The 572,930-nt window shown below is 42.5% G+C and overlaps 3 protein-coding genes across 4 annotated transcripts; 2 read left to right on the forward strand and 1 right to left on the reverse strand.

The window, feature by feature from the left end:
* Window positions 1–37,972: 37,972 nt before the first annotated feature.
* Window positions 37,973–300,194, reverse strand: WDPCP (WD repeat containing planar cell polarity effector). Its single transcript, XM_063441857.1, has 15 exons — window positions 300,134–300,194; window positions 289,437–289,481; window positions 288,164–288,214; window positions 286,405–286,475; window positions 286,084–286,143; window positions 255,542–255,656; window positions 254,379–254,512; window positions 224,259–224,450; window positions 208,331–208,940; window positions 199,193–199,381; window positions 183,811–183,934; window positions 154,501–154,564; window positions 141,313–141,415; window positions 65,090–65,228; window positions 37,973–38,090 (listed from the first exon to the last, which is right to left on the reverse strand). Exons 1-15 carry the CDS (start codon window positions 300,192–300,194, stop codon window positions 37,973–37,975), a joined length of 2,076 nt encoding a protein of 691 aa, XP_063297927.1.
* Window positions 300,195–387,426: 87,232 nt separating this feature from the next.
* Window positions 387,427–406,414, forward strand: MDH1 (malate dehydrogenase 1). Its single transcript, XM_063443763.1, has 9 exons — window positions 387,427–387,564; window positions 391,120–391,218; window positions 393,247–393,343; window positions 395,473–395,648; window positions 396,489–396,611; window positions 399,374–399,550; window positions 400,639–400,752; window positions 402,134–402,223; window positions 406,100–406,414. Exons 1-9 carry the CDS (start codon window positions 387,562–387,564, stop codon window positions 406,223–406,225), a joined length of 1,005 nt encoding a protein of 334 aa, XP_063299833.1. The 5' UTR covers window positions 387,427–387,561; the 3' UTR covers window positions 406,226–406,414.
* A 68,997-nt stretch (window positions 406,415–475,411) lies between these two features.
* Window positions 475,412–530,334, forward strand: UGP2 (UDP-glucose pyrophosphorylase 2). 2 transcript variants are annotated; one of them, XM_063443765.1, is made up of 10 exons: window positions 475,412–475,518; window positions 501,907–502,034; window positions 503,451–503,558; window positions 521,203–521,388; window positions 521,890–522,023; window positions 525,539–525,836; window positions 527,696–527,893; window positions 528,094–528,336; window positions 528,994–529,098; window positions 529,945–530,334. In XM_063443765.1, the coding sequence occupies exons 2-10, from the start codon at window positions 501,921–501,923 to the stop codon at window positions 530,050–530,052; spliced, it is 1,494 nt and encodes a 497-aa protein (XP_063299835.1). In that variant the 5' UTR covers window positions 475,412–475,518; window positions 501,907–501,920; the 3' UTR covers window positions 530,053–530,334. The 2 variants fall into 2 exon arrangements, with proteins under 2 accessions (XP_063299835.1, XP_063299834.1); XM_063443764.1 differs by lacking the exon at window positions 475,412–475,518 and adding an exon at window positions 476,964–477,460.
* The last annotated feature ends 42,596 nt before the right edge of the window (window positions 530,335–572,930 follow it).

The following is a 572,930-nucleotide window of genomic DNA, read 5'->3' on the forward strand; positions in this document are numbered from 1 at the left end:
AGCATGACAGGGCTAAGCAGCGTGATCTTCTGACAGAGGAGAGCTGTTTCTGCAGCACCACGCGTAAGGGAACATGAAGAAACATGAAAAGGTCACTACAGAAAATGAACTTTACAAGAAGAACTTCATATGTAAGCACAGTAATTAAAAAACAAACAAAACAGACAGAAAAGTCAATGCCCCAGTTTAGCCCCCATTGATTGCCCCCTCTTTCTCTTAATCTTTTTTTTTCCTCCTTCCTTTCTTTCTTTCACCATTCCACCTTGTCAAACGCCAATCCTGCAACTATGCTACCATTTGCTTCTTCTTAAAGGGACTCTCTCTTTACTCACCTGGTGCCAGCGCCAGGAGCCTCGTGAAGCCGCGCGCCCCCTATTTCGTCAAAATGACGAAATAGGCGGGCGCGAGCAGGGAGCGATCAGACGCTTCTCTGAAAATACAGTGTTTACATTAGATTGCCTGCAGGGAGCTATAGATCATACCTGAACAACTACATTAAGCTGTAGTTGTTCAGGTGACTATAGTGTCCCTTTAATGACTCTTGGCATTACCATCCTCGCCATACAAAAATGCAACTATTGCCTAGGTCCATTTCTCTAAACAACTCACGCAAAATTCTCGCAAATAAAGCTGCTAAGATATGTGGTCGACAATAGACTGTAGATAAAAGAACAGTGATTTGCTGTGGGGACGGAGTCAAGTCAGAAGCTCAGCTCTCACTGATCTCCCATTTGCTGAGCTAAACTGCTTATCTTCCAATAAGAAAGAATGTCTGTGAAAACAGCGATGCTATTATGCTGCAGAAAGGAGAAAAAATAGTTTTGAGAAAAATTAAAGAGGTTTGAAAAAGGAGAAAATACAGCATGAATGTGTAGCATAAATACATTGACGTCAGTGTATTTTACCGCACTTAATTCTAGTTTGCTATGTCTTTGATTAAATTATCTATGGCTTGATTTACTGGCTCTGACACTTCTCATTCTAAGAGACAACAGACTCCAACTGCAAATTCCAAACCTACAATGAGCCGTAGATATTTTATTAGTTCACTTGCGCAAGACCTAACAATGTAACAACACACACCCAGCCAAGAAACTGCCAATTGTCCAATTACTTTTGGTTCACTAAATACAGAGACTTATATAAATAGGAACATAACTCATAAATAGTTTATGGTTTATGAACCTGACACTACCCACTATGTTTCATTTTAAATCCAACTCGCTGGAGAATAGAACTGTGTTAACAAAGTGTGTCATCTGAATGCTGAGTCAGTCAGGTCAGTCAGGTCAGGTCAGTCAGGTCAGTCAGGTCAGTCAGGTCAGTCAGGTAGGTCAGTCAGGTCAGTCAGGTAGGTCAGTCAGTCAGTCAGGTAGGTCAGTCAGTCAGTCAGGTAGGTCAGTCAGTCAGTCAGGTAGGTCAGTCAGTCAGTCAGGTAGGTCAGTCAGTCAGGTAGGTCAGTCAGTCAGTCAGTCAGTCAGTCAGTCAGTCAGTCAGTCAGTCAGTCAGTCAGTCAGTCAGTCAGTCAGTCAGTCAGTCAGTCAGTCAGTCAGTCAGTCAGTCAGTCAGTCAGTCAGTCAGTCAGTCAGTCAGTCAGTCAGTCAGTCAGTCTGTCTGTCTGTCTGTCTGTCTGTCTGTCTGTCTGTCTGTCTGTCTGTCTGTCTGTCTGTCTGTCTGTCTGTCTGTCTGCCTGCCTGCCTGCCTGTCTGCCTGTCTGCCTGCCTGCCTGCCTGCCTGCCTGCAAATGCCCCCGGGGCGCCACAAGGAGGCGTTGATAATATCTGACTCTGATGGTCACCTACCCCCCCCGAACTGGATCAAAAGATCTCCCTGCCGGCTCTTTAGAAATTGACTCCCTGGTGATCTGTGGTGCAGAGACACTCCCTCACGGTTCTGGCTGTCTGTGAGGGAGTTAGAGCACAAGCGAACAGTTTCCCAGCTTGCACTCTGACACCATCATACAGCGCCGGACCAGGAGGATTGCGACTTCACCAGAAGCCCACTGGGGATGAATAAGTGCCCCCTTCTATCTACCTATCACCCAGTGCCCAATAAATATGATACTGTATAGTCCTGATGTTTATAAGGCAAGAAAACCCCTACATAGTCTTAACAATTTGTATATGGTAGTAGTGCAGTGGTTCTATTTAAATTTTCAATGGCTACCATAAACTTAATACTGTCTTTCAGGCAGACACTAGCAAGTAATTTTGTAAAATACATTATTTATATGTTAAGATTTCCTACTGATGCTTATTGTGGAGAAACAGGCTGATAGACTACACCTACCTTGATCACATTGTTATGGTACTTTTTAGCAGTAAACCAAAATGTTTAAATGTCTATCTGTTCCTGTCCAAATTGAGAAAATTAAATTGCGCATATACGCTGAAGTAATTCAGTCTGACACACAGAGTTCAGGTTAAAATAACTTCGAGGAAATTTATTGGCAAGTGAAGCAAGAGCGGGCTCGCAGGCCCTTTTAAGAGGCATTTTACGTCATCATTGAATATCAGATAATAACAAATAAACATCATTAATTGGATTAATTGTTAAGTGTCTGGATTAGTGTCCACCTATAAATGTAATTAATTGGCTCAAAAACTAAGTGGTTAGCTAGGTGTCCACCCACCAATAGGTGGTATTGTTCTGGACACGGGTGGGGACAAGGGGCTCAAGCGCCATCTTTCCTAGCATAAGGCTTACTCGGTGGAAAGGGGGGCTTGAGCATCATTTTACACGGTCAGTGATGTCAGATCAGGTGCAAGGTCTCTTATGAATAGAACATTTCATTACTACCGTGTTCTCATGGCCTTCAATTTATACTATGTTGCAAGTTAGAGGAAATTCAGCAGTTTCTGAGTTAGTCATGTCTTTATAGAAAATACAGTCTTTGTCCATTGTGTTAGATGTGCTGGGAAATTCTGTCATGTAATGTAGTTTTAAAATGAAGAAGTCAGGTTATGAGGACAAAATGGAGGATTTGTCACACAGTATGCAGTTAAAATGGAGTTAGTGCAATAATTCAATACAAGTTCAATAAAGATTTTTAATAATCCTACATCAGTCCCCCCTATGAAATGTTAGATTCTAAGAGATAAAACTTTATTTGTTAGTACCAGAAGACGTGTTAACCCAAAGGCACAGAAACCCCGTGGCCGCTAGCTAGGTGTTAATGCAAAGTGCAAGTCTGTCCCTAGAGCTGACCCTAATAGGCTAACTCATCGTCAGTATGGCTCTCGAACACTTCACACCCATGGGTGGCCCATGGTGGCTTGCCCACCACTTCTCCACACGGGGTCTTTACCATTCACTGACAGATGCTGTCCCTAAGCTGATCCCTTCCTAGAATTCTCGCACTTTATCAACAAAAGGGATAGTTTGCAGCGGTAAACAGGGTGAGTTGAGATCTTGGAAATCTTGGTCATCAACTTCGAGATGTGTGAAAGTGGGTGCCGCTTGGTCAACAGTCTTCATGAGGGATTTTCTCAGGCAAGGGAGGACACAACAAAAGAGAAGAGCAAAGATAAAAAGAAAAATTAGTATTGCCATACCAATATGCATTAAAGCCTTTTGCCATCCTGTCATCCAACCAAACCATCTTTCCCAGGGATCTTTTATCCCAGAATTCCTTTTTAATTCTTCAGAAAGTTCATTTAATTTTTCTATGGCTAATGTAACTTTACCATTAGGGCCTGTGTTTTCTGGGATGTAGGTACAGCATGTCATGGTGTCGGGCAAAATTTTACATACTCCTCCTTTTTCAGCTAAAATCATATCTAAGGCCATTCTATTCTGGAAGGCCATTTGGGATGTGGCCTGCAACTGTTCGGCCAACCCCTGGAGGGCATCTCTGGTATAATTAACAAAACGCTGTTGGTTATAATATATATAATTTATCCAATTTAAATTCTTGTTTGTGGTAACTATGGCAAAAAGTGATTCAAATCCTGCAGCAACTTCATCTCTTGCTTTAAACTCATTGGGCACCCCCCTAGGCACCCCAATGGCATCAATATAAACATGAGGATCAAAACTTCCCTTCACTGGGGCTTCGCGCTTAACCTTAGTGTGACTGGACTCATGGGTGTTGAGGTGTGTGTCAGAGATGATGTGTATGGGCATGATGGCTTTAGCCAAAGTACACTCCCCCCACCATTCCTTGTCCATTCTGGATCTTAGCTGTAAATCCCCACACAACCAGTAAATATCCCCTAATGATCTAGTATGAAACTGCAACAAGCTCATGGAGACATTTCTGTAGGTAGCGCAATACCCTTTAGAGAAGTTACCCAAGAATTTACCAATTCCATCATAGTTAGCATAACAAGTGTAATTACCTTTATATACTGTAATACCATCTGGGGGTTTGACATCCTTGGTTAGGAGAGGATACTCTTTTGTCCATGCTCTACATATGGACCTGTTAAAATCATAGTGATAGGCAAAGAGGCTCAAAACACATTCTTCTATATCTACTGGCAGGGTTAAAGGCACAGTGCCCAGATGAGGCCGGGCACCGCCACACACATAGCATGCGGTTTTATTATGCTTATTAGCATTATATTTCATCCATTCTAACCATAGATTAACATCATTAAAACCTGTTTCGGCGGCCATGGTATCTTCAAAGGTGGGGTTAGCAATGGCCATCATGTCTTGAAAGGTCTGGATGTGAGGTTTTAATGGATTGGGGACCATATGGGTGGCCCCTTGCCACTCAGATGAGTTGCACATATCTTTGAGGTAGAAATGCCCTAACTTTTTATAGGAACCCTTTTTCCAATACATTCCCATTACATATTGGTCTGCATCTGTTGGACTTGGATGCTCAATATTGAGGATTAATTTCATTGGTGTACCCCCCCCCAGGCTTTCTCAAAGTCATTCTTTGGAGGAGGGATCTACCATGGTCATCTACTTTAGATAAGGCACTTTTTGGTTTGTAACCCCAGGCAGGCCCGGCATTCCATCCCGCCGCCCCCCCAATGGTCACAATTGTGCCCCCATTGTTTGTCCACTACACAAACATATGGGTCTTTTGAATGAGGGATATCTCTATAGATATTCTGAATTTGTTATGTAGGGAACGGGCATTCTACAATATCACAATAATCAAAGGTATAGGTAGCCCCATGAGTACATGATGAATTATACCAGAAGGTGTACCCACTAACATCCTTAGTAATGGCTACCTGTTGGGCCTTAATTAAACTAATTAAGGAGATTATGTACCAGAGGTACATGCTTGTGCGGTATCTGCTTCCTCTGGGGCAGGAGACTTCTTGCAGTGGGAAGCGTGGATCCAATTTGGCCTGCCGGCCACTTTGACGGAGGTTGCGGTGATCAGGAGAACTTGGAATGGACCGTCAAATCTTGGTTCCAGGGTATTTTTCCGCACAAATTTCTTAACCAGAACCCAATCTCCGGGAAGCAGGCTATGGGTACCTGTATCCAAATCGGGATCTGGAATTGAAGAGAAAACTTGGGCATGTATTTTGTTTAAGGCACTTGCAAGTTCAGTTACATAGTCTACTAAAACATCTGATTGGAGCTGTAACTGCTGCGGATAATAACAACCTAGTCTGGGTGCTGTTCCAAATAGAATCTCATATGGGGATAGTGAGTGCTTCCCTCTAGGTGTGTGCCTAACGCTAAATAAAGCTATTGACAGGCTTTCTGGCCAGGGCATCTTTGTTTCCTGTGACATTTTCAACATTCTGGCTTTTAGAGTGCCGTTCATGCGCTCTACTTTACCACTACTTTGTGGGTGGTAAGGGGTGTGAAAGGCTAGGGTCACCCCTAGAGCAGTCCAAATTTCTTTAGTCACTGTTGCTGTAAAAGCTGGGCCCTGATCACTTTCAATGACTTCTGGAAGTCCAAATCTACATACAATGTCTGTAAGTAGACGTTTCGCTGTTGTTTTTGCAGTGATATTGGCCACTGGGTAGGCTTCTGGCCAGCCTGAGAACATGTCCACTATCACTAGTGCATATTCATGAGGCCCACTCTTGGGCATTTGTATATGGTCAATTTGAATTCTCTGGAAAGGGTACATGGGTTTTGCTAGGTGCTTTGCAGGCACCTTGATTGGTTTTCCTGGATTGCATTTTGCACAAATGACACAGGCCCTACAAAAGCTGTTGATCAATGTTGTGATTCCAGGTGCTTCATAATACTTTTGTATGAGGGCGGCCATTAGGTCTTTTGACAAATGTGCAGGTCCATGTGCCCATTGGACAACTGCTGGATATAATTTTTTTGGAAGGCAGAATTTGAAGTTGTTGTAGTATATCCCATCTTTTAGGATAGCTCCTTTATTCTTCCATTTCTGGATTTCTTCAGGGGTAATTGCAGCTTGCTGTTCTCGCAGAATTCTCAAATCAGTAGGAAGAGTTTGCAGAGCAAAAATAGGAACTTCTTCTTCTTGTCCGGACACTTCTTCATCCACTTCCTGCAAATCTCTGGCTGCTTGCTTAGCAGCCTGATCAGCCAAATGGTTGCCCTTTGCTTCATCTGTATCCAACTTCCCATGTGCCTTCACTTTCAGAACGGCCACCTCTTCAGGGAGTAGGAGGGCATCCATTAGTTCCTTGATTGCAGAGCTGTGTTTGATTGGTGTACCGGCAGTGGTAAGAAATCCTCTTGTTTTCCAAATGAGGCCGAAGTCATGTGCCACACCCAGGGCATATCTTGAGTCTGTATAAATGTTGGCACGTTTTCCTTCGGCAATTTTGCATGCTGAAGTCAGGGCTTGTAATTCAGCTTCTTGCGCAGACATAGCTGGTGGTAAAGGTGATGATTTAATAACTTCATCTGTTGTGGTTACGGCATACCCTGTATGGTATCTTCCTTCTTCATCGGCATACCTTGATCCGTCCACAAACAGGGTAAAATCTGGATCTGGCAATGGATTCTCATGCACAGTTGGTAAGTGCACTGTCTCCATCTTCATCTGTTCAAAACAGTCATGAGGTGTTTCTGGGTCATAATCATTCACTATGACCAGGTCTTGAAACTCCTCTTCCAGGAAATGGCGTGGCCATGCTTCAAGAAGATCAGTTGTTGGGTATTTGACAATACCATTTTCCTGTAGCTGTGATTCATCCATGGTGGCCCATAATTTTGCCATGGGCCCAAGATCATTCCATGATCTTGTTTTCAGCTTGGTAACGGGGACATGTGGGATAGCAGTATCCCACTGACGGTACAGATAATTGAGTTCTGGAGGTAGTTGGATCAGGACCATGCTATTGCCTTCAGAGTCACAATAGAAGTCTTGGGCAGTGAGCTTCACTTTTGTCCAGTGATAAAGCTCATCTTCATAGCAAGGTTCAGGAGTAATGTTTGGCTTGTACCACATGGTACAGAAGGCGTAATCCGGGCCTTCGCAAAGAGGTGTATCTTCTTCATGAAATGTTAAATCTGGATGCATTTTCTTAATGCACCCGCAGAGAAGGTAGATGTAGGTTTCATCCATGATAAATCCATAGTAGACACCCCCCTCAGGGAGTGGAAGAAGAGTGGATGGATTAAGAACTTGACATCTTTGTATGGAAATGTTATCAGGCAGAAGAAGATGGCATTGTAGGCGCAGGTGTCTAGCAGGAGACACGTGCTTGAGCTGGACTTGGTTGATAATGGCAGAGATGTCATGAGGGGCCAAAACAACCAGAGGGTGGCCAAGGACTAGGTCTGCAGTTCTTTCAATGAGCTCCCTTGCAGCAAAAACAGCCCTAAGGCAGGAAGGGGTCCCCCTGGCCACAATGTCCAGTTGACATGAGAAATATCCAATAGGCCTCTGGCGGCCTCTTAAATCATTAGTTTGGGTAAGCACTCCTGTAGCATGGCCTTGTCTTTCAGAGACAAATAATTTGAAAGGTTTGGAATAGTCTGGTAGGCCCAGTGCAGGAGCAGATGCAATAGCACGTTTTAGGGTGCGGAAATTGTCCAGAGCTTCATTGGTCAGGCCAAATGGATCTGACTTGAGTGCATCATAGAGGGGTTGCATAAGCAGAGAGGCCTCTGGAATCCATGCTCTGCAATAGGAGATGAGGCCTAAGAAGGCATGAAGAGATTTTGCAGTCCTTGGAGGTGGAATATCCAGTACTGCTCTCACCCGGTCCCGAGTGAGATGTCTGGTACCTTGAGATAGGCAATGACCAAGGAAAATTACTGAAGGTTGACAGAACTGCAGCTTGAGGAGTGAAGCTTTGCATCCTTGTTCTGCCAAATAGCAAAGGAGACTAAGTGAACACTTTTCAGTAGTGGGAATATCATCTCCACAGAGCAGTAAATCATCCACATACTGGAGTAAAACAACTTCTGGGTGTTCAGCTTGCCATGGGTCAAGGATGGTACACATGGCTTTTGCAAATTGGCTTGGAGAATTTTGGGCCCCTTGGGGCATGACAGTCCAGGTATACTGTTGCATTTCATGGGTGAAAGCAAACAGGTATTGACAGGATGGGTCCAGTGGAACACTGAAAAAAGCATTAGCCAAATCAATGACTGTGAAATACTTTGCAGATGGTGGGACTCCAGAGAGCCGAGTATGCGGGTTTGGTACAAGAGGGGTGTCCAGGACAGTTGCTTCATTGACTGCACGGAGATCCTGGACCATCCTGTACTTCTCTGGCTCACCTTTTGGAGTTTTCTTCTTTACAGGAAATAATGGAGTATTACACTCTGATTTACATTTCACTAAAGCACCCTTCTCCAAGAGTGCTTTGATGTGGATGGAAATGGCTTCAGCCTGTGCTGGTTTTAAAGGATATTGTGGTTTTCTTGGTAATTTAGCTCCTGGAATAAGCCTTACCACCACAGGTGGGACATTTAGGTGACCTATGTCCTCTGGGCCTGAGGACCATAAGTGAGCAGGCACCTGGGTTATTAATATTTCTGGGAAATTGGACCTCTGTTCTGCTGCTTGCCCATGGGGTTCTGCTAACTGCAGCATCAGAGGTATGGAGCATAAGGCTGAGGTATCTGAATCAGATAGAGGTGTAGACATTTCTACTTGTCCATCCGGAGTGAAGGTGATAGATGCCTGCAGGCGTGAGAGAACATCAGCGCCTAACAGGTTAATTGGGCAAGTGGAGGATACCACAAAACGAGCAAGCAGGTTAGTGCCAACTCGTAGTGGAGTTGTTAAAGGGCTGTGTCTTGGCTGGCCATCCACTCCAACACAAGAGACATCAATATTTGACAGAAAAGATGGGTCTGGCAGGTCTTGTTCTCGCAGAACACTTCGGGCTGCACCTGTGTCAACAAGAAATGTGGTTGGTTGGCCCTCAATGGGTAAAGTCACTGTAGCAAGTGCCCCCCCCCTGTCCCCTGTAGTCACTGCCATGACAGGTTAATGACACAGGCTTGCCAATTTCCTAATCATCAGGTTCCTCAACCAGGGGAACTGTGGTCTCGGCCTTAGGGGCCGGTGCTGGCCTGGACGGCTTTCTTGGCTCTCTTTTAGGTTCTGGGCAATCACTTTTAAAATGTCCTTTTGCTCTGCAATTGAAACAATAACCATCTTCTGGTTTGGTGCCTTTGGGAATAGGGGTGGTGCAGGACACCATGAGCGGAGCAGAACTGGGTCTTCTGGGGGTTTGGGCAGATTCTAAACCTCTAGCAACCAAGAGTAAAGTATCCAGAGGAACAACCTTATATTCAGGGCGTGCAGCAATGATTCCTTTGCGTATGAAATCTTTAACACCTTGGACAAAGGCACCGGTTTACTGCTAAAAAGTACCATAACAACTTGGCCCCACGTTGGGCGCCAAGTTGTTATGGTACTTTTTAGCAGTAAACCAAAATGTTTAAATGTCTATCTGTTCCTGTCCAAATTAAGAAAATTAAATTGCGTATATACGCTGAAGTAATTCAGTCTGACACGCAGAGTTCAGGTTAAAATAACTTCGAGGAAATTTATTGGCAAGTGAAGCAAGAGCGGGCTCGCAGGCCCTTTTAAGAGTCATTTTACGTCATCATTGAATATCAGATAATAACAAATAAACATCATTAATTGGATTAATTGTTACGTGTCTGGATTAGTGTCCACCTATAAATGTAATTAATTGGCTCAAAAACTAAGTGGTTAGCTAGGTGTCCACCCACCAATAGGTGGTATTGTTCTGGACACGGGTGGGGACAAGGGGCTCAAGCGCCATCTTTCCTAGCATAAGGCTTACTCGGTGGAAAGGGGGGCTTGAGCGTCATTTTACACGGTCAGTGATGTCAGATCAGGTGCAAGGTCTCTTATGAATAGAACATTTCATTACTACCGTGTTCTCATGGCCTTCAATTTATACTATGTTGCAAGTTAGGGGAAATTCAGCAGTTTCTGAGTTAGTCATGTCTTTATAGAAAATACAGTCTTTGTCCATTGTGTTAGATGTGCTGGGAAATTCTGTCATGTAATGTAGTTTTAAAATGAAGAAGTCAGGTTATGAGGACAAAATGGAGGATTTGTCACACAGTATGCAGTTAAAATGGAGTTAGTGCAATAATTCAATACAAGTTCAATAAAGATTTTTAATAATCCTACATCAACATTGCTGGTGTACTTATTGTCGGGGAATAAATAATTGAATACATTCATGAAAGACAGAGCCAGTCTATGGTTCCATTAAATGAGCAAGTACACGCAGCATCTGAATTCTTTCCAATGGTACGTGGCAAACAAATACTTATACTAATTTACAGCAATGCAATCCACTCCAAACCCTCCACTGTCAAAATGGACAACCAAGCACCGCAACACCCCCTAGATGTAGCAAATACCTTTATAATTATTTTGTTGGATGTGCTACCACCCTGGTTGCTAAGATAACAAATGACACTCATTTTCAGACCGCAAATAAAGATCAGGCCTCTTCAAAATCCTCATTTAGAGAAATTCAATTTTAGACCTGTGCCTGTTAGTGTCGTTAATAAACATCTTAATAATTTAAAAATGAAAAATCAGTGTGGACCAGATCTAATCCCAGCAATGTTGCTGAAGCTTGGTGCACCAGCAATTGCTAAACCTGTCACTAACCTTATCAATTAATCCCATTGTGTCAGGATACATGCCCAAACTTTGGAAGACTGCAAAAGTTGTACCTATCCATAAAAGTGGTGACAATACTTTCGTATATAACTATCGCCGATATCATTGCTCCCTGTATTGTCAAAAATCTTGGAAAAATGCGTCCACACGCAACTATGTGAATATTATCAACGATTAAATTATCTGACCCCTGATCACTCAGGCTTTCGACCAAATCACTCAACTTCGACTCCCCTCTTAAAAGTTTGCAATGACATCCAAAATGGCATGGAACAAGGAGACTTAACTGGAGCTATTTTCCTTGATTTTGCCAAGGCATTTGACACAGTAGATCATGGCATTCTTTTGCAAAAATGTAAAATCTCAGGCATTGGTGATCGTCCACTAACCTGGTTTTGATTGTATGTTTCAAACCGATTGCAATATGTGGCCATTTCTGATAGCGCTTCCCTCCCTCTTCCAGTCACGTGTGGTGTTCCCCAAGGCTCCATACTCTCCCTCTGCTATTCACATTATTTATAAATGATCTGCCTAACATCTACAAATCCTGAACTGTACACATGTATGCAGACGACACTGTAATCTATGGTAGTAAACCTAAGCTACCGCAGCTTGAGGCTGTGCTCCAAAACCAATTCACAGAGGTAGAAAAGTGGACAGCGGATAACAAACTCTTCCTAAACACTAACAAAACCGTTACAATGATCTTTGGAACTGTACCTAAATTACGTAAACTACAAAATCAACAATTGTGTATCAGAACAAAATCAAATAGCACACTGACAGCAGTCTGCTCTTTTAAATATCTAGGTATGTTGCTAGACCTCTGGCCTTCACATTGAAAAAATCTCTTCAAAACTTTACCCAAAACTAGGTGCCCTGTACAGAAGAAAAAATCCAGCCTAAGCCCTACAGTAAGGAAACCGATAGTGCAACAAATGCTAATGTCGGTCATTGATTATGGAGATGTAGTGTATGCACCCACACCGCAAACCCACCGTAATAAACTTAATATGTTATATAATTCATTCTGCTGCTTTGTACTAGAATGTAATTACTTTACCCACCACTGTGACATTTTAAAGAGCTAAACTGGCTGCCGCTGGAATCCCAACGCACTCTTTATCTTTCCAGCCTTGTGCATAAGAGCATTTCTGGAAAACTCCCATCTTACCTGAGGAGAATGCTCTCCCCGGCTATTCCCACCTCCTATAACCTCCGATCCAGTACTAGCACGATATTTAGCATACCACAATGCAAAAATAAAGTGGCTCGACCCCCCTTTTCCTACAGAGCACCGCAATTATAGAATAACCTCAGGGACACAGTCAAATCTTCATTCAATCTAAAATCTTTTAAGAGATCTATGGCAATATACCTCAGCAAAGAATGCACCTGTCATTACACATTAAATTTATATATGTGTGTGTGTGTATATATATATAGTTTGTATATTGTATTTTTGTAATATTGGATCCTATTGTAACAATGGAATGTTTTGTGGACAAAGACCCAGGACCTACTTGAAAACAAGAGATCAATGCCTTGTCTGTCACCAATTTCCTGTCTGTACAACTATATTTTGAATGTGAAAACTCAATAAAAACAGAATGATAAAAACAAAATGACCTTTTGGTCCAAACGTTGCTGCTGGACACTGTAGTTCCAATAGATTTGCCCATCTAAGCCTTGGAGTGCATGGACTACAGATAAACTAGAAGCCAGGACATACTTGAAAACTAGAGAAATCTCAATGTATCCATACTGGTAAAATATTTTATAAATAAATAAATAAATTTGCTGTCTTGGACAAAGGAAGTCTTGGAGAGATGAAAAGCCGGAAAAATAGACAAATCCCTTTTGTTTTATCATTTTTTATTAACAGAATTTTAACAAGGTAAAAAAAACAAAAGGAATATGCAATATGTAAATAAAAAGAACTTATGGGAAGAAGGTGGTACTGTGTAAAAATGTTCAAAGTATATGTGAACTCATCGCAGCCCATGCCCCTAAAAAAACAAAACATTGACTAAATGATTATAATAATTTAGACTATTTATTCTTTCAGTCCGTGGTCTTACTCTCTTCCTAGAAAACTGAAAAGCAATGTGTTAATAGAGATGGATTAAACGGCTTCATGAGGATGTGGGGGAGCTTTTTTGCATATCCCTACAAGAGAGGGGGAAGAGATCGGAGAAGACAATAGCAGGAGGGGACAATATATGCATTCCAGGCTATACAATTAAGTCTTATAATAAATAAGACATTAAGCACTAAGGAAATGAAGGGATCACATTATAATATAAAAAGGTATATTGGCAACCAACACAATTTATGAATTCTTCACAGAATTTTATAATGGGGAACGAGGTTAACACTAATATGCAATTTCCAATAGTAAGATCACATGGAATGGTGGATAAAAGCACTTTATAGGTTTTGTAAAGGAAAAATAATGGTTATTTTAGCAAGATTATATTTAAGATTATAAAAAAAATGAACGCTTTCTTGGAAAAATGATTGTGCCTGCGAAAGCGCGTTCTTTCATGGAGGTAATGTAAAGGGAGATAGTATCTTCTACGCTCTCAATAGAATGCTTTGCACCCACTTAAGTGGAAATGAAATCTGCATTGCCAGGGCGCATTGTTAGAACAGAGATATCATTTGAAGGAAATGCTAAATATCTTATCTGCTGCTGGGGTCTTTATTTCAATAGATACACATTAATGGCATCAGTGTTTCCACTTCACACAGAGCTGGTTTCTTCCAGAAAAAAAAAGACAATCATGGCAATACATTACAGTGACTATAAAATAGTGCATGAATCTTCAACAGTATCTATCAGAATAATATGTGAATTGAATCATAGGCCACCAGACATAACATTTGGCATACTTTGAACTATAGAAAAATACAAATATTTTTGAGAACAAATGTAAATTGTTAAATTATGGTTAAGAAGTTTCATTATTTTTAACCATTTAATAGCAGCTATTACCAATAATTAGAAGAAAAAAAAGTCGGCTACATTTTTAATCTTCTCAGTATGGGATGGCTGTAGGGTTTCCAGATCCACCATCAGGGTTGTCGGCAGGGGAAGGTCAGACCCGGGCTAGAGCTCTCAGTGTACTTCGGAAAAAACATGGGTGTAAATGTTGCCATTTATTATTAATAGCCCAAAGTCCCCTTTTCTGTGCTTGCCAACTTTAAAAAATAGCAAAATGCCACCCTGCTCTTTTCCCCTCCCCTCTACTATGTAGCGTGGTTAAGAAACAGTACCCATCAGGCTAATGCCAAGTAGGTTGCACTGGCCATGGGCTGATGATGACTGGAAGGATCAAAGGATCTTCCTAGTTAGCTCATGAAGAGTACTGCTGACCCAAAGAGGGAGCTTTGTCCATCCCTTTCTCAACTGGTGGGAAAGAGGAGCACTGTTCCTTCATGGACCAACATGGAGATCAAGGATCTCCTTCATCGGCCCAGCGCACCAGGAGCAAACCATCAGCCAATTGCAGACCATCACAGATACACTTGTGTGTATATGTGAGTATATGCAACAATTTGTGTGTATATGTGTAATAGCGTGTCTATGTGTAATAGTGTAAGTGTAACTCAGAGAACGTGTGACAGTGTGTGTACCTTTTGTTTGTATGTATGTAACAGTTTGTATGAGTGTGTATGTGTGTAACTGGGTGAGTTTTTATTTGTAACATAATTTGTGTAACTGTGTGTGCACTAGCTGGCATTTTAATATAAAATAGTTTGTGGTGGACCTTGGGGTAGCATATTGGGTGGGGTTTGGACGGGGCCATTTTCACTCGATATTATTTCATGCAACACATAAAATGTTATGTCCTGCTTTAGCGAGTGCTCATATTTTATTTAAACGGACACTCCAGACACCAACACATCTTTAATGCATTTGGTCGTATTAAAATGCTGTATTTTCTGTATTCTGTATTTTTTTTTGCAGAATGCTGCATCATGAGCCTGCCTCTTCAGCCATGCCCCTTACTTCAGACATAGACATAGCAGTAATATGTAAAACAAAACGCAAATATAGTGCTCTTTGTAGACGAAAACCATGTAGTAAATAAAAAAATGCTATATATGATCACTGTAACAGGATAAAAAAATGCTTTATTTTTAACTGTTTAGAAAACATATATAAAATATATAGTAAAAAAACACTAACACGTTTTACCTTCTTAAAAAGTATATACACTTTAAAAAAGCCTTTTGCAGAAGGTAAAAAGCGTTAGAGTTTTTTACTATAATTTTACTATATTTTGTTTTCTAGACAGTTAAACATTTTTTATCCTGCTCTTGGATCTCCTCTTATCTGTGACTACTCTACATTGATTATATCCTTAATGGGCTCAGATAAATTTAAGTAGAATTCTTTTACTTACCATACAGTTGCCATCTACAGAGCACTACAGTGACTTTAATTCCACCCGCTTTGTTTTACACCGCTGACCACAACTGGCTGAATGTTGTCCAAGAGTGGGGATTGTACCTCTTCAGACTACCGTATTGGAGCCACTTTTGACTCTGAATCAGGTGAGTGCATATGATATACACATTTTAGAATATCTAAGTGTGTATGATGGTACTAAACTGTATATTGCTCATTTGTTCTGCTTTCCATTACATGTTTTACCGAGGATAAAAATGTATCAAAAGAAGATATTTATATATTTTAGGTGTGGATTGTTCTGCCCATACACAATACCGTAGAGCTGGTCTGGAGCTCTAGTGAATGTAAGTGTCTTTTTACAACCATTCCAGTCCAGACATCTAGATATACTCCACCATTGGACTTTTTTGGGTTTTGCATATCTACTCACCTAAAGCACAACAACCAGCCTATTACAAACAGCTATTATCATTACAGCCAAGAAGAAAGAACCTTGGCAGGCCTGTTTCTGCTATTTATTAACAGATCTGTTTCAGCTCTTAATTCCTTTTCAGTTATATAGACTTATCAAGTGTATGCATACAGCTCAGCCGTTGACAGTATAGAATAATTTGAACTACAAAGTAACCTCCATTAGAAGGAGGGGACACCCAGAGAGATATATAGTAAATATATCACTACCTGTTTATAGCTTCTCTGACTGTCTGCAGCCAGGGTGTGAATTAAAAGCAGCTCACTCAGTGCTGTTGGGGTGCTGTGTACATACATTTGATAAGAAAGACTTTCTGGCATGAGGGGGCGTAGCTAAGTAGGCAGGTGTATGGTGCTGCATTCTGCAAAACATTATGTTGTGTGCAAATAAAGATTTGAGCATGCAAAAAAAATACAGCATACTATATAATGCATCCAAGTTGCATTGGTACTTGGAATGTCCCTTTTAACAGATTTTAAATCTGCAAAGTTGGGAATTTACATGCTGTAGGGTGGCACTCTTTATGTGCTGCCCATCAATATGTGTGATTGATATATAACCAGTGGATCTGGCAACCCTTGCCCAGAGAGCTGAGCGCTGCGTACAGAGAGAGGAATACCAATTACTGTGAAATACATTACATGTAGTGACACAATGGTAACTAGGGACAACTCCAGCAAAATGTCCCCAAAATATGTGACACTCGCAAGCAGGATCTGTGTATGCTTCACACTAAGCCAAAGTGCACCACTTTCAGTGAACTGCTACCACCTGCACCCTGAAAAATAAATGATTATTCCATCAGAATATATATCTAACAATAACAAAAAAACTCAATTACAAATAAAATGCACACAGTGACCTTAATCCCACCCTCTCCTCCCTTAATAGGGCCATCTCTCTTCTTCTAAACCCCATTAGCAAATTCTAGTACTCTTCTTCATAACTCAAAGAATAACCAATTACACTTCTACCTTGCTTGCTTTATTATGTACATGTTTTGTTACTACATAAACCCACTACTAATGCAACATTGATGGTGTTTCCACAATGGCATTTTATTATTCCAGTATGCCACAGGTGGGCATTCTTGAGTGCATGAAGAATATTTTAGCCTAGCGCCAGTTCAGCTGTATAGACCTACCATCTTTGCAAGTTATAAAGCAAGTTGTCGATGCTCAGGTTATCGTGGTACTTTATTGATACAGCAGAACCAAATGTGATGAAATAACTGTAGTTTTGTTCAGAGGTTGCTATGCAGAAACTAATATATATTTTATGGCATTCTGTGATTATGTGAATCATTCTGGGTGCCATCGTGGTCATCTTCGCACGAAAAAAATTACGAAAATTCCAGAACAATTTTTTCCATAACACCTGCAGGAATCTGGGAGAATCTACAATCTCACCTATGAGCACTAACTCAAGCAATAAAGACTTTCTACAACGTTAAGAAGGTGATGCATTGAACTTCCCAGGAATCCTCATATTTGGCCTGGTATTAACTTGGTATAAAGATTTGGTAAAAAGGTTTTTTTTCCACCTCACATAAACTAGTTTTACATCATCTTTGGAAGCTAAGCAACAAATTGGCTGAAAGATAAGGCAGGTAGAACTAAAAATACAAATATATATGAAATGCTGCAAATAATCTTTTTTTCTGTACATAAATAAATTATATACATTTGCAGAGAAATTGTATACTAAAGTTCTCTCAGGTCTCCAGGAATACAAAATATATTACATTATATAAAGAGATAATTACCTCTCTATTGAAATCATCTTCCGAATGTTCTAGAAGAAAAAATAAATACATGTTTGAATAAAAGTTTACATCCTTTCATTTTTTTTTTTTTTGTAAAGATGGTTTTTATTAGTAATATCAGTGGATATCAACAACATTGGGACTCGCAGGTCCCCTTTAGCATTACTTATACTATGGTATGTGCACAACAGGTACAGGAATAAGGTTTAGCAATGGTGAGTAAGCTGTTGGGCTCATCGGCCCTTATACTTGTCAAGAATTTAGGATTCTTTTTGCCTTTAAGAGTACTCTACGTATATGTAGGTAGCGTGTTCCCTATTGTAAGTAATCAACCTTGAGACTCATTAGTCTCTTGAACCATAATATCCTACATATCACTTATACCACCTGTGCGGTATTAAATTTCAACAAGTGTGAGCAATTATTTGGGCTCGCAGGCCCGCATAGTTGTCGGACTCGCAGGTCCCTCGTGATATTTATTAACTGTTATGTGAGTATATTTCTCTGATGTCGTGTGTGTGTCAGTATCCGTCTGTAGTGTGAGCGGTCCGACCCATCTCAGGTATTCTTCGGGGCGTCAGAGAGCTTGTGTATTGTGTCCCCGATTAGTCTTGTGGCGACCTTATAGTCTGCTTAATAGTCTTTTCTTGTTCCGTATTACTATCGTTAATCAGAGCGAATTTTGTCAGTGCCTCGTACTATCTGTGGGTTGTTAAGCGAGGTTGTTGTCCGCGTCTATGTTTTACCTTAGGGCTGGTCTTTCGTATGTGTCCGTGGGGGGGGGGGGGGGGGGGGGAACCTATCTCGTCCGATGTGTAGTGTGCAAGTTGAGAGTGTGTGGTGTCGGTTAGCATGTTCGGTTTTCTGTCGTCTTGTCGCTTGTGGGTCGTTGTGATGTGTCACGTGTCTAGCTTGTCCCTTGTCTCCTTTCTTGTGTGTCGTGTGGTTCTAGGTGTGTTGTCTGTGCGTTCGTTCTGTGTCGAGTCATGTGTATTTGTGGGTGGGCGTGTGTTGTCGTCCGACAGGCGAGGTGGGTCTCTTTTGAGGGTTTAGTCAGTTCTGCCTTTCTCAACCATCGTTTCATGGTTTGCATATCTTTGCATGCGTGCGTCTTGCCCCTTCCGTGAGAGTGTTGTTCGTGTCTGTGGGCATCTATCCGAAATCTCACCTACTCTACATCCCCCCTTGGTAGTGTCTTGGTATGTAGGCTTCCGTGTTTGTTCATCTAACTGTGCTTCTGCAGTGTTTGGGTGTTGTGTTCATGTCTCAGTTACTTGACACTATTCACTGATCACGGATCCTCCCGATTTCAACCATCACGGACACTTGTTGTAGTACTAGGTGTGGAGACCCCCGAGGATGTTACCATATTAGAGAGGGTATTAGAGGGTGGGGGGAGGGGATGTCGGGATTGTTCATTTTTTTTTTTAAATTTTTTGAAAAGTGAATACAGAATTAGCTGAACACCAAAATGTAGTGAATTGAAAAGCAATTGGCAAAATTTGTGCTAAAATATTTTTTCCAATTACATTTAAATCTATTACAATTTGCTGCTAAGGGAAAGAGCTTTAAATATATATTTTATTTTAGAAAATATAAAATGACTGGTCATTTCAATAACCAATATTTCACGGGATACCACCATAATGTATAACAAAGCTCAATGGAAATTTAGAAGTTGATAACGTAAACAACTACAAAAAAAGTGTTCAAGTTAGTAATTATAAAGCATAGGTTTCATTTGAATGTAATACATACCATTACACTAAGATATTAATAATTTTCAATAAGCTATCTCATCTTCAAATCACAGATATTAATATACAATAAATCTTCATGCATAGCTGCTACTCAACTTTGTATTAGTGACATCATAAAGTGCAGACATCACAATACAGCACATCCAATCACAGACAGGAATACAGTAGAAAAAGCTTCTGCAATGCTGACTTCACAATGCACTAACAAGATTCCAGTGGCTACAGGGGTGTATGCTTGTGCTTGCGTACAGGACAGATTAGTTACATCTTCAAGGGTCACTCTGGCAGAACTATAACATCTACAACTGTAAGAGAACCCAAGCAGAGGAAGATTGTCTGCCAAGGTCTGCTTTTGATTTTTTCAAGAGGGCTGTGTTTGAAGACATTATTTACATATTTATATGCCACAGGTTAACGCATGTTTTGGGTGTTTCCCAGGCCTGAATATTAGGCATATGAGCGCCTTTTAGGGTAGTATAAAAGGACACTATAGGCACCCAGACCACTTCATCTCAAAATTGCCATGTCCCTGTCTACAGACTGCTTTACCCTCTAGTGGCTGTCACTCTACAGGCGCGTATGGCAAGACAGCCAAGTACAACACGGCTATTGTATTGGTCTAGCACGGCATTTTGCAGTACATATGCACTAGCCATCCAATGCTTTACTATCGGAAAGCATTGTATTGGCTGAAAACATTAATCTTGATGATATTAGCCAAGAAGGTGGGTCGGCAGTACAGAGACTGGTGCTGTAAGGGAGAAAAAATAAGAACGGGGAGGGGGGTGGTAACCTCACTAGTTAGAAGGGCACTATAGTGTTAGATTTACACATTTATATTCCTAATCCTACAGTGTTCCTTTAAGAAGTGAGCTAGCAGCTATTGTGTTTATCTACAATAATAAAATTCAATTAAAGGGTCACTATAGTCAGCAGGTATTTGTTCTGGTGAGTATAATATTCCCATGTTTGTATTTCTGACCCTATAGTGTTCCTTTAAGATTCACAGATATTGAAGTGATTCTGCGTTGCTGTGGACTTAACACAGTGTGGCCAGATGGTGTAACCAAATCCCCTATGAAATGCATGAGTTCTGATATTTGATAAAGCTTTGAACATTTTGAAAACCGTTTATTATTTGTGTTTGTGCTGATAATCATGTATTTTATATAAGATAAGGTGTGTGTGTCTGCCTGTGTGTGACTGTAACTGTGTGTCTATGTCTGCCTGTGTGTGTGACTTTCTGCCTGTGGGTGACTGTAATTGTGTATGTGACTGTAATTGTGTGTGTGACTGTTTGCTTGTGTATGTGACTGTCTACCTGTGTGTGTGACTGTCTGCCTGTATGTGTGTGACTGTCTGCCTGTATGTGCGTGACTGTTTACCTGTGTGTTACTGTAACTGTGTGTGTGTGACTGACTGTCTCCTGTGTGTGTGTGACTGTCTGCCTGCTTGTATGTGTGTGCGACTGTCTGCCTGTGTGTGTGACTGTAACTGTGTGTGTGTATGAGACTCTGCCTGTATGTGTGACTTTAACTTTATGTATGTGTGTTTGGCTGTTTGCTTGTGTACGTGACTGTAACTGTGTCTGTGTGACTGTCTGTGTGTGTGTTACTGTCTGCCTGTGTGTGTGTAACTGTCTACTTGTGTACGTGACTGTCTACCTGTGTTTTTGCCTGTAACTGTGTGTGTGTGTGTGAGACTCTGCCTGTATGTGTGACTTTAACTGTGTGTGTGTCTGACTGTCTGCCTGTGTGTGACTGTTTGCTTGTGTACGTGACTGTATCTGACTGTCTGTGTGTGTGACTGTAACTGTGTGTGTGACTGTCTACCAGTGTGTGTGTGTGACTGTCTGCCTGTGTGTCACTGTAACTGTGTGTGACTGACTGTAACTGTGTGTTACTGCAACAGTGTGTGTGACTGTAAATGTGTGTGTGTTACTAACTGTGGGTATGACTGTCCCCTATACAAACACTACACCTGTATATACACACACGCATGCACTATACATGGATTAAGGGGGGGGAGGGGGCGCTGTCAAGTTTGTTCACACAGGGCGTCTTAAGGCCTAAGGCAGGCCCTGCTTCTTTAATAGTACATACATCACTATATCAAACTCACCACTTAATGACTGGAACCAGCAACCATGTAATTCAATCAATACGTATCTACCGGCTAACTATAATTTGTTAAACCCTTTCTTAAAGTATCTAGCTCTGCAGAATTTATTGGTGTATATAAAATATATCATAACAATAATGATAATAAGCAGCCTAAATTATCTTTAAATTTGCCACGGGGATCTCTCTCATTAGTATATTAAGAAAACTTACCATATGGAGCATTGAAGGATGTGTTGAATTTCTCAGAAAGGAAGAAGGATACAGGGAAGTAATTTAACCTCTGTATTGTGGTGAAGCACTTGTATTTTTATTGAGTTATAGGAGTGGCTCTTCTTTAATGTAAATACATTTAATACAATACAGAAAAAGAGCACCTGTACTAATACTCACGCAAATTCTTAACAAAAAACAAAAAATGTCCATCTAACAATTTTAACTCTGTCATTACCTCTTTTACATCTAAAGGAACATAAATGGAACGGAAAAGAAGGAACATACATTCTCCCCTTAGGACAACCTTCCAACATTCAGGATGGCCAGCAAAGAATGTTAATCTATATAACTGCAGATATATAATATGAGAGACAATTTTGACTCGTATGTGGAGCAGAACATTATCTGTTTATTTTTCCATTTTAGAAATCGTTCCATTACATAGGCTCCCAGGTAACAGTTACCAAATATATAAACAGTAGATAATCTTGTTAGTCTTAAAATTGAAGATTGAAAAATTTAACTTGCCTATGTAATGTGCTTTAATTTGTTTTTGTTTCTTTTTTTTTAAATATCCTATAACAATTTAATATTTTAAATTTTGGGGGAAGCAGGCAGTACTGTAATACTTGCTTAATTCAAGTCTCTTTATCTATGCAAGATTCACAATAATTGACCTTGGAGTGAATTTTCTGGTACAGTCATTAAAGAGACACATCTTTAGGTTTACACCTGTTTTGGCAAGACTTGCTACAGGAAAATATGCAAAGAAGTAGTTTCAATGTTTCTGGAAAATTGTTCAGGAGCTCCAGACTTCTTGACCCTCTCTCCCCTCTAAGCTTGTTTGGGTTATTATGACTCAGTCTAACACCACCTTAAAGGAACACTTAGAGGACCACTATAGTTCCCCCCCCCATCCTCAGGGTCCCACGCCCGCTGGGCTCAAGGGGGCTGAAGGGGTTAAACACTTTGGCGCTGGGGAACTCTCCTCCTCCCAACGTCAGCGCTTTCCTATGGATGTCCAGCGTCTTCTCACTGTGATTTTCACAGTGAGAAGAGCGGAAGCGCCTCTAGCGGCTGTCAGTGAGACAGCCACTAGAGGCTGGATTAACCCTCAGTGTAACATAGAAGTTTCTCTGAAACTGCTATGTTTACAGCTGCAGGGTTAAAACCTGGGGGACCTGACACCCAGACCACTTTATTGAGCTGAAGTGGTCTGGGTGCCTATAGTGGTCCTTTAATATAATAAAATCTTACCTTTAATCCAGTCTGCTGGTGCTGGTCACTATATACAAAAAAAAAAATTAAAAGCCATGAAATGCATGTTAAATCCAGAGTTAGGCCTCTGAGGAAGTTTATCCTTGATGACTTTTGTCCAATCCAATGTTTCACATAGAGAAGCATTGGAAACCAGCAGCACATACTCAGGAATTATACATACTCTGCCAATTGGATGCGTCTGTACAATACAAAGGTACATATACAATACACAGAGCTGGGTAGACTGCAGAGATACCCATACAACAGGCAAAGCTGAGTAAAATACAAAGAAATAACACAGAGAGCTGGGCACAATAAGAATACTCATAACAATCCCACAAAGTCAGGATCACTGTGATGGATTACGCACAGCTGCAATACAGAGATCCCCACGCAGTACATGTCTCTGTGTAATGCTCCATCTCTCTCTCTATCTTACTAGCCCTCTCTTAGCTCTCCTTTACATGACCTCATCTTCAGTAGTGTTCCTGCTATGATAACATTAGCTTTCTATTAAATATTGCTGCTGTTATGAACCATGTCAGATACTCCATTAGCTCTAAGGATCTGGTTCAATGAACAATATAGTTTTGGATATACAAAACTACATTCCTAACACTATAGTATCCCGCTGCCCAGCCCCCTCACTCCTGCCCGCAGCAGTTAAAGTGTAAAAAAAAACCTTTAAACACTCACCTTATTCCAGTGCCGAGGTCCCTCAGTGCTGGCTTCCTCTCCAACTCCTCAGATATCAACGCAGAGGGGGACCCTATCGCCACACGCGGATTAGTCCTTCCCCATGGGAAAACATTGAATAAATGCTTTCCTATAGAGGATTTGAAGACACTGGATGTCCTCACACACAGCGTGTGTACATCCAGCATCGTTTAACGGAGTTAAACTCTGTGAAACAGTAGGAAACACCTCTAATGGCTGTCTGGTAGACAGCCACTAAAGGCAGTCTTAACCCTGCAATATAAATATTGATTTTTCTTTGAAACTGCAATGTTTTAGAATGCAGGGCTAAGGGGACAGGGACGCTGTACCAAGATCACTTTAATGAGATGTAGTTGTCAAGGTGCCTATCTTGTCCCTTTAAAGTATAAAGATACCGAAAGACTCATTTCAGCACCTCTTCACTCACTATTAGCTCTTAGTACACAGTGTACATAGGGTTAAAGCAGCAGGATACCGATAGACTCTTTATTAACTTTGTAGCTGGCAATATAATTAATCTGCATTGATAATATGGAGCCAAGAAGTACGTGACATGGTTAACAGAATCAACAATCATACCAATTAAAACAGATTGAAATCAGAATCAGATCAGTCCTCAGAGTCACAGCCCCAGTCCTGCAGTTTAAAGCTTCACAACCTTTCAACTAGCCACAGAATGAGTGTCTCAGGTCTCAGCTGTAGAGTGACTGAGCACCTCAAAGAAGATGGTGGGTATGTGCAGTAGGAGTTATTAAAACAATTAGTGACAGGAAGCACAGTGCTCTGTGTCAGAAACGTTCTCCTCTCCTTGTCACCTCTGTGCTTTCCTGGCTTTATATAGATTATTTATACATTTGAGTAACATTCCTTGCTTAATCAGCCTTAAGGGCAATGTGGGGGAGAAAGAAAAAAAAATATGTTATACATACATTTGGCAAGAGTCAGGAGCTGCTATGGGCACTCTCTTCAAGATGGATTCTTGCTTATTCTCCTGTGGGCACTGTAACTCCACCCCCATGTGCTTTCAGCCAATGATGGCCACTGATTAGAAAGGCAAATAACCTGCCTAGATTCATGGGCAACTGGCTCAGCTGCTTGAATGACAACTCAATGGAAATTCAATAAATATACTAGGCATGTGCAAAACATGCTGATACAGGGCAGATTTCCAATCAGCCCCATTTCTGCAATTTTTCCCCCTAAATGCTCTCAAGTAAGCTTCTCCAAACATTTACCAACAAGGGGTAGAGGCGCAGCAGAATTGAAACTTATTACAGAATTAAAGAGACACTATTTTTATCCCATATTTTTTCTGTCTTACCAACCTTACTTCCAGAAAAATAATCTTGATGTTTCTAAATTACTGCAAATATTTTTTTCCCCAGAGAAAAACTAGTTGGGCAGTGCTCCATGTGAACATATGGATAAACATCTACTGCCACCCATAAAAACAAATAAACCACAGTTATACATGTTGCCTATGTTTTTAGGGAATTTGCAAGGGACTCAGAAAGTATCCATATTTTAGAATATCTTACTACCTCCATAAATAAAAAGAAACACGCAATCACTAAATAGAAAAATCAAAAAGTATATAAAAATATATCTAAAAATTAATAAATGCACATATGTAGTCAAGGGTTTGTGCCCCTAGCAAACAGGTGCCTGTGAGCTGCTGCCTACTAACCCTACTGGCAAATCCAGCCCTGATTACCGAATGTAATCTATGAAAATGTTTTCCTGCTTGGGTTTATTGCAAATTATTTATTGTAGACAAAAACATAAAAATACATACTCCTTGTAATGGAGCTCCCTGTACCACTGGGTGGGTAACTCCACCAAGGACCGCTTCCTAGCTGGAACAGGGGACAAACAGTAGCACTTCTGCCCACAGTCGCCGTGGCTTGACTGGGGTCCTGGAACCGCTCCCTCCTGGAGCCGAATGGGGAACTTGCTTTATCCACCCCCAGGCACTGGACGACACTTAGTCCTGGGAGCTCTAATCCTTACAAGGACTTTCCCCATTGAATCCTCCACACTGAAACAGTGATTCGTGATTAGCACTTTTCCCTCCCAGTAACCAGACGACACATAGTTCTGGGAGTACAAGCTGGAATACCTTTATTGGAAGCCACAACTGGCCTTATATGCAGATCCCCATGCAAGGAGCACTCCCTGGACCTGAGAGTAGATTACAGTAAAAACATAGGTCCAGGACACTCCCATACAAAAGATAATCCCTCCCCTGTGCCTGGGAGATAATTGAGTCAGGAACTGAACTAAATTCAATTATCTCCAGGCACAAAAACCACACATTTCACAAGCTCCCCAAAAGTACCTTAAAAATACATAAAACCCCACCTAAAAGTTACATCCACTGATAGCCCCGATCTGGGTGACCAACATATCTAAAAATCACTCAGATTGGTTCAGGGGTTCAGGAATTTCCTGGAAGTGATAATTTGACCGACCGCACGCATGGTTCCATGTCCAAAACAGTTCCAGAGAATCCGGGCTTGCGGTCGGTCTAGTTCGGTACTTTAAAAACTGAACAAACTACTGAACATAGTCAATGTTCTTACCCTGGAGCTTGTTCACCTTGTTCGTGGGAACGTTTCCACCGAACAGTGTCTTTCTAAGTGTTGTAGAATCGAACCCAGGCGATCATGGAAGTCCAGCGGTGTTCGGGAGTTTCAGTGTCTGAAAATAGTTCCATGAACTCAACGACCAAACTCCGCTGCCTGTGTTCATGCGAACAAGATGGCTGCCACCTCGTGGTCGTCAATAGGAAATGCGGCCACCCAGACGAAAACTTAGAACACTGCAGTGGAAATTGCTACAAAGTACCAATAACAGTATCAAAGTAACTGTAACAAGCTCCAGGATGGTCTCCGGTTCGTGCGGCTGTTCGGTTCCCTAACCATATAGTCCAAATACACGAACAGAGACTTTTACATTATATTTTACAGGGTCCATAGTCTGTGGGCAGGAGCCTGGCAAACAGGCTTCTCCAGGAACTCGTGGCAAACTCACTTGGAAAGGGGAGTTTGTCACACTCCTCTTTGAAGTTCCAGTGTTTGCAGCAAATTTCCATGGTTTGTAATTTCCTGCAGTGAGCTCTGTCCAGACTCGGGAGTAACTTATACTTGTCAGCTATTCCTTGCTATCCCATTGTTTTGAATTAAAGTTGTTATTACTGTATAACCTATCCACGCCTGCTAAAAATAGACCATATAGCTCACTATCTGGAAGCAATTCCACCCTTCAGAAAACATGAATGAAACCAATGAGCAACGCTGATAGCATTTATGGTGTGACCAATACTGCAATTCATAGTTTCCATAATGACAGTATATAATGGAAAATGTATTCCAAAAACAACTAGAGGGCAAATGTTGGCCACCACTTTCATACACCACAGTTATCATTAAACACAGATGTGGCCATTCCAGGGACATTCCAGACCCCTAAATTTTTTTTAGCTTCCTGAAAAGCTTTGTGTGAAGAGTGTGTTCTCTTTTTTTCATTTTGCAAATAGTACAGATTTCAATAAAAAAATTATACTTTTATAAAATAACCTGGTTACACCCCTTGGCTTTCAAGTAGACAATGGGTAATGTTACTTCCTGGTTTTATTTGATCAATGCAGCTGACCTCAAGAGGCAGCAATTGCCCAGAGCAACAGACTTACTAAGTCTTATCATTGAGCTGTATTGGGAAGTCTGTGATTGGACAGCCACAGAAAGCCTGGGAGAGGTTAGAAGGGGAGAGCTTGGAAATGGCAGCAGACAAGAGAACTGCAGGTTTTGCAATCTGATTTTAGATATATCCCCAATGAAAACATACATAATAAAATGCATGCAAGTTTTCATTTGGGGTATATCTACTAAACAGTGATTTTGATTTATTTTGTATTTGGGCAGTGGAGTGTCCCTTTAATTACAAACCTAATGTATATTTGTTTCCAGTCCCTTGTGCCCAATCTTAGTTCCTGCCACTGTCTCAGTTTAAGGCTGAAAAAGATTTGCTAAATTGCTGACAAGGTTAGTCACTCTCAAAAGCAAAAATGTAAATGTTAATTGAGAAACTGCCAAGTGCAAAGTGCTTTTGTTGAAAGGGTTGTCTTAAAAAACAAAAGGTTATAAAGGCACAGACCAGGATGTAGAAACTCCACAGGGTAACTGTGAACAACACTCCCTTCTAATCGCTGGCTTAAATTCAGAGCACGTCAGTACAGTGTGTTTGCCCCACACAAGCAGAACAACTTAGGAGTATGCACTTATGGAACCGCTTGTTCTTACTGAAGATAACTCATATTCTGCAGTCTTTAAAAGTTTATGCAAGGTTGGTAGACATAACAAGATAGTAAGAGAAAACGTGGTGTACTCAATTAAACCAGAAAACTAACACAAGGATAGTTCATTATAATTAACTGTTTAAAGACTGCGTGAGGCAGTTTTGGGAAAAATGAACTTCTAATGTCTGTCTAATAGTCGTGTATGGAGGCGGGGCTGGAGTTTTTCAATTATACAGCATTTTAAAGAGGCAAATAGAAACATAGAATGTGACGGCAGATAAGAACCATACGGCCCATCTAGTCTGCCCAAATTTCTAAATACTTTCATTAGTCCCTGGCCTTATCTTATAGTTAAGATAGCCTTATGCCTATCCCACGCATGCTTAAACTCCTTTACTGTGTTAACCTCTACCACTTCAGCTGGAAGGCTATTCCATGCATCCACTACCCTTTCAGTAAAGTAATACTTCCTGATATTATTTTTAAACCTTTGTCCCTCTAATTTAAGACTATGTCCTCTTGTTGTGGTAGTTTTCCTTCTTTTAAATATAGTCTCCTCCTTTACTGTGTTGATTCCCTTTATGTATTTAAATGTTTCTATCATATCCCCCATGTCTCGTCTTTCCTCCAAGCTATACATGTTAAGATCCTTTAACCTTTCCTGGTAAGTTTTATCCTGCAATCCATGAACCAGTTTAGTAGCCCTTCTTTGAACTCTCTCTAAGGTATCAATATCCTTCTGAAGATACGGTCTCCAGTACTGCGTACAATACTCCAAGTGGGGTCTCACCAGTGTTCTGTACAATGGCATGAGCACTTCCCTCTTTCTACTGCTAATACCTCTCCCTATACAACCAAGCATTCTGCTAGCATTTCCTGCTGCTCTATTACATTGTCTGCCTACTTTTAAGTCCTCAGAAATAATCACCCCTAAATCCCTTTCCTCAGATGTTGAGGTTAGGACTCTATCAAATATTCTGTACTCTGCCCTTGGGTTTTTACGTCCAAGATGCATTATCTTGCACTTATCCACATTAAATGTCAGTTGCCACAACTCTGACCATTTTTCTAGTTTACCTAAATCATTAGTCATTTGGCTTATCCCTCCTGGAGCATCAACCCTGTTACATATCTTAGTATCATCAGCAAAAATACACACCTTACCATCAAGACCTTCTGTAATATCCCTAATACAAATATTAAAGAGAATGGGTCCAAGTACAGATCCCTGAGGTACCCCACTGGGGACAAGCCCAAGCTTCGAATATACACTAATGACTACAACCCTCTGTTGCCTGTCACTCAGCCACTGCCTCACCCATTCAACAATATTGGAATCCAAACTTAAAGATTGCAGTTTATTGATAAGCCTTCTATGTGCAACAGTGTCAAAAGCCTTACTGAAATCTAGGTAAGCAATGTCTACTGCACCACCCTGATCTATAATTTTAGTTACCCAATAAAAAAAATCAATAAGATTAGTTTGACATGATCTCCCTGAAGTAAACCCATGTTGTCTCTGATCTTGAAATCCATGTGTTTTTAGATGTTCAACAATCCTATCCTTTAACATGGTTTCCATCACTTTCCCCACTACTGAAGTAAGGCTTACTGGCCTATAGTTGCCCGACTCCTCCCTTTTACCTTTCTTGTGAATGGGCACAACATTCGCCAACTTCCAATCTTCTGGGACTACTCCTGTTATCAATGATCGGTTAAATAAATCTGTTAATGGTTTTGCTAGTACACCACTAAGCTCTTTTAATAGCTTTGGGTGTATTCCATCAGGTCCCATTGACTTATTTGTCTTTACTTTTGACAGTTGAAATAGAACCTCTTCCTCTGTAAACTCACGTGTAATAAATGACTCATTTATCATTTTTCTTAACTGAGGTCCCTCTCCTTCATTTTCATCGGTAAATACCGAACAAAAATATTCATTGAGGCAGTCAGCTAGACCTTTATCCTCTTCTACATACCTCCCTTCTTTTGGTTTTAATCTAACTAATCCTTGTTTTACTTTTCTTTTCTCATTTATGTATCCAAAAAAAGTTTTGTCCCCTTTTTTTTTACTGACTGTGCTATTTTCTCTTCTGTGTGTGATTTGGAAGCTCTTATAACTTGCTTAGCCTCTTTCTGCCTAATCTTATAGATCATTCTGTCTTCCTCACTCTGGTTTTTCTTATAATTACTAAATGCAAACTTTTTGTTTTTTACTATTTTGGCCACATCTGCGGAGTACCACAGTTGTTTCTTGAATTTTTTGCTTTTACTGACAAGCCTAATGCAATTTTCTGTTGCCTTCAGTAGTGCAACTTTTAAATAATCCCATTTCTCTTGGACTCCATTTAAATTGCTCCAGTCTGATAATGACTCATTTACACATATTCCAATTTTAGAAAAGTCTGTTTTTCTAAAGTCTAAAACTTTTGTTTTTGTGTGGTGTGACTCAGTCACTGTTCTTATATTAAACCACACTGACTGATGATCACTGGATCCTAAACTTTCACCTACAGTAATATCGGATACCAAATCTCCATTTGTTAACACTAAATCTAGTATGGCCTCTTTACGAGTTGGCTCCTCAACGACTTGTTTTAGAGACAATCCCAGTAGGGAGTTTAGAATATGTGTGCTCCTGGCACAAGCAGCTATTTTTGTTTTCCAATTCACATCAGGAAGATTAAAGTCACCCATGATGATAACTTCCCTCTTCATTGTCATTTTAGCTTTTTCCTCAACTAGTAGATTATCTTACTCTTCAATTTGTCCTGGGGGCCTATAAATCACACCTACACGAATTACTGTGTGATTGCCAAATTCTAACGTAACCAAAACGGACTCTATGTTCACCTCACTAACTTTTATTAGGCTAGATTTTATGCTATCCTTCACATACAGGGCCACCCCTCCCCCTTTCCTGCCTTCCCTGTCTTTTCTATATAAAGAGTACCCTGGTATTGCTATGTCCCAGTCATTTTCCTCATTATACCATGTCTCAGTAACAGCGACTAAATCTACACTATCAGTTGCCATTATTGCCACAAGTTCATGGATTTTATTCCCTAAACTGCGAGCATTTGTAGACATGACTCTAAGCTTATAATTTTTTTTTAACACACTTGCTACAGGCACCTTCTGTCCTTGTTTTGGGGGACATTTGGATTGATGTTTTATCACCCTTTTGCCCCCCCCTCCTTGTTTAAATACATCCTAGCAAAACCTCTAAACTGCTCACTAAGAACATTTGTTCCCTTTTGAGAAATATGCAAACCATCTTTTTGTACAGTTTATTTCCATTCCAAACAGAGCTAACATGAGAAATAAAGCCAAATCCTAGCTCCCGACACCATTCACCAAGCCACAAGTTAAAGTCCCTAATACGCATCCGCCTGTCGTTCTGAGTGTTATGCACAGGCAGAACTTCAGAGAATGACAGTGTGGAAGTAACCTGCCGTATATCATTGGCAAAAACACTAAAAACGTCCTTAACCTCTGAAACCTCATTGCAAGCCAAGTCATTTGTCCCTAGATGGACACGTACATCCAATTCCCCTTCCTGCTTTGCTCGCTTAACAATATTACAGATACGTCTCCTGTCTCTGTGAGCAGTAGCTCCGGGAAGACACCTCACAAGACCACCATTGTCCATCTCCACACCTCTTATGATGGAATCCCCCAACAACAACTGCTTTCTATTAGGCCTCACCATAGTCTCCAAGCCTCAGTTCCTCTCTCCACAACACCACTAGCCTCAGTGCCTCTCTCCACAACACCACTTAGCCTCAGTTCCTCTCTCCACAACACCACTAGCCTCAGTTCCTCTCTCCACAACACCACTAGCCTCAGTGCCTCTCTCCACAACACCACTAGCCTCAGTGCCTGTCTCCATAACACCATTACACTCTGAAAGTGCAGAAAATTAATTATGTAGAGCAACAGACTTGCAATATGCCTTTTATCCACAACTCTAAGTCTACCAGATCCTACAGTGATCCATCTGCCATTCCTATTATGTCTCTGCGGCAGTGGCTTTGCAGCAGTTCCAGCCTGAGTTTGTTTACCAGATAATGTACAAATCTCAGAAAAATACAATCTCCTGCCGCAAGATAGAGAACTGTCTACAGATTAGACAACAACCAAACCTCCAAAAAATGGAACGTGAAACAAATGCATAGCAACTATTACACTGAACTAAGTCTGCCATTCCAATGAGGTGATTAATTTAAATCAAACGAATCTTAACTTTTTATTTATCCTCCTGAATACCTCAGATTACCTCCAGTTTATCTCCAGAATATCTCCAACCACACACACTTAGAAGCAACACTCTCCAGAATATCTCCAACCACACACACTTAGAAGCAACACTCTTCAGAATATCTCCAACCACACACACTTAGAAGCAACACTTAGATGAAGCAACCGCTCTGACTTCTATAAACTGCAGTGCATGGTGTAAAGCTGTGCTGGTGTCGAGGCTGAGCTTGTAAATTGCCTCCCGACCCCTGGGAGGGAGATCCTCGGTCCCCAAGGCTGAGACCTACTCACGCGGTGAGTAGGGAAGACGGCCGCCGCCCTGCTATCCTGCCCAATTACTGCAGGTCAGATCCTTGGTGCCGTGTGCTACTGGCGTCCCCCCCCTTTGGACCAGGGGGAGGTGATCCCGGTCTTCACCTTTGGGGCCTTTAGTGCTACCGATAACCCTCGACTCCTGGGTGCTGGAGAAATCCCCACCTAAAATGGTGGATGCTGCACACCTGGCCGACAGAGAAGAGCAAGCTGATTTTATTTCAAAACTCAACAAGAACTTTGCGGACTTCTGGGAAAACCTGACTCGCCACCTGAAATCTGCCCCCTGAGCAGAAGCGAGAAAGCTGCCTACCCCGGGACTTATCTTCCGGAATCCACTTTGTGCCATTGGCTCCAGTTCTCCGGACGAAATTGAAGCGTCAGAGGCATATCGGGGTTGGCTACCACAGCGTCAGACCCATGTCAGAGTCGACATACTACATATGCCCGAGAGGCTGAAACACGACAAGAATCATTGCAGTTCTCATCAGACCTCTCTTGCCACGTCATCTGGAGGTCACACCAGCCATTACTGGGACTGCAACATCCGCAAGTTGGCAGACCAAAGCGGGACTATACTATACCACTGGAGGGCATAGGCTGATTAATGCTGGCACGATGTAGTTCACCTCTAACATGGAGCAATGCTTCTGTTTATTTCTGTTTCTCTCTCTCTTTTTGTCTCACTTTATGTATCTTAGGTTCATGCTAGGCTATCATGTTAGCCTCCTGTTTGCCCACAATTGATCCCAATATGGGCACTTAATAATGCCTCAGCACAGGAGCTCCCTGGGTGAAACATGTCTCTGACCACTCTTCTCTCAGTTCCCAGCTTTTTGCTTCTCTCTGGAGCCTATACATAGAGGAGTTGGCATATGTCCTAACTTTACTTATACACTGCTCAAAAAAATTAAGGGAACACAAATATAACACATCCTAGATCTGAATGAATTAAATATTCTTCTGAAATACTTTGTTCTTTACATAGTTGAATGTGCTGACAACAAAATCACACAAAAGTAAAAAAAATGGAAATCACATTTTTCAACCCATGGAGGTCTGGATTTGGAGTCACACTCAAAATTAAAGCTGAAAAACACTACAGGCTGATCCAACTTTGATGTAATGTCCTTAAAACAAGTCAAAATGAGGCTCAGTAGTATGTGTGGCCTCCCCGTGCCTGTATGACCTCCCTACAACGCCTGTGCATGCTCCTGATGAGGTGGCGGATGGTCTCCAGAGGGATCTCCTCCCAGACCTGGACTAAAGCATCTGCCAACTCCTGGACAGTCTGTGGTGCAACGTGACGTTGGTGGATGGAGCGAGATATGATGTCCCAGATGTGCTCAATTGGATTCAGGTTTGGGAAACGGGTAGACCAGTCCATAGCATCAATGCCTTCGTCTTGCAGGAACTGCTGACACACTCCCAGCCACATGAGGTCTAGCATTGTCTTGCATTAGAAGGAACCCAGGGCCAACCGCACCAGCATATGGTCTAACAAGGGGTCTGAGGATCTCATCTCGGTACCTAATGGCAGTCAGGCTACCTGTGGCGAGCACATGGAGGGCTGTGCGGCCCCCCAAAGAAATGCCACCCCACACCATTACTGACCCACTGCCTCCAGGCTCTGGACACTACGCTGACAGATACAGCAAACCTTCTTGCCACAGCACGCATTGATGTGCCATCCTGGATGAGCTGCACTACCTGAGCCACTTGTGTGGATTGTAGACTCCGTCTCATGCTACCACTAGAGTGAAAGCACTGCCAGCATTCAAAAGTGACCAAAAAATCAGCCAGGAAGCATAGGAAGTGATAAGTGGTCGGTGGTTACCACTTGCAGAACCACTCCTTTATTGATTTCACAGAAGTGTGATTGACTTGGAGTTACATTGTGTTGTTTAAGTGTTCCCTTTATTTTTTTGAGCAGTGTATATATCTACCTAACTCCTCCGTTAGCATCAACTAAGCGCTATAGGCTTCATGGTCTTTACCTCATGGTAATAGGAATGCTACCATTGATTTAACTTACAAAATGAGACAATGCTAAGCACTATACACTAATTATCACTATATATATTGCTTATGACCTACTGTTTTGATGTATTTTATTCTTTCACAAGCCTCTACCACAAGCCATATCTAGATATGTATTCTTAGCATGTTTATTAGCCTGTCATTATAATTCTAAAAACTGTACATGTTCTCTCTAAATGCCTTATCACAAGTAAACTATGTATTATGTATTTTATTAAACTGTTAAAACTGTAAACTGTTTTGATGTATTTTATTCTTTCACAAGCCTCTACCACAAGCCATATCTAGATATGTATTCTTAGCATGTTTATTAGCCTGTCATTATAATTCTAAAAACTGTACATGTTCTCTCTAAATGCCTTATCACAAGTAAACTATGTATTATGACATTTTTGTCATCTGCTGTTGTGGCATGACATGTCTGTTTGTAAACCTCTGCACAGCAAAACTTTAAAAATAAAATAAAAAAATTCGTATATGAACATATTTGTATTAGTATTGTGTAAAATATATGATATTTCCACAAATGTTTAATTTTTGCTTTTATTAATAATGTGCTCTGCTACTTTATTGAAGCATCCAACAAAAAAAAAAAAAATGCCGCTTTCTGGTTTATCTTCCATGTTCCCATAAGACAAGATATCACATCCTCCCACCTCTCAGAGTTAGGATATTGCATGGGAATGCTGAATTCTGAAGCTGTCTCTGCTGTCATATATGCAGAGACAGCCTGCTTTCCCAGTACATATGAAAAGGGAATTAAAAAAGGAGATTAACTGACTCTCTCGGCCAATGAATGGTGATGGCCAAGGCTTCCGTGGCTCTGCAGAAGCTGGAAGTGCATCACTGGGCCACCAGGGAGAATCTGTGACTGTCAGGGACCCGAGGTAGAGGGGCTTATCCTATTACCAGGGAACTGGGCCGGGGTACTCCTGGCATCATAACCACTGGTTATAACGTTTGAGTTAAAAAAAACTCTCCCTGTATTTGTATTGCTGTTAATATATGAAGACATCTTAAAAGTTCTCATTTGTTATCTATTCTACAGAGGTCTGTGAGCCCTAAACTCAAAACCATCTTGCTTTGGCTCAGATATTAGGTAAAATCACTACCCTTAAACCTGGATACATTGATATGTACATAGTGACAGTGAAAGACACTAGATGCTAGACAAAGGATTAATGGAATCTGACAAAATTGTACAAACAGAAAGCAGAAGGGACAAGCTAGGGAATGATAAATAAAGTGACATTAAGACAGCCTACATGGGTATATTATGGGACGAAGACCAATGAATAGATCATGTAAAGACAAAGGAAAGGATTCTAACATACATCTGGGAGAAGAAGTGAAAAGGATGTAGCTGACAGAAACAGGCAGACAATAAAGCGGACATCTTTCCTGAATTAGATTACCATCAGACAACCTTTCTCAAACATCTTGTATTGTGTTACACCAGAGATACGAAGCTTAGTCCTTAAGGGCCAAAATACATCCACAGTTTTAGGATCTCAATCAAACACTTAACACCTTACATCACTTGAGCTAAGTGTTATCATCGGAACATGGTGTCCACATGTCTCTTGAGGACAAGAGCTGGACAGCATTGACTAAAGTATTTATTTTTTTAAGTTTATTCTTTAGATCTACATGTTATTTGTTATATGGCTAAAGAAGACTGCATTCCTAAATAAACACCAACAATAGCAAATAATAACACATTCTAACTTTAACAGTCATTTATATGACATTAAATATATATTTGAAGCCTTCATCTGCAAATGACATAACCATAATAAACAGCTTGGACTTTAATAACATACAGATATTTGCTTTTGTATTGCAATCATTTGTAGAACAGAGTTTCTTGGCATAATGAAAGAGTTAAAATAGGTATAGAAATTTAGGTAAAAATACCATGATAGATCTGATGATAGATGTTGAATTGTCACTTAGCTACTTTGACAAGTATTTAAAATCTCACTAAATATATGATTTAATTAACTGTTCTAAGCACAAGAAATGTCCCAAATATATAAAAAAAACGATACAGTCACAAAGTAATGCAAAACATAAGATATTAACAATATCATGAGAATTCCAACGGTGAGTACAGCTGAGCTGGAGAATGTTTGTAAAGCTGCTAATGCAGCCTAAATTTAGCAAATATGTTTTCAATTCCCTACAATTGACTGCTTAGTGAATAATTCCTAATATTTCGCTAATCTTGCCGCTAAGCAGTCCTGCATTTGGCAGGATGGTGCCAATTTTTGGGTCCTGTCCCGCTGCCTCAAATTAGTTCGCTAGTGTCTTGCATATCAGACAGCGCAGCACAGCATGACTGCATCATTAGATACACTGGCACTGTCCAGCGGCCACTAGGACCATGCAGAGAATGCTTCAGTATCGCTCTCTACATGGTTCTGTAACTAGAGGGTTGGCCGGGAGGCCCTCTTGTGTGCTTGATGCCTTCTTCAGTGAGTGTATCCACCCACCTCTGGATGAACCCACCCATTGTGGGTATCACTGGTGGCACTCTTAGAAGGTCCACTTGCCAGTCCTGATTACATACCTTGCAATGTTACGAGATATGTATTATTATAGGATTAAGAATATTTTCCCTTATTAGTAATGACAGGTTTTGTTTTTATATTATTTTTTTAAATAGAACTGATTTTAACTGATTTTCTTAGATTTGTTAAGACCTGATGGAGGCTTATTTTGGTGCCCAGTTCTACAATTTCCTGTGGACATATAAATAAAGACTTCTGCTTTTTCCGTGTTTTTTTAGGTTAAAGGACAACTGTTCACCTCAAAATGATTCTTTAATAAAATAATCCTTTCATCAAGTTTCAAAAGAAAATAGTTTTGTTAAATGAAGAACATAAATTAGGAATATGTATGTATATAAACATATTAAGATTCTAGATTATGGTTAATCTCCCATTCATAACCTTTTCATGAGGTAGAGGGAAATACAATAAAATACTATTTGCTAAATAATTCAAGATCAAAATGAGAAATCTATAGTGTTTTCCACTGGCATAGCATGCTATCAGATTTCATTGTAGAGATCATCTCATGCGCAAATGACAGTAAGTTTAATTTATACACACTGTGCTCTGCACTCAGTTAAAGACATGCCTCTGTCATACAGAGATATCTCTTTTTTCAAACATGGTTCGTGACAGATAATGCTCACATTGTGTGTTGTTTACATAAGATACATCCATCACATTCATTGCTCTCTGCATGTTTCCCCATCTCCCCTTGGTAATAAATTACATCACTCAAAGCATTTAACGTCCACTTTTCGATTCATACCCTGATTCCAAGGTAGTGTTTTATCTAGCGATTCAGCAAAGTCTTCAATTCCAATCTCATTCTCTATGTGAACTAATTGTCTGTGGAAATAAAAAGAAAGAGAGAAGAAAAAAAAAAAGGTAAAGGGGGCGATCATTGGAAACAAGTAATTTTATTTGTTTACTGCATGAAGTGATGTACTTTCTTTTGTCAAGCCTCTGTTTGGCTGTATTCAGTGTGTTGACTCAAGTGTGGCCATCTTGGCTCCCAATAACCTAATGTCTGCTCCTGTCAGACAGACATTTTTTTACACTGGCCATTTATACCTTTGTGTCAGACCCTGGGGCAGCACAATTTGAAAATCAGCCAGAGCCTCTGTTCTAAATTACTCATACACCACCAAAGCGGTCTTTTTTTTTACAAGAGGAAGTGTGTACTAAGCAAACAAAACAGAACTTGTCTTAACCAAATATTTTTTGCCATGCGTACTCAGTCTTTGAGTATATGCTGATACTACATGAGAGGAGGAGAAATAAAAAAACGTATAAATATATTTCTTTGTATTATCATTTCTAAGATAGCCATTTAAATTATCTTTAATAACAGGAATATAAATCTATAGTGTACGCTCCACCATGATTATCACTTGGCATACATGTAAAATTAGTACATAACAGGCGTCCTATTGTATACATTTGTGAAAGCAGAAACAGAAAAAAATGATGTGCAAAATAAAATATACACTTAATTACAGCATCTTCAGAAAAAAAAGCCCCATATATTAAAATCCTTTTTTACTAATGTGTTTTTTTATTTCTTATCCTTTTGATTTCTCTGTTGCCCTTTCTGTTGTTATGCTGTCATTATATTTTTCACTATACCATTTCGTTGAGCAAGATCTCACTATGTAACCATGTCAGAGGCCTCCTGTGTGGATTACTCAGTTGGGGACACGATTGTATGCACGATTTTCTTTATATTACAAAAATCCTTACGCTGCAAATTTCTAAGTATATACAGTATATGTTCTGTGTTTATAATGTGTCTAAAGCTGTACCAATTTGTGCACTCTGTGCTTCTTTCTTTTTGAGATGTGAAACAATAATAAAAGAAATCTATATTTTTAAAAATTAATTTAACCTTACCTAGCATACATTCACATAAACTGATTAGATTATTAGATCAATGATCAGTTCGTAGGCAAGAACAAGAGAAAACAAATCAAGATTTTTTTTTTTAAAAAAGTACAAAATCTAATATAGTGCAGTATTTCCAATCAAAAAAATTATTGACTGGAAAATAAAATAAAAATCACAAATGGCACATTCACAATTTTTTTTTTAAAGTTTATCCATCAGGTTCCCTTGTGTATGAGTTGGTGCTCTCATAGGCAACACGTTCCTGCTCTCACATTTTTTTGTGTTTGTATTGTCTTTTATATTAACTGTTTTAATTTTACAGTACTTACAGATGCTACAAATACACTGTATGCAGCATTAGTCACAATTATGACAACTTTAGGAGCCAGGAAAATTCACCAGAGAAATTAACAATATATTTAAAGGGACACTATAGTCACCAGAACAACTACAGCTTATTGAATTTGTTCTGGTGAGTAGAATCATTCCCTTCAGGCTTTTTGCTGTAAACACGGTCTTTTCAGAGAAAATGCAGTGTTTACATTACAGCCTAATGATAACTTCACTGGCCACTCCTCAGATAGCTGTTAGAGATCCTTCCTGGGTCATGGCTGCCTAAAACGCATCAAAACATTCAGTGTCTCCACCCTCTGCATGCAGACACTGAACGTTCCTCATAGAGATGCATTGATTCAATTCATCTCTATGAGGAGATGCTGATTGGCTGGCTCTGACCCTGATCTGCCTCTTTGTCAGTCTCAGCCAATCATATGGGGAAGCATTGTGATTGGATCAGGCTACCACTTTTGCTGATGTCAGCAGGCAGTGGGCAGGTCTAAAGGAAACAAGGACAAAGTAAGCAGCTGCAGACTTGAATTCAAGTAAGAGTTTACTATATTTAGGGAGGCATGAAGGGACCAGGGTGGCAAGATGGTGGTTTTAACCCTATATGGTCAGGAATACATGTTTTTGTTCCTGACCCTATAGTCAGGGCCGGATTAACATAGGGGCTGATGGAGCTGCAGCTCCAGGCCCAGGAAATAGGCCCATTGTAAACAAAAAATAAATAAATGTTTTTTACAGACTACTCTTAGGTTTGCCACCTGACTGGTATTTTAAGGCACAGCTGGTATTGGAGGCTGTCTGGCCGTGACGGTATTGCAGTAATACCGGCAATACAAATGCAAATATTTGTCTCCGTATAAATGGAGCCAGCACCGGTCAGTAGGGGGTCACTGTGTATGGAGAGAGGCAGGGATAGCAAGTTACAGCATCTCCCTGCCTCTCTCTACTCACTGATCCGCGGGGGAGCAGCTACACAGCACAGAGAGTCCAGACAGCAGCTCCCAGCCTGCAGAGACAGACTACAGCTCAGGTATGTGATGGATGGGGGGAAAGGCAGCAGGGAGACATGGGGACACTGAGACACTAAGCGACACTGGGAGACGTGGGGACACTGGGAGATGTGCGGACACTGAAACACATGGGGACACAGACACATGGGGACGCTGTGAGACATACGGAGACACATTGGGATATGGAGACACTAGGGACACAGTGTCTCCATGTCTCCCAGCCAGTGTCCCTAGTGTCTCAGTGTCCCCATGGCTCCGGGTGTCCCCTGGTCTCCAAGTATCTGTGACACCAAATCTCTGTGTCCCCATGTCTCTCAGTATCCCCATGTCTCACAGCCAGTGTCTCAGTGTCCCCATGTCTCCCAGTGTCCCTATGTCTCCAAGCCAGTGTCCCTAGTGTCTCAGTGTCCCCATGTCTCCCAGTGTCTGTGTCCTTAGTGTCCCCATGTCTCCCAGTGTCCCCAAGTGTGTGTGTCCCCATGCCTCCCAGCCAGTGTCATTAGTGTCTGTGTCTCTATATCTCTCAGTTTCCCTAGTGTCTTAGTTTCCCCAAATGTCTGTGTCCCCATGGCTCCCAGTGTCCCCTAGTCTCCCAGTATCTGTGTCCCCATGTCTCTCAATGTCCCCATGGCTCCAAGTGTCCCCATGACTCCAAGCTAGTGTCTCAGTGTCCCCATGTCTCCCAGTGTCCCTATGTCTCCCAGCAAGTGTCCTTAGTGTCTGTGTCCCCATGTCTCTGTGTCCTTAGTGTCCCCATGTCTCCCAGTGTCCCCAAATGTCTCAGTGTCCCCATATCTCCCAGTGTCCCCTAGTCTATGTCCACAAGTGCCCCATGTCTCCCAGTGTCCCCAAGTGTCTGTGTCCCCATGCCTCCCAGCCAGTGTCCCAAGTGTCTGTGTCCCCATGTTTCCCAGTGTCCCCATGTCTGTATTCACATGGGGTTTCCAGTGCCCCTATGCCTCCCAGTGTCTCTCAGTGGCCTCTAGTATCCTAGTGACACGGGACACACTGAGACATGGGGACACTGGGAGAAATGGGGACACAGACACTGGGAGACTAGGGGACTGGGTGACATGGGGACATTGACACTGTGGTACATAGGGACACTGATGTCAGGCTGGCCTTCCAATTCTTTGGACAGACATGCTCCCTTTTTGGCAGTTCTGGTCATATGATTCGCATCAGTGGCGCACCCTTTTACCCTACCCATGGACACTGCTGTTATGGGGTATGGATTTACTTGAAAGATGAAAGCATTAATTAGATAAAGAGATTAGCATAGAGTATGTGTTTTCTTATAGCTGCATCCATTGAGTTTCCCTCCAACACCAACTCCATCAGATACATGACTCTTGAGAGGTATGACTGTTTTAGTGTTTTGGTCGATAAGATTCTGTAGTTAGGCCCCATCATAATTGTCAGCACCAGGCCCACTGGGCTCTTAATCTGGCCCTGCCTATAGTGCTCCTTTAAATGAGGGTTAGGAGGAAGAACAAATTATGTTTTTTTAGGAGCCATATATACCTGCCTAGCAGGATATTAGCAGCAGTGTAGAAATTCATGTGCATGTCTGTAATACTTACACAGAGCATAGTGTTATGATATAAATAGATTTAGTAAATTACTTTTAACATCATTTAAAGTCAGCTCCTTCATCAGAGTGCTGGGTCTGATGAGTTGTGTGTAATAATAGGCACTGCTACTTTTCACATGACAATCTGAGTCACAAGCATCACCACTAAGAAAGTGCTGAAAGACTTTACCACTTAAATAGTGGAAAATATATGGCACTTCAGTAAATGACATCTGTCATCAGGAAAGAGAGTTGTACCTTCTTGCCTATAGCAATATTTCTCAATTCTCATTCTTAGAGTTCACTAACAGATGTATTTGAATTATTTCCTTATTTAGCCAAAAGCCTATATGAAATGTTTATGTAACACAAATTTACTGAGCCACAGAGCTTATTCACTATATGGTAAATAGTGGTGTGTGTTAAGAAAGTTACAAAATTGCATTCAGTCCTTCCCTGACACTGGTTTTGTGTTTGCTTAAAGGGACTGGACATTCCAGACCCCTAAAGCACTTTAGTTTAATGAAGTGCTTTATGTGTGAAGAGTGTGTACTCTTTTATTTTTTTTCCCTTTTAAAAAAAGTGCAGATTTCAATAGAAATTGGCATGTTTATAAATTTACCTTGTTACACCCTTTGGATGTCACTCAGACAACAGGTCCTGCTACATCCTGCTTGCTTAGTTCAGTGGAGCTAAACTCAAGAGGCAGCAATTGCCCAGGGTACCTGCCTTGTAAAGACTTCTCATTGAGTTGTACTGGGAAATCTTATTGGACAGCCCCAGAGAGTCTGGAAGGGGCAAGAAGGAAAACGCTTCAGACGAGAGATCTGCGGCTTTTGCCAGCTGCTTTTAGATGATGAAAAATTCATAATTAAATGCATGCCTGTTTTCATTGGAGGTTATCTTCTAAACAGTGATTTATTTTTTTACATTGCTGCCTAGTCTCTAGTGGCAATCACTCAGACGGCCACTAGAGGTGCTTCCTAGTTCAGTGCTGCACAGTGTGCAGCACAGGCATTCAATGTCTCCACACTGAGTTTGAGGATCTCAGCTGTAGCGGAGAGCTGGTATCCCACAGACTAACTCCGCTATAGATCCGAGTAGGGCTCAGGAACAAGTAAATAATCCCAGGTAAAACATCCACAGTAACAGAGTAATCCAGCAGCGTAGCAAGCACAATCAGTAATATAATCCAGCAATATCCCATCACCGTTCCCAATAACTGGACGACACACAGTATCAGGAGCAGAACTGATCTTTAATCACACAACCCCTGCTTTTATGCAATCCTCCCATGCAAGGGAGACACCCACAATAATTAGTACAATAACCAATTAGGTATAAGGTACAACCCACACATCTCCTCCCCTCAGATTATCAGTTAACATAATTCAAAAGGTACACAATTTTCCCCACGTTCTGGATGTACCTCAAATACCTAGGGTACACTCCTAAAAATCTGGGTGAGTAACATACTCAAAAATCACTCAGATCGGACCAAGGGTTCGGGAGTTATGGAGGTATAAAGTTTTGACTGACCGCACAGGCAACAGTAGCCGAAAACAGTTCCAGAAGTTTTGGCCTTGCGGTCGGTCGCTGTTCGTGTTTTAAAAGTCCCAAACTAAATGCCATCCAGAGCTGGGCGGGCATTCGGATGAATCCCCTTGTTCGTGGGATTCATCCTACCGAACGGTGGGCCATTCGGGAGTTTCTATCAGTCTTTTCTGTAGCTCTGGAGGTCTCAGCGGTGTTTGCTTAGTCGAGTGTCCGATTTGGGTTCCAGACACTCGACGATCAAACACCGCTGTTCGTGAGTTTAAGATGGCCGCCGCCACGTGTTCGGCTCCAGAAGAGGCGGCCACCCAGGGACTGTAACAAAGCATTTGTGAGTTTTAAGTGAGATGAAATAGAACGAACAGGGAGGTAGATTGAAGCCACACTTCGCATCAGGGTGGTCCGGGGATTTGGTAGTTTAAGATCGTATGCCGAATGGAGTGGTTCAATACAGTCTATGGGGAATAATTAGACGAATGCTTTAAATCCACACGAACGTCTTTATAAGTGATTTACACGAAAGTCTTTGGGGATCAAGTAGCCAGTAAACTGGGAATATGCTGGACAGCCAGGTGGACTCTGCTACACTAGCAATGGAGGCAGGGGCACCCATGGTGAGACCGGCTTGATGCGGGAAAAAATGGTAAACACCTTTTCACTGCACAGGGAAGGAAGGACAGACACCTAAATAGTTAGTTAAGCACCATAGTGTATAGAATACATGTTTGTATTCCTGACACTATAGTGTTCCTTTACAAAGCACTAAACAATATTATGAATACACAAATCTTAGCCATAAAATGTTGTAATGAGAAGTGCCTAAGAGGAAAAAAATAACCACGGGAATGTCAGTTGGGTGAAGAACTCGTTAAACAGCTCCATGACACCCAAATAATTAGTTTAGTGTCCCTCTGATAATGAATGAAACAGGAGTCATCGATGATATAGCTATGTGGAAATATAAGTCACTGCATTTAGTTGAGGTAAGACATACCCAGGTATGTTTTGGTTCACAAACTATATTGTGCACAGTGATAATGATTCAGATAATTCTATGTTCAGCTATCAATCTGAAGACGTGTACTTTGTGCAACGTTTGTGTTTATTTTATATACAAACCCACACATAGAACTATTCATGCGAGAATTCAAGATGAATTTCAAAGGTGAGGCCAAAATAGCCAAACTGAATTACACAAACATACACATATAAACATAATAGATTGGATTATTTTTTTTCTAAATAGGCTATTTTGGATTCCTGGCAATTCTTACTTTAGTGAATAACCCTGTTAAATTGCAGCACTAACAGAAGCAACAACGTTTATTTTGTTTAAAAACAAGTCCCTAGTGTAGAGCATGTTCTTTCAAGGCCAGCACCAGATTATTTTGCACCCAAGGCAAGAATGTCTGTGTGCCTCTTTGTCCTCCCCAAGCCCCCCTGTGTGTCTTTGTCCCCCAGACCCTCTGTGTGTTTCTTCCCCCTCAGTCACTCGGTTTCTTTGTTCCCTCCAGCCCCTCTGTGTGTATCTTTGTCCCCCCAAGCTTCTTCTGTGTCTTTGTCCCCCAGCCCCTCTATGTTTCTCATTGTCCCCCTAACCCCTCTGTGTGTATCTTTGTTCCCCCCTGAGCTCCTTCTGTGTCTTTGTCCCCTTCCAGCCCCTCAAGTGTATTTTTGTCCCCACCAGCCCCTCAGTGTGTTTCTTTGTCATACAACCCTTCTGTGTGTTTCTTTATCCCCCCAGCCCTCTGTGTGTCCTTTTGTCATCATCCCCCAGCCCTCTGTATGTCTCTTTGTACCTTCATGTAGAGTGATCGAGTGGACTGCGGTGGAGGACCTTCAGTGAAATTCCAACACAGTCTATATGAGTAAGATTTTATCTTTATGAAATACTCATTTTGAAGGAAGGGGTGGTGGTTAACCATGTCGGTTCAAATTAACCCCTAACATTAAATGTTATATATAAAATATTTGCCAGGTCCAGTATTTTTATCTGTTCTTTTCATGACACAATACAAGGCATCAAATAATGTAACCGTGATAAATTCTACAATGCTTACATCTTCTTTATATTCATAATATATTATACAAAATGATTTAAGTATACATTTTAGAATAATTATTTAAAATATGGTACTGTAATAACGTGGGCAAAACCAGTGATAAAAAAATAAATAGAAAAAATTCAATTTTGTTTATTCATCATATAAACTACTAATATTATAAAGAACATAGAAACACGTTGGCATCAATAACAAACATGTCCATTTTAGATATAAATAAATCACGAAAGATGCGATAGGAATACAACAAATGACTTGCACGACAGTATTTTCGGCCTTACACAATTACTATGTAATATTTATTGTCCCAATAATGTGCTCTCACAATATAATACACAAGGACTGACTGGTCACACTTCGTATTAGACTAATCTCCCACTATAATTTTACTCTAATCTCTAGTATAATTTCAGACTAATCTTTTAGTATAATAGATTTTGTTCCATGGGTGATTGAACAGGGTATTTCTTTTAATCTTTTTTTTTTTTCCCTTCAAAGAGTAAAGTCTTTTCACATTAAATAAATAAATACAATATATAGTATGAAAAGGCTGATTACCCTGTTCATTTTGTGTATTTAGTTGAATGAGTTCAAAATGCCCACCAGGGGATGCCCTAGCGGGAAGACACAACATTTGCTAAATTCCTCAGCTAAACCATCTTTACAATGTACTGTTGAGCAGAGAATCTAAAGGAATTGCTGAAAAAGATCAGATCTTTCCCATGTCTTTGTCTGCATTGTGCCTATACAGTTAGGGACAGAGAGGCAGCTGTGAACCCATAAAGCAACCTACAGCAACTGTGGTTTTCATCAGTTCCCTTAGAGGCACTAAACCAGCAGTAATAACACTGCTCCTTCAATCTAAGCTTTATTGGTTCACCAAAAGAAACGAATGAATGACGCTTCACTGGAGGCTAGATTAAGCTGGTTACAAAATGGTGAAGCATTGCTTCTCAGACACAATTATTTTTCCATGATGGAAATAAGCTGTCTTTTTTTTTTCTTCTTATTGTGATGAAAACTTTGAGCTGTTTTTTGGCTGCCGGATAGAACGCAAATAGATTTACCCTAAAAAACGGAAACAGATGCGTTTTCTAACCCTTACCTCACATACCTGTCTCTTGCCCTCTCCAAAAGGGCAGCCCACCTTATTTGATTGTAAATTCCTGTCCTAATGTGTTTTACACCCCACCTCCTATAGAATGTAAGCTCGTTTGAGCAGGGTCCTCTTCAACCTATTGTTCCTGTAAGTTTATTTGTAACTGTCCTATTTATAGTTAAATCCCCCTCTCATAATATTGTAAAGCGCTACGGAATCTGTTGGCGCTATATAAATGGCAATAATAAATAAATAAAATAAAATAATTTATGTCTACACTGCCGGAATTGGAATGTGGTGCAAAATACTGAAGTGGAATTTTTTACCCTCCTCTTAAATATTATTAATATTAATATTATTATTTATTTATTTATTTTTGTTTAAACTTTTGTTTACCTGCAACTGGCAGTACAATAGAAAATACCATAAAGTAATGTAATCGCTAAGATAAATGTATAATATTATAAAGTAACTTCAGCGTTAAAATAAATATAAAAAAAAAAATCAAATATTTCTAAAATAAAGCCAGTGCTAAAAAAAATATCAAATTAAATCTAATACTTTTAAAAAGCAATTATAATCAATAAAATAATCATTAAGCACTGTGTAGAGTTTTTCTTACGAGTCCTTTGTACTAAAATGAAACTTTGTGTCCAACAAAGTAGCAGAAAGGATCAGTTAAAAAATAACTTTGTATCCATGTGAGTGTCATTCAGTGTCCAGTATCAATAGCTGATAAGACAGGAAGAAAGGTTACTTTTTTGGTTAAAATCAAAAAAAGAATAATAACCGTCTGCAGCCATCTTAGAAGATGTTAAACAATTATGTTTCCAGGTGCCAGCATTCCTTTCAAGATTATGGTATATTGATAATAACATAAGCTGCAATAGCAGCCCCCCAACATTCACTGCAGGGGGTTGGGGATCTCCAAGCATGCATAGGATGAAGAGACTGATTGATGGGTGGATGGATGTATAGAGAGCAAGTTATAAATACCCACACATGCTTTGTATACCAAAATATATTTAGAAAGCAAAACAAGGACTCATGGGATTAACAAAATCAGGCTTGTAAAGCTTTAATATTTAGAAGATAAATCAAAACTAGTAAAACCTAATTATTTGATATTCGACATATGAGTTCATGTATTGATTTCTCAATCTATGTTATACAAATGTTTGCCAGCTTATACATGTCTATTTATAAATAAGTATATAAAGCAACTGGCCGTTTTTTTTGGCAGTTCCCCCATGACATTGTGTATAACTCTATAATAGGTTCCGGAATAAAATACTGTAAGCTAAAAACACTTGTTTTAACCCCTTAGTGACCAGACCGCTTTTCAATTGTCTTACCATTTGTGACCAGGTGCTGTTTTTACATTTCTGCGGTGTTTGTGTTTTGCTGTAATTTTCCTCTTACTCATTTACTGTACCCACACATATTATATATTGTTTTTCTCGCCATTAAATGGTCTTTCTAAAGATACCATTATTTTCATCATATCACTAATTTACTATAAAAACAATTATAAAACATGATGAAAAAAAACAAATAAACCACACTTTTTCTAACTTTGACCCCAAAAATCTGTTACGCATCGACAACCACCAAAAAAACCCCCATGATAAATAGTTTATAAATTTTGTCCTGAGTTAAGAAATACCCAATGTTTACATGTTCTTAGCTTTTTTTTTGCAAGTTATAGGGTAATAAGTACAAGTAGTACTGATATCTGTCAGTAATCCCTGATTCCTGGCTAATCCATGGCAGCATCACGATAGGGTTAGCTCCTCCCCCTTGGCTGTTTAGGACAGGTAAACTTTACAAACTTTGACCCCAAAAATCTGTTACGCATCGACAACCACCAAAAAAACCCCCATGATAAATAGTTTATAAATTTTGTCCTGAGTTAAGAAATACCCAATGTTTACATGTTCTTAGCTTTTTTTTTGCAAGTTATAGGGTAATAAGTACAAGTAGTACTGATATCTGTCAGTAATCCCTGATTCCTGGCTAATCCATGGCAGCATCACGATAGGGTTAGCTCCTCCCCCTTGGCTGTTTAGGACAGGTAAACTTTACAAATAGACCCTACTTACCTGGTATCATCAGTCTTTTTTCCTGTCCTCTTGGCTATTGACATTATTCAGGTAAATTGCATTATCTTTACTAGATTTTGTTTCTGTATTGCAATCTTTATCCGAGATTAAATGGGCGACTGAATTTTTCTTGTTTGCCTCTCTGGACATAGTTAGAACTCTAGCCAGGAACATGGCCTTATCTGTATCAGCACGCAGAGCACTCTGGTTGAATTCCTGGAATGCAGATTTATTCTCAAAAAAGAATTTATGAAGTATCCCATTCCAAGGGCAATTATTGTTTGGCAAACAATTGGAGGAGGCCATTAAACGTGCAGATGAAGGTAAGAAGGTGTTTCTTCCTCAATTTTGTAGAGGTAAAAGGTTTTTCCAAAATTGGCAGATCCTTTCGTGATAGACCTTGCTTTCGGGAATCAAGGTCATCTAAACCTGGAAGAGAATTTGCCAGAGGATCAACTTATAGAGGAGGCCAGTCTGGAAGAGGTACCAGAGGTAGATCTTCAGCTGGTGAAAGAACTGAAAATAGATCCTTCTGAAGGTTGGGACCCCAGGTCTCAGGGGTAGGAGCACACCTCTACCTCTTTTGGGGAACCTGGGCTCAAGCAAGTCTGGATCCCTGGGTTGTTTCAGTTCTCAAAGAAGGGTACAGACTGGAATTCCGAGATTTTCCCTGTCACAATGTGTTCATGACTTCGAAAACTCCAGGTGTTCCAGAAAAAAGGAAGGCTCTCATCAGACATTTCTAATCTTCTTCAAGGAGGTGTGATCTCAAGAGTTCCTCGTCAAGAGAGATTTTAAGGTATCTATTCAAATCTTTTCCTGGTCCCAAAACCTTCTGGAGATTGGCGTCCGATCCTAGATCTCCACAATCTGAATCTATCACTCAATGTCCAAAGGTTCAGAATGGAGACTTTGTCATCTATAATCTCGGTGATTCACCCAGGAGACTGGATGACCTCGATAGATTTAAAAGACACCTATTTTCACATTCCAATAGCAAATCACCATCATAAGTTTCTGAGGTTCTGAATTCTAGCAGAACATTTTCAATTCAGGAAGGTTCCCTTCGGCCTATGTACAGCACCAAGGACCTTCTCAAAGGTCCTTCTGGCTCTGATAGCGATAATGAGACTGCAGGGCCTCAATATTTATCATTACCTGGACTACATTCTGCTAGTAAAAGAAACAAGAACAAAACTTATAGTTCAAAGTCCATAAGGATTTTGGAAGCCTTTGGATGGATGATCAACTACCAGAAGAGCCAGCTGTCCCCTTCCCAGAGTATATGCTTTCTAGGAGCATAGTTAGACACAAAACTAGCAATGGTGTTTTTTTTCAAAAGAAAGAAGAGATCGCGTTATGTCAAAGGCACAGAAGGTGATCGAATGGGTCACTGCCGAAGTATTCATGAGCATGCTGGGCAATTTTTCATCAAACATTGGCCTGGTAAAGTGGGCTCAGTGGCACATGCGCTACCCCCAGATGTATTTTTTAAGAAGGTTCAAACAAGACAAGGACAAGTGGTCCAAAAATTATCATTACAGAATTTCTTTGGAAGACCTTGAACTGGTGGCGAGAACCTGCAAACCTCCGCATAGGTTTTCCTCTAGGGGAGATAGTTTGGATATCTTTGACTACGGACTCCAATGGTCTAGGTTGGGGTGCTCATCTTCTTCAGTGGAATGTCCAAGGCAAATGGGTAAACAGGGCCTCTCACATTCCAGCCAACCTCCTGGAACTCTTTGCGGTTTTCTTAGGTCTGATTCACTTTCAAGATGTTTTAATGGGAAAATGGGTGGAGATTTGCACGGACAATCGAACGGCGGTTTCCTTTTAATGTTGTGTGCTCAGAATAATGTATTGAGTCTGTCTGAAATTTATATTCCAGGACCAGAAAACTCGAGAGCCGACTTCCTCAGCAGGAATTATCTGGATCCCAAGGAATGGCAGTTGAACCCCAAGATATTCCGTCAACTAGTTTTGCATTGAGGATTGCAGGAAGTGGATCTAATGGCTTCAGCCAAAAACACCCAACTACCAACGTTTTTATCAAGGACGTTTCGGCCCAGGGCTCTGAACACGGACGTCCTGTCCAGCACTTGGCCTTTTTAAGATGGCATATGTATTTCCCCCATTTCCTCTCATATGGAAAACATTGAAAAGGATCAAGAAGGAACGACTACTGGTGTTGGCAATCATCCCGTTTTGGCCTCGCAGGCCATGGTTCCCTCTCCTCAGGTCTCTAGCGATTGCCAACCCTTGGAAATTGCCGGACATTCCAGATCTCCTGATTCAGGGACCAATGGTTCACCCGTCTCCAAAGACACTCCATTTGATGGCATGGAAACTGAGAGGAGGTTTTTAGCTAACAAAGGCTTTTCTCAAGCAGTGATCAAACTCTTTTTCAGTCTAGAAGAAGATGAACGTCTTCTACTTATTACCGCATTTGGACGGTGCTTGCGGACTGGGCCAAAGATAATAATGTTTCATGTTTTTCTCCAACAGTCTCCAACATCTTGGAATTTCTGCAGACTGGTCTGGATAGAGGGCAAAGCCTTAGTTCCCTACGTGTACAGGTTTCAGCTTTGTCTGCTCTTACAGGTTGCAGGTGGGCTCTGGACGGCATGGTGGCCCATTTTCTGACTGCAGTTAAGAAAGCAAAACCGTCTGTTAGATCCCTGTCACCTCCCTGGGACCTTCCTTTAGTTCTAAAGGCTTTGTCTCTTCCTCACTTTGAACCTCTTTCGGACTCCACGGACCGGCTACTTACCTTCAAAGTCCTCTGTCTTGTTGATATTACGTCAGGCAGGAGGGTGTCTGAAATTCAGGCCTCATCTACTGAAGAGTCCTGTATGATGTTCTATCCTGATCGAGTTGTTCTGTGGACTAACCCGGATTTCCGGCCTAAGTTGATGTCGGAATTTCATTTTAATGAAGAAATAGGCTTGGCTGCATCAAAATCTACTTTAAGCCACTGGATTGTTACTGCCATTTCTTCTGCATATCAGGCTCAAGAAACTCAAGTCCCTTCGGGATTAAAGGCTAATTTTTTTTTTTTTTTTCAATATATAGATTTTTATTGAAATTTAGGTGAGTATCAAACATATAAATCATACAGCGTACATACATATTACATCACATAGAAAACTTTCCTGTTACATTCATGTCAAGTGTTGAGCGTTACGTTACAACCTTCTTGTACAATGCCGTGCAACCGTGCACATAAAGTAGTAAGATATTGGAGAAGATTATGATTGGCGCAGTCTTACAATATATATTCCGGTGAGGACTTTAATTCTGTTGCATAGATGTAGAACCCACAGAAATTACAGTAACCTGACATTTGCTGACTTGTACAAGGCACCGGGCGGTGATCGCATGATGTACTATCGTGTTTAGTGGTGAATAGGGTGTAAAGCGGCATGCCCAGCGGACGGTCATTACTGCTACTGCCACTGTTGTCTTTATATGTGCATGATGGTGCATCTATTTTTTACTACAGCATTGACGCTCAACCATGTGTTTGGGGCGTTATGCTATTCGAGGTAGGTTTAGCGGTAGATCTAGTGGGGAGTTCATGATATAGTACTCCTGAATTTCCATTTACCGTTTTGTATATCCATGTCTGCTATGACCTTTGTTTTCGCTCATTGTCAGGATTGTATGGAGAGTGTAGAGATGTTAAGGAGCAGCTTTTGTGTGCCCACAATTTGGATGCTGATTCATGCCATTCCCCACCTTCCCAGTGCCTTGTAGTGTGTGGTTTTACATTGACCACAAAGTCACCGTAAAGAGAAAGATACGTAACAAAATGTAAACATGCATACATATGTACCAAGCAATTAGATTTATAACACAATATAACATAAAAGGGGAAGGGGGGGAAAGGTGGGTTGGGGACTTGATGATCATCTGAACAAGTAGGAAGACTACTTTTGACATAGGAACTCAGGTTAGTTCAGATCTACTGAGCTAGATACTCTCCGGGTGTGATGGTGTTATACAATGCCACTTTATGGCTTGCGGGATTTGTAGGATGTATGCGTTAAATTATGAACATTGGGTAAAGAATAGTGAACAGTGAATAATTCCTACCCCGTTGCAGAGTAGGATTCCATGAGTGAAGTCCAGTTCTGCCACCGGGTCAGGAAAACCTTTGTGCTTCCACCCTTCGCCCATTCGAATTCATGGTGGTATGTCAAGTCCACTCTGCGCAAAACCTCTATTAATGAGGGGATTGTAGTGCTTTTCCAATGAGAAGCTATACTTAATTTTGCTGCTACCAGGATATTTAGTAATGCATCTCTGGATGGTAACTCACGTAGATTTGGGATGATGTGGAGAAGATAGATTTCCGGGCGTATCGGTAATGTAGTCTTACAAAGCTCCTGGATACATTTCTGGATATGTTGCCAAAAATTTGTTAGGTTAGGACAGTACCAGAATATATGCTCCAAGGAGCCCACTTCTGCCTTACATCTCCAACACATAGGGGGGGAAGCTGGGTATATTTTGTGAATTCTACTAGGTACTAAATACCATCTTGCTATCATCTTAAAGTAAGCTTCCCATAGTGTGACACATTTTGAAGACTTTTTAGTATACCTGAGGGAAACTTCCCAATCCTCCAGAGACGGGGTTATCCCTAACGAATTTTCCCATTTCAACATATACGGTAACTTGGAGGGTTCCTGATAGTCCATCAGTTTCGAATAACAGAAGGATAGAGATTTACATGAGGGACTAAGTAGCTTCGCAGAATACCATTGCGTGCCTAGATAACTAAAAGATAACGGGTCCATGTACTTAACTTCCTGAGTGAGTAGAATGTGTTTGATGCGTAGGTACAAGAACACATCCCTAGGGGGCAAATCGTATTCTTTCTGCAATATAGGAAACGGAAGTATGCCATCCCTATTAAATAGTTTGTGGACATGAGTTACTCCCATGGACACCCAATGGGATGTTTGGAGATTAGGAGATATGGTGGAGAGGGCTGATACAGGAGCGAGATATAACGCTTCCGGCCTAGACCATAAAACCTTGCTCCAGGACGCCCATGATTTCGTTAGGAACCGGGAAGTTGGGAGAGTGGAAGGCAAGGTTAAGGTGAGGGACGCCCAAAGGGTTCCTGACAGAGATTGCGTACCTCCACAGGCTGATTCTAGGTCAACCCAGACCGGTTTGTGTGGTCCTGCCAGGAGATTCAAGCTCTGCGACAGTAGGGTGGCTCTATAATATAAGAGAATATTGGGAACACTGAGACCCCCTCTTTTGAATGGTTGCCATAAGGTGCAAAAGGAAACTCTTGGAGGTTTCTTTTTCCATATATGGGCGTTAATGATTCTCTGAAAACGGTTGAGGAGAGATATCGGTAATTCAATAGGTAGTGTTCTGAACAGATAGAGTATGTGCGGCAAAATCATCATCTTAATTGTGCTGATACGGCCAAACCAAGATGTAAAGAGTTTGTCCCATGTCTCCATCTGCCGAGAAAGTTTGGATAAGACTGCTATATGATTGGCTTTAATGGTTTGGGGTTTTGAAAGCGTCAGTTTGATCCCTAGATAAGAGATTGCTTTCATTTGCCATGCAAATGAGTATGTCTTCTCCAAGTCCTGTATTAGTTTCTTATTGAGCCGTATGGGGAGGATCTGGGTTTTACTTATATTATTCCTGTAATAGGAGACCTCTCCATACGTGGTTAATGTGTGTATGAGATGAGGAATGGATCTGGAAGGATTAAAGGCTAATTTAATACTTCATGGGCAGCTGCTACTAACACTCCTATTGAAAGCATTTGCAGAGCAGCTACATGGGCATCTGCCAACACCTTTATTTTTTTTTAATTCTTTATTTTTCTTGTGCATAGTTTGATAGTAAGCATGTAGGGCCACAACAGCAGATGCAGGCCTTTTCTTAGTATTTCAGAGTGTGGCAGGTTATACAGCACATTTTTTTTTTAAATAACATGAAGATAACAGGTTAAAAGACATCATTATTTTATAACAAACAATATTCTGCACGATACGCGTGCATGGTATTGCTAATTGCGCTTAAGATTAGGGTAAGGTGTATAACATTGCATTTTTGCTGTTTTGTAAGAGAGAAGGTAGACTGCTATGTTTAAGTCAGCAATAACGCGTTTGTAGCTGTGCAATAAATACTAATAGTATTTCCGCCAGATTTAAGATTGCCACCCTAATTTGTCCTGGCTAGTGACATTCTCACTTTGGGGATGCAAAAGCGAAAACTCATAGAAAATAGAAAAAACATAGAAAATAAAATGTCAGCTGGTTAAGGAGTATTGCTGTAAAGGCATTAGTGTGTTTTATCTACCATGCAAGGCTAACTATGAGTATGGCTTGGCTAGATGCTTTTAAGGTGTATAGCGTTGCCTTTCTTCGAGGGGGAACTGTTATGCTTATGACAATGATGGCACTTTTTAGGTGGGATAGTGAACCAGCATTTGTTCTCCAGATATAAACAGGCTTGAGTTGGTATTCTAATTTTTTTTATTTTTTTTTGCAGTGCAGGTAGTTACAGGCTGGTTTGTGGTGCCACAACAGCATCAACATACATGCATGGTCAAACTTTGCAATACATAGATATGGCATGGATATACTTTGCACATTTTTTTTTTTAAAAAGATAGAGTAAGGCAATGCCTAGTGATGTTAATTAAGCGTGGTGAGATAAATGCATATTCAGGAGAAGAGACACTTTAGGTCTAGATAGGTATATTGTAGATAATTGGTTCTAGCTAATAATAATAACAGGTGTGGTGTACCTGAATCATGCATATAAGTGCAGGTGGACAAATACAAATACAAAGACATGGTGATTCAATGTGCTTAACATGTTAAACTTCCTGCCCGGTTGATGGATTATTTGTTAGCTGGAAAACAGCAAAAGGAAAAAGCGTCAGACAGGTGAGAGTATAGCTGATAGATTTTCCACCCCAGGTGATCCCCGTGCCAATAAGATGGCTGTGAGTGACCATGTGTCAGGAGACCAGCCTAGATAATGAAACAGAGGGGGACATGAGCCTGAAAATGCTGTAGGAGATGTAATCTAGGTAAGTGACAGAGTGGTAGTCCCAGAGCCTGACTTGCGTTTAGCCGACTGCCCGCCGCGGTCAGGGTACAGACCCCAATGGTCTTCAGATGCAGCATCACAATTGCAGGCAGTTCAGAAACGGCAGGTAAAGCCAGGGCGTTGGAGCAGTGTCCCATTCTGTGGGCTGTATTCTTGGGGCGGCTTGATGACGATCGATTTGCCGCTCTCTGCTGGTTGCTTTGGTGCAGCTTGCGGTGGCTTGGTGTGCCTCCGGTTTCACCGCCATAACCTGGCTTGTCCCCGTATCCGAACCTGACGTCTAAGTGGGGTCTGAGCAGGCATCTGCTGGTATCAATCCAGCCCGCACTGGCGGTACATCCGTGTGGCTCGACACGCGGTCTCCTCCATTTTGCATGCATGTCTCCGAGCAGCGGCGTTGTCGACTCAGGGCTCAAAGTGCTGGTGTCTCCGCACATATAGGGGCCACAGGGTGGGGACCGGGATCACCCCCACCGGTCCAGAGGGGGGGAACAGGGCCAGTTCCACCTAGTCTTGTGCTTCTGGCATGACGCTGGTAGGCAGGATAGCAGGGCAGCGGCCTCCACCCCACTCACCGCCTGAGCGGTCCCCATCTTAGACGACGGAGAGTGCCCCTCCAAGGGACTAGAACTAAAGAGCAAGCCTCTCCTTAGAACCAGGATGTCTGCTTGCACTGGGTCACAGCTGTCAGTTGTCAGGTAGGTACCAATTCGATGTTTATGTGGTAAAAGTAGAGAAAATTGCAGGAGCTGCTCTGTTCTGCGACCGTCCAGCATGGCGGTCCGGCCCCGCCCCCCCGCCAACACCTTTATTAGCCATTATGCCTTGGATGTGAGGTCCAGGATGGCCATTGAATTTGGAAGGAATGTTCTTTCCTCAGTTTCATGGTTCTGAATAAATAAGGAATTTTCTCTGATTCATTGTTACGTTTGTCTTCGTTTTTATGTCCCTCCCCTGAGTTGAGCTGGGGTATTAACCTATCGTGATGCTGCCATGGATTAGCCAGGAATTCAGAAAATTTCCTCATACTTACCTTAATTTTCTTTTCCTGGATATATCCATCGCAGCATCTATAATTTTCCCTTCCCATAATTTTAGATCCTTCAAGCGTGTTACATGACTGATGATACCAGGTAAGGAGGGTCTATTTGTAAAGTCCTAAACAGCCAAGGGGGAGGAGCTAACCCTATCGTGATGCTGCCATGGATATATGCAGGAAAAGAAAATTATGGTAAGTATGAGGAAATTTTCTGAAATAACCCTTCACATGTATATATTTTTTAAAAGAAGACAATCTGAGGTATTAAACTTGGGACATTTTGACTCTTTTCATGCAACTATTGTACCACCAATCTATGCCAAGTTTAAAACAAATACAATTATTGGTGATATTTTTGACACCATAGCAATTTAAGAATACATGTACTGAGAACTTTAAGGGTTACTGCCAAAGAACACCCCAATATGTGTTCAGCAACATCTCCCGAGTACAGTGATACCACCCATGTATAGGTGTGTTAAGTTCTCTGGGGGGCTAAAAGATCTTATTTGGAGGGTGCGCTTTCCAGTTTTCCAACTTGGAATTTTCACAGCTGGTCATCATGCACCCATGTCCTATTTGGGACATTTTTGAAGCCGGCCAATATAATTTACCCCCATCAAACCATATATTTTTGAAAAGTAGACACCCTAGTGTATTTCAGATGGTGGTATTTTAACACTTTCCATGCACTAATTCTACCACCAGTCTTTGTCAAACTTTTGTTTAGTCATTTTTTTGTGCTATTTTTCTCTCACATTGTACTTTAGGCATGGATTCTCAGTTCCTGTTATGTGTTACTGACAAAGAACACCCCAATATGTGTTCAGCGACATCTCCTGAGTACAACAGTGCCCCCAATGGACAGTTTTATGTTTTTTGTAAACTTACAGGGGTGAAATGTAGGGCTTTCCCTTTTTCTATGTTTGCACATTTAAATTTGCCAGATTGGTTTGTTGGGCCTATGTTGCCTTTGAGACCGTATAGCAGCCCAGGAATACAAATTAACCCCATCATGGCATACCATTATGTAGACAACCCACGGTATTCATAATGAGGTAATGACCAGTCTTTTTTAGTAGCCACTTAGTCACAAACCCTGGTCAAAATTTGCATTTATATTTGTTTTGTGTTTTGGCATTTTTCACACAAACTGCCATTTCACTGATTATATTATCAGTATAATACATTCATATTTGTGTAGAGTAATGTCTCACGAGTACAACAGTGCCCCTCAAGTATATGGTTTATGGTGATTTGGAAAGTTACAGGGTCAAACATAAGATTTGCCAATTTCTGTTTTTATAAATTGCTATTTGCCAGATTGGCTATGTTGCCTTTGAAACGGTATGGCAGCCCATAAATGAAAATTAACCCAACCATGACATACCATTTGAAAAAGTAACCAACCCAGGCTATTGAAAATGGGGTATGTCCAGTCTTTTGTAGTAGCCACTTAGCCACAAACGCTTGCCAAAGTTAGTGTTCATGTTTGTTTTTTGCATTTTTTTACACAAAAACTGCACTTTTACTGGTGATTTTATCCTTGTGATAAGTTTTGCTGTTTCAAAACACTCAGATTTGTGTTGAGTGAAGTCTCCCGAGTATAACAATACCCTCCATGTACATGTTTTATGGTGTTTTGGAAAGTTACAGGGTCAATATAGGGCTTGCCCAAATCAGTTTGCCAGATTAGTTTTCTGGGTCTGTGTTGCCTTTTGAGACCATATGGTAGCCGAGGAATGGTATACCATTTTCAAATTAAGACAACCCAGAGTATTCAAAATGGGGTATTGCTAGTCTTTTGTAGTAGCCACTTAGTCACAAACGCTGGCCAAAGTTACCAAAGTACTTAGTACGTCCGTGGTCCTTAACAACCGTTTTTTGTCAGACGTACTAGTATGTCCGCGGTCATTAAGGGGATATGTATTTATAACGTCATTCTAAATGCATTTTGATTTAAATATATATTTAACCCCTTAATGACACAACTTTTGGAATAAAAGGGAATCATGACGGAATATATCCGTCATCTGTCCTTAAGGGGGTGTATTAATATCAAAATACGGTTAGAACAAATTTAAACCGGTATATAATTTTTTTTTCAATTTAATTTTATTCATTTTTTTTTTTTCAATTTATTTATTGATTATTTTTATTTTATATATATATATATACACACATATATATATATATATATATATATATATATATATAAATAACTTTATTCTAAATGTATTTTAATATTAATATATATATAATAAAATAGATTAATATTAAAATACACTTTTAACAATGATTTATGAATGTGTATGTGTATATAAAAGTACTTAGATTATATATATATATATATATATATAAATATATGATCTAAGAACTTTTATTTACTTTTAAAAAATGTTTTTTTTTTTAATTCTTTATTGTATTTGACAAAGTAATATAGGACAAGGCAGGATGTTCCGGTTTAAGCATAAACCGTGGCAAGCATAACATATCATATTACAGCATAGGCATACTGGTGATAAGCTTGGTAAACATTGGAAAATACAATAAGTGCCTAGTGCACGAGACTCTTCGTACGGGGCATGGACATCACGTATGTGCTGTCAATTTTTATTTATATTGCGTATTGACTCGGTTACAGGTGACCAGGGTGGGCAGGTGGGTTTCTGTGGGCATCTGGTGGTGCCTATCGTATGTCTATTGAAGGGTTTTAGAGTTTAGTTGGGTTATAAGTTATCTTTCAGTGTTGCGGTGGAGTCGCAAGCTATGTTAGATATAGGTGGTGGCCCTGCTAACTTGCTTCGACTGCAAGGTGTCGTCTGTGATGTGGAACCCGTGGTTAAGTCCTGCTGTTTTACCCGATGCTTTTTAAAACTTTTTAATAACTTTTAAAACATTTAAAAGTTTTTTGCAGGCATTAGGGGGACTGCCTGAGAGGTCAGGCAGGCCCCCGGCAGGCAATGCACAAGCCGGCTATTCGGGCCATGTGATCGCAAGGACCCCGCAATCACATAGCACAGGAGGGCTGGATCGGGCAGAGGGGGTCTGCCTGAGCTCCCAGGCAGACCCCAGGATCGTGATCACCGGCGGGGGATCGTCAGCGATCAGGAGGAGGAAGAGCTCGGCCACGCTACAGGGAAGGGGAGATGATGAGAGAGGCAGTGCTGCAGCCGCCTGAGGCTCTCTATAGAGCGCTCAGGCGGCTGCAGCCTTATAGGAGCCCAGGCCAGCTCGGGGCCTCAAGCAGTTGCTTGGTTTGCTTGCCTGGTCGCGACGGGCCTGTGCACACAGTACATTCCTTGTAAGAAAAGACATACTACATTCTCTAAACACACACTCGCTAGAAACCCCTACATACACTACATCACCTATACACACACACATACAACAGCCCCTAGCCACACATATTACACCACAAACACAAATTAAATTGACCTATTTACACAATGCCCCACCACAATCAGCTCACTCTACACACACACAATCCCACAAGCAGGCTCCAAAAACATGCACGATACGCTTTCCTGGCCCCTTTGTCCTCTGGTATCCCACTTATGGAGACACCAGAGACAAGTTAAAAGCAAAGAAAGCGCAAGCATGTTTTAAATTTGCTTGCACTGCTCAGAACAAATACAGGGCCTTTTTCTCATGCTAGAGCTCTACGCCATCAAAAGGTACTTTTTTAACTTGTAAAATTTACAAAATAAAAAATAGAGCAAAAAGATACAATTATAACTTTTGTATAGTGATAACTAGTGTATACAATTTTCGAGCTCTATACCTACAACACATAGGGAACGAACGTAAGCTGACACAGGACAACTGGGGACAGGAATGAAAAATGTGGCATTGTATTAGGATAGGACTCTAAAAAAAATTTACGTGAAATAAAAAGAAATTGGGGTTTCTTGAGAGGTGGAATTTTTACTTTGCATAGTCAAAACTTACAAGACAGCAGCTCTGGCAGTATGAAAAGATCTGTACGGAGATTTACTTCCATCTTTTCAGACAGAGCATTGGTTAAATATTTGTGTCTCATGCTATAGTCAGAGCAAGCCTCCAAGCACTCAGCATTATTGGCTCTATAGTAAATGTTAAACGAATCTCTGTTTTAGATACCAAAGTCTTTCACATTAATGCCACATGTTCTTTTTTGGTGCCAAGTTAATATATACTAAAAGACATTGAGATGAGTAAACAAGGTCAGTCTGGGTTAGGCCAAGTAAGATTAACGTAAAATAATTGCCAAGCTTTCCTGTCAGCAAAGACAGTTTGTTTTGGCTCAACACGCACTAAGCTATAGATCAGACGCTTGGTACATACTATAAGCCCGATGTCTTGTTGTTTGTCCTCTTTGTCTCAAATAAAAGTAGATTGATGCCCGTTTCCATAAAAACAAACAGATATTTTTAACTATCAATTTTCATTTGTAAACGACGCACAGATTTATATTATCTACTAAAAAGAAGAATGTCTTGGCAGCTGCCCTGAAACAGGAGTATGTAAAAATTGCAATGCATGGATTGACATGTACGATACATATATTAGTACAATGAGCTCATTTCATGACCATTTCAAGAGGAATAGTCATATTTTGGAATGTTTAAGTGTGTATTCATTCCAGTAACAGAATCTCTATCCTACAAACAATGGAGAATTTATTTGCCTGAAACAAAACAAATTGGTGACCCATGGTTAATTTACTAGAAAGGGGGAAGGAGTCTAAAAACTAACATGAAGTGAGTCTCAGTTTAGTTGTACGTAGCCAACACATGTCCCATCTGACTTAACACTTACATAAGGTTTTAATTGTTATATATGCAGTTATTACAACCCCATAACAAGGCCTACGTTTTTCATGTCATGCCAAAAGAACGGGTTTAATTAAACTAGAACATTTTATTTTAGCCATGAAACAAGGAACCATGACTGTATATACAGCACATAGCACCAGGACCTTCAAATAGATAAGGTGGCTTCCGGGAGTTGTCTCTATGTCATCACCAAGCTATTACCAACGAGAAAATTGTGTGAAACCATGGACACCTCTTAGCACTCCTATTACATAGTTGCACATTTTTTCAGCACACATGTTTCCAATTAAGAGTTGAAGACTACCATTTTGTAACAGTGTTACAAAAACCATGACTCCCGTGGCACGGTAGCCTGGCCTCTGTGCAGCTAGCCTGATAAAGCAGAAGGACAGCTGCAGAGGGGGACTATGAATGCTGCGGAGCATCATTGTTTTGGTCAATCTGCTCTAAAACAGTTTGACAAAAAAACCTGGGGTCAGGACCCTAAACATTACAACAAGCTGCAGTTGTTATAGTGCTTTGACAACCTCTTTAATATTATTTGATTGAAAGCAGATGTAACACGAGGGATGTCATTTTTTTAAAGATTGCAATTGTAATACTGTACTTAGTTGGAAATAATATATCAGTAGCATATAGCTCAGAACATGCCCAAAACAAGCTTGGGAACATCAATACTACGTAAGTATATCATGGAAAACTAGCAGGAATACGGAATGTAGCAAACACAATGAACAGCTTGATATAATAATGTTTTACAAAGCATGTTTTGACTTGCCCAAGCCATTAATTTCTGTCCCCTCTCCCCCCCCTCCCCGCCTTTTAATTTGAAATTTTGACATTTATTCAATTATCCCATGTACAGCGTTAGCCTTTAATGTCAGTGGTACCCACCTTTTTATTTCAACTGCTACCATTAATTCAATTATCCTAGGTATGGCATTATTTGACAAGACTATATGCTTGGTCATAGCAATCATGTTTTAACCAAGATAGGGAGCTGTCGTTACTGTGTCATAGCTGTGCAGTTTGAGGTTTGCTGCATTTTTAAACGTTACACCTCAGTCAGCAGCAGCTCTTGTTAAAGTTAATTGCACCATTCATTTAAAACATGGATGGCAGCTATTATCTCTATCAGAAGTTACAGAAAGCCATTCAGCAAAACACTACTCACTGTTCCAATTCACAGAATCCGCATTCACTTACATTTTCTAAAGGATATTAAGCCTTTTCACAACATATATCCTACTAAAATTAAAAGGAATACACGTTTAATAAAGGTCACAAAATCTATCACAAAAGCGTTTTTTTTTTCCTGCGAGCTCTGCATTTATAATAATGTAAATTAGTCCAATTTTATAGCAGCTAAAAGAGGCAGATTATTTTTTTTTTTTTTTACATTTTATTGTTCTCTATTAGAACTGTATTTTTATATCTCTGGTTGGGGGCTTAGGTCTTGACTAATGATATATCATGGGACATTTGCTGACACTAAAAGATTTGTAAATTATTATAAATGCATGTTAATAAATGTGGTGTAGTCCATTTGATAGACAAAATAAATTACATTTAACTAAAATCTACTTATTTATTTATAAACCAACACATGCTGCCAGATACATGACAGCTTCTTGACATTTAAGAAACATGAAATTCAAATAAATAACATTTTACGTCAAAGTATATGCACTGGGAAAATTTTCCAATTTGATTATACCCCAAAACTAAATGCTTTGTCTAATAATATGCACATTTTATTTTCATTTTATTTCAAATCACTACTGAGAAAGCCCCCAAAGCAGCATTACACTACGGCTGCAAACTGATCTATGTGATATGTAGTGGCTATTATGAGCAACAGACTAGTTAACACAGAAAGCAAGTACAATATATGTGTATCATGTATTACTATATTTTATTCTGTAATAATTCTCCTTAATTAAATCCCAGTAGGATGGAAATATTCAGTGTTATATCAGAGCCTTCTATGTTCTTGAAGTATAGGGATAATTTAATCAAAATGGAATCACATCAGCGTGAAGAATTAAAATTATAGATAGATCGATAGATAGATAAAGCTCATACTGTTATTGTTCAGGCTCTTTAAATATTACGTAAAACTGTTGAGATCCAGTCTACTAAACTGTCAACAGTGAGCTACAGAAGTACTGGACACTCATCAGTGAATTTTATGCTGTTTGTTAAAGTGCCACTGTCAGTAAAGTTCTAATTTCTAAAATAACATTTTATTTGACTGCTCTATTGATTTATGTTGATATATTGACCAAATGAAATACAAAGGCCAGCTAGAAGTCATATATTCATTCAAACATGAGTAACATAAGGCATATGCAGTTTTCATAAGATGGATGGATTGATTATTGGAGAATTCCCTCCATGAACAGTAAATTATGATGGTATTCACAAATGGCAATGGAAGGTATTCCTTAACACACGATGATTCACAATCGCTACAACCTACTGTCCCGCAGGTACAAATTAAAAAGTGAAATGGCGGTGTAGGTGCAGCAGATGAAGTGGTGAAGTATAGATGCATATTCCGAAAAAAGTTATTTGGTTCAATCTTGAGTGCGAGAACAGAATTGTAATTGATTTAATCTTAACAATATATTAATAATAATTTGTAACATTTTTGCTTGTTCACGGAGTCAGTGCAGTAAAGAAAAGTAATCCATTATGGATATACTACAATCTCTGTTTTATATTTGCAGTACAGTAGGGCAGCAGCTTATTTTGCTGGAACAACAGGTATTTTGGTTTTTTTTTGAATAATAACACACACTGCATAAAATTAGAATTCTTTGGTACGTGACATCATTTAATTAAAGGTCCCTAAAGAACATCTCTCTTTCTAAACAGGGATACAAGTAAGTTATGTCGGCTTAACTCTAATTCTGAGTTTAGACACAGCCACAGTAAAGTCACACCTGCCTATGCAACTAAGATTCAGAGAGACATTTATTGATGTCATCTTCCTAAATGCGGTATTTAGAATGATGTCAAACCAAGCACAGATTCAGGAAAAACACAAGAAAGAGAAAATCCCAGAAAAGTATTTACCATACTGCCAGGTTTACAGGAAGAAATGAACGAGTGGGCTTCATATTATAGTTTCTTTTTTATTAATTCCTTAATAGACCATCAGTTTCCTATTTATAAGATGTGCACTAGTGAGCCCCTGACAGTTGGTGTTCAGTGTACCCATATATGACTGCATTTTTAATTTGGCAATAATCCTCACCTGCTTGTTGCCCTCTTTAGTTGGGAGCGTTCAGTGTCTGAGTCTATGGCAGGAAAGCCCTCAGAAAATCTCTGTTCTTGTGGCATCAAAGAAAGGTCAGCAAAACCTTCATTAACATCATCCAGTCTGTCCAACATATCTGCATAAAATGACAAAAAAAACAAAACACTGCAAATTGTAGGAGTGCAAAAACTCTGCAAAGTGTAAGAGTGCAAGACTGCAACCAAGTAAGAGCAATAACATGGCAGATCGTTTTAAAACATAGTCACTAAAAAGGTGTTATTTAAATTGCAGCCGAACCACCTTTCCATCACTACACTGTAGTCGCCATATTGGTTTAAGTGACATTTCTTTTTTAATATTCAAAAAGCCTTTCTACCACAACATGTGATCCCCGTGTATAACTTTCTCGATGAAGTTATGTTATTGCATTGCATAGCTTCTGTAAAATCTGTGCCAGTCACACGCAATGCATCATCTTCATGGTGTGGGCAGGGGTCCTTCTAGGAAAATCTATTGTCACTTTTTATTTCATTACAACTACAGCTTAATGTAGTTGTTCTGGTATCTATACCATGTCCCTGCAGGCATTTTGTTGTAAACACTGCCTTTTCAAAGAAAAGGCAGTGTTTACATTGCTGCCTAGGGAAATCTCAAGTGGCCACTAGAGATATTCTAGTTCTGATGATGTCAGCCAAGGAGGCAGATCAAAGCTGGAGCCAATGCCATAAATAAGATAAAATTGTATAATATTTAGGGTGGCAAGGGTGGACCAGGGGGATTAAATGGTGATTTTAACACTATAGGGTCAGGAATACACAATTCTGTTCCTGACCCTATAGTGTTCCTTTAATAATTAAGAATAAGAAGAGGACCTTATGACAGAAGATGACTTTCAACTGATTCTTCAAAATTTTACAATGAAATAGGTGATATTATTGAAAATTGACAGGGAGGGGCCTTGACATTTTTCTTTGAGAAGGTGTAAACAATTGAAAATATGTGGACTTTATTACATTCCAATGAAATTATGCAGTTCCTAGCAATAAACATGATTCCCTTGGAGAAGAAATAGAAATTGGTTTCTTTGGTGGGGGTTCTGAAGAAGCAGCGTTCCTTTGAAGTGACATGGATTATGTATATTGACAATTTCTAAGCTCTGTCTAGCATCAAAGTGAATCAACAGCAATGACATGTTTAAGGCACTAAATCTTCGTAATTGATGTCAATTAATTTGACAACTTGAAGCGTTTTTGAATCATAGTTCAATGCATATTGAATATTAGATGCTTGGTGAGAAATTTCAAAAGTACTCTATAGATATTTTTACATCGCTCGTATGCTAAAGACAACTTACTCAAGTGTTCACTTTCCTTTATTCATTTTAAGAAATTAATTTACATCTCAAATCAGAGGCCAACAATGTTATTTTCCCTTTTATATGACCAAAGGAACTCTTGTGCTCTCTGCGAAGTATTTAAACAGCTGTGGTTCAAGATGGAACACTGTCAGCAAAGACTTCTTCCACTCTAGACGTTAATATACGACTTCCATGATTGTTAGCAGAATACATTATTATTATTATCGCCATTTATATAGCATCAACAGATTCCGTAGCGCTTTAAAATATTATGAGAGGGGGGATTCAACTACAAATAGGACAATTACAAGAAAACTTACAGGAAGGATAGGTTGAAGAGGACCCTGCTCAAACGAGCTTACAGTCTATAGGTGGTGGGGTATAAAACACATTAGGACAGGAAATAGCAATCAAATAAGGTGGGAATGAAGCAGAGCTGGTGGAGAGAGTAAAGTGCTGCCCTTTAGGAGAGAGCAAGAGATAGATATGTAAGGTAGAGGTCACTCTGGGAGGCCATAAGCTTTACTAAAGAGATGGGTTTTAAGGCACTTCTTAAACGATTGAAGACTAGGGGAGAGTCTAATGGCAGTAGGCAGGCTATTCCATAGGAAGGGAGCCGCCCGCGAGAAGTCCTGCAAACGCGAGTTGGCCGTATGTGTGCGAGCAGTGGACAGAAGATGGTCACGGGCAGAGCGGAGAGACTGAGAAGGGGCATACCTATGTATCTGTGAAGAGATATAAGAGGGGCTAGTTGTGGTCAGTGCTTTACAGGTATGAGTTAGCACTTTGTATTGACGCCTGTATGATACAGGAAGCCAATGTAAGGACTGACAGAGGGGTGAGGTGTGAGAGGACTGACTAGATAGAAAAATCAGTCTGGCGGCAGCATTCATTACACACTGTAGCGGGGCAATACGACTTTTGGGAAGCCCAATTAGGAGAAAGTTGCAATAATCCATGTAGGAAATTACTAGAGCATGGACAAGCTCCTTGGTAGCATCTTGCGTAAGAAAGGGGCGGATGCGGGCTATGTTTTTAAGATGGAATCTACAGGATTTGGGGACATACTGGTAGTGAGGCTCAAAGGTGAGGCCAGAAGCAAGTATGATGCCAAGACAGGGCGCTTGCAAGGGTGGACTTATGTGGATACCACTAACTTTAAGGGAGATTGAAAGAGGAGGATCAGTATTAAGAGAAGGAAAGACAAGGAGCTCAGTTTTAGAGGGATTGAGTTTCAGAAAGCAGGAGGACATCCAGTCAGACATGGAAGAAAGGCAAGCAGTGACCTGTTGCAGGACGGCAGGGAAGAGGTCCGGGGAGGAGAGATATAGCTGGGTGTCATCAGCGTACAGGTGGTAGTGGAATCCAAATGAGTTAATACATTTGCCAAGAAAGACAGTATAAAGAGAAAATAGAAGGGGACCAAGAACAGAGCCTTGGGAGACTCCAACCGAGAGAGGACGAGAGAGTATCATTAGAAAAAGAGACACTGAAGGAGTATTGGGAGAGATAAGAGGAAAACCATGAGAGGACAGAGTCAAGGAGACAGAGTGATTGAAGAGTTTAAAGAAAGAGAGCATGATCAACAGTGTCAAAGGCAGCAAAGAAGTCAAAAAGAATTAGTAGGGAGTAGTGGCCTTTGGTTTTAGCTGCAATTAGGTTGTTAGTAACTTTGCAGTCTCAGTAGAGTGGAGAGGGCGGACGCCAGATTGCAGAGGGTCAAGGAGAGAGTTGGAATTGAGGAAGTGAGACATATAGGTAAAGACAATTCTTTCCAGAAGCTTTGAGGAAAAAAGGAGCATGGATATGAGACGATAGTTAGAGGGGGGAGCACGGGTCAAAATATGTTTTTGTTCAGGATAGGTACTATAGTGGCATGTCTAAGGTCAGCAGGGAAAACACCAGAAGAGAGAGAGCAATTGAAGATGTGTGTTAAGGAAGGCACAAGACAAGGGGAAAGAGATCTGATAAGGTGGGATGGGACAGGATCGAGTGGGCAAGTGGTGGGGCGAGAGGAAAGGAGAAGTGCAGCCACCTCTTGTTCAGTAGCCAGGGAAAAAGTCTGGAGGGTAGGAAAAGCATGATCTACGTGTGGTTGAGAAAGACACCTGGGATTGCGGGAGCATGAACTATTGAGATAGGAAAAGTATGGCTGTTTGGCGAGGACAAGTGCTGCGCTGTATGAACACAATATGAATCTGTAATGGAGATAGTCTACCTGGGTGCAAGACTTCCTCCAGGAGCATCTTTGCAGGTAGGGTGTTGATTTAGTATGGCACGGTTGAGGGCGTGTCCTCCTCGAGGTGCATGTTTGGAGCGGGACTGCAGCGTTTAAGGCAGAGGTGAGGGTAGTGTTATATGTGGAGATCGTCAGTGAGGGACAGGAGAGGGAAGGGATGGATAGCAGTTGTGATTTAATATCGTCCGACAGCGGCTGGAGGTCAATAGAATTAAGGTTCCTCCTGAGTTGAGGGGGTGAGGGGGTACTTGAAAGCAAACGATAAGATAGTGTGACGAAAGTAACTTTGCCACTGGTTTTTGGAGGGGCCTGTTTGCCAGCCTCCTCCCCTGTGACTATGGCCCCTGCAATAGACTTTGCTAAAATACTTTAAAACAGGCTCTGTTCGTGCAATTGGGACTATATGGTTCGTTTACCGAACAGCCGCACGAACCAGAGGCCACCCTGGAGCTTGTTAAGCTTAATAGATACATTGTTACAATTTCCACCTCTGTGGTCTAAGTGTTCATCTGTGTTGCCGCAATGCCTATGGACGACCATGAGGTGGCGGCCATCTTGTTCGCATGGACAAAAACTGTGAATAGATTTCAGGGGGACTTAGCCACGAATGCCCTAAAACTATTTTCGGCATGAAAACTTTGCGGTTCCCGGTCGGTCCACCAGCGGCAATTAGCATCGATTATATGGAACTATTTTCGTCTATGGGACCAGGCCTGTGGTCGGTAAAAACTATGACTTCCATAACATTTCTGAACCCCTGAACTGATCTGGGTGATGTTTGGATATGTTGGTCACCCAGATCAGGGATATCAGGGGATGTAACATTTGTGGGATTTTATGTATTTTTAGGGTACTTTTAGGGTGTTTTTAAAAAGTAAGTTTTTTCTGTACTTGGAGATAATTGGATTAGAATTAGTAAAGTTACTGATCCAATTATCTCTCAAGCAGGGAGGAGGGATTGTATGTTTCTTATGGGAGTGTTGGGCATTTAATCACTGTTCTTATTGGTCTGTGCCTTTGTGTTGGAGTCTCCAACAAGGTCCATGTGGGCATACCCCTTGTATGGGGATAGTCATAAAAGGCCAAGTGTGGCTCCCATTAACCCCTTAAGGACACAACTTCTGGAATAAAAGGGAATCATGACGGAATATATCCGTCATCTGTCCTTAAAGGGACACTCCAGGCACCCAGACCACTTCAGCTCATTGGAGTGGTCTGGGTGCCAACTCCCACTACCCTTAACCCTGCAAGTGTAATTATTGCAGTTTTTTTAAAACTGCAATATTTACCTTGCAGGGTTAAGTCCTCCCCTAGTGGCTGCTATTAGACAGCCACTAGAGGACACTTCCTGCTTCATAGCACAGGTTTTCTGTGCTAGAGCGTCGCTGGACGTCCTCACGCTGTGTGAGGACCTCCAGCGTCGCTCTATTCCCCATAGGGAAGCATTGAAATTCATTTTCAATGCTTTCCTATGGGGTGCGCTAATGCGCATGCGCGGCATTGCCGCGCATGCGCATTAGGTCTCCTCGGCCGGCGGGCGAGATCAGTCTCGCCCACCGGCCGACGTAACCAGAAGGAGGAGCGGCGGGGGAGGAGGAAGCAGCGACGTGGGACCTGTCGCTGCCCCTGGTAAGTCGACTAAAGGGGTTTTCACCCCTTCAGTAACCGGGGATTGGTGGGTGGGAGGGAGAGGGACCCTCCAGTGCCAGAAAAACGGATCGTTTTTCTGGCACTGGAGTTTCCCTTTAAGGGGCTAAGTTGAGATTTGTTTACCACTCCGTGAAGTCTTGGCTCATGTTTGGTGGATTGGAGAACTACATTCACTCTGGGGATTGCTATATCACAATACTCCCCTGAGTATAATCACTAGCTCTTATAAGAGCTGTTCCTGCTATGCTATCTGGACTAGGAGAGGTCTACCCACTGGAAGCTTGATCCTGGTCTTGGGTCCAGGGTGGTTGGAGAATGGTGAGACCCCAACCAAGCTGCGACGGCTTGTGGGGTTTACGGTAGTTATGGTGTTCCAGTGCAGTGCTTATGGTACTTGCAAGTACTAGGAAGCAGCGATTGACGGAGGTACCCGGTCGGGGTGCCAGGTGGTCCGTCACACATAGCACATGTTAGAAACAACTAACGCAAGAAAAGGTAGTCCACAACTATTAATTGTAGAAGATGGAAAACAAGTTTAAACACAGATAAAAAGTTGAACAAAATTAGTTGGAAACCCAGAAACCCAAAAGCAAAGTCAGGACTGGCTAAAAAAAAAAAACTAAAGGGGTACAGCACAAGAAAATCAGGAACAAGAGAAACAATTTGCAAAAAAAATCCTAAAAAGGCTATGCATTGTCTTCTGTCAAAAAGGTGTGAAATCAGATGGTGTGCTTTTCTCACAGCAGCATTTTATAGTTATGTTACTTTACAACCAGACACCTGTCCTCTGTAATAGTGCACCCAGAAAAACGTGCACCCAGCACTGAGTGAGCCATGATTGCGGCACGTCATAGCCATGCCATTAACAAACAATCAAATTGTAAAATATGGGAATTGCTGCCAAAGGGTATTTATGGAGTGAAACATGCCGAGTGTTTTTATAATGCTGTGAGTTTTAGTTTTCAGTAAGGTGGATATGTTAATTAAGGACATTGATCATAGTAGTGGCCATTCGTCCCGTACATTGCTTGAAAGTCAGAATAAGGCTGAAAGTGTTACAGTGATCTGGAATGTCTTCTACATGGGGATGATCGACTAAATATTGCATATGGATTGGAAACAAAGTGTACTAAGCAGGCTGACCGCATACTTAAAATACATTTTAGTTACTTTAATTTTTTACTATGGGACATTTATTTTCCTGTCAATCAGACAGGCTCGATTTTGTCCAACATGTGAATTTGGATGCGTAATTTGGACTGAGCATTCTCTCCTCCCATGAGAGATTGCCAAACATTCGTCCACATATATGTGAACTGCAGTTCTGTCGACTTGGTACGTAATCCGGTTGAATAAATTGTGAACAAATCTGTGCGAAAACTGAAAGCAACTGAGAGTTTAGAGTTCCACCTGTCCTATAAATTGGGATCTTAAGGGGATAAACCTTTTCTCACACTAAACTGCTGGACATACGTTTACGAGATAAGAGTTCACCCACAGACCAGAATATGAAGATTCATATGAATTCATATGAATCATTTCTCGATGAGGGAGGTGTCTGCGTGTAGCTGCAGATATACCCACTAAACAGTCCATTTGAAGGATAGGTTAAAGTTATCCTTTTCATTTTAATCCTTGAATATATTTTTGTATGTATTATTTATCTAAAGCATTCAAAATGTGCCATTTTTACCCCACTATCCATTTGAGTTAAGGCATGAGCAACTGTGGTATCTTTGACTTTTGGGAACCAAAGGAAAGAAAAATATCTCTGCACAACCTTGCCAGTTAGAAAGCCACATTTACTCTCCCTATTCACCATCACTTGTGCAGTCCAATTTTACCGCAGCTAAAGTAAGTGCGCAGACCACCAAAAGAATTAAGGGATGAATTCAAAACACAAGTTCTATTGACTGAAAACAAAGAAACTCATGACTGTAAAAAAAAGTCCAACAAACATCTCTGCACAACTGTTTTCTTTGAATTAGATAATTACAAGAGGTTTGCACAAATGTGTAATCAAAATGAAACAGGAACGACAAAAGACAATTAAAAATGGGCGCAATGAGTGGGTTCTGTATTTTAAACAAAGGGATGCAAATCTAACTCCAGCAGGCTAAGACAATAATCAATGCATCTCGGAATGTAATGATTTTGATAATTGCATAATGTAACACATGAACAAGTCTGAATGCATTTGGTAAAATAGATAAAGAAATAATTATTACTAGGTCTACTGCCCATTTACATGATTTTAATCTCATTCATTTACTGAAAAAAAAAACTAGCAATTTGTGTTTTGCAAAGCGGCAATTCAAAGCGCATCATTTCTATTCTTTGGAAAAAATCAGGATAAACTAAGAAGGAACCAGACAAATGCTTTGAATTCATAAAACAAGGCTTCGTAATCATATGGAACAAATATGCTTTAATTGAAAAATAACACAAACAAAACAATTTTTGATTTCAGCAATTTGCAGGCAGCGAGATGAGTTGTCAATCAAAATTAACCATTTTAAGTAAAAGGCTTTTTTTTTTTGTATTACCTTTTCAGTGTACTCAGCACACTACTTTTATTCCGATTATTAAAATGGTTTATTTTGAATGTTACCATTAAAAATAACGTGTTAAAAAAGGCCATCCTTTAGCCCCATGAAAAAATCATGCAGCGAGATTTGGTTTGTTAAAAAAACAGCTATTTATTTGTTCGTCCAACAACCGTATTTTTTAATTGTCTGCATTAGCACACATTGCTATAGGACCTATAGACGTTGGTGTTTGATATTTCCTCTTACATGAGACCTGAAGCACAACAGTGATCCTATACAGACAAAATAAAAGGAAAAGAGCCACACACCATAGCCTGAGCCAACTGTAGCCTCCTCTCTTCCTGCACCCTAGGAGAAGGCCTGTATGATTTGCTAAGAGCTTTAAGGTGATCAACGAGGACTAATCCCAGCCAATCATAGGGGATTGCTTATCCAGAGATGTAGTAGTTGTAAAGGCTTCTGAGTTTCCATAAACTAGGCTTAAGGAAAATAAATGTACAGGTTGGTTTTAATGAAGCAGTTCAATCCTCTGCCATTTAGGAGTTAAATCCCTTTGTTTATGAACCCTAGTCACACCTCCCTGCATGTGACTTTCACAGCCTTCCATAAACACTTCCTGTAAAGAGAGCCCTATTTCGGCTTTCTTTATTGCAAGTTCTGTTTAATTAAGATTTTCTTATCCCCTGCTATGTTAATAGCTTCCTAGACCCTGCAAGAGCCTCCGGTATGTGATTAAAGTTCAATTTAGAGATTGAGATACAATTATTTAAGGTAAATTACATCTGTTTGAAAGTGAAACCCATTTTTTTTTCATGCAGGCTCTGTCTATCATAGCCAGGGGAGGTGTGGCTAGGGCTGCAGAAACAGAAACAAAGTGATTTAACTCCTAAATGACAGTGAATTGAGCAGTGAAATTGCAGGGGAATGATCTATACACTAAAACTGCTTTATTTAGCTAAAGTAATTTAGGTGACTATAGTGTTCCTTTAATGAAGGCAGAACATTCTGATTCTGTGGTTAGTTTCACTGTCTGGTCCTCCATTTAGCAAGGCTCTTGACAAACGTCAAGAATGCAAGGTCTACCTTAGGTGACCGTCTACTTCTGGTCTACCTCCAGTTGCCTTGGAACAAAAACAAGATTTAAAAAATCTTATCTATTTTTTAAAGATATGTAATATTAAAGGTACATGGCAGTGATACACATGTTAGAGGGAAATATTGCCGTATTGGAGAGTTCTGCAGACACAGTCTTTATTTAGCCTTATTATTTAGTATATCTCCTGAGCACTAAAATGGTAATATTCTGGCATAATGTTCTGCATGTCCGTCAAAACCAGAGAATTCCAGTCAACCAAAATCACTCTACTCTGCTTCCTGGTACAAAAAGAAGTTAAAATTCCTGTCATAATGACATTGGATCCCTAATTTTTGTTAGGTCATATGGAGACCACCTTTTTGTATAGATCTTTCGCTGCAGTCTTCCTGGAATCAAGCAGTATATTAGCATGTGCTGTTGTTTCCATCTGTGCCACTCTCAATAAAAGCAATGACTTGTTGTGGAATTCAGTAATTGGCCTGATAGTGACATACTTGAAATCCAATGATAGAATGCCTAAGGTCTATTTCCTAATGAAGAGTAACAAGTGAACAGATGGAGATTAAAACAAAATAAAAAATCCTGTTTCTCTTTTCAGCCATTTATTAACTTAAAATAAGACTGCTAAAAATATCATTAGTGGGGGGGCGGAGCCGACAGCCGAGCAGACAGGTCGCATTCACTAAGAGCTCCGGGAATTTCAGCACAAATTACCGAAAAAAGCGACAAAACTTTCCCCCATCTTGCGAAACAAAGCTGAACTCACCTGGCAAGCTCGTCAACCATGGGCAGAAAAAACAAAAAACAAAAAACAAAACCAGATCAGCCCCGACCTGGCACAAGCATTGGGGATCTGTGGCGGCGAGCACATGGCGCCCTTGAGCCCAACATGGCCGCCTATATCGATGACAACGAGGACTCCGATGAACAACTCTCGGACCCCGAAGAAACATACCTACCCACAACGTTGGTACCACCGCAGCCGGACTCAGCCCCGGTCACGAAGGCGGTCATGCAGGAACTGCTAGCGGACCTCCGCCGGCACATCCAGACTGATGTGGCAGACATACGAAAAGATATCCAGGGCCTGACAGGCCGCATGGGAAGCTTGGAGCAAGACTCCCGCAACCACACACGGCAAATAACCGTGATACAACAGGAGCTAAAATCGATGCAACAACAGCGCCTAACTATGGAGCACAGGATGGCGGCAATGGAGGACTTGTACCGCGCCCAAAACATCAAGATAAGAGGCATAACAGATTCGGTCCTAGACACTGAGCTACCACACTTTCTGAGACGCCTGATGAGCAACATACTCCCACCGAAGCAGGCTAAGGGAGTGTTCCTCGATGGTATGTTCAGAATCCCCAAACCAACAACGGCCCCAGCGGCAGCACCGCGGGACCTAATTGTAAGATTTCAGAAACGACAGGATAAAGAAGCAGTCATGACCGCCACCAGGGGAAACGCACCATACGCTTTTGAGGGCATGGCCCTAACATTTTATACGGACTTATCCAGGGGAACTATGGCCTGGCGCACAGCCCTCAGGCCCTTTACCTCCCTGCTCCGAACGCACAGTATCAAGTACCAATGGCGCTCGTCCCACAAGCTCCAAGTATTCCAAGGAGACACTACTTACTTAATAGCAGACCTGCAGGAAGCGAGGACGCACCTATCAACCTTGGGCCTACCACAGGACTCTATGCAGCAACCCCGCTCAACCTTTAAGCCCCATGAGTGGAACCCAGCTACCTCCGAGACATTTGTCCCAAGAGGGCCCAACCATGCTGCGCAGAAGACGGCCCCTACCTGAACAACCCTGGAGATCATGTGGGGTCCCGCCAACCACTCTAACCGCAGCCTCGGTGCTGTCAGAGGACTGAAAAGAAAATGTTTCACGGTTGAAAATGTTTTACAGTTGAAAATGTCTTATGGTTGAATTTTCCGTTTACACCTACCCCACAGAGGTACTCACAAAACATATGGGACACCCTTGCCGCTATACAGCAATTAGCCACACACAGGCCCCCCTGCATTCACAAACTCCCATGATACCAGGGCAGCAGTCTCGCCCACACCGCCCTCACCTACTGACACTGACTCCCGCTGCCATAACCCGGTATACATTAGCCGGTACCGACACTTGTTAAATGCCACTGCTCGTCAGTGATATGCCTAATTACTTACCACTTAATGTTTAGCCCTCACGGTAGAACGAACCCAAAAGAATGTGTCAAAATGTAATTCCTACTGGAGTTAACTTAAAGAGCTTGAACTGAGCTTGCTAGTCTTTATCTACAAAAACAAAAGCACAATGTTATAGACGCCATAGTTGTATTACTAGGTGGATTTAGTCTCCTCACACCAGCTGCTACGGCGGCACAGATTTGCATGTCCACTACAAGCACGAAACATAAAGAATTTTATCAAAAGTTAAGCAGACATAGCTAGGAGATAATATCTTGTATCCTACTACTTACTCCGATATCTAGATGACCAGCAATATATTGACGGTTGCCCAGTAATGTTATCTTAAAAAACTAAAAATGTGCTGTATACTCTTATGCCACGTTATGTTTCAACTAATTGTTACATCACTGCTTGTTACTGCTATTGTGGCTGAACAAGCCTATTGTTATGCCATGCACAACAAAAATAAAGAATAAAAAAAAAAATATAATATCATTAGTGCTTTCACCTCCGAATGAGCTATGCAAATGCATTTATTTGGTTTGCAATGTGATTCACAGCTTGAATTGAACTGGAGGACCACCAAAAGGTTCTTGTTTTGCTTAGTTTTCATAAAAAATTTCATTTTCAATAGCAACAAATACAAACAAATTAACTTGTAATAGAGAGATTGTGAGTTAATTTATTATTCCACTTTATACGTGGATTCCTTTTCAATCTATTTTTTCCCCCACCATAATTCTTTTGGTTTGTGCATGTACCGTATTTTTCGCTCCATAAGACGCACCTCACCATAAGACGCACCTAGTTTTTAGAGGAAGAAACCCAGAAAAAAAATATTCTGAATAAACTGACCCATAGTGTTTCTTACTATGGGACAGTTTGTACAGAACATTTTTTTTCTCCCCTGTCCCATAGTGTCCCCCCTCCCATAGTCTTCACCCACCCCCTCCCCATAGACTTCATCTCCCCCCCCTCCCCACAGACTTCATCTCCCCCCCCTCCCCACAGACTTCATCTCCCCCCCCTCCCCACAGACTTCATCTCCCCCCCCTCCCCACAGACTTCATCTCCCCCCCTCCCCACAGACTTCATCTCCCCCCCTCCCCACAGACTTCATCTCCCCCCCTCCCCACAGACTTCATCTTCCCCCCTCCCCACAGACTTCATCTTCCCCCCCTCCCCACAGACTTCATCTTCCCCCCCTCCCCACAGACTCATCTTCCCCCCCTCCCCACAGACTTCATCTTCCCCCCCTCCCCACAGACTTCATCTTCCCCCCCTCCCCACAGACTTCATCTTCCCCCCCTCCCCACAGACTTCATCTTCCCCCCCTCCCCACAGACTTCATCTTCCCCCCCTCCCCACAGACTTCATCTTCCCCCCCTCCCCACAGACTTCATCTTCCCCCCCTCCCCACAGACTTCATCTTCCCCCCTCCCCACAGACTTCATCTCCCCCCCCACAGACTTCATCTCCCCCCTCCCCACAGACTTCATCTCCCCCCCTCCCCACAGACTTCATCTCCCCCCCTCCCCACAGACTTCATCTCCCCCCCTCCCCACAGACTTCATCTCCCCCCCTCCCCACAGACTTCATCTCCCCCCCTCCCCACAGACTTCATCTCCCCCCCTCCCCACAGACTTCATCTCCCCCCCTCCCCACAGACTTCATCTCCCCCCCCTCCCCACAGACTTCATCTCCCCCCCCTCCCAACAGACTTCATCTCCCCCCCCTGCCCACAGACTTCATCTCCCCCCCCTGCCCACAGACTTCATCTCCCCCCCTCCCCATAGACTTCATCTCCCCCCCTCCCCATAGACTTCATCTCCCCCCCTCCCCATAGACTTCATCTCCCCCCCTCCCCATAGACTTCATCTCCCCCCTCCCCATAGACTTCATCCCCCCCCTCCCCACAGACTTCATCTCCCCCCCCTCCCAACAGACTTCATCTCCCCCCCCTCCCAACAGACTTCATCTCCCCCCCCTGCCCACAGACTTCATCTCCCCCCCTCCCCATAGACTTCATCTCCCCCCCTCCCCATAGACTTCATCTCCCCCCCTCCCCATAGACTTCATCTCCCCCCCTCCCCATAGACTTCATCCCCCCCCTCCCCATAGACTTCATCTCCCCCCCTCCCCATAGACTTCATCTCCCCCCCTCCCCATAGACTTCATCTCCCCCCCTCCCCATAGACTTCAACCCCCTCCCCATAGACTTCAACCCCCCCCTCCCCATAGACTTCAACCCCCTCCCCATATTCTTCTCTCCCATACTGTCCCCCTCCCCTTTTCCCATAATTACTTACCTGTCTTGTAGCGTTGGCCGGCAGCACAGGGCGCACCGCGGTAGTGGAACTTGAATTTCATGTTCCGGTTTCCGGCGGGACTGAAAGGAAGTGCGCACTCAGCTTGTGCACACTTCCTTTCAGTCCCGCCGGAAACCGGAACATGAAATTCAAGTTCCACTACCGCGGTGCGCCCTGTGCTGCCGGCCAACGTTACAAGACAGGTAAGTAAAGCTTCATATTCGCTCCATAAGACGCACAGACATTTCCCCTCACTTTTGAGGGGAAAAAAAGTGCGTCTTATGGAGCGAAAAATATGGTATATATGTGTCATGTATATATATTAAAGGGATACTCCAGGCACCCAGACCACTTCTGCCCATTGGAGTGGTCTGGGTGCCAACTCCCACTATTCTTAAAGGACCACTATAGTGCCAGGAAGGTCCTTGGGTCCCCCCCACCCTCAGGGCCTCCTCCCGCCGGTGAGGAAGGGGTGAGGAAGGGGTTAAATCTTACCTGCTTTCCCCCGCCGGGCTCCCTCGGCGCGGGGAACTTTCCTCCTCCTTTTTGCTGTCATCGGCTGCAGGGCCGTCTATAATATGATTAGGACCCTGGGCAATGCATTTTCTTGGGCCCCCTGGGCCCTGCCCCTCCTATCCCTCCCCCCCAATTACGCCCAATGCGCAATCACACTGACAGACGTACTGGCACATACAGACACAGACAGACATTAAAACATTCACAGATACACACTGACACACAAATATATACTGGCAGACATACTGACACACACACATACATACATACACACACTGGCAGACATACTGACAGATATACTGACACACACAGACACATACACACAGGCATACTGACACACACACAGGCATACTGACATACACATAGACAGACGTACTGGCACATACACACAGACAGACATTAAAACATTCACAGATACATACTGACACACAAATATATACTGGCAGACATACTGACACACACACAGACATACATACACACACAGGCACATACACTGACAGATAAACTGACACACAGACACATACACTGACAGACGTATTGACACACACATACATACACACACAGACTCATACACTGACAGATATACTGACACACACAGACACATACACTGACACACACAGACACATACACTGACAGAAGTATTGACACGCACACAGGCATACTGATATACACATAGACAGACATACTGACACACACAGGCCTACTGACATACACACACACATACATACACAGACAGACAGACATACTGACACACACAGACATACTTACACACAAGCATACATTTAGCCACCCTCCAGGTTCTTACCTTTTCCTGGAGGGTGGTTTCCCTGGGGTACAGTGGCAGGCTGATGCAGATGGGAGTTCTCCTCTGGAACTCCCCTCCCTGCCATTCTCCTCCCGCGCGGCTGTGCTCTCCGTCCAGGAAGGGGCCCGGTCGCGCTGTTTAAGCGTCACAGCGCCAGACCGGGCCCCTGCTCACACATGCTCCCCGGGTGGCCCTTAGTGCATGAGCCACCCGGGGAGCCTCCTCAGCGTGCGGGCCGGTGCGGCTCTGTGCAGCCGCACCGCCGGGTCCAAGGGGGGCTGCGCAAATCGCGGGGCCCACGGGGCAGCTGCTCTGGGCCCCCCAGGAGCATCTGGGCCCGGGGCAGCTGCCCCGTGTTAAAGACGGCCCTGATCGGCTGAATGCGCATGCGTGGCAAGAGCTGCGCGCGCATTCAGCCAGTCCATAAGAAAGCATTCTCAATGCTTTCCTATGGACGCTGGCGCCTTCTCACTGTGAAAATCACAGTGAGAAGCGCGGAAGCGCCTCTAGCGGCTGTCAATGAGACAGCCACTAGAGGCTGGATTAACCCATTTGTAAACATAGCAGTTTCTCTGAAACTGCTATGTTTACAGAAGAAAGGGTTAATCCTAGATGGACCTGGCACCCAGACCACATCATTAAGCTGAAGTGGTCTGGGTGCTTATAGTGGTCCTTTAACCCTGCAAGTTTAATTATTGCAGTTTTTATAAACCGCAATATTTACCTTGCAGGGTTAACTCCTTCTCTAGTGGCTGTCTACTAGACAGCCACTAGAGGGACTTCTGTGTTCATAGAACACAAAAAGTGTTTTAAGCGACGCTGGACGTCCTCACACTATGTGAGGACCTCCAGCATCGCCACAATCCCCATAGGAAAGCACTGAATAATGCTTTCCTTTGAGGATGTCTAATGTGCGTGCGAGGCCATTGGAGGAGAGTAGGCCATTGGAGGAGAGTAGGAGGAGGCGGGGGGAGGGAGTTCAGAGCCTTACCTAGCGCTGAGGGACATCGGCGGTGGACTCTGGTAAGTCACTGAAGGGGTTTTAACCCCTTCAGCAACTTGGGGTTGGGTGTGGGAGGGAGATGGGTACGCCAGGGTCCTGCAGTGCCAGGAAAATGAATATATATAATATATAACTAGTGTGAAAAAGTATGATAAGACAACTAGGGCATATCAGTGAAAACAAAACAAATATGATGTACTATGTGTGCTAGTCACGGCATGATATGTGGTGGATATACATGGTAAATGATGAAGTGAGAACGTATATAGCCTGACAACTGTGTAAGGTAGTTTACATGACTAGCTAAACAACATAACTGAGTACACAATATTTAATCTGGAACTAGTTAATAAGCCACTGGTATCAGCTTCTGCATTTTAAAACTACTGCAAGTTGTAAGGTTATGGTGGCTGCAGGAGTGTAACATCCAATACGTTAGTTCAGTTAGAGAGCTTCACAACCCTCTGGCCCTCAGTGAAATCAAGAATGGTGGCTTCTGTGGGTGACATGGAGGTCTGAGTACTGAGTCCCGGCCCCTGCAGCGGAGAGAAAGTTCACAATTAGCCCACTCCTGATATTGGGAAGCATAGGCGGTCTGTGTGGCGGTCATGATCCGCAAGAGGGCGACATGCAAGTGAGGTCCCCCAGCCCCAGGCCTTTGTAAAAGCCAACGTCTGCAGTCCATGGGCTTGCTACCTTTGTGTGGCCAAGTCCATGCCCTCCAAGGGGCAGGTGGAAGGTCGAGGTGGTGTCTGCCGCCAGCGGCATGCGACTTTCCTTCTGTGTGGTTGACGTCTCAAAGTCATGCCTTTGGTGGCTTTTGGCTTAGGCAGGCGGTGGGTTACCTAATGAGCCGTTTGGGTGGGTGCGCTGCCTGGGGGAGGCTCTCCCGCCACCCTATGTGAGCATTTTTCCGTCCCCTGTGCCGACCGGTTGGCACTGGAACGCGCTTGCAGCTTGTCCCAGAAGGCCTGGAATACTGCATCCAGCCTGGAGTCAAAGGAGGCTAAGTAAGTCCTATTTGTCTGGCTGAGGGTTTGTGAGGCTTGTGAAGGGGCCTCCGCCACCTTGTGTGGTCTGGGCGCTACCACGTGTCTGCTTTGAACGGTGTGCAATTGCAGTAGGGGGGGGCGCTGGGTATCCAGTGGGGACCGGAATAACCCCCAGTAGTCCAAAGGGGCGGGGGATAGGAGACCCTCAGTGTTGTTTGATGGGTCCAGCGCCGGGGAGAGCGGCCGCCTTCCCACAGATCCATCTCCAGTAGGCTGCACGTTGTGTCTCGGTTACCCGGCTCCAAAGGTCTTCTATGAGGCATCAAACGATTCAGCGGTGCACTACCAGTGTGGGTTGTGCACCCCGGTAAGGCTGTGGGCTTTGTAGCCGCCGAATTTACCCCAAATTCCGCCCGCTCGGCAAGAGCCTGTGCCACTCATGTCTGCACAGCTCCGAGGTCAGGCTCTGCCCCCAGTTCGGTTTTTAATAAATAAAATCCATATACTGATGCAGGATTTTCCACTGGATTGAAATTCACTAGAACACCAAGGAGAAAGAAAATCATAAATTATATCTGAAATTCTGGCAGAGAATCTTAGGAAAGCAAAACATGTAATAAACAGTGTGACCTAAAAACAAGTACAATCATGTACTGCTGCATCATTAGACGTGCCTGATATATCTCTACAAAAAGAAAAAAAGAAAAAATAGAATATAACAACAACAAAAAAGAATACACATTAACCCCCACCCCCCCAAAAAAGAGGTCAAAATATGGATAGGGCAAGTATCAGAATGATAGAAATTGATTCTGCTGCTTGTGTTCCTGGATGTTTGTAAATTAGATTAGATTATGCTCTATTCAGGTATGTTAACTATCCAGCTTGTCATAATAGCAGAATGTTTGCTTATCAGTTGTCGGATGAATCATCTGATTCCACTTATTTTTAACACATTTTTCAATCCTATTTTTTTCCAGTTTGACTGTGTACAATACGAAGCAGTTTGCCAGAAAAGACAATACGAGATGTCATGATTTGTTATTTGTGATAAACGTAAAAACTCCTAAATTTTAGTGACGCATTCCATCTTAGTTTGTTCTAATGTAGATGGAATGCCCAGGAGGTGGTCGATGCATTGAATGTAGCGTATTGTATACATTTATTAACCGATTCATCTTAAACACATCAAAATAAAAGTATATATAATTTTTTGGTTCCTGTATTCAAGTATATAACGACTATCACTTTCAAAAACCAAAGTGCTATGCTGCAGCAATATCATTCCTGACCGGTCATCCTTATGTGAAATCTATTTCAGTTGGGCAAATGTTCCCTTCTGGCGTCACGGTTCTCAAGAGGGCTAAGGCTCCCGGGCACCACAGGGCATCTTAAAGGTAAATATTGCTTGTGACAGAAAAGCAGGAGCTAAGCAAGTGCTGCTTTTCTGCAACGTGAAAGAATTTTAAATCCCTAAACATTAGGAAGACCACTGACCGTGTCAAACATCACGACAAGTCGACAACCCATGTTGATGAGTGATATATTGGTTTAAATAGTTAATATTGTTGTAGTTATATAACTGATGATAAATTCCTAGGACCACTGAATAGTGTATCCTGAATGGAAATGTGATTGAAACCTGAAGTATTAGCTATACCTGTTAAAAGAACATTCATAAAATGTCAAGTAGAGTTCAGTAATGCTGATGTCATAATCACTATGCCGAATGGAAATTTATGCATAACTTTCATGAAACATACATTCAACATTTTAGGCAATGTATTAGTCACACGATCTGGGTTTCAGCCATATCACGGTGTGTCCTTCCTGATTCTGGATTTCTTTGTGTCTTATGGTAGCACTGAAGGAACACCAGGAAAACTATGTTACCTGCTAACCCACTGTCGAACAGTGCAAACACAAACAACAACAAAAAGCATCCTAAATAGAGCTTTACCATTATTTACCATTATATTTTAAACAAGCAGCCACAAGCAAAATAATCAAAGTATGGTAATGCTGGGTCCCAGGATCCCATTGTATTAAGATTCTCTACTGTGTGCACAATAGACCAAAGTAAAAGCATTGAACCCTAGCGGCCAGTATAAAAATAAAAATACTACACTGCTGCTAGGTTGTAAAAGAAGGTTGTAACAGAAGACATGCTTCTACTTGAGACAAGAAAATTATCACATAACTAGAAATAGTCTCTCTTTGTGGATTTGTCTGCGGAAAACGTGCCCTCCAATCCCAGCACTATGTGTAAGTTGCCACTTTATAAATAATAATATAGTTTCACACACTTTACTGCAAATGTTTGTCAGACATTTTGATCTTTCCTAATAGTCCAGTTGATTAGAAGTTTGGTGTAAAGTGAGGAGTGTGGTACGGCACCATCTTAAAACTTCACCAGTTACAACTGAATCGGAGTCTGACATGCAAGCTATTATTAAATAATAAGCACATCCTACTATAACTCTGAATCCCAATAACTGAGCTTCTATTGTGACATTTCTAGGGGCACTTTGTGATGGAGACAAACAATCCTTACCGGCAATGCCACCACCAGGAACAGCCTTGTTCAGATTCTGTAGATCCAGAAGGATATCTGAACACACACAATGAGGACTTGTTAATATCATTCATCCCTTCAAGACTTCTCGAGGGCTGCACCGTTCCTGTGGAACTCCCTTCTCTCCTCCGTTAGATGCTATACCCCATTCCCTCTAGCATGTAAGCTCATTGAGCAGGGCCCTCAAAGACTCTGTTCCTGGTTACAACAACATGTTTGTTCGTCCACCCATTGTAAAGCGCTGCGGAATTTGTTGGCGCTATATAAATATTAACATAATAATAATAATCCCCCATCCCCCCTTCATCATGTCATTGGGTCTCCCAATTTTTTATTTTTTTTTACTAAAAGTGTTAAAAGCTTTAGCTATCTCCTTTCTGGACACAGCAACAGATTCTCGTTCCCCATTATGCACCTAAGGGTTATTTAAGTTTGCATTCGTAACTGTCAAAAACTCTGGGGAGCAGGAGATGCATGGGGCTGTTTTTGTTAAGATTTGATTATGTGCAAGCATAGTAAAATAATTCAGCTGTTTTATTGTTTTCTATTAATTTATTATTATTTTACTGGGCAACAAATATTTTCCCCTCCCATGGCACTTGTCATGTGCCATTAAATCTAGCACCAAGTAAGTAAAAACAAGACATTTTGTTCTTGTACTAAAATATTGACTTAACGATCATATTCCTTTCTTTTCACTGAATGCATTGAGAAATATATTTCTAAATAGGTCACAACAGGTTTCTGAAATCGGAGATGCGTCCAAAGATACCACGCAACCTGAAGTGTGTATGTTTTTGTGCCAACCTCTTAAGTGCAAATAATGAAAAACCCAATATTAAGATTTGGCTAATATAAAGTGACACAGACTGAAAAACCTTCCCACAGCTAGTATAAAAAATAAATGTAAAAAAACCACTGAGGCACGTCTGCTGTTATTCGTAAGGACACATTCCTTTACGACACAGTAAAATTGATATGCCAAATACAAACATTTCATCGTTGAGTAGTATTAATATAGTATGCCATTAGACAGGATGAGACAGCTATAACAGCTATAATCACTGCAGGTTTCAAATGCTGAAAGAGAGGTACCCTTTATGGAGACTCAAGCAGAGAGCTGAGATCCGTCATAGGCACCAGTTTGAGTTGGTCTCTTAAATGGAAGTTCATACTTCCATTTTATCACACCAACTCACACAAGCCAACAGCTCACGCAATAAAAAAAGTAATTAAAATATGAGTCATCTTAACTGCCATATCACAAGTGACAATTATGTCTCTGGAGGCCCTATAGGGGTGGTAGCAGCCTTACGAATTCAGAATGCTAACACTAAATGACGAGATTCAGCTCCAATGCCTGTACCATTCTTTGGACATAGGACAGCAAGGCTTTAGGGTTTATAGTTTCTGGGACTTCACAGAGCAGGACGGCTCTCTGTCTATGTTGTGCTTCAAGAGAGGTCACTGTTCAGGACAATCATTGGATCTAGTATCTCCACCTGGTTCCAAGTGTCTTTGAATTGGTTGTCTCTTATCTATGTATCACATGACCATTAGTAGTTTGGCCATTTTCATTTGGTAGAGCCTGTTTTATGTAATCCAAGCTAGGAAGCTAGGAAATTCTACAAGTGTGCAGTACTAGTTTCAAGGAACGTTTCTCCTTAATTTCTGGCAAGACATTGCAGCTTTTAATTTCGGAAAAGACAACAATAATACTGACAGTTTGGTATATAATGAACCCATCCCTGTAAATGATATATTTTTCAAGTCCAGTAAGGAAAAAAAAAATCAATTGGATAAAAAAATATCTCTATTACAAAATGTACTAATACGAGTCGAATATCATGACTGCTATAAAATGGAGCAAATACAAACAAATGTTTTTGAGTTAATTGTAGGGCGGCACTTTCAGGGGGGGCGCCAAAAAATGCCAACCCAAGCTCCCAGACAAATGCCTTGTTTGCCTCGTATTCTGTGCCTGTCCACCTTACTGTGAGTGTAGCTGTCAGTGTGTGTCTGTGAGTGAGAATGGGTGTGCCTGTGAGTGTGTGTCAGTGTGTGTATGTCATTTTATGTGTATCTGAGAGTGTGTACCTGTCAGTGAGTGGGTGTGTCAGTGTGTGTCTGTCAGTGAAAGTGTGTGTTGGTTAAACAGTGTGTTCCAATGACTGTATGTGCGTGCCAATGACTGTGTATCTGTCAGTGAGTGTATATCAATGCATGTATCAAGGAGGGCATGTGTCTGTCAGTCAAAAAAATGGCCTTGACACGAATTGGGGGGGCAAATTTAGATTTTTGGGGTGCCCGAAATTAGTAGTGCCTAGGGCAGCACAAATCCAAAATACACCACTGATTAGGGGAATTAGTAAGGTCTATAACAAATTAATTTCCCAAGTTTTCCGTGCTATCAATTGCTGTACAGTAATACATTTCTCCTCCTACTCCAGAATCATACATACAAATCGATTTAATTTAATTTCGGAGATGGGGATTACTGAATATATATACCGTATATACTCGAGTATAAGTCAAAATTTTCAGCACATTTTTTGTGCTGAAAAACCCCAACTCGACTTATACTCGAGTCAATGTCTGTATTATGGCAATTTACATTGCCATAATACAGACAGGGGGCTGTTGGGGGCTGGCAGTAAACGTTTACTTACCTCTCCTGCAGCTCCTGTCAGCTCCCTCCTCCTCCGCGCCGGTCCGGTCAGCTCCCAGTGTATGTCTCGCGAGAGCCGCGGGGTCATAGTGCGGCTCTCGCGAGACTTACAATGGGACTTGCAGAGGGAGCTGACCGGACTGGCGCGGATGAGGAGGGAGCGGACAGGAGCTGCAGGAGAGGTAAGTAAACGCTCTCTAATAGCCCCCCTCCACTGAACTGCCAATGCCACTGGACCACCAGGGAGTGAGAGCCCCCCTCCCTGCCATGTATCAAGCAGGGAGGGGGGACGAAAAAAAATAATATATACATGATAAAATATTAATAATTAAAAAAAATAATAATAAAATAAAAAATAATATGACAAAAAATAATAATAATTAAAAAAATAATAATAAAAATGCCCACCCCCCACCAAGGCTCTGCAACACATACACAAACACACACTGCATTCATACACACACACTGCATTCATACATACACACACTGCACTCATACACACACACTGCATTCATACACACACACACACACTGCACTCATACACACACACTGCACTCATACACACACACTGCACTCATACATACACATACATACACACACTGCACTCATACACACACACTGCACTGCATTCATACACACACACTGCACTCATACACACACTGCACTCATACACACACACTGCACTCATACACACACTGCATTCATACACACACACTGCAAATAAATATTCAATTAATGTAATTTTTTTAGGATCTAATTATACTCTTATACTCGAGTCAATACGTTTTCCCAGTTTTTTGGGGTAAAATTAGGGGCCTCGGCTTATATTCGGGTCGGCTTATACTCGAGTATATACGGTATATTTTTTAATAAAAAAACAAACAAAACAACAACAACAACCACCCAAAACTACATCTGCTGGGATACACAAAATGAACACATTGAATGAACACAGACAATTACGTTATTTGTTGATCTAGATCGAGGGGTTGGGGAATAGCTTGGGGACAGGCTTTAAGATTGACCTTCCGTTACCTAAGAAGAAATGAGTCACGATTAGCATACATGTCAGTTCTGCTGCCTCACATACTCTGATATGCTGTTATCTGGTTACTTGATATTTGAGTCTGTGTTCATATTCTTCATTTCTAATTACATAGTTATTTGTCCTCCTTTTTCAGTTACAAAACTTCAAGGTACCAATTTAGATGGCCAAATAGTTGTTGACTTTACTAGTATATGTAATGGTAATGTTTTATATTTCAGTCATATTCCTTGGGCCGGCTTATAAAACAGGGTTTCCCAACCTTGGCCATCCAACTGATGTACTACATGGTCTACAATTCTGAAAATTCTGTTAACAACTGTTGAAAAATGCTGAAGGGCAAAGGCTGCAAACCATTGATCTCCAAGTATGTTTCTCTGTTAGAGCATTCTCATGACATAAGTCAGCATGCTCTTTTTTTTTTACATTTATGTATCTTAAAAAAACTAGATATATGAATAAACATTATAAAAAGACAAAAGGCAATTACAGATCTATCCCCCTACCCATCTTAGCAAGCCTAATAAAATAACTGGATCAATTACAAATGAACATACACAAAGTGAACCATTTCAGAAAACTGCAGAGCTCCATGTTGGTATAGTATGTAGTCAGAGGTGTAACTAGAAACCACAGGGTCCCGGTGCAAAAATTGCCCTGGGGCCCCCACTGTACGTCCATCCCTCCCCCATACGTCTACCGTCCCCCTCCCCCACACATGCAAACAGACACATAGACACATATACACATACACTCAATACTACAAGCAACTCACATGGACACACTTAACATCAGATAGAGCCTACGTACCTTAAATAGCCCACACACACAACATCACATAAAGCACCAACCCATGCACAAATAATATAAGCAACCCACATACACAGAGCACACACAAAATGCCACATAGATCATATACCTAGATAACACAACAGGCATGCCACAAACAGACAATACCAGAGAGAGCCCGCACCACACACAAAAAATATTACCCACATACACACACATAACATCACAGACAGCACACATACAAAATACCTCAGACAGTCCACACAATGTACCACAAACAGTCCCCATATACAACCAATATCATAGACAGTCCCCCTACACATCAATACTGCAAGAAACTCACACACAAACTTTTCAGAGAAAGCACACACACACAACATACACTTCACAAATCAGGGAACCCACACACAAACATACATACATACACTGACAGACACACTCACTGAAAGACACACTGACATAATGCCGATGACAGACACACAACCTCACTGATTTGACACATTGACAGACACATACTGACAGACACACACACACGCACACTGACAGACACACTCTTAATGACAGACGCACAATCTCACTTATTTGAAACACTCACTGACAAACACACAAACACATACTCCCTCACTGCCAGACACACTGACACACTCAATCTCATCGATTTGAAATACACTGACAAACACACACACATTTAGACACACTAATACACATTCTCGCACACACACTCACAAATTAATTTTATTTCTTGTGGTTTTATATATTTTGGCCCATTCAGACTCCCTATTCAGACTCCCTATCTTTGTGATAGCAGGTGTGGGTTCTGTCCCTGGGGTCCAGTGGGATATTTCTCCCTGAGGTCCAGTGAGAATCCGTTCACTGGGGTTCAATTGCTCCTATAATCTTCCAGTTTCTCACTGCTTCCTGGCACGCTGTTTAGTGATGCTGGAGTCGGAGTGATTTTGTATTCTCTACCCAGACTTAGTGAATAAGTGCCCACTTTGGGAATGCTCTAGGTGACCAGTCGGCAACACCTCCTGGAACCCCAGTGACAGGCCATTGGTCCACTCCTTTCAGAGCCCATCACCTTCTGCCGTCTGGGCGTGGTGCACGCCATGCACCCGCCCAGGATCGGCCATGCCTATGCCTGTCCTAGACCAAATGTTAATAGGAATTAACAATTCACCTTAGTGGTTTAATTGCTCACTTAAATAATAACAACAACAACAACAACTTGTACCTGTGTATAAAACTCATTGGTATGCACAAATTTGAAGTTGTTTCTATACAGAACAAATGTTTAATATACGATCAGTAGTCTAATTTATCTATACTTTGGGAAAGAAGAAAAAAAACAAAAAAAACAAACAAACATAAACTAGCAATTATAAATTTCTTCAGATCATTGCGGTCACAGTTCACATGTAAGTCAGACATTCAAAGGTGTTTCCCTCAAAGGGAAGGTTACTTTCGGGTGATTGAACACAGGTGAGTAAGAATGTGCCCAATGTTGTACAGTATCCACAGGTTTAGACAACATGATTAACTAACCTGCTAAGTGTCAGTTAGAAAGAAAAGTTCATTTGATTCCGCCAGGCCTGAAGCCTTTCCAGTTCACATCAAAATGCAGTGTGAGGAAAAGGTTGCAGTGCAAAAGAAAGACAATTTATTTAAATTAAAGAACAGTGCTAAAAGAATGACATGCACAAAAAGCTTCCGGTACTTTGGCATGAAGTTTGTCTGTATCACTCACTCAAATACATTGGGTTCCCAGAAAGTCATACTAACACTCTGTAGCAGACTTGTTCCCCTCTCCGTTCGGTAGTCCTTACCCTCCTTGTTCGCTTCCCGAAAAAGAAAAGTAATTAGCTCGAATGCTTTCCCTGGGTGGCCGCCATTCGTATCACCGAACACACATGCTCTAGTGAATGGCGGCCATTTTGTCTCCTGAACGCAGGCAGCGGTACATGGTCGTTGAATGTCTGGAACGCCTTTCGTCAATGCGATCGCGCGAACGCTGAGGAAAACTGTACCACTGCCTGCTATACGTACAGATGAGTAAGGAGAGCGCTATTCGGGAGGAATATACTACTAACTGGGTGTTCACACAGGAACTCCAGAAAATTGACCGGCCACTGCCTCTTTTTCCCTGGAACTGTTTTGGGCTGCCACCTTGTGGCCGGCCGGTCAGAACTTTACCTGAATCGCAATTCCGATCCGAATGGCTCTGAGTGCTATTTGGACAACTTGGGCGCTCCGATCCGGGCTATTCGCGGATATAAAAAGGGGTTCCTGTGTAGTTTGAATGTATTTTTGTGGTGTTTTGTATATTTTATGTATGGTTCCCTGTAACTGAAAGATAATTGAGTTACCAGTCCTTGACTCAATAATCTCCCAGACACAGGGACGCCTGGGAGGGGTTTGTGTTGTTTTGTATGGAGACCCCATGTTGGGGGTCTGTGCATAAAAAGCCGAGTGTGACACAATAAACCTCAGTTGTACTCCCAGAACTGTGTGTCCTCCAGTTACTTGGGAGCGATAGAGCTATTCACTTCACAGCCCCTTGTTCCAAAGTTCCAGTTACCATGGATCCTTGTCAGGACTAAAGCCTTGCTACACACTTTTCAACAGCAACTCCAGCATAAGGTCTACAGCACTCACCTGATATTTTTTTTTTAATGTGGAAGCAATTATAAGGAGCAGGCGTGTATGAAATAACAGAAACCTGATCTATTCTAACCGATTATTACCCTTTAATTTTTATCTTCTAGTTGTGCATTGAGGACTAAACATTACCTTGCTGCTAGGAAATCTAACCAACCATGATATAGATATGAAGCTATTACAGCTGAATGCACACTTACACTTATGGCAATGAGGGAGCTGTGATATGTGTTTGAGTGAGAGGTTGGTTTATAACTACAGTAATGTTTGCGACAGTCATAGGTCACAGACAGAAAAAAGACAGGGTGTCTTTGCACCATAACATCTGCAAGGAGTGTAGTTTGGTGGTGCTTGGAGAGTTGTTTCAAAAGATTTAAAAAAAAGGAGTATCTCAAAGTGTTCCGCCAAAGTTTTTTTTCACTTTAATTTATTAGAACTTATCTAAATATTGTCTTGTCATGTGGTCTCATTCTCTTTTTTTTTTAGGCCAAAAAATGGCTAAACATGAACCTTGAATCCAGTGCCGGCCCAGGTTCTCACACATCCTTTCAATGCCTTGTCTGTTGTCATGTCACGTCACTCTATGCCCCAATTGCACAGGACTCAAATTAGGCAATGCCAACAGAGCTCTGGGCTGCTTGAGTCATGTATGCAGGAAGTGTAACTATACCACAGCACAAAATCACAGATTTCTCTGCACATGCAATGCATGCAACCTAAAACGCTCCACGTACAGATTGCTTGTACCATGACCACTTCTTAAAGCAGAAATGGTAATGGTGGTTGGATGAACCCTTTAATATATTCTTTATGTTATAAGATACCATCTATTAATCTTTTTGATTATATGTTTATTTGCATTGTGCTTGTACATTTGCAAAACAGTCTGACCGAAGGTGCATAAAGATAGCTGTCGGAAAGGAAGAGTGAAAGAGGTAGGCAAGTGATTTCTTTAAAAAAATCAAAAACACATGACTTGAAAAATAATTAAGAGATGGTATATTATGATATAACGATTATAAGAAGACATTAAAAAACAAGTAATTGCAGTTTTTATGTAATGTCTGTGGTGTAGATGTGTATTTTCCCATGCTATAGTATAGGAACAATCAAGCTATATTAGCAGTCTATTGACAGCTAACTCTTGTTGCCTGCCAATGTCATATTCCCACAGCATGCCCCAGGATGAATCAGATAAGAAATCAATACAGCCCAGATCACAGTTTTCCCTATTCCTACACTAGGCCACCAGGGAGAATAGGGTCAGGGAGGTGCAGATTTCCTGGGCACCATTGGGACTCAGTGTCCCAATCTTCACTACACCCTCCATGACCCCTTTTGTTATGACAGGGCGTAAAATTAATGCAGGAGAATGCGTACTAAAACACTGAAAAACAACAACAATGCTTCATATTTAAATGGCAGTAAAACTGCTCAAACATATATTAAAGTGAACATAGCATGATTAACCCTTTATGTAACTATAGGATGCACGCCATTAGCAGAAATATTCTGTTTCATTTTATATTTACGAGGGTACTGACTTCTACGTTCTCCACCTCCCACATTATTTCCAGCACAAGAAACACCCACTGCCGCAGTGGAGATTAAGCCACCTGTGCCCCCAAAGGCTTTCTTACTGCATTTCGTAGTCTCTTCAGACACAAAAGTCAGCCCTGTAGTTACCAGGCAATTAGACTGAATGCACTGTAATTCTAAAAACAAGGAAGGTTGCAAATCTAATTTGATAACCAACGCTCAAAGGACTGAGACCTTTAACACCTAACTTTGCAGAAAATTTCATTAGCCATTCTTATCTTCTTCTGCTATCAAGATGGAATACTATATTCTCAAAATGAAAGGATAAAAAAAAAAATAATCTTACATATACCATTTGCTTTTAGTTTGCTTAGTGTTATCACAAAAGTACAGTGAATATGCAAATATCATAGAAATGGAATAAAAGGATGAGAGAGATATAAACACAACTTGCAATCTAGTAAGGAGGTGGTACAATTTAACATTTGATTTACTGTGATTGATTCTTTGTACTATCACTATGTTAAGCTAAAAATATGGATACTGCAGTGTTTTAACGATTTATACTTCATTTCTTTAACATTATTTTATTGAAAATGTAATTGATTGAGGGTGTGGACACTAGGGGATAGTCAATAGTAAAATAGAAATGTAACATATTTGGAGTAAAATACTACATACAAGTTAATAATTAGGAACAAATTAACATAGACTTTAAATGCAAGGAGAATAAATAAATAAATACATTAAAAAATAAATAATAAATCACATGCAAAATAAAGTTCGAGATTACATCATATGCCTGTTACTAAATATCTAAATTTATATACATAGGTTTAGGACGTGAGGAAATGAATCAGGGCAGGACTACCATTATTCCAAAAACGGCAAGCCCACAGAAATTTAGGAAAAGTCTCCTCAAACATGGTTTCCTAAGCAGAGCAAACCAAACAAGTAGGGCGTCCATAAACACACCGCAACCAGTCTTCTTTAGCAGAAATAAAATACTCGCACTGCAATTTTTGGAGAACTATTCTATGGTGTCCACAGACGTTCGATACCAGAGGGCAAATCCAAGATGGCAGGACAGTTGTCCTACCTGGGACGGTCTAACTGGATCTGGTACAGCTGGGAGATATGCCTCTTGGCATAAATGAATATGTGTTAAAACTGTGAAGGAATGCAATTATAGGGTTCTTGTTAAACTACCATGATTATTCATACATTATTTAACTATAAACTTTGTGAAATTAAATAAAGCTCTAGTGTGTAACAAAATCCTGCACCTCTAGAATTCTTCACATACACTTAATAATTTCAATGAAATATCTGGCATGGAGCTCGGGAAACTTTTCTGTACTTTCACTAAATTCAAGTCATCCTTTAAACTGTTAAAAGGGTCAACTGTGCAACAGAGGTGAAAAGCAACAAATATCCTGCAGAATCAGTAAAACAATATGTTTCATTTTTTTTTTCACCTCACCTAAAACAACACCGGGCTGCCAACTGTCTCCCAAAACAAACTGCCCGCGGTGGTATTTCAAAGCTAAGCAAAGGCAGGAGTGAAACACTTTATCTCGAGATATCAGTCTTCTCCCCCCTAACTATGTAAGGACAACTTTATGAACACAGAACTTGTCAGAAACTTGTAGACTTCAGCTCATGCTAAATGAACCAAATTTTCTGGAGACACATCACGGATGCATTTTGTCAATTGCGCCCAAGGCCAACGAAACATAAAAGGACTGGGTTATTATTGGCAGGCTTGTTTTTCAGAAGGCTCTGCTACCTTGACTGACAGCGTGCAATTTACACGAGGGGAGTGGCTAATGGAGTCATTGAACCAGAAAGAAGCACAAGTCGATGATAACTACTTGTGTCTTGTCACTCACTCTCTTGAGTGCATCTTAGCTCAAGCATACCAACAAGTACATCACGTAGGGTGCTTATACCTGCAGGCACTGTGTAAAGGCTGCATGTGAGCATTTGATCATCTATGATAATAATAAAGTTCGGGATAACATTTTGTATGATTATTTTGAAAAAATATATTCACAAAAGAAAAAAAAAGGCATTCAGCATGTTTTTCAGAAAATGAATGTGCACTCAAAAAACAAATATTTTTTCAAAATATCGAGAAATTTATATTTTGTTCGCTTGAACAGAGACTCCTAAATATCTAAAAATAGAATGCCTGGCTTTAACATGAGTGATTTTTTTTTCATATTTTTTTTTTTTTTTTGCACACAAAACACGTTTGATCATCCGATCACAGCCTGAATTCTGAATGCACGTCAATCAATTGCTTCTACCACTCTTGATCCATTTGGCTCCACCAAAGATGGCAATTACAAAATGATACCTAATTATACACACCTCTGTCCTTTACAGCAGATGACATTGAGGAGTGAAGAAGGGGGGCATTGACAAAACACAATAAACCACATTCCATACTTTTATTCTTACAAACAATATGCTTTCTGGAGGCGTAAATGTCCCTATACTGAGAAGGAAAAGATTCTGTAACTCTGATTTTCTCAACAATATCCCTTACTGTTGTTTTAAAGGAACAGTCCAAACACCTATAGCGCTTTAGCTTGCTATAAGTGCTTTATGTGTGAAGAGTGTGCTCTCTTATTCCATTACGCAAAAAAGTGCAGATTTTAATAGAATTTGACACTTTTACAAATGAACTTTGTTAACCCTTTGCTGTCATTCATACAATAGGTCCTGTTACTGTCTGGTTTGGTTAGCACAGTGCAGCTAAACTCAAGAGGCAACAATTGCTCCAAGCTAAGGTTGTTTATATACTTAGATTGCTCATTTAATCAATAAACATGTCTCTAATACATTTTTTTTAAGGTTTGTTTTTTGTACAAATCCTACAGAAAACTAGGGACTAGTGCACTTTCTTTTTTTTGCTCAGTCAGATAATTAATTAAAGGAGCACTATAGGGTCAGGAACACAAACATGTATTTCTGACCCTATAGGGTTAAAACCACCATCTGGACCCAATGCCTCCCTAAAAATAGCAAAATCATACTTGTATTCAAGTCTGGAGCTGCTAGCTCTGGCTCTGTTTCCTTTAGACCTGCCCACTGCCTGCTGACATCAGCAGAAGTGGTAGCCTGATCCAATCACAATGCTTCCTCATAGGATTGGCTGAGACTGACAAGGAGGCAGATCAGGGGCAGAGCCAGCATGATTCAAGCACAAACACAGCCCATTGGATCAATTAATCTCTATGAGGAAAGCTCAGTGTCTGCATGCAGAGGGAGGCGATACTGAATGTTTGGATGCATTTTAGGCAGCCATGACCCAGGAAGGATCTCTAACAGCCATCTAAGGAGTGGCCAGTGAAGTTATCACTAGGCTATAATGTAAACACTGCCTTTTCTCTGAAAAGTCGGTGTTTACAGCAAAATGCCTGAAGGTAATGATTCTACTAACCAGAACAAATTCAATAAGCTGTAGTTGTTCTGGTCACTATAGTGTCCCTTTAAGTTTCTGTCCTTAAAGAGTTACTCCAACCACCTGCTGCTTTTAGAAGTGGTCACTGAAATAGGAGTTTGTATATGCAGCGTTTCAGGTTAAAATGCTGAATATTCAGAGAAATATTAACTTTTGTAGTGGGGGCTAGTTGAGGCCATGTGAAGTAGGCAGCCTGGAACTCTGTTCAAGACTCCATAATGTGATTTCTGTACAAAATATAAATCTGTCATCAGCGTGCATAGCATGCTGGCGACAGAAGTGATGAGCTTCCCCCTTGTAGGCAGCCTTTCTCTTCCCCTCCTTTCTGATTATCCAGTTTAAAAAAATAAATCTCATCCTTACCTGGCTCAAAGTTCACACGTGCGTTACAAATCAGCTAAATGGCTGAAGGTAGAGTGGGGCGCAGCCAGACATTGTACCCGGTGTGGAAACCCTAGCCCAGTGCTGGATTTCTGGTATGTTATACTTCATAGCTATTTGTACAGTCATTAGAAGGGGGATTTGTTAACTAGTGCCTAGTAGGGCACTAAGAAAGTTAAACAAAGATAGGAAAAGGGTAAGTGTAATCCTTTAATTCATCCTTTTCACATAAATTATACATAGGTTGACCTCAATAAACTGACCCCATCAATTAATTTATGTTGCATGGGAGGAATTTAACGTTCTGACACTGATTTTCCATGGCTATAATTTTAGTCCCTATTCTATGAACTATAACCACTACATGACCATGTAATGTGGTGCCATATTTGCCATCTCATCTTTCTGTCATTTTTGTGGATCAGTTTGACACAAATTGGAACTTTCCTTGGCTTCCTCTGCAATCAGTTGGTTAATGAGGAAATTACACTCGCAAATGATCAAAAATGTATTCTTTCAACCATGGAAAGCAATGACAGGATGAGAGTGGTTTAGCCTAGATAAACAATGCAGAGCTATATTTTGATAAAGGAAAAATAATCTATATAAATCTGCAACATATATATATTTATATATTTAATATATAAGCAATAAAAAGACATTGTTAATATATAAGCAATAAAAAAGGACATACGGTAGTTAAATGGCATTTAAAGCATGATGATTTCAAGAAGAACAGTTTATGCTAAGGGGTCCAAGATACGTAACATCATGTGGCATCAGAGTTTGAGGTGAATTTCCTGTGAGTTGAGCCACCTGTCATGAAGTGTCCATGTATTCTGCATATTCTTGGCACTGTCCCAAGCATTGTAAGACCCTGTAGAGCTTAGCCCTGAGGATATTTTTATGACAAGACAAATTCTCATAATTCTCATGTGAAATTCTACGAATGATCACAATTCAGATGCACTCTGTCCATCTCCAAGATTTAAAAATAAATACTTTTTAGAAAGAAATGTACGTAGGGATTGTATGATGGTTGCTTAATGGGGAATCTGACTGGCAAAATATTATAGTCCCAAATAAAGTTGCCCAATTTCTAACACACCAAACATGCAACATCATATATACGAGAAAGCAATATCTAGTCAAAATGTAAAAACCAGTGTTCATTTTAACAGAAAATCTTGATTTAGTTTTTGTCATAGTCTTGACTAAAACACCATTTAGTTTTAGTCAAATTTTAGTTAACTGAATTATCTTAGTTTTTAGTATTTCAGTCGGTTAAATATCACAAGATTTTAGTCTACTAAATCTACACTAGATTGAGTCAACTAATATCTGATGGGTTTAGTTAATGTGTAATGCATTATTTAAGCATTTCCCTAGAACTGTTGCATTTTCTACTTTCAACTTCAGGTAATATGTGCAATGGAGTTTTACAGACAATTCAAAAAATTGCACTTTTGCTTGAAAGAATTCGTGTTAATTTGGGCAGTGACGGCTGGTGAATATTTAAGAAGGTGGGACGCCAGACTCCTCTCACAGCATTTGACTCTAACTTTTTAAGCCACGATCTTCTGACCTTAGGCATCTGTTTGCTTAACCTATTGTACACAATGGTAGCTTGCATTCAAAATAGAGTTGCCCAGGGGCGGGCTGGGCCGGGGGGCAGGGAGGCAATTGCCCCCCAGACCGCCCGAAATTCTTTTAGGACCGGCCCTTTAAATGCTGCAGCCGCCGAGCGCTCTGTAAAGAGCGCTCAGACGGCTGCAGCAGCTTTTCCCTCCCCTCCCCTGTAGCGTGGCCGAGCTGCTTTCCGGTCCGCAGTGCCCGGCCGGAGTGATAGGAAGGTGCACACTGAGTGTGCACTTCCTGTCAGTCCGTCCGGTTACAGGAAACAGAAACTCCTGTTCCTATCACTCCGGCCGGGCACCGCGGACCGGAAAGCAGCTCGGCCACGCTACAGGGGAGGGGGTAAGAAGAAGGGAGGGGGGGGGAGGGTAAGAAGAAGGGGGGGGTAAGAAGAAGGGAGGTGGGGGGGTAAGAAGAGGGGAAATAAGAAGAGGGGGGAGTAAGAAGAGGGGAGGGGGGAGTAAGAAGCTGGGAGGGGGGAGTAAGAGGGGAGGAGGGGGAGTAAGAGGGGAGGTGGGGGAATAAGAAGAGGGGAGGGGGGAATAAGAAGAGAGGGGAGTAAGAAGTAAGAGGAGAGGAGGGGGGAGAGTAAGAAGAGGGGAGGGGGGAGAGTAAGAAGAGGGGGAGAGGGAGGGGGGAGTAAGGAGAGGGAGGGGGGAGTAAGAAGAGGGGAGGGGGGAATAAGAAGAGGGGGTGGGGAGTAAGAAGAGGGGAGGGGGAGAGTAAGAGGGGAGGGGGGAGTTAGAGGGGAGGTGGAGAGGGAGGGGGGAGTAAGAGGAGGTGGGGAGTAAGAAGAGGGGAGGGGGAGTAAGAAGAGGGGAGGGGGGAGAGTAAGAAGAGGGTAGGGGGGAGAGTAAGAAGAGGGGGAGAGGGAGGGGGGAGTAAGGAGAGGGAGGGGGGAGTAAGAAGAGGGAGGGGGAGTAAGAAGAGGGGAGGGGGGGAATAAGAAGAGGGGGTGGGGAGTAAGAAGAGGGGAGGGGGAGAGTAAGAGGGGAGGGGGGAGTTAGAGGGGAGGTGGAGAGGGAGGGGGGAATAAGAGGAGGTGGGGAGTAAGAAGAGGGGAGGGGAAGTAAGAAGAGGGGAGGGGGAGTAAGAAGAGGGGAGGGGGGAGTAAGAGGGGAGGTGGGGGAGTAAGAAGAGGGGAGGGGGAATAAGAAGAGGGGAGGGGGGAGAGTAAGAAGAGGGGGAAAGGGAGGGGGAGTAAGGAGAGGGAGGGGGGAGTAAGAAGAGGGGAGGGGGAATAAGAAGAGTGGGTGGGGAGTAAGAAGAGGGGAGGGGGAGAGTAAGAGGGCAGGGGGGAGTTAGAGGGGAGGTGGAGAGGGAGGGGGGAGTAAGAGGAGGGGGGAGTAAGAAGAGGGGAGGGGAAGTAAGAAGAGGGGAGGGGGAGTAAGAAGAGGGGAGGGGGAGTAAGAGGGGAGGTGGGGGAGTAAGAAGAGGGGAGGGGGGAATAAGAAGAGGGGGGAGTAAGAAGAGGGGAGGGGGAAAAGTAAGAAGAGGGGGAGAGTGAGGGGGAGTAAGAGGGGAGGGGGGAGTAAGAGGAGGGGGAGTAAGAAGAGGGGAGGGGGGAAAGTAAGAAGAGGGGAGGGGGAGAGTAAGAGGGGAGGGGGGAGTTAGAGGGGAGGTGGAGAGTGAGGTGGGGAGGGGGGAGTAGGAGGAGGGGGGAGTAAGAAGAGGGGAGGGGGAGTAAGAAGAAGGGGGGAGTAAGAAGAGGGGAGGGGGTAAGAGGGGGTGGGGAATAAGAAGAGGGGAGGGGGAGTAAGAAGAGGGGAGGGGGGAGAGTAAGAAGAGGGGGAGAGTGAAGGGGAGTAAGAGGGGAGGGTGGAGTAAGAGGAGGGGGAGTAAGAAGAGGGGAGGTGGGTAAGAGGGGGTGGGGAATAAGAAGAGGGGAGGGGGAGTAAGAAGAGGGGAGGGGGAGGGGGTAGTAAGAAGAGGGGAGGGGAGTAAGAGGAGGTGGGGAGTAAGAAGAGGGGAGGGGAAGTAAGAAGAAGGGGGGAGTAAGAAGAGGGGAGGGGGGAGTAAGAAGAGGGGAGGGGGAGTAAGAAGAGGGGAGGGGGGAGTAAGAAGAGGGGAGGGGGAGTAAGAAGAGGGGAGGGGAGAGTAAGAGGGGAGGGGGAGTAAGAAGAGGGGAGGGGGGAGTAAGAGGGGAGGGGGGAGTAAGAAGAAGAGAGGGAGGGGATGTAAGAAGAGGGAGAGGGGGAATAAGAAGAGGGGAGGGGGAGTAAGAAGGAGGGGAGATAAGAAAAAGGGGGAAGAAGTGGGGGAGGTGGAGTAAGAAGAAGGAGAAGGGGAATAAGAAGAGGGGGAGGGGGGAGTAAGAAGGATGGGAGATAAGAAAAAGAAGGGGGGGAGTAAGAAGGAGGGGAGATAAGAAAAAGAGGGGGTTAAGAAGAAGAAGGGGAAGTAATAAGAAGAGGGGGAGGGGGAGTAAGAAGAAGAGGGGGAAGGGGAGTAAGAAGAGGGGGGAGTAAGAAGGAGGGGAGATAAGAAAAAGAGGGGGGAAGGGGAAGGGGAGTAAGAAGAGGGAGAGGGGGAATAAGAAGGAGGGGATATAAGAAAAAGAAGGGGTAAGAAGAAGAAGGGGGGAGTAAGAAAAATAGGGGGGAGTAAGAAGGAGGGGAGATAAGAAAAAGAGGGGGGGTAAGAAGAAGGGGGAGTAAGAAAAAGAGTGGGGAGTAAGAAGAAGAAGGGGGAGTAAGAAGAAGATGGGGGAGTAAGAAGAAGTAGGAGGGTTAAGAAGCTCTAAGGGACAGAAGGGACAGCTCTATAGGACAGGGGGCTAGACAGGGAGCTCTTTCACACTATGCGCACACACACACACAATGCATCCCTATACATACACAGAAACACACAATGCATCCCTATACATACACAGAAACACAACATGCTTCCCTTACACACAGAGAAACACACAATGCATCCATTACACACACTCACACAATGCAACCCTTACACACAAAGACAATGCATCCTTTGCACACATACACAGAAACAGACAATGCAAACACACACACACTGCTTTTCTTACATACACACAGAAACACAATGCATCTCTTACACACACCTTGCATCCCTTATGCATACAAACACAGATTCACACAATGCATCCCTTACACACAACCAGAAACACATAATACATCCATTATACACAAATACACACTGCTTCCACTACACACAAACACACTGCATCACCTGCACAAACTGGTATCCCTATACACTACATACCATAAGCACACATATTAGATCCTCTACAATAACCCATAACACATCCCCTACACACTCCACTCCCTGTGAGCGAACTCATGGGTGGGTGGAACATATAAGTGGACTTATGAGTGGGCCTTATGGGCATACCCACCGTCAGGCCCTGGGGCCCAGACCTTGAGCTGTGTAAGAGGCCCACCAAAAATGGAGCTGCTTCTAATTCTCCCAGAACATTGAATTTTGTGACCACAGTTGCAAACAGCCTACAGAGATCCTGTTCTACACCAGACCAGTGGAGCCAAACTGCAGCCCAACATCATCCTCATCTAATTGTAAGTAGGCAATCTAGTATATTATTAGTGACACTAATCTATAATTTACCTCACATTAAAGGGACACTATAGCTTAATGAAGTGGTTGTGGTGTCTATAGCTGGTCCCGGCAGGCTTTTTAATGTAAACACACACTGTGTGCAGCACTGGCGTTAGTACATATGGCAGATCATATGGGTGGGGCATTGTGATGTCACATGGGGGGGCGGCAAATTTATATTTTGTCTAGGGCGGCAAAAATCCTTGCACCGGCTCTGATCCTGGGCAGGTGCACCAGTCTACTGGTGACCCACAGGAGGGGAGTTCACTGATTGCACTGCACTCTCCTCCTGCCCAGACCCGTCTTGACCGCAGTGCAAGTGCCCTCTGCCCTCTGCCCCTAATTTACAGTGGCTCACACTCACAACAAGCAGTGCCTGGAGCCCTTTGCAGAGACAGAAACAAAGAGGTTCTGCGGCAGCTGGCCGTCCTGCAAGCATTACATTAAACAGCTGTTCCCCATGCAGCCACAGGTGGCGTTGTGCTGGGAGACTGTGATTACTCTTCACTTCCTCCCAGCCTACAGAGCAGCGCATGGGGGAGAGAGAGGAGGAGGCATGATTTAATCTTACAATAAATCCTCTAAGCAAACCTTTATAAATTTGGGGGGATTGGCTCTGTTTCCACAGTTTATTGGTGCTTACTCTGATGTCTGTATTAATATTGAGGGATGTCTAAGTAGTTACATCAGTGTGTGTCGGCAGGGCCAGCCGTTGGGGTGGGCAAGCTGTGCGGTCACGCAGGGTGCCATGACAACAGAGGCACCCGGCGGCCAACACAGCTCACAAGTTGGGTACACCAGCATATTTCATTTAAACGATTCGCTGGTGGTCCACTGGTGCGCACCAGCAGTGGGTGCAGTCAGATCATATCCTCTCCCTCGTGGTTCCGGCGCTCAGTTAGTGAGTCAGAGCACAGGCTCAGAGATTCTCAGCCTGTGCTCTGACAACATTGAAAGTCAGAGCCGTGAAGGAGTGGGTATGGCAAAGAGCTACGGATTAGCATAACATCAATATCCGTTATAAAACCAGGAAAAGGTGGGCATGGATGGTGAACTGATTTGGTGGCGCAATGGGCCACTTGACTGGTTTTGCCCCCCAGGCCTAAGGCTGCCAGCCCTCCCCTGGAGTTGCCCATACATTACGCAGAGCAAGGTACAATATAGAGATACCATACAATACAAATACCCCAGTACAATACGGAGATACCAATTCAATACATAGAGATGAACATAACACAGAGATACTCATACAATACCCACGACAGAGTACAACACAAAGATCCCCATTACAAAAAATACACAAATCTGGGTAGACTAAAGAGATATACATAAAACAGGCAGGACTGAGTAAAACACATAGACACATTGAGTTGGCACAATGAGCAGATATCCACGACTGTCCCACACAGCCAGAGGCACTGTGATGGATTACACCAAGGATACCAAAAAGGTAGATCCACAGATGTTTTAAGACTACAGCTTTTATAATGCTTTGCCATTCTAAAGGCATGCAAAGCATCATGAGAGTTGTCATTCTACAACATATGGAGATCTACCTTTGGGCACCCTTGGATTACACAGAGCTGCAATACAGCAATACCCACACAGTACATTTTTTTTGTATAATACTCCAGCTGTCTCTTTCTAACTTTAGCCCTTTCTGAGTCTCTAGCTCTCTCTTTTCTGATTTTATTTTGAGTAGTGCTCCTGAATGACAATTGATAGCTCAACATTCATGTTGTACTGTATCCCGTGAGTGGCGAGCTATCAATTAGGAGCAAGAAAAGAACCTAAAAAATACAAATTGGTATGTGAGCGCTCCAAAAATAAAATATAATAAAATAGTGACCACTAAAGCACTGTACCTTAATTAATACATCAATTAGAATAAAATAGGACCTAGTAGTAAAGCAGGGTTAATATAAATGAATAAGTAAGTGGCATTAATAATCTTGCCATGTGTCAAAAGTATAAAACATATTTATTAGACATAGACACAATGTGAAAGCAACACATTCATACCACAAAAATCCATATATACCGGCAACATCAAAGTCCAGAGCAAATGTCAAGAAAACAAAAGTTAAGCACAGTGTGGGGCCCCCTAAACACTGGCAAATAGGCTACTGGTGAAAAAAATGTGCACATATAAAAGAATATATGAAATATGGGAAAAAGAATTTGGAAAAAGGTTAAATAGTCCCCCAACTCCTGCACTATCCCTGTCGGGGGGAGCTCATAAACCAACCAGGCTATCGGGTCTGGGCTAAGGGGGCAGCAATGGTGAAAACCCAGAGTACAAAGAATATATAGATACTCTGGGGATCAGCCAGAGCAACTTACCCTGTTCGCCCGACCTCCGAGCGAGGTAAGGGGAGCACGGCAACCCCTCAACACGAGATGTAAACGGGTAAGTGATCCGATCACGACAGCTACCACAAGTCACAGCCGGACCGCAAATGAAGGTCCGGAACGAAGGTACAGCACAGAAAGATAGATGAAAAGACTGTCTACGCGTTTCGTCCTTGCTAGAGGACTTTCTCAAGACAACGTCCAACTATCACCAAAATGGGTATATATACCCTCTCTTAAAGTGGTCACAATTAATCAATTACCTGGGAAAAAATTAAGTAAAACCATTTAATTAAAGCAACAAAAATCCAAATGCTGGGGGGCGGAGCTAAGCGGCCATGCTGAGCGGTCGCACTGAAGACGAGCTCCGTGCAAAACCGCTCTCCAATAGCCAAATACTGGGCAAAATCCTGCCAAATCTCACTATATCGACGGATGGGCGACCCGGTGAGGGGAGCCCACACACTGCAGACCCGAGGGCCAAGCATTCCGACTGAAATCGGAGGTCCCCACCCGGGGATAGGCCTGAGGCCTACCAGAGGCTTACCCAGCCAAAGGGAGAGACTGAAGCCACTGACCTGGGGAGCTGCCCGGCATACTTCCTCCCCCCCCCTGCCGGAGAGGGTTATCCCGGCATCTAAAGCCTGAAGACACAAAGACAAGGACACAGAGGGGATTGCCCTTTTAAGCCAGCACGGAGACAGCAGGTAGCGGGTCACTGGGAAATGGCTAAGATGGCCGCCCAGCGGAAGCCCCAACAGCAAGGCACGCAGGCCAAGCCGGCCATGAACCCCTTGGAGGAATTCGACCGCCTCTGTGCGGGCTTTTGGGCACTGCTGAGCGACCGAGGAATGGCTCGCCATCTGGCAATTAAATTAGTGGCCACATGGGTCCGTCCGGTAACCAGGAGGCGCCATTACAGGCATCTGCTACAAACACCCAGAAGAGAATCAAGACCCCGCAAACGCCATCGAGCCCCAGGGCGGGAGGCGGCGACATATGGTATGGGCGAACATAAAGACCCCCACACACGAAAGAACACGACTGCTAAACAGGCCTCCCACACAAGCTACTCACCAACCCCAAGAACCAACGTCCAGCGCAGCGCACATCCATCACTCCTCAGCACTGCCGCAAACCGGAGAGTTGACTCTTCGCCCAGCGCACACCAACGAGATACAGAGGCGCAGGACATCCGCACACCGGGGAAATCGCTCCAAAAATTGAACTCCCATCCATACCTGGGAAGTATCCAGCACCCTAAGGGCATAGGCTGATCCTTCAAGGACACCCCACAGGCTTAACAGCCAAACTTTTCCTGGCGACATGTTCTTGGCACCTGGACCTCCCCTATATCGTATCGCAGTACGCAAGTAAACACCAACTGGCATCACTCTGTGCCCACTTATGTTTGCTTTACAATTTTGATTTGACATTATAATTTTGCTACAACTATATGCATGCCACGAATGTCTAGCTGTACAACCAACAGTTCACGCACTCGCACTATTTATGCCGCTGGCAGGAACTAGATGATCCTGGGACTGCACCTATATTCCGAACCCCTCTCAGAGAGAGGCGGCAGTGGCACACTCAAAGGACTCTGTATTGCTTTCTATGCACTTAGCTTCCAGCTACCGGGTTTTAAATTATGGTTATTGTGCCCTTAGAAGTAATACCCCTGAGTTCAACCAAGTCGTATCAGCAAGTTCTTATTTGTTTATTTTTCTTGTACTTAAGTTTAGTTTAATCGTAGGTAACCATGCATGCCCTATTAACGCTCCACGCTCACTCATACAGTAACTACAACACATAGGACGGGCATGGAAAGCATGTAAATCAGCAACTTATACACATGCAGAGTCACAAATCTGTTATCACACAGGCCTCATCTAAACTTCCACAACTTCTATCTTAGCTAAGCCTCGGATCTCTCATCCCACAAAAATGGCAGTTTGTGACTCCATATTAGTGCCTCATATGCTATAACGTTTACCTGGCACATAAGATTAACTCTAGATAAAAGTTAACATGTTTATAGATTCACGTTAACTTACCTGTGTAATCCTTCTTAGATAAGCTGTTGATACTGGTGAAACTATTGTTACTCTTAATAATGATACCCAAGCATAATCAACATAATCTAACTAACTCTGCTCACTTATCAATAACTTTATCAAATGCATGTTTAGCATAGAATATGTAAAACGACTACTAATACTACACAGCCTGTAAGCGTACACTTAATCGAAAAGCTTGTTAGAAACCTTAACACTCGACATGTACTAGCCTAAAACCTAAACGTTGTCCATTTGCTATGCCTTTCAAACTCTCTAAGCAAAGTTCATTTTTACGGTTTATCTCCATACTTTTCAAAAATTTGTGTGCAAGATCTCATGTTTACCCCTATGTTCGAATTGTACCTAACAAGCTAGAGGATTGCCTTCGGGGTACCTCATAAGCAATTGTTATCACTATGCGCACTTCAAAAATAAAGAATTAAAAAAAAAAAAAAAAAAATCCAAATGCTGATATACATTCAAATGTTAAAAAACATGGTATACAGAAATGATAAAACATAATAAAACATATATATATAAAAATATATAAGAATTATAAGAATACACAAATGCTCACATTTATGCAAATAGGGACTACCTTCACCCCCTTTTTTTTAAAACAGGTATAACCCCTGAGATGAGAAAATATGATTGCTACAGGGATAATTTAATAAATCTATCGATATGTATCTCCAAAGTATGAATATAGAGGTAACCAAAGGGATTCTAAATATTCTGAATATTAAAGATTCAAGTGTAAATAACCTTAGATTATCTTATAAGACATACATATTCAATGTGGTAAGAGGTAGAACGATATTCCCTAGTATTAAATAAAAAACAAAATCAATATATATAGAACCAGACCTCTGGGATTGAGGACCTTAAAAATATCTATATCTATCTATGAAACAATTTCGAGAGAGAATCCCCCTCCATACTTAGTACAGGGGTCATATAGATGGACAATGATGTATAGGCAACATAAACGTCATAATATATAAATTTTAAATATAACAAATTGGAATTTTGGCAAATTTTAAAACGTACATTCTAAGTCTTCATACAACAAATTTGGATTTTTAGCAAATTTTAAACCCTTACATTCTAATTCTTCATTTAACCCATAAGGGTTGAGAGTATTAAGCCGAAAGATCCACTTAGTTTCAGCAATAGTCAGGGCTGAATTCCTGTTACTAATCTTCTCTGGGATGTGTTCAATACCCATCACTACTACTTGAGCTGAATTATTCTCATGTGCCATTTGGAAGTGCCTAGCCACCGGAGATTTCCTATCTTGATTGTGGATAGCTAGCCTGTGCTCCCTAAGCCTCGTTTTCAAAGATCTAGTAGTTTGACCAACATATAGTAGGCCACAGGTATATAATGCATTATAGCAATGATCTGGTTATAGGCCCTATTAAAAGTAGTGGTAAAAATGGGACCATTATTCTGGGTAACATCCCTAGTGCTAATATGGAAATTTCCTCGTGGTGTAAATCTTCTTTTTGGTGGGTGATTCTCCAATAATGACAAAATCTCGAAATGTTTCACTGATGAAGTCAATAATGGATCTGATATCTCATCCTTAGAACGGAGGTCAATTAGAGAGCTTCTGTTGAGGTCCCTAGCCTTACAATAGGCTCGACAGATGACATTTGGATCGTAATCCTTATCTAGGAAGCGCTGGCATAGGTCTAAAGACTCCTCTCCAACAAAGAGCAATTCCGGCGCAATCTCGTAAATTGGCCATATGGGATATTATTTATCCAAGTTGGGTGATGGCCACTCATTGAATGTAGAAAACCATTTACGTCCACCTCTTTCTTGTATGTTTTGGTGAGAACAAGACCTGGTCTACCACATAAAATCAAATCAAGAAATTAAATTGAGGTTTTATTCATGTTGCTCGTGAAGGATAGCCCCCATTCATTATTGTTGAGGTATTGTACAAATTCTTTTGCTCCCAAATGATCAGGATATCATCTATAAAGCGCTTATAAAATTTGAGATGACCTCTCCAGTTGGAATTATTAAAAATATGAGTGGATTCCCACAGACCCATAAAGATATTTGCATAAGCTGGGGCAAAACTAGCCCCCATTGCCATCCCTTGAACCTGTAGGTAGAACTGCTCATTAAAACAAAAATAGTTACACAATAATCTTGGAATTTTAAAGAAACTAAACGGGTATAAAGGAAGCCCAATGGGCAATAGGGATGAAATGGCTATGGGAACAAGCCTTGGTATTTGTCAAATGTATGTATTTTTTTTTTTTTTAAATTCTTTATTTTTGTTGTGCAGGAGAATACAATGCGCAATTATACGCCACAACAGCGTACATACAAATTAAAACATAGATAGATTAAACAGTGGCTTGGAAGATTTTGCACAATTTTTTTTTTTTTTAAAGTATAACTAGCTTGAGGCGTCATGTAAAATCAACAGGTTTTTAACGTACGATAAAAAACAGTGAGATAGAATTCGCTTGCCGTGTGTTTACACCACATATACATAGTAGATTAAACAAGCTATTTACGACATTTCACAGGTTGGTTTGGTATAACCTACGTGTATAGTCATGAGGCATGCATCTCTGAACAACTACGCTTGTTCTAAGTGGTGTGCGTTTCCTTATACGTAGATTTAAAACATAGAAAAATCAATCGTGTGTCAAATCGCTTATCATTAAATAATAGCATTCTTGTAGGTGTGTGACATGGCAGATCTAATAAATTTCTAGTAGTATTCGTGGAAACAAGATTAAGTACATTGCAAGGAGCATAGTTGCTAACCAGCCCTTCTAGGAGTCGGCACAGTTAAATTAAACCGAATAAACATAGTTTCTAACTTGCTTAAATGCAAGCTGGTCAGGGCACAGGCATTCTGAGCATGTCTACGGCTGACTATGATCCCCTGCGCTAGCACACAAGAAAAACTGAGCATAGGGTGTCAAACATTTAGCTAAGTGTAAGCTATCGCTGGCGACTGTAAGGTCGTAGGGTCACAGGCTTAGTTAGGATAGTTATACAAGTAGGTTTAGCGAGCAAATTATAAGCGAAACGTTAGACCTTAAAAATAATAAAAGTTAATCATATACAATAACAGAAGTCACTGAGTTTAACGCTTATATGCAGCAGTGTTTACTGAGGTTGGTCCGAGGACCTCCCTTGTATGGCAAAATATACTTTTAGTGACAACTTGCACTAAGAGGTAAAACATTAAAGAGGGTAAGGTGAAGTAACCAGGTTGGACAGCATTCCAACGTGTGTAAAGGAAGTAATGCTTGCTATAATATTGGACATATACAGTTGGTGCCTAGATTCCTGGTAACCTGTCTCATTTCCAAGTATAGTAAACATGCCGGTTTAGCTGAGAGCTCCTGACTATGCTATATAATGATTTGTCTCAGCATGGGTGATCGAGAGACCTTGCAATACCGGGAGGGTGATAAACAAGGGGAGAAGGAAAAACTGTGAGGTACTGCAAAGCTTGCATTGGAGGCTTATCCCTGCTAACCAATGCCTAGTGATGGCAGATTATCTTCCCTGGGGAACCTGAGTCCGAATGCTGGCCTCCCACCCTGAGTCCCAAGGCAGTCTGTGGTACGTGCATCCCTGGTTTTGTTGCTGTTCGCAGGCTTCTGCAGGGCAAGTCCAATAGGTGCCTGGTGATAGCGCTGGCTCTCAGTTGTTGTCAGCCGGGTTTTATCCCTCCGTCGTGTGTCGTGGGAAGCTTGGGTGATCTTCTGTGGCCAGCGGCAGGCAGGTCCCTGGTAGTGTGGTCGGTGCTTAGGGTACTGTCTCCGTGTGATCCTCCGCCTGGGTCGTCGTTGTGAACGGCTTGTGGTAGCAGCCTCTGTGGGGCAAGAGAGGCTCTGGGTGGTCTTTCGAGTCAGATGGGCTCCGCGCCTCTGCTGCAGTGGGTGAAGCTTGGAGCCTAGAGGTGAGTCTCTAAGCCTTGCTGGAATCTTGTTAGCTTGTGGCGGTGAGACATTTCTTGTGCAGGGTCTCGGTACCGCATTCATTTTCGTCTCTCTGTTTTGGCGCTTATTGCAGAGCTGCGATGTTGGTATTCTGTTTGACACAGGCCTTGTGTGTAATTGCAGATCAGGCCTTTCTTGCGTGGCGTTTCGGCGACCGGTTGGGTCTGTGTTAGGTGGAGCATCTTTGCTTTAAGTTTACGCCAGAAGTCTCGGAAAATTCTCTCCAGCCTAGCCGTACTTCCCGGCCTGTCCTCCGAGTCGTCGGGGGGCCACGTGGCGTTCGCCATCTTAGGTAGGTCATTACTGAGTGTAGCTGCTTTACTCCGCTCTGTTGATCGTTCAGGATAGCCGCTCGAGATCGCTTCGGGGTAACCCCCTCGCTGTGGAGTGTGGACCGGGATATCCCCCCCGGCCCAGGGGGGGGGGAACGGGACTCTGTGTGGTCCTGCTGGCGGAGGAGGCAAGGGACGAGAGATCGGCCGTTTCTCCAGCCCCAGGCCGCCACCTTGCCGCAACCGCTCTGCAATGATTTGGACGGTCGGCATCCCGGTTTTTCGTACCGGAGCACACCGGCAGCCTTCTGTGGTAGTTAGGTCTCTGTTTGGGTCTGGTTGAGAGCGGCAGGAGATTCGGTAAGTCGCTTGGGATAGTGGTTTGAGAGAGAGCTCCTGCATGTTGCGACCGGCCGCCATGCTGGTCACCAAATGTATGTATTAACCAACTAAAGGTTTATATATTTTAAACTCGTAATTTCACACTATAAAGCCTGATATCCCTAAATTCCTAAGCTAGGGAAATAAATGAAGAAAAATACCTAACAATAAGTTATACAAACATAGAACACTGATAGAAGCAGTAAATAAACACAGTCCCCCTTTGCTCCCAATAAAATATAGGCTAATAGACAGGGATCCTAGACAATTGAAAACTGATAAATAGCAGAGAAAATAATAACTCCTAGCAACTTCCTTCCCCCAACCCCTGGCTAGACACAGAGCAAATAACTAACTCAAGAGAGAGGCAGTGCAGTCTATGCTATCTTTCCTTACTTTTCTCTCCTCTTCTCTGCGGGCTGAGTTGTCTCCCCCCACAGGGTACTGAAGGATAGTACCCAGACCTTGGATCACGCACGATTATCCAAGAGATGGATGAATGAGTATGGGGTAATGAATGGAATAAATGTTTTTGTGTATTCAGTATATGTCTTAAAAAATGGGGTAAAACTCTCAGGTTGTTCCAAAACTCTAAAGGATTTATGGTTAGACTAATCTCAATAAATGCTCAAGGTCTAAACTCCCACGTTAAAAGAGGTTTTCTATATGACACATTGATTAGAGAGAAAGTTAATGTGGGATTTATTCAGGAGACGCACTGGTTAGCAAAGAATAAAGTAAACAACTGAGTGGAAATCAAAAAATTAATCAAAACTTAGTAAAACAGGCCAAAGAAATGAACAAAACAGTAAATAAATATGATTTAATTGATTGCTGGAGATTGATGCATCCCAACGATAAAAACTATACTCATAGGTCTGCCCCCCATGGATCAGCTGCAAGGATTGATTTAATACTTGGAAACCTAAATTTTTCTAAATTATTGACCTCAGTTAAGATACTAGGTAACACTTGGTCAGATCATGATTTAATAATAGCCGAAGTGGCGGAAGACACAAAAAGAAATCCCCCACTATGGAGATTAGACGATTGTCTCTTGGAAGAAAAAAAAAATATAGATTATATGAGTAATATGATGGAATTTTTCTTTAAAGAAAACACAATGGTAGAGACCACCAAAGAATGTCTTTGGTGTACCTTTAAAGCGGTAATAAGAGGGTACTGGATTAAGTTGGCAAGTCAACAAAAAACTAAAAGAGAGGCAAACATATCAGATATGTACATTGAATATTACAACTTAGTAACTTTGAATAAAAATAATTTTTCAATAGAAAGACAAAAAATGATTAAGACCTGCGAATTAAATATAAACAAGTTAATCGAGGCCAGAATTCAACGAAATCTTAAAAAACTAAAAATAAAATTTTATTACAAAAATAATAAAGTAGATTCCATACTAACAAATAGACTAAAAAAACAAAACATAGAAAGAAAAACTTATAAGTTAATAGTAGGAGATGAGAATATTATAAAACCGGAGGACATAGCCGAGGCTTTTAAGAAATTCTATGGCAAATTATATAATCTGCATTTAAATCCTCCAATAAAAGATATGGAAAGATACCTAGCAAAGATAAAAATGCCAAAAATTACTTTAGACCAAAAAAGTAAGTTAAATAAACTATTTACCACAGAAGAATTAGAATGGGCAATAAAGAACTTAGCAAAAAATAAGGCCCCGGGCCCGGACGGATACACAAATCAATTTTATAAGAAATTTAAATCTCAAATCATTCCAGTGCTAACAGACACATTTAATGAAATATCAAACAAAGGCCAAGCTTCTATTGATTTCTTGAGAGCACATATTACTCCAATACTAAAACCGGGTAAATCCCCGACAGAAATATCAAATTACCGCCCAATATCTTTAATAAACGCAGACGTAAAACTCTACTCAGCAATTTTGGCGAAGAGACTTCAACTAGTAATGCCAGAAATTATACACAAAGACCAGATAGGCTTTGTGGTCGGAAGACAATCTAATAATAACACCAGAAGAATGATAGAGATACTGGACTGGGCTCAGAAAAGTGGGATGCCCCAGCTGACCCTGTCTATTGACGCCGAAAAAGCGTTCGACAGGGTCAGCTGGGATTTCCTAAAACAAACTATGCACAAAATGGGTTTTGAAGGCTGGTTTACGGGGGCAGTGGAGGCCCTGTACTCAGTGCCGTCTGCTAGAATTGTAGGTAGAGACTTAAGATCAGAATGGTTCACAATTCTCAACGGCACAAGACAGGGCTGTCCACTCTCTCCGCTGTTATATGTTATTTCGGTGGAACCCCTGGCATGCAGTATTAGACAAAATACAGGCATAATAGGAATTAAAATTCCCGATGAACAACTTAAAATCTGTCTCTACGCAGATGACGTAATATTGACCATTACAGACCCAGAAAACTCGTTACCACAGTTGTTATATGAGATAACGCAATATGGAGAGGTCTCTAATTTTAAAATGAATATCAATAAAACCTCAGCTCTAACCACAAACAGAAATAAAACACAGTTACAAAGATTAAGACAAAACTATCAGTGTAACTGGTCAATTACAAAGTTACCATATTTAGGTATTCTGTTAACACCAGACGTAGACAGCTTAATGGAAATTAATTTTATGAATCAATTAAAAGAAATGAATAGACTCTTGAGGGAATGGAGGCGCTACGAAATCTCATGGTGGGGCCGGATAAACACGATTAGAGCCTATATAGTCCCAAAATGGATTTACCTGTTCCGTATGATACCTCTCAAGATCTCAATTCATTGGCTAAATATAATACAAACAAGTTTCACAGACTTCATATGGAGGGGTAAGAAACCCAGAATTAATTCACTAACATTAGCGAACAAAACTTATCGGGGGGGCCTGGGGTACCCATTAATAATTAACACCTATTATGCAATTATGACAACACATGCCCTAAACTTACAAACTAAAGATTGCAAAGAACAAGCATGGTACAAAATAGAATTATACAGAGAGGAGGTTACAAATTTAGAAACATTACTTTGGGCCAACACAAACAAAAGGGTATGCTTACCAGAAACCAAAAGCAAAATTATTTCACAAACAATAAATGAATGGCATATAATAAAAAAAAAATTGGGAATAGCGGATCAAATCCCAGACACGATATCTATAAAAATGGTAGAAAACATTATGGAGGATATAAATTTGGAAAACTGGTATAAAAATTTCGACACATGTATTAATGATTTATATAGAAATGATCAGATAGAAGATTACCCGACCATAAAAACAAGATTAGACCTACCATCAAGGGAAATTTTTAGCTATTTACGCATCAAAAGCTTCCTAAAGAAGCACCTGATAAAATACAATGGGGATACAGGAAAGTTAACTAGAAAGATCTTAACTAAAGACACCACGAATAAAAAATACTCCACAATAATAGAGCTACTTAATCTCATAAATCAACCAAATATCCCCGCGATCTTTAAAAAATGGGAAAGAGAATTGGATAGCAAAATCGACTTTATTTCATGGTGCCAAGCTTTCCAAAAAATTAAAAAAAACTGCCATTCCCTAAACATATTGGAAAACTTTATAAAAGTCAGCTATAGATGGTACATGGTTCCAAAGAGACTAAACAAAATCTGCCATACTAACCCTCCAAATTGTTGGAGATGCTTTAGTTTAGACGGCTCTATGCTACATATATGGTGGAGCTGCCCAAGAATCCAACCAATATGGGAGCTTTTTTATAATATAATAACACAGATAAGTAATATACAGTTAAACTTTACACCAGAAACTGCCTTACTACATATTTATAATAACGAATTAAACAAAAAAAATGAAATATTAGTCATTCATTGTTTTATGGCTCTAAAGCTGTTGATAGCAAGATCATGGAAAAATACTGATATCCCTGACCTACAACATATAAAAGAACAAATTCTGAACCAACTAGAGATGGAAAAAGGAACAACCTGGTATAACGATAACAAAAAACAAAACATATTAAGAGAAATATATAACTCTCTTATAACAGACATAAAACGAATAGAATAGACGTGGTCTAAGGGCATAATGAGAAAGAGATTACCCATTTGACACGGGAGATATTAATATAGTTAAATATATGCTGATCGGTATGAATGTAGATAAACTAACCATAGTTAAGAGACAACAAAAGTAATTAATAATAACTTATTTTTTCCTATATTTTCTCTTATATTCTTTTTTTTTTTATGTGTATATAGATGGAAAAATTCTATGGCTAGGATATAACTGTATGGTAATGTATTGCATGTTGGATTCATAACAGAATCATGTTTTATCGATTAAGTAAAATTGTGAATACTTAATGTTTTGTAAAAATAAGAAAAACTTAATAAAAAGGAATTAAAATAAAACAAAAATAGTTATGGGTCAAAATGAATAATATACTCTCCATAATAGCTTCAACTTGGGACAGGGGGAAAAGAGGGTCCTCCAAAAGGAAATGTTTGACCGCTCTTAGACCCAAATTGTGGTCAATATTAGAGTAGAGGGCCGTCACATCGATGGTTAGCCAACAAAAATTATCTTGCCACATGATGTCTTCCATTAGGGATAATACATGCCCCGTATCTTTGATATATGAGGGTAAATGAATCATGATTTTTTGAAGATGAGTGTCCACCCATTTTGACAAGGGTGCAGTCAGGGAACCAATTGATGAAATAATCGGTCTCCCCGGTGGATTAGTGAGGGACTTGTGAATTTTCGGGAGGAAATAAAAAATGGGGATATTGCCCCCACTAGAGAGAAGAAAACCTCTTTCCTGTTTGTCAATCACCTTCATTTCCCACATTTTATTAATCAAAATACGTAAATCTTTAGTGTATTGGGCTGTGGGATTGAAGGTGAGAACTTTATAATATTTCGGATCTCCAAGGATCCGGTTAGCTTCCCCAAGGTAGTCCTCTCTATTCATTAGGACAATCCCCCCTCCCTTGTCCGCTCCTTTAATAATGATATTTTGATCCTTTCTGAGATTCTTCAAGGCTACCATTTCATCATTAGTGAGGTTGTGTTCAAGTCTTCGATTTTTCTGTTGCCTCTTTAGGTTCGCGATCAAAGCTCGAAAGTCCTTCAACACCAATTCATAAAAAATAGGTATAAACCCTCCTCTGTCAGCAACTGGATGATAGGTGGAACGAGCTTTCAAACCAGTAGATATGCTGGCCTCCATGACCTCTAGTGCATCGATCTCCACAGGGGACTCCAATTGTTCACTCAGGAGGCTCATTAAGTTCCTTAAAATGATTTTATCCTGTGGGGTATTTAAAAAGCTAGGGCATTCATCAACATTATTAGCCTCCTTGATATTGAATGACCTCATGAGGGTAAGTTTCCTAGTAAACTGGTTGAGATCTCTGAAGAGATCTAAAATCTCAGGGTTCCTAGAGGGGGCAAAGGTAGTTAGAGTGTGGGTCGACAAATTGAAAATTCCAACTAAGGGAGGCACCTCATTTTGTTGGGGTTTGCATCCCTTTCCTCTAGTTCCTCTATGGGTGCTTCCCTCTTCCTGCCCCCCACATGGGAGAACAGTGGAAAAATCTTGAGTGGACCTATGGGCGCTCCTCTAAAAAATGAGCTTCAGCTGAATCTTCTAAATAAAGAGGTCTAGGGAGCTTGGGACATGCTCCCAGTTCTCTCCGTCCAGTATCCAAACTGGACCCCTCCGCTGGGTTCATCAAAGGTGGACTCGAGATTGGGCCTGTGGCATTATTAGATTTTTTATTGTTTTTTTGGTTATACAGATGATCCCTAGTCCCTGATAGGGGGATGTGATTGGGATTGGGATTTTCCTGTCTCCTCCATGAATCACGATATGGCATCTTTGGGCTGTGACGGAAGCCTCTTTTCTCCGAATTATAGGTGTTTTTAGCGTGATACTTCTGATTGGTGTAGTCACGTGATACAATTTTGGCTGCTTCTCCATTTAGGGACTTCACAGGATCACCACTCCTTTTCTCATTGAACTGCTGGGTAGTATAAGTATTCCGTCTTTCGGGATTTTTCCCAGAAGTGGGGACAGATGTATCCCTTTTCCCTCTAACGGCTTTCCTCTGCCAATTTCTGATAAGGCCACTTTCATAATCCTTTTTGTCTCTCAGAAATTTAGTATTCTTTTTTATTAACAACCTCTTTAAAAAAAAAAAAAAAAAAAAAGGGGGTGAAGGTAGTCCCTATTTGCATAAATGTGAGCATTTGTGTATTCTTATAATTCCTTTATATTTTTATATATATGTTTTATCATTTCTGTATATCATGTTTTTTAACATTTGATTGTATATCAGCATTTGGATTTTTGTTGCTTTAATTAAATGGTTTTACTTAATTTTTTCCCAGGTAATTGATTAATTGTGACCATTTTAAGAGAGGGTATATATACCCATTTTGGTGATAGTTGGACGTTGTCTTGAGAAAGTCCTCTAGCAAGGACGAAACGCGTAGACAGTCTTTTCATCTATCTTTCTGTGCTGTACCTTCGTTCCGGACCTTCATTTGCGGTCCGGCTGTGACTTGTGGTAGCTGTCGTGATCGGATCACTTACCCGTTTACATCTCGTGTTGAGGGGTTGCCGTGCTCCCCTTACCTCGCTCGGAGGTCGGGCGAACAGGGTAAGTTGCTCTGGCTGATCCCCAGAGTATCTATATATTCTTTGTACTCTGGGTTTTCACCATTGCTGCCCCCTTAGCCCAGACCCGATAGCCTGGTTGGTTTATGAGCTCCCCCCGACAGGGATAGTGCAGGAGTTGGGGGACTATTTAACCTTTTTCCAAATTCTTTTTCCCATATTTCATATATTCTTTTATATGTGCACATTTTTTTCACCAGTAGCCTATTTGCCAGTGTTTAGGGGGCCCCACACTGTGCTTAACCTTTGTTTTCTTGACATTTGCTCTGGACTTTGATGTTGCCGGTATATATGGATTTTTGTGGTATGAATGTGTTGCTTTCACATTGTGTCTATGTCTAATAAATATGTTTTATACTTTTGACACATGGCAAGATTATTAATGCCACTTACTTATTCATTTATATTAACCCTGCTTTACTACTAGGTCCTATTTTATTCTCATTGATATATTAATTGAGGTACAGTGCTTTAGTGGTCACTATTTTATTATATTTTATTTTTGGAGCGCTCACATACCAATTTGTATTTTTTAAGTATTATTAAGTCGCTCCCCTGTATGTGATGCAGCCCGGCATTTGATTAGTATAAAAGATTTCTTTGTCTGTTACCTTATATTAGTTGTGGTATTGGTTAGCAAGTAAAGAACCTGCCTTGTTACTATTACAGTAATAATTCATTTCAGCCTAATTTCAGTCTTTATTAGATTGATTAACTGGGATCATGGACAGCACTTGTTTTGGGACACTAAATTGGACAAGTTGATTTCCAATTCAGAAATGTTTTTTTAAATGCTCAAGCTGAAGGGTTTTAGCATATTTTATAAATTCACTCACACAATATGCTTTATGAGCTTATGAACCATAAGGAATTTGGAGAGGATTGTGGTCTTGTTATGGGCAAAATGTTCAATAAGAAAAGCGGAGAAGAAACCTGGGTTGACTTGTCAGATAATAAAGTCCTTGAAAGGCAGAGGATTCATTAACTGTAAGAACTGCAGATTCATGATCCGACCAAGGGACAGGGGAAATAGTAGAAGAGTCAACCTTCCTACTTGTCGACCAGGAAATAATCCAGTAACTATTGTGTCTTCCTGAGTAAACGGTGCGATCTTTAGCTAAAGAATTAATATTTCTCCACATGTCTAACTAGATCTGGGGATATATTAAACTTTCTGTACACTAAAACCTACCCACAGTTACCACTGCAAACTTTGGTTAAAAGCATTTTGAGAAAGTGAATCTGCAGCATGAACGGAGCTGGATTGTGCTCTTTGGGTGAAAACCGTTTGGGAATGGTTTTACCCCTAAAGGTAAGGAAGTGCTAGGTACCTCTTGGCGCCATAACAACTTAACATTGTAATCATAACCTAGATGGTGTAGTGAAGGCAGAGAGTGCCATCCTGCGGAGGCAAGTTAAGAAATCAAACCATTCTAAAACAGTATGACTATTTATAATGGAAATGCACACCTAGCACCATAACCACTACAGTCCGCTATAGTGGTTGTAACGGAGCTCCAGTACTCCGACCGAGTACCTTCGCCAAGTCTGCTTCCTTGTAGCTATCAGGGACCCTGAAACACTTCAGACCCAGACGCCGAGGCTTGACTGGGATCCTTTTCCACCCTGGACCAAATACCAGACGACACATGATGAAGGTTGAACAGCAACTCTTTTATGAAATCAGCACACATGCAGCAAAACAACTCCTCCTCAGAGGAAAACAAAATGACAGTTAAAAAACAGGGAGTGTTTGAAAATATGCCAGTTATTGGAAGTTGCAGAACTGTGCCAGTACCATTTACAGGGCCAGAACAGTCTTTTAAAACACCAATAAGTCCAAATGGTATTTCTAACTGGCAAAATCTCCCAGTGACCATAGTCATATGGCAAGAGGCTGGTAATTAGTCCTCTCCAGGCACAAGTGGCGAAGGGCACTTCGTCACACATCTTCCCATTGGGGGGGAGACTAACCAGGTACCTGACCTTCTGCCGGTCAGTACTTGAGTTAGTCGAGTAGCCCACCCACAACAAACAGTTAACAGAGTAGCCCAGCCACAATATACCATTACTGCCCCTCTCCATGTGTTCCTCCCTTAATTCTATTATATTACATTTACTGCCCCTCTCCATGTCTTCCTCTATTAATTCCATTATATTACATTTACTGCCCCTCTCCATGTCTATGCATTACACACTGTATCTCTGCATTACACACTGTATCTCTGTATCACACACTGTATCCCTGTACCACACTCAGCATCTCTGTATTATATTGGAAACAAAGGCGGATGTGAGCTCCCCCAAGTCGTTGCCCAAGATCACATCAGCTGGCAAATCCTGCATAATCCCCACCTCCACATTCCCATACCCCACTCCCCAATCCAAATGTACCTTGGCAGTGGGGACTTTGTAAATTGCTCCCCCTGCCACTCGTACGGCCACACAGTCCCCAGTGAGATTTTTCTTTGGAACCAGAGTCACGTAATCCTTGTGTACCACCTGGCGGTGCCCCTGTCGGTTGTCTGAGGCGGCTTGTATGGGGTTCACTTCGTGCAGGGTTCCCAGGGGTTCTTCTTGGTAACAGTGTACCGCAGCTCGGTTATGGGGTAGTGGCCCCTGGTTATGCCAGGTTGGTCGGTTAATGTTCCGTCGGCAATCTCTTTTAATATGTCCTTGCTGGTTGCAGGTATAGCAGCGGGTTGGCGGTCGTGTATTGTACCTGGGAGGGTACGAGTTGTTGCTTACCCCTGGTCGTGGATGGGCCGAAGTGGTCACTGCTGGAAGAGGGGCGGTAGATCCATAAGCGAACCGGTGTTGCCTGTTGTCTGTGACTTGTACCGACATCACATTGTGTAGTATCCCCAGGGGCTCTTCGGTCTGATTAAAAAGTATCTCCTGGGTTGCTGGCTCCGCTTGGTAGTGGTGGGCGGCTGCTCTTGGTGCTGGATTCTGCCGTACCTGGCTCCATGCTTGGCGGCTCCGGTTCTGGGTACACTCTCTCGCCATGTGGCCCCATTGTTTGCATGTGTGACAGCGGATAGAAGAACGGTTGTTGTACCTGGGTGGCGGTTGGTAGTTTCCCCCTCCTGGACGAGGTGATGATATGGTGGCGGTAGCTGGAAGCGGTGCGGTGGTCCCGGGAATGGGACGTGACTGTGTCCGTTGTGCCCTCCTGGCATCTTGGTACTCGTCTGCCAGTTGTGCTGCTTCGGTTAAGGTACGTGGTTTCCGGTCCCTTAACCAATTCTGCAGGTCTGGGTTTAGTCCTTGAAAGAACTGTTCTAATAACAGCAGTTGCAGCATGTCTTCCACGGTAGTGGCTCGAGCTGCTTGTATCCATCCCTTGGCAGCCCTGGTCAGACGGTGTGCCCACTCAGTGTGTGAATCTCGGACCTGTTTGCGCAATTCCCGAAACTGTTGACGGTACGCCTCTGGGGTGATGGCATACCTAGTCAGGATGGCCTGCTTTACTTTCTGGTAGTCTCTGCTATCCTCGTCTGGCATGATGCGGTAGGCTTCTGCTGCCCGGCCCGCTAGCTTACCCACCAACAGGGGTACCTGGTCGGCGGCATTGATCTCATGTAATTGGCATAACCTCTCAAAGTCATGCAAGTAGCCATCGATGTCTTCGGTCTCCACATCGTTTTTAAAAGCATGGTACGGGATTTTAGGCTTCCCCGGTACTATGCGTGGTGTGGTTAGGGACCCCTCTCTGGACCTCCGGTCTGCCCGCTGCTTTTCCATTATGTATTCGTGGACATCTGCCATAATCCTTTCCAAGGTTTCTATAGGAGGCGTACCTGGGAAAAAGGCCAGTCTGCTTTGGAGTTCTCTTCCAAACTCATTCTGTGTGCTGTCCGTAAGAGGTGCTGCAGCAGCTGCCCGGTCCCCCTCCATGAGTTCCATACGAAATAGCAAATTTCCCAAATGGCTGTACCTGCCGAACAACGGTCTGCTGTGAGGTTTGAATCCCGTCGCTTGCCACCAATTGTAACGGAGCTCCAGTACTCCGACCGAGTACCTCCGCCAAGTCTGCTTCCTTGTAGCTATCAGGGACCCTGAAACACTTCAGACCCAGACGCCGAGGCTTGACTGGGATCACTTAGGGCCTTTTCCACCCTGGACCAAATACCAGACGACACATGATGAAGGTTGAACAGCAACTCTTTTATGAAATCAGCACACATGCAGCAAAACAACTCCTCCTCAGAGGAAAACAAAATGACAGTTAAAAACAGACAGTGTTTGAAAATATGACAGTTATTGGAAGTTGCAGAACTGTCCCAGTACCATTTAAAGGGCCAGAACAGTCTTTTAAAACACCAATAAGTCCAAATGGTATTTCTAACTGGCAAAATCTACCAGTGACCATAGTCATATGGCAAGAGGCTGGTAATTAGCCCTCTCCAGGAACAAGTGGCGAAGGGCACTTCGTCACAGTGGTTATGTTGCTTGGTTTGTTCCTTAAGGCAATACAAAGGGCGCAGAGGGCCATCATACAGATAAATACCTGGCATAGTATCAAAATCCCACTTCAATAATATAATAAATATGCTAAGTCATACAGTATGAATCAATCATGATGTACAAATTAAACAGAGTAGAAAGTTATATTAAGTAGTCTGTGCAAATTAAGCAGACATGAAATTTATATAAATTAACCTAAATTATAACTTAAATTAACACATTACACCTTTAAACAAACATATTTTCCTGCTTCATTTTAAATCGACAGACCATCTATCACACGGAGGCCAATGATTTAAAAAAAAAAAAAAAACAGAGGGACAAAGTAACATTATAAAAAATATATATTTATTATTAAAGTTAGAGTGTTTTTTTAAGAAACACGGGGAAAAATTACTCTTCCAATGGTTAAGAAAAAAGGATGGGAAGAGTGTGGTGGGGATAGTGTAGGATAGCGGAGATAGGAATATGGATTAGGATGGGGGATGATATTTGAATAAAATAAAACAAATAATAAAATATATGTATCAACAAATATATATATCTATCAGTGTGAAGTGAGAGAAAACAACCTGTAGTTAATTAGCGGCCACAAATATCTACCTGTTGCCAGGCTGGGACTCAGCCTGGGGATATCCTCCACAGGAAGTGGGATCATCCTCAGCCCTCTTCACTCCTCCACAGCGGTTCCAACGCCGGCCGCTGTGACCCCGCCTTTTTGTATAACATGGTGTGTGAGCGATGACGTCATGACGTAAATTATATCAGGGTCCGCCAAAACGTTAAAGTTCGAACGTTTTGGGGGCATGGCTATCAAATCAAAGCGCAAAATTATAGAAAGGGCTCATAAGGCTTGTATCATTGCCCTGTTGTGGTTCAACCTTCCTTTGTTCCCTATAGTGCGTATCCTGGATTGTTATATTTGGTATTTTGAGTTCAGCTCTGGTTTGACTATTCTGTATTCTCCTTCCCTGTGACTCGGCTTGTACTTGATCGCTTTTTCTGTTTTCTGGCTTCTTTGACCTCCGGTGTACGTTTTCTTATATTGCACACTGCGTATTCGATCTCTGTGTCGTTCCTGACAGCCTATCAGTTGTTGTTAATAACAGCTTTAAGGAACATTATAGTGTTAAGAGTACAAACAAGTATTCCTAATGCAATAGTGTTCTACTCACTTGTTAGGTGCAGCCCCCCCATAAATTAAGTTAAAACCTAGTAAAAAAAAAAAAGGTTTTAACTTACATTACTTCCAGTGTCAAGACTTACTCGGTGCTGCCTCCTGCTCTTCCTCCCGCAACGTCATCCTGGAGGCCTTGCTTCCCAGCTTCTTGTCCAATCAAATGTTCCTCACTGAGGAGGATTAGGTATGGGATTCACGTACACAGCGAGCGCTTCCAAACAAAAACCTCTCATAGATAATCGTTGAATCCAAGACTTACCTATGAGTTGCATTTAATGACATAAGGCATCCTCATGGAAATCAAATGTCACGAGGCTTGGCTAACTCGGCTGTTGCAGAGGAAGTGCCTCTAGTGGCCGTCAGGAAGACAGTTACTATAGATGTTTTTAACCCTTCAATCAAAACATTGTCTTAACGTCTAAACAACATTTTATTAGTGATCTAGTGTTCACTCATTTTGTACACTTTCCTTGAAGTAAACTCTAATTCAATACATTTTTGCCTGGGTTTTTCCCCTCCATGAAATGGACACTATAGTCACCAACACAACTTTTTTTAATAAGGCTGTTTTGGTGTATAGATCATGCCCCTGCGGTCTCACTGCTCAATTCTCTGCCATGACTTACACAGCCTTCCTAAACACTTCCTGTAAAGTGAGATCTAATGTTTACACTTCCTTTATTGCAAATTCTGTTTAATTTAGAATGTGTTATCTTCTGCTATGTTAATGACTTGCCACACCTTGCAGGAGCCTCCTGTATGTAATTAAAGAGGTGGACATTCAGGGGGAAATTTTAAAATGCGAAAATTATTTCATATTTCTAAATGATATTTAGAATAATTTTACTTATGATTCTAAAATATATTAGAGTTTTTAATGTTTTGCAAAAAAAGTTCAATTTTACATGAAAAACAAAAACAAGAGTGTTATTCACATTTGCAAAAACAATAGCAATAACTGGGAATTCTCACTATTTGCTCAACGTGAAGTGTCAGGATTCCCGGCAGCGTCAAGGGGCATTTAATCCTATTTTAGAATGTAGTAGTGGCAACAGGCTCAGCTACTGGTAAAATGTAGTAGGCAGGGAATAGATGGGACTGCTATTGGAACGGTATGTCAGGATTACTAATTGATCCAGCGCGCAGAAATAGTATCACACCTAGGATTAAGGATAACGTCTAACCGGACCTTAGAACGGCCGGGCTTAATGTACCCAAGAATAGTCAAAATACTTGCCGAGGTCAGGGATACAGAATGAGACACAACGATGAGGGAAAGCCAAAAGTCAAGGATACCAGAAATCAGGGAAGTCAAAAGGAAGCCAAAGTCAAAAAACAGAAATAATACGATCAGGAACACACTCTCGGATAACCAGAAAAGGGAAACCTTGACATGGCAATGAGTGAAAGGAAAAATTTGTTTAAATAACCCTCCTGCAAATCTGATTGGCCGTACATGATCTTTGACCCCAAAATGTGCGTGTGCGTCTTTTGCGGGATGTCACATCGACGTTGTCATTAACGTGGGGCTATAATATGGAGTGGATCTGCATCGGCCGGCATCCACGACATGTTACAAAAGTCAGGTATTATGGCGCAATACCGCTGGGTGGCACTTCTACCACTCTCAGGAAGGTAACCTCTATAATCTCTACAAGGAGAGGATAGATACGTGACAGGTATGAACCAATTTTTAAAAATGGTAATTGACCTATCAATTAAATCATTATTTAAGAGCGTAGCAGATACTTTTTCTATCATTTTCTTTGCAACTAGTTTTATAACTAGTAAATAACACAGGGAATTGCACATAAAAGAAATGTGGATTCAAGTGTCCATAATATGAGAATCATGGCATCAGGTTTGTAGTTTAAAAAAAGAAAAAAACGTTTTTAACAGATATTTATTATTTAATCTACTGTAAACCTTTGTTTCGGTAATCTATATGCTTTAAGTTGAGAAAAAATATAAACAAAACAGCTTAATATATATGATAGGTGCAGCCAATAAAGTGGCTTTGTCTTTGTATATTTTGCAAAGACCAAAGGAGATATCACCTCATGCGGTGTGGTGGCCTGGTGTTCCGCAAAGGTGTTCCTACCTGATGATGTCCCACGTGGGCGCCAGTATCTTTTGATTTTCAGCTCCTAACACTTTATCCACCAGAAGCCCACATCAATGTTGTACTCTCTCACATCATCACTAATGTTTATAGAGGATCTTGCATGACCGTAGGAACCTCCATAGATATTGTCTTGATGAGCAAGACAATATCTTATTCGCATAGCAGTTGCTACTAACAACTGGAGAAAGTGACAAAACTTGAAGGCGGTAGCTCTGCCATTTGTCAAGTTATGGATTTACCATAAGACAAAGTAGTCCATACTTTGTCTTATGATATATTTTGGCTGTATTGTAATTTCAATGATAATTGGTCAATTGGTATTTCCTAAAGATTTGCAGCAGTCACTTGAGTAGATCACATGACTTGCTACTAGCTCGACTACCAATCATTTCATAATTATTCCTGACAACAGGTACGCTTGTATTTACACCTACTAGTTGTCATTACACAATTCATTTATTGTTTGGTTATAATAAATGGCTCCAAGATTAGGAGATAGCATCAGATGAGTCGAGAAATTGCTTAAGGACAAGTTACATCATTAGACAATTGATGCTAAACACAAACTTACATGAATTAAGCTGCAGGATAAAAAAAACAAACAGAAAAACAAAAACAAAACAATATTGCTTCATTATTTCATCACAAATAATAAGAGCCAATTCATTATGCTGAGAGCTTCCATTTAACCCAATTTTTCATATTGTCAGAATGAACAGCTTAACTGTGGGAGTATGTTTTCAGACAGTGCGTTGAAAAAAAGTGTTGATTCGCAAAACCCAATTTTGGATGACTGCACCAGACACATGCATGGTAGGAGTGCGATCACACCGCAAGTAACACGGTATCAGGCTGTACAGCGTATTTCCCTGTTGGCTCATTGAAAATGCAATTTTGTTCATTTTTTTTCAAGACACACACAGCTCAACTCAATCTATTAGGGATGATTTCAGAAGCAATGCTGCAACCACATCACCTGTTAATATAATCATACACATCGATAAGAGGCTTTTGGGGGCTACAAGCTAAGCTTTTAAAGGATCTATAACAAAATTTTATTTTAAAAAATATATATTTTTTTTATGTATTTTGAGAGCAAGAAATATGATAAAAGGAATTGAAGGTGAATTATCAGTAGACACTTTTAGGCAACTATATAACTTGATATCCCCAACAATAAATGGTTATATGTATATAAATAGTATAATACATTCTGAATTTGTAACAATATAGAAATTGCCACCATATGTGTAGCGGAGCACCCTGTACCCCGGCTGGGTACCTCCGCCAAAGGACCGCTTCCTAGCTGGAACAGGGGACAAACTGCAGCACTTCTGCCCACAGTTGCTGTAGCTGGACTGGGGCCCTAGAACCGCTCCTCCCGTGAGCCGAATGGGGAATTAGCTCTAGTCCTTACAAGGACTTTCCCCGTTGAATCCCCTGCAATTATTCTTCCCTCCAATAACTGGACGACACAGTTTTGGAGTGTAAACAGGAACAGACAGAGCTGGGGCTTTATTGTTTATTATATACACATTTTTACACAATGTTGCCACCCACATGGTTTTTTAGCACAGCCAATCAAATACACTATAATACAGTTAAACACTCCCAGTCAGGACAAACAAGCCCTCCCTCTGCCTGTGATATAATTACTGTACACAATTGGTTAATGTAATTATCACAGGCAGGAAAATACAGTTTTTACACAATTCTTATAACTTCTAAAATATACATCCAATCTCCATATTATTAATTAGCACACTTCAAATATAAACATATCCAAAATTCAGACAATTGCCTTCAGTGGTTAAAAAGTTAGTTGGAACTGGTCTGGCAGGGTCCCTGGGACAACGTGAAAAAGTGTCCCAAAATCCAATAAGCCCAAACAATGTTTATAAAGGGCAAACTCTTCCAGGGGCCAAAGTCAGAAGGTTGGAGGCGGGCAAACAGGCCCCTCCAAAAACCAGTGGCAAGGCCACTTTCGCCACAATATGTTCATAGGATTACTCAATAAATTGTGAATTGGCAGGAATTCAAATTTTAAGCCGAAATAGGCAAAGTGGATAAAATCTTCAAATCGGCTGTGTATTTAGTACTGTTATTTTGGCTTATATTTTGCAATTCATGATAATGCACATACTGGCTAATAACCCTGACAGAGTCTTAAAGCATAGATATCCGATGCTGAATATAATTCTGTAATGATGAAATGTTCTCTATATTTCAGATTAAAGCTGAAATATAATTAAAGAAGCATTTTCAGTGAAGTGGTTATGGTGCATGGAGTCCCCTGGTACTATCTTACATTACACTGTCTGCAGCCTTTGCAAGCCCTTCCCTTATCCCCATAAATACTCCATTCAGAGGATTTTCATTGTAGTACAGCCTATCGAGAAGGGTGGAAGACAGGTGCACACCAGCCAGGGAGGTGTTTCTGCCTAAAATGATAAAAGTGCCAATCTCTATTGAAAACTGAACTTTTATAAACTGTTACGAAAATGACAGACTCCAGACATAAACCACTTCACGAAGTTGAAGGGTTTTGTGTGTGTGTGGTTTGTTCCTTTAATCGAAAACCAGATTGATTTAGAAAAATTCTAAAAATGCTACTTTTACCTACATTTTGCAATTGATTCTCACTGTACACAATATTAGTGAAAGTGATACAGTGTGAAATACAGCAAACATTTTTCATATTAAATGACCACTATAAGCACACACACCACTTCATCTCATTGAAGTGGTCTGTGTGCAGCATCATTGTTCTCTTAACTCTGCAATGTAACATTAAAGAATTAAGACTGCCTACCAGACAGCCACTAGAGGCGCTTCTTGGAGTTTCACAAAGTTTGATTCTGTGAAACAACTGTGGACGTTCTGATGAGGACATCCAATTTGTTCTAAATCCCAATAGGAAAGCATTGAGGCAATCCTATCCTATGGGAAAGGCCTAATGCGCCTACGTATCTACATATATGTTTCCAATTGTTTTACATGTTTTTTCCCCTTTGATGTGTTTATAATTATATGGGGGTTTAAAAAGATAACTGAGCAGTAGGTAAGGTTACAGGTACATGACAGTCACCAGAACAACTACAGGATATTTTTAATTTCCTTACTCTAAGGAATCCCAGGTGGGGATCATACCACCGATGCTGTTGTCATAGAGCAGTTAGCCTGCTCAACCTTTGTGAGTATATTTTTATTACACCTTATTGATTAACATTTTATTGAGAGCACTATTGTTGCCTTTTACTTGTTTTTAGGGTTCCTGACACTATATTTAAGAACACTCACTGTATATCTTATAAGTGGGGATTATACCGCTGTACGCTAATCACACCAGAGCTGGCTTAAGCTCTATCCAATGTGAGTGTAACCTTATTATCTTACTATCATATCCACACCTTGGGGAACGTACTGCACCATTATCTTTTCCATCTTTGATCGCCCCTTTCTATTTATACGGATACCTGAAAAGTGCAAGGATCACTATCCCCTGGCTTCAGAGATCTACACTGGACTCCAGTTCTATATATTTAGAGTTTGTTCTAAATATGATCTTGTATATGATCTTGTTCTAAATATGATCTTGTCTCTCGCTATATTAATACGTTAAGTCTGGCCATTCTAAGGCTTGGTAATACATCTTTCGGATTCACCTTTTGTGGGTTTCATCTTTCCTGCGTGTTGGGGTACAGCTCCTTTGACAGATTTGAGGCAGGAGTAGACTGTTTCTTTATGTCTAGATCTATCATTATGGCTTGCCTTTCAATATTAACATCCACACCTGTTGTTGTGCATGTCAGGCTAGGAATGACTAAAAAGATGGCATCCACAGACTAGGCTGGATAAAGAATTTCTGATTGTTTATATAGTAACTCCCAGTTAACTACAGTTTTTATTCTCAGAGCTGACCACTTAATGATGTTATTCATGTTATTCAATTAATAGGTGTTTTGGATCAGTTTGTTTGCAACCATATAACATTTAATATATTGATGCATTATGAAGAATTGAAAGTAATATCCAGTGGTTTTTAAACAGAAATAGTAAATTAATACTTAAAGGGACACTATAGTTAGGACAACTTTAGCTAAATGAAGCGGTTTTGGTGCATAGATCATGCCCCTGCAGTCTCACTGCTCAATTCTCTGCCATTTAGGAGTTTAATCACTTTGTTTATGCAGCACTAGCCACAACTCTCTCCATGTGACTTACACAGTCTTCCTAAATACTTCCTGAGCATGAACCAAGAAAGTTACGGTGGAGAAAAAAGGGATTAAAAACCCCTTCCACCTGGAGTCAGTGAACAGTCAATACATTGTTAAACACAGATCTGCACGCCAGTCAAGCCATAAGACTTGCTTTTCCACAGAAAACTCAAATTTGCAGTGATTTGCATTTGCAAATAAGTTCAACAAAGGATCACATTTTTGCCTCATTATTCCATTTTAAACATGGATTCCTTGGAGTTTAAGTTTGCTGTATACAACAGTTTTGAAACCCAACTCAGGAAGACATGCAAAGCCAGTGAACGACTCATGGACAGCCGTTTCATTCTTAATGCAACTCATCAGCATGAGGTTGACTAAGCACTTCCTGTAAAGAGTCATCTAATGTTTACACTTCCTTTATTGCAAATTCTTAATTTAGAATTTATTTTCTCCTGCTCTGTTAATAGCTTGTTAGACCTTGCAGGAGCCTCCTGTATGTAATTAAAGTTCAATTTACAGAGCAGGAGATAAAAACTTTTAAAGTAAGTAACATCAGATTGAAAATAAAAATCTATTTTGTTTTCATGCAGGCTTTGTCAGTCACAGCTGCGGGAGGTGTGGCCAGGGCTGCATAAACAGAAATACAAATGATTTAACTCCTAAATGGCAGATAAATGAGCAGTAGTAACTTCCGAATAATGATCTATACATCAATACTGCTTCAATAAGCTAAATTTGTTTTAGTGACTATAGTGTCCCTTTAACCCCTTAAGGACACATGACATGTGTGACATGTCATGATTCCCTTTTATTCCAGAAGTTTGGTCCTTAAGGGGTTAAGATAACTACTCCATTGTATTTGCTGTCGGTTAGTCTAGGTACATTACATGCAGTTTAGCATTTACTGTTTCCTAAACAAATAAATTAGGAAATAAAATGTTCTCTAGCCTTTCTGTGTATAACCTGTTACCATGTACTGAATCAGATTCTGAAACAGTGATATTTAAAATGGTTTCATTTATAATGTCTCAATATTGCATTCGATATTGTAATTTGTTTATATAACGCAATCCACGGTAGCTGCTCTTACAACGCTAGATTTTGTATTCACTGGATAAGCTGTGGTGTCCTTAGTACAACGCAGGTATTTATATATTTTTTTTTCACAAGCTATACATACATAATGCAGAACAAATGTTAGGATTCTATAAAGACATACAAAAAGCAGAATGCAAGTGAGCTGAAAGTAATGAAACAAACAGAATGATCAGGAGAAAGCTCTGTAAAATTACTTCTAGTATAAAAAATGCTAAGATGTGGATGTTCAAAGATCATGAATGAATGCATCGGTACCTTCATCTTAAAGGAACACTATAGGCACCACTTCATCTCACTGGCCCAATTTTGGTGCCGTGTCTCAGTGCCCTTAACCGAAGAGAAACGGCAATGTTTATATTGCAGGGTTAGGACTGCCTCAAGTGGCTGTTTACCTGACAGCTACTAAAGGCGCTTCCTGCTGTTTCATGGAGTTTCACTCTGTGCATGAGGACAACCAGCATCTTAAAAATCCCCATAGGAAAACATTAAGTCAATACATGCCCATTAAGTGGGGACGTCGGCAGAGGCTGAGATGGAACCAGCGCTGATGAAGTTGGGCGCTGGAATCAGGTACACGTTTAAAGGTTATTTTTGAGAGGTCACTATAGTGTTGGGGATACAACACTACAGTGTTCCTTTAACACATAAACTGTTCTTTGAACTTTAAGTGTTGACTGGTTTTCCTTTAAAGGGAAAGACTGTATATCTATACTTGTGGTTCATACTTAATTTGCACTGGAAGCAAGGAGTAGAACTTCTAAATGCACAGGAACTGCTATGTCTTCCACACACGAGGACACAAAACCATCATAGGCTTTAATGTTATCACTCCATAGGTAAAAAGAAATAGGTTTAAACTGCCATCATCATGTGCTAAAACTGATGATCATATTGAAAGAATGTCTTACTTCAATAGTCTTGTAATGCTATAAAATAACAATAATACAGTAATTATAGATCCCTGTAGCAGTGAAATATATTAAGCTCAGATTTATATACTGTGCATTTTTTGCTTCATTTTGCAAGTTTTATTGTGAGGTATAGTATTAGAGAAATGGTACAATGTAAGCAGAGCCCGTTGGGCATCTTTGTGCACCTTCACAGAAATGACAGTCTTTCTGATGGAAGTGTAGGTCCAGGTGAATTAAACATGTGATAAACAGCATCAGGATGGGACGGATTGCTGCAGTAAGAAGCTTAAAAACCTCAGATTTTAAACCACTCTTTACATTATTCATCACATGGTCATGACGTTGCATGAAAACAGTATTCTATGTAAACCAGGAGTGCTAGTGACTATCCAGCTTTTGCCATCAAGTAAAATGCTGTAAGCAAGTGTTAAAATTTTACAAGTTCCATTTCAGGCCATATGAGGTGAATTTCATGTCCAAAAATATTCAGAACCTTTGGCTTTACAATGTGAGCCTTAGGCACTGACAAGGCTGGCATCTGGCCCAGGGGGTGCCTGAGCGTGTTCTCCAGAGACACTGGAGGAGAAGGGAAAGTCACAAATTTCCAAGGCTGAGCTGCTTAAAACCTACCTTTGTCATATTTAGTATACCTATCTACAAACTGTATTTATGTTGAAAGCATACAAATCCTGCTTACATATAATTACCAGCCGCTCTCATAAAAACCCAAGGAACACAGACTCGATTTCACATGGAACGTGCATGCCCCAAAGAATGTGTGCAAGAGACGGTAAGCAAAATCAAACTGAGAACAAAGGGCTTTCTTTAAGCTCCTGTTATATGAAATCTTTGAAGACAAATTTTGGCCAGTTTCCTGAGGCAGGTTATAGGGATAAATAAAGGAAGTCTAAGAACCCAATCCTGGAGCATTCTCCCTAAGCGATGAATTAAAAGATATTTTAATGAAGTTTGGCAACATGTATTAGGGACGCGGTGGAGGACCACACTTCTTACAGATATGAAGAAGCAGTGCAAACTACAAATTATTGTATAGCTCTTTTAACCCCTTAAGGACCAAACTTCTGGAATAAAAGGGAATCATGACATGTCTCACATGTCATGTGTCCTTAAGGGGTTAAAGAAAACTAGAGGAATTATAAGGGATGTCCACACACTCAATCAGATATGTTGGGAACAAGGAATGTTAGTTCAAAACACTTATTAAAAATAAAATGATATTGAACTATACTTCCTAAACGTTATTAACATTTTAATACTAGCTAAAAATGAAAGGGCTTAAAACGTTAACCTGTCATGCACACTTACCTTCAGGTAGGTATAAATTTAACTGAGTAACTTTAAACATTTGAGCCATTTCAGCTTTCTTTAGTGGTTATAATGCAAGGTGTATAGGGTAGTATGGTACATTGCCTGTATTTGGGTGGTGTGGTACATTGCCTGTATTTGGGCGGTGTGGTATATTGCCTGTATTTGGGGGGGTCTGGTACATTGCCTGTATTTGGACGGTGTGGTATATTGCTTGTATGTGGGCGGTGTGGTACATTGCCTATATTTGGGAGGTGTGGTATATTGCCTGTATTTGGGTGGTGTGGTACATTGCCTGTATTTGGGCAGTGTGGTACATTGCCTGTATTTGGGTGGTGTGGTACATTGCCTGTAATTGGGCGGTGTGGTACATTGCCTGTATTTGGGAGGTGTGGTACATTGCCTGTATTTGGGCGGTGTGGTACATTGCCTGTATTTGGGCGGTGTGGTACATTGCCTGTATTTAGGCGGTGTGGTACATTGCCTGTATTTTGGGTGGTGTGGTATAATTCTTGTATTTGGGTGGTGTGGTATATTGCTTGTATTTGGGCGGTGTGGTATATTGCCTGTATTTGGGCGGTGTGGTATATTGCCTGTATTTGGGTGGTGTTGTACATTGCCTGTAGTTGGATGGTGTGGTACATTGCCTGTATTTGGGCGGCGTGGTACATTGCCTATATTTGGGCAGTGTGGTATACTGCCTGTATTTGGGCGGTGTGGTATACTGCCTGTATTTGGGCGGTGTGTTACATTGCCTGTATCTGGGCGGTATGGTATATTGCTTGTATTTGGGTAGTGTGGTACATTGCCTATATTTGGGCAGTGTGGTACATTGCCTGTATTTGGGCGGTGTGGTACACTGCCTGTATTTGGGTGGTGTGGTAGATTGTCTGTATTTGGGCAGTGTGTTACATTGCCTGTATGTGGGCGGTGTGGTACATTGCCTGTATTTGGGCGGTGTGGTACATTGCCTGTATTTGGGTGGTGTGGTACATTGCCTGTATTTGGGTGGTGTGGTACATTGCCTGTATGTGGGTGGTGTGGTACATTGCCTGTATGTGGGCGGTGTGGCACATTGCCTGTATTTGGGTGGTGTAGTACATTGCCTGTATTTGGGTGGTGTGGTATAATGCTTGAATTTGGGCGATGTGGTACATTGCCTGTATTTGGGCGGTGTGGTACATTGCCTGTATTTGGGTGGTGTGGTACATTGCCTGTATTTGGACGGTGTGGTATATTGCTTGTATGTGGGCGGTGTGGTACATTGCCTATATTTGGGAGGTGTGGTACATTGCCTGTATTTGGGTAGTGTGGTACATTGCCTGTATTTGGGAGGTGTGGTACATTGCCTGTATTTGGACGGTGTGGTATATTGGCTGTATTTGGGCAGTGTGGTACATTGCCTGTATTTGGGTGGTGTGGTACATTGCCTGTATTTGAGCAGTGTGGTATATTGCCTGTATTTGGGTGGTGTGGTACATTGCCTGTATTTGGGCAGTGTGGTATATTGCTTGTATTTGGGCAGTGTGGTACATTGCCTGTATTTGGACGGTGTGGTATATTGGCTGTATTTGGGAGGTGTGGTACATTGCCTGTATTTGGACGGTGTGGTACATTGCCTGTATTTGGACGGTGTGGTATATTGGCTGTATTTGGGCAGTGTGGTACATTGCCTGTATTTGGGTGGTGTGGTACATTGCCTGTATTTGAGCAGTGTGGTATATTGCCTGTATTTGGGTGGTGTGGTACATTGCCTGTATTTGGGCAGTGTGGTATATTGCTTGTATTTGGGCAGTGTGGTACATTGCCTGTATTTGGACGGTGTGGTATATTGGCTGTATTTGGGAGGTGTGGTACATTGGCTGTATTTGGACGGTGTGGTATATTGGCTGTATTTGGGTGGTGTGGTACATTGCCTGTATTTGGGCAGTGTGGTATATTGCCTGTATTTGGGTGGTGTGGTACATTGCCTGTATTTGGGCAGTGTGGTATATTGCCTGTATTTGGGTGGTGTGGTACATTGCCTGTATTTGGACGGTGTGGTTTATTGCTTGTATTTGGGCGGTGTGGTACATTGCCTGTATTTAGGCGGTTTGGTATTTTGCAAGCTGGTTCTACATATTCTTGACATTCTGAGTAATGTAACATTTCTGAGTAACGTATCAGAGCTTGCCCTGTTAAATAAGAAGGAGTGTGACCTTTATTTGGCCCAGAGTATCTACATTGTGTGCTTGGCGACATCATGAAGCATGTATGGGCTACTAAATATCCAGGAGTGTCTACTACTCTCGAACCAGAGTACAGGAAGCTGGGCGAGTTGGGCGAGTTGTTCTGCAGGTGTTTGTGAACCATCAAGCACTAAATATAAGTGTTAACTGCACTTCCCATACATTGCTGGCTAATCTGCTAGCATTAGGCATAGCGAACGTGTCTGAGCTACAATATGTATTGTGGGGCGAGGTCTATCTCTGTTGCATATATGGTGAAGCTTTGTGTTTGCAGCCTACCATCTAATTTCAGTGTTAAGTTTCAGGAAGGGAGTTAAGATCCCTGATCGTCCTGTTGGGGTATTTGTAATTTACCCACAGCTTATTTTTTACAGGGTTATTCATTAAACTCAGAATTGTACTGAATTAAAATTCGAATCCCGTGCCAACCACTTCCTCTTGGTGAACATTGTGAACCACCTAGCAACTCACCCAGTTAATACCCACACTTCCCAGTTACTAATCACATGATCTACACAGACCCGCACTTACCCACCAACCTAGTGACATCCATTCTAACGTAGACACACCCACAGGAGACACCAAGGTATCACAGGTTCTTAGCTCAGTCTTTGCAGTGCTGCTGAGAAGTGTTCCAAGGAATTTACTTTGCATAACCTGTTAAATACTACAATTAATAATGTTTCTACAGTTAGAAAATACCCCACTACCACCAAGAAACAAGTGGAGAGCACTGATATGGAACCACGGTCGATAGCATCTGTAATGTAATGAACTACGGTTAAAAACCTCAAAATATACAATGCATGAATGTTTAAAGGGAAGAAAAATAACCTTATTTTATTCTAATTATTATATATCAAAAACCTATTTCAAATTAGACGGAAGAGTGAAAAATGAAAACAGTTTTAATATTAAGGTTTCTTAGGGTAGAAATCCCCATCCACTGCTTTCCTTAAATTGCTAATATTAACTGTGGTTCTACCTCATTACAAGAGCCGACATTTGTAATGTAATTTCACACTAACCAGAATGATAGCGTTTCACAGCATGCCTTTGAACTAGGTAGAATTTATATGCTTTTCTTGTTACAACAAGAATCCCTTTTGGGTGAAAACTATTGATTTGAAGGTTAAATACATTCATCTCACTGGGTCCATGTGTAATTTGATGGAAGTTAGCCTTGGGAATCTTTCTGACATTTTATATATGCGCTCCTCGCTTCGTTTTTATTTATTTTTTATCAAGAAATAAAGTATGAACTCTTGGGATTTTTTTTTAACTGTGTGATCATTATTAATTATAGGATTTCTTAATAGGTTATGCCATGTCAATTCCTTGTGGCACGTTTAAGTGACGTTTAAATTAGCAATCTGTACTCAATTGAATGAAACAGATTTGCAGTACAGCAGTCGGGGTTAGAATCGGTGATCTGTGCTTTTCACCGCTGGCTGGGAGCGAGCAAATTCTAAGAAAGCTGGAAGGCTAAACATTAACCTCTAAGAAAATGCACACATTTAACTCAATGGGTAGTCCTAAGAGTGAATTTTAAATGTAAATGCATGATTGGAATCCTGCATAAATATTTGCATATTCCCTTTCCAAATCATGCAAAAACTTGGATTCTTACAACTATGTCCTAAAATATATAAAATACATAAATGAACCATATAAATTTACATTTTTGCTAGATTATAACTAGCAAATATTATAACCACAAATTTAAAGTACAAATACACTGAAATATACGTGTGCTTTAAAAGTGACATTTTAAGCACCATAACAACCTATGCTCATTGTGTCACTGTTACTACGGTATATTGTAAGACAGTTTGACATAACGAGGCACTGTCTTTGCCTACAGCACGGCACCTCTGTTGTCACTCAAATAATACGGAAGTTAATTTCCATATTAACCGTCCAACCATGGACTAACCCACACCCACTGCTTCCATCTATCATTGTTGGATGTCTTTCGACAGATAATCTGAAAGTAGATTTACAGACTAGCTGAGTTGCAGCATAGGGACCAGGATTCGGGTGACAGGAGAGGCTCATTTGTAGCCACACTTCTCGAAAATAGTTTACACTAATGAGATGATGCAATTATGGTGCCTAGCGTACCGCATAATGTATTTTCTCATCTTTCCAACTTGTTTTAAAAACTTCATTTATGAATCCTCTCTATTTCAAATTGTAGTCTGTCAGAGCTGGATGTACATGGAAACAAATTCGTATTTACTGTTTACATCTAACTGCAACCAAACTATATTGATTCACGACATCAACTTGGAAAAATTCACTGATCCAAGGATTCACTGAAGGAGCTATTCTAAATCCAAAGAATAACTGACCTTTCAGGATAAATAATGTAAAAGTATCAAGTGGAGACCCCAGGAGCCAGTCTAACTTCCTATCTGGAACAACTTGGTAAATGTGTAAGCAGTTACTCAATTAGCAGTGATGGGCTGGGATGATCAGCTGACACTCTCAAACTATCACTTATAATGACGCAAATGCTTCAGCATTTACCAAGCACTTCCAGAAAGAAGGCATATTGGCCACTGGGGAAATTCCCTGCAGTGATATACCGTTTCAAAACAGTAAACGACGCCACTGAAGAAAACATTAAAAATCACGTGATTTTCCATTTTCTTTTAAATGCATATTAAACATTTTTTAAATTATTATTACTACTGTGTTATTATTTATATAGCGCCAACAAATTGCGCAGCGCTTTACAGTGGGTGTACGAACAAACATGTAGTTGTAACCAGACAAGTTGGATACACAGGAACACCGCAATTTAGTCAATTCACAGCGTAGCTATCACACATTTCATTGGAGGATGTTATATAGACTGAAAAGAGACTCAAGTCCTTCAATTTTAGCCCTTGAATTATCTGCATTACTGCTGTTGATCCAAAAGAAGGCAAAAATCCCCATTATGGGAAAACAATTCCTCATTGTCTCTAATCTGGGATTTAAATTTCTCCTAGGATCAACAAGCTGTTACTCCATATATTAACTATTATTTCCTTGAATATTAAAAAAAAAAACCATCCAGACTTTGTTTAAAAACCTGCAGAGAATCTGATAACACACCTTATTTAGTCAGACAATTCCATATCTTTATTGTTCTTACTTTAAAGAACCCTTTCCATTGCCGAGGAGGAGCTCTATTGTCTTCAAACCTAAGCAAATTACTTTTTATTTTTGGACGGCCCAATTAATGAACTGATTACCAGAGAGCTGTTTGTAGTAGTCCTGTATATATTTGTATAATATTATCATATCTCTTCTGAGTAGCTTTTTTTTCTTTCTAAAATAAGGCCTTACTTCACAACTAAAATCATCCATATGCCTAATTAATTTTATAGCCCATCTGTGCTATCTCCATAACACCCTTCTTTAAATCAGGTTCCATATTGCACAGTGTATTCCAAGTGTGGTTTTACCATTGATTTAAAAGGAGACAAGATTATATTTTGTTTGGTAAATTAATACCCTTTTTTAAGTATGACATATAACTAAATTAAATCTCATTTGCTACTTTATTGCCCAGTTCCCTAATATGTCCAAAGTAATATTCTACTTTTCTGTATTACCTTTATTTTGTGCCATCTGCAAACACTGACTTTCAATACCCATTGCAAGATCATTAATAAACAGGTTGAAGAAGTGGACACAGAACAGACCCTTGAGGGACTCCATTTACCACCTTTGTCCAACATGAACATTTTCCATTCTCAACTACTCTCAGGTGAAACAAGAATATTGTTTCTACTCCTTTATACTGCTTAGCCCCATCATTGATTATATTGTTACAATGGCACCTATCAAGTGGTGGAATATATTAGGCAGTAAGTGAACAATTAATTCTTGAATTTCATGTGTTGGAAGCAGGAAAAAATGGTCAAGCAAAAAGATCTGAGTGACTTGACAAGGGCCAAATAGTGATTGCTAGATGGTTAGGTCCTACTAGAAGTGGTGCAAGGAAGGACACCAGTGAACCAGCATCAGGGTCATGGTGCCACAGGTTCATTGACGCCTGTAGGCAGCGAAGTTTAGCCCGTCTAGTCAGATCCCACTGAAGAGCTACTGTAGCTTAAATTGCTGAAAAAAAAACTAATGATGACCATGATAGAAAGGTGTCAGAAAACAAAGTAATTTGTAGTTTGCTGCATATAGGGCTGCAGACTGGTTAGAATGCCCATGATGACCCTTGTCCACCACCGAAAGAGCCTTCAATGGGGACGTGAGCCTCAGAATTGGATCATTGCCAGGTCTGATAAATCACTTTTTCTTTAAGATTAGGTTCATGGCCAGGTGCATTTGCATTGTTTACCTGGGGAAGATATTGCAGCAGGGTGCACTATGGAGGGAGGAAGACAGACCGGTGGTGGCAATGTTCTGCTCAGGGCTATGTTCCTCTGGCATTCATGTGGATGTTACTTTAACATATACCACCTGCCTAGAGATTGTTGCACCACTTCATGGCAATGGTGTTCCCTGATGGCAGTGGCCTCTTTCAGCAGGATAATACACCCTGCCATACTGCAAAAATTGTTCAGGAATAGTTTGAGGAAAATGACAAAGAGTTCAAGGTGTTGCCTTGGCCTCCAAATTCCCCAGATCTCAAACCTATTGAGCATTTGTGGGATTGTAACGAAAATATACCCCAACTTGCAGGCTTCAACTCAACAAAAGACAACACAGAGGAGAGATACGTCTACCGGACCTTAGAATGGCCGGACTTGAAGTATATGAGAGGAGACAGAGTCAGGAACGATCCGAGGTCAAGGGCACAAAGAGACAGCGTAAACTAGGACTAGTCGGGGTCTGGTACACAGTAAACAGCAAGCCGGCAAACAGAACAGATAAGGATAAAGAGATAACGTAGTCAGAAAGAAAGCCAAGGTCAATACGAAGGAACACAACTGAACACAACAAGCGCTAAAGGGAACTGCAACAGAAACCACGATAGGGCAAGGACTAAGGGAAAAAGGTGAGTATAAGTGCCTTCTAAATTAATGTGATTGGCTCCTGTCATATCCACACCCCCAAAAGGTAAGTGTATGGGGAGTGTGGCATGACAGGGGCCAATGGGAGCCTTTTGCCAATTTAGGCTCCCACTGTTTCTTTAAGAGCGCGCCCGAGACCCGCGGCGTGCTCTTAGATTCAGGCGGGACACGTGACCGCTTCTCGCGGTCACTGCCCGCCTTCCTGTTGCAGCCGTCGGATGAGCCGCGCGCGGCTCGTGCAGCAGCAGGACCGCGCGCGGCTCGAAGAGAGGACCGCGGCCGGCCCCTGGATAAGGTAAGTAACGCTACAGGGATGTGCTGGAACAAAAAATCTGATATATGCATCAGAGCTGTTTTGGTAGCACAAGGGGGGCCTACATAATATTAGGCAGGTAATTTACTGGAGGTGGCCAGTTCCAAGATAGAGTGGTGTTGATTTCTACTTTAACCTTATTTTTCATTCTCCACAAACCGATATTTGTTAAGTATATGGAATAAATATATATGGAATAAGTAAACCGAACATTAAAAATTCTGGGAAGTGACAGTTCCACTTTAACAAGACGGGACAAAAGAAGTACGGTTACAATTCTAAAAGAGTAACATTCCACATACAATGCTGCAAAATGAGAGCATAAGTATAACAGTTCTTTTTTAAAACTTATTTTATTCAAAGTGGAATTGCTACAAATTAAGTCAAAGATCCCTTGGTGGTGTTTGAAGCTTATCTCTGTTAATTCTTTATTTCTAGACACTGATTTAAACTAACAAATAACCCCCCACATTTACAACATTGCAGCAGCACAGAAAAATATTGATTTAAGAAAAAGAAAAGGTTTTAAAACCGCATTAATTCTTACCAACTCCAGCGCTTATTGATTCTGCATCTATTTCCTCTGCCTTTTTCTTTGCCACTTTAGCGAGTGCCAATTCACCCTTATCTAGTGCAAGGTAATGGATGTCCTTTGGAAATAAAGCAAAATAAAAGATTAATCTAAAATGAATCTTCGAGGTACAACAAAGACATTTTTCAAAGAAAGGGAATCTTTTATTGCCCAGATCACAGAACATAGACAGGACTGATGAACCCACTGTTACGTTTTAATTTTCTGAATTTTCATTCTTTCCCCATGCAAATGTATCATCTTACGTGTACCTTATCTCAAGCAAAGCAATCAAACACATTTCCTAAAGTAAAAAGCATCTATTTTACTTGCCAGCTGATTCTGCAATTTCATCCTAACCTATGCCTTTGAAAAATCAGCTACTGGAAACTTTCATTTTTGAAAAAGAAACATAACAGGATGTTTCGAAATACATATATAATCCAAAAGGTCGTGTTTCAGACTTCTGTGACTCTGTATTTAAATGGCAGCATCGGAGAACAGACACTTGGGATTGTAAGGTACAAAGACGAGTAAGTAAGTCCTTTAGGATATAATGCACAGTGTTTACCCACTCATGCTTCTGTTTCTAAAATAAAGAGGATACATCAGTCCATTTTGTATCCCAAAATGGAATTAGAATAGTAGAATAGATTTTAAAAATATAGAAATAAAAAAGGGGAAACAAATAGTGAAATATGTTTTTCTTATCAAAATAATATAAACTAAAAACACAGATGGGTAATAGTCTGTGTACGGTGCATCGTTGTGGTGGATGAGCACATTCTCTGGCTCTAAAAGGCCAAGATATCGGCTAGATGGAAGTGCCAATGCCATTTAAAAAGCAATTGTCACTTCTTCACTTTTACCACAACCAAATAGCCCATGAAACATGAAAGTGCAGTGGAGGTAATTATTGGGTTTTTTAAACTTATTTTCAGTGGCTTATTCACACTTATTCAGTAAACTCTCCACTGAGGTGAAGGAACAAGGAACGATCACTGCTTTGGGAGTACAGTTCCTCTAGAATGATGAATACACACACTAAATATACACATATATTCCGTTTATTTTGTGTAACTGTGTAAGTTGCCTTCTAGAGTAAATGTCATAGAGAACATCCATAGCTCACTTTAAAACTAAGAGCTGGATTCTTTTATCAGGGTATAAGGGCTTACTCTACTTACTGAATTCCTTAAGTAAAAAATTGCTATTCAGAAAACGAATCTGCTAAGAAAACCCACCTAAGTTTTTTTTTATTGCTTTTCATGAGCCAAGCCATGAAAACAGGTTACTTAGAAAAATCCATGTGTAGGGCAACAGTTTGCCATAATAGGAGGGATGCCATCCTTAGCATTGTTAGTGGAATTGCAACAGTATTTACATAATTAAAAATTGATATTTACAGTTGCAGCATGTACCAATCACATTTTTTAAATGTGTTTACTATAGCTTTAAGACACATTTCTGTGCATTATATTGCTATGATGGTATGTTACACACTCAGACAACAAATATTTGTGTAAAGCAACATAACATTTTAGTTATATTGTTCACTGCAGAATGGCAAGTTTTGTGCTGGAAAATCTACTAAACATGACTAAGCGTACATAGAACCTAAGTCTGGACTATATATAGGTGACAGTGAAATGGAAACAATGTGATCAGAACAGAATACGTTCACATTTAAATGGAATTTTTCAGCAGCATTTTGTATTATAAAAGGCTTAAAGGGACAGAAAAGACTATTTTGATCAGTGAAGCAAATCATGATCACTAGCATTCTAAGATCTGAGAAGTGGTCCTCATAGAAAATAATCCCGAGCACTTAATCCGTGGCTTCTTCTGATATTATGGGCTCTGTGACTGAATCTGAGAGGAAAACTGACTCACTATGATGACAATCCTTATAAGAGCAGACTTCAAAGGGAACTGCCACTTGTCTGGAATTAACAACAAATAAAACTTTGAAAATCAAATGTAACTTGTGTTGACCTTTTTCATGAGATGCTCCATTTTATTTTAAAAGAACATTTCAGACCCCATAACAACCTTATCTCAATGAAGTTGTTCTGGTGCCATTATATGTTAGGGGATTAAACCATTCAAACCCTTAACATATGATGGAGCTTAACCTCAGATTTGTACAAATGTCACCCAGCTTGGCTACTCTTTCCCAGCTTCAGTCCCCAGCGTCAAGGAAGAAGCCTCAGACTGGTCGCTGGATAAATGAGAATGGTACCTACCTTATTTTGTGCATTTTTCTCAATGGGAAAATCACACATACAATTTACCAAGAAACACAAAATAATATTTGATTACATTCTTAGTCTCAAGTCCTTCATATCCCCATTTCCTTTGGACTGGTAACTAAATGGTCCCATCTAACTTTTTATAATAGTACATCTAAACTTGCTATTAATTGTATATTGTGCCAAGCAACTAAAGAGAGCTGTGACATATAGGTTGTTTGTAAAAACTAATCAACCATTTTACAAAGCAAATTGCTCCATATTTTAACACATTTCAGTTAATACAAACAACATCAATTGTACATCCCTGCTTAATTGTTCAATCTTGATCTACCCTAGGAGGATGAAAGATTTGGCAGAAATTGAATTTGCAATCCCAAGGTTTGAAAAGACTCCACTGGTAGTGCATTAAGTAGTAATCTCACTGGCAATAATCATATAATGCATATTAAGACATATAGCTTTGGATCACCACTCATTGGAAAAATGTAATAAACATTTTAGAAACCCTGCAGTGATGCTCACATAAACTGAGAAATAGACAAATCACTTATGCTTATAACTATTATCTTCAAATTGATACGTGAATGATTGATTGAATGTAACACAATCTCTGTGAACACAGACACGTCACAATCAATTAATGTGTTTCGAATCAATCAGGAAATATTTATTCCAACTTTCTTGAGGAGAGGATGGCAGAATAGACCATGGTAGAATAGAAGGTTGGTTTATTTACAAGGAAGAACAAAACAGTTAGTACACAGATTTCTCATTAAACTAATAAGTTAGTATATAGCATCGCAATGAGGAAGAAGGAATATGAGTCACTCCAAAGCTTATTTCTTTTGCTTATGGGATCATGTGTTTATGCAAAATACTCTAAGTAAATAAAAAAAGTTATTGTGACCTTCCATTATTCGAACACCGTCATCACCAAAAAGCCAGTTCACAACATCTGCAGTAACAAAGGTTATGTGACTTTGAGTAAAATTATAGCACTAAAGGCTAAGATTTGAGCATGCAACTGATTGTTCATGTACACGTTTTTGTTCACAAACCTTATTTCACAGTGGTCTCGGACTTTGAAATATTACTTATACGTTCCACAGACAACTGTGTGCTGGATTGACACGTTTCAGCAATTCTGACACTGCCCCGAGCTTCGTTTCATTCAAGGCCTACAACATTTTGTTCTGTGCATCCCATTGTGTTAGAATTGTATCTTCTCAAGGCACTTATATGATACTAGCTGATGACATCAGCTTTTTCCTTTAACCTTAATGGAGATGCCTTTATGTAATTCTTGCTACCTGACGCATTCTACTTCTCATTCTATTACTAATATATCAGAACAACAAGAAATCAGGCTAGATTATTTTAGGCAAGCAAGTGCAGATGGAAAACATGGTCTATTTCAAAAGATATTTAGAGATCATTTGTTGGGAATGGAAGTTGGATACCTCATACTCTGTGATGTGATGTTTAGTGATAGTTACACCTTTTGTAATATAATGTTCAATTTTCAGTTGTTGGTAATAAAATGGCCGCTGGACACAAGACCCCCTGCCACATGATCTTTAGTGATTAACTGCTGTGAACGGTAGTCAGATACAGCAACGTCTGTGACGTAATATTTACTGATCAGCTGCGGATAATGGCATTTAGACTTCATAGCTTTTGTTATATGATGTTAAATAGCCTGCAGTCGTGAAAAGTAGTAGCTAAATTTAGGAGTCTTTACTGCATTGTCACGTATCCTTCGTATCCATGTGGCAAAAACTGAGATAATTACCTTCCGAAGATCGAGGGGAGTGCCGCTCGGCGGTCTAATGCCATGATGATGCCTGGCTTGTGCAGCATGTAGGTGCACACGCACGTTTTGGGGTCAAGGGCTAGGTACAGCCAATCGGATCTACAAGAGGGTTATTTAAACTCACTTATTCCTTAGCTCATTGCCCTGTCGTGGTTTCCCTTAGATGGTTATCTGAGAGTGTGTTCCTAATCGTGTTTTTCTGGTTTTTGACTTTGGCTTCGTTTTGACTTCCCGGATTTCTGGTACCCTTGACTTTTGGCTTTTCCTTATCGCTGTGTCTCATTCTGTATCCCTGACCTCTGCTAGTTTTCTGACTATTCTCGGGTACGTTAAGTCTGGCCATTCTAAGGTCCGGTAAGACTAGGGTGTGATACTATTATAGATAAACACAAAAATAATTCAGCGCTAGTAATCACAAAATTAGTCAAGGTAGGCAGCAACCCAAATGAAGGAAAACCCCTCGGGTCCTTCGGTGGATAGATACAAAAAGATATGGAAGGGCTGCGCCAAATAAGGGTAGATAGTCCAGTAAAGTATTGATAGGGTGCCAATAGATGGTCTAGGATACTTGATAGAGTTCCTCTGTGGATGCGTCTAGTGTAGACCGTTCCGTATATGAAAATACAAGAGAGGTAGAGGCGACTAATGGTATAGTATGAAAGTTCAGGGTGTGATAGGTAACAAAATGTAGAGAACTCACATTCAAGAGCTATGGCCAGCTCTGGTGTGGATTGCGTACAGCAGTATAATCCCCACTTATACGATATGTAGGGAGGGGGTCTCCGTCAACACCGTCTGGTAGTCCAGAACTCGGAAAGGAAAGACAGAAAGCGACAATAGTGCTCTCAATTTTGATGTGGTTCAGTGTGCAGATAAGAAGAGGTAAAAAACTCACATTTGAGGGAGCTATGGCCAGCTCTGGTGTGGATAGCGTACAGCGGTATAATCCCCGCTTATAGGATTTGTAGCGGCGATACGTCCGTCAGCACCGTCTGGTGATCCAAGGCTCCAATATAGAAAAATAAAAAGCAGTAATAGTGCTCTCAATTGTGATAGGTTAAGAGAGTAGTAGAGGAAATAAAATAATACTCACAAAGATAGAGCAGAGGTACTGCTCTATGGATAGGCGCTGGTGGTATGATTTATCCCATTCTGAAGAAGCCACTTATGGTGAAACGCGTTTATGGTTATTAATTCTGTATTTTATTGTGTATTTTAGATCAATAAAAGTTTTTTGGCTACTTTATTGTACCAATCCTCTTTTTATTGCACTCTCTATGCACTTTAAACTTTTTTTACCTATTCCTGGCATTTTAACCTTTCCTGGTTACTTTTACTTCCACTGGCAATTTTAAAGTTCCAGTACTCCAAGAAATCCTAGGTGGGGATCATACCACAAGCGCCTATCCATAGAGCAGTACCTCTGCTCTATCTTTGTGAGTATTATTTTATTTCCTCTACTACTCTCTTAACCTATCACAATTGAGAGCACTATTGCTGCTTTTTATTTTTCTATATTGGAGCCTTGGATCACCAGACGGTGCTGACGGACGTATCGCCGCTACAAATCCTATAAGCGGGGATTATACCACTGTACGCTATCCACACCAGAGCTGGCCATAGCTCCCTCAAATGTAAGTTTTTTACCTCTTCTTATCTGCACACTGAACCACATCAAAATTGAGAGCACTATTGTCGCTTTCTGTCTTTCCTTTCCGAGTTCTGGACTACCAGACGGTGTTGACGGAGACCCCCTCGCTAGATATCCTATAAGCGGGGATTATACCGCTGTACGCAATCCACACCAGAGCTGGCCATAGCTCTCTTGAATGTGAGTTCTCTACATTTTGTTACCTATCACACCCTGAACTTTCATACTATACCATTAGTCGCCTCTACCTCTCTTGTATTTTCATATACGGAACGGTCTACACTAGACGCATCCACAGAGGAACTCTATCAAGTATCCTAGACCATCTATTGGCACCCTATCAATACTTTACTGGACTATCTACCCTTATTTGGCGCAGCCCTTCCATATCTTTTTGTGATACTATTATGCATGCTGGATCAATATAATCCTGACATGCATGACATTTAGAGAGATATTTCACGTTAAACATCACTTTGGAAAGGCTGTTGCATTTTTTTTTTTACAATTTGCTTAAACATGCAATATATACTCGGTACAATAAGTATGAAACAAAGGAAAATGAAGTTGAGAAAATCAGAAGGAGAGCCAAGACAAATAATGCAGTTTCTGATGTAGATGACAGGACAAAAGGACAGACGCCAAAGAGTAGATAAACAGGAATAGTAGTAATCAGGGTAGGGCAGAGTAACACATACCTAGAATGTTACAGTGATGAACCACTATCGTAGGACATCCACAATCAGGAGATGAAAGCCAGGAATAAAGTATCTCCAATGTTACAATAAAAGGACTTAACTGACCACCAACGTTCTTCATCTGTATATTTAAAGTAATCTTAATATGTTTGGAGGCGGGGGGGAAATAAATTAAAAAATCTCTCTTTCTTTCAATCCCAGTTAACACAGATGAAAGAAATGTCCCTAATGAGGGCACATTTACCTGACCATTGACCTGTAACATTGCTGCTGCCACATTTTTAGGACAAAAAACTCACAGTTGAATGATCAATCAATGGTGAACCTCTGCTCCTGGACGTATATAATAAATGCCGATACATTGATTGTGACTTGTTGCTTTATCATCAATTATGTAATAAGCAGCAGTTTTATTCTAGTGCCCTTAAAACAATAAACTGTAGAAATACACATTAGGACAAAAATAGGTAGAGACACAGCATATTTATCAGTTCTGACTCAGATACCAAATGAACTATAATAGTAACACGTACCCTGGTTGTCTATCCTAACTTTTATGGCTTTGCGATCTTAATAAATAAATAATAATATATATATCAAGTTCTCATAAAGCTTGCTTAGTCAGAGAGCTTTATACATTTAGTGTGATTAATCATAAGTAGGGTTTTAGACAGATAGATATATAATAGGGCATACTAGTACAAAGGGAGACCCCTACAAAGGGTTTTTAATCTGACATTTGTAGTACTTTTATACAAAGTGCTATGCAAGTTGGCCTGTGAGCTTACAATCTAAAGGGATAATGTGCAATGACACAAAAAGGTGGCAGAGGAAAGAATACATTTCAAAGGACAATTGAAATACATCCCAGAATCATTTGGTACTTATTCTTCAGTACTTTACAATGGGTATACAAACATATCAAGTAGATCTTAGAAAACAATCATGTTGAATTGATAAAACAAGATAGTGAGCTTGTGGTTAAAGCTGATGTGGGGATTAGGTATCTTTCAGAGGAGGTGAAGGGAATTGTAATGAGAACAGAAAACATAAAGTCAGTTGTGGGCTCTACATCCAACAGCCTGGGTTGTGTACTATAGGACAGAGCATTTAGGTGGTTAGCAAAAAGAGTGTTTCTAAAAAATCATAGGATAAAAAGAGAAAATCAAATAAATTCATCTTGGAAAAAGAAGATTCACAAAACAGGGTCAATAAGATGGCTCCCTAAAGCTTGCAGGCGTTGTTTGCTGTTAAAAGTAAATTATTTTTTTCTAATTTGGTGGAGGTTGAATAGATTGTAGTGGAGAATAAGCTCGAAGTTGAAATTTTATTGAGTCTCTGCATGATGACTCCTAGATTATGCTATCAATATAATGTTTTATATTTACAATTAAAGCTATAAAGTTAGGGTTAAAACTGGTGTATGTCAATAAGGATGGTGTGGACAGGGCCTCCTCGGTGAGGGTAAAGTCACTACTTGGTTTACGGGCTTGGCCGAGTACTGGGGCATGGATGAGCTCCTGCAACAATGTAAAGCTCAGATTGGGAGGTATAAATATACGAATACTAACTGGACCGTATTGCAGAACTCTTGCACAGTGGGACTCTTGGGACTAGTACTGGGAAGTACTGTCAGCTGCTTCTTCACTCCTGAATGGCAAAGGCGGGAGGATGTAACATCAGATCTCTTTTAAACAAGCACCCATGAAGAACAGCGAAGAAGGGAAGCAATGACTAGAACTTGCAGCCCTGGAAGAAACATTCTGCATACAGGATTTTAATATTTGTGTGTGTGTCTGCCAGTGCAGTGACTGCGTGCGTGTCCCAGTGTAGGACTTTGTGTGTGTTTGCGTTTGTGATTGTGTCTGGAAAAATCTTTATGTGTGTACCTGGCAGTGTGTTTATGTATGTGTGGACAGTGAGAACCTGTGTGTCTGACAGTATATATCAATATTTGTGTCTGACAGGGAGTATCATTGGGTGTACCTGTCTGACAGTATGTTTCTAGGTGTGTATATCTGGTTCTATGTATCTAAGTATAAGTCTGTGAGTGCATAGCTGTGTGTTTGTCTGGAATGCAGATCTGTGAATGTTTATCTCTGTGTCTCATGTGTGTGAATGTGTGTGGGCCTGGCCAGTGGGCCTGTAAGGAGTCGCAAGGATTTGGATGGCAGCCCTGAGTGTACATGTTGCATAGCAAAAACATCAAAGCTTCATTAATGCAGTAAAATTCTTTTTTTGAGAGGAATAACTAAAGCCTTAGGTATTTATGTATCCCAAGTATCCTAGCTAGGATATAAAGAAAAGTAGATGCTGGAAAGCTCCATAATTGTAATGACATCAGCATGGGCCTGCAGCTGACTCATTCTAATTATCACTGAAGACTAACTGCAGACAAATACTAGTGGCTGATTAGCTTGACATTCATACAGTTGACACTCCAGAAGTTCAATTAGTTTAGAGAAACTGCAGCGGATCAGCAGTGCAGTGACTGTGTCGCATTTTACTCACTGATGTCACTATGGCATGTTTTGTTGATTCTTGCTTCTCCAAAATTGAAAAATACAATTTATGATTGTGTATTAAGTGTAACGTCTCTGGAAAATTATATTTTGAATTATCAAGTAAATGTTGACAAGTGATAACATTTTTTAATTATTCCCAAAAAATATATCTAACCAAGCTACGGTGAATTTAGTTGGAATTGCAAAATGAAATTTTCCATTGTTACATGCCATATTGCAATGGAGTCAAAACACGTTGATGCCTTTTAAAAAACAGAGTATTGTGGTAAATTGGCAACCAACCTGGAAAATTTAAGCCAAAATATATGTGCCATATGTTCATATCCGGAACCCAGGATCCCTAGATGGAGTACGCAACATCCTTTGAGATGCCTGAGGTATGCATTTCTGCTTATCAATATTCTACTAATTTAATACAATATACAAATAAAAGCTAATAACACATTTGTAACATAAGTGGTCTATTGAGTTGTACTGTCAGTATATTGATGGCCAATAGTTATGTCGCGAACGGTTTGCTGGCGAATAGATCCTGGTGAACATAGCTTGTTCGCGTTCGCCACGGACGGCAAACATATGCGATGTCCGGTCCGCCCCCTATTCGTCAATATTGAGTAAACTTTGACCCTGTACCTCACAGTCAGCAGACACATTCCAGCCAATCAGCAGCAGACCCTCCCTCCCAGACCCTCCCACCTCCTGGACAGCATCCATTTTAGATTCATTCGGAAGCTGCATTCTTTTATTTTTTTATTCTTTTTTTATTTATTTTTAGACAGTGTTATAGTTGAGCATGCTAGGCTGAACGTGCGTATATCATGGCTAGTTGCACTGAGGGTATGAGTATATAGCAGTACATTGTTGTGAAAGATGGCTGTCATGTTTAGGGTGTAGCTTGCACGTTATCAACTGTGTATTTATATCAACAGCTCCACCACTAGTTATAAATCAAGTGTGAGTCGCCCCATGAGATGAGACTAGTGAATAACATAATACATGAACGGTTAAGGTAAAGGCATGTAAGGAACTACGACAATAAACTCTTTAGGAGGTGAAATAATGACATGTTTAAACGCTTGCTACTTTACGATTAGTTAATGTGCAGAGAGCAGTTCATGTGATCAAAGGCATGGTGTGGAGGATCGGCTATAGTGGGACATGCTTGGCAGGCTGCTGTTTACTGCTTGTGCTCATCCGATCCCTTCTGAGCGCCAGGTGCAGACCCTGGGAGTCCCTGATACCTGGAACAACAAAGGCAAGTCTCTGGCTGAGTGCCGGGTTCGTGGCTTGAGGTGGTGGAAGCTTGTTTTGTCGGGTGGTCGGATCTGTCCCGGTGGTGCTTCACGTCCGGTGTGGAATTGTGGTGGCTTAAGGTGGAGGCGAGTGCTTGACGTGGGGCAGTCTCTGCATTTCTGTTTGTGCCTCCGGTCCCGTCTTCGACGCCTTTTGCGTTTGTGGATTTTAATGGGGACTGCTTCGCTTAGCTGTGGTGGAGCTTGTTGGGGCTGTGGTGGAGCTTGTTGGGGCTTCCTGCTTGTTATTTGCGTCCAAAATTGATTAAAGAGTCTATCCAGCTTAGACTCAATATCCTGCCATGCTTTGCTGGTACCAGGAGGACACGCGGCTGCCGCCATATTGGGAGAGTCGCAGATGAGTATGTCAGCCTGGGCGGCTGTGCTCTGTGCATCCATTAGCTCCAGACAGCCTCTCAGGGGTGGACCGGGATAACTCCCACCGGTCCGAGGGGGGGGGGGGGGGGGTAATGGAGCTCCTGCCGGGAAGTAGCTGCTCCTGGGCATCCCAGGATCGGGAGATCGGCCACCTCTCCCGCCCGGTGAGCACCAGATCACACTTGCCACGCGGAGGTAAGTAAGACTCTGTCGAGTTGCTGACCGCTATTAAGCATGTCGGGTCGGTCAGGTAGGAGCAACATTGCTGGGTCATCCCGTTCTGGGGTGAAATTCGCTTGTTGATAGCTGCTTAAAGTGAGATATTGAGGGAGCTCACACAAAGTGTGTCTTTCCTCCATGACAGCTAGGCCCCGCCCCCCGCAAGCTGCATTCTTAGTGAGAGGAGGGACAGTATAGCTGCTGCTGATTTAATAGGGAAATCGATAGCTAGGCTAGCGTATTCAGTGTCCACTACAGTCCTGAAGGACTCATCTGATCTCTGCTGTAAGGACAGCACCCCATAAAGCCCTTTTTTTTTTTCCTGTGTAATCTAATTGCAGTTGCCTGCCTGCCAGCGTGTGTGTCAGGCTCACAGCGTATACTGTGCCCACTTGCCCAGTGCCACCACTCATATCTGGTGTCACAATAGCTTGCATTTAAAAAAACCCAAAACTTTTTTGACTGTAATATAATAGCAGTCAGTTTCCTTCACACGTGTGCGTTTCAGGGCCTGCCAGGGCACAGTGTCACACCAGTGCAACTCATATCTGGTGTAACAGTAGTGTACATTTAAAAAAAAAAAATACAGGGGGCTTGTTGTCACCTTTCGGGGACCCTTGGTGTTGTACGTGGCTGGGTGGAGGAAGAGACCTTCAATGACATCAGTGAGGACAAGGAACGGGACATGGCTAGCTTGGTATTCAACCTTGTGCAAATGGGGAGTTTGCTGTTGTGCAAATGGACTGTTTGCGGTTGTTTGCGGTGCGTTAAACGGGGAGTTTGGTCTGTCACTGTGAAGCGGGCGGAACCCTTACACTACCTGATCGATACAACATCATACCTGATGTTTTAAAGCACGTTATTCCAAACAATTTAGGAATGTTAGGTGATTTATGCCCTTTATGGATTAAAACCAGACTCTGCATCAACTATGTAATTTTCCATGGAAGTTTTGCCATGGATCCCCCTCCGGCATGCCACAGTTCAGGTGTTAGTCACCTTGAAACAACTTTCCCATCACTATTGTGGCCAGAAAGAGTCCCTGTGGGTTTTAAAATTCGCCTGCCTATTGAAGTCTATGGCGGTTCGCCCGTTCGCGAACATTTGCGGAAGTTCGTGAACGGAAAATGTTATGTTCGCGACATCACTAATGGCCAACCATGACACCTAAAGTCTAACTGAGCATTATGGGAAGTGACAAACACAGACATTTGGGATCCTAAGGTTAACCATGACAGATTTAAGACATTCATTTATTCACCTTTCAATATTTTGACATAATGAAAAGGGAAAAAAAGAATCTAATTTGCATGAAATCACACCAAAATTAATAAAGTTCATTCTTAAAATAGACCTAGATAATTACATCTTCTGAGACAGATGCATTTTACCGGTGTTCTCGATGTTCTGCTAATTAAGTGACAGAATGTACATTTAACGGTAATTAAAGCTGTATAAAAAGAGCCATCAAAAAGGTTCACAAAACGTTTGTTTTATATAATTAGGTAGCAATTTGCAAACTCAGGAGAGTGAGGGTGTTTCATGATGCAATTCCACTTATAATTTAAACTGGGAGATAAAACCTGCAGGTTAAGTGACTTTTAAGGATAAACATTATTAGCATTTACTGTCTAAGACTTCGTTTTAAGACACCAGAATGTCTTCATTATGCAAAAGAGGCTAGCAAACGAATCAATGAAAAAGGCATTATAACAGTTTTATTTCCATTGTTCTGCAGAAAACAAAAAAATCTGCTGTGTAATGATTACATGCTGGGAGAGAAGGAAAGTAGGTTACTTTGGTCAACTGACCTTACTGGGACATGTGTTGCAAGGTCTTCTAAAACAACAGACTCATGGGGAGCTGTCCGCAGAGGAAGTTTAAAGAACTGGTTAATATTACTTTTGTAGCTAATTAAAGGGGAGGGCAAAAGAAAGAATTAAATGTTAAACTCCTTGAGCCTATGTCACAGCTTTGTTGTTTTAGAAAGTACTTTCAGGAGCGTTCATAATTTGTCACTGTTCATGGGGACTAAAGAGGCACAGTAGGAGGGTTTAAGAGTAATGGTGCAAAGACTGCCTTTATAGCCTTGATGCACCAGAGATCTTTTAAAGGCATGGATTAGTTGCACTCAGGCTGATTAAAGTGAAAGCTACCATGTTTTAGCAATTACAATGCAAAGATAAACACAAATTAATGGTTAAGAACAACTGTATAGTGAAGAACAAATCGAAGCGCTAACTAAGACGGTTTACCATTTTGTAAATTATCAAAGGGACATAAAAATATAAAAAAATAAGACAAAGCCGCTTTAAATACAAACATTGACTTACCATGAATAGGTCACGTGTACCAATATCTATAGCAAGCAAGAACGCCTTTTCAAATCTTTGATATCTGTATGAAGAAATGAAAGGAATTAAACAAAAGGCATATTCGGCCGTTATCTTTCATACAGAAACTAGCCAATTTGGGTGTATGTCCTGACAATACATATACGTTTTACAGTATATCACCCAAAAAATTCTTAGCTCTATGATAAAATACTTGGATTTTATTAAAATACATTATGGTACATTTCATAAGCAATAAATAAATTCAATGAAGAGCACTGTACCTTTATTGTCACACCATCCCTAGGCTATGTATCAGACTATGTATGTGTCTGTTTATGTGGTTTCCCCAGTGACAATGTGCAATGACATCACTGGGGACTCTTGACCGATTGTGATGTCATTGATGGTCATTTCAAGCTTAGGTCTATGCTGAGCTCATGTAAATTATAAGCAGCTATCCCAGGGCTTATAAAGCATTAATATTTACTTGTAAACCATTATTATTTTATACTAATCATTGCATGCCAAAGAAAATATTAATATTTAGGAAATCGTAATGACAAATGGGGTAGAGAAAACCTTAAACCATCAAACTTAAGTCAAAGTTGATCATTGTTCTATTCCCTGAACAGAGTTAGGTTGATTTTTTTTTCTTATACTAAAGTCTTAGCAATTCATTTAAAAAAAAAAAAAAAAAAAAAAAAAAACTTTATTCCAGCTGTCCTCCTGGCTGTGGACATGAAACTAGGTAAATTACTTTACCTAAAGTAATTTTTATGTTGGCTTACCTTGTCTAGTTTTCATTTAGCATGTCCCAAGATAGCTCAGCCTCTCTCTTGGAAGCCCCCAGTATGTGACCCCATTAGGATTAGCCTCTGAGGAATAAGGGTTATCCTTAGTTACAGGAACCCAATAAAATCCGCTGGGTAGTGGTGTTGGAAAATTACCTTCTATTATTTAAGAACAGGTATAGGGGGAGGGGGGGGAATTGTAGTCCAAGTGTCTGAGTTGACACGGTAGTGGGCGTCGTGGGTCCCTGAGCGTGTAGTCGGGTCTGTTGTGGACTGTCATCAGCATTGGGAGGACAGATATGCCCCCAGTTATGGGAAAGTTGGCAGTTCAAGGTCTAGTTTAGGTAATATAGTCCAACTAGGGGTACCAAGTCAAGGCGCATTTGTCAGAGCGGCCTCTCATGTCCGCAGTCAGGGTCTCCATGTTATGTATCTCTATAGGACAGGGGGCAGGACAGGGAGCTCTTTCACACTACGCGCACAAACACACACACACACACACACACACACAGAGAGAATGCATCCCTATACGTACACAGAAACACACAATGCATCCCTACACACATATAAACACAACATGCTTCACTTACACACAAAGAAACACACAATGCATCCATTACACACACACACAATGCAACCCTTACACATAAAGACAATGCATCCTTTGCACACATACACAGAAACAAACACACTGTTTCTCTTACATACACACAGAAACACAATGCATCTCTTACACACACTCAATGCACCCCTTACAGACACACACACTGCATCCCTTACATACACAGAAACATACCTTGCATCCCTTATGCATATAAACACAGATTCACACAATGCATCCCTTACACACAACCAGAAACACACAATACATCCCTTATACACAAACACACACTGCTTTCACTACACACAAACTGGTATCCCTATACTCTACATTCCACAAGCACACACATTAGATCCTCTACAATAACACATAACACATACCCTACATACTCCACTCCCTGTGAGTGAACTCATGGGTGGAACATGTAGGTGGACTTATGGGTGGGCCTCACCTGCAGGCTTTTTAATGTAAACACACACTGTGTGCAGCACTGGCGTTAGTTCATATGGCAGATCATATGCGTGGGGCATTGTGATGTCACATGGGGGTGGGACGGCAAATTTTTATTTTGCCTAGGGCGGCAAAAATCCTTGCACCAGCCCTGGGTTGTAGTGGCAGGTCTGTGCACGTAATCTCACAGATTTTAGAATTCACCATAGTCCAGAATAGGGTGATCACTGGGTAGGACCACCATATTCCCCTCCGCAGCACCAACAGACTGCCAGACTCTCTGTATTCATGTGGTGTAAGACGTCTGGCGTCCGATACCAGATTGTTAAAAGCTCGTAGCTTAGTTCCTAGTATTTTGAGCTAGTGGACAATTTGTGTGTCAGGGTGAAAATGTTGTCCCATTCACAGTCTGTAAGCGTCTCCCCAACAACTCTCTCCCATCTAGAGTAGAACCCGATTGGCTGAAATGATACCATAATCCCGATCCTGATATCCGCAAGTCCTTTTCATTTGTTTTTCCTATTCGTTTATGTTGGTCTACATATCATACATCTATTAGCTATATCTGTCCCCACTTTCTGGTTTTCTCCACTGCATCAGCATCTTAATGAAGTTATTAATTTATTCTTCTGCTAATAATTGTTTTTTACAGTATAATTTGCTAAATGAAAGCTAGTAAGCCAAAGTCTCATTTGAAGAGGCAGTTCCATAGGTTGAACAAATACAATCAAGTCAATAGCCTATAAAGTACAAGACAATTATTTTACACATAACTATGCATTAACATTTTCCATATCTTCTATTTTTAGTAAATCTATACAAAAGTGGATAGAAAATTACATAATAAAAGCTGTAAACAATATTACTTGAAAATAATGGTAATTTTAACCAACACAAAACAGAATGTCAACAGCCAGGAAACAAAAACAAATTTAAAGCGGCACTGTCATGCCGAATCCCGTTTTTTTTTTAACCCCCCTCCCGCCTCCACTACATCCAATTGACCCCCTAGTCACCCCCCAAATGCCCCTAAGCCCCCCAGATTACCTATTTTTAAATCTGTATCTTCTGCCCCGATCTTTATTCAGGGCGCCGCCATCTTTGTGTGGGTAGGTGAAGTCCCTGTGGGACACGTCATCTACCCACACTACACAGACTGTGAGATTCCCGCACATGCCCAGTGAAACACCTGGACATGCGAACGGGAATTTCATCTATTCATTCATTCATCAGACAGACGAATGAATGAATAGAAAAAATCAGACGAACAAACTAACACTGTGTATCAGTGTTCGTTTGTTCGATCAGTTTATTACAAGGAGGGAGCTACCGGCGTGCAGCTCCCTCCTTGTAATATGTAAAGACAGAAGCGGTGGGGAGCTGTGCTCCCCACCACTTCATAAGCCCCCCAGATCCCCCCCTCACTCTATGGGGGTCAATATGACCCCCATAATAGCACAAGGGAGATTAAAATCTCCCCAATGCCCCTACTCGCTAGGCCCCCACCCACAGCGCAGGAGTGGGGGCCAGGGGGGGAGGACAGTAGGTCCCCCCCTTATTATTTTATTAGGGCCCCCACCCACAGCGCAGGGGTTGGGGCCAGGGGGGGAGGACAGTAGGTCCCCCCCCTTATTATTTTATTAGGGCCCCCACCCACCGCGCAGGGGTGGGGGCCAGGGGGGAGGACAGTAGGTCCCCCCCATCTTTAACCCCCGCGCAGGGGGGGGGGGGTTATTAGGTGTTTTTTTTTTTTTTTTACAGTGAGCAGCCACAGGCTGCTCACTGCTTACTAGACATGCCCCTACTCGCGGTATAGCGAGTAGGGGCATATTATTTACTAATACTAAGTAATCTTTACTTAGTATTAGTACATTTGGCTTCAAGACCAATTCAGGTCTTTCAGCCTTTTAGTAGATAGCTCCCTGATACCGTGGGAATTAGGGAGTTATCTACTAAGCGGCTGCAAGATGCAGCCACAGCAATGAATAGGATCGGAGTTTCATTCATTAGAATGAAATTCCGATACGAACAAAGTACCGAATTGCATCCTAACACCAATGGAGAAACTCTTCTCATTCTGTTAGGATGCAATTCGGCAGTTTTGCCGGCGTTCTGTCTAAGTGACAGGACTTTCAGCAATACTGACAGGAAGCATTGTGGGAACTGGGAGGAAAGCTAGGGATCATGGGAAAATTGCTCTGACCAGCGGAAATGAAGCACACTTTGCTCCTCCGCTGGTCAGAGCTGGTCAAGCGGAGGAATCCTACATAAGACAGAGTCCCTACTTTGTCTTATGATTTTAAAGAAAACTAAAGAAGACAGGAAGAAAAGAATAACAGATCCCGAGAGAGGGGGAGAAGAGGAAGAGATTGAGGAAAGGTAAGTTCGGCATGACAGTGCCGCTTTAATAAAAGAATTGCAACAAATACGAGAAAAATATGAGAAGTTTAGAAATGCAAGCCGAATTTTAATTCGAAGCACAAACGGTTTATAATGATAATTTAAAAACAGATCAATCTGCTTTGTGACAAGAAAAGTAAGCAAGATGAATATTGTTACCACTGGATTTCAGGCCTCCCCACCACCCTGATTTCAGCGGGCCAGTCATTAGACATGCTCGCCCTTTGCTAAGGGCACTAGGACCCTGCAGAGAGCACTAAAACGGATAATTGACAGGCCAGGAAAACCTGCCGGTTCTTCAGGCGGACCCGCACTCATTCAGGGCAGCTCTGTCTTAAATAGAGATTAGGCACTCTAAACACAATTTCTGCTACAGCTTACTATTGTGGTTATTGTGCTACAGATTTGAGGATCTCATCAGCCGTAGTTAGACAAAAACTGAAGCTCTCCCTAGGAATATAAAGGTGCCCACTTATGGTTGTACTGATGAGGTGTAAACTACTATCGAGTATGAATCTGCCCAACCTGGATGGCAATGTCAGGCTAATTGCGCAGGGCTAACTTGCTTCAAGCATTCTCAGTCAATCATTCTTGGACGGTATTGAAGTTAATGATGTGTAAATGTAGTTTCCACATTATCAGCAAAGAACAGTTGGTCTCTGAGTGCTTTGAGAGCGAAACGGATTGACAAAAATAAAATGTAGATAGCACCTTTGGACTTATAGTAGCATAACCACTACAATGAGCTGTAGTGGTTACGATGCTCACAGTGTCATTTTAAAAGACTGCTCCTTCTCTTTTGACATCAAAACGGACAACTGCGTTGTCAGTTATTGGGCCACAGTGTTTTGGCATATTATTAAAAAAAAACAAAAAACATTTCCTACTTAAAAAAATAGTAATTACAACTGTTATTAAAAGTATGCAATTCATTCTAAACAAAGAAGGTATTTTACCCCTGTATACAGTAGGCATGGACGACTATGCTTCAATGTGAGTGACTGAGTGGGCAGGGAGCTGCTCTGTGGAGTCCATGATTATTCTGTAAACATTTTGTATCTATGACTACTATGCACACACACACACACAGCTAGCCAGACAAACTGCATTGTTTCAGAATCTCCACATGGAAGCTTAATAGGAACAACACTAAAGGGGGAATACAAATCTTCTTTAAATATACACAAATAGCTTAATGTTCTTAATGTGACATGAAAAATATTTAAAGAGTTACTCCAAGCACCTTGATTTGAGGTGGCCATGGTGCCTGGAGTCTGTATGTACAGTGTTATGTATGTTATGCTATGAAATGCTACATATCCAGAGATCAAACCCTAGCAGCCAGACTCCACTTCCGGCAGCATCATTATCCAGTCCAGAATAACATTATGGGCCTCCAAACGTCAGTTCTCTACAGAATTGATGCCAGACAGCCAATGGCAGTACTGCCCCCTCCACTCTGTCCCTATCCTCCCCTGTTCATTCTCTTTGACCTCCTTTCCCCTCCGGCAAAGGCGAGTGACACAAGCGAAGGAGGATCAGACTGAGAGGAGAACTTTGACTCAGCTTTGGAACAGAGGTAAGTTAAAGAGTTTCTTATACATACCACCTTAAAAAAGGGTTACACTAATGAAAACCAATGTTTTATGAAAACATTGGTTTTTGGTTGGAGTAACCCTTTAATTCACTCTCACAAAACCGACACTTATATAGTGTTAATATATAATATTTTTGCAATATTGCAATATTGACATAGGAGCTTGCCAAAAAACAAACTCAGATCAGTATTCAAAGCAAACCTACACAACAAGACCATGGTTTACTGCTACAGTACTATAGTTATTATAGGGTTATCTACTTTTGGACTGTTAGAGATGAATACAAATGTATATGGAAACACTAGCTTACTTCCATGATTTCTTTGTAAAACAGGTGATACACTGAGGTTAGGTTTCAAAAGCAAGGGGGGAATGTAGCATCCAAAACGAGCTTTTCATTAGTTTCCATGGTGACTGTGGACATTGTCATGTTTATAATTTTTATCCACAAGTGCTTTTTATAAATAACATCAATGGCATTTAAGTGGATCAGGTCAGCTTTAGATAAGGAAATATATTTAATTTGAACATGGACTGAGTAAAACCCGCAAATATATAGATCAAATGATATATTAAAATAGCTCTCCTTACTCATGATAGATACACACTGTCAAAACAAAAATACATATGAAATCAAACAAATCTAGTAAAATGACCAATTAAGATAGCAAAATTATCGCGTTGTCTACAGTAATCCTATCTCATTTTTGCAGAACTAATACATAATAGTACACATTTAAATTTTTCCTTTATAACCGGTTATTGAGAATAATATGTGAAATTACACTATATATATATATATATATATATATATATATATATATATATATCCAACACAATGATATATAAACAAGAAACCATGTAGCAAAGAGTCATAATATACATGCAATTAAAGCAGTAATTGCACAACACATATAAATATAATTACCGGTACCTACTGAACACTGGAGGCAAAACTTAAATGCAAGCCCAACCATCTATCACCAGCAAGGCATTAGAGAAAGGCAATGGCGATACAGAAGGAAAAGGCAGATTAGAATTCCCTTCCAAAGAGGCGTTCCCTTCCAAGGAGGCGTTCAGCACTTTGCTATTGCTGAGGGGTCTCCGTCAATCAGTTCTATAATTATTATTATTATTATGTTATTTATATAGCGACATCAAATTCCGCACCGCTTTACAATTGGTGGACGAACAGACATGTATCTATCTAAACACAGACAGAATTGATACTTCTACAGACATCCCAACTTGCAAAAATGCATTTCAAGGAGGTGGCTTCACCAGCTCTGGCGCCTCCCTACCCTCCTCTCCTGCAAACATGTATGAACACCTTGGCACACAGATACACACAATGACACATACACTTAGATACACACTGACACACAGATACACACACATACTCTGACACATACACTCAGATACATACACTGACACACACAATTTAAAAGTGGAATTGGCTTTGTACTGCCAATATTTGTCAGTGATTTCATGTACTGCATTTCAGGCACCTATGAGGAATTTGTGAGGCTCAAACAACTGAACTCAATAATTAGTATGGGTGTTCAAATACTTTTGGCCATGTAACTTACCGACATGATGGACAGAGTGTATGTATACAACATATTTCAATATTTAACCCCTTAAGGACTGCGGATGTACTAGGTACGTCCAACAAAAAACGGTCCTTAAGGGCCGCGGACGTACTAGAACATCCGCGGCAAATATGAGCACTGGAAGCGATTGTGATCGCGTCCAGACGCTCTAAGGGTTTTGCAGCAATGCCACGATGTCGAGGGATCCTGCAATACCTCTCCTGAATGCAGGGCCGCTAAGTGATTGCTCCCCAGGTGCGATCACTTCCGGGTTGCCCCACGATGCTCTGCCTGTGTGCTGAGTGCCTCGAGGGGTCGAGGCACTCAATGAAGAACTAAGCTGTTATGCTGTAGTAAGTATTGATTTTTTTTGCATTTTATATCCTTCTGTAATTTTGGATAAAATCTACTTACTGCTGGTTAAAAATCAACAGTTTACTTAAAATATAGGTTCAAAGGAGTTTGATGAATATAGCTAGATTTGGCATTATTGTCTGGTTTCATTTCTAATCAAATCATGAATCTGTAATGTATTAAAGCACCCAATCTAAAGATCTCAAATGTGACAAAAGTCCAGCAGTTCAAGTATCATAGCTTAGCTTAAACATCCAGTCACTCACACTGGTCTTCAGCCTCCATCCATTACGTGTATACCAAGATCCATGGGTAACTACTTATAGGCTCTCAGGGAATTTTAACTTTCGTTAACCCCTTAAGGACCGCAGACATACTAGGTATGCCCGACAAAAAACGGTCCTTAAGGTACTCCTAGGTACATCCGCGGCAAATATGATCGTGATCGCTTCCAGACACTCTGAGAGTATTGCAGCGATGCCTCGATGTCGAGGCATATTGCAATACCTCTCCTGACTGCTCGGCCGCCACGTGTAGCGGAGAGGTAGTATAATCCACAATATCTCCACTGGTAAACAGGAACAGCATATAAAAATCCAGGTAGGCAGGTACAATATCCAATAATCCCGGTAGCGTTATAAGAATCCTTCCTTCCCAAGAACTAGACGACACATAGGCTGGGAGTCAACTGAGGTTTTATTCACAGGTCACAGTATTTATGTGGTTCCCCATGCAAGGGGTTTCTTGAGTGACTTTACAGGGGTTGTACAGTAGGGGACTACATGGGGAACTGAACATACAGGACCATTTCCCCACCATGCACTGCTGTACGAGAGGGATACTCCCATAAGAATATCCTGTTAAGTGGATTATCCCTCTGTACAGCAGACTCTGTCTTTTTACTCAAAAATACATAACTTGCACATTATTTGTGCTATTCAACCGAATTACATCTATATACAGTTGCAAGAAAAAGTATGTGAACCCTTTGGAATGATATGGATTTCTGCACAAATTGGTCATAAAATGTGATCTGATCATCATCTAAGTCACATCAATAGACAATCACAGTCTGCTTAAACTAATAACACACAAAGAATGAAATGTTGCCATGTTTTTATTGAACACACCATGTAAACATTCACAGTGCAGGTGGAAAAAGTATGTGAACCCCTAGACTAATGACATCTCCAAGAGCTAATTGGAGTGAGATGTCAGCCAACTGGAGTCCAATCAATGAGATGAGATTGGAGGTGTTGGTTACAGCTGCCCTGCCCTATAAAAAACACACACCAGTTCTGGGTTTGCTTTTCACAAGAAGCATTGCCTGATGTGAATGATGCCTCGCACAAAAGAGCTCTCAGAAGACCTACGATTAAGAATTGTTGACTTGCATAAAGCTGGAAAGGGTTATAAAAGTATCTCCAAAAGCCTTGCTGTTCATCAGTCCACGGTAAGACAAATTGTCTACAAATGGAGAAAGTTCAGCACTGCTGCTATTCTTCCTAGGAGTGGCCATCCTGTAAAGATGACTGCGAGAGCACAGCGCAGACTACTCAATGAGGTGAAGAAACATAGAAACATAGAATGTGATGGCAAATAAGAACCATTCGGCCCATCTAGTCTGCCCAATTTTCTAAATACTTTCATTAGTCTCTGGCCTTATCTTATAGTTAGAAGAATCCTAGAGTGTCAGCTAAAAACTTACAAAAGTCACTGGCAAATGCTAACATCCCTGTTAGCAAATCTACAATACGTAAAACACTAAACAAGAATGGATTTCATGGGAGGATACCAGAGAGGAAGCCACTGCTGTCCAAACAAAACATTGCTGCACATTTACAGTTTGCACAAGAGCATCTGGATGTTCCACAGCAATACTGGCAAAATATTCTGTGGACAGATGAAACCAAAGTTGAGTTGTTTGGAAGAAAAATGTGTGGCGAAAAAGAGGCACAGCACACCAACATCAAAACCTCATCCCAACTGTGAAGTATGGTGGTGGGGGCATCATGGTTTGGGGCTGCTTTGCTGCGTCAGGGGGTGGACGGATTGCTATCATCGAAGGAAAAATGAATTCCCAATTATCAAGACATTTTGCAGGAGAACTTAAGGCCATCTGTCTACCAGCTGAAGCTCAACAGAAGATGGGTGTTGCAACAGGACAATGACCCAAAGCATAGAAGTAAATCAACAACAGAATGGCTTAAACAGAATAAAATACGCCTTCTGAAGTGGCCCAGTCAGAGTCCTGACCGCAACCCGATTGAGATGCTGTAGCATGACCTCAAGAAAGCCATTCACACCAGACATCCCAAGAATATTGCTGAACTGAAACAGTTCTGTAAAGAGGAATGGTCAAGAATTACTCCTGACCGTTGTGCACGTCTTATCTGCAACTACAGGAAACATTTGGTTGAAGTTATTGCTGCCAAAGGAGGTTCAACCAGTTATTAAATCCAAGGGTTCACATACTTTTCCCACCTGCACTGTGAATGTTTACATGGTGTGTTCAATAAAAACATGGCAACATTTCATTCTTTGTGTGTTAATAGTTTAAGCAGACTGTGATTGTCTATTGTTGTGACTTAGATTATGACCAGATCACATTTTATGACCAATTTGTGCAGAAATCCATATCATTCCAAAGGGTTCACATACTTTTTCTTGCAACTGTAGATAGCTGGGATCTGAGGGCATACTTTGGGAAACTACCGCTCAGGTCCCAGCACAATTAGCCGAACGCCGCACAAAACATACTTTAATAGGAACTCATAAGAAAACACACAAATGAACAGTTTGAATGAAAGTACCGAAAGACCAGTGGTCCCGAACGGTCTGGAAGTCCAGCGGTGTTCGTGTCGTCGAGTAGCCGATTTTAGTTCCAGGCACTCGACGACCAAACACCACTGGGCTAGAAGTGAATCCAAGATGGCCGCTGCCGCGTGGTTGGTATCTGAACGTCGGCCACCCTGCAAATCAATTAACCGAGGGTAGATACATTGTTGCAATCTGTTAATGGGAGCCACACAACCTCCTGTGTGTGTTCTCCCATTCGGTACTTTGTTCGTTTCACGAACAGTGTTGGAAGTCACTGTTCGTGAAACTGCCATAGGAATGCTAGCGGCTTTCGTGCCACTAGCATACGAATGCCCTCTATCACATCTTTAAGCGAACACGTAAAATAAACTACATATGACACAGTCTCTCCAGGACAACCATTATATATAAGAGAATAGTCTTAAGTGGCTAGGTTTGCCACACCACGTGGCGCCCGACAGTTTAGTAGAGCACCGGAAGCCATCGGGCAGCCTACCGGTGCTCTGCCTGTGTGCACTTGGTGAAGACTTAAATAAAATCAATAAAATATGAAATAAAAATAAATAAATATAGGTGGGGCCGGACCGCCATGCTGGCTGGTCATTTTAGCAGCTTGGAAATAAGCTGCTAAAAAGCCAATAATCGACTCTCCCTGTGCCTACAAGCAGTTATCAGAGACCAGAGCGGCTACTGATACCGCTGGCAGAGCTTTAGACTGGATGTTGAGAAGCCTTGCGGGGAGTTGGTGCATCCAGAGCTTGCGGCCTACTTAAGCGACGAGTGAGGTGGAGCGCCGTCTTACCTATCTGCAGAACGCCACAGGACAGCTCCATGAGACATCGTCTCCTCTGTCCAGTTTCCCCCCTCTCTGGAACGGTGGGGGTCATCCCAGTTCACACTGGTTCAACGCACATACCTCTGACGATCCCTGCAACAACATGCAGACTGAGCCTGGCAAACGGTAACAAGCTTCCCTCATTGGAGCGCACATCCACGCAGCCTCACGGAAATCAACATGCAACGATGGAGAAAACACTCCAACGACTCGACGATACCTTCCAATGGTTTTGGGCAAAGCTGGAGGCACGACTGTACCAGCCACCACAAACCACAATGAAAGAGGTGAGGAATGGAGGGGCCTCTCTCGGGCGAAGCTCACATGCCAGCATCAATTCTCCACACTAAAGCCTACCTGGGCCAAGGGCCCTGAAGAGAATGCCTCGGCAGCATAGACCACACCGCAAAAAGACCGCCCGCCGCTGGTGGCGGCAAAAACCTGGGTCTCCCGATGCGCCCGTCAAGGGAAAGACTCTGCCTCCTGGAGCCGGCGAGTCTGTGACCTACAGATGCCACCCGCAGCCCCTGCGCAGTCCCGCAGCCCCTGTTACTCCTCAGCTGAGAATGGGCATTGGCTGAAAACGTGAAAGCTGGTGTGCGAACTCTCTCTGCTCCCAACGAGCAGGTTATACATGACTCTGCCACTGTTAGTCCCTAGGGCCGCCGCACCAGGGACACTCTGTGTTTACACAGGCTTAGGAGATATGCTTGCGATAGGGTGCAGAGTCTCAATAGATTGCCACGTTCCGGTGATATACTCAAGGATCTATAGCGTGTCATGAAGAATAATTAATTATAACAATATTCATGCCTAACTAGTCTAGTTTAAAAGAAAATACAGCGCAATCCCTTATCTACTAAACAGCTACTTTTAAAAAAAATAGCAAAATGTGTCAGCACTAAAGTAGCTGTTTAGTAGATAAGGGAGTGCACTGGATTTTCATTTTTACTGTACTTATTGGCCCCCAGCAGCACCCCATTTAAGCATGTTCGGTGAGTGCAGCCAGCCCCTTGTTTTCCCATAACTAGTCCAGTTTAACTCAAAGCTTCTGTTTTGTTGTCACTTGCGACATGTTCATAGCCTATATAACTTGTATTTCTTTAAGGACCCTGATACCAGAGCATACTATGATTTTCACTACTTCACATAGCAGTTACTCTGTCGAGCAACATAACTATCAGAATTGTTTAGCTTAATGTCCATAACGTTATCCGTGTCTACGCAGTTCAGTTTTAGCTTGTTTATCTTTTTTTTTTTCCAATTTGACATTTTTTTATTGAGTCAGCGAAAAGGCAGTTAGGTACAGAAAAGAAAAAGGGAGGGGCGGACACATAACCAAGAGGGTACATTACATTACCATTGTATACACACATGACAATTCTTGTTCGGTAATACATACATTTTTTCAATTCTATGCTACTCATAAGGTTAATGGGGTGCATAACGTCTAGGGCCTAGTGGCCTGGTACGGGGTGGCCTGTCTGTACAAGTGGTGCCATGTAGGCTTTGGTCTCAGACCTTCTGCCTCTTATCGTGTCTACGTTGTGCCTTACCTTGCTGCTCCGCCCACTTCAGGTGTCTGCGCAGGCCCTTACTATTGGCAGGTCAGGCGGGCTTCTGGTTATGGTAGCCTAACTAAGACAGTCTTTTTTTTCTGTTTTTTTTTTTATTCTCTCGTTAAGGCTACTGGACAGTTCGGCAGTGCTCTGTGGTGGGATGTTTTTGTTTTATTATTAAACTGCGTGTGCTTGCATAGTGGTAGTTATGCCTTTGTGCCTCCCTTCTAAAGGTGATATTCAGATGTATCCGTCTCCCCCCTACTCCTCCCTCAAGTCCGCCTGACAGCTTGGCTCTTTTTCCTTTTTAAAACTGGAGTGGGGGGAGGATTTTAAAGAAAGAGGTATGGGGGCGGGGGGGGGAGTAACTATTTACAATGGAGGCTTGCTTCTTCAGTCTCTTGTCAGGGTGGTCCCATTATTTAGGGTGGAGCCTCCGTGTTCGGAAGCCACAGAGTGCCCAGTGTCTTTGTTGATTGCCATTTCCGAGTGTGCTGAGTTGCCTATTGTGAACCTTGGGCCGAGAGCCCCGAGTCCAGCCCAGATTTCCGTCCCCTCCTCTCATCTATCGCCCCGTCCCGCCTTCCTCGTTTGCTCCCGGTGGTGAACCTCCGTACCAGAGGTTTTGCGTCATATTTAATTTGTCATGTAATAAGAGCCCTACAGGTAGCGTCCCGTGTTGTTACGTCCTCCCCCACGTCTCCCCCTTGGTCACGTGCGCATGGGGTGTGGGTATGTTCCGTGTGTGTTTGAGTTTTAATATAGGTGTCCCACACGATTAGCTTGCTTATCTTTTAAAAAACAAAAAGTGAAGCATTACTATCTAGGAGATGTTATACTATGCAGTGATATCACTGTCTTGTATAGAAATCGTGCAGTTCCCTTTCTTCATTCTGTAACCCCCGAATCATATGCCTTAAAATAAAAATAAATAAATACACACACAAAAAAAAAAGATAAAATAAAATCAATAAAAATAAAAGATGCAGAGTCTGTTTCAAGAGGGGGCAGAGAAAGAACATTTTTACATTTGCCGTTCAGTTTTTTTTTGTTTACGTTTACTGTTCCTGAGTTTTTTGTTTTTTTACTTTTACTGCGTCAAACTATTTTTATGGTCAAGTTCAACCTATGCATGGGGGCATGAGTGTACTCAGGAGACCTTGCAGAAAACACCCTGAAGTGTTTTCTTGCAATAACCAACAATAGGCTCCCCTAAATCACACACAAATGTGTGTGTAAAAATAAAAATTTAAAAATTACCACCACACATTTTCTCAATTTTTGTTGACTAAAACGGTTGCTCTCCATATACAATACTTTGGGGTGTCAATATATGCAGGGCCGGATTAACATAGGGGCTGATGGAGCTGCAGCTCCAGGCCCATGGTATAGGCCCATTTAAAAAAAAAAGTTTTAAAAAGTTAAAAATAATTAAAATTATAATATATAAAAAAATATAAAATATATATAAAATTAAGGTATACGGCACAAGCACAGTATTAGGGGCCAATATTCCTTTAATAATAAAATACAACAGCTGTTTTTTTATACTGTGCTTGTGCCATATACCTTTATTTTATATTTCTTATATTTTTTTATATATTAGAATTGTAATTATTTTTTTACATTTTATTTAACTCTTACCTGGCCATTGCAAACTTTGAATTATTCACTCACTCAAGAATCCTAGGTGGGGATTATACCACCTACGCCAATATAGTGAGCAGTATATTCCTGCTCACTGATATGTGAGTATTATACCTTTTATATACCTATCAGTTATTGCCATATACAGAGAGCACTATTTGTTTTTATTTCTCTCTCTATACCGAGGACCTGTACCTACTAACACCTATATCCGACCAGTGGGGGATCAACGCCACTGAATGCTACACACTCCTGAGCTGGCCAAAGCTCTGAAATAGGTGAGTAAGAAGGACTGATATTATCACCACTGATATCTTCCCATTACAGTTTCACACTAGGCCCACTGGACTCTTAATCTGGCCCTGAATATATGCACGTTCATGGCAAGAAAATAAATTGGGATATGTAAAAAAGCCAAAAAGAAGATAGGCAAAGAAGATATGTCAAATTTGAAAAACACATGTCAGAAGTTTGGCATTGCACCCCCCAAACAACCCAACAAACCTATGCATAGGTGGTATCACTACTCAGCTGATGTTGCTGAACACATATTGTCAGTAACACATAACAGGAACTGAGAATCCATGCCTAAAGTACAATGTGGGAGAAAAAACACAGAAAAAATGACTAACCATATAAAACTCCATCACGCCTACATAGGATATTCCCCAGTGTCCCGGACACATGCTGGAGGTGCGGAAGAGAGGAGGGCACCCTGAGACACATCTGGTGGGACTGCCCAAACATACAGCCATTCTGGAACCAGATCAGTGAAAAAAATCACAGAGATCCTCCGGGAAACGTTCCCCCTAAATATAGTGCAATACTTACTACATTCGACGCCAGGGCCAATCTCACAATATAAAAAATCCATATTGAGACACCTGCTGGACGCGGCCAAGGCACTCATACCGACAATGTAGAAACAGACACAGTTCCCAATGCTAACCCAATGGTACAACAGAGTGGAGGAGATTTGCTCCGCGAGAACGCGAGGGCGTCCCTCGCGGGACAGAGCGAAAAATATGTTGAGCGGTGGTGGCCGTGGTTGGGGTACGTCGCCGGGAGACGGGGGGGGGACGATGACACGACCCCACGCGCCGACCCGGTGGACACGGGAGGAGCAATAGGGGAAACACATGCCCGCTAGATGCCAAGACCACAGGGAAACCTGCCACTCGACCGACAGGGGAAATGACCAAGAGACGCTACTTGACCCACGGTCACGCACTGGGGGAATGGGGGGGGCACACAAGAAGACACTGGCGACTCGACCCCAGAAACCCCGACACACATACAAGACCACCTCGCAGCAACCGCCTACGCCATGACCTGAATCTACACTACCCGACAGACAAAACACGCAAAACAAAGAGACGACGGTGCCCTCTACAGCTAAGCTGAAACGGTCTCGACCGTTAACATTAGGTATTTCTAAACTCTGTGTTTTTTGGCAGTTGTAGATGCGTAACAGATTTTGGGGGTCAAAGTAAGAAAAAGTTTGTTTTTAAAAAGAATTTCATCATATTTTATCCTTTTTTTTTATAGTAAATGATATGATATAAATAATGGTATCTTTAGAAAGACCATTTAATGGCAAGAAAAATGGTATATAATATATGTGGGTACAGTAAACGAGTAAGAGGAAAATTACAGCTAAACACAAACACCGCAGAAATGTAAAAACAGCCCTGGTCCTTAACGGTAAGAAAATTTAAAAACGGTCTTGTCACTAAGGGGTTAACTTGAGGACCTTTCAAAAGACACCATGAATTATCATCAAATGACAGTGTCACTTGGATTCATATCAAATAATCACATCACATGGATCTGCATGTCAGTACGAAAGAAAAAACAAAACAAAAAAATGATTATATTAGCAACAGAAATTGTTAATAAAGAAGTGAATTCCAGTGGAGTTCAGTCTTATGATTAAATCTATTAATCAAAATCTGTTTAAAGGTGACTCCTCAAAGCGATTTCAACATGTCAAAATTTATTACATTTCGACATGCTGCTGGCTAATAGGTTTTTTTCATCTCTTTCCTTTTTTTTTTTTTAAAGTAATCAGTAATATCCATTTGTGAGCATGTTTTAAACATGGTTTTATAAAAAAAAAAGAAATTTAGCAGGTTAGTTACAAAGAGCAATTCTGGCAAATAACCATGGAATCCACAGAATGTTCCTCCATACTGTTGCGATTTTAGACCCTTCTACACCATTGAATCTCCCTGCTTTGGGGAAAACTGTACAATACTGATAGTAAGTAAATAGCCTCAATCAGAAACCAACATTAACTATGTACATTCCAGACACAATATTCATTAGTATGCAATTTGAGATGATCATTATTTTTGATTATGGTCAAACGAGAGGATTGCTGGGCATTTCTCCAAGTGCAAGAAAGCTTTTCACCTGGCTGAGTTTTTACCGGCGCAACTGTTCTTTGAGACTGTGTGACCGTTGCCAGTATTGGAAAAACACTGACAATGCAAATGTCGGTATTTTTAACTTGGATTGCCTATGGAAAATGAAGACAAAGATAAACTGCAGCAAGCAAAGACAAAAAAAAAAGGGGTGGGGGGGGGGGGGTGGGGGGTGGGAGACATGGACTTTATATTTTCTAGCAGCTTGCATTAAATGAACACTATAGTCACCTAAATTACTTTAGCTAAATAAAGCAGTTTTAGTGTATAGATCATTCCCCTGCAATTTCACTGCTCAATTCACTGTCATTTAGGAATTAAATCACTTTGTTTCTGTTTATGCAGCCCTAGCCACACCTCCCCTGGCTATGATTGACAGATCCTGCATGAAAAAAAAAACTGGTTTCAAAAGTTGAAATATAAATACTAACACTATACACTACAAACAGTATACACACACAGAACAGCTGTCCGCTTTAAACATGTGGCTTCATCATACAGACAACAGAAGCAGCTGCTTTTAATGTATTGTTGCCTTGAGTAATGCACTTTACATACGTAACCCCTGTTTGAAGGGAATATCTGGTAATACTTCTGGTTTAACAGGACAGGTATTCTATATGAAAAAATAACACAATGCCGATAGGCTGAAACCTAGTTTGAGTAGGATCCTGTTTGCCTAACTTGTTCTACCACAATTACTTGTATGTTTTACCACACTGGACAGTGCTGATGATATAGATATATATGTATTAAGGCCGTTTGGCCTGTATTTGTGGGAGGGGCTTAAATTAATTTACTCCCCTATATAAGGGACCCCCCTTACCTGACTCATATCGCTTGAGGTCAGCATCAGAATGATTTCCACTTCCGGGTCATCCAGACGCCATTTTACCTGATTACTCCATGAGGTTTTCTAAGCAGAGCTGTGTCAGGAATCCAGCCACAGGCTTTTCCGGCCTACCACCTTCTTTCTTCAATCCATCGCCGTGGATGGTGTCCAAGTGACTTACAAACCGTAAGTCGACCTACCCGTTACGCCAGGCATCAGTCCCACGGCACCATGCACGGGTCAGGTCCTCACTTTACAGCTGCATTTTGTCTAAGTCTGCTCTAAAACCATTGCATGTTCATGCATTTCATTCGTTTAAACCCCCTACCGGTCTTTGGGTGTACTACAGGCTTCTTAGACATTATCGCATTTCATGTACAAACCAACGAACCACTGCATTTTCGCCTACACACTGACCCCTATCGGTCATTCGGTGTACTACAGGCTTCTTAGACGTTTTTGCTTTTCATGTACAAAACAATAAACCACTGCATTTTCACCTACACACTGTCCCCTACTGGTCATTCGGTGTATTACAGGCTTCTCAGACATTATTGCATTTCATGTATAAACCAACGAACCACTGCATTTGTGCCTGCACACTGACCCCTACCGGTCATACGGTGTACTACAGGCTTCTCAGACATAATTACATTTCATGTACAATCCAACGAACCATGGTATTTTCACCTACATGCTGACCCCTACTGGTCAATCGGAATACTACAGGCTTCTAAGACTTTATTTCACTTCATAAGCAAACAAACTAACTACAGCATTTTTCGCTTTTATACTGACTCCTATCTGTCAAACGGTAGGATTAACCCCTTAAGGACACATGACATGTGTGACATGTCATGATTCCCTTTTATTCCAGAAGTTTGGTCCTTAAAGGGTTAAAGGGTATTTTTTACCATACAATTAGCATTTCTGACCCCTACTGGTCAACAGCAAAACTGTCTTCACATGTCATATACAATTTACCAGCCAATATAAATTACACATAAGATTGTTTTAAACATAACCATAAACCATAAATTAAACTCCAGCACGGGCTCAACTTCAGGTTTAATTCACAATAATTTACAGTTCACATCAAGACCAACAGTGGTTCTATCAACACTGCCACCTACAGGTCTGTCAAGTACATTGACAATTATTATGGAGTTTTACAAACACCAAAACACTGACACCTATAGGTCAATAGACAAACAACATTTCACATACCAATCAGTATCCAACTACACTGCCACCTATAGGGCACTCGGCAGATCTCCAGTGCACTTGCATTTTGCAACACCATGTTCACTGACCCCTACCATTCAATAAGACATACAACAATTCACATAGCAAGTACTATATCAAACATCTGGTATAAATACATATATTATTACACAGTAGCAGACGCATCTGTATATACGTAACTGGTAATATAGTTCACATACATTTTTCACAGCACGCTGCTCACACAACAGACTTTCCCCTAGCAAGGGGACATACAACATACAAGGTGGGGACAGACCACTTTTTCACTTGTACATACGGCACTTAATGGGTTAAGATTGATACATATTTAACCAGTATGGCTACGATGTTTAATATTTACACATCACGACACTTTACTTTTCACATATACTGTACGTATTAAGATAAGCTTGGTCTATGCCATATTTCCTTATGCCATACGTTTTTATCCATTCAGGTTACAGTTACTACTAAAAAACCTATACGGATTGTCAGGTTCAATACCATACTACCAGGAACATACACCTGCTCACGTAGTTATCCATCTCTTACCTTCCCTGGAATAGTAATAGTGTACTGGCAATTAGAGTTCTAGGGCCCAATAGGTATTACCCCCTTTTTTCTCTGCATTATGCTTCGGTAAGTGGTCCCGCGAGGCCAACACCCCGCCTCACACTCGGAGGCATTCACCCCTCAAGCCACTCGTGAGCTAGCCGCCTCGCATTGTATCATAGAGAGGTGCTCACCTGTCACTCCCCTTCCTATTTTTTAGTTACTGTCACCGAGAGGCCAACATTCTGCCACAACGTTCGGTGGCCACACAAAATCCCCTCGCGCCAAGCATAGATAGAGCCTCTCAAGCCACTTGGCAACCAGCATGGCCTCACCAGTCACCAAAAAAACACCAAGCCTAATCGTTTCGCCTTACGGCTTAGCTAGCAAGCCAGTACAAAACCCCTGGGTACAAATAATTGCAATCTTATTGTTATTTAAGTATTTCTCAAAAAGATGGTGAAGAATCACCTCTTCCTAGCACCCCGGCTAGAATTGATACACCTTCAAGCAGAGGAGATGTTGCTAGTCCTGCAGCAATCAGATCCTGGACGATCCCACACATTACCACCGACCTAAGGAGGTGACAAATCCCCTACCCTGCCACAGCAAGGAAAGCAGAGTTAAAAAGGGGGGGAGGGGGGGATATATAAGTGGATTTCTCCTACTTGGGGGTTAACCCTTAGTGAAATAAATTCACCAAAAATACAAAATAATAGAAGGAACGTAGAGAGAAAGGACAGGAAAAATAGGTAGAAATAATCCTGATAGAGTGGGTTTCCCTCAATCTGGAGGGAAACTAAAGTGGGAAAAAGTGGGTAGTTAATTCCCAACAATAAAACTTAGCTTTTAATTATAACTAAAAATAAAAGTAGCGGTTGGTATAGTGACCCACCAAAACACAAATATAAATATATATATATAAAAAAATGTGGCAACACCAGGAGACAGTGGAACAAAACAGTGAGCCACTGTGACTTGCAAAGTCGAAGGGGTTATACTGTTAATGATACAAAGCCACCAAAGTGTATACAGCGGTGTAAGCTGCTAACTAAATTCCTGCTACTGAGTATATATAGCAGAGCGTCTGTTCAAGCGGTATGATCATTAAATAGATGAGCTTGCCGTTTTCAAAACACTATTTAGAGACATTATAGCGGTAAAGTAGCTGTATGGGTATAATTGACAGTTTTACCAAAACACTTATGTCAGATATTTTGTAGAGCGTGGTGCAAGCGGTCTGTAATGAAATAAGCTTGCCGTTTATAATGCACTTATATACAGACGTTTAGGTAGTAAGTAGCTGAGTCGGTATATTAGCCAAATTGACCAAACAACTTTTGGCAGATTCTCAGACTGCTAAACCAAGGTTCTGAGAGAGACCGGTAAATTTGCAGTATTTAAATCGCTAATACTGGTAAAGCGTGAAAGGATGACTGAGCTCCTGAAAAGCTCAAATACAAAACTGATACTCAAAAGGGGAGGGGGAGAGAAAACTGCAGATAATATGGTGTATAGTAAAGGAGACTATCTGCCTGTCACTAGTGACCCTAGCAACTCGTGCCTTCGAGGGCACCCCTTAGCAAAAAGCCTGATTTCTCCTGATCGCTAGTGCAGTGATATAAAGTCCCAACCTCCCAGCAGAAAGCCAAAACAGGCTAGAGAGAAATTTAGCTGAACTTGCTTCTAGATAGAGCAGATGAGTCAGTGTTGCCGTGTGTCTAACCCTGTTAGAAAATCTTGGCAGGGATATAATGTGACACTGATGATGCAGTGTGCTGGATAACGCCAGGTGAGAGCCCCTGACGTACGTTTCGCCACTCTGGCTCTTCAGAGGGGGGCCAACCTAAGGAGGTGACAAATCCCCTACCCTGCCACAGCAAGGAAAGCAGAGTTATTCAAACTCCTCCATACATCAACGGACAACACAGAGGCAGGGGAAGGCCCAGCTACACCAACTCAGGTGACACCCAGGCCATGCTAGCCTCACTCATAAACTCATGAGCCAAAAAATGTTATGACAGACTGGCAATCTCGTGTCGGTCACCACAGCCCTCACAAGGCTGGGCCTCACGTTACTGTACAACCAGCACCAACCGAAACTCGGTTACCTGGTACAATCAATTCTTATGACACACAAGACGTTAACCCTGCACGTATGATCCCAGCACATTGGGGAAGCAAGGCATATATATGTATGATGATGTATCTGTGATGGTCAGATCCAGGGATTCCAGGTAAATCGTGAACTGACCATCCCTTGGTTTGGTTGGCATTTGGAATATGTAGAGATGTTTATTTGTGCAGGTACCCATACAGAAGGGATTTTGTCCCAAACAAATGGACGAGCACTCTCAGGCTCCAGGTACCAGCACCTCTGAACTACCAGAGACAATTGATATGAGTAGTTGCACTGCATATAGACCGTTGCATATATGTTCAAATGGTTCAGGGCACATGACAAACCATGTGTCCCAATACAACTTACAAATAACGTACTCACCATCTGTACACACCAATGAATTTTCAACACTCCTGACTCATCACCCTTCCAGACTTGTAGTAGAGTTACTAAAGCTCTGGAGCTTCAAAGGGCTCCCATACAGGTATCATAAATACAACTTCAAGGAATATTGCATGCCCTCACTTACAGTCAGCACAACAGAACCATTGGCTGTAAACACACTCAGCCAAGATTTGCAGAGGGGTCTTCCAATCTCCACCATTTACAACATGGCACCAAACACAAACACATTGGTATTGTCACAAGGAAATCTTCCCTTAAACAAAGACTAACCATAGACTTATTGGCACCACACACCTCCGCTACCCAAGTCTCAACTCCCTCATACTCTCCGAGGAGTTTCCTTACTATACAACACCATTTATCTACCTTTACAGCTATCACTCAAGCATGGGTTGAAGCTTGGTTAAGTAAGACCAATATCATCAACGCAGTAAACGGCTACCATCTACCCTACACACTGGCACTTACATGGCATAAAATGGGCAATCCTTTCCGCTCAACTTTCGGGCTACAGATTAGCCTACTATCGATATTCGCAGATACTCTGTGCTGGTTATGATAACATATCCAGAGGCCTTACAGTCATACACTATCTAGAAGACTTCTTGTTGATCAAAGATAACATATTTTTCACTAGAAGCCTCACGGCAGCTTAGTCTGGTTGACCACTTGGGCGTCCCAGTACCCCATAAGAAACAGAAGGCCCAGATACTATCATCACATTACTGGGCATACAACTTGAGTCGGCATCCATACACGCAAGTTACCACAAGACAAATAGGGAACATTCTCAACTACATAAATCACTACCTCCTGCTTAGTACTTACAACTGCAAGGAACTACAATCCCTACCAGGTTCCTTAATTTTGCCATGCCCGAAGACCACGCTTTCACATCCAGAGTACTTTCCCCTTTTTTCCCACACTTCCAACATGACGACCATGACACCCCAGCAACAGCAGACCTGCACATGGGGGGGGATTTCTTAACCACTTGGCATGGTAAAAGCATGTTCCTTCCAGGATTGTCTGACACTTTTCCAACCAGATGGTCAGACTCGGCGTCTACCACGGGTTTGGCAGCGATCTACCGGGAACGATTGCTTTGGAGCTGTTGGCCATGGCATCCAGGTTTGGAAATTTTTACACCACCTCAGCCCCTTTGGGGGATCTACCCCATTGTACCAGCTGCTGTGGCATGGGGTAAATGATGGTCAGGGTCATCAATCCGTTGTTACTCAGACAACTAAGCACATGTCATATCTTCAACAAACGCCACTACTCATCCATAAGGTCATGATAATTCTGGGGAACTCCCTTGGTTGGCAACTTATCACATTTCTTTTACTTTCATGTACCAGGCGGGGGTATACATCCCTGCCGACAATTGTCTCATTTATATTCGAGGCATGTTCATCATACGCTTCCTACAGCCACCGATACAGTCACGGCCACTCTTTCGTTCCAGAGACAAAATCATGGACTAGACATACTCATGCAGCATAGCATGCACTATCCCACCTAGCACTTTTGTCCCATGCTTGTAGAATGCATAACACAGCTTTTCACCTGGCTTAAAGAATCTCATTGGCATAGCTCAACCTGTGATAACATTTCTCCTAGGTTTTGCTTCTTTTTGCCACCTTAAACTATCTCACACACCATTAATTATATATTTTACAGGCATTCAACAAAAAAGGATAACCTATGGCCAAAACTACCATAACTTCATGCTATCATACCAGACAAGAATATACTCAGAGGTTTTCAGGAATCCATTCCCCCACGTTCCTCTCAGAGATTACCAATAGCCATCCAACTTTTCATCCTTATCGGACCTATTAGATCTACAACCATTCAATTATACTACCAAGTCGGCCATTACCAGCCATGCACATTGACTTTTATGCCTTTCTCAGGCCAGATAATCCACTACCATCACCACCACTCAGACAGATCATTGTCTTCAACGATCCGACGTACGTAAACACATATATCATTACCTATTGGCTCTACCACATTCTGAAACGAGTCAACACGCACCAACAGTAGAGATAACATACTATCCTACCCACGACAAATGGTGTCCACTTTCAGTCCTAGATTCTTAGCTTCAAAATCCTTCCAGGATTTAAATACTGTAATGCATTTAAGGAAATGTCTGGTTAATTTGTATATATTTGTTGACTGTATTAAATCTTTGATTATTCATTTTTGCCCTCTTTATTTACAGGCCTACAGTATCGTTGGTCTCGGCACACCACAAACGACTTGCTCCCTTTATAATATCCTACGCTTATGCTGGATCCTTACTCCATATACGGCTATTTGCCCCTTACACAAGTATTAAGGCCGTTTAGCCTGTATTTGTGGGAGGGGCTTAAATTAATTCACTCCCCTATATAAGGGACACCCCTTACCTGACTCATATCGCTTGAGGTCAGCATCAGAATGACCCTCCCACCCACTCCTCATTTCAACACTTTTTCTTTTCTTTCCATGGGGATTCCGGCGACGCTGGATGTCCTCATGCATAGCGTGAGGATGTCCAGCGTTGTTTAGACGACCAAAAGTTGTCTAAGAAGCTGGAAGTCCCTCTAGTGAGCCGCTAGAGAAGGACTTAACCCTGCAAGGTAAATATTGCAGTATATAAAAACTGCAATAATTACACTTGCAGGTTTAAGGGTGATGGGAGTTGGCACCCAGATCATTTCAATGAGCTGAAGTGGTCTGGGTGCCTACAGTGTCCTTTTAAGTGGGAATTTTGCATTTATGCCACATTACCTATGCATACAATAAAACTGCCCAAATATTTTTGCAAATTCAAAAATTATCCTAGGACCTTGGGATAAGTCCACCTTGGGCACAACAAAGCCAAAAAATCATATTCCACAATTCTCACAGAAAGACGGTGCTCGATTGCTAAATATGCCGGCAGAAATACATGATACAGTCTGTAATATGAATGCCTATCTGTGCTCATTTGCATCCCAAGCTGGGAATTCTGTGAAAATTAGGTGATTTTCATGATATTCATGCCTTCCAATCAACAGGTGTATTTAAGAGAAGATATACACTGTCTTCCCTGAAGTTCCTGTGGGATTAAAACAGCAGGAGGAGGAGAACAAGTGGGTTATGTAAGTAGCCTCCAGAGATCCTTGTTAAGCAAATACCAAAAATTACTTTCATCTGCCTTATATGTAGAATCTAGAACCTATCCTGTGAAGGAGACTGCCAGTTCCCATTTTAGACCAGGAGCCAGAAGTGGCCACTAATGCTCTCTTAGCACATTTATCATGTGAGTTCCTATGTTTTTATTTCTATGGTATGGTTGTTTTTATATTGACTTTTAAGACTATGATATTTTTATTTGTCTCTTATAAAGGGGAAACGCCAATTTCCAGGATTTTTTAGATTATGTTTGCTTAACCATCCAGTTACCAAATATGTATTATTGACATGTGAAAAACTAAAATGAAATGTAAATCCACACCTCTCTCCTGAAACTAGCTGTCTCCATCTTAGCTCCCTGTCAATCATTCTTAGAGGTTGGTCCTTCGCATCTGACAGTCGGCATATAGAAAGCAGGCAGCAAAGAAGAAAAATCAAACAATGCTGCGATTTTCTCCTATTCATTTATAATAATTCGCCCTGGCTTTGCCTGTTTTTAAGTGGATTATGATATTGTTTGCCATATTTTTAATGTCAATTTAAAAGAAAACAAAGCATCTCACAAAAAAATGGTTAATACAACTAATAGGTAACTTTCAATATTTTACTCAATGGTGTAAATTCCAGAAACATGATAATTCACCTTTAATCAAACATATTTAATAGGTGAATCACCCCTATTCTATATATTTTATGATATCTCTCAGCATAATATATTCAGGGGATGTGTTGTAAAATTCACCAGGAAGTGTAATTTTAACAAGAGCTATATGATATGAGTGAAGCATTTTTCAACTTCTATGAATACATAGTTTTGATTCGTTAAACACCACTAAAGTAGGTGTGTTACAGTAAGTGGTCTTTAAGAGATTAGTGTATACTATGCACAGAAAAGCCTCTCCCACGACAAGCATTTACTAACATTCCACAAACATAAAACAAAACAAAGTAAAACTAACAAAAAGGCTTTGCCTACTTACATCACTGAGAGCATCATATTGTGAACACAGGTGACATTTGTGATGCACATTTTTTTAAAATGTATTTTAAAAAGTGTGGTTCGGTCGTCATACAGTAAATTGTGTTGTTTAGACAAAGGAACTTCATAATGTATGGAGATGTTAGAAAATTCTCCAATACAGTGGCCTACATTTTGGAATTCACAAATCATTTTATTAATATTTATTATTATTAATTTATTAACATTTTATTAATATATTAATATTAAGGAAAAACAAACAGTCTCAGTCATATTAAATAAATATACATGGATATTTTATGTAATATAAACAAAGAAGAAATGGAAATACCGATAAATCAATTATGTGGAAATATACACGGCTGTCTTTGCTCGGGTGATTTTACTTTATACGTGTAACGCCTGATATACATGAATTTATGTCTAGCTGTGAAAAAGCTAAACTTGCTCAGTGAAATATTAAGCTTTCTACAGGTTTAATTACCAAGTATGAGCATCTTCAAAAGAGAGCAACCCATTTGCTACACTCGATAGTTAAAAATAAAAAAAATGTGCTCAGTCTGGAAATCATCACATGACTTAACATGCTTCTCAGAATAATTCCTTTTATCAAATAGAGTGACTGAAGCTTGACCAAAAATGTTGGCTGGGCACCAGGTTGCAAATTTTATAATGAAATACATTATTAGTAGCTCACAAGAAACAAAGCTAGTGTTAAAGGTTGGGGGATAAGGAGAACGTTGGTCCCATGAAAACAATAAAAAAATACAAAATTAGGCATTTTCAAAGTAGAACATTCTTTTTATTTTATTTTTTTCTTCAATATGGTGCAAGGTGGAAGTAAAACATTATTGCAAGACTAAGAGATAAAATCTCCTTTAACCCCTTAAGGACACATGACGTGTGTGACACGTCATGATTCCCTTTTATTCCAGAAGTTTGGTCCTTAAGGGGTTAAGGGACACTTATGTCACCATAAAAACTCCATCTCATTTAAGTGTTATGGTGCCTTGGGTCCCCTGGCACCTTCCTATTGTTCAGCTAAAAGTGCTGCCTTACATCCAATAGGCACCAAAGACAGACCTTTCCCGCAGGCAAATGTAGGTAGGCAATTGAGAGTGGTCTGATAATAAAGTTTATAAAAATGAGCAAGAAAATAGTGAGGGAGATTGGACGATAGTGGACTAGAGTCAAAGGGAGAGAGTATGGACAGGTGACATGGGAAGACATTGGGCTAGTAAGAGTGAAGGAGGGACATGGGAGGTAAAACGAGGTGCAAAAACACTCTTGTGGATACACCTGCAAACAAATAAAAAACATCTTCTTTAAGTAAAGGGTTACTCCAGGCACCACGGCCACTTCAGTTATATGAAGTGATTATAGTGCCTAAAATTTGTATGAACAGCGCTTAGGCATGAAAGTGTAACTTCACGTCTGGCAGCCTCAGCCTGCATGGAACTAAAATTCTGGACTGGTCAATGTTAATTTTGTGGAAATTTTGATGCACAGAAAAAAATTAATTAGCTGTGATTAATTAGCTGACGTTCTCAGACAATGAATGAGTGGCAAGATCGGCATCTGGCTTCTGCAGAAGATAGGTGTAGTAAATCCTCCTTTAGTGGAGACCCAGCTCCCTGGAGGACATCGGGGTAGATCAAGGGTACTTGTACCATAGTAACCTCTACAGCGGGCTGTGGTGGTTACGATGGTTGAAGTACCCTTTTAAAGGGACACTGTAGGCACCCAGATCACTTCAGCTAATTTAAGTAGTCTGGGTGCAGTGACCCTTTTTACATTGCAGCTCTAAGTCTGCCCCCAGTGGCTGTCTGCCAGACAGCCACTAGAGTGCTTCCGGAATCCAAACCGACCTTAGGTCGGTTATCGGACGCTGGACGTCCTCACGGATCTCCTGCGTCAGATTTTCCACATAGGAAAGCATTGAATAATGCTTTCCTATGGGGAGGTCTAATGCGCAAGGGGGCCATTGCCACGCATGCAAATTAGGTCTCCCCCGCCAGGCTGATGTCGGCGGGGAGGAGCGTGGGTCGAGCCTCACCCAGCGCAGAGGGACATCGGCGCTGGATTCAGGTAACTGGCTGAAGTTGTTTTAACCACTTTAGCCTTGTGGGATGAGGGCCTGAAGGGAGGGGGGAACCTAATAACCCTATAGGGCCAAGAAAACAGGTTTGTTTTCCTAGTACTATAGGATCCCTTTAAGGAGTAAGTTCACTCGGTACATCAAAAAAACAAACATACCAGTAGTAAACAAATCCACAAAAAGTAGAAATAAAGTTTGACCGAATAAATTACTGGGTTTAAAGTTTGACTGCCTTGAAATGATCAAGTACAAAGGTAAATAAATAAATTAGACTTATGGAGAAGATGGAAACAATAGGAGGAAATGGCCTAAGGGACCACATGATGGAGCTACTTATTTGTGATGACCATAGTTTCATGACCAGAGCTGGAGTGTGGTTACATAACTATCAACAATAACATTTTAGACACCACCTGAGTGAGGAGGGTACAATTCTAAAACACAATGTGTTGACAATAACAATCAACTCGACTAGAACTTCCAGCAGTTATGGTATAACAAAACAAGCTGCTTCTCAGCTGAGCAGTCACTTAGCTTAAAAACTGAGCACAATAAACATGGACATGTCAGGGGGCATCCATTAGATTAGGAAATGCGAGTAAACTACACATAGTTAAATATTAGACGTACATTATGCTAATTTTCCTTCAAACCATTTCTATAGCACACTGTGATTTTCTAGAAACAGTCTCTGAAAGCAAAAAGATCCTCAGAAACCATTAGGTTAGTGAAACTATGTTTACTACAAAACGATAATATGTAAACTAAAGAATAAAGGCAGTTTGTGAAAGAGAACAGTAGTTAGAACAGAAAATAATAATGTAATTTACCTGAGAAGATGGTGGAAAAATCTCCGTGCATAACGACTTATTGGGTCCCTATATTCCACAATAGTGGTGTCCAAGAGAGGTTTTTCTGGGGAATAGAACGTTCCAAGGCATGCCTCTAGCTGGGCTGTGGAGTTAGACATGGAAACACAATGAGACAGGAACACAGCATTGCGTATAATACAGAGAACATGATGTATCTCCATGTCATGGGAGTCAATCCAAAACATACAGTACAGCTACAAATAATTACATTCAAGTGATGTTGACCACATATGTTCAATAAGACGGACAACGTTAAAAGAAGTGGTGATGGTAAGACAGATATATGGGTTGTTGAAATGGCTCAGGAGTCACTAAATCTGATACGGTGGTCTTTACATTGCTCTCAAGTATCCTAGATGTAGAACTATGAGTAAGCATTTGAGAGCATCACATAATCCCATATCGGAAGTGTGCTTAATAATCAAGTTCAGAATATCACAGACATGGAAGCATTCAGTATCCATTTGATGAGCCTCAATAAATGTAAGAGAAACCATCACTTATCAGAAACAAAATCTTTGAATAAAACACAAAAAAGCAAAAATAACTTGTGTTTAATCTTTTTGTCCATGTGATTCTGTTCCTTGAACTTAAATGACATCACAATGAATTAAGTTCAGTCAGGGCAGAGACTACATTGGAGGAGATGAGACTGACACATTCTTTCTCCTCTTCCCTCTACGCTCACAGATGTAACAGGGCATAATAAATAGAATCACAAACATTATGGGAAGTGATGTTCTCCTTTAAACATGGTTATACATACATACACATATCAAGACAATCAAATTAAGAAAACAAGCACATTTTTGCAATGTAGAGAATTTTCGGAAGATAACACCCATAACTATGGAGAGCAGGTAAACATGAGTATAGAGAAGAGAACCCACACCAAGCACTGGGAATTGTTTTGACGCAATATCAATACATAGAACAGTTGATATGAAGATAGCAACACAGTTGTCTCTAGTGGATACATATATATATATATATATATATATATATATATATATCATAACCTCAGTTTGTGTATATATGGAGAGAAATGGCGGCTCCAGCAGCTGGGTCTCATACTGTAATTGAAGCAGGCATTACTAAAATGAAATTAGAGGTTAAAGAATGAAGTAGAAGAGGACTCTACTTTTTAGGAACGTTTTGAAGACTGTATGCTTCTTTTAATAAGTTTGCTTTATTGAAACGCAGGGACTAGAAGAATTGGACCTTTAAAAATTATGAATACTATCAATATAATAAGTGATAATCCGCTAAACACAATATTTGGCAAATACACTCTAGTTAGCAGTTTTATACACATAATTGACACCTTCATTAATCAAGTTGAGAAGTCAAAGCATTGACAAATTAGCCTTTTCACAATCTTACATGTAGATGGCAAGATAAGCTGAACGCCAGCGTATTTTCTTTTTTTTTTTCTCGGAGCAGCAGTCAATTTAGATTAAAATTGAATGGTGTGCGGCTTTTTGTCTTTCACAAAACAAGGCTTGCTCCCTTGCCATTGCTGTTTTCATGACAGCATGTTTTGTGTAGCTGAAATGTTCCGACCTACATGGAATAAGAGTCAGTACTTCCATAGTTACACATTCATTAGAAAGCGCAGCTTGAAGCTGTCGGAGGGGAAAAAAGATCTCAAAGATAGCAGTCACATCCCTCTAAATAAAAAGGACTCACTAGGTTCTGCTAATATAAAGAAAACAAATTACCATGCATTTCAAAATTGTTAGATTCAGACATAATAAGTCCAAGAGCAAAACAAATGTGTTTGGATTTCAAGCTCCCATCGGCATTGTGTTAAGGGGGGAAAAAAGCTATCATCTTTATAATAATCACTCTGCAAGAAGAGTGTTTTAAAGAACACAGTGGGTATTAGCATCGACAGGCTAACGTTCTGTTAAAATATGTTTTAATGGCATTCTTTTTACCATGCAAAATGCAATCAATTTCAAAAGGGTATTTATGTTCAAATCGAATATTTAGAGAAAGAAAAAATAACAAAAGTTGTCATGAGCATAGTAATTTATATTTCTCTATCTTGGTGAGTGTATGAGTCAGAGTATTATAGACAGCATGCAGAACTATACATTATGAACATTATTCTGTTGTACTGTTGGTCTGCAAGTGTATACAACAAACATGAACATGAGATAAGGTGGTTGAGGTGAAATGCAGTTTTGTTTTTTTATTTGGAGCTTTTACATCAATTTCTATAGTAGAGTAACAACAAATAACCATTTATTTCTATTTTCAATAGTGCCTCATTGATGCAATCCTTAAACGTGGTGATGGTTATTTTCTGAATTCCAGATGGTTAAAGGGACATTGAGCAATATAATTAATACAATAATAGTTGTTATGGTTCTAGGAAGCTATCTCTACAAACTTACCTTATAGATCACCTGACACTCAGGTCCCACTCCCTTACTCACAAATGTAATATGGGAAGCTTAGCTTCATCAATGAGTAGACCATTTAATTGGATGTTATGAACACACTCGCATTGTAGAAGCTAGTCTCCTAGTCTCCTTTCACATACAGGAGCTGTGCTGTGGATGCAAACATACACACATAGTGCTGTGAACTGAGCAGGACAGGGAACTATGTTGTGTGTCAGAGCACAGCTCATTCAATTCAAGGAGACTAACTAGAATGGGATGAGCAAGGTGTGGTGGTCACGCTGTACAAATACCGGACTACCCAGTGGAACGCTAGATTTGCCAAGCAGATGTCAGAGGGCAGGGGGGGCAGCCCAGGGAAAGAAGACAGATATTACAAGCATGAAAACTGTAAGGATTCACCAGGAGAATTTATTGGACAGCTAACTGGTACATTACACACTACAATAAGTTATAGTGTTCAGTTAATTGACTGTACGAGGATGATGGAAGAAAAGGTCTGGCTCACAGACTGTGTCCGTTTTATCCTAAAGGTGTTCAGTGGGGTTGAGGTCATGACACTCGAGTTCCTATACATCAGACCTTTCCAAAACGTTTGCCACAAAGGCTTTGATTAATTTCTATTGGATAAGCTTTTTGGATGTTCACTATCATTAGAAAAACTTTGCATTAAAGTCTTGGGAATGTTTGTAGATAAACATGTGAATGTTTTTCTAACAGATTGTGATCACCTGAAAAGATCATCCAAAAGAATATCAGGCCAAAGTTGGAAGCATTCCATTTTTTACAATGTCTTTCTAGCCTGAAGCATTACGACAACACTTCACAGGTACCAAGGGGCCTAGGTCCAAAAACTGAAAAAGTAGCCTGGATAATTATCCCTCTTCTACCAAACTGTAAAGTAGACACTCACTAAGCATTCCAGTAGGTAGCGTTTTCCTAGCATTCGCCACACTCAAATTCTTCCATTAGTCTGCCAGATAGTAAAGTCTAAAGTTACCACTCCAGAGAATGTTTTCACTGCTTCAGAGTCTATTGGTGGTGTACTTTACACCACTCAAGCCAACATTCTAGCAATTTTGTAAGAATTAAAGGGAATACTCCAAGTATCACAACCACTACAGCGCACTTAAAAATTAATTTAAAAAAAACTTAAAAATATGTAGTCAGTAGTGCCCCAACGCCCCCATTGTAAGTAGTCAAACAGTTTTAGAATAGTTTGACTTTTTACCTGGGTCGCCAGGCACTCCTCCCGAATTAAGTTCTGCAGTGCAGGGCTAGCTCACTGGATGAAGTTGTCAGCTGATCGCTCTCAGCCAATGAACTAAGTGTTGAATGTTTTTTTTAAACCACGTAATGCTCTGCATTGGCCAAACTTGGAAATGAAGAGTCAGCTGCATCCTTCACTTACTATGACATCAAACAATATTTCTGAATGCAACTTGGGAGAGTTTAAATCTGTACAAATAAGGACCTGTTATGGTACTTTTTCAGTAAACCAAAATGTTTAAGTGTCTATCTGTTCCTGTCCAAATTAACGAGAATTGAATTGCGTATATACGCTGAAGTAATTCAGTCTGACACACGGAGTTCAGGTTAAAATAACTTCGAGGAAATTTATTGGCAAGTGCCGAATCAGAGGGCGCGCAGGCCCTTTTAAGAGACATTTTCGTCATCATTGATTATCAAGATATCAGTGAATAAACATCATTAATTGGATTAATTGTTAAGTGTCTGGGTTAGTGCCCACCTATCAATATAATTAATTGGATCAAAAGCTAAGTGGTTAGTTCCGTGTCCACCCACCAAGAGGTGGTACTTTTTCGGACACGGGTGGGGGACAAGGGGTCTTGAGCGTCATTTTACTCGGTCGGTGATGTCAAATCTCGTGGTTAGGTGCAAGGTCTCTTATGAATAGAACATTTCATTACTACTGTGTTCTCATGGCCTTTAAATTATACTATGTTGCGAGTTAGGGGAAATTCAACAGTTCCTGGGTTAGTCATATCCTTATGGAGAATACAGTCTTTGTCTATTGTATTAGATGTGCTGAGAAATACTGTCATGTAATGTAGTTTTCATATGAAGAAGTCAGGTTATGAGGACAAAATGGAGGATTTGTCACAGTATCAGGTTAATACAGAGTTAGAGCAGCAATTCAATATAAATACAATAAGATTTTTTTTTAATAATTCTACATCAGTCCCCCCTATGAAATGTTAGATTCTAAGAGATAAAAACTTTATTTGTTAATACCAGAAGACGTGTTAGCCCAAAGGCACAGAAAACCCCGTGGCCGCTAGCTAGGTGTTAATGCAAAGTGCAAGTCTGTCCCTATTTTCTGACCCTACTAGGCTAGCTCATCTGTCAGTATGGCTCTCGAACACTTCACACCCATGGGTATCCCACGGCAGCTAACCCACCGCTTCTCCACACGGGGCCTTTACCATTCACTGACAGATGCTGTCCCTAAGGTGGTCCCTTCCTAGAACTCTCGCACTTTATCATCAAAAGGGATGGATTGCAGCGGCAAACAGGGTGAGTTGAGATCCTGGAAATCTTGGTCATCAACATCAAGTAGTGTGAAAGTGGGTGCCGCTTGGTCAATAGTCTTCGTGAGAGCTTTCCTCAGGCAGGGGAAGACACAACAAAAGAGAAGAGCAAAGATAAAAAAAGAAATTAGTATTGCCATACCAATATGCATTAAAGCCTTTTTCCAACCCGTCATCCAACCAAACCATCTGTCCCAGGGATCTTTTATCCCGGAATTCCTTTTTAATTCTTCTGAGAGGTCATTTAATTTTGCTATGGCTAATGTAACTTTACCATTAGGACCTGTGTTTTCTGGGATGTAGGTACAACATGTCATGGTGTCGGGCAAAATTTTACATACCCCTCCTTTTTCGGCTAGGATCATATCCAGGGCTATTCTATTTTGGAAGGCCATTTGGGATGTTGCCTGCAATTGTTCGGCTAATCCCTGGAGGGCATCTCTGGTGTAATTAACGAAACGCTGTTGATTGTAATAAATGTAGTTTATCCAATTTAAGTTCTTGTTTGCAGTAACTATGGTAAAAATTGATTCAAATCCTGCAGCAACTTCATCTCTTGCTTTAAATTCATTGGGTACCCCCCTAGGCACCCCAATGGCATCAATGTAAATGTGAGGGTCAAAACTTCCTTTTACTGGGGCTTCACGCTTGGCCTTAGTGTGGCTGGACTCATGGGTGTTGGTGTGTGTGTCAGAAATAATGTGTATAGGCATAATGGCCTTGGCCAATGTACACTCCCCCCACCACTCTGTGTCCATTCTGGATCTTAACTGTAAATCCCCACACAACCAGTAAATATCTCCCAGTGACCTAGTGTGCTGCTGCAGCAAACGTACAGGAACAGTTCTATATGTAGTACAATAACCTGCGGGAAAGTTACCCACAAATTTACCAATCCCATCATGTTTGACATAGCAAGTGTAATTACCTTTATATACGGTAACACCATGAGGAGGTCTTACATTTTTGGCTATAAGAGGATACTCCGCTGTCCATGCTTGACATTGAGACCTGTTGAAATTATATTGGTAGGCAAAAAGACTTAAAATGCAATTTTCTTCATCTACTGGCAGGGTTAAAGGTACAGTGCCCAGATGAGGCCGGGCACCACCACACACATAGCATGCGGTTCGGTTATGTTTGTTGGCATTATATTTCATCCATTCTAACCATAGGTTAACATCATTAAAACCTGTTTCAGCGGCCATAGTATCTTCAAAGGTGGGGTTAGCAATGGCCATCATGTCCTTAAAGGACTGGATGTGTGGTTTTAATGGGTTTGTGACCATATGAGTAGCTCCTTGCCACTCAGGGGAATTACACATATCTTTAAGGTAGAAATGCCCTAATTTAGTATAGGAACCCTTTTTCCAGTACATTCCCAATACATACTGGTCTGCATCTGTTGGGCTTGGATGCTCAACATTAAGAATTAATTTCATTGGTGTGCCTCCTCCAGGCTTTCTCAGAGTCATTCTTTGAAGGAGGGACCTACCATGATCATCTACTTTAGATAAGGCACTTTTTGGCTTGTAGCCCCAGGAAGGTCCGGCATTCCATCCCGCCGCCCCCCAATGGCCACAATTATGCCCCCATTGTTTGTCAACTACACAAACATATGGATCTTTTACATGAGGGATATCTCTATAGATATTCTGGATTTGTGTTGTAGTGAATGGGCATTCTACGATGTCACAATAATCAAAGGTATAGGTAGCCACACGGGTACATGATGAATTATACCAGAAGGTGTACCCACTAGCATCTTTAGTGATGGCTACTTGCTGGGCCTTAATTAAACTAATTAAGGAGACAATGTACCAGAGGTACATGGTTGTGCGGTATCTGCTTCCTCTGGGGCAGGAGACTTCTTGCAGTGGGAAGCGTGGATCCAATGTGGCCTGCCGGCCAATTTGACGGAAGTTGCGGTGATCAGGAGAACTTGGAATGGCCCGTCAAATCTTGGTTCCAGGGTGCTTTTCCGCACGAACTTCTTAACCAGAACCCAATCTCCGGGAAGCAGGTTATGGGTACCTGTGTTCAGATCAGGATCTGGAATTGAAGAGAAAACTTGGGCATGTATTTTGTTCAAGGCACTTGCAAGTTCAGTTACATAGTCTACTAAAACATCTGATTGAAGCTGTAACTGCTGTGGATAATAACAACCTAGCCTGGGTGCTGTCCCAAATAGAATTTCATATGGGGATAACGAGTGTTTCCCTCTAGGTGTGTGCCTAACGCTGAACAAAGCTATTGACAGACTTTCTGGCCAGGGCATTTTTGTTTCTTGTGACATTTTTAACATTCTGGCTTTTAGAGTGCCATTCATGCGCTCTACTTTACCACTACTTTGTGGGTGGTAAGGGGTGTGGAAGGCTAGGGTCACTCCCAGAGCAGTCCAAATTTCTTTAGTCACTGTTGCTGTAAAGGCTGGGCCTTGATCACTTTCAATTACTTCTGGAAGTCCAAATCTACATACAATGTCTGTAAGTAGGCGTCTTGCGGTTGTTTTTGCAGTGATATTGGCTACAGGGTAGGCTTCTGGCCAGCCTGAGAACATATCCACCATTACTAGTGCATATTCATGAGACCCACTCTTGGGCATTTGGATATGATCAATTTGAATTCTCTGGAATGGGTACATGGGTTTTGCTAGGTGCTTTGCAGGCACCTTGATTGGTCTTCCTGGATTACATTTTGCACAAATGACACAGGCCCTGCAGAAGCTGTTGATCAGGGTTGTGATTCCAGGTGCTTCATAATATTTTTGAATGAGGGCGGCCATTAGGTCTTTTGACAGATGTGCAGGCCCATGGGCCCATTGGACAACTGCTGGGTATAAGTTTCTTGGAAGGCAAAATTTAGAATTGTTGTAGTAAATTCCGTCCTTTAGGACAGCTCCTTTCTTCTTCCATTTCTGGATTTCTTCAGGGGTAATTATAGCTTGTTGTTCTCGTAGAATTCTTAGGTCAGTAGGAAGAGTTTGTAAGGTAAAGATAGGAACTTCTTCTTCTTGACCGGACACTTCTTCATCCACTTCCTGCAAATCTCTGGCTGCTTGCTTAGCAGCCTGATCGGCCAAATGGTTGCCCTTTGCTTCATCTGAATCCAATTTCCCATGTGCCTTTACTTTCAAAACGGCCACTTCTTCAGGGAGTAGGAGGGCATCCATTAGTTCCTTGATTGCAGAGCTGTGTTTGACTGGTGTACCGGCAGTGGTAAGAAATCCTCTTGTCTTCCAAATGAGGCCGAAGTCATGTGCCACACCCAGAGCATATCTTGAATCTGTATAGATGTTGGCACGCTTTCCCTTGGAAATCTTGCATGCTGAAGTCAGGGCTTGCAATTCAGCTTCTTGCGCAGACATTGCTGGCGGTAGAGGTGATGACTTGAGAACTTCCCCTGTTGTGGTTACGGCATATCCTGTATGGTATTTTCCTTCTTCATCAGCATACCTTGAACCGTCCACAAACAGAGTAAAATCCGGATTCGGTAATGGATTCTCATGCACAGTTGGTAAGTGTACTGTTTCCATTTTCATCTGTTCGAAACAGTCATGAGGAGTTTCTGGGTCATAGTCATTTGTTATAACTAGGTCTTTAAATTCTTTTTCCAGGAAATGTCGTGGCCATGCTTCAAGAAGGTCAGTTGCTGGGTATTTGGCAATGCCATTTTCCTGTAGTTGTGATTCATCCATGGTGGCCCATAATTTTGCCATGGGCCCAAGGTCATTCCATGATCTTGTCTTTAACTTGGTAACAGGAATATGTGGAATAGCAGTATCCCAATGATGGTATAGGTAATTGAGTTCTGGGGGCAGTTGGATCAGGACCATGCTGTTGCCTTCCGAGTCACAATAGAAATCTTGGGCAGTGAGCTTTACTTCAAACCAGTGGTAGAGCTCATCTTCATAGCAAGGTTCAGGAGTAATGTCTGGCTTGTACCACATGGTACAGAAGGCGTAATCTGGACCTTCACAGAGAGGTGTCTTGTCCTCGTGAAAAGTTAAATGTGGATGCATTTTCTTGATACATCCACAGAGAAGGTAAATGTAGGTTTCATCTGTGACAAACCCATAGTAGATACCCCCCTCAGGGAGTGGAAGAAGAGTGGATGGGTTAAGAACTTGACACCTTTGTATAGAAATGTTGTCAGGCAGAAGAAGATGACATTGCAGACGTAGGTGTCTAGCGGGAGACACGTGCTTGAGCTGGACTTGGTTGATAATGGCAGAGATGTCATGAGGGGCCAAAACAACCAACGGGTGGCCAAGGACCAGGTCTGAAGTTCTTTCAATAAGTTCTCTTGCAGCAAAAACAGCCCTAAGGCAGGAAGGGGTCCCTCTAGCCACAATGTCCAGTTGGCATGAAAAGTATCCAATAGGCCTCTGGCGGCCTTTTAAGTCATTAGTTTGGGTAAGAACTCCTGTAGCATGACCTAGTCTTTCAGAGACAAATAATTTGAAAGGCTTGGTATAGTCTGGTAGGCCCAAGGCAGGAGCAGAGACAATGGCACGTTTAAGAGATTTGAAATTGTCCAGAGCTTCGTTGGTCAGGCCGAATGGATCTGACTTGAGTGCATCGTAGAGAGGTTGCATAAGCAGAGAGGCCTCTGGGATCCATGCTCTGCAGTAGGAAATGAGGCCTAAGAAGGCATGAAGAGATTTTGAAGTCCTTGGGGGTTGAATGTCCAGAATTGTTCTGACTCGGTCCCGAGTGAGATGTCTGGTACCTTGAGATAGGCAATGTCCAAGGAAAATCACAGAGGGTTGACAGAATTGCAGCTTGAGAAGCGAAGCTTTACATCCTTGTTCTGCCAAATAGCAAAGCAGACTAATTGAACATTTTTCAGTAGTGGGTATATCATCTCCACAGAGCAACAAATCATCCACATACTGGAGTAAAACAACTTCTGGGTGTTCAGCTTGCCATGGGTCAAGAATAGTACACATGGCTTTGGCAAATTGACTTGGAGAATTTTGTGCCCCTTGGGGCATGACAGTCCATGTATATTGTTGCATTTCATGGGTGAAAGCGAACAGGTATTGACAGGATGGATCTAGTGGAACACTGAAAAAGGCATTAGCTAGATCAATGACTGTGAAATACTTTGCAGAAGGTGGGACGCCAGAGAGCAGGGTATGAGGGTTTGGTACAAGAGGGGTGTCCAGGACAGTGGCTTCATTGACCGCACGGAGATCCTGAACCATCCTGTACTTTACTGGCTCACCTTTTAGAGTCTTCTTCTTCACAGGAAATAATGGAGTATTACATTCTGATTTACACTCCACTAAAGCACCCTTTTCCAGGAGCGCTTTGATGTGAATAGAAATGGCTGCAGCCTGTGCTGGTTTTAGAGGATATTGTGGTTTCCTTGGTAACTTAGCTCCTGGGATAAGCTTAACCACCACAGGTGGGACATTTAGATGACCTATATCCTCTGGGCCTGAGGACCATAACTTAGCAGGCACCTGAGTTTTTAACTCATCTGGGAAATTGGACCTAGGTTCTGCTGCTTGCTCATTGGGTATATCTAATTGCAGCATCAAAGGTAAGGAGCACAGGGCTGAAGTGTCAGAAACAGATAGAGGTGTAGACATTTCTACCTGTCCATCTGGAGTGAAGGTTATAGACGCCTGCAGGCGTGAAAGGACATCAGCGCCTAACAGGTTAATTGGGCATGTGGAGGAAACTACAAAACGAGCAAGTAAGCTTGTGCCAACCCGCAGAGGGGTTGTTAGAGGACTGTGTCTCGGTTGGCCATCCACTCCAACACAGGAGACATCAATACTTGACAAGAAAGATGGGTCTGGCAGGTCTTGTTCTCTGAGAACACTTCGGGCTGCGCCTGTGTCGATAAGAAATGTGGTAGGTTGGCCTTCAATGGGTAAAGTCACTGTGGCAAGTGGCCCCCCCCCCTTATCCCCTGTAAACACTGCCATGACAGGGGTTAATGACACAGGTTTGCCAATTTCCTAATCATCATCTGGTTCCTCAACAATTGGAACCGTTTTCATGGTCTTAGGGGCCGGGGCAGGCTTGGGAAACTTTTTGGGCTCCCCTGTAGGAAACTTTTTGGGCTCCCCCGGTTCCCTTTTGGGTTCTGGACAGTCACTTCTGTAGTGTCCCTTAGCCCCACAATTAAAACATGTTACGTCCTCTAACTTGACACCCTTGGTGCCAGGGGTGATGGGGGTGGCACGGGCCACCATGAGAGGAGCTGAATTGGGTCTTCTGGGGGTTTGGGCAGATTCCAAACCTCTAGCAACTAGGAGTAACGTATCTAGGGGAACAACCTTGTATTCAGGGCGTGCAGCAATGATTCCCTTGCGTATGGAATCTTTAACACCTTGGACAAACGCACCTGATAGCATTTGTGAATGAATTTTGTCAGTGAGATCAAATCCCAAATCTGTAAACATTTGATATAATCTTGCATGAAACCTTTCCACTGATTCTCCTTTGTCTTGCACAACATCAGTAAGGCCAGCAGCTTGATCTGCAAGTTTATCCTTAGCCCAATCTCTCAATTGATTGCAAAAGGTTACTCCGGAGGGATAATCAACATCACTTGTAAGCAGATCTGTACTGAGGTGGCGGGCCATGCTGGGCCAATATGCATCCCCTGCTTTAATAGCACAAATGCTCAGTAGGTCACGCCAGGCGGCGGAATAAGTCTTTTGTATCTGAACTATCCCTCGGTAAAAAGGCATAGGCTGTTTCTCTGGGTCAGGGAGAGATTTCATTAAAGCACTAGCTTGTGTGGGGTTAAAAGCGACATATTTAGGAGGGGCCTGTTCTCCCCGACCCTGATGGCCGAAGGGATCTTCAATAGAACGGTGGGCTCTCGCAGCCTCCATTGAACCCTGGGACAGCCTGTCATCCTCTTCCTCATCTAGCTCTATTATCTGGGACCTTCTGCGTGAGGGGAACACCTGAGGAGACAGGGCCGGGGGATAGGAGGGAGCTCCGGAGGCGGGAGTTGCCATTGGGTCATAACCTTGGGACCGGTAATCACCGGGAAGCACCGGCATCAGGGGTGCTGAATGGCTGGGGGCCGCCATATTGGAGGCGGGGAAGGAAGTTGCATTGGGGTTAAGGGAAGACGTGGCGGCCATGTTGGATGTGGGCACATCCGGGGCAGACTGAACCGGACTGGGCATGACCGGAACCTGGGGAGTGACTTGGGGAAAGGGGTATGGCCAGTGAGGATAGGGGTATGGGAAGGGGTATGGCCAGGCCATTTGGGTGGGAGTTGGGGCGGAACCTGGAGTGGGCAGTGAGGTTGGGGAGGGATTAGCAGAGGGGGTGGGAAACTGGGCTGTGGTCGGGGCGGGCGAGGGAGAGGGTGGGGAAGAGTCAGTAAAGGTGCCTGAAGGAGGAGGAGCCGGAGTGGGATCAGCAAGATTGACAGTGACAGGAGAGGAGGGGTTAGTGCACTGGGCAGATGCAGATGGGAGGGTAGGATTATCTACGGAGACAAAGTGTGAGGAAGGAATGGCAGATGAGATGTTAGCATTAGACTCAGAAGGTGGCTTGGGGATGGATGAGGATGATGGGAATGTTAGGGAGGGAGAAGGGGAAAAGTAGGATCCATCAGAATTTAGGACCGGGCAAACGGGAGAGGTGACGGGATGGGGATTGGGAGGATTAATCAGCTGGCAATCTCCCATTACTGACTGGATCTTTGGGATAGACATCCCCCGGGCGCCATTTTGGGGCGCTGGCTGAGGAAGAGCCCCAGCAACACAATTATTATGATACACAAACATTTTCACACCCTTGTGAATTATTTCTTCTTCAACCCAACCTTCTTGCTGAATAGCCTTTGCTACTCTGTACCATGCTTCAGCTGTTTTTAATAAATCATAATTTGCAAGCTTGCCTTTCTTTTCCATCAACAATCTACGCCAACTTTCTGGTTGTAATCTACCACATGTCGGCACAGCTATTTTACAAACTTTTGCAATCTTTTCAACACCTTTAACCATCTCCTCACCCTCTCTGTCATCAACTAAATCACATGCTAACCAGCCCTTACTGGGCTTACTTAAATCCTGCCCCATGATCCCTTCTCCCCTACACCAGCGTCCCAGATATAGGGAAAGATAAGGAAAATTGAACCGGAACGTCTACAATGCTCGACTGCCACCTGAGAATCGTGGGTCTTTCTCAAGTGCGTCTTCCCAAAACGTAGACTAGTCACTGAATCCGCCTACCCGGGGTGGTAGACACGGATTGGAGCGAGGTGAGAAGTGTGTGACCAATCACTTCTCTATTAAGAGGAATGGGAGTGGATAGTATAATAGTACAGGAAGTGTAGAAAAGGTAAAGAGTAAGGGAAGAAAAATCCTTAGAGACAGATACAGGAGTTTAAATGACTCCACATTAAACAAACAAGACAACAGTACAGTTGAAATACAGTGCATGCATCACAGTTCAAATGAAATCAACAGTAATCCCTTTCCTTCTACATGTGCTTACTCCAAAGTCACCTTTCTCAACCTCGTAGTGTCCCCGCTCGGAGAATGACTTCCTCAAGTCTCACTACCAGCGGCCAAGGATAACAGCTAACACCGGTCCGAAATCCTTTCTAGCCTCCCTCGTTACAGCAGTCCACTTAAAGTGGCCACGCCACCCTCACTCCCGTAGTGCCCTTATAAAACCCACTCTATAAGTCTCACTACCACGTGATGCGGAAAACAAGCAATGCCTGCCTGAATCCCCCCAGGAAACTGAGTCCCCTGCCACAAGGCTAAGTCTCCTACCACAGTTAAAATAATCAGTGGACCTTCAACTCAACTAGAGCCGAAGGGTCCGGGTCAGGACGTCCCCAACTCAACTAGAGCTGGATGGTCCGGGTCAGGACGTCCCCAACTCAACTAGAGCTGGATGGTCCGAAAGCGCACAGTGAAGCTAGCTAGGCTATCAAAGTGACACAAAATTGGATCACAGGAAACTATGATTCTACACAGATCCCACAATTCCACAAACTTCTTTTTCCTTACAGCCACAGCCACGAGGCTCCTAAAAGAAGTAAACAGGCAAAGAAGACCCCCAGGAACACATCCACAGGTCAACCCCCCTTTTTCCCTACAGCCACAAACACGTGGCTCCTAAAAGGAGTAAAACAGGCAACAGGACTCCAGGCAAATCCCCCGGGTCCACCCCCCCCTTTATCCCAAAAAGGGGAAAACAGACAAACACAGGACCCTCAAGCAAACTACCACTGGTCCACCCCCCCCTTTATCCCAAAAAGGGGAAACAAATAAACATTCAGCCCGGGCAACCAAACTAGACACACCCAGGCAACAGATAGACTAAATGCAGGTAACAAATGGGTAATAAGACTCCGGGCAAGATATTACCTGTCTTTGATGTCCTCCCGGGAAGCAGTCACAGACACGTGGACGGGTCAATCAAAGGGGCCGGAACATACCGGTGGCTCTGCAGAAGTCTCTACCGTGTACCTGGAGGTGATCAGTCTCCCTTCCTTCCCCCTGGATTCCTCCGTCCACCCTTGTCTTCCTTAGGACGGCTCACCGGCCAGACATAGCCCGGAGTCCCTGTTCGGGCGCCAAAGTTGTTATGGTACTTTTTCAGTAAACCAAAATGTTTAAGTGTCTATCTGTTCCTGTCCAAATTAACGAGAATTGAATTGCGTATATACGCTGAAGTAATTCAGTCTGACACACGGAGTTCAGGTTAAAATAACTTCGAGGAAATTTATTGGCAAGTGCCGAATCAGAGGGCGCGCAGGCCCTTTTAAGAGACATTTTCGTCATCATTGATTATCAAGATATCAGTGAATAAACATCATTAATTGGATTAATTGTTAAGTGTCTGGGTTAGTGCCCACCTATCAATATAATTAATTGGATCAAAAGCTAAGTGGTTAGTTCCGTGTCCACCCACCAAGAGGTGGTACTTTTTCGGACACGGGTGGGGGACAAGGGGTCTTGAGCGTCATTTTACTCGGTCGGTGATGTCAAATCTCGTGGTTAGGTGCAAGGTCTCTTATGAATAGAACATTTCATTACTACTGTGTTCTCATGGCCTTTAAATTATACTATGTTGCGAGTTAGGGGAAATTCAACAGTTCCTGGGTTAGTCATATCCTTATGGAGAATACAGTCTTTGTCTATTGTATTAGATGTGCTGAGAAATACTGTCATGTAATGTAGTTTTCATATGAAGAAGTCAGGTTATGAGGACAAAATGGAGGATTTGTCACAGTATCAGGTTAATACAGAGTTAGAGCAGCAATTCAATATAAATACAATAAGATTTTTTTTTAATAATTCTACATCAGACCCATGAGACTGCCGGGCAGCAAAGAAGATTGAATAGAAAACTATTAATAATACAAAAGTCCAACCTTCTCTCTCAGGAGTAAGCTTCTGCCTCAGGAGATGGTTTGCAATGGCACTCATGCATGTGTAGCACTGATGAGCCTTCGTATCCCAGTTCATACAGCTGAGTACTCCGATAGCCTCGTCAAGCTCATCAAAGCGGAGGTACTGCGAGATGATCTCAAGTGGGCCCAGTTGTCCTCTTGAAATGGCACCTGTTATAGACAGACGTTTAAAAATGTGTTAACATAGCTATTACATATAAAGAAAACAAAGCCAGACTTTTTTTTCTTGATCCACTGAAGGAGAAAAATTGCTAACTTGCCATCTTGTTTTTGTAATAATGCCTACATGCAATTTCTTTTAGCAAAAATGTTTTTTGTTTTTTTTTAAAGTAAGAAAATAAATAAAAGACTGTAAGCAGGGAAGTCATAACGCATATACGGCTACCCAAGTAAGTGCCTGGCACAAGTCATCACACACTATCATACATTGAAACCAGCAGCCAGCAGGATAAGTGGTGTGCTTTGAGGAACCTGAGCAATGAGAGGAACACAGGATTAAAGGACATACTAAAATAAGAACACGAAAAGTTTGACCCATTTTGGCACTTCTTTATCCTAACATGTCCAGGTACTGGTAAGGGCAGGGACCACTAGCCCAGGTGTGAAATCAATGAAAATCAGTCTACCAGAGATTGCATGTTGCATGTCAACTGAAAAAAGGAGGTTAGAAGATCAACAATATGTCTTCCAGTAGTTGATCAGACAGCCAAGATATGTATCTGACTTAACATTTATTTATTTTTTGCATGCTTGTGTATCTCAGGGTCTGGACAGACAGATTGTTTTCCTTTATCTAATGACACTTGCAGGTATGTGCATAGTTACATCACAAGTACAGTGGAACCTTGGAACTCAAAATAAATCCATTCCTGAAGGCTGTTCGAGATCTGATTTATTCGAGAACAAATCAAAATTTCCCATAAGAGTTAATGTAAATTTGATTAATCTGTTCCTAGACTTTTATTCCTTATGACAAAATTATTTAGCAGAATCTGGTTTTATTTATTTATTTTTTCCTTCAAAATGGGCCTAGCTTTAATAATGCAAAACAACCCACCGGGTATATTTTGATGTGGTTTTTCTTTCCACTCAAATAACATGATTTTGTGTTAAGTTAGAGGTACTTGCACGTGTGTTGAGCTGCATATTGTAATTATGTCTGAAAATATCTCTTTATGCACCCTATATTGACACAGTACACCTGTTCTAGTGTTACTAGCTTTAATAATGTTTGCAAAAGTGGAGTAGGGACACTTTTACGTATTGCCCCTCTTTCTGAAATCTAAGGTGCAGTCTCAAAGTTAAAGGATTATTCCAAACACCATGACCACTTCTGGTTTTAGAGAGATATTTGCACATGTGCTGGCGGCTAGTCCACCCCGGCACACGTTACTTAGGCATGAAAACTCTGTAAATTCTAAAGCGCTGGCCTACAAGGTGCAGTGTGAATCACCCATCTTTCTCTTATTTCATTTCAGCCCTCCCCCTCGTCATCCTCATACCTTTAATATTGCTTTCTTCTTTCTTTTCCCCTTTCTCCTTCTGTCCACAAACGGCAGCACAGACACAAAGACTAAAGGACTCCATAGACGCGTACCTCCGGACACATGACCTCCCCTCCCTGACGACGGAAACGAAAGACCGGCTGGAAGAGCCAATCACACCGGAGGAGCTGGCACATGCCATTAAACACACTAAACCAGGCAGGTGTCCAGGCCCGGACGGCCTGCCTATCAAGTATTACAAGAGCTTTGCGGACACCCTATATCCACCACTGCTTAAAATGTTTACCGACATCAGAGAAGGCCGAGAGCTCCATAAACAAGCGCTCATGGTACACATAACCTTACTACCGAAAGAAGGAAAGGACCGGGAACTGTGTAGGAACTATTGACCCATATCCCTCATAAATACTGACCTTAAACTCTTGGCCAAAGTTCTGGCGACCCGCCTCCAGTTGCATATCCCGACCTTGGTACACGTGTACCAGGTGGGGTTTGTGATGGGACGCGAGGCCAGAGCCAATACCATTCGGGCCCTCACGCTCATGCACGGATGGACTGGGGACGACAGAGGCTTTCTCCTACTCTCTACGGACGCGGAGAAGACCTTTGACAGGGTCTGCTGGGAGTATATGTTTCAGACTCTAGCACACTTGGGAATGGGACCATTCCTACAGGGCTGGATCAAGGCCTTATATGCCCAACCAACCGCGCAGGTGGTGGTTAATGGGGCGCTCACAGAAGCGTTCCCCATCTACAACGGAACGCGTCAGGGATGTCCCCTGTCGCCGTTACTTTTCATCCTAGCATTAGAACCCTTCCTGACACACATACGAAGTCACCCTCACATCACAGGAGTCCAAACGTTAGACACGCACCATAAAATACCCGCCTACGCGGATGATCTCCTGTTTTTCATAACACACCCGGAGGTATCCCTCCCCAACCTTCTACTGGCTTTACGGACCTTCGGGAACATATCAGGTCTTAAGATCAACTTCGCCAAATCTTACATTCTGAACCTAGACATTCCCACACAGAGGGCCAGATCTACCCATTCCAATGGGCCCAGGGTAAAATACGGTACCTGGGTACCTGGCTGACGGTCAAAGAATTAGACCTCTACACGACTAATTTCACCCCAATGCTGTCCAAATTCCGAACAGAAATGAGAGAATGGGCTCTTCCACACATATCCTGGCTGGGCAGGATACAAGTCGTGAAGATGAATTTCTTGCCCAGACTACTCTTCCTCTTTCAAGCCCTACCCATCATCCTGCCCCATTCCTTCTTCACTACACTCCGACGGGCACTAGGGGAATTCATATGGGATGCGAGGAGACCCAGACTGAAGTATACCCTACTCACACAACCAAAAGATCGGGGTGGCTTAGCCCTACCGGACTTCACGCTTTATTATAAGGCGTGCCACCTACAATGTATTCTGGAGTGGTCCAAATCAGGGATCACTAAACTCTGGAAAATCGCGGAGGAAGCAAGGGCGGGCATTCCGGACGCACTCCTCCCGTGGCTCCCCAGACGCAAAGGGGGAATGGAGAAACATTACTCAACATACACCAGGGTGACACTGCAGGTGTGGCGCAGCAACACAGGACGACACGCATTATCCACATACCCATCGCCACTCCTCCTCCTCACCCATAATACAGATTTCCCACCGGGCCTGGACCCTGGGGCGCTGAAGACACTGGTCAGGGACCCATTGCCACGGTTAAGACACGTATGCACCAACCAGGGATTAAGGGACTGGGCTGACATAGGTAAAGACACAGATCAATCTTTCATAACCCAATTTAAATATGCACAAGTGCGTAGCTTTGTAAAGACCCTCCCACGGGGAGCAAGACTAGGTAGGGATCTCACAATCTTCGAAAACCTATGCGCAGACCCCAATCCACTGCCGCACGGGGTCTCACTCTTATACTCCACACTGCAGCTACACACAACAACAGCACTCCCAAAATTTATGGAAAAAAGGGAGGAAGTTCTTCACCGGACCTTTAGTGAGGCGGAATGGGAAAAGATCTGCCACATCACCCATCACTGCTCCGTCTTTAGTAAAAGTCAGGAGACCGCGTATAAATTACTATCTCATTGGTACCGCACACCAGACACGATACACCACATATCCACACACGGATCCCATCTCTGCTGGAGATGTGATAAAGCGATTGGTACACTCCTGCATATATGGTGGGAGTGTGAACACATACAGCCCTACTGGCAAACCATACACAAAATACTCGCCAGATTCTCTGACAGCCCACCACCACTTGAACCAGCAGCCATGCTATTACACCACACAAACACCCCATCTCCAAGTACAAAAAAACACTTACAATCCGGATCCTCAATGTAGCAAAGCAGACTGTCCCCCAATATTGGAAGAAAAAGGAGACTCCATCCTTACAACGGTGGTTCGACCAAATAGAAGAATTGAGGGCCATTGAGGAACTCACTATGCTGACGGCAGGACCGCAGCAACAGACGTACCTGGACATATGGACACACTGGATACTGACGACAACCCAACCTGACTTCCTGACACTCCTGCACGGACACACGACCTAAGACACCCGACAAACGGACGAACCGACAGCCCACGCGCTCCCTAACTGCCTTCCCTTTGTACCTGACCCTAATCCCCCCCCCCACTTACCCTACACGAGGCACCCGAGGAGGTGGGAACACCCGAGAGGGGGGATAATGGTTTGATCTACTAAACAGGAGCCGACACAAACAGACATGATGAACCCATCTAGGCCTGGCTTACGCGGAGTGGGGGGCCTGTGGACTTCTCGCCAGGGGTGACCCCATCACACAAAGTGGAGGGTAACAGATTGGGCTGAAGCTGAATAGGGCCTCAAGGCATGGTCGCACAGAATATAGAATATTGGGCCCGAGAGCCCGACACTGTATCCCTATAAAGGTCAAAGAGCGGCCTGCGTGCCGCTGATGCATATTCATATGTCGACTGTTTCCCCCTCTCTCCCATTCCCCCTCCCCTGCCCTCTCCTTACCTCTCCCCCTCCCCACAGGTAGACAGGGACCTGCGAGTCCCCAAAGCAGCTAGCTGAGTATGACAATGCAGACATAACATTTCTACAATAACTGGTGACCTGCGAGTCACGGATAAATGTTCTCCAGTTTATTACCCGTTTCTTCTTATGTTACGTGGGACCTGCAAGTCCGCAACACGGTTTTACATGCTTGTGGAAGATACGCATTTGATAATGAAAAATTTTCAATAAAGAAAATGTTTACAAAAAATAAATAAATACAATTTAAAAAGGGTAGAGAAGGGGAAAAAAGTGTTACTGTAACCCTTTTAGTACCTTTGGTTTGCCCCTTCATTTTAGCAGTACTCACTATATGCAACTTAAATTATGAGTGTTGGTTACCTCTGCTTGACCTTAGTGTTAAGGGTTTAAGAAAGGCCAAACATCACCTTTTTTTCTTTGGCACCTTAACAAAAGATCTGTGGACTTAAAGGTTTGAGCTGGATATTCTTATTCTTTCTATACTATTGTTGACTGCGGGCAAAGCCAGGGTCTGTGCAATCTAAAGTGACCTAAATCTTCATTGTTTATTTTACTGTCGGACCTTGGAAAACCAATTCAATAGACATTCTGTTATTAATCAGATATTAAAAAAAAGAGTAAACATAAGATGATCCCTACGTTTACACAAAAAAACATAGAAAATGACATATAGTACACTTGGATTTTAGTATGCTATATACAAAAATATGAAAGATCCATCATATTGTATTCCTACAAAGCTGTACAATAGATAGGTACAACTTACAATGAAGTTGCCTAGTCCTAACCTCAACACCTGAGGAAAGAGATTTAGGGGTGATTATTTCAGATGACTTAAAGGTAGGCAGACAATGTAATAGAGCAGCAGGAAATGCTATCAGAATGCGTGGTTGTATAGGGAGAGGTATTAGCAGTAGAAAGAGAGAAGTGCTCATGCCATTGTACAGAACACTGGTGAGACCTCACTTGGAGTACTGTACGCAGTACTGGAGACCGTATCTTCAGAAGGATATTGATACCTTAGAGAGAGTTCAGAGAAGCGCTACGAAACTGGTTCATGGATTGCAGGATAAAACTTACCAGGAAAGGTTAAAGGATCTTAACATGTATAGCTTGGAGGAAAGACGAGACAGGGGGGATATGATAGAAACATTTAAATACATAAAGGGAATCAACACAGTAAAGGAGGAGACTATATTTAAAAGAAGAAAAACTACCACAACAAGAGGACATAGTCTTAAATTAGAAGGACAAAGGTTTAAAAATAATATCAGGAAGTATTACTTTACTGAGAGGGTAGTGGATGCATGGAATAGCCTTCCAGCTGAAGTTGGAGAGGTTTACACAGTGAAGGAGTTGAACCATGCGTGGGATAGGCATAAGGCTATCCTAACTTTAAGATAAGGCCAGGGACTAATGAAAGTATTTAGAAAACTGGGCAGACTAGATGGGCCGAATGGTTCTTATCTGCCGTCACATTCTATGTTTCTATGTTTTTGGAGGGAAGAAAAGAAAAAATGACGGAAACTTGGAAAGGTTAGTGAGAATAGTAAAGATCTACACATCTATACAAGATCAGACTTCATCATATCATATAAAGACATAGCATACGGCATGTAAATGTAATTTCACCATTCATAAAATTAAATAGTAAAATGCATCCAATCATACCCCATTCTAATAAGATATACATGGGTTTTAGCCAGTGCTGTCCTTTCTACTCAATGTAACAAAAAAACAAAAAAAACAAAAACCAAGGAAAATAAAAGATAAATAATGAATTATTTTCAGAAGGTCTGTAAGTGCATTTAAATATTACAATGATACTTGCTACCACACGACCACCAAGAAAACAATTTGTTCCATATTAAGTGGTTTTAAAAATGAAACAACATTTGTGTAATATCCACAAAGCAGAGCCTGTTTTATTTTAGTTTAGTTGTTCATGGTACTTGACCTCATTGGCAAAGACCAGAACCACAAACCCTGCAAAATAATAAGGAAAGGATTTATTATTTATCAGTTGATGCGTCCCCAGAAGTCAATTGATCTCATTAACAAGAAGAGTCCAGTCACAGCACTGCTTAACCTTGTTAGCGTGACACAGAGGAGACGTTTACCAAAAAAATAAAATGAAAAAAAATCAGTAACTATGCCATAAAGTATATTCTGACTGACATAATGAATTGAAGGGGAAATAAGTGTGGTGTTTCACTGGGAGAAATACGTTATCTTAATACAAACAATGAATTTTAAAATGTGACAAATCTCAAAGGTTGAGGTGACGCATCTTTCCCTTTAGATGCTTGACCTCTCTTGGATGGTGTACTTTCAAGCGACCCGCTTGGAAATAAAAAAGGTGACAGCCAACTCGTAGCTTAATTGATTTAAGCAAAGTGCCTAGGGAGGCAGTCCAATTAAAATTACAAGATGGCAATTAGCTGCAAGGCCTCTAATTCCCTGCACTGTGCGTACACTGGCCTGGGAGACACCACAAATGTGCTGAAGATAGCAAAGATTTTTTTTTCTTAACCAGGAAAGCTGTTGTGAATATTGTCACAAGGGAGAGGGAGAGATGAAAAACTGAGGCCTATATTACCAAAGTATCTCATTAACAGGCAGGCGTCATGTAGAGATGGAGTGGTCAAAAAGTACGATCCCCAGCTTTGTAGCATCGCAACTCCCATGAAGCTTTGGCAGCCTTAAAGCATCATGTAAGCGGACGTTCTAGAGCTGGGTATCTGGATTTCAGAACCCCCTTAATTTAGAGCATTTTAAAGACATAAAGGGAGGAAAATAAATGATATGGGATTTGTGGTGATAATACAAAAAAAGAAACATTTGTCTTGTTCTGTCACAAATGGAGATATTCCCAGACTCAAAATTGCCCTGGGAAATACAGGATATCCCACAGCTCATCTACTTAACATTTACTGTGATCTCTGTAAAACAGACAGAGTATGCTTGGCTGTGTAAAGTCTACATAAATGTGCAGTGTAAATGGTCTCAAATAGTAATGCAGACCCACTATAATCCGATTTCAGAAGCAGCATGACTAAACTTGGTGAAACCTGTGATTTGGTTTGCTAAATAGAAAATCTGGTTAGTACTGAAGCTAGATTATATTTTGTAAATACGGAAATCGTTTAAGATTAGATTTTATCTTGCAAATGCAGTCATACATGGTATAAATGCTTCTCTGGAACCATCAAACCAAGAATTCTACTCTTTCAAGGTACTGCTAGAAACAACTACGACAAATCAAATTAAACTTTCAAGCTACGAGTTAGATTATACACAAGGGCAAATGGGATGTTAAAGTCAATATGTAATCATGCATTTCATAGAATATAAAGACAGTTTTTAAAATTGTCTTGGACATTCTGAGTGTATAGTACAACAATTGCTGCAAATCAAACCACTCACCCTGTCTTCATGTTTATGTCCCATGTCCCCGTCTCCATGTTACTTATAGCTGCAAAAATATCTACATGCTCTCTCTATTTAAAAAAATGTGCTGCATATTTTAAAGTACCGTAGTTTTATGAACATGTTTTCATGATTAAATGTACGGGTGAGTTGAAAAATTGTATATTCAGAAACACTGTGCTTAGATTATGTATACAAATATGTTTGTATAACTATTATTAGGCCAAGAAATGTATCATTTAACTTTGCCATCCAGAAACAAAATACACATTGACAGGAAACATTACTTTATCACTCTATCACACGACCATGTGTATATACAAATGCATAATATTTGACTACTATGCTAGATTTTTTCACTCATTGCAACCAAGAGGACTAGTGGAAAGTACAACTACTACGGTAATTGTCTAGACAGCGGTCTATCTAAAAATGTCTGATCACACTATGTAATATGAAAAAAAATAATAATAACAATAAAAAATAAAAAAATCAGTAAGTCAGTTGATCACAATTCGTGATTTGACTGCAAAAATCGCAGATCAACAACCAGTTAGTAAAACAACAAATAGGGTACTATTAAAAACATGGATCTACAAGTATATACAATTGTAGTAAGTCAGCTATCTATAACGGCTGATTTGCCTTCCTCACATAACTAAGCCAGCCAGGTTGGATATATTGGACTATGATGCTAGTTAAATATATATCACACTCAATAAATAAACAAGATGAACAAGGGTACTTGAAATATATATAAGCATCTAAAGATTTTACAATTGGGGGATAGGGCACCATCTGACACACACAGTTTAAGGATAAGGATGACATGATTAATTATTAAAAGGGTTTTCCAATTATGATTATATAAAAAAAGATGTTTTATGCTCTACAAATTGTTTTATTTAAGCTTCCACTGATTAAAATATAAGAAAGCTGCTAAAACTAATTTTCTATAATATATAGGAATAGGCATTCATTTTTTTATATATTCAAAATCAATATGTAATCAAAGATCTAAGAAAGAAAAAAAACACACACACACAAGTTTCCTTGACACCTGAGCAAAACTGAATAAATTTGTTGACCACCATCTGAATACTTACCTAGTTTAAACTGAAGTACTCCTAAAGGTCCACCATAAAATCGCAAATATAAAAGTTTATGGATATCTACAGTGTCCACGCACTGTAGAGAACTGAAAGGAACTGTCCACTGCATCTCCACAAGACTGGTGGACACATTAAACTGTTTATAGCACTGTAAAGTGGATTTCGGAGCAGTGTCCTCTGAAACAAGCTGAATTTTAAGTGGTGAAAGTGCCATGTCAAAGATCTGGAGTTCTCCTTGATTGCTGCTAACCACGAATATAGATCCACTAGGGTGCCACCTTATAAGCACAGGTAGTATTTCCGCCTGGGCTAGAAGAGTCACTCTTCGATGGGCATCATATAGAATTAATGATGAATCCTCACAACCAAGCACCAGTTGGTCTTCAGAAATGTTTCTAGAGCAGCTTATAACCTTCGACCTTAGAGGAATTCTGGTTACTGAGAGACACTGAATCTTATGCCGAACACATTCATAGATGCAGCTGTCAGCCATAGGCTCTTTGTCTGAATTAATGGCGTGCTCCAACGTATGCACATGATAAGGTTGATGAATGCTAAAGGAAGCATCAAGCAGATCTCGTTCTGTACGGATGTAACTCAGAATCTGAAAGAGAAACATAAAATGATGTAATATATTGCAGGGCTTAAACTTTTAAGTCCTATAATAGTATCCAGGCCTTAAGAGTTACTTGCCACTGGAAGCTGGGGGTGAATTGCTACTGGGCAGAGCTAAAATTTTTAATATGTAAATATTGTACCTCAAATAATGTTATGCATATGATGAAAATAACATGATACAATATACATCTATCAACCTACATAGCAGCAGCTAGGATGCGTGAAATGTTGCTGGACCTGCTCAACAATATGTACTGTCACTTTAAGGTTTAAAAAAAAAAAAATTATAACAGAGAATCTTTATGGAAAAACACAACCAGACAGCACTGCAAATTTCACTGAAATTTCCAAACACAAACATTTCAAAAGACAGAGGACCAAGTAGGGACTACCTTTTCTTATGTACAAATGTTTATGAGAAAAAAGCAGACGTTCGTACAGCTTTTACTTGTTATAACTTGACATTTATCATCAACGGTTACTCATGACGGCTGATGAGAACTGGCATCTTCCTGTATGAATCTATTGGTTCTTGTAAGAACTCAATGAGCATGTACAAGTTTACATACAGTGAGGGAAAAAAGTATTTGATCCCCTGCTGATTTTGAACGTTTGCCCACTGACAAAGAAATGATCAGTCAATAATTTTAATGGTAGGTGTATTTTAACAGTGAGAGACAGAATAACAAAAAAAAATCCAGAAAAACTTTATAGATTTATTTGCATGTCAATGAGTGAAATAAGTATTTGATCCCCTATCAATCAGCAAGATTTCTGGCTCCCAGGTGTCTTTTATACAGGTAACGAGCTGAGATTAGGAGCACTCTCTTAAAGGGGGTGCTCCTAATTTCAGCTTGTTACCTGTATAAAAGACACCTGTCCACAGAAGCAATCAATCAATCAGATTCCAAACTCTCCACCATGGCCAAGACCAAAGAGCTGTCCAAGGATGTCAGGGACAAGATTGATCTCCCTCGATCTGGTGCTCCATGCAATATCTCACCTCGTAGAGTTTCAATGATCATGAGAACGGTGAGGAATCAGCCCAGAACTACACGGGAGGATCTTGTTAATGATCTCAAGAAAGCTGGGACCATAGTCACCAAGAAATCAATTGCTAACACACTACGCCGTGAAGGACTGCGCCCGCAAGGTCCCCCTGCTCAAAAAGGAACATGTACAGGCACATCTGAAGTTTGCCAATTAACATCTGAATGATTCAGAGGAGAACTGGGTGAAAGTGATGTGCTCAGATGTGACCAAAATCAAGCTCTTTGGCATCAACTCAACTCACCGTGTTTGGAGGAGGAAGAATGCTGCCTATGACCCTAAGAACACCATCCCCACTGTCAAACATGTAGGGGGGAAACATTATGCTTTAGGGACAATGAACCATGTACCGTCAAATCTTGGGTGAGAATCTCCTTCCCTCAGCCAGGGCATTGAAATGGGTCGTGGATGGGTATTCCAGCATGACAATGACCCAAAACACACAGCCAAGGCAACAAAGGAGTGGCCTAGCCAGTCTCCAGACCTAAATCCCATAGAAAATCTGTGGAGGGAGCTGAAGGTTCGAGTTGCCAAACATCAGCCTCGAAACATTAATGACTTGTAGAGGATCTGCAAAGAGTAGTGGGAAAAAGTCCCTCCTGAGATGTGTGCAAACTACAAGAAATGTCTGTCCTCTGTAATTGCCAACAAGGGTTTTGCCGAAAGGGGTCTAATATGTATTTCTCTCATTGACATGCAAATCATTTTATAACTTTTTTGACATGCATTTTTTTCTGGACATTTTTTTTATTTTTATTCTGTCTCTGTCTGTTAAAATACACCTACAATTAAAATGATAGACTGCTATGGGTATGAGGTGGGGCAACACTATACTAGTAAGGTCTATGACGAATAGATGGGGCGCGGGTGGGCGGGGCTTTAGAGATCCTCAGTATCCTCCTAGCGTTGACCGCGAAGGGGACCAGGGCTCTCGCTACCCAATATGTTCTGGCAAGTGGTAAGACCAGAATTTTCACCGCTTCGGATTGTATCCGGATGCCCTTTTTCTCGTTATTTCCTTCCTTCTATCTTTTTCTTTTCTTTTCCCATCCTGACCCTTCCCATCCTCTATCGCTCCAGGGGGGGGGGCGAACGAGTGGACCAATCCGACACTGATCCCTGCCGCTCGAGGAGTTCTCCCTGATATTAACAGTAGCCGCAGAGTGATAGCAGTGGGTACCATATTACACGATGGCGATTAAGATCACCACTTTAAACGTCAAGCGTCTCAACGCCCCTAAAAAGAGACGTCTAATGTTTAGGGCCCTGAAAAGGTTGAACTCGGACGTAGTTTACCTACAGGAAACTCACCTGCCTAAACAGGCTACATTCCGTTTACGGGACCATGTCTACACGGGCTCCTTCGAGGCCAGGTCGCATCGTAAACGGAACGGAGTCGCTATAGTAATCAAACGCTCTTGCCCCTTCCAGCTTTCGGCCCAGGATGCGGACCCGGGGGGACGATACATTATAGTTACCGGAACCCTCCATTCTCATGTCGTGCACCTGATCAACATTTACGCCCCGATCAGCCGGATGCGGGGTTTTGGTCCACACTGCGAGATAAGGACGCTGCGCTCCCGCATGGCATGGTCCTCATGGGAGGAGATTTCAATGCCACACCATGTCCGGCGATAGATAGGAGCTCCAGGGCTGGAGGTCCGAGATCGCAGGGACGCGGGGGACAGGACCGCCAACTTAAGAATTTCATAGCGGAAACGGGACTGGTGGATGCCTGGAGGGCACAACATCCCGTGGACAGGGATTACACCTTCTACTCTGCTCCCCATGGGACCTATTCTAGAATAGACCTATTTCTAATGAATGCAGCAAGCCTTCCCAGACTCTCGAGCTCAGAGGTTGGGAATATATCCTGGTCAGACCATGCTGACGTTTCTATAGTCTTAGGGAATCTTTGCACGGCGAGCCCATGGTCTTGGAGACTGAACTCGTCACTGCTGAGAGATGAGTCGGTTCTGGACAGCATTCGGAAGGCTATTGTGGATTACTTTCAGGTCAACACCACACCGGACGTAAGCATTGACATGATCTGGGCTGCACACAAGGCGGTCATAAGAGGGGAATTGATTAAACTGGCCACAAGAAAGAAACGACTGAAACACTCACACCTGGACACCCTGCTTAAACGGCTGAGGAACCTAGAGCAGCGACACCAAGCTACCCCGGACGCTGAGGTTCTCGGTAGACTGGAAGCAGTCAGACGGGACATACGCACACTTCTGCTGGATGACACGGCCAGAGCCATGACATGGTCCAAATGGACCTATTTTGACAAAGCTAATAAAATGGATACACTATTAGCCAGGACGCTTCGGCCCAGGCAACAACGGACTCATATTACGGCCATCAGACACCCGGACGGTACGACAAAAACGAAACCGACGGACATTGCGAAGGTATTCGAAGAATACTATAAACAATTGTATAATCACTCACCGCACATAGACTTGATGGGAGGCCAGGGGGACCAAAGCATATCACGCTATCTCGACGGACTGGGCTTGTCTAAATTGTCAATGGATGCTGCCAGGAACCTGGCTGCGGCAATCAGTACTGAGGAGGTGGATAAGGCCATTTCGAGCCTGAAGGGGAACAAGGCACCTGGCCCTGATGGATATGATGGCTCATACTACAAGGCCTTTCGGGAAGAGCTAGCGCCTCACCTGGCGACGCTGTTTAACTCCTTAAGACAGGGAGGACGTTTGGGCCCTGACATGTCGTTCGCTACGATCGTATTACTACCCAAACCAGATAAGGATGCACGTCTACCTGAAAACTACAGGCCCATATCGTTGATCAATCACGATGTGAAGATCCTGGCCAACATACAGGCGGACAGACTGAACCCACTTTTGACTACTCTTATCCATGCCGATCAAGTGGGGTTCATGCAAGGCCGACAATTGTTCGAAAACACCAGGCGAACGGTTGATTTGATCTGGAAACAAGTAGCGACGAGTACACCCTCCCTGATAATATCCATAGATGCCGAGAAGGCTTTCGACAGGGTGAAATGGGATTTTCTATTTGCGGTGCTGGCACACCTGGGATTCCCGGATGAGTTCCTGCAAGCCACGAGGGCAATGTACCATAACGTTAGGGCTCAGATACAGATCTCGGGGGCCCCACTTAATCCGTTCCGTCTACACAACGGAACCAGACAGGGGTGTCCTCTCTCCCCCCTCCTCTTAGTGCTGGCCTTAGAGCCTCTCTTACAGGCGATCCGCAGGCATCCGAATATTCATGGAGTAGAAGTCGGCGGGGAGGAATTTACCGTGTCCGCCTACGCAGACGATGTCCTCCTCACAGTTACGAACCCAATCGAGTCGATGACCGCTTTACAGAATGTTATAAGAGAATACGGGGACTTATCCGGATATAAAGCAAACATTCGAAAATCCAGTGCGATGCCGGTAGGTATGACAGCAGAAGATGTAGCTCTGATACAGAACACTCACCACTTAAGAATGGAACCACACTCCCTCAAATACCTAGGAGTTTACTTGACGGCAGATCCGAACCGACTGTACTCTAGCAATTACGAACCCATGCTAAGGACTTTGATGAGTGACATGGACAAATGGACCGACAAACCTATCTCTTGGCTGGGCCGTATTCACTCCGCCAAGATGAACATCCTCCCGCGTATACTTTTCTTGTTTCAAGCCCTTCCCATCCGCATCACAAAATCCCAACTACAGCCGCTACAAAGGGCGATCTGTAACTTTGTGTGGCACAATAAGCAGCATAGAATAGCCAGACAAATCTTGTATAGGGGATTGGGGCTTCCAAATTTGTATTATTACTACTTGGCGGCCCAATTGGCCCAGGTGATTATGTGGCACTCCCCTGTGGGAGAAAGGAGATGGGTGGAAATAGAATCTTTGATGGTCGGTCTCGATGTCCCCCAATTCACGATGTGGGTCCCGAGAGATCATAGGCCCATGGTCGGAGCAACCTGCCCGGCCATCCTTAATTCTCTACGATTATGGGATGTGAACTGCACCAAGTTCAGACTCACCTCATCTCCTTCCCCTATGACCCCGATACTTCGGAATCGAGCATTCCCACCTGGTATGGCCCCAAGGGATTTTCGCAATATAGAAAAAAACGGGATTCAACGGTATTACCAGCTTTACCGGGAGGGGGTCGTGATCCCCTTTCAGGACCTCCAACGAAACATCCACCTGACTCCAGCAGATTTTTTTAGATACCTCCAGATAAGGGATTTTGCTAGGAGACCAGATATTACAGCGGCGGCCAAGGGCCAGTTTACCTTCTTCGAGAAATTATGTAGAGATGCGTCTGCCCCCAAGGGGTTGATCACCCTCCTATACGCTCATCTTAGTACAGAAACTAAAGAATGGGGTGGACTGAAGTACATTGACAGATGGGAACAGGACTTAGGGGAGGAACTAGAAGGTATAGAATGGCAGGAAATCTGGGAAGCAACCAAGAGCGCTTCTATATGTGTCACACAACAAGAACAGGCATGGAAAACCATGCTCAGATGGTATACTACCCCGACCATCCTGCACAAAATGATTCTGCTGATTGTTGGAGGAGCTGTGGTTTCCGGGGTACATACCTTCATATGTGGTGGGAGTGCCCGACGCTCCAAAGATTTTGGAAGGCTGTCGAAAATCTACTAAGGCAGACATTTGGCAGGCCCCTCCCTTTAGACCTTTGGATTTATCTGTTAAATAGAACTATAGAGGGGTGGTCGAGGAGGGAACAGAGGTTGGTGCGGACGATCACCTTGAGTGCGCGTAGAACTATAGCAGCGGCATGGTTAACACCTGGTGGACCGGAGTTCGGGGGGGTGATCTCTAGGATTAAGGAAAGCAGGATTATGGAAGATCTCACTGCTAGGATGAGAGGGACCATGGCGGCCTTCCGACAGGTTTGGGAACCATGGGACAACAGTGCCCTAGGCAAAGGAGATACTTGAGGGGATGGGATCACGATCGCGGCTTGATGGGTCCATAACTCGTTCGCCCTCCCTTCCCCCCCCTCTATATTCCTTAGTCTTTCTTTCTTCTCTCTCTCCTTTCTTCCTCTTTTTTTTAAATTATTATCGATATACGAGGGTGTTCTCTAGTATTCTGTCTCATTTACTTGATTTGTCTCAGCTCCTATGGAGGTGGTTCCTTCCTAGAACAAACATGCATATTAATGGAGAGATGGGGATCCCTGAGGCTCATCCTACTTCGGGTAGTCTATGGGTTATACCTAGGGATACAGAACCTGTCTAGTGGGACAACTAAAATGTACTAAGGCGGGTAGCCTGGGATTCCGGAGGTGTATAATCTTTAGGACCAAGATATCATTTAAGCTCTGGAGGAGGTTATCTTGAATTGTATGCTAATACACGGGTTTTATCATAAGGCCTCTCCAACTTAAGAACAAGGAACTTAACTAATGTCACTATAAAATTAAAAAACCCTCGATGGGGGGCAAGTGATACAGAAGGCATAAAGCGGGTTATCGTATGTGTTCGAAATAATTATTTTGGTATCTAAATGTATGTTCTTGTATATATTGGCTTCTGCGCAAGCCCAAAAGTTGTGATCTTCTTGCCTTTCCTATCGAGTGCAAAAATAAAGAATAAAAAAAAATGATAGACTGCTCATTTCTTTGTCAGTGGGCAAACGTTTAAAATCAGCAGGGGATAAAATACTTTTCCCCTCACTTTGAGTACAAAGATGGTACAGCTCCTTTTGGCTTCATCTGACAGGAGCTGAAGACGAATAAAAGTACTAATAAAATGCTTGGTAAACTTATTGCAGTTTATTTTTTCCCATATATTTTTACATTTGGAATTCAAATTCCAGTCCCTTAAGCTGTAACTACTGTAACCACTCCTGAATTTGAGGGTGAAAAAGGCAGTCAAAGTAATTATAAAACACACCTACTTTTAGGCCCATGCAATCTCATCACCCCATGATATTTCCTGCATGCTCCTGTATCTGCTGAGAAATGCAGTAACACACGGTAAAGCGCTGCGGGATTTGTTGGCGCTATATAAATATAAATAATAACATAACAATAATATTCCTCCAAAAGGCAGAATGTGTGCTTTCGTCACAATGTTGCCTGCACACACAATGCTATTAATATGCTTTGCAGAATGCTTCAAGTGTGATATCCTGGCACACGGTGTAACAGCAAAAAGGCTCACAGTTTTAAAACAAAACAAAACAAGAAAACCCTGCCACCCCAAAAAAAAACAAAAAAAAAACCCTCATATGTGACAGCAACTCTTTAACAATGATAGTACGTACAATGAATAAAAAGATGCTCACTTTTGATGGGCGTAGCGCTCTCATTATATATATATATATATATATATATACACACACACACACACACACACACACACACAAACAAACGGTTACACTTTCAGTTCGGCTACTCTAGCCTTAAATAAAAAATTCACTTGGAATTCTCACTTTAGTAAATAACCCTTTACATAAATGATTTTCCATTTGGGACCAATACACTAAGCTTTACTTACATAAGGGGTAAAAACATGTTACTGCTATTTTTAAATGTAATTAGGGAGAAACAAATGTGCAAAATCCCTCAGAGAACAGAGGTAGAATAATATTAGATCTTCGCATTGCTGGTTAGTAGAGATGTCTGAAATCACAAAGGACTCCATTTGGAAAAAGTGATTTAATCATTTATTTTAATTACCTCTTCCTTGGGATTCTGCCACAGGATAGGGCTAGTGTTCCAAAGAACTACACTGTGCTTTTCAACAGCACAATGGCAAGACACACATTAGTCTTTTTTTGATGTAGTAAAACATTAGGGAGTGTTCTTCCTACTAAAATTGTAAGGAGAATAAATCATACAAAATCATACAGGAGCCTGAAGCATCTGGGGCTTTGAATAAAGTGGCAGTAAGCCAATGTTGTAAGAGGGAGACTCATTCTAGCCCATACCTTTCTTACAGACTTAATTGCACCTTTCATAATAAAGGCAATCGAATCTAAATAATAATAATAAAAAAGTATGAAATTGAACAAATATGTCATAACTTCCTGCAGACCTTGCCTTTGGCGCTTAAGGAATGCAAAATGAAAAACATTGCCAAAATAAATGTAGTTTTGGAACCAAACAATAGTTGTAATAAACATGATCTCAGAGGAGGAAACAGTCATGCCAAGCTTTGCACGGTCTGCAAATGATGAAATCCTACCAGTGAGACACTGCCACAGTTATTGGCACTTGAGGTTATTAATTTGAAGTTGAAATAATGGAGTCCTAGATTTTAGCCCATGACTGTGCTGACGGGTAACAAACAGTAACTCACTGAGATCTTCCACATTAGTAAAGGTAGTCTATATCAGAAGAGGAGATCGAGCCGTGTGGAGGCGGGAGTGCTTGCGCCAGGTGGAGGCAGGAGTGCTTGAGCTGTGCTCGGCTCAAGCTGATGACCCCGGCCGGCCCCTGGATAAGCTAAGTACTGCCACAATCGGGCCCCTGGTTATATTATTGATGATCTAATCTTGTATTACTAAACCATATAAAAAGCAGGGAAACAATTGTTCAATATATGTTTCAATCTTGCATTTTTATAATTTAATACTTCGTATGCAAATATTTAAATCCTGTATTGTGCATAAAAGAATTGTGCAAAAATAATAATAAAAAGTGTACCGTATCTGCCAAATTAGTGCCATTTTTCACAGCAATATCCATTTCAGAAAAGACTTCCAGATTAGGAGTGATGAAAAAAACTGTCAGCAATAGGTATAGAATTGTCTTTTTTCATCTTTTATTGCTATTCTAATATTTTGCAGTCTATATTTTTAGTTTAGCAATGTATTATTTGTTACCCCCTATAGTATGATTTCAAATTATGCAAAAGAAAAAAAAAAAACATATTTAATAAAGTGGATGTTGGAAGTAAATGTAAGATGTGAATAAACAAACATATTCAAATAATTGTGCACCTCTGAGGAATCCTGTTCCACGGGTGAAACACGTTATGTGATATGATCAGCCAACAGCAATAACCATAATGATAGCGAGCCTGAATATGGTATCACAACATATGGCATATTTTCCCCATCATTGGAATATACTTGCTGTGTCCATTATCAACGTGTTGCAGCCCATGTAAGAGTCCCCTCATGGCCCCTTTCTGCTCAGTAGCTGATATCTTAGTTTCTTGATCTCTAGGGTACCCAGTGCCACAGACCCGCCTATCATTTTCAGATTTCAAAGGCCCGTTTACTTGGACGTCGTCTCCTGTGTGGAGAGCGGGGCCCAGGGATACGTCCCAGTTCGAATGGACGTCCAGAACAGCAGCGACCAGCTGCAGGATCGAACTATTGGCGTGTATATGCCCTTACGAGCCGCATCCTCCGTTTCAGCTCTGTAGGCACAACACCAAGCTTTTTCGTGACCAGGTGTGAGTTTGCACAGCTTCCTAAAGGGTCAAACCAAGCTCCAAGCGTTGCTGTAGGCCTCTATGCCCATCAGCTAATTGTGTTCCATAGTTGTGCCCATAGGTGGTCAAAGGCTTGGGCAATCCGTCTCTCACTTAAAGGACCACTCTAGGCACCCAGACCACTTCAGCTTAATGAAGTGGTCTGGGTGCCAGGTACAGCTAGGGTTAACTAATTGTTTTATAAACATAGCAGTTTCAGAGAAACTGCTATGTTTATCAATTAGTTAAGCCTTCCCCCTAATTCTCTAGTGGCTGTCTCACTGACAGCCGCTAGAGGCGCTTGCGTGATTCTCACTGTGAAAATCACAGTGAGAGCACGCAAGCGTCCATAGGAAAGCATTATGAATGCTTTCCTATGTGACCGGCTGAATGCGCGCGCAGCTCTTGCCGCGCGTGCGCATTCAGCCGACGGGGAGGAACGGAGGCGGAGAGGAGGAGGAGAGCTCCCCGCCCAGCGCTGGAAAAAGGTAAGTTTTTACCCCTTTCCAGAGCCGGGCGGGAAGGGGTCCCTGAGGGTGGGGGCACCCTCAGGGCACTCTAGTGCCAGGAAAACGAGTATGCTTTCCTGGCACTAGAGTGGTCCTTTAAGGTCCATGCTGTGGAGGACCCCTGAGCTGCAGGACTCCCTCAGGCAGTAATCTTATATCACAGGTGGTGGGAGGTCAACTCTGCGGGCCCTGCAGGGTCTGCTGGCTGTTATCAGGCAGTGCTTAAGTGGGGACTGGAATATCCCCCACCGGTCAAGAGGCCGTTGACGAGGTGTGCTCACAGGACTGGGAGATCGGCCGCTTCTCCAGTCGCCGGTCACACCAGGCCACAGAGCCAGAACAAAGTAAAAGTCTGTCAGACCAACACAATTCAGACAGTAAACAGTGCAGGTAGAGTTGGTATCGATCTGCAGCTTGAACCGGACGGTTTCGCTTTTAAGCAATTTTGCCTTAATACAAGGTTTAAAAGGCCGGAGCTATGATAAAACACGTTCGCCCATCATGAGTGTCAGGCCCTGCCCCCCACTTACAGACCTTTTTAAAGGTTTTTATCGTTCCAGGTTGTTGTTTTTTTTTTTGCTTGTATTTTTATTTTTCTATTATATAGAGTATAACACATAAACATGGGGCTCACTTCCAGAATGGTGAATTTCTTCAATATTTTAAACCAGCTACATCATTTGTGTGTCTCTTTCTCCCCCCAAAAAGGTCCCCCTTCCCGAGACCCCACCCGCGCTAGGTGGTGGGGGCCAGGGGGGAGGACATTAGGACCCCCATATGTATTTAGGGCCCCCACCTGTCGCTCAGGGGTGGGGGCCAGGGGGGAGGACAATAGGGCCCCCCCCTATTGGTATTTAGGGCCCCCACCCGCCGCTCAGGGGTGGGGCCAGGGGGGAGGACATTAGGTCCCCCCCCTTATTAGTATTTAGGGCCCCCCACCCGCCGCTCAGGGGTGGGGGCCAGTGGGGAGGACCTTAGGTCCCCCCCTTTTTAGTATTTAGGGCCCCCACCCGCCGCTCAGGGGTGGGGGCCAGTGGGGAGGACCTTAGGTCCCCCCCCCCTTTTAGTATTTAGGGCCCCCACCCGCCGCTCAGGGGTAGGGGCCAGGAGGGAGGACATTAGGTCCCCCCCTTATTAGTATTTAGGGCCCCCACCCACCGCTCAGGGGTGGGGGCCAGGGGGAAGGACATTAGGTCCCCCTCTTATTCTTGTTTAGGGCCCCCACCCACTGCTCAGGGGTGGGGGCCAGGGGGGAGGACATTAGGTCCCCCCATTTGTATTTAGGGCCTCCACCCGTCGCTCAGTGGTGGGGGCCAGGGTGGAGGACATTAGGTTTCCCCCCCCCCCTTATTCTTGTTAACGGCCCCCACCCACCGCTCAGGGTTTTTATTTAGGGCCCCCACCGCCGCTCAGGGGTGGGGGCCAGGGGGGAGGACATTAGGTTTCCCCCCCCCCCCTTATTCTTGTTAACGGCCCCCACCCACCGCTCAGGGTTTTTATTTAGGGCCCCCACCACCGCTCAGGGGTGGGAGCCAGGGGGGAGGACATTAGGTCCTCCCCCAATTTTTATTTAGGGCCCCCGCCGCCGCTCAGGGGTGGGGGCCGGTGGGGAGGACAATAGGTCCTCCCCCCTTTTTTTACTTTAGGGCCCCCACCCTAATTTAATTTTTTTTTTTTAAAATTTTTAACAGTGAGCAGCCTTTTTTTTTTACCAGCGGTTTTGCGAGTAGGGGCACAATTTACTAATACTAAGTAATTTTTACTTAGTATTAGTAAATTTGTCTGAAAGACCAATTTAGGTCTTTCAGCCTTTGGGTAGATAACTCCCTAATACCGAGGGAATTAGGGAGTTATCTACCAAGCGGCTGCAACAAAAGTCCCGAAAGGTCCAGAAAAGCGGGAGGGATAATGTATAATAAACACAGGTTACTGGCTATGGGAGGATAATGCATAATAAACACAGGTTACTGGCTATGGGGGGATAATGTATAATAAGCACAGGTTACTGGCTATGGGAGGATAATGTATAATAAACACAGGTTACTGGCTATGGGAGGGATAATGTATAATAAACACAGGTTACTGGCTATGGGAGGGATAATGTATAATAAACACAGGTTACTGGCTATGGGGGGATAATGTATAATAAACACAGGTTACTGGCTATGGGGGGGGATAATGTATAATAAACACAGGTTACTGGTTGTGGGGGGATATTGTATAATAAACACAGGTTACTGGCTATGGGAGGATAATGTATAATAAACACAGGTTACTGGCTATGGGAGGATAATGTATAATAAACACAGGTTACTGGCTATTGGGGATAATGTATAATAAACACAGGTTACTGGCTGTGGGGGGTAATGTATAATAAACACAGGTTACTGGTTATGGGGGGATAATGTATAATAAACACAGGTTACTGGCTATGGGGGATAATGTATAATAAACACAGGTTTCTGGCTATGGAGGATAATGTATAATAAACACAAAAAAATAATACATAAATAAATAAATAATAATTAAAAAAAAATGAATGCAGCTTCAGAATTAATCTAAATTGTATGCTGACTAGGAGGTGGGAGGGTCTGGGAGGGAGGGTCTGCTGCTGATTGGCTGGAATGTGTCTGCTGGCTGTGAGGTACAGGGTCAAAGTTTACTCAATGATGACGAATAGGGGGCGGACCGAACATCGCATATGTTTGCCGTCTGTGGCGAACGCGAACACGCTATGTTCGCCAGGAACTATTCGCCAACGAACCGTTCGGGACATCACTAGTGGTATAACAGTTTAAACAGTACGAGTACATGCACTTTTAACATAAACAAGCTTAACGTAACTTATGAGTTTTCGTAATAAAGTGTAGTACACATATAAAGTAAGAGTAAAGTACAAAACAGCTATGTAGATTAGGTCTAGCTGGATATAAAATAAAAGTTTTAAAGTGGTCTCAACATTGGCTAAATCAGCATGTCACTTGTTGCTAGTATTACCAGCTTAATTAACTAAGGCATATCCCCTTTGTGCGAGTTGAAAATAAAATAAGAATCACTAGGCATAACATTGCGAATATACATCAAGAACATGCTAGGTCTGCTCTGCTTTTTGGGTAGTAAAATGAACATATGTCGAGCTGTCAAGATATGACTGGCTGTTACTGCACAATACTAAATTGTTGAAACATGCTTATGCAGGGTATGTTTGCGGATGGGTAATTATTCTTAGTATTAAGGCTCGGTACATATCCTGCCATTTTTGTTACGAGAGACCTATGAGCTTGCTAGATTCAGTGATGACTGAAAGCCTATGGAATCAAAGCATAAAAAAGTAAAAAGAGAAAAAGTTAAGTAAAAAGTAAAGTACATAAATCCACCATGTGAGAAATAAGCCAAGAGGAACAGGAGTCTTTGGGTCAGCTACTGGGAGCCCCCCGCCTTCTCCATCAGGATATTTTTAATGTGAGCAATAAATGCTAAGTTTTATTGGATTAAGAAGATCTTGAAGTGCTGTTTTACACTGTATGTTTGTATTTTTTTCTGATAAGCACCAGGATATATATATATATATATTTATACACACACACATACATACATACATCTATTGCTTGTTACTCACCCTTTCTTTTAGTATAAAGGTATGATATTGCCCTGGTGCAATCCCACGTTGTAGATATATAAAATGACAAAGAAAAAGATGCACTCTGCAGTATTCCAATGATAAATGGGTGTTTAATCCATGTAAGGTCTTGAGATCAGATATATATGTAACACCTTATATGGATTAAAAACCCATTAACACCACAGGACCATGCGGTACCACACAGAACACCAGACCCCCCCCCCCCCCACTGTCCTAACCTCCACAAGACACAAGTGACAACATCACGCCCAAGTAGAGAGGAGGAGGGAGGACACCCAAGAACTCACCCCGGCTCAATCACTCGCCACCTCAACACCCCTAACACGTACACGGTCCGATGAGTCGAGACACGAACCTGCCCTGAACCAACACTGAACCCCGACCGTAGACTTGGGAAGGTTGAGACTGAGATCCAGGGCGAATGAGACCAGACTCAAGGACCAGGGCACCACACTAGATAATGGGAGGCTAACACTACCCATAGAAGCCCGCCAAACGAGCCCCCCATCCATCGGGACTATAAGCCATTAACCCCCAAAATACTAAACTAACACCACCAGCGGCACACCCACAAGCACACATCCCCCATACCCACAACCACACAAAAACACGCAGTTAGCCCGACTGACCCCAACCAGGAGACAGCCTCGAACAGAGAGAAACAACACAAGGGCCCCACGACACGGGTTCTGAACACGGACACTCCTACAAGGCAACCAATAGAGACGTACCGCTTTACACCTCTACGAAACATGACCTAGATACATTATATAGCACTCTAACATCGGCTAACCGATTCCCTATAGAATGCACGCAACCACTATGCAATATACAGTAAAACAATATCATCATAGTAACTACGCCCCATGAGACCACACACACCCAATGTACTTAAGAAAGGTACAATACAAAATGAAACAAAATGCCGAACTCAAAAATCACAGGGATCTTACGTTATAAGCCTCTGTGTAGGCTAATGTTGCAAAGCTACTGATGTAACAACCCTGCATCTCAAACCATCTATCAAATCTACAACACTACCCCTATGTGGGTAAACTGTTCTCTATCAAATGTTATGAATTGCCCACCTTTACCTAGGTCGGAACCACTACGAAATATGTAATAAGCCTTCCTTTTGTTTGTTTGATGTAATATGCCTCTGCGTAGGCAACAATGCACCCTCTTTTCAAACCTGTTACATGTCTTCTAACATTTTGCATACGAAATAAAAAAAAATAAACATTTATCATTGGGAGACTGCAGAGTGCATCTCTATTTATTTGTTATTTTATATATACATACATACATACATACATACATATATATATATATATATCATAATTTTAAAAATTATCTTTTTCAGCTTTTACTTTTTCGCGCACTGTGGTCAACTCACTGCGTGAAGTCAGCTGTGGATTTAATTGGTTAAAAAAATACAGAAAAACATAATTGATACGCAATGTAACTGAATACATCAATTATTTTTAGTTGGCAAGCAGAAAAGGCAAAACCTGAACAATGGATTTATTTTGTGCTAAATCAACTATTACAAATTCTATTTAAAATTTCTACACAGGAGGAAGTGATTTATTTCAAACCATCATTATAAATGTACACATAGTTTTAGTAACATTTCACCTCAAGTCTGTTGGCTGTACATCCTAAAAGGACTAGGTTGGCCCGGTCTTTGTCACTTGACACTGGAGACCAGGGCCAAATGTCATCGACGGGTACCGGCCACCAGCAAATGGCAAGGTCCTGCATACAGTTGAGAGCAAGATGACGATTCAGGTGTCTACCTAATGGTCCAGGTAGGTCAATATATGAAATCTAAAGGGGAAACACAAACAAAAACATGTAAATATTACATCCAATAATTTCAACTTCATAAAATGTAGTTTATTTCTAGCAGGAAAAGTTATGGCAATTAATTAAAATGTACCTGGCTAAACAAACGTAAAGAGACATAAACTAAGTGCAGTCTCTAGGCAAAATTCCAAGTCATAGTACAGCATTTCAATTTGTTTATTGTATATGTTGCGATGTATGTCATTAGCACGGGTGGCAGAGATCTGATAAATGTATCCATCCTATTATCCTCTATCCCTAGCAATGGTTTTGTTTTTAATTTTTATATTCTTTATTTTTGTTGTACAAAAAAGGTTTACAAACAGGCCATCAGTGCCATGATAGCTGTAACAGGCATATCAAGGAATTCAGCATCATGACATAGGATTGAATTGCACAATTTTTAAATAAGTAAATGATAATGCAAGTCATGCCAGAAGCGGAGTAGGTTCGAGTAGTAATAAAAGGTTATGTAAACTGTAATTTTTGGTATTTAAAATAGGATAATAATAATAATATAATCAGAGAATAACAGTATGCTTCACAGTTATTAGCAGCTTCTGATTGATTTATATGTTAGCATAAGATTGTAGATTAACAACATTCAGGCAATTTGCACATATATCGCTTTTCAAGAGGGAAGCGCGTTAGGTAAGTATGATTATTAATGTTAGGTCACAACATGTGTAGCTGCTGGTCAAGGTTACACCTTGTATAGATACATAGGGCAAAAAAAACAACAACATGCTATTATGCCACTGTGTAGGAACTAAACCACGTAAAACATAGAAAACAAATACCACTGGGTATGACAATGCGCAAGAAAGTAGAGATAGCCTGTGTCACAGCAACTGCTAAATTGCATCATTTAAACATCTAGTTCAGCTTATATAATACCACTGGGGGCCAACTATAAGTAAAGCTGCTATACAGGTTAAAACAGAAACATCTGCACACTGAAAAATATATGGCTAATAACAGTGAGGCAAATAAGCTCCTCCGGCAAGATTTGTGGGACAGCCAATTCCCAATGAGGGTGAGTACCAGCCTCTGTTGTCCTCTGACCTCCCAAGTGAGTCACTCCACTGCAAGCAAGCACACCGGGAGCCCACGAGTATCTTCCACAGGGTGACATCTCGGCTCTCCGACAGATCTCTTGTCCGCCGACCGCAGCACTTAGGTAGGCAATAGCTGGGGATTTGGGCCTTCGGAACCCGTCGAGTGTAGTAGGGGTGTGCGTGTACGCTTGCCTGGCGTCTGGATGGGTTGTAGCAAGAGTGAGGACCCAAGCCCAGAAGTGTGGTTCGCCGTGACAGCCTCTTGCGTCTTCTTCTCTACCACTTAGTCAAGGCCCTCTTTGCTTTTTTTCTCCTCCCCGCATCCTTCTCTGCAGTAGTGTGGACCATGACTGTCAGGGGTCCGCGGGCGGCTAGTAGGGGAGGCTGCTCGCAGCTCGCAGCACTCACCCTCAGTCCATCGCCGCCCGTGGTCTCCCCTCCTCCTACCTGTCAGCGAGCGGCGTCTCCTCTCCGCCGCTCGCCGCTCGCATCCGTCACGCCTCCCAGCGGCAGCATGTATAACGCTGCACGCTGGAAGGTCGTTGATTTATGCAAACGCCGGGGTCACGTGAGTGACCCGGCGTTAAAGCAACAGTACCACAATCACAGTGGGAGGCTTAGATATCTCCCACGTGTGATTGTTAATTCTGATTGGAAGTTATCCAATCAGAATTTAACCTAGGGTATTTATACTCACCTTTCCTGTTCCTCCCTGCCCTGTTGTGGTCTTTGCTGTATAGTATTGATTCTGAACTTGTGATTTCTGGTTACGTACTCTCTGGCTTGTTAATCTGACTCTGTGACTTTCTCCTACCCTTTGACCTCGGCTTGTTTATCGTTATCCTGTTTTCTGGTTCCCCTGACTCGGCTTGTCTCCTGACTATTCTGTGGGTGCTTAGCCCGGCCACTCTAAGGTCCGGTACGGCATCTTTTCTGTTTGTGTGTGTGTCTGTTAGCGTGTTGGGTTCCCGGAATCGTGACATTACAACAGGGCCATTATGGAACCTGCTGACATTCCACAACTCCTAGTTAATCAGGAGGCTAGAATGGATGGTTTAGACCATCGTATGGATCAGTTTGCCCAGGCTTTACAAACCATACTGGCTCGTACTGCCCACTTGCAACCTGCCGTTCAAGAAGTTGTTGCTGCTGGGCCAGAACCCAGTCCTGATCCGGTAACCGCTCCTGCTCACGTGGTTCACATGACGCCACCTCAGCGCTATAGCGGTGATCCAGCATCGTGCCGTGGTTTCCTCAACCAAATTGATATTCATTTGGTGATGAATCCGCGCTCATACCCCACTGACAGAGCCAAGATTGCTTTTTTGATCAACCATTTGTCAGGAAAAGCTCTAGCATGGGCCAACCCCATGTGGGAGAACACGTCCCCAATGTCCTTTGCAGACTTTCTAACAGCTTTCAAACGTACGTTTGATCAGCCCGGCCGGGTTGCTTCTGCTGGCAAAGCTCTGCTCAGGATCCGACAGGGCAGTAGATCAGTAGCGGATTATACCATTGAATTCCGCACTCTGGCAGCTGAAGTGGTTTGGAATAACGACTCCCTCGTAACAGCTTTTCAGGAGGGTTTGGCCGCTTACATATTAGACGAAATAGCATCCAGGGAATTGCCTATTCTTCTGGATGATCTAATAGATTATATCATTCTAATTGACAACCGTATAAGAGAGAGGCGTAGTCAAAGAAGAATGAATACACAGGGGTTACCTGCTTTACCCAGTACTGCACTACTAGCGTTACCTCCCCCTACTCAACCACCTCCCGAACCCATGCAATTAGGTGCTGTAGGCTTATCTGAAGCTGAAAGGACATACCGCAGAAGGGAGGGTTTGTGCCTTTATTGTGGTAAGAGGGGGCATCTCCGAAGTAACTGTCCTAGTTTGCAGGGAAACTACAGCACCTAAGGCCTAGAGAGGGGTCGGCCTCGGGTGTTATGGTTTTTTCCCCTCATGTGTCCATCTCCAGACCATTCATTACGGTTACTCTTTTGGTCAATCAAACCACGATTACAACTAAAGCCTTGATCGATTCAGGTGCTGCAGATAACTTTATCGATGAGAACTTTGCTAAAACCGCAGCCTTGAATCTGATCCAAAAGGCCACACCCTTGGCCGTTGAGGCCATAGATGGTAGACCACTTGAGAAACCCCTGGTGACCCATGAGACCCAAGAAATGGTAATGGCCGTGGGTGCCTTACACAAAGAAAGGATAACCTTCCAAATAATTGACTCCCCTACAGCTTCCATCATACTGGGCTTCCCCTGGTTAGTTAAGCATAACCCGGTACTTGATTGGGGTTGTTTGGATATACTCTCCTGGGGGGAATCCTGTCAACGAGACTGTATGGTCCGTTTACGTCCCGTTTGTTTACTCAATGTCCCTACAGCTAAACCCCTTTCTGTTTCTGTCCCCCCTGTCTATGCAGACCTCGCATTGGTCTTTGAAAAAAGGGAAGCTGATAGACTACCCCCACATCGGGATTATGATTGTGCCATAAACTTGTTACCTGGAAAGATGCCTCCTAGGGGCAAGGTCTACCCGCTTTCTGAGAAAGAAAACCAGGTCATGGAGGAGTACATACAGGAATCCTTACGTAAAGGTTTTATCAGAAGGTCCTCCTCTCCGGCTGGTGCTGGTTTCTTTTTTGTTGCCAAGAAAGAGGGCGATTTAAGGCCATGTATAGACTATAGAGGCCTGAATAATATAACAGTTAAAAATGCTTATCCTATCCCTCTCATTACTGAGTTGTTTGACCGTGTCAAAGGTTCTAGATTTTTTACCAAACTAGACCTCAGGGGGGCTTATAACTTGGTTCGCATAAAAGAAAACGATGAATGGAAGACAGCGTTCAATACACGCAGTGGGCATTACGAGTATCTAGTCATGCCTTTCGGACTGTGTAATGCTCCTGCTGTCTTTCAGGACCTCATCAATGATGTCCTTAGAGATTTACTACATGTCTGTGCCGTGGTCTATCTCGATGATATACTTGTGTTTTCTCCTGATCTGGAGTCTCATCATGCCCATGTGAGGAAGGTACTTAAGAGATTGCTACAAAATGGTCTTTATTGTAAATTGGAGAAATGTTTATTCGACCAAACATCAGTACAATTCCTAGGGTACATCATTTCTGAACAGGGGTTCAGCATGGATCCTTCAAAATTAGAAGCCATGTTGTCTTGGCCTCTTCCTCAAGGCCTTAAAGCAATACAGCGGTTTATAGGCTTTGCCAATTATTACCGCAGATTTATTAAAAACTTTTCATCAGTCATTGCTCCTATCACTAAACTGACTAAAAAGGGTTTGCACCCCAGGGTTTGGACTCCTGAAGCCATTAAAGCCTTTGAGACTCTCAAAAAGGCATTTGCCACTGCCCCTGTATTACACCATCCCGATCCTTCCCTTCCCTTTGTAATGGAAGTAGACGCTTCAGAATCAGGTGTGGGAGCTGTATTGTCACAAAGACTATCCTATAACGAACCCCTCCATCCATGTTGCTACTTTTCTAAAAAACTATCTGATTCGGAGAAAAATTATGATGTCGGGAACAGGGAACTATTAGCTATTGTGATGGCTTTTAAAGAGTGGAGATACTTATTGGAAGGAGCCAGACACGAAATCCTGGTTATCACTGATCATAAGAATCTCTCCTATATAGCTGATGCTAAAAGATTGTCCTCTCGTCAAGCCAGATGGTCCTTATTTCTTTCACGCTTTCAGTTCATTATCACATATAGGCCTGGGTACCGTAATGTCAAGGCTGATGCTATCTCCCGACAATACGAACCTTTGGAGTCTATTGCCCCCGCTCCTGAACCCATTGTACCCACGTCTAAGATAATAGCCGCTACCCGTTTGGTTATTTCGTCCCTTTTCCTGGATGGTATCAAGGCATACCAAACCCAAGCACCCTCTGAGACACCTGTTGATAGATTATACGTGAAAGAAAGAGATAGAAAGAAATTGTTGGTTTTATTTCACACCGCCAAAACGGCTGGTCACCCAGGGGTTACCAAAACATACAAAGGTCTCCTTCAACAATTCTGGTGGCCTTCACTTAAGAAAGACGTAGTGGATTATGTGCAGGCTTGTCGTGTTTGTGCACAGTGTAAGTCCCCTACTGTTAAACCCCAAGGTCTCCTGATGCCTTTGTCCGTACCCAAGAAACCATGGACCCACCTATCCATGGACTTTATTGTTGATCTTCCTTCATCCGATGGAATGACAGTAATTTTGACTGTGACTGATAGGTTCTCTAAGATGGCACACTTTATTCCACTCAGAAAACCCTTCTGCGGTTCAGTTGGCTCGGGTGTTTGCCAATGAGGTTTTCCGCTTGCATGGTATACCACAGGATATCGTATCCGACAGGGGTCCTCAGTTTGTCTCTCGGTTTTGGAGGGGCTTTTGTGCTGAGATGGGGATTTCCTTGTCATTTACCTCCTCCTATCATCCACAATCCAATGGAGCTGCCGAACGGGCGAATCAATCTGTGGAGCTGTATTTACGCTGCTTCACGAATGCACACCAGGACAACTGGTCTCACCTCCTTCCCTGGGCTGAGTTTGCCAGAAACACTGTGACTCATTCGTCCACTGGCTTAAGTCCTTTTTTGGTTGCTTATGGGTTCCAACCCTCTGTCCTTCCCGGCGTATTCTCCGACAAGGGAATACCCGCATTGGACGAGCACCTAACCTCCTTACGGAAGATGTGGGATCAGGTCCATGCTACTCTTTCTCGAGTGGCTGTTGCTCAGAAGAGATTTGCTGATCGCCGTAGAGGTGCTGCTCCTTCTTATGTTCCGGGTGATAGGGTTTGGTTGTCCTCTAAGAATCTCCGCCTCAGGGTCCCCTCTATGAAATTCGCACCCAGGTTCCTTGGCCCCTTCAAGGTATTGCGTAGGGTCAATCCTGTGTCCTACTCCCTGGACTTGCCTCCTTCCATGCGTATTCCTAACACCTTTCACACCTCCCTTTTGAAGCCCCTGCTCTGTAATCGATTCTCTGGTCCTCTCAGGTGTCCAGTTTCCATCCGCGCAGCCTCTAGTGACGTGTACGACGTGGCTGCCCTGCTTGATTCTCGTTTTTCTCGGGGTCGCTTGCAGTATCTGATTGACTGGAAGGGATACGGTCCTGAGGAGCGGTCATGGGTTTCTGCCTCTGACGTGAACGCGCCCTCTTTGGTCCGCTCCTTTCATGCGCGGTTTCCTTTGAAGCCTTCGGCTTCCCGCCCGTTGGGCGGTCCTCGAGGGGGGGGTTATGTCAGGGGTCCGCGGGCGGCTAGTAGGGGAGGCTGCTCGCAGCTCGCAGCACTCACCCTCAGTCCATCGCCGCCCGTGGTCTCCCCTCCTCCTACCTGTCAGCGAGCGGCGTCTCCTCTCCGCCGCTCGCCGCTCGCATCCGTCACGCCTCCCAGCGGCAGCATGTATAACGCTGCACGCTGGAAGGTCGTTGATTTATGCAAACGCCGGGGTCACGTGAGTGACCCGGCGTTAAAGCAACAGTACCACAATCACAGTGGGAGGCTTAGATATCTCCCACGTGTGATTGTTAATTCTGATTGGAAGTTATCCAATCAGAATTTAACCTAGGGTATTTATACTCACCTTTCCTGTTCCTCCCTGCCCTGTTGTGGTCTTTGCTGTATAGTATTGATTCTGAACTTGTGATTTCTGGTTACGTACTCTCTGGCTTGTTAATCTGACTCTGTGACTTTCTCCTACCCTTTGACCTCGGCTTGTTTATCGTTATCCTGTTTTCTGGTTCCCCTGACTCGGCTTGTCTCCTGACTATTCTGTGGGTGCTTAGCCCGGCCACTCTAAGGTCCGGTACGGCATCTTTTCTGTTTGTGTGTGTGTCTGTTAGCGTGTTGGGTTCCCGGAATCGTGACAATGACAGGCCCCCACATAGGAGCTGTCCCAGCAAGCGCTTGCCGAGGGCTGTCCTTCGCTGCCTCCCTCTCTGCTCTCAAGTGCACTTTGGCCCAGAATCGCTCACAAAATTGCTCAAAAGCCCTCCCGATCTGCTCCTTGTAGGGGGCCCGGGTTGCAATTGCCGCCATGCGGCCATCTTGTGATGCAGGCCTCAGGTGCGCAGTCTCCCAGGGTTTACAGCTACTGTTCACCACTGCTCGTAGCTATGGACATGTGAGCCCTTCAGTGGGGATCGGGATATCCCCCACCGGTCCAAAGGGGGGAGGGGGAACAGGGCACAGGAACAAGTTGATCCATTATAGTCGAAAGAGTGGCAGTCCCCTCCGGCTCAGTTGTAGTAGCAGGCCGCCAAGGCTTACAGTAGCAGCTGCAAGGAGCTAGGTAATCCAGACTTAGCCGGTCTGTAGAAATACCTTATGGAAACTTAAAAAGCAGATTTTCTGCCGGTAAATCGGGTAAGATACACCTGAAATTGCTCAGAAGTGAAATCTATCGAGGAGCCCCAGTTGCATGCGGCTGCCTCGGTCGGCTGCCAGGTCCCTCCCCCCTCCCTAGCAATGTTTATACAGCTGATAAGTATATTTGAAAAGCACCCTGTCCCGAAAATACAAGGCAATTGTTATATAACCACTATTTTTTGTTTTATATAACCACTAATTTTTGTTTTATATAAGAAAAGGCTAAACAAAAGGCAGTATTAGAATGGATGGATTCCTATACTTTCTACATACTTTTCTGTATACGGGGGTGTAGATGTTATCTTGTATAAATCCTATTTAAATTTAAAGGTCTCAGACACTCCAGGGTGGGGAACAGTATTCTACTCGATTTCCAGCTTGCTTTCAGTTTTACTATTGATAATGAACACCATTTCTGACTATGTTAATAGCGTTTACAATGCCATACCGGTCCCCTTTTTTAGATGACTGAATGAACCCTATTCACACTATCAATGGCACTTACGTGTTAAAGGAACACTATAGTCACCTAAATTACTTTAGCTAAATAAAGCAGTTTTAGTGTATAGATCATTCCCCTGCAATTTCACTGCTCAATTCACTGTCATTTAGGAGTTAAATCACTTTGTTTCTGTTTATGCAGCCCTAGCCACACCTCCCCTGGCTATGATTGACAGAGCCTGCATGGAAAACAAACTGGTTTCACTTTCAAACAGATGTAATTTACCTTAAATAATTGTATCTCAATCTCTAAATTGAACTTTAATCACATACAGGAGGCTCTTGCAGGGTCTAGCAAGCCATTAACATAGCAGGGGATAACAAAATCCTAATTAAACAGAACTTGCAATAAAGAAAGCCTAAATAGGGCTCTCTTTACAGGAAGTGTTTATGGAAGGCTGTGCAAGTCACATGCAGGGAGGTGTGACTAGGGTTCATAAACAAAGGGATTTAACTCCTAAATGGCAGAGGATTGAGCAGTGAGGCTGCAGGGGCATGTTATATACACCAAAACTGCTTCATTAAGCTAAAGTTGTTCAGGTGACTATAGTGTCTCTTTAAGCAGATCTAGCTAGTAGTGAATTTACTGTGTAACTGAGTAAGGTTCAATACTCAGGAAGGTCAACTAAGCCTTTTTATTCTTCTGAGGTTGATAAAATGTGCACCATGAAGATGGGTATTAACTTTTGGACCCGAGGCCATATGTAGAAACGAGCAATAAGCTGAATGTAATTGTGTCCTAAGGGTCTAACAAATTGGAGTTTTCCATAGGGATATAAAACTATTAGACATATGCTCAGAATATCTACAAACATTTTTTTATTATTATTTTGAGCACCATAACCACAACAGTCTCTTGCAGTGAGTATGGCAACAGGATTAGTGTGGCACCCTTTTACGGTAACAAGTCAAACCATTTAACTATGATTTAACAATTTACTTGGTTGTGTCCCCTGGGCGTTTGTGCCACATCTGGTTTTCTCCTGCAGGAGAAGCCGAATGTCTCTATAGAATAAAGCACAGTTGATACAGGACAACACTCATTGGCTGAGAATGCTCAGTGGTCTCAGGTATGGAGCAAGACCCATGTAAGATTTCAAACCATGCTAAAATGGTTTGACTACTTACTATTCAATGGTGCTATGGCCCTCCTGGCAACAGCAAGCTGTAGTGGTTATGGTGCCCAGTGTGTTTATGTAAACATATTCTCTGCACCCTAGATTTCAATATTATTTTTTTGCTATTTCCCATTAAATTCAGAAGTTTCAGACTTTATAAACATACTTCAGGCCCATTTGAGTTAAACAAATGTGTTTAAATCTGTTATATTAAAAGGGGTATTTATGACATTTCTGAGAGCTAAAATATGTAATCAAACAATTTCATAGCTTTTTAAATCTAACATTCAAGCATAACAGACTTCCATGCTGATTTTTTTATTAATAGGGTGCTGCATTAATTCATTGCTGAATGCAGATCTCAATTTATAACATGTTGTATTCTTTAAAATATAGACAATTATGTAACTATGTAAATATACAAACAATAAATTTCAGTCAAGAATTTTCAACGTGTTGAATATTTATATATAAAAACAAGTGGTTATCTTTTTCTAAAAGTAAACAGAAAATACACACACACAACCGTCACAAAAAAAATGTGAAAAATGCCGGCGAGTGCTTTTTTTTTTGTTTGGTAAAAAAAAAAATCTTCATCAGAGAGAAAGCAATATCAATTTTTTCCTGGTCTCTGTTGAACATCTGCATAGATGCACACACACAAGCGCTCTCCTGTCTCAGGGAGGGATAAGGATTAAGTTAAAAAGGAATTTACTTCAACGACTCCAATCAATACCAAAATGTAGAGTCATGGTTGCCTGACGGCAGCGACCTACCAGAAGGATTTGAATCTGCTTGTTTTAAATGTCAAGCACAAAGATGAGACTGGAGCAAAACTAGTGTTTCAGACAGATCACACGACACATTAGGAAAAAATGGTTAGGCTACTTAAAAACAAAGCCTTTCCCCTCTTTTCCCCATTCCTCGTGAAATTAAAGACTACAGACACAAACATCCACTTTGTAGGAGAATGTATTCTTCCTGCATAATGTGGATGAGCTACAGCTTCATGCGTAAAAGTTTATGCAGCTCCTGAGAATTGTGCTTCTATTTCACAGAAAGGGATTTGCTGAATTTATTATTCAAACTATGTTATTTTTGAGCACGGTTATTTGAAAACATGAGCAGTGCACCATCTGGGTGACACATGCCAAGGCAATATAGATTGCACTGCATTACTGCTTAAGGAATTAAAAGAAGGTTGATAGCTTGAAAAAAAATTAAAAAATTATATATATATATATTTTGCCATTGCTGGTCAGCAATAATCGAACCACTTTCTGGGGATTAAGCGCATGGATAAGCCTACTGGACCAGACACTAGCAAAGGGCAGGGGGTCTTCTTATCAGAGAAATGCTTCTGGAGCCAGCCTCACTACAGGATAGATTGCTTTCATATTTCTGTCTGCAAGGCAACAAAGGATGGAAGTAATGCGATAATGCCAGAGTGCAATGGGTGTTAAAAACCCGTTGCATTTATGTATTGTATTTAGTAAATAATCAGACTCATCCAAATTGTGATTTCGCCACTCAACCAATGCCATTAAAATCAAGGTTAATGCTTAGATAATCTCCCCCCCCCCCCCCCCCCCATGTCCTGATTGGGATGATAGAAGTTCTCATTTGCATGGCCACAACAATGCTGGCCTTATTTGCTAAATACGCCGAAATAGATAAATCATATAAAATGCAAGGATCTGACTATTATGAGAAGAGTCTTCCATTAACCTATAGACTCTTCATAAGCTGAAAGAAGTAAGACAGCATCGATGCAATCAAACCCCCTTCTATGCAACTGAAACCCCTCGCTGAAGGAGTTTCAAGCTCAGTGCCAGCGGGTCCATGCTGAGAATCTGACTAAGACAAAATTTAGATCACATCCCACATTAACATCTTGGTGATACAGAATAGCAAATCAAATAACAAAGCAAAACAAATAGCAGAGCAAAAAACACACAAAACATAAAAGGGATGTATTCACTAACCTTAGTGAATAGAAAAACACATTGGAGAAAATTTAGGCAGAAATAATAAAACTGTGAATACAGAAGCCTTGGAGAAGTTTTCAATCTCACTGAATTTCGTCTTAATTTAGTAAATTTGCTTCTTAAGTCACCATAAATCACTCCTTAAAATGTCTTACATAAACACCCAATTGCTCTCTGTGTCATAAACAACTAGTGTTAGGAAAATAACAAAATAAAATGCACTTTATTGATGAAAATCATATAGTTATTAAAGAGGGGCAGTCACTGTTCTGCTGGTAATAATCCCTTTCCTCGTCCCATTTGCCTAAACATATAAAACACACTTACCTTTGCTGCACTTTTGTGCGACTGGCAACTCAAAGGTGATCTAAGGGCAAATGTGTACCAGGCATTGTCTTTCCATGTTTCCCTACATGTGTACTGGTCACATTAGAGATTAAACTACATTTCGAATTTGCATCCTATGCCAGCACAATATTGCTTTCAATACAGTCTAAATAATACTAATAATAAATATATATATTTTTAAATAGTTAGATATTCGTATGTTCCACTGAGCTCAAACTTACAGTTACTATTTAAAAAAAAAATCACATACAGCATTAACTAAGCTAAACAATTGTATTTAGGCAAGTGTACAAAACCAAGAAGAAAATAAAAAAATACAATAAAAGGGTTTATTTACTAAACATCCCATTGTAGGAAACGAAAAACTGTATTACAAAAAAAATAACCAAGCTATGACTACAGCCAAGTAAGCCTACATTTTGCAATTTGTTTTTTAATTAATTAATATTCAGCATTTAATGAACACATGCTCTGATCTGCACAACCTAAGCAGTACTTGCTGAAGAAGAAATGGTCCCACCATCACTCAAAATTACATTTTGAACATGAAGTGCAAGATGACAGCACATGTACAGAAGAATAACTTGAGAGTTGCTTCTAAAGGAATGTTGAATCGTACTAGAGTCAGCATTTAAGTGTTTCTTCATTTGATATACTTTGCTGTGTGTGTTGCCTGGATCTCTATTCCCATTTATGTTTTGTTTCTCTGCATTCTGTATTTTACACCCAGTAGTAATGGTTATAAAGTAGACAATTCAGGTTTATGGTTTAGTCAATTTAGATTGTGCACATAGCATGATCCTTAAAGGACCACTATAGGCACCCAGACCACTTCAGCTTAATGAAGTGGTCTGCGTGCCTGGTCCAGCTAGGGTTAACCCTTTTTTTCTACCAGAGAGGTTGCATTAATAGAGATGTTGCACTACTAGAGATGTTAAGTTGTAAGAGTTGTTGCATTTCCGGAGCTGTCGCATTACTAGAGTTGTTGTATTAATTGTGCTGTTGCATACTCAGGAATACTACGCTGCCAGAGATGCTGCATAACCATAAGGGCGGCATTACTATATATCTTACACCGCTACGTATACTGCATAACTATATTATTAAGTTTCTATATACATATACAGAGAGAGGGTGCACTACCAAATATAGGGTATAACTATAATCCTACATTGCAAAAGAGACTACACTACTGATTATATGACCTAACTATGTAAAGGCATACTCGTGTGTATATATAGCATAAAGGTACACGCTGACTACACTTGGCATTTCTAACACAGGCCCTCACTGTGGATACTGCATAAGTACATAATAGGCACTAATATGCATATGTGGTGTCGCTAACCATGTTGCACTCTCAAACATATCGCATTGTCAAGAATGTATTATAGAGGTGTTAAATATGTTAAACATCCACATAGACGGCAGCACTACACAAATCACTGTGCTATAGCGCTAGTTAGATGGTACTACAAAGTTGTTGCATAGCCATGTTACGAATTTATTGTAATACTGAATATGCTGCATAACTGTGTTGATATCATAACCGCATATACTGTATAAATGTACATGTTGATATTTTCAAAATAATAAAAAAAAAAAGAAAGAAAAAAAAAATGTACCGTATATACTCGAGTATAAGCCGACCCGAATATAAGCCGAGGCCCCTAATTTTACCCCAAAAAACTGGGAAAACGTATTGACTCGAGTATAAGACTAAGGTGGGAAATGCAGCAGCTACTGGTAAATTTTAAATAAAATTAGATCCTAAAAAAATTAAAAAATAAAATGTCGGCCTCCATCCGACTATATTGATACAACTTGCACTTGGTGTAAACCTGCGCTGAGAGGAGAAACAAAGCACAGCTCAGACATACTAAAGCACTAACCCAATGGGGGCCAGAGCTCCCCAGCCAGCCAGATAAGCCCCTTAGGCCATATATGTGACAGCACTGGTCTAATTGAATTTTTTAGGTACTAAACTAAAAGGAAGGCAGTAAAAGTCTGCCTTAAGAAATCTGAGGCCTGCATCCTTCTAAAGACATGTTTGCAGGGCATAGCACCCAAATCATATTTATTAGTGAATATTATTATTAGCATTTTAATAGTGCCAATATATTCACAGTGCATTAAAAGTATCGAAAGGTGATATTTGAATGTGAAGAAGGCCCTGCTCAATTGAAATTTAGTTATAGTTCTGCCAAAAGTATTGGTGCTAAATGTGGTGTAAAAACTATGGGTTCCTAAATGTCTAAAGCTAAACAGGAAGAAGTTTAAGACACAAATAGGGTTACTCAATGAAGTGAATATTGTCACTAATTCAAAGTGAAATTAACATTTAACACCAATGTAGCCGAACTGGAAGAAGAGGTGACATAAAGAATGTCACCAGTTCACCTGTTTTGTCCTTAAATTTGAAATTCACTTTGAATTTACTTTCATTGACTGACAATTCTCACTTATGTGATTAATGGTATAAAGAGATGAAACAACTGTATAAGTTGCAATGCCACTGATTAGCAGCAATTTTTACATCACTTATAATTAATTCACTATTAAGGGAGATGGAAAAGAAATAGGGAAAACAAAAACAAAATGTAAGACAGCCCATCAGCCCATCATAGGGTTACAAATGAATCAAGTGTCTTAAATAATTAAAGATATGCCTTCATCAGCCCACAATACACAGTATGAGTCACTGCACACCCATAGCTATCTCCTAAGTCCCTTCACTACGTCCGTAGTAAATGGAACGTCTTCTGATGAATCTCCCAGCAGCAATACCTAACCTCACATGATTACATACAAATTGTACTCAATGCATCTATATCTATCTACAGAGAAAAATATTATTTACAATATAAATATTGTTTATACTACTGCACCTCCTACCCACAATGCCTTGCATGTTCCATGAAACTTCGGGGGAACAAACTTGACATTGTGGGAGCAGGTACAAAACATTAAGCAAACGCAGGGACATAATAATATCCAATTAATCCATTTGTAGTTCATGTCACTGGCATTCTATGTTTAACAAACTGCCCAAATCGGGCAAGTAGAATTTGTTAAATACTTCACGATGTGCTTTAGATTAAATTAGTGCAAATTTTTCTGTAAATGTACATTTTCCAACTTCATTTTCATTTTATTTTTAAAGTCAATTATAAAGCCATGATGATGAGATGAGATTAAAATCCAATATAAATTAGAAAGGCACCTTTAAAAGGAATCGCAGATTGGAAACTTCCATTTTAATATCATTTTGGAAGAAAGGTCATTATGGTGCTGTTTCTTGCATGCTGTGAGTGCCCCTTTAAGGTTTAGATTTAGTTGCATATAATTCCACTACATATGGTATCGAACATTTAAATATACAACATATATATAGAATACAGTTTCTACTATGGAACAATATATATGATTAACTCCATTACCACGATTTTTCTATATTAATAACATTAATATAAGAAGAAACTCATTAAGAGCAGGTTAATCGGTGAGGTGTGTTTTGTGATTTGATTTAGATGTTCATATCCAAACAGTGACTTCATGCAGAGTAGCCTACCGAGCACCATCTGCAAAGATCATTATGCCACTGTCGCAGTTTGTTCCCTGCTCAGAACTCATATGGCTCCTATTGTCACAAACTCATTTTAAGAAAAGGCTACTTCAATCTAAACATTCCCAAGCCCTGCCCACAAAAAGGACGACATCTGTCATGTTCTAGTCATATATATTAAGGATTGTTACCAAGATGTGCACAGTTCCTTGTTATATTGGCTTGATACGAAGGACCATTTTAGATCCTAACATTTTGTTTAGTTGCATGGTAATAAAGATAAGGCCCCTGTTATACTAGTTAAATATTGAAACATTTACATTGTGAAGTTCCTGTAGAACAATACAGATATATCAGATTCAACATAGACTATATTTATCTCACAGCACTGGCCTCTATTTTTCAATATTTGGATCGGTATAATATGCATCATAAAATATTTATTTAAAAAATGCAAAAGTGCACCACATCAGAATTCATATAAAAAAAAAACAAAGATAGGGGGCGCCATTCAAGCACACATAACAAGTGAATAAATGAGATAAATAATACGTATTTACTCTTGATCCTTTGGTACCCATATTCATAGCAATTAAAGGTTTAAAGCACCATAGCATTGCAGCTCACTGTTCTGGTTATAGTACTAGGATACAATGAGTACTTGTATATCCCAGTGCTTGCATTCTTTAATTGCAGAGTTTGGACTAGGACAGAAATTGGGTCCCAGAGAGGCCCAGCTCAATCCCCCAGTCCCCAACCCCTGCCCACCCTCTCGGTCCTGGACTACTGGCCTAAATTTTACATGTGTCTACAGATCTCCTACTGGTACATTAGTTTTGTATCCGGTACCTCTAAAGCTGTCAGTATGGCAATGTTAACCTTAGCGGAGGAAAGGGGGAGAAGCTATGTGCCAAAACCACTACATTAAGACTTAGTGGTTTTAGTGCGTATGCTTAGAATGTACCTTTAATAAATCAGCTGCTAATCTAATCCACTGGATGAGAAAAATCAAAAACAGCAATCAACAACAATAAGGGATACCGCAAATTACATTTTCCCCAACAAAACTGCAACAACCAGTGTTGTTCATCAGCAGCAGATATATGTAACCACTTACAGCCCAGTAACAGTCTCTATGCTAGATGTAGGCAATGTTCGACACTCCAAATGTTGTGGACTACAACCCCCATAATAAACGTTCAGCCACATTGCTGGCAAAGCATCAGGGGAGATGAAAGTTGCATACCCCTGATCTATGCCTTTTTATCACACTGTTCTGTAAATATCCTATGCCAAAATGCCTCCCGTAATTACGCAGTAATATAATTAAATACACAGATCAACAGAGCTTCAGAAACTAAATCAGTGATATATTGAGAGAGTCACAATACCAGTTTCTCAACAGAGGCGGCTCTAGACTTTATGAGGCCTTAGGCGAAACTCAAACATGAGGCCCCACTAACAAAAAAGTGTCACATATACACATTGATGCACAGTTTACCTCTGTATGTGCCTTAAAGTGTGTGTGACGGAGTATCCTTGTGTGTGAATGTATGTCTCTGTGAGCATGTTTGCATTTTTGTCTGAGACCCTATGTGTATGGGGTAGCTGCTTGAAGTGTGTTGTGTGTATAGGAGGGTGATGGTGAGAAGGAGAGGCGGGTGATGGTGAGAGGGGGTGATGGTGACAGGAAGGTGATGGTGTGGGGGGTGATTGTAATGTGAGAGGGGTGATGGTGATGTGAGAAGGAGGGGGGGGTGATGTGAGAAGGAGGGGGGGTGATGTGAGAAGGAGGGGGGGGTGATGTGAGAAGGAGGGGGGGTGATGTGAGAAGGAGGGGGGTGATGTCAGAAGGAGGGGGGGTGATGTCAGAAGGAGGGGGGGTGATGTCAGAAGGAGGGGGGGTGATGTCAGAAGGAGGGGGGGTGATGTCAGAAGGAGGGGGGGTGATGTCAGAAGGAGGGGGGGGTGATGTCAGAAGGAGGGGGGGATGATGTCAGAAGGAGGGGGGGGTGATGTGAGAAGGGGGGGTGATGTGAGAAGGAGGGGGGGTGATGTGAGAGGGAGGGGGTGATGTGAGAGGGAGGGGGTGATGTGAGAGGGAGGGGGTGATGTGAGAGGGAGGGGGTGATGTGAGAGGGAGGGGGGTGATGTGAGAGGGAGGGGGGTGATGTGAGAGGGAGGGGGGTGATGTGAGAGGGAGGGGGGTGATGTGAGAAGGAGGGGGGGTGATGTGAGAAGGAGGGGGGGGTGATGTGAGAAGGAGGGGGGGGTGATGTGAGAAGGAGGGGGGGGTGATGTGAGAGGGAGGGGGTGATGTGAGAGGGAGGGGGGTGATGTGAGAGGGAGGGGGGTGATGTGAGAGGGAGGGGGGTGATGTGAGAGGGAGGGGGGTGATGTGAGAGGGAGGGGGGTGATGTGAGAGGGAGGGGGGTGATGTGAGAGGGAGGGGGGTGATGTGAGAGGGAGGGGGGTGATGTGAGAGGGAGGGGGGTGATGTGAGAGGGAGGGGGGTGATGTGAGAGGGAGGGGGGTGATGTGAGAGGGAGGGGGGGTGATGTGAGAGGGAGGGGGGTGATGTGAGAGGGAGGGGGTGATGTGAGAGGGAGGGGGTGATGTGAGAGGGAGGGGGTGATGTGAGAGGGAGGGGGGTGATGTGAGAGGGAGGGGGGTGATGTGAGAGGGAGGGGGGTGATGTGAGAGGGAGGGGGGTGATGTGAGAGGGAGGGGGGTGATGTGAGAGGGAGGGGGGTGATGTGAGAGGGAGGGGGGTGATGTGAGAGGGAGGGGGGTGATGTGAGAGGGAGGGGGGTGATGTGAGAGGGAGGGGGGTGATGTGAGAGGGAGGGGGGTGATGTGAGAGGGAGGGGGGTGATGTGAGAGGGAGGGGGTGATGTGAGAGGGAGGGGGGTGATGTGAGAGGGAGGGGGTGATGTGAGAGGGAGGGGGTGATGTGAGAGGGAGAGGGGTGATGTGAGGGTTGATGGTGAGGGGGGTTGATGCTGAGGGTGGTGAGGGGTGATGCTGAGGGTGGTGGGGGATGGTGAGGCTGAGGGTGGTGGGGGATGGTGGTGCCTGATGCTGAGGGTGGTGTGGGGGGCAGTGAGGCTGAGGGTGGTGAGGGGGGTAGTAAGGCTGAGGGTGGTGTGGGGGGTAGTGAGGCTGAGGGTGGTAGTGAGGCTGAGGGTGGTGTTGGGGGTAGTGAGGCTGAGGGTGGTGTGGGGGGTAGTGAGGCTGAGGGTGGTGTGGGGGGTAGTGAGGCTGAGGGTGGTAGTGAGGCTGAGGGTGGTGGGGGTAGTGAGGCTGAGGGTGGTGTGGGCGATAGTGAGGCTGAGGTTGGTGTGGGGGGTAGTGAGGCTGAGGGTGGTGTGGGGGGTAGTGAGGCTGAGGGTGGTGTGGGGGGTAGTGAGGCTGAGGGTGGTGTGGGGGGTAGTGAGGCTGAGGGTGGTTGGGGTGGTGATGCTGAGGGTGGTGTGGGGGGTAGTGAGGCTGAGGGGGGGTGGTTGGGGGTGGTGATGCTGTGGGTGGTGTGGGGGTAGTGAGGCTAAGGGTGGTGGGGGGTGAGGCTGAGGGTGGTGGGGGGTGAGGCTGAGGGTGGTTTGGGGGGTAGTGAGGCTGAGGGTGGTGTGGGGGGTAGTGAGGCTGAGGGTGGTGGGGGTAGTGAGGCTGAGGGTGGGGGATGGTGAGGCTGAGGGTGGGGGTAGTGAGGCTGAGGCTGGTGGGGTTGGTAAGGCTGAGGGTGGTGGGGGTAGTGAGGCTGAGGGTGGTGGGGGTAGTGAGACTGAGGGTGGTGGGGGTAGTGAGACTGAGGGTGGTGGGAGGGTGAGGCTGAGGGTGGTGGGGGTAGTGAGGCTGAGGGGTAGTGAGGCTGAGGGTGGTGTGGGGGGTAAGGCTGAGGGGGGTGAGAGCCTACCTTTCCTGGTGGTCACCCTTCCCTGGTGGTACAGTGTGGGCTCCCTGGTGGTCTGGTGGCCATTGCTGCCTTCCGGTCTGCAGCTCCACAGAGCATGTAATCTCGCGAGATGTCAGAGCGTTGCCGTGGTAACCCGCGGCAACGCTCTGATTGGCCGGTTTTCGCGAGACACATGGTCTGCAGCTCTGCTGACTGCGGAGCTGCAGACCGGTGTCTGCGGTGGCCGGGCAGCCAGGAGGGGCCTCGCACCCGGCGGCATACCGGGCAACCCGCCGGGCCCCCTCCTGGTGTCAGGTCCTCGGTCACTGACCGAGGACCTGACACACTCTGCCAACAGGCGGTTTAGGCGGCCGCGAGGCCCCAGCCAGCGCGAGGCCTTAGGCGGCCGCCTAAACCGCCTAATTAGAGGGCCGCCTCTGTTTCTCAATATATGATTTACTTCTTATGGAGAATGAGCAAAACAAGATACACAATTAGTATTTGACCTGCCATAAAAATTAGTGTCTAGAATTTTATAATGTTTCCAAGTATATCTTGCTTAAATGTTCAATAAACCCTTGACCACCAGATTTCTTAAATATCAAACCAAGATACAACTCAGATCTACTAAGAACACCAAAACTCCACATGGCTTTAAATCTACTTTTAAACCTTTTTCCTTTACTTGTTGAAAAAAAAAAAAACGTATTCTACGCATAAATTTTTTTTTTTACTTAAATATTGCTAGAACCAAATTCGATTTCCTTCAGATGCATAAATGAATAATATGTTGTTTATAAAAGAAATGGCTGGAGAATAATTCTTTTAATAATACATTTTAAAATCTCGTTCTGTGCCTAAAAACATGCTGCTAGTCAAAGTGCATGGGGTGTTTTCTCTCGTTTACTTTTTATTTAGTTTCCAATGTCTTTGTCCAGGTCCCTGGTTTATCAGAACTAAAGACCTCCTGATGAGAGAGCCTAATGAGGAAGCTTTTGATGACCTTGTCAACAGAAGAAAGGCATTTACGCTTCATTGCCAGTTCTGTTACAGGATTGCTTTAATTGTTGCAAAGGAAAACATGAAAAACTATTTAAAAAATAAAAATATAAAATAAGAATACCAAGAAATAATGATAGCCAATTAACAATTTATAGGAACAGGACAGACATGCCTGCAGAGATGAGTTAAACAAACGATACATAGAACACACCGCACTGTGGTTATTGGGTATTGACAAAACTCTGTTAATTGTCACTATTTCCAGAAAGTACACCATTAACTTGTGTTAACCTTCTTTTTGCATGAAGTTCTATTTTCTTTTAAAGGTATATTACAGATTTCCATCACTGTTCAGTTCACTTCAGGCACAGGCAGGCAATCACTGTAAATAGGCGCCCACATACTATGTTCTATGAGAGAAGATGGCTGCTTATAGCAATGACTGACTGGGAGCCAAGACAGAGGCACTCAGTTCCAAGGTCTAGGTAAATACAAATGTACTTTCCAAACTTCACACTATAACTATAGTATAAACATACCATAGTATAAACATACTGTAGTGGCAGTAGGCCAAAAACATATCTACAAGCGTGGAGTTAACTCACATCCACTTCTCTCTCATTATTCTTGAAAAAACTCCAATCCATACTGAAAATGGATTGGCTTCTCACCTAACTAAAAAAGAACATTTGGTTAAAACGTTTCATCAAACTTGAAAATAAATACATGATAAAGGGTCTCCAAGCATCATAACCACAACAGACCACGGTAGCAAGGGTTTGCCCCCTTGCCTCGGTCCCCGATGGGCTCCGATGTTCACTAGTGGTCCAGTGAGATGCTTCCAGCTTCTGCAGAGCTGCAGAAGCCAGAGACCGTAGCGGTCAACATTCATTGGTTGAGAATGTCAGCTGACCACTGTGAGCCAATGGCTGTCGTTCTGTGCAACTTGTGTTGCACAGCATTGATATTAGGAAGTCTGGAATTCTAGTTACGGGCTGGCTGATGACATTCCTATGAAGCTGCTGTAGTTGGAGCAGATGGGTTCATCTCTGTATGTCCAGTGTTTCAATACAAAACATTGCACATACAGACTCCAGGCACCATGACCACTTCAGATCACTGTGTTTGTAGTAACCCTTTAACTTTAGATTCTGCTTTTCAACACCCAGTACAACGCACTTCAGATTATACCGCCTGGTATTCCTCCGAGGTGGTGGCGGGCCATACGTCGTTAAAATGTCAAATATAAACCATAAATAAACTTTTTTTTGTACTACCCATAGCAATTTACTCTTCATTGTACACAACGAGTAGATAGGCATGTTTTGTGTTCATTGTTAACTGACATTCTCCATAACCACTCTATTCTCCCTTTGGTAGTGGAGGAGAGATTACTATTTTCTTTCTCTTCTCTCCTCCTCTTCATTTTGTTTTGTCTGCTATTAAATATTATTTTGCAATAATCTCAATAAAATGTTTGAGGGAAAAAAAGGGATTGTTCCTATTTAAATCTAAATGTATTCTGTACGCTGTTACAGCTCACCTTTATGGTTGTAAGTGAGAATTCAATATCATAACGCTTGAAATGTTATTTTAGCCATGTGCAATGCATTCAGCGTTAGCCACATGATAGTCACTTTTCATTTTGTGATAGGAATCTGCAGATTACAGAACCCACCTATCATCTTTCATTTGTTTCATGACCACTGCTGGATTTTGAAAGAAATCCCCAAAAAAGCACATTGGAAATGGATTTTTATTATGAAATGTTTTAGCATTCCACAGTAAAAATGTTTTAGTTTTAAACAATACCTTTGTAAATTATACAATAGAAAATTCTGTGTTACAAAGTTCTCACAACATTGGAGTAAGTCGATGGAGGGAATGGAAAGACAGGGAAAACAGACTTGTTCCGAGTTCCATATAGTTATAAAGGTATGTGGAGTGATGTGTCCATGCGCTATTACAGTTTAAGCTTGTGTTACTAATCTTTAATGTACTAAAGCGAGAACCAGCAGATTTGTTTCATTTAGACATAAACCACTTCACTAACAGTAAACGAAAACATGATCCAACGATTTCCCAATAACAAACCTTCTAGCCCTGACAGGGAATGACCTCAATAAATATCTCAAATTGTTAGCTTTTTGTAGAACCAAATCCTTCTACATAATCAAGTCACTAAACATTTCAATCCTCGCTATAGTGGGTAGAAATTACTATAAAGTTGAACCCTGCAGACTGATTTTAGTGTTCAAACACATTATACCACATTTACGATTCCATTAACAATTTCTGCTTTGGTAAAAGGAGGTGAAACTGTTAAAAGCCAAAATAGCTGCCAAATAGACCTCCTAAATTCTATGACATATTATGTCAGAATATCATCACCAGGGTATTCACGACCTTGTCATTAATGTCACCATAAAAATGCCCTCAATATGTTGTGATCATTTGGCAGGCCTTTTGGTTTCACAGGGGTCTATTCACAAAACACAGAATTTCCACTTGCATTTTTAGCTGATTGTATTTGGCTCAATTCTCCTGAATTTGGTTGTTAACACGTCTCTGAGGTCCACTGTATTCACTAACAATTGAATGATAGGGACTACTTTGTCTTCCATTATTCCTATGTTTGACCGTCTTTCACCAAAGGAGGAGCTTATGTAAACTCAATTTCCTGTGTTTAAAGAAATTTTCCCACAATACTCAACCTCCTCTATGTTCTCTCGCTGATTTATTTGCCGTTCAAACGTCCTGCCATTTAGACTAGGGCGCCTGTGAATTCACCAAATTTCATCTTAACAGAACGAGTACAGTTTGTCCATTCGTGGTAAGGAATTCTCACAAGTATTAGGGAGCTGTTTACTAAAAAGCTCAAATAACAAAATCGGTCTTTCAGTCAATTTTACGAATTCAATAAAGTCCCCCATGGCGAGGCACCTATTAAAATAATTAATGGGAGGCACATAGAGAACCCCCATCTGTGACCTGCAAGTGGGGGCTATTAAACTAAATGGGGAACCAAGTGTCCCCTTTTGATCCCCACCCATTAGCAGAAGGTGGGGGCCCTAAGTGACGGGGGAGGGGGCCTACTTCCAACCATCAGAGCATTGTGAGTCAAATTGCAAGTTGTGGGAAGACTTTATAAGCCTTTCATCACCCTGGGGAGCTCAGTCTGTGCGGAGTCCTCGCCGGGTGAAGATGTATTCTTTTTTATTTTCGGCATTTTTTATTTTTTTTTGCACTTGGGTCTTTTTTTTATTTTAGCCCCTGACACGTCGCCAATGGGGGGGGACAATAGGTCCACACTGGCTGCTCACTGTTTACTAGACATGGTCCTATTCACAGTATAGTGAGTAGGAACATTAGGGAGATTTTAATCTCCCTTGTGCTGATATAGAGGTCATATAGACCCTCATAGAATGACAGGGGCATTGGGGGGAGGGGGAGAGGGTTAGGAAGTGGCAGGGAGCACAGCTCACTATTCTATTTTTACACATTACAAGGAAGTAGCCGCTAACCGGTAGCTCCATCCTTGTAATAAACTAAACGAATGAAGACCTAAATTCATTCTAATCTTTGTTCATTCTAAATTTCGATTAACTCAGTCGTGTTTCTGACTAATACACGAATAGCCGGAATTTCCGAATTTCAGACAATAGCAAATGCCCAAATATTCACCTGGGAATGCGCTGGAATTTCACAGTGCTATCTAGTGTGGACAGATGACATGTCCCACAGTGCCTTCATCTGCCCACAAAAAGATGGAGGTGCCTAGGACCTAGGTCCGGGAATGAAATAAAGAGTTAAAAAAAGGTCAAGTTGGGGGACTATGGTCACTTGGAAGTGACTAGGGGGACAAGAAAATGTAGTAGAGTTGGGAGGGGATAGTTCCCTTACAGTTTTAGGTACGATTCCCCTAGTCCATATCAAAGGAACTGGAACCACTGAATGATGCCAATTCGGTTGTAGCTTGGCTCTTTGTGAGTAGCTTAATCAGACCATGTTATATAGAGATCTGACTGGTCTCAACAGAGGAACTGAAACCAAATGAAAGTACAAATTTGGTCAAATAGCTTACAGCTGAAAGGGCTTCAGACACTATAACCACTCAAATGAGTTGGAGTGGTTATGAAACCAAGTGTCCCTTTAGGAAATACATTCTACTCTGGCTCATAATATTCCTAGTTGGCCATGCCATCTCTTGGCAAAATGATGCCATTTCCCATCAGCACATGATAAAGTACAAACTACCTAAACATTCTACAGACTAGTGCAGTCCATGCTCTCACCTTTCAACCTAACATTTACAGTGCAATTCACTTAAGTGAGACTCGTTAATAATTTAAAGGGAATTTAAAATCTACGGCCAAAGTAGCCAAACTGGAAGCATAGCTGACTTGGAAATTGTTTCCCAGGTCGGCTATTTAGGCCTTAAAGTACGATTCTCACTTTAGTAATTAACCCTGTAATACTCTTTATAAATACAACAGGCTCAAATGTATACGGAGAGCTGCTTGCTGAACATCTAATTCAGAAATCATGGGTGGGTTTTAATATGGAGTTGGCCCACCTTTTTCTGCTGCAACTGCACTTCTGGAAAGGCTGTCCACAAAGTGATGGAACATTTCTGTTGGAAATTGCTTTCACTTATAGAATTAGGGAGGTCAGGCACTGACGCTGGGCAAGTTACTCTTTCACAATCGTTGCTCCAATTTGCTATAAAGCTGGATCAAGGCTCTGTGTAAGTCAGTGAAATTCATCCACATGGATCTCAGGTAACCATTTATGACTGCACACACTGCTGGTGCCCATCACACACTGCTGTCACCTCTTTCTTGCTCTCCTTGTCTCCCTGTATTCTCCCTCCTATTCTTTACTGCTTGTCCTTTTCTACATTACAGAATTAAAGTGATACAGCTCCCCACCACATCCACTTATATCATTGCTTTTTGTCAAGGTGGTTAAACCTATAGATCGCTGTGGATAATGACGTGAGTCTTGTTTTCTATACTGCACAACATGCAATGATACTGAAAACCATCGACAAATCTCACGTTAAAAGGCATATTGGGGGCTATTCACCTCCAATCTAGAAAACAAGTAGTAATATCAACAAAAAGTAATTTTCCCTTTGACATAACAGGACTAAAACTGCATTATCTGATTCCGCTAGAACTTAAAAATGAAAGCTCTAATTAATTTAATTTAAAAAAAGAGAAACTTTAAAAGAGAAAAAACAGCTTAATAAATCTTAGACACCGGTTCACCCACTAGATTTGGGCAAGAGGTATTGTGATTGACCTACCAACATTACCACTTACAATTACAAAATGCTGACATTGTGTAATCATCAACAGCTAGCTTGATGGACTCAAACACTGGAGACAGAGACAATTAGATCAAATACGCCTAAATACCATATTTCGTAATCACTAGGTGGCTTGCAAGTGTTTCAGGTTTGTGGGTTGCTTGAGGCAAGAAGAAAGGGGGGCCTCTGCCAAAATTGTGCATCTTTGAATGTCACCAAGTGTGTCTTCATGGTATCACTCTACCACAGATAAACACTCTTCAAGTAAAACATGTTAAAACCCCAAACTCAAACAATATTTGACCATTTCCAACTGAAAACTAAATAATTCAAATGTAAGCTTAAATTGACGTTTAAAGCAGCACCATCACCTTATAGGTTTTGGTTTGAGATGGTTTTTCTAAATTCACCTTAGTTTTTATACATAAGAAACATTAAGGACTACTTGCTCCTATGGGAAGCGTGTTCTTTGTCAATTGTTGGCAATGGGCGGTGCTAAAGCAAGGTTCCATGTCAGTAGCTAAGCTAATTTATCTACAATCCATCAGTTAAAAGAATCCCAGAGACACCGTGAACAGAAGGACAACAAAATGGAGACTCCAGGTACAGAGTTCCAGCACGAGGAAGAAAAGATAAATAGAAATAAAGGTGATGTGTGTGCTTACAACAGACGCCAGGCATGTACTGAACTGAAATTATCCATCCTAGACCTCTTGTATTCCGCTGAATATAAATACTCTGTGCAATAAGGGAAGTTTAGACCACGGCATGACAAACGTCAGATCCCCAGATGTTGTTGAACATAAAATGCTAAATTGATTAATCTGCTTTTTACAATGGCAAAGCAATGTGGAAGTTGCAGTTTTACAGCATCTGGAGACCTGGCATTTGCCAAGCTCTAATTTAGATGCTTTTTTCAGGAAGTGTAACAAGGTTGTGTGAGTCACAGCCATGGGAGGTGTGACAAGGGCTGCATAAACAAAGTGATTTAACTCCTAAATGGTAGAGAATTGGCAAATTCAGTCAGACTGAAGAGGATTGATCTAAACACTAAAACCACTTAATTAAGCTAAAGTTGTTTTGGTGCTTAGATTATCCCTTTGAATACATAGCTTTGAAAGTGCCATCACTATAGTCACAGGTAAAGACACGTAATTCACCCATAACACATACCTCCCATGACCTATACACATCACATAAATTCTTTGTCTACAAACTCACATTTTGCCAACAGACCTGCTAAGAAGATGTAACTGGTCTGTCCTATATATACATACAAACATGTAACCAATACCTTCTGTAAAGTCAGCACAGCATGTCACTATTGAAATATTTCCAGGATGCAACAATGGCTTTTATCCTTATACTGTGAGTGGATTGTGAGGTCATAACATAAAGTCACAATTAGTATACTTTTTCCTGGGTATAATCATAGGCTTAAATTTCATTAATGCTGTGAGTAGATTGGGAGGTCAGCACACAATAGCAGTGTTATTTATATAGAGAGATAGAATACAGCACAAGCATAGTAAAGTGAAAACAATCAGAAGGATGTACATAGAGACATGTCTTTTCTGAGTACTCTAGCAAGGAGTGGACATTTAGCAAACCTAATTAATGAGATTGCGCTTAACATAAACCTGTCATGGCAGTTCAAGTAAACAGATCCGATCTACTAAAGCAATTAATATAGAATTGATCAAAAAGATAAATTACTTTAGGAGCAGTTATGTTAATAACCACCTCCTCTCCATTGCAGCATTACCATCATAACAAACACCTTCAACAATGCCTTCCTCCCTACTGCTGCGACACGGCTGGCCCTGTTTAGGACGACTTCGCCAATCGCCAGTCAGTCCAAACCTACCCAATATAATACGGACATGCTGGCTTCACTTCCAGAGCACTGAAGTCAGAAGTGAGTGACATGTTTCCTTCCAGTCCCATAATCCTCTAGTTAGTGCAAGATGTACTTCCTTGCTAGGCGAAGATTTAGAGAAAATACACGGCTCTTCTACCAACACTGGTATAGATCTCCACGCCATTAACTGATTGAGTGATGGGGGGGGATAATATTTCAAAATATATTTTTAATTAAAATCTAGAAATTTGCATGCATTTCTGCTAGCAGAACATGTCAATTATTTTTGAGATATTTATATTTAAACTAATGTTTTGCAAATCATGACAGGTACATTTTTTTAAACCCTAAATGTAATCTATACATCATGATTTCCATAATTTACAACAGGGACAGCTCTAAAATACCACTTTTAGAGTGTCAGAGGTCCCAACAAGCTTTGACTCTCATGCTCCTCTTAGGTTAAAGAAAGTATAGTTAAATAGCCTTAACGCAAGTTTCAGGAAGGACTGTTTAAGACCATTTTACCCTGCTGGCTTCTAAACGTGTTCACAAATATGCATTTCCAGTACAATTTTAAGGCTTTCTTACATTATACGTTAGATTCAGAGATAACCTGTAATACCCACTTTCAATTCTTTTACGGTTTTAGGAGAGAAATCTTAAAAATGTCATAAAATGATCTTTGCGCACAATATTCTGTATGCTCCCTAGAGAGTAAACATTAAACCAAGCGCTCTGAACCTGTGGGTGACAGAAAAGATAAAATGATAATTTCTCAGACACTTTAACTTGAAAGAGCATGTCAATGTCAAGCCTCGCTTCTCTGGGCTGGAAACGGGAGTTTATCTTCCAGTGCTATGGCTTGTGTTCGTGTGGTTCTGTGCATATTTTCTCTATTTCTTCTAACTTCGGAGTGGACAGCTTTCCTGAACGTACAAGTCAATACGGAATGGGGGTCTTGAACTGAAACAGCCTCAAAAATGTATGAGATCCTCTCATCTCATCCTTGCAGATGGTTTTTCCTTCCAGGCAAAATCAAATGTAATACAGAGAAACCTAAATTAAACACAACCTCCAAAACAGCTCTGCAGATGCAAACTCCCTGATAAAAAGAAATAAATTACCTGGAAACTAGCACAGGAGAAGGAACTTTTTTTTACATGGTCAGTCCTGCCAATCACAGGTATATTTATGTACTCACTTTTAAACCAATAGCTAGAAATTTTAATCAATATAAAATTGTAAATATGTTGTGCAACCATCACACTTTTCCTTTGTGTTGGTTATTAATTGGTGTTTATTTTTTCCCAGCTTTGATATTTTGTACCAACATATTTAACACCTTACATTCAGAAGAAAATATATACTACCCCCAGGCTCTAGGTTGCTTGGGAATAATTGGTCTTGAAAGTTGCCTGGGATAAATGGAATTCTGGGGCTAATGGGTGTTTGTACCACCTGGGGGTGGTTGGATGTGGATGGTTGGCTACGACCAATGGGTGTGGATGGATAAATGGGGTAATGGGTGTGAATGGGGATGGTCAAGGGAAACAGGTGTTGAATAATTGCCCTCATGCACGTATATCCTCTTTATCGCCTCCTACTCCTTTGCTAAATTAATTTTTGAATAATAGCATCAATCAGTGACAACATTAGCGACCAAAATGTGTGCTGGTGCTGACATTTTTTTTTACTTTAGAGTCCCTGCACAGCTCCGATCTGTAGGAAATTGCTTGGGTTGGGAAATTTAATCAAAATTTTCAAGTAACAAAAGTTGGTGACAGCATACTTGATTTTTGAAAGCAAAACTAAAATTGTGCTGATTACATACTCTAAAAATGTTGGCAAGAAATTGGAATTGTTTTTAAATTAAACACTAAAATACCTACAGGATGTAAATAACCTTTTTTGAGCAAAAATCCCTTATACGATTTTTACTCAAACTGTGGTTTTTGCTACACAATGGTAAGAGTGTTGATTGATTTCCTACGTGTGACTAGAGGTGTACTGGTTTGGAATAAAATATATTTTTCCGATATATATTACCAAGTTACAATAATTGTAAAACTTTGATTTTCAAAGCAAATATGGCTGTGCGAACTTATGCACTCTAATCTTTAAAGGAAATATATTGTGAAACAATTCTGTACAGTTGGAAAAACAAATGTATATTACAATAAAATGATGAATTATTGACTAATTTTCCACACAGTTACTGTCCTTTTAAGTAGGACCCGTGTCCTCCTGTGTACAGGAAAGTAATCACTAAAAACATAGCTAAGGGGCACAGGAAATGATAGCAACAATGACCCAGTGGAATAGCAAGCCACAAAATAAACTGAAGTGAATTGATGCATCCCTAACATTATGTAGTTGCCCTCTTACTTACAATATCACTAAGCAACTACCTGGTAGCAAAGCCAATTTCTCAGATGACCTTGGTGTGCTTTGTAGGTTACACCAAGGGATAGTGCTAATCACTGTCCCCATCCTGGACTTCAAAATAAGTAGATTGTTCATCTGAACACTTTGCACGGCACACGCATATTACGAGTTATCCGAGTTTGAGCAGTCCCGACTATTAGGTATTAAGTATACAGACTATCAAAGCTATGATTCCACAGAGGACACCAGATATTATATCAACATAAAGCATAGAGGCCTCTAGGAAGCAAATTAACCAATCACGTTAAAGGGTGACATCAACACTGGAGCATTTAATCTGGTGTTCCCATATATACTGGAATGTTTAGTAAAATTACAGGAAAAGCAGATCTTATAATTAACTGGTCATAGAGGTTTTCTGCAAAAATAAGGCCAGTTCTACAAATCTATTTTCCGAAATGTATACCTTCAAGTCCTGGGATGAAAGTTTTTCCAAATGCTTGTTAATATCAGGAGAACCTGTTTTCTTTGTGAACTGGATGAGACAAAGTTTGCTTTCCTTAACAAATGACAAGATGATGAAACCGTCTGTAAATACAGCTGAAAAACAAACGAGATAAAAATGTGTTACACATGTAATGCCTTTTCCTCGTACCAGAACAAATTACTGAAGCTCTACCGAGACACAAGTCACTGCTTTAAATATTACTTTGAGGTTTTAATAATCTGCTATAATACATCAACATGTCGTCCGCCAAGGACTCCATGGAAATGAGAAAAATAACACTCGTGGAGGATTCAGAGGACATAAAAAATTCCATTATGCAAAGCTACAGTATGTAGCAAATCACATGTGCTTGCTTCATCCTGCTTTAAGAAGATTGTTTTCCACCTTCTTTTTTTCATCTGGCTAGTTTAATTTCAACAGCCATAATAAACAAACAGACAAGTTATGTAGGTTTTTATTTTGCCATTTGATCATCCCCACCAACTCAAAAAGCTTGGAATGTCACACGTGAAGCAAGAGACTCTATGAAACATGCGAAGATGAAATAAATGCAACAGGCATGCATATATTATTACAATTATGAACCCAGATTGTCAGAGAGATTGTGGACATCATGTAATGGGAGTTATTAGATGAGTAATTACATGAGATTTACAATTCACAGTATAATAAGTCTATAGACTCTATGTAAACAGAAAATGTGACCTCTCCTAAGACATTGTTTCTAAAGTGCTACAGACTTCTATTTATGTACTGAGTGTTCGGATAAGCAGATACTGGAGTATCGTTTCTAAATGTAGTACAATAAAGTTGGGGAAAAGTGCATGAAATAAATGTGAATCAGTTATAGAAAGTGTATTTCAAGCAACTAAAATTCTATACATATATTATTTACATAGAGTTAGGAGTGACTTCTTTAAACTTAACAAAAACCATAGCTTTAATGTGAATTAACAGGTGAAATCTGTGCTAGGTATTGAGAGTTGGAACTGAAGCTTTACATGCAATTACCTGTTGTGTTTGTAAGTCCCCAGTGGCAGTAATTACTCTACCTGTTGACACACTATTTCTCTGGTGCATCTGTTAATGTAGGCAATTGATTTGCACATAGGTGTAATTACCATCACTGATGGGGTTTGAGATGAGCTTCCCCACCAGGGTCCTGTCAATCACTACCTTCTCCAGCTGTGGCCCTGAAAGGCTTAAGGACACGAGCACACCTGAACCAAACAGGAGCTGAAACAAGGAATTATTTTTTTTTTAAAACTCAGTTGACAATACTGTTTTCAGTAATCAAATCACAATTATAGAGCTCATAAAACGCTACAATAGCAGCTACACATAGCTTGCGGAAATTTAAGAAACATATGCCGTTTACAAAGGCTAAAAAGCATGATGCTACTAATAATAATTGTGTAAAATGGACAAAGAAACAAAATGTATTTGAAGCAATATAGCAAATAATCCAGCTTTAACCCTTGGGGTAACTGGACACAAAACCTAAAATCCTGAAGTTACGGTAGGTTAAAAGTCACCAAAATCTGTTTTGTTGAAGCATAGGACCAGAATCATCTTTTGATGTGATTACCTTAAGCAGCACCCCTATTTTATTACAGGTAGTGGTGGTCCTCTTTGGCACTGATTTGAGATCTCCATGCAAGACACATTATCCCATCATCATATTTGATGCTACATGCTCCTGATCACCCTCTATATATGCCATATGCAGTTTGCATCATACTAGTAGCAACAGCACTAGCATATAATACATGCACATGTGCACTAAAGTACTATGGCACAGGAATGATGCAATTCATTATGACACTATAGTGTGCATAGTAGTTATGGTGCCAAGAGTCCTCCAATTAAGGTAGTCAAAATATTTGCCTCTCATGCAGCTAGCAGAGAGGAGAGGATTGGAATATAGCACACCTTAGGTCACAAGTGAAAATTTTATCAAATGGTTTGACTCCTGACACTATAACCAGTACATCCCACTGTAATTGTTTGGTTTTAGGAGAGATTCTTTGAGTGTGTTACTTGATCTAAATATTTCTTCAACCTTAGACTTGACTAGAAAGACCATGTTGTTTTTGGTATTCAAGGTTTGACCTACGCTGTGCAAAACTGATAGCTGGTTGTATTTGAAGGATTAAAATGTATAAAATTTGGATCATATTATCATAACCCCATCACTACCTTCCACTATGTACTCACAGTATCTGCAGGTAAGGTGTTTAGGGTTAGTGGAACACTGAGAGCACCATGTGACATGGGAATGACTTATGACTAGTGACCAAGTGAATGTTAAATGAGGGATGTGAAATGGCACGTCAAGATGATCTATGGCATGGGAATTCCTTATGTCAACTTAGGAATGAATGGTGGCAACCTGGGGATGAGATCCAGCAAGCGGGGTTGGATAAAGACAGCCAAATGCTCAGTGCAATGACAGACAGCTATACAGTACTTACCAGAAAAGAACAGCAAATAAAAGGCTTACAAACATGCATAGAACAATGCTAAAACAGGAAACTCTGGATGAGCCTGCTTCTTCAGCTCCCTAATTAATGAGTATAACTGCAATTTACAACTAAAACTTTTTACCTTACTCTTTTCTTACGATTTATTCTATCCTGCAGTCAGCTTATCTAAACAAATAAAAACAAAAAAAAACAGTGCCTCTGTAACGATGCAACAGCGTATGTGATTTAGTTTGGAAGCTCTACGATATGCTCTTTTATAGGTAGCCACATGATCCTAGGTATGCCAATGTAAACCTGTTAAACAGTCAACATAAAAGAGACAGACAATATAAAGCACAAAACTGCTCTGAGATTACTACAGCCTAGTCTATAATTTAATATTTAGTAGTGTGTGTGTGTGTGGAACTGCACTCACTCCCATAAATCTGAGCCAAGGTGCTTGCTGAACCGGAATCAAACACCAGATTTCCAAAAATTAATAAGGTAATAGAGGTCCAGGCACTCCTTGGTTCAAGACAGGTACTTTATTAGGAACCACAACAGCAACGTTTCAACCCCAAAACGTTTTGGGGTCGAAATGTTGCTGTTGTGGTTCCTAATAAAGTACCTGTCTTGAACCAAGGAGTGCCTGGACCTCTATAACTTTTATAATCTAATATTGACCTCCAATAATCTACTAAATTGTATATTTATTACAACCATGCATAAGCAAAATCACATTCAAGTGCCAGTAGATGATATAATCTGGTTGAGGCAAATAAATGCATATGTAGTAATATATACACTTTTTTTGTTTTTAATTTTTAAAAGTTTCTTTACTCCAGCACCATTTTGGGAAAGCAATACTTTTACACTTATATATAAAACCGGACTCTTATGATAAATAATTGAAGAAGCAAAGCCACCTAGGAAATGGAATGTTAACCGGCGGCATGTTTATGTATTAGTTTAACAGAACTCTCCAAGGAACGAGGTGAGAAATAAACATTGCACTTCCTTGACAAGTGTTAAAGAGACTACAGATATACTCCATATAGTGAAGTAAACAGTAAAGGGTACAGATATGAGCTACAGAGTGCCAATATCATTATTTATTAAGAAGTCATCACTTCTCAGTCCTCCTGGGATGTCGTTGCTTCAGAATTGCTGGGTAGTACTTAGAATATTTATTTAAGATACTGCATTTTAATTAACAGTCAAAGACATTGTAGCATAAATGACATCTGATTATTGTGTTACATATCCCTGATTAACCATAAAATATATTATTTGGATTTAATAACTCCCTGTATCTGTGTTTGCTTTTCAGTTACAGTTTTCAATTAGGTGACAAGTTATTAGAAGCCAATTAAAATTTTGGCCACACATTTCTTATTTTGGTATACCAACTACAAAAGGAAGCTGAACTTTGACAAGTTATTTGGTTTTCTAACAAGCAGAGACTTAGATCTTAAACTTCAGGGCCACTAAATGCCCTGCTTGTTCATTAGGATAATACCTTATAAAGTTAAGAAAGTGATGACATAGACATAATACATATGTGTTTAAAACTCTGAAACTATAAAATGCTTTTCTATTTGAGAATAAATTGCAACTGACAGAAACATATTCTAGCATGATAAAAAAAAAAAAAAGGGTGAAGGTATTAAACCTCTAATGAGCTGGTTAACCCCAAAGTCGTTCAGGCCAGCACCCAGTCACTCCACCCCTGTACTTGAGCTTATCAACAGAGCATTGAATCTTGAAACCTCAGACCAGGTACCAATGACAATCTGAGAGCGTCAGATCTGATTTGATCCTTGGACATTGAGTGGAAGTACAGGGGCAGAGTGATCAGGCATGAGCTTGAAGACTTTGGTGTTTAACCCCCTTTAGGTAAGCCGGGAATTCCTCACACCATAACAATTGCATTGTGATGAGTTGTTATAGTGTCCAGAGTGTCCCTTTAAGGATCCTATTACAAAATGAAACGCTAGACTCATTATAATGACCAGTGTTAAACAAGCCAGAAATCTTTAGGGAACAAGCTGTGGATTACATTAACATGCAACAGTAGATCCTTAATATATTTTAGTATATTAACATATTTCATTGCTTACCACCACCCCTGGGCAAGAGCAATGGTGTCTGAATTGAGTATGAATGGAGTGACCTCTGTTACTTTAGCAGGGCACGCCCCCTAGAGACAATCATAGCAACTACACCACATAACACCATACACCACAACATTGATTTTTTGCCCTGGATTTCCTAAGCATGTTGTGTACTAGTGAAATAAACGCAAAGACCTTGTGCATAGATTTGTCCATTGTTTTATGTAATCATAGTGCCAAAACACATGATCTTCCCATTTCAGCTTGCAAACTGGTATTGCAATTTATTTTGGGATAGACGGGCAACTTACCAATAAAAAAAAAAAATCCCCATCATAAACCATCCACTACGTCTTTACAATTTACCCGCCTCTTTTTTTATTATAACCATTAAACAGCGCTACGAAATCTGATGGTGCTATATAAATAATAAATTAATAATAATTATACAGCAGTAATGCCTAGCACCCTCATTCATCATCAAGTAGTGGAGGGATCAAGCAGCAGGCACAGGCTGTTATACTGCTGTGTATATAGAATATGTTGCCAATCACAAAAGCCACTTGGTTCTAGTGAGTGGATGTGCATTGCAGGTCCGCACATGGTGTCCGTGTTAGAGAACTAGGAGTTTTATTGCTTTTGTGCTCTGTGATACACCCTTACAGGTCACAAAATTTGCACCTGCCGAATAGACACACAAATAACGCTTTCATTGGCATGTGTACATGATATGGAGGCCACGTGGCTGTTTATGTAGTAAGGCTGATATTTAGAATGAAGTAAATACAAACCCACTACGAGGGGTACTTGATGTCCAGTGCGAAGTGGGTGTCGAATGGAGTTAGTATATTTGAAGGATTTTTTTTTAGATGTGTTGTGGCTGCTTAGTGTGATTGTGTAAGGGATGGGTGCTGTGTATGATGAGTGCACAGCGGAGGTCAGATTAGTCCATTTAGTCGTTCCTGTTTTTTTTTTTTTAAGTGGGTTTTAAAATTATATGTTGAATTTGAATGTTTTTGATTTAACACACACTTTTTCCTTGAATAAAATTAGCAAGTATAAATGATCTCATATTTATTTCAAATCAAAGAAAGGGAGTTAGAGGAAGCTGTCGATCTAAAACCAAAAGAGAAATAAATCCGGTGACAACGGTTAATTAAAACCTCTCTAAATAAGGGTGGCTGCTAATGCCAAATTAAATCAGTGCATAACAATAAACGTATTGAATAATTTACATCAGTATGTAAAAGATAACAATCAGCACCCAAGGGGAATATGTTGTGCTGTAGAAACAGGTAATGAAGAACATTCAATAAAATGTTTCTAATGTTGAAATCTTGAAAACCAATTCTGGAGACAGGGACAATTTTTTTTTATTTTTTTAAAACTATAAACGAAAGTTTTCATGTTTATTCAACACTATGTGGTGTAACGGCACCCCCAGGCATAAAAGGGTTAAACCGCCGTTTAGTAGATCTTCCCTTCCAGAAAAACAGGCACAGCTACTGTAGACACCAATACAGCGAACCGGAGAAGCATATGAATGCCGTAAACAGCTGAAACTGAACCATACGAATACTGTAATCAGCCGAATAGGAAAAACCATATGAATAGGTTTACACTCCTAGAAGTCAAACTGGACAGCATACAATAAATGCCCCCAAGAACGAGACAAGGCTCCGTTTTGAGGTTCAAGCAGGAACAGACAGAGCTGTGGGTTTATTGTTCTTATATACACATTAGTACCACCCACAGGGTTTTGGAAAACAACCAATAAACACGTACAATACACTCAGACACTCCCACACAAAAATCCTCCCCTCTGGCCTGTGATACAATTACCTTACACAATGGGTAATGTAATTATCACAGGCAGAGAAATACAGTTTTTCCACATTATTCATAACTTTAAAAGTATGCATCACATTCACATTTTCAGAATCAGCATACTCCAAATACAAACATACGTCAAAATCATACAAATTGGTCCAGTGGTTCAAAAGATAGATCGTAGTCCTTTGTGACCAAATGAAGCATGGCTTTTCTGCCCAAAACCAGCTCCATAGAGTCTTCTATCCTGGAGATAATTGGGAAGTAATCTAATTATCTCCAAGGACAGAGGCAAAACTCCATTGAACACATGGCAGCAAAAGACTATAAAATACATAAAAATATATAACTGTGCAGCCATTGCATAAACAGGTACATTCAACATATCCCCAGATAGCTCAGATCTGAGTGCACAGTATTACTGAATGGTGCTCAGATCACACACATACAGTTCAACTGCCATGGAGCCAAAGTCTTTCCCATAGTCTTTCATTATACGAATGGGCTCCATGGCATAGCTATCTGGGGTATCACCGCTCAAACAGGGCACGCACCGAATGACCCGGCTTTCGTGTCTTTGCAGGGGAAAATCAAGCGTTTCAACATGGGGCCATAGTCTAAAGGCAGCAGGCGGGCAACCAGGCTCCTCCAATGCACAGTGGCGAGATTGGTCTCGTCACATGTGGCAATACATTTAAACAAATAGATTTGTTAGATATGGAAAGGTTAAATATTAGGTAGGTTTCCAAACTCCATGCCCTTAATGCTTTTGAATATGAAAGTACTTGCTCATACACAGTTTATCTCCCAACTCGATTATCACTCTAGGTTTATACCATTTCCAGGGTTATCTTTCTCACCTTCCACCCTCACACATTGCCTCTGACGGCTAGAGGCCCTGGGTACAATTGCCTAACTTAGGACCTTGTTTTCTGAAAGATAAGTGTTCTTATTAGCTGCCTGATAGTCATGTTTTAGATCTGCAGGGTGGCTCAGTGTTTTGGCCCATGTGTTTCTCTATCCAACTCTGTGTGGACAGGTCTTCCCGTGTGCTGCTCTCTGTTTCTAGAACTTAATACCTTAGGAGAGTTATACTGCCATCTGTCTCTCCATGTTCAGAATTCGATGATTTGCTTATATAATATCCTTGCTTTTCCTGATGTTTTGATTCCTTTTATCTTTTTGTTGTTTTTAAGGTAATTGTTATTATTATGATTATTTTTCTGCAACACTGTACAATAGGTAGACTAACAAAACAAGCAGTTGTAAGTCCAAGGCAGGAATGTCCAACCCGCAGTCCAGAACCACTTGTAATGCAACCCAGTTGTCGTCCGGGCTGCCTGAAAACTAGGGAGGCCATTACTTACTTTACATTTCTGCGCCCTTCAGTGATCCGGCAGCTGGGATATGCTGTCATCCTGGCATCGGCATCACTACTGGGCACGCTAGGGACCTGTGCAGGAACAGCACAGTGATCCCATTGCAGCAGCAACCACTGGCCACCAGGGAAGGATCCACTCCAGTCCTACCAGAACAAGGTAGGGTGGACATATTAATTACTAAATGTGCGTATACTAATGTGATTTTTGTGTGTGTATGCCAATAATCATGTGTTTGCCTCTATATAAATCACTGGTAAGACCACATATTGAATATGCTGTGAAATTTTGGGCACCTGTTCTAAAGAAGGATATCATGGCACTAGAAAAAGTGCAGAGGCGGGCTACAAAATTAATAAAAGGAATGGAACATATCAGCTATGAAGAAAGGTTAACAAATTTAAACCTCTTTAGTTTAGAAAAACGTCGCCTGAGAGGGGATATGATAACATTATACAAATATATTTGGGCCAAATACAAACCTTTGTGTGAAAATCTATTCACAAACCAGACTTTACATAGGACACGAGGTCATGCGTTTAGACTGGAAGAAAGAAGATTTCGTCTAAAGCAAAGGAAAGGTTTTTTTTTCTGTAAGAACAATCAGGATGTGGAATTCTCTGCCTGAAGAAGTGGTTTTATCAGAGTCCATACAGATGTTTAAACAGCTGCTAGATGCATTCTAGCATTCTTGCAAAAACAGAATATTCAAGGATATAATTTTTCAATGTAGGGTAATAAATGCTTGATCAAAAGATAAATCTGACTGCCATTCTGGGGGCAAGAAGGAATTGTTTTCCTAGCTTGTTGCAAAATTGGAAGTGCTTCAAACTGGGGGGGAGGGGGGGAGGGTTTGCCTTCTTTTCGATCAACAGCAAAGAACAAATGTGGGGAAGGCTTAACTTGATGGACGCAAGTCTCTTTTCAGCTAAGTAACCATGTGTATGACATTGTATGTGTGTGGTTCTGTGATTGTGTATGTCTGTGATTATGTGTCTGTGTGTATGTAATTGTATGTGTACGTGTGGGTCTGTGATTATGTGTGTTATTGTGTGTATAGGTCTGTGATTGTATGTGTATATCTGTGTGTGTAGATTTGTGATAATGTGTGTGTGTGTGTGATTGTGTGTGCCTGTGATTATATGTATGCATGTCTGGGATTGTAATTGTTTATGCCTGATTGCATGTATAGGTCTGTGATTATATGTGTGTAAATCTGTGATTGTGTGTATCTGTGTTTATGTGTATATGTATATACATGTGTAGTAGATAGCTTCCTAATTTGGTATCTTTAAATATGGCACTCCCACATGAGGATAACAAATAAGGGAGTTCTCTACTAAACAAATGAAATATCAAAATTAAGAAAAGGGCTTTTTAAGTTGTATTATATAAATAAATAACATTATGTGCGGCCCAAGACTATTCCTTTTAGCTCAATGTGGCCCAGGGAAGCCAAACGGTTGGACACCCATGGACTAAGGGTTATAATGAAAAACTCATTGGTGGGAGAACACATTTCTCATCAAGGACCAAGTGTCAAGAACATTAAACCTACTGTTTTAATGGGATTGATGTGCACTCAAACAGCGTAGAAAAGAGAACTAGTGAGAGAAATAAGTTAAATTAATGAATCAGTTTAATATTAGGTTGAGGATATGGAAACATGAAAGAATTTTGACACCCACAGAGATTGTCTACATAAAGTGAATGTTTTACACTTCGCTGTGTCACCGGTCAAAGATTAAAGGACCTGTTCCTTTTTGGTTTTGATCTATTCTTCCATCTGTCCATCTAAACAATGTGTAAGCGTATTGTGCATTTAGAGATATCTCACACTTGTTTATCATGTCTGAAAAAGAGACCTTAGGGATCTAGGAAGTTTGCACTCTAGTTAAAACTGTCACCTTTATTTTACCTTTTCCAATTAAAAATCAAAACGGAAAAAAGACAAGCTTTACTAAGTAAGTCTATACATTTTGGCTTATGTCCATGTATGGATTTTCTTTTCTGTACATTCTGTACATGCCATTAAAAACATCTTATGTGTTCCGCATGAATGTGCCAATGGAATGCAGGGTGCATGTGCATTTAATGCGCTCCCCTTTTTGTTTTCTTTCAATATACTGCATACAAATGACGCACACTCGGCATTGAGTACACACTGAGGTGCATATGTGGTTTGCCATTATAATGATGTCTTTGCTTACCTGGTGTACAAACCTTAATAAATAATAAAAGTAAAAGCCTCTGCAACAACCTTCAACACAGAAGAAGGCTAACAGCACATTGTAATTATGGAGCACTGTAAACAACATTTGCAAAGCTAACCAATAGATTGAAGGCATCTGGAATGTGACATCACTTTTAAGCAGCAGGGAACTGGAATGATCCTCTGTACCACTAATGAGTTAGGAATTGCTGCATTAACAATACCCCTAGGGGCTTCCTTCAGGGGTCCTTTTTAAAAGGAAACAAAAGTTGGGAGAGAGGATTTAATACTCCTAAACAGTGATCCAGTAGCTAAGTGTTACAATATTACCTTAGGGGCATTTTCGTACTTTTAAAAACATTAGAAAAGCAATTTTCAGGTTTCTTTAGCAGTCAAAAGTTTCATGTGGACAAACAAAAACTACACGATCTGAAATGTGTCTTTTTGACTTTCCCCCCTGAATTGAGTTAGATAATATTAATATCAGGGGTAAGAAGATCTATTATTACCATACCATGTCTCTACTTTTGACTCAGCACAATAAAGTCCTATATAAACTTTATAGGATTGCACTTAAAGGGACATGGATCACGTGACGATTATTTTTTTTAAACCAACCAACACTTTAAACAAACAACAATAAAGCAAGAAAAACCTTTTAAAAAGTATGTGATAAATGTTTATAAAATTACTATAAACTCGGTCAGATTGATTTATTGGACACGCCTCCACCTATATCCCTTTTACCCACAAAGCTCAGTTTCAGACCAATGAACTGATGACAGAATCAGGGCATAATTGTGCAGCAGCAGGACACAGCTTGCTCTGCATGAATCATACTGATCAGACTCCCTTTCTTCTCACCCTGTCAGATGTTGCAAGGTGAAGAAATATTTCATGCGTAAATCTGTAAAGCATGCTTAATGCACTTTTCCAGCACTCCTAGAAATAGGTTGCTGATTGGTTAGACCAATGTCCAACCTGGAGAGGGTGTGCAAAGCATAAGAAAGAAGAAGTAGGGAAATATTTTTTTTTAAATCATACAGGCTTTTCTCAGCATGTAGAGTGAGGCAACAATCTCCTTCAAAGTTAATGCTTTTGAATTAGGCAGTTTTCTCAAAGTGATGCGAGTCCCTTTAACACCACAGTGGTTTGCATTCTCGTTCAAACTGCCGTTTAAGTAGCACAGGGCATTTCATCTCAATGAAGTGGTATGGGTAAAGTGGTCCACAGGCTGCAGTTTTGTAGAAACGGTTACATTTCAGGGTTAAATACACCTCTAGTGATATCTACATGAGGTGCTTTCTCCTCGAAAACCAAGTGAAATTTGGTTCCTGAATCAATAGCTGCTGATTACAGCATTTAGAAACATAGAATGTGAGGGCAGATAAGAACCATTCAGCCCATCTAGTCTGCCCAATTTTCTAAATACATTCATTAGTCCCTGGCCTTATGCCTATCTCACACATGCTTAAACTCCCTCATTGTGTTAACCTCTACCACTTCAGCTGGAAGGCTATTCCATGCACCCACTAACCTCGCAGTAAAGTAATACTTCCTGATATTATTACTAAACCTTTGCCCACTCTAATTTAAGACTATGTCCCCTTGTTGTGGTAGTTTTTCTTCTTTTAAATATAGTCTCCTCCTTTACTGTGTTGATTCCCTTTATGTATTTAAATGTTTCTATCATATCCCCCTGTCTCGTCTTTTTTTCCTTGCTATACATGTTAAGATCCTTTAACCTTTGATTTGAGGAGCACAGCATTTCCAATCCATTGCTGCACTATGAGACGTAATGGATTGGCAGAGACCGTGGGTGCTGACATCACTGGAGGAGGAGCTGGTGGCTGCAGCCGAGGAGTCTGGTTGCCGGTAACAAGTTAAACTTTATATTATGTAATTTTACACAGCATAGGTGGGTGGACAGTGATCAAATCACTGCAGGAAACCTACAGATCCAAAGTAAACTAGATATTCCCTTTAATACACTTCCCAAGTCAATTGTCAGTTGCAGTTAGTAAAATGAAGAGTTACTTATTTATTTAATTGCATGTTGGTGTACGTTTGTATTTCGTCATTTGCAAATGCTAGTTAACAATATGATCAATGTCTCTATCAACAAATGTTTGAAAGCCTGACAAGTAGTATGGTTTGGTTTTTTCAAGCCAATTCTAAGGGATTTCTTTAATTCTACAGTTCTAGTGAATTACTGCAGAATAATAGGCAATTCCAAAAAGCATATTAAATGTGCTAAGTGTACTTCATAAAGATTAACGCACACAGTGTAATATTCTTAATTACTTGCTGAAGAAAATTCACTAACAGTGTGTAAGAACATTTCCTTTCAAATGTTAGAGCCATGAGAGAATTAATGGTCTGGTGTAAAATGAACATTCTCAGTAAAAAAAAGTCTCACTTTATTTAAATGTGATCAAATTTAATGTTGATAATATCAGTTCTCTCTAAAATCATACCAACATGTAGCAGAGACTTGGAGGCTCGCTCTCTACAGTTTCTTTGGGACTTTTCTCTACTGAATAGGATGCTGCCGCTGAGATGAGCTTGCTTAAAGGGACACTCCAGGCACCCAGACCACTTCTGCCCATTGGAGTGGTCTGGGTGCCAACTCCCACTACTCCTAACCCTGCATCTGTAATTATTGCAGTTTTTTATAAACTGCAATAATTACATTGCAGGGTTAACTCCACCTCTAGTGGCTGTCTACTAGTGTCTACTAGACAGCCACTAGAGGTCACTTCCTGATTTCTAGCAAAGATTTTGCTTGCTTGCTAGAGCGTCGCTGGACATCCTCACGCTGCGTGAGGACCTCAAGCGTCGCTCATTTCCCCATAGGAAAGCATTGAAATTTGTTTTCAATGCTTTCCTATGGGGAGACTGAATGCGCATGCGCGGCATTGCCGTGCAAGCGCTTTAGGTCTCCTCGGCCGGTGGGCGGGATCAGTCTCGCCCAGCGGCCGACGGAGACAGAAGGAGGAGCGGCGCGGAGGAGGAGACAGCGACGAGAGACATCGTCGCTGCCTCAGGTAAGTGACTGAAGGGGTTTTCACCGCTTCAGTAACCGGGGATTGGGGTGGGGGGTGGGAGGGAGAGGGTACATCCAGTGTCAGGAAAACGGATTGTTTTTCTGGCACTGGAGTTTCCCTTTAAGCGTTTTGAACCAATGAACAATCAAAACTAAAACAGACAGAGGAAGCTGTTTGTGCCAGGAATACAGCTTTGTATTCCTGGCACTATAATATCCCTTTAAAGGTAAAACACAACATAGCTAGCGAGCCAATATTCTTACAGCGAATGCAAGGGGAAGCCACTATCACCCCTCCATCCCTATTTGTGTGATCCGAGCAGGCCTCCCTGCTACCTTACATTTCATCTTCATCATCCATTTTGTTTTATTTCTAATTCACTCCCTTGTTCTGCCCATCAGCCCGTCCCGGCTCAGAGAAATCGCACTGAGCCAGTGAGAAGCATATGATCGGACCACGGAGAGAAAGTGAGTGACGCAGTGTCATGTCAAGACTGGGCATGGAATATTCAAGGTAAGTTTAGACTTTACTTTTCAGGGTTTTCTAAAGTAAAAAGTGGGGGAACTTTTAACTAGTGCTCAATAGGTCAAGATAAAAGGGGGAATAATAAGAAGATAAGGGTTTTTTAAATAAATCCTCACAAGAATCTAAGCAATTAAATTATCCTGATCTCTCATTAAATCCATGGAAGCACTGGAGAGGAACTGGCGACTGCCCACTCCACCGCTATATTGTGAACGTTAGCAGCTTCAGTCACAACCTGGAAGAATATTCTATCAATCTGACTTTGGGAACTTTGGAATTATCTATAAAGTACTACAAGTGGAGTAATCAACACAAACATTTTACCATAATACATTTCTATGAAACGATAACAATAGCATGAAAATACTCCACTTTTACAACTCTGCCCTATATCTGATCTTTATTAAAAAAATGTTTTTGCTTTTTCCCAACCCATGACTCTGCTACCACTTTTGCCAAACATAATAACATAATTCTTCTTTTTATAGAAAATTGCTTCTGATGAATAATAATTTTCTTCTAATGGGTAGGTTTCCACCTTGCTGCTCTGTCTTTAATACCATGTTTACCCAGTTTCTTCTGATTACGTTATGGCCACAAAAAGCTTAGTGAAGCCAGAGAAGCCTGCAGATCCTGGGTTCCTGTGTTCTTTATGAATTCCTGGACAATTTAAAGTTCTGCCCATGGAAATCTTTTGATAAGATGATTTCCTTGGAGAAGATTCAGTTCTATTCAAATCTTTTGTCAATATAAACAGTATTGCTTTGACTTTGGTGTGATAGAACCCAGAGCTTTGTAACTCTTTACAGATTAAAAACACACCAAAAACCATTTTTCAGAGGTGTCTCTTGATTGTGGCCTGATGTGGCTTGGAACCTGTGTGCTCAAATTTTCACTTACGGTACCGTATATAAGAATCACAGTTATTTGCATTTTATTGGTCAAGGCTTGCCCAAATCAGATGTGTTTACCAATTTATTGAAACACATAAACCTAATGATTAATTTAAAATTATTTTCTAAAACTCCCAATCAATAACTTTTACTTGCTCGTGAGATTACCTAAGACACCTAACTAAAACAACTAAAATGTTTGGTGTAATTTCTTCCACAAAAAAATAAATAAAAGCTAAATGAATGAAAGCAGCACAACAGAACCGTAATCACTGATTGAATCTTGTCTGCGTTCTGATTACACTGTAATTTATCACTATAAATACTGGCACCAGGGGCCAATATTCTGCTTTAAAAAATCAAATGCCTGCCCTTGCTAGTACACATTATAATTTCATTAAAGTATTATTTCTTATGTTTCAAAAACATTTAATAATTTATTTCATTTGCAATTCTCATGCCACTTTGTTATCATGTCTTCTCAGCTTTCTAAATATGATTTTTTTTTTTTTTATCTAATTTTTGTAGTTCTCTTAAACTAAGTCTGCGCCTTTTTGAAAAGCATATACTTTTATCTCAAACAGCAGAAGGTCATAAATTATGTTTTGGTGCAAAAGGTGTAAAGTGGAAGGGAATTGGGAAAAAAAAGTATCAAAAAGTATGCGGCTAAAGAACCTTTCCCGGAGAAGGGTTAGGTATGTACCTCCAAGCAATGACTTTGATGTTTAGATAAACAAACAGAGACACTGCTAATTAACAATTAGGATGATGCAGGGCCTATAATGTACTGCAGAATTTTAGAGAAAAATAGTGACAGTGCTGTGTTAGGTAAAAGAAAATACATGAAATTAAAACAAAAAAAACCCTTTTGTTTTAAAAACACTAATGTCATTATGAACTTAAAGCTGTATTGGATGCTGTTGCCATAAAGTCTCCCCATAGTCGCAATAAGAAGAGAAAGCTGTTATTTAAATTGGCACATTAATAATGCACACCACCAGATGCTCAGATTCGTCCTGAGAACCATTTTTATGCCTCCAAGCCTTTTTTACTCTTTACTCCTAACACACTAATCCTTAAGAATATACCTAACTGCTTTCAGCAAATTCAATATTTCCAGGATAATTTCCGGTGGCCAGATAAGAAACATCATTATACATATCGCAGACGTTTCCATTGTGACTGAAGTGTTGTGGATGTGTTTTTTGGTTGTATAACAAGCTTGCTTGTTTGCTATAATTAAGTGATAATGAATGGGAGTTCCTAGTTATGGATGAATGATCTAACTTGGATGACGACAATTACGGATGGGTTCAGCCTCAGGTGATTGCGGTGGCCATACATATTAGGTTACCTGGGCCTAATTATAACTCCCACGCAGTATCCAAATTGCTAATTAGTAATTTAAAGCATAGTGCCTGGTCGTCTTCTTTCTGTTTCTCACCTGAAGCTTTCTAGTTCATTTTTTTTTTTTTTTTAGCAAGATGTTTTCTGAATGTTAGGAATCAACATTCTTTAACCCCTTAAGGACCAAACTTCTGGAATAAAAGGGAATCATGACATGTCACACATGTCATGTGTCCTTAAGGGGTTAAAGGGACACTCCATCCTGGAGTTGACATCTATATTAATGCACTTTAAAATGAATACAATAAAAATAAAAAGATACCCACAGTTGAAATCCCTGCATTTGCTTTAAATCTCCAGGATTTGCAGCATCTGAACACAATTGTCATCAAACCAAGAAGTGTTTTACATCTGTATATCTGGGGGTTGATTGGTTTTGCTGTTGAGTAATCAGCAGTACTTTGGAGAAAACATATTTAATGGCTGCTTTTCTTTATTAGATATCTGCCTGCACTTTAACTTTATGGCATGTATTCCCAGATTATACTAGATTATTAGTATTGGAATAATGGATTTTAATAGTTGTTACCATGCCCATATAAAGTCAGCTAAGACATTTAGCACAACACATTTATTTGAACCTGAACAAATTCACTGAAAGTCACATTTAGAAAATAAACCTCCTGTGATCCCCAGACATAAGAACATTGATGCAACAATAAGGCCTTCATGGGGTCGCACTAGTGAATGGATCCCCATGTCTCAGGAATACATAAAGCTACAGGGATCCCAGAAACGTCCATTGCCAACCAGCACAAGCATATTCAGGCTGTGTCCCCAAGACATTAAAGGGACACTATAGTCACCAGAACAACTACAGCTTAATGTAGTTGTTCTGGTGTCCATAGCCTGTCCCTGCAGGCTTTATAATGTAAATACTGCCTTTTTAGTGAAAAGGCAGTGTTTACATTACTGCCTAGTAATACCTCTAGTGGCAGTCACTCAGATGACTACTTGAGGTGCTCCCTGCGTCATCACAGAACATTCCACATAGAAATGCATTGATTCGCAGTGTTTTGCTGCGCATGCTCAGTGGCCTCACAATGCTTTCCCATTGGATGATGATCTCAGCCAAGGAGGCAGGGCCAGCTGTGGCAAGACTGCACGGATTGGGAGAAAGGGTGAGTATGATCACTTTTTCAGAGGGAGGCAAGGGGCCCAAACTTGATTTCCAACTCAACCAATCACAGGGCTCTCACACAGCATTTAAATCATAGGAATGCTTTATAAAAGTCTTTGAATGCCCTCTTTGAATGCTCAGTCTGTGTAGCAGCCTTGATGGATTCATATGGCTTATTGTTTCGTGTCTCTGTTTTGACCTTTTTTTTTAAACATTATTTTCTGGTTATAACAATTGCTCTATCCTGACACCTAGACAATGACAGTTCCCTCTTAAAGGAGGTGTGGCTAGAGATGTGGTGCTACTCCTGGAACCATTTAGGTGAGAACGTGATATTATCAGGTTGTTATTATTATTATGTTATTATTTATATAGAACAAAGTATTAACATAAGCTAATTATGCAACACATACACAAAATTTCATAACATTTCATTACTTAATTGCTCACTACATATATTTTTAAACTTTATAACGCTGCAGTCATATTGCCTAGAATGCCCTTTCTAAGTGCTGTGGAACTCCTTGATGCACTCATATTCCCCAAAAAATCTGAATTCCTATCAGAGGCTTAATAAAAGGGGGAGGAGAATATGATTGGGCACCAGAAAGTCTTCAGATTTTATGTCACCACTGTAGCCTCCCTTACATCTCCCCATCCAGCAGCCCTGCCCTCTCCATTCAACAGGCAGTGAAGCAGTTTATTTTTAATCAAACGCAGGTTTCACATGGCTGCTTCAGTCTGGGGCCAATGGCTGCCAGTGAAACCTTTAGTTAAAAAATTGCTCTACTTCTGGAGAGGTCAGAACTGTGGGATGGGGAGATGTAAGGGAGGGAATGCCAAACTGACCCACTGGGAAATTTACCTTGGGGGTCACTATAGGCTGGAGTGATATTTTCTTTTATACATTAACTTCCCCCACCCTACAATAATCGTGAGGAGGTGCAATATTCTAGAAGCTAATGGCTACAAGGATACTTAATGATGTCATAGCCTGTGGCCGCATCTCTAGGCAGTGGAGGACAGGCTGGGGACAGGCATCACGAGATTTGTCCCGGTGCAATGAGGCATCCAGGCAGATTCTGGTAAAGGACAATCTAACTGAGAGTGTAGTTTGTGTCAGTATGTTTGTATGGGTCACTCTATGTGTGTATCAATGTGTTTGCATTCAGCCCTTGGAATCGAAGTAGAAAATCTAAGAAGAGAAATCAGGGAGTGGGTTAGCAGCCTGTCATTGTTGCTAAGCCCCAGCAGAGGGCTTGAGCTCTGGGTGCCTGAAGCTGTTCAAAAATACTTTTTTTCACATGCCAAAAGAAACAGTACCCAATGACCCAAAAGCATAACCATTGAGCTGTAATTGAATTGTACTTAAGAGTACCACTTTAAAACCAACTGGATAATAAACTGGACGTTGTCCACAAAGGTAGAAAAGTATTGTTTAACAGTTAAACTAAGTATAATTTCTTAGGCTGCCGTAGAATCTCCATTAATATAGTAGCTACATATAAAGAGCCACAAAGTTGCCATGCTGCTGCTGCTGTACAATAACAGTTGAGAACCGATTGACATGCAATGAACGTTCTGTTAAAGGAAGTAAGTCCTTGCATGAGACAGCCAATGCACTAATCTTGTAAAAGCATTATATGCTGTAAGAATATATCAGTAAGACAATAGTAATAGGGTATGGCAGTATTAACCTAACTTGAGAATTGGAGCCGGAATGTGAATGTACGGACTATAAGGTGCTCCAATTAATTTATTTACATAACAGATGACATTCACTGAGAAACAAATAAGGAGAACAGCAGAATTTCAGTTTGATTCCTACAGGCTTAAACAAAGAGTGTGCCCAAATATGTAAACACTGACACAATCCCTGTGTAAATAGGAGGTCAATTCCACTACCATTTTTCTCAATAATTTTTAAGAATAAATAAACAAGTGGATGTGTATGCTGGGTGGTAGAAAAAAGGGCAATAGCTTTAGAACATGAACTAATACGATCATCAACAATCAGCAAGCCACAGTGGATTTTGAGATTTCTGTTACTATGCTTTTGTTAGTAGTGAGTTTGTCCATGTGCTGCTTTAGTGTGTCCTGATTCATGCAAGGTATGGACCGTTTCGTTAATGAAGCTCCACTGAGGCACGAAATGCATTAGGGGTGTCCAGCCTTAGTCTCCTATAGCCCCCCTGCAGTTTGCCTGACAGTCTAAGGAAAATAATAAAATAATCCTTTAGTTTCAGCTCTTTGAAATGGAGGGATTTTATGGTGACACTGGAATGCAGTGCAACACCTTTGAATTTTTTCCAGTGACTAACACAATCACAGCAGTAGCGCCAGCATGCTGACAGGCTAGCGAGAAAGGCCCACCTCGTGAAGACGTTCCCTTTGCTCCTCTTAAGTGTTTTCTACATTGACTCACTTTGTTGTTGCAAAGAATTTGTAAAACAAGCTGAAACGAGGACAGACACAGCTTAACAGGCTGTCCTGTGGGATAATGCCCACTAGTGAGTGTCTCTCACGGTTTTCTGCTCACTTTTGCCATTACAAATGAAACATTTCCAAGAGCACATCAAGCTCATCCTGCCTCTAGAGGTATCTTAGATCTGATCTGTCAGGCAAGTTCCCTCTGCATGAGTAATCCAGCAACAACATTAGGGCATATTGCTTATCAGTACAGCTTGGTATCTCTCTAACCTATCTTAGCTAGAATGAAAAACTAAACCCTATGATGTTTTGTTGGTCTTTAGACTAGCAAAGCACCATGGGAATTGTAGCTGAGCAATACCTGGAAGCTAGAGCATAAGTGAGGAGATCAAACTTAAAAAAAATAAATAAAATTAAATTCCATTAAATTTTCCTAGATCCAACGTCATCATTGTCACAGTTTACAGCAAATCACAATACGATGTTATATGCAATCAATCTGAATCCTATCACAATGGCTTTTGTATACATATCAGTATTATATATACTACCAATACTACCAAATTACTTTTAAAAAATGTGAACACAAAAGGAAAATCACCACCTTTTACCTTGCGCTGCATGAAAAAAACTAATCTGCTGTAACACACCACAATGCTGGATGGAACTGGGTTTATTAGCTTTCCCTACTATTTGGCAGACTGAAATGTGAATGTCTGTGAGGGTATTTCAAGCATTCCTAAAACATCATGTACCCTCTGTCACTGTCCGTACAGCTGGTGACAGGTGACACAAATGGTAGGGCAGCAGTTTTGAATCCTCCCCAATCACATGATCTAGCTATTGCTGGACTCCTCACAAGTGAGGCAGCCTGAAAATAGCACCCAACAGGCTACCTGAAGCATTTGATCAATGTGACACGATGCCAAATTCATCATAATATCGTAGAAAGTCTCCCTGGGCATTGGAACGTGAGATGTGCTGAACTGTGTCTCTAAGCCCGGTACACGACAATCTCACAATGAAGCAGTCCAACAATACAGCTTGATTTGTCTCCACCAGGATGAGAGATTATCCTCAGAGACCATCATAGTCATTACATGTCTTAGCTGTCAGCAAAGGCATGCCATTACTGAGAATTGTTCCCAGTGTGATCACTCAGCCTGGGGGCCAATCCACTAAGCAGTGCAAGGTTAAGTGATAAGGTTAGTGTGGTGCTAACTGGGGTTAGACTTAGAATTCATAAGGGTTAGAGTTAGTTAGGGCAAGCTAGAGTTAGCTCTGGCTATGTTACATTTAACCCCTTAAGGACACGTGACAAGTGTGACATGTCATGATTCCCTTTTATTCCAGAAGTTTGGTCCTTAAGGGGTTAAATAGGGTTAGTTAGACAGAGTTAGGGTTAGACAAGGTCAGTGACAGCATCAAAGTTTTATGTTGGTCAGTGTATTGACATAGTGTCACTTTAACAAATAGCTTCTCTGGGAAGCAAGCTAATTAGGGTATGCTTTAAATTTGACCCTAAAATTGCCCATAAATATGTCATAGGTATACATGCAGGGCAACGCTGTACTTAGGTGATGAACCAGAATACAAATCTGAAGAAGAACATACAGGTCCTGTGAAAATGACCATTAAAACCCAATGTGTATGTGGAACAAAATGTATTTTAGATTTTGTTATGCAGTCCCAGCCGCAAACACACTTTCTGAAAAAGAACCTACATTTTTTTTTTTACCTTCCATTACTGCACACTGTTTAATTTAAAATGTATAGCAACAGCTTTCTGGGTATGATTAAAGTTAAATTAACAGAGCAGGTGTCATGATCTGTGCTGCTCTGTTCTATGTCTGGACTTGGCTTCTGGTATCCAGTACTCCTGTTACTATTCTTGTTTAGTATTTCTTGGTTTTTGGTTTTCTATTCTGTGTCTGGTTTTCCTTATTGCTGGGTTTCTGGGTTCATTCTTATATTCCGTCCCTGGATTTCCCAGTCTCTTGGTTTCATTTAAATGTTTGTTTTTTGCCACACCTGTTGTTTTCCATTTTCCCTTTGGTTCCAGAGTTCCTGATGGCAGCTGCTCAAGACTTCTGCTCTTTCTTGCAGGTAAGTACTATTGGTCTAGTATGGTTCTTTTAGTGAACATTAGGCAGTGTAGGACCTGCCGAATATGGGGTACATTGGCGTTGTGGCAGGCTTATGCAATGTATGATCATATAGTGTAACTAAATCCCCATACTTTTCTCATTAGTGCTTAGTTATGCCTCCTCTTGTTTTGCCTAATATATCTTGTTTTGTTTTAGTTTGTATACCCAGTCCATGTACAGTCCTGTCCAGTCTTGCCCATGTTATGTTCTTGTTTTCCTCATGTCTTGTGTATATGTTCTGGGTTTAGCTTACTATCCTTCTCTGGTTCTGGGTTCTACTAGTTTTGTCTTGTTTTCTTGTTTGGTGTCTATCCTAGCTTTATCTTGTTTTTAGTACTGGATACATCTCAGCATATGTCTGCTCTGGCTTCCACTAAGCTGCTACAGGGTCTTGGTTTGTGGCCGCACAAACGCTGGTGCTCATCACCAGGGGGCGTGCGGTGACCCTGCTAATCCACCTCCACGTTGTGACTCCTACTCGGATCATCAGGCATATTGGGTCCCGGTCCTGCACCGCCGCCCGGACAGTGTCTGGGTCCCGGGCATCGGACCGCCACCTTGACAGCAGGAGTTAAAAACTTCTAAAGTAAACCCACTGAGCTGTAAGATCTAATGGGAAATGAAACCATTGTTTTTTTTTTCATGAAGGCTGGGTAAGTCATAACCAGGAAAGGTGTGGCTAGGATTGCATAAACAGACACAAAGGTGATTTAACTCCTAAATAGCAAAGAATTGAGTAGTGAGACTGCACGGGCATGATCTATACACCAAAACTGCTTAATTAAGCTAAAATAGTTTTAACTTTAGAGTATCCCTTTAAGATCTGCTTTTTTGTCTCCCAAAGGGGACACAGGCTCAGTAAATTAATTGGTAAAAATTGGAAATCTTAAAACTGAAATAGGCATGTTTATAAGTTGGCCTTAACTGTGGAGTAGTGGTGGGCTTAACAAGTTATGGCCATATGGTGGAACAGAATCCCCATATTTGTTTGAGAGAGGTGCTTTTAAGTAGTCTTGTAAAATGTAAATCTTTTTTTTTTTAACTGTGCGCTGTTCCTTAATATGTATTTTGTATAATTTGGGCTTGGATCACTAAAAGTCTGGCAGCGGTCTAAATGTCGGGTATTGTTGTAGTTGGGGTAGTTGCAGAATACAAATGCTGGCAGCAGTGGGACACAAGAGGTCTATTAAACGCCCAATAAATTAAAACACGTGTGTTAAAAAATACAGAAAGTAAATATAAGTAGCATAAATGAATAAAGTAAAATATTCTTAGTTGAATACCCTGGTGAATCTACTTTCTACAAATATATACTCTTGTCTGACAATTTTGGATTCTATGACGGGCAGGGCCGGTGCAAGGATTTTTGCCGCCCTAGGCAAAAAAAATGTGCCGCCCCCCCATATGTCCTGCCCACCATGTGACATCACAATGCCCTGCCCATATGCTCTGCCATATGGGCCAACGCCAGTCTTCACAAAGTGTCTTTTATCTGAAAAGACAGTGTGTTTACATTAAAAAGCCTACAGGCACAGGCTATAGACACCAGAACCACTACATTATGCTGGTAAATTAGAGATTAGTGCCACTAATATATTGGATTGCCTACTTACCACCAGATGAGGACAAGAGGCTGATGATGGGCTAAGTCTGGCTCCACAGGTCTGGTGTAGAAGAGGCTCTCTGGAGACTGTTTTTAACAGTGCTCACAACAATTAACGAACAGGAAGCAGCTCCATTTTTTAGGGCCCCTTACACAGCTCAAGGTCTGGGCCCCCAGGGGGCATACGCCTACAATGCCCACCCATAAATCCACCTACATGGCCCATCCATGAGTTGGGGATGTTTTATGTGTGCAATTTGTGTAAGGGATGTAGTGTGTTTATAGGGGATGTAGTGTGTGTGTTTGCGTGTAAGGAATGCATTGTATGTTTCTGTGTGTGTGTGTGTGTGTAAGGGGTGCAAGGTTTGTTTCTGTGTTGTTTCTGTGTATGTAATTGAATGCAGTGTGTGTCTGTAAGGGGTGCATTAATTATGTAAGAGAACGTAAGGGATGCATTGTGTGTTTCGGGTGTGTCTGTGTGTGAGTAGGAATGCATTGTATGTTTCTGTGTGTGTGGGGGGAGGGGGAGATGCATTGTGTATGTGTGTAGTGTAAAAGAGAGGGTTTGTGGGGTAGGATAGGGACTGAGAGGGGAACAGCTCTTTATTTATTTATTTTAAATTCATAGTGCTCTCCCCTCCGGGCAATTATTGATTTCCCCTTCCCTTCTGTCCCTCCGTGTTCTCCCCTTCTGTCACTTAGTGCTCTCCCTTGGCCCCCTGTCCCTCTGCAGTCCCCCCTTTGTGGTCTTCTCACTCCCCCCCTTAGTTGTCCTCCCTCTCCCAAACCCCTTAGTAGACCTTCCCCTACTCCCCCCACCCCCTTAGTGGTAATCTCCCCCCCTTAGTGGTCCTTACCCTCCTCCCCTCTCCTTAGTAGTCCTCCCTCCTTACCCCCCTTTGGTGGTCCTTCCCCCTTAGTGGTCCTCCCTCTCCCAAAACCCTAGTGGACCTCCCCTCCTCCTCCCTCAGTGGTCCTTACCTCCCCACCCCCGTTCCCCCTGTGTTCCTTCACCCCCCTCCCCCAGTGGTCCTGACTCACCCCTCCCCCAGTGGTCCTGACTCTCCCCTCCCCTAGTGGTCCTTACCCTCCCCTAGTGGTCCTTACTTCCCCCTCCCCTCCCCTAGTGGTCCTTACCCTCCCCTCCCCTAGTGGTCCTTACCCTCCCCTCCCCTCCCCTAGTGGTCCTTACCCTCCCCTCCCCTCCCCTAGTGGTCCTTACCCTCCCCTCCCCTCCCCTAGTGGTCCTTACCCTCCCCTCCCCTAGTGGTCCTTACCCTCCCCTCCCCTAGTGGTCCTTACCTTCCCCTCCCCTAGTGGTCCTTACTCCCCCATCCCCTCCCCTAGTGGTCCATACCCTCCCCTCCCCTAGTGGTCCTTACCTCCCCAGTGGTCCTTACCCCCCTTCCCCTCCTAGTGGTCCTTATACCCCCCTTCCCCTCCTAGTGGTCCTTATCCCCCCTCCCTCCCCTAGTGGTCCTTATCCCCCCCCTCTCCCTCCCTCCCCTAGTGGTCCTTATCCCCCCTCCCTCCCCTAGTGGTCCTTATCCCCCCTCCCTCCCCTAGTGGTCCTTATCCCCCCTCCCTCCCCTAGTGGTCCTTATCCCCCCTCCCTCCCCTAGTGGTCCTTATCCCCCCCCTCCCCTCCCCTAGTGGTCCTTATCCCCCCTCCCCTCCCCTAGTGGTCCTTATCCCCCCCCTCCCCTCCCCTAGTGGTCCTTACCCTCCCCTCCCCTCGTGGTCCTTACCCCCCCCCCCCCCCCAGTGGTCCTTACAACCCTGGTCCTTACCCACCCCCAGTGGTCCTTATCCCCCCCTAGTGGTCCTTATACCCCCCTTTCCCTCCTAGTGGTCCTTATCCCCCCCCTCCCCTAGTGGTCCTTATCCCCCCCTCTCCCCCCCTCCCCTAGTGGTCCTTATCCCCCCCTCTCCCTCCCTCCCCTAGTGGTCCTTATCCCCCCCTCTCCCTCCCTCCCCTAGTGGTCCTTATCCCCCCCTCCCTCCCTCCCCTAGGGGTCCTTACCCCTCCCCCGTGGTCCTTACCCCTCCCCCGTGGTCCTTACCCCTCCCCCGTGATCCTTACCCCTCCCCCGTGATCCTTACCCCTCCCCCGTGATCCTTACCCCTCCCCCGTGATCCTTACCCCCCCCCGTGGTCCTTACCCCCCCCCATGGTCCTTACCCCCCCCCATGGTCCTTACCCCCCCCCATGGTCCTTACCCCCCCCCCATGGTCCTTACCCCCCCCCCATGGTCCTTACCCCCCCCCATGGTCCTTACCCCCCCCCCATGGTCCTTACCCCCCCCCCATGGTCCTTACCCCCCCCCCCCATGGTCCTTACCCCCCCCCCCCCATGGTCCTTACCCCCCCCCCCATGGTCCTTACCCCCCCCCCCCCGTGGTCCTTATCCCCCCCTCTCCCTCCTAGTGGTCCTTATCCCCCCCTCTCCCTCCTAGTGGTCCTTATCCCCCCTCTCCCTCCCTCCCCTAGTGGTCCTTATTCCCCCCCCACCCCTCCCTCCCCTAGTGGTCCTTATTCCCCCCCCACCCCACCCTCCCCTAGTGGTCCTTATTCCCCCCCCACCCCACCCTCCCCTAGTGGTCCTTATCCCCCACCCCTCCCTCCCCTAGTGGTCCTTACCCCCCTGGTCCTTATCCCCCCTGGTGGTCCTTATACCCCCCTTTCCCTCCTAGTGGTCCTTATCCCCCCCTCCCCCTCCCTCCCCTAGTGGTCCTTATCCCCCCCTCCCCCTCCCTCCCCTAGTGGTCCTTATCCCCCCCTCTCCCTCCCTCCCATAGTGGTCCTTATCCCCCCCTCTCCCTCCCTCCCCTAGTGGTCCTAATCCCCCCCTCCCCCTCCCTCCCCTAGTGGTCCTAATCCCCCCCTCTCCCTCCCTCCCCTAGTGGTCCTTATCCCCCCCCCCCTCCCTCCTTCCCCTAGTGGTCCTTACCCTCCCCTCCTGCCCATGTAGCGTGGCCGGGCGGCACGGAACGCGGGACAGGAACCTCTGTTTCCTGTACCCGGCCAACGGCGGACTGAAGGGAAGTGCACGCTGAGTGAGCACTTGCTGTCATTCCGCCGGCGGCCGGGTACAGGAAACAGAGGTTCCTGTCCCGCGTTCCGCGCCGCCCGGCCACGCTACATGGAGAGACCGGCAGGAGGGAGCGCTCTGCGCTTCCCTCCTGCCGGTCACTCAAACTCGGCCGCCCTCCATGCAGCAGTGCTGCGCCGCCTGAGGCTTGTAAAAGGGCTCAGGTGGCGCAGCATGAGTAGCCACACAGGGCACAGGGATCCGGCGCCCCCTGCTAAGTTGCGCCCTAGGCGGCTGCCTAGGTCGCCTTACAGGTAGCGCCGGCCCTGATGACGGGTATTAAAGTAATACTCTCAGCAGACAGAATTGAACAGGGCGCCTCCATCTTTGCTCACTGTCAACCACTGCTAAAAGTAATTGTTAATATTTGTAAACATTTATACATAAAGTTTATACCCAACACCCCAGTAAAATGCAAATAGCATTTACTGCTATGATGGAAGTCTCCAACATTTAATAGCCAAATAAACACAAAGAAACAAACATTTAGGATTTAGAAGACATTGTCTTAATTTAATGCTAATGTCATCATCGGTCTAGCTTTCACACAGATTCTTCTGAAACTATGAGTTATTAGCACTGGGCTGCAAACACGTGGAGGTATATCCACTATCATTCAAAGAACCATGAAACAACTATTTTACATATGAAAATAGAGAAAAGATCCAGACTCTAGGCTTTAAAAAGATACTATAGTAGAAAAGCTGCCACTCATAATAGGCACACCCCAGAAAAGCCTATAAACAAATAGGAAGTAGAGAAGGGGAGAGTGTCAGTCTCCCCTAATGAGGGCGCTAATCACTAAAGTAAAAGCAAAATTGAAAGTGTAAAAAATACAAATTTATTATACAATAAATGTAAAAAATCATAAAAATCGAGCAGTGCAATTCCAAGACCAATTTGTTAAACACCAACTGCTAGCACACAAGAAAAAGGATGATGGAACGTTTCCAAATAGCCCTAGGTCGCGACTCTGAGGGCTAGGTATACTTGCGGCTTTCTAGTGGTAGAATGAACGGTCTCTGGACTGCTTTGAAGTAAAAAGGTACAGGCTCAACGCGTTTCGTCCCGCGCCTTTCGGGACTTCCTCAGGAGCTGCGGATGCTGTTATTTCTTTCTCCGGTCTCTCTTTTAAGTCCTCAGGAATCTTCTGCCTTCGCGCCAAAAAACGCCGTCGCGCATGCGCATAACGACACAAGGTTCCGTTCAGCTACGGGTACCCTCAAGGACCAGTAGCTTTCAGGAAGTCTGTCGGTGCGCATGCGTGGCTGATTTTGAGCGCACAAAAACTTTATTGGCACTGAGTACTGGACACTATGTAACAAACTTGGAGTTACTAGAGATCCAGAACTCATCACATATGTGCCTTAATTTTAACATTTCAGGGAAACCTAGAGATTACCGCAAATTTAGCAAAGAAAGAGGATACTAAAAATAAATAGAGATAAAAACTGGATAATAAATGTTACCTAAAAAGGTTATTTTAATCTAAAATGTTGAATGTGTATTGCATTTATGGTAATCTTCACAACCTAAACATGATGACCTATACATGTCAACCAGATCTAAGGGATGAATCAAATGAATAGGGTAAAGAGAGTTCATTCTAATAGCCCCTTATTAAATATACAAATAATAAACGTACAATTAATTCAATTTTTAACCTGATGTACTGATATTACTGAAAAACGTTTCTATCATGGTGTAAATACAGAAAAGATTTATGGATTAGATGGTCAGAACGATAACATTTGTCAAATTTTTAAACAAATTTTAAACAAATTTTAAACAAATTTTGAACAAATTTTGAGCAAATCAGCAAGAATCATAAATAAGTAAAGATGAAGATGGGGATACAGATAAAAATAAAAATAAAAATAAATATAAAAATGTAAAAATAAAAATAAAAATGTAGAAAAAAATGTATAAATAAAAATGTATATATATATGGATTTAGATATAAATATAAAAATAAATGTAAATATAAATGGAAATACTAATAAAAAATAAAAAATATATTATAATAAATAAAAATAAATATATAGATAAATAAAAATAAAAATAAAAATAAAGATAAATAAAAATAAAAATAAAAATAAAAATAAAAATAAAAATAAAAATAAAAATAAAAATAAAAATAAAAATAAAAATAAAAATAAAAATAAAAATAAAAATAAAAATAAAAATAAAAATAAAAATAAATATAAAAATAAATATAAAAATAAAAATAAGAATAAAGATAAAGATAAAGATAAATATAAATATAGAGATGAAAATAAAAATAAATATAAATATAAATATAAATATAAATAAATAAAAATAAAAATAGAAATAAGTGTGATCACATAAATGCAAGAATATCTAGGTCCGTATTTAGACCTAGAGGGGTAGAAGACTTCATTTTGTAAATCCACTCTGTTTCTTTTCTGACCAAGGTTTTGGTGGTATCTCCGCCTCTCCAGTGTGGAACAACCAGATCAATACCTATACATATGAAATTGTTCAAAGAGAAAACAGAACAGGCATTACAATGTCGAGGTACACTGTGTTTTTCACTTTTCTTTCTTATGCCATTTAAGTGCTCTAGGAGTCTTTCATGTAATTTGCGGATGGTTCGACCTATATATTGCATTCCGCATACACATTCTAAAAGATAGACAACGTTTCTGCTACTACAGGTTATAAAATGTTTTATTGCAAAATTCTCGTTCGTAACTGTGCTTTTAAAAGTTAATGTAGTTCTTTTCTGAAATTTACATGTGCTACAATTTCCGCACCTGTGAAACCCAATGGGTCTTTTTTTAAAAAAGGTCTCTTTTTCATTTTTCAATGTAACTTTAGGTAACAGACTAGGGGCTAGAATCGTTTTTAAGCTATCGGTTTTTTTGTATACGATCTTTGGCTTCTTGGGTAGTAGTTTGTGGAGATAAGTATCCTGCAAAAGAATCGGCCAATGCTTTCTAAAAACTTTATCTATTCTATTTGCTTTATTATTATATTTAGTAATAAATGCCATATCAAAGAAGTTTTTTTCTTTTTGAGTGCTAGTCTTTGATTTCACCTTCAAAAACTCTTCTCTTTTTTTGTACTTAACTTCCTTTTGACTTTTCTCAAGTAGTTCTGTGGGATAATTTCTATCCCGAAATCTTTTATTCAAAACTAGAACTTGGCTGTCAAAATCTTGCTGGTTTGTGCAATTTTTATAAAGCCTAGTTTGTTGACTCTTTGGAATATTGCGGAGCCATATTGGATTGTGACAGCTAGAGAATTCAATCAGACTATTACAATCTGTGGGTTTGAAAAAAGTTTTACTACAAATTTTTCCATTCTCTATAAAGAAAGTTAGATCCAAAAAGTTGATCTGTGCCTCTCCCATTTCTTGGGTAAAGTTCAGCCCATAGTTATTTGCGTTTACATAAACCATAAAATTGTTAAACTCATTAATACCCCCCTTCCAAATGATAAAGACATCGTCTATGTACCTCCTCCAGAGCACCAGGTTTGCCCCAAACGGATTGTTGTTCCAAATACATTGTTCCTCCCAATTTGCTACGAAGATGTTCGCGTAGCTTGGGGCAAACCTGGTGCCCATGGCAGTGCCACAGATCTGCAAATAGTGAGTCCCCTCAAACCAAAACGAGTTCCTATATAAAATGAAATTGATACACTGCAGGATGAATTCACTTTGTTTTTTCGACATTTTATCATCATTGTCTAGCACCTCTTTTACAGCGGCTAAACCTTTGGTATGATCGATAACTGTGTATAATGAGGTGACGTCAATGGTCACCCATAAGTAGTCGTCTTTCCATTCCATCCCTTCTAGTTCTCTAATCATTTGGGTTGAGTCTTTAACATAGGAAGCTGCCAAAATTACATATTTCTGTAAAAAGATATCCACATATTCAGAGATGTTACTTGTGAGGGAATCTATACCGCTAATGATGGGCCTTCCAGGGGGATCCTTTAAGGATTTGTGGATCTTTGGCAATTGGTAGAAAATTGCCAGTTTGGGGAACTCAATATAGAGATAATCAAATTCTATCTTCGTAATCACTTCATGTTTTAGTGCCTTAGATAATATGGTATACAATTCTGATTTGAAGATATTACTTGGGTTTTCTTTTAAGATCTTGTAAATCATTTGATTCATCCCTTAGATCTGGTTGACATGTATAGGTCATCATGTTTAGGTTGTGAAGATTACCATAAATGCAATACACATTCAACATTTTAGATTAAAATAACCTTTTTAGGTAACATTTATTATCCAGTTTTTATCTCTATTTATTTTTAGTATCCTCTTTCTTTGCTAAATTTGCGGTAATCTCTAGGTTTCCCTGAAATGTTAAAATTAAGGCACATATGTGATGAGTTCTGGATCTCTAGTAACTCCAAGTTTGTTACATAGTGTCCAGTACTCAGTGCCAATAAAGTTTTTGTGCGCTCAAAATCAGCCACGCATGCGCACCGACAGACTTCCTGAAAGCTACTGGTCCTTGAGGGTACCCGTAGCTGAACGGAACCTTGTGTCGTTATGCGCATGCGCGACGGCGTTTTTTGGCGCGAAGGCAGAAGATTCCTGAGGACTTAAAAGAGAGACCGGAGAAAGAAATAACAGCATCCGCAGCTCCTGAGGAAGTCCCGAAAGGCGCGGGACGAAACGCGTTGAGCCTGTACCTTTTTACTTCAAAGCAGTCCAGAGACCGTTCATTCTACCACTAGAAAGCCGCAAGTATACCTAGCCCTCAGAGTCGCGACCTAGGGCTATTTGGAAACGTTCCATCATCCTTTTTCTTGTGTGCTAGCAGTTGGTGTTTAACAAATTGGTCTTGGAATTGCACTGCTCGATTTTTATGATTTTTTACATTTATTGTATAATAAATTTGTATTTTTTACACTTTCAATTTTGCTTTTACTTTAGTGATTAGCGCCCTCATTAGGGGAGACTGACACTCTCCCCTTCTCTACTAACTATTTTACATAAGCTGCTGTTGGATGGACCATAATGACCAGGATCTTTTATTTTACTCTTGTGTGAAAAATCCAAAGGCTTTCACATAATACTTATAATGGCTGGGAGTTTTCAGTTGAAGGCTTTTTAAGTATAGATCAGTGTATAGTTTTATCAATGTATGATTCCTAAATTGATTAAAATGCAATATAGCAAGAGCTGCTTTGTAAGCAGCCTGTAAGCTTTCTGCCAATACACTTTTTTTACATTACAGGTACAATATGATTATGAAAACACAGAGCCACTTATCAACAACAAGGAAAGAAAAATTGCAACAAAATATTTTTTTTCTAAGCCCGTTTACATAATTAAACAGCAGCATCAATCAGTAAATAATTGTTCGGCTCCATTGACTCAGCAGAGGAAGGGCATGTCAAAACATTTTACCTGACAGACATATTTGTTCTTCCATTTGCTCAGCACACACTCAGTGCTCTGCATCAGTTCCTGGAGGACGAGAGAAAACAGAAAGGGAGAGAGAGTCGGCTGCGTGCATTGTTACTGGTGGTTAAAGTGCTTCTGGTTTTCAAGCAGGGAGAGATTAGCATGCCACATAAACAAAGATGCAACTGTTTTAGAACAGTTCCCTAGACAAAAGCGCAGTTATCATCACTATGATGCCTGATCCTTTATGAAAATTAAAGCTGTTGAAAGGAGATTGAAAGAAGGATTGTTTGTTACCATTCTTGTAACTTTCTCAAAACCTACCTCAAGCTCCGTGAGATTGTCTCGAAGCTTCTCGGGACGCTTGTTCTTCAGAATCCAGGGGAAGCCGCGTGCTGTAAGAAACAGACATAAGGTTTAGAATGTGGCAAGGAGATTTACGGCATATTTAAAGTCCGGAAATGTGACTGCGTGCAGAATATGTTAAACAAAACAATAGTGACAAAACCTCTGTCACGACAAGGAGATAGGGATATGTTTTGCTATACATAGCTAGATGAGAGTGCCTTCAGACAGGAAGTACCTGATGTCAGATCCGTCGGCCCTACAAAACTCCTAGAACCACTAATCCACTGAGCGGCCTGCATGGAATTCAAAGTCAACCCAAAATGAATTTCAAATTTAAAGAAAATAGCCAAACAGAAAACAGATTTGACATGGATCATTTTTGTAGTTTAACAATTTGGCTTCAAATTTAAAATCCCTGTTGAATCCCTGTTAATTCTAATTTTATTGAATAACCCTGTAAATGTGACAGTAACAATTTCTTTGCTCATCCTTCAACGAAGCAATGTTTTTTTTCTAACATTCTAAGGCTTCTAACATATTTCCAGAGCTTTTTAATAGTGTAAAGAAAATGCTGATGATGGTTAACCATCAAGCTTATATGCATAAATTATATTCTATATATGTTTAATAAACATACACACAAGCATGCAATTACGGTTTTGGATCAAAACCAATAACAGGTTCAAAGTAAAACAGGTTTAAACGAATACTTTCCTAAGCTACTAAAATGAATCAGGCCCTATAAATAATCATTAAGGTTATTTAATGGACATTACAATGCAACAGCTTCAAATCTCTTTCTTTTATTTGGAATGAAATCCTCACAGGACTGTAGGAACATCCAAGTACAAAAAAAAAAATTACATTTATAAACGATAATAAGCGAACAGGACTTATAAAAATGAATAATTTTGTGTTATATCTATATTAAAGAACTATCCTCCTCCCTCTTCTCAGCATCAAAGCAATTTTACATGTACTTTACCTGTGAATTTCAGTTAGCAAGCATGTTTACTCTGTTTAAAGAAAACCATCTTTTGCAGAAATAAAAAAAATAGCCCTTGAGATAAAAGGTGGAATGCAATGTAACTGTTCCATATCATCTGCCAAACATGTTTAATACATTGCGTTACAGCATAGTGGACTAGGACACTTAGCTTGCCCGGACTACAAAGTTAAATTATGTACTTGATATACAGTTTATTGGGTGCCTAATATCCAATTAAGCGTTATTACACTGCCTGCTTGTTTGTACTGCTGTATTTTTTTTTTTTATATATACCTTTTTGATTTTATATGCCTATTTTTGACTGACATAAGATGTAGCTCTGTAATGTTCAGTATTGACTTAAACATATAACATGTTACAGAGGTTTGTGGCTAGTTGTAATAAATTACAGTTACACTGTAGACTACCAATGTCAATGTATGTTTATTAGGTATCAGTTTGTTTTGTATGTGTTGCCATTATTGTATAACCTGTGTGTCATGCCACAGTAAGGAGATCTTTAAGCCTGTCCAGCATATGGGGTGTAATGGTCTGAGTCCCCTAGACTGCTAAACTCTCCTGGACATATGAACATGTGCTAAATGCCCATAGGTAGGTAAATTAGTAACTGGCAAATGCAGGAGCTACATACTACCCTTGAATGGAGAATTGTCTATTTCCATATATTTAATGTTTTGAAAATATTTAAAAATATAGGCTAATTCCATTAGATGGCGATACCCTTACATTCGACAAACTGCTGCTTCTCTTCCGCATATCCATAATCTGGGAATTGGGCTAGAAAGAAAAGAAGAATGGTGAAAATTCTGTAAAAAAAATAGCTAAGGATTTAAGAGTAAATCGTCATTCCAGACATATTGTGCATCACATGACAAGTGATCAATGATACAAAAGATCATCTCAGGCCTATGAATTTACTTAGAAAGTAATCTGCAAGTCTCTGAGCAGAGAAGTCTGTTTTACAAGTTTCAAATCTCATCCCGTAATGAAATAATCTGCAACTTAATCCAGAGTCAGTCTGTCATCAGGACCTTAGTGCTTGCAAACACAGGACAAGGGATTCCCACACAAACTCTCTGCTCAGATTTGGCTTGGAACAAGGGGCAACTCTAGCCGTAGGGACCTTATGGCCCTATGTGAAACTTCTAGGATTAACCCAATTAATCAGATAAAGAAAATTGATCATTTACTCTGAAATGCCTATTTCAGATATCAGGTACAGAACAGAACCATGAGGCCAAAAATGGAGCACTCTCATGAGTTTATAATGCCCTCTAGTGGGGAAAGCAGATATTAAAATCAATCCAGTAAAGGTAAACTTGCTGGTTAATTAATGTCTGTTTATAGTGTGGCACAGAAGAAACATTGCGCAACGTATTCACTTACAAACCAAGCAAAGTAAAAGCTGGTTTAATTGTTGGACGAAGCAGTGTGCAGCCTTATGGTTCCTAGCAGATTATCAATCTAAGCTAACTGCATCATTCAAGTTATAAAGACAAATGCCAACCTCAGGATTCAGTATACGTAAGACGGAGACAGTCTTTGTTATATCTACACTCTTTGGGTGACAGTTTTGTACTCACTACCAAATAGGTATGGCACTAGCACACAGGCACACTGGAAACTGATCACATTTATACTCTATTTTCCACACAGAGAACCTTAATAAAACCGTAATAAAAGCACAAAAAGTCTTGGAGACTGAAATTGCTAATGGAACACTATAATCACCAGACCACTTCATCCCTATGAAGTGGTCTTGGTGCAGTGGTCCATTAGTTTTAACCCCGCAATGTAAAAAACTGCAGTTTGTTTTTTTAGAAATTGTAGCGTTTACATTTTAAATGTTGCTCGGTGTTAAATGATAAATCTAGTGTGTTTCACAGGATGACTTCCTGACATTGCTGAACCCTTTAGCAACCAGCTGTATACATAATGCAAGACATGTTTCAGAGTAGTTTTGTAGACGATAAAATGTAGCTTTTACTATAGTTATTACCTGATTCTTTCTTTTCATGATACTGGTATACACCAAGATCTTCTTCTAGGTTATCAAAAAAGAAGAAAGAAAAAAAAAATGAATATCTTTTACTGACGACATTGAGCTTTTTCAGTTATTTTTGGTAAAAGTGCTAGGTATCTGAAAGACATGCAATACACTGCTCTGTGCTGCATATCAGCCACACTCAATTGGTTTAACACAGCGTTCTACCAAATGCTATTAATTCTTTTTCCACATCAATACATTTCCTGAACTCATAACAATTGCTCCTGGTATCGTCAAAGTCTGTTTTTAATTTAGCAATAAATTAGCATTTGATCTACTGCTGCTGTTAAAACTAAAGCAGATTGTAGTATATGTATGTTATGTTAACATGGACGCAGAGATGCATAACTAGGCAATCAAACTGTCCTCGAATAAAACTGAACATTTTGTGGTTGCAGTTTTAATATTATGTGTGCCCATATGACATAAATCAGAAGCGAATATTATAGATTTTAAAAGTCATCTAACGCTAGGCAACGTTTCTACAAAAATTAAAGCTGTCCACTCAGCTAGGATATAAGTCTTCTGGGTCATGACTTGAGCCAATGGGCTAGAGTGACAGTCGAAGCCTTTTGAGCCAAATGCGGCTCAAGAAAAATGCACAAACCAGGATGAACATTTACTGAAAGGGCCTAGAGGCCTCAACAAAATACACAAGGGTACAAGCAACATTCAAATCATGCAACAATCTCATCTATGAGCCTCTGCGGACATCTTATTCCAGCACATTCAATTGTAGTGGTTGGGAGATCCTCTAAATAGTCATCCCAGTGGAGGAAGAGGAACCCATGACGGGTCATAAGTCGTCCATTGCTATTTTAACTACATCCAAAAATACCAAGACTAGGCTCATAATCTCCATGCATTCCACTGCTAAAAGTTTAAGCACAGCCTAAATCATCAAGCGGCGTAAAGCGTCTCCATTATAACCTCCAGAAGGAACAGCTTCATTAGGGAGTTCAGAATCAACTCCAGTAATTGAACTTATGTATATGGTATCAGCAAACACTTGGGGAGGCGGAAACTCTCCTTCTAGGTAAATTGGTATCTCAAACTGTGATGGCACACTTGAGCAGTATAATTCTTTCTTAATTCATGACAATACATTTCTTCCTCTTTAAAGACGCTCCATGGAATATGTAACCGGCAAAAAAAAAGGAAAAAGAGTACAATATGGTGTAGTATTTTAAATACCAATTAATGGTGAGTATTTTATACATAGTAGCTCCTAGTGTACAGCTTACGGATATCTGTATTTGTGATGTCCTCACCATAGATTTGTAAAAACATAAAATATACGATATATTGCACACTGTTATACAATTACAGAAATCTATGTAAACTGGGTTGCTCAATCTATAGCATTTAGGTGGCATGTTCCCACAAAGGAAATCCAGGATATGATGGATGGTACAATGGAGGTCCAGAAAAAAAGTACAGCATTAACAGATCCCAACAAGGGCTGAAGATGAAAGCCTAACTTTTAACTAGAAGAAACCAAACACAAGGCCCATGGTTTCGAGAAGGTGTTCCTAGATGTCTGCTCCCCTGCAACTTAGGACATAGGGAGAATAAATACTTTCATGCAAACTTTTTAAGGGTGGCAACTTTCTTGGTTTGTTTTGCTTTCTTTCAAGAGGAAGAACCTTGCCTTTTCTTTGGAGAGAAAACAACAGTGTTAAAAGAAGACCGAGACCCTCAGGAGCACTTAACGGAACAAAAGCGACCCCAACAGCACCACTTAGAAAAGGCATTTTAGCACCTCACATCCCTACTTTGCAATAGGTAGATCTCCACCCACTTTACAAATATGCAGAACCCGAAGAGGAAAAAGTGAACATGCTCTCGCCTTCAAGGCTCATGACTTCCTCTAGTGAACCTTTGCTAGATACCAGAAACCAGACTGAGACGTAAAATGCAAAACACCTTTATTAGTAAAAAAAAAAATAATAAAAAAATAGCAAAATATAAAATAGTCCAAAAGCTAAGTTCGGGAGACGCGCTCAGGAGTCAGGAACCAAAGCAGGTAGTCAAACGGGCCGGAATTAGGAGAACAGACAGAGAGCAGCAGAGTCAGGAACCAGGAAAACACAGGAAAAAATGGAAATGCTCTGGGAAACTGGAAGTAAGGCATGGGCAAAGAGGTACTGGGACTTGCTGCTTAAACAGCCTGCACTTATTAGCAAAAGGGGCTGGCTTACAGCACCAGGTGAGTAACCATGGCAATAGTAATGAAAAGAGACAATTGTTAAAAACAGCTGAATAGCTCAGACACACAGTAAGAAAGTGTTGCTTTTTAAAACAGCAGAGAAATCCTGACAACCTTGAGGAGCACAACCTTGACGGTCTTTGAAACCAGAGACCAAATGAGAAAAGTGGTAATGCTAAAAGCTAAGCAGGGGAAGGCACCAACTTCCTTGACAAAACAGGCCAGGATAGCCAGGTACATCGATAGCAAGCTTATTAGCAGGATTTAGCAACAAGAGTTTTGGTGCAGATGGCATAGCACTAACCACATCAGCGATGACAGCTTTAAGATAGACCTGGACCTAGAGGTAATGGTGAAGGGAAGCCATGGGGTCAGTACACAATGTGGAGTTGGTATCAACCCTCCTCAATTGTCCACAGAACAAAAGTGACTAGAGCCAGATAGTTTAATTTGGGATTCCAAAGGTATAGGTCCCTTATAGATAGAAGTAAACCCTGGTCAGTAGTCATTTGCACAGAGGATGGAGAGCAGGTGGAAATCAGGAGAAATCTCTTCCCAGCTAGCTGACAGTGAAACCTAGGAGTATGAGTCTAGCCAAGACAATGGGTTCTAAGTAAAAACTGCTTCACTTATTTTCCAAAAGTGATGCAGGTTTGGATCACTACTTATAATGTTAATCAGGGGATCCCTGTATAACCATTATTTTAAAGGGACACTATAGTCACCAGAACAACTACAGCTTATTGTATTTGTTTTGGTGAGTATAATCAGTCCCTTAAGGCTTTTTGCAGTGAACGCGGTCTTTTCAGAGAAAATGCAGTGTTTACATTACTGCCTAGGGATACCTCCACTGGCCACTCCTCATATGGCTGCAAGAGGTACTTCCTGGGTCAGTGCTGCACAGTATGCAGCACTGACATTCATTGTCCCACCATCTGCGAAGACAATGAATTTCCTAATTTTTCTAGAATCACTAGAAAGAGTTATGCAAATACTTTAATAAACCAATAATTGGTACAATAAGCATAAAGCGAAATTACAAAGTGACAATATGAAGGCATAACAAAACAAACAGTAATAATTACCACAATTCTCACAAGCCTATTATGGCAGAAACACGAGCCCCCAATAACCCCAACATTTCGGCACCTACTGGCTGCCTTTTTCAAACACCCTAATAAGCTTGTGAGAATTGTGGTAATTATTACTGTTTGTTATGCCTTTATATTGTCACTTTGTAATTTTGCTTTATGCTTATTGTACCAAGTATTGGTTTATTAAAGTATTTGCATAACTCTTTCTAGTGTGCATTCTCTATTTGATATATAAAACTACTATGTAAACATCTAGGACCAGGGGGCATGTGTGGAATGCTGGGAATGCCTACCAGTAGTTTATATAGAGCTATGGAATCTGTTGGTGCTATATAAATGGCAATAATCATAATAATAATAAATGTAAGAGATAAGTGTTAACCTAACAATTGGATAATAATCATTGTAATATGGGTGTGATTTTGTATTTTCTCTATACGTATGGAATACGTCATTTATGGTATATATTCTTTGTTCTCTTGTTGCTTGGCTGCCCAGTGTATCGTGTATTTCAGAACTCATTGGGACTTTGCAGATGCAAATAAATAAACAGCTTTGTTCTTCCAGCGACCTGTGTTTGGAGTGTGTTCCTGTATTATCGGAAACCTGAGAAAGTCCACAACAATTCCAGTAAACATTCACAGTGCTGTGCAAAAAAGTAAGTGGACACTTGTATTTAATAGTTAATTGATCTTTCTTTGGCAGCAATAACTTCAATCCAGCGTTTATGGTAGCTGCAGGTTAGACCTTTTTATTATTATTGGGATTTATTTAGCACCAGCTTATTACGCAGTGCTTTACAATTAAAGGGGTATTTACCAAATGAGACAATTACAAAATGTAACAGGAACAATAGGTAGTTGACGACCTTGCTCAAACAAGCTTACAGTCTAGACGAGGTCGGGTATAAAAACACAATAGGAAGGGTATTGAGAGAGACGGCAAATAGACATGGTGGGAAAGTAGCAGAACTTGAGGTGAGAGTGGAGTGTGGCCCTATAGGAGAGCATGAGAGGTAGAAGTTACTCTTGGAGGCCATAAGCATTCCTGAAAAGATGGGTTTTGAGGACTTCTTAAAGGATTGAAGACTAGAGGAGAGTCTGACAGGAGTAAGCAGGCTGTTCCAAAGGAAAGGAGCCACTCGTGAGTCTTGCAGGCGTGAAGTACTGGGAGTACATCCAGACAGAGATAGAAGAAAGGCAATTGTTGACACTTTGTAGGACAGCAGGGGAGAGGTCAGGGGAGGAGAAATATATCTGGGTGTTGTCAGTGTACAGGTGGTCGTGGAATCCAAATGAATTAATGAGTTTGCCAAGAGAGGCAGTATAGAGAGAACAAAAGGGGACCAAGAACTGAACCTTGAGGGACTCCGACTGAGACAGGATGAGGAGAGGAGGTGCAGTTGGAAAAAGACACGCTAAAGGAACTTTGGGAGAGATAGGAGGAGAACCACGAGAGTGCAATGTCACAGAGACCAAGAGATTGAAGAGTTAGGAGAAGGAGGCAAGAACACTGGCCAAGGTTAGCGTTCATATTTGTTTGTGTGTGAAAAATGCAAAAAACTAAATTGAACACTAATTCTGTCCAGTGTTTGTGACTAAGTGGTTACTAAAAAAGACTGGCCATACCCCATTTGTAATACCTTGGGTTGTCTACTTTCAAATGGTATGCCACCATGGGGGTAATTCTCATTCCTGGGCTACCATACGGTCTCAAAGGCAACATAACCAATCAGGCAAATTTCATGTGACCAAAAAAAGAAATTCAAGCCTTATATTTGACACAGTAACTTTTGAAAACACCATAAAACCTGTACATGGAGGGGGGGGGGGGGGGTACTGTTATACTCTGGAGTCTTCGACAAACACAAATATTAGTGTTTCGAAATACTAAAACGTATCACAGCAATTATATCGTCAGTTAAAGTACTGTTTGTGTGTGAAAAATTCAAAAAACTGCATTTTTACTGATGATATCCTGGAAAGTTACTGTGTTAAATATAGGGCTTGCGAGCCAAATTCTCTGGACTTTCTGCCTGGGTTGTTGGGCAAGTCACTCAGATTGTAATTAACAAAATGACTTGATTATGTAAAAATATTATATAAATAGATTTGTAGAATTTAAATATATATATAAATATATATATATAATTTTTACAATTTATATATATATATATATATATATATATATATATATATATATATATATATATATATATATATATATATATATATATATATATATATATATATGAGATAGATAGAAAGATATTTTCAGAAATATTACCTGTGCCGCGCGCTACAGCAGAAAGGCAGCGGGAGATTAGAGAGGTCAATGCGTGGCTGAAGTCTTGGTGCAGGAAAGAGGGTTTGGGGTTTTTAGAGCACTGGGCCGATTTTGCGCTTGGGTGCAACCTGTATAGTCGTGATGGATTGCACCTAAACGGAAGGGAGTCTTCTGTGCTGGGGGATAGGATGGCTAGAAGGTTGGAGGAGATTTTAAACTAGTAATAGGGTGGAGGGTCAAAGCAATCTAGAAAATGGAGACAGGATAGAAATGAGATGGACTTTAGCTCAGAACAAAGGGGGTGGAGATGGGGGGAGGGGGAAGCACAGAACAGAGGAGGTATGTAATATTGATAATTCACAAAAAGTACAAATGACTCATGGTAATATTAAATGTATGCTTACTAATGCAAGGAGCGTATATAACAAAATGGGGGAACTAGAGGCAATAGCATACACTAAACAATACGATATCATAGGCATAACAGAAACATGGTGGGATGAGACACATGACTGGGCAGTTAATTTAAATGAGTACACGTTATTTAGGAAGGATAGGAAAAACAAGAAGGGTGGTGGGTATGTTTGTATGTCAGCCATGAGTTAAAGTCAAATCTTAGGCATGTGGAGTGTGACGAGGAAAATGTGGAAGCTTTATGGGTAGATATCTGCTTGGGGCAAACAAAGGGAAATATGTTATTGGTTGGGATATGTTATAAACCACCTAATGTAAACATTAATGAGGAAGAACTGTTGTTAGAGCAAATTGGTAAAGCTGCAAATCGGGGTAACACGTTAATTATTGGAGATTTTAATTACCCGGACATAAATTGGGATAGAGGGACTAGTACTTCAGCTAGGGGAATCCGGTTTTTGAATGTGTTAAATTACACCTTTTATGTCACAACTGGTACAAGCACCAACTAGAAAGGATGCTTGTCTGGATCTCGTTATAACAAACAATGTTAATCTTTTAACCAACATTCAAGTAGGGGAGCATTTGGGAAATAGTGATCACAATATGGTAACTTTTGAAATAAACTCAAAAAAGCAAAAGCACGTGGGGTATATTAAAACGTATAATTTTTAAAAAGCCAATTTTAATAAGATTAGGGCAGCTCTACAACATATCGACTGGCATAAACTCCTTAGTGATAAAAACACTGAGGAAAAATGGAAACTATTCAAACAAATATTAGAAAGGTACATTTCACAGCATGTACCATTGGGTAATAAATACAAAATAAACAAATTAAAACCAATGTGGCTTTGTAGAGAAGTAAAACAAGAGATTAAAAATAAGAAAAGGGCTTTTAACCCCTTAAGGACCAAACTTCTGGAATAAAAGGGAATCATGACGTGTCAGGCACGTCATGTGTCCTTAAGGGGTTAAAGCATTTAAATCGGACAAATCAGAGGCATCCTATATATAAGATATAAGGAAGCCAATAATACTTGCAAAAAGGCAATTAAAGTGGCTAAACTAGAAAATTAGAAATTGATAGCCAAAGAATGCAAAACCAACACCCAAAATTAATTCTAAAAAAACAAAAAATGAAAGTGTAGGTACACTGAAAACAGAGATGGGTCTGTTAGTCAATGAAGACCAGGAAAAGGCAGAAATTTTAAATAACTATTTTTCTTCAGTATATATTAATGAGGATCCTATGGCAAGAGATATGCAAATGATTGCTACAACAAACTTGCAGATAACTTGTGATTGGATAACTCGAGACAAGGTGCTACAGCTATTAAAGAAAATTAATGTAAATAAAGCTCTGGGGCCTGACGGTATCCCCCCACGAGTACTTAAGGAGCTAAGTGGGGAAATAAGTGAACCTCTGTATTTAATTTTTCAAGATTCTTTTGTTTCAGGTATTGTACCGGAGGATTGGAGGAAGGCAGATGTTGTTCCTATATTATATATGGCAATAATCAGCATGGTTTTATGAAACATAGGTCATGTCAAACTAACCTAATTACATTCTATGAAGAAGTAAGTAGAAATATAGATCAGGGTGTTGCAGTGGATGTGATCTACCTGGATTTTGCCAAGGCATTTGATACGGTTCCTCACAATAGGTTAGTCTTCAAACTAAAAGAAATTGGTCTAGATGAATATTCTTGTTCTTGGCTTAAAGATAGAGTACAACGAGTTGTCATAAATGGTAAATTTTCAAGCTGGACAAAAGTGGTAAGTGGTGTCCCTCAGGGTTCTGTTTTGGGACCGCTTCTATTTAACATATTTATAAATGATCTTGAAATGGGCATTGAAAGCCATGTATCAGTGTTTGCAGATGACACAAAACTTTGTAAAGTAATAAAATGTGAGCAGGATATTGCCTTGCTGCAGAAGGATTTGGATATATTGGGGGACTGGGCACTAAAATGGCAGATGAAATTTTTTTTACTTAGATCATATATATGTACTTTTATATACACATGATCTAAGTACTTTTTATTTAATATAAACACTGTTTAATAACTTTTAGTTACTTTTTTACTGGCAGGCACCGCATAAGCCGGCTATTCCAACAATGTAATCCCGAGGACCCCGTGATCACATGGCCGGATCGGGCAGATGGGGTCTGCCTGAGCTCCCTGACAGACCCCAGGATTGCGACCACCGTCGCCACCGTCGGGAGAATGGCAGGGACGTTCTATGCCACCTGCCGGCGTTTAGGACCGCCTAAAAAAAGGACAGCATAGAACGCCCGCCATCCTTAAGGGTTAAAACATTACATCCATTTTTATTGTTATGATTGGGTTCTTTTGATATGTTTTAGCTTTATTGTGCCCTTATACTTTGTTTAGATAGATAGATGGATCTCTAATTACAAAAGCAAAAAAAATAAAATATAAGGGCTTAATACAGATAAAAATTTTTTTAAAGCCAGGTAAATATGTATCTATATATTAACACACACACAGACACATATAGCACCAAAACAACCTAAATACATCATACAATTTACAAGAAAAAATATATAAAAAACTAAAACCAGGGGGGGGCGGGGCCTGACCGCAGAGCCGAACGGTCGACATCCTTGTGGGCTCCTGCATGACTCCGCAATTTAACCGGTTTTCCCCGACCCAAACGCGACTTAAGCGGGCCGATAGAGCCAGCAATCGATGGGGAATGCCGAGAGGAACAGAATGATGCCCCTCAAGCGGCGAAACGAGAGTTTTATGCCCGACGGCCGTCGGAGGCCTAGTCAACGGGCGGGAGCAGGAGAGACGGCCGCTCTCCCCCCGCCAGGACTGGGGGCTTCGCTGTGGACAGATCCCTGTCCCCCCCCCCTGGACCGGTGGGGGTCATCCCGGTCCTCCAGCATAGGACACATTCCCCTGGGACACAGACCCGTGCCACGCAGCCATGACAGCACCACGAGGCCTGGCCTGGCCAAGATGGCAGTCGACAAAGCGGCTCCTCTGCAACAGCGGAGCGATGAGGACTGGGCGGCGGCATTCCAGGCTAAATTCGACGCAATCTGCCAGCGCTTCTGGGACCGCATCGAGGATGGGAGCCCACGACCTGTACAGGTACCTGCCTCAACGGCACGAAGCCGGTGCGCCCCCCTTAACGCACAGACGGGCCATCCGACCCCAGCACAAGCACCGCGAAAGCGGTTTAAAGATACGGAGACCCGGAAGATAACACACAGACCGGGTGCATCCAGCACAAACCCGCCCCACAAAAGCCGGGCACAGGCGTCACAGAAGCGGGTGAGAGGATACTGCAGTCCGCCCATCACAAAGGGGGGCCCCAACAGACCGCTAACTCTAGGGCGCCCCTGCCAGACAAAACCCCTGCCGACACCACCCGCCAGCCGAACAGGCCTGAGGGGCAGAGACACCAGGCCACCGGGTACACATCTGACGAAACACAACTCCTCACCACAAACAGGACTGGAAAAGCCACGGCAGACTAGCACCCGCAAGTACAGCACTCACCCCTGGTGGCTGATGCCTCTGACTACGCTGAAGAACTTTAATTCTTTCCCAGACCGTACAGAGTCCCTGCTCTGTACCCTCATGCTGGACAGGTCGGTATGCCGGGTGGGCATAGGATGAAGGGGCTAACTTAAAGGAACACTATCACCGCTGGCAGCAACTCACAGCCCGGACACCCACCTCGCAATATGTGTTCCTATTTGAACTGTCAACGACAAATCTTATTTAGCATTACCCGGACATGCATGTTATTAGTTTCATGCAGTATGTTTAGCATATGATTAGATTATCTGACCCACCAGCACTAGCCTGCTCACATAACTAGCGCACTGCATTCACTTTTGTAGTTTACCAGCGTGATACGTTGATTACGTTCAGTTTCATTATTATCATTTACTCTAATCTCTTTTAATTTTTTGTCATTAATGCGCTACGAAGACAAACACCTAAACAACCAGCCTGCTCCATATCTTAAGCGCAATCAGCACTGTTCTATGCATGCCTAGCTTAGCCTGCTATATCATGAAAACAAAGTTTAATAGCTTGATACCCTAGATAACAATATTTAAGCGAGAGATAACAGTATCAAAGCTAGAGATAGAGATAACAGTATTGAAGCGAGAGATGACAGTATTAAAGCGAGAGACAACAGTATTAAAGCGAGAGATAACAAATATTAAAGCGAGAGATAACAGTATTAATGCGAGAGATTACAGTATTAAAGCGAGCGATAACAGTATTTAGCCATAGCATGTTACTATACATAAAATGAGGTTGATAATCTTAGGAGACGTTGATAATATGTTATGACGACCCTATCCTGTACAACTTTTGAAAGTCTCCCTCTCTTTTTCTGTACCCCTATAATCACATGCCTCAACAAAAATAAAGAATTAAAAAAAAAAAAAAAAAAAAAACTAAAACCAGAGTGAGTCTAGATGTATTGTAAGGATTCAATGAATGCAGATAGTTCAAATAACCAACAGTTTAATACTATTGAGAAGACCGATAACTGTAAAGGTTTTCAGCTAACATATTAAAGATACTTAGGAGAGCTATATGGTTCCATAGTACTTCTAAAATTAGACTTCAATAAAACCGATTTACCTCCAACATGCAAGGAATTCTTTAAAGACCACAGGTACAGCTCAGTGAGGCAGAAAGACATCTGTAAAAAGGAAAATATGACCAGTCAAAGAAAAGAACAACATGTGCAAATGAAGGCCTCTATTACCTGCAATCACCACAATCTTTGCAAGTCAAGAGAATCGTCTCATCCATACCTACGTCTCACACACAATGCAGTAAAATGATTTTATGTGATAGAAAATCTGATAGGCAAATCTGTCTGTGGATTAAACCAAACATAATAAAAATAGAATCTATGCTTACCAATACATTGCTTTGCCGCTGTGTATAGACGTTGCAGAAGACATTTACATTAGAAACCTTCTGAAGCCTAAGTCTACATACAGAGGTTATTATATGGTCAGGGCTAAAAATGTCCACTTGCAACTAGCCATCGGAGAGTGAAAATTTATACCTGGCAAGTAGAAATTCACATCTGGTGACTTGCGGTGGCAAATAACTTTTAAGGCCTGTATAGTAGAAAAGGACTTCAAATTTTATCTAGCAGGTAGTGTATAAGCTCTGCTCTACAATATAAAGAATTCATATGTAGCAGGACGTCAGTCAAGGAGGGAACCTAAAGTATTTACCCATAATGGATTCAACAAACTGCTGGTCACCACATTTTCTGAACCAATGGTTTATCATCCACTGTGTCTCTCTGGACACAATGCATGAAAAGTTCTGCCCTGCAATATGTAGGATTCATATGCTCCAGGAGTGAAACACATTAACTTTGCAAGCAGCGACTGGGCAGTTGTTCCTGTAGTTATAAGATTTACATTCTGCAACGTATAAATGCTGAATAAAATTTTATCTTTTACATCGTTCTCATTTCCACCCCATCAGTAAAACTGTTCTTTATCTGGTTCAGCTCCTACCAACCAAGTATCCCTTTTTAAAGGAACACTGTAGTGTCAGGAATACAAACATGGCCACAGCCCACTCCCTTCTACTGGCCAGACATCTCCCCTCTACTTCCAGGAGCTCGCTATGTTCAGGCTCCCTGAGAATGAATACAACAATTCCAGAATCCTGGAGCATTAGGCAGGTGCCTACTCTGCCTAATGAGAAATCCACCCCCGGGGGGTTATATCCCTGAATAAAATTACCTCTAGTCTAGAGGCACTTGATTAGAAAAGGGCTAACAAATAATACTAAATTAGAGTACTGAAAAATTTGTAGTGATAATTAATGAATTTACATAACTAGGATTAATTCCCAGATTTTATGATTAACATGACGTAAAGTCATGATTTTATTAAAGACACGGAGGCGAGTATTATGCATATCTCTTTCTTTATTACTCTCAGCAGCAAAGAAATAGAGATAAATAAATAACTGAAATGAACAAAAAAATACAGTGCTCAAGCAACCAATCACATAACACAGGAAGTGACTATAATATGCTTGAAGCAACCACAATCCCCCTCTTTCTTGCGGATAACGAAGACCAAAACGTAGAAAAATTCAACTTCAGCTAACGTAGCCAAAAGCATGTCCAACATGGAAATCACGAGAAATTCAGGCTAAAGGAGACATAGAAAAAATATGGTAATATCTGGGCTCCAAACTGTATGTGTATACCGACAATCAATTAAATCACTAAGTCAAGTCCAACTCCTCACACCCAAAATATGTTAATATATCAAGCGGTAACATAAACCTATTTCACCAATACATATAATGTCAAATACTGAAACATTAGAACCAAAACTTCCAATAGAGAACTTACCGAACTTACCATACTTACCCACCATACCAGCCAATTTCCAACCACAACCGGGTGGGTGGGTGGGAATAATACTCGCCTCCGTGTCTTTAATAAAATCATGACTTTACGTAGTAAAATCTGGGAATTTTATTAAAGACACGGAGGCTCCTATTATGCAAGTTCAAAGCTTAGAAACCACTTGAGATGCAAAATGATCAATCGGCTTGAAGTAGAAATCACGAAAAGTCGATTCCCGTGACCAATCCGCTGCACGTAGAATATCTTCCAAGCGGCAGCCCATAGCCGAAGCCTTGGAGGCCATAGCACCACGGACTGAATGAGGGGTGAATCTGGACGTATCGATCCCGGCCAGAGTCAACAACTCCCGTACCCATCTTGCCAACGTAGGGGTAGACACCGGAAGGTGTGGGGCTCGAAACTAAATGAACAAGGGGCATAAATCCGGGGATCGTAACGGTCGAGTAACCTCCAGATAGGCCTGAAGGCATTCAACTGGACAGAGAGCAGGATTATCCTGGAATCTAGGGTAGACAAACACTTTTGAAGCCGACTTCGTCCTTCTAGTTATGTTAAAGGAGATGCCTTCCGGGGTAAACGCAATGGCATTCCAGTCAAGTGCTCGAACATCCGACACCCTCTTACAAGAAATCAAACATAACAGCATGACCACCTTAGCCGACAGCTGTTTCAGTGTCAGATCTTGATTTGGATACCAAGATGACAAAAATCGTAGAACCACATTCACGTCCCAAAAGGCAGTGAATCTTGCACAGGGTGGACTAGCGAGACAAATCCCTTTGAGTAGCCGGCATACGAAGGGGTGACGCCCTACAGGCGAACCATCCAAACCTTGATGCCCAGCCGATATAGCGGATCGGCATAAATTAATGGTGCAATAAGCCTTCCCAGATTCAAACATCCCAGTAAGGAATTCCATGATCATATGCAAAGGGTCAGATACGGGATCCACTGACCGTCCCACGCACCAACTAGACCAGATTCGCCAGGCGGATCGGTATGCCACTCGAGTACCTGGTGCCCATGCATTGTCGAGGAGGTCGAGAGTTGATTGCGGAACTCCCACGACAGTCCAGGGTCCCCTGAAAGGGGCCATGCCATCAGACGTAGAAGGCCGCGGTCCACTAACTCGTGTGAGTTGCCATCCGGATCCCTCAGGAGATTCGGGAAAATTGGTATTAGTCGTGGGTAATCTGTGGTCAACTCCAGTAACAGAGGGAACCAAGGTCGAGACCGCCACAGTGGCGCGATCAACACCAACGAGCATCCGTGTCGAGCCAGTTTCAACAGCGTGCGAGCTATCAGATTGAATGGGGGAAAGGCGTAAAGTCGAGCATTCGGACATTCCTGAAGGAACGCATCCGTCGCCACTGCTGCCGGATCCGGTCTCCAACTGAAAAACTTGGACACTTGCGTGTTGAGACGGGACGCGAAAAGGTCCATTTCGAATGGGTCCCAAATTAGATCCAATCCCTGGAAGGCCGCAGCGTGTAAGTGCCAATCTCCAGAGTCTTTCAAGTAGCGTGAGTTCCAATCGGCCGTTGAGTTGTCTAGTCCCGGTATATGTTCCGCCTGCACGGAAATGTTGTTGTGAAGGCAGAACCGCCAGAAATCTTTCGCCATGAGAGCTAACATGCGCGATTACGTGCCCCCCAGGTGGTTGATGTAACGCACCGCTGACACGTTGTCCATCCTGAGCATCACCCAACAATTTGCACGTTCTGGTGTAAGGCTGCACACCTCCTCCTTTCTTCGGGACCAAAAAGAGGATGCTCGTAAACCCCGGTTGAGTAAGCGGGACCTCTTGTTTTGCACCCTTGGTGCGAAGTTCCGTGATCTCCGAGGAGATCAATTCTTCTTGATCTCGAGCGAGTGACAGTTCCCTGGGGACAGAAAGCTGAACAGGCATGGACACAAAGTCTATATGGTAACCCCGCACTGTTTGGAGAACCCAAGCATCTGTTGTCAAGGCAGCCCACACCTCGTAAAACTGGGCCAACCTGCACGCCACCCGCTCTTGCGTATGAGGGAAAAAAGGGGTACTCACCATAAGGGCGTCTGCCCGACGAGGCACCTCTCGGATAGCAGGAGTTCCAGGGTCTCCCTCTGGAGGGGAAGAACGGAGCCGGTCTGGGCTCCTGGAAAGTCCTTGAAGGGAAGAAGGAGCCTCTCTGAGCTCTAAACGAACCCCGGAATCCCCGGCCGGGTGGACGGCTCCTGCTGCGCCCGGCCCCTCCAAAAACTCGAGGGAAAAACACCCTCTTCATGTTAGCTTGGGCCGTATCAATGGCAGTGAAAGTTTTTACATAAGACCCCAAGTCTTTGACAAAATTGTCGCCAAACAACATCCCCTCAGCCGAGGGACCTGGTTCTGCTATGTCCATGCTAGCCTGTTTCGGGTCAATTTTTAGCAGGATTGCTTTCCTGCGCTCAGCGGATACAGCCATGTTGGCATTGCCTAGCAGGCAAATGGCACGCTGTACCCAGCCAATCACCACATCCAGATCAAGTTCCGACTCACCCGCTTTGGCGGCTTCCAACACCTCATAGGCCTTAGACAGTGGACCAAGAGTGTCCATTATCTTGTCCTGGCAGTTTCTCAGGGAAAAATCTAGGCCCTTCTTCTGTTTCCAGCCCGACTTATTAAGAAATTGTGCAATCTGAGGGTCGACCTCGGGCGTCTTACACGCCGATCCTGGGACTGCGACCCTCCTTAGAGAGTGGCGTGCACATCCTGTGCGCAATGTAGCCGCAAAATGCTCGGGTGGTTCCCACTCAGCTGAGCGAGGATGACGCAGGTCGTCCGGATCAAACAGGGGGTTACCCTGCAGATCCAGAAGCACCGCGCCGCCGCTTGCCCCCTGGGCAGCAACACCCTTAGCAGGAATAGCGCCCCCAGTACGGGATGCTACGGCAGGGGGAGCTCCCTCCTCCGAGCCGGCCTCATCATAAGAGGCATAATCCATTTCCTCATAGTCATCCTCCTCACTCCGGTCGCTCTCCGACCTTTCTTCACAGGATCTAGCCCGTTTCCATGATCTGGCTGTTTTTGCCCGACCAGGGGCTCTTTTGCGCGGTGGTAGCGCGCCATCTGTGACTGCCTCAGGCGAGTCTGTCAGGGCAGGTATAACCTGCGTCATGGAGTGGGAGGAGAAGTGTTTGGCCTTCACCTTGGCCTTACGGGCAACAGGTGAGGCAGGGGTAGGGGCAGGACCCGCTCCCAGTAGGGTAGGGGTAGACACAAGAGAGACTGCGCTAGAGTCTGGGAAAAGGAGGAGGACATAGCCCCCATAGCGGAGGCGAGCGCTCTCTGGAGAGAAGACGCCATGGTGGAGTCCAGCAGGGCTTGGAACTCCTCAGACACGGTTTGTTCCTCAGGGACCCCCTGATGGAACTCATCAATGTGGCCCTCAGGGCCATCACCCTTATCTTGCATGATTGCAGGTGAGGAATAAAACTTATTGGTAAAAATGACAGGCAATCTGAAATAAAATAGAGACAGAAATATAAGTATTCTGGAGAAACAAAGGAAAAGTGGTCAGGGTTTATTAACCCAAAAAGGGGACAGTACAGAAGGAAGGAACAGGAATGAAAAGTGAATGCAAATGAATACACAGTAAAGTTTATATAACACAGGAGTAAATTACACAATTCAAAATCATAAACTTACCCCACAGTGGTGTGTCCAGAGAGAGGAGAGCGGGCACTGGGTGCCTGCAGGAGTGACCCGCCAGCGGAGCGAGATCGGGAAGAGGAAGATGGCCGCCGCACGAGTCAGGGAGGTGAGACAGCTCGAGAGAGTGGGGGAAGGGGCGCGCGTGCGGTAGCAGCGCGGCCCGACCTTCACACACTCGGGAGCCGCCGCCGAGCTAAGCGGAGGCTCACCGGCGTGTGCCCGAAGAGGGTCGGGTGCAGGGGGTTCCCCACGGCCACCCGCGGCATGAGGCAGAGTGAAAGGGCGGGCGGCGGTACTGCCGTGCGCGGCAATAACAGCCCCCAGGGGAGCACACCACAGGGGACCAAAGTAAAACAAAACGGACAGTAGGAGAACAAATTCAAATTAAAAGCAGTAGGCTCCCAATAAGCCCAAGGGCTAAAATCAGGAGCAAACAAAGAATAAACACAAGAAATCAGTATAACACAAATCAATACTATGCACAGAGCAGAAAATGTGTACTTAACTGGTCTGAGAGCAGCAAAGAAAGAGGGGGATTGTGGGTGCTTCAAGCATATTATAGTCACTTCCTGTGTTATGTGATTGGTTGCTTGAGCACTGTATTTTTTTGTTCATTTCAGTTATTTATTTATCTCTATTTCTGAGAGTAATAAAGATAGATATATGCATAATAGGAGCCTCCATGTCTTTAATAAAATTCATTCTAAATGTTCAAGGATATTTTTGTGTATCATTTACCAATGCTGTGATTTGTAATTTCAGGTACTGTACTGTTACTCTGAGCATTATGTATTTATAAATTGTTTGTCAGCATAACATGACAAAAGAAACTTCATACATTTTCAATGCAGTTACAGATACCGTCTGTGCAGAGACTTCTATTGAGTCGACAAAACGACAATGAATGCAGGAACACTAAAACAGGAAGGCTCTTCAGTGATACTATTCATGGTGAATATGTGATGTATAACGATCACTCACACCTCTGACAACATTAATAAAGATCGTTTGTGATGTGTGGACAGTCTTTACATAACATTGCATAGGAAAGATGAAATGTGGCATCACTGGATGTGAAATGTTACGGGGTCACAAAGGACAAATTATATTAAAAGAACATGACGACACAAAAGGTGAAGAGTTAGACTTCGTCATTGTACAACACTGCAGAATATGTTAGAGCTTTATAAATTATATAACACCACAGCAAGACAACTTTGTTTTTCTTAAGCATTACTACCACCCAAAATCCAACCCCATCTGCTTAAGAATTTACATTTGCCTTCTTTTGGATCAACAAAATAAAAAGAAAAAGATTTGTTTGAAAGTTGAACTTGATGGACTTGAGTCTTTTTTCAACTGAGATTACCAAGTAACTATGTAACATAAACCTTCTGCATTAAATGCATTTTAATATTTGGAGTTATGGGATTAGGAAGGGAGTGAGCGGCCCTTGGTTACCACCAGGTCCATCCAGAAAGGAGGTAGATCCTTGCCCAAGCCTGCCAAGCTTACTAAAAGCATTTCTGACCAGCCCCAACGCAGAGGAACATGCATGGTTCTGTGGTGGAATCTCGGTAAAAATAAATTTAGTAGGCCGAGATTACCACGTGGCATGTGTACGTGCATATGCTGACGTATCGATCAGTTGGTTGCACGTGGCAAGATACGATCAGTAGTGTACGGAGCATGTGCAAGAATACAGGATATAGTATTCCCCCTCCTCCATTGTGCTGGACAAGCCATGCGGTCAAACAGGAAGTTAATTCTTATTTGTATTGATTGGTCAAGGGAATGTGCGGGTGGAGCTCAATATGGGAGGAGTTATATGCCTATATAAGGAGCCTGCACTATTGTCCGGGGCTCAGAACTTGCTGTATTTTGGTGACGCTAGTCCCTCTGAGTCCCGATCGGTGATCCAATAAAGAATCTCTTCCTTCCTGAAGAAACCTGTGTCCATCTCTCTGTGCTTGGCTTCCGTCAGTTTCTCCGGTATCATTTGGTGCATTGGCCGGGAAGCTCATCGTTCAACGGTAGCTGAGAGGCAGAGGCGTGAGACGGTCTATCTTTGCCCACGTTCTCTACGGCTGCACCCCTGAACTTCTGCGTGGACCTCCCTTCGTCTCGGCGCCACTGGTTTGTTGTCCAGGAGATCATCGGCCTCTACGTGAGAAGTGCTGGGGTGTCCCCGTCGATGAGTGTGAACTCAGGTTCAGGAACGAGGAGGTAAGACAACTGCTGTTTTAGACGGCAGGACCCGCTAGGGGTATACCGATTGTGCGGTAGGCCCAAAGGGGTTTTTGAATCTGTATCTGCCCCCTCTGTCGGAGGGAAGGAGCGAAGGCGCACCGCTCGATCGAACGCTCTTTAGTCAGACCGTTTGATTTGGTTAGTCAGGCGGGGCGCTCTGGTGTAAAATAGCCCTAGCCGGACACCGGTGTCTTGTCTAGACTAGCGTTCTAGGGTGTATATTTTGTTCGCTAGGTCGGAGGGACCGGGAGACTAAGCGGCGTCTGTGTAAATCCGGTTCGCTAGTTCTCATCCTATCTGGGCTAAGTGGGAAGGCGTGTAAATTTGGAACCCACTAGACTTTTGATAGTACGACTAAGAGGCGTCTGTGTAAATTCGGTCCTCTAGCTCGTTGTATAGTGCGACTAAGAGGCGTCTGTGTAAATTCGGTTCTCTAGCTCGCTATATATGTGGTGATTGGGCAGTGTGGCTAACCAAAACGTATGTAGATTGTTTTTAGGTAGTCCATTCAAGGTACTGGCCAATAGTTTAGTTGGGAATTGTAAATGTGTTAGCGATTGTTTAGTAAAGTGTAGCGCGAGCTCAGCCGTCTAGCGAGAGTGTTAATAGTGTGTTGCTGTATTATAGTGCACGGTACCATAACCCTGTATATTTACTGACATTGTATAATAAGTACTAATCATTGTCGTCCATTGCATGTTTAACACCATAACCACTAATAATTGTATTGTGACCTTAACTTGTGCTTTGACCTATGCTAACCGTACTGTAACGGCTATTTGTAAAAGACGATGTTACTGGGGTGTGTTATAGACGGGTAATTCGTATATAGAGAATTATAGCGTGGGTGACTGTATAGTTACGCCAAAGGGCATAATATTGATTATATAGTGACTGGTGTAACAGCTGTGTGTGTACGGGAATTCCCTGAGTGTTTATTGTTATTGTGTACGTTTCACTTGGTAACCGTACCACGTGGTGCTGTTGCCAGAGGAAACGGGTGTGACTGTTGAATAGTACGCGTGTATAGTAATCGTTGTCGACTACGTTCCATTGTTAAGTATGGGTGCGTCGCAGTCAACGATTCCGGATCCCTTAGGATGTATGGTTAAGAATTTTAAAAAGGGATTCAAAGTTTGTGATTTTGGGGTTAAGATGTCTCCTGTACGTTTGGTCACTTTGTGCACTAGGGAGTGGCCTACTTTGGTTGCGGCATGGCCGCCACGTGGCAGTTTGGATCCAACTCTGGTACAGCGCTTACACGTGGCTGTATCGGGTAGGCCTGAACTTTACGGCCAGTTTCCTTATATTGACTGTTGGAGACAGGCCGTAAATGACTCGCCAAAATGGCTCCAGACATGCCACGAGGAGCAGTGTCGCCTCATGGTAGCTAGGACTTGTTCGTCCACTAGGACTGGTGTTAGGCCCATTTTGGACACGCCCCCTGAGTCCGAGATCCCTTTGCCGCCCCCTTACTTTCCATTAAGAAGAAGTGACGCAAACGCAGGAAGTCCTGCACCCCTCCCCTCATTACCCTCATCCACTTCCGCTTCCTCCTCCAGTACAGGATCCACCCCCCCTCGTACTAAATCTCCCCTTCCGGAACCAGAACCCACCCCCATTAGAAACGAATATCCTGATTTGGCGCCACTTCAGACTTCCGGTCAAGCTTCATCTAGCTCGGCCCGAAGTGTTCTATTTACCACCTTTTCCCAAAACCAACCTCCCACATCCCCATACCCTATCTCTCCCCGACCGGAACCCATGACTGACGCCTCTCTACGTAGCCCCATCCAAACCCGACAGTTGACTGGTGCCCAACAATTAAAGCACTATCAGATGCCTCTTCGCCTAAATCCCGGGTCAGCTTATATCGATGCCGCAGGTCAAATGGCACACGCTGACCCTGTCTTCGTATATGTCCCATTTACCACTACCGACCTTTTAAACTGGAAGACCCATAATTCCTCGTATACTGAGAAACCACAAGCCATGACTGATCTGTTCACCTCAATAGTACAGACGCACAATCCGACATGGGCTGATTGCCAGCAGTTACTAATGACTTTATTTAACAATGAGGAAAGGACAAGAATAAATCAAGCAGCCATTAAAGCATTAGAAGATAGAGCCCGTGCTTTGAATCAAGCTAATCCAGCAGCATGGGCCGCAACACACTATCCCAACACTGATCCCGATTGGAACGTAAATGGTGCTGATATGGTTCAACTCAGAGCCTATAGAGACGCTATAATTGCTGGCATGAAAGCCGGAGGAAAGAAAGCCATTAACATGTCGAAGACAGTTGAGGTGATTCAGAAAAGCGATGAAGCGCCTAGTGTCTTTTATGACCGATTATTGGAGGCGTACCGCTTGTACACCCCCTTTAATCCGGAAGACGCAGACAATTCCCGAATGGTTAACTCCGCCTTTGTCAGCCAAGCATACGGAGATATTAAGCGCAAGCTACAAAAGTTAGAAGGGTTTGCAGGTATGTCCATCACCCAACTAATGGAGGTAGCAAATAAGGTTTACATGAACAGGGATACAGAAAGTAAGAAAGAGGAAGAGCGCAAGATGCGTAAAAAGGCTGATATGCTAGCGGTAGCGATCGCAGGCGTAGATAGACGGGGCCCAGATAGAGGCGATAGTAGATGGAATGAGGAACCTCTAGGTAAAAATCAGTGCGCTTACTGTAGGGAAGAAGGGCATTGGAGAAATGAGTGTCCGCGAAGAGAACAGTCTGAGAGAGACAGACCTAGGTCAGGTTACGGAAACTTTAGAGGCAGAGCGAGAGGTAGAGGAGGCCCCGGAGGGAGTAATGGTTATAGAGGGAGTAATGGGAACAGAGGAAGTGTTAGGGAAGATAGGTATATTCCAGCAGCGCAAAGGTCCCGCGATAGAGAAGGTAGGGACTTCGTAGGATTGGCTGACACGGTCATGGAGGACTATTGATACCGACCGGGCTCCATCCCCCTTGGTCGAGCGGAGCCTATGGTCGATGTATCAATAGGGGGGAAAAGGAGTGCGTTCATGATCGACACTGGTGCTGAACATTCAGTGGTGACTAATCTAGTTGCTCCTCCATCTGGAAGGACTATTACTGTGATAGGAGCAACTGGAAGAAGTGCTGAAAGACCGGTTCTTAAAAGTCGACTCTGTACATTGGGAGGCCACGTAGTAAAACACCAATTCCTTTATATGCCTGAATGTCCAGTCCAATTGCTGGGACGTGATATGCTATCAAAATTGCAAGCGCAGATTACGTTCCTACCAAATGGAACAACATCCTTAAAGTTTAATGGACCTTCAGGTATTATGACTTTATCCGTACCAAAGGAAGAAGAGTGGCGACTTTATACAGTGTTGACTAGCCAAAACCCTAGGAGTGATGAGACATTGTTTAACATACCAGGAGTTTGGGCAGAGAACAACCCACCAGGACTGGCCCGCAATATTCCACCAATAAAAATTGAACTGAAACATGGGGTTTATCCAGTGAGCCTAAGACAATATCACATTCCGCAGAAGGCTAAGAAGAACATCCAATCCTATCTGGATAAGTTCATACGGTATGGTATCCTAAAATTCTGTACTTCCCCCTGGAACACCCCATTGCTGCCTGTTCAAAAGCCCGGTACAGATGAGTATCGACCTGTGCAGGACTTAAGAGCAGTCAATGATGCGGTTGTTAGTATACATCTAGTTGTACCCAATCCATATAACCTGCTTGCTTTAATTCCGGGCGGGGCTACTTACTTTACAGTCTTAGACCTCAAAGATGCCTTCTTTTGCCTCCGAATTGCCGCAGAAAGTCAATGTATTTTCGCTTTCCAATGGGAGAACGCTGTAACGGGCTCAAAACGCCAAATGACTTGGACAAGACTGCCCCAAGGGTTTAAAAATTCACCTACCCTATTTGGCTCAGCCCTAAGTCAAGATTTACTGGATTTCGAGTCCATCCCAGGAGAGTGTGTATTGTTACAGTATGTAGATGACTTGTTGATAGCAGCAGTTACAAAAGAAATCTGTCAGCAAGCAACGCACGATCTACTACATATTCTCTGGAAGGCAGGATACAAGGTGTCTAGAAAGAAGGCTCAGTTGTGTTTGCCAACTGTCAAGTATCTGGGATTCCATATCTCTGAAGGTCAAAGAATTATGGGGCCAGAGAGAAAAGAAGCTGTCTGCCAAATACCAATACCCAAGAATAGAAGACAAGTGCGAGAATTCTTGGGGGCAGCAGGCTTCTGTAGGATATGGATTCCCAGCTATGCGATACTAGCAAAACCTCTGTACGCAGCCATCAAAGGTACAGAGCACGACCCCTTCTTATGGACCCAAGAACAGCAAACGGCATTTGAAGATGTGAAGAAGGCTTTGATGAGTGCCCCAGCATTAGGTCTACCTGATCACACACGACCATTCTACTTATATGTACACGAGCAAAGAAGAATGGCTGTGGGAGTATTGACACAGTACTTGGGATCATGGCAAAGACCTGTTGCCTACATGTCTAAGCAACTGGATGCAGTGGCCAGCGGACTTCCACCTTGTCTAAGAGCCGTAGCTGCAGCCGCCCTGCTAGTAGCTGAAGCCGATAAACTCACTCTGGGTCAAGAACTTTATGTACGAGTCCCACATGCAGTACAGACGTTGTTGGATTACAAAGGAAATCATTGGTTTAGTAACAGCCGTATGACCAAGTATCAAGCAATGTTGTGTGAAAACCCAAGAGTGCATTTAGAGACTGTAAACACCTTAAATCCAGCTACCCTTTTGCCACAACCTACTGAAAGTCAACATGATTGTTTGGAAGTAATGGATGAAGTATTCTCAAGTAGACCAGATCTTCGTGATTTTCCCATCCAGAACCCCGATGTTCAATATTATACCGACGGCAGTAGTTATGTGAAAGAAGGGATCCGCTATGCAGGATATGCAGTAACAACAATAGACAAGGTGATAGAAGCTCGGCCACTGGCGAAAGGAACATCAGCACAAAAGGCAGAATTAATAGCTCTAACACGAGCGTTACAATTGGCTGAAGGTTTAAGAGTGAATATCTATACGGACTCTAAGTATGCGTTTTTAACCACTCATGCCCACGGAGCTTTGTATAAAGAAAGAGGACTACTGAATTCAGAAGGCAAAGAAATCAAATACGCAGCTGAAATCCTACAACTATTAGAAGCAGTGTGGGAGCCGAAAGAAGTCGGTATCATACATTGTCGAGCGCATCTGAGAGGAGATGGTGATGTAACCAAGGGAAATCGGATGGCAGATAGTGCAGCTAAGCGTGCCGCTGAATCAGGAAGACAGGAGTATGTGGGGCATATAGCTGCTCTAATACCAACTCCACTGTCCCAATGGACTCCAGTTTATACAGCTCAAGAAGAGGAGTGGTTAAAGACTGAACCGGGAAAGTATCTGGAGAACAAGTGGTATCAGCTAGAAGATGGAAGAATAGTCATACCAGCATCACCAGCAGTAGAAATTGTCCAAAATTATCATAACGGGACACATTCTGGGAGAGACAGTACTGAAGAATCTCTCAGGAAACATTTCTACATACCAAGATTGTCCAACTTGACTCAGGCCATTGTACGTAGATGTGTAACGTGTGCTAAGAATAATGCAAGACAAGGACCAGTAAAGCCACCAGGAGTCCAGTTTATGGGGGGACTCCCCATGTCCGATCTACAAATAGACTTTACAGTGATGCCTAAATCGGGTGGACATCGTTACCTGCTGGTAATTGTGTGCACCTATTCAGGCTGGGTAGAAGCATGTCCTACTCGTACAGAGAAAGCAGGAGAAGTTGTAAGATTCCTGCTACGAGAAATAATACCCCGATATGGACTACCCTGTTCTATAGGATCGGACAATGGTCCAGCTTTTGTTCACCAGTGCCTACAACAACTGACTCATATGCTTGGTATAAAGTGGAGGCTTCATACTGCATATAGACCCCAGAGTTCTGGTAAGGTAGAGAGAATGAATAGAACTATAAAGAACCAGTTGGCTAAAATGTGTCAGGAAACCCAACTTAAGTGGAACGTTCTCTTACCTATAGCTCTATTGCGAATCCGCAGTACCCCTACCAGAAGGATGGGCCTCTCTCCTTTTGAAATTATGTATGGGCGACCACCTCCCGTACTTGGTAACTTAAGGGGGGATTTGAGTCAGTTGGGAGAAGGAATTACCCGGCAGCAGGTTGTAGAGTTGGGTAAGACTATGGAGGAGGTACAGAAATGGGTACAAGATAGATTACCTGTGTATGTGGGAAGTTTAACCTAAGCAATTGCTGTCTTCAAATAGACGACGAAGGGCAAGCAATAGCTGAGCTTACTAGCCATATGGTTAAACTAGCGCATGTGCCTACTCAGGTATGGAAAGGGTACAATCCAAGTAGTTGGTTTGGTAGCTGGTATGAGTGGTTCGGAGGGCTTAAGGCAGTGGTAGGTGGAGTCCTACTGATTTTACTGTTGTGTTTACTCCTACCGTGTCTTATACCCTTAGTAGTTAGGTCTGTGCAAAGCCTGATAGGAAGTATAGCAGAGAGGAAGGCTGCTGCACAGATAATGGCGATATATAAGTATAAGGCTTTAGATCAGGGAGAACCAATGCAGGAAGATGAGTGTTAAAAGATTCACATCATAAGATAAGTCTGGTCTGGTTCAAGGTAACTTGCGGTGTAAGCAAACCAAGGTTAAGTGATGCCTCAAGTAATTGTAAAATATCAAGAGGCATCAAAGGGGGGAATGTGGTGGAATCTCGGTAAAAATAAATTTAGTAGGCCGAGATTACCACGTGGCATGTGTACGTGCATATGCTGACGTATCGATCAGTTGGTTGCACGTGGCAAGATACGATCAGTAGTGTACGGAGCATGTGCAAGAATACAGGATATAGTATTCCCCCTCCTCCATTGTGCTGGACAAGCCATGCGGTCAAACAGGAAGTTAATTCTTATTTGTGTTGATTGGTCAAGGGAATGTGCGGGTGGAGCTCAATATGGGAGGAGTTATATGCCTATATAAGGAGCCTGCACTATTGTCCGGGGCTCAGAACTTGCTGTATTTTGGTGACGCTAGTCCCTCTGAGTCCCGATCGGTGATCCAATAAAGAATCTCTTCCTTCCTGAAGAAACCTGTGTCCATCTCTCTGTGCTTGGCTTCCGTCAGTTTCTCCGGTATCAGTTCTAGTGCCCACAGCACAGAACGAGCGAGACTAAAGGCACGCTCAGTCTGTGATTTCCAGGGACAGTTCCGTGTTGCCCTCTGATATGGAACACTAGTGAACAAAATCAAGACATGGACATGACCCTAATATATGAACTGTCCTTTCAAAAACAGAACAGTTGGTAAAGCCTGAGATATTGTATGAAGATATTTCTCCTTCCTCATTATCCATCCAAAATATTTCTAAGGGTAAGTTGGTTTCTTTGATGACCTATCACTGTAAATTCTCCAGGACAGCTGAATTACAAGAGGTACCATAGATATTAATGCTACCTATTTTTTGGCTTGTGCATCCCTGAGATTAGCTGTATTTTTAATAACTATTATTCTGCAAAAATTTAGATATAAATATAGAATGTGCTACTTGCCTGATTAAAAAAACTAATGAATGTTAAAAAATGTTGGCCAAAGCTATTTATACTACGCAGGAGGGTTAGCATATGTCTTATATAAAATGCCATGTGTCTATCACAATTACTATAATCACTATCATCAAATATTCACTTCTTTAAAAATGTCTTATATATAATAAAAAACAATTATATATATATTTTTTTATTATTATTTATTTTTAGAAAGGTTCACTTTATCAGGCTGAGCCACATTCTATTGTTATCTGGCCAACTGCTGCTCAACCTAATTTGCCTGCTGCCGCGATTGCTCTGCGTGAAACTGCTGCAGTTAGGTTGCTGGATGTTGGAGGATGTAGGAAATGAATATGTGAGTACCTTTGTAATTAGGGTCCCTGTCAAAAATGGTTAAAAACGACTGATATACAAAACCCATTAACAAAGAATGGGCCAACTCAGGTTTGCTGTGTTCACAGGAGTGTGACATTAAAGGAACACTGCAGTGTCAGGAATACAAGCATGTATTCCTAACACTATAGTGTTACGCTATTTAGGACCACGGCCCCCCTAAGATCACATAGGAAAAGTTTTCTTGCTGCAACTGGCCAATCCAATGTTTCCCATAAGCTGTAGTGGTTCTGGTGACTATAGTGTCCCTTTAAGCCACTGTTCTGGAACCTCCACCTCTCAATACCTAAATCAGATAAAGCAATTATCGAGAAATCATAAGCCCAATCTGCTTACTATGTAAGAATCACTCAAAGTACTCATATTTGGTATGTGATGAATAAGGAGGTAAGGGGGCGGGGCCTGACCGCCGATCTGAGCGGACGTCTGGAGACACAGCTCCTGCTTTGGCCGGCTAAATATAGCGAAAAATCAACAAACTACAGAAAGCACAAAGTCTCACAAAGGCTATCAAGCTCCTAACAAAACTCTGGTGTCCCAACAGATACCAAACATACCACATTTGAAGCGAGACTCACTCGAGAGCTGTATGCGGCCTACAGGCAAGGCCGGCGCGGATGAGACGTCCGCTCCTCAAGCGCCACTCATGGCTGGATTCTCTACTCTGGGCCCTTGTCCCCCCCCCCCTCTGGACCGGTGGGGGTCATCCCGGTCCCAGGAGATAACTCCTGCAACTCGTGGATAACAAGCTGTCGCATCAAGTCTGTCGCATCAAACATGGCGGAGAGCGCAGACAGACCCACTCAACTCACAAGCGCCTGCTCGCTACTCACAAGACTGGATGCTGTTTTCGCAGCCTTCTGGATACGCATTGAACAGAGACAGCGGAGCTCCCCACCGACCCTACAACCTGCCTCACCGGCTCTGCCGATCTGGCACAAGCTAGAGGGCAGAGCTCACCCACCTGCCACACAACTGAAAAGCAGCCAACGGAGAAAGTCCCTGAAGGCCCGCACTGCAACCCGAGCCTCAAAATGGCGGCGGACCAGGCGGCGCAATCTACCCCAACGTGGAAACCCAAACACCCGCCTGGGACACTACCTAAGACATAAAGCACAACAGAAGAGCATGATTAAGCGACCCCACCTGGCAACTCCGGGGTCCAGAGGACCGCAACACCTCGCTCCAATCCAGCTTTGGATACTGTACAGATCTGCAGACCACCTAGACCGGGGTCAGGAGAAACATCAGCCACAAGACACCATGCAGGACTCTATCCTCCCCATGCAGGGAATAGGCTGACCACATCATGAAAGCACCTAGCCCAAGGTCCTGGAGATGCATTGTCTCTACCACACAAGGGACCTAAGTATATAAGTATATGCCTCCTTGCACATGCTGATTAACAGTCCGTGTTTTATTTTTGTTGGTTATATTCTTTTATTCACATTATATACACTGAGACAACAGATGCAAGTATAGTGTTTGCAGCCTTGGGGGACTTGATGGCTTTAATAACATACTATCTGACAAGCATTATAGGCTGATATAACTCGCTGTTGTATCTATCTGACTACTCTGACACTAAAGCTTTATGTGATACACCATCAACACCATAATCATTATCTTACAATCCTGATTATCAGCGGCTGGTATACACAACTATTACCACCCACTGATACAAACAGGATCAATAGTGGTTCTGTGTCAGGTCTTAAAGGGGTAATGGAGGGGAGTATCTGCTAACTCCATTAGTATTAGCTGTCTAATCCGTTTGATTTAGATATTAGCGAGTGACAACCGAACCGGTACATATATAAACGCTTGATGTTACTGCTATTCAATATGTGCTTTACACTCCTGACTTTCACACGCTTATGCCCATATGGCATGACTTACAGCGACAAGCCCTCAGACCAACCTGCTGAGCATTAACCATAATTTAACGACAATAACAGCACACATAATGGGAATTGCGGTACAACGGGCCCCACAGTGACATAGCACGACTGCGAGGTACTAGTCCCATTGAACATATCACACCCGACTTACTGCAATTCACTTCAGCTTGGTTATAATACGTTACCATTAATCGACACATAAAAAATTAAAAATAAAGGCATTAACTCTCTGGAAATTTAATCAATTAACTGTTTTGCTGTATTAACCCGACGATGTAACTCATACATGCATTTCCATATTTTTCATTCTGTATCCATCACGTATGCCTTGATAAAATAAAGAATTAAAAAAAAAAAAAAAATAAGGAGGTAAATTAAAGGGACACTTAAGTCACCAAAAAACTTAAATCACTTTGTTTAAACTGCCCCACTCACACCCTCCCTGCATGTGACTTACACAGCCTTCCTAAACACTTCCTGTAAAGTGTTATCGAATGTTTACTCTTACTTTATTGCAAATTATGTTTAATTTATAATTTCTTAAATTCTTGTCTAAACATTTTCCTATAGGATATCACACAGCTTATAAATCCAACAAAAGGAGGTGTATCAACCCTGATTAGTAAAGATGTCTCGTTTCAATTGATCAAAAAACTGGGCGACAGGGAAGGGTTATGATACCTTATACTCCAATACATTATAAACAATGAACAATACACGCTGGTAAACATATACGGTCCTCATTACGACCAGCATATAAAATGGGGACAATATAATTGGTGGTGGCACGACTTTCTTTTAGACTCAGAATTAGACTTTAGATAATTTGTTAGTTCCTAATGCATTAATGAACAACATTCAGACAACTCACATACGTATCATTTTATGATCTGAATATGTACCCATCACACGGACAACGACAGAAAAATACCCAGGAACTGGCAGAGGCTCATGGCCCCTCAATGAGTCGTTGCTATACAACCTTACGTTAGTAGCACAAATGAAACAAGAAATAGACACTTATTCTGCCCTCAATAAAACCACGGATGTAGGCATTGAAACGTTATGGCAAGCAAATAAGTCAGTAGTTAGAGACCTATTTATAAAACATGCTGGGTATGCAAAAAATACAAAGATAATTAAGCAACTCACGGAGCTAACACACACTGATAAACAAAAGCCTTCTCAAGATACCACACAACTAATTCTCCAATTGCAAACACACCTACGAGAGATAGACTTGGCCAAAACTCCTTTTTTCTTTTCTAAAGCGCAATGCAAATTTTTCACAGAGGGCAACAAGACTGGAAAAATCTTAGCTTCATAGCTTAAAGCACGTACAACAGCGTCTAAAATAGCTTTCTTATATTCCAAAGACAACAAAAAAATCCTAAACCCTCAAAAAATTGTGGATGAATTTGCAATATACTAGAGATCGACCGATATTGATTTTTTAGAGCCGATACCAATAATCTGTGAACTTTCAGGCCGATAGCTTACCGATGTTCTGTACATTTCCCATTTTAAAAAAATAAACTATTTCTAAACAAATCTACTGTAAACTGAACATGTTTATTATTTCTTTTTTTGCAAATCTTTTTTTTATTAAGGCAAATGCACAAAATATACATGCCAGTCAGAATTTGTTTTCAAGAATATATGTGTGTGTAATGGATGCAGTGAGAGTATTTGATTAGTGAATGCAGTGTTTGTGTAGTGTGTGTGTAGTGGATGCAGTGTGTGTTTGTGTAGTGTGTATATAATGAATGCAGAGTGTGTGTTTGTGTAATGAGTGTATAGTGAATGCAGTTAGTGCATTGTGTGTATATAATGAATGCCGGGTGTGTGTGTGTTTGTGTAGTGTGTGTATAGTGAATGCAGTGTGTGTGTGTGTAGTGTGCGTAAAGTAAATGCAGTGTGTGTAGTGTGTGTATTGTGAATGCAGTGTGTTTGTGTAGTGCATTTATAATGAATGCAGAGTGTGTGTGTGTGTGTGTATATAATGAATGCAGAGTACGTGTGTTCGTTTGTGTAGTGTGTATATAATAAATGCAGAGTGTGTGTTTGTGTAGTGTGTGTATATAATGAATGCAGTGTGTGTGTGTGTGTTTGTGTAGTGTGTGTATATAATGCACAGTGTGTGTGCTTGTGTAGTGTGTCTATATAATGCAGAGTGTGTGTATATAATGCAGAGTGTGTGTGTGTTTGTGTAGTGTGTGTATATAATGCAGAGTGTGTGTGTGTATATAATGCAGAGTGTGTTTGTGTTTGTGTAGTGTGTGTATATAATGCAGAGTGTGTGTGTTTGTGTAGTGTGTGTATATAATGCAGTGTATGTGTGTATATAATGCAGAGTGTGTGTGTGTATATAATGCAGTGTGTTTGTGTTTGTGTAGTGTGTGTATATAATGCAGAGTGTGTGTGTGTTTGTGTAGTGTGTGTATATAATGCAGTGTGTGTTTGTATATAATGCAGTGTGTGTGTGTTTGTGTAGTGTGTGTATATAATGCAGAGTGTGTGTGTGTATATAATGCAGAGTGTGTGTGTGTTTGTGTAGTGTGTGTATATAATGCAGAGTGTGTGTGTGTGTGTGTGTGTGTGTGTATATAATGCAGAGTGTGTGTGTATGTTTGTTTAGGTATGTAGTGTGTGTAAATAAATACTTGATACTCTTATCCTATTCTCTCCTTCTACCATGACGCGTTTCGCCTGCTTTTGTGGCTTCCTCAGTCGGTATGTCCGTTACTGTGTTGGTGTCCGGTTTTGGTGTCCACTTCTTTTTATGTGCGCCCATTAATCTGTCATCTTTCACCTTGCTTCCTTGAGCTTCTGGCAAAGATCTTTATCAAGTATTTATTTGTTATTTCACTTATATATATTTATTATTTTTTGTATTAATAAATCAGTTTTATATCACTCATATCCATCTCCACCTTATATTGGGAATCCGGTTGGGGGATGTGTCACCCCTTATTCTGACACATATGCCAACTATACTTCGAGCCAGTCACCAAAAGGCTCCTTGAAAGGTGAGTAAGTACCCTTTATGCATACTGAGCACCACTTTGCCTAAGGATAATCTGCACCAAGAGGTTTCTTTTCTTTTCTTTTTTGTTCTTTTTTTTTTGTGTGTCTTTGGAGATATATCCACCCATAGAGGAAAAGAAGGAACAAGCTCCTATCCTCAGGTGTTGCTGCCTACCTTAAAGGCACAGAGGTGAATGTGTTTAGAGCCTATATCCTCATAAAAGGCTCTCTAAAATGTGAGTTTTTCCTTTTACTCACTAATTTGAAAGTACCATCTATTACTGTACAATACTACTCTATATATTTCTCTTTTTTTGTTTATTTTACATGTATAACCCGGGTATATTGTAAGGGGTAAGTGTATCTATTTTGGACTGTACTAGATCACCACTACACCTAGCGCTGCACTTGTTACCAAGTAGTGAGGACGTTTTTTATACTAACTCGCTACAAGGTATTTTTGTTTTTTCTTATAAATATTAAACTGTTTTGTCCTTAATAAACTAACTATTTTTTTTTCTTTTTTTTTTTTTTATTCTTTATTTTTGCGTGCTGCAAACCCACAATAGGTTTACCATATGCATAATAGCAGGTATTAACAGATTTCAACAAAGATTATACAATGCATGTGTCAGAGCTTAGCACAATTTTTTCTTTTAGTTATAACAAGCAGATAATCCTAGGTGGTGAGTAAGGTCTAGAGTATGTGTAGCTAACGTATGAGATTGTGGTTTTGTTACCTAGGTCATGGGTCGGTTGCGGAGGTCTGGCCCAGTGTGAGTGTTATCAGCAGGCTGGTCGTGGTTCTGGTTCCTTGCTTGGGTCAGTATGGGTTTGGTAGAGGTTGCAATGCTGGTTGTTGAGTCCTGTGAATAAGTCTTCAGTATGCGCTACCTCTCGGTAGAGGTGTAGTTGGCTTGAGCTCAATAGAGACTACTGATGAGGGGTGGTAGCCCTAACCTAGGGGCTGTCGGGGGGGTGTTCCGTCTTGCACCGTGATACGTGTTCTGTGGACGCGGTATTGTGTATCAGCACCTTCTCTAGCAGGCTCTTATAATAAGCATAAACTAGTGTCGTAACTTGTGTAACATTAACAAGTATGCGCGTGCAGTAAATGGTATATAGGCATTTTATAACATGAACATTTTGTATCGCCTTTGAACAGGCAGGGGTAGGAGACTTCTCCCCCCCTACCTGTCAGGTGGCCTGTGTGTCCAGTCTCTGCCTTCTTGGAATGAATATTTCCACGGTTGCTGGGTTCCAGGCTTGGGCGGTGTTTTGGTCGGGTTTGTTCGGTAGGCCCAGCTTCGTTAGAAGTGCGGGTGCTTCAGTCCCCGAGGAGAGTTTGGGTGTGGTCCCTTTGTGGGTGACTAGTAAGGAGCGTGGGTTACCCCAGTGGTATGGTATCCCCGCTGAACGCAGCTGACTGGTGAGTTCACTGAGTGATTTTCTCCATTGGAGAGTGGTTTTGGTTAAGTCCTGATAGAAGGTTAGTTGGGACTCTTCGAAATCCAGTGGAGTCTTGCCTTTGATCGCATTCATGATGTGCCCCTTGTCTTGGGGTAGGACACAGCGGACAATGACATCTCCAGCAAGCGTGGTGGCAGCTCTGGGAGGTGTTGGTAAGCGGTATATCCCCGCGAATGAGAGCTTCCTTGCCGTTGCGGGTGGTAGTAGTGATTGCATGAGTCTCCTAATATAGTGCGGTAGGTCCTCTTTGTTTACTGAGGCGGGTATGCCTCTGATTTTAATGTGATTGCGTCGGTTTTTATCCTCTTGTGCTGCCACTTGTACTGTCAGGAGTTGGTGGCTGTGTTGCAGCTGGAGGAAGGACTCCTTCAGCATGGAGATTTCTCCCTGGATCATTCTAACTTCACTCTCTGTATTGACAACTTTCTCTGTGATCTGTTGCATGCTCGTTTTGAGCGCAGGTAAGTCTGCTGCCAGCAAGCGTTGTATGTCCTGCAGCATGGTTTGCAGTTGATGCAGGTTCTGCTTGGTAGCCAGATCTGTGGTTCCCTGCTGGGGTGTGGGTTTGGGCAGCGTGGTTTGTTTAGGTTGCATGGCCCCTTGTTCGGCCCCCATTTTGGCGGGTGCCTGTCGTTGGAATAGGGTGCCTATGTCAGGCTGTGCTGTGGCTGTACCTTGTTGGGATATTTGTGATCTGCGTCCCATCTCCGTGCTTTCGTACTGTTGCAGCTCTCCCCTGGCGTTCCAGGCGTCCTCTCCGTCCAGCAGGTACTCCAATCCACGGCTGCTCTGTGTGTAGTAGGCCCGAACTTTGCTTTTCAGCTTGGCCTGCCTTGGGGTATACCGGAAGGGCATCGGGTGATGCGGGATGGTCTCCCCTGTTCAGTGCTGTGGGTTTTGTGCCTGGATGGCATTTAGTTTTTGCGATATCGAGCGGATTGTGTTTGTATTTTCAGGAGCTGCCAGATATGGCATCTGGCCTGTTTCACTGCTAGGCTCCGCCCCCAATAAACAAACTTTTATTATTTAATCTGCTTAATTGGCGTCATATCCTGCATCCTTGAACCTTAGGAAATAAAAGTAAAACGACTACACTGAAATATATTACAAGCAGTTCACCACCAGTACCATCTTTCAGAATACTTTTAGAAATTTTGGAAAATGTATTTATTTTGAAGGCTGTCAATGTCCTGGTAGCAGGCATAGTCACACCATAGGACTCAGCCAGGTAAGGTGAAGCAGTACAACTAAAAGCATTTGAAGAAAATGGGCAATCAGGAACAGCAAGAGCAATGTCATGTTTTTATTTTTTTAAATGAGGTGTGTGAACAAGGTGAACCTGTTCCAAACTGGCATTATTGTGGCTTAAAGTTTCTGTCATATCCCTAAATGGAATAAGCGCTGTCACTAGCTGCCCTATTATTGTTCACGCCTCAGTGAGATGTCAATGCCAATGGAGTAGTGGGAAGATAGATTATAGATTGCACGCTATAGTTCCAAAGTTCTTTCTGGTATATCTGAAGTGGAGTTCCACCGTGTGCTGACATCATAGTGTTGGCTAGCCTTTACACAACAGTGGAAATGAAAAGCAATCCTCCTGTAACAATCAAGTATCGTTGCCTGTAAGGTTGGACCTCATCCACTACCCCTACCATACTGAGATGTCACCAAGGAAAGACAGTCTATAAAGCTGGGCAATCAGGCGAGTGATTTTGTTTGTCTGCTGTTTTGACATGGCCTTTAAGTGAAATCCAACAAAATGTTCTAGAATGGTTTGGTGGACACTCACCCGGCATGATGAGCAGTCCACATGTCCCTGTTCAACCAGCACCTTCTGACTATTGGCACTGTCTTTAATATCTCCCCTGTTCTTCCGAACGGTGGCAGTAGTGGAGCATGTAGTGCATTTTTGCTGATGTTGTCCCCCCCTTTTTTTAAATCTATCTCCCACTCAAACGTTGTTTAAAGAGTGCTATTAGCAGGTGATAGCTAGGTAGTCTCACACTAGAATCAATGAGCCAAGCTACCTCACAGTCACACACAGACAAAGCAAGGGCAAAACACACACTATCAATGTTGGTATGTCTCCCTCAATAGATGTAGTCACAGTGTATGGAAGAATCCTACTTGGAAGTATAGATCATTTTATTGCTTTTGCTACCCCTCCCCATATTGGCCAGTTGTCACCTGATGAATGAATAAAATGAACATTTACGGTCTGTCACGTAACCATTAAATCATCTTTTCTATTCCACAGGAGATATACCCCCCCCCCCACCACCAGCACACACACACAAAAACAGCCTCTTCTTCATTCATTCCCACTTTTTCTGGCTCCAGGAACTGCACTCCGAATCATGAATCAAAATGAACAGGTCCATGCATTTGTTACAAGTCATTTGTTTTGCGACTGTAGCACATGGAGGTTTGGGAACTGAATTTTCAGCCATTCACGTGATTGGTCCAAATTCAGATAAATTAAAGTTTGGAACAAACTTAGTCTCCAAGTGTAATTGAATAATTGAAGCCATAATTCAAAGGCCATAGGGAGTTTTGAGAAATACATGTAATGATCCTAAAAACCTTGGTATTCCAAAGACTTAAAAGTAGAACTAATATATTTGTAATAAGAATAACCATTTAAAAATAAACACTCTGTTACTTCTACATAGAGCAAACAAATGCTATGTACTACACATTAGACTAGATTTTATTCAATTTGTGGAATTCTGATGTGACAAAGAGTACTGTATAAAATGAACGGTAATTCTCTAGTACGCAGTGCATTTTAACATACCTACATGACTTCCAAGCAAGGCATTTCCTTTCCCAAAGTGCATTAGCAAAGGGCCCAGGGCAATCTTAACTTTTCAACCAGTAATTAGTATTACACAGATTACTACTTTAATTATGCAGTTCTGATTTTAAGGCACAGATAAGTTAGAAAAACCAATCAGTGTTATGTTGTAAGTAAGTAATAATGCTGCCTCAATTAGATATGTTTTACTCAACTAAAATCACGTATCATCGAACGTCGTTTGTCATAATTATTCTGATCACTTTTAAACAAGGACAAAATTTGAAATGGAATTTCATTGATTCTCTCATGTCATTGTCTCAGAAATAAAGTAAATGTTCTTCTTGTTTCCTCAAATCCCAAGCATTGAGTGCAGAAGGAAATAGAACACGACAGAATAATGGTGGCATCCACTAACAGCAGCAGCTGTGCAGTAATGTAAACTATCGTGCTATCGTGGAAGACATCAGCAAGCGAGCCGACATCTTCGTAGGTGGAGCAGGCGGCTTTAGAGGAGAAGTTGTGGCTCTTCAAGGGAGGTAAGTAATATTTATTTAACTTGGTTGCTTAAAAGAAAAGGGGGTGTAGATAGAAGGAAACCTATAGTCCCCAAAAAAACAATTGTTATTCTTTGGACAATAGGTTCCCTTTAATGTGGGCTGTAACGGAACTCCCCGTACTCCGACCGAGTACCTTCCGTTGATGGACGCTTCCTAGCTTACGCCGAGGACCACAAGCACCGCACCGGACACCACAACCACTGCAGACTCCACAACCGCCGTAGCTTAACTGGAGTCTCGCCGTCTTCTGTCCACCCTGGATCGGCTTCTGTCCTCCAGGACCGTGTGGGGGAAGACCTCTCCTCCAGGAGAGTGTATCAGGAACAGCTCTTAAAAGAGCTAAGTGATTAAAGCTCAAGGGAGTATGCATAGCATAGCAATCCCCAGTGTGATTATAGCAGCTCCCTCCAATAACGAGACAAGGCTAAGTTTTGAAGGGTAAAGAAGAACTGTCTGTACTGGCACATACAGCCTCTTTTATTCACATTCTACAAACATAGTACTGCCCACAGGGTTTTGAAGAACAACCAATCAAAACATTACAACACAGCTAACACTCTTATTCATTACATCAGAAATCCTCCCCTCTGCCTGTGATACAATTATCTCAACACAATAGACTAACTTAATTATCACAGGCAGGAAACTACAGTATTATAAAACATATCACAGGGACCCCAAAACATGCAATAACCCCATATATATCTTCGGAACCAGGGGATCTGGGTGAACCACATATCCAAAATTCACCCAGATCCGTTCAGTAGTTTGGAAGATACGGTTTAATGCATATTCCGCAGAACATATACAGGCTATATGAAAAATAATTACTGTTAAATGTGTCCCCTGTTCTATAGTTTAAAATTACTGAACGATGTATTTGTGCATCAAATACCGGCGAGATGGCACTGTGTAGAAAAGTCAAAACAGTGTCTTGAGTTAAAATGGCCGCCATCCATTGTTCCATGTGCTTAATCCATTGTTCTCACCATGTGCCTCTGATACATGAAATGGCGGCCACCCAGTAACTCCACAGTTTGTCTGGTATTCTATCCAGCCGAACCAACAGATGAAACACATGGGGAACAGTGCAACAAACGAAGGGTATCATAAAAAATATGGACAATAGTCATATTTGTGCACAATCTCCAGTTTTGTCACAGGGCACAAATAGGGTTTTCAAATGCCATATATCCCAGGACCATAGTCAGTTTGTAGGAGGCGGGCAAGCAGCCCCCTCCAAGAACACGTGGCGATGTCTGTTCCGCCACATGGGCATAATAGGAACAGAAGGCATAGTCTAACTGCACCCATACTTCAAAAGGAGTAATCCAAAACAGATTGACAGAAGAAATCTAAGTAGGTCAATGAGAGGAGAGGAATAGCATGAAAGTTACATTATAAATATTTATCGGATACCTATGACATACTAATAGCTCATGGCCACAACCTGTTGTAACACATTCTAAACTCCCATTCTTACTCATATAAAACATTTTAATCCAATAACAAAAGGAAAAGAAAGCGTATCTTCTCTCACACTGTAAAAAATACAAATTAAAAAACAAAACCAATATTTACATGGCTATAAAAGATAGTCACAATTTCAAGATTAAACGACTAAGATAGTATGAATTTGCTTTGAAACAATAGTATCTGAAACCAAGGAAGCAATTTCAAGCATTTAGAAGCTATTGCGAGAGAAGATAAGGATCTCAGTGAGTAAGACTTTAATGATCAATGCTAAATAGCTTTCGCACTTCTCCAAAGGATCTCTAAGATATGTACCAAAACCAGGTAACTAAATTCCAAGGGCTAAATGACAAAGAGGAATAAGTCTAAAGGAAGGTGAGTGCATATGAAGTATACTCTCCTCCCTTCCCCCATAATTAGGAGGTATATGTCAAAGAGAAGGCCAATTTACTGATAACATTATTCAGTCTAAAAACACCCAGGGGCAGATCTATCAAATCAAAACAGGCGCTAATCTGGTGCAAGTTTATAAAATACTGGTTATGGTTGTAGTAACCCCTCCCTAAAAATACAAAAAAAAGAAAGAAAGAAAAACCCTGAAAACTACAAATTTACCTCTTTTCCTTTGCTGAGGCGAAGACAGGGGAGGCCTGGAAGTGGGGGCCATGCTGCTCCTTGGCTTTCTGGCACCAGCATGCTCTGCGTGCTGGTGTCAGACATCAATATTACACAAAATTGACAATAGCACACACTAAGGATCTACCAATTATCGGTTTTGCCGATATTATGGGGCGATATTCCGATTTCTTGTATCGGTATCGGCCGATAATCACCAGCAATACCGATAATGAACAGTTTGGCTGGCGCATCCATAAGGTGGCATAAGCTAGATCGGAGTGACCGGCAAGAGGTGGGCGCACAGCGGTAGCTCGGACACGCTACCAGGAGACACACCTTGGAGCGGGGACCAAGGAGGGGAGATCCACACCGGGAACCAAGGAGAGAAGAGAGAGCGGGGCACTAAGGGACTGGGGGAAGACGGTATGGGACGGGGAGGGGGCTAACGATCACTATGGGACGGGATGGTAGAACACAGTGGGACAAGGGGTGGGGGTGGGAAGAAACACTATGGGGGAGGAGGGGTGGTAAGGCACACTATGTGGGAGGGACGGTGGAAAGGAACACTATGAAAGGGGGGTGGTAAGGAACACTATGGGACAGGGGAGGGGGAAAAAGAACACTATGGGACAGAGAAAGGGGTGTGAAGAACACTATGGGAAAGGGAAGGAGAGGTGAGGAACACTATGGGACAGGGAAGGGGGGGGTGAAGAACACTATAGGACTGGGGGAGAAGAACACTAGCGAGGAGAGTGGAACATTAAGGGAGGACACTAAGGTACAGGGGAGGGAAGGGAAAAGGAACACTGGGGTAGGGGGGGGACCACTAAAAGAGAGGGGAGAGGAAGATTTGGGGTAATGGGGGGCACTAAAAGACAGGTAATGGGGGGCACTAAGAGACAGGTAAGAGGTGGGGTGGGGAGGAGTTCCTACCGCACATATTTACACACAAACACACTGCATCCACTACACAAACACACACACTGAATCCACTACCCACACTGCATCCACAGCACAAACACACACATACACTGCACCCACTACCCACACTGCATCCACTACACAAACAAGCACACTGCATACACTACCCACACTGCATCCACTACACAAACAAGCACACTGCATCCAATACCCACATTGCATCCACTACACACACACACACACACACATTTACCAATCAAATACTCTCACTGCATCCACTACACATACATATAAATATTCTTGAAAACATAAAAAAAATCTGACTGGTATGTATAGTTTGTGCATTTACCACTTAGTAAAAAAAAGATTTGCAAAAAAAAATACGGTAAATGTACAGAATATCAGTAAGCTATCGGCTATCGTCCTGAAAGTTCGCAGATTATCGATATCGGTATCGGCTCTAAAAAATCAATATCGGTCGATCCCTTGCACACACCTAGAGCTTTGTTACTGGCAGACTAATTATGCTTTCCAAGGTGAAGTTACACCTCCGGCATTTCAAACAGAAGCCCTGCAAATAAATCCAGGTACCATAACAACTTGTTTTGCAATCAGGCTATATTTATTTGTGCTAAGTCTAAGGATGGTGGGTATTTATTTGGCCTTTTTGGGGGCTGAAGATAAGAGGAGTTTGGAAAAAACAAAACTTCAGATCGCTAAGTATAATTTTAACTTTACAAGTATTAGGTTAATTGCCCTACCCACTATTAGGGAGAGGGACATTTATTTGTTTGATAAGGGCTTCGTTTAAGGGGGGGGGAAGTGGATAATAGCTTATCCACTGTGCTATTAGAGCCCCAATCTGCTATTAGAACCCCCACCAACCACCATGGGTGACCGTTTGGAATATTAATATTATGGCCTAATGGATGGGGGTTAAACAGAAGGGCTCTAGATCCTCCACCCTGAATATGGGATGGGTCCTATTCTAGCAAATGGGCAGCAATGACTTATAGTAAACCTTTCTTATAGTTATATGAAGGTCTTATGGACCCCATAAACTATTTATTTATTAATTATTACTAATGTGGAGGCTGGTTAGCAAGTGCTGGCCAGCCATGACATAATTAACCTTCGCATTGCAGAATGTTATTTAACGATTTGGAATAGTATTTAAAATTATCATTCACTTGCTTCAAAGCAAGTGAAAAAAATGTCAACGTGTATTCTACTGGATGGGTTCAGTCCCTATTCAGTTTAAAATATTAGTGGCTTTTAATCCGGATTGCTGCAGATTCACCGACAAAATTCCAACTGTGGCTTTAGTATATATAACAAATGCCACATTGTGTTGGAATTCGGTAATTTTAACCAGATTTGTCCATCCAGACCAAATCTGGTGTTTATTGAATAACCACGACAGCAACCCGAGATATTCCCTTTGGACCTTGTCAAAAAGGTATAGCTGACACCATCACACACCAAACTAAATATGAATCACCCATCAGACTTAGAGAGACCCTAAGAAAATACAATTTACTAAAGAAATATATAAACTCCAGGGCCAAGGATATGAGCGATATACTGAGCATGTCAGCTGTTCAACATGACAGAGTTATCATTATTTACATAGTACCATCATATTGCACAGTCTATTGTCGTTTTACAATGGGGACATACACTGCCTGGCCAAAAGAAAAGTCGCCACCTGGATTTAACTAAGCAAATAGGTAAGAGCCTACTATTGAAAAGTTACTGCATGGGCGATCATCTTTCAGCTGGCAACAAGTTATTTAACCCCAACTGCTGCAATAAGTAGCTTCTCATTTCTTAAACAACCATGTCGAAAGACACATCCCGTGGTCGTGGAAAAGATGTTAGTCTGTTTGAGAAGGGTCAAATCATTGTCATGCATCAAGCAGAGAAAACTTCTAAAGAGATTGCAGAAACTACTTGGGTTAAGAACTGTCCAACACATTATTAAAATCTGGAAGTATAGTGGGGAACCATCGTCTTCGAGGAAAAAATGTGGTTGGAAAAATATCCTGGTTGATCGTGATCGTCGATCACTTAAACGTTTGGTGAAATCAAATCGTGGAAAAACAACAGTAGAACACAGGGCTATGTTTAATAGTGAATGTAAGAGCATTTCCACACACACAATACGAAGGGAACTCAAGGGATTGGGACTGAACAGCTGTGTAACCTAAACAAAAACACAAATCAATGAGGCTAATCGAATAAAAAAAGGCTTCAATTTGCTAGGGAGCATAAAGATTGGACTCTGGAGCAATGGAAGAAGGTCATGTGGTCTGATGAGTCCAGATTTACCCTGTTCCAGAGTGATGGGCGCATCAGGGTAAGAAGAGAGGCAGATGAAGTGATGCACCCATCATGCCTAGTGCCTACAAGTCTGTGGGGGCAGTGCTATGATCTGGGGTTGCTGCAGCTGGTCAGCTCTAGGTTCAGCAACATTATGACTGCCTAACTGAATGACCAGGTTATTCCATCAATGCATTATTTCCATTTTATTTTGCGTATATAAATCTTAGCTTTACAGCACACAGTATACCTTAATTTAAACACCTCATTACAGAAGACGTTCTACAACTGTCAGAATATGGTTGAATTTGCCTACCCATGTGTTCTGTAGGGGTTAATAAGAAAAAAAAGTTTTTAAAAAAAAAGTAGCATAGGACTTCCTTTACAAACTGCTACATGTGAATTATAAGAAACTTAGAACAATAGCACCATCGTGTGTTCAGGAATATAACAATCACATATATTCTACAAAATGTTTTCAACAAAGTTGGAATGTGTGATATATTTAAAATGGGGGCTATACTTTGACCAATGGCAAGCATCTCTTCCTATAATATAAACATGATCAATTTAACAGATGTACCTTATTCAACTATTCTCTCTACTGTCAGTTTTATTTCTTAAATAAGGCCATTTCTTTTCCACCCCATGTAATGTCCATAAACAAATTCCAAAATAACCTTCTCTCCTTCTTATCAGCCAATTGTGGGTCCTCAATAACCCCTCTCCGCTTTGACCAATTACATGCACATAGAACCCACTCTCCCCTTTCCAGTCAATATAATATCTCCAATACCAGCCTTCCCGCCCAAGCCAATATTTCATCCCCACTGCTTTCTCAGCCAATGTCACTTTCCCTTACTATTCGCCCTCCTCGCTAATGCCATGTGCCCACTCTGCTCATCCTCTTCACCCAGTTACACGTGACATTTTATGGTCCTTTGCAAATTATCCAAAATTTACAATCTAGAGAATAACCATGTCGATGTGTCCATATATTCACTATCTGAGAAAGAGAGAAACTATATGAATAAGCATATCGTATGTATGTCAATATTGCTCTGAACTTGCCCTGAACCAATACAGCCGGAGAGTCCTGAAGGAGTTTTCATTATTTCATAATACATATAAAGGGAAACTCTAGGCATGCTAACAGCTTCCGCTTATTGAAGTGGTTATAGTGTCTTGAATCGCTTGGCGCCATCCTTTCATTCAGGGCAAATAACACTTCATATTAAAAAAAAAAAATAGTAGATATACCCCCCAATAATATGCAAGCAATTTGTTGTGTATACTTTCTTTGGGGGCATATTAAATATTGGACTGCAGCAAGCTCTCCCCTACTTCCATTGCAAAGGCTTTCTTGTCTGTTCTGTGACTGATCAAGCAAGGAGAGGCTTAGCAAGCGCTCTGGGCAAGAGCCAGCCAGCTCCACTGAGCTAAACCAGACGGAAACACCTCCCGGCCTACTAACTCACAGCCAGGGGGTGTAAAAGTGTGGATTCTATTGAATTTGGCACTTTTATCAAATATAACAAGACGACACACTTGACACATAAGTGTTTCGAGCATTATTTTAACACTAAAAGAGAGTCTCCAGCAGCTAGTCCCCTCTGTGCTGCTCCATATAATAAAGAGGCATTAACCTGATCAAAAATGGGTGTTGGGAATTAGCTTATTCGGCATATCACAGCCACCAATTGCCAGTATGAATTGGTATGACTAAGGAAGGAGTGCAATCTTAATACCTCCAGTGCGGGTCAGGTAGCAGATAGCCAGAGATCCTTGTTAAGTGTTAAGGATCGAAAATGGTTTAACAATGAATGAAGGGACAGAGCCAGGTGACTCTGGCTACTGTAACTACTTCAATTAGATTTAATGTTTATATTGCCGAATTGTACTTTGCTAACATGGTTTACGTACTATAAACTAACATTTGTGTTAAAGTGGATAGGTATTTAAAAAAACAAACTTACTTTAAAATCAATCAATATAGATTAAGGACATGGCTAACTAATGATGACCACCATTGATCGTTTCACATCCTGGAATCCCTTCATAATATTCTAAATGCATTCTTTCTACTTACCAATGTTACTCCCTTTCCCCAATTTTACAGTCCAAACCAACAGTGACCAGGGCCGACATGTTTCTTCCCTCATCTTTCCCTTATCTCTTTATCTTAAAATGTCTCCATCTTTGTTGTTGGAGGGTTCCCCGCTGTCCTTCTACAGAGACCTCTCCAGACACACTATTCTGTGGAGGCACGTGTTCCACACCATAACTCAATTGCCAAGAGCTAATTTGATTTATTTTATTTATTATTGCAATTTATATAGCGCCAACAGATTCCGTAGTGCTTTACATTATTATGAGAGGGGATTTAACTATAAATAGGATAATTACAAATAATCTTACAGGAACAATAGGTTGAAGAGGACCCTGCTCGATCGAGCTTACATTCTATAGGAGGTGGGGTGTAAAACACATCAGGACAGGAATTTGCAATCAAATAAGGTGGACTGCCCTTTAGGAGAGGGCAAGAGACAGGTATGTGAGGTATTGGTTAGTCTTGGAGGCCATAAGCTTTCCTAAAGAGATGGGTTTTAAGGCACTTCTTAAAAGATGCAAGACTAGGGGAGAGTCTGATAGCGGTAGGCAGGCTATTCCATAGGAAGGGAGCTGCCCGCGAGAAGTCCTGCAAGCGCGAGTTGGCTGTACGAGTGCGGACAACGGACAGGAGGTGGTCACGGGCAGAGCGGAGAGACCGAGAAGGGACATACCTATGGATCTGTGAGGAGATGTAAGAGGGGCTAGAGTTGTTCAGTGCTTTATAGGTGTGAGTTAGTACCTTGAATTGATTTCTATAGCATACAGGAAGCCAATGTAAGGACTGGCAGAGGGGTGAGGTGTGAGAGAAACGACTAGAGAGCTAATGATATCACTTGTAAGTGGGGCCTTCAGTGCTACTGACAGAAAGAAACAACATGATTATACACCATCACCCATGGTGGCCCTTTCTTTCCTTCAGCCTCGGACTGCATGAGGACATTCTACTGACTTGCGAAGACAAAGTTCCTGGACAGTTGATTATATCACTCAATTTGTAGCAGGGGCTGCTCCTTTGAAGCCAATGGAGCCTCTAGCCTCAGTTAGCCCTGGCTCCGTAGGCTATAGTCTTGTCATTTCTCTGGTTATAACCCTCCTCACCTTTCCTACCGATGCCTCTTTAGTTAAAATGTTTATGCTACCATTCCTTACTGGTCTATAACATGGTACTACTGCGGATTGTATTCTCTATTGTTAAATTTGTTTATTTTACCTTATCAGAAAAACCATGATTTACAAATATGCGTGATTTCTGGTACTTTGCTTTATATGTCAACTGAGCAAAAATAAAGAAATTTAAAAATGACTTTCCATTGTTTTATATGTAGGTACCCATAAGGGATATATTTGCTAATCAACAATTTTGTTTTAGAAAATTCAGTCACTTCCACTCTTCTCAAAGAAAATTCAGTCACTTTCACTAATCTCAGTTCTATTGGTAAAATTATTGTACTCCTTAGGTACTGATCATATGGAAACCACGTTGTTTAAAAGGGGTTTTTGATATTTTAAAAAGGATCTTATAGCAGCATTGGAATTTGAAAATATCTCCAGAATAAATTGGAACCTTATGGCAGCCAAATTATCATACTATAAGCAAACAAATATGCCACTAAGGTAAGAGTAAGGGTTGTGACATTGTAAGAGAATAAGGGGGTGGGTGCAACATTAGAGTAATTTAGGACTAGCAGAACCAGGGAAATTGATTGAAAAACTGAATATTTTATTGACATACTGTTCAATTCAGCCCTTTGTGTGAATAGTCAAATACAGTCAGAACTGTAGAACTAATATGGAGATAACCTTCTATGAATATCCAAATAGGTTTTATCCAAAAGTGGAGACAAAGGTACCTTTCTTGATAATATAAGTATATTTTAATTTACACAGCCAATTAAATAATTGTGCAGTTCTCTTTTCCTTTAAGAAATAAAAGATGCATTAAACAGACCATGCAAACAATAATCACCAACCCTATTAAACTGAGGTTTTGTAACGAGAAAATACCCCAACACGCAGGATTTAGCTAAACAGAAGACAACACAGAGGGGAGATACGTCTACCGGACCTTAGAGTGGCCGGACTCGACGTAAAGGAGAGAGATACAGAGTCAGGAGCGATCCGAGGTCAAGGGCACAAAGAGACAGCGTAAACTAGGACTAGCCGGGGTCTGGTACACAGTAAACAGCAAGCCGGCAAACAGAACAGATAAGGATAAAGAGATAACGTAGTCAGAAACAAAGCCAAGGTCAAGTATGAAGGAACACAACTGAACACAACAAACGCCAAAGGGAACTGAAACAGAAACCACGATAGGGCAAGGAACCAAGGAAAAAGGTGAGTATAAATAACTAAACATCTATTTTGATTGGTCCCTGTCATCTCCACGCCCCCAAAAGGTAAGTGTATGGGGAGTGTGGCATGACAGGGACCAAAGGGAGGCCTTTTCCAATTTAAGCTCCCACTGTCCCTTTAAGAGCGCGCCCGAGATCCACGGCGCTCTCTTAGAGTCAGGCGGGACACGTGACCGCTTCTCGCGGTCACTGCCCGCCTTCCTGTTCCTGCCTTCGGATGAGCCGCGAGCGGCTCATGCAGCAGCAGGACCGTGCGCGGCTCGAACAGAGGACCCCGGCCGGCCCCTGGAAAGGGTAAGTACCGCTACAGTACCCCCCACTGAGGACACGCCCTACGGGCGGGGAGGGCAAGGCCTGGCAGGAAAACGAGAATGGAAAAAACGCACAAGGCGAGGAGCGTGAACAGCGTCAGAGGAAATCCAACTGTGTTCCTCAGGCCCATAGCCCTTCCAATGCACCAGGTACTGAAGTCGACCCCTAAGGAAACGAGAGTCAAGAACAGCAGAAACTTCAAACTCCTCATGACCCTCCACAGAGACAGGAGGGGGAGGAGGAGTATGCCGGGTATAGTGGTTGCGTACGTAAGGCTTCAACAACAAGGTGTGAAAGACATTAGGAATACGCAGATTCTTAGGAAGACCTAAGGCATACGAAACAGGATTAACCTTATGCAAAATACGATAAGGACCAATAAAGCGGGGAGCCAATTTCATAGAAGGCACCCGGAGGCGAATATTCCGCGTAGAAAGCAAAACCCTGTCCCCCACGACATAAGAAGGAGCCGCCCTGCGATGCTTGTCAGCCTGCACTTTCTGGCGAGCAGCGGAATCCACCAAAGAACGCTGAACCTGCTCCCAAGTATGACGTAAACCAGCCAAATGCTCATCCAGAACTGGCATGCCCTGTGAGAAGAAAGCAGCCGGAAGAACAACGGGATGCTGGCCATAGACAACGTAAAAAGGACTTTTGCCGGAAGAATCATGAGTAGCGTTATTCCGAGCAAACTCAGCCCAAGGAAGAAGGTCAGTCCAATTGTTCTGATGGTGGGATACGAAACAACGAAGGTACTGATCCAGAGATTGATTGGCACGTTCAGCAGCTCCATTAGACTGGGGTGGTATGCGGAAGAAAATGAGAGAGTAATACCCATTTCCGAACAAAAGGCTTTCCAGAACCTGGAAATAAATTGGCTACCCCTATCGGACACAATAGATACGGGAATGCCATGCAACCTAAACACCTCTCTAGCAAATATAAGTGCCAGTTCCCTAGACGTGGGCAGCTTGCGAAGAGACACAAAATGGGCCATCTTGGAAAACCAATCTACTATCATTAGGATAACTGTTACCATTCGAAGGGGGTAGTTCAACAATAAAATTCATGGACAGGTTAGATCAAGGTCTTTCGGGAGCGGGTAACGGATGCAACAGCCCACAAGGAACTCTGCGAGAAGATTTCATACAGGCACAAGTAGTACAAGCACCTATATAGTCAGTGGCATCCCTGCGTAAGGAATCCCACCAGAAATACCGAGAAACAGCTGACACCATTTTGGAAATACCAGGATGTCCAGCAGTCTTAGTGTCATGATACAACAACAGAATATCCCGTCTCTCGGGAACATCAACGAATAGTTTATCAGTAGGCCTCTCGCTAGGAGCCATGCTTTGTTTCGCTTGTATAGCCTGCAAGAGGGATGAGGAAATAGACAAAATAGTAGTAGCTATTATCCTGTCTGGGGGAATGACAGGAGTAACATCAATCTCCTGTTTGTCAGCAGTTTCGAACTGTCTGGACAGAGCGTCTGCTTTAGTATTGCGATCACCTGGCCTATAGATGATAATATAATTGAAATGAGACAAAAACAGTGACCACCTAGCCTGCCTAGAAGACAATCTTTTAGCCTCACTAAGGTAGGATAGGTTCTTGTGATCCGTAAATATGAGGATAGGATCCTTAGTTCCTTCTGACAAATGTCACCATTCTTTAAGTGCTAAAATAATAGCAAGGAGTTCGCGATTACCCACATCATAATTCAAACTGGGTTCGCACCATTCTCCTGATGGGTTGGCATGAGTGAGCCTGATTGGTCACTGCAGGGCGCAGGCAACCAATCAGAGAAGGAGCGCCCCATTAAAACGGGGTTTCGCGCCCTGTCTCCTGATTGGGTGGCGAAACCTCTCTCCTCCCTGAACGCTGATCGGTGCGATTTGGTTTGCGCCCCTTTTCTGGATCGGCTGTTGCTTGGTTGAGGCACGAAATTTGAATTCACCGGATTAAACCAAGCAACGCTGTGGAACTAATTGCGGGGATGTACAGAGCCTCAAGCCCCAGACTTTATACGATGATTTCTCGGGCTCTGTACATCCGATAGTCCTGCTATCTGCAGGGATCCTAGTTGGGACCAGCGATGTATGTTTTACCTGTGTGACACGTTCCCAGGGCGCAGAGCCACTAAGTGTTTCACCATGCATATGATGTGTTTTACTGTTGGTATCTCCCAGGGCGGGAGATAATAATCTGTGAACCATCCCCCTCCAGCCTGGGATTGTGTTGAACTGAATGTGCTTAAAAATTGTGTGTACCAAAAAAGCATTGTCAGTGATGTCACCTCCAGAACTGTGTGGTGTCCAGTTATTGGGGGGGTGTGGAGGATTAATCCCTGTGCTAGCTTGTCGCAGCTGGTCGAAAATACAGCGGGGAAAGTCCTTGTAAGGACTGTAACTCCCAGGACTGAGTGCCGTCCGGTCCCTGGGAGTGAACAGAGCTAAGTTCCCTTATTTGTTCCCCTATTTCAGCTAGGAAGCAGATCCTTGGCGGAGGTACCCAGCCAGGGCAACATGGAGCATCGTCACAGGATGGGCCAGTGACGCATTTATTAGATATTCATATCCATTCATTTTTTTTTACTAATTTATTTTGCAGCTTTATGCTACAATTGTTTACATTCTTTTTAAAACATCAATTTACACTTAACATTCCATAATGACAAAACAAAAAAAACAATTTTTGAAAACTTAGTACATTTATTAAAAAGATATAAAAAATCAAATATCAAATTGACATAAGTAGTCAGACCCTTTGCTATGACACTTGAAATTTATCTCAGATGCATCCCATTTCTCTGGACCATCTTTGAGATGTCTCTAAATTTGGATTGGAGTCTACCTGTGGCAAATTCAATTGATTGGATGTGATTTGCCTACATTAGGTCTTACAGCAGTGAATGCTTATCAGAGCAAAATCCAAAGGTTGGTGAAACTGTGTACAGGGCTCAGAGACAGGACTGTGTTGATGCACAGTTCTGGGGAAGGGAACAAAACATTTTTTGGCAGCACTGAAGATTCCACAGAGTGATCTCATAATTCTCAAATGGTAAATGTTTGAAACAACCAGGACTCTTCCTACAGCTGGCTACCTGGCCAAACTACAGAGCAACTAGGGGAGAAAAACCACGGTAACAAAGGGAACCAAGAACTCGATAGTCACTCTGGATGAACTCCAGAGATTATGTGTAGAAATAGCAGAAACTTGCAGAAGGACAACAGTCATTGTAACCAGGCCCGGACTGGCCTGGCTACGCCGGGCTCCTCTCGCGAGGTCGGAGCATTGCCACTCTTACCATGGCAACACTCCGATCTCGCGAGGGTGCACTCTAGCCCCGGAGGCTAGAGTTCACTCACCATTAGGACCACCAGGGATAGTAGCAAAGCCCCCTCCCAGGCAAGGTAAGAAGGGAGGGGGGATACTTCCCAGTGGGCTGCTGTGATTAAAAAATGCCTGGGTCGAATTTTTTTCCCAGTCCGGCACTGATTGCAACCCTCCTTTAATCTGGCCTTTATGGCACGCTGGCCAGACAGAAGCCTCTTCTCACTGCAAGACACATGGCCACTTGGAATTTGCAAAATAAGCACCTAAAGGACTTGAGTAACAAGATTCTCTGATCTGATAAAATGATGATTGAACAGTTTGGTCTCAATTCAAAGCGTTGCGTCTCTAGGAAATCGGGTACCGCTTATCACCTGTACAATACTATCCCAAAGGTGAAGCATGGTTGGTGGTTGCATCATGCTTTGAGGGTGTTTTTCATCTGCAGGGATTGGGACTGCTGAGACTTGGAGAGTGCTCAGTGTTGAAGGAAAGCTGAACGCAGCAAAACACAGGGATATCCTTAAAGAAAAACTGGTCTGGAGTGTTCAGAAGAATGTCGTGTAAATTGATATGGAAATTTCAATGTGGAAAATAAATGTGAAAAAAATGGTCTGAATACTTTCTCAATGTAGTGTATATTAGGTTTATAATATATATATATTGTGGCAGAAGAAGCCACAAGAGACTTTTGCATTGATTATTGCCTGTATTTGAACTGTATGTTATTTGAGCATAGTGGATTTTATTAGACTGGTTCTGGCCCTTTAAATGCTCTGACAAAGGATCTGCAGTTTTGCTATACACTTCGGATGCAGAGTGTGAAGAAAAACCCTGTTTTATGGACTTAGTTTGACTGTTTTATTCCCCTCCCTCCTAGAACACCAGTTTAAAACCCTTAATAACTGTCATATTTTCAAACACTGTCTGTCTTTAACTGTCATTTTGTTTTCCTTTGAGGAGGAGTTGTTTTGCTGCATGTGTGCTGATTGATAAAAGAGTTGCTGTTTAACCTTCATCATGTGTCGTCTGGTCTTTGGTCCAGGGTGGAAAAGGCCCTAAGTGATCCCAGTCAAGCCTCGGCGTCTGGGTCTGAAGTGTTTCAGGGTCCCTGATAGCTACAAGGAAGCAGACTTGGCGGAGGTACTCGGTCGGAGTATATATTAGGTTTATAATATATATATATATATACATATACATATACACACATACATACATACATACACACACACCACCCCCCCCTCTCCCACACACTCCCACACACACACACACACACACACACACACACACAGCACTCATATTCCCTGGTCTTGTAGTTGCCTCGGTGTCAGCTCCAGTCAAAGCATAAATATCCAAAAGGGTCTTATCAATATGTAACAAAGTGATGCTTTATTTAGCACATATTGCAATAATCAAGTCCATGTTTCAGTCCAGGAGGATAGAATTTTTTTTGGAGATAGATAGATAGATAATACATAGTTGTGCTTCCGTGGTAGAAACAGGAATAAAGAAACACCATGAAACAAGTAAACATCATTAGCACACACACGATTTTAGATCACGATCGCTAATTCATCAGTCCCAATATATCCTTTGCTAAACTAGACTGAAAAACAGACAGTATATAGTAAATAATTTCATTATTGCTGGCATGTACACTAATAGAAACCAAACAGGTTACTGTGGAGCTACATAGCTCCCATTCACACAAGTCACGTATGGAATGAAAGAAAACATACTACAAATATAAACTAGTACCGGAAATGCAATATTATTTGTGACAAAACAGTCAGTGATCAGGTCCATAACTGCCTTAAGTTAGGAGCAAAGTTCTGACGGTGACAACTAAACGTTAGAAAATACTATTTTCACATTACACAAAGTCCCAATTAAACAAATTAGAATAGAACCTAAAGCAGCCTGTGTAAGTACCATGCTCCCACATTCATTGTTCTTTGCAAGGAGATAATAAAAAAAATAAAATTACATACCAGCAAATTAGTATTTCCCCTATTTCAAAACATGCACTTCTGCTGTCACCCTCTTCCCAGCAAGGAGAGGAGATATAATTACACAGGCTGGCTATGCTCTGCGCATCCTAGCTTTCAATGCATTCATTACAATGCAACATTATCTCATGTGCTTTTGTACTACCGATGTAATGAGCCTGTAATTACTTTATACAAAATTTATGACTATCACTTTGGCCAACCTAAAAATTAAAAGCATAGGGCATATTAAATAGTCCTTTGGATCAATAGCACATTTAACCCTTTTGTAAAAAAAAATGGCTTAAATAAATTCCTTTATATCAAGATAGTTTTAACAAGTCAGAACAGTTCCGGACTTAATTTTATTTTATTTTTTTTAAATTAAGTAACTATAATTATTGTGTTAACATAGTTCCACGGGAATGCTTTCCAACTAATTATGCTAATGACACATGTGACTTTACGCCCTGCACCATTTAAAAAAATAAGTTCCAACGATTCCTAATTAACAAAATAAACAGTTAATCAGGAAGAAGTGATTACATGTATGATCTGGGTAAAGTGCTAAATGTATGAAAATGCAAAGTGTTCTAAATATTTTTATATATATATATATATATATATATACAGTTGCAAGAAAAAGTATGTGAACCCTTTGGAATGATATGGATTTCTGCACAAATTGGTCAGAAAATGTGATCTGATCATCATCTAAGTTACAACAATAGACAATCACAGTCTGCTTAAACTAATAACACACAAAGAATGAAATGTTGCCATGTTTTTATTGAACACACCATGTAAACATTCACAGTGCAGGTGGAAAAAGTATGTGAACCCCTAGACTAATGACATCTCCAAGAGCTAATTGGAGTGAGATATCAGCCAACTGGAGTCCAATCAATGAGATGTGATTGGAGGTGTTGGTTACAGCTGCCCTGCCCTATAAAAAACACACACCAGTTCTGGGTTTGCTTTTCACAAGAAGCATTGCCTGATGTGAATGATGCCTCGCACAAAAGAGCTCTCAGAAGATCTACGATTAAGAATTGTTGACTGGCATAAAGCTGGAAAGGGTTATAAAAGTATCTCCAAAAGCCTTGCTGTTCATCAGTCCATGGTAAGACAAATTGTCTATAAATGGAGAAAGTTCAGCACTGCTGCTACTCTCCCTAGGAGTGGCCGTCCTGTAAAGATGACTGCAAGAGCACAGCGCAGACTGCTCAATGAGGTGAAGAAGAATCCTAGAGGGTCAGCTAAAGACTTACAAAAGTCACTGGCAAATGCTAACATCCCTGTTAGCGAATCTACAATACGTAAAACACGAAACAAGAATGGATTTCATGGGAGAATACCACAGAGGAAGCCACTGCTGTCCAAACAAAACATTGCTGCACGTTTACAGTTTGCACAAGAGCACCTGGATGTTACACAGCAGTACTGGCAAAATATTCTGTGGACAGATGAAACCAAAGTTGAGTTGTTTGGAAGAAACATAAAACACTATGTGTGTCGAAAAAGAGGCACAGCACACCAACATCAAAACCTCATCCTAACTGTGAAGTATGGTGGTGGGGACATCATGGTTTGGGGCTGCTTTGCTGCGTCAGGGCCTGGACAGATTGCTATCATCAAAGGAAAAATGAATTCCCAAGTTTATCAAGACATTTTGCAGGAGAACTTAAGGCCATCTGTCTACCAGCTGAAGCTCAACAGAAGATGGGTGTTGCAACAGGACAATGACCCAAAGCATAGAAGTAAATCAACAACAGAATGGCTTAAACAGAAGAAAATACGCCTTCTGAAGTGGCCCAGTCAGAGTCCTGACCTCAACCCGATTGAGATGCTGTGGCATGACCTCAAGAAAGCGATTCACACCACACATCCCAAGAATATTGCTGAACTGAAACAGTTCTGTAAAGAGGAATGGTCAAGAATTACTCCTGACCGTTGTGCACGTCTGATCTGCAACTACAGGAAACGTTTGGTTGAAGTTATTGCTGCCAAAGGAGGTTAAACCAGTTATTAAATCCAAGGGTTCACATACTTTTTCCACCTGCACTGTGAATGTTTACATGGTGTGTTCAATAAAAACATGGCAACATTTCATTCTTTGTGTGTTATTAGTTTAAGCAGACTGTGATTGTCTATTGTTGTGACTTAGATGATGATCAGATCACATTTTATGACCAATTTGTGCAGAAATCCATATCATTCCAAAGGGTTCACATACTTTTTCTTGCAACTGTATATATATATATATATACACACATACATACATACATGCATACATACATACATACATATCTACACACACACACACACACACACACACACACACACAGTATCTCACAAAAGTGAGTAAACCTCTCACATTTTTGTAAATATTTAATTATATCTTTTCATGTGACAACACTGAAGAAATGACACTCTGCTACAATGTAAAGCCTGTATAGCAGTGTAAATTTGCTGTCCCCTCAAAATAACAACACACAGCCATTAATGTCTAAACCGTTGGCAACAAAAGTTAGTACACCTAAGTGGAAATGTCCAAATTGTGGCCAGAATTATTTTCCAGCACTGCCTTAACCCTCATGGGCATGGAGTTCACCAGAGCTTCACAGGTTGCCACTGGAGTCCTCTTCCACTCCTCCATGACGACATCACAGAGCTGGTGGATGTTAAAGACCTTGTGCTCCCCCACCTTCCGTTTGAGGATGCCCCACAGATGCTCAATAGGGTTTAGGTCTGACATGCTTGGCCAGTCCATCAAGTTTACCTTCAGCTTCTTTAGCAAGACAGTGGTCATCTTGGAGGTGTGTTTGGGGTCGTTATCATGTTGGAATAATGCCCTGCGGCCCAGTCTCCAAAGGGAGGGAGATCATGCTCTGTATCAGTATGTCACAGTACATGTTGGCATTCATAGTTCCCTCAATGAACTGTAGCTCCCCAGGGCCGGCTGCACTCATGCAGACCCAGACCACGACACTCCCACCACCATGCTTGACTGTAGGCCAGCCACACTTGCCTTTGTACTCCTCACGTGGTTGCCGCCACGCACGCTTGACACCATCTGAACCAAATAAGTCTATCTTGGTCTCATCGGACCACAGGACATGGTTCCAGTAATCCATGTTCTTAGTCTGCTTGTCCTCAGCAAATTGTTTGCGGGCTTTCTTGTACATCATCTTTAGAAGAGACTTTCTTCTGGGATGACAGCCATGCAGACCAATTTGATGTATTGTGCGGCGTATGGTCTAAGCACTGACAGGCTGACACCCCACCCCTTCAACCTCTGCAGCAATCATACGTCTATTTCCCAAAGACAACCTCTGGATATAACGCTGAGCACGTGCACTCAACTTCTTTGGTCGATCATGGCGAGGCTTGTTCTGAGTGGAACCTGCCCTGTGAAACCGCTGTCTGGTCTTGCCCACCGTGCTGCAGCTCAGTTTCAGGGTCTTGGCAATCTTCTTATAGCCTATGCCATCAATATGTAGAGCAACAATTCTTTTTTTCAGATCCTCAGAGAGTTCTTTGCCATGAGGTGTCATGTTGAACTTCCAGTGACCAGTATCAGAGAGTGTGAGAGTGATAACACCAAATCTAACACATCTGCTACCCCTTTCACACCTGAGATCTTGTAACACTAACGAGTCACATGGCTAATTGGGCCCAATTTGGACATTTCCACTTAGGATTGTACTCAATTTTGTTGCCAACGATTTAGACATTAATGGCTGTGTGTGGAGTTATTTTGAGGGGACAGCAAATTTGCACTGTTATACAGGATGTACACTTTCTACTTTAAATTGTAGCAGAGTGTAATTTTTTCAGTGTTGTCACATGAAAAGAGAAAATAGTTACAAAAATGTGAGGGGTGTACTCACTTTTGTGCAGGGTGGATAAAAATCAATGATTTTTTAAAAAAAAAATTAAAAATCTGATTTTTTTTTTATTAAATCTGTTTTTTTTTATTTAAATCTGATTTTTTTTTTTAAAATAAAATGCTTTTTGAGGAAAATATATTACCATCCAAAGGTTATTCCATCATGAAATAAAGATTAGTTTTTTTAATTATGTAGAATAAGGCTGTATATGTTTACTTTATTTGGTAAATAAATTCCATTAATCCATTCACAATGTCATGCTCTTCCAGAGGTTTTTGTAAGATTATTGGGCAGTTTCTCTGCCTACAAAATATTATCACAGATGCTTGGTTTACTTTTGCAGTTCTCAAAACGGAATTTGACTCAGCAGAGATCACATGCCTCTTCTTCACAGCAAAAAAATTCTAACATGAACAGAGTTGAGAAAAAGACCTTAAAGGAACACTATAGTCACCTAAATTACTTTAGCTAAATAAAGCAGTTTTAGTGTATCGATCATTCCCCTGCAATTTCACTGTTCAATTCACTGTCATTTAGGAGTTAATTCACTTTGTTTTTGTTTATGCAGCCCTAGCCACACCTCCCCTGGCTATAATTGACAGAGCCTGCATAAAAATAAAAAAAAATGGTTTCACTTTCAAACAGATGTAATTTACCTTGTATCTCAATCTCTAAATTAAACTTTAATCACATACAGGAGGCTCTTGCAGGGTCTAGCAAGCTATTAACATATCATGGCAGAGGATTGAGCAGTGAGGCTGCAGGGGCATGTTCTATACACCAAAACTGCTTCATTAAGCTAAAGTTGTTCAGGTGCTTATAGTCAGGGCCGGCGCGTCCATAAGGCGGCACAGGCGGCCGCCTTAGGGCGCACGGGCTCTGGGGGCGCAAGATTTCAGTGACCGGCAGGAGGGAAGCTCTCCCTCCTGCCGGGCCACCATCTCGGCCCCCGGTGCTGTGTGCGGCTGTGCTGAGATCAGACGCGGCGAGGGAGCTCTAACCTCTCTGCTCTGCTCCCTCGCGCTCTGCCTGTCTGCTGATACCGCGGGAGCCGGAATATGACGTCATTATTCCGGCTCCCGCGGTATCAGCAGACAGGCAGCCCGCGAGGGAGCAGAGCAGAGAGGTTAGAGCTCCCTCGCCGCGTCTGATCTCAGCACAGCCGCACGCCGCCCAGCAGCCCCACTGGACCCCAGGGAAGGATTCATCATCCACACCAGCTCTCCAGGTAGGGAGGCTGGGTGGAAAATATTTATTTATAAAATAAATAGTGTGTGTGTGTGTGTGTGTGAGTGTGTGTGTGTGTGTGTGTGAGTGTGTGAGTGTGTGAGTGTGTGAGTGTGAGTGTGTGTGTGTGAGTGTGTGTGTGAGTGTGTGTGTGTGTGTGAGAGTGTGTGTGTGTGAGAGTGTGTGTGTGTGTGAGTGTGTGTGTGAGAGTGTGTGAGAGTGTGTGAGAGTGTGTGAGAGTGTGTGAGAGTGTGTGAGAGTGTGTGAGAGTGTGTGAGAGTGTGTGAGTGTGTGTGAGTGTGTGTGAGAGTGTGTGAGTGTGTGTGAGTGTGTGTGAGTGTGTGTGAGTGTGTGTGAGTGTGTGTGAGTGTGTGTGTCTGTGTGTGAGTGTCTGTGTCTGTGTGTGAGTGTCTGTGTCTGTGTGTGTGAGTGTCTGTGTGTGTGAGTGTCTGTGTCTGTGTGTGAGTGCCTGTGTGTGTGTGAGTGTGAGTGTGTGTGAGTGTGAGTGTCTGTGTCTGTGTGTGTGTGTGAGTGTCTGTGTGTGTGTGAGTGTCTGTGTCTGTGTGAGTGTGAGTGTCTTTGTGAGTGTCTGTGTCTTTGTGTGTGTGAGTGTCTGTGTCTGTGTGAGTGTCTGTGTGAGTGTGAGTGTATGTGTCTGTGTCTGTGTGTGTGAGTGAGTGTATGTGTCTGTGTGTGTGTGAGTGTCTGTGTGTGTGTGTGTGTGTGAGTGTCTGTGTGTGTGTGTGTGAGTGTCTGTGTGTGTGTGTGAGTGTCTGTGTGTGTGTGTGAGTGTCTGTGTCTGTGTGTGTGTGAGTGTCTGTGTGTGTGTGTGTGTGTCTGTGTGTGTGTGAGTGTCTGTGTCTGTGTGAGTGTCTGTGTCTGTGTGTGTGTGTGTGTCTGTGTGAGTGTGTGAGTGAGTGTATGTGTCTGTGTGTGTGAGTGAGTGTATGTGTCTGTGTGTGTGAGTGAGTGTATGTGTCTGTGTGTGTGTGTGTGTGTGTGTGAGTGTCTGTGTCTGTGTCTGTGTCTGTGTGTGTGTGTGACTGTCTTTGTGAGTGTCTGTGTCTGTGTGTGTGTGAGTGTCTGTGTCTGTGTGAGTGTCTGTGTGAGTGTGAGTGTCTGTGTGTGTGTGAGTGTCTGTGTCTGTGTGAGTGTGAGTGTCTTTGTGAGTGTCTGTGTCTGTGTGTGTGTGAGTGTCTGTGTCTGTGTGAGTGTCTGTGTGAGTGTGAGTGTATGTGTCTGTGTCTGTGTGTGTGTGTGAGTGTATGTGTCTGTGTGTGAGTGTCTGTGTCTGTGTGTGTGTGAGTGTCTGTGTGTGTGTGAGTGTCTGTGTGTGTGTGTGTCTGTGTCTGTGTGTGTGTGAGTGTCTGTGTCTGTGTGTGTGTCTGTGTGAGTGTGTGTGTGAGTGTGAGTGTATGTGTCTGTGTGTGTGAGTGAGTGTATGTGTCTGTGTGTGTGTATGTGTCTGTGAGTGACAGAGTGTGTGTGAGTGACAGAGTGTGTCTGTGAGTGACAGAGTGTGTCTGTGAGTGACAGAGTGTGTCTGTGAGTGCGTCTGTGAGTGTATGATGAGTGCGTCTGTCAGTGTATGATGAGTGCGTCTGTCAGTGTATGATGAGTGCGTCTGTCAGTGTATGATGAGTGCGTCTGTCAAATCAGTGAGCGTATGTTTGTCATTGAGTCTGTGTGTGACTATCAGTGTGTCTGTCAATGAGTGTCAATCAGTGTGGGTCTGTCAGTGTCAATGAATGAGTGTGTGCCAGATCAATGAGTCTGTGTCTGTCAGTGACGTCTGTGTGTTTGTCATTGAGTGTGTGACTGTCAGTGTGTACAGAGTGTAGCGGAGCGGAGCGCGGTACAGGAGCTTCTGTTTCCTGTACCTGGCCAGACTGACAGGAGGTGCTCACAGAGAGAGCACTCCCTGTCAGTTCGGCCGGGTACAGAAAACTGAAGCTCCTGTACCGCGCTCCGCTCCGCTACACTCTGTACACACTGACACACCAGGAAGGGGAGTGTGACCACTAAAGGGGTGTGGGGTGCACCAAGGGACAGGGAGGGAATGGGAGAGAAACACCAAGAGACAGGGAAAAGAGGGGGTAGGGGAGAAGAACACTAAGGGACAGAGAAAGGGACCATTAATGGTCAGGGAGGGGAGAGGGGCTGGTTAAGAGGCACATAGGTGAAGATGTTTTTTTGGGGGGGGGGAGGGGGGGGCGGAAAAATGCATCTTCGCCTATGTACCTAAAAATCCAAGCACCGGCCCTGCTTATAGTGTCCCTTTAATCCTATTGTTCTACAAACCTATGAATACAGAATCAACCCTTCAGTGCTAAGTTTCAAAAAGTTCAGTGGATAGAATAGAAACAATATTTTTCTGATTGTTTGGAGTGGAATAGATCTGCACAAGAAGAAAGTGAAACTAAGTTTGAGGAGGAAGGGGCAAGCAGACAAGCAGTACAAAATGAAAGGGAAACTTTCTGAGCACAATACTGCACAGCCAAGACAGACAAGTCTTTGGATCTTTTTGTGTGTATGTATGACCTGAGGTTTATCACATTCTTTCCTTGGAGGAAAAAAACCTACAATGGCAGCAGGCCATAAAAGAGACTCAGTTTGGCAATATTTTAATGAACTTCCTTTACCTATCGGTAAGGCAGACATGCGTGCAAAATGCAAACATTGCAACCAAGAAATGAAAGGCCTGGTGGCCCGAATGAGGCAACATCATGAGAAGTGCTGTGATGAAGATGACCAAAGAAACACATTTGAACAGGCAGGATCTTCAGGTTGGTAAACATTTTTATTGAATCATATTTCTAACGACTGCCTTGAACTGTCATGTTTGAGCAAAAATATATTTCTTATTATTACTGCATGCTACTGTCATTTGGTACAGTTGTGAAGAAAAGCAAATATTCCTTTTGGGGCAGTGCTGTGTACAATAAGCAGAAATTTTATAAACAATAAAATAGCAGCATTGACTTTTTTGTTTAGGGTAATCCATGGATTCTGGAAACTATCCACCTTCAAGAAGATCACCATCCTCCTGTTCTACAGTTTCAGAGTTATCCATCCAGGATAATGCTTCAATAGCATCATCATCATCATACACCCACAGCCACATATCTTATCACCTAAAAGAAAGAAAAAACTCTTCCCTCCTGGAACCATCATAGATAAGTTTGTGATAAAAACTAGCAGATTAGAAAAAGAGTTAATTGATGAAAAGATTGCCCAGTTTGTTTATGCAACGAACTCTTCTTTTCGTCTGACTGAGAACCCACATTTCATTAATATGGTTCAGTCACTGAGACCAGGATAAAGTCCACCCAGTAGAGCAGATGCAGGGAAACTGTTGGATAAAGTGTATGACAGAGAAATGGAGCAATGTGCAACAGCTCTGGAGGGTAGAATTGTTAACCTAAGTATTGATGGGTGGAGTAATGTCCACAATGATCCTATTGTATGTGCTTGTATAACAACAGAAGAAGGGAAAGTCTTCCTTGCACAAACAATTGATACGTCAGGAAATGCACACACAGCAGAATACTTACAAGAAGTGGCAGTAAAAGTTTGTCGCGGTTGCCGGCCCGCCCCGTGGCACGGCCGTGCCCGACCGGCACAGCCTTGCCGACAGCACAAGCTTACCTGCTCGTCGGCGAGCCAACAACCGCTTCCCCACATCTTCCGGCCGTCGCGCCCGAATCCAAAATGGCGCTGACCGCGTGGTGGCGTCTAATCCTAGCTCCGCCCCCAAAGTTTATACTGACGTGAGCGTGACGTCACAACGTCAACGCGCACGCACGTTTTGGGGTCAGAGGTCGCCCTCTGACGAATCAGAGCTTAGAGAGGGATATTTAAATCCCTAACTCACCCCTGTACCTTGCCCTGTCGTGGTTTCCTGAGAGTGCTTTATCTTTGTGAATCTGATTTCCTGGTATCCTGATCTTGGCTTTTCCCTGGTTATTCTGAATTCTGGTTTCCCTGACTTGGCTTGTGTAAACGGTATTGTGTACTTTCTGGCTTCCTGGACCTCGGCTTTCCCTTTGACCATTCTCTGTCTCTAGCGTATTAGTCCGGCCATTCTAAGGTCCGGTTTACGCTCTGTCCTTTTATTTTCCTTTTCTTGCCTATGTATATGTTTACATAGTTTCTGCGTGCTGGACCACACTAGTAGTCGTGACAAAGCTATAATAGCATGTGAACAAAAATTAAAATGTCTAGTACGCAGTTTGGTCACAGACAATGCTGCAAATGTATCCAAGATGAGAAGAAATTTAGAAGAGCAGGAAGGGAATACAAAGCTAATAAAATATGGTTGCAGTGCTCATTTGCTGCACCTCTTAGCCAAAGACTTAAGTGTTCCAGAAATAAAGACTAATGTTGTTGAAATTGCTAAATACTTCCGTAACAATCATTTTGCTGCAGCAGCTCTGAAAAGGATGGGTGGAACCAAGCTAACGCTCCCACAAGGTGTTAGATGGAACTCTGTGGTGGGCTGTTTTGAGCAGTATATCATGAACTGGCCTATTCTAATGACAGTTTGTGAACAAAATTGAGATAAAATAGATGGCACTGTCACGGCCAAAATCCTCAACATTGGGCTTAAGAGAAATGTTGAACATATGCTGAGCATCCTGAAACCCATCTCTGAAGCTTTAAACACATAACAGAAAAATAGCTGTTTTAATTTGGAAGGAACTGAGTAAACACTTAAAAACAGAACTACACATGGACAGAATTAAATTACAAGCATTAAAAAAAACGAATGGGACAAGTACTGTCTCCAGCTAATTTTTTGGCAAATATTGTCAATATCCAGTACCAGGGTCAAAACTTAAGTGCTTAGGAAGAGGAGTTAGCTATGACATGGGTATTCAGCAATCATCCATCTGTAATGCCAACTATAATAAACTTCAAAGCTAAGGGGGAACCATTCAAGAAATATATGTTTGCTGAAGATATTTTAAAGAAAGTCACACCAGTGAACTGGTGGAAGTAATTTAAGCACTTGGATTAAGAGACTGTTCAAGTAATGATTTCACTTTTAACAGCAGTAGCTTCTTCAGCAGGCGTTGAAAGAATATTCTCTTCCTTTGGACTCATTCATTCTAAATTGAGAAATCGTTTGGGACCTGATAAAGCAGGAATGCTTGTTTTTCTTTTACAGATTATGAACAAAGAAGAAGATGAAGATGACGAGTGAACTACAGAGGACAGTATTTAAAGCGGCACTGTCATGCCGAACTTACCTTTCCTCAATCTATTCCTCTTCTCCCCCTCTCTCAGGATCTGTTCTTCTTTTCTTCCTGTCTTCTTTAGTTTTCTTTAAAATCATAAGACAAAGTAGGGACTCTTTGCCTTATGCAGGTTTCCTCCGCTTGACCAGCGGAGGAGCAAAGTGTGCTTCATTTCCGCTGGTCAGAGCAATTTTCCCATGATCCTTAGCTTTCCTCCCTGTTCCCACGATGCTTCCTGTCAGTATTGCCGAACGTCCTGTCACTTAGACAGAACGCTGACAAAACTGCCGAATTGCATCCTAACAGAATGAGAACAGTTTCTCCATTCGTGTTAGGATGCAATTCGGGACTTTGTTCGGATCGCAATTTCATTAGAATGAATGAAACTCCGATCCTATTCGTGCTGTGGCTGCATCTTGCAGCGGTGGGTGAGGGCCCTATTTAAGAATGGGGGGGGGCCTAAAAAACAATAAGGGGGGGACCTACTGTCCCCACCCCTGAGCGGTGGGTGGGGGCCCTTTATAAGAATAGTGGGGGGGGGGGACCTACTGTCCTCCCCCCCCCGCCCCCACCCCTGAGCGGTGGGTGAGGGCCCTAAAAAAACAATAAGGGGGGGACCTACTGTCCCTCCTGGCCCCCACCCCTGAGCGGCAGGTGGGGGCCCTAAATAAAAATTCATCCCCCCCCCCAATTAAGGTGACTAAGGGTCCCAAGCCCCTAGTCACCTGCCCCCCCACCCAAAAAAGCTATCCCCTACCTACCCCCCTCACCCTAAAAATAGTGAGGGGGAATAAAAAAAAACTAACCTGTAAACAAAGATTAAACTTACCATTTGACGTCTTCTTTTTTCTAAAATCTTCATTTTTCAGCCCCAAAAAAGGCCAAATAAAAAGCCATCATACCCGTCGAAAATAAAATAAAAATCCAGACGAAAAAGAAAAAACCCGACGCTAAAAAAATTAATCCATCTTCACCCATGGAGGGCTCCGCGCAGACTGAGCCCCGCCCTGCAATTAGGCTAAGAACACTCTGATTGGTTGGTTTAAGCCAATCAGAGTGCTCTTTGTCATTTTACACAGTGTGGGAAAATTCCAAAGAACTTTCCCACGCTGTGTAAAATGACACAGAGCACTCTGATTGGGTGGCTTGAAATCCATCCAAGCACAGTCCTCTGTGTCATTTTACACAGCGTGGGAAAGTTCTTTGGACAGTAGGTTCCCCCCTTATTGTTTTTTAGGGCCCCCACCCACCGCTCAGGGTCGCAAGAAGCGTGTGGAGAAACCAAGGCGCAAAATAACTGCCCATGAACTGAGAAAAGTCAAGCGTGCAGCTGCCAAGATGCCACTTGCCACCAGTTTGGCCATATTTCAGAGCTGCAACATCACTGGAGTGCCCAAAAGCACAAGGTGTGCAATACTCAGAGACATGGCCAAGGTAAGAAAGGCTGAAAGACGACCACCACTGAACAAGACACACAAGCTGAAACGTCAAGACTGGGCCAAGAAATATCTCAAGACTGATTTTTCTAAGGTTTTATGGACTGATGAAATGAGAGTGAGTCTTGATGGGCCAGATGGATGGATTGGTAAAGGGCAGAGAGCTCCAGTCCGACTCAGACGCCAGCAAGGTGGAGGTGGAATACTGGTTTGGGCTGGTATCATCAAAGATGAGCTTGTGGGGCCTTTTCGGGTTGAGGATGGAGTCAAGCTCAACTCCCGGTCCTACTGCCAGTTTCTGGAAGACACCTTCTTCAAGCAGTGGTACAGGAAGAAGTCTGCATCCTTCAAGAAAAACATGATCATGCAGGACAATGCTCCATCACATGCGTCCAAGTACTCCACAGCGTGGCTGGCAAGAAAGGGTATAAAAGAAGAAAATCTAATGACATGGCCTCCTTGTTCACCTGATCTGAACCCCATTGAGAACCTGTGGTCCATCATCAAATGTGATATTTACAAGGAGGGAAAACAGTACACCTCTCTGAACAGTGTCTGGGAGGCTGTGGTTGCTGCTGCACGCAATGTTGATGGTGAACAGATCAAAACACTGACAGAATCCATGGATGGCAGGCTTTTGAGTGTCCTTGCAAAGAAAGGTGGCTATATTGGTCACTGATTTGTTTTTGTTATGTTTTTGAATGTCAGAAATGTATATTTGTGAATGTTGAGATGTTATATTGGTTTCACTGGTAAAAATAAATAATTGAAATGGGTATATATTTGTTTTTTGTTAAGTTGCCTAATAATTATGCACAGTAATAGTCACCTGCACACACAGATATCCCCCTAAAATAGCTATAACTAAAAACAAACTAAAAACTACTTACAAAAATATTCAGCTTTGATATTAATTAGTTTTTTGGGTTCATTGAGAACATGGTTGTTGTTCAATAATAAAATTAATCCTCAAAAATACAACTTGCCTAATAATTCTGCACTCCCTGTTTAGCCAAATTAGTTAACAAACATGGATGTTTGTTTAAGCAAATACCATATGCTGTAATGTTATTGTTTCAGTTGAATAAATCTATTTAAATTGTTATTAATAAGGTAATGATTATTTTTCTCCTTCCTAAGTGCAACAGAAAAGTTGTCCAAATATAAAGGATTAACCTGTTAAACTGGGGATAAAAAAACTAAAATGAAAAGTTGTTATTCTAAAAATCTTCATCTACTTGCATATTAAAGATATACCAGCAAGAATTAGTCTTTATGTAGAAAACTATGATTTAAATCAAGCCTTACTGACTAGTGATTTAAATCAAATCCACCCTGCTTTTGTGAGATACTGTATATATGTATATATACACACACACACACACACACACTATAAAATATATATACTTTGGAGGGTTTCAGAAGCACTTTTCCATGTGCTGAAATGCCATAGCAATAGGCTCAACTTGCAGTATCAAAAAATGTTCCCTATCGGGGGGGCAGAGCCTAGCATCCAAACGGAGCGGTTGTGCTGCACCTCAGCTCCTGCCCAAAACAGCACAAATTGGGGAATTAACCCCCCGAAAAACGGCACAAAAGCATGCAGGAGAGGTGCCATTAAGTAGGGAACACCCGGGTGACACTTGGGTGCTAAAACGAAACGTGTAACCCATCGAGACCCTGCATTAGCACCCGAGGCCTACCAGAGATCGGGCAGTGGAGAGACGGCCGCTCACCATGCTGCAGACCGGAGTATGGACTCCCAGGGGTTTCCAACTCCTAACCCCTCCCCCCCTTTGGACCGATGGGGGTCATCTCGATCAAGCATGGGCAATGGGAGAGACAGACGAAGCCCAAAACCGCGGCTCACAGGAAAGCAACAAAAGGGCTACCAAGCACATGGCCTGCTTAAGATGGCGGCGACAAGCGAGAGAAACCACACACAAGGGAAAGAGAATGGCAGCGACATTCAGCAGCGACTGGATGCAGCCTTTGACCAATTCTGGACCAAGCTATGGGACCTGATGAAAACGCCTCAGGTAAAACCGCAAGCACCACCACCCCAGGGCGTGCGGAACCAAGGGCACAGGGAGCAGAAAGACACACCGGTGAAATACATGAGAATAAAAGGGCGGCATGAAGGTGAGCCACAACACGCGTCATCCGACGCCATACCCCCCCGAGCAACACTCAGTCTCACTGAGAACCCACACCCATAAGCGCCCCAGACAAACTTCCCAGGCCCTCCGCCCGCACAAAGGCAAAAGACGCCCAACCGCACAAAAACAAGCTCCCTATCCGGGTGCCCGGAGAGCATGGCGCCTACGCAAATCCGCCTACTCTCCTCACCATGGCCTCACCACAACCCGACCGGGCAGAGACCGACCCCTTGGAGGAAGAGAAACGCACCACAGAGCCAACCACAGGCACCGAGAAGACCCAGGGGCTCGGACCTGAGCCGGAAACTAAGATACCCGACGCCGGTGCATCAATGCGGAGAACACTGGGTCTGGCAGCACACACGCACTCTAGAAGGAGCATTCTCAGCATGGAGCGGCGGCCTGCCAGCCGTGGGTATCGGCTGACCAACTTACAATACAGACTGGCAGGGAGGAACTATGGCTCAGCAGTCAGTCAGTCGACCTGCGAAACTAGCTAACAATGAATCAATATAATCTAAGGGCCTGTGACTCGTAAGCTAGATATATATGCATTGTTTCATTCAGTAAAGGAAGCAGCCTAGAACTTAGATATGTTTATAAGTTTAGAACTTTATTGATACATAGCACTTGAGGGCTCCAAAAGACGGCTAGCAGGCTATAACCTTTTACCACTTACTCTACCAGACCGAGTGAGTTTTTGCTGTATGTAATCAGACCTGTGGCCATTTCAGTCACGTTAAAGTTAGCATGTTTCTACTTCCCTGCCCCCATGGCCAGCGGTACACTTAAGTATCTCAGCATGTTATCCAAAGCCGCTAACAGCTCGAAATATGCCTTCTCCGACCAACTCCTGTTGTTATTCTTTATGAGACAGTGATAGAGCGTTTTCACTGGCGGAGTTTAAACTGTATGTGTTCATCAATATGTATAACACGAAGGCCACTGTAAACAGCGTTAAGCATTGATTAATCTATTTAATCCATTTTATTTTCTTCTAGTTAATCATATTACCTAAACTATCTCTAAATATAAAAATTGTGCTTGATTTTGCATGTACCTATATGTTTCAAATGTCTTTTAAGCGTTGGAGATAAAGAATTAAAAAAAAAAAAAAAAATGTTCCCTGTGTTTATTCCATTCATGGGTAACTTCTATCGTATGGTGGATGACTTTCATTTGTAACAGTGGTAAGAAGTGCAGTCACCTGGTAGACAAATAAATAAATCTGCCACATAAACAGTCTACTTCAATGATATCTGAATATTGCGTATTCCTACATTTTCAAACTAGCTTTACACACTTGAATTAAAACACTGGAAAACTGACCAGCTTCCTCTGGGTTCAAAATTAATACAAACCAGTTGGTGGTCATCTGTTCATAATCATTAAAGGGACACTATAGCCACCTGCACTACTTCAGCTCATTGAAGTGGTCTGGGTGCAGTGTCCCAGTCCCTTTAACCCTGCAATTGTAATTATTGCAGTTATTGATAAACGGCAATAATTACCTTGCAGGGTTAACTCCACCTTAGGCGGCTGTATACCAGATGCAGCTTAAACCCCATATCAAAGCAATGCTTTCCTATAGGGTAGTCCTAACGCGAGTGCAGTGTATTCCTAGCACTATAATTCCTGGCACTATAATTTCCCTTTAAACAGGAACTGTCATAGCTAAATGGATTTATAATTATATAAGTAAATACAATTTTCGCTTTTCTTACTTAGATTTCCACGAAATGTCTACTGCAAATACACAGTCATTCAATGCATTCCACCTTAACGTCCCAAGAGTTTCTAGGTGAGGTTTATAAGTATAGGCAATCATCATGGAGATATGATGCCACAGGTCACTCTAGACTAGAAAATGAACCAAGTCGCAGGTAAAAGAGATTTTAAAGTGCAAGATTGTGCAGGCAAGCCACTGGAACAGGGGACACTCCCTATATCACTCAAAAATACAAGAGCAAAGGTTGTATATAACCAAAGTTATAATACAATACAGGGCGCCACAATCACAATGTGTGCAATAGAGATAATTACTAGACATGTGCACCAGTGACATTTTTGTTTCGTACAAATGATTTCATACTAAATAAAAATGTAATTAGTCAATCCCGAATTTCCGCATGATGGGGCATGTCAACTAAACAAATTTAAAACTACTAGTGACTGGGCAGCTATTGCTGACCAGTCGCTAGTGCAATAAGGAAGGACCTGGCACAGGTTAAATCCTCCCGCATGCCCCTACCTGTGCCAGGTCCTCCGTGTAGTAGGGGCATGTCATCTAAACAGCGAGCAGCCAATGGCTGCTTGCTGTTATTTAAGACTGGATATAAATACATCAGTTTATCTTCTATAGAAGTGATAGAGAGCTAAGAGTACGTGTAACCAATAGTTATAGCAAAAACAATAACAATGTTACAATATGAAAAAGTAGCTATTTAGATCAGTAACACAATCAGGCTGAGCTACTGATCTAAATAACAAGTTGCTTTCAACCAAGGGTTCTGAGTCATATTACACAGGATGAAAAAATTCCAAAGAACTTCCCCACGCTGTATAAAATGACTCAGAACACTCTGATTGGTTGGATTCCAAGCCAAATAATCAGAGTGCTGTGACAGGTAAATGTGGAGACTTACCTGTCAGAGCACTCTGATTGGTTGGCTTGGAATCAACCAATCAGAGTGTTCTAAGTCAAATTGCGGGGCATGGGAAGGCTTTATAAGTCTTTTCCCGCTCTGAGGAGCTCAGTCTGTGTTTGTGTCTGTATTCCTGTGTGCGGTATTTGGAGGCGGACCCAGTGGGCGGTATTTGGAGGCGGGCCCCAGGGGGCCCAGACCCTGAGCTGAGTTAGGGGCCCCAAAATTTCTGGTGGTGGCCCTGCACCCTATTATTTATTTAATTAAAGGTCCCCACCCGAAAGTCATGGGTGGGAGCCTGGGGGGACACTAGCCCCCCCCCCCCTGTTTATATTAATAGCCCTCACCCACGGGTCATGGATGGGGGAACTACGTCCCCCCCCATTTACCTGTGCCAGGTCCCCCCTTATTGCACTAGCGACTGGGCAGCCACTAGTAGTTCTAAATAACAGCGAGCAGCCACTGGCGCCTAACACTTGGATAGTGTGAATGAAGGAGTAATAGTTGTTTCTAAAATGATTCTTCACACAATCAATAAAACAAAACTTCACCCACCATAATCCCACTGAAAACATACAAAAAACATCATAAAACAAGTTTTAAACTGTAATTCCTTGTAAATACAGACAGCAATTTCGTACAAAAAAAATACAAATGTAACTAGCAATTTCATATAGTCTGGTAATAAAATGACATTCAGCATTACCTAGTGAAATGTTTCTACCGAACATTTCAAGGATAATACTTTAATATTCACTACTGGAAATGGTTAAAATGCATTCTCTGTCCATTCCTGTAGTTTCATTTTAAGAGAATCTAGACCCCTTACTGTGATTTATATTATTTTAATGCATACATAAAAACAGTATTGTGGTTTAATATACTGTAGTGAAATTAATTCTCCATCTAGTTTAAACTGTTGTTCAATAAAAGATATATTTGGAATATGTTACGCTATCATGTTGTATTACTCCACAAAACGTCTAATCGTTTTTTGACAGTAGCATTCTTGGACAAATAAAAAAAACAACATTAAAATGTCACTTTACATACATATAAAGCAATTTAAATATGTATTATTCAGTTTGCTATGCAGCACTTTGGAATTTGCAAAGCCTAGGATATGAGGGTGTTTAACCCCTAAGCACCATAAGCACTACAGCTTATTTTAGTGGTTATGGTGCTTGGAGGCCAAGAGCCAGTTCTATGTCAAACAAAAACTGATGGCCCTTCTAGTGACTGGGCCCGTGCCATCACCAATTTACTTGCTAAAATAGAAGTTTCACTACCACATTAGCAATCTCCATTTTCATCAAATTTGGACAGCACTGATTGGCTAAACATGTCAGCAGATGCTTTCAGCCAATCAATGCCATGCAAATTTAGGCGAAACTCCACGATGAGCAATGTCAATGGGGCGTCATTAGCTGACCTGGAACAAGAGTTCTGGGCTTGGTAATGTCCATTCTGTTTATATTTCTATGCACTCATTGGCTGAGAATTCTCATCTGACGCTGGCTCAGGTAAGATAGTAAACTGTTGTAAAATTGGCAATGCTAATATGGAAGTGGAACTTCAGCATTATTAATGTGGCCAGCAAGAGACTGTGCTGTGGGAAACTTGAAGACATTTGGTGTGTATCAAATCATTCAAAAGGTGGTTTGTTACAGAACCGGTGGACAGTACCCGCCGCCTCCGAGCACCATAACCATTACAGGGTGATTTAGTGTTCATGGTAATGGTTACGCTACTTAACTATTTCCAATATCTGGCTCTGTAAGCTGGCATCATATACATTATACCCAGCGTAGTTCCCCCTAACCAAGCCTACTGCACCTTTGACCACCAACAGTTAACATTACCCATGATAGGTATGACCGACATCTAGGTTTCGGCTAACATACTCACCCCACTTATAGCTGATGATTTTACAGCAGATCGCTAGCTAATCTTCATTAAGATCTCAGCTATGGAGGCGGGACAAGCAACAGTGAAACCAGCACGGCGTGGGAAAAAGGTAAGTAAAACCACCAATCATGTGATCAGAGGGGGGCAGGTACCTAAACAGACACACAATCTCTAACAGACATACAAACACACACACACTGACAGACAGACATACACACACACACATAAATACATACATACCCACACACACACACAGACAGACATACACAGACTCATTGACAGAGACACACACATATTTATATTTTTTATTCTAATCAACCCAGCCTCCCTACCTTTGGGAGAGCTGAGTGGACTTTCCCTGGGGTCCAGTGGGGTTGATATTCCTGGGTGCGAGGGAGCAGTGATCTTCCTGTAGCTCCTCTCTGCTCCCTCGCACTGTCTGCAGTGATGCCGGGGCCGGAATATTCCAGCTCCCGGCATAATTACACAGCACGAGAGAGCAGAAAGGAGCTGCAGGAACACTGCTCCCTCGCACGCTGCTCCAGCCTGCCGCCTCCATACCTCCCGCGGGCGGCCGGCTATACAGCTTCCCGAGCTGGCGGTCTCCATTCCTCCCAGGGCAGCTGGCAACAACGCTCTCTCGTGCACTGCTCCAGCCTGCCGCCTCCATACCTCCCGCGGGCGGCCGGCTATACAGCTTCCTGAGCCTGCCGCCTCCATGCTCCCGCGGGCGGCCGGCTATACAGCTTCCTGAGCCTGCCGCCTGCCTCCATGCTCCCGCGGGCGGCGGGCTATACAGCTTCCTGAGCCTGCCGCCTCCATGCTCCCGCGGGCGGCGGGCTATACAGCTTCCTGAGCCAGCAGCCTCCATGCTCCTGTGGGCGGGCAGCTACACAGCTTCCTGAGCAGGTGGGCAGCCAGCCAGCCAGCCAGCCGGCCGAGAGGCTCCATTGTTTGCCCAGCCAGCCACCTTAGGTAAAAGGCTGACAAATCCCAGACGCCAGGGCAAGATTTTTAGTCGCAATGGCGCCAGGGATTTGTTGAGTCCTGCCCTATCCTACCCAACACAAACAAACACAAACACACTGCATTCACTGTACACACAAACACACACTGTATCCACTATACACACACAGACACGCACTGCACCCACTTTACTCATCCTTGTGAGCAAACTCTGGGATTGGATCTGTGGGTGGACCCTGTAGTAGGACTCGGAGGCAAGCCCCATTCCCAGGCTTTGAGCTGATGGCAGCCCTGTCTGCACAACAGACACACCAATCTAAGTATATTGTTTTAGCTTTCTTGGGCCCTGCCAGTGAAGTGTAGCTCATAACCCTCTAGGCACAATGAGTAAGGTGTCCAAATACAAAACGCTATCCCAAGCATAGAGCTAGAAAAATAAATGTTGACAGTAACTGGTAGTTAAAAGGGAGAGATGATGGGAGATCTGAAGCTTGGTGATAGTGATGGAGACTGCTATCTTTTCCTCACATTCCCATGATGCATCCTGACAGCACCATAACAGACTGTCTGAGAGCAAAACTTGTGAGTATAAAAGTGAGTACATTTTCTAAACTGTAATGGTCACGGTGCTTAAAGTGTCCCTTTAAAGGGTTACTACAAGCACCATGACCACGTAAGTCATATGGAGTAGGGATCATGTCATATGGAGCAAATACTGATTTTGGACTGACTGCCGATAAGTGTAATAAATATATGGGTGGAGAGGGCGTAGATAGATGAGCTGGTGTGCAGGAGTGGGGGGTGGAGTAGATGAGCTGATGTGCAGGAGTGGGGGTTGTAGTAGATGAGCTAGTGTACACGGGTGGTAGGGTTAGTGTGCTGGTGTTCAGGAATGGGAGGTGGAGTAGATGAACTGGTGTGCAGGAATGGGGAGTGGAGACCAACATGTTGGGCACATCATCAGGGAAAATGGAAAAAAAAGCTAATGAATGTGAGAGAACACTGAGAATGGACAGAAAGCAAGCAAAAACCCATAGGAAAGCATTGATTTAATGATTTCCTATGTGGAAGGCTCAACGAGCATGCACATTAGGTCCTCCTATTGGCTGGCGTTGGTGGAGGTATGTGACTGAAGTTGGTATGCAGGAAAGCTTTTAGCTCTCTGTTGAAGTTATGGAGGCAGTGAGCGATGACCAGGGGACCCCAGATAAGATGCCAAACCACTACAGCTCTCAGATGTGTTCCTTTAACCAAGAGTGGGGGGACACATATCTCTAGTGATAACACTCCAAAACAAGAAATAAACAAATTTAGCAAAAGATATGCCTATTTATTTTAGTTCACAATTATAAAAAAAAAAAAAAAATTATTAAGCTCAATGAAGTGGTCTGGGTGCCAGGTCCCTCTAGTTTTAACCCTGCAGCTGAAAGCATAGCAGTTTCAGAAAAACTGCTATGTTTCACTGAGGGTTAATCCAGCTTCTAGTGGCGGTCTCACTGACAGCCGCTAGAGGCGCTTCTGCGATTCTCACTGTGAAAATCACAGTGAGAAGACCCTGGACATCCATAGGAAAGCATTGAGTAATTGAGCATGCGCATTTGGATCTGATGTCGGCAGGGGGGTGGAGAGTTACGCAGCACACAGGAAGCCCGGCGCTGGAGAAAGGTAAGTGGCTGAAGGGGTTTTAACCCCTTCAGCCCAGCGGGAGGGGGGCCCTAAGGGTGGGGGGGGACCTAATGACCCTATAGTGCCAAAAAAACGAGTTTGTTTTCCTGGCACTATAGTGCTCCTTTAACCCCTTAAAGGACCACTCTAGGCACCCAGACCACTTCAGCTTAACCCCTTAAGGACACATGACATGTCTGACACGTCATGATTCCCTTTTATTCCAGAAGTTTGGTCCTTAAGGGGTTAATGAGGTGGTCTGGGTGCCAGGTCCCTCTAGGATTAACCCTTTTTTTTATAAACATAGCAGTTTCAGAGAAACTGCTATGTTTATACTGAGGGTGAATCCAGCCTCCAAAACCTCTAGTGGCTGTCTCATTGACAGCCGCTAGAGGCGCTTGCGTGCTTCTCACTGTGAAAATCACAGTGAGAAGACGCCAGCGTCCATAGGAAAGCATTGTAAATGCTTTCCTATGCGACCGGCTGAATGCGAGCGCGGCTCCTGCCGCGCATGCGCATTCAGCCGATGACGTCGCAAGGAAGAAGGAGAGGAGGAGGAAAGCTCCCCGCCCGGCGCTGGAGAAAGAGGTAAGTTTAACCCCTTCCTCCCCCCAGAGCCCGGCGGGAGTGGGTCCCTGAGGGTGGGGGCACCCTCAGGGCACTATAGTGCCAGGAAAACGAGTATGTGTTCCTGGCACTATAGTGGTCCTTTAAGGACACGACATGTGTGGCATGTCATGATTCCCTTTTATTCCAGAAGTTTGGTCCTTAAGGGGTTAATTACAAAACCCAATGTGCAAAAATGTGATGAGATTTATACTTAAACTTTCACTATTCCATAGAACTATGTAGCCTGCTGCTGTCAACAGAAATATAATTTCACATACCAAAAGGTCTTAGCTAAACCTTTGCACTTCCACGGTTTAGTGCTATGATCCCTGTAATAATCAGCCATCCCACCCCTGCCGATTGGGATAAATGCTAGGCTTTGTCAACTGCCCAGCACTGATCACACTGTAATCAGCAGAGGCAACATGCTGAAGTTTTAGCATTACAGGGAAATATCCCTGTAATACTGAGAACAGCCAGTAGATGGTGGTCACATACTGCTCTCAACTATTCTAACTAGGAAATCCATCACTAATTTCAGTACTGATATTATTAGAGGGTATTCCTTAGGGTCAGGTTATTGTTAAGTTTTGTTTTAGGGTTGGGGATAGTGTAGGTCAGGCTTCCTCAAACTCCAGCCTTCCAGATGTTGCTGATCTACAACTCCCACGATTCCATGAATGAAACAGATAGGCTGAGAATCATGGAAGTTGTAGTTCAGCAACATCTGGAGGGCCGGAGTTTGGGCAAGCCTGGTGTAGGTATACGGTTAGAATTAGTGGCAGGGTTGGTATAGGGTTAGCATTAAATAACAAAAATTAGTTTAGCTCCTAGCCACTCAAAGCAACATTGTCACCATCTGGGGACTTTGCCGAATTCGTAACATAGCCGCTGGCAGTCCGGTGGCTGCCGAGGGGCACGTAAGGGTGAGATTACTTACCTGTACCTGTCCCTCGCAGGCGCCGATATCTTGGTAGTTCTGCTCCTCTTAAACTCCGCCAACGTCACTACAGTACTCAAAGCTGTACTGCTGCATGTGCGAGAGTACAGCAATGACCGCGGGACCCTCCACAGACACAGCCAATTCCCTGCAGCCGTTACTGATGACCGCTGTAGGTCTTGACACATAGGGTCTGCCTTGTGTGAGGCGGAGGAGAAACACAGAGACAAAGTACATCTCTTCACTGGGTTGGAATTTCACTAGAATTCCAACACAGTCATAATGAGTATTTCATAAAGATTATATCTTTAAGAAATACTCATTTTTAATGCGGTGGTAACAGTGCTGCTTTAACAATCAGGACTAATATAAGACTCTATTCTGAGTTATTTTCTTTAATTGCATTGGACATGTAAAAATTATTATAAGCCGAAATGTGAAAAAATATATATATATTTTTAACATTATATTCATACTTAAAGGACCACTATAGTGCCAGGAAAACAAACTCGTATTCCTGGCACTATAGTGCCCTGAGGGTGCCCCCACCCTCAGGGTCCCACTCCCGCTGTGCTGAAGGGGGAGAAAGGGGTTAATCCCTTACCTTTTTTCCAGCGCCGGGCTCCCTCAGCGCTGGGACTCTCCTCCCTCTTCTGATGTAATCGGCTGAATGCGCAAATGAGCGACAAGAGCCGCGCGCGCGCGCATTCAGCCAGTCCATAGGAAAGCATTCTCAATGCTTTCCTATGGACGCTGGCGTCTTCTCACTGTGAAAATCACAGTGAGACAGCCACTAGAGGCTGGATTAACCCATAGGTAAACATAGCAGTTTCGCAGTAAACATAGCTGGACCTGGCACCCAGACCACTTCATTAAGCTGAAGTGGTCTGGGTGCCTATAGTGGTCCTTTAATATTTTGTTAGATAAACATATAGGTTACTAAAAGAAAAGCCAAAACAAACACATAGTACAAATTCCAGGTTTTGTTGTGCTTCAGAACTCGGTCATTAAGGGGTTAAGAGTGATGATTTGCAGTTTTGTAACCAGTAATGAGCACATGGCTCAGCTCTGCCCAATTATTGTTAACCAATCACAGCCCGGCCTGTGGAATACATTAACGGATTGTAAACAATAAAGAGATCCCTACCTCTACTCAGATAAACCCTGCTCGCACTCCTATCAGTACTGAACCGGCGGTGGCACGGGCGTTACGGTTCATATACTGCCCGAAGAAAGTCCCTCCCGCCTCATCACTACCACAGGCGGCTTCAGACAGACAGACAAGGCCTCACGCCGTTACCTAGCAACCGCTCAATCACGGCATAGCCTGCCACGAGCCTTCCCATCCAGCTCTGGGTGGGGGGAGATTCCACTGAACGCTAAACCGTCATAGGAACCCACTCTCCTCCTCCCCCCGTACACACTGTGAAATGGTTTGTTCCGGGAGCCACATGTTTCTGAGTTCAAACCATTCCACCTGCTTTTCATTTAGTTATTGCGTTCTATGTCTGTCTGCTAGGAGTTCATATTGGAGATCACTTTGGGATAAGGAGAATTTTATATAATTAGAATTTAGAATCTATGTGATAGATTGGGGTGCCTCCATGAGTTGTACAATAAGGGGTTTATTCAACACATAGATGTGGTGAGCTGGCTGCCAAAGTGGAAAATGTGTCCTGAAAGACCAGACACTGAAAATTATGTCTTTGGAATTGGAGAGGTTTTATTTGTTTGTCAACTTAAAGTGGCATGTATTTTTTTTTTTTTTTAAATGTATATTCCTGTTCTCATGCTCACTGTATCTTAAAGTGAACCACCGGACACCATAAATTCATTTACTGGAATAAAGTTGTTATGGTGCCATGACGTCCCAAATGGTTTAACCCCATAGCCTTTAAATCTCTTCTGCGCCGGTTAGCTCTGCCCCATCCATCTGCATGTCGGAGATTCTTAAAACCGAAAGCTTCAGATTGCCCAAGCACGTCAGCTGATACTCTAGGGAGTCTAGGCCAATCAGTAGGTCCCCATTCATAAAATGACTTGAGAAACTGTGTGAGGCTTCCTTTCTGAAGAATCTCAGAGAAACGGAAGGATGGGGCAGAGCGCTGGAAAGAAGACTGATGTTAAACAATTCGCGAACAGTTTAACCAAAAAAGGTAAGCAGGCACCAGGGACCTTCTACAGTACTCAGGAAAAAATAAATAAAATTTCAGAAACTTCATAAAAGTGTTTACAAAAAATTCTGAAACCGGAAACTACCTTTAATTCAAGGGGTTGAACAAAAATAATATTGTATAAAACGTTTAGGAATTACAACCAGTTTCATACACAGTGCCCTTATTTCAGGTGCTGTAATGTAATTGGACAAATAAACACAATCATGAAAAAAATTAAAAATGTATTACTTTATAAAGTAATGACTGCTTGAAGTCTGGACCGCATGGATGTGACCAAATGTTGGGTTTCCTCCTTTGTGATGATTTGCTAGGCCTTTACTGCAGCTGTCTTCAGTTGTTCTTTGTTCGTGGGTCTTTCTGCCTTATGTTTTGTCTTCAGCAAGTAAAATTCATCCTCGATCGGGTTGAGACCAGGTGATTCACTCTGCCATTGCAGAATATTTAACTTATTTGCTTTAAAAAAAACACCTGGTTTGTAGACCTGTGCATTTGTTTTCGTACGAATACGATTTCGTACAAAAATTCTTTTTTTTTTTTTTTTTTATTTGTTTACTAAAACGTAAACGAAAGCCCTACATACGAAATATAGATGAAAGGGCAAATGCTGAATGCATTACCGTTTTGTTTCGTGGAGGTTAAATCCTCCCGCATGCCCCTTCTCGGCATGCCGCAAGTAGGGGCATGTCTCCTAAACAAATTTAGAACTACTAGTGACTGGGCAGCTATTGCTGCCCAGTCACTAGTGCAAAAAGGGGGGACCTGACACAGGTCCCCCCATGCCCCATGGTAGGGAACCCAAATAAATTAAATGGGGGGACCTGATACCGGAGAAACTGACGGAAGCCAAGCACAGAGAGATGGACACAGGTTTCTTCAGGAAGGAAGAGATTCTTTATTGGATCACCGATCGGGACTCAGAGGGACTAGCGTCACCAAAATACAGCAAAGTCTGAGCCCCGGACAATAGTGCAGGCTCCTTATATAGGCATATAACTCCTCCCATATTAAGCTCCACCCGCACATTCTCTTGACCAATCAATACAAATAAGAATTAACTTCCTGCTTGACCGCATGGCTTGTCCAGCACAATGGAGGAGGGGGAATACTATATCCTGTATTCTTGCACATGCTCCGTACACTACTGATCGTATCTTGCCTCGTGCAACCAACTGATCGATACGTCAGCATATGCACGTACACATGCCACGTGGTAATCTCGGCCTACTAAATTTATTTTTACCGAGATTCCACCACATTCCCCCCTTTGATGCCTCTTGATATTTTACAATTACTTGAGGCATCACTTAACCTTGGTTTGCTTACACCGCAAGTTACCTTGAACCAGACCAGACTTATCTTATGATGTGAATCTTTTAACACTCATCTTCCTGCATTGGTTCTCCTTGATCTAAAGCCTTATACTTATAAATCGCCATTATCTGTGCAGCAGCCTTCCTCTCTGCTATACTTCCTATCAGGCTTTGCACAGACCTAACTACTAAGGGTATAAGACACGGTAGGAGTAGACACAACATTAAAATCAGTAGGACTCCACCTACCACTGCCTTAAGCCCTCCAAACCACTCATACCAGCTACCAAACCAACTACTTGGATTATACCCTTTCCATACCTGAGTAGGCACATGCGCTAGTTTAACCATATGGCTAGTAAGCTCAGCTATTGCTTGCCCTTCGTCATCTATTTGAAGACAGCAATTGCTTAGGTTAAACTTCCCACATACACCTCCCTCTACTGCCAAAAGGTAATCCAAGGCTAATCTATTTTGGTAGACTGCTGTCCTCATCCTGGTGTTATGCTTCGCTAGAAGATTGAGCGCCTGTGATGTCTCATTAGTGATAATCTCAACCACCGCCTGTAATCTTATAATACGGTTGAGCATATAAATAGGGGTTCTATAACCAAAGGTACCATCCTCAGCCCACGTGGCTGGCCCATAATAGTCTATGATACGCTGGGGAGGCCATTCATTATCTTCCCAGGTGCCTATCTCTATGGGTCCCCTTTTCTTCCTATGATTCACATCATACACTTTAACACCTAAAGTCTCACCTGTTTCAATCGGTAACAAGAAGAAGGATGGTTTGAGCATACCCAACACACATGCCCCTTCCCAGTCCTGTGGCAACTCCGAATAGGCCTTCTTACCACAGATCCAGTACAAATTTGCTGGGGCTCTCCAGGTAGATGTGATGGATAGATCAAACCACACGTCCTTTAAATTGGCGTATCTAGCAAACGGGTTTGATGGTTCTGAGACATTTGAAGCCGACCACCAAGTTGTATTCTTTGTATCATCATCATAAGCTTTTTGCCCTAGACAAGTTAATTCTCCTACAGAAGTATTATACATTATTCCTTTCCTTGCTATGCAAACATAACCTATGATGGAGGTCTTTAATCTCCACTCAGATTTACCTCTAACACTCATATGATAATCGGCTTGTGTAGATATTAGTTGGTCAACTGCCTCAGAACCGGACATTACCTCCTTTGCTTCCCAAGGCCATTGGTCTCCCATGTTAGTACCTCCACACACATAGCAGTTGGTAACATTAAGACTACCGGCAATACTTTCAGCTAGATCGATGAACAGGTTTTTAGCGTTATGGGGGATCTTATTATCTATACTCATCTCTTCGTAAAAGGAATGGTATACTTGATGAGTCTGGGAGGATACCGTATCAGTCTCTATTCCTATAAACAATAATGTCCCAGGATCTAAACCCGTCCCGTATATCTGAAACCCAAATAAATTTCCATACTTATCTAAGAACTTGTCGGGGTTATTAATGAGTATATGGACTGGGTTGCATTCCATAGACTTACAATAAGGGCTAGTCGGCAACTTAGTCACTATCATGTCTTTGTCTACTGTCTGTCCCCAAGTCGCCCACCCCACACAAGACCAATATGGACAAAAGTTATAGTCTTTATTTGGGCATCTAGGACTCACATATTAATTTTTACTACTGGGACAAATGTATTTATCGTTAGACCCATACGTCCTCTCCCATCTAAGATCCCCACATACATTCCACGGCTTTCTACCACTCGATATCGCTTTACACGCATCAAATAGCAGAACACCCGAAGAATGTACGGATTCTAACACTGTCTTATTAATTAGAGTCCCCTGAGGATCTCCATTCCTGAGAGTCAACCAAATTGTACGAGGTTGATACTCCGGACTGAAGCACTTAGGTTCTCCTACTCCTAAATGGCACACACTATAGTCTATATTTAAGTATCTACATCTCGATACATCTCCTTTACACTCGTATTGTGAATGCCAAATTAGGGTTTGGGAAATATGGTTACCTGTTCTCGTAGTCTTAATGCATACCTCACAGCTAGGAGTGTCGGTACCTCTACCTTCCTGAATATAAAAACACATATAAATAAACACAATCAAAAGCACATCTTTCGCCGTCATCCTCAGTCTTCGTCCGTGCGATGGAACCTCAGCTTCCAGGATGTGAGGGCTGCAGGGAATGGAGTTCTGCTCGTCTTCACAGGTGTCCCTTCGAGACTTTCCTGGCTTATACACTATGTGATGGTAAGCGGACAGGCTTTATTATGGCCTTCTCACTCACACCTGTAACAATAAAATTTGTAATCCACAATAATTCCTCGTTACTCCGACTGAGTAGTGCGTTTTAACCGGATCTTGCAGGGATTCTCTGGATCTGCTGTAACTTGCCAAGAATCGACTGCTGCTGGTTTAACCCTGGAGTGATGTATCCACGGAGTCACTTCTGCTACTTTTATCGCTGTAGGGGTAGACAAAAGAACAACATAAGGACCTCTCCACTTGGGCCCTAACGGTACATTATTCCACTCTTTAATCCACACTTGGTCTCCTGGATGATAACTATGAACAGGGGGATATATATTCACAGGTAATCTATCTTGTACCCATTTCTGTACCTCCTCCATAGTCTTACCCAACTCTACAACCTGCTGCCGGGTAATTCCTTCTCCCAACTGACTCAAATCCCCCCTTAAGTTACCAAGTACGGGAGGTGGTCGCCCATACATAATTTCAAAAGGAGAGAGGCCCATCCTTCTGGTAGGGGTACTGCGGATTCGCAATAGAGCTATAGGTAAGAGAACGTTCCACTTAAGTTGGGTTTCCTGACACATTTTAGCCAACTGGTTCTTTATAGTTCTATTCATTCTCTCTACCTTACCAGAACTCTGGGGTCTATATGCAGTATGAAGCCTCCACTTTATACCAAGCATATGAGTCAGTTGTTGTAGGCACTGGTGAACAAAAGCTGGACCATTGTCCGATCCTATAGAACAGGGTAGTCCATATCGGGGTATTATTTCTCGTAGCAGGAATCTCACAACTTCTCCTGCTTTCTCTGTACGAGTAGGACATGCTTCTACCCAGCCTGAATAGGTGCACACAATTACCAGCAGGTAACGATGTCCACCCGATTTAGGCATCACTGTAAAGTCTATTTGTAGATCGGACATGGGGAGTCCCCCCATAAACTGGACTCCTGGTGGTTTTACTGGTCCTTGTCTTGCATTATTTTTAGCACACGTTACACATCTGCGTACAATGGCCTGAGTCAAGTTGGACAATCTTGGTATGTAGAAATGTTTCCTGAGAGATTCTTCAGTACTGTCTCTCCCAGAATGTGTCCCGTTGTGATAATTTTGGACAATTTCTACCGCTAGCGATGCTGGTATAACTATTCTTCCATCTTCTAGCTGATACCACTTGTTCTCCAGATACTTTCCCGGTTCAGTCTTTAACCACTCCTCTTCTTGAGCTGTATAAACTGGAGTCCATTGGGACAGTGGAGTTGGTATAAGAGCAGCTATATGCCCCACATACTCCTGTCTTCCTGATTCAGCAGCACGCTTAGCTGCACTATCTGCCATCCGATTTCCTTTGGTTACATCACCATCTCCTCTCAGATGCGCTCGACAATGTATGATACCGACTTCTTTCGGCTCCCACACTGCTTCCAATAGTTGTAGGATTTCAGCTGCGTATTTGATTTCTTTGCCTTCTGAATTCAGTAGTCCTCTTTCTTTATACAAAGCTCCGTGGGCATGAGTGGTTAAAAACGCATACTTAGAGTCCGTATAGATATTTACTCTTAAACCTTCAGCCAATTGTAACGCTCGTGTTAGTGCTATTAATTCTGCCTTTTGTGCGGATGTTCCTTTTGCCAGTGGCCGAGCTTCTATCACCTTGTCTATTGTTGTCACTGCATATCCTGCATAGCGGATCCCTTCTTTCACATAACTACTGCCGTCGGTGTAATATTGAACATCGGGGTTCTGGATGGGAAAATCACGAAGATCTGGTCTACTTGAGAATACTTCATCCATTACTTCCAAACAATCATGTTGACTTTCAGTAGGTTGTGGCAAAAGGGTAGCTGGATTTAAGGTGTTTACAGTCTCTAAATGCACTCTTGGGTTTTCACACAACATTGCTTGATACTTGGTCATACGGCTGTTACTAAACCAATGATTTCCTTTGTAATCCAACAACGTCTGTACTGCATGTGGGACTCGTACATAAAGTTCTTGACCCAGAGTGAGTTTATCGGCTTCAGCTACTAGCAGGGCGGCTGCAGCTACGGCTCTTAGACAGGGTGGAAGTCCGCTGGCCACTGCATCCAATTGCTTAGACATGTAGGCAACAGGTCTTTGCCATGATCCCAAGTACTGTGTCAATACTCCCACAGCCATTCTTCTTTGCTCGTGTACATATAAGTAGAATGGTCGTGTGTGATCAGGTAGACCTAATGCTGGGGCACTCATCAAAGCCTTCTTCACATCTTCAAATGCCGTTTGCTGTTCTTGGGTCCATAAGAAGGGGTCGTGCTCTGTACCTTTGATGGCTGCGTACAGAGGTTTTGCCAGTATCGCATAGCTGGGAATCCATATCCTACAGAAGCCTGCTGCCCCCAAGAATTCTCGCACTTGTCTTCTATTCTTGGGTATTGGTATTTGGCAGACAGCTTCTTTTCTCTCTGGCCCCATAATCCTTTGACCTTCAGAGATATGGAATCCCAGATACTTGACAGTTGGCAAACACAACTGAGCCTTCTTTCTAGACACCTTGTATCCTGCCTTCCAGAGAATGTGTAGTAGATCGTGCGTTGCTTGCTGACAGATTTCCTTTGTAACTGCTGCTATCAACAAGTCATCTACGTATTGTAACAAGACACACTCTCCTGGGATGGACTCAAAATCCAGTAGATCTTGACTTAGGGCTGAACCAAATAGGGTAGGTGAATTTTTAAACCCTTGGGGCAGTCTTGTCCAAGTCATTTGGCGTTTTGAGCCCGTTACAGCGTTCTCCCATTGGAAAGCGAAAATACATTGACTTTCTGCGGCAATTCAGAGGCAAAAGAAGGCATCTTTGAGATCTAAGACTGTGAAGTAAGTAGCCCCGCCCGGAATTAAAGCAAGCAGGTTATATGGATTGGGTACAACTGGATGTATACTAACAACCGCATCATTGACTGCTCTTAAGTCCTGCACAGGTCGATACTCATCTGTACCGGGCTTTTGAACAGGCAGCAATGGGGTGTTCCAGGGGGAAGTACAGAATTTTAGGATACCATACCGTATGAACTTATCCAGATAGGATTGGATGTTCTTCTTAGCCTTCTGTGGGATGTGGTATTGTCTTAGGCTCACTGGATAAACCCCAAGTTTCAGTTCAATTTTTATAGGTGGAATATTGCGGGCCAGTCCTGGTGGGTTGTTCTCTGCCCAAACTCCTGGTATGTTAAATCATGTCTCATCACTCCTAGGGTTTTGGCTAGTCAACACTGTATAAAGTCGCCACTCTTCTTCCTTTGGTACGGATAAAGTCATAATACCTGAGGGTCCATTAAACTTTAAGGATGTTGTTCCATTTGGTAGGAACGTAATCTGCGCTTGTAATTTTGATAGCATATCACGTCCCAGCAATTGGACTGGACATTCAGGCATATAAAGGAATTGGTGTTTTACTACGTGGCCTCCCAATGTACAGAGTCGACTTTTAAGAACCGGTTTTTCAGCACTTCTTCCAGTTGCTCCTATCACAGTAATAGTCCTTCCAGATGGAGGAGCAACTAGATTAGTCACCACTGAATGTTCAGCACCAGTGTCGATCATGAACGCACTCCTTTTCCCCCCTATTGATACATCGACCATAGGCTCCGCTCGACCAAGGGGGATGGAGCCCGGTCGGTATCAATAGTCCTCCATGACCGTGTCAGCCAATCCTACGAAGTCCCTACCTTCTCTATCGCGGGACCTTTGCGCTGCTGGAATATACCTGTCTTCCCTAACACTTCCTCTGTTCCCATTACTCCCTCTATAACCATTACTCCCTCCGGGGCCTCCTCTACCTCTCGCTCTGCCTCTAAAATTTCCATAACCTGTCCTAGGTCTGTCTCTCTCAGACTGTTCCCTTCGCGGGCACTCATTTCTCCAATGCCCTTCTTCCCTACAGTAAGCGCACTGATTTTTACTTAGAGGTTCCTCATTCCATCTACTATCGCCTCTATCTGGGCCCCGTCTATCTACGCCTGCGATCGCTACCGCTAGCATATCAGCCTTTTTACGCATCTTGCGCTCTTCCTCTTTCTTATTTTCTGTATCCCTGTTCATGTAAACCTTATTTGCTACCTCCATTAGTTGGGTGATGGACATACCTGCAAACCCTTCTAACTTTTGTAGCTTGCGCTTAATATCTCCGTATGCTTGGCTGACAAAGGCGGAGTTAACCATTCGGGAATTGTCTGCGTCTTCCGGATTAAAGGGGGTGTACAAGCGGTACGCCTCCAATAATCGGTCATAAAAGACACTGGGCGCTTCATCGCTTTTCTGAATCACCTCAACTGTCTTCGACATGTTAATGGCTTTCTTTCCTCCGGCTTTCATGCCAGCAATTATAGCGTCTCTATAGGCTCTGAGTTGGACCATATCAGCACCATTTACGTTCCAATCGGGATCAGTGTTGGGATAGTGTGTTGCGGCCCATGCTGCTGGATTAGCTTGGTTCAAAGCACGGGCTCTATCTTCTAATGCTTTAATGGCTGCTTGATTTATTCTTGTCCTTTCCTCATTGTTAAATAAAGTCATTAGTAACTGCTGGCAATCAGCCCATGTCGGATTATGCGTCTGTACTATTGAGGTGAACAGATCAGTCATGGCTTGTGGTTTCTCAGTATACGAGGAATTATGGGTCTTCCAGTTTAAAAGGTCGGTAGTGGTAAATGGGACATATACGAAGACTGGGTCAGCGTGTGCCATTTGACCTGCGGCATCGATATAAGCTGACCCGGGATTTAGGCGAAGAGGCATCTGATAGTGCTTTAATTGTTGGGCACCAGTCAACTGTCGGGTTTGGATGGGGCTACGTAGAGAGGTGTCAGTCATGGGTTCCGGTCGGGGAGAGATAGGGTATGGGGATGTGGGAGGTTGGTTTTGGGAAAAGGTCGTAAATAAAACACTTCGAGCCGAGCTAGATGAAGCTTGACCGGAAGTCTGAAGTGGCGCCAAATCAGGATATTCGTTTTTAATGGGGGTGGGTTCTGGTTCCGGAAGGGGAGATTTAGTACGAGGGGGGGTGGATCCTGTACTGGAGGAGGAAGCGGAAGTGGATGAGGGTAATGAGGGGAGGGGTGCAGGACTTCCTGCGTTTGCGTCACTTCTTCTTAACGGAAAGTAAGGGGGCGGCAAAGGGATCTCGGACTCAGGGGGCGTGTCCAAAATGGGCCTAACACCAGTCCTAGTGGACGAACAAGTCCTAGCTACCATGAGGCGACACTGCTCCTCGTGGCATGTCTGGAGCCATTTTGGCGAGTCATTTACGGCCTGTCTCCAACAGTCAATATAAGGAAACTGGCCGTAAAGTTCAGGCCTACCTGATACAGCCACGTGTAAGCGCTGTACCAGAGTTGGATCCAAACTGCCACGTGGCGGCCATGCCGCAACCAAAGTAGGCCACTCCCTAGTACACAAAGTGACCAAACGTACAGGAGACATCTTTACCCCAAAATCACAAACTTTGAATCCCTTTTTAAAATTCTTAACCATACATCCTAAGGGATCCGGAATCGTTGACTGCGACGCACCCATATTAAACAATGGAACGTCGTCGACAACGAGTACTATACACGCGTACTATTCAACAGTCACACCCGTTTCCTCTGGCAACAGCACCACGTGGTACGGTTACCAAGTGAAACGTACACAATAACAATAAACACTCAGGGAATTCCCGTACACACACAGCTGTTACACCAGTCACTATATAATCAATATTATGCCCTTTGGCGTAACTATACAGTCACCCACGCTATAATTCTCTATATACGAATTACCCGTCTATAACACACCCCAGTAACATCGTCTTTTACAAATAGCGGTTACAGTACGGTTAGCATAGGTCAAAGCACAAGTTAAGGTCACAATACAATTATTAGTGGTTATGGTGTTAAACATGCAATGGACGACAATGATTAGTACTTATTATACAATGTCAGTAAATATACAGGGTTATGGTACCGTGCACTATAATACAGCAACACACTATTAACACTCTCGCTAGACGGCTGAGCTCGCGCTATCTAACAAGATATACACTTTACTAACAATCGCTAACACATTTACAATTCCCAACTAAACTATTGGCCAGTACCTTGAATGGACTACCTAAAAACAATCTACATACGTTTTGGTTAGCCACACTGCCCAATCACCACATATATAGCGAGCTAGAGAACCGAATTTACACAGACGCCTCTTAGTCGCACTATACAACGAGCTAGAGGACCGAATTTACACAGACGCCTCTTAGTCGTACTATCAAAAGTCTAGTGGGTTCCAAATTTACACGCCTTCCCACTTAGCCCAGATAGGATGAGAACTAGCGAACCGGATTTACACAGACGCCGCTTAGTCTCCCGGTCCCTCCGACCTAGCGAACAAAATATACACCCTAGAACGCTAGTCTAGACAAGACACCGGTGTCCGGCTAGGGCTTATTTTACACCAGAGCGCCCTGCCTGACTAACCAAATCAAACGGTCTGACTAAAGAGCGTTCGATCGAGCGGTGCGCCTTCGCTCCTTCCCTCCGACAGAGGGGGCAGATACAGATTCAAAAACCCCTTTGGGCCTACCGCACAATCGGTATACCCCTAGCGGGTCCTGCCGTCTAAAACAGCAGTTGTCTTACCTCCTCGTTCCTGAACCTGAGTTCACACTCATCGACGGGGACACCCCAGCACTTCTCACGTAGAGGCCGATGATCTCCTGGACAACAGACCAGTGGCGCCGAGACGAAGGGAGGTCCACGCAGAAGTTCAGGGGTGCAGCCGTAGAGAACGTGGGCAAAGATAGACCGTCTCACGCCTCTGCCTCTCAGCTACCGTTGAACGATGAGCTTCCCGGCCAATGCACCAAATGATACCGGAGAAACTGACGGAAGCCAAGCACAGAGAGATGGACACAGGTTTCTTCAGGAAGGAAGAGATTCTTTATTGGATCACCGATCGGGACTCAGAGGGACTAGCGTCACCAAAATACAGCAAAGTCTGAGCCCCGGACAATAGTGCAGGCTCCTTATATAGGCATATAACTCCTCCCATATTAAGCTCCACCCGCACATTCTCTTGACCAATCAATACAAATAAGAATTAACTTCCTGCTTGACCGCATGGCTTGTCCAGCACAATGGAGGAGGGGGAATACTATATCCTGTATTCTTGCACATGCTCCGTACACTACTGATCGTATCTTGCCTCGTGCAACCAACTGATCGATACGTCAGCATATGCACGTACACATGCCACGTGGTAATCTCGGCCTACTAAATTTATTTTTACCGAGATTCCACCACAGACCTAGTGTCCGTCCCCCCATCCTCCCCGGGTCCCTGCCCATGAGCGGCGGGTGGGGACCTTAATTAAATAAATAATGGTGGGGACCTAATGTCCCTCCCAGTTCCCCACCCTTGAGCCACGGGTGGGGACCCTAATAAATAATGGGGGCAGACCTAATGTCCCACCTGGTCAACAGCCATGAGCGGCGGGTGAGGACCCTAAATAAATAATTGAGGGGGGACCTACTCCTACTCCTGTCAGCCCACTTCTACAAAACCCCTGTCCTGGCCCCCTTATACAAGACCTCTGTCCCAATACAAAACCCATGCCCCCTTCTAAAAAAAATCCATGCACCCCCTTACACACAGTTACAGTCACACACGCTCAGTTACAGGCAGACAGTCACTCACAGTTACAGACACAGTCACACGCACTCAGTAACAGGCAGACACTCACACACACAGGAACAGTCACACACAGGCAGATCGTCACAGACAGGCAGGCACACAGACAGACAGGCAGGCACACAGACAATTACCTCTTTCCATTATGGCTGGAAGGTGGTAGTGGAGGCAGTGCAGCTCCTGTAGTCAAGTTGGTGGGGAAGCAGGAAATCCTTACTGCTTCCCACTTTCACCAGGGGCTGCTGATAGGCTTTAACCCCGCCTCTGCTGCTAATGTAGCTCCACCTCCCAATAAGCTCTGCCCTGCTGCTCGGTAAGCTCCGCCACCTCACTATTTCGCCCGGCCGCCTAAATCGCCTTAGGGCAGACTGAACTGTCGGATCTTCGGTCCATGACCGAGGACCCGACAGTGAGAGGGGGCCCGACGGCTTGCCCAGTATGCCGCCGGGTGGCCCCTCCACATGGTCTGCCCACAGAAAGAGCCAGCCTCTGATCTGCAGCTCCGCCGAGTGCAGAGCTGCAGATCACGTAATGTGGTTCTCGCGAGCTCACAGAGCGTTGCTGCGGGTTACCACGGCAACACTCTGACAGGCACTCACACAAAATGCCCCCCACTGTCACACACACTGCCCCCCCACACTATCACACACACTGTCACACACCCTGCTCCCCCACACTGTGTCCCACACACCTTGCCCTCCCACACTGTCACACACCCTGTCCCCCCACACTGTCACCATCCTCCACACTGCCACCCCACACTGTCATCTTCCTCCTCACTGTCACACACTCACACCCTGCCCCCTAAACTGTCACATTCCTCCACACTGCTCCCTCACCCTGTTACCCTTTCACACACTTGCACCCCATATTGTCAGCCCCCAACACTGTCACCAATACATACAGTCACCCTTCCTACACACTGCCCCTGCACACACTGTCACCCTTTCCAACACTGCCTCCCATACTCTCACCTACCCACCGTCACAATTCCACACACATCCAGCCACCCCCCACATGCTGTCATGCCCCCTTCACCCAGCCTCGCTCACATTAACCTCTCCTAATCTTGTCGTTATCACCCCTCCATCCATACCACAATTACCGGCCCTCGCTCTTCCACACTCACCCCATCACATTAATCCCCCTAATCCTATCACACTCATCTTCTCTCATACTGTCACACTCACCCCCAACCCTATCACACTCCTCCTTTTTCACATTAACTCTTTCACTCGTGCCCAACCATGCCACACTCACCCTGTCACATAATCCTGTCCGGCTCACTTTCCCTCGCCTTGTCACACTCCCTCCTCCAGCTGTGCAACACATAACCCATAACTTTGTCAAACTCATCCCCCTTCACCCTATCAAATTAACTCATCCTGCCTAGACATGCCACACTCACCCTGTCACATAACCCTCCCTCATCCTGTCACTCTCACCTTCCCTCGCCCTGTCACACTCACCTCCCCTCGCCCTGTCACACTTTTTCCTTCAACCGTGCCACACTCACCCCAACAGTGAATACAGAGAGTAGCTCTCTGTATCCAGCACTGCATGCCTGTCATTCAATATAACTACAGCTCATTATACACACGATGCAACCCCTACATGTTTTTTTTGCTATGAGTGTTAGTGGGGGCCTCTTGTTTGAGTTTCGCCTAAGGCCTCATAAAGTCTAGAGCCGCCACTGGGTGGGACATGTAGGTGGACTTATGGGTGGGCCTTGTGGGCATACTGTGGGCCCAGACCTTGAGTTGTGTAACGGGCCCCCAAAAATTGAGCTGCTTGGGTAGTTTTCCAATAATATTTATTTCAAAGCAGATTCACATGAGCAAAATAATTAAAAACAAAATCCAGCAGTGTGTAAAAACCAACGATGGGTAAACATATAAACTCCTGCTATATGGATTAGTCTTTATAAAAGCAAACGCGTTTTGACTTGTGCCAAGTCTTCCTCGATGCACCATTGTTTACACACTGCTGGATTTTGTTTTTAATTATTTTGCTTGTGTGAATTTGCTTTGAAATAAATATTATTGGAAAACTACCCAAGCAATCTGTGGATGAATGCACAAAGCCAGTAGTGGCACCCTTATGCTGTTTTTATACACTTGTGAATTTATCCACTTATATTTAGTATCCCTTTATATTGTATACATTTTACGCTATGTGGATTTGTATTTATCTTTTCTAGAACCTGAGGGCTCTATCAACAGTATTTGTATATGAAGTTTCCATAGCCTGTAAAGTATACTTGTTTGTACTTTATCACTTAGAGGTGTGTGTGTGTAAATAGTTGTTCACAAATATTGCTCTATGTTTTTACATACAGATACACACTGATACACATACAGATGTACAGACAGACACAAACACTGCCACACATGCTGATACACAGACACACAGATGCAAACACTGACATACATATAGTTGCTCAGACACACAGATACAAACACTGCCACACATGCAGATACACAAACTGGCACACATACAGATGTACAGACACACAGATACAAACACTGCCACACATGCAGATACACAGAGGCACTGATGGAAACACTGACAGACACACAGTTACACAGACAAACTGGCACACATACAGATGTACAGACACACAGATACAAACAGTGCCACACATGCAGATACACAGAGACACTGATGGAAACACTGACAGACACACAGTTACACAGACACACTGGTATACATGCAGATGCACAAACACACACTGGCACTCTTGCAGATGCACAGATACAAACACTGACACACATGCTGATACAAAGACACAGAGATGCAAACAATGGCAAAGGCACACAAATATACGTACCAATACCTACAGATACACACACTGACACACATACAGATTTACATCCAGACCCAAACACTGCCACACATGCTGATACAAAGACATAGATATGCTAACACTGACACCCATACAGTCGCGCACACACACACTTTTACACACACTGACAAACATGCAGATACACATATATTACACTGACCCACATACAGATGCAGACACACATACAGTTGCATAGATACACTGATACACACACTAACACATGCAGATATACACACTGCCACACTTACAGATACAAACACTGACACACATAGTGATGTGCTGTCACACAGATACAAACACTGCCACACATGCAGATACACTGACAAACAGATGCAAACACTGCCACACATGCAGATACACTGACAAACAGATGCAAACACTGACACACATACAGTTGCACAGACACTGATACACACTGACACACCTGCAGATACACATATACAAACACTGACACACAGACAGGCAGTGGCACACAGACTGACACATACAGACAGAGGCATAACTAGAAAAAAAACACCTGGTCCTGGTGCAGAAATTGCCCTGGGGCCCCCCATGTGTCTCATCCCCCGAGCCCATCCTGGTGTCACATTCTCTCCCCCTTCATGTATCTCAATCTCCCTCCCCCCCCCCCCCCAGCTCCTTCATTTGTCTCATTCTCCCCTCCAGTTCCTCCATGTGTCTCATCCCCCCACGCCTCTCCATATGTCTCATTCCCTCCAAACTCCTCCATGTGTCTCTCCTCCATCTCCCATCCCCTCCATATGTCTTCTCCCCAGCCCCTCCATGTGTCTCTCCCCCATGCATTTGTCTTTCACCCATCCCCCCATCCCCCACCCCCTCCATGTGTCTCCCCCATCCTCTTCTGCACCTGCTCACCTCATTATAGCGTGGCCGAGCGACCTTGGTACTCGTTCTGACAGGAAGTGCTCTATCAATGAGTACTTCCTGTCAGACTGCGGTCTGCTCGTTCATGCTTCATACAATGGACAGGAGGGGAGCATTGTGAGGGCGTGCGGCCGCCAGTCACCCGGCGACCGCATGCCCTGAAGTGATGCCGGCCCACAGTCGCAGCTGCAACCCCTGCGACCATGGTAGTTTCGCCACTGCATACAGATAGACACACACTAGCACACGTACAGATGTACAGACACACAGATACTAACACTGCCCCACATGAAGATACAAACAATGACACACACTCAGATACACAGACATATAGATACATACACTGATTCAAACAATGACACAAACATACACACAAATATATACACTACATACATACAGATACAGGCACAGAAAACACTCATAGAAGTGAACATTTTAGCCACCCTCCAGTTTCCTTACTTATGGGAGCAGGAGGGTGACTTCTGCGGGCTGAAGGTGATGGGAGTTAGGAGGCAGACAGAGGTAAGGGTGCTATAAATGTAATAAAGGCAGGGTTAACATGTAGCGGGCGGGGTTATGCAGAGGAAGCGTGGTTATGCCAACAAATGGGCAGGTTGTGCCAACAAGGGGCGGAGTTATAACAGAGTTGGAGTTAGGTCAGTAAAGGGTTCAGACACTGTTTGCGGGTGGGGGTGGCCACAAGCAGCTCGCGTCCTGTACCTCCCGCCTGCTGTATCTGTTTGCCTGCCCGGCTCACTTTCACTTCCTCCAAGCAAATAAAAAGGGGCCTGGTTGCGCTAAAGCCCCGCAATGCATGACCGGGCCCCTCGTGGCACATGTCCATCGGGTGGCCCTCAGTGCCTGGGCCACCTGATGGACTTTCACCCAGGTTCCCAACCCATGCGGTGCGGCCAGTGGTGTATCTTGGTTTTGTGCTGCCCTAGGCAGGACAAAACTCAGACACCCCCCCCCCCCGCGCGCGCGCGCGCCACCCCCACCCAACCCTTCCCCCCGGCCCCGCCTTCTAAATACACACATATTCACTGACAGATACGCATACACTAGCTAACAGACAAACACAGTCAGACACACACAGTCGGACACACACTAACAAACACACACAGTCGGGGACACACACTAACAGACACACACAGTGAGACACACACACTAACAAACACACACAGTCGGACACACACACTAACAAACACACACAGTCGGACACACACACTAACAAACACACACAGTCTGACACACACACACTAACAGACACACACAGTGAGACACACACACTAACAAACACACACAGTCGGACACACACACTAACAAACACACACAGTCGGACACACACACTAACAGACACACACACAGTGAGACACACACACTAACAAACACACACAGTCGGACACACACTAACAAACACACACACAGTGAGACACACACACTAACAAACACACACAGTCGGACACACACACTAACAAACACACACAGTCGGACACACACACTAACAGACACACACAGTGAGACACACACACTAACAAACACACACAGTCGGACACACACACTAACAAACACACACAGTCGGACACACACACACACTAACAAACACACACAGTCGGACACACACTAACAAACACACACAGTCGGACACACACACTAACAGACACACACAGTGAGACACACACACTAACAGACACACACAGTGAGACACACACACTAACAAACACACACAGTCGGACACACACTAACAAACACACACAGTCGGACACACACACACACACTAACAGACACACACAGTGAGACACACACACTAACAAACACACACAGTCGGACACACACACACTAACAGACACACACTGTCGGACACACACACACTAACAGACACACACTGTCGGACACACAGTCAGACACACACACTAATAGACACACACACACACTAACACACACAGTCACAGACACACACTGACACACACACACACACACACACTAACAGACACACACTAACAGACACACACACTAATAGACACACACACTAATAGACACACACTAACAGACACACACACTAATAGACACACACACACACTAACACACACAGTCACAGACACACACACACACACACTAACAGACACACACAGTCAGAGACACACACTCACATTAACACTTTTTTTTATTTTTATTTACTCCCCCCCCCCCCCAGCCTCCTTACCTTTGGGAATGCTGGGGGTGGGGGGGTTCTCCCATTCCCTGGTGGTCCAGTGGCTGCAGGGCGGCACTGGCGGGCAGGCTGGGCGGCCGGCGAGGGAGCTCTTCCCCTGAGCTCTCTGCTCAGCTCCCTCGCGCGCCGCCCGCAGAGTGAGGCTGGGAGGCGGAGCCGGAATATGACGTCATATTCCGGCTCCCAGTCTCACTCTGCGGGCGACGCGCGAGGGAGCTGAGCAGAGAGCTCAGGGGAAGAGCTCCCTCGCCGCCCGCCCGCCCAGCAACCAGCCCAGCATGTCTGTTAGCCGCAAGGCTAACAAGACATTTGCCTTGGGCATTTGGGGGCGGCGTTTTTTGCCGCCCCCTGGAAAATGCCGCCCAAGGCAAATGCCTTGTTTGCCTCGCGGCTAATACGCCCCTGGGTGCGGCTGCACCGCCGCCATTACAGGTTTATTTTTGTGTACCACCAGAGGCACTGAATTGTATACCTGGAGGTACGCGTACCACGGATTGGGAACCCCTGGTATAGACACAACTCTCTGACTGAAGCACATCTGCACAAGGTCTCTTTATATTTGTACTAACAGTGTCACCACTGTGATAAAATGCACCTGCCTAATATAGATGCTGTGCTGTGAATGTATCTATCGCATACCAATGAAACATGGTACTGTTGGTGGGAACTTGGTGTTATAAAGGTCTACTCAATAAAGAGGGAATTGCAGGGAATTGAGATGGGAATTTCAAACTTTAGGCCGAAATAATGCAGCTGAATGGGAGATTTTTTTCCAACTCAGCTACTTTGACCCTAAGTTTGAAATTACCATCTCAGTTCCTTGTAATTCTCTGTTTATTGAGTAGACCCTATAATCTTCCTTACAATAAGAAGCAGAGATTAATTATGTGGGTTGGGCAGAGTGGGCGGAGCTTTGCAGCAGTGGGTGTGGTAAATTTTCAAGTAAGTAATTACTAGCTGTGCTGGAAAGTGTCCCTGGAAATTTTTATCAAATGTTGGCAACTATGGCAACGCATCAAGGGTGATGTAGTCCTCAACTTCTGGAATGCAGAAGGTTGCCTACCTCTGCGCTATTTCTTTAAACAGGTTAGAGTGAAATTGTGGTAGAATAAACGCATGGCAAAAGTGACAAAAAGGCCTTAGTTACAAATGCTTTGCATCTCAAAATAGCCTTGGTCCTTGGTTATCTTCCTGTCCATGTTGCCATGGATATATCCAGAAACAAAATCAGTCAGTATTATTATTTATAAAGCGCCAACAAGTTCTGTAGTGCTGTACAATGGGTGGACTAACAGACACGTAGTTGTAGCCAGACAAGTTTGACGCACAGAAACAGAGGGATTGAGGGTCCTTCTCAATGAGCTTACATGCTAGAGGGAGTGGGGTATAGTGACACAAAAGGTAAGGATAGGGTAGAAAAGTAGGTTGCTAGGATAGTATTCATTGAGAGCTTAGTATTTTGTTTTGATGACAGTTTCCAGAAAGGAATCGGGGTGCGGGGAGGGAAAGCTGTTCACTGTTTAATTCATATGCTTTCAAAGATTTCAAGGGTTTTCAAAGATTTTTTGAAGGAGTGGAGATTGAGTGAGAGTCTAACAGAGAGGGGAAGAGCGTTCCATAGGAACGTTGCAGCCCTAGAGAAGACTTTAAGGTGAGCATCAGAGGTGGGAGTACGAACATAGGTTAGACGTAGGTCTCCGTCAGAGCATAGGGGCCTAGACGGGACATATTTGTGTATTAGTGAGGATAAGTATGGAGCAGCATTGTGTAGAGATTTGTAAGCAAGTGTCAAGATCTTAAATTGAGTCCTATATCTTACAGGAAACCAATGGATGGACTGACAAAGGGGGGAGGCATGGGAGGTGTGGGCGAGCAGGAAGATGAGCCTCGCCGCCACATTAATTATGGACTGTAACTGGGCAAGTTGGGAACACTTAAGACCACTGAGAAGCGGATTACAGTAGTCAAAGCGAGAGAGGACAGCAGCATGAACAAGCACTTTTGTCGTATCAGGTGTTAAATAGGGTCGGATGCGTGCAATGTTCTTGAGATGGAAGCAGCAGGATTTGGCGATTCATGGAACGTGAGGGGTGAAGAAGAGGTCGGAATCTAAGAGAACACCTAGGCAGCGAGCCTTAGAGGTAGAGTGGATGGTAGCGCCATTGACTTGGAGGGACACAGACAAGGGAGTAGCAACACCTGAGGAAGGGAAGACCAGAAGTTCTGTTTTGGACAAGTTCAGTTTAAGGAAATGAGCAGCCATCCAGTTGGAAATAGCAAAGAGGCAGTCAGAGAGGGGTGTTGAGAAATCAGGGGAGGACAGATAAATTTGCGTCTCATCTGCATAGAAATGATACTGGAAGCTGAAGGAGCTGATGAGTTTACCAAGGCAGGCAGTGTAGATGGAGAACAATAGGGGATCAAGGACAGACCCTTGGGAAACACCAACAGAAAGGGATTGGGGATTGGGGAGAAGAGTCAGAGTCAGAGAAAGAAACACTGAAAAAGTGCTGGGAGAGGTAGGAAGAGCACCAGGAGAAAGCGGTAGACTGAGATTCAGGAGAATGAGAAGAAGCTGTTGATTATCAACAGTGTCAAAAGCAGCAGAAAGGTTGAGAGGAATTAGGTTAGAGTAGTGGCCATGGGATTCAGCAGTGATAAGATCATTGTATACTTTCTTTGGTCACAGCTGTTTCAACAAAGTGATGAGCGCGGAATCCAGATTGAAACAGGTCAAGCAGAGAGTTGGATTCAAGGAAGTCTGTCAATCTTGCATACACAACTCGCTCAAGGATCTTGGAGACAAACGGCAGTAGCGAGATGGGGCGGTGTGATGGGGAACTAGGGTCAAGGTTGGTTTTTTTCAGAATCGGGGTTGTGGTTGCATGTTTGAAGGGTAGAGGAAATGTGCCAGAGGAGAGGGAGAGACTGAAAATTTTAGTGAGAGGCAGAGCAAGAGAAGGAAACAAAGTGCGGATGAGATAGGAGGGAATAAGATCGAGGGAACAGGTGGTGGAGCGGGAGGAATGGAGCAGAGCAGAAAAAAAAGCAGGTGCAAATGGATGTAGGACAGCTGAGGGAGTGTGGTTAGTGAAAAAGTTCGTAGTGGATGGAGAGAGATGAGAGATCTCTTCCCTGGTTGTAGAAATCTCAGTGAAGTGAGTTGCAAAGTTTGTGGGGGTCAAGTTGGCAGGAGGCACAAGAGGGCAAATAAGAGAGTTAAAAGCATGAAACAGTCGTTTCGGCTCGCGGGAGAGTGTGGTTATGAGTGTATTGAAGTAGTTTTCTTTTGAAGAGGAAAGAGCCAGACTGTAGGAGTGCAGCATACATTTATAGCGGAGGAAGTCAGACGCAGAGTGAGACTTTCTCCAGCAGAGTTCAGCAATTCTGGAACATTTTTGGAGGTATCAAGTCAGCTTGGTGTGCCAGGGCTGTAATTGGGGGGCGCTTAGTGCGTTTAAGTGTAGGAAGCGCCATGATGTCTAGTTGAGAGGAGAGAGTGGAGTTGTAGAGGGAGGTTGCAGTGTTAGGGCAGGTGAGATTTGAGATTGGTGAAAGGGGACTTTGGAGGTTGGTGGAGAGTTGCTGTAGGTCAAGACAATGGAGGTTTCTGCAAGACTGATGTGGTGAGAGTGAGGTACTTTGGGTACAGGGTATGTCAATGGACAGCAGATGGTGGTCAGATAGAGGAAATTGAACATTGTTGAGATTAGAGGTGGTACGGTGATTGGCGAAGATGAGGTCGAGTGTTTGCTGCTCAATAAGTTGATGAATTAGACCATTGTGTCAAACGGAGGAGGTTATAGAGAGCAGACGAGAGGCATCAGGGCAGTTAGGGTTGTTGATTGGGATTTTAAAGTCCCAAAGAATGAGGGAAGGAGTGAATATATTTTGTGACAAACTTAATTATTGGCATTACCTTATAACCTTACTTTTCACAAATGACTTTATATTCAAATTAAAGACATATATACATAATTTATTTCTATATTTTTACTGTGAATATTTCAGTGTGTGTGTGTGTGTTTTTTTAAGGTTTTTTATTTGTTGGTTAGTTTGGTAGCAGTTTACACTGAATAAAGTTATCACCTCGCGATATTTCTATCACGCTCAGTACCCTCCCGTGCTAAAAAGTGATTTTTGGGTTGTATAATTTTTTTTTTGGCCGGCGGATTGATCTTCTAGGACTAGGTAGTAGCGCTAAGCATGTCGGGTGTTGTAGTTTCGACTTTCAGTCCTAAAATTCCAGCGACCGTAAAAAGAACTACAAAACCTACATACATCGGTCACCAAAGCGCCGGGGGGGTGTGCGGATCACGTGTGACGTTGCGGGCGTGTAGCTGTGTGTAGAGGTGACCTGCAGTCAGTCTGACAGCGGCCGTTGCAGTAGAAGGTCCAGTTTGTTAGTCTCTGTGTAGCCAGTTATCCAATTCCGAGCCTTTATCACCATGGTATGTATACATTGCATTGTTACTGGGAGACATGATTGCACAGTGTGTGTAGGTTGGGCCTGGGCCTGTTAATATTCCATTGTGTCCTCTGCCTGCCAGCTCCATGTTTAATATGTCTGCCTGCCTGCATTGCACAGCTATGCACTATATCACTATATTGAATATAAATCTGATCCCTTTATTGCGTTCTTACTGTATTTTGGCAAAATACCAAGAGCTGAGCCCTGCACTGCGTTATATAATGATGGCTCAATGCAATGCTGCATTCACTGAGGTTACAGCTTCCACTCTCAGTATATTGCACATTTAGACCATAATGGGCAAATGGACCTCGTGTGTGCCTCTGCCTCCTTCCTTTTCAGGGTTAACACTTCAGTCCCCTTTAATTTTTTTTATTTTTTTTGGTTTATGATAGTTGTCTTGCCAAGATTGTCACTGTCCTAATCATCATCTTAACATGAAAACGTTAATGACATTTGCAGACTTTTCATGAAAAGCTGAAGTTTACCTCTAAAAAAAATAAATAATAAAAAATACAAACAAAAATATAATTTTTGTATATCTTTAAATGAGTGCATGACTGTCTTTAACTCAGATTGTGCTTTCTAGATGTAGAAGGATATCCTTTTGGTGTTCAGCAGATTGCAACATCAGCCCATATTCACCTTTTGTGCAGTCAGTGTTTTTCCCCTCTTACTGATGTTTTTCTATTAAAGGCACACTCATTTTTAAGAAGCTTTTAGAACAAGACTCTAACGTTGCTCTTGCAATGTAGGGCTAACTAGTTGGCACATATCCCAGGAGCCCTATATCATTAAAGGGTACTTTTAAATGAATTTCTTCCCAACTTTCTACATGCCTGTTTGCATAATTGGCTATGGGTATCTGTTACGTTATTCAGAGTAGCAGCTGTTTTAAAACGGTTTCTGTCGTCAAATATTTCTTTAACAGAATTTATTTTTCAATTCTTCTTCCTTGCTTTTATATACTATTTTAATAATTGAAGATGGTCTTTGCCATGTTTAACCCCTTAAGGACACATGACATGTGTGGCATGTCATGATTCCCTTTTATTCCAGAAGTTTGGTCCTTAAGGGGTTAAGGACCAAACTTCTGGAATAAAAGGGAATCATGACATGTCACACATGTCATGTGTCCTTAAGGGGTTAAGAACAAGTGATGGACTGTTTGGTCAGTTTGTGCCTTAAAGGACCACTCTAGGCACCCAGACCACTTCAGCTTAATGAAGTGGTCTGAGTGCCAGGTCCAGCTAGGGCTAACTCATTTTTTTATAAAAACTGCTATGTTTATAAATGGGTTAATCCAGCCCCTCAAATCCTCTATTGGCTGTCTCACTGACAGCCGCTAGAGGCGCTTGCGTGATTCTCACTGTGAAAATCACAGTGAGAGCATGCAAGCATCCATAGGAAAGCATTGATAATGCTTTCCTATGAGACCGGCTTAATGGGCGCGCAGCTCTTGCCGCGCGTGCGCATTCAGCCGAATGGGAGGAGAGGAGGAGGAGGATCGAAGGAGATGAGCTCCCTGCACGGCGCTGGAGACAGATAAGTTTTAACCCCTTTCCTCTCCCCAGAGCCCGGCGGGAGGGGGTCCCTGAGGGTGGGGGCACCCTCAGGGCACTATAGTGCCAGGAAAACGAGTATGTTTTCCTGGCACTATAGTGGTCCTTTAACCCCTTAAGGACCAAACTTCTGGAATAAAAGGGAATCATGACATGTCACACATGTCATGTGTCCTTAAGGGGTTAAAGGCGATGCTCATGCAGTAATTATCCCATTTATTTAGTGTTTATAGACTTTTCAAGTCTACTGTTACTAAACAGGGTGTACAGTGCCAATACTAGCTATAGAAGGGAAAGGGACTGTACGCATCATAATCACTTCATCTTAAAGGGACATTATGGTCACCAGAACAACTACAGCTTAATCTAGTGATTCTGGTATATATAGTCAGTCCTTGCAGTGTTTACATTACTGCCAAGGAACACCTCTATTGGCTGTCCCTAAGACTGCCATTAGACGTGCTTCCTGGGGCAGTGCTGCACAGTGTGACTCACTGACATTGTGTCTCCACGCTCTGTATGGAGACACTGTACATTCTCCCTAGACATGCATTCATTCAGTGCATCTCTGAGGAAATGCTGATTGGCGCAGTGCTGCACTGCGTTTTGCCACACATGCCCAATAGCCTTCCATTGCTCTACTATGCAAAATCATTGGATTGGCTGAAATCGTCAATTTTGATGATACCGTACAATGCTGGAATAAAGGAAAGTTTATTAAACCAGTGCACATTTCACAATCTCCATGTCTCCAGCGGCTGTCATATCCTCTTCGAGCTTTGGACTAACATACAGGGTTATTTGCTCAAGTGAGAAATGTCAGGAATTCAAAGTCTGTTTCAAATGGAAGGCCAAAGTAGCTTAACTAGACATATAGTTGATTAGGAGATTTTTTTTCAGTCGGATTCCTCATTTAATTTGATCAAAGTAATCTACGGTTTGACTTCTTACCAGTGCTCTGCAAGTTTTAGCTTAGGAAGGCTAACTGAAGCACCTGCTCAGGAAAATCTGTCTCTCTGCCATTAGTAGTTGAGGTAGGGAATGGTGCCCAAATAAGAGGTCAAACTGTTAAATATTTTAACTACTAACATGGGGCACTCTTGGCATTACAACTATCATGGTGAGCTGTAGTTATGATGGAGAGCTTTAAGTTGCCCGCATAGTAACTGTCCTAGTCTAGTGCTGCACTCATGGCATAGTCCTTTTATTTAAAAAAAAAAAAAAAAACATAAATTTTTTTTTAACTAAATTGTTTCATTTCCTTTGGTTCATTTGTTGAGGAGGACGGTGTGAAATGCAGAATTGTGCATTTGAGGCTTGTTCCATCGCTGATGTTTGATTACCTAATGGTGCATGTTGAGGTTTTTATGTTTTTTGCCTTTTTTTTTTTTTTTTTTGGTTTTGTTTTCTTCTCCTGCTGGGGGGTGGGGGGTTATGAGGGTAAGTTCTTTTGAAATTTTTGCCATCAACGTGAATTTTCCTTTTAAGTTGGCATGATTACATAATTTTACTTTTAGAATGCTTTGCTCTTTTTACATAACCTATATTAAACTTTAAAATTATATAAATTAAGACATGTGGTGGTCTTAACACTTGATGCGTGTAGTCCTATTGACCAAGTAAATGTTGTAATTCACAGATTACATTCTAGGAACTTTCTACAGCAGCAGTCCTTTTTTAAAAGACAACCTGTCTTGTTATAACTTTTTCAAATGGTCACAGGGAAACGGAAACCTGACAAACGCATTGTGACGGAGGTTTCCCGTTTGAAGTTAATAAAATATTAAGTTGCATAGTTTATTCTAGTAACCAAACACGGTTGTATAATCAAGGTCATTATGTCTCCTGACTGCAGACGTCCTTGTATGAATGGAAAGTGAGTGTCTGTCTGCCTGCTATGTTTCTGGATAAAATGCTGACCATGTCCTTCTTTTTTATTAAAAAAAAAATAATTGTTTGTTTGTTTGTTTTAGCCCGATACTATCAAAGTCTTGGTGACTGGAGCAGCTGGGCAGATTGCCTATTCCTTGCTGTACAGCGTTGCTAAAGGCGATGTATTCGGCACAGACCAGGTAATTTGTGAATTGTACAGGAAAATATATACTACCTGCTTTTTCCATTTCTGTAATGCTACGTAAACATCCATGTTTTCAAATAACAAATTGTATTACTTCGGATTAAATCCTTTTTATATATTTAACCATAGATATGGGGAGAACACCTACCTTGCGCAATAAAATGTCTCACCTTTGTTAAATCTCAGCTGGGAATGGTATTACTATCCCAATGCAGCTGCTTATGTAATGACTCTGTGATGTAAGTCATTGACTATGACCTCATCAGCTGATATAAAGCCCTAACCACAGTTGTGAGTAATGCATGGTTACTCTGCACTAACTTCAAATATTTGAATGTTTCGGTTGATCAACATAGTGAAACCTTTTCCAAAATTACATCCACTTAATAATAAGGGTGGGGGGTGGAAAGTGTTTGGTAGATTATTGAATTTTAAGAATTATACGAATTGGTTAAAACGTGCTGTCCTTATAACGTCTTCAATTATCCTTGTGATAGAATATCTACATTGATATACATTGTGAAAATATTGTGTGGATTGTTTTTCTTATTGTCATGCTATTCTATAGCGCTGTACAATGAGGATTTAAAAAAATAATTCCAGCTTTTTTTTTTTTTTTGTAAATCTGTTTATTTAAGAGAGAGTTTACAGGAAGGTTCGGCTTGCATAATTCCAGCTCTTGAGTATTGCTTTAAAGTAGCACTGACCCCTATGGGTTCTTTGCATGTACTAAATGGAGATACTATGGGATTCTCCATAGATCATTATCGTGCATGCTCGGTGAAAAGCCTTGACACCTGTTCATTGCTTTGCTTGTTCCCATCAGTCATTTTGAATTGCAGATGGTGTGGGGGGGAGGCAAAATTTGCAGTCAGTTTATCTTTAGTCTAACTTGCAGAATTTCAATTAAGTCCAATACATCAAGAAATATTATTATTATTATTATTGTTTTGTGGGTGCAAGGTGAAAGTTCTGCTTTTATATATTTACACACCCTTCCAAAAACAGTGGCGGTCATCTTATAGTTATTGCACAACCATTCAATGCCTTTTCTCAGAAGGGATTTGTGATGTGAACCTTACATACAACCTAGTCTGACGTATAAACATTTCTGATCAATTCAAAATGCCCCGTATTTGATGTATAAGCTGTCTATATTAAAAGATTTTCCTGTATATTTTTACTGCAATACCTTTTTTGCTTATCTTCCCTTAGCTTAAATAAAGAATTAACAAGAAAAAATCCCTTACATGAAATGTTTTCTGTTTATTTGTATCTGTTTAGAGAACTGACTATTCACCACATCCTTCTATTGTAGCTGTGGGTCCATTGTTAAAGGACCACTATAGTGCCAGGAAAACAAACTCGTTTTCCTGGCACTATAGGGTCTTTAGGTCCCTCCTCCCCCTGGGCTGAAGGGGTTAAACACTTGCCTTTCTCCAACGCCGGACTCCCTCCGTGCTGGGGAACTCTCCTCCCTCTGCTGACATCAGCTTTGAATGCACATGCTCGGCAAGAGCCGCACGCACACACTCAAACCGCTCATAGCAAAGCATTACTCAATGCTTTCCTATGGACGTCCAGCGTCTTCTCACTGTGATTTTCAGTGAGAAGCGCGGAAGCGCCTCTAGCGGGTGTCAATGAGCCACTAGAGGCTGGATTAACCCTAATTTAAACATAGCAGTTTCTCTGAAACTGCTATGTTTACATCTGAAGGGTTAAAACCGGGGGGCCTGGCACCCAGACCACTTAATTGAGCTGAGTTTTCGTGCTTGAGTTTACATTACACTGAATGGACATTAGTTTACATTACACTGAATGGACACTAGAAGTCAAGATGTCAATCTTCTAGGCCTGGTGTGTGTGTGGTTTATCGACTAGGTCACAAATGAGGATTTTTTTTATTTCTTAAGAAGCGATGGGGGAAAATGGAAAGTTTGTTTATTTTTTCAGTTTTCCAAAGATAATTTGACATGCTCCTAATTTGGCTCAAGTCTTAAATGTGTTTGTGGTTTTTCTCCAGCCTATTTCACTCTGTCTTTTGGACATCGCCCCGATGATGGGTGTGTTGGGAGGTGTTGTGATGGAGTTGCAGGACTGTGCTCTACCTCATCTAAAAGGTAAAGATTACATTTTTTTTTTGTTTTGTTAAACCTATCGAACTCTGTACTTGGACACGACTTGGATTTTGGCCCCAAAGAGTTGGGATTTTGATGCATGATCTCACCACGTGCACCTTTACTCTTAAAAAATGTTCCACCTTATATATTTGATTTATGTAGACAATACCTATGAGTTCATCTCTCAAACATACTGTCAATCCAGAACTACAGGAAGGCATGCTGGCTGTCTCTTTTCAGACTTCTTTCAACTGGTTGATTGCTAAACTGCATCGTTAACAATGATGTTTCCCACTCTGTATTCTAACTTTTTTTTTGTCACGTTGGATGTTTAACCCCTTAAGGACACATGACATGTGTGACATGTCATGATTCCCTTTTATTCCAGAAGTTTGGTCCTTAAGGGGTTAAAAAAATAAATGAGAAATTGGCTTCCTAGAGGTCAGGAGTTGAGTAGGAATACGGTAAGGTTTGTCCAGTTGTAACTACACATAGTAAGAAAGCTAGGCAACTCGTGGTTTAGTCTCACACTTGTCACCTGGACACCATTTCTGTTTGTTGGAAGACGTCATAACCGGCTTACAGGCCTTTTTAGACACACTTGTGTAAGGTGGCACACCGTTTTTAACCTGTGTAGATATGGTTGCTTGCCAAAGGTAGATAATTTAAAGATGCAGTACATGTGTCCCCATGTGCAGCTCAAACTAATTCAATTGTAACTAGCTTCTAAAGGGAATACATTTGCCAAAAATGTGTGCAATGGAGTGATAATTTTCAAATATAACTGCCTAACCCCTCTCAATGGTGGCAAGTGTAGTGAATAGGAGTCGGTATGAAAGTTACTGATTATGTCCTCTTTTAAAAAGGGGTCAACGAAAGATTACATTTTTAGACGCTCTTGAAAGATCCGCAGCTGGTGCCTTGTCTATACAAATATACTTTAATAAAAACAAAGTGCATAACTTTGTAACGTTTGCTAACTTCTAGTCCATATTTTGAGCTATCTTTTCGTACACAAAGTTCATAGCAATTTTGATGGACATTATCCTTGTTATCTGACGTTTAAAGGTTGTGTGTTCTACACTTAAAACTGCGTAGTTGTTCATTGGTGTGCACTTTTTGTTCTGCCAAGTTAAATTGCTCTACATAAATGATTTCAATTTATATCCTTCGGCATAATAATTCTTATTGGAAAGTTGTTTTTACATATTTATTGGGTCAGCCAAACAAGTTCACAACTGTCGTATAATGGGACATACAGGCACTTTAGAGAGGGCTGGGAGTAGATATTTAGTAATGTAATCTGATGGTAGAGCACATAATTGTATTGTCTATACAGAACTTTCCTCCATACGGGAAAACTAACATTTTATTACAGTCTTTAACCAACTGACATAGTATTTTGTTCTGATTAGGTCCTCAGTCATTCCACTCATCTGCATGTGCAAGCAGGACATCCTACTAATATCTGGTGACTTAGTTGACCTAGGCCATGTGCTCAGATTGTTTACTATAAAATTTATATTTATTAAATATCTGTATAGCGGCATTTAGCTCAGTATCAAAATACCCTGTACACTAAAACGGCACTTACATGTGGAGGTCTAAATTGCCCCTCACCCCCATTTTAATTATACATCCTGTAACTCATTTCCATTCACCTATAGATTTTGATAGAAACTATTTTTATATATATATATATTTTTTTTATATATATAATTAAACCTACCACCATAGTTCCTCCCCCATAGCAGGTGTCTGCAAAAAACATTAATCCCATCCTTCTATCCAAGCAAACGGGCAGACACTTGAAAATTTGACTGTACAATTTTACTGCAATTATTAGACGTGATCAGACTATCCAACATCATTGTCCAACTTGTTTTTATATTAAATAATTATACATGTTAAAGGACCACTTCACACACCGCACTTGATCTTATTCCAGTTCCCTATGTGTGAAATGTCCATTTTTTTTATTTTTCTTTCTTTATTTTTTTTCTTTGACCAGTGAGGTGTTCCTTTTCAACCTATTTTATCTCTGAAAATTGTAACCTAGAACAAATCAGGCCTAGATACATAATGAGCAGTGAATGTATGGAACTGACCGATGATATTGTCTTCCATAGAGGTGATTGCCACAGACAAGGAAGACGTTGCCTTTAAGGATGTCGATGTTGCCATCCTGGTAGGCTCAATGCCCAGAAGGGAGGGAATGGAAAGGAAAGATCTACTGAAAGCCAATGTGAAGATCTTTAAGTCACAGGGTGCTGCCTTGGACAAGTATGCAAAGAAAACTGCCAAGGTGAGTGGGAATGTGTATATTGTTTTGTTTCCCTCTCCAATGATTTGTATTTAAAACCTTTTCGTGGATTACCATGTACATATAAAGCCACATCTTACTGGGAATGGTTATATATTTTAAATATAAAATGTTACGCCTGTGTTTTTTTTCTTTAAAGCTACACTAAGGTTAGCAACACAAACCTGTGTTCCTGACACTATTTAGCACCCCTGCTCCCCTTAAACACCGTAAAATCTCACCTTTATTCCAGCCCTGCACGGGTCCGCCGGCGCTGACCTCGTCCCGATCATGGCAGCATTATCAAAATTGGTGATCTCAGCCAATCCAATGCTTTCCCATAGAAAAACATTGGATTGGCTGAGGTGGTCAATTCTGATCTCCGCCACACTGGCGGAGCCAAATGCGAATTGGCATTTCTTCATAGAGATCATGCATCTCTACGGGAAATGTTCAGTGCCTCCATTCAGAGTGTGGAGACACTGCATGTTGTGCAGCACTGACCCATGAAGAACTTTTTAGTGGCCTCTGAGTGGCTACCACAAGAGGTGTCCCAGGGAGCAGTGTAAACACTGACTTTTCTCAGAAAATGTCTGCAGGGACTGACTGTACTCACCAGAACTACATTAAGCTGTAGTTATTCTGGTGGCTATAGTGTCCCTATAAGTTCACTTATTCTATCATTGTTCGGTAGATTCCTCTTTAGGCAAATATCTGGCCATTGTTAATGGGGATGCAGCTATGCTATAGATTTTACAAGTTGCACCCTCTAAATACCCCTGATTACGTAAAACAATGTATTTTCGTTTAAGCTGTAACTGACATGTTTGTATTGGGTTTTAGGTGATTGTTGTGGGAAATCCAGCCAACACCAACTGCCTGACTGCTTTGAAGTCTGCTCCATCTATTCCTAAAGAGAACTTCAGCTGCTTGACCCGCTTGGATCATAATAGGGCAATAGCTCAGGTAAAGTTATCAGCTCGCAATCCTATTGTGGGGCATCTAGCATGTCCTCCTTAGAAGCTGTGCAGCTACTGTTGTAGACTATTGAGAGTGACTTGCGCTTGGTAAATACCACCCAAGTAGACACTCGGGTCAGTATGAGCATTGAAAGCTTGTTGAATTATTGCAGGGTGTTTGAACCCACTCACTTAATTTATAAGGGAGTGCTGCCAAAAAAAAAAAGATCCGTCGGTTCTCTCTATAATCTATAGATCATCATTCTACCCTAAAGGAAGGGGCTACTTTAAGCAAATAAAATGTTTTGATGTATAGAAAATGCCCCTGCATGGAGTCTTACTCCATTCAGGAGTGAAATAATATTGTTTTGGTTATGCAGGTCTAGCCACACCAACACTGGCTGTTACCCGTATGTCCTCCATTAGAAAATGGCCTCATTTTTTAAAAATCGGATCTTACAACACAGTGTGCCTTTTTTTAGAAGCTATTATATCCTATCCTGCTCTGTTGAATACACTTAAACCATGCACAGGAAGCAGCTGCAGGCAATTGGCAGAGCTGATCTGGAACTTCTAAAACGAAACACTCTGCGCAATAAGGGAAGTTTAAAAAATGCAATCTTTTTAAGGGATGTGTGTAGGAACGATTCTGCAAGTCAGACGGCGAGGTGTGCTTAGGACTGCATAAACATGTTCACTCCTATCTAGCAGAGAATTGAGTAGTGAGACTGCAGGGCCGGGATCTGTAAACCAAGTCCTTTTAACTAAGCTGTAGTTCTGTGGATGCTAAGGTGTCTCTTTAATGATCTGTTCAAACCTCCTATGGGATGGCGTGAACTTGTTAGATCTTATCCAGCAAGATTTTAAGATCTGTTACCATAAGCACAGTTACTACTGCAGGAAGATCTACTTTGCACTGATACTTGTTTTCTTTTTGTTTTTGTTTGTTTTTAATACAAATTTTATATAATGCATAAACATTTTTGTAAATCTTTCTAAACAGAATTGCATTCTGTTGCTTTTAGACATATTTGCATCTTGGTAAAACCACTTCCTACTCTTTAGGTGACTTATGTAACATGTGAATCCATGTTCATTAGTCTGTAAGTATCAAGTGCACTGTATATATATGTATATGTATATATGTATATATGTATTTTAAGTTCTCTTTTTATACTGCATTTTTATTTTGTTTAGATTTTATCTATAGGTTCATGGGGATTAAATGGCACAAACAAAAGGATACCGGAAATATGTACACAGATTCCTTTTATTTGAAATATAAAGGCCCTCGACTTTCTGTTCTAGCTAGTGGTTTATAGAACACAAAACTACTTAAAACAAGCGTCACAAGTGAAATATTTTAACTGCCAACCCTGATATAGACATAGCAAACACTTTGAGCTTAGCCGGTTTATGGAATTAATGTTTCTGTTGTGGATTCTGAAATCTAGTGTCAGCCATGCACTGTACAGTGTGTGGTTTAAAAAAACCAAACTAAAAATAATAAAATAAACCCTTACATTGATTAAAAGGATGGTTGTCTCGCATATAATAAAAAAAAAAATAAAAAATACAATTTAATATTCGTAGTAATTAAAGTTAAAACTTTTTTAAAAAAAATTTGCAGTGCAAATTTAAATGTACATGCATATGAGGACATAGTAACATAAGTTAAAGCTGACTAATGATTTCCTACTATGTCGTACAGGATTGTCGCACTTTCTTTTTTTTTTTTTTTTATAAGAGCATGAAGGTTATGAGACCAGATACTTGTAGTGACCATGAAATGCCAAGGACATAGATAAAGTGCACGTGTAAAATACATGTTTGCAGACTTGTACCCACCACGGAGGTTCTGAAATGGTCCAAAAGTGGTCTAGTGAGTAGCGGAAGACCAGGAGACATATCAAATTAAGCAGTTAAATTATGAAAACCTACTAAAACAGATGGTCTGCTATTGGAAGAGACTATATGAGCGAGCCCTGAAATCGTATTATGAAAATGAGATTTTACCTTGAGCAGAACATAGTCCTGCTTTGGTACTTTAACCTTCAGGGGGAGGGAGGGAGGGAGAGAACTCGAATTTAGTGCTGAGGCCTCGGGTTCTTCAGTCTGGGAGGTCGACTATCTCTCCCGTCTGTCACTCTACTCCGGCCATTGGTGTATTCTGGTTTTGTGCTGCCCTAGGCACCCCCCTTCTAAATTTCACTCCCTTCTAAAAACACACTCTTTGCCTGACAGACACACACCTTCACTGATGCATACACTGACATACATTGTCACACTGTTTAACCAACACTTTTACTGAAACATACACTCTCTGTGACACACGAATATACACACACTGGCAGATATACGCACTCTCATATATTATTTTTTTTAATTTCAATCCACCCAGCCTCTATACCTTTGCTGGAGTGGATTCTTAATTTCCCTGTGGTCCAGTGGGTCTGGCTGCAGCTCCTCTCAGTAATGGCAGAGTGACATCATACTGTAATGTGAGGGAGCTGAGCAGGGAGAGCTATGGGGACAGTGCTCCCTCGCCACTCACCAGGTAATGCTAGCTCCTGGGCCCCCCAGGACAAGAGCCTGGCAAGGTATTTGGGGGGTGGCTTTTTTTTGCCGCCACCCAAGGAATATCCCTTGTCAGCCTCTGTTCCAGTGCGTCCTACTTGTCTGATATTCCAGCACTATGGCATATGTTGGTGCTTTATTAATGTCTGTCTAAGGGCGACTGATACAAACTGCTTGATATTCTGTCTGTAGATCGCTCTGAAGTTGAACGTGGCACCTTCTGATGTAAAGAATGTGATAATCTGGGGCAATCACTCATCCACTCAATACCCAGATGCCAGCCATGCCACCGTTCATGTTGGTGGAAAGGACATCAGTGCATTTGAGGCTGTGAAAGACGATTCATGGTTAAAAGGAGATTTCCTTAAAGTAAGAAATGTATTGTTTTGCAATATTCATCCCAACTGCAGAATAGTTGGGGAGGGGGAGAACAAACTTGTTGTTGGTATTGCCTCTTGTTCTGGCATCTCCATAAGCATACAGGGCATGTAGGCTAACCAATCTAGCCAGGATTAGGATGTTACCTAGTCTAACACTGTGCAGAGAACATGAAGTGATTATATACAACATATGGTGCATGTAAGGCCCACATTCTTTGCTCAGTTTTACATTGCATTGGCTGATGTGAGCAATCCTTGATATGTATATAGTGTCTGAGCATCAGTTAACTTTAATCTGTTTTTTTGGTATCATACCATGCATGGTACCATCCATGTATGGCATAGGAAATGGTGGAGCGCATGCAGAGAGGGGTAAAAAAATATAAACCTCATAATGAGAAACCTCACTTTTTGAGTTTCAGTAAACCGTGAGGGACACATCCAATATAAAATAGCCACTTAAAATCGCGTACCTTAGTTTCCAAATTCCAGACATACAATAAATGTTTATTTGTAAGATTCACCGGCGTCTCTCTGGGTTCCCGAACCGGCTGTGCTGTTAAATATGATCCTGGTGGTGTCCGGGTGCAGTTTAATAATCTCCAGTGTGGGAAGTTCAATCTCCAACATTCCACCATAAATCAGACTTTATCGATGGCACCGACCCAGAGAGACGCCGGCACCCCCAGGCTATGACATGCTGGTAAAACTGTCATAAGTAGCGATTTTGTTCGACCTCCCCCTTTTCTCTTTTTACATGTTTGAACACTTGCTGAGACTCACACGGAACATTGGAAATAAAGGAACCTTATCAGATATTGCCCTGGAGTGAAATATATTACAAAATATTCTATGTCTGAAATGGGGAAACTAGGAAGCATGGTTTTAAGTTGCTGTTATTTTCTAATCAATGTAAACTGTCTGCTATGTAGAAGATCACACATTTTTGTGATGTGTTTTTACACACCATTTAATTGCAGTTTCGCCCTATTATGACAGTGTTGCTTAGTACAAATTTGCATTACAAAAAAAAGTAAACCACATTTTTAAATGTTTTTGCTTTTATTCCCTCTCTAGACTGTGCAGCAGAGAGGTGCCTCTGTTATCCAGGCCAGGAAGTTATCCAGCGCTATGTCTGCCGCCAAAGCAATCTGTGATCATGTGAGGGACATCTGGTTTGGAACTCCTGAGGTGAATGGCTACTTCTCGTTTTAAATGTTGTCATGGTATAGTAACCAGCGCTGCAATCTGCTAGAATTTAACCCTTCCAGGGCCAGAGGGTAGCCCAACACATTGTAAAGTTGCATGTGCCTCTCTGGCACTCCGAGTTAAGTAGCAAAGGTCATTGTCTTCATCTGGGCTAATTGGATTTCTTGGCTTCACGGCTTACTGGATATAACCTTCCTAAGGCGTAATCAAATATTGTTAAATGCAAGAGTCTAATACCCCTTATTATAGGGAAATTGTTGCTTAAACTGTTATCACTGGTGCATGAAAACTCATTTGGCGCATACCTCTTGTTGTAGGGGTATTGTGAGGGTTTGGTCCTCTTGCTGATGGGTAGGAATAAGGGAGAACGAATACTTTTTTTTTTTTTTTTTTTCACGGAGTAAATTTAACTTGAACCAAGAATATCCTCTGTAAATCTGAAAACGCTGTGTAATAAGATTGACTTACTAGAATAACCCCCACTGAATTAATTGTTTAAGTAGAGCCCATTGTTTTTCTGGTGGTTGCAAATGATGGGAGAGCGGCCACCTACCCTGCAATGTGTCCCCAGCTAGACTGAATAAAGTGGACCGATGCATTGCTACTTTATATAAACTGATCCCAAGGTGACCCGGTGAGAAGTGAAGTCTAGAATTTGAAGATTGAAGCTGGATGTCCCGAATGAGGGTGTGGAGGAGAGATATGAACAGCCAGTCTTGTGTGTTATTTTGGGGGGTAAGGGTGCTTGTAATTTCTATCAGAAAATTGCAAGTGTAGAGCAATTTACATATGTATTTCAATATACACCAACCTTAAGAATCTTTAATATAACCTCTCATGGCGCCAGGTGACTTAACTGACTGAAAAGAGCAGAGTGTATAATGTATACATTGTTCTTATGGCTTGCTAGCAAATGTATAGGATTTCTTCAATCTGAAAGTGTGGCCTCTTACCCACACACCCATCCGTTCTCTGCATACAGAACCAGGTAGACTGCGCAGCAGGTAGGTAATGGGAGGACCAGGAGAAGCATTTACAGGTGTGCTGTATTAAATCACCGCAGGCTGTGTGCAGATGCTGGTCTTTTCAGAACCAGATACTCTGACAATGAAGCCAGGTGTGACACTGAGGAGGTGCTCCATCCTATAACTGGTAGAAACTGGTGTAACCTTCACACTTTGTATGAGGGCAGCCTCAATGCTGGAGAGGAGGGGAGTATCTAATAAAGTAGAACTTTATGGTAAACTATGTCTTCATGCTTTTGGAGATGTTTTATAAACTTGTCTTCAAAGTGAACCAAAGAATCAGCCTGTTAAAAGTGTGCACAGATACAGCATTTTAATAACCAGAGTTTCATTCACAGGGACAATTTGTTTCTATGGGGGTCATTTCGGATGGAAATGGCTATGGAGTAGCAAACGATTTGCTGTATTCATTCCCTGTTACTATCAAGGTAAGACTTCTTTATCTTTCCTTCTAAAAGAGCAACATTTCCTTCCCATATATTTTAAAGTGAGGTCTGAATATAACATTACATGTAGAATACGCTGAATATTCCTCTATCCTGGAGCTGAATGTGTCCGTCTTGGCATCCTGTCAATCACTGTTATAATTCTGTTCTGTCCTTTTCCGTCACTAAAAAAAGTGGAGTTAAAATATTTATCGGGGGCGGGGCCGGGCCATCATGCTGAGCGGTCGCATGTCGGAGGGGCTCCAGAGGAACTGGGCCTATAAGCCACAACAGGCACCTATTCTTACCGAAACAGAGCTTGAAAATGCCCACATAGCTGTGGGAGAGGTAGCAGACCCAGAGATCGGGAGTTTCGGGGAAGCGCAAGACTTCGGAGGCTGCAGCCTACTTTGGAGGGAGCGAGGTGGACGGACGCTCCATTTGCCCAGCTAAAGAGAGGAAGGAATCAGGAGAACCAACTGGCCATCTGCCTACATCACACACCACCCTGGCCGAGGTAGGAGTCGGAGGGGTTCTATGAACCCATAAAAAAGGAACCACAACATCATATGACCATCACCGGACCAAACGGCACCTGCATGGAACTTCCCACAGCCTGACACCGACTGAGCTCCAACAGAAACTACTCACCTCAGGCCACCTAGGGACTGACACGCTAGGATGCAACACACAGCTATGCCCTACGCTTACACAGTTCTCCCAGCCGGGTCTCACGTGGACGCATGAAACAAAAGGTCTGCTCGGCTGCAGTGGTCTCACCTATGCTCGATCATTTGAAATGCATGATATACCTTTTGCCCTCAATTTTTTTTTTTTTCTCCTTCTATTATGGCATGTAGCAACTGACAATCACAGCTGAGTTCAGTTAAACATCTGTTAAGTTTAGTATAGATTTAAAATTATGGGCAGACTAGATGGGGCGAATGGTTCTTATCTGCCTTCACATTCTATGTTTCTATAAAATGGAACCTAGCATTAAAGGCTTTAAGGAATATTGTAGGCACTATAACATTTCATATCACTGAATTGGTAATAATGCCCTGAGTCCCCTGTCACTGTCCCATCATGCAGTGTGAAACTTTTTTTTTTCAAGCAGATATTACCCACTTCCTTCTTGTCATATCTGCAATAGTTGCTTTAATAGGCTGAACGCAGTTAGCCAATCGCAGCTGCAAATTACCAATCAGGATTATGATTTTTCATTGGCCCAAGCAGCACAGAGAGGATGGGCTGCTGGGACTCTAATGTAGAATTAAGATGTTAAAATTGGTTTAACACTGTAAGGATGTTGTCAGGGCACTCCTCGGTACTGTAACCACTTAAATTCAATGAAGATAGTGTCCCTTTAAAGGGTTATCCAAAGCATCATTAATCTGTGTGTAACAAGTTCTGGGCTGCTAATGTCAATTCTGTGCATAAAAATTTTTTTTGCTTTTTTTTTTTAAGCTTATTTTTAAATGGAGGGGATAAAAAAAAATGCATAGTTTTAAACCATGTTTTTCAGTTTAAAGGGACATTGTAGGCACTATTCAATCTCCTTAAATTGGTCATGGTGGAGTCCTCTAGTGCTGGCTCTCCGATCTGTGTTTTAACCATTTGTGAGATCATTTGCACTGAATGAGGGTCCGTGGCTGCCCGTAGCTTGGTCCCCCACCGGAGGTATGGCTAAGACAGACATTTCTTCCATATCAAATCAAACCAGCAAGGTCAGCTGTGATAGGCTGAAAGTAGTCTGCTGACGCGCTCAGACCAAGATGGTAAACAATCTCACCTCCACACCTTAATGAATATTTGTTAAATGTAGGGGATAAAAATTGCTTAAAATCCTAGTTGGCTTCCCTTCAAGGTATTGCTTCTTTTCACAGTCGCTCGGCGATGAACATTTTCTGAATGCAGTTAGTTTAAGGACTTGATTTATCAAATTTCAATAACTCAAGACCTTTTTCCATAATTTAGACACTTTTTTGGTTCTGTTTATTAAATCTGTCAAGTGTGTGTGGTGTTTGTTTTTTTTTTTTTTTTATCGATTTAATAAATATCCCCCTTTTGAGTATAGGATTAGCTGGATAAAAATAGACTACAGATGCTGGAATTATTTTGCTAAACTAGCTGATCACAAGTTAATAAAACACAATCTTATAGGGGGGCGGGGCCTGAGCAGCATGGAGGACAGACGTGCCACAGCAGAACTCCTCAACAAACTGAGATTAATGGCACATCCAGCCACACACAGCCTACAAATGAAGCCCAAACTCGACTTACCTGACCCACGATGGGGCTGGGAACCAATGTGGCGGTCTGCGCCCCACATGAAGCCTGTTAAAAGCACTCCTCACAGCATGGTGCCTGGCGCGCGCTGGCCGGGGGAAGCTGCCGATCTCACGGTCCGGGGCCGCATGGTGACTATGCCCAACGAGCAGGAGCCCTGTTACTCCCTTCCCCCCCCCTCCCCACTGGACCGTCGGGGGTGATCGCGGTCCAATACAGAGAGGCAATCCTAAAAACGGGGAGAGCACATGATGAAACCACCTTAACATAGATTATACAGCGAGACACCCATCATGGCGACTGCCATGTGCCTCCACGGACCCAGACCAGGGACTATCACAAAAGTTGGATGCACTACTCGCCAACTTCTGGCGCAAGATAGAGGGCAGAACGCAACCATCAACCTCCCACCAGCCACACAGCCACCCGATAAAGAGGCTGCCTCCACCTCGGAAAATCGGTCCGAAAGCCTCACCTGCAGGACAGGCCACATCATGGCAGCAGACCACGCTGCATAAGAGGCGGAAACACCACCAGGGACACACTGCACAGAGGAGAAGCAGGACCTGACCTGCTCACCCGCCCCACCTGGCAATACTCGAGACCAGAAGCCTACAACATTCCGCTCTGTTCCAGATCCCCCTCGTGATCGTTCAGAGAGAAGACAACATAGGGGCAATGGCAGCCTCACACCAACAAGGTGACCAGCTATGGCCCAACCACGACCCTCACACTGGGCCCATGTACCAAGCCTCAAGAATCGTAGTGGGATGATCACTATGGAATGCCATAAGGACTAATCACGCTCTGCGGAGCACAGAAGCAGGTTCAGTCCAAAACGCCCAAAGTTAACCCCCATTGAGTTAATTAAAGCTAGCCACTCTTATTTGTGTCCCAGTACCTTTTTAAATGTTAATCCACAAACCCCACTGGGCCTTTAAACCCTGTCTCACTCCCAGGATAACTCATTAAGCCCATCTACAAGCCTATTTTAAAGGGGCTATACTGCAAAGTTAAGCATGCCATCACACTTGTTCCTCATGTGTCATTTACTGCTTTAAACATGTTTAGTGATCCGTGCTCATGCTGAGGTGACATATGGTTAGCCTATCTGTATAATTTTCCTTCATTGAAAACTAAAATGTTAATCTTTGTTAAAACGTATCCTTAAAAATGTGCCTGTTCAACGAATGCCACAACATGTAAAACAAATGACTGCTAACTTACCTTGATGTCGCTGTTATGGCGCACCAAGGCTACTTGTTAATTTTGTGCACAACAAAAATAAAGCATTAAAAAAAACAACACAATCTTATAAATTACATTTGCTACTTGCAGCATGAATACCTCAACATCCGTTGAAACAGGATTACCAAACTGCTGCTGTAATTTATGGATTGCATGAGATGTACCAAAATGATCCATTCATTAAATACTCATACAATGCACTTGTTTAATGATGGTGAAATTAGGATGGTTGTTTTCCAAAAAAGTTGGGTTTATAACCAATCACTTGTGTATAAATGAAACATTAAAGTTCTGCTTCCCAGTTTGAGCAATCTTATGAGATTTGGCTTTATGTTCACACAGGATAAAACCTGGAAAATTGTTGAAGGACTCAAGATTGATGACTTCTCTCGTGAGAAGATGGATTTAACGGCCAAAGAGCTAATAGAAGAAAAGGAGACTGCATTTGAATTTCTTTCTAGTGCGTGACTAACAACCGATCAAACCTTGCACTTAGATGAAAAAGTAAAGAGTTGTCTTTAGTTAAACATGCTATTTATGTCAAGTGAAACAACTTGATTGTCACAAGTAACTCCATTTTTTTTGTATTGTGACTAGCATTATAAATCCTTGTTAGCAGTAGTGAATAAAAAAAAAAAATAACCTTGTTGGGTTTTTTTCATTCTTCACCTTGTGATTCGGTTTGTCAGTAGGCTATTCAGAAGAGCCAATCGTATTCTGCGTTGGAAAAGTGATTTACTTACAAACATGCTATATTATGTTAAATTACACCGTATTCTTGACAATAACCAATATTAATCTGTTCTACAACTTTGTCACTTGGTCAAACATAATAAGCACAGGATGGCTGGCTTGACTTGTTCTGGTCCTGAGTGGAAATACATAATTTGCGTTCAGAGCCCTGAAAAGCGGCTGACATTTGCCCATACTATTCTTGTGATGGGTACATAGGCATTCATACAGCTCCATGCATGGTGTATAATGTACAGGAACCAGGCATTTTGCACCCACACTGCATGCTGGGTGAGAGAGCGAGTTATTGGTCCCAGTTCAGTAGAATTACAGTGAATACTCGATCCATCAGGATATGGTCTATAAAGTTATAATGTCACCATCACCAGTGGTCTGGTGGCAGGTTTACTGAGTGTAATAGTATCTTCAAACCCACAAAGATCATTACAGCTGACACGTTGCAAGGTCCACCTGTGCTGTTGGAATAAGTGACAAATGCGAAGTTTGGCATTCTCATTGCATGTAGTTAAATTTTAAATATGGTAGCTCACGTGAAGGGTCATTTCAGACCCCTAAACAATGTAAGCTTGCTGAAAAGCTTTGTGTGAAGTGTGTTGTTTTTTTTTGTTTTGTTTTTTTTCTCTTTTTGCAAAAGGTGCAGATTTCAATAGAAACTGACACTTTTTTTTTTTTTTTTTTATAATGTAACCTGGCTACAATCCCCTGGCTTTCAAGCAGACAACTGATAATGATGTTACTTACTGGTTTCATTACTCAATACAGCTGACCTCAGGAGGCAGCAATTGCATGTAGCATCTGACTTACAAAGACTTTTCATTGAGCTGTATTGGGAAGTCTGATTGGACAACCACAGAAAGTTTTGGTCGGGATTGGAAAGGGAGAACTTGCAAACGCAACAGACAAGAGAACTGCAGATTTTGCAAGCTGATTTTCAGATATATCCCTATTTGAAAAAAATGCATGCAAGTTTTAATTTTGGGGTAGATCTACTAAACAGTTAAAAATTAAAGTTGTGAGTGCGGGGGGCGGAGCCAAGCCACTGCACCGACTGGCCGCACGCCGTCTTAGCTCCGACCAAAACGGCCACTTTTACCCCTAATATACCGGCTAAACTCGAATACCGGCCACAAAACGGGTGCCAGAACAGCTGGAGCAGAGATGGGGCGGAAAATGAAAAAATCCAAACCCGACAAGCCGCGGCAACAAGCGAGCATTGGCGACCTCTGGAAACAGGCACGGGACGCACACATGGCCGCCCTGCAGGATGATTCCTCCGACTTCTCGGATGATTCCAGGCCCAGATCTGAGGTAGTGCCCACACTAGCAGTACAAAACCCCCACAGGTCTCCCCCACAAGCTGACTCAGCCCCAGTCACAGCGACGATACTGAAAGACCTACTCGCTGGGGTCCAGCTAGCCCTTCAGACCGACATAGCCCAGATAAGAACGGACCTACAGGGCCTGACAGGCCGCATGGAGGCCATAGAACATGGCGCGAACCAGAACGCCAAGCATACACAGCAGCTACAGAAACAAGTTACAGAGCTGCAACGGCAAAATTCAAAAATTGAACACCAATTAGCGGCACTAGAGGACCAGAGGAGAAGCAGGAATGTAAAGATAAGAGGCATAGCGGAAGAAACGCCGGAGACTGAGCTGCCCCACCTGGTAAGGAGGCTCCTCTCAGCCCTCCTGACACCAAAACACGCCAAACTGATGGTCCCCGAGGGGATGTTCCGACTCCCACGGCCTGCTACCGCATCAAATACCCTACCCAGGGACCTATTGGTTCGCTTCCCTAATACTAGGGATAAAATGGCGGTGATGGCAGCCGCACGAAACAAGACACCCTACGTGTTTGAAAATATGTCACTCTCATTCTATACAGACCTGTCACGGCCCACGATGGCCTGGCGCCGCTCCCTCCAACCCTTCACCTCTTTACTCAGGGCACAAAACTTCACCTATAAATGGAAGGGCCCACAAGCGCTACAAGTCCTCCACGGCAACTCCCAGCACACAGTACAAGACATGCAGGGCGCACGAAACCTTCTCCCTACTCTGGGCATACGCCAGGAGCTCCTACCTTCAAGAAGAACGCAGACAACTACCGCATCGCCTGGGATGGGAGACCCGGCAACGTCCATCCCATTTGTCCCCCGACAGCACGACTCCGCACACTATGCAGCCGTTACGACCTGACGGGACAAGAGGAACAAAGGGGCAAAAGGGAATAACTTTCCATCCCCACGGACTTTAAAGCCCAAAACAACTTAAAACCAACGGACTCCCTTTGAAGGGTTATATATATATTCATTGTTCAATCATTGTTTATTTTTTTTTTTTTTTTTTTTTATTTTTAATTTTTTTTTTTTTTTTTTTTTTTTTTTTTTTCTCTTTTTTTTCTCTTTTATTTTTCTTCCTCTTTTGTTTTAGTTGTCGAAGTAAGTTCCTTGTTTTTTTATCACTCGGGACAGTCCTGAGCCCTTACCATACTCCCTAGCGCTTAAGGGTACACTCATTAACGCACAGCAGCACGGCCACAGGTTACGGCAGACACGACTTAAACAGCACCCCTTTCATCTCAACATGGAGGCTGTAAAATACTAATTCTCCCGAAGCACCCACAGCACCTGACACTACACAGCGCCGCATACAACCAACACACAGAAGTTAGGCCACTAAGGTTCCCGTCATCCCCCCCACCCAGTTTAATTAATCCAAAGTGTCTTGAGACACAAGTACCTAGCCTTATGTGAAGCGATAACATTTTCAATGCCACCGTCCGCACTAGACACGCAATAAGCTACTCTACCACAACAAGGCAGCGCCGGTAGGCATTAGCGGCACACCAGGCACGCCTACTGTAGCATGCACCTAGCCCACGCACCACGAACTACATATCTCCACTACAGGTGGGCCTGCAGGATGCTCGATAAATAATTGTGAAAGTGCAGTTTAATATTTTGTTCAAATTGTTGATGACACTATGTAAAATGACATTATAACAAAAACTGTGTGCATGTTCCTTACACACCACATATTTGTATTATTCTCCTTTAAATCCGCGCTTGTGAAAGCTAATGTGGCTATACAAACAATGTTGTAAACTTTTATGCACACCAAAAATAAAGAATTAAAAAAAAAAAATTAAAGTTGTGTTTGTGCAGCAGTGTCCCTTTAAGTAAAAAACCATATTGCGTTGTGTGATTGGACAACGCATGACTTAATCTATATTCAAGCCGAACCAACCATGCATTTCCCAGCTAGCCCGCCATTGAGTTAAGCCACAGTTCTTGGCAGCACTTTAATTCAGCCCTCTTCCCCATTTCTCACAAGTTGCACAAAACTCTTACTAGCCAGGGGGTGACTTTACACAGGAGAGAAATCTTTATACCTTTTTTTTTTTTTTTTTTTTTTTTTTTTTTTTTTTGGAAACTGCAGAGAAAGGCCTTGTGTATAAATTCTACTTCACTAAAATTAAGTGGTTATGGTGCGTATAGTGACCATTTCACGATGGTGATGATGGCATCCTCAGGCTGTGAGGAGATACATAACTTTTATTCCTTGGTCACTCTTGAGAAAGTCTACAACTGAAGTTCAACGGTTTCCTTTTTACACACAACAGAATGTGGGAAATCTGCAAACCCTGACTGTGCTGTCATTTGACCAACCATTTAAGCACCAACTGGCACATACAATTCCATGCTCTAACTTCTAAAAGAAGTCCACATTCTGAAGACAACCATACCCATCATACCCTAACCAAACATCAAGACTTGGTGTTCCAGCAAGATGGCTCCAGCATCACTATTCGATCGTTCGTCACGTGCCTTTATGACTCTGCTGCCATATACCTGAAGTGGGTTGAGCTATTTAGTAAATTAGACTGTGAGTTTTGGCTTTATGAAAGTTGCACCTCCGTGGTTTTTAGTAGTTACCCATTCCTGGCTTATGGATTTCTTATTGTGCAGTTTTGATTGTCCACCTCTCTTTTCAGTAGTGTAAAGCTACTTTTACCCTCTTAGGCATATCTCACTAGAGAACGTATTTTGACCACATTTGTTATGCATATACTGTCTTACATTATACAAAATATTCAGGTAACATAAATACGACATAATAGCTATGGGGGAATATATAATGCCATCTTGTGGTTCCAGAGGCATTCATAGACCAACTAGTAGTGTGCTCTCAATATGTCTACAACTGTTGACAGTACTCTACCATCTAGTGGACATTTTGTGTTTGGTCTTTTCTGCTAGAAAAACAAGTCATAGGATTATTAGGTAACCTGGATTTGCTTATAATGTAATTTGAATTAAAGCATTTAAGGTTTAAGTTGCCTGAAGTATTTCAGCCTGCCAGAGTTCAGCGACGGTGGCACATATGATCTGATATTATAGTTACTCTAATTTCACATATAGAGTTGTCGACAATGGATCACCCGGGGAGCAGTCTACACTAGGCCCAAAGTATCTCACACCCTTAAAATTCCTTGTGTGTTGGTCAATATATCTATTTATCTCAGGACTCCCATCAGTGATTTGTTTCATATTTACACTAACCTACTGATTGATGTGTGTGCTGTGCTGTCTGACAGTAGTAGTAAGTTATTAGTGGCCATTTCAGGGTATCCCTGTATTAGCAGAGATGGGTTAACCAGTTGCTTATTTTCAGTGAGAGACAAGTACAATTTTTCCTGTTCAACTATTTAGGTTATTTTGAAATGCTCTTTAAATTTGTTTTACAAACTAACCCTGTATGTGTTTTAATCTGGTTTAGCATGTTGCGACTCTATATTTTTTAGTAAATAGTATATATTACATAATTATTATATTGTATTCTGAAGACACTTAATAGCTAAACTCCAAAATGCAGTATATCAAAATGTTATCTAAAATAGCCAAGCTGTGAGCAGCATTTCTCTCTCTCCCCAAAGGTCACCATATTTTGAAGGTACACTCCAAGCACCATAACTGCTGTCATCCCTGTGTGCTTAATCTCTTCCCCTGTAGCAGTCACACACCCACCCTGAGAAAAATACTATTTTTTCCCCCTTTCATACTGTACAGTGTACACTGAACTTTTATTCACATATTCAAGTACATTGATGCCCATAGGCTCAAGTCATAGATTGGATTTACTTGTTACTTAATTGCATTATCTCTGTGATGCCTGTTAAGGCAAGCTGCTTACTGCTTTATTTCTGTTAAAGGGAATCTCCAGTGCCAGGAAAACAATCAGTTTTCCTGGCAATGCAGGATTCCTCTCCCTCCCACCCCCCAATCCCCAGTTGCTGAAGGGGTGAAAACCCCTTCAGTGACTTACCTGAGGCAGCGACATGTCCCACGTCGCTGCCTGCTCCACCTTCTGCCTACGTCGGCCGGTGGGCAAGACTGATCCCGCCCACCGGCCGAGGAGACATCATGCGCACCCCATAGGAAAGCATTGAAAACGATTTTCAATGTATTCCTATGGGGAATTGAGCGACGCTGGAGGTCCTCACACAGCGTGAGGACGTCCAGCGACGCTCTAGCACAGAAAACCTGTGCTATAGAGCAGGAAGTTCCCTCTAGTGGCTGTCTAATAGACAGCCACTAGGGGAGGACTTAACCCTGCAAGGTAATTATTGCAGTTTATAAAAAACTGCAATAATTACACTTGCAGGGTTAAGGGTAGTGGGAGTTGGCACCCAGACCACTCCAATGGGCAAAAGTGGTCTGGGTGCCTACAGTGTCCCTTTTAAGATGCTCAAAATTTCTCCACATGAATTAAACTTGTGTTAGTGCTGGCCATTATAAAAGAGGCAGTCATATTTAAAACTGTTTTTTTTTTCCTTATTTTTTTTTTTTTAAATAAATATATGGCTTGTCTGGGTTGCACTATTTCTATCAGGTTTTTATTTTTTTTTATTTTTTTCTTAAATGTTTTAATTTTTATTAAAGTTTTCACACACACGAAAGAAAGGCAGGCATGTATCACAATCATTTGTCACACACAGCTCAAAGTTGACCAGAGTACATTGTGACATGCTGAGGATATCCATATAAACAGTTGCATAGCGGGGGCGGGGCCTGACAGCCAACATGGCCGGACGTGTCTCCTGAGAGCTCCTGCATCAGCGAGTGAACAACAGCGAATCCTGCAAAACCTACCCATGTTAGCGGTACACAAAGCCCCGCAAACGGAGCAGGACTGCATGGGGGAGCATACTGATACCCGTCATGTACCACGGCAAACAAAGGGCACACGGACCGGCCACGTGTCCTACCTACGAGCGGAGACTGAGGCCTGGGGGAGACGGTCGACCCGCTGGCGCGATTCCCGACAAACGAGCGCTGACTACAGCCCTGCTACCCCCCCCTCCGGACCGGTGGGGGATATCACGGTCCCCGCTGGGGACGGTTACCCCCACAAACCGTTTCAACCAAGCAAATATGATTGCACCCCACAGAGTTATCGAAAGCGAAAACAAAATGGCGGCAATGGCGCGCCCGACGCCACGAGGCACCCTCATTCAGCCACCCAAGCACACCCAGGAGTTTTTTGCCCGACTATGCCACAGCCTACGGACAAAGCTCCACAACAAGGGACAGTCCCTCTACCTAGCCATGAAGGCAGCAGCGGCATGGATTCGGCCATCTACACGGCGGCGCCTGAGCAGCAACGCAACACGGGCCTCCAGGCTGACCTCCAGCCAGAGATGGAGCCGGGAGACAAAGTGGCGGGAAGCGGAGAAAAAAACACCAAATCCTGTTACACAGTCTCGCACGCACCAAACCGGGACCACCGAGCCCACTCACCACTCAGCAGCGACGGAAAGCGTCCACCAGCGACAGGCGTCCCCACAGATGGTGTTCCGAGCACTCCAGACTCAAGCCAGCGACAGACACCGGCGGAAAGCCTCCACGGAAGGAAGGGAGGACAGCGTCCTACAACGGCAGTTATCCCACCGTTGTCCTCAGGGCGACCGCCAAGCCCCCATCGCAGACCGACCGGAGCGGGTCGCGAAGAGACTAAACACAGGAATCGGCTGAGTGCTGATAAGGGGCCATCAAGCTGCATCTGCCTGAACATGGGACTTAAAGAGAGCTTAGCGGCTGCTAGCTCCATATTACGGGACATTTGTAAGCCAGCCAGATGAAGCACTTAAAATTGTCATAACCATATGTATAATCCGTAATCTATAGACTACCTATGCTTAGACTAGTCTAGCTCTCAGCGAATGTTATACTCTTATGTTCCTCTTTATTTTTAATTGTATTTTTCTTAAATTTCCTTACGTTAGTGCACTCATACTAAATAAGCTACTAAAAAGCTAGGCTCCACGAGCTATGTTTAATCTTTTAGTCAAGCAGACCTAACACAAGACTCACTATCCCCAGACTAGCTGGGATACAAGCGAGATTTAACCTACTGGTGCCCTTGCTGTCCGCAACTTATACTCGGTAACATATATGTGTATTTCAAGTTTTGCAATGTCATTCTACGTTGCTGATTGTTATAATACAGCTAGGCACTTACAACGCAACTAATAGAACGTTTTACTAGATATCAAGCAAACTACAAGAGTATTATAAGCATATTTTAAGCAACATCAAGCATAATACGCGTTGAAACGCGATCTTTTACTTTATTTGCTGTTTCGTATATGGCATTTCATACTGTTAATATAACTAATACGACCTTAATTTTTACTCATTAGCTATGTGCCCCAGTTTTGCATAATCTACTGTCACCCTCTAACTATATATCAGGATGGGCACTACTGCTAACAGTAACACGTTTTTGTTAACACTAAAAAAGAAAAAATGAAGCATCCTTTATCAGGAAATGTAACTGTTTAAGCTACCGCTGTATTCACCCTGTAATGTACCAGATATTGCATTCCCCTCTTTCTATTTTGTACCCAATCTGATATGCTTCAATAAAAGAAAGATTGACATAAAACAGTTGCATAGCCATTGACAATCTATACAGTGACAAAGGCATAAAACCGGAGTTGGCCTTTAACTTTTTATTTATTTATTTATTTTTTAGCAGTTGTCCATTCCTGGCCGGTGAATTTCTTACTGTGTGCAGTTTTGATTGTCCACATCTCCTTTTAGCAGTGCAAAGTTACTTTAAGGCTCTTTCGTATAATATCTCACTAGAGACTCTTCTTTGACCACATTTGTTGTGCTGTCTTACATTATACAATATATTCAAGTAAGCTAAAAAATAATGACAATGACATAGAGGTGAGTGTTATACTGCATTCTATATCTCCCTCAGCAGCAAAAATAAAATAAAACTACATTCACATAGTAACCAGGACAGCCAATCAGCACTACTCTAATCCAATAAAAGGCAAGACCAAGGTAACAACTTCTTTCTTGTGAAGACACGTTAAAACGTGAACAAAGAAGGGAGCGTGACTTGGGCAGCAAAGAGAGCAGTTGCATGGCTCCTGTTCTCCGGCGAGACAGCAAACTCACATTTTTCACCTGCTAAAAACACTTCCCAGAAGGTATGGGGAAGAGAAACAAGAAACTCAAAGCCCTATCAGGATGAGGGATCTCTCTAGACCAGTGGTCCCTAACCCAGTCCTCAAGTTCCCCCTAACAATCCAGGATTTAGGGATTACCCAGTTGGATCTAAAGTGTTTTTAAAAAGAAAGAAAAAACACTTTAGACACAACAGAGTAATCCCTAAATCCTGAACTGTTAGGGGGTACTTGAGGACTGTGCTGGAAACCCCCCCCTTGCTCTACACTGTAAGCTCGTTTGAGCAGGGTCCTCTTCAACCTGTTGTTCCGGTAAGTTTTTGTAACTGTTTCATTTATTGTTAAATCTCCCCCTCTGATAATATTGTAAAGCGTTAATGAATATGCTAGCGCTATATAATTACCAATAATAATAATAATAAACATTGGTGGAACTACTCAACACCCCATACCGCTACAACAGTTACAGGGGGTCTCAATACTCCTCGGTTCACTGAAGACCATAACACCCCAGCCACCAAAGGAGATATACTGGATCTGATGGAGAAAATGAGAGCATTGTTTAATTCAGACATAGACGTGGTGAGGTAAGAAATTACTGCAGTGACGTCCAGGATTCAAGTAGTTGAAGCGGATATCTCTTCTATGGCCCAACGACAGCTGTGAACTACAGAAAAAAATTGTGCAACTACAGGCCTCGCAGCAAAAATAGGGTAAATTTACTTAATACTTATTGTAATTTTCTTTTAAAAGTTGATACTTTAGAAAGAGTTTAGAGAAGGGCTACTAAACAGGTTAATGGATTGCAGTCTAAAACTTACCAGGAAAGGTTAAAGGATCTTAACATGTATAGCTTGGAGGAAAGACGAGACAGGGGGGATATGATAGAAACATTTAAATACATAAAGGGAATCAACACAGTAAAGGAGGAGACTATATTTAAAAGAAGAAAAGCTACCACAACATGGGGACAGTCTTAAATTAGAAGGGCAACGGTATCAGGAAGTATTACTTTACTGAGAGGGTAGTGGATGCATGGAATAACCTTCCAGCTGAAGTGGTAGAGGTTAACACAGTGAGGGAGTTTAATCACGCGTGGGATAGGCATAAGGCTATCATAGACTTAAGATAAGGTCAGGGACTAATTAAAAGTATTTAGAAAATTGGGCAGACTAGAATGTTTTTCTCCCACTTTATGAAGAAACCAAGATTCTGTTGTAAGGTCATGATCCATGAAAGATGAGTATGAAGAAATCGAATACATTGAGAAAAGATAAGAATATCATTGAGGTAGATGATGAAACTGTAACGGATCCCTTATACTCCAGCTGAGTATATCTGCTGTAGTTCTTCCAAATCCCCAATAAAACAGTGATTATAGCTCCCAATTCCCCAAACATCAGCCTAGATTTCATGAAGGGTAGAAACAAATGTGTTTAATCTGGCGTACTTATATAAAAAATCAGGAGGCTGGAGAACACGCTCAGAACACTCCCACAAATTGGCTACAATTTACAGTGTCAGCATGACTAAGCATAAATTACATAAAATAAGAAAACACATAAAAATACATAATAATCATATAGGAACCTCCAAATGTTATTAGACATGCGCAATTAGTTTCGGGATGAATTTCAGCAATTTGGATGCTGCTGAAAACAGTTCCATAACATTCGCAGCTAAGTCCCGCTGAGGTGACCGGGAACCCACGAAGTCCTCATGCCGAATTTAGTTCCATAACGATAGCGGCTAAGTACCGTTGAAGACAATTTGTGGGTTTTTCATGCGAACGCCCGCCAGGGAGCTAGTGTTCAGTTCCATTTGAATTAAGGGAAAGTGCCGAACCAGGGGCACCCAGGGAAAGCTGCTAATGGAGGCTGGGGAGATTTAACTCATGAACAGGGTCTTTGTATGTGGCCCAAAGTCTAGCAAGCAGGCTCCTCCAGGAGTTTGTGACAAATGTCCAGGCTAAGCCGCGTTTCTCACATATTAAGGAGCGTTTGTCACATAGACAAACCCCTTGACTTCTTGAGAAGGTGACTACTGGCTTCATGGTCTTGTTGAAGCACCTCCTCCCTTTTTGGGGACCAGAGAGCGATTGCTCATGAAACCTGGACTATGGGCTTGATTTTTATGATGGCTTCATTGTACACCAACTCTTGTATATCCTTGAAGACAAGGTCCACGTCTTTTTGGGAATAACACTATTTCCCTTAGGGGAAAGCACTGGGTAGGCAGAGATAGGAAGTCTATGAAATAACTAGTTACTGCTTGGAGAAGCCTAGCATCTGAGGTAATAAGGGATCACACATGGGAAAAAGGTTGGATCTGCTACCGACCGTTATCAAGACAGAATGGTGTTAGGAGGAACTTACCATAAGGTCATTGTCCTGAAGGAGTACCTCATGTGCCTCTTAAAGCCCAGGGTCGACTATGTTGTGGGAAGAAGGCCAGTGTGGCTCTCTGGTCATGAACAGCAGGTCTGCCTGTATAGGAGCCTTAATTCTGATGTTGAGAACCTTGTAGGAAGCAGCCAGAAAGTCAGCTTTTAGCCCAGCAAAGATATTTCTGGATGGAAAACTTCCTCATATTTGCTTGTTGTGGGTCACCTTTTCTAAAGACTTGCCCACATGCAAAACTATACATCGCACCACATGTTCTGAAGGAGTCTATTCTGACTGTCGTGAATGATGTAGGTCAGGGGTAGGCAACCTACGGCACTAGTGCCATGCACGGCACTCAAGGTGTCTTTGCACGGCACTTAAGGCTGCTAGAGCCAAGCAGGCGCTGGCATATCAGGAGTCTCTGTGAAACTTCAGATATCTGCTAATACGAAGAGGTAGTGAAGGACAATCCTTAATTTATGCATTGCAGAACGTAGAGGAAGTGATCTCAGATCAGTTCCTCCCAGCACTTATGAATGGGAATCCACACTGTAGTAGAGCATCCTGCAGCTGCTGTTGCAGCTCCTGTCCTTGAGCTGTGCCTGGTCCCCACTGGAACCCAGGGAAGTCACCCACACTGCTAGATATACACAGAGCTGCAGAATAAGCCTCGCCTCTCATACAAATAATACAAACAGCCCATACTCAAACACAACACACAATCCGCACAAACTCAACACCACTAACAATCCATATACATGCACACAATTCCACATGCAGCCTCTCACATGCAATACCCCAAACAGCCCCCACACACTACCAAACACACAATGTGACGTATCCATCAACACACAAAGCAATTACAGTAAAAATAACAAGCAGAATACGGCAGCATTCACACCTCAATTTATAAAAATAGGATGGGCACGCTACGGGACATCACAATCCTATTTCGGCACAGTGCTGCTAAAAGGTTGCCTACCCCTGATGTAGGTCATCACAGGGGTTCACCCTATGGATCCAGGATTTTACCATCGTCCCCGGATATAGGCCGGATCACATCAGTGCCAGATGCCTTCTCGACAATAGTATTGTAAGAGGGGACATGTCCCAATCAGAGTTTGTGACTCCGAATATGTGAAATTGTCATTGTAAAGGTACATTTTTTTTTATTATTCTTTATTTTTGTAGTGCATTTGGATATACACGAGTTGGCATCGACAAGTAGGTATTTAAAGAGGTATCATAGATATAGGTATTGTCATGCTAGAGTGCACTTTTTCTTTCTTTACATTAGAGATATTAAAACATAGTAAGACGTGGAGACTTAAGCTAGACGGGAATGTCTGAACATTGGACAGTCAATTAGAGAGCAAACATGCTGACCACAGAACAACATTTTTCGCAGACAGGATATGAACATGAGGGGTGAACAGTGGATATTATAGGGTACAAGCTTTTCTATAAGTCTGTGACATTGGTACATGTTGCAGTTTATGTTTAAGTTATACGCTAAGCAAACCAACATTTCTAGATGAGTAAGCTTATTTGTAGGTTAATGCTTGCAGGGTCATTTCCTGAAGTGGTACTGCTCTATTGTCCCAAGTGTGTTAGGGAGGGAGATAAACAGGAATATATCCTTCGCTTCATGGAGGGAGAGGGGGGGGGGGGGGGGGCATGTTGTTAGTAGCTTGAGGACCAAAGGTAAAACAGATATTAAGGCAAAACAAATATTAAGGTAACACAAATATTGAGCATAACCATGTCCTTGGTTAATATGGCATTCACAGGGGTCCGGCAGATCAGGTTGCTCTGGCGTGACTTGTGCAGCAGGAGGTAAGTCCGCGATCAGCCCACTCCCAACAACGGGAACTGCAGAGACCCTGGGGGATGATATTCGGCCTGTGTGCCAGGCGGTTGGTGCTGATGTGGTTTGGTACTTTCCCTCCAGAATTGCACAAGGGCCGATTGTGTCTCTCGCGTGTGGGTGTTGTGGATGGCCCGGGCTGGGTCTCCGGAAGAGTTTGTCGGCCGCTGGTGTCTCCGTGGGGTTCCCGCCATCAGGAGCCGTGAGCCGCGTGCGGGCTGGCTCACCCGCGTGAGCTGGGCTCCAGGTATGTGAGCACTGGTATTAGGTTGGTGTTTCCTGAGTCGGGGCGTCTTCCGCGCCTTCCTTCATCTCTTAATCGCGATCAGCCTTTCAGCTTTGCGAAGTGATGCTGGTTGTGGTGCTGTTGCCACCATGATCTGGCTAGATGAATTCACGAGTGCCAGTCTCTGTGACTGTTCGGTGAGTTTCACCCCAAGTGGGGGCCCCGAGATCCGGGCTCCATGCGGTAGCCATCTTTGTAGCAAGCACGCGGGTCTGCAGAGTCAAAGTTTGGTACTTGTTATCCCCCCTCACTGGGTTGTTCGTAACCTGTTGCTCTGTGGGGACCGGGATAACCCCCGCCGGCCCAAAGGGGGGGGGAGCGTGGCCGAGACCGCCGTGGCTTTCTTAGGCATTGTGGGAGGTCGACCACGTCCTCTTGGTAGTGAGCCGGCCACAACAGGTGTCAGGACCCACCAAACTCTCTCAGAGTTGTGGAACTCGGGCAAGGTAGTGCCCAGTCCCTCTCCGGACTTCAGGGGTCAGATTCAGCTGGTAATTTAGAAATCTGAGCAAGTTTTTAGATGTTTTCTTTGCAATTGCCGAGGAGCTCTTTCTGCACGCGTCCTGCTCGCTCGGCAGTCAGGCCCCGCCCCCGTAAAGGTACATTTTAAATATATATTTTTTTAATTCTTTATTTTATTTGTGCATGGAAAAACACATATAGCGCGCCCTGCCACAACAGCTAGAGCCTGCAGAGTCAAACATAGATTTGCATTAATTAGGCAGTGGAAAAAACTTTGCAAATTTTTTGGGTTATTAACGCTTGACACAGAGTTATATCCAAACTGATTATAAATAAAATAAGAAACAGGCTTCACATAAAACAGGTTATAATAATAGTAGAGAGTATCAAAGGCAAGTTTTTCACAGGTTTGAGATGCCTTGTTGGCAGCAATCATCTTTCTAGGAACATATATCTAGGTAGTATCATAGCCTATGAGGAGAGTGTACAATTTTATGGGTTTGATTAAACATGTTGAACTTACCTGTTAAATCTAAAGTTACCTGTTATTGTACATCGTTCAGGACACGCTCTGAAATGTCTATGTTGAATAAAGCCGTTTTAAACCTAAACGCAGACGAAACCCAAGCCAGTTAGGCCACATGGTGACAATTCATGCCTGTCCTGACAACAACTTTATACCAGACTTCATGGCACTTGTTTATCCTATGCTTCATATTACTGTTATTTGTGTTTACATGAGACCTGCGTGTCTCTTACGTTACATACTTACCACCCTGCTGTAATTTGATCTGATGACACAAATAAAGCTTATTTGAAACTAATTGTTATATGAATACAATGCAGGTTTGTTTTATTGTACATGGCTGTAAGGTTGCATTGTTTCTTTGAATATGATGTAGCCCTTTCACTTTTAAAATGTAATTTATATTAATAAATAACGCATTAAACTTCTTCTTAGGTTATAAACATGTTGAACTATGGATCCACACCTGAGATCTGAGAGGGCATGTGATAGTATGCCACTGGCCCCTGTTACCTATTATACAGCCTTGGCTAACTGTGTTAGAGGGAGAATTCTATTGGTGCTACGCCGTGTGATTAACAGAAAAACAAGGTAAAAACAATATAAAACAATGGAGCGTACTATTGGCACTGGGTTTCTGCTCAGCCATGTGTGTTTGATGTTGAGCTAAGCTAGCTAATTTAGGTGCTGCTGTGTGTGGTCTAGTGTGGCGAGAGGTCTGTGGCAGAGCAAGGCCCTGTATTTACCGCTAACCAATGCCCCTCAGTGGGTCTACACAGTCCCGATCAGTGAAATGTCCAGTCAGGCAGGGGAGGTGTAAGGCTTCGTCTGTCCCTGGTGGGTTCAGGTAAGTGCAAGCTTGTGGTGTGGCGTTGATCATAGCCTGGGACAGCGACCCTCCTCTTTGGTGTTTTGCCTTGTATTGTACTGGAACTCTCAAGGGGTGCGTGTTGTGCTGATGGTGGTGGGATGCAGCCAGTACGAGTCGGTGGCTTCCAGCTGACCTCTTTGCTTTCAGCGTTGTTATGAGGATTCGCCTATTGGGCTGCAGCTGACTGTGGCACTTTATGTGAGTTGGCTGTGCTGTAGTGGTCCTCCTCCCATGGCTGCCTCGATGTGGGTCCGTTACAGCTGTATTGCGGGTTGTTCTCCGTTTCTTTGCTGCCAAGGGACGGGAGACCCCGTTAGCATGTGGTCGCTGTGTGGAGATTACCCGTCTATGGGCCCCCGGTGCGAGCTTGTTTCGCCACTTTGAATCAGTCGTTGGAGGTGAGTAGTCTTGCCTGCTTGCCCTCCGTTGCCTCTCTTCGAGCTTGTGCCAGAATTCCATGAATATTGCGTCCAGCTTTGTGAGGGTCTCTTCCCTCGGGCCTTGTGGCGTGTTGTTAGGACTTGCGCCCGCCATCTTGGCTCCCGCCGATTCGTCCCTCATGATCGTGTGCTGGGTCATCGGGCTGTTGGGTGGTTGAGAGTACAGTGTGGGTGCTGGAGCCAGGATAACCCCCGCCGGCAAGGGGGGGGAATGGGAAACCCCGCTGCGTTCACGTTTAACAGTAGGGTGGCCAGCAGGAAGATCGGCCGCTTCCTCCACGCTAGCCCCCCATGTAGGCCGCAGTTGTGCATCGAGGCCATGTTGCTTGATTTGCGTCCAAAAAGTTGCCTGGTGTTGCGGAGATGAAGCTAGCCCCTCTCCAGTCCCCAGGTATCCGACCTTGATGAGGTAAAATTCGAAATTGAGGCACTTTTGAAGCTTTTCATACGGAGCACACTCTGCATGCGTCTGTTTAGGTTGGCAGCCAGGCCCCACCCCTTTAAAGAATAATTTAATCTTAAACTGGATAAAATCTATAATGCAGTATGTTTTACCCAATGCAGGTGATGTGGAATCAATCAATCAATTGATTATCTTGCGTATCTGCCCCTGGCCAAATTAAAGAAGTAATGTGTGCACGCTCCTAAAGTAATTCACACCAGACACAGGTTTCGGGTTAATGAAAAACTTGAGGAAAGTTTCTGAGGGGACGGCATGCCCCTTATTAAGCAAAATTACATCATATGCATTGTCAGAGATAACATGGAATCATACATCAGCAATTGGTTAGGTGTTAAGTGGTTCATTTATTGCTCTTCCTACCGGGTGTGATGTCACTGGTATCTTGGAGGTTTCCCCCAGATTTCAGAGCCATCTTGTTAATGAGGGTGTTAGTCGATGTCAAGGGGAAACTCCCTAGCGGCCATTTTAGGTAAATCACATATAAAGTTGAATAATGTTGATTGTAGTTCTGCTGAGTAAATAGGCATTTTACTAACATGAATTGGGTTAATATTTTTGTTCACAACAGTAGGCATGCATTTTTCTCACTCTGATGTCATAGGCAGTAAAATGTGAAAACTGTAGCATGATTCTCTGGGGCCTGGATTTCAAACTGATGAATGGGTTCTATAGATAGAAACGCAGGAATATTAACTATTTCACATTTTAAACTCAAGGTGATTCACTTAAGGGAAATTATTGGGAATCCAATGAAAATGTCAAATTGTAGGCCAAAGAGTTTAACTGAAAACATAGCTCACTTTTAGATTTGTTTTGGTTTGGCCTTTTTTTTAGCCTAAAAGTATTTAAAATTTATGTTAATTCAAACATGATCCGAGTAGAACACCAACGTTTGGACTGATGCATTGAGCAGATCTGCTCCGTGCTTCAGTTAATCAGTGCCCACACTCAAAGCAATGATCTGCCTTCATTTTCATATGAAATAAGTGCAAGGGTCCTAAAATCTGTCATTTGTCTCAGACTCTTAAAGATGTATGCCTTTAGTTGCCAGTTTGTTAAATTATTCTGACAAAATAAAATGTTGAAATGTGTTTGATACAGTGGGAAAGTACAAAACCACACATAGGAAGAATTTACTAAAAATGCTTATTCCATATTTTGCATTGGCTTGCATTATCCATTAGGAAATGAGGTCGTGCACAGGGTCTGTTTAAGATCCGATGAGTAAGGTCCTAAGTCCTAAGGCATTTCTTCTGAAATCTTTTGCCATGAGCAGATTAAACAGAACATAGAGATGATATAATGTAACAAACAGGAAATAGCAATTCCGCTGGACAAGCAGTCTGCTGTGGTCTGGGTTTTAGCATTGTATTTCTGCTTGAATTATACCAGAAGGGGACGGCAATGTACCAGACAGGAAATGCTAACCATCGAACAAACCATCGAAGAAATCTGCAGAGAAAGGAGTTAAAAGTAGATCATGTTAAGCTTTTTGCCTGCAAGATAAATGGACATGCCAAAGGAATTATTCACCAACAGGCCTATTCACTAAAGTAAGAAGTCAAAGTTACATTTAAATTTTAAGGGTTGCTCCAAGTACCATCATCAGTGTTTTAAAGTGGTCATGGTGCCTGGAGTCTGTATGGGGCTAATGTCAATTTTTTGTCTATTCACAGACTGTCATTCATTTGCAGTAAGCAATCAGCTGGCAGGATTTCGATCTGGCTACTGCAGCTCAGCTAACGCTGGCTGTAGTGGTTATGGTGGGTGGAGTAACTCTTTAAGGCCAAAGTTAAACTGAAAGCACAGCCGACTTAAAATTTTTTTCCAATTCAGCCATTTTGATATTAAATTTAAAATTCACGTTAAATTCTCACTTCAGTAAATAACCATGTAAATTATTAATTTCAGCAACCTAAAAGTAAGTAGCAACATTCAAGCTTAAATATCTAAGCTGTTACTGTAGCTGTTTCCCAATTATCTATTTTTGTCTCAGTTTTGCCATTTGGGTTTAATTCGTTAGAATTCAATACTCGGCAAACAATGCTGTATGTAAAGTTAATGCAGCTTCATCAGTTAACCAGCAGAGGGCTCTGTATACAGAAATCAACAAAGAAATAGATAATGTTTGCTCTAGTGTTCAGCTGAAGTGGTCTGGGTGACCATAGTGTCCCTTTAACTTTACTTCTGTATTCTTATTGTCTGCTGCCCACCCTAACATTTTGACAATTTAAAATAATTATTCTCATATTTGGTTCCCTGGTTTTAAATCATCCCTATTTTTGAGATCTCTTGTCAATTGTTTGGTATTCTATGTCTACCTCTTTGCAGTTACCTGAATAGTGTTAAGATGGCCCCTTCCAAGGACCAGTAATACATTTACTTTAATCGCAGCAACATTTTCTGCGTTTAGGAATTTGACACAACTTGTGCCAGCCTGCATTGATACTCATTTCTGGGTAGTAGAGTGAGAGGAGGGCTAATTTTAGACATTATTAAGACCAAACTGGAGAACGAAAGCAACTTGTTTGTTCCAGGGAAGTTGAACAGACAACAGGCTGTAAAGTTTGAGCGTGGCAGAAGGTCGAGGATGGCTCTAAATGTGTGGAGGTCAGAAAGAGGGAACTTTCAAATACTCAAAAAACATCGGAGTGATGCAAGAGAACATAGGAAAACAAGACGGCCAATTGACCCAGCATATGATTACCCACCATGGATAACGTTCAACATCTTGAATGCGGTGGTTTGATGAAAAATGAACATCAAGGTGGCATAATCACTTCCTGGTCTGGTCTTTCTTTACAAAAACCCTGGAACTGGTATGTGTATTATAAAAGATAATTTAAACTGTATGCTTTGTTTCAAAACTGTCATGTCCTTATTATGTTTTGTTTTTTCCTCTCTGCCTGTTTCTACATGTAAATACAGTAGTTCATAAAAAATAAGATTTCAGTAGTTAATATTAAAATGGTTGTTTATCATTTATTCAGATGTTACTGCAAATTTAACATCGCAGAATAGGTGTGGTTGCACAGTGTATAGATTAGGGTCGTGAGCATAACAAATATAGCATTTGTAAACCAAAGTCTTTTGTAGTGTCTCCTTTACGTTTTGTCTACCGACAGGACTAGCAAAGACACCAGTTCCACCCTTACAGCTGATCGTTGTTAATGGTGTCATTTCCTGACTCTCTGCCACTTATTTGGCATGACAGTAGCAAAAGAGGTTAGCACCGGAGTGGATGAGTTGCAAACAAAGAGCAGGCAGTAAGGCGGTAAATGAGTGGATGTAGAACTGCAAGGATGGGTGGAAGAATGGACAACAGTTATTCCTCTACGTGGTCACACCACCATGCACCCAGTAGGTCCTGTTCTACTATTTGGAACAGCATGTAGCTCTTTCCACCAGAGGGTTGAACAGCCACCTTAAACCACATTAAGCATAGCTGAGACAACATCGTCACAACAGGCTAAACTTTGATGGAACTCTCTCTGTTTAGTCTTATTCTTCCAGAATCTTCATAAACACTATGGAGTAACGAGGGTACAGACCTTGTGGAACTATAGGATGCCAGCACAGCCGTCTCTCCATGTTCTTGCATGTGCGCAGTAATATCTGCACCTACATCCAGTACAGAAACCACAGCCACCTCGTCATCAACAGTTTCTTCATCCTGTGCTGCATCATTCACAGTCTCACTACCTAAACATCCAGATACATGGTCAAAAAAACAGACACACAACAAGAGCATCAACAGAAAAAAACACATTGATGGCAGAAAAAGAAGAGACCAACTCACAAAAATGCCCCACAGTGTCCAATTATTATCTCACCCTTTAGCACCCAGTGTCTCCATCTAATATGTAATCAATTTACCAAAGCCTCCTACCTCCATCATAGACTCACAAACTGCCAGTGATGTACCTTGTCATCGATTTGCTTTCTCTCTGATTATTATGTTTAGTGTCCCCTGTGTGAAAGACAGAGGTGTCCTAGTGCTGTCAAGGACTTACTACCCTTTTTACTAAAAGTTATAAAGTAGTACGACCTGACTCCACCGATATTCTTCATCCCACTAAGACCTCCTTACACCTGACCAGATATAAAGATCTCAAGGTCAAATCCAAAATGACACTTCCCTGTACTAGGGATGGCTTTGTGCCCCTGGAAATAAGCAGGACACAAAAATAGAGCGTGTCCCATATAGGATTTGGGCCTCTACTCTCTCGCCATGTTATTACTGATCCTTGACCAAAGGTTTACGCCTTGGCAAAGGCATGTGGCTGCAGAACAAGATAGGATTTTGGCATGGCACCATGTGGTTATATTATGAGTATCTGGGGTGTTACTAGTACCTCTGTCTGCCTTCTACATTCCATGAGACCCCTACTTTTACTATACTTTATATTGCTTGTATAGCTGTGTAGGTTAGTGGCGCCCTTTACAATTCTGTCTTTTTTGTCAGTAGTTTAATGATGCTGTGGCCAGAATTCTTTTTTTACCCAGTTTTTGAAGTCATGATTCAACATTTTTCCCTCAAATTCTCGCGAATGCTGGCTGAGCATCATGGGAAAGATTCAATCATTGGCAGAAAAATCACTCTGCTAATGTAACCTCTGATATAACGGCTGAGATCCCTGCTGCAGTTCAGTATACACATTATTCACACAATTCTGCAATAAAAAAAACAGGTAGCATATAAACCGGACAGTGCAGTACGTATTATCAGCATGATTATCATTCTATTATTCTAGGGTCAGCTATTTATCTGCTCTTGACAGAGTACTCAGTTTGACAAATCAAACAAGCCGATACATCAGATAGAGTGGGCTGATTCACAAGATTCCAATCTAAACAGCCATGTACGATTGGTGGATGTATTGCTATATACAAATACTGTACTTGCTCCCCTTGGAATGACCTTTCAGTGGTCAGGCTCCCTCCCACTGTCACAAGCAGAGGTCATGGCTGCTTTGTCCTACCGATCAGTTACATCCCTAGTAACAGCTGTTCTGTTTTGCTAAATGTAGACCCAACTGCTGAGAAATTGTAAAGCCCAGGACTGGATTATATAGACATTATCTCATTGTCTACTTTATTAAACCACAGCTGCCACCCTCAGTGCTGCAATTTACCAGTTTTTACATTCGTTACTGCCCAATTACTAATCTTATGTCAAGTGACTCATCATATCCGTTTGTTAGAACATTTCCTATATTTAAAAGGCAAATTAAAAAAAATAAAATGCATATATTTCTCTGTAGCATGGGTTAGTAATTCATATAAGGGCAACGCATTCTGCTGTGAAGTGCAATGCCCATCACACTCAGCCAGCATCAGGTCAGGCGGACAGAGTGCCAAGAGGTTCTAATACTAGCTCCATATCTTCATGGATGTGTCCCATAAAAAAAACTTAGAATAAATGTTTGTGTCTGGTGTTTTCCATTTCCAGGAGAAAATTCTAACTTTTTAATTTCTAGGATTAATTTCCATAGGTTCCTTTAATTTGGTTACATTGTGTCTATGGCTAACTTGAAGCTAAATTGACCACAATATACCTGTATGTTTTGTCAGTTATACAGAGTGGTGAAATATGGTAAATAACGGAAGAATATTAAATTGGATTTTAAAAAAAATATAAGAACCAAATCTACCCTGAAGCATAAAACTGGGGAAAGGGAGGGGGGGTTCTTAAAAATAAACTGTGACATTCCTGGATTTTTAATATTATGCTTTCTTATCCCCTATATTTAACAAATGTGTGCTTGTAAACTTTAAAAACCAAAACTAAATGCAACAATTTACAGACCTGGGACTGAGTGCCTCCATCCTAGCTACTTGTCAATCATTGCAAGCGCGCTGCCATTTTTGTCATTGAACACTATATGTGGAGATGGAGCAACAAAAACATTGTTTCTCTGTTTCTCAGTGTAATGTGTGTCTTGGCTGTGTCTGTAGGGAACTGGATTGTGATATAAATTGCTAATTCTTAAAGGAATAATATGGGCACCAATACATCCTTAATGCATTTGATAGGGTTGGACCTCATTAATATGTTGTTTTGTATGCTGAAATCGTATTATATATATTAATATGTTTTTTGCACATACAAATAAATAAATGTTTTGCAGAATGCTATATCAAAGGCTTGTCTCATCAGCCTCACCGTTTCAAGTCAGAAAGGCTTCCTTACCAGTGTATGCACACAGCCTCAGCCATAACAGCACTGAGTGAGCTACTTTTAATTTGCAACCTGGCTGCAGACAGTCAGAAGTAGTGATATCCATAAGATATGCCTTTGTGGGTCTCCTCTCCTTCTAATACAGGTTGCTTTGCACTTCAGATGATTTAGTACCGTCAGTGAATGAGCTGTGCATACATTTTATCAGGAAGTCTTTTTCTGGAGTGAGAGGGCGTGGCTAATGAGGCAGGCTTATGGTGCTTATTTTTTTGTACAAAAACTATAAAGATCTAAGCATGCAAAAAAAGACAGCATTCTAACGAGGCCAAAATATACTAAATGCATTAAATTTGTATTAGTGCCCAATATCCTTTTAAACTACATAAAAAAAAGTTAACACAGTTTAATGCTGTATGTTTCAAATTGACGTTCCTCTTATAAATCCTTAATCCCTGGCTCAGAATCCAAAACCTAGGTCCGTGTGTGTCATACAAACACCCACCTTCTAGTCTGCTCTTGGTTAGTTTCAAAACCAGCCTGCCTTTTATGGTGAGTTGTCAATGCCAACAAATGTAACAGAGCACACACATGCATTGCATCATTCTAGCAAAACAAATCTTTGGTCCATTGTGCAAGTTGCACCTCTGGCATTACTTCTGCGACAGCCACAACAAAACCCCTCTAACCTCAGGCTACAGTGCTTCCTAGTTACAGAGCTAGCCGTAGCCTGCTATTTGTTTCCCGGCTTTTAACTCCTTACTTGTTTATTTGACCCTAATGCTTGTAGCCGTCCTACCCTCGGAGCTGCTTACCATTACTGAACCTGTGCTGTTTATCCTGACCTGAGGAACATTTGTCTATGCTTTTCTCTTACTCTCTTTGGTACACTGCCTTAAAATCCACCATGCTTCTACTGACTATCCATGTTAGCTGTATTGTAACAAACTACTGACACATCCTAGTACAACTCTCCAATAGGCCTCCAGGGACACTTTAAGCACCCAGACCACTTCAGCTAATTAAAGTGGTCTGGGTGCACTGTCCCTATGGCCCTTGGTGCTGCAATGTTAAACATTGCAGTTCCAGACAAACTGCAATGTTTACATTGCAGCACTAAGTCTACCGCCTGTGGATGTCTCCCAGACAACCACTGGAGGCACTTCTTGCATCCAAACGGACTTTTGGTCCGGTATCTGACGCTGGCCGTCCTCGCGCTCTGCATGAGGACATCCAGCATCAGATTTTCCCCGTAGTAAAGCATTGTAGCCCCAGGTAGCCAAAGAGCAGCTAAGCGGACAAGGGCCTTGACAGGAGTTAGGAGGCGGGCATAGGAGGATGAAAGGAAGTATGGAGTTATGGGTAAGTGGGATGGGATATTTAAATAGGCAGCCATTTTGAGTGAATTCACTTTTAATTTCCTACCTGACCGAGTTTGTCCCACCCACCCTCCCTGTATTTTGTTTCTAGTGGGGGGGGTTATCCCGTTTTTTCACAGCGGCGGGATAGGGAGCTGAAGGAGAAGGAATAGGCTCCCTAGGATGAACGTAACAGAAGCGGAAAACTGTGGTCCTTGGTGGTTGGTAGGTTTTGAGTCCTGTCGGTGGCTCAGAACCTGGTGGGGTAGGGGTATCCGGGTATACCATACCCCTGCCATAGTTAATTTATGTTTGGCACTTTAAGTTGGTATGTTGGAATAATGTTGGTATATGTTATATATATGTGTTATTTATATGGGGGTCATTGCCTTTTTATATTAACAGAAGGATTCGGATGCGAGGGCGGAGTATGGGGGCAATGACCCATGTTTATTTGTTAAGTTATTATTGTGATTATTATTATAATTATTAATTTATAAGTAATATTGGTATTATGATTATTCAAGATTGTTTAATAAAGCTGTGGACAATTTTTCCCATATAGCCTAGTGTCAGTGCGTTATTGGGTAAGGTATGTGGGAGGGTTGTCCTGGAATCCGACTGCCCATATGGCGACTATACACCGGTCATGATCCAATGCTTTCCTATGGGGAGGTTTAATGTGTGCATGGCATTTGCCACACATGCACACTAGCGCCTGCTCATCGCAGGACGGAGGAGGAGACAGAGCCGCGACCCAGCACCGTGAGACATCGGCGCTAGGATCAGGTAAGTAAATAAAGTGTTTTTAACCCTTTATTCGCCGACTGGGAGGGGCGCGAGGGAGGGGGAATGCAGAGGAAGCTATAGTGACACGAATACAGCTTTGTATTCCTGGCACTTATAATATCCCTTGAACGTGAGACCCAGGAACTATATTTTAACCAAGACCTGTGTGATATTGTGCTGTCCATTTAAAGCATGTGTTATATGTATATAAAGATTTAGAACCGACCTTTCATCATCTAAAAAGGCCAAAACTAAGAATTACTTGTATTAGGGTATATGGTCAGTGGTGAAGCCGAGGAGGGGGTTTCCATAAACATTTTAAGAGACATGATGGCTACTGATTTATTTGCATGTGTTTGCATAAATTCTCAACGCTTGGTAGGACAGAGAGACAGAGGAATCTTGTTCCCACAGAATGACGGTCTCTCATCGAGGGGCACTATAGAGGGATAGTGGAATGTATTTAACACTTAAAGCACCATAAGAGTGAGCATATACTTTACTAAAATTTATTATATGTATCTTCTTGCAATTACAGGGTTAAATAATCACAAACGATCAGGACCTGCCTTCCCAACAGCATTCTAGTCTTAACAGCAAGATTAACAGTATCTTAATCTTCAAATATATAAATAGCAGACAGATCTAAAAGAGAAGACATGGGGAGGGGCTGGAACAATTGGAGTGCCTTCTGCTCGAAAAATATGTCAAATAACATGAAATAATCATTTTACAATAAAAAAAAAAATTAAATGAGACTAAAAATGAAACTACAAATGACACCATTGAATATAATATCTATTTAATTACAACAGAACAACATATCTGACAGAAACAGAGAATGTTTGCTATTACATATTACATCATCCCATGACCTTTTGGGATGGTTTGAGCAGGAGGTCGTTTTCTATATATGGCCTGTAAGGTCAGTGCAGCAGCTCCTTCAGAACATGGCGGAGGTCATATAACCCTGTACGCACTTCCACTGACATTTTAAAGCAGTGATGACTTACCCTGCACTCCCATGTGACTGAACTACCTTTCCCATGATGCTCAGCTAGGCCCAAGGTTGATTGAGCACTCAGCAACAAGGGAAATGTAATTTAGAAAATATATCCAGGGCCAAACATGTTTAGTGTATGGTAATCATTCACTTGCAAGATATAATAACTTATTTGGTTTTATTTTTCTTCCTTCTAAATGTCCAGCAATTAGAAGCCATTGTAAAGGGCATTTTATATACACAATAATTAATTATATCTCTGTAATATAAGCACTACATATAATAAATTGCTTGTGCCGTGGAATTATAAAAGCTTATTTCATGCGTTTGACTCGTATCTTGTGTTCTCTTCGAAGGTTATTTGCGAAAGTGAGAATTTAAAGCGAACTTCAAATTATAAGGTCAAAATAGCTGAATTGGTACAATTCTCTAAGTCAGCTATGCTTTGATTTCGGCTACTTTGGCCTTACATTTAGAATAAACCTGTTAGTCTATTATTTTATCATAATTTGCATTAATGTCTTTGATAGTTTATCTTTTGCCTTATTTATTTTTGTTCTGACACTACAGGAGTGCTGGTCTGAATTGTTTTGGCCAATAATTAATGCATGAGATTGTTTGAAGCATGGCCTTTGTTCACGTTCCGTATTTGCTTTGCTAACCTCCTTCTGGCAATGACAGGGTTAAGCCATTTCCCAGCAGTTGAGACATTTGAGCTGCCTGTGCATATTTAGCTTTACACTGGAGCACTGACCTTTACATTAGAACGTTCATATGCATACCGAATTTTCATAAAGAATATTAACCCTGTAATGGACACTGCTAACCCCTCATACTCGCAATGACAGGGTTATTCATAAAAGTATGAAATGTCAGAAATTCAAATTCAAAGTCAATTTAAAATTTCATGTTAAAATATCTGAACCGGATGAATTCAACAAATCAGCTGTGGGTTAATTTCGGGTATTTTTGCCTAAAATTCCCCTTGAAGTTGCAGTGCAGGTATAGTGGATGAGATTTAAAGACTTTCAATGCGATTAGAAATATTTGTTACCAATAAGAGCGTCTTAGGCATAATATAGTCAATACAAATCATTTGTGTACACATATATTGTGTACATATAAAGTGATGTATGTATCAATCATTTTAGTAAGAATGTGGTATACCAGGGGTGCCCAAAAGGTAGATGTCCAGATGTTGTTGAACTACAACCCCCATGATGCTTTGCGTGCCTTTAGCATGCTTTTAGAATGACAAGGCATCGCGGAAGCTGTAGTTTTAAAACATCTGGGGATCTACCATTTGGGAACCCCTGAGATACACTAAAGATATATAGATATATCTTTAAAGAAATACTAAAAAATATATAAAGTCACAACCATCAACAATGTGTGAGTAACCACAGCACCAAGTTGCAAGAATAAAAGTAAAGTTATACTAGGTAAGGTATAAAGAGTTAACATAAGAAGTAGAAAGAAAAGGGAGGAGGGAGAAGAAGATAAAGAATGTGGAAGGAGGGAGGGGGAGCATAAGCAAGCAATCCCCACAACACTAGGGAGCAGAAGATGGGGCAAAGTACGGGATATAACATTTTTTCTTGGGATTGGTTCTTACCCTCAATCACTAGGCAAGTAGTAACATTTGGGCAAACTGTTGTACAGAGAGAGATGGGTTTGACAATAATTTAGAGTGAAATTGTGAATCTAGGTCAAGCACAGCCTTCTAGAAGGGCTCAGTTTCACTAAATTTCCACACGTATGTTAGCAGATCTCATAAAGTCTTCCCCCTTCAGACACATGCCCATGTACCATCTAGAGATTCCATCTGTATAGGGTCTTCTAATAGCGTAGATTTCTTTGAAGAGAATCCAAGACATGATTTTAAGGGAACTCTTACTCATGGCATTCAACTCAGACTGAGAGCAAATGCCCTGGGAGCAAATCTTGCTCCCAGGGCATAGAAAAAGCTTGACGTAAAGTGGGGAGTGGAAGAAAAGAAATACCCAGGCACACCCGAGGTTTCTTCTAAAAAGCAGTCTTTTTTTTTATTTGTAACATGTGTTTGCATTATACTCTTGGGTTTGTTTGTTTTTTTGTTTTTGTTTTTTTGCAAAGTGGTGAGTTGACCATCTGAGAAATGGTCAATATAGGGAACCCAAGTATACCTGGTGTGGGATCACAGTCGTTTAGGTATGTAAATAAACAAAGTGGGTGGTTGATATTGGAATTAAGGACATCCCAAAGTGGCCAGTTTATTTAGGATCCGCCAGGCCAACTGGGTGTTGTCACTGAAACTGTAGGCAACACACTGTACTAACAAGTACTGGACTAACAAGAAAACTTGGAATAGCTAAAAAGTCATACTAGGCTCTGGAAGACCAGATGAAGTACTTAAATTCGTCTGAAGAAAGCTTTAGGGAGTAGTCTGTGGTTAGGATAATTGGTCATTTGAGATATGATAACTGAGCTAATTTCCTGTAATTACCCTTAATACCCACCCAGCAGACAGTGTGGGCATGCTGTCATTTAAAATCAAAGTTATTGAAAACTGGTCTACTATAAAATTGGGAAAATTAAGGACTTCAACACAGGAATTGTATTGTTCGTTTTAACATTCTTTATTTGGTAAACATTTACAAAAGGAACAGGAATAACATGGGGTAAGGGTGACTAAGGTTAGGAGGTAGGGAAATACCCATTACAGTTCAATATATTGCTATGAAAAAAGTCTCAAATAACAAGTAAGATACTAGATAGTAGGTATAACAACATGAAATGTCTGCGCAGGACCATTGAAGATTCAAGAGATATGACCTAACAAGACATGGTTGACATGAGACCTGGATGGTCATAAAAGGGTACTGGAAATGAGGAAACAGGAAGTGAGTATAGGGAAAGGGGGGTCCTAATCTGATGCATAAACTGAGCGAGGGGTGTGAGGGTCACATCCATTAGGTAGCTAATAGTAAAGTTATTAATGTCAGCTTCCCAACCAAATCTAGATTAGAGCTGCATTAAGCTGAGGTTCATGTAGGGCAAGAAGAAGATCTGAGTGGGAAAAAGGATAACTATGTAACTATCATGACCTAATGTTGTCGAAGGACCCTGGCTTCTATCTGTCCATCTTACTAACATGATTTTGTTGTTTGTGTATGGCCCTGCAAACTGTGGATTAGCTGGGAAACTCTAAGCCACCGGCAGTATCATTTTGCAAACATCTCATGCTTCACCAGCTGACCTTCATTTATGAATGTCACGCTGTTATTGAAGTTATCCCGCAGGTATCATGTAATCAAACTTTAGAACAAAAACCTTTGTCTTTCGAATCAATTAATTTCGTTCAGATCAGACGCCATGACCCAGCAAGTCATCGAGTCACTGGAAACAAAGAAATTAACAAAATCTTGGCTGCAACCTTCCTTGAACAAATTTCTTTTTAATTGTCTTCAACATCTTCCTGTGGTTTATTTTCTCCTGATGGTATCAATAAATATGTCTTGCTATACGGGGGAAAGGTTTTATGTTTCGGTTTCAAGTTTAATATTGAGCCAATATCTACAGTTTAATCCGATCTTATGTGCTCACCCTTGATGTATAGTAAACTTGTATATAAAACGCCAGCATTACTTCCTTTCAGGGTTAACGGGTTGAACATCACATAAAAATTTAGAAATGTATAAAAATGTATTTGAATTGGGCAAATTGGACACCGCATGCTCTGTGCATTCGTTCTATTATTCTCTGTTGGTTAGAAAAGTGTAGCAATATGTGTTCACAATCAACAAATATGTATAGAGAGGAGACATAGCTGTTAACTATACATTATGGGAATAAAATGCTATAGATGGGTTCTGGAGGTATCTGAATAACCCACAAGACCAATGGGAACCCCTGAGGTGTTATTATGTTTTACTAAAGCACAATTCACAGTGCAATTATTGATTTAGGGTTATGCCTAGAGTTGGTTTAATTTAATGGCACTAGTAATTTATTACTTTAGCTCATCTACTGATAGTGATACAGCAGGAGAGGAGCAGGGGAGACAATCAAACTTTCTGTCTCCTTAGCTCCCCTCCTGTCATACATCTTGCCAATACCAACTAATGCACAACCCCTGCTAATTTGGGGCGGACTAAGACATAAATGCAATTGTGAATTCTAATTATTCAAAATAAATTTAAAATTGTAGTCAACAATAGGTGAAGTGGAAAAATTCTAGTTGGCTACAGTATGGACCCAGTTTGGCTATTTTGGTCTAAAATGTGACCGTTCACACTTTAGTGAATAACTTTACAGATTTTTATACATTTGGGGTTAATTCTGTGTTATTTACTAAACTGTGAATTGTTGGAAACTAAAAGGGAATGCCAAATTTTATAGCTGAATTGGAAGAAAATATCCGACTCAACTAGGATGTACGCACTACGCCGAGAAAATTTCAACTAAAATATTGTAGATGAAAAATGTTTCCAAATTTTTATTTCGATTTTCTGTTTAGGAGGTAAACACCACCCATTGGTGAATTCCCTGGTTTATTCCTGATAATACCCAGTTTAGTTAATAACTCTGCCTGTGTCATTTTGTGTCCACTTTGCTAACTTTGTTTACAGCTGTACTTTAAAGACATTCTTTGGCCTTTAATTGTAGCTTCTAGTGTTTCCATGTTCCTCCATAGCACCTACCCAGCACTTCTTGTGTCTTGAAAAGCTACTTGTTTAGCACACCAATGGTGTTTCTTAAACTGACCACTCCCAAGCCAACAGTGCATCCAATTACACTGATGTATACAAATTCAAAGAGTACTAACAGGTATTCAGGAAAAGGAAATATGGTTAAACTGGAAGGTGGCAGGACAGTTCCTATTTGGGTCCTATCTGGGATTATGAAAGGTATGTTCTTATAGCTTAAAGGGACATGTACACTCTATAGCTACCACAGTCTGTTGTAATCGTTATGGTGCCAGCATGCTTCTGCAACCAGTACTGTGTCAAATTGTATTCGAGTGGATTGATACAAACTAAGTGAAGGGCCAGGCGATAGGCGCCTTGGAATCCCTTGGTTTGTGTCAAACTATTTCAAAATGTTTTACTAGCAAGTATAGAAAAGAAACAATCTGTGTTGAAGAATATCTTCACGTCAACCTCCTCTGTTTGTGATTTGTCCTCTGTACAATGTGTCTGTGTAGCCCTTCCAAAGAATGGCTCTTAAATCACCCTTAGCTGTCACTGGAGCAAATTCTAGTAATCTTTCATCAGTGCAGGTACCACAAAAGGTGACTTGTGAAAGCTCTGCTGGGAGACAAGGACACAAGGACAAGATTCCATTTCAAATATTGCATTCTTGAGCATGTATTATCTGAAATTCTGGTCAATATATATATATATAGTATTAGACAAAAATAGAAAAAATGAGGGCAGTACAAACAATTGCAAATGTGCACACCAAGTGCTACAAAAAGATTTATTATCAAGGACATAAGGTCCAAACGTTTTGGGTTATCCCCTTTATCAATGCATGTCCTTAAAGATGAAGGGGATAACCCAAAACGTTTGGACCTTATGTCCTTGATAATAAATCTTTTTGTAGCACTTGGTGTGCACATTTGCAATTGTTTGCGCTGCACTCATTTTTTCTATTTTTGTGGATTACTTTACCATGCTTGGAGGTGTCAGCAGCAAAATAGGAAAAGTTTGTATTTTGCTTTTCTCTGTGTACTGCAGTAACCCTTACCTCAGCTATATACTGGTCATATATAGTATTATAGTAGGATCCTAGTCAATATATAAAGTATTATAGCATGATCATTGTCAATGTATAAAGTATTATAGTATGATCCTAGTCAATATATAAATTATTATAATATGATCATTGTCAACATATATAGCTTTATAGAATGATCCTAGTCAATATATAGTATTATAGTATGATTCTGATCAATATATATAGTATTATAGTATGATCATTGTCAATATATAAAGTATTATAGTATGATTCTGGTCAATATATAAAGTATTATAGTATGATCCTGGTCAATATATAAAAAAATATAGTATGATCCTTGTCAATATACAGTATTATAGAATACGGTAATCCTGGTCAATATATATAGTATTATAGTATGATTCTGGTCAATATATAAAGTATTATAGAATGATTCTGGTTAATATATATAGTATTATAATATGATCCTGGTCAATATATAAAGTATTATAGTATGATCCTGGTCAATATATATAGCTTTATAGTATGATCCTAGTCAATATATAAAGTATTATAATATGATCATTGTCAATGTATAAAGTATTATAGTATGATCCTGGTCAATATATAAAATATTATACTATGTTCCTGGTAAATATATATAGTATTATAGTATGATCCTAGTCAATATAAATAGTATTATAGTATGATCCTGGTCAATATATATAGTATTATATTAAGATCCTAGTCAGTATATATAGTATTATAGCATGATCCTGGTCAATATAAAAAGTATTATAATATGATCCTGGTCAATATATATAGTATTATATTATGATCCTTGTCAGTATATACAGTATTATAGCATGATCCTGGTCAATATATATATAGTATTATAGTATGATCCTTGTCAGTATATACAGTATTATAGCATGATCCTGGTCAATATATATATAGTATTATAGTATGATCCTTGTCAGTATATACAGTATTATAGCATGATTCTGGTCAATATATATATAGTATTATAGTATGATTCTGGTCAATATATAAAGTATTATAGTATGATTCTGGTCAATATATAGTATTATAGAATGATCCTGGTCAATATATATAGTATTATAGTATGATCCTGGTCAATATATAAGGTATTAGAGTATGATGGTATACAGTATTATAGAATGATCTCAGTCAATATATAAAGTATTATAGAATAATCTCCTCTACTAACCTGGTTTCTCAACCTGTGGTGCGCGTACCCCATAGGCAAGAAGCAGGGAGTACGCCAGGAATAGCGGGAGCTCCAGCTCAACACAGTCCCAGAATAGGCCCTGCCATCACTCAAGTTATTATTATTATTATTGCCATTTATATAGCGCCAACAGATTCCATCGCGCTTTACAATATTATGAGAGGGGGGATGTAACTATAAATAGGACAAGTTGTGTACAGGTGTCTATTTAAGCAAATCATTGTCATACCTCCTCTTGGCCTGCGCCACTCCAAACACGCTGTCCATTATGGCGCCGTCTCTCCTCTACCACGGTTTTCCGCGATGTTTTCCTGACATCACGGTTGTGTGTACGCAATGACCAGCTATGGGGCGTGCCCCTTTATTGTCTTTGGCCCCTTATAGGGAAAGTAACCTATTTTACATCTGGGCTAGCACTCCATGTATTTATTTATTTTAAATTCTTAGGCATAGCAAATGTACATTAACTTTTGGGCTTGCGCAGAAGCCAATACATGAATATCATTCTTGGAAAAAACGGTATACAATATAAATTTACAATACAAGCCAGTTTCTTAACCTATTGGTACTTGCCCCCCAATGAGGGGTTTTATTTTGAATTCAGGCATTTTGGTTAACTAAGGAGCCCTATCTTTTCAAAGACTAAACTGGCCTTTAGGCATCCTTGTTCCTCCGACAGTTTAATCATGCCTGGGAAGAATAATAAAAAACAGTCCCTTGAAATAACCAAGGGGAGAAGAGATAAAAACAAGAAGATAGGAGGAAACATGAAATTCACAGAAAGCAGAGGAAAGATAAGGTGTAATGTCAAGAAAGATATATAGAAGAGAGAGGGGGAAAAGATAAAAGAAAGATAAAGAATAGAAGATAAAAGATAAAAGAGGGGTGGGGGGGAAGCAGAGGGCCCCCTATAGTCGAGACCGCTAGGGAGTTTCTTCTATGGCTAGTCCGATTCCGCATCACTTTCTGGTCCCTGTAGCACTCCATTTATAACTGTGCACATGTTACCCTAATTGGTTCCCGGGCATATCAGCTTACACCTAGCCCTATTTATACCTTCCTTTGACATCACTTCCTTGCGCTGTCATGGTCTTTGAAGCCCCAAAGTGCTTTTCTTTTGTTTAGACTTTTCTAGGATCTGGCTTGTGCTTCTGCTCGTCGTTTATCGGGGGGATATGATAGAAACATTTAAATATATAAAGGGAATCAACACAGTAAAGGAGGAGACTATATTTAACCCCTTAAGGACCAAACTTCTGGAATAAAAGGGAATCATGACATGTCACACATGTCATGTGTCCTTAAGGGGTTAAAAGAAGAAAAACTACCACAACAAGAGGACATAGTCTTAAATTAGAGAGGCAAAGGTTTAAAAACAATACCAGGAAGTATTACTTTACTGAGAGGGTAGTGGATGCATGGAATAGCCTTCCAGCTGAAGTGGTAGAGGTTAACACAGTAAAGCTATCCTAACTATAAGATAAGGCGAGAGACTAACGAAAGTATTTAGAAAATTGGGCAGACTAGATGGGCCGAATGGTTCATATCTGCCGTCACATTCTATCTTTCTATGTTTCTATGTTTCTATGTTTATCCGTTCTTCTGGTATCCTTAACCCTTGGCTTTGTTCTATGTTTATCCTTCCGTCTCCAATCCTGTCCTTGACCTGTCTGACTATTCCATACTTTTCGCTGTACTCATATTTACGTTGAATCCAGCCACTCTAAGGCCCGTTAATACATCTTGGTTTGTGTGTCGGTAAGAGCCCCTTAGTTTGCATGTTAGGGAGATTTACCTTGACAATTAGGTAGTCTCCAATGGATGCCAAACAAGCCAAATTGGTTAAACTCCTCACCTCTGGTGTGAAAGGTTCGTGCATTGCCGCATTCCAATCTCTCCCTGGTGGTCTTCTGACCACTTGTTGGGTCCTATAAGGTTGAGAAGGAAGAGTTTGTGGGTGAGGCCAGCCTTACACTGACCTTGGCTGGTTTTACTACAGATGCTATCCAAAGCACCACACTGGTGCATGGCGACATATTCTGTTGTTGAAGTATGACCCTAATGGAGGGATAACAGGGTAGCTTAAGCAGCGGTGATACCATGTAGGTCTCATACATTGCGCAGAAATACCACGTACACAAGAAATTGAGGATTTGTTTTATTTTCAAATACATAATAAAATGAGGTTCTGTTGTCTGATTAAGTCTTCTATATTTTGCCCCAAAGGTATATGTTTGTGTGTCAGTTTCCTCTGTGCGTAAATGTGTGTGTGAGTTTCCTCTGTGTGTAGCTATTGTGTGTATTATATTTTCATTTTGTGACTTTGATACTTCAGATTGGTAGTTCATACACTCCTCCTTACATACACAATATTCACATTATTATTATTATTATATTATTATTTTATTATTTATATAGCGCCAGCAAAATTCCGTAGCGCTGTACAATGGGTGGACTAACAGACACATAATTGTAACCAGACAAATAGACGCACAGGAACAGAGGGGTTTAGGGCCCTGCTCAATGAGCTTACATGTTAGAGGGAATGGGGTATAGTGACACACAGGGTCACACATAGGGGTGATAAAATAGGTTGCTAGAAAAGTATTCACTGAGAACTTAGTAGGTTATTGTTGACAGTTGCAGGAGAGGAGTCATGGGGGGGAAGGTAGCGAATGAAAATCCACTAACAGTTTAAATAATACGCTTTCCTTAAGAAGTGTGTTTTCAAAGATTTAATTTATTTTAAAAATATTATTTACTACCTTTAATTAGGCTTGTTCTCCAATATGAGATTAACTTAAATATCAGAGTTTCATTTGGAATTTAAATCAATAGAAATTAGGGAAGGGAACTTATTTCTTTTTTTTAAATTTTTTTAGCCCTGTAAGGGTACATCTCCGTAAAGGTTGAGAAACACTGGTTTAGTGCAACAGTGTAAAAAAATAAATAAATGTATCGGATGTCATGAGATGCAATGTACTGTTATGAGCACAGTGTTCTTATGGCTGACATACAGATGTGAAGCGATAACTTGGCTCGAACAAATGAGTACACACACAGCTCAAGCTCACTCAGTGAATGGAAAAGCAAAAAAAACGAAAACATTTGTGAACATAGAAAATCTACTTATTTTCATAATAAAAATTGGTACTATTCTTGCTTTTTTTTTCAGATAACCATTTTAATTAACTTTAAAGTAGCGCTGTCACTACAAATTTTATACATTTTTTGTAAATTAATTTTCATTGAGACATAAAGGATAGTACATTCCAATTAGAGTAGTATACATCACATTAACATTTCACACGTAACACATAACAAAAAGTAGTGTATACAGATGAACAAAGCCTAATTTTTAAGTAAACTGTCAAATAAGATTTCTCAAAAGTAAGGTCAAACATGCGACCCACACTGAGTATCTTGGCAGCCCAGGGCCAACTGGCAGTGTATCAAATTGGGGGGAAGGAGAGGGGCAGTGTATTAAATTGGGGGGAAGGAGAGGAGCAGTGTATTAAATTGGGGGGAAGGAGAGGGGCAGTGTATTAAATTGGGGGGAAGGAGAGGGGCAGTGTATTAAATTGGGGGGAAGGAGAGGGGGAGTGTATTAAATTGGGGGGAAGGATAGGGGCAGTGTATTAGAATGGGGGGAGTAAGTGAGGGCAGTGTATTAAATTGGGGAGAGGGAGGTTGGGAAGTCTATTTGAGTGAGGGGGCAGTGTATTACATTGGGGAGGGGAGGCAGTGTATTAAATTGGGGGGAAGGATGGGGACAGTGTATTACATTGGGGGAGGGGAGGCAGTGTTTTAAATTAGAGTGGAGGGAGGGGGCAGTGTATTAGATTGGGGAATAGAGGAAGCAGTGTATTAACTTAATTAAAGTGGTGGTGGCAGTGTATTAAATTAGAGTGGAGGGAGGGGGCAGTGTATTAGATTGGGGAATAGAGGAAGCAGTGTATTAACTTAATTAAAGTGGTGGTGGCAGTGTATTAAATTAGAGTGGTGGGAGAGGGACAGTATTACATTAGAGTGGTGGGAGGGGGCAGTGTATTAGATTGGGGAATAGGGGAGGCAGGGCCAGATTAAGAGCCCAGTGGGCCTGGTGCTGACAATTATGATGGGGCCTAATTACAGAATCTTATCGCCCAAAAACACTAAAACAGTCATACCTCTCAAGTGTCATGTATCTGATGGAGTTGGTGTTGGAGGGAAACTCAAAGGATGCAGCTATAAGAAAACACATACTCTATGCTAATCTCTTTATCTAATTTATGCTTTCTTCTTTCAAGTAAATCCATAGGCATGTCTGTCCAAAGAATTGGAAGGTCAGCCTGGCATCAGTGTCCCTATGCATCACAGTGTCAGTGTCCCCATGTCGCCCAGTCCCCTAGTCTCCCAGTGTCCCCATGTCTCAGTGTGTCCTGTGTCACTAGGATACTAGGGGACACTGAGAGACATGGAGACACAGTGAGACATGGGGACACTGAGAGACATGGGGACGCTGAGACACTTGTGGATACAGACATGGGGAAACTGGGAGAAATTGAGACACTGGGAGACACGGCGACACAGACATTTGGGGACACTGGGAGAAATGGGGTCACAGACACTAGGGACACAGAGACATGGGAACACAGGCACTGGGAGACTAGGATACACTAGGGACACTGGCTGGGAGGTATGGGGACACAGACACTTAAGGTCACTGGGAGATATGGGGGCACTTGTGGACATAGACATGGGGACACTGGGAGACATGGGGACACAGACATTTGGGGACACTGGGAGCTGGGAGACATGGGGACACTAGGAACACAGAGACATGGAGACACAGACACTGTGAGACATGGGGACACTGAGACACTAGTGACACTAGCTGGGAGACATAGGGACACTGGGAGACATGGGGACACTGAGACACTGGCTGGGAGACATGAGGACACTGGAAGACATGGGGACACAGACATTTGGGGACACTGGGAGACATGGAGACAATAAGAGACATTGGGACAATAAGAGACATGGGGACACAGACACTGGGAGACTAGGGGAAACTGGGAAACTAGGGGACACTGGGAAACTAGGGGACACTGAGACACTAGGGGACACTGAGACACTAGGGACACTGGCTGGGAGACATGGGGACACTGGAAGATATAGAGACACTGTGTCCCTAGTGTCTCCGTGTCCCAATGTGTCTACCTATGTCTCACAGCGTCCCCATGTGTCTCAGCGTCCCCATGTCTCCCAGTGTCTCCTAGTGTCTCAGTGTCCCCACATCTCCCAGTGTCCCCTAGTGTCTCAGTGTCCCCATGTTTCCCCTAGTGTCTCAGTGTTCCCATGTCTCCCTGCTGCCTTTCCCCCATCCTTCACATACCTGAGCTGTAGTCTGTATCTGCAGGCTGGGAGCTGCTGTCTGGACTCTCTGTGCTGTGTAGCTGCTACTCCGCGGATCAGTGAGTAGAGAGAGGCAGGGAGATGTAACTTCCTATCCCTGCCTCTCTCCATACACAGTGACCCCCTACTGGCCGGTGCTGGTATTGCAGAGTAATCTACATTTATACTGAGAAAAATATTTGCATTTGTATTGCCGGTATTACTGCAATACCGTCACGGCCAGGCAGCCTCAAATACCAGCTGTACCTTAAAATACCAGTCAGGTGGCAAACCTAAGAATAGTGTGTGAGAAAAAAAAAGAATGTTTTTTTTTTTTTTAAATGGGCCTATTACATGGGCCTTGGCCTGGAGCTGCAGCTCCATCAGCCCCTATGTTAATCCGGCCCTGAGGGGAGGCAGTGTATTAAATTAAAGTGGTGGGAGGGGGACAGTGTATTAGATTGGGGAATAGGGGAGGCAGTGTATTAAATTAAAGTGGTAGGAGGGGGACAGTGTATTAGATTGGGGAATAGGGGAGGCAGTGTATTACATTAAAGTGGTAGGAGGGGGACAGTGTATTAGATTGGGGAATAGGGGAGGCAGTGTATTACATTAAAGTGGTGGGAGGGGGCAGTGTATTAAATTAGAGTGGCGTTGGCAGTGTATTAAATTAGAGTGGAGGGCAGTGTATTCGATTGGGGGGCAGTGTATTAGCGTGGGGGTGCAGGGCCGCGTGAGGCTTTGTATTAGATTGGGGGGCATAGTAAGTAACTTGAAGCAAAGCTTTTGAGTAAAATATATATATATATATATGTGTGTGTATATATACTCAGGATTCAATATTTGAGAATGATACAAGTAATTTTAGTTTGTGTTGGTCTAGGTCAAAATCTTTTTTTTTTGCAGCCCACATACACTTAAGCCTTGTTTATTTGACCCGTGTTAGCCTTTGAGTTTGACATGCTTGTCTTAGCGGAAATAAAACAATGGATATTATCCATGCCTTCTGGGACGTCATTTGAAGATTTAATGGAACACTATAGTGTCCCAAATACAAATGTGTATTCCTGATACTATAGGTCTAAATAGCAGTTTAGGCCCCCGCCCTGCGCTTAACTCCGGTAATAGTGAAGGTGTGTTGCTGGAGCATAGAAACTGGTTCAAAAGGAGTGGGACATAGGAGAGTCTGCTTATAATAATATTTATTTCCTTTTTTGTGGGCACTTCTACTAGATAAGGAGCTTGTGGCCAGAATTAGTGGAATTTGTCCCCATATGAGCACAAACTGAAACTATAAAAAGTATAGCCACCCAGAAGGTCTTAATTACATCACAATCTATGTTAAAAGAAAACAAAAGACTTAAGACATCTTTTTTATGCTGTTGATCTAAAAAAAGGTACAAAATCCCAGTCTAAAGAGATTGCTAATTGTCCATAAAATGGGTGGGGGATCAGTGGCTTTAAGCTACCCACATAAACACAATAAGTCGCTACACATTCACACACACTGCCCCCACCATACACATACACGGGCACTCAGACACACACTGCACCCACCACACACAGACACTGCACTCCACACATACCCTGCACCCATCACACACACACACAATGCAACCCTCACACACACACACATACACACTGTACCCCTCACACACATTGCATCTCTCACAGACACTTTATCCCTCACACATTGCACCCCTCACAAAAACTTCTATCCTATAACCTACTATAGCCCCTATACCCTACTACAGCCCCTGTCTCGGTAGACCCCACGTAAATTGTCAAACTATTCTTAAACGGTTTGACTACTTACTCTGGGAGGGCCCCACAGCACTTCTGGAACCATAACCACAACATGGACCTGTAGTGGGTATTGTGCCTGGATTGTTCCTTTAAATAATCTGCCAGTGCCCTTTCCCGAGATTCTGATCTGTATTCGCCCATAGATGGGATCCTTCTTGAGTCCAAAATAGCAATCCAATTTCTACTTGGATCACCAAACTGTGCTCACACCTTTTAAATATATCCTTGCATATTCTGTTTAAAAAAAACAAAAAAAACAACATTTGTACTGACTTAAAATATATTTGTATAGTACTAACTGTCCTATATCCTCTTTGTATTGTTGGAATGAAATGTTTGTCTATTGTACAGTGCAGTAAAACACGTTGACACTATATAAATAATTGTAATCCAAATTAATATTCTGTCCTGTATAGTGTGAGAATTTCCCCCAGCATGGTCTGAACATTATTTTGTATGCTTTACAAAATCTGTCACAGCTGAGTACCGTAGTTTTCCTCAGCTACCCAAGAAGACACTTGCAGGCCGGTTAAAAGATGTGCATTGAGCCATGAAATGCTTTTGGCTGGCTTTGGCTAAAAACCTTTATTTGGCCCACATATTCGCTATTGATGCCTCAATCTCCCAACGATATCATGTTTAGTATAGAATTTGCTTTATATTGTATTTCCTTATTTTGCTGATGCCAATGTAATAAAAAGAGAAACGGGAGAGTCACATACATTCCTGTTTTTTAAAAGGTAGATTTGCGCATTATTTTCTGTCCCTCAGCCCACACAGTCACAAAATAAATGAAATTTACCTGTTTCGATCCACAAGAGATCTCATGGGAGAAATACGATTTTATACCTGACCTTGGAAAAAAATTTAAGGTTATCAAAGTAACAATAAAAATTGTGTATGGGGTGGTAACTAATTAAGCTGAATAAATCATTTAGTAACAATTACCGGTATTTTGATTATTATTATTATTAATGCCATTTATATGGCGCCAACAGATTCCGTAGCGGTTTACAATATTATAGGAGATGAAAACATATAGAATGAATTATATGAATGTTGATACTTATATGGTATTCTTTACATTCCTGATAAAAGACTAGCAGTCATTCCAAGCTATGCCCCCTGCTAGCAGCACCCCACCACTTTTTAAACGTTATAAGAGAAGAACATTCGGACATCGTGCCAGGGTATAATTTTGTAAAACAGGAGCAGGTGATACATAGTTGGCTTTTTTTTAGCTTATTTTGAGTATTCTGCTGATAATTTGTTTGAAGAATCATCCTATGAGAATAAGTAGAATTACAGAACATGCTCGCAAAGGTTGGGGAAACCTCCAACATACACATGTATGTATGTATATATTAAATAGAGAATGAATTAGAAGTATAAGTTATAAATGAAATACAAAAATAAAAAATAATTCCAAATCTCCTGGCCTTACTTGACACCTACAACCAGGTGTCAGGATATAAAATTAATCTAGACAAGTCAGTGGGTATGCCCTTGGAAATGAAGGAAGCTGACGTCATAGAGATACAACAAACAACCCACCTGTCCATTACCCGAAGGCCCATCAAGTACCTTGGGGTCAAACTGACAGCCTGCCCTGAGGACCTATATAGAGAAAATCACCTCCGCATCATAACTGCCCTTTTAAAAGTCCTGGACACATGGCATGAAAAAACAATTTCATGGATAGGAAGATTACATAGCATCAAAATGAATCTGCTCCCACGCCTGCTCTTCCTGTTCCAAGCACTCCCAATAAAAGTGACCAAAAATGACCTAAAGACATTACAAACTGCAACTGACGACTTTATTTGGGCCCGAAAGAGGCACAGAATTAAGAGACAGACACTCTACATGCCTAAGAGTAGAGGAGGGCTGGGACTTCCCAATCTCCACCTCTACTACCTCTCGGCACACTAGCACAAGTAAATGAATGGCACTCCCCACCAGACACACATAGCTGGGCGGATGTGGAGACCTTGCTCATGAGCACGGACCTGCCACAGTTCTGGATCTGGCTGCCTCGAGCGGATAGACCAGAGCTTCGCACTACCTGCCCGGCCATCCTGAACTCGATCAGGATCTGGGACTCAGCGGCACACAAATACGCCCTCACACACCCAGTATCACCACTAGCCCCCTATCTACATAATAAAGCCTTCCCCCCAGGATTGACAGCCAGGGACTTTAGAAACATTGAAGACACAGGCATACAGAGATACTACCAGCTCTTCCGCACAGGCAGGCTCCCTACATTCGAAGAATTAAAGACCCTCGCCCCCTTGACAACAAAAGACTATTTCAGGTACATACAGCTGAGAGACTTTGCAGCAAAACCACAAATCCGCGCAGCGGCAGTGTCCAAACTGACATTCTTTGAACAACTGTGTGTCACGGAGAGTCCACGTACCGGCCTCATCACAATTCTCTACAACCAATTAAGCGCACCTTCGGGCGACGCCCACACACCTACATACATAGCACAATGGTAAGCAGACCTCCAGCAACCATAAGAGAGCGGTGAATGGCAGGACATTTGGGAGGCAGCAGCGAAGGCCTCCATCTGCGTCCTACACCAAGAGCAATGCTACAAAACCCTGATGAGATGGTACACCACACCGGTTAGGCTCTGTAGAATGGGTAAAACAACTACTGACATCTGCTGGAGAGGGTGTGGGGAGAAAGGCACATACCTACACATGTGGTGGGAGTGCCCAAAGGCACAAACCTACTGGGAAAACGTAGCCACACTACTGACGAAAGTATTACATAAACGTATCCAACCAGACCCCTGGACATTTCTCATAGCCAGACCAATCGACAGCCTTCCCCATAAAGAACAAAAACTGCTCAACAAAATTACCTTAACCGCCAGAAGGGCAATGGCAAAAATATGGCTACACACAGACATACCACAGATAGAGACGGTCAGGGGCGGACTGACCGGTCGGGCACTTCGGACATGGTCCGAGGGCCCGGCCGGGAGGGGGGCCCGCCATCAGGGGGGCCCGGCCGCCCCTTTAAATGCTGCAGCCGCCTGAGCGCTCTCTTAAGAGCGCTCAGGCGGCTGCAGCTTCTCACCTCCCCTCCCCGTAGCGTGGCCGAGCTGCTCTGCGTCCGCGGTGCCGGCCGGAGTTATAGGAAGGTGCACACACACTGAGTGTGCACCTTCCTGTCAGTCCGGCCGGGTACAGGAAACAGAAACTCCTGTTCCGCGCGGAACAGGAGTTTCTGTTTCCTGTACCCGGCCGGACTGACAGGAAGGTGCACACTCAGTGTGTGTGCACCTTCCTATCAATCCGGCCGGCACCGCCGACGCAGAGCAGCTCGGCCACGCTACGGGGAGGGGGTAAAAAGAGAGAGGGAGGGAGGGGAGGGGGGTTAAAAGAGAGAGGGAGGGGAGGGGGGTTAAAAGAGAGAGGGAGGGGGGGTTAAAAGAGAGAGGGAGGGGGGGTTAAAAGAGAGAGAGGGGGGGGTTAAAAGAGAGAGAGGGGGGTTGAGAGAGGGAGGGGAGGGGGGGTTGAGAGAGGGAGGGGAGGGGGGGGTTGAGAGAGGGAGGGGGGTTAAAAGAGAGACAGAGGGGGGTTAAAAGAGAGACAGAGGGGGGTTAAAAGAGAGAGGGGGTTGTTAAAAGAGATGGGTTAAAAGAGGGAGGGGGGGTTAAAAGAGAGGGAGGGGGGGTTAAAAGAGAGGGAGGGGGGTTAAAAGAGAGAGGGGGGTAAAAGAGAGAGGGGGGTAAAAGAGAGAGGGGGGTTGTTAAAAGAGAGAGGGAGGGGGGTAAAAAGAGAGAGGGGAGTAGGGGGGTAAAAAGAGAGAGGGAGGGGGGTAAAAAGAGAGGGGGTAAGAAGAGGGAGAGGGGGTAAGAAGGGAGGGGGGAGTAAGAAGGGGGTAAGAAGAGGGCCAGGGGAAAGTAAAAGAGGAAGGGGAGAGTAAGAAGAGGGGGGAGGGGGGTAAGAAGAGGGGAGAGTAAGAAGAGAGGGGGGAGTAAAGGGGGTAAAAAGAGGAAGGGGAGTAAGAAGAGAGGGGAGGGGGGTAAGAAGAGGGGGGAGGGGGGTAAGAAGAGGGGGGAGGGGGGTAAGAAGAGGGGAGGGGGAAGTAAGAAGAGGGGGAGAGTAAGAAGGGGGAGTAAGGAGAGGGGGAGGGGGAGTAAGAAGAGGGGGAGAGTAAGAAGGGGGGTAAGAAGAGAGTGGGAGTAAGAAGGGGGTAAGAAGAGGGGGAGGGGGGGTAAGAAGAGGGGGAGGGGGGGAGTAAGAGGAGGGCAATTGCCCCCTCCCCTGTCCGCAGGCACCGTGCGGGCAGCCGTCAGGGGAGGGAGGAAGAGAGGACCCGGGAGCTCAGCCTGCAGCTCCTCTGGGTCCTTCTTGCGCGAGCACAGATCGTTGCCGCGGTTACCACGGCAACGTTACGGCTCTTGCGAGAGTAAACTCTAGCCCTGGAGCTACGGGCTAGAGTTCACTCTCAACACTGTGACCACCAGGTATTCCTGGTGGTCGCAGTGGTGAGAGTGAACTTTAGCCCCATAAACACACTGCCCCCACACACCATACACATTCACACACTGCCCCCACACACACCATACACATTTACACACATTGCCTCACACACACACACACACACATACACTGCCCACCCATACACACACAGCCCCCCATACTAACATTGCCACACACATACACAGCCCCCTCGTACACACATTGCCCCACACACCCTACACATTCACACACTACACCCCCTCACACACACTGCACCCCTTACACATTGCACCACTGCTCCTATACCCTACTACAGCCTCATATCCCAGCAGACCCCAGGTAAGTTGTCAAACTGTTCTTAAACGGTTTGACTACTTACTCTGGGAGGGGGGCCCGGCCCTCCTGGCACCATAACGACTACACAGAGTAGTAGTGGCTATTGTGCATGGATTATTTCTTTAAATAATCTACGAGTGCCCCAGTAGCCAGCAAGCCAGCCAACCAGCCCACAGGCTGGCCAGTAGACAGCCAGCCAGCCTACAGGCCACCAGTTAGGCTTAAAGCCAGCAAACCCACAGCCTGACAACCGCAGCCAGCAAGCCACAGCCTGCCAGCCAGCAAGCCACAGCCAGCAAGCCACAGCCTGCCAGCCGCAGCCAGCAAGCCCACAGCCAGCAAGCCGCAGCCAGCAAGCCCACAGCCTGCCGGCAGTAGCCAGCAAGCCCACAGCCTGCCAGCAAGCCCACAGCCTGCCAGCAAGCCCACAGCCTGCCAGCCGCAGCCAGCAAGCCCACAGCCTGCCAGCCGCAGCCAGCAAGCCCACAGCCTGCCGGCAGTAGCCAGCAAGCCCACAGCCTGCCGGCAGTAGCCAGCAAGCCCACAGCCTGCCGGCAGTAGCCAGCAAGCCCACAGCCTGCCGGCAGTAGCCAGCAAGCCCACAGCCTGCCAGCAAGCCCACAGCCTGCCAGCCGCAGCCAGTAAGCCCACAGCCTTCCAGCAAGCCACAGACTGCCAGCCAGCAACAGTAATTAAGGTAAGAGGAGCCAACTTGGCCTAGGTATCAGCTATGTTGTGTTGCTATATTGTGAATAGGAACCAGAGTGTTGGAGAGACCCCCCTCCAGGCCCCATTAGACTCCATTGTAGTCTCTAATGGGACCTGGAGGAAATTCTTTCTAACACACTCTCTAAAGGACACTGAGATAGCCTCTGCTAGAATGCTCCCCCCCTCCATGGCCCATTAGCCCTCAATTGTAGTCTCTACTGGGGCCTGGAGGCGACTGTTTCCAGCAGGGACACTGAGATGGCCTCTGTTAGAAAGACCCCCTTCCAAGCCTATTAGACTCCATTGTAGTCTCTAATAGGGCCTGGAGGGGATTCTTTCTAACACACTCTCTAAAGGACACTGAGATAGCCTCTGCTAGAAAGACCCCCCTCCATGGCCCATTAGCCCTCAATTGTAGTCTCTACTGGGGCCTTGAAGGGATTATTGCACTTTTGTTCCTTGTGTCTAAAGATTGTGTAGGGTGTGGCTGGAGGCGGGACATGGGTGGCGCTTGCTGCGGAGTATGGGTGGGGCCTGTAAGGGGGCCCTTGATTTATTTTGCCCGGGGGCCCTGAGGGTTCTCAGTCCGCCCCTGGAGACGGTTATACAATACATTAAAGAAGCACACCTAATGGACAAGCTAACTGCCCAAATCAGAGACACCTATCAGACATTCCTCAAGACGTGAGAACCCTGGGAAGACTACATAAATCAATGAGGGATCTGACCATACTCATAACACACCCCCAGCATACCCTCCCTCCCCCCTGTATTACCCTACTCGTTCCTTATTCTTCTCTTTCCTACTTTCCCTATCTTTCTCACTAAAAATGAAAACCACATGTATGGCTGTGTATATGTAAGAGGCAGTCGACAAACGCAATGGTACAGACACAACAGCTGTATAACAAGGCTTTTAAGTATAGGCAATGGTATCATTGTCGGACACCCCTGCAGGTCGAAACAGTACAACTTCGCGAACCATACCTAATCAAACTACTTGCGGGGTCTCTGCCAACGATTAAAGTAATATACCTTGATATACGCTGAACCTGTATAGCTCAAGCAAATGCAACCACTATAAACGCTTGATTTGACCCAGTGAAAGTTATCACTGAAAACCTACAGCACATTTTGCACCTAAACGACCTGATGTAAGAGGACGACGAACCCGGCGACGCTCCTATTCAACACCCTCGTCTGTACTCTAAGTTATAAGCCATTGTACCAACAAATGTATGCATATGTCGCCCCCCTTTTTCTCTTCTGTACAAACACCATACATGATTGATAAATAAAGAATTAAAAAAAATAAAAATAAAAAATAAAATAAAATCATCCTTACAGTTCTTGTAGTGAGCTCTGCCCAGACTAGGACTTGCTTTGCCAGCTGGGGATAGGGTTGTATTTAGTACTGAGCAGTGTTTGTGTTTTGGTACGGAGTATGTGTCTGAATATAGACAAAAAAACAAACCACCAAACAAAAACAAAACATTTTTTCTGTTTGCTGAACTACTTGCAATAATGCGTAAATGAATATCTGGGTAATTACATTTTTTTTCCCATTTAGGATAAACTAGATAATCAGCACTAAGGTGTAGTATAAAACTCCAACAATTAATGGATTATGTTGATCTACTGTGCAGACTTCAAACAGCAAAATGCATTAATGTTATCACAGTCTTATCATTTAACAATTCCGTAATAATAGGTTTAATGAGGGCTAATATTTACTTAGAATTTTGTTAATCCAGTTTCTTGCAACTGCAAAAATTTATATTTCAAATTACTATTAATGATATGATACAGGTACTTCCTTATGTAATATGGTATTCCCACCACTGCCTTTAAAAATAAAAACAAAATGATCCTCTTTTTAAATTTGCAGTAATTAAATGGACTGTCTAAGCACCAAAATCACATCATCAGAGAAATGGCACTGTTTACATTTTGCAATTCCTACACCTTTAACCCTAAATCTGCTAATCCTAAAACCCCCTTTTGTTTTAAGTAACCGTAACACTAAACAACCTTACTAAACTGCAAGTCTTCCAAGCACTACAAACCTCTTACCCTATATACCAAACCTTAGCCCTATTTGTGTTATTTTAAATACAGTGAGACTTGCAATCTTTATCATGTAGCACTATTTTGGATTGTCAAAACCCACAAAAATGATATGTAACAAATCAAAAACAAAAACAAAAATCCCCAAAGCACTCAGGATGTTAGATAAATTAAATACCTAGAAAAAAAAAACCAATAACTCAGGATTATTCATCAAACTAGGAATTGGCAGGAAATGACAAGGAAGTTGAAGAGAACTTGGCTATTTTTCCATTTTCACTACTTTGACATACAATTTTACACTCTCCGGTCAATTCTCAATGTGCTAAATAGCCCATAAAGAGGACAAAACACATAGCAGATTGCTAGCGTTTACAATAGCATTCCCCAAAAACCACCTCTTATCTACAAACCACACAGATTAATTCTACAGATATGAGGCCAGACCTATTATTTGTTTAAGAAACCTGTTTATGATTATGGCTGCAAATACCAACCTGTTTAACCAGCCAGCAATCTATAGATCACAGTTTTTCTGAGACTTAACTTTCTTGTTTCTCCCGTAGTGAGAGACGCTGATACAAGTCAATCTACTTGACATTTAAGATCTGCTCAGGAATTAAATCAATCATAAATACTCTAGCTGGATCAAGAAGGAAAATTTGGGGTCAAGAGGGAAAATATTGGGGTCAAGAACGAATTTTTGGGGTCAAGAACGAATTTTTGGGGTCAAGAAGGATTTTTTTCCTAGTTTGTTGCAAAATTGGAAGCGCTTCAGACTGGGTTTTTTGCCTTATTTTGGATCAACAGCAAAAGCATATGAGAGGAAGGCTGAACTTGATGGACGCAAGTCTCTTTTCAGCTATGTAACTATGTAACTATGGATTCATAGCTTAATCACATCATATATATTCTAGGGGAACTTATAGAAAATACATCCCACAGGTCTGAATTAGGATCGGTGCTGATATGATATTTAGGAACCATTTTATTGCAGGAAAAAAACGCTTACAAAATACAAACTGATTTCTTATTTTAGAATCACAAAGTATATTTAAAAAATAACTTAATCAGTATACAAAAAAAACACAAAGTTTATTTTTAAAGTTTAAATTTTTTATATATAAGTAGGCAGCCACCTACATGCTCATGCCATTATCATGTGTCAGGGTACCTGAAGCCTCTACCTCCGAAAGAGGTAGAGACTTAGTAGTTTACTCCTCCAGCAGGTCGGCTTCCTCCATCCCTCGCGGCTCCCCTAGACACTCTCACGCCGGCCGCGAGGGATCCGTCTCATTTTATGACGTCACGCACGCTGCCCGACGTCATGACGTCAGTCCGGACCGATCTGTCACTCAAGTGACTGGAAGCCACTCAGGACTCGTCGGAGGCGGGTATACTCACTGTAACCAGGGTATTTAAACCTGTTTCTCCCATTCACTCATTGCCCTGTCGTGGTTCTAGCCTGTCTAGTCACACAGTGCTCTGGCGATTTCAGTTATTCCTTTGGTTCCGACCCGGCTAGTTTGACTTACTCTGTTTCCCTCTGGTATCCTTGACCCGGCTTGTTCCTCGCTCACCTGTCCTCTCGTTCCCTCGACCTCGGCTTGTTTCTGACCATTCTCTTTACTCTCTGTACGTTAGTCCGGCCATTCTAAGGTCCGGTATACGTACCCTGTCCTGTTTGTACTTTGCGTGTTGGATCCCTGTCCCGATCCTGACATTACGACAGGGCCAATGGATCCTGCAGGTACAAACAGTCAGGTTGGTCCTTCTGATTCCAGGTTTGACGCCATGGAAGACAGAATGGACCAGATGGCACTAGCACTACAGGCGCTATTATCTCGTGCCAATAACCCACCTGAGGAGATCCGTACTACTTCCATCTCTCCTGTAAGTTCTGGCCTAGAGGTAGCCACTGTAGGTGCCTCTTCCCGTATTACCCCACCTGTACGTTATGGTGGTTCACCGGAGAAGTGTCGTGGTTTTTTGAACCAGATTAGTATCCACTTCGAACTGCAACCTCGCTCCTATCCCACAGATAGGGCGAAAGTTGGATTTATTATCACCCTACTCATTGAGAAAGCTCTGAGATGGGCCAACCCACTATGGGAGAATGATAACCCATTGGTATATAATTATAATGCCTTTGTAGCTGCATTTAGAAGAACTTTTGACCCTCCTGGTAGGAAGGTTAATGCAGCCAGATTACTGTTGCGCCTGAGACAGGAGAACCGAACACTTGTGGATTATGCACTAGAGTTCAGGTCTCTGGCGGCAGAAGTCAAGTGGAATGAGCAGGCTTATATAGATGTATTTTTGAACGGGCTATCAGATATTATCCTTGATGAGGTTGCTACTAGGGAGCTTCCTGAGAATTTAGAGGACTTAATTTCATTCATTTCTCGTATTGATGAGCGTTTAAGAGAGAGACAGAACACTAGAGAGAGGAACTTCAGACCTGCCTTTAAATTAGCCCCTACATTTCAAAGTCCTGATTCCAATACCTCACTGTATCCTGAACCTATGCAGATAGGCAATACTCGCCTCTCTGAAGAGGAGAGGCAGTACAGGAGAAGGGAGGGTTTATGTATGTATTGTGGAGCCAGAGGTCATTTGCGTCTGAATTGTCCTACTCGCTCGGGAAACGCCCGCACCTAAGTTTCTCTAGAGGACAGGCCTTGGGCGTTTCTATTTTGTCCTCTACGCATAATTATAAAGATCACAGGCTTCTGCTACCAATTTCTTTAACGTGGGAGAAGGGAATGCTAAAGACCATGGCCTTGATAGATTCCGGAGCTGCTGAGAATTTTATCGACCAAGTCTTTGCTACTAAACACACTATCCCATCCCAGTTAAGGGATACACCCTTGGCCGTTGAGGTCATAGATGGTAGACCTTTACTTGAGCCTGTTATCTCTCGTGAGACTATACCCATTAACTTAACTATTGGTATCTTACACGAGGAGAACTTATCACTTATGCTCATTTCATCTCCTTCTGTTCCCATAGTCCTGGGCTACCCATGGTTAAAGAGACATAACCCTATTATCGATTGGGAATTAGGGGAGATAATCTCATGGGGCCAGGGTTGTCAGGAGAGGTGTTTACGCAGGGTGTCTCCATTGGCTATGATTAACACACCAGATAGTTCTACCCAGTCTACAGGGAGACAGATACCTCCTCTGTACATAGACTTAAAAGCAGTGTTCGATAAGAAGAACGCTGATACACTACACCCACACAGGACCTTTGATTGTAAAATTAATCTTTTGCCCGGCACCATGCCCCCCAGGGGTAATGTATATCCTCTATCCATTAAAGAGAATTCTGTTTTAGAGGAGTATATTCAGGAGAATTTAGACAAGGGATTCATTAGGAGATCCTCTTCTCCCGCCGGGGCTGTATTTTTTTTTGTTAAAAAGAAGGATGGCTCACTCAGACCATGTATTGATTACCGAGGTTTGAATAAAATAACCATTAGGAATGCCTATCCGATCCCCTTGATTACCGAGCTCTTTGATCGGCTAAAAGGTTCTAAGATTTTCACCAAGTTGGACCTCAGAGGGGCATATAACTTGGTGAGAATTCAACAAGGTCACGGGTGGAAGACTGCGTTTAATACCCGCTACGGGCATTATGAGTACACGGTCATGCCTTTTGGACTTTGTAACGCACCGGCAGTATTCCAGGATCTGATTAACGAAGTTCTTAGGGAATTTCAACAGGATTGTGTTATTGTATACCTGGATGACATTCTCATACACTCTAGAGAGATTGAGACCCACCATAGACAAGTCAGAAAGGTATTACACAAACTTCTACAACACGGCTTATACTGCAAATTGGAGAAATGCAGCTTTGACCAGACCCAGATAGATTTTCTTGGATACGTGATTTCTGGGGAAGGCTTTAAGATGGATCCTGACAAACTCCAGTCTATTCTAGATTGGCCATTGCCTAAGGGACTCAAGGCTATCCAGAGGTTTATTGGGTTCTCCAATTATTATAGGCGCTTCATTAAGGGTTACTCTTCTATTATTGCACCTATTACCAATATGACCAAACAAGGGGCTGATACTAAGACTTGGTCTACTGAAGCTCTCGTTGCTTTCAAAAATCTCAAAGAACTTTTTGCTTCTGCTCCAATATTAGTCCATCCTGATACGTCCTTGCCGTTCCTACTTGAGGTCGATGCCTCTGAGACAGGAGTAGGTGCCGTTCTCTCACAAAGGTTGGGGGTGGATAAACCGTTACATCCTTGTGGTTTTTTTTCCAAGAAACTTTCTGGGCCTGAAAGCAGGTATGACATCGGAGACAGGGAATTGTTAGCAGTCATTAAAGCCTTGAAAGAGTGGAGACATCTATTGGAGGGCACCTTACATCCGGTTACTATTTTGACGGACCACAAGAACTTGTCCTATATTGGGGAGGCTAAGCGTTTGTCCTCTAGGCAAGCTCGTTGGTCCTTATTCCTGACTCATTTCAATTATGTGCTTACTTACAGACCTGGCTCTAAGAACTCCAAGGCCGATGCTTTGTCTCGACAATATGAACCTTTCACTGTATCTGAACCGATTCTTTCTTCTATAGTTCCTAAATGCAAGATTGTTGCTAATACGAATCTCAGGATTCATTCCCCGTCACTGGCCGAGATCATTAAGCTGCAACATCTAGCACCTAAACAGACTCCTGAGGGTCGACATTTCGTTCCTCCTACTCTTCAACTGGAGCTGTTGCAATGTTTCCATAACAGCAAGATGGCGGGACATCCTGGTATCCGCAAGACGTATGCTTTGATTTCTAAAGACTTCTGGTGGCCTGCTTTACGGAATGATACTAAAGATTTCATCGCTGCGTGTGAAGTGTGTACTAAGACCAAACAACCTCATACGCTCCCAAGTGGATTCCTGCATCCCTTAGAGGTACCAGAGAAACCATGGTCTTGTTTGGCCATGGACTTTATTGTCGATCTACCTATCTCTAAAAAACAGACTGTTATCCTCACCGTGGTTGACAGATTCACCAAGATGGCCCACTTCATTCCCTTGCCTAAACTTCCATCCTCCCCAGAGTTGGCAGAGATATTCGCGAGGGAGATTTTTCGCTTACATGGGATACCTTCCCAAATCGTATCTGACAGAGGGTCCCAATTTGTTTCCCGTTTTTGGAGATCCTTTTGTTCTCAACTAGGTATTAAATTAAATTTCTCTTCTGCCTATCATCCCCAGTCTAACGGAGCTGCTGAACGTACTAACCAAAAGATTGAGCAATATCTACGTTGTTTTGTTTCCGAACACCAGGACGATTGGGTCGGTTTGATTCCTTGGGCGGAGTTTGCGCACAACAATCTCGTTTGTGACTCTACTCATTCAAGCCCCTTCTTCATGAACTATGGCTTTCATCCATCTATTCTTCCCTCGGTTTCTCCTTCCCAAGGTGTACCGTCGGTTGATGTACATGTTGCCAATTTGAGGAAGTTGTGGGATCAGACTCGACAAATTCTTCTACACAATTCTATGCTGGTTAAGAAACACGCCGATAAACGTAGAAGGGCGGCTCCGATTTTCGTTCCAGGCGATAGAGTATGGTTAAGCACTAGGAATATTCGGCTTAAAGTTCCTTCCATGAAATTCGCTCCTCGATATATTGGTCCTTACAGGATCTTGACTCGAATTAACCCAGTGGCGTATCGTCTAGCTCTCCCAGCTGCCTTACGCATCCCTAACTCCTTTCACGTTTCATTGTTGAAACCCCTAGTCTGTAACAGATTCTCCTCCACGATCGCCCCTCCTCGCTCTGTTCAGGTGGAGGGTCAGGAGGAGCATGAGGTTAACTCCATCATTGATTCTCGTATCTCTCGGGGGAGAGTACAATATTTGGTCGACTGGAAGGGATATGGTCCTGAGGAGAGAAGTTGGGTACCACAAGAGGATGTTCATGCTCCTCGCCTTCGCAGGGCGTTTCACTCACGCTTTCCGTCTCGTCCCGGTTCCTTACGCCCGGTGGGCGTGTCTGAGAGGGGGGGTACTGTCAGGGTACCTGAAGCGTCTACCTCCGAAAGAGGTAGAGACTTAGTAGTTTACTCCTCCAGCAGGTCGGCTTCCTCCATCCCTCGCGGCTCCCCTAGACACTCTCACGCCGGCCGCGAGGGATCCGTCTCATTTTATGACGTCACGCACGCTGCCCGACGTCATGACGTCAGTCCGGACCGATCTGTCACTCAAGTGACTGGAAGCCACTCAGGACTCGTCGGAGGCGGGTATACTCACTGTAACCAGGGTATTTAAACCTGTTTCTCCCATTCACTCATTGCCCTGTCGTGGTTCTAGCCTGTCTAGTCACACAGTGCTCTGGCGATTTCAGTTATTCCTTTGGTTCCGACCCGGCTAGTTTGACTTACTCTGTTTCCCTCTGGTATCCTTGACCCGGCTTGTTCCTCGCTCACCTGTCCTCTCGTTCCCTCGACCTCGGCTTGTTTCTGACCATTCTCTTTACTCTCTGTACGTTAGTCCGGCCATTCTAAGGTCCGGTATACGTACCCTGTCCTGTTTGTACTTTGCGTGTTGGATCCCTGTCCCGATCCTGACATCATGGTCCCGGTGCATTTGTAGACCTGTAAACTGTTGAAAATATAATAAAAATATAATAAACAACGACAACAGAAAAAAAAATAGACTAACAAAATAGCTAAGATGGGAGTTCCCCGCCTGTAGAACAAGACAAGACATTGTGACTTTACTGAGTATGGAAATAGATGTGCCCTCTCTAAATTGATCTCCTGAAGAGCAGGTTTTTCTGTTAAAGCTATTTTACATTATTTCAAATCCCTTCAGGTATTTCACCATTCTAAAGTCTATGTAATTCCAGTGTACAACAGTGTGGACAACTATCAAGCTTTACAGGATATATTTAAACTAATCCTCAGTGAAAGATTAGACCTGTTCTCATGTCTCATATTAAGAAATCTCCAAGATTGTCAGAGAAGACAATTATCTCTCCTATAACCTCAGTCGAAGAATGACTCAAAGACACGTATGTCATGAGCAGGAGATTGTACAGGGGGACAAAGAAAATCATTGTAAGCCAGGCCCATAGGATGTACGAAATGAACATGAGTGAATAAACGTGTTATGTTTCCCACGGGTTCATGGTGTACCAAAAAAATAAAAAGAAAATTATATAAAAGAAAACAAAAGGAATCAAATGTATAATGTTATGGGAATAGTAGTATAGCACATGCCAGCTATGTATGATATGAGGAAATACAAGAAATGCCAGCCAGTTTCCTGTATAGTGACATAAAACGTTATCTACTCTAGTCTTGGCTAGCCTTTGGCATTTCACTTGTTGCTGACAATGTCCTGCGTGATTCTCACTCATTAAAAAATTGGTCTGTTAAAATGTGTAATGATATTGTCATAACATTATTTATTATAGTGCTGTTTACCCCCCTTTTTACCTAATGTCTCCCCCAGGTCCCCACCCATGAGTGGCGGATGGGGACCCTAAAATAAATAATGGGGGGGACCTAATGTCCCCCCTGGACTCCACCTATGAGCGGTGGGTGGGGACCCTAATTAATTAAATAATGGGGGGGACCTAATGTCCCCCCTGGACTCCACCCATGAGCGGCGGGTGGGGACCCTAAATAATTAAATAATGGGGGGACCTACTGTTCCCCAAGCCCCTAGTCACTCCCCCCCAATAAAAATACCCTACTTACCCCCCTCACCCTAATAGTGAGAGGTGGGGCAATAAACTAAACCTGTAAAATAAAATGTCATACTTACCATTTTATGTCTTCTTTCCCCTTTCTTCTTTTCTTTCTTCAGCCCCCAAAAAAGGGCAAATAAAAATCCATAATACGCGTTGCAACTGTAAAAAATTTTTTTAAAAATATATGAGCGCAAAAAAATATAAATTTCAGGGAAAACAAAACAAATACAGACGGTTAAAAAAATAATCCATATTCACCCATGGAGGACACGCCGCAGAATGAGCTTCGCAGGGTGGGAAAAGGCTTATATTGCAACATTGTTATAGTTTTTGCTATAACTTTTGGTTACATGTACTCTTACCATAGCTTTCTATCACTTCGATGTAAAATACTGATTTATTTACATCCAGTTTTAAATGACAGCGAGCAGCCCCTACTACACGGCCCTACTACACGGGGGAACCTGGCACAGCCGGGGCGGCAGGATTTAACCTGTGCCAGGTTCCCCCTTATTGCACTAAAGAATGGTCAGCAATTGGTGCCCAGTCACTAGTAGTTTTCAATTTGATTAGGCGATTAGTTTTACATTTGTTTATGCGTGAGGAATTAACCTCCCTTTTATCAATATGGGGGTCATAGTGACCCCCATACTGATTTATATTTAAGTTTAAATGACATTGAACCACCACTGGCTGCTTTCTGTTTAGGCGACATGCCCATACTTGCGGCATACCCTGAGTAGGGATATGCAGGAGGATTTAACCTTCCTTTTATTAATATGGGGGTCATAGTGACCCCAATAGGTTTTAATGCAGGGGGCGTAGGAATAGTTATTTATTTATTACAACGAGGGAGCTGGTAGTGCTGCCGGCTCCCTCCTTGTTTTTTGGGGGGCGCATACGCAGTGCTGTTTTCGTTCTAATGGCCGAAAACAATTAATTTTTTAACAAATTTTGTTCGAAAACGAATGGATTGCAGACGAAATTCGGGATTGACGAATGACATTTTCTATTTAGTACGAAATCTAACACGCACATGTCTAACACGCACCCAGCCATCCACTTAAATGAAAAGAAAACATGATTAATCAAACCAGGGAACCATCTTCCATTGCTCAGTGGTACAGTTGTGACACTCCTGTCTGCATTGAAGATTGCTTTTGACGGTGGAAAGGGGTAATCACGGGCACTTTAACCAGTCTGCGGCTACACAGCCCCATATATAGCAAACTGTTGATGCACTGTGTGTTCTGACACCTAGCTATCATGGCCAAAATTACTTTTTCAGCAATCTAAGCTACAATAGCTCTCCTGTGTGATCGGACCAGACGGGCTAGCCGTCTCCAAATTAATCAATGAGCCTTAGGCACCTATGACCCTGACACCGATTCACCTGTTGTCCTTTCGTGCACTCCCTTTATTACGTACTAACCACGGCATACTGGCAACATCCCACAAGACTTGCCGTTTTGGAGATGCTCTGATCCAGTCATCTAGCCATCACTATTTGGCCCTTGTCAAAGTCACTCCGATCTTTCCGCTTGCCCATTTTTCCTGCTTCCAACATGTGAAAATCAAAAACGAACTGTTCCCTTGATGCCTGATATATCCTACCCCTTGACAGGTGTGATTGTAACAATATAATTAATGTTATATAATTCACCTGTCAGTAGTTTTAATGTTGTGGCTCTTCAATTTATTTATTAATTGTTTTAAATCTATTATTGGCAATTATAAAGTGCCAACATATTCTGGAGTGCTCAATGTATATTATATTATGTTCCACAGTAAAGGTGATTGGTTTATTATAATTATTATATATTCAAAGCACTTCTGTAACATAACAGTTTATTTCATGTCAAGTGTTGCGAGGCACTTTATGACCTTGCACTATTCTTAGACACCTAGATACTGTGGAATATTTTTTTATAATAAATACTAGCAAAATGTGTCCATTTAAGATCACGGAAAGAGGAAGATTTAGAGGTCAGTATTATAAATGCATAACAGACATTTTTCCTTTAGCTAAACAGATTATTTTTCCAATGATGTACTGAAATCCCTCAGATGTTGGTAGAGAAGTAAAGGAAAAAGCACACTGCTAAGAATGAGTGAGTGCATCATGTAAATGTGATTGTCATATATTCCGGACATTAGCTTTGATTCCAATCAATTGGCAAAAACCTATTTGAAAATTATGGACTGGATTCGGACAATATTTTTATTGAATTTTGACTATATTTAATGCAAGCAAAAATTCTAGCAGCCAAACCTACTAAACGGGTCGGTTGCTTGAGAAAGAAATCTTCTGATAGATGTGCTTTGGAAGCACATTTATAATCCTTTTTTAATGACTAACCCTGTTTAGTCATTTAAAAATAAAGAAATAAATAAAAAGCCTCTGAGGGTCACTATGACCTCCATATTAGTACAAGGGAGGCCAAGAGTGAGGGCATGTGTGCTAACATTTTTTCAAAAGGACTAGTGACGGAGGGCTATAGCTGGTTAGTCACTAGTAACATACAAGGAGGACCTGATACAGGTTCCCCCCTCTTGTACACCAAAAATGGGCGTCCAGTTGGGGCCTCAGATTAAATGATAGAGATGGACAAGCCAACCAATCAGAGCACTCTGACTGGAATTGCAAAGCTTGAGAAAGCCCTTGTAAAAGTTTCCTGCCATGCAACCTTAGTCTGTGCTGAGTGAGGGGTGTTTTTGTCTTTTTTATTGGGATTTGTTTTTCTTATTTAGTTTTTTTTTTTAAAGATTCTTTATTTTTCATTTTTCATTTTTCATTCTTCATAAACAAAGGTTGATGAACGTTTTACAGAAAAAAAGAGGTTGGTTAGTCAGGGGGTAACAATGATACGACACATTTTTATTTACACATAACTCTGGCATTGTGTTTGGTATCTCATACATTATATTCCCTTGGGGACTTGAGAGTTGGGAGGTTCGTGTGTATGACCTTACGGGTCATGTTCTCTTTGGTCAGCTGTTGTTGCGGAGGTTTAGGTCGGTTATGATGTTTCTGACCAGGTAACGGTCCCGAAGTTTGCCAGTTAATAGAGACAAGTTAGGTTGTAGGCTTGTTGGGTCAGGTATTTTGATGACGGTCGTTCTATTGTTGGGGGAAGGGGGAACATTTGTCTTGGGAATTACGGCCTTTGGGTCGTTTAGTGACTGTGGCGATGGCGGCATGGCCTGGTAGGTGGGTTGGGTGCTGTGGGGAGGGGGAGTGTTGGGTAGGTGGGTTGTTAAGGGTGGGGAGAGGGTTGTGAAGAGGGGGGTTAGAGGCTGCTGCCCTCCTGGGTACTCCCCCCGAGCCCAGGGTGGGTGGGAGTGGTGTGGGGTTGGCTGGTTAGGTGTGTGGGTATACGTGATGTGGACCAGTGTTCTGCAATTGCTCTGCGTGTGGCAAGGGTCACTCTTGCTATGAGTTTATTTTCATTGCGGGTGAAGCTATCCAGCGGTTTGGAGAGTAGAAGAGCCCATGGGTCGAGGGGTACTGGCTTGTCCAGTAGTCTGGATAGGAGGGCCGTTATCGTTAGCCATAAGGGGGTACGTTTAGGGCACGTCCACCAGCAGTGGAGGAAAGTGCCTGTTTCGCCACATAATTTCCAGCAGAGGTTGGTGGGGCACTGTTTCATGGCTTTTAGGCGGTAGGGAGTGAGGTACCATCTGAAGAGCATTTTGTATGCCTGCTCTTGATGGGTGACGCATATTGAAATGGATTTGGTAGATGCCCAGATGTCAGCCCAATCTGAGGGGTCTTCGGGGGGTCCCAGGTCTTTCTCCCAGGCCGTGATGTATGGGAGGGATACCTGTGTATGGTGTGTGGTTAGAGTCTGTTCTTATTTAGTTTAACAGCAGCATGGGGAGTTTTTTTTTTTTTGCCTTTTTTGGGGGGCTGAAGAAAAAATGATTTAAGAACAAAGAAGCTCTAAGCTGGTAAGTATAGTATTTATTTGCAGGTACTATGTCTATTGCCTACCCCTTCACTATTATTAGAGTTATGAAGGCAGGTAGATTGGATCGATGGCCCCTCAGGTGGATGGACATAGACACATTTTTGGGTGGTGGACAATTTCTACTCCCCTTTTATATTTAACTAGAGCCCCCACATTCTAGGTTCTTCTAATGGGGTACCCGATAGTTCAAAGCATGGCAGTTGTAATATGTTTACATTCTTATTATTATATAATATAGATTTCTTCCTACTTCTTGTTAGATAGCTCGCCTGATGTTAATAAACATCTATAATTTAATCTTCTGTGTTAGAAACATCAATACACATCAGACTTACGTTTTCTTATGGTTTATTCTTACAGTTACTGATGTATAATTAAACAACAAAGGATGTTACATGATAATGGATGTTCAACAGCAGATGTTTATTGCTGGACTCAGGAAGGGAAAGATAGAGTCTACATAGTCATAGAGCAGACCAACTACAAGCTTTGTTGTCCTTTTGTCCACTATTCTATAGCTTTGACATATAATTATTCTATAGCTATGACATATAACTATTCTATAGCTATGACATAATATGACATCAGAACCTTTAAATAAAACTCTGGCCATGTAAGGACATGACAGGTGCATAGTTGCCATGAGGGCAGGTGGAATTACCCCTATAATACTACCTAATAAAACACTGACACTAATGTATGAGTCAATATGTCCACAGGTTTTATTATTGATAATAACAATATAATTAAAGTAATTTCCCCCTACTCCGCCAAACCGACCATATAAAACCAAATGTCATGAAAAAAAAGGCAATGACCCATATTTTTCCATAAATACAAATAACAATAATAACAATAATACCATACATCATAAACATAATACAAGTGCCAAACTTTGATAAATAACCACGGTAGAGGTATACCCAAATACCCCTACAACCCACCAGGTTCTGAGCCACCACCGAGCTCGAAACCTATCAAAGTTCATAACAAACCCGTTTAACCAAGCTCTTAACCAGCAGCCTAACTGCCCTATTCTATTTAAACCAACCCAGAGCCTGTTTGTCCCCTAACCTTTTGCTCTCTATCCCCGCCACTGTGAAAAAAACGTGAATTAAACACCCCCTACACCCTGCTAACATGGGAGGGAGGGACAAATTAGGCCAGGTAAGCAAATTAAAAGTGCATAATTCTAAAATGGATGCCTATCTTTACTAGGACAGCCCCTTACAATCCAACTCCCAATCCCGGGGGACCTTCCCCCTATGCCTACCTCCTAGCTCTGTTAAGGCCCCTTTCCACTAAACTGCGCTTGTTCCATAGGGTTACAAGACCCCAAATCGACATTCCATACTTCTCAGACAAAAAGAACTTGTGACTTATTGACACCATCTGTTACTTGTCAATACGGACACCCATATCTAATATGACTATAAATAGGAACATAGAAAATGTAATATTCTTCAGTTTACTAGATCAAAGTGAACACAATATTTTGACCTTGCCATGAGGTCTTTGCAAACTAACCCCATACCCGCACAAAATGACCATAGTATCAATTGCAAATACTAATTACAATTGATAGTTATTGCTTGCAAATATTCCCACTTGTGTCATTTTATTAAAGGGACACTATAGTCACCAAAACAACTTTAGTGTAATAAAGCGTTTTTTGTGTATAGATTATGCATCTGAAGTCTCGCTACTCAATTCTCTGACATTTAGGTGTTACATTACTTTTGTTTCTGTTTATACAGCCCTAGCCACACCTCCCCTGGCTATGACTCACACACAGCCTGCTGAGAAAATGCTTTCACTTTCAATCAGATGTAACTTACTTAAAAGTTTTTAATCTCCTGCTATCTAAAGTGAACTCTATTTACATACAGGAGGCTCCCGCAGGGCCTAGCAAGCTATTATCAGAGGAGGAGATAATCAATTCTAAACATTAGATGACTCTTTACAGGAAGTGTTTAGGAAGGCTGTGTAAGTCGCATGCAGGGAAGTGTGACTAGGGCTGCATAAACAAAGTAATTTAACTCCTAAATGGCAGAGAATTGAGCGTTGAGACTGCAGGGGCATCATCTCTACAGGAAAACTGCTTCATTAAGTTGAAGTTGTTTTGGTGACTATAGTGTCCCTCTAACCTTTATAAGGTTGTTCTGTGCGGGTATGGGGTTATCTTAACAAAGACCTCATGGCGAAGTCGAAAAGTTGTGTACTCACTTTGATCCAATAAACACTGCCATACTTTGAACTAACGTGTGCCTGGACATGTATCTTTTGGACACTGCCAATAAATAATTTTCTTAATCTTTGTATCTCATCACAGATACTGCTAAAAAAATAATCACAGCTTACATGTAAGGCAGGGGTTCTCAACCTTGTCCTCAAGGACCCCCTGCCAGTCCTGGATTTGGGGATTACCTGGGTGTGTCTAAGGTGTTTAGAAAAAGGGGAAAAAAACACCTTGGACTCTAAGGTGTTTTCCCCCCCTTTTCCTAAACACCTTAGACACACCCAGGTAATCCCCAAATCCTGGACTGGTAGGGGGTTCTGAGGACTTTGTTGAGAACCCCTGATGTAAGGTGTCTTCATTTAAAAAGCATATGTTATCAAGAGGACTGAATTGAATTCTGTTTATCATCGGAATGTTATACCTGGGCTCTGTCTTAAAACCAGCTAGAGACAAGTATGTGGTTCTTGCCATGACTGTACTACAGTACATATTTCGAGAATATAGCTTGGGGACATGAGCAGTTACCATACCTAGACTGTGACAAAGATATAGAAAGACAAGCAGGAACGAGAACGTTACATACCTATGGAGTAAAGAACGTGCATTTTAAAAATTGACTTTTTCATTTCAATATACATAGACAAAAATTTGCATGATGGAAATGTTGAAAATATGCAGCTGATGTATACTATTATGGATTAAGGAAGTAAGGAAAGGGACAGAACAATAAAAGAGCACCAAACCAACTGAAGAAAAAAACAAAAACATAGTAAGGAGAAAGACAGCTGGATTTTTTCAAAGAGTATTAAATAGATGAGGATAGAAGGAGCCAATAAAATATGAAACCTTAAATTATCCCAGCATTTCACAGAGTTGTTAACAAGAATCTAACACAGTTGGGGAAAAAGATAAGCATCTTTAAAAAAATGTCCTTACAGAGACAAAGCAGAGTCATAATAATTCCCAGGGCTCTAAGCTGGTACCGGATTGGGAACTCCACCTAGATTCCTGGGTTCTCTTCTATGTCTGATGACAGCTAAGGGATTTGTGTGTGATGGCTGAGTATTTTGTGTGTATGTAGGAGACGGACAAAGTTATTCATTAAAATGAGAATTTCTTGGAATTTAAAGAAAATTCAAACTGGATTAGGCCAAAATAGACAAATTAGTGAAATAAATATAGATCTCCAAATCAGTTATATATTTATTTCATTTTGGCTACTTTGGGTTTAAATTTGAAAGTCATTTTGAATTCTCAGTAATTCAGTCTTTTCTGAATATCCCTGTGTGTGTTGTGTTAAATGGTGGCTGAGTGTTGTGCATGTGATAGTGTGTGGGGTGGGGTGGGATGGGGGGGGGGGGGGGGGGGGGCTTACCTTGCCTCTGTTTGAGCCTAGGCCCTCTTGGCTACCACTGTGTAGAAACAGGGTAATACACCACTTGTAGAACTAAAAATGTATGTCTCAATAAAAAAGAGGTATATTGCAGTACATTAGAAATCATCTAACAAGGTGCCTTGACATGCCCAGTGGGCATAATTCATTGTCCATTGTAAAAAATATTGTCAATTATTGTGGTGTTTATCCATTGTTTTATTTTTAAAATATGGTTAGCTAATGTGATGTACATAGTGGATGCATGGATGCATAATTTGGCTTCCTTAAAGGACCACTCTAGGCACCCAGACCACTTCAGCTTAATGAGGTGGTCTGGGTGCCAGGTCCTTCTAGGGTAAACCCATTTTTTCATAAACATAGCAGTTTCAGAGAAACTGCTATGTTTATGAATGGGTTAAGCCTTCCCCCTATGTCCTCTAGTGGCTGTCTCATTGACAGCCGCTAGAGGCGCTTGCGTGCTTCTCACTGTGATTTTCACAGTGAGAGCATGCCAGCGTCCATAGGAAAGCATTATGAATGCTTTCCTATGTGACCGGCTGAATGCGCGCGCAGCTCTTGCCGCGCGTGCGCATTCAGCCGACGGGGAGGAGAAGAGGCGGATCGGAGGAGGAGAGCAGGAGGAGAGCTCTCCGCCCAGCGCTGGAAAAAGGTAAGATTTAACCCCTTTCCCCTTTCCAGAGCCGGGCGGGAGGGGGTCCCTGAGGGTGGGGGCACCCTCAGGGCACTCTAGTGCCAGGAAAACGAGTATGTTTTCCTGGCACTAGAGTGGTCCTTTAACTAAGATCTATGCCTGGCTAGCAAAAATCTTGTTGGTGTCTGGAAAATGCCATTAAATGGTATAGCATGTTTGGATACATGAATTTATGAATGTTACCAGACTTTATAATTTTGGTGAATCCAGGCAATTAATTTGAGATCAAATATGACATGCAGATTGTAAGTTCACTTAAAGTTTGAAGTAATTTTAGATGTTATTTTTAGTATTAGGACATTGTGTTTGAAGTACATGTCATGTTTGATCTCAAATTAATTGTCTGGATTCACCAAGATGATTTGGCCTGGTTATAAAGAAATCAGAAATACCTACACATAAAATATATTACTTTGTGCATTTCAGCCAGGTTTGGGAATACATCAATTGCCCCTCATAAAATAGAAATTTCAGCAATCCTAGGCACCTAGATGGACCATTGGACCCGAGATGAGCAGAATAGTATATATAATAGCTTCTGAAACCTACAAACATTGGAATCTATTGTGAGAGCCAGATTAAATTTATAGTGGATTTCTATTTGCCTTAAGAAATGCTCTCTTGGGAACGAAAACTGGTAGTTTAATAGTATTAAGTATTGGGGTTTTCTGTGAAGTTTTATTTTGCCTGTTTGTTAGTGTAAGTAAAATTTGTTTGTAACCAATTTTTGTTCTTTTTTTTTTTTTTTTAAATATAATTTTTTATTTTTGCAGTGCATAGTATAAGTACATCCGGGCTCGAGGTACCCCAACGGCAATCCTCTAGCGACATTTCAAGCTTTACAAATGGGGAATAGATTTGACATGCACAAATTTGTATTATAGTAAATAACAAGATGATCCTAAGCAGGTTATCAGAACATTATAATATTGTCGAAGGAGTGACCCTGCGCCTCATAAGACATGTAACTCGCAACGCATATAAGATCAACGTAATGTATAATAGACTAGGCACAGGCTTATGTAAAGCTATGGATACTATGCAGACAATTATCCTGACATGGGGATATCCAGTTAGGTGATGCCTGAGTATAGCAGGCCTACAGAGCCACACCGTAGCCAGGGATCATTAAAGAAAAGTCATACATGTTATGACAGTGTTGTGGCCCTTCTTAAGCAGATCTAGATAAGACAATTAATTGTAGGAGTGCCACAGGTTATGAAAAACATTAAAATAGTCAACATAAAAGAAACATTAGCCTGGTAGTGCAATAATAATCAAAGTAAAGATAAAGATCATGCTTTCAGACATTTAACTAAACTTATGCAAATGCTGCATGGCTGCGTCTAGCTAGTTGCATGAAAAGATACGTGCTTTAACTATTAACTTAAGTTGAGCAAACAGGTATATGGAGCTCTCAGCTATATCGATCAAGAGGGCAACTTAAAGAACAAGGGTTAGATCTGTAGGTGAGTAAGTCCCAACTTGTAGATGGTGGGTCTTCCCTGGTAGGTGAGTGTTTCGTCAGCCCACTCCCAATGCCGGGAAACACAAGTCCGGTGCATGTAAGTTCCCAATGACTATCAGAGTGTCATACAGGGGTTGAGTCCCAGCGGCATCCAGGCAAGCATGGGGGATAGTGGCCCTCCTGCCCCAGGCTGTCATGAAGGCATGCATCCCAGTACCACAGACTCGGACACTCACAAGTGAGGCCAAGCCTCTTCCTTTTGGGATCCAGCCGAAGTTCCTGTTGGACTGTTGCCGCCTGCGGCGGTGGTCCTTCAGCCTCCATGGTCGATGCTTCAGGGGCTTAGCCCTGCGGGTCTTCAGCCTAGGTAGGCTTAGGGCGGGTGACTTAGCTGCTGGTAGGTGAGTTGTGCCTGGAGGGGTCCCACTCCACTCCCGCCTTGCTCCGTTGCTCCGTGTCTCCCGGTCTCGGGTCAGTGAATCTGCGAGTCGTGCATCCAAGCGCGCCCAGAAATGCGCAAAGTGCTCATCTATGCACTTTATCACGCGATCGATAGGGCATTGTTGGGCCACCGTGTGCTGTTGCTGATCCTGTGTAAGGTCGGGATGTGCTTCCGCCATCTTGGATCTGCAGTGAGCAGTGTTTGTGCCGTTTCAGTCAAGTTATGCGGGTTCCACCGGTGTGGACCGGGATAACCCCCGCCGGACCAAAGGGGGGGGGGGGGTCTGCTGCAGTCACTTGCCGTGTCTAGCTGCTGTATCCGGCATGAGGAAACCGGCCGCGTCTTCCCAGCTCTGATGCTGACAGGCCTCAATTTACTGTCGCGGTTCCCGGCGGTTGTGAGCCTCACTTCAGGTATCTAACAGTGCAGGAGTGTGTCCCCTTTCTGAAGAGCACCTCAAATTTAAGTTTGTAGCCCAGTGGCTCGAGATATCGCCATAATACTGCGAGTTTTTGCAGGAGCTTGTGCTAGGCACGTCTTGTCTGCTTACAGGTCAGGCTCCGCCCCCTCCCAATTTTTGTTCTCAATAAATGTTTCTATAATATGTTCTGCATTTGTCAGGTATAGAAATAATGCTACCAAAGAGACTTGTAACGTAATACTGTGGTTTCATAGATATTTCGCTAAATAAAATTTGAATCTAAATTTGGATGGGATAGTGGTGCCAGCTTTTATACTAAAATAGGTGAGGGTGGTATTAAGAGGGATTTTTAAAAACATTATATTCTGTCTAGTACGCAGAAATAGTGATTTGTAACCCTTTCACCCACTGAAGCAAGTCATGTTTTTGCTTGGGAGTGGAGGTGTTCGTGACACCCTTGTTTAGGAAGACTGTACCAGAGGCATGTAAAGTGAGTTAATCGTAGCCTTCCCAGCAGTCACGGGTATGATTATCACAGTACTAGCTTCTTCGAGATGTGGTTATTCACTACATTGGGAATTGTGAAAAACTGTCTAGGGAATTGCCAAATGTAATCCTTAATAGTGGATCCAGACAAATTGATGGAATAATAAAAAGTTATTTAATATAAATTATTTAGGCCTAAAATGTGCAGCAAGCCACAATTTTTGGTTTAGCGGTAAATATACTGTTGGGTGAAGTCTAACCACAGCTGTCATATTCTCATGCATTTGCCAGCTGGGCCACTATCCATGCTATTTCTTTCCCTTCTCCCTCATCTATAAGTAGTCATGGAGGTATCCAATCACCAGACCAAACCTGAATACAATATTCCTATCAGCTGGATACATGGAACTTCAAACCCCTTCTTACGGGGCCACCGCCAGATCCCTTCAGTTCTCTGGTGTCTATTCTGGTCTTAACATCTTTGTATTCATTAAACATAAAGTCACACAAACTGGTGGCAAAAACCCAGCAGCCTACAAAGTCAAACACTCGGACTGCGCAATTAAGGTGACTGGTAAAATGAAACCCAGATCGTGCACCCAATGTCCCTGTCTCGGTTCCAAACAGTATTCCTGCCAAAGGCTATTTTACTTGCATAGTCCAATGTTCATGTTTTATATTTTAATTTCGACTTAGTCCAAGTTCTACATATTTTTCTACGTTACTGCGCTTTTTTGTTGGTCTTTCTCTTAGTTCCCCTGTTTCTTGAGTTCTTGAGTTTTCAAACACAATTTGCTCACATAGAAGAGGTAAATTATACCAAATTATATACCTGCACATGTGCAATCCTAAGTAGGTACTCCCCAGTGAATCAAATACAAGCAATAAATCTAAACTCAGTATACACACCACAAGAAATGCTAATATAAATCTAGCTTTATTGACAATAATATGTCCCAATATAAACATATCAAACAAAAATTAAGTCACATCAATACCAGATCAAGACACAAAGCACACGGGGGGCGGGGCCGGACCGCCATGCTGGCAGGTCGCACAACTGATCGGCTCCTGCAAATATTCTCAGTTTTCGCTTTAAAAAATGAAACAACACCTACCAAAAGACTGAACACGGCAGCCCTGTGTGTGAAGACACCCCGGTTCCGAGGAGAGGCTTGTAGCACAGCTCTAGTCCCTCGGAGGGACGCTCTCCGTCTCCCGCGATGGGGAGCGCTCGGGCGGTGAGTGGAATGGACGGCCGCCATCCCGCTATCCTGCCCACCGGCGGCCGGAACATTGCATGAGGCTATGGGGGTCCGGCCCTGTCCCCCCCCCTCTGGGCCGGCGGGGGTGATCCCGGTCCCCACCCTGGGCCCACCGATGTGCGGACACACCAACGTGCCAGGAGGCAGATCCAACGCTCGGAGGCCGCACCAAAATGGCGGAGACCGCATGGCAAGTAACCCACGCCAAAGAGAATAAAGGAGCACTCGCCACACAACAGCCTACATGGGCCATGAAGACACCGGCAAATACCTGCTGAGATCCATTCTGGGTCACACCACGCGGTGCACGAGCAGCCAGAAACCAAGCTGACACAGGACTGGCGGCAAGGTACACGACCGGCGAGGACCTCACAGTCCTGACCACCCAAGCGAGCTCACAGAAGGAGCTGTACCCAGCAACGAAGTCTTGCAAGCTGAGCCTCACAAAACTAGAGGAGACCGACGCACTCGGACCGACAGCCCGTAACCGCGAGGTCCAACCCGACAACCAACACGGCAGCAGGGTCCTGGCTCCCGCAAGAGGCAAGCACAGGACTAAAAACCGCAAGTACACCACCTGGGGACGGTCACCAAGCCACTTGCCTGGACTGTGTCTAACATGGCAGCACCCTGGCTCCCATCCCTCTGCAGCCCACATATTTCACAGGCAGATCCCACAGCGATAAAACACTGGCCCCTGTCTGGCAGCTGGAGGGTTAACCTGGGGTGGAAAAAACCCAAGCATGAAGAAAGCTACTCACCTTCAGGCGATGGACTCTTGCATTCCACCTGTGTTACCAGTTTCTGAGTACTAGCCTGCTAAACAACCTTTATATAGCAACCTAAAAGCATTTTCACATTTACCCCTTGCTGGCAGTACCTAACACTAGCACAGCGCAGGGCTTCCACTGTGTCTGTAATCACTGATTTAGTGTTAACCCACATTGTATGACTCAAATAACCTTGCTGTTTTTTTTTTCTTTTCTTTGTTAAGCGTTTTTCTATCTATTGCGCCTAGATTCTAGGTTTACTAAGCATGCACCCTCTAAGCAAGATTAAGCACAATGATTAGAATGGCACTTAGCTAACATTATTTAAATGCCGAACGCATAGTCACTTATTGAACCCAGCTTAATGCAACCAAGCTATAGACACAACCTAATGTTCTAACTTGTTATTATATATATTAAAAATGTGCTTGTTTTCTCTGTGCCCCGCATGTTGCGCGTGGGAATAGTAGGAGGACTGCTTTTGGGGCACCTCTTACCTGCATGTGTAATATTTCAGCACAACAAAAATAAAGAATTTAAAAAAAAAAAAAAAAAAAAGACACAAAGCACACACAAACACACACAGACCCCCAAATAGTTTTGGCACGCTCATGCTCATACATAAAACATTGTCTAGTTTTATGTATTTTATCACAGTTTTTGTATAAAAATAGACGCATAAGTGCCCTATTTTATTGAACGACCATTCTCTGCCATTTTGTATTTAGTGTTTTCCCACATTGTAACTTTGCCACCCCCCCGCCCCATTTTTTTTTAATTTGACAATTTTTATTTTCGAAGGAACAGAATTGCCCCCCATTTTTAATGTCCGGTATAAACCGGTTTAGACACCATTTTAGGCTTGATCCATGCCATAGCCAGTAAAATAAGAAATGACCACACAAAAAAAAAAAAAATGACCACAAAGTTATTGGAAATGATGGAAATCCCACCACAATTGATAGTTAACTTCTCTGACGTCAGTGCACCACTTTTTTCTTACTGAAAGCCTTAAACTAGCCCCTCCCCCATTCCAAGCCTGGAGCCATGGGCCGGGTGTCACGTCACTGGGAAGTAAGAGTCTCCCCGGCCATCCCTCACCATTGGCAACAGGGGCAAGTCTGCTCTCCCTGCATCCCATTGGCTGGCACTGGGAGGCGCGCCTGATTGGACGGTGCCTGCCAGTTGGGCGTGCACCGGTGACGTCAGACGGCGTGCCGGAAGTTGCTCAGTCAGTCAGTGCGGGCGGTGAGCTCGGCCCCGTGTCTCCTACCTGTTTGCCCCCCTTTACACCAGGTGCGTATCGGCGGCCCAGGCACCGCGCTGCATGTGTGGCTGGCATTGAGCTGCCGGATACCTGCGACACGGGGGCGGCTGTGACCCCATTGCAAACACCCCCCCTGCTTAGCCATGCACACAGGAAACCACCCCCTGGGTCCTGCTCCACACTCTGCATGCGCTTAGTTCAGGGGTCCTCAAACTCCGCCCCCCCAGATATTGCTGAACTACAACTCCCATGATTCTCTGACAATCTGTGTAATTCAAAGAATCATGGGAGTTGTAGTTCAGCGGGGTTTGAGGACCCCCTGGCCTAGTACATAGGCGAGTTCTCTCCTATGTGTCCACTAGTGGGATGCTCATAGGAATCCATGGCTTGTGTATGTGTGTCTCCCTGCTTCATTGCAATATCCAGTATAGTATTACAGGGCTCTATATGGAGTGCACACTGAATTACTGGGGATTAAGCCCCATCTGTAAACATGGAGTGCTGCTAGGGGAAATGGGATGGGGCCTATTCACCAAACACAGCTTTACAATATACACGATCCAATATAATTATACAGGCTGTGACTGGAGCTGATCTGGAAATATTTCTCCAAATACATTTTTAATTTTTTTATTTGCCTAGGTAATGGTGTTGTAATTAAGTTTAATAGTCACTTCAATTCACTGTTTAATGAATATCCCCTTTTGAGTCTGCTTGGTGACCTTGTCCTGCAGTCAAGGTCATCATGGCTCTGAGCTTCCTGCTGGCTGCTAAAGTAATCAGTCACAGATGAAAGTGTGATACTATCCCCACAGCCTGACATGGCAAAAAACAAACAAACAAACACCAAAAACTAAATTGAACATAAACTTTCATCACACCCTGAGCAAACTATGGCATGCAGGGCGTGAACTCTGATACTACTGCGCATTCCAGAACAAACATTGCAGGTTAATGAGTTTGAATTGTGGCGTCATAAAAAAAAAAAAAGAGAGAAGTTTCACAATTGCTTTGACAATCCTGAATGTGCTGCTTTGGTCGATGCCTTTTTTTATTTTATTTTTTTACTTTTTATTGCAAGTAACAGTAGAAATAAAATTATCACTCATTCAGTTTTGTCGAGTCCACAAAACGAAAGGTGACCCATAAGCTTGTTCCACTGCATGGATAATGTGTCCTGTATTGAGCGTTGCAGTAATCATGTTGTAGCTATGCGGTTGCTATAAATGGATCTAGTTCCATGGTTGTTACATATGTGTCCAGCTGTCTGTGCTGCCCCTGACTGGCTACTTCTTAGCAGCTGGCATGTGTGTGATTGTCTCACAGTGAGTAGGAGGGTGTCAGGCCCTGGGGAAGGAGGGGATACGTTTTCTGTTACAACTATACCGCTGGGAGTGAGAGGTACCCGAGAGAGATGCAGAAATAAAAAATATATATCAATTTGTTAGAGGGAGGTAGGAAAACTCCTTTGTTGGATGGACTGCCACTCCTATTACTCAAAGCCAAAGGGCTCATCTTTGCTGGTCACCTAATGCAGTGTGCTTCGATAATGCAACGAGCAAGTCAATACATTGCTCCCATTGCAGGAAAGGCGGAGGATAGAGAGAATACGTGCAGTATGAGACCTGGCCTCCTCTGGGCTGTCACATGCCATGGCAAGCACGCCCCCACACCCATTGATGAAATGTACATGTCGAGTTTGTACCCCTGGCCAGTGGATTCAGAGAGGTTTTCCTACACACCGCGTACCCTGGCGGTTAGCTGCTATAGAACTCACTCACTGCTCCCAGTAGTCTCGGTGACAGCCATCCCCTCCTGTACTGTCCCATTTAATGCCTGCTAATTGATATTTTGTTATACCTGATCACTCTCACCTGTGAGACTCTGCTGTGGAATTCTGTGTTTCCTAATTCATTCCGTGTGTAAACTATATTGGCAAAGCATCTGAAAAGATGTCTTCGTTAGCAGGAGGTGAGTAAATCGTTTCTGTCTGTTCTGTTTGCTTTATTGCTATGGAGTGTCTGTGAAATGGGTATTTTTTTTTATTTTTGCGTTAAGGTTGTCAAAGCATCATGGATGTTGTAGTTCTAGAACTGGGGATCCTTTGGCCTCCCTACATCAAGGTTTGGCTAGTTTATTTTTAATTTTTTTATAATAGACATGTCCTTGGTCCTTAAAGGGTTACTCTAATGTGTACCGATGAATTCATTATAGTATCTCCTAACTGCAGGTTAGTTGCTTTATGTTTAGTTGATAATGAAATAGAAAAATACACACAGTACTGATAAACCCACAAGCTGCACATCTGCTGTCTCCAAGCAGTTACATAGAACTGGGGGCTTATTTATTTATGTTCGTGTGTTTTTTTGTTTTTCATTAGCCTGTCTTGCAAGTTAGGTATGTGGTTTATGCAGTTCAGTTCAATATTTTGTTGTGGTTTATTTTTTAATAACCTTTTTTTTTTTTTTTTTTTTTTTTGCATCTTGCAAGATAGCAGTAACGATTTTTCAGGAACTAGAGGTCATAAGGAACAGATATGACTTTACTGCATTGCTGTAATGTTTTCACTGACAGCATTAATGCATGTTTTGAATAGAGGCAGAATCAGCTGCCAGAACACTGCTCTTTCTGTGTGCTCACTGGCAAAACGCTGAGAGTAATTATTCAGGGATCTATGTGTAGGAAGAAAGCTTGATAAAATATCTGTGCCCCTCACTGGGTGGCATTGAATCTGTGGAACACGATCCATGGGCATGATTTTCCTATCTGATATCCCTGTCCATTCTACACATCGTACAGTTTATGACTCATTCCAGGAGTTAGTGAATTATTGTCCACTGATAAGCGTGTTATGTTATGTGACAATAGTGCTGTGCTAGCTATCGACAAAGTATCAATGACCAAATTCACTAAAGCAATGATGGAGGTAGGCTTGGCATCCCACGTGAACTACACCTGGGGTGGCAAGGTTAGCTGGCATATTTTAGAGAGATCATACATGTCTAGCCATTTAATAAGCTATAGGTTAAAATGTCAAATATGGTTTAAAGACATAATGAATTTTTCTTATTCTTTCTCTACCAATATTAATGCATTAATGGGTGTATAGCATATAGACTGTCATATGAATAAGGTTTATTATGTAAGACTCTTGTTCAGTAGTCAAACTTTATACTCTGATAGTTATATATTTGTGCTCAGTGTTGCACATAGGCGTTTTATACATTTCTAGTGAAGGTGTGTTAATATTTATTTAATGGTGTACATATGCTTACTGGAACATTAAGCAAGAACACTGTTAATTTAGAAATTTCATGATGGGGTAATTAACTGGGTCCTGTTGCCATATGTTAAGAAATGGACTATAACGTAAAAAAAAGTAAAGTTTATAAACAGGATCTTTTATTTGACAGTTTAAAATAAATACCTTTTGAAGAGAAAATATTTGCAAAGAATTTTATTTGTCCTAAATTCAGCAGAATCTACTTTAACTGATTAACTTTTGGTGCTTACTAATAAAATGTGCTGGGACATTTCTCTGGGCATTCCCAACAGCTGATGCATTGATTTTGACAGGGCAATGTACCCACTGTAAGTGATCCATGTCATTGAAGTGGTTATAGTGTCTTCAGTCATCTGGCACCATTCTTCCTTTGTTTGGTAAACCATTTAAAAATAAAATAAATGTTGGTGACATTTCCATCAGTAAGTACATCATGAATCATTATGTACAATACAAAAGTGGACTCATGTATTTTTTTCCCCCCCATTTCTTTTTTTTTTTTTTTTTTTATCAATCACTTTTTATTGAGGCGTTACAAGCAAAAATAAGGTGTAGCATCGGTTCTGATCCCTAATAGTTCACAAAGATTATGAATATCTCATTTTATGTTTAAAGGATGATTCTGTTGTCTCTTAGGCAAGAGAGAGAAAATCAAATAAGGAAACTGTTAAAATTTACTTAAAAAAAAAAAAAAAGGAGGGGGGGGGCATTATAATGTTTGCAAAAATTGTATAATAGCACAATTCAGAGAAACAGTTTACAGTATACCTGATCTGTGAAATGCAGCAGGTGGGTTATAGTGTAATAGGTAAATTTGGTAAGCTGAGCAACACTTCGAGTTATTTTTGATAAATTGAGGCATATACAATGAGAAGCATGCCTTAACATGTCTAACAATAAGAGGCAGATATAACGGTATTTATGAACCACAGGGTAGTCTATAAAGTTATGCCAGATACATGTAGGAAAATAAAATCAGAATGCACTTGCTGTGGTCTATATCTGTCTGAATTGGGATTAAACACCACATATTAAAAATAGGCACAGCAGAACAATGTCGAGAAAATTAGCCTAATTTACTTTAATAAAGCTTCCAAATGTAAGCTAGTGGGATCAGAGCAACAGGGCCATTCTATTTTCCACAAATTCATTAATCTGCATCATGAAAGCTTAAAAAACACTATAAGAAAGCACCTAGTACATAAGTGCCCCTAATTTATGGGGCAAGGTGAGAGTGTCTGAGGCAGCACAAGCATCATAAAAAACGGTTAGTTATGCATTACCTGAGCAAGTACAAAACAAAACTGAACATCAGAAAAGAAACAAAGCTATGTGCTATTGCAAATAAAGATTTTGCAGTTATGTCACGGAGTTCCCCTTGCCTCTGGGTATGAAAGATGTCCGCATGGAGTCATCCCAGGATTAGTTGGCAAGGTGGTCTTTGAGTTGCTTGTATGCTGTCTGCTAGGCCCAGTGCTTCAAGAAATGCTGGAACTTCTGTAGGTGAGAAATATAGGTATACATAGCTTGCTTTCTACAATTAAAATAGTACAAATCTGCTTGGAAAAATACACAAAATTAGTTGCTGGAGTGAGTGGTGGAGAGGCTGCACCCTGCTGGGAAGTACTTCTCGACTTGAGTAAGGTAAGTATGCACATCAGCATTCAGAAAAGTGCAAAAAATAAAATATTAAAAATGGAAATGGTAGGGAATTGAAAACATTTATGAAACCAGTCATCTTGTCTTCAAAGTCCCAGATATGGCTGCAGGATCTTCTTTCAGACTGGTTGAGTCAGTAACCCAGTGGTGGCTGCCTGAGGGTCGAGTGGACACCATGTCTCAGTGATGCTGGAGAGCAGAGGGTGTAAGGCAGTGGTCCTCAAACTCCGCACCCCCAGATGTTGCTGAACTACAACTCCCATGATTCTTTGAATTACATAGCCAGAAAATCATGGGAGTTGTAGATCAGCAACATCTGGGGGGCTGGAGTTTGAGGACCCCTGGTGTAAGGCCTCAGAAGGGATTACTAGGGCTTTCAAGAATGTAGGCGTCTCTGGCAGATAAGAAATGGAGAAAGAACAACCATGCTTGTCAACATGAAGACTGCATGACCCCCATATCTCCTACTCCCTCAGTATTTTAGTAAGCGGCTGGAATCTGCGCCACCACTGCACAGTATGCCGTGCCTCCCAAATGAGAGAGCTGTGACCTTTCATATGCCACTGTAGGCTTATTTATTGTAGCCCTCTTTAGTGAAGCTTTGTCTGACTCCCTCTGGAACGCAGGAGAACATCACTCAAGGCCTCTGGTGGAGCTTTATCTGCTTTAACCAGCTGTGAAAATCCCTCCAATCCCATTTGTTAGCACCTGTAGCATACTGTACCACATGAACTTCCCCAAAGTCATCCTCAACAGCTGCTATATGACCTGTCAGTTTGGCCACTTCTTCTCTGACATGTCAGACTGGACCATCTGGTGGATATCATTGAAGAGAGCTTTTATGTCAGCCTTCGCTGAATTGGCATTGTCGTCTGTGGGATCGTCTGTAGATAAGTTCCCACAGTTTGATCGGCCAGTGTCCACCTCGTCTAGTCTCCTCAAGTCTAGATACATGCGACAAATCTGGAGATTCGAGAGGAACAGGTGGCATTTTCTGAGTGGTAGGTCTTGACACCGGCTGCTTAAAATCCTCACTATCTCTGGAACACAGGCCCAAATCGGTCTGGTGATTTTTTTTTGAGTGTCAGCCCATGTGTCCTTGAGATAGGCTGGTGACCTTTGGAATATATTTCTTTTTCCTCCTGAGTTATTAGTACTCTAATCGCCAATCCACCTGAACACTCCTTGCTTGGTCAGGCACTGTCTCTGCTCCGATTTTAATATTTCAGTGTTATTTAATGAGGAGGCTTTAGGCTGAGCAGCAATGGATGGCTCTGATTGACTGAGCTTGTCAACTAACCGCTTTCATTTTGTTGCAGTGTCCATTGTTAGTATGAATTGGTACGGCTAGAAGGAAATATAGAATCTCTGCCTTAGCCACACCAATAGAAGAGACCAGGTTGTAGGTGGCCAATGATCCTTCTTCGGTGTTAAAACTACTGGAAAAATAGTTTTGCACTAAATGGTGGGACAAAGGCAGGGGACTCCAAACACTATAACCAAATCAAGGAGATTAAATGTGTCTCTTCAAATACATTCTGTGTTTTATACGACTTCAAATTGCAGTTTTAGTTAAAGCTTTGGAAAGTGGGTATTTTGTGTTCATTTGATCTTATTAATTGTAAGACATGATAACAATGTAGGTCTCCAGCTTTACAAAAATACAACTTCAGTTGTTCTCTGCTATCTGGCCATCAAGGAAGCTGTAGCTTGAGGTCTACATTTCAACAACTAGAGCTTACCCCAGCAGATGTTTGGTCAAAAATTTTAGTTTTTCTTTAAGAAACATGTCGTGTGTCAAGATTTGTAAACTCACGGCACCGATCAAATCCACTTCTGACATTTAATTGGTTACATTTAGCATATTTGCTTTCTACACCATACTGGTCTGTTTTTTTTTTTTTTTTTTTTTTTTTAAATGTTTATTTTCACATTTTTTCTTCCGGCTCATTTCTCACATTTCAAAGAAGTTGCCTGTTTTGTTGTAGCAAAATAACACTAAATAAACAGAAACGGGTGTTATGTGAAGTATGTGACAAAGACAGCACGTAATCCAAAATTTTACAGCTTATTAGCAATATATCGTCTGTTTACTATGGGATCTTGCTTTCTGCCAAACCCATGTTAATGGAGTAATTTTGGTTCTGTAACATTCTTGGAGTGCTATAGGATAATTATGCATTCTATTGACTTTGATTCCGGATGTCAAGTGAGACACTTGGTCATTTATATCCGTCTCTCAAGTTATTCTTCATACGGTGTATTCGTGACAACATATTACTATTCTTTTTATTTTTTTAACATATAACTTATACTTTCTTTGATTGGTGTCACTTGACATGCTCGAGCAGCATTATCCAAATATAGATAAGGTTGATATTGCCAATGTGAAAATATAACTTCTACATTAACAATCTCAGCTTGATTGGGGGGAGGGGGGGCTTTGGGGACTTCTGTTTCTGTCTAACATTTTGAGCAAGATCTGTGAATGGCTCCTGTAGTCTAATAGTGTCACAACCATTACAGTGGCAAGTAGAGGCGATGGTGCTTCCATTATACCTTTTTATTGAAAGATGATGTTGCTCTGTCAGTTCTATACGGACTACGATTCTGTCTAATGTGCAGTAATAAAGAATAATAAAAAAAAAAGTGAAAAGGCCCCATCTCAGTTTTAGAATTCTGAACTCAGTATATGGTTGGTGCTTTGTAATTTATGATGTCCCATTCCAATACAGATGTAAATGGAATACTGTGATAGGATTCAGGAATCACAGGCTGAACACTGACTCTCGAATTTTACCCAATTATTGACAGCCACTTTCCATGCTATAATCTACCTCTCATGTCAAATGGTAATCCTTAATACAATAATACCTCACTGCCCCCCTATCCCACCTTATTTGTGGCATTTTAACCCACACTTGCCATAAGCTTTTTTTTTTTCCGCAATGTCCCCATGGCACATTTTACCCCTTACATGCCAAATAAATATCCCATTAGTAGTTACCCTGTCCATTCACCAGAAACACTGATCCAGCATATTTTGCTCAATGCACTACTTCCTCTGTTATCAGTTCTGTTGTTGGCTGGTTTTGGTATTGGTGAGTAGAAGAGACATTGTGCATCTCCCAGAGCAATTTATAGAACACCTGGGCTCGGTCTATGCTATGGAAACGTGTTCTTCAAGCTACAATGCCCACATGGTGAATGAAATGAACTTGTCTGTTTGTGGCGAAATTCTACACACTACCTGGGAATAGGGACCATACATATTCATTCATCCTTGAGAAAAAAATGCTGGGCTCTTTTTCATGATAACCATGTTAATAGAACATTTTAAATGCAATTCAATGGCGCATCTTCCTAAATTGCACCAATTGTATACTTTGGTATATATTAATGGGACACTATAGCTAACAGAACAACTACAGCTTATTGTATTTGTTCTGGTGAGTAGAACCATTCCCTTCAGGCTTTGTGGCAGTAAACACTGTCTTTTCAGAGAAAATGCAGTGTTTACATTACATCCTAGGGGTACCTCCAGATCGTTTATAGAAGTACTTCCTTGGGCAGTCCTGCCTAGTGTGCACTGCCATTCAGTGTATCCACCCTCTACATGGAGACACTGAAAACTCCTCATAGAGATGCATTGATTGTTGATTGGCCAGGGCTGTGTTTGGCTTTCGTTGGCTCTGCCCCGATCTGCTTCATCGACAGTCTCCGCTAATCCTATGGGGAAGCATTGTGATCGGCTTTTGTTCAGCACTTCTGATGATGTCAGGCATACAGGGGCAGAGCCTGAATACAAGTAAGATTTTACTATATTTAGGGTGGCCAGGGGAACTAGATGGTGGTTTTAACACTATAGGGTCAGGAATACATGTTTGTATTTCTAACCCCATAGCGTTCCTTTAAATACAATAGCTCCTTCATTTTTATTTTTTTTTTAGACCTTTTTTAAGATTTTAAATTCCCATGAACCCGATACAATGCTGATATTTTGGGCAAATATTTTACACTTTTCATAGAGTTAATATGTAAAAATGTATCACTTAAAGAGCTGAGAGGGCAGTTTGTAAAAGTGCAGTTTGTTTGTAGAGAATATCATGTCAAAAAATATTAAAATGCTAAGGAAGTTCTGAAATAGCTGCGGGCTATCACATCTTGGGCATTTAAAGACTAACTAGCATGTTGAACTATATATACCTTTAGTGCGGTTGTTGGGTAACCGCATCAAAGTGGGCAGTCAGTCCTCTTTAAAATGGTTGTTTCCCAAATAGGTTTAAGGTGATCAAGAGATCTTGATCTTTAATTGGTAAGGAGCCGAGTACATGGGTTAAATGGGCAAAGTCAAGCGTCACACCAGCTGTAGATGCCTATGAATTAATAATAATAAATATATTTGCAAATGTTATAGTTGTTTGGACTACTTTAGAGATTCCTAATTGTGATCTTTTTGTACTATTTAAAATCCCTTCCCCGCTCTCCAATGTGTATTGCATTCATTTTACAAAAATAAAGAGGTCTATTTGCTGAACAAGTTGATATTAATGTTGAGAAACCTTTAACCCCTTAATGACACAACTTCTGGAATAAAAGGGAATCATGACGGAATATATCCGTCGTCTGTCCTTAAGGGGTTAAAGGACCACTATAGTGCCAGGAAAACATACTCGTTTTCCTGGCACTATAGTGCCCTGGGAGTGCCCCCACACTCAGGGCCCCCCTCACGCCGGGCTGAAGTTGGAGGAAGGGGTTAAACTTACCTCTTTCTCCAGCGGGGAGCTCTCCTCCTCCTCTCCTCCCTCTTCTTCCGTCACCGGCTGAATGCGCATGCGCGGCAAGAGACGCGCGCGCATTCAGCCAGTCCATAGGAAAGCATTATCAATAATACCTCACTGCCCCCCTATCCCACCTTATTTGTGGCATTTTAACCCACACTTGCCATAAGCTTTTTTTTTTTTTTTTCGCAATGTCCCCATGGCACATTATCAATGCTTTCCTATGGACGCTGGCGTCTTCTCACTGTGAAAATCACAGTGAGAAATGCGGAAGTCCTCTAGCGGCTGTCAATGAGACAGCCACTAGAGGCTAGATTAACCCATAGGTAAACAGAAAAAAGGGTTAACCCTAGCTGGACCTGGCACCCAGACCACTTCATTGAGCTGAAGTGGTCTGGGAGCCTATAGTGGTCCTTTAAATGCTGTCCCTCCCCCTCCCCCCAATGCTGATCTAATGCTAGGAAATGTGTGGAAAAATATATAATGAATTGCAGTTTCAACTTGTGTATATAAACAGAATAGCCAACATTTTGTGTTAAATCCATTTTTAAACTGACACTGAAATGCTTTTGGGCTGGTCAGGTTTTGATGTCACTACTTCTCTAATTAAGCTGTTGAATGAAGTTAGAAATTCAGCATTCATATTAATTATGCAAAGAAACTTCGGTCCTCATGATAAACTTTGCAATGACATAATATAATTATACTTATCTATAAAATGAACAGCTTCCCTTAGATCACTTCCCAGATAGCAATCTTATGATTAACCGAAATATACAGTACTCACAAAGATTGGGATACAGCTGATAAGATCTAGACATAAAAAAATATACAAAACCTAGTGTAATACAGTGAAATAAGAATATTTGCATTATGATTACATGCACTCACAGGACTAAGACCAAGGGAGGTGGGGGGCTATTAATGGCTTCCTAGAATTGGCTTGCTCCTGTGAGTGCATTTAATCATAGCGCAAATATTCTTATGTTACTGTATTACACTGTTTTGTAATTTTTTTTTAAATTTTGAGATCTTATCTGCTGTATCCCAATCTTTGTACGTAATAACATAAGCCATCATTTAAAGATTCCATTTTAAAATTAAATTCTCACTCATTTAACAGAAACAGAGCTATATTGAACTGCAAATGCACAATAAGCAAGACTATTCAATTCTAGCAATGGATCGTTAGTGAACAGATTAAAGGGACACTGTAGGCACCCAGACCACTTAAGCTCATTGAAGTGGTCTGGGTGCAATGTCCCATGTCCGTTAATCCTGCAGTGATAATTATTGCAGTTTCTTACCAATATATTTGGAAAGCCAATATTTTAATTTTGATCATCGTATTCCTTAAATTTGTGTGATAATTCAGTGAAAGCATGTGTGCTGGAATGTCCCTAGGGTGGCATAGATTTCACAAAGATCTTTTGTTTGACCTTGGGCTGCTCTATTTATATCTTAAACGTAGTGTCCAGAATAGATTGACATTTTCCATAATGGTTTGGTTGGTTATCGGTGTTTCATTAACATATATTTGTGCTGATGGAGTTAAATTACCTATTGGTTTAGTACAAGTATCTGGATTAATAAATGCAGTGTATGCCGGCTGTACCCAAAAACTCTTTTAAAAATAAAAATACTTTTATATGGGAAATCTCAGAAGGAATACTGCATACGTCAATGATTTTGTTTATTCCTTTTTGTAGATGTTAAGATGGCCCAAATGTTTATTTGGCCACAAAATATCTACTAGAAAACTATTCAACTAACCTTTCCCACATGGGTCCAGCCCCTACAAAGCACTTACTAGATTGTAGTAGTGTGTCATTGATGGCCCTGTGGGAAAATTACTTCAGTGCTCAATTCATTAAATTAACGAACATATTTTCCTATCCTTGCATCATGAAAAGATTTCTGATTCTTGCACTTGATTTTAAAGGTAATATGTGGTGTTCCAAATGTGTCTGTGGTTCTCCTGCCTATCTGACTTCCATATTGATTGACAGGATATAGGTGTGCAAGGATATGTAGTTATCTCTCAGATAACATTTTAATGTACACGGATCCAAGCACCGTTCAAACAATTTAAAGAAAGGTATTTAATGAAAATAAAGTAAAAAATATAAATAAAAGTTACACGTGGGAATACAGGTCTTTTTTGCCTCTCTGACCTTTTTCTTTGCTGTGAGTCCTAAGTGAGATAGAATGAGACATTTTTAATATGTTAAGTCACCGTTTTTTGTCATCTTTGCTCGTTTCACTTTTAAAAAATATATACATTTTTTTTGTAATATAATGATGATAAAGTGAGAACATATATACATAGATTATCGTGACTGACTTCCACTGGATGTGTTCCTAGGCACCAATATAAACACTGCCTTTTGTCTGAAAAGGCAGTGTTTACATTAAAAAGCCTACAGGGACTGACTATACACAGCGGAAAAACTACATTAAGTTGTAGTTGTTCTGGTGATTACAGTGCCATTTATTCTGGAAATACTGTTTGTTATTCCAAAAGCCTGGACAAGTTACTAAACAGGTAATGAGACTATATTCTGCCAATTAAACCTGAATGTGTATTTAAAGCATTAAGATTTTAATTAGTGATATTACTAGAATGCAGTGATGGCAAACACCGATCCCTCCAGTGTTTTTTTGTTTTTTTTTAACAGAGCATGAGAAATGTAGTTTGCAGTTATACAATGTGCCAATGTTAGCCATCACCACTACTGTGATATAAACGGAAGGTATGATGGCTGCAGTGACTGTGGGATTATGGGAGAACATGAATGTGTTTTACTCCAGGTAAACAGAACTGATACATTTGCTGGTGATTTGTGGCTATCACAGTATACAGATTCCATTTTATGATTTGCCTGGAGTCCTTCGGATGCATGTGTGTGTGTATGGTAGTTCCACTTTTAATATGTCGGATATGACAAAAATGAATACCAGATGTCTGTGTTTGGCTGTGCCCTTACATACGCAATTTGGGAAAGGAAATGAAGGCTGCATAGTAATGCAGTGGGAACTGGCAATGCATTGCTGTGTTCTCCTACCCTAGCCTAAGATGTCAGAGCAGTGTATAATGCATGGGTAGAATACACAATAGGAAACAGAGTTTAAAATATGAAAACAATATTCTTGGAATTAAGAAAAAAAACAAAGTTTAACGGTATATCTCTTGTTGCCTAAAACGAAGGCATGTATTATTTAGTACTGATATTCTCTCACAGGGAATAGAGGATTGGATTGTGCTGTCTGGCTGATTCACTGATATTCCTGGCAACTTTATTTACTGGTTTGAGATGTAAACCCAGAGGGTGTGACCTTGTGAAGATTACATTTAGTTGGCTCATGGCCACAAAATACTTCTTGTAAGCAAACAAAATACACATATTGATTTCTAGACTTAGACAATATTTTATACCGGGATTAGAAAGTTGCCAAAAGCAACTCAATACGTTGTATGTATAATATATATATATGAGAATGAGGCTTGGTTAGAGCTGTCCCATGGTGTTTTACACATCCTGGTCTTATGGCCAGTTGAAGTATATTGGGGCCTTAGATAAGGGCTGCTCCAGGCACCTCACTCTCTTTCTTATATCTGGCTATTAAAGCTAAAGTTTAGAAAGCATACATCACATGGCTTAATATGCATGTTGCAAGTTGTCTTGTTTTTTGGGGGGGAGGAGGGGGGCTGAAAAAGACAATTTTTTTTTTGTCGGCAGATAAAATGACTGTTAACGGTAGAACAGTTAAAGGGACACTATAGTCATCAGAACAACTAAAGCTTATTGAATTTGTCTTGGTGAGTAGAATCATTACCTTCAGGCTTTTTGGTGTAAACACTGTCTTTTCAGAGAAAATGCAGTTTTTCCATTACAGCCTAGTGATAACTTCACTGGCCACTCCTTAGATGGCTGTTAGAGATCCTTCCTGGGTCATGGCTGCCTAAAATGCATCCAAACATTCAGTGTCTCCACCCTCTGCATGCAGACACTGAACTTTCCTCATAGAGATTCATTGATTCAATTCATCTCTATGAGGAGATGCTGCTTGGCCAGGGCTGTGTTTGAATTGAATTTCCTCTATAGGGTCAGGAATACATGTTTGTATTCCTGACCCTATAGTGATCCTTTAAGTATTGACACACATTGTATAATATAGTCAGTGGAAACCTTTGTAGCTGTGCTGTTCATGGGTGAATATTTTCTATTGACAGCTATTACCATTTAGTGGTTGTGATGTGCTGTTTGAATGATTTGTATTGATTAGGAATTGGGGTACATCTGCTGCTACTAGTTTGGGAGAGCATTTATATTTTGGTTATTATAGCTGCCTCCATTTTGTTGAAGTGTGTTTTTATTACTTTTGTTACTTTTGTGGTCTTATGTGGAAAAACCATTATTTAAAAAAAATAATTGTATGTATAATGCACAAAAAAACATACCTCCAAACATTTAAAACGAACAAAGGTGGAAATTTAGTGTTAGAGTTTGAGTGGGGCCGTGGCAAGGGGCCGGTGATTCTGACTAAAAAACTGTTCATGCAATTAAAATGTAATTTAGAATAAGAACAATGTATCTAATCTTTCTAGACTGATTTCTAAATACATGTATTATAATTTAAAGACCCATTACTGTGAGTTTTATTGCTGTGGAGATATGGAGATCCCAGAAAAGAGGAACATTAGGAACTAGTGATTTGGGCCTCAAATATGAACTGTCCCGCCTAAATAGGGACAATTAGGGTGTATGGAAAAGGGTAGTGCAATATAGAGTACCTTGGAATAAATTATTACATCTTGAGGAAACGTAGAGCTTGTTACTCTGCCTGATGGCTTTTAACTAGAGGACATTCAGAAAGTTTCTTGGTACCCAATTCATCAGCTGAGTGCATATTGACCTAATCCCTATAACTAGCTGCAATGGGATTGGCTTCTCCCCTTTAAATGCCCTTACTGTATTGGTATGTATCACAGGGGAGAAGATCTATCGTCTTGGCACTGTGCTCTGGTTCTTTTTGCTGGGGGAAGGGTTGGGGAAATTGTAAATTTATATATTATGCAGTAAGGACTCCTGTAGTGAGATTCTGCAAGTCATAGGTGAAATATGGCTTACTGTGCAGCTCAGATGTAGAGATAAGTGTTTTAGTCCTGTTATAGACATCTGCCAACCCTATCCTGTTCATAGATTATAGATATAGCTGTATTGAGTATTAAACCGCTATGGTCTAACAACTGTGAATATCAATTGCAATGTAAAACCTTCATGATGTAAAGAACGGGTCTATTGAAGAGTTGAAATGCTGTTGTTCTAAGTTCTAAATGGAGCAGTCAGTGGAGACATTTCTTTGATATGGTAATAACTCTATTTCGAGAATTTTGCCATCTCTCCGTTTATCCTGTACAACTTCCATAGTACTGGTAATATTGGCAGATTATAATTTAATATCAAACCTTTCACACACACATTGTGTGGGAGGAATCTCCCATTGGCTATGTATAGTTCGTTTAGTGCAGGGGTTCTCATCCCAGGACCCCCTACCAGTCCAGGATTTGGGGATTACCTGGGTGTGTCTAAGGTGTTTAGAAAAAGGGGGAAAAAAACCCCTAGAAAAAGAAAAAAAAAAACACCTGAGAGTCTAAACACCTTAGACACACCCAGGTAATCCCTTAACTCTGGACTGGTAGGGGGTCCTTGAGGACAAGGTTGAGGACAAGGTTGAGAACCCCTGGTCTAGTGGAACATAGGCGCTGAGCAGTCAATCATTGTAGGTGGTGCAATATGTAATTTTCTGATTGTGCAGTATGGCCAATGAAATGACAGAAAGTCGAGGCTAGTTATAAATTGGTTTTATTATGTTTAAAGTGAGAGGAAAAAAATACAAAGATACAAAGCTATACTATACGTAGTTTGTAAAACATTTGCTCTATATTTTCAGAGGTGTGTTAATCCTGTTGATGTAGATTTAAATTATGGCCTGCTCCACGTTGCTGGGTAATCCATTATGGTATCAGCTTTTTGTTATTTCCGATTGGCGCTGATCATGTGATTGCTGTGAAAGAAAAAGTTATTGAAGGGGTTAATGTGTAATATGGTGGTGTGTGTGTAAATTGAATGACTTTATACATCAGTTTGTATGCATGTTACAGAGCCAGCTGGCCACACTCTAATTTGCTAACGGAGCGCATAGTCCTCTTTCCTGACAGTGGCTGCAATAAGATATTGGCACAAACAAGGCAGCTCCCTGTGTGCTGAGCTTCGAGGGGGGCTTTTTAGAGTTCAGTCATGCCAAATATAAGGGATGTCTAATGAGGGCTTAGAAGGGGAGGGGGGAAAAGGCACAGTTCACCTAGTACACCAAGATCTTTGGGCTGGCGTTGAGCCTGAATATAGAGACTCATTGGCATGCCACATGATGTCTTTGGAACTTAAATAATCCTCATTGGAGCTGCCCCCAATTTCACTTGGAATGTCTCCGGGAAACAGTTCCTGTATTTACACTGAAAATCTGTTCTCGATTAGACTGTTAAATTGCCCCCGTTCTCCTGTATATAATTCTTCTGTTGTTTCAGATGGGGCCTCTGTGGCCCCAGAGCCTTTACCATGCAGATATAGAACATGTGTGTTATAACTAGACTCCTACAGCACAGTTAACAGAGATTACAAAGGCAGCAGTATACGTTTGTAGATCCGCCTGTATATTTACAGACTGACTCATTTGGATCCAAAAGCATATATTTTTTATTTTTGCTATGAAATATAATCACTGGGCATGTTTTTTCCGAGGATAAGTAGTGCAATATTAATAAACTTAAAGGACCACTCTAGTGCCAGGAAAACATACTCGTTTTCCTGGCACTAGAGTGCCCTGAGGGTGCCCCCACCCTCAGGGACCCCCTCCCGCCCTGCTCTGGAAAGGGGTAAAAACTTACCTTTTTCCAGCGGTGGGCGGAGAGCTCTCCTCCTCCGATCCTCCTCTTCTCCTCCCCGTCGGCTGAATGCGCACGCGCGGCAAGAGCTGCGCGCGCATTCAGCCGGTCACATAGGAAAGCATTCATAATGCTTTCCTATGGACGCTTGCGTGCTCTCACTGTGATTTTCACAGTGAGAATCACGCAAGCGCCTCTAGCGGCTGTCAGTGAGACAGCCACTAGAGGAAATAGGGGAAGGCTTAACCCATTCACAAACATAGCAGTTTCTCTGAAACTGCTATGTTTATGAAAAAATGGGTTAACCCTAGAAGGACCTGGCACCCAGACCACTTCATTAAGCTGAAGTGGTCTGGGTACCTAGAGTGGTCCTTTAAGGGTTTTGCCAAGTCCAGATAACCACTGTGACTTATAGTATTTGGTATGGTGCATGGATTCTGTGGGTGCTGTTACCTCCCCCCAATCCAAATATTTTGTTATATTACATTCAGTGGGTTGACAAAACTAAAGGCTACTGCTGCATCCTAACCTCTCCTCTGTTTGGATCATGATCTAACAAAGTGTCACCTTCTTTACTACGGTATATATCCAAATATTAGAAACCTAGAATGTGACGGCAGATAAGAACCCTTTGGCCCCATTTGTCTGCCCAAAATCTCCCGTACCATATTGTATAGTGTAAGGGGGATTCAGCTGCTCCAATTCACGGTTTACCCTCTATGTCAGGAAAATACTTCAATGTGGTTTGTAATTAGCTTGAATCCTGAAATTAAAGTTATCTTGGCTGAATTTACTATTAAACATATTAATAACCAAAGGCCTCCCTAGGGTAGGGTGTAGTCAGAAAGTATAATACTGAATCTGAGTTATGTCACCGAACGAGAACTGTGAATGTTCTCAATTAAGATGCCTACCCCTTCTGGTGTTTACTTAATACATGTGAGGTTGTGTATCCTTGGGAGATGGATTGCATTATCATTGCATTATTATTATTATTATTGCCATTTATATAGCGCCAACAGATTCCATAGCGCTTTACAATATATTATGCATGTCATGTCACTATTTGGAGTAAAAAAAAAAAAAAAAATGGTTTGGAAATAGCAAAGTGCTACTTGTACTTATTGCCCTATTAGTTGCAACAAAAAAAGCTAAGTACATGTTAACATTGGGTATTTCTAAACTCAGGACAAAATTTAGAAACTATTTAGCGCAGGTGTTTTTTTGGCGGTTGTAGATGCGTAACAGATTTTGGGGGTCAAAGTTAGAAAGTGTTTTTTGTTATTTTTTTTATTTTTTCATCATATTTTTATAATTTAAAAATTGCTCAGTTTTCTTTAAAACATATATTACAAATAACATCACAATCCAGTTCAGACAAAAAGTTGCTAATGAAGAGGAGAAATAGAAACATTTAAGGGTGTGTGTGTATGTAAATATATCTGGGGAGAGGAAAGGGGTTAAAACTTACCTTTCTCCAGCGCCGGGCGGGGAGCTCTCCTCCTCCTCTCCTCCCATTCGGCTGAATGCGCACGCGCGGCAAGAGCTGCGCGCGCATTCAGCCGGTCTCATAGGAAAGCATTATAAATGCTTTCCTATGGACGCTTTCGTGCTCTCACTGTGATTTTCACAGTGAGAATCACGCAAGCGCCTCTAGCAGCTGTCAGTGAGACAGCCACTAGAGGCTTTGAGGGCTGGTTTAACCCATTTATAAACATAGCAGTTTCTCTGAAACTGCTATGTTTATAAAAAAAAAAAAAAGGGGTTAATCCTAGGTGGACCATGCACCCAGACCACTTCATTAAGCTGAAGTGGTCTGGGTGCCTAGAGTGGTCCTTTAAGTTTGTGCATAGAACAGGTGCCTTTTGCAGCCTTTCAAGATTCAAGGCTAGGCTTGCCCCACCCCGCAGGATGTTGTACAATATATGAGAGGAAAGGTTACGTTTTTTTTATATTTTCATAATTGCGTAATAAAATCTCTTTAGAATGAAAGTTATTAAGGATTACACTATGTGTCATCAGGGATTATTAAAACTGTTGCTACTCACTTTGTGAAACAGGAGTTTTTACACGTCATGTTTCCATTGTATGTCACCGAGGATGCTGAGTAAGGCAATAAGTATTTTATGAGGTAGGTGCAGTATCTCCTGAACATTAATATTTTGTACATATTCAGAGTTATTCTCTAAAGTGAGAATTCAAAGGGAATTTCAAATGTAAGGCCAAAATGGCCAACCTAGAAAAATTCTCTGAAAATAAGAGGTAACATGCATACGTTATAAGAGTGTGTTGCTGGAGCCAAGTTATACAACATACAAGCTCCAACGCACTGACTGATTTACTAAACAGCAATTTCATAGCTCACAGAATGTAATAGCTTTTCTTTTTTGTTTAAAAAAAAAAAAAAAAAAAAAACAAAAAAAAACAACTAACCTAGGAAAATTTAAAATGGGGGCTTAGTTACAATATGATATGATCATACATTGCTGCCACAATGCCAGTATACCCCATTCTTGGCACTATTGTGGTTGAATGAAGCTTGAGGGAGGTAGGCAAAACCCGTCGCAGTGTACGTCTCGCTCATGCGGAACAGAGAATCCCACATGATTGGGAACATTAGAACCCAGTAGAGACTTGAATATTCACCACTTGCCACTGTAAGCATCTTTAACGTTGTTTTAATAATAAAGGATTAAGATATTTCACCATTCGGTTCCTGGTCTCTCATGTTCCCCTTTTTCAAAGTGTTGAAGAGAGGAACATCGGGTGGCTGAAACCCCCCTGGGGGTTTGTGGGATACATTCCCTCTCATTTGGAGCGGTTTAAACCCAGAGCCAGGGGTGAAGGGGCTCTTGTACATGTGAGTTGGATCCTTGCATTTGCATCTGCATTTATGGTGTGTGTGTGTGTGTGTGTGTGTGTATATTTATGATCTATAGATGGTCTGCACTATCGAGTTTTGTATTATTTACAGATTATGAAAGGTCAGTGAAGACTACATGCTAAGTATATATTTGAGCGTATCGCTTTTGTATGGGTGACTTAACAATTGTTTACTTTTTCACATTTTGGTATTTGCAGCTTGATTTTATTCTTTTTACACTTTTTAAAGGCTGTTTACATATTTTTATATATTGATTCTGATCGCCTGTCACATTTCTTTGGTATTGTTTTTGATTAATTTCCGCAGGCTGTGTAATTGTATTCAATAAGTAGAATAATCAAACCAATTATCTATTGAATATAGGACAACCAAACTATTAGAATCCACGCAAGTCGGCTTTCTTTCTGCTAAACCAGATATAGTTGTAACAAAGGTAGATACGTATATGCGAGTGGAAGGTGAGAGTCCTGTTCAAATGATCTTATTGTCTCCAGGATGTGGGGGCTCATTACACAAAAAGGAAAAACAAATTACAATGAACTCTGTAGGGAGAATATCCTGCTGGTCGCACTAATAGTACATAGAATTTGCTTTGTGTAATAACGATTTGCAGTATTTATATAACTGAGAAGGTGAGATAGCGTGGGTGGGGGAGGGACTAACTGATACTGTTGAAGAAATAAGTGGGTCTTAACTCTTCATGATCAGCGAATGTGGTCTTTTTTTGTGTTAATTTTCTTTTTACGCTATTCTAAAATGGAATTGCCTAGACCAGTAATGACTGTTGTGCTGCGTGATGGTAGACCATATAAGCAGAACATTCCGATGTTGGCAACTGAATTTTCCAGCCAAGCTTTCTATGATGGCTATGATTAACATTGAAACTTTCATAGGACAGGGAAGACCATTTGTTAATAATAGGGCCTTTTCTGTGGTTGAGATATCTGTGAGATTTGGAGAGCTTTGGCAGAGGGCAAAGAAAGCTTGTTGGTGCAGTGGAATGCCTTATAGACACAGCCAGGGCTTTGCTAGGTGACAAGGCCAGGGACTTCAGTCCAAGGTTGAATTTTATGGCCCATCTTATATAAGTTGATTTGAGTCCCTCTAAAATTCCCCCCTATAACACGCTCTATATCCAACATCAACTTCTTCTATGAATCACTTTATGACAAAAAATCTTTGTGTGATTTTTTTAGAAATCTATAATTACAAACACAATGAAACCAATTGCATAAAAAATACCTCCCCCAGCATTACCCCATACCAGTGTAATTAAAGGAACACTCCATGTAAAAAAATTTTTTTTTTTTTTTTTTTTTTTTTAACAACTTAGTAGATATACCCAGAAAGAAAACATGCATGTATTTCTTTTGGGATACATAGGGGGAAAAAAAACAGCTTGCAAAAGCTGCAGATCTGCTGTCTGTAGCCTTATCAAGCTCTCCCCTCTTTCTCCAGCTCCGACTTTTATTGAGAAGCTTCTGTGCTCAAGCCAGTGGCATACTAAAGGGGGGCAGTCCGCCCCAGTTGCCACCAGGTAAGGGGGAGCCATGACCAGGGCCAGGAATGTGTGAGCTGTGCGGGCGCACAGTGCCCCATGGCAGCTGGGGCACCGGGTGGCGACACAGCTCTCACACGCAGAAACCAGCAATTACTTCAAAACTGTCCGCAGGGAAGGAAAGTGGGGGCAGAGCTAACAAAAGGTGGAGGTGGGGCCATACCGGCAGCGGGGGGAGGAATGGGTCTTAACACAGCCCCCACCCGCTGCTGTTACTGCTTCACATTGAGGGGAAGCAAGGAGTCCCTGCTTCTCCAACTAACAGACTCCAGGGAGATACTTTAGTGAATCCACTCTTCCTCCAGTCCATACTGTAAGTGAGAGAGAGTATGTGTGACGGTCTGCATGTGACTGTGTGTGTGACTGATGTGGTGTATGTGTGTGTCTAGCAGCTGTAGAAAGAATGTTTGTTGGGACTGTAGTTTGTGTCTAGAGGGTGCAATGTTCTGATGTCTAGGGGATGCAACATGTGTGTATGTATGCATGCATGTGAATAGGTACTGTGCATGTGTGTGGGGGGTAGGATAGGTGCTTTCGGGTGTGAAGTATAAATTCAATAATAAAGTCTTCCCATGTAATTTTTATTTTTATTTTTTTTAATGTGGTTTAATGTGAATATTTATTCAAATGTTGAGTGGGTGTGTGTCTTGTGTAGAGTCTCTGCAAGTGTTGTAGCTGTGTGTGAGTAGTGTTGCTTTCTGTGTGTGATGTATAGGGCTAGCTGTGTGTAATGCTAGTATAGTTGTGAGTGATGTGTGGGTAGCTGTGAGTGGTAGGTGTTGCAGTGTGATTTGCCGTGAGTGATAAGTTTAGGCCACTGTGTGTAACAAGGTGTCATTTATGGGTAGCCGTGAGTAATGTGTATTGCTGTGTGGGTAGCTGTTAGGGCTGCCATGGGAGAGAAAATTTACCTAGGCATTTTATGGCACAGCCACAAAAGAGGTCTATAAATAAGTAGACCTCACTAGCCCACTCAAATGTCACTGAAGTGTTAATTTGGAGAGATACAAACTCACAGATGCATAATACACCCTCACAATCACACACATATTCACAGAAAAACACATTGATGCATACATAATGACATAACAAATACATACATAGAGACATACACTTGTGTAAACACAAATACAGATTCAAATGGTTGCACAATCATAGATATATACATCAAGACATATAATGCACATACTCTGGGGAAAACAATTATATGTATGCATGCAGACATACTCACAGACACACATATACACACTCACAAAGACATGCACAAGTACACATACACACACTCAGTCATACATGTAGGCATGGCTCAAAAAATGTCAAGTACCGGGCTACTTGCCAGGCCTGAAGTCTACTTGCCACTTCAGGATGACGAAAGCTTGAGGGGATCAAGCTGAAACGTTGATTTTCGCTGTTTTTAGTATAAGGTAATAAAGGTTAATTTTTATACAAGTCCTTGGAGTGCTATCTTGGATATACTTTCTATTTTTTGGCTGACAAGCACCGGGCAAACAACATTGACATAGGAGGAGTGCAAGATTACTTTTGTTTTTTTTATATATATATATATATATATATATATATATATATATATATATATATAATGTGTGTGTGTGTATTTTTATGTTTTCTTCTTCACATTGAGCAAGTTCCTTTCTCCCCAAGGAAACCGTACACTTCGGACTTCGTTGTAAAGCAATGGACCAAATTGCTTCATTAGTAAACGAACTAGTCACTTATTCACTTACTCCCATAACTAGCCACTCACACAATGACAGACAGTGACACACACTGCCATACCTGAAGATGCACTCACAGTTACACACATTCAGACACAGTCACACGAACATGCACACACTCACAAACCAATACAACTGCACGCTCAGTGACACATGTACACACAGATACAAACTCTCAGAAATAGTCATTCGTACAGACACAGTAGACATGGGCAGTTGTGGGATTTACATTTAGTGCAAAATGGGAAGGGAGATTCAATGTAGCTGCCCCTCAGTCCAGTATAGCTAAAGGGGGTTGAGTGCTCTAGAGGGTGTAGTTGGAGTTATGGGCAGTAGGCTTGGAGCTCTAGTGGTGCATAGGGGCTGAATGTGAGGTTATGGGCTGTAGTGGGGGGATAGGGGATTAATTGGGATTTGCCGGCTCTAGTGAGGGGATATAGACTGTAGAGGAAGGTTAGGGGCTGTAGTGGGGTTGGGGGGGTAAGGGGCAGAATGGGGGTTGAAAGCTGATTTGGGGGGTGAGGGAATGTGGTGGGGAGTTATAAGCTGAAGTGAGGGGTTAGGTGGTCTAGTGGGATTGGTAAGGGGTTTAAAAAAAATAAATAAAAAAAGAAATGCACACAGCTTCTTCTGACCAGCGCCGGGAGATGTATGAGCTCTTAGTGACCTGGCTGAGGCTGTAATGCTAGTATAGTTGTGAGTGATGTATGGGTAGCTGTGTGAGTTGCTGTGAGTGATAAGTGTGTGAAGCAGTGATATGACATGTTATATCCCGCCCCCTCCATACAGCCTCCGGCATGAACCTTGAGGCTGGGCTAAGGGAAGGTGCGACTTCCTGGCCCAGCTACCGAAAGGGGGAGCATGCAAAGTGTATTATTGGCACTGAGTGCCTTACCTAGAACTCAGGCTATTAATACATTGCACATTTAAGACACAGGGCTTTTCGGGGGCCCATTCAGGATTTTAGCTCAGGTCAGACCCTCTGCCAGCGCCCCTGGATGCAGCTGTTTGTCTTATTTTTTATTTTAATTTTAGGAGAGTATACTAATTTGAATTGAAATAAAGCCTGATTGACATCTATTCTTGTATGTGTCTTAAATGCATCTTATAGTAGATTCTACAGAATGTTATGAATTGAACCACATTCATGATAAAGATGAACTATAAATATTTTTACTGGTGGAAAACTTGAAAGCAAAAGCACTAAACTTAGAGGTTCTGCTAAGTATCTTCTGGCTCTTGGAAGATGGTAGTGGAGGTGGGGAGCAGCTCCCGATGTAACTCAGGTAATAGGTCAAAATGTTCAAAAATGGGTTGACTTCTTATGATGGGGGTGGCAGGGCACTCCTAGTATCATAATCAATACAGTGTGCTGGCCAAACAAGGATTTATGGGTAATGTGAATGTATTTGAGTGTCTTTGCATGTGCTGCACGTCGTAATGCAATAGTGATATCCTTTTACATATTTTTAAACTTTATTCAAACTGAAAGTATTAAACTGAGTCACAACACCCACAAAATTATTTATTAATGCAATGTACAGTATTTTAAAAGAAATGTACTTATCTCAGGCATGGTCATTCCTCTTTTTTATAGCACACTGGGACCTAATGAAATGTCATTGACATTTGTGTGTCAGGGGAACGTTACTAGTCCATAGAGACTCACAGATTAAGACTTTATATAATTGATTGAAAATTCTTTTAGCCTTATGGATTATTTGAAAACCACAGCCCTTGTCGTGTAAGTATGAGTGTGTGTGTGTGTGTGTGTGTGTGTGTGTGTGTATATGTATATATATATATATATATATATATATATATATATATATATGTAATATACATACAAAAATCAAAGTGATGATCTGTACTCATGATTCACATAAAAGTACAAATGTGATGCCGATTAGCGTCAACGTTTCAGTCCCGATTCGGGACTTTCATCAGGACAGCATAACATAAACTAAAACAAAGTAATCTTTATAAGAGGAATAAGTAATCACTTTGTTTTAGTTTATGGTATGGTGTCCTGAGGAAAGTCCCGAACCGGGACTGAAACGTTGAGGCTAATCGGCATCACATTTGTACTTTTATGTGAATAGTAAAAGTTACGGTTTAAGAAGACCGTGAGTGTGGACCATCACTTTGATTTTTGTATATTGATGACCTCAGTCTGGCACCCGGCATTCAAAGCAACATTACAATACAGTCTGAAGTGCAAGGAAATTCTGGATTTGTGTGTGTATATGTATGTGTGTATATATATATTAATTATTAGGGGCTGCCGAAAGTTTTTGAAGCCAAAATGTACATATAATGATGGTAGTTTTATTCAGAGCACACATATGTGTGTGCGCGTTCGCTCTGAATAAACAAAACTAACATCATTATATGAACATTTTGGCTTCAAAAATATTCGTCAGCCCCTAATATTTAGATTCCAAGTGTTTTCCGTGTCCTGGTTTCTAGGAGACGCCTCTGTGCTCTGCATGTTAATTGTACACAATAGGAGAGAAAATAGAAGCCGTTCAATTGATGTCTATATGCTTTCCAGCATACACATGGGTTGTTTTCCTTTTTTTGAAGCAGTAATCCTATGTAACAGCGAATTCTTTTTTTTTTTTTATTTTGTTACTAATATGCATTCAACGAACGGGCAAAAATCTGATTGTTCCTCACGTTATTGTGACAGAAAGCATGTTGCCCAGAAAGGAGCCTGCTGGGTACCCAAGGTGGTGTAAGATTTCCCTTGTATAATGAGTTGAATGCATTGATTTTTTTATTTTCATAGTGTATGTGGATTGAAAAGAGAAAACCATGTTTGTGACTGGGAATGGGCAAATAAAAAATCCTGTGCAACAGGAATCCTAGGCCCCAATAATGTGACTCGTGGATCCTGAATCTCCTAGATTTTAATAGCTCAACAAGTTGCTATGTTCTATTTTTGACTTCACCTGTTCCTTCTGTATGAACGTTCAGAATGTTGCCATCACTTGTCAACTGCTTCCATGGAATATTGTCAAATCTCGTGGCTTTGCTAGGTAAAGCCACAGCGAAAACACTTGTGCTTGCCATTATTAACAAAAACCAGACCACTTTGTTCTAATTAGTTCTTTCACACTACAAATATTATTTCTAGGGTGTTTGAAAGGCTCTATTTAGAGGAATATTCCTGTCAATACGTTTATTCCCTAGAAAGTCCTCTTTGGGTCCTTTGATTCAAGCAAGAACCATATTTCAATGGACTAATGGGGATGAGAAAACCATCTCTACATCCCCTCCCATTATACTTGTAGTCCTATTTACTCTGCCAAGCTTAAGAGAGAGAGAATTATTTTTCAACTTATTTATTTTAAGCATTAATGGAAAAACAACCTTTGTAGGGCCATCTTCACCTCTAAAATATCCACTTTCTATATTTAGGTGCTCCGGAATAATTGGTGCTGTATGAATACTAATAATAATTTGTGTTTTGAAGTTTTGATAGAACGCGCTTTATCACTAAATACTTGTCAAAGCCTGCCTTATTGTGTTGGAGTGTTCTAATTTTTTATTTATTTTTTTCTTTAGACTTAAGCAAAGCAATGTCGGGGGGAGGGATGTCCCCATTTCAAGAGGCCATACGGCAGGAGCTGGAGGCAGCCATGAAAGCAGATCTGGAAAGAATACTTTCTACAGCACCTGAGTCGGAACTGGAGGTAGGACATCTCGTGTGACAGCATTATCATTTCAAACAAACGGTGAACAAGTGCCAGGCTCAGATGATGCAGCCAACCTGGGAGATGGATTTAAAATCTGAGTTATTGTCTCCGCTAAATTCACTACAATTTGGAATTAAAGGGAAACTTCAACTACTAAAACCACTACAGCTTGCTCTCCTTCTCCACTACAGTTACAGAAGACCTGAAAGTTCCTGCTTAGGAGTTTGTCAACTCTCCTGAACTAAGCCCTGCAGGGCAGGGCCACCTCATTGGCTGAGATAGCTAAGCCATGCACGGCAAACACTGCTTCCAGTTCTCCTGTAGTTTTGTAGTGATTATAGTGTTTGGAATGGTCCTTTGAAGGGACTCTATAGGCACCCAGACCATTATTATTATTATTATTATTATTATTATATTATTTATATAGCGCCATCAAATTACGCAGCGCTTTACAATTAGTGCCATGCCCCATTTGTTTTAGTCCCACAGTTGAAAACCTTTTCATTCTGCAGGAACGTCAATGTTTTTATTGTAGGGTCAACGTGCCTAAAGTGGCTCTCATACTGACAGCCAGTAGAGGCACTAATTGTAATGGAGTAAAACTCCATTATTTCAATCAGATGGTCGGATAGACGACCTGATTGGCAGAATGCAGCATTATGCCGTGCATGCGCACTAGCCTCCTGATGTTTTCTTATGGGAAGCTTTGATTTCTATGATTTCAGTCAAAGAGGCAGTGCGCAACTCCGGAGACCAGCGCGGCAAAGGAAAAAGTTAATTGATCTTTTTTTTTTTATTTTTTTTTTGGCGGGGGATGTACTTCGCAGTTGTGTGTGTCATAGAGAGAATATGGAGAAATTAGCAATTGAATTTTTTTTTTTTTTTGCCTTGCCTTTGATTGCCTTGGAGCATCCACTACAACAACTGTTTTGGCTTGTAGGTTTCATATTCATGTAATTTGGCCCTCTCTTCTGCTTTTAGCTCTCTAGGACTGTCAAATAACCTCACTCTATGCAAACACCGGCTGCTGGTATCCGCTAGCTGCCAAATAGTGGTACACCCTGATCGTGTTGTGGCCAGGCCTGTGAAGTACCAAGTCCAGGTCCCCATGTCCCAGTCAGAAATGTACGTATGAGTCATTCTGGCTTCTTATTCTCGAGATGAGGTTGTGGGGAATGTGATAAACTGCTCTATGATAAACTGGCCAAAAATACCGAGCCTTCTAAAGAAATGTTACAAAACCTTGAAGCTTTTTTAAATTTTTTTTTTTTTTTATATATATAATACAAATGAGGTATTTCAACATCTAGCCTATTAAAAAAAAAAAAAATAAGTATTTGTGTCTGAGAGGACTGTAGTGATGTATTTTTTTTTAATTTATTTTTTTTCTCTTTTTAAAATTTTTCACCATAGCACATTAAGAAGGATATTGCCGGGTTCCAGAGCCTGTTTCACAGATTTTTGCAAGATAAAGGCCCATCAGTGGACTGGGGAAAGATACAGAGACCTCCAGAGGATTCTGTAAGTTAATTGCATGTTTTATTCCCATGTTCCCTTATAAAGCAACACCGATTTAACCTATTCTGTGCCATATGAATATCAATATTTGGATGTTGTTTAAACAAATTGGTTAACAGAATTAAGCTTCGGATCACTATCTTTTCCCTGAACAGATTTAAAGGGTCACTGTCATTCATAATATTTATATTTTTGCCAAATGCCTAGAATATGTACTGATTTTGAAAATAAGTTCAGTTACATTATTCTGACCATAACCTACCTACACAAGCATGTGCTCCTTGTACGTCATCAATAATCCTGTACTCTCTGTTTTTAAGAGCAAAGCATTCTAAGACATATTAGAGAATGTTCTGGATGAGATACATCTGTATACTGAAGTCTATGCAACAATATGAAATGGCTATGATATATAAAACTTATCATTATACCTCTTATTTGCTTGCAGAGTATTTGCCATCCTTTGCCAGGACCTTGCTGAATAAAGTTTTGTATAGAATTTAAAGGGACACTATAGGCACCCAGACCACTTCAGCTCATTGAAGTGGTCTGAGTGCAGTCTCCCTATTGCACTTAGTGCTGCAATGTAAAACATTGCAGTTCCAGAGAAACTACAATGTTTACATTGCAGCACTAAGTCAGCCTTCAGAGGTTGTCTACCAGACAGCCACTGGAGGGGCTTCCTGGCTGTTAACGGGCTTTTGATCCATTAACTGACGGTGGGCGTCCTCACGTTCTGCCTGAGGACATCCAGCGCCTGCTAGTAACCCATAGGAAAGCATTGACTCATTACTTTCCTATGGGGAGGGCCTAATGCTACACTTGCTGCTCATGCATATTAGCGCCCTTTCATCAGGAACGTCGTAGGAGACAGAGCCAGGATCCAGCGACGTGTGATAATGTGAGTAAATAAAAGGTTTTTAACCCTTTATTTACCACTGCAAGGGGGGAGGCAGAGCGAGCTATAGAGCCAGGAATACAGCTATGTATTCCTGGCTGGAACTATAGTATCTGTTTAAATATAAAAAAATAAAAAAAATAAAAAACATTTCTTGCATGTTGCCACTATCACAAGTGACTTATGTTAAAGCTGGGCTGTGGCTTCAATAGCCAGTTTAAAGAAAAAAAAAATGTGGGCTAATAACCATGGCAGTGTATCTCCACATTAGAATGCCTGGTGATAGAATATTCTTTGAGCCCTTGTTCCTTCCCAAAGCAGGACATGTGTGAGATCTCTTCCCCCATGTGCTACCTTAATATGACTGTATGGAACTATGCAGACCCGTCCAGGGTAGCGAAGGCAACCAACCCCACAGACCTCCACACATTCCAGAGTGGCGCCCGAGGCAGACCAAGCCAGAGTTAAACAACCTTCCCCATCGCCACACTAGAGATCACTCACTCAGATGACTACAGCCTGTATATCTTTAACCATATGTCGTACAAAATCTTGTGAAACAAAACGTAATCATAAGCTAAATGAGCTAAGCCTGCTCTTATGCTCCAATAGCTTAAACTGAAAACACTAGTGGGGAATAGTGGGAGCACCACATGCTTAACTACCTTACCATTATCATTATATAAAACATGTGCAGACCTTATATGTGCCATATGTGTAATGCATGTTGAAAATGCGCACGTGACTGCTATTGTGGCACCACGGCATACCTGTGAACTCTTGCACACAAAAAATAAAGAATAAAAAAAATAAAATATTAGAGAATGGAAAAGGTGGGTTCATAAAAAAATTCAAACATTGAGTACTTCTCATGTTTTATACATCTGTCTTCCACACAAATATATTCTGTGTAGATACAGAGATACAGCAGTTAAATATTATTCAGCTCACAAGCTAGAAACACTATAGAGGAAAGTGAAAGGTTCAAAATGAAGTGATTGCTTTTGATGTGAAAAGGAAAGGTGTGGAGGAAGTGCATTCAAGTAAAGTCACAGCAAGAGTTCAAAGTGCCTACACTTAAATATAAATATAGAAACAATTAGCCATCCACTCTTCATAACTGCAAAATTGTGGCAAATGTTTGCTTTTATTGGCGACTTCTTTTCTTTTTTTTTTCTTTTTTCCCCCCTCTGCTCTCTTTTATTGCCCACTGAAAGACATTCTCATTCCTACTTTTTTTTTTTTACAATTTTACAAGGGGGGTATAACCGTAAATAAAAGACAAAATGTTAACAGGAGAGAGGTTAACGGAGTATTGTCCGCTATTGGATTTATTTTGCTCTTGATATTGGGGAAAATGGCAGGTGTTTGCTGTAATATAGGAAATTAACGTTGGAGGGGAGCACTAGGCATCGAATGTGGAAGGAAACGGAAAAGTGTTCCTCTGCTTTCCTATACTTCATACCTCAAAGCAGTAAGCATTTTCATAGCATTTAGAGATGTGCGGTAACACTGTACTGGTACCAACAAAACAGTGATTTCCATAACTATATGTATATGTGATTTCCAGCTGATAATACAGTAATTCTATTAAACAAAACCTGTGTTTCCTTTGAGTACAATTACAGCAGATAAAACCATTTCAGTTGTCTTAAATAGTATCCGCGTGTTAAACAAGCGGGAAAGTGGCATATACCAAGCTACATATACACAGTGTTTCCTGATAGATTACTCGGTCTGTGCTGAATTGCCTATGTTAAAGCAAATCCTCTTTTGTTGTTTTAGCAAAGCCTTGTGCTACTTGTTTCTTTCTTCCTATGGATAGGGATTGCAGGGAAACGCTCCTTGTTGCCATGGAGAGGGATGGGAAGCTTGTTTTCTTTTGAATGGAATTAACAGTTTGCTGTTCTAGCCATCAGTATTCCATTTCCAGATGTATTATGACAATGAGGATTTATTTTGCCTCAAATTATTTTGTCTTAAACAGCAATGCTAGCTGACTTTACTTTGAGCATGCAGCAATATCCTGTTGCCTCTTTGTGGCCATCATAAATAATCAGTTTAAAACTCTGCTAGTCAACCAACAGCTCTCCCACAACTCAGGCACCATATAGGGAATATGTCAAAATCTGTATGCTTCCCCGACAGGCTGACTGATTATATAGGTGAGAGAGATCACGAGTAAGTTCCTCTCACTGACTCGTATGCATAGATGTCCAGCTAAAAAGTTTTAATTTATTCTGACTTCCTTAGTCTTATTGGCATATTTGTAAAGAACACAAATGATACGGAGCCCACAGAAATGCATTCAGTAACAAGCCAGGTATTCCTGATGTGAAATATATTTTAGTGTATTTTATTTGACAGTCTTTTCTAGTTGGTGCCTATCTTTAAAGGGACACTATAGTCACCAGAACAACTACAGCTTATTGAATTTGTTCTGGTGCGTAGAATCATTACCTTCAGGCTTTTTGCTGTAAACATTGTCTTTTCAGAGAAAATGCAGTGTTTACATTACAGCCTAGTGATAACTTCACTGGCCACCCCTCAGATGACTGTTAGAGATCCTTCCTGGGTCATGGCTGCTAAACTGCATCCAAACATTCAGTATCTCCTCCCTCTGCATGCAGACACTGAACTTTCCCCATAGAGATTAATTGATTCAATTCATCTCTATGAGGAGATGCTGATTGGCCAGGGCTGTGCTTGAATCATGCTGGCTCTGTCCCTGATCTGCCTCTTTGTCAGTCTCAGCCAATCCTATAGCGAAGCATTGTGATTGGATCAGGCCACCACTTCTGTTGATGTCAGCAGACAGCTTTTTTTTCTTAAGCAAACAGCATGCAGAGCTACAGCTTCTGGCTTGAATACAGTAAGATTTTTCTATATTTATGGAGGCATGGGGGGCTAGATGGTGGTTTTAACACTATAGGGTCAGGAATACATGTTTGTGTTCCTGACCCTATAGTGATCCTTTAATGATAAATATTTAAGCTCTGCACATCGGTGAAGGTATCCATAGATATTCTGTTTCTATTGTTTTTTAAAGGGAACATGCCACCTCTTAAACCACGCAAGCTCCTCACGAAAATGTTTACATCGAATGTATCATGTATTTTTGTGATATATAATGTGCATAGGGGCAATTTAAGGTAAGTATATATATTTTTTTTCAATTATAGGTTCACCTTTTTCAGAATGTCGCTCAACATTCCTTTTGCCAATTGCCATTGATTTACAGCAGGGTCACCCAAAAGGTGTTGTAGAACTACAACTCCCATGAAGCTTTAGAATGCCTTAGACTGCTTTAGAATGGCAAAGCATCATGGAAGCCGTAGTTTTAAAACATCTGTGGATCTACCTTTTGGGCACCACTGATCTACACTGATCACTCTTTAAATTCTTTATTTTATTTGCGCATGGAATGACAGCAAGCGTGCAGCGCCACGACAGCTGCTGCAAGCGGATTCATATACATTTCAAATCGTGACAGGTTAGACAGCACAGTTTTTGTTTTTTATGAAGATAACAAACTATATAAGACAGACTAGAGCTATTAAAACTATTAACACTATTAAAACATATAGTGACATTCAAGCTAGGTCTTATGAGATTGTCTTGGCACATTTGGTGTTGTCAACAGTTTAAAACAATATATATGCAGTGACAAACATGAAATTGGCTAGCAATAAAAAAAAAGAAAATAAATAATAAAAAAAAAAAAATCAGGCAATAGTCGCTGAACAGCTGGTGCATTGCAAAACATAAGTTAGGGTACTGTTAGAGATTAGTCGCTTATTGTGTTTAACTGTGTTTGGTCTATCTGTGCTAACGATAGAAAGACTATATTGTCATTATGTTGTTACAAGTGATCGAGTGCAGGTGGGCTTCAGGTGTTAAGTGTTAAGTTGCATCTTGCTGTGAGATGTGGGATCAGTGCAGGAGGCAGGCATTTAACCCCATAGCAGCGTGATGGCTGTTATGCCTGCCGGGTGCCCATAGCAGTTCAGCCAATACCTATCGGGTGTTGGGTACAGTCCAGGTGCGTGTAACAGTTCAGGTCTCCAATTCCGCGGGTCAAGAGCTGTGGGTGGTCTCCACCGTTGCTTCCCAGACTCCTGTGAGTGCCTCGGGTGACGGGGGGATTCCGTCGGCGGCGTGTCAGCGTTCCTGCTCCCTTAGCTGTTGTGCGGATCAGTGACTCTGATGTGGAGGCAAAGTCCTTCTGGAGGCTGGTTACGGCTGAGTAGCGCCATAGGCGGGTGATGCGCCGATATGCCTTCCTTGCGACTTCTGCCGACGGCCGTGTATAAGTCCGTCGGGTGTGTTTCCTTTTTAGATTGTGTAGTAGCGTGCTGTGGGGAGCTGATCTCCGAACCCGGCGGTGCTCGGGCTGATGATGTCGGGTAAGCGATGTGCAGCTTTGAGGTCTGGGCTGAGCCCTCTTTGCCCCCTGCTGTCGCACTCTGGTTGGTGGCTTGGCTGTGCGTTTTAGTGCCGGGCCATGTGCAGGTAAGTTGGTGGGCATTTGGGCGGGCCTGTATTGTTGTTCGGGGCTGTGTCGTTAAGGCCTGCCATCTCGTCCAGAAACGGTTGAAGGCCGCTGCTATGTTGTCCGTGTTAGTCAGCCGCAGTTGTTGAGTCTGGGCGGGTTGTAGCCCTAGGGCCTGGTCGGCATCCGCCATCTTGGCCTCCGGCTGTGGGTTGGTAGCTATAACGGAGGCTTGTTGGATCCCGTGGCCCTGTAGGGATTGGACCGGGATGACCCCCGCCGGTCCATAGGGGGGGGGAAGCGGGCTCCTGGTCGCCGAGGTAGTTGGTTGTGGCGGCAGGAGAGCGGCCGTCTCTCCCGCGCTCGCCATGTGAGTAGGCCCCGGACGCCAGATCTGTGAGTGCTGCCAGTAATGGCGCTTGTGGGGTATCATTTTGTTCCGCTTTATGTCCCCGGTCTATTGCTGGCCTTCGTGGCCCGATTAGTCGCTTTTAAATCCGTGGATTTATAGTTTTAATGTAGCTTAATGCAGGAGCTCTGGGGTCACACGTCTTCACTGCTCTGCGGCCAGGCCCCGCCCCCCCCCCTACACTGATCACTCTTAACATTAAAACCACCTGCCTAATATTGTGTAGGTCCCACTCGTGCTGCCAAAATAGCCACAAAACCTCCTGAATGGGTCCTGTAATATCTGGCAACAAGAAATTAGCAGCATATGCTTTAAGTCCTGCAAATTGTGAGGTGGGGTCTCCATGGACCGATTTTGCTGTTCCAGCACAATCCCACAGATGCTCAATTGGATTGAGAACTGGGGAATTTGGAAGCCTAGGCAACACCTTAAACTCTTTAATGTTCCTAAATCCAATCCTGAATCATTTGTGCAGTGTGGCAGGGTGCATTATCCTTCTGAAAGATGCCTCTGCAGCCAGGGAACAACATTCTCCAGGTAGGTGGTACATGTCAATGTAAAATCCACATGAATACCAGGACCCAAGGTTTCACAGCATAAGATTGCCTCCGCCGGCCTGCCTTCTTCCCATAGTGCATCCTGCTGCCATCTCTTCCCCAGGTAAACCACACACACACCCAACCATCCAGCTGATCAAAAAGAAAATGTGATTCATTAGACCAGACAACATTCTTCATTTGCTTCATGGTAAAGTTCACAGCCCCATTAAAGGGACACTATAGTCATCATGGACACTCTGACTGGTCTGCTGCTACGCAGTCCCTTGCGCAGCAAACTGCGATGCACTGTGTGTTCTGACACCTTTCTTTCATGGCCAGCATTAAACTTCAGCAGTTTAAACTGTAGCAGCTCTTCTGTGTGATCGGGCTAGCCGTCGCTCTCCACGTATTTACTAACCACTGCATACCATGGAAAACCCCAGAGGGCTTACTGTTTCGGAGATGCTCTGACCCTAGCCATCACTATGTGGCCCTTGTCAACGTTACTCAGATTTTTTCGGTTGCCCATTTTTCCTGCGTCCAACACTGACTGTTCACATGCTGCCTAATAAATCTAACCCCTAGACTGGTAGCATTGTAACAATATAATCAATGTTCTTCACTTCATCTGTCAGTGGTTTTAATGTTGTGGCTGATCAGTGTGTAAAGATATTTTTATCTGGACACGGGTGGATTTACTTTTATTTAATCATTTATTTTTAACTAATTCTCTACTCTGTTCTAGCATGCAGGACTTCAATCTTCTCTTCTAGAAAGCAGAGTAGTGCTCCTCACCATATTAAACAGATCCTTTCTGTTGATGCTCAGCCACATCTCTGAAGGAATGGATGTGTGCCAGGTCTGAGGGGGAATATAAAAATAAAACCAAGTACTGAGGACCATTTCATGGGGCCTCAAGTAGACTTTATATTCCAGAATGAACTGTTCCCTCTAAACCATGTAAACGGAGCCGAAATTCTTTGTGTGTGAAAGGGGAAAAAAAGAATCTTAAGACCTGGAATGTTCAGTGTGTTTTCACAAACTATGTATATTAATTAAAAATGTGCTTAGAAGTGTTAGAACAAGCTCCAGCATAATTTGTATGTTTGCAAATTGTGAAGACAGCGGACCAGTAGACAGTAGTGCTAATCAGCATCAATGCATCTTTATGGTGAGCGTTCACTGCTGAATGTTGGTTCTGCAAAGATTGCAGGACCGCAACTGTAAGCTCTCTAGTAGCTGTCTGATGGAAAAAAAGCAGTGTTGTCATTGCTGTGGTTGCAGTAATAGTCTATTTGCACTTGAACCACTACATTAAAGGGACCCTGTAGTCGCCTGAACAACTACCGTCTGTCCCTGCATGTGCAATAGCCTCAGTGCTATGACAAGGTACTGGATTGGCTGAGATCGTTAAGGTTTTTTTTTTATCTCAGCCATGGAGGCTGTACCTATATACTTAGCAAATGTGCTTCATTTTGTTAAGAGCATCTGCATTAATAAAGAGGTAAACCCAAAACATTTGTTTCTTTTATGTCCATCATAAAATGTTGTGCAATGCCATGTGCACAATTTTGCATTCCAAGAAGCGCGGCCCTTGTTTTTTTTACTTTGTATTTGCTAGTTGGTCTCCTGAATAAGCAACAGGAGACTGAGGTGACGGCAGCACGGAGTGAAATTTATAGTATGTGTTTCGGTTTAATCTCAAAAAAACACTGTGACTAAATGAGAGAAGATCATTCTATTTTGTCTATTATTGTGTAAAGTGGTGCATGTGTCTTTTGTAGTTAGTTTACATGCTATACATTGCAGAAGCAAATCCGTAGATTGGATTTTGATTTACATAAAGGCCTGCACTGAAACTCTCACAACTCTTGGGGGACATCTAAGACAAATCCCATTTAAATAACAGATTTTTAGTACTGAAAGCCTTTGATTTTTACATTTGCATAAGGGTTTGGGGTAGTTATCAGGTAACGTTTGTTTTGTCTATACATTATATGTTTTGTTTAGAGGTTAATAATTTAACTACTTTTTAATGACTCTGTTGGCATATAATTAAAACAATGGCTTCAGTGGTGAAGGCTATGCTTATAGTGAGTATGTAATTTAATTTATAAATTTGCTGTTTTCTTTTAGAATATTGTAGATTATATTTCAATAGATACGTTTGTGTTCAGGGTCTTTCCTGTGTGGCTTTTTTTGTATACCTAGCACTCTTTGAATTTAGTTTTGTGTTTAGTCTCACCATCTACCAAAGATAAGAGTAAAAATGAACCACACAGGATTTTTAAATGTGTACTCCAATAGGAAGAAAATGAATGTATCCTTGGATTTGATTTGTAGTCTGACTGGTGGGGTCAGCACTTGAAGCTCATCTCTATGCCATGGGACCCTCTGAAAGAGGCTTTGGTTGCAGTGTCTTGGAAAGAGATTTTTTTAAGACCCTGTAACCAAACCACTACACAAGCTTACACGTGCGACTGTAAAGTGGGGGTTTCAAAAAAGTAGCATTTTATTCAAAGCGGATCTCCATCCAAATGTGAGGAATTCCATTTGAGACCTGAGTGGGGAATAATCGGAGGGCAAGCTTTTACATTTACCTATTCATCCTCTTGTTTTTGTTTTTGCTTCAGTGCTTCTGCTTAGGTCCTACAAAACTTTAAAGCATAATCAAGATATGGACCCCTTGCCCTAGAGAGGCATTAGCTACACCTCAATGACGAGGTGCACTGAAGGCCAGAATAATTGTCTGGGTTTGCTGCATGTCCGGTGCAGAGAGCCTGTTGGCATTTCAGATCTAGACTACTATTGTGAATGGGATCACTATGAGATGCCACTCTCTGTAGTGGCACACATGAGCAAAACTTGTTGGAGGACCTGACTGGGGACTATCTGAAGGGCAAGCTAAAATGTTTTTCCCTTTTCTCTGCTATCATATCTTTAGTTTTTGCTACAATTAGAATTTGCTAGAATTTTGCAGTTATAGAAGCTGTGATCTACTGAGTATCTGACTGTTAAAAGATTGGTGTGTGTGTTCACTTGGCTCTGTCTGGCGAATACAAGCAAAACACATAAGGTTTATGACAAAGGCTAACATTTCCTGGGGAAATAGGCGGTGGGACTTCGGATATCGTGATGGCATTGTATTGATGTTTTGTGCAAATGAAAAGGTTCCCTAAATCTTGTTTTTCTAATTGTGTTCTCTGGCATATAATAATTCAAAATCAGACCACCAAGGAACTGCATCCATTCAGCTCTGCATGTAAACATCAATGCCTGAAACAATGTATTTAGGAGAAGGGTAAGCACAGGTTATCACCATCCTGTTGACTCCCATTTTTTTTTTTTTTTTTTAATTCTTTATTTTGGTTGTGCAGGTGGTTACAGATTATGAACGGGCGCCACATCAGCGCATTTCAAGATTACAGTAGGTGTGCAGTGGCAGACAGATTGCACTTTTTTTTTTTCATATAATGTAGCGGATATCACGCTTAAACGAAACAGTTACGTTATCAGTAAAAACAAAGGAAATAGAAAAGACGTTTGTGAACATGAGGTAAAACAAGGTGTTGAGTAGAACGTGACAGTGAGTGCTTGTCAGTGGGCACAGCGGTATTTATGTTAGGCATGCCGCTTGGTATGTAGTTCGTGAACCCCTTCAATGGGACCTGTCAGTCGCTAGATCAGGGTTGGTCAGAGAAGGCAGTGAGCGTGTTGCTGGCGGTTCTAGGCGACCTGCTTAGGTGTTTAAGTGCACCGCTGGGCACAGAGGTTGGGAGGCGAGATACTAAACTAGACCCAGTACCTGTACAGGATACACCCTTATTGTTATCTAGTGAAACATTCCCCTTATTTTGCTGTGGTCCCATATTGTGTTACTGGTTATCATTGCATCTTTCTATGTAAGGGGATAGCTAGACTGGTAAGGTATGACTTTTTAGCTATGTGTTCTGCCATTAATTCGGTTATCTGGTCTCCGCTCAGATAAGGGCAGTCATGATAGCTCATAGCATGGGCCGCAGGTAATAGTGACTAGAGTAATGGTTCGTTGGTATACGATGTGCGCCCGGGTGCGCTAAGCTCCTATAGGTTATGATGTAGTAGAAAGCTGTCAGCAACGTTGTCTGTCCTATAATATGGGGCAATATTAATCTATGTTATCTGAATTGTAGGGCAGCCTGCTATGTTATGATAGTAGGACGTACATATTACAATAGAGCATTTGAGTATACTGTGCATACAAACTACGAACTACGAGCTGGGCATGAGTGGCAGATTAGGTTCACTGTTGGTTTAGCCGCTACTATGCTACAGTGTTCGTATAGCTCACCTCTATATGTTCAGGACTATGTCATGGAGTTTTCGGGTTGTCTAGCTGCCAATACAACTAGATAGATGTGAGAAAAAGCAAAAAAAACACATTTTTGCCCGCGTCACCAAGCAATACAATGGATCTTGGCTGCATCCGCATATATACAATTTTGTGGGTAAGGGCATATGCAACAAGACGTATTTAGTTATGCATTCCAGATAGTTTCAATCTGGGTACAGAGAACAAATAATGAGATGACCCGAGAGGGTCGGTAGTACATACAGTTTGTAAATGTCCCAGTGAGGTCTGTATCTGTGGTGAGAAAAGGTGAGGTCCCCCATCGGGATCTGAAATGTCTTGAAACGAGTGAACACCGGTGAGAGCATTAAGGCCAACTTAAATCATAGTGAGGTGGTATGGCTCAACGGGAGCTCAGTGGGGGTACCTCTGGTGAAGAGTGATAAACTAAGGGTAACGTGTGGATCTCTGGCCTTGTATCGGTTTCGGGTATCAGTTCATCAATGTTTCGGCTGGTATTATAGCAGGTCTCCATTCATTTGACTCCCATTTTTGAAAGAAATTGGTGAGAAAATGAACAAACGCTGAGCTGTATTTTAATCATAATCTGCCTTCTCATGACTTTCTATAAGTGGTAGTCATGAGTAGTTTCTTTCATTATAAAAACAAAAAGACATGAATGATACTACTCATGCAACATAATGGAAGCCATATTGGCAGGACTGTCAAAAAAAGAGTTGAACTAAATGTCATAGAAAGCCCCCTTACAGCTCTCCCTGTATAAACAGGTGGGGATCTCTGCAGTGGGTTCAAGTAGAGCAGGTTTTTGTTTTGATTTTTTACGTCTGCTTCAAAAAATAAATAAAAAAGAGTTCTATTCAGAGAAGAACTTCCTGTACTATACTTAAATGCACGTGTCCATACTGCATCAATGGTGGGAGGAATTTCTTACAACCCATTGTGGTTTGAATGACTAGAATGCAGTAATACTGCCTCTTAACACACACTGCATCCCTGTGAGTGTGTTTGCACAATGACTTAGAACTATGTGACTGTGGGGAAACGTTTTGAGGTTGGGCACTTTTGACGTTCACCTTCTCTCCCGGACATCTGACATAAGGAGCGACTGGTATTAGTCATAGCGTTTCAATCTACGATGACTTAATGTGAGCAAGTTCTCCAGACACAGGCTCCACCAAGGGGAAGCGCCTACAATTACACACGTTAAGAAATATGTCTGGGGGACTAATTATAGAAGCAATCTTTTATAGTATCGCCAGAGAGAACACAGAAATGGTAAAAAATTGCATTTTCAATTTGTATACAGAATATAGTCTGCTTTCACTGCCTAAAATGGGATTCTAGTGTAAAGATCACTGCTCTGAGTTGCTATATGCTTTGTTACTCACAGCCATCAGGCTGATTACTAGTGTGTGAAGAAGTGCCCTTTGCATGCATTTCACACCATTTCCATCAGAATAATTCCACTATATAGAAATGTAGGGTTGAAAATGATTTCCTACAATTGGCTTTCACCAACATTTATCAGGTTATTTACAGATGGGTATATATATATATATGTGTGTGTGTGTATTGTATGTGCGGGGTGAGCTGATCAGGGCAAACTTTTAAAATGTTTTAAGAGTTTGTTTTGTTTTTAGTGTTTTTTTGTTTTTTTCTAGTATATATTATTGAATCAGGGCAAATAAAAATTATTATATTGTGAAACGAAGGCCGTTCCTGGAGTAAAACAATATTGTTTATTGGAAACAAATATAACCCAGGAAAATAATCTACAAGTCGAGTAACTGTGTATTCTGTTTTCTGTAAAATTCTCTACTTATCACTCCCTTGTGATCAAACTTTTCTTATCGAGGACCCCAAAAATAAGCGGCAGTTCATTTAATCGAACCTGTTTTCATTCAAAGTATCCTTTAATAGTACAGCGTGATCTGACGTATTTTGATGTATGTATGTCAGTGCGGCGATATCTATTCACAGCATGTATATAATGTGTTGTACAACACGTGAGACTGTAACGTGGGGGGTTCAAACACTTTTTATATAAGCACACAAGTGGCGGCGGAAAGGGGGGGCACTAAACAATTATCTTGCATCACAAAAAACTAGCAAAGAATCCAATAACTTCCAGGATTCAAGTTTTATAAACTGTAAAAATTGATATAACCTTGAGAAATAATAAGGGGGGAAAGTAAAGCTAGGACTACGGTTAAAGAAAGTGAAGGGGAGGTATTGCTCCAAGGAGGATTAAGGAGAAACTGTCACTTTAAAGGATTTGTGTTTACTTATCTCTATATTTACCCATCTGCAAGTATAGTCAAAACAGTGGTACCCAAACCAGTCCTAAAGACAAATCAACAGTCCAGCAGTTGATTTTTGTAACTTGATCAACGTCTGAATAATAGTTGACCAAGAGCGAATACTTTTTTGTTGTTGTTTTGGTTTTAAACTCATTAAATAATGGGGTCAACTCCAGTCTGGAATACCCTGTCAATGTTTTTTCAAAAGGACCATTTTGCATCAAAGACCAGTTAGCAGAATTCCATTTAATTTAGTACATTAACATTCCCATCACAAACTGTGATCTGTGCAAATAGTTGTTGGATCTACACAGTGTAGTCCCTCTAGGAGAGAATAATTGGGTAAGTCACAAGAATGCATTCTTAAGCTATGAAGGCGGTCACCCACAAGGAAGTGTCATAAGTTGTCTTCATTCAAAGATTGTTGCTGAGCGAAAGCAGACATCCAGATGAATTATACCTGCTAGGCATCCAGCCACACATCAGATGGAGGTAAGTGTGTTTGGATTTCATAGCCTTGAGTACTAGTTGCTGATCACGAAGACTGCAAAGAATGATGACGGGTTTCAAGGACCATTCAACTACTATGCAAACAAAAGAATAAGAATAGGCATTGTCTTGGCCAAAGAATGTATAATGAGATGTGATGCCCGATGATGACAGCTGGTGAGCTCCGGGCCATTGGATATACCTGAAATAAGCTAAACTGCATGTATCCTGGAAAGTTATGCTACACTGTAACACAAAGCTTTTGTTTGTTTTTTTGCCACTCACACCCGTATCAAAGGATTTGACCCCACAATTCTTTTCTTTTTTTTGTATGACATATTGGGACGTGTACCTTATTCAGAAATGGTTACTTTGAAACTATGCTTCCCTCCCTGAAGTGAACCAACTGGTTCGGCAAATGAGTATTTCATGAAATGTTTATGTTTTAGTGGTTAGTATAGTTTGTGGTTTATGATGTTAATAATTTAAAGGGGAATTGTCACTTCTCTTAAATTTATACCACTGAACAAACCATTGAAAATCACCTATATCACCGTGTATGAACTTGTTTTTTTCTTTAGCAAATTGCATTATATTCCAGTTTAAAAAGCCAGGGCAAAATAATTGCACCTGAGAAGATACATTTATTTCCTTTCAATGTTTGACTGCTTATGGCCAGATCTTTTTGTAATATCTTACCGTTTCTTCCTAACTCCAAAGCAACTTTCAGTTTACGTTCTTATGCCAATCCATAAGGAATTCTCGTCATATTTTTAAGGTTTTGCTGTTTCCCCCAATTTCTTTCTTCCTTTTCCGTTTGCTCCTCGGAGCTAACCTAAGTGGAAGGCACGCTGTGCTTGAGTGCGCCTGTCCATATTTTGTCTTATATCTTTTGACCTTATTGAAATTGCAACACAGTCAATATAAAATACTAATTTTTTAAAATATTTTTTTGAGAAATACATACAGATTTTCAGTACGTGTTGAAAATAAATGCACATTTTTTTTTTAATTCTTTATTTTTGTCGTGCATGCATCACCAACATTTACTCAAAGCTACACCAGCTTCTGAGTGCAATTTACAATATTCAACAGAATAACAGGTGGACACCGCACAGTTTTTAGATTATAACAAAGAAAGGAACAAAAAAGGAATACGACTCAGTCAGTTAATGTTGAGTTGGATAGCATGTGGCTTTCCATGCATGGTCAGGACCAAAGTCCTTTGTGTCAGGTATAGGCATAAATGCACATTCTTATAATATTTTCAGGGACATTCTAGAGACTATTCGCTATAGTACAGAGCTTGTATAACTGGTAACAAAAATATTCTAGTTACAGGAAAAGACAATTGTATGCAAAGGAAAAAGAAAGATAAAATAGTAATCTAGCTGTAATAATCTACAAAACAATTACTGGAGCAGGCACACATTAGAGCCTTTAAGTAATATTAGATTGGAAACTAACCGGTAGCTGGATCCAGAGGCTTTAGAGGACAACAGTTTGAGTGGGCCTCCATTGGAGTCCCAACATCATACAGTGCTCGAGCTTGAACCACTGTATGCAGATAATTGGCCTCCAAGGCGATATACTGGAAGAGACTCGCTGTAACTTCTAGTAGAGACCCAGACTGTCGTCAGAAATCCATACCAAAATGTACACTGGGTTCTGTAGTGAAAGTTCCAGACAGGCTTGGTAATTGCCACCTCCTTGTAGGTAAGATAGGATGTTGCCTGAAGACTTACAAAGGCCCATGTTCTTGGTAAGTAGTTGCATTGAGAGATTTCTGGTAATGTTGCTGAGAAGAGTGGTACTGTTGACTGCTCTTGTCCAGCTTAGCCCCAAATTTTGTAAAGATATCACCAATAGCTTGAAGGGACGCTGCTACTTGCGAGCGCAGTGAGTTCTGTGTCAGGGATGCCTCTGGCAGGACCGTTGCCATCTTGGGAATCAGCTGCCCTGCATTGGAGGGCTGGTGGTAATGGAGCTACTCCAGTGCGTACTGGAATAACACCCACGAGTCCAAAGGTTGGTGGCACAGCTCACAAATTGCCAGAGTACATGCAGCCCCAGTGGATTAGATTGACCACTTCTCCTGCCTGCGGTGCACTAGGCAACCCAGTCCAAAAATCTGAGTACCGGTAATATATGGACAGATGACCACATCATGAGTTTGGCAGTGGCTGGATGCAGGACTTCAGCCATAACTCATGAAAGTAGTAATTGGGATGAAAGTCAGGCTTCATCCCAAGTTCAGTTTTCTAATGTCTAATTTCCTCTTTGCTTCCTAGAGAAGTTGTTAGTTCAATTGCCACTATCAACATATTGATCAGCAACAGTATTGATGGACTGCTGCATTGTGAAGCATTAGCGTCGTACATGCTGCAAATAAAATGTGCATGCCACCAACCGTGTTATATGGCAGCTGGCAGCCAGTCACTGAGGTATGGTGTAACCAGGGGCCTGTTGCCAGACTGCCAAACTTGAGGCGTTCAGCAATAACCCCCAGGGAAATTTGGGGTACAGGGGGTTTAAACATCCATCGTACCCTGTACATCGGCGTTACTAACAGTATTAGGGATAGGGACATAGAGGGTATGGCGCACATCAGAGGTTAAACATCAGCAACTCTATACAGCCCTGCTGTTACTAAGTGAATGGGACATTCTAATTTCAATGTGATCCTTAATGACTAGAATGTTATGTCATAGAGGGACATTTGCTTTGGGTTAAAGTAACACAACAGAATGATTCTATTTTACATGATGCTGTTATAATGGCAAATCCATGCTCAACATGTAATGCTAAGTAAGTTGCAACTCAGAAAACAGAGGTATGGTGGAGATACGCTAAAACTCTCCTCTAGATGTAAAAACACGACTAACAAAGTAGAATGTCACGTAACATGCACATTCAAAACATACTGGCTTAGTGGAGCTATCTGATCACACTATCATCATAGCTGCTATGTCTTGATTGATGCTTCAGATACCATTTTTTGTTTCCATTTAGTTCATGTTACCTTCATATTGAGAGAGAGCGTTGAATGTACAGAGCAGGACAGAATGAATAGACAAAGGCTGTGTCATATTATACAGTGTGGCAGGTGTCACTGTATGTAATGCAAAGTATCTTACATTGACACAATGGAATTAAAGTCAAGAGTTGCCTTTCCATCCGTTAACCCTTTTTAATGTTTACCGGGATTTTTGATCTTTAATCGAAGGGTGTGTACTCATCCGATAAGTCATCTTTGTTTCATTGTAGTAAAAAACACAAACTATTTTGATCCTAAAACGATTTACACCTTTTTTTTTTCCTTCTAATTTGCAACACACCTCCATTTATACATACCAGTACTCCTACATCAGTTTTTTAAAAAACAAATTGCTATACTTTGTGTTGATCGTTGGTCACGGTACACAAATTGCGAAAGTAGAGATGAAAGAAATATATCTATACATTTTGTGGGAATAAAAGATCTGTCCCTTTCCCTTGAGGTCTACGCTGACAAGTGACTGACTGGGAAGAGCAGGAGATATAGATATAGGTTTTGTTTAATTGATTTTTATTTGGTTTTACAATGGTTACATAATAAACCATTTTACATAGTTCTACGAATAGCATTTACTGCTACCTTGTAATACTGTAGCAGAAGTATTGAAGTATTCTAAAGTCTGTCAGACGCTAGCTTAAAACATTATACATATTTGTTTATATATCTCACAAAACAGAAAAAAAAGAGCAGAAGATATTGGGTTCATGAAAGAAAACTATTGTAACAAAAATGTGGCTATAAACGTATTGCTGCCCGAGTGTTCAGTGTTTCAGCTGAGCAATATAAACTTGGTATACCTCAGTACAAAGTTTTGCACTGGGAAGGCAATCCACCACATACTACATTATATATATAAAAAAAAATGCAGTTAAAGAAACCACCTTCTCTCCCCCCACCCCCTCATTACCTCCAGGGGTTAAGCTATTTAGACAGGCAAAGGGTAACACAGCGTCCAGACACTCTTGCGGATTTTTGCAAAAATTTCAGATACTTGAAACGTTTGATATTTCTCTACAATTGTTTGCTGTACAGAAAATTGATTTCCTATTACAAATATTCTGACCTTTTTATTTTTTTATCTTTTCTGTTTTTTTGTTTTGTTTTTTAAAAGATCCAGCCATACGAGAAGATTAAAGCAAAAGGAATTCCAGACAACATTGCATCTGTTCTGAACAAGCTGGTTGTAGTAAAACTCAATGGCGGTTTAGGTACCAGCATGGGTTGTAAAGGTCCAAAAAGTCTAATTGGTGTTCGCAACGAGAATACCTTCCTTGATCTCACCGTGAAACAGATAGAGGTATGTGTGTGATACTGGGGAGAGGGGAGATTGTGGGGGGGGGGGGGGGGGGGGGGGGAGGATTAGGCGTAGTGTGTAAACCCGGTAGATACAAACTGTTAACATTGAGAAGAATATTATTATGGCGACCTTGTGCAGCTCCACTGGAGAGACGTAGAGGTTGGTAGTACACACACACTTGGGGTTTAATTGATTATTGTTTGTATTGTATTGTATTGTATTGTATTTTAATTTAAACAATAGATTATGGTAGTTTGTGTTGCTGAAAACCTTTATTGCACCTGTGATGTTTCCAGGAGATACTGGACTTTCAATATGAGTATTTGGTTTCCAGCAATAATCTATAATAAGCTTACTTTCCCAAAAATGTTGACGGTAAAAAAAAACAGATAATAGCTTTCACTTGCTTTGTCCCTATGGTTTATAGGAAGGATTTAATCAGTGTTGATGAGCGGTCGGTCGTGTTTTTAATGTCTGAATCTGTTTTTTTTCTTGATTTAGCACTTGAATGTGACCTACAACACACAAGTTCCCCTGGTTCTTATGAATTCCTTCAACACTGATGAAGATACAAAAAAAATATTACAGAAATACAGCCACAGTCGAGTGAAGATTTATACTTTTAATCAAAGCAGGTAAAAGGGAGATATCAAGATTGCAAACTTAACAAAAACAAAGTACTCCAAGATAACAATTAAATCTTTCTAATGGCAGAACACATCTAATAAACAGGCTTACTTACCTTTAAGCATCGAATGAGGAGAAAAATGACTGTCCAATGGCCTAGTATGAAGTTAAAAATGAACTTTTAATATCTCAAAAAATAAAAAGAGCTAGACTATTTCTGGCTCTTAGTGGGTTAACACAAACTCAAACCAAACAAAGTGGGCTAAGGCAGGGAAAAGGACCCGGGTAAAGGAAGGGGAATATATACAAATGTACAGCTGGCAGTTATCCCAGAAGTGATAGTGTGTGCAAACAATTGGCAAACTAAAATGATATTGCAGATATGCGTGAGATTGACAGTTAGGTAAGGTAGGAAGCACTCTGTAACTTTTCCCCTGCAACAACTGTGATGTGTTAGAGACACTATCATGTTAGGAATGACGTTTCACCCCCAATTGACCATTGGTGTTTTGAGTCTAAACGGATTCCGTAGGAAACTCGCACCCCCCTCCTACCAACACCACAATATCATGAGAAGCGTAAGGGAGGAAATATAATGCGTGACCAGTTGACATGCAATAAATTTGTATGTAAACCAAAACTATAGTTTTTGCTGATTATTGTCAGTGAGCCATCTCTGCTTGCGTAACAATATCCTAAGGAAAACATTGATCTGTGTATGACGGAAGAGGTCAGGCTGTGACTGTGTCAAGTGCTAAGTAAAGATTAAAACTTTATTTGTGCATCTGGTACTAATGAGGCATGTCGAAAAATTCCACCATATTGCACAAAGTGCCAGTGACCTGCAAACACATGAATGACCGCATAGCTTTAGAAAAGCACTTTCACGCACACACTGATTGCTTTAACTGTAAGAGTAGGTGTAACTTAGAAAGCAATGAGGCACGTAGAAAGATCAGGAGCATTCTAGACCCTGCAGGTGTGTTCCTACTGAACACTGGATACACTCAGGGCCGGCCTTAGGCCTGTAGGCGCCCTGTGCGAAAAATCTTCAATGCGCCCTACTCTGGTCACTAGCCCTCTTGGTCCACATCCTCCCATTTATACTTCTAACCATTTAAAACCTCCTTATTAATCCCCCACAAAAAAAATATTAAAAAGCTGTATCAAAATACAAATTTTACATAAGTGCAATATAAATATAGCTCTATATAGGTGTGTCCCATTTGCATTTAAAATTAGAAAATAATAAAGATTTACTCATCTTTTCCCCGCGCCTCCCCCAATGTCATGGAGGAGACATTGCCTACCACGCCAATGTCCAATCCAATGCTTCTCATAGAAGACAAGCAAGTGTTGCACAGGCAGTAAAATGTTTCCATAGAAAATGATTGAATCAATGCTTTTTTATGGGGCTCCTGCATCACGTGACCAAGTTTTACTCAGTCAGTGCAGTGGAAGCACCTCGAGTGGCTCTTATACTGACTTATTGCTGGACTTAACACAGCAATTTAAATATTGCAGTATCTCAAAAACACAGGCCCATGCACTCAAACCACTTCATCTCAATGGTCTCTGTGACAATAGTGTTACTTTAAGTAAAACGACTTGAATTTGTTGTTTAAACGGTAAGAAAAAAAAACTATATATAGCAAATGGTCTATTTGAAAAAACGATGCACAACAACACATACTCACTCTCACTGACACACACAATCACAAGTACACATAGAACCACTGTCAGATGCACTCATGACGCATACAATCAATGACACAAACACTGACGTGCACTCACTGACACAAACACACAGAAACTCATTGACAGACCTACACTGAGCAAGCATTCACCAACACACACACACTCACTCACTGCCACAAGCACTCACTGCTACACACTGTCACAATCATTCACTAACACACATTGACACAATAACTCACTGACACACACACACACACTGAGCAAGCACTCACTAACACACTCACTGCCACAAGCACTCACTGACACACACTGTCACAATCATTCACTAACACACATTGACACAAGAACTCACTGCCACAGGCATTCACTGTCACAAGCACTAACTGAAACACAAACACACACTGGCACAGACCCTGGCATAAACACTGTCACACAGACACTGAGAGTTGTACCTTATGACACACACAGACACTGGCATACAACAGTTTACAAATGCATATATCCACTGTGTGGTTTACAGAGACATTAGTTTGGCAGATAATACAGGATTGTAATGGTTGGTGCCTGGCAGCACTGACAGAAATGGGGCACTAACAGACAGTTAATAGATATATCAGGTCATAGAGTACTGACCTGCAGCAGCCAATAGCTCTGTCCTCAGCCATGCTCCCAGACAGGATTAGCTGATCTGCAGGGTGTCACACAGCAGCAGGGGAGCACACCCCAAAGGCCGGCCCTGGATACACTTACACATCACACTGTTTAGATAAACAATACATAATATGAAATCAAAGATGGAAACCACCATTAAAGGGAACCCATGGTGCTGAAAATAACAATCGCACGGCCTTTTCTATTGAAAAGAAATAAGTTGACTAATGATTACTATGTTTCGAGTTGCGAGACTCCTCCGATTCAGCCACCCGCCCTGTGTTTGAAGATGTCGGCGTGCCTGTGGAGCATGCTTGTCATAGAGAAACAATGGATGGAAACAAAGGCATGGTTTGCTCATTATGGATTGTATCCCAAAATGAAATGTGTTTATCATTTAATGTGCAATAAGACAAAGCCACTGACTGCTGATTGGTATACACAAATATTTAATGTCTAATGTCTTAACTACTGTGAATGCTTCCATAGAGAACTGTGAATGCTTCCATAGAGAACTGTAAATGCTGGGAGCAGCCAATGAGAAGCCCTGCAGGGTACAGTCCTAAAGAATATGACAAAGTTGAAAATCATGTAAACGAGAAAAATGAAAGAACTGTATTCTGTATGTAGAAATGCTGGCTGAGTGTTATGTGAGTGTTGGAGTCCTTTATTGAAAGGGAAGAAGTATTTGAGAATCGATGTATACAGCACAAATGTAGGGAACGTTAAATCATGTACACTTCTTTATAGTTGATTTAACCCATTCAAGACCAATAAATGAATAATTTAATCTCAATAAATCAGGCTTTAAAGATCTTAAACAAAAATATCAAATGGAAAGTCCCTCTCATTTAATAAATGCAGGGCTTTAAATGTCAATTTGGCAAGGTACTCTATACTAGCAAAGGGTCTCTACTCTAACAGACTGATAGTGATTTCCATGATATAACATTGGTCCTTAAAGGGTTTCTCTAACACTTTGCCACATTTATTCTTTTAAGGCTTACAATGCTATTGGGCATTGCTATTAGGACCCTCCCTTGGGAGGGGGAGCTTAAACTTACCTGCAGTCCAGTTCCAGTGGTCATGGTGGTTGGAGTAACCGTTTAATTAGTATTTGGCTTGCATGAATTTCTCAAGAAGCATGCTAATACTGCAATACATTGTCTTACAGATATCCGAGAATTAACAAGGAGTCACTGCTTCCAATAGCCAAGGACTTGTCATATTCTGTTGAGAATGCAGAGACCTGGTACCCTCCGGGTCACGGCGACATCTATGCTAGTTTTTATAACTCCGGTCTTTTGGACACACTCTTGGAAGACGGGAAGGAATATATTTTTGTTTCCAACATTGACAACCTCGGGGCCACTGTGGACCTTCACATCCTGAACCACCTTATGAACCCCCCGAATGGGAAGCGCTGTGAATTTGTCATGGAAGTTACAGATAAAACGAGGGCAGATGTTAAGGTGAGTTTGATTTAGAAGTTCAGATGGGCTGATGTAAACTGAGCAAGCCATGTCAGCTTTTATATGACTGGTTTAAAAACACGCTGTGTGGTCAGAAAATATCTAGTGGTATATAACAAGGTCTGAAAATGGTTCAAGACTGACTTTTTTGGGTGTTTATTTTTATCAATTTAGAATTTGTTTCTCTTTCACTTAACAATTGACATCAGCCCAGGAACGGGTATTTTATCTTTAGTAACCAGAGCATTTGTGTTTTTCCCGGACTTACATTGCAGTACATGACCCCCGCAGCATTATTACTTGATTCTTGTCGCAGGATAGAATGTTTGCATTCCTGTACTTTCCATATATCTCGGAAATGCCAGTGGATTTGGCAGCTCTAATTATACCCCAGGAGTTTCCTGCTTCTGTTTTACACATCGTATTAATGTGTATGAAACTTACTTGGCATTTAAAACAACAATGACATTTTTCAAAAGCAGTTTATTTTGACGGAGGGATTGGACAGCAGTATTTCAGTGGTACTTTGCATAAGGTTTTGTTATTTCTTTGATTATTCCTGACTTATTTGTCACCCGTGTTTTGATTTTCTGATTTGTTTGGAAAAATAAAAAATATTCTCTACTGCATTAAATAAATAATGGCAAAAAACATATTTTTAGTTTAGAATCTTAACGCAGGGTTTTTAGTTGCACCTGAAACTGTCCCTTAACTTTACTGAATACATTCCTAAACATATAATAATGCCCGTCGGTTGTTGGAAAATGAAATCTATTTAACAGTATTTTTTTAAAGGAACACTATAGTCACCTAAATTATTTTAGCTAAATAAAGCAGTTTTAGTGTATAGATCATTCCCCTGCAATTTCAGTGCTCAATTCACTGTCATTTAGGAGTTAAATCACTTTGTTTCTGTTTATGCAGCCCTAGCCACACCTCCCCTGGCTATGATTGACAGAGCCTGCATGAAAAAAAAAAACTGTTTTCACTTTAAAACAGATGTAATTTACCTTAAATAATTGTATCTCAATCTCTAAATTGAACTTTACTCACATACAGGAGGCTCTTGCAGGGTCTAGCAAGCTATTAACATAGCAGGGGATAATAAAATCTTAATTAAATGGAACTTGCAATAAAGAAAGCCTAAATAGGGCTCTCTTTACAGGAAGTGTTTATGGAAGGCTGTGCAAGTCCCATGCAGGGAGGTGTGACTAGGGTTCATAAACAAAGGGATTTAACTCCTAAATGGCAGAGGTTTGAGCAGTGAGGCTGCAGGGGCATGTTCTATACACCAAAACTGCTTCATTAAGCTAAAGTTGTTCAGGTGACTATAGTGTCCCTTTAATGAATTATCTTCCATACCAAAGACTGGCCATGATTGGTTTCACATTTGTTCTTCATATACTATTAATTGATATGAAACTGTCCCTTGCTTAATAGATGCACATTTCTCAAATGAAGGATCTGAATAAAAGAAGAAAAAAAAATTGTCATGACATCAAAGTAAAAATCTATAGAATTTTAGAATGTTTAGGTTTCCAAAGTTTTTTCTGATCCTGCTGATTTTATTAAGCATTATGTGACTAATTCATAGAAACTCCAAATAGTAGTAAATAAAAAAAAACTAAAGTGCAACAAGGCTGCTATAATCAAAGTTGGTAACCTTTTCCCAAACTATTTTTGGTTAGGTTTTGCAGTTCATTTTGTGATTCCATACAATTTGGTTTTTAGTGAATACCAAAACAATCATGAGAGCCCACCGGTGTACAATAATAGAATCATTCTAATAGATTCATGCTGTGAAATTTTGAATTATTTTTCTGAATATCCTATATATTTACTTTTCTTCCCACCTATAGGGAGGTACGCTCACTCAGTGTGACGGGAAGCTGAGACTGGTGGAGATTGCCCAGGTCCCCAAAGCACACGTTGATGAGTTCAAATCTGTGTCCAAATTTAAGATCTTTAACACAAACAACTTGTGGATCTCTTTGTCTGCAATCAAAAGGCTACAGGAAGCCAATGCAATTGACATGGAAATTATTGTTAATCCAAAGGTAAATGTTAAAGTTGTAGTTTTTGAGAACATGCCTTTTTTTTCATTGAAATGTTAATGTGCTGTGTTTTAGGCAATATAAGACTTGAGTTGGCGTGAATGAGAGCTGGATACAATTAGTTTCCCTATAAACTGATATTTTATATTTTTATGATATTTTCATTTCTATAACTTTTTCAAATTTATTTTTACACGTTGCAGACTTTAGATGGAGGACTAAATGTTATTCAGCTGGAAACCGCTGTTGGTGCTGCAATTAAAAGTTTTGAGAATTCTTTGGGTATCAATGTTCCCCGAAGCCGTTTCTTGCCTGTGAAGACCACGTCGGATCTCCTGCTCGTTATGTCTAACTTGTACAGTCTGAACGCTGGCTCCTTGACAATGAGTGAGAAGAGAGAGTTCCCTACAGTTCCTCTAGTCAAATTGGGAAGTTCTTTCACTAAGGTAAGAATTCATTCTAAGCCGAGACTGTCCTCTCCAGCATACCTTCTGGCATAACTGAATTGAATAATCTGACTCATTGACTCTTAGAGATTTGTGAATTGGCTGTTTAACTTTTTGTTTTGTCAATTACGTTGATAAGAAAACCAGAAATATGGCCAGGAAGGAGACCGTTTAAATTGACAATTGAAAGAGGGCCTGTTATACTTCTCTGTTTCAAGTTTAGCCAGTTTGATTAACAAGAGTTTCCATTAAACTTCAATAGGGACTTCGTCCCAGAACTTGTTTGGTCAGTTTTCCTGCGGTAAGGTAGGAGTCATGGAAAGAGGACGTTGATTTGCATTTTAAATGGTCAGACTGTGTTTTTATTAAAGGCAGTTTTATACCGCAAAATACGGATTCATAAACATTATCTGCCCATTGTAATAACAAACAGGTAGCAAACAACAAGATTGCTGCTTTGCATAGCAATGGCCAACAGAAATATTATGTGTGGATATATCTCTTGCAATACAAAAACTGTCACTACCCTGATAGGATGTTGTGTGTATTTTACTGATAATCAAAGGTTACTTGACATTTTTACAATTTTTCAGTTCCCCCACCCCCACCCCCACCCCCCTGGGCTTATAACAGTGTGTTTACCATAATTCTTAATAGGTTCAAGACTATCTGAGAAGGTTTGACAACATACCAGATATGCTGGAGCTGGATCACCTCACTGTGTCAGGAGATGTGACTTTTGGGAAAAACGTGGCACTAAAGGTATGTACTATAAGTTTTTTAACCATCATCCCTATCCAGATATGCAGGTTCCCACAGACTGCATGGCCATCCTGACTTGGTTATTACAGGGTCACACCTTCCAGGGGCAAACCAGATCTATTATTTACAATAGCTTTCCATCAAAGGGCGCCTAAGTAAGCACAATTCAGCATTCCATGTTTGTCAATACTGGGATACGCAGCCTCAGAGTGCTGCGTGTTTCCTCCATGTTGGTTCTTGTTTTTGCCGATAAGGCTTAATCCATTTATAGAAAACAAATGGGAACACATTTTAAAAATAGAGGTGCTGGCATGGGATAGCCAAATACTAATCGAATTATTAGTACATTTGACATTAAAATATATATTTTTAAATTGTATCTGGTTTGTTTATTGGATGTTGCATATGAAATAGCGGAACAGATAACCATTCTACGTATTCCCCTCACTTAAAACGGAGGGGTTGTGTGTGTGTGTGTGTGTGTGTGTGTCTGAAATATCAACACAGTTAATTTAATGTATATAGAGGGTGGTGTACCTGTCGTCTTACAAACCACCATATGTAGCGCTGGCAAAATAAGTTGCCAAAAAAGATCTCTCCCTGTTCCTCTAATGTGATTTGTGGGTGCTGTTTGGAAATGTGTCACTAATTAGGCTAAAGCAGTCTGGGAGGTTTTTGTGTTGAACTAAGATTGACAGGACAGCGACATATATTTCATATGCATTACACTATGCACTGCAGTTATTACGGGGTGTGATGTCACCTCGCAGTAAGCGATTTGAAAACATGAACTGGTTTAGCATTTAACCACTGCTTGTATTTAACCTATTTCCTTTCCCTTCTCAGGGTACAGTGATCATTATCGCCAATCATGGCGACAGAATAGACATCCCTCCCGGAGCAGTATTGGAGAATAAAATAGTGTCTGGAAACCTGCGGATCCTGGATCACTGACCCGGTGTACAATTTTATGGATTATACGTAGTACACTTGACTGATTCTTACGCAAACGGATAGTGTTTAGGAAATATGTACTTTAAACTTTTCTTCCACCTCACCTTTCAGTATTGTAGTTTGTCTGTGTACTGTAGAATATATTTAATAAAACCCCCTGATCATTTCGAAGCAATACATAAAAGGAAAAATGTAGTAATGTCCACACATGTTAATGTGGGAGACTACTTTATGTGCAATACCGTCCTTACCAGTGAAAAAAATAAAAAGGACAAAATACCATCTATTTTTCTGACTCCATTCTTTTTGCATTTTGATTTGAGAGCCATATTTATGACCACATAAATGGTGGAATTCTGGAGCAAATGGTTAAGGAAATGGTAGGAACATTCCACTGGTTTCCAGTGATGATGATGGATTTAGAACTTTAATATATATATGATGAAAATGATTTGAACTAAAGTTTTGCAGAATAATCAATTCTGATGGTCTTTTTCACTGTATATTACTTTTGCAGACAAAACATGTGCTAGAGTAGTTCTGCTACATTCCAATGACGTATCAAGGCCTGAGGTTTTTTTGTGTTTTTTTTGTTACCGGGTTAAATATGACACATGCACATTTTGTCCCCAAACTTAATTGCCCAATGTCTCATAAGATTTAACCTCTTATTTTACATCGCCACAAAAGAACATTTTTGTTTAAACAACAAAATATTCCAGTTTGGTTTGTTTTCATGCAACCACTAATAGCATATTACTCTGCCAAAAATAAACGCAGAGAACGAAAATCTTAATTCCATACCGCACACACTATAAATAAATTCAAACTATAGTGAAATGCATTAAGTATTCCAAATACATCCATGATGGGTATTGGGGATCGACCGATATTGATTTTTTAGAGCCGATAATCTGTGAACTTTCAGGCCAATAGCCGATAACTTATAGATATTCTGTACATTTACCATTTTGAAAAAATAAACTATTTCTAAAGGTAAATGCACAAAATATACATGCCATGTGTAGTGGATGCAGTGCAGTGTGTTTAGACAGGGGAGCTGTGTGTGTGTAGTGGATGCAGTGAGTGTTTGTATAGTGTGTATATAATGAATGCAGTGTGTGTTTGTGTAGTGTGTATATAATGAATGTGTAGTGTGTGGTGTGTGTAAAGTGAATGTGTAGTGTGTGGTGTGTGTAAAGTGAATGTGGTGTGTGTGTGTAGTGTGTGTATATAATGAATGTAGTGTGTGTATAGTGAATGCAGTGTGTTTGTGTAGTTTAATATAATGCAGTTTGTGTAGTGTGCATTATATACACACACTGCATTTACTATACACACTACACACACACTGCATTATATAAACACTGCATTCACTATACACACTACACAAACACACACACACACACACACACTGCATTATATAAACACACTACACAAACACACAGCATTATATACACCATGTGTTTGTGTAGTGTGTGTGTATATAATGAAATCTGTGTGTGTTTCTGTAGGTATGTAATTTGGGGGGAGGGGGCATTTTTTATTTCATTTTTTTATTTTATTTCAAATATTTAATTATTTTTTTATTTTATTTTTTTTTAGTTTCCCCCAACCTGCTTCTTACTTGGCCAGGGAGGGGAGGGATAGAGCATTGCCTGGTGGTCCAGTGGCATTGAAAGTACAGTGGGGGCCCGCAGCAAGTGCTTGCTTACCTTCCCTTCAGCTCCCTGTGTAAATCTTGCAGCTAGCGTGCCGTGCGGAGCGTTGCCATCGTAACCAGTGGCAACGCTCTGACGGTTATATATAAACAGAGTGTCAGCGCTATATGTGAAAGCCTAACATTTAGGCAATCTGTAAATGTGTGAAAAAACAAACCACTGTTCTCTGTAGGTGAATGGTGTATATATAAATAAACCACCTGTATGTCACAATAAGTTGGATTATACACACAAAAAGAAATATACTGCAATATATGTTGCAGTAGAAAAAGTAGCATCCATGGATACACTGAAGCTCTTGTGTAGATTATACCTTAGAACAGTGATGGCGAACCTTTTTGAGCCCGAGTGCCCAAACCGCAATACATGCCAAATGTTTTTCCTTAAAGTGCCAACACGGCAATTAAACCTGAATATTGAGGTTTAAGTTTAGAAAAAACAACTCGTACTGTTGTCCGAACTAATTAACAACTTTTGTTTTAAAAGAACACAACAGAGAGTTCAATGATACAAATTTTAAATAATGATATAAATAGATAAAATTAAGCTTATATTTATTAGTATCTCCAACAAATGCAATACATACACACACAGACTGCTGAATACATACACACAGTCTGCTGAATACACACACACACACACACACAAGACTGCTGAATATAGAGACTGATGAATACACATACAGACAGTCTGCTGAGTACACACACAGAGACTGCTGAATACATACACACTGCTGAATACACACACACACAGACTGCTGAATACACACAGACAGACTGCTGAATACATGCACACACACAGACTGCTGAATACAAGCACACACACAAACTGCTGAATACACGCACATACTGCATTGAGGGGTGTAGTGTATGTGTTTGTGTGAGGGGTGCTGTGTGTGTGGGTTGCTGTGTGTGTGGGTTGCTGTGTGTGTGGGTTGCTGTGTGTGAGGGTTGCTGTGTGTGTGGGTTGCTGTGTGTGTGGGTTGCTGTGTGTGAGGGTTGCTGTGTGTGTGTGTGTGTGTGTGAGGGTGCTGTGTGTGTGAGTGGGGGGGTGTGAGGAGTGCTGTGTGTGTGAGGGGTGGTGTGTGTGAGGGGTGGTGTGTGTGTGTGAGAGGGGTGCTGTGCTGTGTGGGGAGGTAGGGGTGCTGGGCGGGGGTAAGAGTGCTGTGTGTGGGGGGGTGGGGGTGCTGTGTGTGGGGGGTAGGGGGGGAGGGGAGGGATTCTGGGTGTAGGGGAGGGGTGCTGGGGAGAGGAGGGGTACTATGTGTTGGGGGGCTAGGGGTACTGTGTGTGGGGGTAGGGGTACTGTGTGTGTGGGGAGGGGTACTGCTGGGGGGGAGTTGTACTGTGTGGGGGGGTAGGGGTACTGTGTGGGGGGGTAGGGGTACTGTGTGGGGGGGTAGGGGTACTGTGTGGGGGGGTAGGGGTACTGTGTGGGGGGGTAGGGGTACTGTGTGGGGGGGTAGGGGTACTGTGTGTGTGGGGGGGTAGGGGTACTGTGTGTGTGGGGGGGGTAGGGGTACTGTGTGTGGGGGGTAGGGGTACTGCTGGGCGTAGGGGTACTGTGTGTGTGGGGGGGTAGGGGTACTGTGTGTGGGGGGTAGGGGTACTGCGGGGGGTAGGGGTACTGTGTGTGGGGGGTAGGGGTACTGCTGGAGGTAGGGGTACTGCTGGAGGTAGGGGTACTGTGTGTGTGGGGGGGTAGGGGTACTGTGTGTGGGGGGTAGGGGTACTGCTGGGGGTAGGGGTACTGTGTGTGTGGGGGGAGGGGTACTGTGTGGGGGGTAGGGGTACTGCTGGGGGTAGGGGTACTGTGTGTGGGGTAGGGGTACTGTGTGTGTGGGGAGGGGTACTGCTGGGGGGTAGGGGTACTGTGTGGGGGGGTAGGGGTACTGTGTGGGGGGTAGGGGTACTGCTGGGGGTAGGGGTACTGTGTGTGGGGGTAGGGGTACTGTGTGTGTGGGGAGGGGTACTACTGGGGGGTAGGGGTACTGTGTGGGGGGGGTAGGGGTACTGTGTGGGGCGGGGTAGGGGTACTGTGTGGGGGGGGGGTAGGGGTACTGTGTGGGGGGGGGGTAGGGGTACTGTGTGGGGGGGGTAGGGGTACTGTGTGGGGGGGGTAGGGGTACTGTGTGGGGGGGGGGGTAGGGGTACTGTGTGGGGGGGGGTAGGGGTACTGTGTGGGGGGGGGGGTAGGGGTACTGTGTGGGGGGGGTAGGGGTACTGTGTGGGGGGGGGTAGGGGTACTGTGTGTGGGGGTAGGGGTACTGTGTGTGTGGGGGGTAGGGGTACTGTGTGTGGGGGGTAGGGGTACTGTGTGTGTGGGGGGTAGGGGTACTGTGTGTGTGGGGGGTAGGGGTACTGTGTGTGGGGGGTAGGGGTACTGTGTGTGTGGGGGGTAGGGGTACTGTGTGTGGGGGGTAGGGGTACTGCTGGGGGTAGGGGTACTGTGTGTGTGGGGGGGTAGGGGTACTGTGTGTGTGGGGGGGTAGGGGTACTGTGTGTGGGGGGTAGGGGTACTGCTGGGGGTAGGGGTACTGTGTGTGTGGGGGGGTAGGGGTGCTGTGTGTGGTGGGGGTAGGGGTGCTGTGTGGGGGGGTAGGGGTACTGTGTGTGTGGGAGGGAGGGGTACTGCTGGGGGGGTGGGGGGTAGGGGTACTGTGTGTGGTGGGGGTAGGGGTACTGTGTGTGGTGGGGGTAGGGGTGCTGTGTGGGGGGGGTAGGGGTACTGTGTGTGTGGGAGGGAGCGGTATTGCTGGGGGGGTGGGGGGTAGGGGTACTGTGTGTGGGGGGGCTAGGGGTACTGTGTGTGGGGGGTAGGGGTACTGCTGGGGCTAGGGGTACTGTGTGGGGGGATGGGTACTGTGTGGGGGGTAGGGGTACTGCTGGGGGTAGGGGTACTGTGTGTGTGTGTGTGTGTGGGGGGGGGCTAGGGGTACTGTGTGTGGGGGGGAGGGGTACTGCTGGGGGTAGGGGTACTGTGTGTGTGGGGGGGAGGGGTACTGTGTGGGGGGTAGGGGTACTGTGTGGGGGGTAGGGGTACTGCTGGGGGGTAGGGGTACTGTGTGTGGGGGGGGTCGGGGTACTGTGTGGGGGTAGGGGTACTGTGTGGGGGGGGAGGGGTACTGCTGGGGGGTAGGGGTACTGTGTGTGGGGGAGGGGTACTGCTGGTGGGGGAGGGGTACTGTGTGTGGGGGGGTAGGGGTACTGTGTGTGGGGGTAGGGGTACTGTGTGGGGGGTAGGGGTACTGCTGGGGGGTAGGGGTACTGTGTGTGGGGGGGGTCGGGGTACTGTGTGTGGGGGGGTAGGGGTACTGTGTGTGGGGGTAGGGGTACTGTGTGGGGGGTAGGGGTACTGTGTGTGGGGGAGGGGTACTGTGTGGGGGTAGGGGTACTGCTGGTGGGGGAGGGGTACTGTGTGTGGGGGGGTAGGGGTACTGTGTGTGTGGGGGGGAGGGGTACTGTGTGGGGGGTAGGGGTACTGCTGGGGGGTAGGGGTACTGTGTGTGGGGGGGTCGGGGTACTGTGTGTGGGGGTAGGGGTACTGTGTGGGGGGGAGGGGTACTGCTGGGGGGTAGGGGTACTGTGTGTGGGGGAGGGGTACTGTGTGGGGGTAGGGGTACTGCTGGTGGGGGATGAGTACTGTGTGGGGGGTAGGGGTACTGTGTGTGTGTGTGTGGGGGGGGGGCTAGGGGTACTGTGTGTGGGGGGTAGGGGTACTGCTGGGGGTAGGGGTACTGTGTGTGGGGGGGGAGGGGTACTGTGTGGGGGGTAGGGGTACTGCTGGGGGGTAGGGGTACTGTGTGTGGGGGGTAGGGGTACTGTGTGTGGGGGGTAGGGGTACTGTGTGTGGGGGTAGGGGTACTGTGTGTGGGGGAGGGGTACTGTGTGGGGGTAGGGGTACTGCTGGTGGGGGAGGGGTACTGTGTGTGGGGGGGTAGGGGTACTGTGTGTGGGGGTAGGGGTACTGTGTGTGGGGGTAGGGGTACTGTGTGGGGGGTAGGGGTACTGCTGGGGGGTAGGGGTACTGTGTGTGGGGGGGGTCGGGGTACTGTGTGTGGGGGGGTCGGGGTACTGTGTGTGGGGGGGTAGGGGTACTGTGTGTGTGGGGGTAGGGGTACTGTGTGGGGGGGAGGGGTACTGCTGGGGGGTAGGGGTACTGTGTGTGGGGGAGGGGTACTGTGTGGGGGTAGGGGTACTGCTGGTGGGGGAGGGGTACTGTGTGTGGGGGGGTAGGGGTACTGTGTGTGTGGGGGGGGAGGGGTACTGTGTGGGGGGTAGGGGTACTGCTGGGGGGTAGGGGTACTGTGTGTGGGGGGGTAGGGGTACTGTGTGTGGGGGTAGGGGTACTGTGTGGGGGGGAGGGGTACTGCTGGGGGGTAGGGGTACTGTGTGTGGGGGAGGGGTACTGTGTGGGGGTAGGGGTACTGCTGGTGGGGGAGGGGTACTGTGTGTGTGGGGTAGGGGTACTGCTGGTGGGTAGGGGTACTGTGTGGGGGGTAGGGGTGCTGTGTGTGGGGGGGTAGGGGTACTGTGTGGGGGTGGTAGGGGTGCTGTGTGTGGGGGGGTAGGGGTGCTGTGTGTGTGTGTGTGGGGGGGGGGGCTAGGGGTACTGTGTGTGGGGGGTAGGGGTACTGCTGGGGGTAGGGGTACTGTGTGTGTGGGGGGGAGGGGTACTGTGTGGGGGGTAGGGGTACTGTGTGGGGGGTAGGGGTACTGCTGGGGGGTAGGGGTACTGTGTGGGGGGGGGTCGGGGTACTGTGTGTGGGGGGGTAGGGGTACTCTGTGTGTGGGGTAGGGGTACTGCTGGTGGGTAGGGGTACTGTGTGGGGGGGTAGGGGTGCTGTGTGTGTGGGGGGGGGTAGGGGTACTGTGTGGGGGGGTAGGGGTGCTGTGTGTGGGGGGGTAGGGGTGCTGTGTGTGGGGGGTAGGGGTGCTGTGTGGGGGGGGTAGGGGTGCTGTGTGTGGTGGGGGTAGGGGTGCTGTGTGTGGTGGGGGTAGGGGTGCTGTGTGTGGGGGGGTAGGGGTGCTGTGTGTGGTGGGGGTAGGGGTACTGTGTGTGTGTGTGTGTGGGGGGGGGGCTAGGGGTACTGTGTGTGGGGGGTAGGGGTACTGCTGGGGGTAGGGGTACTGTGTGTGTGGGGGGGAGGGGTACTGTGTGGGGGGTAGGGGTACTGCTGGGGGGTAGGGGTACTGTGTGTGGGGGGGGTCGGGGTACTGTGTGTGGGGGGGTAGGGGTACTGTGTGTGTGGGGGTAGGGGTATTGTGTGGGGGGGAGGGGTACTGCTGGGGGGTAGGGGTACTGTGTGTGGGGGAGGGGTACTGTGTGGGGGTAGGGGTGCTGGTGGGGGAGGGGTACTGTGTGTGGGGGGGTAGGGGTACTGTGTGTGTGGGGGGGGAGGGGTACTGTGTGGGGGGTAGGGGTACTGCTGGGGGGTAGGGGTACTGTGTGTGGGGGGGTAGGGGTACTGTGTGTGGGGGTAGGGGTACTGTGTGGGGGGGAGGGGTACTGCTGGGGGGTAGGGGTACTGTGTGTGGGGGAGGGGTACTGTGTGGGGGTAGGGGTACTGCTGGTGGGGGAGGGGTACTGTGTGTGGGGGTAGGGGTACTGTGTGGGGGGGAGGGGTACTGCTGGGGGGTAGGGGTACTGTGTGTGGGGGAGGGGTACTGTGTGGGGGTAGGGGTACTGCTGGTGGGGGATGAGTACTGTGTGGGGGGTAGGGGTACTGTGTGTGTGTGTGTGGGGGGGGGGCTAGGGGTACTGTGTGTGGGGGGTAGGGGTACTGCTGGGGGTAGGGGTACTGTGTGTGGGGGGGGAGGGGTACTGTGTGGGGGGTAGGGGTACTGCTGGGGGGTAGGGGTACTGTGTGTGGGGGGTAGGGGTACTGTGTGTGGGGGGTAGGGGTACTGTGTGTGGGGGTAGGGGTACTGTGTGTGGGGGAGGGGTACTGTGTGGGGGTAGGGGTACTGCTGGTGGGGGAGGGGTACTGTGTGTGGGGGGGTAGGGGTACTGTGTGTGGGGGTAGGGGTACTGTGTGTGGGGGTAGGGGTACTGTGTGGGGGGTAGGGGTACTGCTGGGGGGTAGGGGTACTGTGTGTGGGGGGGGTCGGGGTACTGTGTGTGGGGGGGTCGGGGTACTGTGTGTGGGGGGGTAGGGGTACTGTGTGTGTGGGGGTAGGGGTACTGTGTGGGGGGGAGGGGTACTGCTGGGGGGTAGGGGTACTGTGTGTGGGGGAGGGGTACTGTGTGGGGGTAGGGGTACTGCTGGTGGGGGAGGGGTACTGTGTGTGGGGGGGTAGGGGTACTGTGTGTGTGGGGGGGGAGGGGTACTGTGTGGGGGGTAGGGGTACTGCTGGGGGGTAGGGGTACTGTGTGTGGGGGGGTAGGGGTACTGTGTGTGGGGGTAGGGGTACTGTGTGGGGGGGAGGGGTACTGCTGGGGGGTAGGGGTACTGTGTGTGGGGGAGGGGTACTGTGTGGGGGTAGGGGTACTGCTGGTGGGGGAGGGGTACTGTGTGTGTGGGGTAGGGGTACTGCTGGTGGGTAGGGGTACTGTGTGGGGGGTAGGGGTGCTGTGTGTGGGGGGGTAGGGGTACTGTGTGGGGGTGGTAGGGGTGCTGTGTGTGGGGGGGTAGGGGTGCTGTGTGTGTGTGTGTGGGGGGGGGGGCTAGGGGTACTGTGTGTGGGGGGTAGGGGTACTGCTGGGGGTAGGGGTACTGTGTGTGTGGGGGGGAGGGGTACTGTGTGGGGGGTAGGGGTACTGTGTGGGGGGTAGGGGTACTGCTGGGGGGTAGGGGTACTGTGTGGGGGGGGGTCGGGGTACTGTGTGTGGGGGGGTAGGGGTACTCTGTGTGTGGGGTAGGGGTACTGCTGGTGGGTAGGGGTACTGTGTGGGGGGGTAGGGGTGCTGTGTGTGTGGGGGGGGGTAGGGGTACTGTGTGGGGGGGTAGGGGTGCTGTGTGTGGGGGGGTAGGGGTGCTGTGTGTGGGGGGGTAGGGGTGCTGTGTGGGGGGGGTAGGGGTGCTGTGTGTGGTGGGGGTAGGGGTGCTGTGTGTGGTGGGGGTAGGGGTGCTGTGTGTGGGGGGGTAGGGGTGCTGTGTGTGGTGGGGGTAGGGGTACTGTGTGTGTGTGTGTGTGGGGGGGGGGGCTAGGGGTACTGTGTGTGGGGGGTAGGGGTACTGCTGGGGGTAGGGGTACTGTGTGTGTGGGGGGGAGGGGTACTGTGTGGGGGGTAGGGGTACTGCTGGGGGGTAGGGGTACTGTGTGTGGGGGGGGTCGGGGTACTGTGTGTGGGGGGGTAGGGGTACTGTGTGTGTGGGGGTAGGGGTATTGTGTGGGGGGGAGGGGTACTGCTGGGGGGTAGGGGTACTGTGTGTGGGGGAGGGGTACTGTGTGGGGGTAGGGGTGCTGGTGGGGGAGGGGTACTGTGTGTGGGGGGGTAGGGGTACTGTGTGTGTGGGGGGGGAGGGGTACTGTGTGGGGGGTAGGGGTACTGCTGGGGGGTAGGGGTACTGTGTGTGGGGGGGTAGGGGTACTGTGTGTGGGGGTAGGGGTACTGTGTGGGGGGGAGGGGTACTGCTGGGGGGTAGGGGTACTGTGTGTGGGGGAGGGGTACTGTGTGGGGGTAGGGGTACTGCTGGTGGGGGAGGGGTACTGTGTGTGGGGGTAGGGGTACTGCTGGTGGGGGAGGGGTACTGTGTGTGTGGGGTAGGGGTACTGCTGGTGGGTAGGGGTACTGTGTGGGGGGGTAGGGGTGCTGTGTGTGGGGGGGGTAGGGGTACTGTGTGGGGGTGGTAGGGGTGCTGTGTGTGGGGGGGTAGGGGTGCTGTGTGGGGGGGGTAGGGGTGCTGTGTGTGGGGGGGGTAGGGGTGCTGTGTGTGGTGGGGGTAGGGGTGCTGTGTGTGGGGGGGTAGGGGTACTCTGTGTGTGGGGTAGGGGTACTGCTGGTGGGTAGGGGTACTGTGTGGGGGGGTAGGGGTGCTGTGTGTGGGGGGGGGTAGGGGTACTGTGTGGGGGGTAGGGGTGCTGTGTGTGGGGGGGTAGGGGTGCTGTGTGTGGGGGGTAGGGGTGCTGTGTGGGGGGGGGTAGGGGTGCTGTGTGTGGTGGGGGTAGGGGTGCTGTGTGTGGTGGGGGTAGGGGTGCTGTGTGGGGGGGGTAGGGGTGCTGTGTGTGGTGGGGGTAGGGGTGCTGTGTGTGGTGGGGGTAGGGGTGCTGTGTGTGGGGGGGTAGGGGTGCTGTGTGTGGTGGGGGTAGGGGTACTGTGTGTGTGTGTGTGGGGGGGGGGGCTAGGGGTACTGTGTGTGGGGGGTAGGGGTACTGCTGGGGGTAGGGGTACTGTGTGTGTGGGGGGGAGGGGTACTGTGTGGGGGGTAGGGGTACTGTGTGTGGGGGGGGGTCGGGGTACTGTGTGTGTGGGGGTAGGGGTACTGTGTGGGGGGGAGGGGTACTGCTGGGGGGAGGGGTACTGTGTGTGGGGGAGGGGTACTGTGTGGGGGTAGGGGTACTGCTGGTGGGGGAGGGGTACTGTGTGTGGGGGGGTAGGGGTACTGTGTGGGGGGGTAGGGGTACTGTGTGGGGGGTAGGGGTACTGCTGGGGGGTAGGGGTACTGTGTGTGGGGGGGGTCGGGGTACTGTGTGTGGGGGGGTAGGGGTACTGTGTGTGGGGGTAGGGGTACTGTGTGGGGGGAGGGGTACTGCTGGGGGGTAGGGGTACTGTGTGTGGGGGAGGGGTACTGTGTGGGGGTAGGGGTACTGCTGGTGGGGGAGGGGTACTGTGTGGGGGGGGGTAGGGGTACTGTGTGTGTGGTGGGGGAGGGGTACTGTGTGGGGGTAGGGGTACTGCTGGTGGGGGAGGGGTACTGTGTGTGGGGGGGTCGGGGTACTGTGTGTGGGGGGGTAGGGGTACTGTGTGGGGGGGAGGGGTACTGCTGGGGGGTAGGGGTACTTTGTGTGGGGGAGGGGTACTGTGTGGGGGTAGGGGTACTGCTGGTGGGGGAGGGGTACTGTGTGTGTGGGGTAGGGGTACTGCTGGTGGGTAGGGGTACTGTGTGGGGGGGTAGGGGTGCTGTGTGTGGGGGGGGGTAGGGGTACTGTGTGGGGGGGGTAGGGGTGCTGTGTGTGGGGGGGTAGGGGTGCTGTGTGTGGAGGGGTAGGGGTGCTGTGTGTGGGGGGGTAGGGGTGCTGTGTGTGGGGGGGTAGGGGTGCTGTGTGGGGGGGGGGGTAGGGGTGCTGTGTGGGGGGGGGGTAGGGGTGCTGTGTGTGGTGGGGGTAGGGGTGCTGTGTGTGGTGGGGGTAGGGGTGCTGTGTGTGGTGGGGGTAGGGGTGCTGTGCGGGGGGGGGTAGGGGTGCTGTGTGTGGTGGGGGTAGGGGTACTGTGTGGGGGGGTAGGGGTGCTGTGTGTGGGGGGGTAGGGGTGCTGTGTGTGGTGGGGGTAGGGGTGCTGTGTGTGGTGGGGGTAGGGGTGCTGTGTGTGGTGGAGGTAGGGGTGCTGTGTGTGGTGGAGGTAGGGGTGCTGTGTGTGGTGGAGGTAGGGGTGCTGTGTGTGGGGGGGTAGGGGTGCTGTGTGTGGTGGGGGTAGGGGTGCTGTGTGGGGGGGTAGGGGTACTGTGTGGGGGGGGGGGGGTAGGGGTGCTGTGGGGGGGGGGGGGTAGGGGTGCTGTGGGGGGGGGGTAGGGGTGCTGTGTGGGGGGGGGTAGGGGTGCTGTGTGTGGTGGGGGTAGGGGTGCTGTGTGTGGTGGGGGTAGGGGTGCTGTGTGTGGTGGGGGTAGGGGTGCTGTGTGTGGTGGGGGTAGGGGTGCTGTGTGTGGTGGGGGTAGGGGTACTGTGTGGGGGGGTAGGGGTGCTGTGTGTGGGGGGGTAGGGGTGCTGTGTGTGGTGGGGGTAGGGGTGCTGTGTGTGGGGGGGGGGTAGGGGTGCTGTGGGGGGGGGGTAGGGGTGCTGTGTGGGGGGGGGTAGGGGTGCTGTGTGTGGTGGGGGTAGGGGTGCTGTGTGTGGTGGGGGTAGGGGTGCTGTGTGTGGTGGGGGTAGGGGTGCTGTGTGTGGTGGGGGTAGGGGTACTGTGTGGGGGGGTAGGGGTGCTGTGTGGGGGGGGTAGGGGTGCTGTGTGTGGTGGGGGTAGGGGTGCTGTGTGTGGTGGGGGTAGGGGTGCTGTGTGTGGTGGGGGTAGGGGTGCTGTGTGTGGTGGGGGTAGGGGTGCTGTGTGTGGTGGGGGTAGGGGTGCTGTGTGTGGTGGGGGTAGGGGTGCTGTGTGTGGTGGGGGTAGGGGTGCTGTGTGTGGTGGAGGTAGGGGTGCTGTGTGTGGTGGAGGTAGGGGTGCTGTGTGTGGTGGAGGTAGGGGTGCTGTGTGTGGTGGAGGTAGGGGTGCTGTGTGTGGTGGAGGTAGGGGTGCTGTGTGTGGGGGGGTAGGGGTGCTGTGTGTGGTGGGGGTAGGGGTACTGTGTGTGTGGGAGGGAGGGGTACTGCTGGGGGGGTGGGGGGTAGTGGTACTGTGTGGGGGGGGCTAGGGGTACTGTGTGTGGGGGGTAGGGGTACTGTGTGTGGGGGGGGGTAGGGGTACTGTGGGGGGTGGGGGGGTAGGGGTACTGTGTGTGGGGGGGGCTAGGGGTACTGTGTGTGGGTGGTAGGGGTACTGCTGGGGCTAGGGGTACTGTGTGGGGGGTAGGGGTACTGTGGGGGGGGCTAGGGGTACTGTGTGGGGGGTAGGGGTACTGTGGACACACACACAAACACTGCATTATATAAACACACTACAGAAACACACAGCATTATATACACCATGTGTTTGTGTAGTGTGTGTGTATATAATGAAATCTGTGTGTGTTTCTGTAGGTATGTAATTTGGGGGGAGGGGGCATTTTTTATTTCATTTTTTTATTTTATTTCAAATATTTAATTTTTTTTTTTTTTTTTTTTTTTAGTTTCCCCCAACCTGCTTCTTACTTGGCCAGGGAGGGGAGGGATAGAGCATTGCCTGGTGGTCCAGTGGCATTGAAAGTACAGTGGGGGCCCGCAGCAAGTGCTTGCTTACCTTCCCTTCAGCTCCCTGTGTAAATCTTGCAGCTAGCGTGCCGTGCGGAGCGTTGCCATCGTAACCAGTGGCAACGCTCTGACGGTTATATATAAACAGAGTGTCAGCGCTATATGTGAAAGCCTAACATTTAGGCCAGGGGTAGGCAACCTACGGCACTAGTGCCATGCACGGCACTCGAGGTGCCTTTGCACGGCACTCAAGGGTACAAGAGCCAAAGAGGCTCTGGCCTGTCAGGAGTCCCAGTGAAACTTAAGATATCTGTTAATATGAAAAGGTGGTGAAGGACAATCCTCCATTTATGCATTGCAGCACGTAGAGGAAGTGATCTCAGATCACTTCCTCCCAGCACTTGTGAATAGGAATCCACACTGAAGTAGAGCAGCCCACAGCCTCCTGTTGCAGCTTCTGTCCTTGATCTGTACCTGGCCAGCCTGGTCCCCACTAAAACCCAGGGAAGCCTCAGAGCTGCAGAATAACCCTCCCTTCATACAAATAATACAAACACACACACAGTCCGCTCAAACACAACACCACCAACAATCCACATACATGCACACAACCCCACATGCAGCCTCTCACATGCAATACCCCAAACAGCCCCACACATACACACACTACCAAATACACAATGTGACATATCCATCCACACACAATTCCACAAACAGCCCCCATACACAGCACAAATTCATAGGTATTATACATGATACCACAAACTATTAATGAACATATACAATATAATAGCTCATATACGCACAAATACAATGATACAAAGCAAATGCAGTATAAATAACACAAGCAGAATATGGCAACATACACACCTCAATTTAAAGAAATAGGACCGGCACGCTACAGGACATCACAATCATATTTCGGCACAGTGCTGCTAAAAGGTTGCCTACCCCTGATTTAGGCAATCTGTAAATGTGTGAAAAAACAAACCACTGTTCTCTGTAGGTAAATGGTGTATATATAAATAAACCACCTGTATGTCACAATAAGTTGGATTATACACACAAAAAGAAATATATTAAAACTTGCAAAAGAGTCCAAAAGTTCTGAGTTGGAGTCTTTGGAGGGTTAATCTTATGTTGCAGTCGAAAAAGTAGCATCCATGGATACACTGAAGCTCTTGTGTAGATTATACCTTAGAACAGTGATGGCGAACCTTTTTGAGCCCGAGTGCCCAAACCGCAATACATGCCAAATGTTTTTCCTTAAAGTGCCAACACAGCAATTAAACCTGAATATTGAGGTTTAAGTTTAGAAAAAACAACTCGTACTGTTGTCCAAACTAATTAACAACTTTTGTTTTAAAAGAACACAACAACAGAGAGTTCAATGATACAAATTAAATAATGATATAAATAGATAAAATTAAGCTTATATTTATTAGTATCTCCAACAAATGCAATACATACACACACTGACTGCTGAATACATACACACAGTCTGCTGAATACACACACACACACACACAAGACTGCTGAATATAGAGACTGATGAATACACATACAGACAGTCTGCTGAGTACACACACAGACAGACTGCTGAGTACACACACAGAGACTGCTGAATACATACACACTGCTGAATACACACACACACAGACTGCTGAATACATGTACACACACAGACTGCTGAATACAAGCACACACAGAGACTGCTGAATACACGCACGCACACACACACAAACTGCTGAATACACACACATACTGCATTGAGGGGTGTAGTGTATGTGTTTGTGTGAGGGGTGCTGTGTGTGTGTGTGTGTGAGGGTGCTGTGTGTGTGTGTGTGTGTGTGTGTGTGAGAGAGAGGGGTGGTGTGTGAGTGGGGGTGTGTGTGAGTGGGGGGTGTGAGGAGTGCTGTGTGTGTGGGGTGGTGTGTGTGTGTGTGAGGGGTGGTGTGTGTGTGTATGAGGGGTGCTGTGCTGTGTGGGGTGGTAGGGGTGCTGGGCGGGGGTGGGGGTGCTGTGTGTGGGGGGGTGGGGGTGCTGTGTGGGGGTAGAGGTGCTGTGTGTGGGGGGGAGGGGGGAGGGGAGGGATTCTGGGTGTAGGGGAGGGGTGCTGGGTGTGGGGAAGGGGAGGGGTGCTGTGCGGGGGTAGGGGTACTATGTGTGTGGGGGGGCTAGGGGTACTGTGGTGGGGGGTAGGGGTACTGCTGGGGGTAGGGGTACTGTGTGTGGGGGGGAGGGGTACTGTGTGTGGGGGGTAGGGGTACTGCTGGGGGTAGGGGTACTGCTGGGGGTAGGGGTACTGTGTGTGGGGGGTAGGGGTGCTGTGTGTGGGGGGGTAGGGGTGCTGTGTGTGTGGGAGGTAGGGGTACTGCTGGGGGGGTGGGGGGGTAGTGGTGCTGTGTGTGGGGGGGTAGGGGTACTGTGTGGGGGGGTAGGGGTGCTGTGTGGGGGGGTAGGGGTGCTGTGTGGGGGGGGGGGGTAGGGGTACTGTTGGGGGTAGGGGTGCTGTGTGTGTGGGGATGGGGTGTGGGGGGGTGTAAACGTTTTTAAAAAAAAGTATGTTAAATTATTATCTTGCCCCCCCCCCCTTCTTACCTTTAATGAAGGAGGGGGGGGACACAGTCATCCCTGGTGGTCCGGTGGTGGCAAGTACTGTTTCCGGTTTGGGAGGCAGGGGGAGGCAGGGGAGGGATCTTTGAAGCAGCTCCCCTGTCCTCCCGCTCGATGCTGTGTGGGGCGTTGCCATGGTAACGCGCGGCAACGCTCCACACAGCTTGCTCGCGGGAGGACAGGGGAGCTGCTTCAAAGATCTCTCCCCTGCCTCCCGAACCGGAAGCAGAGTAGGCGCCTGCCATTCCGGGCAGGCAGGTGCCTACTCTGCAGTGATGGCAAACCTATGGCCGCGTGCCCACAGAAAGGGCCCGGCGTGCCACAGGTTCGCCATCACTGCCTTAGAAGGATACAAAAAAAGCTTTGCATAGTTTAAAACTGCTTTAATGATAAAAAGATTCCCTTCCTCCAGATATAGACTCTTACATTAGCAAATGGTGATACTTGTCTCCAAGATATCACAATTAAGTTTCACAGGATCAGAGGCTGAATAGCCGTTTTACCGTCCACTGGTTCTGGTAATTCAAAACTCCCGCCCGATCTCAGCGCTGATGGGGTGGAGTGTGGCATACAAGCTAACCGTGTCTGTGTGTGGTCAGTTCAGAAGCAGGCTGCCGTCATCAAAACCTCTGCGTCCTGGATGCCGATAGTACTTCAACGCGTTTCGCCCGCTCTCTCTGGCTTTTTCAAGATAGTGTAACGGCTGTAGGTGGCAGTCTTTAAATACAATCCTGCCTAGTCAGTAAATGATTACATATTCTAAAACATGTTAAATACTGGATACATCTTCTCTTTAGAGTTACATACAATTTGGTGTTCTCTTGTTCATGTATTATTAAAAGAGTAATAAAATTTATCACATAAAAAATTACTGATATAAAAATGAGTGGGGGGCGGAGCCAGCAAGGCAACGGAGCGGTCGCACTATTCGGAGCTCCTGCTCTAACTTACCCTAACATAACTTTTATGGTGGAACCCAGAGCCCACAGACCCCTCAAACCTTACCTACAACCGGCTGACAAGTTATGGGCCGCAAAACGAAGAAGGCTAAAGCGGACAGAAACTCCCAAGGGAGAGACATTGGAGAAATGCTGCGGAACTCGCAGCAGGCCGCGTGGTCCAAAATGGCGCCGGTCGACGACCTCACCTCCTACTCCTCGGAGGACTTCACACCGGACCTCATGGAGGGACTGCCTTACGGGGCCATGTCAGACCGCAAAACGGCTCCACAGAGGACCGGGGACCCGGTCACCGCAGACCAAATTAAAAAGATGTTGGCGGACCTCCGCAAAGACCTAGCAACTGACATGGCTGGATATAAAGAGGCCATAGCAGGGGCCACATCTAAAATCTCCCAGTTGGAGGCCCACTCTACTGCCCAGGATACCAGGATATCGGAGGTGGAAAAGCAAGTGGCAGGCCTGGCACGACAGCAACTAGCTACATCAGATAGGCTAGACGCTATGGAGGATCAGAGGAGGCGGTATAATCTAAAAGTCAGGGGGATACCGGACTCGGTCGACGCCGCCGACTTGCCCCACTTTATGAGGCGCCTCATCGGAGGCCTGCTCCCACCAAAGCAAGCAAAGTCCCTAAAGCTGGATGGTATGTTCCGGTTACCTAAACCGGCCAGAGCGCCGGTAACAGCGACGGCCAACCTCATACTCAGACTCCAAACGCTAAATGACAAGGCCACACTACTAACGGCTCTGCGGGGTAAAACCCCCTTTCCATTCGAGGGCTCCTCCATTACAGTCTTCCCAGACCTCACCAAGAGCACACTCACCTGGAGGAAATCGCTGCAGCCTCTCTTGCAACACCTTCGAGCCAAAGATATCCCCTATAGATGGGGCACACCACGAGTTGTAATGTTCACACAAAACGGGACTACCCACAGAGCACAGGGATATAAGGAGCTGGAAGCGCACCTACAATCAACGGGCATTTTGCAGGCCCCACCGACGAGCGGAACGGGACTGTCCCAGCTGAACCCGGCCACCATTCGGGAATTTACCCCTAGAGGGCAACAAGGAGCCTCAACAAAGGGTTCACTCACCTGAGAAACTCATGGGGACTTGTGTGTTCCACCACTTCTAAAACACCATGCCTACCACTGTTAGAGATTGTTTTTGTTTTATTTGTATTGCTGTTCTCCTTTTATTTACCGGTTTTTTTTTTGTTTTTTTCTTACTTCTCTTATTTTCCATTTCCTTTATTAATGTGCAACTGGTACTACAAATGCGATGCCTAATAGCCTTCTAGATGATCGACCAAATTGTACCATAAGCGAGAAATATACACACACATAGAGAGGACGCTCTGATACTTGTTAACTGGCGGTCTGCACACTGCACGGTCGAGTGACCACCGCCGCTCACTAAATTCCACTAACCCCCCCCCCCCCTCCTTCTGGGGAACCAAAACTACAATGCCAACACATAGTCAAGAAGAAGGAGGTATAACCCCATCGCAGGTAAAACTATGCAGACTCCCCATTCGTACCATGCCCATAAGGGGCTCCACACTTGAGTCCACCTAACTTTGGATAGTATAATGTACTCAAATCTTACCACGCCCATAAGAGGCTCCACACTTGAGTCTACCTAACTTTGGATAGTATAATGTACTTAAACTATAAAATGTGCTATGCTTTTTTGATAAACACCAGACCTGACTATGAAACATATCTTTATTACTCTTGTTTATTATATTACTCTTGTTCATTATATTTAAAAAATGTGCAACTGACCTACATATGCCATGTACCTATGTTTTTGAAATGCTTATAATTGCTATTGTGGCATTGCAAGCATAACTGTCATCTCCTGCATATCAAAAATAAAGAATTTAAAAAAAAAAATGAGTGAGTATAATTACATAGATTAAACAATCAAGAAATAAAATGAATCAAATAAATCAAAAATACAAACATACAAAAGTACTGTTAATAAAATTGTTATAAAGTAGAGAGGATAGATATTCTATTACATATATAGATTAAATCAAGTGTCTCATGTTTTGCTTACATTCCTACAACTCTATAATGATGAAAGCATATTTGCACATCCAAATGGGTGGAAAAGAGGTTTACCACAGAGACAAGTGGCATAATTGTGGTAAAAACAAAGACACAGGTAAATGTGTCCAGAAGTAGTAAATATAAAGTGCTTCCAAAGATAGTAAAGTCAATATGCAAATTAGGACAAACCTCATATTGGCAATTTTCCTTCCAAAATTAAAAGAAAGAGAAAAAGACGTGTGTAAAACTAAAAGATATATGAATCTTACACCAGAAATAAAATTATGCTTAAGCCAAAAAATGTTGTATTGCCATAGGAATATTTGCCCATGGCTTGCCATAAGTTTAAAAGGATTGAGTCTGGGCACCATATATAGAGACTAATCTTAAAGTATTCACAAGTTACATTTAAGTGAGCAATGTAGTTCCCATAAGTCTCTATATATGGTGCCCAGACTCAATCCTTTTAAACTTATGGCAAGCCATGGGCAAATGTTCCTATGGCAATACAACATTTTTTGGCTTTAGCATAATTTTATTTCTGGTGTAAGATTCATATATCTTTTAGTTTTACACACGTCTTTTTCTCTTTCTTTTAATTTTGGAAGGAAAATTGCCAATATGAGGTTTGTCCTAATGTGCATATTGACATTACTATCGCCGGGCTTGTAATGTATTATCGGCAATATCTGTATCTCTATTGCCGAAAATACAGAATATCGTCCGATAATATAGTGTGTGTGTGTGTGTACACACACATTTTCTTATAACTGCCCCCCCATCTTTTGTCCCTGATCCCTTATGTGGCGCCCTCCCCCCCCAAAGTATGAATCCTGGAGACGCCGCTGGCAAGGAGGCAAGGACTAAAGTAGTCATAAAAGGCTGTAGCGTGCAGCAGCCACTGCTGAGATGAGTATACCCGGTGGCGTGCACCCACTGGGTTAGAAACAGCACTAGTATAGTAGTGCAGCCGGTGGGCGACGTGACAGTACCTTTTACCTAAAAACTCCTTACTGGGCGAGAAGAAGCTGGCTTTTGAGGATATCTGGTGTGGAAAGAATGGAGCAGCCTAGCAGCATGTATGTCAGAGGGAACCCATGAACGTTACTCTGGACCATAACCTTTCCTCAGGCGGCTGCAGCTTTGCCCGGGCTGGTGCGTCCATGAGGGCGCACCGCCCGGGCGCAGCATGAGGAGAGGGGCTGACAGGAGGGAAGCGCTCAGCGCTCCCTCCTGTCACTCCCTCACTGTAGCGTGGCCGAGCCCTGTATGGTCCGCGGGTACAGGGAGCATCTGTCTCCTGTACCCGGCCGGACTAACAGGAAGTGCACACTAAGTGTGCACTTCCTTTTAGTCCGGCCGGGTACAGGAAACAAAAGCTCCCTGTACCCGCGGATCATACAGAGCTCGGCCATGCTACAATAGAGGTGGGGGGGGGGGGGGGGGGGAGAAAGGGAGGGGGGAGAAAGAGAGTGGGGAGGAGGGAGGGGGGAGAAAGAGTGTGGGGAGGAGGGAGGGGGGAGAAAGAGAGTGGGGAGGAGGGAGGGGGGAGAAAGAGAGTGGGGAAGAGGGAGGGGGGAGAAAGAGGGAGGGGGGAGAAAGAGAGTGGGGAGGAGGGAGGAGGGAGGGGGGAGAAAGAGAGTGGGGAGGGGGGAGAAAGAGAGTGGGGAGGGGGGAGAAAGAGAGTGGGGAGGAGGGAGGGGGGAGAAAGAGAGTGGGGGGAGGGAGGGGGGAGAAAGAGAGTGGGGGGAGGGAGGGGGGAGAAAGAGAGTGGGGAGGAGGGAGGGGGGAGAAAGAGAGTGGGGAGGAGGGAGGGGGAGAAAGAGAGTGGGGAGGAGGGTGGGGGAGAAAGAGAGTGGGGAGGAGGGTGGGGGAGAAAGAGAGTGGGGAGGAGGGAGGGGGGGAGAAAGAGAGTGGGGAGGAGGGAGGGGGGGAGAAAGAGAGTGGGGAGGGGGGAGAAAGAGAGTGGGGAGGAGGGAGGGGGGAGAAAGAGAGTGGGGAGGGGGGAGAAAGAGAGTGGGGAGGAGGGAGGGGGGGAAGAGAGTGGGGAGGAGGGAGGGGGGAGAAAGAGAGTGGGGAGGAGGGAGGGGGGAGAAAGAGAGTGGGGAGGAGGGAGGGGGGGAGAAAGAGAGTGGGGAGGAGGGAGGGGGGGAGAAAGAGAGTGGGGAGGAGTGAGGGGGGAGAAAGAGAGTGGGGAGGAGCTAAGGGGGAAAAAGAGAGTGGGGAGGAGGGAAGGGGGAAAAAGAGAGTGGGGAGGAGGGAGGGGGGAGAAAGAGAGTGGGGAGGAGGGAGGGGGGAGAAAGAGAGTGGGGAGGAGGGAGGGGGGAGAAAGAGAGTGGGGAGGAGGGAGGGGGGAGAAAGAGAGTGGGCAGGAGGGAGGGGGGAGAAAGAAAGGAGGGAGGGGGGAGAAAGAGAGTGGGGAGGAGGGAAGGGGGAGAAAGAGAGTGGGGAGGAGGGAAGGGGGAGAAAGAGAGTGGGGAGGAGGGAAGGGGGAGAAAGAGAGTGGGGAGGGGGGAGAAAGAGAGTGGGGAGGAGGGACGGGGGGAGAAAGAGAGTGGGGAGGAGGGACGGGGGGAGAAAGAGAGTGGGGAGGAGGGACGGGGGAGAAAGAGAGTGGGGAGGAGGGACGGGGGGAGAAAGAGAGTGGGGAGAGGGACAAAGAGAGCGGGGAGGGAGGGAGGGGGGACAAAGAGAGTGACAAGGGAGGGAGGGGGACAAAGAGAGTGACAAGGGAGGGAGGGGGAGAAAGTGAGTGACGAGGGAGGGGGAGAAAGAGAGTGACAAGGGAGGGAGGGGGAGAAAGAGAGTGGGGAGGAGGGAGAGGGGAGAAAGAGAGTGGGGAGGGGGGAGAAAGAGAGTGGGGAGGAGGGAGAGGGGAGAAAGAGAGTAAGGAGGAGAAAGAGATTGGGGAGGGGGGAGAAAGAGAGTGGGGAGGGGGGAGAAAGAGTGACAAGGGAGGGAGGGAGAAAGAGAGTGACAAGGGAGGGAGGGAGAAAGAGAGTGACAAGGGAGGGAGGGGGGAAAGAGAGTGACAAGGGAGGGAGGGGGGAAAGAGAGTGACAAGGGAGGGAGGAGGGAAAGAGAGTGACAAGGGAGGGAGGGGGGAAAGAGAGTGACAAGGGAGGGAGGGGGGAAAGAGAGTGGCAAGGGAGGGGGGAGGGAGGAAAGAGAGTGACAAGGGAGGGGGGAAAGAGAGTGACATCCATCACACACACACACACACACACACAATCATGCAACCCTTACACACACAGAAACACACAATGCATTCCTTACACACACTCAATGCACCCCTTACAGACGCACACACTGCATCCCGTACATACACAGAAACACACCTTTCAGCCCTTACACATACAAACACAGATTCACACAATGCATTCCTTACACACATATCAGGACATCCCCTACACACTCCACCCCCTGTGAACAAACTCATTGGTGGAACATAAAGGTGGACCCTGAGCTGTGTAAAGGGCCCCCAAAAAAGGGAGCTGCTTCCCGTTCTCCCAGAACATTGATTTTTGTGACCACAGTTACAAACAGCCTCCAGAGTTCCTGTTCTACACCAGACCAGTGGAGTCAGACTGCAGCTAGAGCCCATCATCATCCTCATCTGGTTGTAAGTAGGCAATCTAGTATATTATTCGTGGCACTAATCTCTAATTTACCTCACATTAAAGAAACACAGCTTAATGTAGTGGTTCTGGTGTCTATAGCCTGTCCCTGAAGGCCTTTTAATGTAAACACCGCGGCACTGCAGCACTGTGTTAGTTAACATGGCAGATCATATGGGTGTGGCATTGTGATGTCACATTGGACGGGGGGGGGGATTGCAAACTTTACTTTTGCCTAGGGCGGCAAAAATCCTTGTGTGGATAGTGAAATGGTTGCATACTAAATATCACGAACGCACTCTACTCCAGGCCTGCTCACAACTTGGTTCTGGTGATGGAAGGGTTAATATCCACTATCTGTCTGCACTAGGCTGGAATTTCTAAAAATCCTCCTTAGCACCACCCACACTTAATCATAAGAACATAAAAAAAAAAAATCATAACACTGTCACTACCAAGACAATTTATAAATAGGGTGCCTTGATCTACCAAGTAAATTAGAATAAAAACTCACCAAATACAAATTAGCACAATATCGATGTAAATTCTACATACTAATAAATTGGTCTAATTGGTTAATGCAGGTCTTTACCAGACAAAGGCAGAATTTAATAAAGGAATATTTATTATGATCAAAACAATAGGCACACTGCATGTAAAAACAGATGACAAATACAAAACCTAACTACTCACTTAGATGGTAAAGTAACAGCATTTTCTGTCTGGGGGTCTCCAGCAAGAAAAGTTGGCGACTTACTCAAAATTAGATCTTGGCCCCTACTAAGCACACAAAACATTTGCCCATGATTAGATATATACCTCCTGCATTCATCTCAGGTTTCCAAACTGGCCTAGAGGGGGTATAGGTGGAGGGAAGACGTACCTATACGTCCAATAAGTGACCTGATCCTCGTGTTGCAGACCACAGAAATAAAATACATCTATGACTTTATTGCAATTTTTCCATTCCACACGTCACACTTCCTACTTATCACCGAATACAATGGACTTCACAATTAATTCCAAACGGTTTGTGCTGCACTATATATATTTATACTCTTTTTGTAGGTATTGTTTTCCCCATTCTAAAAATGCACAAAAGGAGGCATGATTATTTATCTGTGGGTTATCATCAATGTTTCTTTTTCATATGACACAGGGAGACAATGATTCTCCTTAATGTTAATGGTCATTAGCATATCAAAATAACCCACTATTAAAAAGGGGATATAGGCATTTGGTAAATTACCGGTTTGTTTGAAGCCAGACTTAGACACAACTCATGTGTAACATTTCACACCTTGTACAGACTCTAGTTGATGCCACAGCTTCAAAAGAGCAATTCATATTGTAAACCTTCTATCACATTCCTATAAATCCAATGTCTCCTGCTGTCATTGACAATAACACCTCTACAAGGTAGCCAATTAATGAATGCACTACACAAATCACATTACATAGTAATATTATATAGTGCAACAATGAATTCTGCACCCTTGGCATGGATCTAAAGGCTTGAGCAATAATACCTGGAACACATTAGGGATGAGCATGGCAGGAGGGAACAGGGTAAATTCTCCTGAAAATCACATAAGGAACAATATATCTGGGTGCCAATTTCATAGTTGGTACTTTCAACGTTTGGTTACGGGTGGAAAGCCAGACCTTGTTCCCAACTTGATAACAAGCCTCAATGGTACATTTGAAGGCATGACACTTGTGGTTAGAAGAAACTGTTTCCATGTTTCCCTTAGTTCATTCAGATGGTGGTCAAGGGCAGGTAACCATGTATTGTTGAACTTAGAAGGAACTACAGAGGGATGTCTACCAAAGATAATGTAGAAGGGACTGTGCCGGGAAGACTTGTGTGTGGTGTTGTTGAGGACGAATTCTGTGCATGGAATAAGGTCAGACCAATTATCTTGATTATGAGAACTAAAACATTGCAGAAAAGCTTCTAAAGATGTTAGTTCTCTCCTCTGCCCCATACGTTTGAGGATGGCATGGAAGAAAAAGACCATGAAATGCCAAGTAAACTGTGTTCCTCTGTCAAGCAGAATATCCTGAAGATGGCATTGTAATCTGTAGCCTTCCTTCATAAATATTTTTGCTTGCTCAGCTGACTTCGGTAATTTAGGAAGTGGAGTTAAATGGACCATTTTAGTAAAACGATTTACCACCATAAGGATGGTGGTATGCCCCTTATATGGAAGTAAATCTACAATGAAGTCCAAAGCGAGGTAGGATCATGGTACTTCTGGAATAGGGAGTGGTTGTAGGAAGTCAAAAAGGAATTCCTGTGAGGTTTTGGTACAAGCCTTTACATATTCTAGAACATTGGAACTCAAGGAAGGTTACCAGCATTGTCTAGAAACAGAGGACATGGTTTTATGTATCCCAGGATGACCAACGGATTTAGCGATACGAAATAAAGAGAGTACTTTTCTTCTTTCTGTTTGTGGAACATATAATTTGTCACAAGGTTTCCCAGCAGGAGCTTGTGTTTGGAGCAGCATGTATTTTCTCAGTCAATGAAAAAGACATTAATTGTATGGTAGTCACTTCAATATGTGAGTGGCCTCGTGATCATGGTCTGATTCAGTTTCATATTTTTCAGACAAAGAGTCAGCCTTAGTGTTGCAGGAACCTGGTCTAGAAGTTATACTAAAATTTAAATAAAAAAAGAAACCACAATCATCTTGCTTTATTAGAACAGAGAATTTTAGCATTTCTTATATGAGTCAAATTTGTATGATCTGTGATGATCATTATGGGTAGCTTAGACCATTCTACTAAATGTCTCCATTCTTTTAGTGCAAGTATTAGAGCCAAGAATTTCCTGTTCCCAATGTCACAGTTGACTTCTGCAGGATATAATTTTTGGGAGAAAAAGCCACAATGATGGAGAGGAGTATCATGTGACTTCCTTTGGGAGAGAATAGCCTATACACCTATTTGGGTATTAGCTCCTTTCTATGTAAAATTGGTGATAAGAGAAATGCCAGAGGAAACCCCCTTTTTTTATTTTTTTAAAAAATTTTTTTTAAACCTTTTGTAAGAATTAGCAAATCCAATAAATATTAATATCACATTCAATCCCTTTGGTCTCAGCAAATTCAAGACTGCCTCTAATTTTCTGGGCTCCATATTAACCCCTTAAGGACCAAACTTCTGGAATAAAAGGGATTCATGACATGTCACACATGTCATGTGTCCTTAAGGGGTTAAAACAATGGTAACATAACCCAATAATTCTACCTCTTTCTGAGGAAATGAACATTTCTCTAAATTACGATATATAACCCATTTTGCAATAAAGTCTAAATACATTGTTGACATGATCATGGAGAGTGGAAAAAAAGTAGAATGAATGAGTATATCATCAAGATACACTATAACACATGAATGGATATATTCTCGGAAAACATAATTGATAAGATCTTGAAAAACCACTGGAGCATTATACAATCTCGATATTCATAATGCCCACTTCTTGTGCTAAATTAAGTTTTCCATTCATGACCCCACTAACTGCTGAGTAGGTTGAATGCACTCCCGAGACAGAGTTTGATAGATTAAAGGGGCCACTGTATTTACCAAACAGCTCAGTGAGAAGAGGAATAGCATAGACATTCCTTAGAGGAGCATCTCCGAATGAAACCTTTATCAAGGGTGTCTTGGATATACTAAATGGTTTTACTTTCACAGGAGGACAAAGGATACACCCAACCTCTTGGTGGCATAGTACCAGGAAGCAGGCGATGGCATAGTCGTAAGACCTGTGAGGTGGTAATGTCTCAGCATGGGTTTTAAACACCTCCTTCACCTTATTATGATGCCGTGTTACAACTGTGGACAAAGGTTTAATAGTATGTACATAGATATTTGCTACAGGTTTAACCCCTTCAGGACCGGCCTGTTTTTGCGATGTTTGTACGTTAAGGACCAGAGCAGTTTTAACACTTTTGTGGTGTTTGTGTTTAGCTGTAATTTTCCGCTCTCTCATTTACGGTTCCCATACAAGTTATATATTGTTTTTTTCACGACAAGAAGGGCTTTCTTTACATACCAGTATTTATATTATGTCATATATTGTATTTTAAAAAAATAATGAAATATGGTGAAAAAAAAAAAAAAAAACATGTTTTTGGACTTTTACTTGAAAAATCTTTTACTTATCTACAAAAGCTAATGAAAAAAACTGCTAAATAGATTCAAAATTTTGTCCCGAGTTTAAAAACACCCAGTGTTTACATGCTTTATTGCTTTTTTTTGCAAGTTATAGGCCTATAAATACAAGTAGGAAATTGCTGTTTCAATATATATATATTTTAAATGTATCAATAGTGACCTTGTAACACCGTTATCTATCATAAATCCCTGAAACACACCTAACATGTACATATTTTTTTAAAGTAGACAACCCAGGGTATTCAAAATTGGGTATGTCCAGTTTTTTTTAGTAGCCACTTAGTCACAAACACTGGCCAAAGTTAGCATTTATATTTGTTTGTGTGTTAAAAATGCAAGAAACGCTAACTTTGGCCGGTGTTTGTGACTAAGTGGCTACTAAAAAAGGCTGAACATACCCCATTTGCAATACCTTGGGTTGTCTTCTTTTGTAAATGGTATGCCATCATGGGGCTAATTCTCATTCCTTGGCTACCATACGCTGTCAAAGGCAACCTAACCAATCTGACAAATTTCAATAAAAAAAATCAAGCCTTATATTTGACCCTGTAACTTTCACAAACACTATAAAACCTCTACATGTGGGGTACTGTTATACTCAGGAGACTTCGCTGAACACAAATATTAGTGTATCAGAACAGTAAAATATATCACAGCAATAATATCCTCAGTGAAAGAGCTGTTTGTGTGTGAAAAATGCAAAAAACTTCACTTTCACTGACAATATCATCGCTGTGATATGTTTTACTGTTTTAAAACACTAATATTTGTGTTCAGCGAAGTCTCCCGAGTAAAACAGTACCCCCATGTACAGGATTTAGGGTGTCATAGAAAGTTACAGGGTTAAGCACAGTGCTAGCAAATTAAATTATCTGGACTTTTGGCCTGGGTTGGCAGGCAGGTCCCTCAAATTGCAATCATTAAAATTACTTAATTAGGTAAAAATATTACATAAATATGCACGTAGAATTTTAATATATATACATATTTATATATTTGACGTCTACGTGTATATTTATGAAATTATTAATGTAATTTTGTATGTGGACATATGTATATTTCGTATTATTTTTATTTATTTATTTATACATAGATATATATATCATTACATTCTAAGTGTATTTTGATATAAATATATATATATCAATATCAAAATACTGTTAGAATAAAATTGAATATATATATATAATTTTTTTTTAATTATTAAAAATTATTTTTATTTTTTGTTATTTATTTTTATTAACATATTATTTGTATTTTATAATAATATATATATACCATATATATAGTTATTATATATATTGTATATATTCGTGTGTAATTTAAATATAAGTGTATTTTTATATTAATATACGTATATATAAATATAAAAATACACTTAGTGTGACATTATATATATGATACATATACATATATTATATATAGATATAATACATGTATATATATCATATATATATACACATATTATAATTTTTTTTACACTGATTTTTTTGTTTTACACTTTATTTAATGATTTTTTACTTGCAGGGAGACTGCCTGTCAGCACAGACAGTCCCCCTGCAGGCAGATACACAGACCCCTATTGCGGTCATGTGATCGAGTGATCACATGGCCGTGGGGTCCTGATCTGCCGAGGGGGGACTGCCCGGGCAGACAGGCAGTCCCCCTGGACCGGGAGGAGAGCTGATCGCCGCCGTGGGACCGACGGCGATCAGGTAAGTAGCCCAAAACCGTTATGACGGTTCAGGACCGTCAGCGGTCCAAACGCACGTTTTACCGCTGACGGTCCTGAACCGTCAGCGGTCCTGAAGGGGTTAATAAGGAAGAGGCATCTCTGTTTACAGTTTGTTCCCCAAGCACATATCTCCCCCTTCACCCAATCCAAGATAGGATTATGCTACCCCAACCATTTAAAACCAAGAATGATAGGACAAGAAGGGATAGAAATGATTTGAGGAACCAGTTCCTCTTTATGTAAGCCCCCAATAGACAATGTTAATGGACAGATCTCAGGGGTTATAATGAGTATTAACACACGTCTTTTAATAAAGTTATTAACTGCTCCTAAGTCAATAAAAACATTACATGTTATAGCAGGAATAGCCCAAGATGCAATAGCTGAGAGGAGTAATCTGTAGCGAGGCATGGCAGAGGACACTCATTACACCTAAGGCCGGTCCACTCATGGCACTCAGGTGCGTAAGTGTTCAGGACGCATTGGGCACTTTCTGCGAAAATGTGCCTTTTTGCTGCAGTATAAACATGTTACTGTTGCTCAGCTTCCGACAACTTTATTGCCCCCACTTGTATAGGCTCGAACTCTGTAGCAATTGCAGGAGCAGTTGGAGTCATTTGGAAAGCTTGAGATACAGAAGAGCGTTTTGTTCTGGTTTTCTCTCTCTTTCCGAGTCTGTTGTCTACATGTATCATAAAGGAGACATAGTCCTCTAATCTCTCAGGTAGATCCCTAGCAGAACCTCTGCAGCAAGCCTGCGGAATTAAAGAGCATAATCCGCAAAAGATCTACTACCTTTCTTTTTTGAGCATTAAGGACTTAGCTGCATTCTTCTCTTTGCCCAGTGGTTCGAAATACCTCTTGAATTCAGTAATAAATTGATCATAATCGTAAGCTATAGTCCTCCTACTCTCACATAAGGGGTTAACCCATGCTAGAGCCTTAACAGATAGCTGGTTCATTAGGTACCCAATGTTTGCTCTATCAGATGGAAAAGAAGCAGGGGATGCCTCAGAATTGTACTATCTCTGGTAGAGGAATCTCACATACTCATGGGAATCACCACTAAATATGCGAGTAGGAGATAGGTTTATGGAAGAGAGACTGTGGGTACTAGACACTGCCACAGTTGATTGCTGTTGAATATGTAGAGCAGGAGGTGATTCAGGCTGGGGTTAGGCAGTATGTGCCAGCAAGGTCTCAAAGGCCTAAGCAAGCTGATCCATACGGTGACCAAGTTCATCTATCTTACCCTCAAAATTTACCAATTGTTGACTTGAGCCTGCAGGGTCTATGTCCCTGTCATAATGTCAGGATTAACTATTACCAACACAAAACACAAGTTAACACATAAATAAAGAAACCCTAAAACGTATTAGCGGACAAAAGAATAACCAGATTTATCTTTAATATAGAAAATTTCAGGGCAGGCCGAGGTCAGGGAAACAGAAGGTACGTAAAAGGTAGACAATCCAAAGGTCAAGGGATATAGAGGTCACAATAGTCAAAGAAAAAGCCACGGTCAAAATACACAACAATCAATAGGAATAACATGCTCTAGGGAAAACTAAACTGGAACCACGACAGGGCACTGAAAATAAACCAAAATTGTTTAAATACCCTAAGAACCATTCTGATAGGCTAGAATTGGTCACATGATGTTGGGAACTGCATGTGCAACGTCAGCATGACATCATACACATGTATGCAATAGAATTATGCGTGAGAACTAAAGAAGCCATAAAAGACTCTAGCGCAGTGTCTCACATGCTACTAGACGTGGTCGCTGCTGAGGTGAGTATACCTGACGGAGTTCCCAAGGCTCAATGAAGTGACCTGTGACATCCTGTTAGCAAAGACATATTTGAGAAACAATCTGGATAGAACAATTAATATATATATAAAACAAAAAGTAGACATACCATTAAAGTTTTACTAACTTGTCAGTAAAGCTGGTAAAATATTTTTTATTGGCATGTATAGCAAGTTCAAAGGATTTAACTATATAGCAAATATCTTTTTTTCTGCCACAAAGTGAAACAGAGGAAAATACTTGCTCATATGATCTTAAATTAAATCCTGAGAATATTGGTTGCCAACTACTGTGAGTATTCTAGATATCGTGAACTCTCTGTCCCATAATACATCAAGGCAAATGTATCACACAGCACCGGGAGTGAGTACTGGCCTTGTTCTGCTGTGTTTGGGTTACGATGTCTTAAATACAAAAGTAACTAAGAACTAAATCATGTCTGGACACTAAATCACTTCTGTACAGTTTTCAACATAAGGTTATAGCCTACATGATATGGCCAATGACAAATGTCTAACGAAAGAGAAACAAAAACAAAAATAATTTAGTATGTCATGTGTGATAATGGAAATTTGTTCATGGCTTGGGTGCGGTGTAGATAAGTGATCATATATTCTATAAAAATACTCTAACGGGGGGGCGGGGCCGGGCCACCGAGCTGGTCGGTCGCAGGCCAGCAGAGCTCCTGCTACACTACTCAAATAATCGATTAAAAATATGCCTATACACCGAAAAGCTGACCGACGGCTACGAAGCCTGAAGCAGAGGGACCGCTGGATCCAGGGAGAGGCTGGCTCCCCGAGCTACAGTCCCCTGGAGGAGAAATCCTCATGGACTTGCCTGAGGCCTACTCCGGTGGTGAGTGGGGCGGACGGCCGCTGCCCCACTGGTCTGCCACACAGCACCCAACCTGGAGCACAACGCTGGGCGGACTCGGCTCCGTTCCCCCCCCTATGGACCGGGGGGGTGATCCCGGTCCACACCCCAAGGCCTTGATCGAGAAACCACGGCCGAAGCTGGGAGGTCTAACCGCTAGGCCCAAGATGGCGGGCGCCATGTGCGCAAGCGACGAAGTACGGACTAACACCTAACACTGGCGCCCAAGACTGACAAGGTGGCCCCAGCTCTCAGATAGGGCTGAGCCGAGGAGCGAGTTCACTTACCCCCGCAACCACTTCACTCAACGACAGCAATGGCGGCACAGGGGAGTAGGAGGTAACCCGCACACAGACTACCGCCGCCTGAACAGACGGAAAGTGCCACCGACACGGAGACAAGCCGACCTCTTGCCCCACTCCAAGCCTGTAACAGACTCACCCAGGCACCGAAAACCAGGCTCCCCTCCACGGCAGACGCCGACAATCTGATTATCGGGAGAGACGAGCACACTCCCGCACAGCTGCAGCCCTATGGGAACCAGCGAACACTCCACAATGCAGCATGGGGGGACTGTGCCCGGATACCTGCCATGATGGACACTCACTTCTCAGCATGATCGTAAGGCAGAGCGGATTCCTAAAGCTCATGGGACTCTCGCTGAGTGTGGGGTCTCTGGACCGCCAGGAAGACGGCCACCCGCAAAGGCAGCAATGGTGGTCCCGGTCGGCTGGGGTGATACAAGCATTGAAGCGACTCACTCATGATTATAATTTACTTACAAAGCTTTGATTGTTCTGCACGATGTATATACTGTACCAGCATGTCTTAGTGCATTTAGAGCTAAGTCACTGTTCCTATAGTACAATTACGCTAACATAATTAAATTGTCAAGCACCTATCATTAACTGAAATCTTTTGTTTAAAACTGTGGCTTTTGCCTTGGTATACTCTCATCATAGTCAGCTTGACAGTGTAGCAATGTATGTTTCGAGTTTAGGCCTGACGACCATAACGTGAACCATTATATTAGAAATAATTAAGCAGCTTGTATTTTGCTTGTCTCACAAACTTAAAAATTGTGCGTTTCTCTGAATGCCATGCAATTGATAACTAATATTTGTTTCCTAACTGCCTGTGAATGCTGTTGTGGCATTACAAGCATATGTATGTTATTTCACGCACAGCAAAAATAAAGAATAAAAAAAAAAAAAAAAAATACTCTAACAGGGTTACTCACTAAAGAGGGAATTGCTGGGAATTCAAAATTAGTTTACAATTTTCAGCTAAAATGCTACTGTGGCCTTCAAATTCGAAATTCCCTTTGAATTGCTGACGATATACACTTTAATAGGAGACCATCAGGCATGTAACTGCAGCCTCCAGATCGGGCATCGGCTGATCTCACAGGAACTGACCCACAAAATCTCTCATAGCCTGTGCCGGGGCACAAATGTGAGAACTCTCTTTATCAAAGCGTGTTTATTTTTATTTTTACATATAGATTTTTAGTGCCTCTGACGATGCTGTTAATTTGCTTTATGTTTAGAGAAGCTTCCCACTTTGCAGCATTGTAATTGCTTTAAGCACCAAGGAAAAACGTGGCAGGCAGTGTGCTTAAACAGCACGCAGCACTTGTATATAAGCAGACAAAGTACTCACTCACACAACAGTTAACTTAGCACACTGCAAAACTACACAGCCCACATAAGTCTCACTATTCATTATAACTGTTAATGTGCAAGCAGACGTAGAGTCTATTGAAGCATCTTATTTAGCGATGTTAGCTGCAGTTCAATAGCAGAATGTATGTGGCCTCATACAGTAAATGCCCAAGAACTAGTCTGTGAGCCACGAACAACTGAGGGGCACTAATATACTGGTATAACTATTGTCTTTATGTATGCATAACCTGTATAATACATAACCTGGTTTAAGCACCGTCTAGGTTTACTCATAATTCAACGATACTGTTAAAAATTGTATGCATAGGGGCGTGGTCTGACCGTCGATGAGACTAGACGTGTCTCACTAGAGCTCCGTCCTGAGGGCGCCCTCAAAGCCTACTAAAGCAGCCTTTTCTAGTGCATTTATATCCCCTGTGCCCCTTACTATGGAGAAGAGGATCTCCAAGAAACAGCCCAGGAAGATAACGGAGTCCGGAGGCTCCGTTCTGGACCTTCTAACGGCACAACGGCATGGCAGGGCCGGGAGCCAAGATGGCGACGGAGGATCCCCGCACGCGTCCCCTAGCGCTGCCAAAGGGGCCTCTGCCACGGATCAGGAGGCAGTACTGACTAAACTGGCTGAGGTAAAGGCGTTCCTCGCCAGCGAAATTGCTAAATCGACTGCCGTCCTGCAGGCGGATATTGGAGCCCTGGGTGAGCGCACAGCTCAGCTCGAAGACCGCATGGAAACGACCACACAGGCCCATAACGAGGCGGTGGACAGGGTCAACAAAATGACGGCCCATATCGTGGACATGGATTTGGCCATAGAAGACCTGGCCAATCGGTCCCGGAGGAACAACCTCCGCTTGAGGGGACTGCCCGAGGAACCCGAGGAAGATCTACAGGGGCTGGTGCTCTCTATATTGCAGCCTCTCCTTCCGACCATCCCGGAGGAGCAATGGCGTGTGGAGAGAGTGCATCGGGCACTGCGTGCACAGCGGGCCGAAACGAATACCCCCAGGGGTGTGGTCCTCAGTTTTCTCCATTTCCGCACTAAGGAGGCCCTAATGAAGAGGAGCCGAGAGGGACCGATCCGGCATGAAGGGACCATGATCTCCCTTTACCAGGATCTGGCCCCTTCGACTCTGCAGCGGCGGAGGGACTGGCGGCCGATTACTGGAGCGCTGCGGGGAGCAGGCCTTAAATATGCCTGGGGATTCCCCTTCAAATTGATGGTGTTTCGGGAGGGGAGAGTGCATGTTCTCGTACCTGGTGGAGATCCGAAACGCTTCTTCCTGGGTCTCGGAATCCAGCCACCTCCTGACCTGCCGACGGTGGCGATGTATCCGGGAGAGCTTCCACAACTGCCGGGAGACTGGCGTGAAGTGGGCTCGCGAAGCCGCCGATGACGACAACTCGTTGGTATCGTATTCCACGGCCTTCACTCTGGGGTCTTTTTTCTCCTTTTTGCTGGGGGGGGTCCCGCCTTTGTGTTGGGTGGGCTCAGGTTTCTTATTGCCGTTTTCGCTCATGTGTGAGCCACGATCTTCCTGGCCATCCCCCCCACTGAGGTCCGGAGAGGGTTTTTTCCACGTTCGGGGTCTGGGGGTTCGTTTTTTCCTTGGGCAGGTGGGCCCTTTTTTGGGGAATGGGGATCGGGAACTGGGTCGGCCCGGTATTTTACGTGTTTTCCTCCCTGCCCCCACCGCACGCTATAAAAGGGAAAAATGTAACTTTAAAAAAAAAAAAACGAAAAAAGATAAGTTAAACGTAAATGCAAATATAGAAAATGGGGAAAAAAAAAAAAATACATTAAACGAAAACATATTTGCGTGTTTTGTTAAAGAAATTGAGTGGACAACGTTCTAGGATTTCCTCTTAATATTCTGGACTTCCTGACCCTTTTGGCTATGGATATGTGGTGTGGTGGCCGGAGATTTCAAAAGGGGACTGTTTTTTTGTTTGTTTGCTTTTTGTGGTTCCTATCCATGCCTTGCACCGAAGCTGGTGCCACTGCCGGGCGAATGCCCCACCTCTCGGGAGCTACCTATTGATGGCGAAATGGGACTCTGCTGGCTGCGGCCTCTATGTGGACTTTGCTAATGCTCTTACCCGGTGGTTGTACATGGGCGGCGGATGGGGGTCGTGGGGCTGGGGGTTTGCGCCCCTCCTTCCCTCCCTCTTTTCTCCGGGAGGGCGGGCGGGGAGCGGACCTCCGGTTCCCCGACGCGTACATGCTGCAATTTGATGTCTGTGCCCTAATGTTCTCCCTCCTTGTGGGGATAATGGTGCGGGGAGCGGCGGAGATTCATTATGCGTCCCCCCCTACCTTCCCCTCTCCCCCCTTCCCTGACCCTCTCCCCCCCTCCCTGCCCCTCACCCCCCCTCCCTTCCCCTCCCCCAGTCTGCACTTCACCTTCGGAATATACCCACAATAGAATGGTGAAAATAAAACATAAGAAACTAGACTCACCAAACATCGCACCATTAAGCGGGCAAAAACGTAATGAGGGGATGATGAATCCGTCTCTTTGACTAACCTAGCCTCTTGTTAATATGTCTTTTGTTCGGACCCTAGTCAGCGTTATTGCACGGGAGGGACTCCTACAGGGATAGAAGTTTCTTGTGTATCCGAGTGGAACACTAAGTTGACAAGGGCTGTTGGGAGACGAGGCTACCAGCGCTGCACAGCACCCCTTTTATTGGGTTCGATGTCCTGCTATGGGGCATAAATGCCCTACTTTAAGGAGGAGATATGGGCCAATTGATTGGCCAGTATCTGTCTATGGGTTTAGTTCGCCTTATCCAGCTAGGATTGATATTCCCCTTTTTTCTGTGAAAAATAGTGAACCCGTGGGATGTCCTATATGGCCAGGGGTCCGGGGTCCGGGGTCCCTGCACATTCCGTGTGAGTCTGAACTACGGTATAGTTTCCCTCCCGTGCTATTGAGAAGCAGGGGAATAAGGGGTATAGAGGGAGGCACTGCCATAATGTGACTTAACTTTTCCCTGTGGTGTCACTGCCGCTGAGTGTGATACTCCTGTCTGGACCCTCGCGCTCCGCGACACGGGACACCATGCATAGTCCATATTGTACATTGTACACTGTAAATGGCAAATTGTAGTTTGTATATCCTGATTTCAGTTAATATGTTTATCACTCTGGGATATGCCTTTTCTATCTGATGTCTCTTTTGTACAAAGGTGTTGGGGGGTGGGGGGGTGGGTTGACGGGGAATACCACGATAACTCATAGACCTATGCAGGCCGTCTCTTCCCGACGCCTGAAACCTTTAATACCGAGGGCTTGGCCGTCCCTGAGGGGAAGCTCGATTCTCACATGCCAATTGGGCAAGGTCACCGCTGGGACAGGGGACCCTTTAAGGACGCTGAACAGGGGGAAGGCTTCTTACTGAAGCTATGAGAGGGCGCCCGTGGTTAGGGGCTCCATATCCCATTGTTCCTCCCTACGTTGACCGTGGCTGGAAGGTGGGAACACGTTCCCATAACACTCTGGCGTTTGGTAAGACCAGAGTTTCTTGGCGTCAGACTGAGTCTGGACGCTGCCTTCTCTCATTCTTCTCTTCTTCTCTCTGTTCCTTCCCCTCTTTCTCTAATCTTTTTTCATGTAGGGGGGCTGATAGGGGCTCGGCGGAGGGATGTGTTTGATGACTTGCCGGGGAACATAGGGATGGCGGACAGGGTGCATGTTGCCGGGGCTACGATTCCTCGAGATGACGGTTAGGGTACACTCCCTGAATGTAAAAGGTCTTAATGCGCCTCGCAAGCGCCGACTGATGTTCAAAGAGTTGAATAGGTTGAAATCCGATATAGCTTTTGTGCAGACGCACCTGCTCAAACAGGCTCAATTTCGGTTGAGAGACCACACCTTCGCAGGGTCATATGAAGCCAGGTCCCATCGCAAGCGCAATGGGGTGGCGATCCTCGTCCGGCGCAGCTGCCCGCTAAATGTTAGCTCACTTGATGCAGACCCAGAGGGTCGCTTCGTCATCGTCTCGGGTTCCTTATATTCCCATGTAATCCACCTGATAAACATATATGCACCAAATCAACCGGAGCCTGCCTTCTGGTCCACGCTTCGAGACAAATTCCTGGCCCTCCCTCATGGCCTAGTGTACATGGGTGCAGACTTTAATGCTGCCCCATGCCCGGCTGCAGACAGGAGCTCGCGCACTGGAGTCCCTAGGTCTCAGGGCAGGGGCGGACAGGACAGGTTGCTCAGAGACTTCATAGCCGATTTAGGACTGGTAGACGTGTGGCGGGCTCACCACCCAGGAGATAAGGCGTACTCCTTTTTCTCGGCCCCCCATGGCACGTATTCACGTATCGACATTTTCCTTGCCAACGCATCGGGCATGTCCAGGATCGCGGACTCCACAATTGGTAACATCTCGTGGTCCAATCACGCGGATGTGTCTATCACACTGGGCAACTTATGCGTGGCCTCACCATGGACGTGGAGGCTGAACGCGTCCTTGCTGCGAGGTGAAGAGATACGGGAACAAATCCGTAAGGGGATTGTGGAATATTTCGAATTGAACGCCACCCCAGATATTCACGCGAGCACGCTATGGGCGGCTCATAAGGCTGTCATAAGGGGGAACTTAATTAAACTGGCCACCAGGAAAAAGAAGTTGAAATATCAGACACTGGATAAGCTCCTGAGACAATTGAGATCCCTAGAACAGAAACACCAGACAGCGCCGGAAGAGAGAGTATATAGGCAGTTGGAAGCAGTCCGGAGAGACATACGTACGCTATTACTGGATGACACAGCTAGGTCCATGGTATGGTCCAAGCGAACTTATTATGAAAGCGCCAACAAAATGGACACACTTCTCGCCAGGACTCTTCGACCTAGACAGGATAGGGCCCATATTACGGCTATTAGGCATCCAGATGGCACGACGAAACTAACATCCGCGGAGATAGCGAAGGTCTTTGAAGACTTCTATAATATTTTATACAATCACTCGCCCGGCGGTGCTCATCCTGGAGGGAGAGAGGAAGATCGGATCCTCCAATATCTAGATGGCTTGGGGTTACCCAAATTGAGCGAAGATGCTGCAGGAGCGCTGGCTGCTGAGATTACGGAAGATAAGGTTGACAAAGCTATATCGCACCTGAAAGGGAATAAGGCGCCTGGACCGGACGGCTTCGATGGCACTTATTATAAAACCTTTCGGGACGAACTTGTACCTCAATTGACCCGACTCTTCACACATCTACGTCAGGGGGGACGACTGGATCCTGATATGTCTTTGGCCACCATTGTCCTGTTGCCCAAACCGGGAAAGGATTCGCTCCTCCCAGAAAATTGTAGGCCCATATCTTTAATTAATCATGATCTGAAGATCCTAGCAAAGATCCAAGCGGACAGGTTGAACCCCCTGTTGACCACCCTAATACACGCTGATCAGGTCGGTTTTATTCAAGGAAGGCAGCTGTTCGAAAATACCAGGAGGAATATCGACTTGATATGGAAACAGAAGACCACCGGCACTCCCACCCTGACGGTGTCTATTGACGCCGAAAAAGCCTTCGATAGGGTGCGTTGGCAATTCCTCTTCCCGGTATTGAAGACTATGGGCTTTCCAGACGAATATGTCACGGTGACGAGAGCGATGTATCAGGATGTGCGAGCGCAGATCCAAATAACGGGGGCGCCCCTAAGACTCAGTTTCGGCTGTATAACGGATCTAGGCAGGGTTGCCCTCTCTCCCCCCTCCTATTTGTGCTTGCCTTGGAACCGCTACTACAGGCCATCCGACGAAACCCGGATATTACAGGTGTCAAGGCGGGAGCTGATGAATACAAAGTGTCAGCCTATGCAGACGACGTCCTCCTGACTGTTACGAATCCTATTGATTCCATGTTGGCACTACAGAGGGTCATGGCGGAATACGGCGAGCTATCAGGCTATAAGGCGAATATCCAGAAATCTAGTGCTCTCCCGGTCTGCCTTACGGACGCGGAGATCACGCGGATCAAGGACACGTATCAACTCAAGATAGAAGCGTACTCCGTTAAGTACCTCGGAATCCACCTGACTGCCGACCCTGATCGCCTATACATCGCTAACTACGCCCCGATGATGAGAACCCTAATGGGTGACCTTAATAAGTGGACAGATAGACCCATCTCGTGGATAGGCCGCATCCATTCTGTCAAGATGAACATTCTGCCACGTATATTGTTTTTATTTCAGGCTCTTCCCATCCGCATCACTAAAACCCAACTGGTCCCTTTGCAACAATCGATTGGGGACTTTATCTGGCAGAATAAGAGGCATAGAATTTCCCGCCAAGTTCTGTATAGAAGAAAGGATAGAGGGGGTTTGGGCCTACCTAATCTATACTTCTATTATCTTGCGGCACAGCTTACGCAGATAGCCATGTGGCACTCCCCGCCAGGGGAGAGAAGATGGACGGACGTTGAATCTATGATGGTAGGGGTCGATGCTCCCGAGTTCGCAATGTGGATCCCCGAAGAGCATAGACCCGCTATACGGAGTACGTGTCCGGCCATCCTCAATTCTATCCGAATTTGGGACGCATGTCATTTCAAATATCGATTGGCGACGTCTCCCTCCCCGATGACCCCGATCCTCAGGAATGGGGATTTTCCCCCCGGCATGGCACCCAGAGAATTCCGTAACATTGACCGAACGGGGCTCCAGCGTCTACATCAGCTTTACCGTAACGGCTCGGTGGTCCAATTTACTGAGCTACAACAGAGTGCCCATCTCACCCCTGCAGATTTTTTCCGCTACGTCCAGATCCGCGACTTTGCTAACAAACCCCGCATTAAGAAGGCTGCTTTGGGCCCATTGACCTTTTATGAAAGGCTTTGCTCCACTGGGACCACCCCCAAGGGTATGATTACGCTTCTGTACGCACACTTAAGCACGGAAACCAGTGAATGGGGTAACCTAAATTATACTGAGCGATGGGAAACGGATCTGGGCGAGGTATTGGAGGGTTTGGAGTGGAGGGAGATCTGGGAGGCGAATGCCACCGTCTCGATTTGTGTCACACTCCAAGAACAGGCGTGGAAGACCATGCTGCGGTGGTATACCACGCCTGTTCAACTGTATCGCATGCGCAAGTTGGTCAACGATGACTGCTGGCGGGGTTGCGGTCACCGGGGCACCTATATCCATATGTGGTGGGAATGTCCAAAACTCACCGGCTTCTGGAGGTCGGTAGAGGACCTTCTGAGGCAGACGTTCAACAGACCCCTGCGTATGGACCCTTGGGTGTACCTGCTGAATAGGTCTCTGGAGGGCTGGACCAGGAGGGAACAAACATTGGCGCACAAGATAACCCTGAGCGCACGCCGGGCTATAGTGACCGCGTGGCTTTCCCCGGAAGGCCCCGATTTTTACGGAGTGACGTCTAGGATTAGAGAGTGTAGAATCATGGACGACTTGACTGCAAGAGTACGAGGGACAGTAGGTTCGTTTCAAAAGATTTGGGAGCCATGGGACAGTAGTCCACTGGGCTCGGGTTGAGCTTGACGGCATCTTATCTAGTGAAAGTAGGCGGGATCTCGCACAGGAAGCCCCCCTCCGCCCCCTCTTCCTTTTTCCTTCCTTTTCTTTTTTCCCTCCCCCTTCCTCTCCCTCCCCTCCATCTAACCTGCTCTCTATTTTTTAGACAGCTGCTCTACTTCTAATTTCTCTCTCTCACATTACTATATTTTTCCACCTTTCTTAGTCTCGTCTTTTTCTTTGTGTTAAGTTTCTTATCTTTCTTGTTTCTTGCACCCCTCCCTCTGGACTCTCCATGGGAGGTGGAGTTAATGTTAAACCTTTATCAGATCCGGAGACGCGGTTGGACGAGCAATGTAATTCATACGTAAGTTGGGCATTGATGGAGACTGGTAACTCGGCATGACTGCCGCGCCGGTCGCACTCTATACCACCTCACTATCAGCAGCGGTCACCTTGGACAATGGCAACTGATAGGCACGTGATGACGAGTTACATGTATATTGTATGGGCGGGAACTCTGACTGTATAGTATCAAAATCTACCTTGAAGATGTTCCGGGACTTTCCCAGTGTCTAGAAACCTCTTCTTAAGTCTTAAGTAAAAGTTTAACATTAGAAGTGAGAATGCCTATACCTGACACAAAGGACTTTGGTCCTGACCATGCATGGAAAGCTTCATGCTATCCAACTCAACATTAACTGATTGAGTCGTATTCCTTTATTGTTCCTTTCTTTGTTATAAACTAAAAATTGTGCTGTGTCCACCTGTTATTCTGTTGAATATTGTAAATTGCACTCAGAAGCTGGTGTAGCTTTGAGTAAATGTTGGTGATACATGCACGACAAAAATAAAGAATTTAAAAAAAAATAAAAAAAAAATTGTATGCATAAACTAACAATATTATAATACATAATTGTGCCTGGTTATCATATGTCCCGCATGTTTGGCGTGGAAATGCTAGAGGATTGCTTTCGGGGCACCTCATGCCAGCTTGTAAACTTTCTATGCACCGCAAAAATAAAAATTTATAAAAAAAAAAAAATACACTTTAATAAATAACCCTGGCATATGGAAATAATCAGCAGGAATCTTTATATCGGGTCCTCTAGCGCTGGGCACAGAACAGGCACAATGTTCATAGTGTACTGAGCAACTCAAGGACTTTTGTTTTTTCTTCTTTCTCTCCGTCCAACCACCAATTGTTTCTTCTACACTCTCATTCTGTATAGTACCGTTTTTCAAAACATGGCAAGGCTTGTTTACTTCCACACTAACGTACCTCCGCAGACTTAGCAGCTTGCTTCGGGTCCTACCGTATAGGTTTGGAACTTTCATGCTGCACATTGCTTTGATCAGCCCAGACTAGCGATAATACAGACTTAGAACCTTTTCTTACGTTACAAAGAGCTGGGAATTCACACTATAAGTTTCGTAAAGTAGTAAAGAATATGGGAAAAACACAATACACGTAAACAAAAATATAACAACCTGTTAAAGAGGATATAAGAATCTGCTGGTATATGGAGGAATCTCGAAAATCATTATATATATATATATATATTTTTTTTTTTTATTTCAAATTTTTTTTTACTTTTCACCTATTTACGTAATTTATATTTTGGTTTTCTTCACAATATAATGTTTATATATATTCTGTACATACGTCGCGTAAAAGCATCATTTTTGTTCACTGTTGTAATATGTTATATAACACAATGTTTTGCTAACATTAGTCATTACTAGCCTGACAGACCTGTAACGATGTACTACTGTTTCTTCCCAGCTTCTGTGTTTTAAAATTGTGTTCGCGTAAAACTGAAATATAAACATTGTCCCAAAAAATAAATAAAAATTACATGTAAATTGGAGCATCAAAAAGGACAATTTATTAGATGCAAAGTTCATTTTACAATTTAGTACAGAGAGCGTTTAATCCAGAGACATTGGTAGTATTACTATAGCACTGTGCTATAGTTTCATCCTGTAGAAGTCAGATAGTGAGGCACTCCAGAGGGGGCTTATCCACTAAAACAGTGATTTGAGATGGACTTAACAAAATCTGCTGTAGATATTAGTCCATAATATGTTTTGTCTAAACATTGCAGATTAGTTGACAAGTCACTGTTTAGTAAATAAACCATGATTGCACATGGGCAGCAAGACATAACAGAAGCACTTAAGATAAGGTAAGACAAGCACCTCTATATTCAAACAAAAATGAAAGTGATCCTGAGACAAGGAGAAAAACAGGCTTTCAGTATGGTGAATTCACTTCTTGTATGCAGCAAAGTAGCTTTCTTCTTGATTAGCCAAAGAAACCGGTTTGTTATTTGCTGTTAATTCTGGCTTTCACCCATTCATTGTTTCACCCAGTATTGTTCTTCATTTTGTTGCTATGTGGACATGTAAAGTGCGCAAGTTATCCCGCCGTACCAGAATTTCAAAGCTCAAAAATTATTCCTGTGTCCCAGCTCTGCAAAAGTATGATAATTCCGTGTTTTATAAGTGGCAGCACTGCAATTAGCGGCAATGGAGACCATGCACAGTTACAAGGTGATACGAATAGTGAATATATTACACATTAAGCTGGATTTGTTCCTTGGATCAGAAACACACTATGGAGAAGCAAGCTTGAACCATCAGCAGATTCCGCAAGATACAATTCATTAATCTAGAACAGTGATGGCTTGTAAAAGATAATGTGAAAAACAGAGCACACTTGCCACGCCAAGGTTAGCCATTACAGAAGGCCATTACAGAAGATAAAAAGTCAATGTCATTTGATATTTACTGTAGGGCAAGTCTGTAAAAAATTAAACAAATAAAAAAAAATAATTAAAAAATGATTTTATATATATATCTCACCCTGCAAACCATCATCAGCTGAGCCATGGATAAAATTTATAACAGTCATGAAAGAAAAAAAAAAAAAATTTTTAAAAAAAGTTACACTTTTAGATGTGCGAAGAAATATAAAATGCAACAAAGTGCCCCAAGACAGCAAAATAACTGGTCACTTTTTTACCTGATGGTATGGTAAAATTAACAAGTCTTTCAGACTTTATATAGCAGCAAAAATCAAAGTTATAAGAAGGGTAGGCACATATTTTACTTTGGAGTGAAACATC

The sequence above is a fragment of the Pelobates fuscus genome, chromosome 2 (assembly GCF_036172605.1).
Source record: "Pelobates fuscus isolate aPelFus1 chromosome 2, aPelFus1.pri, whole genome shotgun sequence".
NCBI lineage: Eukaryota > Metazoa > Chordata > Amphibia > Anura > Pelobatidae > Pelobates > Pelobates fuscus.

Coding starts and splice junctions, on each gene's coding strand:
- MDH1 (XM_063443763.1), top strand. Junction 400,753..402,133: donor TCTGGTTTGGAACTCCTGAG/GTGAATGGCTAC, acceptor TTTCATTCACAG/GGACAATTTGTTTCTATGGG. Junction 402,224..406,099: donor CATTCCCTGTTACTATCAAG/GTAAGACTTCTT, acceptor ATGTTCACACAG/GATAAAACCTGGAAAATTGT.
- UGP2 (XM_063443764.1), top strand. Junction 503,559..521,202: donor AGAGACCTCCAGAGGATTCT/GTAAGTTAATTG, acceptor GTTTTTTAAAAG/ATCCAGCCATACGAGAAGAT. Junction 527,894..528,093: donor AAATTATTGTTAATCCAAAG/GTAAATGTTAAA, acceptor TACACGTTGCAG/ACTTTAGATGGAGGACTAAA.
- WDPCP (XM_063441857.1), bottom strand. CDS start 300,194: ATGTCTTTCTGCCTCACTGAGCTGTACCTGTGGTCTTTAAAGAATTCC. Junction 254,513..255,541: donor CTCAAACCCCATCAGTGATG/GTAATTACACCT, acceptor TTTGTTTTTCAG/CTGTATTTACAGACGGTTTC. Junction 208,941..224,258: donor GTACAGCCAACAGACTTGAG/GTGAAATGTTAC, acceptor TTTCTCTTTCAG/ATTCTGAGTTACATCCGTAC.